This window comes from Talpa europaea (assembly GCF_964194135.1).
Source record: "Talpa europaea genome assembly, chromosome: 6".
In the NCBI taxonomy this organism is placed as follows: domain Eukaryota; kingdom Metazoa; phylum Chordata; class Mammalia; order Eulipotyphla; family Talpidae; genus Talpa; species Talpa europaea.
In genome coordinates this window covers 88,971,743-89,548,458 of record NC_140072.1, presented here as the reverse complement: position 1 = coordinate 89,548,458, position 576,716 = coordinate 88,971,743, and the positions used below count along the sequence as shown (strand labels likewise).

Below are 576,716 nucleotides of genomic sequence, written 5' to 3'. Positions count from 1 at the left end.
CAAAAAAGATAAACACATGCAATTTGCAGCAACATGGATGGAGCTGGAAGGGATCATGCTCAGCGAAATAAGCCAGAAAGAAAAAGAAAAATACCGGATGGTCTCACTCATAGCAGGAATCTAGAAAACCTAAAAAAGGGACCAGGAAAAAGAATAACTATAAGAAAGAAAAAAATCAAAATCAACAAATAACTATGAACCAGAGACACACTTGGGGGGGGGGGGAAGGAGGATTTGGGGTCAAAATCAGGGGGTTGCAATTGTATGGGGAATATAAAAATAAAAAAATAAATTAAAAATAAATAAGTAAATAAATAAGAAGTCACACTAAGATGTCAAATACAAGTGTTTTCAGAATGAGTGGCAAGTAAAAACATCTCCAAAAGATCTTATAATAAAGAAATTCCACATTTTATTTGTATTTATATCTACAAAAGTTCACTTTCAGGGACATTTATAACAAAATGTACTTAGGAACAAAATTTAAATGAGGTTTGCTTAATATGATTTTACTAGAAACAACAGAATAAAACTTTGTGCTTGTAAGCAAAGTCTTTGTGTCTGTTATTTTTTTTCAAATAATGAACACAAGCACATTGTTGAATCAACCATTTCACCATTATAAATTATATTCCATTTTATTAACATAGACTAAGCACCTGCCATATAAATAATATTTAATACTATGACATAGTCAAGGCTTAGTTCTCACTTGTACAGTCTTGCTACATTTTATTACAACTCTTCAAAAGAATTCATAGTATAATAGAATTGAAATTAAGTTGTGATAGTCATGGTTGGGGGGAGTTGAATTCGTTAGGGTTTCCTTATGGACTGTTTGAGAAACTCATACAGAATTTTTTATTTTTCAGCCTCATCCTCATTTTTTATTTCTCTGAAGCTGAGGAGAACCCTAGTATCAATCTTTCAGATTTGAAGACAAATCTTTTCAATGGGGGGTGGGAGGAGGGAGTGTCTCATCTGCAGCAACTGTTTTACCTTGCACTCCAACAAAATGCAACCAGTATGACTCCATATGTCCACTTCTGTTATTTATGCTTTATTTGTAGCAGTATTACTAACGAGGATTGCTGTTTTGTAGCAAATATCTAATACATTAATTTAAACAGGCCTAGTTTGAGTTTGGACCCCTGCTTACTGTGTAACTTTGCACAACTTACCTCTTAAAACCCCAGTGTCCTCATCTGTTAAGTGAAAGTACTAAGATTTGCATGGAGAATAAAGGAACAGATTGCTCCTCCTGATAGACATACACTGTCCTGCATGTGGTGTGCACTATATGAATGTGGCAACAAGACCTGTACACAGTGAGCCCGAAGAACCGCATACAGCCTGCTCAGCCCCCTGCAGATGGGGTGGTGGCAAATGTTATTACTTCTATGGGAAAACCGTGCTTTTTAGTTTAAAACATGAGATTGGCTATAGACTTAGATTACAACCTTGTTTGTAAGTTAGAAGTATAAGTTAATGGAAATTAGGAAAACAGATACTACACATATTCAGGGGTAGAAGAGAGCTTGCTGAGCTGCAGCAATTGAAAGTATTCTCAGACTTATATTGTTTGAAGATGGGGATGAGAGAAGGGTGTTCATGTTAGGGAGAATATTTTGAGCTCTCTCAAGTAAAGGTTTAAATGAGTTTCTGTGCCATGCTAGGACAATAAGTGCCTTCATGTAGTTTTGACTAAAAGATGGTTAGAAGAGAATCAGGCTCTTACAACCTACAGGCTTGTTTTAAGGAGATCCCAGGGCACTCATTTCTGAAAGTCTTTATTCAGAGGACTTTCATCTGAAATGACACTGTCGGTGGAAAGAAGTTACTCCCCCTCAGACCAAATCCTTGCCAGCAGTGCCCCTCAGGCCTGGTGAGGTTCCATTCTGACAATTGGTAAGAACAGTGTCCCCTGGGCACAGGAGGAGGGGACCGTCTGATGCTCACTGAATAGCCCTAAGTGTAAGAACTGCTTTTCCACCCTCAAAATAGGACTCCACCCTTAGCATAAAGCCGACTTCATAGCAACCTGATTAAGTAGCCTCCTGGGGTTTCTGGGAGCTAAAAACCACAGCAGGGCTTTCTTCTCAGTGGGCAGGACTCTAAGACAAAAAAAAAAAATAGAGATAATTGTAGACTACAGACTTTGACCTCATGAGTAGCAGGACGGTATAAAGAAAGAAAAATAAAGTAAGGCCTCCCTGGTGGCACAAGGCGTTAAGCACTGCACTATGAAGCTATATGCAACCTCTGCAGCATGAGTTCGATCCCCGGCCGGCAGAGAGAAACCTGCATGGTGAAGTAGACCTCTCCTGCCTTGCCCATTGCTCCCCTCAGCAGTGCATTTCATTCAGTCTGCCTGTTCTGTTCCCCACTCTGTCCCTGGTGAATCCTCTCACACATACCCGCATCTCTGACCTGTACCCCAGCTCTTGTATGCATAAATAAATAAATCTTTTTTAAAAAGTAAAAAAAAAAAAAGGTAAAAGAAACTCCTAAGAAGCACTGAAACCACTTGAAGTTAAGAATGGACACAAATTTTTAAAATACCCTAAAAACAAATAGTGGAGAGTTTAAATCTTAAGCTAGCTATCATTACTTATATTTACTTTGTAATGGAAATGATTAGGATATGCTTGCTATCATATGCTCTTTTGACATAAATTATTTTATTTACATGTACCTTTTGCTTTGTAAAGACATTAAGGAATGCCCTGCATACCCTGCATCCTGTGTATTAATTTCTTATGGCTTTTGTGACAAGTTGCCACAAATTCAGTGACTTAAAGAAACAAATCTATTACACTGCTGGAGATCAGAAGTCAAAAGTGGGCCATCATAGTTGTATTCCTTTTGGAGACATGAGGCAAAAGTCCTTCCTTTGTTTTTTTGAAACAGCTTCTTAGGCTGCCTGCATTTCTTGGCTCATGCCCTAGCAAATACCACACCCCACTTCTCTTGTCACTTCTCCCTCTTTGACTGACCCTCCTGCTTCCCTCTTCTAAGTACCCCAGTGACTGCATCTAGGGCTGACTCAGAAAATTCAAGATAATCTCCTCATCTCAAGGTCCTTCATCTGCTCTGCAAAATCCTATATTCCCCAAGCAAGGTAGCATTTTCTCAGGTTCCTGGAATTAGGATGTGTACATCTTTGAGGGGTGATCATTCATCCCACCACACTGAGATCTTGCAATGTATTTGACTGACAACCTAGACTGAAATCAATCAATGGATAAAATGGGGAAATGTTATATAAGGTCAGTTTGTTTACAGAATCCTCTGGTTTAGTACATTTTGTATGTGAAACATGAAAATGTGTTCAAAAAGAGAGTTTATGTTCAGAAAGAGAGTTTCTCAACAGTCTATAAATATTTTAATTCGTGATTCAGAGAATCTCCAACATTCAGTTTATAGCATTTAATTCATCATCCAGGGTAACTGAAGGCCCACTGCTCACTGGGTGCTGCCCTAAACAAACCATCTTCAAGTCAGCTGACTTCCTCTCCAGCTACATTGTGTCTTTGTCTTATATTTAGCAATTAAATTTGTTGTCAACCCTGTCCCAGAGTAGTAACATGAATTTGCAGTTTAGCATAGCATATTCTTTAAAGTACGGTAATATTTTTCTGACTTCCTCTTATGGCTCATGGTAGCAAAATAGTGGAGAGAGCAGCAGAAAGTAAGTTCACGTTAGATAGCTGCTCTGGGTTGGAAGCAGAGTTAGCAGATGGGCACCCTTGCTGCAGAGGTCATTGGGAGGTTGTTGGGTGACAGTACCATGTCCTGACAGGGCTTGAGTGAGCTGCCTGTGGAGAGGAGGTTGGATTTCAGTTGCCAAAGCAGAGTTCCTGCATTGAGGCAGATGGACAGCATCACTGTAGAAGCTTCACGTCCTGGGGACACCTGCTAAACTTGGAAGCTGGAAGGTTGGGGATGAATGTTGCTCAGCCTAGATCCCATCCCAGCTCCTTAGATGCGGCTGTGGACTCACATTCTCCTCCTGCTAGAAGAGTATGTGCCAGGTCAGGGCCCCAAGATGACCTTTCTGCACAACCCTATGAGCAGTGGAAAGAGCTGTGCTACCATGGCTGCCCCTCTCTGTGGACCCTGAGAAAACCACTCACATGTCATACCATGTGCTCCCTAATGCAAAAAGGGGATTTGTTGCCTAATTAAAATTTATATCTATTGAGTACTAACTAAAGTGCCAGAGAGTGCTTAGTTCTTTGTATGAAGACAGTAATTAATCCTCAGAACTATATATTGAAAGTGCTCCCATTATTTTACAGAAAATGAGCCCAGAATGATTAAGTAACTTGCCCAAGGCCACACTATAGGGAAATTGGCCGTAAACCAGGCAGCCAGACATGAGGCTCACTCTGTCTTCTGCTGATCCATAGTGAGATGGGGAACTGAATGCTCTGGAGTAAAAATCTGTAAGGAAACGCTAATGACAATGCAAACACTCATGAGGGCTTTACACATATTAATTCATTTAATCCTCAGAAAAGCCTTGAGGTAGGCCCTGCTATTACCAATGAAGAAAAGAAGCATGGGAGGGCTTAAGTAGCTTGCCCAAGCTACTGTCCATCTGCCTCCAAGTAACACAACTGGGATTTGAAGCCAGGCGGCCTGCCTCTGCACTCTGAAAAGAAAATAGGTTGCCATTGAGATAGAGATAATACCCAATTTATAGCCTAAAATGATGGATGTTATTGAGATTGTGGAAGACTCTATAATTGGTATTACACAGAAATGAATCCAAGAAAGATAAAGTCTCTCCTCAGGGAGTTTGCATCCTAGAGTAGATGTCATAAATGCAGCCAGTTGTAACTCAAATGACTTTGGGAACTCAGAACACACTCTGACTAGAGAAAAAGGGAACCCTGGTGCTGACATGCCTTCTAAAGAGATGGGGTGAGGGCCTCCCCGGTGGCGCAGCAGTTGAGCGCTGGGTTGTGAAGTTGCCCACAGCCTCTGCAGCGCCGGTTCGATCCCCAGCTGCTCCCTGGACACCAGAGGAGGGTCCCATATGGCGCTCAGACCTCTCCTGAGCAGTGTACTTCAGTCCTTCTGCCTGCTCTGCTCCCGCTCTGGCCCTGGTGCGTTCTCTCACCCTCCCGCGCTTCTGACTGTACCCAGTGCTTGTATAAATAAATAAATAAATCTTTAAAAAATAAAAAATAAATAAAGAGATGGGGTGATACCACATAAAATCTCACCGCCTGTCCTCTTGGAATTTCATTTGTTACCTGACTGGATTGTGGTGGTCCTGTGCCCACTGTGGTTGGCTATACCTCTTCCTGCAGGAAAAAGAAGTCTAAGAAAAATTTGAAGGCAATGTTGGTGCTGACTTGAGCTGTGAATGAAGGAAGTTACTTGGTATGAGGAAGGAAGCTCCCCAGGCACAGGGACCCATGAATAACAATGCAGAGGGGGCAGACAGGATCCTGACCAGGCTGATCAAAGGGATTGGACCAGGGGTCAGTGAAATAAAGGATGTGAAATAAATTTTGGATGGACAATTATAGTAAGGTCCTTAGAGTCCTTTAACAAAAGAAGTAAAAAATAGTTAATAATTATAGAAGTGAGAAAATTAAATACTAAAGATTTTCTCTAACTCTGGCTTTGGCATTTATATTTGTTTAGGAGAATCTCATACTTAATTCAACTCTAACAAATAGATTATGGCGATATTTGCATATATTTTAAATTTATGATAACCAGACACATGACTTGTGGCCAAGGAAGACATTCATCTCAGAGAAGAGCTGTTTTAGTCTCAGACTGGTGCTGTAACAAGCACAAATTGAATGACTTAAACAACACAAGTCAATTTTCTTACAGTTCTGTAAGTCAGAAATCCAACATGAGTCTCACTGAACTATGATCAGGAATAGAATTCCTTTCTGGAGATTATAGAAGAGAATCTTCTTTCTTGCTGTTCCAACTGTTTTCTTGGCTGAAGACTCCTTCCTCCAACTTTCAAAATGAGGCAGAATCCTCTCTCTTTCATAATCACATCTTCCTCTTCATTTAATCTTCTAATCTGGATTCTGAAAATCTGGGGATTATGTTGTGCTCTTTCAGAATTCTGTTACCAGTAGTATGGCTGCATTTCAGCTGAGAGTTCCGAGTGAAAATGTAGTGACAAGATGAGGAGGGAGAGTTGGCAAGCATATAGCTGGGAGTTAAAGCATAGGCCACTAGAACAATTATAGAGAAAAGGCAGAAAGAGAATGGAGTACCAAAAAGCATATCTGGCTAAGTCTGTGTTTTTTATATTAGTGAAAATTGTGCCTGTCAAATGAATTAAGCTTGAATGCTTCTTAGAAAACATACGTTGTTTTTATTATTATTCAGGGGAAGAAAATCATGATAAAATTAAAAAGTAAAGAAAATATAAAGAATGTATTTGTTAGCCTAGATAGTGTTGATACAGTAATACAGTATTTTGAAACTTCTCAGAAAAATTTGAATGCCGTTTCACTTGTAGAGATTATAATTCACATAGTCACTTCCTATTACACTACATGTTACAACTCTGAGAATATAAAAATTGACCTGTGTCAAACAGAAACATGATTCTGACAGCACAATAGGTTTCCATAAAAATCAAGCAAAGTGGGCAAAAAGAAGAGATAGGTAGAATTTATTACTTTAATTTCTGTCCATTTCCTCATTTTTCCTAATTTATTTTAAAACACTGGTCACATGGGGCCACAATTTATATTTATTTATTAAAGAAACATATCTGTTAGACTTGAATCCATTTAAGGAAAATAATGTTAATCTTGGTTGCAGTGATATTTAAAAATCTTTAAAATTCTAGACTGACTTAGTCGCCATGGGCTTTTTTCTCCCCCAGGATCTATAATCAAATATAACTGCCAGCTTTTTTCACTTTTCTCACTTCCTGTAGCCTGTTAAGACTTGAAAAAAAATATGCCTCTCCTTATAGGGCATTATCTTATCCCTCCACTTTCTTCTTTAATTCCATACTTGTCTTTCTCCCTTAACCATATGTTAGTCTCTTACTTTCTCTAATGAATAACTCCTTTTGGCATAGTGGATAAGAGAAACCTAGCAAAACTTTACCCTTAAAGTAAATTATTGTCCTAATTTTTATATCAAATCTCTTTTAAAATTCCACAATTGCTTTTTAATGAGGTGCATTTTTTAAATTCTCTTTGTCAACAGGCAGTATCAAAGACCCACAGTTACATGCTTTTCAAAATAAAGTGTTGTCATTACCTGGAATTTTGCACATTCTGGTGAAAAGCATTAATATCTTCTTTGATTCTGCCTCAGTCATCAAGTGATATAATGGTAAAATATTGCAGGAAGATAATTGGATTTGATTAGTAGTTAAAGGAGGAAAGTCTGTTCAAATCCACAAAGACCTGAAACAGACCATGTTTGAACTACACTTACTACAGACAGGCTTCAGTTCATGTACTTTTCTGACATGATTAAAGTATTGTGCTGAGAATTCTGAGTCTATGACCCATTAGTAAAGGCCTCATGAGTGTAGAATTTGGAAGTATAAATATATATGACACATATTTTCCATATTTGCTAAATCTAGACAATGTAAACATACCAGATTTTTCTTTCTTTTTTGTTAAGGCACCATAACCTAATGGAAAGAACTTTAGCTCTGGAATTAGATTTATCTAATTCCAGATCTCAGCTGTAACATTATTATCTAGTTGTATGACCCTGGGAAAGTTAGTTAACACTCCTTCAATCTATGATATGGGTATTATAATGATTGTTGGGATGAATAATCAGAATAATGTAAAACACCTGGGCCTACTAGAGTCTCCATATCCAAGAGTAGTGGTTATTTCCTATTTACTGTCCCACATACTTGCCCGCAGTTCTTCTAAGACAAAGTCTTCATCAGGCCATATGTCTCTAGCAGGAGGGAGGGCTTTCTCAGGTTAAGCCAATCATCTATTGCCTTTTGCTCCCAAAGCCCCAGGTTCACCTCCATGTAACAATGCCCTATCTAAAGTGTAGAGAATGAGGTCACAGTGCAGCATCTGGGTGTCTGGTTATGGTGACCAGGGCTCCTGGAGCAGCTCTGCAACTGCTCCTCCCAAAGCCTGAGCTTTTGGTCATCTTTCCTTTGATTTCCTAAGCTCCATCCTCCACTCCCTCCTCTACATGCACTGTAGGACAGATCTTCTGTCTCCTGTAGCTTTATTTTTATTTATTTATACATATTTATTTATTTATACATATAAGAACTGGAGTACAGGCCAAAGGTGCGGGAGGTGAGAAGATTCACCAGAGACACAGTGGGGAGCGGAACAGGCAGACTGACTGAAATACACTGCTGAGGGGAGCTGCAGGCAAGACAGGAGAGGTCTGCTGTGCCATGTGGTTAGCTCCCTGGCCCGGGATTGAACTTGTGCTGCAGTAGGTGCAGATTGCTTCATAGTGCTGATGCTTAACCCTTTGTGCTACCAGGGAGGCCCTTGCTCTCCTGTAACTTTAAAGTAGACCCAGACTCAAAACTGTCCTAATGTAATAGTAATTGTTATTACCTCTTTGTTTAAAGAAGATTCACAACTCTGTTAATGGCATCATTGTTCTACACATTTTTCCTCTTTTCATAGTAAAGGAAGCCTCAAAATCCAAATTAAGTACCATTTGAAGACTTTGCTTATAAGCATATCTTTATTAAGTAACAACTATAAATATTTACTGTTGATTACATATTGGTAATATTTGTTTCTTGCAGTGGCACAAGTAGATACATTTTTTTTCCTAAAATAGGCTTTTATTGAGTCAGCTTTAGAAAAGTTTGGTATTATATAGTGCAAATAACTGACAGTATTATTTTAGAACCTTCTAGGGAAAGTTAGCTTTCCATAGAGAAAGCCTCACTCCACCCCACAGCACAGTCAGTGCCTTCTGTGCTGTGGTTGTGGAGGGGCCTGGGGAACTAAGGGTGTGCCTCAGCCAAACACATCATCCTGGTCAGAACTGGGCACAAAATGCACACCATTCTCAATCCATGGTATTTCATCTCTGTCATCCTCACTCCTACTGCAGTGTCTGACCATGGCTAGTCTTCCAGAAATGTTTAATTGAATGATCAGGCCCATGTATAGAGAAAAAAAGCTCATGAAACTAATGCAGCTAATTCCTAAGTCTCTCCCCAGCAATTGTCCCTTACCTCATTTCTGTCCAAAAATCATCTTCCCTACTCTATTCAAAAGTCTCTTCTTAGCTCCTTAAAGAAGTTTCACTTCACCTTGGTTTTCATTCTAAGTTAAGGAGAATGACTTTTCCCTAAGTTAGGTAGAAAATCAGATTCATTGCTTTCAACTTATTACACACACACGCACACACACACACAAACACACTTCAAGCTGGAAGTTCACAACTTGGCAGATTTTCATAGTGAAACTGAAAAAGAGGCAGCCAAAGAGAGTTCCTTTATTTTTCATTTTTCTTATCACAGAGCTAAGCATGAATATAGCAAACATTGTTCACTAATTTGCACTTTAATTAAATCCCTCTTACCCTTAAGATCTGTTATACCAATCATCCTTTTGATGATTTTTAGTTATTTTGCCTCAATTGGTCTTTTTTCTTTATTTATGAATTGTTTTTATAGTTATCTCTAGGTTCCTAGATGTACATTAAATGCTTAGCTGATCCTTGATAACTAAATAAGGAATAACAGAGAAAATAATGTTTTTGAGAAACTGAGAGGCTAATGGGAAGAACAGGAGAAACTCAAAGATGTCTATAATTTCCCAGAGAGCATTCAAATGAATAATTTAACAAGCTCTCACTTTAAAGCTGAACTAGACTGTGTTACTCGGTGTGACTGAAATCATTGTGCCCCAAAGCACATGGAGAAATGCAATGTTATATATAAGACCTGTAGGCAAGTAGAATATTCTGGTTAATACAATTTCAGAAATTTGGGAACTCTAGGAAACTAATCGAAGTCCTTTTTCTTTGCACATGAGAAAATTGAAGTACAGAAAGATGTGATCTTCCAAGTTCACAGAGTTAATGAGTAGAAAGTTGTATCCCAAATCCTCAAACTCTTGATGCTTTTTTGAACAAGTACAATACAATTAAGTGGACCTATCATGAAAATTTTTGTATGCCTCATCTTCTTCATGCTGCAGGGCTGAGTCATGGTGAAAAGACTCAGGGTTGGAGTTAGAAAACCTGGTGTGGAGTCCCAGCCCTCTCTCTTAAAGATTATAAACTCAGGCAAGCTTTCATTCTCTCTGAATCTCAGCTTCTCATCTGTGGGATTTATAGCCACCTCAAAAAGTAGATTTGAATATCATAGGAAACAATGTGTGTAAAATACTTTGTAAATTGTGAAGTCCCATGTAAATATGAGGTATGATTGTTTTCGTTATATTTGTCCTTTTTGTTATTATTGTTATTGGGAATGTTATGTTACCATTATTATGAACCTCCATTGATGTAGAACTCGTATTAAAGAATGCCAGCTGAGGAAATGCAAGTTACGCCTGATTTTATTCTATACTTCCTCACCCAGTGATGTGGCTTGAAAATACCATAAAAAGCTAAGATTGCTTTTTGGGTAAGCGTTCAAGAGATGGGTGAATTTTTTTAATGGCTCTCTATCCAAAGCAATGAAAAAAAACTTTGGAAAGTGTTCTGATTAATGTGTTAGCCAGATGTCACGTTTCTTATTATTTCTTCTAAGAACAAGTCTGTTAACTAATTTTTGTTTTTCTATCTCAAACTGAATTTTCATCTCCTTATTGTTCCTGTTCAAATCTTGGGGTGACTCTACATGAATATCAATTAAGGTAAATGGGAACTTTGTTCCTCTCTCTCACCACTGAAAAATTGGTGAATAGATGTATTGACTAGTGCTTGCAGAGTCCTAGATCAGGCATTTGGGAATGTAACTGCTTCGGGGAAATTTAAATAGTCACAAAACAGTAACAACTCATGACTGGTTATATCAAAGGGAAGTGTGTTGGGCAGCCTGCCTGTATTCTTGTGACTCAATTCGATGGCTCCACAAATAGAAACTTCCCTGGCTTTGAATGTGGAGATTATCCAACATCTAAGGACAATTGAATTCTTGGGTGGCACACACAAATCCCTTTCCATCACTAAATTTCACTAGCAAGTCTACATCAAGCTGACCTGTTTTCCAGGAGCAAAATGGGGATAATGTATCATTTGAAATGTTGAAACCCAGAGAAAATCACCAAACTATTTTAACTAATGGTTTCAAATTTCTTTTCAGGCAAAATGTTTTCTAATGACAATTATCTTAGTTTTACCGGTTTTTTTTTTTGTGCATTGAAAACCCTTGATTTTGAATAAAAATAAAGTAGAAAAGAAAAAGGGAATAAATATTGATAACATCAGTAAATGTTATAATGTGTTTATAAGGCTAGACATATTTAAGTATGTATCTAGGTGGTTTGGTGATAGAAATAAGAAATGACTTCACAAAGCTACAAGAAATGAAGAGGGTAATTCATGCCCTATATTAGATTTATACTTTGTAATTCAGCTCCATTGAAGAAACTCTCCTTAAGTCTTCAATGTTCCAGAACAAAGGAAAGAGCTTTTCAGCCACTGCTGAGACTGAATTATTCCAGATAAACCATCACGTGTATGTTTGTACAACATCCCTGCATAGTATAACTAAACAATTATCTATGTATTTAACACCTACTACACAACATTCACAATTAGTGAAGAGATGCTTCATATAACTTAGGAAAGATACGTCTATAAAGTATTATAGGATATTCTGTGTTTCACTACCATTTCAGTTGCTGTTTTTGTGCAGACACTCTCAGTTCAATTCAGAGATGTCAAAATCCCTGTTCATCCTCTATATGTCTTACTCAGAAATTAGTAGTAGCTAATGATTTTGAATGCCCCACTTTCTCACTTTTCCTCTGAACATTATACTTTCCTGATTTTCTCATACTCCACTGTCTGCTGCTTTTCCACTTTTACTTGTTGGCTTTTCCTCTCTTACCCAATCACTAAAGCTGAATGCCCCCCAAGACACTCCATTCATTATCCTCGTGCTTTCTGAGGTAAACTTCTCCAGTCCAATAAATACCCAAACTATATCTCAGGTGCTGATAATCTCCCAAAATATTTATTTGATATTCTAAATAACTTCTCTTGGAGGCATTTCAGACTCAACATGACCAAAATAAAAAATTGATTTCCTATTACTTACCTGTTCTTCCCCTTATTTTTCCATTTCAGTAGAAAAACACCATCATCTAACATCAAGACAAAAAATATATAGGGCCTATCCTTAATTATAACCGCACCTTCACCCTCCACATTCAGTCAACCTTGCCTCCAAAACTCATCCCAATCTATTAACTCCTTTCATTTCCACTATCAGCACTTCAGCCCAAATCACCATTGTCCCTGTCACCTATCACAGCAGCCCAAATGTTATCTCCCTGCCCCCATTCTTGTCTTCCTTCAATCACTTCTCGACATAAAAGTCACAGTGATCTTTAAAAAACATAAATAATATTTACGGCACCCTCCTTCCCCCATCTATAATTTCATTATCATCCCATCTCGCCTACAGTAAAATCCAGACTTTCTGTCCTGGTGTACAAGACTCTGACTTCAGCTTGACCCTACCTAGTTCTTCAATATCATTTTGTATCACTCTTCCCTTTTTCACACCCCAATTGTACTGTTTTACATTTTAGTCCTGTAATGCACCAGATGTGTTCGTAGCAGAAAGCCTTGGCATGTGTTCTTTCTGGACTGTAAGTTCTTTTTTTTTCTTTATTATTATTATTATTTTTTAATTTTATATATTTTTACATCATTTTTCATTTTTGCACAATGTATACATCTTCATCCTGGTCATAGTCCCCACACAATTCCCACCCCCCCCTTGTTTTGATCTTTTTTTTTAATAAATTTTATTTTTATATTCCCCATACAATTGCAACCCCCCCCATTCTGACCCCAATCCCTCCCCTCCCTCCTCCCACCCCCCAAAAAGTGTCTCTGGTTCATAGTTTTTTGTTGATTTTGATTTTCACTTTCTTATAGTTACTCATTTTCCTGGTCCTTTATTTAAGTTTTCTAGATTCCTGCTATGAGTGAGACCATCTGGTATTTTTCTTTTTCTTTCTGGCTTATTTCGCTGAGCATGATCCTTCCAGCGCCATCCATGTTGCTGCAAATTGCATGTGTTTATCTTTTTTGAATGCTGAGTAATATTCCATGGTATATATGTACCCCATCTTCTTGATCCAGTCATCTATTTTTGGGCATTTGGGTTGTTTCCAAAGCTTAGCTATTATAAACAGTGCTGCTATAAACATAGGGATGCAGGTGCCCTTTTGAATTAATGTTTCTGTGTCCTTTGGGTAAATACCTAGGAGTGGAACTGCTGGATCATATGGAAGCTCCATCTTTAGCAGATTGAGGAATCTCTACACAGCTTTCCATAGTGTTTGGACCAGTTTGTACTCCCACCAGCAGTGCAGGAGAGTTCCTTTTTCTCCACATCCTCACCAACATTTGTTGTTGCTAGTTTTTTTTTTTTAAATCTGTGCCATTCTCACTGGTGTAAGATGGTATCTCATTGTAGTTTTGATTCACATTTCCCTGATTGCAGGTGATGTTGAACATTTTTTCGTATGCCTGTTGGCTATTTGCATTTCTTCTTTGGACAAGTTTCTTTTTAGCTCTTCTGCCCATTTTTTGACTGGATTATTTACTTTGTTTTTGTTGAGTCATATCAGCTCTTTGTAGATTTTTGTGATAAGTCCTTTATCATTAGTGTTGTATGCAAAAATATCTCCCCATTGGTGGGGTATCTCTTTGTTTTGGTTGCTGTCTCTTTTGCTGTACAGAAGCTCTTTAATTTGATGTAGTCCCAGCTGTTTATCTTTGCCTTCACTATCACTGCTTTGGGCGATGTGTCTTTAAAGATGTTACTGAGTGTTTCACCTATATTTCCTTCTTATATCTAGTTCTTTAATCCATTTTGAGTTGGTTTTTGTGTATGGTGTGAGGTAGTAGTCAAGCTTCATTCTTTTGCATGTAGTGACCCAGTTTTCCCAGCACATTTATTGAACAAACTTTCTTTGCTCCATTGCATATTCTTTGCTCCTTTGACAAAGATTAGTTGACCATAAATCTGTGGGTTTATTTCTGGATTTTCTGTTCGGTTCCATTAGTCCATATGTCTGTTCTTGTTCCAATGCCATGCAGTTTTAATTATTATGGCCCTGTAGTATAGTTTGAAGTCTGGGAGTGTGATGCTTCTCCCTCCCCCCTTTTTTTTTTCAGGAAAGCTTTGGCTACTCAGGGTTTTTAGTGGCTCCATATAAATTTCATCAGTAATTGTTCTATTTCTTTGAAGAATGTCATTGAAATTCTTATTGGAATAGCATTGAATCTGTAAATTGCTTTTGGTAGGATGGCCATTTTGATAATGTTAGTTCTTGGACTGGAAGTTCTTAACCAACCTCTCTGAGGGTATGAATTCTACTAATTCACCTCCTCAGAGATGCCTTCCATACCCCCTAATGTTAAGTAGTCACTCTACTGTTATTTCTCTATGTTTTTGTTACTGTCTGACATTTTTGTGTTTATCTGTTTATTATTTCTCCTGTTTAGTCTGTGTGTGAGCACACACACGCCTGTACTGCGAGCTCTGCCTGCAGGGCCTTCATGGCCTTATTCGCCACAGTAACCTCAGTGCTTGGCATAGCACACATAGTATATGCTCAAAAATCACAGTTTAGAATAATGAATATGTGCATTTAAGCAACAGGACTATTTGTTAAGTGGAAAGTTGATAATGTTTTCTTTTTATTTCATAATGAGGTCTTGGCCAATGTAGTAAAATTCCTAAGGACTAATCAAGAAAATGAAATCAAAAATTACTGTCATTTGGCAGTTATAGTTCTTTGAAACCACTCTTATGTCTTTAGTAATCAAGACAATCATAAAGTAGGAACATGATGGCATTGTAAATCTGATAGATTTCTAATGGAAGAAATTAATGTGACTTGGCAACAGGGTCATTTTGGCAGAAATGGAAAGCTTGCAATACTAAGAACTACTCCCATGAATGTTCTTATTATTTACCCATTCTTCCCCCTTTTTGCTGATACAAGCTGGAATGAAAAGTACAGCAGGCATAGTACTTGGGCTTCCTCAGTCAGAACTAACCTTATCATAGGGTCTCTCCTGTGTGGCTACAATTCTTGTCCAAATATAAGTTTGTTTGACTCTCAGTTAAACCACACTCTGTCGTTAAAGAGACTTCTATGGCAAAACCCGTTGACTCACTTGAAGATCCAGGGGTAGGAATTTTCTATTATTTTTCACTAAATCACTATATCATTCTAACTGCACAGCATTCTTAAGATTGTGATGATTATTACATAATTGTAATTATTATTATAAAGTTTTGTATGAGAAGAATATAGAAGACTTCTTGTTTGACTTATTGCCCTGAGGTTTTCATATTAAAAGTATTGCAAATATCTTTATTTAGCATTGAAAATAGTTTTATGTAACCTATAGCCAGTTCTCCAGTCTTCCTTTCTCATTTCACAATTGCAGAATGCTACTGGTGTAGTTTTCCTCTGTTTTGAGCCCCACCTTCCTGTTGCTAAGCAGATGAATTGAATTGCATAAATTGTCACTTACTCAGCTGTGACAGCAGAGAAGATAGGACAGCAGTAGCCAGGAATGAGGGCAACTACTTCTAGTAGTTGATATTTAAGATTAGGTCATGAAAAAAAAGAGTCAAAAGGTAATTGGTGAAGTTCTCATAAATCAAACGTTGGATTTATAAAGTTGCCAACCAGAGATTTGGAAACAGGACAAAATCCAATGGGAGAATTTGGAAACAAAACAAAATACTCCCTTCTCTTGCCCTAATTTTCTTTGCATATATTTTCAGGAAGACCTGAGCAAGATTTTTCCCCTTTGAAACTATTTATTATTTATTTATTGAGAATGTCTTGTGAGCTTTTTCCCTGATTATAAAAGTTGTTTCCTATTATGTACCCCAAAACACCCAGAGAAAAAAATTGTAAAAGAAACACCTAATTCCATTATTTTAATACAAACCCTACTAGCATTTGATATTTCCTTAAATTTGTACTCATTATATTAGAATAGATTTGTTTGTTTATGCCCAATTATAATTTACCTACTTTTGTTCTTGGCTTTAGAATATTTATTGAAAAGTAGTTATTAATTTATTTTAATATTTTGGGTTAGGTTGACTCCTCAATTTGAAGTCAGATCGAAGTCTGTATTATTATATATTAAAAGAGCATATTATGGGCCTCCCTGGCAGCGCAAGGGGTTAAGTCACAACCTATGAAGCTATCCACAGCCTCTGCAGCACGAGTTCGATACCCAATCCTCCAGGGAGCAATCCACATGGCGCAGCAGACCTCTCCTGACTCACCCACTGCTCCCCTCAAAAGTGTACTTCCGTCAGTCTGCCTGTTCTGTTCCCCACTCTGTCTCTGGTGAATCCTCTCACCCCCTCCGCCCACACCTCTGGCCTGTATTCCAGCTCTTGTGTGCATAAATAAATAAATCTTTAAAAAAAAGAGCATATTATTATGTATTGTTAAGAACTACATATTAGCATATTTACATTTTTAACTTAACAAAAAAAGGGCTAACATCACTTTTGGCAGTAAATAATCACTCATCTCATTTATCTAACTTCTTTCTTAAAAAAGCAAATTCACTTTGGCAGGTATCCACAAAACAAACTGCTCTCGGCATATTACCTATAGATTCCCATGGAAATTTTCTACAAAACAAGCATAGGATTGCCAAGATTCCTTTTGGGCCCTAACAGTTAGCACTTCCCAGTATGACTCTAATAAGCACACTGCTGACTCTGGCTCTCCAGAGAGAGGTAAACGGTGTGTGCAGGCATAGTTAGCACACTGTCAGGTTGTAAGATCCAGGTATTAGGTTTTCCTTGATGAGGCATCCCCTCCAGACACATTAGTGGCTTCCCAAAGAGCACTTTTGCAAATAGCTATTAAAACAGCAAATAATGAACTCCAAAAGGCATGCGGCAAATAGGACACCAGAGGGTGCTAGAGGAATGTTATAATGTGCCTCTGCTTTACCCCATCTCTGCCACTGAAAAAGAAATATAATAAAGCTTTTTAAAAAATAATGTGCAATCTTACCTTGAACACATTTATTGGAAATTATACAGCATAAGTTTATGATGTGAGTCAGATTTTATTATTTATCATCCTTGTCAATGTCTTCTCAAAAACAGTTCTCATGTTGAATTTTAGAAATTTCAACACTAGTCCCTCTTATACAACTTTTTTTTAAGGAAAACACTTTTTCTTTATTCTAAGATTGTAATTTTGCTCTCTCCCAAGAGAGCGTCATGTGTGCGAAAATGTTTATTAGTTCTAGGCTGCTAACTATTGAAGAAATCAGATTTTTAGAATTATAGAATATAGACCTTTGATCAGTATTTGCCTACTGTTGTATTAGAACAAAACATGTGACTGTATCAGGATACAGTAACAGTGCTGACAAAATATAGGTGTGGTTTGTTAGAATGCTATAGTGGCATTTACTCATAATTAGCTATTTTAGTTTAACTAGGAGAGTTTATTTTTCTTTTTTTTTTATTTTACCTTTTTATTTGTTTATTTGTTTGTTTGTTTATTTATACATACAAGCACTGGGTATAGTTAGAGGCTCCAGAAGGTGAGAAAATTCACCAGAGCCACAGCAGGGAGCAAAACAGACAGACTGATGGAAGTGCACTGCTGAGGGGAGCAGCAGGAGGCAGGAGAGGTCTGTGCACCCTGTGGGACCCTTGCCGGCTGCCGGGGATCGAACCAGCACTGCAGAGGCTGAGGGCAGCTTCGCAGCGCAGCGCTCAACTGCTGCGCCGCCGGGGAGGCCCAAGAGTTTATTTTTCAATGTTAAATGGCTTAAAAAAGTCTAAATGAGGCCCTCCCTGGTGGCACAAGGGGTTAAGTCTCAGCACTATGAAGTTATGGGCAGCCACTGCAATACAAATTTGATCCCCGGCCAGGGAACTGACCCACATGGTGCAGCAGACCTCTCCTGTCTGGCCCGCTGCTCCCCTCAGCGGTGTATTTCAGTAGATCTGCCTGTTCTGCTCCCCACTCTGGTGAATCCTCTCACTCACCTGCATCTCTGACCTACACCCCAATTCTTGCATGCATAAATAAATCAATCTTTTAATAAACTAAATGAAATATTTTTATTTAACATAATTTACTTGAAAAGTATGAATTTAATACTTAATATTTATGTGCCTATGTGTCTAAAATTGTCTTTTAAGCCATCTCTGCCCTCAATGACCTGGCCAACTCCTTGGGAGAGATTTCTCTTTAAGAAAAAGTTTTCACAAGACAAATAATTCAAGAGATAAATAATATATCCCAAACACACAAAAATTTGCAAATATGTATCAGATAAAAGAGTCTGTGTTTAAAGAAACTATAGGGCTAGAGACTTGTAGAATGGGAGGAACTTGTGCTTGCAGGATAGATCAGGTTTAGCTTGACAGAACAGGTGATAACTGGTTAATAGCTGGACCAGAACGGGAGGGCAGGCAAATGCACATTCAGAAATGCACCCAACATCTCTTCTTGCTTCCCTGAGAAAGTGCCAAGCCAAACTTGTAAATGTCATTTGCTTTTAATGGTATAGTTTGGAGTTTTTTTTCTTTTGTTTTAGATTGTGCGTTATTCATTGTCGTGGTGGTTCTTTTATCAGAAAAACAAGTCTAAACAGCCATTCTGTAGGCAATATAGCCAATATTGCTTCTGGTCTTTCCTAGCTCTGTTGCAGCCTGATCAGTGCTGGCTATTGTACTGTCTGGCATCACAGCCTTAGGCGCTGTGATGGGTTAGGCGCTCAGTCCTCAGTGCTCCTACAGCGTTTCACCACATGGATGCCACAGCTCTTAAAAGTGGCTGTGTTCTTACTCATCTATGAATATGGCATCTCCTTGAAGGGACCAAGGGTAGAATCTGGCCTGATGTTATCATTGTAGTCTTAATGTTCAGCGTACATTAGGAACATAATACATAGTCCTTTAATAATTGAATGCAACTTTTTATTACTATAAGAGCAGTGTAAATGCATTTTTAGAGTCCATTTGCAGAAAATTAGAAAATACATGTAACAAAAACATTTTTAAACACTATATTCCTAAAAATAATATATTCTCACATTGCTTACTGTTAACACCTAGTGTCTATCCTCCCAAACATTTTTTTATATGTGTGTGTGTGTGTATATGTATATATTAATCTATCTAGGTATATTTTAAATGAAATTATTCAATAGTGCGTACTATTTTATGATATTCAATAGTGCATACTATTTTATAATACTATATATTTTATATCATAAAATATATAGCCTATCTATTTATTGAAAAATTCTGCATTTCCACATAAATAAATATTGATCCCAAAATGGTGATTCCTATCAACAAACTTACTGTATAAAAATCTTCCTGGGGAATGCATCTTAAAATTCAGATTCATGGGCCACAGCTTGGATCTTTAGATTCAGTATCTCCAAGGTTTTGCCTCTGGAATTTGCATTTCAGTAAACATCTAAATGTCCCTATCCTAGTAACTAATCTGTGGTATCATTTTAGGGGGGCAGGACTGATTTACACTACCTACACACACACACACACACACACTCACCCCCCATAGTTTATTTAATCCCAAAGATTCAACTTTGCATTACTATGAAACTGGTGATAATGTTGGGTTTTTGGAGTCTGTGGGTTTGGAGTGCGGGGTCCTTGGGTTCACTCTGGGAAAGGTTTAGCCAGGGCTCCCGTTTCAGCGACAAGTTTCCTCAGCGAGTTCCTCCACGACACAGAGACGTTAGTTATATTTATAGAATAGGTTTATTAGGGAACGGGACAGAAAAATAAAGGACACTTGTATAGACACAAGCGGGCAGGAAGAGCTGCCCCAAAGGGACAGGTTTGCTAAGAGAGGCCTGCATGGTTGCAGGCAGGCGACCTTGAGGAGAGCGGCCTCCGCTGAGGGAGGTCAGTGAAGAGAAATCCTGGCAGGTGCAGGTCACGGCCAGGCAGGGAGCTGCTGTCCTGCAGAGGGAGAGAATTGGTGAAAAGAGGCACCTGAATAAGCACAGGTGGGCAGACAGAGTGCTGCCCCAGACTGTGCAGAGACTGAACTGATATAGTCTTCTCTTTGGGAGGGGCTCACTCTTTGTGAGTTGTCAGTTGGTTGCTAATTTTGGATAACTATGTAGAATTTGAAAGGGACCGGAGGAAAATTTACAGTGGGCTCAATCTCCATATTTTTACCTTTGGATGCACCCTGCCCTCGGATGCCTGCTTTGTAATCTAGGTGTCCTGTGCACCTAAGGATACTAGTCTGCGCCTAAGGACACTAGTTTCCGCAACTGTGTCATCTAGTCTGTGCCTAAGGATCTTCGTTTCCATAGCTATGTTGTCTGCGCCTAAGGATATTACTAGTTCTGCCTAAGGATCTTGGTTTCCATAGCTGTGTCAGTGGCTATGTTAATCTTTTCTACCCCCACCTTCTTGTGAGCCAGGTTTCTGGTCTTGTGGCACACCTTCTTTTCAGTTTTTTTTTTCTATTCTTGTCCTCCATCAATAACATAAATATCATTAAGTGATAAGCACGACAAATTGAGATGTTAAACATTCTAAATCTCTATAAATGTCAACACATTTACTTATTACTTGTGTAAAAAATTAGAATCTGTGCTCAGTGTTGATAGAGGGGGATCTTTAGTTGGAATGTGCTGTTACCCCAAAGCCACAGGACAGATTGTTACAGGGCAGGGAGAGGGGCACCCCAGACCCTGCAAACCTGCCTGCTCTAAATAGGTTCTGCCATCCGCCTCATCAACACAAAAACATGAGACTTTAATGGAAAGGAACTTTGATCCAATTAGTAAACAATACAGGAAAGGCAAAGAATATAGTTTTTAAATCAAGCACCCAAAGTTACCCATCCCCTCGTGGTCTCATTCTGGCTCTCCATCCTGCTTCCTTTCTTCTTAGTCTCCTCTGCAACTTCTCTTCTCTGTAGCTCTACCTCCTTTGGGTGGGTCAGGGAACCTGGAACTTCCCCCTCTCCTGGGGACCACCCTGTTACAAGATGATCATATAAAATGTACTAAACTAAACTACTACAGAGAACTTTCTTTCCTTCTCACACTCTTTTTTTTCTTTTTTCCTCCATCCTTCCTCATTCTTCCCTTGTTTCTTTCATTCATGGTCCATGGGTACATAAAACTGAAAGGAAGGGAGGTAGCTAGTTAACACAGGTACCCGTATTTAATGTTCCTCCAGATATGTGACCGTTGACCAGTTTTGCCCTTCTGAATCCTTTTGATGTCTGCTGACAGATTCTTTCTTAATACCAGTTAACACCACTGATTACATTACAATCAAACAACTCTGCCCATTCCACATTATTTCATGTTGATCTTTGTTGACATAATTGGTCTAATTGTCCAAATTCTTGGCTCCCCCAGGGAAAAATTCAACCCAGGATTTTTCAAATGTGTTTCTCCCCTCAATTATTTTTTGTAGTTTCTCTGGGTTCACGATGTACTATCAGTGAAATTAACCTGGAACAACTTAGAATTAAGTAATTAATTACATGAAGCCTCAATTATAATTACTAATTAATCTCCACCTCTTTGTGTGACACCCTGTGGCAGTGAGTTTCACAATGCTGTGAAGGACAGAAGGGAAGTCTTCATTTAACTTGTCATATAGGAGATCCAGGTAATTAGGTTAAGAAATGTTTCACAAAGATCTCAGATGGGCCACATATGTCCAAAAATCTGTATGTGGACATCTAGATGCCATGGATTATATTTTTTAATCTAGTAAATTTAATATTACAGGTTATGTTTCAATGCAATAGATGAGACTTGGTAATTTCATTTATAAGTTAACTATTTATTGAATCCTTATTAAGTGCAAGCACCATACTTGATATTGAGATTCCAAGGTGAGCAGAGAGACATAGTTTTCACCATCATGGAGTTTACAGTCTAAAGAATCAAAGACAGTACCTACAGACACCATAGGAATAATTAACCCAGACTGAAGGTAATTGAGTATCAGGACAGGCTTTTCCTGTGATTCCCAAACAAATCTAAATGACAACTAAGAACCAGAGAAAGAGAGGACAGGAGATATCTAAGGCAAGAGGAATAGTATCTACAAAAAGCCCATGAGACACCATGCCACATTCAGGGAACTGAAAAAAGTCCACTATGGCTGAAGCGTGGAACAAAACTAGAGCTGAGACTAAATGGATAAGCCAGGTCAGGTTACGCAGGTCCTTCAAAGCCTGGTAAGGAGTTTGGACTTAGAAGAACAATGGGAAGCCATGGAAGGCTTTTAAGAAGAATGTTGTAATCCCATTTATGTTCTAAAGAGATCGCTGTGGCAGGAAAGAGCAGTAAATGATTAAAAAGAAACAAAACTGAGAAGCTGGAAAATGGGGTGGTAACCTCCTGCAGTCATCCAGCTGGGAGATGCCTTGACCCATGCAAGGAAGACTTCATTAATTCTTATATTTATCAAACACAACTGTTTAGCTTAAAATATTACTCTTGGCTTATAACACTGTGTTTGGCTTAAATATTATTCCTATCAGAAACCTTATAGTCTCTATCCTTGTTGAATTTACATTCAGGTGAGGAGAGACAGACGAGAAATACATTTTAAAAATTAACACAACTGCAGCATTATTCACAGTGGTTAAAAGGTGGGAATAACCCTGTTGAATAATAATTGACAGATGAATGAATAGACAAAATGTGATATACATGTACATATACATATATATATATGGTGACATCACTCAGGCTTCAAGAGGAACGACATTCAGATACAGGATACACATAGATGAGCCATGAAAACCTTCTTTTAAATGAAATAGGCCAGACACAAAAGGACCTAGATTGTTTGATTTTACTTGTATGAGGTACCTGGAGTAGTCAAATTCACATACATGGAAACAGAGGTTATCAGGGACTGAGGCTAGGGGTACATGGGGAGTCATTGTTTAATGGGTTCAGAGATTTTTTAGAAGATGAAAAAAGTTCTTCAATGAGGAGAGGTGATGGTTACAAAACATTAGGGATGTACTTAATGCCACAGAATTATACACTTTAAAATGGTCAAAATGGTAAATTTTATGTTACATATTTTTTCCACCATTTAATAACTTATTTAATTGAAAGCAAACAAGCCTCTTTCCTCCCCATAGCCAAACATTCTGTGAGGCTGTGGGGTAGAGAAATGCAAGAAAGAGTGGCCAAAGACTGTGTTTGGGTCAATTTTTTTCTTTCTGTTTGCTGTCAATTATATGAAGCATTAAACCCGATGATGCAATAGAGAGCATTTTGGAGGAGCAGGAGGTGTCCGAGTGGGGTGATAAGAGAAGGCCTTTCTGAAGAAGTGACATTTGAGCTAAAACCTAAACAGTCAGTTATGGATCTGGTGAGGGAATATTCTGAGAGAACTTCAGGGACAAATGTCCTTAGGTTGTGATGAGCTCGGCAGAGAAAGAATAAAGAGGGAAGGGGCTGGACCCAGGTAGTGAACACAGAATGAGGAGTAGAAAATGCAGTCAGCGAATGAGATAGGAACCAAAATCCAAAGGCCTAGCAGGTCACAGAAAGGAGGTAAATTTCATTCTGATTGCTGTGGGGAGCATTGGTGGTTTTTATTGCATAACAGAGACATGGTCAGATTTTTTTTTTTTTTTTTTATAGAGGCATGCTTTATTTATTTGTTTGCTGGTTTTTGTTTGTTTGTTTGGTTTATACATGCACTGGGCACAGTCAGAAGCGCGGGAGGGTGAGAGAATTCACCAGAGCCGGAGCGGGGAGCAGAGCAGGCAGAAGGACCGAAGTACACCGCTGAGGGGAGCAGCGGGCGGCAGGAGAGGTCTGCACACCATGTGGGACCCTCCTCCGGTGGCCGGGGAGCAGCCGGGGATCGAACCGGCGCCGCAGAGGCCGCGCGCAGCCTCGCAACCCAGCGCTCAACCGCTGCGCCACCGGGGAGGCCCCATGGTCAGATTTTTGTAATGGAAAGATCACCCTGCTGTGAGATGAAGACTGTAAGAGGCAAAGGTGGGAGATGTGAGGAGGCTGTGGGCAGCAGTCTGGGGTGAGAGGTAATGATGAGATACAGAGAATAGAAGGGATTCACCAGAGTCAGAGTGGGGAGCAGAACAGGTGGATCTGCTGTGATACATGCTGAGGGCAGAGTCCCCAGTACCTAGAGCTTGAATAACTGTTGAAAGTAGAATCAACAGTTCCTGGTGTCTAGTCTGGGCTTCTGGACAGATGTGGGGACCACTTTGGTGGTTTGGTTGGTGAAATTCCATGTTTATCCTCTTGAGGATAGGGTTTAATTTCTAATTGGAGAAGTATTTGGAAGGAAATGGTGGTTTGGGTTGTTGTTGTGTGGGGGTGTGTGTGGTGCCAAATCCAGTTGGAAATATTAAAATGATACATAAATTGTGTATCCTATTGCAGAAGCAAAGACCACAATTCTCAAAATTCCTGTGTGTTTGCAAATATTTCCAAATATAAGATGAGTGAAAGAAGGCAAATATAAAACATATAAAATGCCAATATTGACAAATAGTGGTCACATTTGTCTCTGATGTACATCCTTCCCACAGACCTAACATACTTGCTGTTCACTCTTTCAGCAGTGTCAGGAGCACTGGCCTTACGATCAGGGAGGCTTGGGTTTAAGTGAGCCCCACTTACTAGTTTTGATAAAGATACTTAACCTCTTTGGGGCCTCTCTCATGGTGCGGGGGTTAAAGTCTCAGCGCTATCAAATTATCGCCAGCCACATCGGCATGAGTTCATTCCCTGGCTAGGGAGCTGACCCACATGGCACAGCAGATGCCCACTGCTCACCTCAGCAGTGTATGTCAGTGATCTACCTGTTTGGCCCCCTACTCTGACTCTGGTGAATCTTCTTACCCCCCTGCACCTCTGGCCCCACCCAGTTCTCGTATGCAGAAAAAAATAAAAATAAATCTTAAAAAAAAATTCTTAACCTATTTAAGCCTCTGAAAATGAGGTGGAGCTAATATGAAACTGGGTTTAATGGGATCCCCTAAGAATAGTTGATGCCCTTTCTTTCTGTGAGCCCCACCTCATCAACCTCACCAGAGGAAAACTGTGGACTCAAGATCCTGCCAGAAGGGTCAGTGAGATTTCAGAAGATACCCAATTCCTACATTTCCCTAAAGAAACTGCAACAAGAAAACTAAATCAGAGATATTCAGCAGGGAAGGGGCGGGAGAGGGATCAAGACGGGAGGGAAGAACACAAGAGATTATGGTGATAATCTTGGTGGTGGTAGTTTTATGGGGATTACACCTGAGAGGAGAAATCAAACTTGTAAAAACATGAACAATGATATAAAATATATTGGTTAATTAATTAATTAAAAAAAAAGAAACTACAACAGCAACAAAAAAGTATTCAAATTCTACCTGGCTAAGCCTGAGGGAAGCTGTGAACCTAAACTGCTAGACAGAGCAAACAGGGTCACTTGCAGACATCCAAGCTTTCTGCCAACAATGAAACTTTGTTAAGTATTGGGGGAGGGGAATAAAAGATAACAATGACATGTAGCTAAAAGGTACTTAGGAAAGATATTCAAGTCCTTATAGAGAAAATTACAAAACTTTACTGAAGAACATAAAATAAGGTGCAAAAAAAAAAAGAATACACCACATTCTGAGATGGCAAGTTTCAATAGCAGTCAGTTTTTACCAGTTCTGAAACTTGATAAAATTCCAATCAGACTCTCCGTATGAGCTGTGTAGGTATGTGGGAGTGTGGAATTTCACAAGCTGATCCTAAGATTCACATAGAGAGCACAAAAAAACAAAAATATCTAGGATATATTGATACATGAGCAAAGCCTACCTGGAGAAACTTGCTCTACTGATATCAATTCTTATTTTAAAGCCATACTCATTTAGTCAGAGTTATATTAGTGCAGGAATAGAAACATAGGCCAACAAAGTAGAACCCAGAAACTTGATAAAGGGCACTAGGTATAGGCATTCCAGACTGAATAGGAGAGTGATGGATTTTTTACCTAAAACCACACACAAAACTGAATTCCAAATGGGCTAAAAATCTAAATATGAAAAACAAAATATTAAAAAAAGTATCTTCAGACTCTCATATTATGGCAAGATTTACAGAAAGCATAATCACAACTGATAAATTTGACTGCATTAAATTCAAGGTGTTCTCTTTAACAGAAAATACCACAAACAAAAGAAAATGATAAACTACATAATGGGAGAAGATATTTTCATTGGATATAATTGATTTGAAAATTAGTATCCAGAATATATTTCAAAACTATAGATCATGAGATAAGAAACATAGCCTAATATAAAAATTAGGAAAGAAAACAAACATAATAAATCTTCCCTGGTGGCCTAGGGGTTAAGTCTTAGCACTATTACCGATATGACCTGCGTTAGAGCCCCTGACAGGGAGCTACCCACATGGCGCAGCAGAACTCTCCTGTCTCACCTGCTGTTCCCCTTAACAGTGTATTTCAGTCACTCAGCCTGTTCTGCTCCCCACTCTGACTTTGGTGAATCCTCTCATGACCACCCCGTCCCTGCCCCACCCCCACATCTTTGGCCCACACCCCAGGTATTACTTAATTTGAAGAAATTCTGTCTCCCTAATTGTGAAGATGTCTTCCAGATACCCATACAATCATTTAAACAACCTGTGATGTTGGTGATAAGTCAAAGGCTCACAATCTTTAGGAATTCACTGGGTAACATTGATTTGGAGTGGAATGCCTAATCGATTCCTAACTCTTTCAACTTTGCCAAAACTTACAAGGTCAACAGCCAGAGTAATATAAAATTCAGTTCTTGAACCAAATCATACAGGGTTTTGGAGAAAGAATTCTGACATGAAAAACCCAGATTGGGCATCACTGTGGACAGCAGAAGTCATAGGACCCTAGATCAGGAGCTGAAATTTATGCCAAGTCAGCCCTAGTGCCTGTTAGGTGTTGGACAAGTAAAGGTGAGTTCAAGGCAAGTTGAGCCCCACATGGAAGGCAGTGACTCTGAAAATCAGCTGGTCAGACCTTTCACCACCGCTGGCCTCCTCTGTCCTTGTTGTAAACCCATCTCAGTCTTAATGAATCAGCAGTTTTTCTTGAATAAGACCAGTCTCTCAAAGTCAAAAACGGTATCTTCACCCACTTGGTGCAGGTATTTGTAGGTAATGCTGCTTGCTCATTCCATACTTAATTAATAAGTGCTTCATATGCACCAGACTTCCAGGTGCTTGAGATACATCAATGAACAAAATCAGCTAAGAACCTTACCCTCCTGGAATTTAAGTTCTAGGGGGAAGGGGGACATTACAAATAATCAGAATAAATCAGTGCATTCATCTCAGACCCCACTCTATACCTACTGAAGAAATATTCTGTACTTTAACAAGTTCCTCTATTGATTTATATATTTGAAAAACACGATAGGGCTAGGAATTGACTTTTCCTGGATCAGCTTGCTGCCAATCAACACTTAACCAGTGCTTGCTAACAGTTAGTTATGATATGTCTGAATGGTAGTAATAGGAAAGAGTATCTGTGAGCAGATATTATAGGTAACACTTACCAAGTCATTCTGAATTGGGGGCTGCTGTTTTTTCCTTTTTAAGTGTCTGTTTATTATACTAGGCAGCTAGTGGCTATAATTAAGGCAACTTTAATAGCAGTGGGTGGTTTTGTTATTTTGTGTCCCTTGCTATTCTGAACCAGTTTATTTTAGTTCTGGTACATCTGGTTATACCAAAAAATATTGGCACTTGCTAAATAAAAATATTGTCACAATTTTTTTTACTTGAACACAGAGAGGTCAGTAGGTAGTAAGAGTAGCAAATGAGTAGTCAGAATTGCCAGAAGTGCTTTCTGAGCTTTACATACCAGCTTCCATCCTTGTTACTCCCAAGATGTTCTCTCCATGTCTCTCTGCTGATACAAATCGTATTTATTCTCTAATATCCAGTTCCTCATTAGTTTTTTTCATTAATTTTTACCTGCTCATCCCATAATGAAGTAATTATCTTTTACTTTCATTATATAGGACCTCCTGTCTTCTAATTTTGAAATGAATCATACACTGACTCATGACAGATCTTCCACATTTGCTTTAAGCTGTCATTTATGACTTGTGAATGTCACTTAAATCTTAGATTTTTGTTTTCATTATCATATTTTTATATCAACTTTTCCAGCATAAATTTTATAGCATCTATAAAGTACAAGAACTATGTCTTATGTATCTTAGTACACTTAATGCCCTGTCTAGGATAGTCATTTGTAAAATATTTGTTAATTTTAGTATGCTTTTGATCTATGGGTAAAGAAGATTTTTCTTTTGAAAGATCAAGAATCTAATGTATGAATCAAAAAAATTGGGATTAAAGTCAATGTCCATTTTCATTTGCTATTGAAGTGAGTGCAGCTTTAAGTAATATTTTAAGGGTTAAGGCTGACTCATAGTTAGCTTGGATGGCATTTCTCAGGCTGCTATGCAGAAGTCCTTGAGTTTGCTGCCAGCATGTGAGATGACCGAAACTGGATTATTGTTTGGAGAACAAGATAAGTGGCCTCCACCATTAGAAATCAAGCAGAAAAGGAATTTAGAATTCACATTGAATGCCGTTTATTTTTAGTATGGTATTCCTTGTGTAATGCCATCATCAAACATCTGAAAGAAAGCTGTAGCCCAAGTGTAAACAGCATTGTTGCCAAGGCTGAGAAAATGTGCAAAGCATATGGAGAATTTTTTTTCCCTATAGCATAGTGAAAAGCCACTCCATACTGAAAATAGCACATTTCCCAAAGAAATGGTATAGATCACTCACTACAATGTTTAATCATAGCATTGTTTAACCTAACTATACAGTTAGTCCAAAAGGAAGGAATTAGCAAATACTCAGGTATTGAGAAATTAATTAATTAGAGCTAAGATTACTGTCCCCCTGCATTTTTCTTAAAAAAAAAAAAACCACATTTTTACTCCATCTCTTTTCCTCTTTCTAAGACCTTCCTTTTAAAGTGATGAAAGGAAAATTGAAATTTCCCATTCTTCAATTTATTTTTTTTTATAGAGGCATGTTTTCTTTATTTCTTTATTTGTTTGTTTGTTTTGTTTGTTTATACATGCACTGGGTACAGTCAGAATGATGTGCTAAACTATTAAAAAATAAATTGAAGGACCTCCCGCGCTTCAATTTATTTTTTAATAGTTTAGCACATCATTCTGTGCTAATATATAGGGCCAACTGGCATCTTTCTGCACACCAAACTGCCAAACTTCTAAGTGGGATGAGCTGAAGGTGCCTACAGGATTGAAATTTTTGGAAGATGAAAAAAAAACAGAAACAAAAATAGCAATTCTAAGTACTAAAATATTATTTTGGAAAACACAGAGGCTTTTTCTATTCCATGACTTTTCCAAGGTTTTGACATTGTTAGGTCAGTCTAAAAATATATCCCCGTCTCATCTAACCCAAAGTAAACAGTAATCAGTGTTTTTATAAATTTGAACTGTAAAGGGGGAGTGCCTATATTCAAATTTTCAGAAATCTGGTTGATTCTATTTCCCAATCTCAGACATACCTAAAAAATGAGAGAGACTAGACTTGGAGAAAATGACAAGCATCCAAGAAGGATCCTGTCACACTCAAACCAATCTTTGAGGTCATTCATTCCTTCTTGGAATGAAATTGTTTTTCTATTAATCCTCTGTTTCTTCAAACTATGGATGTATTTATCCCATATAAATACTTGGTAAAAGGTGACTTGTGTACCTTTTTGAAAGATGTTTACTGTGACCTTCATATGAAAGAAAAAACGAACGGCCATGTTAAAGATGGTTTTATACTTTAATAATAAGTTAGTTTGGGCCTCCCCGGTGGCATAGCGGTTGAGCACTGGGTTGTGAAGCTGCCCGCAGCCTCTGCAGCGCCGGTTCAAGCCCTGGCTGCTCCCCGGCCACCAGAGGAGGGTCCCACATGGCACGCAGACCTCTCCTGCCGCCCGCTGCTCCCCTCAGCAGTGTACTTCGGCCTGCTCTGCTCCCTGCTCTGGCTCTGGTGAATTCCCTAACCCTCCCGCGCTTCTGACTGTACCCAGTGCTTGTATAAATAAATAAATAAATCTTTAAAAAAAAATAAGTTTAAATTATTATATAAACCAGTTTTTTAGCTAGAAATCACTCATTATTTGATTTGGGTAACATAATCAATCTCTGAAATTTTTAATCCATGGCTCACATATTATTAGGAAGTTTTGTAAAAAAATAAAATAAATTTAGATTGTAATTAAGCCACACGATATTTAATGCACTTGTTATAAGGCAGAAGGTTAAAAGTAACAGTGAGAGATTCCATAGTCTACTTTGAAGAGAGGAGAAACTCATTAGAGGAAGGAAGGACACGTTTTAAATACCTTCAGGGTTGAGTTAATATCTTTCTATGTTAAAATATCTTTTAATATTCTCATTTTGTTCCCAGCCCTCTGGCACTTAAAAAAATCAAACAATTTTACTTTCTCAACAATACAAGCTAACACAGGTGGTCTGAGTCATGGCAATTTGGCTGGAAGAATGTCTTTCCCCTGAACTAAAGTAGTAATAGAGGATGAAAACATCTCTATTGTCCTTGTCCCAGTCTTAGATTTCTCAGTTGTACCAGTTATACATGACCTTTCAATTGGTCTCCCTGCATCCAGTATTACCTTTATGCTTCTCCACTGCTCCTCGGTGTGATAAAAAGAACACAGGTATGGAAGTGAAGGAGATCTGACTTAGAGAGCTGACTTACAACAGAATTGTAAGAATTCAATAGTTAGCACAGTGCCTGACCCATAAGTAGTTTCTCCTCCTACTCTCATTTAATTCTCCATGTTTTATGTCTTCATTACCTTACGTCTTACACATTAATATGTTTGCCAGGTATATACACACATATCCACATACTTTATTAAAACAGGGTCAAATAAAATATAGTATTTTATGACCTGTGTTTCATTTAACAGATATTTACATGCTTTTAGCATGAACACATGCTTTTAGCTAGAATCCCTGAAAGATGTCTGTTGTAATCTCTTTGTGACAGCTGTCGCACCCCCACTGGATAAACTGTACACCACACCTTCATAGCTCAAGACCATACCAAGAAATAACTGCACATTTCCACCTCAGGCTTTCTGATGCCTCATAAGCTCACTTTGCTCAAACACAAGCACATCTCAGAAGCACCTCTTAGCCAGTGGATATGGGAGCTGGTGGATGATGTAGATGGATGTCATAGTCTCTCCTTCATTGGGACAGTTGGTCAGTGCATCTGTGTGGTTCCTCATTACGTCCTTAGCAGATTGAGCCCCAGTTGCCGACAGACTTAATTGCTCAATGATCCTTTACTGGTTTTTCCTCTATCGCTGTCTTATTGTCCCTCACTCCTATAACTTGGATCATCTCCCAAATAAAGTTCCTGCTCCCAAATCTTTGTCTCGGGCCCTACTTTCAGTGAAATCAAACTGGAACACCATCAAACAGTTACATATATAATTAAATTGTGATGCATGAGAAGAAGGATGAGTACAAGGTACCATATGGGGGGAAAGGATATTTATGTTGACAACTTAATGGATTTCTGTAAGTGGGCCCAGGGTAAAGAGAAGCGAGTCTGTGTACATCTTCCCATATAAAAAAATTTATCCTCAGGCCTACCCGGTGGCACAGCGGTTGAGTGCTGGGTTGCGAAGTTGCCAGCAGCCTCTGCAGCGCTGGTTCGATCCCCGGCTGCTCCCCGGCCACCAGAGGAGGGTCCCACATGGCGCGCAGACCTCTCCTGCCGCCCGCTGCTCCCCTCAGCAGTGTACTTCGGTCCTTCTGCCTGCTCTGCTTCCTGCTCTGGCTCTGGTGAATTCTCTCACCCTCCCGCACTTCTGACTGTACCCAGTGCTTGTATAAATAAATAAATAAATCTTTTAAAAAAATTATCCTCTATCAATATTAATGACTGAAGTTTTCTATTGTTTGAGTACTCACTTTAGCCCCCTTGCAACCAACAGAAAATACCATTCTTTTTATTCTTTGATAATCTTGTCAGTGGGAATATATCATTATTGTTTTATTTGCATTTGTCTGGTAAGAGTGAATATTTTTCCATATATTTATTGGCTATTACTCATTCTTCTCTAATGAATTACTTGTTCATGATCTTAGCTTACTTTTCTATGGGAATTTATTTATATTCAGTAAATATATATTGAATATTTACTATTATCGGAAATGTTAACCACTGTGTTGTTAACCTTTATAGTTTAAGAATATTGGGCCTCCCCTGGTGGCGCAGGTGGTTAGCGCCTCGCTGTGAAGCTGTCCTCAGCCTCCACAGAGCGGATTCGATCCTGGCCAGCCGGTGAGAATCCCACATGGCAAAGCAGACCTGTCCTTCTGCGCCCGCTGCTCCTCTCAGCAGTGTATTTCAACAGTCTGCCTGTTCTGTTCCCCACTCTGTCTCTAGTGAATCCTCTCACCCTCTCACGAATCTGGCCTGTACCCGGTTCTTGTATAAATAAATAAATAAATCTTTAAAAAATAAAAAAAAGAATATTAACCCTCAATCATGTATGTTGCAAATGTTTCCCATATTGTTGTTTGTTGTTTAACTTTATTGATGGTGATTTTATTGCCATATATAACTTTAGAGTTTCTGTCCTGATAGCTATACTTTAAAAACCTTTCTCTACTCCAAGATTGATAATTCTTAACTATCATTTTCTGAACTCTTATGAGTACTTGTATACAGATCTAAGTATTTCTATGCAAGAATCTCTGTTCTGTTTCATTAATCTAATTATTTATACTGCCACATTGTTTTAGTTATTATGGTTTTCAAGTCTAAGAGTATAAATCCTTTTCTCTGTCTCCATATATATGTATGTATGTATATTAGCATATATACATAAACATGCAACATTATATATGCATGCATATATAACACTACACATGAATAATATATGCATACATGTGTTCTTGTAACTTTTTTTATTTTCTTTTTTTTAAGATTTATTTATTTATACAAGTACTGGGTACAGTCAGAGGCGCAGGAGGGTGAGAGAATTCACCAGAGCCAGAGCGGAGAGTAGAATAGGCAGAGTGAGGAAGTACACTGCCTAGGGGAGCAGTGGGCGGCAGGAAAGGTCTGCAAGCCATATGGGACTCTCGCCCAGCGGCCAGGGATCCAAATGGGCGCTGCAGAGGCTGTGGGCAGCTTAGCAACCCAGCACTCAACCGCTGCACCACCAGGGAGGCCCGTTCTTGTAACTTTTCATATTGATATAATTACAAGTTCATAGAAGAGTTGCAGGGTTGTTACAAGGAGCTCTACCTTTTACCAAAATAATGTTTTCCTCTTTTTTGAGATTAATTATAATAGATTGAAATAATTACTAAAAGATAGTCTAAGGTTAAACTATCTTTGCCTTACTGAAATAAGGTATATTTTGTTATAATCTTCTTTAGGTTCACTGATCTTTTATTTAGGATTTCTACATCCATACTCCTAAGTGATATGTTTTGCTTTGAAGTAACTACTCCTTGATATTTGTTTAGTTCATGCCCACCCAGGAATGCCAAAACAATTTTTTTGCTTATAAAATAATTTGTAGTGGCATTCGGGAAATAGGGTTTTATTTTTTTAATTATTGTTATAATTTCTTCCATAATCATGGCATATTGAGTGCCAAAACGTTTTGTAAGTCACTTTGGTAACAGCTTCCTTAAAATAGCATAGTCTTCAAATTTTAAAATCTGCTAACATAATGTGTATATTTTATTCTTCATCATCCATGTCTCTTTTGTTTTCCCTAAAGTAGTATACTGTACTATCTCTCAAGTTTTATTTTACCTTTCTCAGAAGATTTTTTTAAAAGATTTATTTATTTATGCATACAAGAACTGGGGTACAGGACAGAGGTGTGGGGGGTGAGAGGATTCACCAGAGACAGAATGGGTAACAGAAGAGGCAGATCCACTGAAACACACTGCTGAGGGGAGCAGCGGGCGAGTCAGGAGAGTCTGCTGCACCATATGGGTTGCCCCCTGGCTAGGGTAGAACTCATGCTGCAGTGGCTGTGGATAGCTTCATAGGTTGCATTTTAACCCCTTGCGCCACCAGGGAGGCACCTCTCAGAAGTTTTTAACTCATTACTTTTTTTTAAACAAGTTTATGCTTCACCAGGTCTATAATATTTTAATTTATTAGTTTCTGATTTTATATGTCTTTTTAATACATAATATATGTATTATCCCTCTGATTTTCTTCAGTTTTGTATTATTTTCCTGTCATCTAGTTATTTCATTTAAATCTGTTCCACTTTAATAACAAATCTATTTCAAAATTTTTCTGTTGTTTCCATAGTGTCACAAATACTTGGAACTGGAGAAGTTGTCAAAACTCTCTAATTCAACTCAATTTGTTTTCCATTTTGGGCAAAGTTTGTTTCAGAGTTAACTAGTTGTAGAACAAAGGTATCAGATCATGTTCTTAATCCTTTTTTTTTTTTTTCACTGCACCACTCCACGTGACTTCTAAACAAAAACAAAAGCAAAAAAAAAAAAAAAAAAGAGAGACTGAAGTAAAGAGATCATTTCTAGTGGGAATGGGATCCGTGTCATTACACCCTGGAAACCCCTTTCAGATGGCCGGGATTTAATAGCCAGCACAGTGCTTTGGAAGCACTTCTTTTCTCAGGGACAGAAGTTAGTTTGTATTGACACAAGCTGAATAAATAAAATTTCTGTTGATTCAGGTATGATGTAGACCTGTAGAGGGCAGCTTTGGAACTGGAGAGTCATTCCAAAGGAGCAGCACATTCCTTTAGCTGTCCAGCTCTGAAGCAGACTTCTGGCTCAAGTAGCTTTTTCTTCCCACTCTGTGTTCCACTCTGAACCACACCCTTCCATCCTGGGTGCCACTGTTCCATGCTGACCTGATTGCATTTTTTACACAGAGCTGGCATTGTAGAGGGATTGGCATCTCCTTGGATTATAGTTCTTGGGGCAGGGCCAAAGAGTTTAAGAATGGGGGTGGGGAGAGGAGGACAAATGAATTAGAGCAGCTCAATTAATAAATAATCCAGCCTGCGTGTGGCGTGGCTCCTGCTACCTCTCCTTACTTGCCTAAACTTGTATCAGTGAAAGGCTGAGTGGGACAGGACAGAAAACAAAGAAGCAAGGTAGACACAGATTAAAAAATGAATTTTTCTTCTTCTTTTTTTTTTTTTACAAAGGGTTATGAAAGGTAAATACTTTAGCTTAACACTGGATGTTGATGATCTTTTAAGGGAATGAAATATTAAAGGGTTGATTTATGTGTACACACATGTCTGTATCACATGTATACATGCACATAATTTTAGACCCAAAGAAGAGTCTGAAACTCAAGGAAATCCTGTAGGAGCATCTTTAGGGTGATAAAAGTCTTGGCATGGGGATAATGTTACTTATTTAATTGTTTTATTTGGATCCCCTATATTTGGTTCACGGTAACGCTCTTATATTTTTCTTTAAATTCCCTGTGCTACATGAAAAGAAGAGGAGTTTTACTCTTGTCACCTGGATAACCTGTAAAATTCAGTGCAGTTCGCAAAGATTGCAAGTCAAGCAAAGCTTATTAAGGTCCAACTCTGTGTCTGATCCTGTACCTAGGGGATTTTACAAGAATTGTCTTATTTACTTTTCCACAGCCATTTCTTGCATAGTTGCTGCTATCAGTCTTGCTTTAAAGATGGAGGCACAGAAACTCAGAAAGGTTAACTGATTTACCCTAGGTCGCATAGCTAACAAATGTCAAAACCTAAAAATCAAAATCAGAACTTCCAATTTTAAGTTTAATATTCTTTTATCTACCTACCAGACCAAAGTAATTTCATACTATATGGTAAATTCCTTCAGGTCTAGGAGAATGCCCTGTTTACAATTCATACTATGTGTTGTCAGCTGTTTCCTAGGAGATTATGTGCTTTGTGGCTGATTATCTTTATTTTTATCAAACTATTGCATAAGGATTCTTTGAGAGCTCAGATAGCATGCTATTAGGCCTTTAGAAGCTAGCCATCCCCTCATCCTCTCTATGTAATGAATATTTTATTCCAGAATTATCCCTTGAATTTTATTTAAAACTTGAAAAGGGAAGGAATAAGAAATTGCCTTTATTTAACAAATACCATGTTCCAGGCAGTATAAGCTGCACTTTTCATGGAGCACTTTATTTAATCCTCAAAATGTCTACTTCATTATCCTGAGCTCCACCCTGTGCTGTGTTTCCACCTCACCAAGCTGCCTCCCTTTGCTATGAGAAACACATTGATTATCCAGTATCAAGCATGCTACCAAGATATACCTTGTTTTATGTAGCTTGTGAAAATTCAGCTGATTTTTAGAAGATCTTCCTTCTAGTAATAAATCGATGGGTTATTAATAAAGTTTAAAATAAAGCTAAAGCAAGCCATACCATTTTTGATGAAAGCTACGTATTCCTTCCTACTCTCCCTTCTGAAAATAGATGTACATCTTATAATATTACTTGAATATTTTGCAGTTTTTAGGAAGTCACAAAAGTGAGAGGTAATAGGTAGTTTTAAGTAAATGTTCTTCATTTGGCCTCTAAACTATTGCATTTTACCCCGCCTAGCAAATGGCACACAGATAACCCTTTTGAACGTGTGCGCAGACAGCACGCTCTGCTGCATTCGTGAAATTCAACACAAACACTGGATCATTTGCTGGCATAAATTATACTTACTGCTTGTTTGCTTATATTCATTTTCCTACTTAAATTGTTTCTACTTAAATGGTTCTTTAAAACGTGTATGTTGGAAATTTCATTCCCCAACCCTCCACACTTTTTTTTCTTAGCAAAGGTATGTAACTTGGCTTTTCCTTACTGTAACCAGACAGCTGACTAGGTAGCATTATTTTCCTTTGCTCTTTAAATTATGAGTCTTGCCACTTAGGGAAACTGCCCATATGTTTTATTTCCACTTTCCTCTGCTGGACTTAAATTTCTGATACATAAAAAAGCTCAGTAAATATGTGTTGCGTTGCATGCCATGAGATTGTAGCCACTGTCAACTTTGGTGAGTATTTGGATTGCCCCTCCATGCACCTAATATGTGTTCAGAGACACATGCTTTCAGATGAAATGATTTTCATAGAGAGACACAATTGGCTGTGGTAGAGAGCTGAGTCACGCTTCCACAGGCCCCTTCCTCTACACTCCTTACCCTTCTTCGCTCCTGCCTCTTCTCTTGGGATGGGGCTGTTGCCATTATCCAAACCTATAGTGTATCATTTAGAATCTAGAAACAAACTTAAGTGAATTGCACTAGAATTCTATTCCCTTCTTCCATTTTGTTTGTGTAGGTTTAATAAAAAGACTTTGTTATTTTTTACATTTGGTCAATTGGAAACATAACCAACTTAATAGAGTCATATTTGAGATTATTGTGAGTCAAAAAAATCAACCGTACAAGGTTGAATCACGTATTCAGGCCTTTTTCTTAAGTCTTTTACCTGAATACTTCAGTTTGTCTTGAACTCATATTATTTTTCTAGCTTCCTTTTTTCTGCTGAAGTCAACTAGTTAGGGACTAGTGTGTGTGTGTGTGTGTGTGTGTGTGTGTGTAATAATGTATGAAAATAAAACTTCAACAGCCCCAAATTACTTTTAGAAGTTGCAAGGACACAGAAGACACAATTCTCCTGGAATTCACCTTTGCTCCCTGTTGTTAGCCCCAGAAACATGACCTTCAATAGGAATGCTCATGCCTGGGGCAAGGCACAGGTGGCCCCAACAAGTCAGGCGACTGTGCCTCCAGTTTCAGAGCCTAGCAAACAATTACTGAGCACTTACTGCATACCAGCCATTGTGCTAGGCACTGGGGAAACAGATACAAGTAAGAAATGAGTTATATTCCAGCAAGAGAGACTAATACATAAGCAGGTTATAAACCATTGCAGGAAAAGCAGAGGTAGATCATGTACAAAGTGCAGTTAGAACGCAGAGAGACAAGTAACTCAGCTGGAGAAGCCAGAAATGGTTTCTAATGGAATGTGGGGCTTTGGGGGCTAAGGGATAAGCCTTTGGGTGCAGAGAGTGAGCAAAGGGAATTAAGGGGTAAGGAGAGAGTAAGGATGGGACTTTAGGAGGGGGTGGCAACATGAACTCAGGCACTACCTGAGAAATGCCTGGGAGTGGGGAGTATTGGGGGCACTAACTACATGCAGTTGTGTGTTGCCTAACAGACGAGTGCTATGAAGAAATGAGTGTGAATGAAGCAAATTGGCTCTAGATTGTGGAGGTAATAATGCTTGTCACCAGCATATAGCAATGGAATGGTTATTGCCTTTTTGCCTGTAAGCAACAAAGAGCTTTTTGCCTATTCAAGGAGCCACTTATCACAAGGATATACTGCAGGAGCAGAGCACTAGAAGATGCTATTGCAGAATCTAGGCTAGAATTAATGGAGAACTGCATTAGGACAAGAGTCACAGGAATACAGAAAGTGATGAATTCAAGAAGGTAAAATTGGCAGCAGTTGGTCCACAATAAGGTGGTGTAGTGGTGGTGAAAATAGGGTTGCACAGTGACTTCCAAATTAGAAATTTAAGTGATCCAGAAAGTAAAGGAGTGGTAGCAGTGTAGTTATGATGATCTCAGTTTTGAATATGTTAGGTTTGGTGCGATCCTGAAAATCTAGATGGAAATACCCATCAAGTAGTTGGAAATGAGCTCAAATTTGAGGATCTGAGGTGGCAATATGAGCTGAGGTACACACACACACACACACACACCTTCATATATATAAATATATGAAGAACTCACAGCCCATATTTAAGAATGAGAACACAGGGATTAAGTTTAATCCCTCAATTACCAGTACCTGTTTAAAAATCCTAATTTATTTAATATAAATGTACAAATACACACACACACACACACACACACACACACACACATATATGCACCCATGCACTCAAACAATATGGCTTTAATGTGTGTTTACCCATCCTTTCTTTTTCCCCATAGTAAGTATAAAACTAGAAAGTACTGCTTATTCACTAAAGTCATTTTGATGTTTTGATATGGAAATTAAAGTATGGGGGGGTTTGCCCGAGAAAATGTATGTATCTGAATAGTGTGATATATATTACTTTCCAAAATGTAAACAATACAGGAAACTCATATTAAGTGATTTAAATAATTTAATTTCTCCTGGATTAATAATTTTATACCTCTCCTGGAATGGCAGAAGAATAAACATTTGTAACAGTAAATATTTTATTTTATTTCAACTTTCAATTACATTTAGAATTCCAAGCTAGGTTCTCCAGAATGCTAGAATTTTCCAAAATTACTAAATATTTCAGCATTATAAACTCCTTATGAATTAGCTCTCAGTTTACAAAAGGGCAATTGGAAAAATCACAGTTAAATACTGAACTTAAAGATCGAAAGTAAGAAAAATCAAAGTCTGACAAAAATACAGATAAAAGCTCAAACTGAAATAGTGGTATGTCTTTTAAGAATTTCAGAAAAATTATTGTAGAAAAGTGGAAAGCCACAAAAGTTTTTATTAAATTACTAGTCAAAATTCTGACTCTGTTAAAGACCAAAATGAGGGCCTCCCCGGTGGCGCAGAGGTTGAGCGCTGGGTTGCGAAGCGGCCCGCAGCCTCTGCAGCGCCGGTTTGATCCCCGGCTGCTCCCTGGCCACTGGAGGAGTGTCCCACATGGCACGCAGACCTCTCCTGCTGCCCACTGCTCCCCTCAGCAGTGTACTTCGGTCCTTCTGCCTGCTCTGCTCCCTGCTCTGGCTCTGGTGAATTCTCTCACCCTCCCGCGCTTCTGACTGTACCCAGTGCTTGTATAAATAAATAAATAAATCTTAAAAAAAAAAAAAGACCAAAATGAAACCACAAGCAATCATGAATGGAAAAAACCCTAATTTCCCTAATAGGATAGCATTTCATAACGGAGATGTGATAGTTGATCCTTTGTGGAGAAACTTGTTCAACAACAAGAAAAATACAGATTTGTATGTAACAGAACAATTACTAATTTAGTGGGAACATTGTTGACTTTCAGTTATTTTCTATCTACTTGGAGCAAAACCTGTAGAAAAATACAAATTATACTTTGCAATTACTTGCCCCTTTCCAACAGTTAATGTGTGCCAGACTAATAAAAATTGGTTTTTTTAGTTGCCTGTATAAATTATAATTATAAAGGCAATTCACTTGGTTTGTACTGGAGTTTCAGCCTTATTTAAATTCTTTGAAATTATTTTAGCACAGGGAAAATTAGTTAATTTTGCATTGATTATGTAGCATTGAGATCTATTTTACTTGCAATGTGCAGGAATTTAAGGCTCATCGTAAAGCTTGTTATGGCTTCTACTGTGGCCTGACACAGTGTCCAAAGGGGACATTAGCAGAATAGCTTTCATTAAATAGCAAGCATGTCCCAGACTTTGTTTTGCACAACATTAGCACTGAAGGATACTAATAGTTGTTAGATAGAGATAAAAAGGGCGGGCAGGGTAAGAGTGTTCTTTCTGTGTTCAACTGGATTTGGGAAATGCTAATTAAACACAGTTAATGCAGCACTGGTTCTTTACTGTAAGATTCAAGAACCTTCAACATGGTCCCCTGCCTGGTGAATCTCCAAGACAGGACAATTATATTCATAAATGCATGGTATTCATATCAAGGTAAAACTAGTTGTAGGCTGGTCAGGACATCAGAGGTGTTCTGTCTAATTCTTGTCAGCATTGTTAAGAGGCAAATGGGCTAGCTGGAGGTAATTTGCTAAGATCTAAGGGTTCAAGATGCCACATCAAAGGTGGAATACTAGAGGCACTGAGACTGTAAGTGATCACACCTATTAGGATTCTAATCAGTAGGTCAAGAAAGAGATACTGAATACTACCACTGAGCAGTGACAGCAGAGATGACAGAGATGAAAAGATATTTTAGGGGTAAACATGGCATCATTTGGGCAGAAAGATCTCAAGGTTTATAGCTTGAGTCACTGAGTAAATGGAGGTGCCCTTAGAGTGAAATCAGAAATTTAAGAGCCACAAGTGTGGAGAGTTTTGTACATGCTAAGTTTTTACCAGGAAATACTTGGCACATAGTTGAATATACAGTTCTAAAATACTGTGGAGAAATTTGGGGTGGGGCTTGAATTTAGACATCATCAGAGCACAGGTGACTGTTGCAATCATAGTCCAATAAATGTTTCTAATGCTGTTACTGCCTCACTTGCAGCAGTCACTTGCCACCTTTTAACAACCTCACATATCTGAGGTTACATTCTCTAGCATTTGTCAAAAATTTCAAAGCTTCAATTCTTTTATGAATGCAAATTTCAGTTCAGCCTCTTAAACAGAAAAATAAGAAGGACTATCCATCCTTCCTCTCATAAAATATAAGGGTATGTCAGAGGGTAGCAGGAAGAGGAAGATTTGTTTGTTTATGCTGTGCCCTCTCACCAGAGAGCTCCACAACAGCCCCAGAAAAATTGTGCCCTTAAGCCCTACTTTATTTTTTTTTTTATAGAGGCATGCTTATTTATTTATTTGTTTGTTTGTTTTTGTTTATACATGCACTGGGTACAGTCAGAAGCACGGGAGGGTGAGAGAATTCACCAGAGCCAGAGCGGGGAGCAGAGCAGGCAGAAGGACCGAAGTACACTGCTGAGGGGAGCAGCGGGCGGCAGGAGAGGTCTGCGCGCCATGTGGGACCCTCCTCCTGTGGCCGGGGAGCAGCCGGGGGATCGAACCAGCGCCGCAGACGCTGCGGGCAGCTTCGCAACCCAGCGCTCAACCGCTGCGCCACCGGGGAGGCCCTAAGCCCTACTTTATTTTGAGAAAAGACCAGGTACTTACACTGTTTTTTGGCTGAGACTTTCAAAATCAAACAAGGAGGAATGCAAGTGTAAATGAAGTTGATTTCAATCCAGCAAGAACTGGTTATAAAGCTTTTTTAAAAAATGGTACCGTCTGCCTGACATTAAGAATTTGTATAAGACTCTGCTTCAGCAAATCCCTATATCAGGGATTCTGAAATAAAGATGATTCACAAAAAGGTTACTTACTGAAGCCAGATTTTTTAAGTAGCTTTTTACATTTTCTTTAGAATTACCAAATTGTTTGAAAAGGTTGGAATCAGTTTTTTTTTTTAAAGATTTATTTATTTATTTATTTATACAAGCACTGGGTACAGTCAGAAGCACAGGAGGGTGAGAGAATTCACCAGAGCCAGAGCAGGGAGCAGAGCAGGCAGAAGGACCAAAGTACACTGCTGAGGGGAGCAGCGGGCGGCAGGAGAAGTCTGCGCGCCAAGTGGGACCCTCCTCCAGTGGCCGGGGAGCAGCCGGGGATCGAACCCGCGCTGCAATAGGCCGCGGGCAGCTTCGCAACCCAGCGTTCAACCGCTGCGCCACTGGGGAGGCCCATGGAATCAGTTTTTTAATACAGATTTTTTGAAAGTAGGTGTTTTCTATGTGTCTAGTTTGTGGAAGTATTTTAAAAATACATAAAATGTCAACTTGTGGTTTTTCCTTCACTACCATATTTTCTAGGATTACCTGATCTTGTTTTTCCAGTGTCTATACTTTGCACATTGCTAAGTGCACTTTCCCAGTGTAGGTGTGGGACTGCTGTTCTTGCCATTTTATGGATTTTTGGTACTATCAAACCTTAGTGCCTTTGCAGAGTTCTCATCCAACTTGTGACATTGTTCCTTCTCCTCCAAAATCTCTTCCCTTCCCATCCCCCTCTTCACTAACAAGATTTGACCAAATAGCTTTTTTGTGACACCTTTGCACAGATTTGTCACACTGTGTTACAATAACTAAATTGCTGTAGGTCTGCTTCCTTCCTAGATGAAGAGGTTCTGGAGAGCAGAGACCTTGAACTTAGATACATAGTAAATACTCAGTAAGTGAGCTTCCCAAAGAGGAGCAAGAGAAGAAAGTAGACGTTTAAAGAGAGCCTGAAGAATCCGAGCAAAGGGACTGGAGACATAGTGGGGGAAATGTTTGCAATGAAAGCAATGGAGCAGAGAACTCTAAGAGGGGAAAGGCTGGTCATTAGTGTTAATTACCATGAAGACCAATGAGATAAGTTCTGAAAATCTTAATTGTATCTGTAGGAACTGAGAAAAGAGTTCCCTAGCCATAATCACTCCCTAGATAATAATGTAGGCCAACATCAAGGAAATATATGTTGGTGTTAAGAGGTAGCTGGTGACTTCTTGGAAAGATGCATCAGTGGAAATGCTTGACTTGTGATACCATCTTATGACATTCTATACAACTTTATTCCTAGTAGCAAACCTGCTAGATAATGGGCCCCTTCAGTTTAAAAGTTGAATAGTTAAAAAATAAGAATACTTGCAAGATATTCAGTTTAGCAGTGTCAGATAAGATTTGGAAGCTGATTTGTTGAATTCTAATAGGTTAAATTCTTCCTGTTGGATCATTTCTTGGCAGATGATAATAAGAAAGATAGTTGTAAAATTTTGGTTTCAACTTGTAACTTTCTCACAAAAAGTCAAATAATTCTGTGTTATTTATAAACCACCAAAATTCACAAGGTGTCAGCATGCAAAGCAAAGAAATGCCCTTCTATAGAATATTTGAATATCCTAAAATAAGGAAAATAAAGCCTTATTACCAAGAAGACTATAAAATGTTCCTGAGATGATACCATCATTAATAAGAAGTACACAACTTCTTGAAGGTTAAGACATTGTAATAGTTTAAAGCATTAATATATTGGATTTTAGGAGAATGGACATCTTTAAGACATAACATCTGTTAAAAGCATGAGAATAAAAAAAATCCCATTACATATTTTAAGTTAATTAATTATATAAATTTTGAGATTTCTCTTCACCCAGAACCAATATCATCATTTTTTTTGGCTCCCTGTAAAAAACATAGAATTCCGTTTTTAGCTGTTACTGTAAAGAGGGAAAATGGACTTGACATTGTAATCTATGAATATTCTCATTTTAATCAAACCAAGCTAAATTTTCTGTGGTTTATTACCCTCCTTGTTGTCAACCAATTTAAATATTTTGAAAGGAAAGTTTACTTTTTCCACATTCACAAATGTAATACTATTTTTAAGTAAGTATCCTTTGTTTACATTGCCCTAAAATTTTAATAATAGCATACTCAAGTTTTTCACACTTTTTTCTTTAAGGCACTATGTTACATGGGCTTGATTCATATCTGTTTAGCCCCTCTATGAGGGAAGGAGTTGGTAAAGGATTAACCTGACATATCAGGAACTTTCATGCCCTCTCATAGATGATTTAATTTTTAGAGGATCAAGGGACTGGGGGTATCCCACAGTGGGTGGGGAATTTTTTTTTCTAATTATAATTTAAATCTCAGGAAATATAATACTTTTATCTAACATGAATTCTAATATGAAAAACCTAAACCTAGATATTTCATTATTAAAATAAAAGCCTGACTTCTGCTTTTTTTCACTTTCATTCCATGGACTTAAAGACTTACTGTCAACTCAGTTACATGGAGCAGGCCTAGTTAGGTCAACTGAATCATTCAATCTTACAGTTGATGCAGTGGAAATCTGCTTAAAATCAAGAATTGCTTGAGGAAAATAAAGACTTTTTTATTTATTTGAGATTTCATTTAAATGTAATTATTCAGTATGGTATTAATCATGAGCTTTGGAGCCAGGTAAAACTTGCATTCAAATCTTCTGTTCCCCAGCTGCTAAGACATTTGTCTCAGAGTGTCAGTTCTTATCTCTAGAGCAGAGTGATTAGGAGGAACCAGTGAAATAATCAATGTCAAAAGCTTAGTACAGAATCTGGCCTTATTAATCATGCAATAACTGAAAACTATTATTACAGTACATTCCAGATGCATAGGTCTTTAACTCTGTGCTTCCGGCATCTTAAAAGACAAAGGCAAAGTTATCAATGCACACTGTGCAGCTGGACCTCTGGCACACTGTGTGTGCTAGTAACTCCTTTCCCCAGAGACTTTCATCACATAGATGTGTATTCTTATTTAGCCCCATGAGCATACTATAAATGAAAAAAAAAAGTCACTAAAAGCTCTAACTTCTGTTTGTCTACTACTGTGTGTCTCCCTGTTAGCATCTAATTTGGGGGGCATTAGGACTCTACCTTGCTATGTATTTGAAACTTAAATGCTGTTCTTCGGGATTAGAGAAATGCATTTTTCCAGCAATTAAATTATTATCTTAAGCTTTTAAAAATGCTTTATTTTTGCTTTTTTATGAGAAAAAAATATTTTCATTTTTTATAGTTCAGGAAGATTTAAACAGTCTTAGGGGCTTATAAAACTTTTGTACAAGCTACTATTGAATTTAATGCAAATTAAACTTCTGTATAGTCAACTGTACGGTAATGCTAAGTCCTGGAGGGAAATGGTGTTTCCCAGAATTGGGAAAATAATTTAGCATGTAAATATGACTGCTAAGTTATAGTTATAATGGCAACTCTAATTTGGACATAATTATTAAAAATGTTCATTTTTTTTCTTTAGAAAATTTTGTCTGAAGACCTGTTACTGAAAGGGTATAAGAAGAATAGAGAGTGAAACGTCTATTATTGTAGTGTGTCATTAATTAAGCAAAGGGACTCAACTCGTGAATCATAAAACCTATGTAATATCTGAGGGACCAGATTTTTTTTTTAAATTTTAAAGCTTTTTTTTTTTTAGATTTATTTATTTATTTATACAAGCACTGGGTATAGTCAGAAGTGTGGGAGGGTGAGAGGATTCACCAGAGCCAGAGCGGGGAGCAGAACAGACAGACTGATGAAATACACTGCTGAGGGGAGCAGCAGGTGGCAGGAGAGGACTGCGTGCCATGAGGACCCTCGCTGGCTGCCGGGGAACGAACCAGGCTGCAGAGGCTGCGGACAGCTTTGCAACCCAGCGCTCAACCGCTGCACCACCAGGGGAGGCCCAAGACCAGATTTTTTTTTTCTTTTTTTTTTCTTAAAGATTTATTTTTATTTATTTATACAAGAACTGGGTATAGTCAGAAGCACAGGAGGGTGAGAGAATTCACCAGAGCCGGAGCAGGGAGCAGAGCAGGCAGAAGGACCGAAGTACACTGCTGAGGGGAGCAGCGGGCGGCAGGAGAGGTCTGCGCGCCATGTGGGACCCTCCTCTGGTGGCCGGGGAGCAGCTGGGGATCGAACTGGCATTGCAGAGGCTGCAGGCAGCTTCGCAACCCAGCGCTCAACCGCTGCGCCACCGGGGAGGCCAAGACCAGATTTTTTGAAAGAATCTAAATCCTTTATATTGGTATAGATGTACTGACCCAGACACAGAGAAGAGCAAAGGAGATCTTACCTTCTTTATCTTTTGACTCACATAGCAACCAGACAGGACACAATAGAGGTGAGAAAAAGAGAGAGAGAGAGGAGAGAGAGAAAGGGGGGTAGAGAGGGAAAGAGAGAGAGAGAAAGGAGAGGAGAGACATAGCCCTGGGGCATGGCTGAGGATGAAAGAATTATGATTTCTGCACATTCAATTAAAGAAAAGAGTGCAGAACATTTACATAAGTAGGGCAGGGGGAAAAGAACAAAGAACACAAAAATGTAAAATCTGGAAGAGAAAGAAAGAAAATATGTGGCAGGTCAAGCAGGAATCTAATAAATGCTGATTTTTCTCTGACCATCAAACCAGTTGACTCTTTCAGTTAATAACAAGGCAGAATCCCTGAAAGGATATTATTTTCCATTTGTTGAGTGGAGGCCATCATCACTTCTATGGTCACAGCTTGTTTGCAAGACCTCTGACTTCTCTGCCAGACAGCTGAATTTTAGGAAAGCCATCTGCCAGGTAGAGCGCAGGATGGAAGGGGTGGGGCGGTCCAGAGCTGGGTTCCCGGCACTGCTGCTTGACACACACCCACAGTGGGTTCCTTCCTGATCATCATCAACCATCTCTCATCTCCTCTTCTAGCCAATTTCCAGTTGGCTGCCTGCCAGATAAGGAATTTAATAAAGACGGATGTTTGTTCTGTGTATATAGAACCAAAAGGTAGGAGAGAATGTGAAAATGTTTCCCCAAAACTTTTTAAAATCTCTAAGTTTGAGAAATAAGAAAAATTAGACTAGCAATTTGCATCGGCGTTCATTCTGAAATAGTAGGTTGTGTCTGCTTTATGGCATGGTGCCAATGAAACAGGAATTTCACACAGCGACCTACCAACCACTTTTATTACCGTCTACAAGGACTTGGGCCCATGTGCCACATCTGTTCAGACTCTCAGTCTCCTGCACCTAACGAATTTTTTTTTTTTTTTTTTTTTTTTTGGATTTCTCCTACCCTGTGCTACTAACTGTTGAAAGGAGGGGCTAACTAGTAATTCTACACCTGCTTCTGTCCACGCCTATCAACTTGCTAAGCTTCCCAAACAAGTGTGGGGAAAAGCATGAGAACATCTGAATCTGGGGCGGAGACGCAGTGGTGCCTGCCTCTGGGTTTGGCTTTTCTGATTTTTGTTAAGATTCTCTAATGACTATCCAATGATGGCAGTTGATGACAGCAATTTATATTCCAGAACGAAGAACAAACTAAATTCATCTCAAAATGATTACAAATCATCACGACGGAGTAGCCTGCCACCTGAACTTCTCATAGGAAATGACATTCGAGGAAGACTTCAAAGAAACATTAAAAATTTGGAACCCATTCATCTGAGGCGCCCGAAAAAGAGACCATCCATATTTCCAGGTAGGAAGCATTTAAATTTATGCTCACCAGTTAGAAAGAAAGAAAGAAAAACAAGGACTGTTTTTCTTTGTCACAATCAGATATGTTATATTTAAAATTACCTTGGGACGTGTTTGAGTTTAAAGTAGCCAAATAACATGTTTGAATGTAAATATTAGGGTGATCCTTCCATCTGAAAGCACCTCCAGTCTTTTTTTAATTTTCTTTATTTACTGTAACATTTTTAACAGGTCTGTAAATAGGCAGCTCTTTTATTACTTGTCAGGAACAGCAAGACCATGCTTTGCTTGCAGTCCTGAAGAATTCCATGCTACATTTCATTTGCTTATGAATTTTCTTTATTTTGCAAGATTATTTGATTGTTGAGTGAAGCTGATATCTGCGGGCACCAGAAGTTAACACTATTAAGTACTCGAATGCATGCTTTGAATTCCTGCCTTGCATCAGAGCCTAAAATCATTCGTAGTAAAAGACTCAATTGAACAATGTGGATGATGAAATGTTTTAGAGCACAGAAGACCTGGGGATTTCTACTTTGATAAAGGGACTCTGGTTTCTGCTTTAGCTGTTTATATTGGCTATTACAGATGTGTAGACAAAGTACGATGCCTGTGACAGTGAACCCCAACTGGGGGATCATTGGAGAGTATGAAGTATCTAGTCAACTTGATTTTACTGTTATCTGCATTGAAATTTCTTGGAAATACTGAAAGTGACCTTTTTGTTGGTATTATTGTTCTATTAGCATCTTAAGGTCCATCTTTAGGGCTGAGGACTAAATCTATGATAATAGACAGCAAAAAATAATTTAATCAAATTTTACTTCATAAAAATGATACTGACTCACTACCAACAGAATCTGTATACTGATCTAGTAAATAGACAAAATTTTAGTGAATAATTTTAGTGAATTTCTTCTTGATCTTGCCCTGATGTCAGTCTTTTATGAGAAATAAAGCCACGTGCAGCCTTGATGGAATAGGGTTGTGTGAGTGTGTTGCAGGGAGAGGATGTGAAAAATGATGCTGGAGGAAAATTCAAGTATCTACAGTGCCTAAAAAACACAGACACTTTCTGACCACGGCCTCTGATACGAAGTACTGAGGAACCCAGGATAGCCTTGTTTTCCTCACACCGCAGCACATGAAACTTGGTCTCTTGAATTGGTTCACTAGCTCTTCTTCAAGACCTTCCCCAGACTTAATCTTCCCCTGCAGCATTTTCTTCTCTGCCTTTATTCTTCAGTTAACACAGCTGGATCTATGTATCTTATAATTCATGCTGCTTTTCCCTACCACCACCAGCAGACCCCACCCCCATAGTTCACAGCTTCTTTTTCTAAATAACCAGATCCCAGAACATGGCTGTCCCGGCTGTGGTTCCTATTTTTTTTTTATTTAGATTTTATTTTTATATTCCCCATACAATTACAACCCCCTTATTTTGACCCCAATCCCTCCTTTCCCCACCCCCCATCCCCCATAGAGTGTCTCTGGTACACAGTTGTTTGTTTATGTTAATATTTTCTTTCTTATAGTTATTCTTTTTCCTGGTCCCTTATTTAAATTTTCTAGATTCCTGTTATGAGTGAGACCATCCGGTATTTTTCTTTTTCTTTCTGGCTTATTTCGCTGAGCATGATCCCTTCCAGCTCCATCCATGTTGCTGCAAATTGCATGTGTTTATCTTTTTTGAATGCTGAGTAATATTCCATGGTGTATATGTACCACATCTTCTTGATCCAGTCATCTATTTTTGGGCATTTGGGTTGTTTCCAAAGCTTAGCTATTGTAAACAGTGCTGCTATAAACATAGGTATGCAGGTGCTCTTTGGAATTGATGTTTCTGTTATTTATTTATATAAGAACTGGGGTACAGGCCAGATGCGCGGGAGGGTGAGAGGATCCACCAGAGACAGAGTGGGGAACAGAACAGGCAGACTGAAATACACTGCTGAGGGGAGCAGCGTGCTTGACAGGAGAGGTCTGCTGCGCCATGTGGGATTCTCGCCGGCTGCCCAGGATCACCAGCCAGGATCGAACCCACACTGTGGAGGCTGTGGACATCTCCACAGTGCAGCGCTCAACTGCCTGTGCCACCAGGGAGACCCTGTGGTTCCCTTTTTGCCTTCTCTTTCTATCAGGTCATCTAGCTATGGACTGTCAGTTACAGCCACAAAGTTTCAAGCCAACTTCTCTCTTTGGTTGGACTTTTGATTAAGTTGAGGGGATGGAGTTGTGAAAAGAGAATTGAATGTAGGAGAGCTGAACTCTAGTCTAGACTGTATCCCTAAATGACTGTGAATGTTCTCTAAGCCATCTCATTGACCTCTGTGGCCTTCAAGAACATTATTTGTCTCTGCCTATCTTTGCCCCCAACATCCTCCTTGAAGAAAGTAATAACGGAAGGCCTCTTCCCATCCTCCCAACCTCTCTGCTACTCTCACGTGATGAGTTAGAGAGTTACCTGCCCAAAACTTGTGCAATACTGGCTACTTGATTCCGAATTACATTTCTATTAAACCACAACTCCATTGCCATGTGTGACTTAGAAATGCCACTGGGCTGCAAATCCTACCACAGCTCCTACCATCATCTGAAAACAGAAGTATACATAGACTGTGATATAGACTCCCATTTTGTGCTGCTATATAGCTGCATGTAAAGAACGGAAATGCATGGAAGCTGAAGGTCAGAAAAATAAAGGTGCATCTCAATATTAATAAATGACAAACCTAGGTCTCACACCTAGGTGTTTTGACTTCAACATTGAATCTATTTCCATTCTATTATACTGTGCTCGTTTGTCAACTGTTATCATTTGTCTTAGGAGATTCAAGGCCTGAGGATATGTCACTATTAGAATATGCATTCACGGTGACACTCATATTTACAAAGACAACTCCATCTTTCACCTCAAGTGGTCGTGTGCTGAATGATGGACCAGTTGGCTGATCAGTTCATTCATTCATGAAATAATCATTTAGTTCTTGCATTGTGTTAGGAATATACTCAAGAACCTGGCCACATGTTACCTTTCTTTTCTTATTGCAATTTCTTTTCTAAGGACCACCTTATCCTGTAGATATTTATCTACCAAAATACAAATCTGTTTCATTCCCTTGCTTAAAATTCTTGTGTGGTTACCACTGTTCTTAGGATAAAATCCAAACTCCTTAATGTGAAGTACAAAAAGATTGTGAAATCCAGTCATTACTTTCTTCCCCATCCTTGTCTTTTAACTTTCTTTACTCCTGTATTACAACAAATAGCGAACTTCAGATCATGGTCACCAAACTTGCTTGCTATAATAGGTGCTGTGTTCCCTACCTACAGAGTTTCACCTAATTCCTACTTGGACTCAAGTGTCAGTTTGACATCTGTTTTCGCCCATCCCCCATCATGTCTGGCTTGGGTCCATTCTGTGCTCTTCTCATAACACCTGGACTTATCCATATCACAGCACTTATCACACTGTATTGTAATTATCTGTTTACTTGTCTGTATCTCCCACCCAGTGAGTCAGGAACCGTATCAGTCTTGTTCACCATTGTACTTCTAGTTTCTATCACAATGTCTGACACATAGTATGCATGCAATAAATAAATATTGATTCAGTTGACTATTCACACCATTCTCCCTCACCTGCTAACACACACACACCTGCATTCTTGTTATGCCCTTTCTATCATCCTGCAACTAGGCTTCAAGACCCAAGTCATCTAACTTCTGCAATCATCATCTTCTTCTTACCTCTTTGAGTTCCTTATGCCCACCACCTCCTTGGCCTTAGTGCTTCATAAAACTATTTAAAAAGATTCCTCCTGGGCCTCCCTGGTGGTGCAAGGTGTTAAGACACAATCTATGAAGCTATCCGCAGCCACTGCAGCACCAGTTCAATCCCCGGCGGTGAAGCTGCCCACATGGCGCAGCAGACCTCTCCTGACTTGCCCGCTGCTCCCCTCAGCAGTGTATTTATATTTCAGTAGATCTGCCTGTTCTGTTCCCCACTCTGTCTCTAGTGAATCCTCTCACCCCCACCCACAACTCTGGCCTGTACCCCAGTTCTTGTGTGTATAAATAAATAAATCTTTAAAAAAATAAAGTCTTGCAGTCCTTCTTGGGATTGTGTATAATAGTCGTAGGTCGTAAGTGGGTTCAGTGATCACTTTGCACTTTGTGGCAACTGTTAAGTTCTTATTTGTATAGCAACTCTTTGAAAACAGGGACTGCAGCTTACATGTTCTTTAATGACCCAATTGCCTATGTCTGAGAATTGCATGTAAGAGGATTTTAGTCAACACTTGGCGGTCAGTTAACTAAATTGCTACGAAGCTGTGTCAATTCTTAGGGTCTGTCTGATTAAACTCAGAAAAGAATTAGTTAGCAGATAGATATCATCAAAGAGGAAGGTCTTTATGCTGATAATCATTATTGTAAGAACTCCTGGTGGAGTGAAATGCAGGTATCCTGTCTCTGTGTGTAATTCATTCTTTGAAGAATGTGTTAGGATTCCACTATATACCTGGAATTATTCTAGACCTTGGGAAGAGAGCAGAAAGTAAGACAATTTCTGATGTAGGCTAATGAGAAAGAATTTTCCTAGCAGGGTTTCCTGAACAAAGGAATGAAGGAGCAACATACTCACAGCAGTGTATCTTTTAAAAGATAATGAATATATTAAAAATCATATTTATAAAAAAAATTCAGAAACTAACCACTTTTCTTCCATTGCAAAAACTGCAACAGTAGGATGCTAGTTTGAATTGCTGTGTCTCAAGTCTCACCAGGTTCCTAGCAAGCAGCCATTCTGGTTCCTACTCCTGAAAGAACCATAGCTCTTAGCAGCAGGCTCAACTCACTTAAAGAGAGCAAAGGGAAGAGAGAGAAAGATCTGACTTGGTGTGGTCCTAACACATACCACACCCTTAGGCTTGCTGGATCAAAAATGAGCATTTCACCCCACACCTGGAAGAAAGTGGTACTCAGGTGCCAGCTGTAATGGGTTATTCATTCAGCATTCTTAAGCAAACGAGCTGATGTGTTTAATCATCTACTTCTTAAAATATCCTACTGATTTTACAATCATCTGTTGTGAAAAACGAGGAGCCATCTGCTTGGAGGAAACAGGCAGTTCCACACGTACTTCCTTGTTGCTTAGTCAGAGGGCAAGTGTGATGATGACGACTGCTCATGGCCAGGAGGAGTAGGGATATCTGGCCAGTACTCATGTGGCAGATATGCCAGCATGTGGGCTAACATCAGTTCTAGTTTTGAGTTCAATTCAGTTCCAAAGGCATTTTTTTTTTTCCAAGCCCACAATCTAAAAAATGTGAACAGATCAAACAGATTTTGGACATTGCTAAAGTCAAACTGTGGTTGGGGGTCCTTGCTGCATGTAGGTTTTTTATTGGAAACAGGGTAGTAATAAGAACAATGGCAGCTGGGCAACAAGTTCGAAGGGCTCCCTGCTGAGGAGAATAACTACCAGGACTTCAGTGCTTTGTTGAAATCTCAGATGCCAGGCCTTCTGGCCAAACATCTGTGATTTCATATTGTTGAAACATTCATTGTATCCTTGGGGCTTGCAGTTTTCCTCTACGTTTGCTGTGGCTGAACCAAGAATGAAGGCATACGCAGATTTCTACAGAATTTATGATTCCATGGAAGATTTTGAGGAGATGAGGAAGGCTGGTATCTAGAGTGCAAAGTGATCTTGAAACATAAAGAATTTCTTTGGCTTGACTTCCATGGAAGATTGCCCCTGACTTGTGTTCCTGAACTATGAAACATCAATATTTTGACTAAGGAATAGTTTCTCATGATAAACAAACAATTAGATACTGTTGGGGAAAAAAAAAAAAAAAGCAAAGGATGCAAGATGTGTCTTTCCTCCCTGAGGGTGTCCAGAAGGAATTGTGAGGATGGGCAGTTTGGGTCTGTTTGCCTCCTGAGAACCTGCTTATCACAGGCACAATGAGAGATGCTTGGTAATGAATACTCTTCAAGTATTATGTTCTCTGGGAGAATTCTGTCTTTCTGGAATCCAGATGAGTGGTGCATTTGTTGACATTTCAGCAGGGCCTTCAAGGGACACAGAAAACTTGGTCAGAGTTCGTTAGACATGCTGTGAAGACAGTGCTTTCTGGGGGTGTGTTTAGCTGTCGTGGGTTGGCTCAGTGGTGACAAGTCCTGTGTTTCATGTACTTGGTATTCCCCACAGCACCCACCACAGGGATTTGAATATAGCTAGTGCTTAAGAGGTGTTGCAAGATGAGGGAGAAGACGTGCAAGAATACATGTGCATGACCACTCCTTGGGCCACACCCTGCCCATCTGGACGTCCTTTTACAGCCATTTACAGAGAAGACCCTGCTCAGGGGCCAAAGAAAGGGAGTCTAAAAGGCAAGAGTTTGCCTCATGAAAGGTTTTCAGCCAAAGCATTTCATAAAGTAAATATTTACTTCACAACTGGATTCTAGTTGTGTTCCCCCATTGTTCTGTGTAACCTGAGACAAGGTCAGTTGACCTCTCAGAACCTATTTCTTCATCTGTGGAATGGAAATGAAAATACCAGTTTTGTGGGGTTATGTTAAACTCAGATGAGAAAATACATGACTGTGAAATGATAGACAAATGGAATTAACTATGTTCTCTTCTTTGGTGATATGGAAGATTTATTTTTTTCTAATTTGTATTTTTTCTCACAATGATTGCATGTGTACTAACATCATCATGGTTGGAAAGTTATCCAAAGTGAGAATCAAGCCCTTTTCTTATATAAATTTCATGTAGTAAGACTTTATCTAAAAGACCCACTGATTTTAAATTTCTCATACAAGGAGGATAACGTGAAAACCCCGTAATAATCATTAAACTTTAGAGTATTATCATGTCAGGACTCTGAATATTGTTCAGGATTATAAATAACACTATATTTTATCTTACAGTCTCGATATGTTTAATATTTTTGCCTAATTATGTCACTTAAAGCCTTGCTTTTGGTAATTCAATCCTCAAGCTTTTTTTTTACACTACAATTTGAAATAGGAAAGTAATTGGTTTGCACTTAGGATTCTTAAAATAGCTCATATGTAAAATTAATAATGAATTCAGCATTTGAAATTAACCTATTTAAAATCTATTCAAAGCATTTTAAAATCAACATTTAACATTTTGATTTATGGCATTTCTTACTCAAACATATAAAATTGAGGTATCCTATTTACTAATTTATTTATTGGATAAGTTTATTCAGGGGAAAATGTTTTTGTTCTTGTCTTGTTTTCTAAAATGTTAAAGACATAGCCAAACATTTAATAAGGGTATCAGTGTAACCCAGTTACTTTTAAAGGAAATAAAATTATTAATAATCTAGTAATTACTATATGCATGATTTATAAGCTAAGGGAAATATCTTCTGTCTTTACACAGAGACTGATGATGAGTCCAGCATAAGCAGAAGGCATAAGATTTACAGTTTGACTTCAGGCTTTTCTCCCTGTCCTAATAAAAATAAAAATACAGGGTTCTGAATCAAAATTTACTATACAAATATATTGAGAAGTGGCTTCATCAGTTCTTTTCTAAAAGCAGTGCACTTTCATTTATAATCTATAGCAAATGTATAGATTTACAGATTTGAGAGATCCCACTAACTTTTTCTTCCTGCTCTTAAATAATGTTCTGAATACATATTCACATCTTGAATATGAAAAGATTGTATATTTTTATATCCACATGATTATGTATTTCCTCAGTATACTTAAGTGGTGATTTTAAGCATTTTTATTTGGTTTCATAAATAGTATATGTTTTACAAATATTTAAGGGGGAAATGACCATCCACTTAGTTATGTAAGAAATTAACATACACCAATATTAGGTTGCTTTAAATACTGTAAGACTATCTAAAGAATGCTTGCCTTCAAAATATACTTAGAATACCTCTAGCTTTTCTTTACAATTTAGGAAAATACGGATTTCATTTACAAAATGAAGTTAAGAGAATATTTATTTTTACATAACATGCTTATAAAGATTTCATAACAATATGGTCAGTGTTTTTTAGTCACAATTTTAAAAATTTTTCGTTCTAAGCAGGACATCAGTTAATTTCTTTGTGCTGGACAATTGTCAGATTTACCTTTGAACATCCTGAGTACAGAGCATAGAGAAGAAGGAACCACAAAGATGGTGTTTATCTTTGTCATTAGATCACATTCACTGATGATGGTCCTTCAGCTGTCAAATAATGCACTGCTCTCCCACCCTGATACTTAAGAAAGATAATATCATCATAATGGATAATCAACACTCAATGGCTTTTTAGAATAATTGTGGGCAAGAAGATACAATTTTATTTTATTTTTTTTTTATAAATTTTATTGTTATATTCCCCATACAATTGCAGCCCCCCATTCTGACCCCAATCCCTCCCCTCCCGCCCCCGCCCCCCTAAAAGTGTCTCTGGTTCATAGTTTTTTGTTGATTTTGATTTTCACTTTCTTATAGTTATTCATTTTCCTGGTCCCTTATTTAAGTTTTCTAGATTCCTGCTATGAGTGAGACCATCCGGTATTTTTCTTTTTCTTTTTGGCTTATTTCGCTGAGCATGATCCCTTCCAGCGCCATCCATGTTGCAGCAAATTGCATGTGTTTATCTTTTTTGAATGCTGAGTAATATTCCATGGTATATATGTACCACATCTTCTTGATCCAGTCATCTATTTTTGGGCATTTGGGTTGTTTCCAAAGCTTAGCTATTGTAAACAGTGCTGCTATAAACATAGGGGTGCAGGTGTTCTTTGGAATTGATGTTTCTGTGTCCTTTGGGTAAATACCTAGGAGTGGAATTGCTGGGTCATATGGAAGCTCTATGTTTAGTAGGTCCAGAAATCTCCACACAGCTTTCCACAGTGGTTGGACCAGTTTGCACTCCCACCAACAGTGCAGAAGAGTTCCTTTTTCTCCACACCCTCGCCAACATTTGTTGTTGCTAGTTTTTTTAATATGTGCCATTCTCACTGGTGTAAGATGGTATCTCATGGTAGTTTTGATTTGCATTTCCCTGATGACAAGTGATGTTGAACATTTTTTCATATGCCTGTTGGCCATTTGCATTTCCTCTTCAGAGAAGTTTCTTTTAAGCTCTTCTGCCCATTTTTTGACTGGATTATTTTCTTTGTTGTTGTTGAGACTCATCAGCTCTTTGCAGATTTTTGTGATCAGTCCTTTATCATTAGTGTTGGGTGCAAAAATGTTCTCCCAGTTGGTGGGGTTTCTCTTTGTTTTTGTTATTGTCTCTTTTGCTGTGCAAAAGCTCTTTAATTTGATATAGTCCCAGCTGTTTATCTTTGCCTTCACTATCACTGCTTTGGGTGATGTGTCTGTAAAGATGTCTTTGATGTGCAAATCACGTAGTGTTTCGCCTATATTTCCTTCTATATATTTTATGGTTTCAGGTCTTATGTCTAGTTCTTTAATCCATTTTGAGTTGATTTTTGTGTATGGTGTGAGGTGGTGGTCAAGCTTCATTCTTTTGCATGTAGCGACCCAGTTTTCCCAGCACCATTTATTGAACAAACTTTCTTTGCTCCAATGCATAGTCTTTGCTCCTTTGTCAAAGATTAGTTGACCATAAATCTGTGGGTTTATTTCTGGATTTTCTATTCGATTCCATTGGTCTGTATGTCTGTTCTTGTTCCAATACCATGCAGTTTTGATGATTATGGCTTTGTAGTATAGTTTGAAGTCTGGGAGTCTGATGCCTCCATTCCCTTCTTTTTTTTTCAGGAGAGCTTTGGCTATTCGGGGTTTTTGGTGATTCCATATGAATTTCATCAATAATTGTTCTATTTCTTTGAAGAATGACATTGAAATTTTGATTGGAATAGCATTGAATCTGTATATTGCTTTTGGAAGGATGGCCATTTTAATAATGTTTATTCTTCCAATCCATGAGCAGGGGATGTCTCTCCATTTCTTTGTGTCTTCTTCTATTTCTTTTAACAGTGTTTTATAGTTTTCTTTGTATAGGTCCTTTACCTCTTTTGTAAGATTTATTCCCAAATATTTGATTTTTTTTGTTTCAATAACAAAAGGGATGGTCTTTTTGATTTCTTCTTCTTCAGATTTATTGTTTGTGTATAGGAAGGCTACTGACTTTTGCGTGTTGATTTTGTATCCTGCCACTTTACTGAACTGATTGATGAGTTGAATTAGCTTTTCTGTGGAGTTTTTGGGGTTCTCTATGTATAATATCATATCGTCTGCAAATAGTGATAGTTTGACTTCTTCTTTTCCTATTTGGATTCCTTGGATGTCTTTCTCTTGTCTTATTGCCCTGGCTAGGACTTCCAGTATTATATTGAAAAGCAATGGTGAGAGTGGACATCCTTGTCTTGTTCCAGATCTTAATGGAATTGCTTTCAGCTTTTCACCATTGAGAATGATACTGGCTGTTGGCTTGTCATAGATGGCCTTTATGATGTTGAGGTATGTTCCTTGTATCCCAAGAATTTCAAGGGCTTTTATCATGAATGGGTGTTGCACTTTGTCGAAAGCTTTCTCAGCATCTATTGATATTATCATATGGTTTTTATATTTCTTTTTGTTGATGTGTTGGATAACGTTGATTGATTTTCGGATGTTAAACCATCCTTGTGCCCCTGGAATGAATCCAACTTGGTCGTGGTGAATTATCTTATGGATACATTGTTGGATTCTGATAGCTAAAATTTTATTGAGGATTTTTGCATCAGTGTTCATTAGGGAGATTGGCCTGTAGTTTTCCTTTTTTGTGTTGTCCTTGTTCGGTTTTGGTATTAGTGTAATGTTGGCTTCATAGAACGTGTTTGGTATTGTCCCTTCCTTCTCAATTTTTTGGAAGAGTTTGTGAAGGATAGGCACTAATTCGTCTCTGAATGTTTGGTAGAATTCATTTGTAAATCCATCAGGTCCTGGGCTTTTGTTTTTGGGGAGGTTTTTGATTACCATTTCAATTTCGCTAATTGTAATTGGTCTGTTTAGGTGTTCTATTTCTTCTTTATCTAGCTTTGGGTGATTGTAGAGTTGTAGGAATTTGTCCATCTCCTCTAGATTGTTAAACTTGTTTCCATATAACTGTTCATAGTAGTTACTGATTATTCTTTTGATTTCTGCTGTGTCCGTTGTGATTTCTCCTCTTTCATTGATGATCCTGTTTATTTGTGCTTTCTCCCTTTTTTCCTTTGTGAGCCTGGCTAGGGGTTTGTCTATTTTATTGATTTTTTCAAAGAACCAGCTCTTGGTTTCATTGATCTTTTGGATTGTTTTTTTAGTTTCAATTTCATTTATTTCTGCTTTGGTTTTTATTATTTCTTTTCTTCTACTGGTTTTGGGGTTTTTTTGTTGTTCTTTTTCTAGATCTTTGAGCTTCGAGATTAGGTTGTTTCTTTGCGTTCTTTCTTGTTTCTTGATGTGAGCTTCTATTGCTATATATTTTCCTCTTATTACTGCTTTTGCTGCATCCCATACATTTAGGATATTGGTGTCCTCCTTGTCGTTCAATTCAAAAAATTTTTTAATTTCTTCTTTGATCTCCTCATTAGTCCAATGGTCTTCCAGTAGTGTGGTTTTTAATCTCCATGAGGTAGGAAAGTTCCTTGCCTTCTTTTTATGGTTTATTTCTAGTTTGATGCCTTCATGGTCAGAAAAGATGGTTGATATGATTTCAATCTTGGTGTATCTGTTGATGTTTGTCTTGTGCCCCAGTATGTGATCGATCCTGGAGAATGATCCGTGTGCGCTTGAGAAAAATGTGTACTCCGTTTTTTTGGGGTTTAGTGTTCTATATATGTCTGTTAAGCCCAATTGCTCTAGGTCCTTATTTAGAGCTTTGGTTTCTTTACTTATTTTTTGTCTTGTTGATCTATCCATTGTTGATAGTGGTGTGTTGAAGTCTCCCACTACGTATGTGTTTTCTCTGATGTCTGTTTTCAGAGAGGACAACAGTTGTCTGATATATTTTGGTGCTCCTTCGTTAGGTGAGTATATGTTAATGAGTGTTATTTCTTCTTGAAGTATTGTCCCCTTGATCATAATGTAGTGACCACTGGGGTCTCTTTTTATCTTTTTGAGTTTAAAATCTGTTTTATCTGATATAAGTATAGCTGTTCCTGCTTTCTTTTTTGGTCCATTTGCTTGTAGGATTGTTTTCCATCCTTTAACTTTGAGCCTATTTTTATCTTTTGTAGCTAAATGTGTTTCCTGGAGACAGCAAAAGGTTGGGTTTTGTTTCTTAATCCAGGCTGCAACTCTGTGTCTTTTTATTGAAGAGTTTAGTGCATTTACATTTAGAGTTAATATTGATATGTTAACATCTGTATTTGCCATTGTGTTTGTCTTTCCTTTGATTTTATTTATTTATTCTTTTAATAACTTTTTTTTTTTTTTGGGCCTTCTTTCATTGTTATTCGTCGCTCTGAGGTTCTGGCTTTAGGACTCCTTGTAGTATTTTTTGGCATGGGGGTTTAGTTGCAATGAAATTCCGGAGTTTCTGTTTGTCTGGGAAGGTCCATATTCTTTCTTCAAAGAGGAAGGAGAGCTTTGCGGGATAGAGTATTCTTGGTTGGCATCTGTTTTCTTGGAGTCTGTTGACTATGTCCCTCCACTCTCTCCTTGCCCGTAGTGTTTCTTCGGAGAAGTCTGATGTCAGCCTGATTGGTTTTCCTTTGAATGTTATCTGTTTCTTTCCTCTTGCCAGCTTCATTATTTTTTCCTTGTCCTGGATTCTTGGGAGCTTTACTATTATGTGTCTTGCTGTATTTTTCCTTTCGTTGTGGAAGTTTGGTGTTCTTCTTGCTTCTTGTATATCAATTTTCAGCTCCTTCTTCACATTTGGGAAGTTCTCTTCAATTATCTCTTTGAATATTTTCTCTGTTCCTACATCTCTCTCCTCTCCTTCTGGTATTCCTATAACTCTTATATTTCCTTTCCTCATGGAGTCAGATAGTTCCCGAAGTCTTTCTTCATTCTTTTTCCTTCGTACTTCTCTTTCCTTTTCTGTTTTGGTTCTTTTTATTTCTGTGTCTTCAAGATTACTTATTCGTTCTTCCATTTCATCTATTCTGCTTTCATTGCTTTTCCCAGAATTCTTTAGTTCTTCCATTAATTCTTTGATCTCCTGCATTTCTTTTACTTCCCTCTTTAGGGACTCAATTTCTTTCTTCTGACCATTGTTTTCCCTCTCTAGGGACTCAATTGCATTCTTCTGATTGTTGATTATTTTTCCCTTATCATTGTTTTCCTTTATGACTTCTGTCAGTTTTTTAATCACGGCAATTTTAAATTCTCTTTCTGCAAGGCTCAGAAATTCTTCCAAGTTATTGTCGTTGCAATCTGGGGGCTGGCTTTCTTTTTGTGGTGTGCTTTTTCTCTGGAGAGTTGCTAGGTTGCGTGTGGTTCTTCTCCTCCCTACTGTCTGTTTTCTAATTTGCCGTATGCGTTGGGACACTGTGTTGTTGGGACTTGCCGGCATCTTGGGTGGGCTTCTCTGTTCCCCTCTGGTTCTTCCAGGAGTCATCTGTCAGTTTCAAGCAGCCTTTACTGGAGAAAGGTCCCTGTTCTAAAATGCCGATGTGGGGACACACTCCCCTGTGCGCCTGGTCTGCCCCGGCGGTGGGTTCCTGCTCCCCTCTGGGCTTGGACTGCAGGCCAGAGGGGGTCTGGCGTGGGCGAACTTCCCCCGCTCACCTCTGGCTCCTGAGGAAGCCTTCTGCAGGTAGTCTTTACTGTAGAAATGTCCCTGTTCTAAAATGGTGATGTGGGACACACTCCCTGTGCTTCTGGTCTCAGGCACACTATTCTGCGCGCCTGGTCTGCCCCGGCTGTGGGTGCTCGCTCTCCCTGTGGGCTCAGACTACTTGTTCAGAAGGGGCCCGGTGTGGGCTAACTCCCCAGTTGGCCACTAGCTCCTTCAGTAGCCTGTGCTGGGGTCAAGTCGCTAGGTGGCACCAGAGATCTCTCCTAGAGCCCTTGGGGAGCTGATTTTCCACCCCGTGGGACAGGGAGCAGAGCGGGGATGGTAGGGTACACCTCAACGGCTTTGGGGTGCTGTGTCTGCCTTGTGCCCCACCGTCGTGGGGAACCCACGCCCCTAATTTCGTGCCCCGGGTCTCAGTTCCAAAGCCCTCAGTTCCAGGACGCGGGCTGTAGCCCAGATCAGTGGCGCGGGAATGGCGCCTTTTGAATCCCGCTCCCCTGCCTGGGCGCCTTGTTCCTGCTCACTCAGGGAGGGCCTCTGTCGTCTCCCCGCAAGCCTAGGTCGCAGGCGCAGGGCCCTGGGCAGCTGCAATCCGAGCGCCCGCTTTCGCGCAAGCTTACCGGGCGGCTGGGGCTGTGTGCTGGTGCTGGTCTCCTCCTGGGGGGCGGGGCTCTCTTTAATGGCGCCTGGAGCTCACCTCCGCGGCGGATCCTGCAGGGTTCGCCTCAGCTCCCGTTCACGGGGTGTGGTGGCTGAAATAGTTCCTTTCCACTCACAGTCCCACTTGCTGCATCCGTTTTTCTTGTTGGGCGTTTTGGTTTGTTGTTTCCCTCGTCTCTGCCGGTCGGAGAGTGCTGCCTCTGTGGGCGGGGGAGGGGAGCAGGGTTCTGCGCTTCCCTCCCTTCTTGTCCTCTTTTATGGCAACTTTCTTCTTCGGGCAGTTTGCTGGAGTCGTCCGTTTATCTTCCGTGTCCCAGTTCTCACTGGGACCTGCCGCTTTTCCTCCCTATTAACTTTTTTTAATGGGAGATCTTACTCGCAGCGTCTCCTCGCCGCCATGTTGCTCCACCCTCAGAAGATACAATTTTAAAAGAACATTCTTTAGTTTTAAATACAGAAAAAGGTGTTCAAGAGTAAGTGGGAGATATATGAGTTTACATCTGTTCAACAAAAATCCAAACTATTTTTTTAAAGATTTATTTATTCATGAATACAAGAGCTGGCATACAGGCCAGAGATGTGGGGGACGAGAGGATTCACCAGAGACAGTGGGGAACAGAACAGGCAGACTGACTGAAACACACTGCTGAGGGGAGCAGTGGGCTTGTCAGGAGAGATCTGCTGCGCCATGTGTGTTGCTCCCTGGCTGGCAGGGGATTGAACTCATGCTACAGAGGCTTCAGATTGCCCCATAGTGCAGTGCTTAAACCCCTGGGCCACAGGGAGGCCCAAAAATCCAAACTATTTTTGCTGAATGCATATTACATGCAAAAAACTGTGTAAGAACTGAATGATGGTTAAGACCGATACACAGTAAATTTTTCTCATATCTAAATTTTTACTAGGCCAACAGGGTGCATTCATTTAGCCGTTCATGCTTCTCTGACAACCAATATTTAAGCCTTTCTGTTGCATCAGCTAATGGCAATATTGATACTGTGTCATCTGGCACAAAAGCCCTAACTGGCAGTGAAGCATCTCCCATCTCTCTACAGTAATGTCCCAGAGGGCCTTGATTATCCTCCTCATCAGGCTTTCTTTGCTGGGAATTTAAGTTTTATAATTTGTGCCTTTTCTACATCCTCTAAAAAAAGGGCTAAATAGAAAGAGGTCTTAAGTCAAATATCCCTTTCGAAGGCCTAACTCAGGAAGAATTTCCAGTCTTTCGAGATCTTAGAACTCCTGCATAACTGAGGGAATATTAATTTATCAATTTAGGGTATTCGTTTTCAAACAACTGTGCGAATTTAAACTATTAGAGATACTTTTTCAGAATCCAAAGGTACTGGCCCAATAGATTTGATTTAGTAAGTCTACCCTGGGGCAGGCTTCTAACTGCATTGTGAAAATTTCCCCAGTACATGTGACATTCACCTCATCCCCTGGTTCAGAACTTCTGGCTTAAGGAAGTGAAAAAGATCAAGTGTCAACCTTCTTTGAACTGTTCCATGTTTCACATGTAGGAAGCAGGAGACAGACATTTTCTGTATGCCTCCATTCCAGCCCTTACCATCCAGCCCCTTCTCACATACTCCCCGGCACTGCCATCCTCAAAGATCAGTGTATTCTCAGTTAGGAAGACTAGCTATGTTTTCTCTTCTAACAGGCCTTGATTTCAGTTCTGTTATATACAGGATTCTCCCAAAATCTTACAAGGCAAATTGGCTGAGTGGAGGGGTCCAGACTACTCACTTCCAAGTCTTTGTTCTACCTCTGCTCAAACCATAAAACACTGGGACTTTCACTGCCACCTCTTGACCAGTTTTTAAAATGCTAAATGTGTTCCCCCAAAATTTATAGGTTGAAGCCATCATCCTGATGGGGTGGTATTGAAGATGGGTCCTTTCAGAGGTAATTAGGTGATAAGGGTGCAACCCTCTAATGGGATTAGTGCCCTTACAAGAAAAGACAAGAGAGAGATCATCTGCCCGGTGACATACAGCAAGAAGGCAGTCATCTGCAAACCTGGAAGATAGCCCTCACCAGACAGCAGGTCAACCAGCACCTTGATTCTGGGCTTCAGAAATATGAGAAACAAGTGTGTTGTCTTAAACTCCCCAGTTTATGGTAATCTGTTACAGCAGCTTGAACTGACTAAGTCACAAAGCTTCTTAGAGGCAGCCAATTAGAATAAATTGGACGAATGAGAAACTTACAAAAATGAAACCTCTCTAACACTATAAATAATATTATAAAATATTAAAATGTCCAGTGAATAAAAGCTAATATTCATTATTTAGTATACAGAAATTACATTATTTCAAAATAGGGTAATCTGGGAACGGCGGTGGCGGCGCTGGCCTTGGCAGCTCGGGGACTGAGTGCAAGTTACAGAATCACCATGATTCTTCAGAGGCTCTTCAAGTTCTCCTCTTTCATTCAGTCTGCAGTGTCAGTTCATTTCAGGAGGAACATTGGTGCCACGGCAGTGGCATTTAAGGAACTTGATCCTGTACAGAAAATCTTTGTGGACAAGATTAGAGAATACAAAACTAAGCGACAGGCATCTGGAGGACCTGTTGATACCGGCCCAGAATATCAGCAAGAGCTGGATAGAGAGCTTTTTAAGCTTAAGCAAATGTATGGCAAAGGAGATATGACTGCGTTCCCTAACTTCAAATTTGAAGAACCCAAGTTTGAAGTCATTGACAAACCACAGTCCTGAAGAAATGATGTAAAATGTATCTGGTAATTTATCGAGCATTAGTTTACAACTTAGGAGAAGTATCAGAATAAACATATTTCACCACCGTCAAATGTGATTTTAATTCTGATTCCAAATAAATAATTGGTGATGCTGGGTAAAAAAAAAAAAAAAAAAACAAAATAGGGTAATCTGTAGCAACTTATTTTCTTTAATTATTAGATCACATCCATCCAAAATAAATAGCAATGGAGCAACTTCTGAAAAGAAATATTACCAAAATATAATTATTTTAATAAAGATACCACAAATCATTACATAATTACTTAAAGAGAAGGCAGTGTAATTTTTGGAAGTCTATAAACATCACAGTTATAACCTTGTACATTATATTTTCTAAATTAGAAAGGGCTTTATTGTTTCGGAAACAATCATGCTGCCCAGTCCTTCCACAAAATGTAGGTGACAAAAATATGTTAGTTTAATCTTGCTTAACTAATATTTGTAATGATAGAAGTCATTTTTTGGCAATAAATCAACTCCTGGTTCCCACACCAAACACACGTGCACCAGCATGGATGGGCAGGAAGGAGGGAAGATGATGTCCTTTGTAGACAACCTGAAGTGAAAGCACATCACTGCATCAATGAGATGATGGTAGATGGTGAGAGGTGAGGTGCAGAGGAAACCCATCAGGGATTTGTCTCAAATGCTCAGAGACAGAGGAAAATGTGAGGGAATATGTGAGATGGTTTTTACATTGGAAATTTTACTGATATGGACAGGGCATGACTTGTACAAAGGACACTGTGTTTGATGCTTGTGGAAAGTGGGGAAGTTCCCCAAATGTCATCTATATGGTTAAGAGGGAGAGGCAGTAGAAGTATGATCATTGTTTATTTGCTAAGTCACCATTTCTTTTAAAGTTTCCAAATGTTGAAAAAAATGATGTGTTAACACAAGATTGAATAAAGCAAGATAGGAAGGTTTCTGTTTCCCCAAAGAACAGATTATATAGCTCTCCCCAATCACCCCCTATGGGGGAGTTTTAGGGATGCTGGGGTGGGCTGGAAGAAGGAGGGAGGGAGTGGGGAGAGAATGAAACCCTGAGAGTTCATTGGCTTCTCCTTAATGTCACTCTCCTCCTTGAGAGGCTCCTTTGCTCAGTCTGTACATTACTGCTTTAAAACAAAGCTCAGACCTAGTGCGATTTTCTTTGGGCAGCAGAAATAAAAATTACCAACATGTGAAATTTTGACGTTCAGACGGAAATCCAATCTTACTTGCTGCTTTCATTATGTTTGAAAATACTTTTCAAAAATCCACGACACTCTTTTGGGAGCTATCATAGAGTAATGTATTTGTGGCTTTGCTTCTTAAAAGTGTCAACATTTGATAGTAACAAGCTCTATAAAGTAGATTAATATATAAAAGTTGTGCACAAAATATAAATTAATCAGCTGATTGGCATTTTGCTCCTGCACCAGATCAGAGCATGTATGAGCCCCTAATCTCCTGTATTCCACAGTTACTATCTTTATATACCACGCTACTGAATGCTGCTTGGTGCTGAACGGAATGATGCGTAACATCTGTTTCAATGTGCATAATAGAACTAGTGCATAGTTTAGGACTTTAAATAAAACTTGAAAGGCTATGAGTTTCATCCAAAGTGGCAACATTTCTCCAGTCAGCCTTCAAGGACTATTACTCTCACAAGATAGTGATACCTTAAAATATTTAAATTTTATTACTGGGAATATAGGGGGAAGTTCACATATTTTTATGTCATATGGATTCTTCAGCCTTGGACCTTGCCAGTTCTGGACATTAGGGAGCTATTTTACTTTGTCATCATCACTAGTTCAATCAGTGATAGGGAGTCTTATAAAACCTATGACATTTCCACAAAAGTTTAATCCCTAATTCCCTGATAATTATTAATTTCACAGATATGCCTTTGAGTCCTGGGGATTTACTATTATTTTCAGAGCTCACATTTCTTGGTGGTTGTGCTTTTGAAAAGCATAAAAAGAAAATAACTTACTTGGCCATGAGCACAAGGGGGACTAAGAGAATTATTGAATTGTGGAGCTTCAGAAATCTTAAGGAGCATCTAATTCAATGTGCTCATTTTACAGATGAAGAAAAGCAGGCCTCCATAGACAGCTTATATTCGGAGTTTCCTGCTTCCCAGTCTAATTTTCATGAGATCATCACGAAAACTTAGTTGAAAATCCTCTGGGTCATTTTTGTGAATCAGAAGGTGAGAAAATTGCACCCACAGCTTTCCTCGTAGGTCCTAGCAGCAAGCAATCCATGTACCAACGTATGTTTATTCAACCTCCATGTGTCCACCATCCTGTACCAGACACGGTGGTAGGCAGGGATACAGGCAAGTGGAAGTTTTTAAAAGTATGTCAGTCACAGTTGATGAAACACTCAACTGGGGGAGAGCCTCATTTAGTGCATAGCATCACGGTCTCAGTTGATTTTACTTTTCATTCTGTCCTTAAGGGATAACTAGTCTTTTTCTTTACTGAAAATGACCAAGTGAGAGAGTGGGAATTTTAGCTTAAGGAACTTTAGTTAAAGGAAATATACAGGAAACATGATTCTCCTTAGAGATACGATGTAGGGGAAACCTGGGTTCTATATAAACATGTCTTTTTGGGGGAAAAGACCTAGGGGTATGTTCCTTTTCAAGGTAAAGGTCACTAAATTTTCATTGTCCTCAGAGACTGCAGTTGTTCCTATTCCCAAGTCACAGTGGGTCAGCTGAGGCATATGGAAGCTAATTATTAAATGTTAACAGAGCAAATTTGAGACAGGATAAGATTTTGCAACTTCTCAATTTCCAACTCTCCTTTATCAACTATTCTCTGAGGTTTACTCCATTCTCATGTTCAAAAAGCTAAAACCCAAAGCAACTTTACCACCGTATATTTTAGTAGTTGAATGAAAAAAGTATATGCTTTTTTCACAGTTTGCAAGCAAATCTCTAATTAAAAAATCAACAAATTAGTCTCCTGATAAAAGGGGCGAGGGAAATAAACAGTAGAACTGGCTTAAATATGCTGTGCAGTGTCTGTGTGCCTGCCTCTATTATTGAAAGTTAATATTTTGCTTGTTTTTGGAAAGTGTATTCCTTTTTATACTTGTAAGGGCTCCACTTAGCTCCAGAAAAAAAATAGGCCATTCTATTGTTTTGTGTGACCTCAGTTTAAAAATCATCTAATGGAAAGTTCTGCACCTTTAAAGATATATGTAATATATAACATTTGCTTTGGAGAAAATGTCTTAGAAGAGCTCAAAATAAATAAACTTTTCAGAGATTTTTTTAAAGCCCAAGAGTTTGAAAATACAGAGGGTTGTTTGTTTTGTTTTGTTGGAAAATAGAAGGAGGAAAAGATCATATAACCCATATGTCAGCTGTCAGCACTTGGCTTTTGAAATTGAAATAAAGATTGATCAAGTTTCCATGCCAATACTTATAGAAAGTCCCCAGTCCAACTTTAAGGATTCTATAACTTCTCAAGAACAGATGTCCTTGTGATTAAGTCCCTGCTTCTGGTAATGTTTTGTGTATTTGTTCTTTTCTGTCACTTAGAAATTTTTTCACTGTCTTTTTATGCTGTCTCTATTCTGTATTGTGTGAATTCAGCCTCTTCCCTTGATTTCCCCAAAGAAAACTCAGTCATAAAAGCCTCTGCAGGTATAGCAGATTCTACTTGGTGCCTGAAGAGACAAAGGGAAATTAGATTTCATTTAGAACAAAAACCTTTTACTTAATATTAGATATACTGTTCTTTTAAAGCCCTTTCAACTACCATACCATTTGAGATTTCTCAGCACTTAATGTACCAGTATTCTTCAAGGTCTAGCCATCTTGATGACTCCTTTCTATTTTTCTTCTTTATCCTTTCAGATTCTTTTTACCACAGTGTTCACAGAATTTCATTTTCCTCTTACTTTATTTTATAGAACAATTCTGATCTCTCAAACTCCTACCCCCAAGTTGTCTTTAGGCCTGTCATTTCACATCCAATCATGGGCCATCATCAGAATCAAAAGGCCTTCTGAGACACCTACCTTTTAGCCCTGGTCATTGAAAGAATACATAAGACTATCTGAAGTTCTTATTAAAATTAAATTCACTTCCTGGTCATCAGATTTGGCCCAGGAATGTCTACTTTTAATAATCATTATTTGATTCTAATGGTGAGATCCTTAGCTCATTCTTTAATAAATTCTTTGGTCTAATTAGATTCATCCACAGGAGGCAGTTGGACTCCTGGATAGTAGTCTTTATTCTCCTTTTCACATAAAATAAATCTCATTGCAAAAAAAAATCCCTGGAGAAACTCCACTGTGATTAGAGTTTAGCATCTCACCACCATTCTATTGCTTAGACCATCTTATGGTTTAAGCTTCTTGTAAGAAGCTCTGTCAGTTACAAGTTTGGTAGACTCATTAAGAGAGGATAAGACTCATATTTCCTGTTTTAAGAGGATTTCTCGTTAGAAACATGTTTGTATTCACTTGAACAGGCTCAGTGACCTGTGTAGCTCAGTCATATAAAGGACAAATCTTGCTCTGGGACAACCCGGGAAATTTTTCTTACCATCGTCCAACCAATTGTGTATAAAAGGAGACAGTCTTAAAGGATCAGGAGGTAAGGCCAGCTTGGGTTAAAAGAATTCCACATTATTTTTTATTGAGGTAATATTGGTTTCTAACACTGATTTAGAGGCACAGGATCAAACCCTTCAGATATAGTTACCACCACAGACACATCACCAAGGCATCCATCGTCCTCCACCATAGCCCATTGGGCACCCTCCCCATTTTGCTCACTTTCCTCCCCCATACATTTTTATTACCCAAAGTAGTTTGTATAAATTCACATTAATTTGGGTAGCATTATTCAGTTAGGATAGTTTTGTTTTCAGCTTAGTATATAGTATAAGATAATTTGATTATAAAAATCAGAAACTGATTATAGCATCTTTATAAGGTATATAAATTATCCATAGTATTAATAAATAAATTGTCTCATATAATGCATTTTAAATTGCTTTTACAAAAAATATGGTACACATTTTTCAGGAAAGTATCAACTCTAGTGTAAATAAATCCATAATTAATATTCCTAATAAGTTTACTATATTTTATCATGCTTTCATCTTTCTATCTTAATTCTGAGCACTTTCAATAGAAGATACAAACTTTCTGGTTTTTAAATCTTCCTGAAATTTTTATCTGATGATCTCTGCTCAAAGTGGGTACTCAAGAAAATGCAATATTCCACCCAAAGTTGTGTCATACTTTTCCCTCTTCCATTAGCAGTGTGTGAATCTAGGAAGTAACTTAAACTACATACTTTAATATTCCCTATAAAGTGGGAAAAAATTAGTAACTGATTCCAAAGAATCTCCAGTATTTTAAGGAACTCCCCCCACCTCTGGAGCTTAGAACTTCATCCCAAAGTAGTTCCCTCATCCACCTTGTAGTTTCTTTCTGATAATGCCTTTGTCATGTTTAAACCCCTTTCAGCTTTCAGAATCAAGCCTACTCCCCTAAGTATAGCATTAAAGACCCAGAAGCCCACCCCATCTGGCTCCATGCTTAGGTGGAAGGCATTGTTCCTGTGCCTGGCATGCTGCTCCAGCCACACCAAACCACTGACTGCTGTCTGGCCCTGCTGTCATTTCATTGGTGTGGAACTTCATCAGGCTTCCTCATCTGCCCACCTTGCTTCTTTCAGGACTGAGCTCAAATGTTACCTTATCTCTCAAACTGTCCCTTACACTCTCACCTCAGAAAATCAGTTATATCTAACCAACATTTTGTTTCATAGTTCTTTGTACGTCTTGGTATTTATTTTATTATTTTTTTAAAAATTTATTTATTTATTTTATTATTTATTTATTTATTTTTATGCAAGCACTGGGTACAGTCAGAAGCGCGGGAGGGTGAGAGAATTCACCAGAGCTGGAGCAGGTAGCAGAGCAGGCAGAAGGACCGAAGTACACTGCTGAGGGGAGCAACGGGCGGCAGGAGAGGTCTGCGCGCCATGCGGGACCCGCCTCCGGTGGCCAGGGAGCAGCTGGGGATCGAACCAGTGCTGCAGAGGCTGCGGGCAGCTTCGCAACCCAGCGCTCAACCGCTGCGCCACCGGGGAGGGCCCACATCTTGGTATTTAATTCTGTGTATAACTATTGTTATCACCACTCTCTGCCCAGACTCTAATCCCTTTGAAGGCAGAAACTATATCCCATGAATGAATGAATGCTTTGCCTATCTTAACTGAATGGTCTGTCTTAGCCATCAGTAACATCCACAAAGTGAAATTATTTCCAAAGAGAGTTGTACGTACTTAGTTTACTACAGTAAAAGTAGTTTCCTTTCCTCTCTTTCTATTGCCTGGACTCCTGTTATTCTTGCATTAATATATCCCAGTTCAACAGTACTTTTTTGTCTATATTATTAGCTATTTTAAATCCTTTGCAGATTTAAATGAGTGTTCAGTGTAATACAGTGTACTCTGGGCATCATCTGAGCTGAACAAATCTTTCCCCATACTTTTCCACTTCCCTTTCTCCACTTACTCTATTTAGAATAAAGCTGATATCAATTCTTCATTTGTCCATCAAGTTGCATAATGGTTTTGTATCAGTAGTCTTTATTAATTTATTTTGCTTCTGTGTATATGATTCTTGACAATTATCTTGACAGTTTCTTTTTGGTCAACATGAATTTGCAAAATCAAAACTTTGTAGTTACTGCACTTGTCATTATATATACTGCAACAGGGAACATAGTTGTGAGTTGTGCAACAATATGAAAGAATGTAGAAAGTAGAAAAAAATGAAACAGACTCAGCAAAAAGAGATAACCATAAACTTGTCAGAAAATAGTAATGAGTTCTCTAAAATTATTAAGAGTGACAAGTATATACAACTCTTGCATTTAATAAAGTGTAAAGTTTTATTCCTAAGAGAGCTTATTGAAATGATGATTCTTTGATGTATGGAATGGATTGTTTATCTGATCAAACAATGTAACAAATATCTCAAGAATAACCAGCTTTACAACTGACAGCAAACTCCTTAGGGCAAGGATTTTATATGTTTGGCACAATTATACTTACTGTACATCGGTGCTGTATAAATATTTAATAACAGTTCCTCCCACACCTATTCCTGGCGGGTTTAGCCTTCCTGACTTGTCATGTCCATAATCAAATATGTATTTCCACATTAATCATTTGAGGTGTGGTGCCACTTTTAGGCTGGTTTCTCTGGGATTGTGCCATCTTCTCCACACACTCCATCTTGGGGTGACTGGAATATATATTATTAGCTATGATATCAACTGTACTACACTTTTTTCTTCTTTTAAAATTCTCTGTAGTTTTAGAGATAGATGCCTTGCAAAGTGAGTTATATTTTTTCTTAAAGGTAAAGCAATGCCTTTTAAGCTACACTAAGACCCTACAATTCATTATTCAGGATCTGTCGCTATGACTTTGGGCAACTCACTTTACCTCTCCCTCTCTGGAGGCCAGTTTGCTCAGCTCAAAGAAATCCTCCTGGGATAATCACAAATGTTGTTTCTGGCCTCAAAGTTTGGGTGTACTGACCATTTCTAAGTAAAATATTTGTGCTTATATACTCACAAAAAAGAAGTTTTTTAATCTGTCTTTCTAGTGGAGACAATAAAAGATGTTACTACTTAAATATTTAATCTGTTTTCTGTTTTTTTTCTTTAAGAGGAACTTACCCAATGTTCATCATTCAGAAGAGACTTACTGTGGAAACAGATTGGAATTCCAAAGCACATACATACAGAATAACCTAGGCACTTAATTATGTGAGATTAAGAAATAAGACAACAAGGGCCTCCCCTGGTGGCGCAGGCGGTTGAGCGCAGTGCTGTGAAGCTGTTCGCAGCCTCTGCAATGCCTGTTCGATCCCAGCCAGCCAGCGAGGGTCCCACTTGGCGGCACGGCAGACCTCTCCTTCTGCAGCTGCTGCTCCCCTCGGTCAGTCTGCCTGTTCTGTTCCCCGCTCTGTATCTGGTGAATCCTCTCACCCTCCCGTGCATCTGGCCTGTACCCCGGTTCTTGTATAAATAAATAATCTTTTAAAAAAAAAGAAATAAGACAACAACATTTAAGTGATCAGAAAGAACAAAATCTACTAACTCTGGGAGTCAAATGTCTATTAATCATGTGAACTCTATCCCTTGGTTTCTTTCTTTTTTCTTTTTTAATTTGAAACTAGGATTTATTGAAGCAATCGAGCAACAGAAAGCTTCAGGGACACCTTTAGGGTAAGTGTCTTTCTGAAGGACAATTTCCTTACATAACCCACAAGGAGCCTAACACATCCATTGGTTTCTTTATTAGTAAAATGGGAATCTTGCCTTTCTGTTTACCAGATAACAAGCAATGAGATAAGAAATAAAGACCCGGGCCTCCCCGGTGGCGCAGTGGTTGAGCGCTGGGTTGCGAAGCTGCCCGCAGCCTCTGCAGCGCTGGTTCGATCCCCGGCTGCTCCCCGGCCACCAGAGGAGGGTCCCACATGGCGCACAGACCTCTCCTGCCGCCCGCTGCTCCCCTCAGCAGTGTACTTCAGTCCCTCTGCCTGCTCTGCTCCCCGCTCTGGCTCTGGTGAATTCTCTCACCCTCCCGCGCTTCTGACTGTACCCAGTGCTTGTATAAATAAATAAATAAATCTTTAAAAAAAAAAAATAAAGACCCACTGTACTTATAGGAGTTTCAATTGAAAACTTTCTTGTGTAAAGAAAGATACTGCTACTCTCTGTTGCCTCTGGTTTTCTGACAGTACACATGCCCTCACCATTCCCTCTCACTTTTTCTCCCAACTTTGTGACTTTTGCACAATTATCTTTATCTGGCAACACTTGGTGCTACCATCTTTGCTCATGGAAAATGATATTTGTTGCTATTGTAACAGCAACACTAATCATCTCACAGGATTTAATCTGTAAATTTGTTTCTACAACAGCTTCTTCAAGTCCCAAGTCTGTCTGCCAAAAGTGCAGTAGGTAAGGCCTCATAAAAAGAGATGTGCAAAAACCTTTTTGTTTTACTTACCTTGTCTTCTTTGCCTGTCTGGGAAATTCTCAGTTTGCCGAAGTTTTGTTTGTGTACATTGAGGTTTCCAAGGGTGACACAGGTAAACCGAGAAAGTATTTTGGCACAGACCAACATCTGGATTATTTCTACCTGTAGTCAGTTTCACTTTGATGATGTTATGCAATCATTCAGGAAGTGAAGCCTAGTTAGGTATTTCTGCAAGAATACACAGGGCTTTATTTAAGTAACTCTCAACACTTAACAGTGACTATTGTGCATCGTATTATAATATTTTAAACCTATGTTATTCTTATATTTATATTATTAATATTATATATTAATGCATGATATACCAGAAGCATATCATGGAATATTTTTAAGTATAATGTGTTTTATTTATGTCTCTGAACACTGTTAAAAATATATATTTCTTCCAAGGAATCTCCAAATACTAATTTTTACCTTTCGATCATTGACTAGGATCAACTTGCCTACTTTTATCTTCATTTCTATATTATTAAATCTTGTGATTTTTATTGTTATGATCATTTTTCCACAATAATTTCCAAACCCCATACCCTACTCACAGTGATTCATGGAAGAATCACAATCCAGATCATTCATTCTGTGAACACATTTTAAGTGCGTACGACATGCCAATCTGTTGACTAGAACATATTCAATTATTAAAGTCTCCTAATATTATAGAGCCCTCTGTTTCAGCCTCTGTCAGCATTTTTTGATATTTTAGCTTTGATGCTCGATACATACATGTTTATGCTTGTTATAGTTTGTTGGTGAATTCACCCTTTTACCATTATATAATGCCCTTCTTTGTCTATGTGTAACAGTTTTTGACTTAAAGTTTATTTTGTCTGATATTAGTATGTTCCCCCTTCTCTTTTTTTTTTTTTTTACCATTTAGATAGAGTATGTTTTCCCATTCTTTCACTCACACCCTATTAGTGTCCTTTCATCCTTAGATCTAAAGTAAGTCTCTAATAGACAACATATAGTTGGATTTTGATGCGTGTGTGTGTTTCTAATGCATTATACCTATTCTTTTATTTGGGTAGTTTAATCAGTTTACATTTAAAAGCTATTGCAAGGAAAGTACTTATTACAATTGCATTTTATTGTTTTTTTTCCTTTATCATAGATTTTTGTCCCTCATTTCCTTTCTTACTGTCTTCCTTTTCTTCAGTTCACTTTTTTTTTAAAGATTTATTTCTTTATCATACAAGAACTGGGGTATAGGCCAGAGGTGCAGAGGGTGAGAGGATTCACCAGAGACAGAGTGGGGAACAAAACAGGTGGATTAATTGAAATACAATGCTGAGGGGAGCAGCAGGTGAAATCTGCGCCATGTGGGTCAGCTCCCTGGCCAGGGATTGGACTCATGCTGCACTGGCTGTGGATAGATTCATAGTGCTGAGCCTTAACCCCTTGTGCCACCAGGGAGGCCCCACTTATTTTTTTCTTGTATTAACATGTGTTGATTTCCTCCATATTTCCTTTTGTGTATATTCTATAGCTGTTTTCTTTGTGGTTACCATGGACATTGAACAAAACATCCTGAAGTTAGAACAACCTGTTTTAACCTGATCAGCTTAACATCATTTGCATACAAAAATTCACATTATTGATTTCATAAATTATGTCTTTACATATTATGTACTTATTGACAGATTTTATAATTTTTTACTTCCTCTTTTAATCCTATATAAAATGAGTTTCAAAATAAAATTATAGCAATACATTTTTTTTAAGATTTATTTATTTTTTATTTATTTATACAAGCACTGGGTACAGTCAGAAGCGCGGGAGGGTGAGAGAATTCACCAGAACCAGAGCGGGGAGCAGAGCAGGCAGAAGGACCGAAGTACACTGCTGAGGGGAGCAGCGGGCGGCAGGAGAGGTCTGCGCGCCACATGGGACCCTCCTCTGGTGGCCAGGGAGCAGCCAGCGATCGAACCGGCGCTGCAGAGACTGCGGTCAGCTTCGCAACCCAGCACTCAACTGCTGCGCCACTGGGGAGGCCCCGCAATAAATTTTTTATATTTGTACCTATCTTGACCTTTACCAGAAAATTTTTGTATTCACATAGTTTTAATTTACTGTGTAGCATGCATTTGTTTTGTTCCTTTTAGCATTTCTTATAGGGCAGGTCTAGTGTTTATATATATATATATATATATATATATATATATATATATATATATATATATATATATATGCTGACCGCTTTGTTGATAGTCCCATTTTGTTCATGACAGTGTTTTCCTGAATTCATTTTGTTTGTTTCTACGTCTTTGTTAAGTAAGTCCAAGGCCAGTGTTTCTTTAGGGTTGCTTTATGCAGTTTTTTTTTTCCTTTCAGTGGGACATACTTTCTTTTTTCTTTGTATACTTACGATCTTTCATTGAAAATTGAGCATTTGAAAGAGTCATTTTCTTATCCCTCTTTGTAGACTGGTTCTGCACAGATTAAAAACTTCACTAATCAGTCTGACATGGAAATTCAAGGTTTTACAGACTTTTTCTAGGTGCTGTCTTCCCTAGGCCTGTGCATAGGCTTTATTCTCCAATTCTCCTACATACCTAACTGCTTAGGATGTCATTGGTATTCTTCTGCTTGTAATCTCTTGTCCCCAGATACCTATGGGTTTGCAGTTCCCTGAAGCTCTCACAGGACACTGTATACAGCACTGCTTTTCATCAGCCTCCAACCTGATATCTAAATTATGCCACCATTCTCATCAATGTTCTGACAAACCAGACAAAATCAGTCTCTCAAACAATCCAGAATGTTTCAGGCAAGTTCCTCTCTTTCCTTCTGTCCTGAGGGAAGGACCGGGAACTGGGTGGCTTTCTCTGACTGCATCATGCTGTGCTAAGAAGGGTGGGGTAAGGGCAAGCAAAAAAAAAACAAAACAAAAAACAAACCATGAAATGGCCTGTTGTTTTTAGTATAGCTTTTCCTTGTTTAGGGGTTCGCTTGGTTGCTACAGCTTCTTAACTGGTTTCTAGAGTTCCCGCAAAGCTACTTTGATCCTTATATTGTTGTTCATTTAATATTCCCATGGGATAATGAGGACCTAGAGCTTCCTAATCTGTCATCTTGCTGACATCACCCTTACTCATACTCAGTATCCACAGGGGAAGAGAGGCATGATAATAAGAGTGACTGAAGCAGTTTTGTGTTTTAGAAAAAATAATTCTTAAGATTCACACATCTTTGTGCAAGAAAAAATAAACTTCAGAACCAGAGAAACCATTAGAAATGTGTGTATTAGATTGAGAAATGGTAAGGGCTTGAACTAAGACAGAGGCATACAGCAAGCTATACATTCAAAACATATTTAGCAAATACAATTCTAAGACTTATTAGCCTGTTGGAAGCATGGGCCAGGGCAGTGGAGGAGATATGGAATCAAGAAATAGACAAGTATGTTCTAATAACTCTGTGATTTCTTAGACATTCTGAGTTTCATTTCCCTTGCTATAAAATAGTACAGTTATAGAAATTAAAAGAGATAGCCCAAGTGCCTAATATGTGGTAAACAACTGGTTTCTTTTTTCCCACCCTGTTACCTTTAATCAACATTACTAGATTATGAAACTTAGTGGAAGATACTACTACTAGCTGAAATACAGATTAGGAAAAGTGCAAGCCACTCTTTTAAATCTGAGTGTCTCCATTTTTTTAAACTCCTAGTATTTAGTAATAATACACATTAGACAATTTCTATAAAAGGAGCTCTTTGCATGTATGGTATCTTTCTCAAACAAGCTGTCTTAAAGTGTACAAAAATTATTATCTGATTCCCAGAATATATCCCTAAAATTAGTCAAAAAGCACACTGCTTGGTTCCAGGTTATTTAACTTGGAGCAAAGTGATAAAAATAATTTCTGGCTCATGAACCAATGTTTTGTTATCAACGCTGAAGCTTCTAAATGTTTCTGTGAGAATATTCTCCAAATGGTTCTGATTTGACAAATTTATAGTCATGTAAATATATGTGTGCATTCATGATGACAGATTAAATGTTATGTTTAGAGATTATGAAAGGAAAATATAAAAAGGAATTTCAGCTAGCTCTTTTCCCCCCTTAAGGCACTGACCTTTTTATAAAATTATGTTTTTATAAGTCAAGTTTCAAGTTACTGTATATACCAGGTTATGCATGTTTTCATGCAGCTGTACTTTCATAAGGATTATATGTCTAGCTTAATGAATCATAATGTAGCTTTTAAAGGATGGCAGAGAACAATTATAATACTTATTCTTAGGTATTTTAGAATAACCAGGATCAGATAGTTAACCCTTGATAAATAACACTGTACACAATAACACACTATGACATATCTATACATCAAATTTTAATAGATGATAATTATATATCTAGATATTCCATCCCAATAGGGGAAAATATATTGGCTTATAAAATATGAAAGCGGGAAAGTTGGGATAGTTGAGGGTTCTAATTGGGAAGTGAAGTGAACAATTAGTACAATTGTACCCCTGGGCTATTTCCTCTAAGACACAAACCCCCTTCCCACACCTCCAAGAAATGGAATTTTCCAGGGTCCCTAATTTAATTAATCATATTATTTGTTTGAATTATTTTCAAGAAAAACAAAAGCTATAAATATATCAACAGCAGCATCTAGTTCTTTCATCATAATCTGGTTCCTGCGGTATACGTCCTGAATCTCATTTCTTACCTATTGAAGTGGCCAAATATGTCAGCAAAATGTCACCTGAAAAACTAACCACATTTTTGTACTGAAAACAATGAAACACTGGTGTAATTCTTATTATAATTCATTGTTACATGCATAGAGATGTTTTTATTTCTCTAAGTTCTGATAGCTGGCAAGGTATAGTCTTTCAATGGGTGATGTCCATATCTATTTTAATATGTGATACTGTGTTATTCAGAGATTTGACTCCGATCACAGGACTGAGTGAGATCTGACACGTGAATGTGCACAGACACAGATAATAACTTTCCTTCATAAAGCCTTATCCCTTAAATGGCCTGGTTCAGATGATAAGTTAACTTCATAAAGTCCTCCCTGTCTAGCTAACTTCTGGCTTGTCATATACTCTTTGCACTAAGGCTCACAGACCTCAGCAGTTATGGAACTCAGCATTTTCTTCACCATCCTGAATCTCCTACACCGTCATCCATGCACCCTTCCTCACTTTCATGCTTTCCCCCTGCCTGGAATAGACTTCTCCCCTACCTCTTCAGTGATGCTTCCTTGTCCTGTAATTTTCAGGCTCCTCAAGAACTTGTTTTAGTCCTGAGCCCTTCTGCAAAGCACTCCATAGAGTCCTCAGCAAACTCTGGTTATAACATTCTAGTTATTTTTTTTTTTTTACCCCATTGGATAGTGAGCTCCTTGAGGATAAAAACCATATAATTTGTCTTTTATTAACTAGAATATGGACTGGCACGTAAGCAGGAGTCAATAAAAAGGAAGGAATAAGTGAACAAATGAATGAATTGTACCAGAGTGATTTCATTCTGGTTCTGTAAATAGATATTGACAAGAGTTGTACACAAGAATTATAGCTGACTCTTAACCACGTTCCCTCCATGTGCCAAGCATGGTGTGGGGCCTTCTGAAGCATTTTCTCAATTGCTCCTCTAATACTCTTAACAACGCTGTGAGGTAGATATCTTTATTTCTCCCATTCTGTGAATGAGAAATTGAGGTACAGAGTTAAAATAACCAATACAGACCATACAGATAGATTTTGAAATTACATTTACTGAGTCCTTTACATTCAGTGCGTATATAATGTGTGTATGTATATAAATAATTTTTTTATCTGAACACCTATATTGCATTCAAATTTGCATTATTGCCTTGTCTTCACAATCATAATAGTTCATAATGCGGTAATATTCCATGGAAGTTGATAGACTCAGCCAGTTATCTGCTGATGTACATTTATTTAGTTCTAACAATACTATGATGAAAATGTGTATCTAGGGGATTTTTAAAAAATAACCTTTCCTTATTTTTTCAGAAAGGGAATTTTAGAATGCAAGTCACACCAATTATTTAATAACAAAAGACTCAAAGGACCCAGACAACTGAGTACTGTTTCCCTGGTTTCTAGAGACTCTGGACATAGGAAAAAAGACCAGTTGTGATAGAATTCCTGAGTTGATCCTTCTTAATTGGGCAAACTTCCCTGTGGGGAAATGCCCCGTAGTCAATTCAGACAGTGTACAGGCTGAGGAAGAACCTATACTCCATACCATATTTAATAAAGACTAAAATCTGTGGAAATCTGGTATCCATTGAGGCTAAAAAAATAAAGTCAAAAGGGTATTGTCAAAAAGGGTCCATGTACACAACTCAGTAGCAAAATAGCAAAAAAAAAAAAAAAAAAAAAAGCAATAAAAATAAAGAGAATCTGAGTAGATACTTTTCTGAAGACATAAAGAAGGCCAATGAAAGGGTGCTTAGATAAGATAGATAGATAGATAGATAGATAGATAGATAGATAGATAGATAGATAGATAGGTCTAGATATATTTATATACAATGGAATATTATTCAGTCATAAAGAGAAAGAAATCTGGCTATTTGTGGCAGCATAGATGAACTTTGAGGGTGTTATACTAAGTGAAATAACTGAGACAGAAAAAAGACAAGTGCCATATCATCTCACTTGTACGTGAAATCCACAGAAACAAACAAACAAAAAACTCAGCCCTTGGATGTAGAAGGCTGTGAATAGGTAAAATCCAAGAAGGAAGTTAAAAAGTACAAGCTTCCAGTTATAAATAAGTATCATGGTAATATAATGCACAGCATGGTTACTATAGACAATAATACTGTATTGTATTGAAAGTTGTTTAGAGTAGATCTTAAAGGATTTCATCACAAGGAAAATAAGTTTATAACCATATATGGGAATGGTTGTTAATTAGACTTATTATGGTGGTCATTTCACAATATATAAAAATATTGAACATGATGTTGTAGTCATGAAATTAATATAATGCTGTTTGTCAGTTATATTTAAATTAAAAGGTTGGTCATGCACCTCAGAAGATGTACATGGGGAAGAGAGGGAGTAGCCCCCAGGCTGAAAAACTTGCCTGGTTGGTGTTTTTGGAGGATGTTATTGGAAATCTCAGAAATTAAAAACAACAACCAGCTGTTACCACTGATGTCTGCTTCCTGGCACAGGTTGATCTAGAATCATTTTAGATCTAGACTTGAAAGTTTCAGAGAGGAGATGGTTGCCTATATCAAGACCATGTCTATTTTTGTAGTTTCTGTTCAACATTGTATGCCAAGCTCATGGCACAGAACTTGGCACTTCGTAGGTGCTGACTAATTACTTTTGAAGGTGCAGGTGAGGTAGAGATCATATGCTTTAGAATCAGAAAGATTGGGCTGAAACCTATGTATCACTTACTAATTGCCCTTGGACAGTTACTTAATCTTGCGGAGTTTCAATTGTTTTATGTGAAATGAGGATAATATGATTCACCTTGCCTGGTGATATATAAGTTGCTCAGTTTTTCATGAATGGTAGGGGGGAATTTCATGGGGAGAAATCCAAAAATGGACAAGGAAGAAAAGTGTCTTGGGTAAGAGAAATTCAGTAGGTAAGTAGATAAGAGAGAAGTGTACAGGAAATGCAAAAGACAGCTGCAGAAAAAATAGGAATGTGATAGGAACTTACTGGGAATTTAATATAGAAAGTGTTAAGAACCAACATTTCTAATCCTTACAAAACTGATTAATTATTTCTCACTTGTAGAGATCTTAGTCCCTTCTTTAGCTAATCTCATTTTTTTTCATATTGGTTTCTTTTTTCCTCCACAGATAGGTTGTAATTATATCTCACATAAGTAAGAAGCAAATTTTATAATAGGAATTTGGAAGTGTTTTATTTTAATAGCAGATTCTGCCATTTTTCAGAAGATGTGAGTTTCATTTTGAGACTCTCATTTGACCTCCAAATACTTCCTAGAAATATTTTTGGAAGATTAATTTGTTACAAACTAGAAACTACAATTTGATTAGAATTCTAATTTGGCCTTTGTTTTCAGGATAGTGTATTCCATGAGAGAGAGAGAGAGAGAGATTCAGTAAAATACTGAATTAATGTTATATAGTACAAATATTTTCAAACAATTAAAACCAAAAAGTAACAATAAACAACAACAGGCAGTTTTTGTCCAAGATTGCCCACCTGTGTCTACACAGGTGTCTTTCTTCCCTTGATCTCTTTTCCTTAATAAGCTCACAATGTGCTGATGAAAAACAAAACAAACAAACAAAAAAACAATAACAACACTCTGAGCAATCTACAGCCTCATTTGCTTAAAAGTTTCTTCTGAAACACAACAAAGCAAAACCAGACGATTATAAATCAGAGACATCCTGTAGGGGAGGAGGAGGGAAAGGGATCAGAGGGAGGGAGGGAGGGAGGGAGGGAGGAGCACAGGGGGCTGAGGTGATGGTGCTCTGGTGTGGGTGCGTTGGTGAAGGGAACTCAAAGGAGACTATACCCGAGAGGGTGGGGGGAAGCAAATATTGTTTAAAAATGAGCAATGATGTAAAAATAAAAAAAAAAATAATTTTTTTAAAAAAGGTTCTTCCTTAGTCTCCTGCCATTTCTTCCTCAGGGGTCACTGGTATTGCTGAACCTCCTCTAAAGCATTTCTGTGTGATTTTCCGAACAGCACCTCCAATTGTATAAAGTCTGGCATTGATTAGGAAAAGTCTAGCAACTTCATGTAGACCTCTAAGCTCTTCATTATCCATTCAGGATACCAACTTCCTTTAATTCTCCCAAGAATTCTCCCAAGAATGTCTTTCCCTTTAACTCCTAATGTGTATTTCCTTCATTTTGTGACATACAGTTTTAGGAATTTTTTTTTCCTTCAAATTACAAAATATGAAGCATTTCATAAACAAATTAAAAACACTATCATCAACGTGTGTGCACCCACCTTCAAAATAAAACAGATGCTAATTATTTAAGAAGTTAAACCTTGCATATACAGCTAAATTTTAAGCTCCATCCTATCCCCATTCCTCTCTCCTAAGAGATTACACTGGTTCCTCACTGCAAGTGGTCTTCATTCCAATGAAATCTTTTAGTAGTTACACTGCACATGCATATATTCACAAAAATATATTGTCACAAGCCCCAAGGCCTTATTTCCTGCCTTCACATCACACTGGCCTTGAACTCTGGGTTCCAAACATCAGCTACCACCACACACATATACCACACCCCTCCCAAGACTGCCATCTTGTCACCTCATTTCTCATTTTAACTCCCTAGGCATTTTGCAAGCACTGTGATTTCCCCTTCTTTCCTGTAAAGACAGCTATGTCAAAAATTGTGTTCTGCTTTTTTAGCCGGCATATCTGAGTGATTTTAACAAGAATGTTTTCATGTTGTATTCCCCACAACACTGCAAAGCCAGAAGTCATTTCCCCATAGTGATTCTTTCATGTCTTGTGTTCATGTTTTGATGGGAGTATGCATAACCCCATGTTTTGTATCAGTGCCATCAGGACCCTTAGCAGAATAGTAAGTCTCCCAGGCCTTGGTTTCCTGTATTACCTTCAAACATAAGGTTCTGTCATTGTGATGAGCTATAGCATGTGATTACAAGTGTCTAGAATCTGACAAAAGGTCTTACAATAATATTAGTTAAATGTTTGCTTAATCACATGTAAAATATTTTCCAGAAATTTTATCATAAAAACTCATTTCTTTTTTAGAATATTTCCCAAAAGTGACCATAAAAGGACATACATGATCATGAACTAAAATTATTTGTTTCATTAGTGAATATGTTGGTTTTAGCAAATTACCTCAAGTTGGCATTCTTTTCCTTAATAAAAGGTATATTGCACTTCTTCCTTAAAGCTTTGGTTGCCCTAATCCACTCCTTAATGAGACCACTGCCAAGTTTTCAATAATAAGTAACTTACTTTGTAGGTTGAGGGAGATGAATCCTGACTGATTACTAGAAGGATAAAACTAGAAATCCCAGTTAAGTAAAGTTTCACCTGAAACATTCTGTTCCAACAGAGTCATTTTCCCTTTTAGAAAGTATGGCATAGACTCTATCCCCTGGGCCAAGTTACACCTATATTTTCTAGTGTCTCTCTAATGCTTTGCTGCAATCTGCATGTTGCTTGCTTAAAGGCCAGTAAATGGAAGGTTTACAGTGGGCAGTTAGCCAAACTGAGGGATAACTGAGTAATTTAAAAATTTTCCTGATTAAAGGTATCATTGTAAGATATTCAAAGATAGCACGTTCCTTGAGTTCCACTGCCCAAAACTGCTCTCTGATGCAGTCTTATGATTGTCAGTATAAGCTTCCCCTAGGGAGTTGCATAATATATGATCTTACAAGAACATAGCTCCATAACCATTGGCAACACCTCTGCCAATTCCCTTTCCCTAACACTGAAGTTTGCACTTCAAACCAAGTTTGAAGTCAAACCATGACTGAAATTTTTTTTCATTTTAAAACTATAACTGGACAATCCTATTTCTTCATTATAAAACATTTTTAAATATATTTGGTATCACCTGAGGGGGTGAACATCAGCTTAGGAAAATTGATTTTGATGGAAAATAAAAGGGCTGTTAAAAGTATAATATGGCAAATGATTCTGGAAGTTTTAAGGAAACCTTAAGGGAGAAATCTATCATACCTGTGAGTCTGTGGGGAAGGTGAGCCATATGGGCCTTGGTCAAGCAAGAGTCATAAATGGGTTTTTTTTTTTGGGGCTATTTGTAAATAATTTAAGTGATTTCTATACCAAGTGACAGGAAAAATGGATTTCAGTCCTGGTTTTGCATCAAAATTCCATGACATGACATAGGACATGATACAGATCCTATGGTCCACAGTCTCCCTTATCTGGAGGTCAGCACATTTGGGGATGATGACCTGGAGAATTCTTTTCCATATATAAATAAGCCCATGTACACAACAGATGCCTTTCCAAATATAGTTAATTTAAAGTTTACTTCTATTAGTACAATTCCTGTAGAAGTTTGACACTTCCTTGCTTCATCAATTTTCACAGACACACTACTTTCCTCTTGTTAGCTTACATTAAGGTTTGCATGACCTGCTCCTGTGTCCACTGGAAGCCATTTTGTTTCCTCAGGATCCATGCTTCATATCTTCATATGAATTCAATGCTGACAGTACTTTTTTTAACTCTTCTCATCTTGTTCAACCAATGGCACTTATCATTGATGTTTCACCCCTCCTACTATTGCATTAATCTTCTTCTAGATCCAGTTAGTCATTCATTCATGTATTCATGCAACAAACATTAAACTTCTCCACTGTTCCAAGTCCTACAGAAGGCTGGGACTGAGGTTGAAAAGTGGACAAGAAACTGTGAGTCCTAATATGGCAGAGGTCAACAAGGTGTCCTGGGATAACACAGGAGGAAACTCTTTTTGTTCTATTAAGTTCCTGAAACAGAAGATCTCAAATCTTCTGACTCTTAAATGTACTACTAGTCAGTAAACCATGTACTGACACTTTACTTGTTTCCATGTTATTGGATCATTTTATTCTCCCTCATATTCTAGCTAGTCACTGAAATATAGTCACTTAAGTCTGTATTCTCTACCTAGTTTCTTCAGCAAATGGTACTTACATGTATTAATCTTTTCTCAAATGATTGTCATAGGAAAAATGTCAAGAAGTCAGCTATGTTTGGAAACCACCTTCATAAAGAAAAGTTGCTCTCTAAGACATACTTACTGGTAAAGACATAAAGCTATATTATAAAAATATAATAGTCAACCAATTATATTTAGAGTGTGTTTACACTAATATATCTATATTCTTAATGGCCTCTTCTCCAGGCACTTGAATACCTTGTTGGGAGGGAAATTGGGAGATGTGAGATGTTTAGAGTGTAACTAAAAGTCAAGAATGTAAGTTTGTAAGAGAAAAGGCAATCTGAACAGAGAAGTGATAAAGAACTCTAATTAATTACCGTATTTTTCTGAAGAGAGGACAATCTCTTTATCTGTGTGTTTTAACTGTAGAAATAGGGGAGCACTTAAATTTGAGCAAACCAAAATCTATTGGTGAAAGAAGGTGACTGCAGGTTAACATGTTTTTTAATAGTTAAAAACACTCAAATAGAATTTTTTATATTCAAACAGCTTGATTAAAGTAAAAGTGAGAACTTTAAAATAAAAAATAGTGTCAGTAATGGAAATTATATAGAAATGTGATGTATATAACTGAAGGCAATAAGAGAATCATGCATTAGAAACACAAATACAATAGAAGCCATGTATTAGAAGGAAGCCAGGGGTCTTCCACTCCAAGAATGCCCTCCATAATACGACCCCCATACATCTGTGAATTGGTAAATGATTCTTCTTCCTCCTCTGGAAATTTTCAGAGACAACGTGCTTTCTACTTTGAAAATCAGTCCATCCCATTAGTGAGAAATATTATTTGCTGTAACATTTTTCTCAAAGTATAACCAAATTCCCCTACCTATTTTCAGATCATTCTTCATACAAACTTGTTTCTGTGCTTCTCAATATTCCGGGCTTTGCCAAGGTCCCTTTTGAAATATGGGACTGACATCTCCAGTGGTCTGAGTACTGCCAAAGTGACAGATGAGTTTCTTATACATCCAGGTCAAGATTATTTTTCTTTTTGAAGGGTAGTCCTATCAGTAATTGTTTCTAAGGGGAGTTTAGTTCTTTTATTCTCAAGTTTTCTGAGCCATAGGTTTTTCTAGTCTGGGTTCTGTTTTTTTTTGTTTGTTTGTTTGTTTGTTTGTTTGTTTGTAATAGAGGCATGTTTTATTTATTATTTATTTATTTGTTTGTTCGTTTTGTTTATACATGCACTGGGTACAGTCAGAAGCGCTGGAGGGTGAGAGAATTCACCAGAGCCAGAGCAGGGAGCAGAGCAGGCTGAAAGACCGAAGTATACTGCTGAGGGGAGCAGCGGGTAGCAGGAGAGGTCTGTGTGCCATGTGGGACCCTCCTCCGGTGGCCGGGGAGCAGCCGGGGATCGAACTGGTGCCGCAGAGGCCACGGGCAGCTTCGCAACCCAGCGCTCGACCTCTGCGCCACTGGGGAGGCCGCTGGGTTCTGTTTTGATTTTGGTTTTTATTTTTATTTACAAGCACTCAGTAGTGTTGGACTACTTCAGGCAGAGTGTTGGACCCTGGGACAAAAAAATGAATAAATTCTGCCTGGAGTACTTTATGATGTTCTAGTGTGACTGACAGATACATAAAAAATAGTAACAATGTAATGTATAATGTATATGTGAATTCAGTGCTATAAGAACTTAGGAAAGGAAATTAATTGCTTGGGTGGGGGTGACTGGCAAAAGCTAATCATTCATATATTCGTTTAATAAATGTTTATTAAGAAACGTCTATGTGCAAGGCACTTAAATAGACACGCATTTGTATGATTATGAATCCTTCTAAATATGGTATCAGGTCTACATTTCTCTAGATTATCTATGAAAGTTTAATGAAAGCTTTTGTAAACTTCCTTGCTACATTTCCTTGATCTTTTAATCCATTAGTGTGAGAAGAGGTTAAAATAGTAAATAACCGTTGGCTCGTAATGATTATTGGTTTAAAGTACTTAGAAACTACTTGTTTTATAATTTTTCTCCTGAATTTAGACATAAAATAAAATCCATGCAATTGTTTTACAGTTTTTAGAATATGATTTTCCCCTTCCTTTGGAATTTACTACTTCTCTCTCTCTCTTTTTTTTAAGATTTATTTTTTAATTTATGCATACAAAAACTGACGTGTAGGCCAGAGGTGCAGGGGATGAGAGGATTCACCAGAGACAGAGTGGGGAGCAGAACAGGCAGATCTACTGAAATACACTGCTGAGGGGAGCAGCAGGTGAGACAGACAGGTCTGCTGCATCATGTGGGCTAGCTCCCTGGTCTGGTATCGAACTCATGCTACAGTGGCTGACTCTATCTTAATAGTGCTGAGACTAACCCCTGCACCACCAGGGAGACCCCTGCTGCTTCTCTTTGTTGTAATTTTTCCAAGACTAATAATAGCAGTTTTGTGATTACATCTACAGTTTTTTTTAGGATGTTATTTTATTATTTATTTAGGTATGAAAACTTGAACTCAGAATTAGTGGGTGTTCCTCTCCTATCTCCTTTACACCATGCTTCCATTGCCTATCCCCAACTCAGGTTTGTTGTAATTTAAAAATAAACTTCACTGATTGAAAAGAAAGATACTAAATACTTGGAAGGAATTCAGTACTTCAACCATTCATTCCGCCTTTATTTGATGGATATTTATAAGCGCAAGCTGTATTCCACATGCTGATTTTGGATGTACCTTACAAAAACATCTTTAGCTCAACAATTTGTTCTTTTGTGCCCTCCACTTTGGTTCATTCTGGGTTTCTGGGACCCAAGGCAACATAGAACACACAGATTTGTGCTGCTCTAGCATTATTTCACCGTCAGACTTTTGTATATCTGCTTCTGAAACTCTTCCTCCTCAAAGGGGTCACTTGGCAACTACACAAGTATCTTTCTATGTCTCTGTTTTTATTTTTTTTATTAGTATCATTCAGGACATAAATTCAGAATATTTCATTTTGGTTTTAAGCTGTATTTCCTGGCCAAAAAAAAAAAAGTACTCCTATTTTCTTTGATACAGTAATGAAGGATAAGAATACAGAGAACCTTAATGCAAACTATTGGGAAAGAGCACTTCTATGAAATTAATGTGAAAAGAATAGGCAATGGTTTCAAAACAGCACATGGTTGAGCAAGTCTGTATAGACAGGGAGTCGTGAGTGACCCATACCCTTATAGTTTCCTATCTAAAACATGCTTGATATTTTCCCTTTAATGCTCAGTTTAGGTTTTGGATATAAATTATTTAATATAAAACATATCACAGGATAAAAACACAAAAGTATAGAAACTGTATAGTGAAATGTCTTCTTCCATTTCCTTTGCCCTATCTATTCTGTTCCCACCCACCCATGTCTTGTCAGGTCACCACAGTCACTGGTTTCTTTATGCATATACAAGTAAATATAAATACAGATCACTGAATCTCTCTTTTATACAAGTTAGTTATAAACCATTACAAAAATGATTTTGTAACTTACTTTATTATAATTAATACATCTTGGAGTTTTTTTAGAGCTCCAATTTTTTTTTTTTTAAGTAACACATATACATACATTGAACTTACTTTTTTTTTTAAAAGATTTATTTATTTATTTATTTATTGATTGATTGATTGATTGATTGATTGATAGAAGCACTGGGTACAGTTAGAAGTGCGGGAAGGTGAGAGAATTCACCAGAGCCAGCGCGGGGAGCAGAGCAGGCAGAAGGACCGAAGTACACTGCTGAAGTACACTGCTGAGGGGAGCAGAGGGCGGTAGGAGAGTCTGTGCACCATGTGGGACCCTCCTCCGGTGGCCAGGCAGCAGCTGGGTATCAAACCGGTGCTGCAGAGGCTGCGGGCAGCTTCGCAACCCAGCGCTCAACCGCTGCACCACCGGGGAGGCCCCTAGAGCTCCAAATTTTTTTAAGACTCCGTAAAGATCATTGCTGTTTCTTATAGATACATGATTTCCATTGATACATGTACTATTATTTACTTACCTTCCACCATACTGTTGTTTCCAAATTTTGTTATAACATCTAGTGCTGCAATAAATAACCTGGCGTGTGTTTGTGTGTATATACCATTAATATGTATATACCATCACATATATGCCATCACATATATATATACCATTTATATATGTATATATATTTATATATATACCATCTCATATATATACCATTTATATATATATATCAATCATTACAAATCAGTCATTGCAAAGAGGAACAAGCACATCTGTAGAACCAGTTTCCAAAAGTGAAATTATCTGTACTTTGAATTAGGACAGAAGCTGCCGTGTTGACTTATTTAGTTCTTCAGTCATCCTCTTCTGAATCTTCTGATGTCACTCTATTTCTCTCCCTAAACCAATGAGCACTCTCTCACTCCCATTATTAAAAATAAGCAAATGAGAAGATCTTCTCTTGTTCCATCTTCCTCTATTTTCAGGTTTTGTTCTCTTGATGGGCCTTGAGTGACCTTCTGGTGAGAAGAGATCTGATTAAGAGATCTGATTAAGAGAATTATGTTATGATATAAGATAATGTATGTGACCTCTTGTTCTCTTTTAAATAATAAGCAAGTCGTGTCTGATCCTGCCCTATTCTCTGTCACAAATGAATCCTCAAGTTGGTGCCCCAGTACAGACATCTTCACATTCTTCATTATCCCATTGCTGTTTATTTGATTGCCTGAAACACCAATTCACACAGTCCTATTATCTCACTGTCAGCAAAGGTGAACCCAGCATCTCATCTATACCAACATATCTGATTTTAATGAAACGGGCACCTGGCTATATAATTTAGATAAAAGATACTGTGCTATAGAGTAAAGAGCAAAGATCATATTTTTTAATCAAACAATAATAGAATGCATTATAATCATATTCTAGGTTTTTGCTTATCTGTAAAAAATATTCCATAATATGTGGGTTCTTTCTTCACCTTTGACCTCATTCAAACTATTCTGATACTCAGAAAAAAATGTTGTAAGATAATAAACACAGGAGAATGCTAGGAAGGAAGAGTAGGGTTCAACGGTTACTGAGTGAAGACAAGGGCTTATTTGTTTTTCTTTTAGTTACTAGAAAAGATCATTAAGGCCAGGTGGGATGCATGTGGTAAAAGAGGGCACCTGAACAAACAGGTATTGAATTTAGACAATGCTTGTAAGTCTGTTCTGGGCTATGTTCCCAAGCCAGAGTCAAAAGTTACTTGTCCTGCCACGTACCTGTGAATCTATTGCCCTCTGAAACTTTCTCCATAAATGTGTAAGGTACCTCTTAAAAGTTCCAACCCTAATTTTGTTTTGCAATTATAATTGGTACATATCTGGTTTTTGAATAATTATGTTAAACAAGTAATTCTGAGTGTCAGAATGAATCCATTTCCTGAAACTGCCCTAATAGTTCCACTATTAGGAAAGACTTTACAGGTATTTCAGTATACATACAAATAAGAAGTTGATGTCATCTCTAGATGGCTTCTAGGGGAGAATGCAAAGTCAGGGTGAATTAAAAGACATAATTTGAGACACCATCTGTGAAATAAGAAACTGAACATCTTATTCAAATTCTTGGTTTTCTCTTAGCCTTCTAATCAGAAATATAAAAAGCAGGTGCTTGGTTCAGTAATAAACCACTGAGTCTCCTTTTGCCTTTCCAGAAGATCTTATTATTTAATATTTAGAGAATGTATAAAATATGCCAAGTGCTATGTCCTGCATTCTTTATACCAGGCACTTAATAGAATGTTGGGTTTCCCCTGACTCGGATCTGCCAATTGTATACAATTATAGCTACTTTGTGGCAAGTTGGGGTCACCATCATTCCCATTACCCTCAAAGGAAACTTCCATTACTACATTCAAATACTCATGTTCTCCATATTCTTTCCCTACCAAAATACCCACAAGAAATGACTCATAACCTTTCTATAGAACTAGTAGAGCAAAGTGTCTCATCAGGGGCTTGAAGAATTGGGGTTTCTGTGTGTGCATGTGTCTATTTCTAATATGACAAGGGGTCTTGCTGTCCTTTTCAAGGTTTGAGGGTGATCAGGTTCAGGATGAAGAATTAAGATTTATCAAGAATAACTGCTCTTTCTAAAAACTAAAAATATAGGATGTTTTGGGGGCTTGAGGATCCTAAAGTCTGGGCCTTCCTCCTGATGAGCTGTCGAAAGGGAGTGGAATTAATTTTTTTGTTTGGGTGCAGGGTATGGTGGGAATAAATATAGAATGGTGGTGTTGATCTTTCAGTGTGGAAAAGAGACCGAATGTGGATTTTGGGGGAAATCTAAGCACACTGGATGTGTCCTAAGAGGTAGGAACTTAGAAGGAATTAGGTTCCCTGAAAAACAGGCATTGGAGCTCTGATAATGGGAGTCTGAGCAAGAATCTGAAATCAGCTATAGGCAAAGGAGGTGGAATTTGCCATCAAAATATCCTATCATTCCAGGTAGAAAGGGAAGCAGGTGAGACTTGGTTTCCACATGAAGGAGCAGTGTCATCAGTGGGAATGATGGTGACCCCAACTTGCCACATAGTAGCTACCAGTTGTATACAATTGTCAGCAAAATGGCCTAGAGCCCATCAGCAGGAGATGGGGCAGCATTAGGGTCAGAGCACTTTGTGAAAATTGTTCACTTTAAAATGGTTTGTTTGAGAGATATATATATAAATTTCACTTTACTTAAAAATATAAAAAGACATAGTAGTGAAAACTTTACCTTTCTCAGGAACTGGAAGTCTGACAAGACTCTTGTTGGAGCTGTCAAAGCTTCAGAAGTTTCTTGAATGATCCAAGGGAAGAGGTGGGAACCTCAGAGACCAATAAGTTACAATAAGAGCAGGAAGTGGCACTGGCTCTGATTTACTTTGGGAAATAAGTGTGATATTACTTGACCTCAGGTGTTAAGAAGCAGTGCATTATCTAATACCCTGCAAACAGTAGCAGTGGTTCTGTACTATGCACAGAAATTAAAATCTAAAATATTTGAAAATTTAAATGGGTTTCAAGTGTATGGAAGAATTTTTGAGCCAAGTCACATATGAGTATCTCTTATCTGTCCATCCCAATACATGCAGTCATTTACTCAACAGATATTTAGCAAATACAACAGGCACGAAGCTTGGTCGTAGGAATCCAAAGTTGAATAGGTTATGAATCCAAAAAGTCCCTGCAAAAGAAACTAAAAGAACCAGTTTGCCAACAGGGAATGCTCAGTTCTTTGACTTTATAGATGCTTCTTTACATCTAATAGGAAGGTTCCAGAGTACAAGTGATTCAAAAGCTGTATTAGTGTCTTGAAACTGTATTAGTGTTTTTACCTCATTAATACAATCTTTGTTTGCTTAAAATATTGAACAATTGAAAATAATTCTTTGTCAGCCTATACAGTAGTGTATGCCTTTGTAGTAAGTACAATGCCTAAAAGGCCACATACTCTGAAGCAGGCTAACTCAACATTCCCTTTTCCAGTCCGTTGCATCTTTGATTATGAAGCATGCAAAGCCTGCAACAGCATGTCATAGGAGAGATGATTTGGCCAAAATAGGATATTAGAGAGATTATGGGTCATAACTTGAGAAAACCTGAATATAGGTATGTGAACATGACTTTTTTTTTCACTTGCAAAATAGGTGCCAGAGGTGGGAAAACAATACACTGGACTGTATCCAATTCCAATAAAAACAATGTGAGAAAAACAAAGCCAGAAATTTGATTTCCCCTAGAGATAAAGCCTGGTGGGCAAAGGTGACTGTGTTTCCCAAGAAATAGAGATATCTCTGGGAAGATGCTGAACACCTCTCAAATTAATGCCTCCAGTGATATTTGGGTATTTTTCTTGTGACAAGAGTGTTTTAATAGGTAATTTATTTTGCAAAATTGAGGCTTAATAAAATGTGTGAATTTAAACTCTGATTTCTGTGATGGGATTTCAATGTATTTCCCATAGGTTTTGCTCTGTTCTTTTTTTTTTTTTTTTTTTTTTTTTGGTGGGACCCTCGCTGGCGGCCAGGGAATGAACTGGCGCTGCAGAGGCTGCAGGCAGCCTCGCAGCCCAGCAATCAACCGCTGCGCCACCAGGGGAGGCCCCCCGGTTTTGCTCTGTTCTATAGTGATGTTTAATATGCTTGTGACATGAGGGAAGTACTTTTTTTTAGGTTCATTATCTGGACAATAATAAATAGATGATGTGGAAACTTATCTGACACAACAAAGTACAGTCTTGAATGTAAATTACCTTTTCTTCATGGCATTCTGGTTGTGACTTAACTATTGCCTATTTACATTGATTTTCTCAGCCCCTAGCATTTTGGGGGGAATGTTTTTTAATCTCAGACTTAATTCTAACAAGAGAAAAAAAAATTCCACATATTTATCACTTGACTAAAGGTTTTTACTTTAAATTTTATAGATCTGGGTTATTTTTTTTTTTTTTTTAAAGATTCACTTATGTATCTATACAAGCACTGAGCACAGTCAGAAGTGCGGGAGAGTGAGAGAATGCACCAGAGACAGAGCGGGAAACAGAACAGGCAGACTGACGAAATACACTGCTGAGGGGAGCAGCGGGTGTGGCAGGAGAGGTCTGCGTGCCATGTGGGACCCTTGCTGATGGCCAGGGATCAAACCGGCACTGCAGAGGCTGCGGGCAGCTTCACAGCCCAGCGCTCAACTGCTGCGCCACCAGGGGAGGCCCCATGTTTTATGCACAAATGATTCCACTATCACTTTTGGAATGTTGGGATCGTTATTGGTCCAATAAATAGGTATAGAACTGTGCTGGAACATGCATAAGTTGAAGAAGATAATAGTAGAAATAGAAAAATAGAAAGAGAGGTCCTCCCATGTGGCCCAGGCAGTTGAGCGCAGAGCTGTGAAGCTGTCCACAGCCTCTACAGCATGGGTTCAATCCCAGCCGGCCAGGGAGCTACCCACATGGCACAGTAGACCTCTCCTGACTCACCTGCTGCTCCCCTCAGCAGTGTACTTCTGTCAGTCTGCCTGTTCTGTTCTCCGCTCTGTCCCTGGTGAATCCTCTCACCCACCACACTTCTGGCCTGTACTCCAGCTCTTGTATACATAAGTAAATAAATCTTTAAAAAATCTTTAAGAAAATGAGAAAAAGACAGAATAGTAGAAATAGTAGAAATAGAAATTTATTTGTACAGCACACTATTCACTCATAAACTATTTCCAATTTATAAATGGAAAAACTGAGACTCTTAAGTGGTTATATAATTTACTAAGAAGTACACTTAAAAATGGCAAAGTTGAGTTGAAGCCAAATTTTTTGGGTTCATATCCAGTATTGATAAGTTTTCCTTAAAAATTATCACTTTATTTTTTTTAATAGCTGAATAGCATTCTCACCTCTTCTTTATCCATTCATCTGTTATTGAGCACTTAGGTTCTTTCCATCACTTGGCTATTGTAAATATTGTTGCAGTTAACAGAGGAGTACATATGTTCCTTTGGATTAGTGTTTTTATATTCTTCAGATAGAAACCTAGAGTAGAATTGCTGCATCATATGGTAGATCTATTTTTAATATTTTGAGAAACCACCATACTGTTTTCCCTAGGAGCTGAATCCACCAACAATGTACAAGAGTTCTTTTTTCTCCACATCTTCACCAGCACTTGCTTCTGGCTTTTCTGAAAATGAGCCATTCTCTTGAGTGTGAAGTATCTCATTGTGGTTTCAATTTGCCTTTCCCTGATGATAAGTGATGATGAGCATTTTTTCATGTGTCTGTTGATCATCTGTATGTCTTCTTTGGAAGTGTCTATTAGCTTTTTTGACCATGAGTTGTATGAGTTCCTTGTAGATCTTGGATATCAGCCCCTTGCTAGATGTATAATGCACAAATATGTTCCCCCATTCAGTAAGGTATCTTTTTGTTTTATTAATAGTTTCTTTTGTGGTGCAGAGCTGTTTAGGTTTATGTATTTCCTTGATTTTATTTTTGCTTTTGTTTCCCTTACTGTTATAGTTGATTCCCCAAACACATCACTGAAACCAGTGGCATGGAATGTTTTGTCTGTGTTGTCTTTTATGTATTTTATGGTTACAGATCTAACAGCCTAATCTTTAATCCATTCAGAGTTAATTTTTGTCCATGAAGTGACATAGTGGTTTAGTTGCATTCATTTGTATGTGTATATAGCTGTCCTGTTTTGCTGGCACCATTTGTTGAAGAAACTGTCCTTTTTCCATTGTTTAATTTTGATCCCTTTGTTGAAAATTAAAGGCCCATATAAGCAATATAAGTGTGAGTTTATTTCTGAGCTCTCAATTCTATTCCAATGATTGGTATGTCTATTTTTGTTCCAATTCCATGCTGTTTTGATTACTATAGCTTCATAATAAAGTTCAAAGTTTGGGGATATATTACTTCCATTCTTCCTCTTTTTTGTCAAAATTGCTTTGGCTGTTTGGGATCTTTTTTAGTTCCATATAAATGTATTTGCAAAAACAAAGATGGAATTGGAGAGGATTATTCTAAGTGAAATTAATCAGAAAGAGAAAGACAAATATAAATGATTTCACTCATATGAGGGAAATAAAGAAACAAAACCAAAGAACAGATAAAACTAAACCAAGACAAACCCTAGAAATATGACTTCAAAATTGAGGTTACCAGGAGATGTTAGGGGGTGGGGAGCAAAGGGCAAGGGGACCCAATAAAATGTGATAGAGGATTATGGGTGCTTTGGTGGTAGGCTTTGTTTGGTAATATGAACCTAAACCTCTAAATCATAAACAGTATTATAAATCAACATTATGTCAATGAAAAATAACACAGTTGTTTAAAATTATTGATTTTTTCTTTTGTCTGAGATAGTACAGCTTTGGAAACTGCAGTTTGAATCCCAGTTCCATGAATTACTAGACATGTGACCTAAGCAAGGTGCTTGACCTCTTGAAGCTTCATATCCTGAGATAAAATGTCAAGATGATTGATCTGTCACTTGAGATTCTGAAAATTAAATTAGTTTATGTATATTTAGCCCAGGCATGCAATAACCATTCAATAAATGTTAATGTTTTATTATTTTTTCAAAATAATTTTTATGGAAACATTTTAAAAGTTGAAATGAGATTTCTAATTTTTAGCCCTCAAATTTAAGAATGTCTACTTGGCCTAATTCTTCAAACTCTTTTCTTTTTTGTCACTGCTGATAGTCTTTGGCAAAGATGTCTAAACATGTGTGAGTCCCCCAACTACAGTATTTCTGTTTGATGCTTCTCTTATGACTACCATGATCGTATAATTCCATTTATACCACACTAAATGTCAGTTCTTTTCTTTTTCCATTCCCTTCACAGCATGTATTTCCCCTACTCATAATTCAATTTAATTGATAGTACCAATTGGAGAAATCCTCAAGTAAAAGTCAAAATGTCGATCCTCCTCTTCTGGAACTATAATTAAATGCATATTAGAATTTCCCATTCTATCATCCTCATCTCTTAATGTCTTTCATATGTTCTCTTTTCCTCTATCTGTGCTGTATTCAGAATAATTTCTTCAGATATATATTCCACTTCACCATTTCTTTATTCCAACAGTATTGAATTTATCTTCTGTACATTTCTAACTTCAATTATGCTGCCTAAGAGTTTGTTTCTTTGCCTCAATTATTTTGATATCCTTTAACAGTTCTGGTTCCTTAAACATATGTTTGAATGTGTCCTTTAGTTATTAACATAATAAATATAATTATTTAGTGTCTATACTAATTTTATCATCTGAAATCCTTAGGGCCTATTCCTGTTATCTGTTGTTTCTGCTAATTATTTCTTATGATGCTTGGTTTCACTATGTATTTTACTAGTTACCTATTTTCTTCCTGTGACCTACTTAATTTCCTGAGAACTTTATGGATTACTATCCTTTAAACACAGGACAAAGGTGGTTCTTTCAGAGAGGCTTGGTATTTGTTTCTACCAGGATACTCCCTGTGGACACTACCAGTCAAAGATTACTCAAAATCAAATTTTTGGCCTGAAATACTTTGGATTACCTAATTTGCAAGAATTTGAGTTTCAAACTAATATGAGAATTGATTTATGAGTCCAAATTTTTAGCAATGATTCTCTGTGCTTGGTACCTACATTTGAAAATACACTTTTTTTTTTTTTTTTGCATTCCCCTGTGAGTATGGGCATGGGTGCCATTTCCATTCACTTCCACTGAGAGTATAACCCTTTGCAGTCTCAACTTCAGGTTGGAGAAGAACTTATAAAACTTCTCCCCATATGGGAGCAATCTCAGCATTTTACCTCTGCCCTTTGTGGTCCTGAACATAGAAACTGAATGTCATGCAGTTTAGCAAGTGCACCCAGAGAAAAAGTCAACTGATGCCTCACTGAGTTCCTTTCACACATGTGGCCCAAGAAATTATTTACTCTCTTAGAAATACATCAATATGTTTAAGATGTTTGCACATTTTATTTAGGATAGGTTGTTTCCAGACTGTGTGCACAGTCTCCACATTATTAGAAGCAGAGCTCCTCATGTTTTTACCAATCCCATCTTTTGTACAAATTTGGTCAAACTGGCTACTTGTAGGAAAAAACTTATTCAATAAAAATCAAGTTTAGCGATGAACGAAGTTATTCCTTTAAGGAGATTATATGGTCTGTCTGCCTGTGCTAACCCTACAATCAATGTACAATAAATGTTGGACAGGGAAGGCAACCACACCGGCTCTCACTCATATGGCAGTTTCCTGTTCATTACATGAGTTATATATTGTTCAAGCCACCATTGTTCCAAAAGGTATCCTCTGGCTTGGTGTCCAGAACTGCTAAGAATCAGATTCAGAGCTGTCTACACTAGAAGGAAAAGTGGACATGGGAGTGGGTGGGCAGTGGGCGGTGATGTTAGGAAGACTCATAGGATACAGTGGAACATTATTCCAGAGAGGTTAAAAAAGCAAGACAAAACCTGCCAGCAAGTGCCAGAACACAACAAGAAAGAGATCTGGGTTAATTAAGCTTCCAGTCCCAGTTCTCTAGGACTCCTGACAGAAGATCCTTTCACCTGACCTTACAGCTCCAGTGATTTCTGCCCCATCCCACACAACTTTATCCACTCAACCCTCTGCTCTGCTTCCCTAGCCTGATATCATTTATCATGCAGAAAAATCACTCTCTATAAACAGGCATCCAAATCTTTCTTTATGGTGTAATTTTCATAGCTGTTTGTGCAAGGCATAGACATATTTGAAACTGTGGGTTAAAGTAATTAGTTCCAAGATTTTGATTTTTTTAATTTCCTGGACCATTGTAATGTTTAGAAAACTACAAGCACTTTCAAAGAGTTTATTCATTTTTTAGTTTTGTAAACAAGAATATCTTTTTAAAACTACTGCAAACTAAGTAGTTGCTGCTATTGTACCAGTTTGCTACATAAAATACTACCCCAACTCTAGTGTTTTAGAAAAATACACAATTATTATTTGCCATGCTTCTGTCAGTTCTTGTCTAGGCTTACTTGCCTGGGGCTGGCCGGATGCTCTCATTCATGCCTGGGCCCTCAGTTTGGGCAGCTAGAATAGATAGTGCCTTTCTCCACTTGGTTTCTAATCCGGAGACCAGCCCGAGCTTGTTCACATGTGGTCGAAGGGTTCTCAGTAGCAAAGGAGAGAGCCTTGGCATGCAAATCCCTTTGTCCAAAGAAAGTGACATGGGCAAGCCCAGATTCAAGGAGTGAAGAAGCAGATTCCTCTTCTCGGTGGTAGGAGCTGCTAAGTCACATTATAAAGGGATGAAAAACCAGAGAAGAATTTGTGACTACGCTGCCTTCTATACAGTTGTAATCATTATTTCATAGAAAAAGGCATATTACCCAAAAGAAGTTAGAATCAAATTTTCCCTGATGTAAAAATTTTAGCTTTGTGGAAAAATCTCACCGTATGATGATGATGGTGGTGGTGGTGGTGGTGGTAATGGTAACAATAATAATGATGATGCTGATAATGATGACTGCAGACTGGTAAAAAAAATTCAGTATTCCTCTATAAACAGTGCTTGGAACTGTGATATTAGAAAACAGAATCTGGCAGCATTACCTAGGATTAGAGATAAGAGTGGAGAGACTAGAGGAAGGAAGCCAAATAAGAATCCAAATAAAAGATAATGAGAGAACATGAAGGAGACAAGTAGCCACTGAAATAACCAGGAAGAAGGCAAATAAGATTAATAGCTCAGAACAGGACCTAGCACCATGATAGGGTGGTGAGGGAGAGGTAGTGTGTGTATATGTTTGTGTAAGTGAAAAGATGGAGTCTTTATTCTTGCACTTGCACTTTGGGATAAGTCAACATTTGATTATCATCTATATTAGTTTCTTGGTATTGTGTGACAGATTGCCACTAATTTGGCAATTTAAAATAATACCAACTTAATTATGATAATGTTATAGACCACTATGAGCTCAATAAAAATTTATTTAAAAAAATTTTAAAATACCCAATTATTATCTCACAGTTTTCTTGGGTTGGGAGTCCAGCCATGGGTCAAAGTTTGAAACTTTGCTCAGGGTCTCCTAGGCCAAAAGCAAGGTTTGGCAGAGCCAGCCTCTTACCTTGAAGCTCCAAGGATGAATCCATTTTCAGACTCATTCAGGTAGTTGGAAGTATCTATGTGCATGCAATTGTAGGATCAAGGTCCCTGTCTTCTTGTGGGATGTCAGGTGGGGCTAACTTTGCTTCTTGAGGCGGCCCACTTTCCTTCCCATATGGCCTCCTCCAGCTTTAAGGCAGCAATGGCAAGTTGAAGCCCCTCATGTTCAAATCTCTGCGCTTTCATCTATTGCAACCAACCTGAGGAAGCTCTCTGCTTTGAAGAGTTTGTGTGATTATATCAGTCCACCTAGGTACTCTCCCTGCTTTAAGATCATTTCTTCTTCTTTTTTTTAAGCATTTTTTAAAAGATTTATTTATTTTTATACAAGAGCTGGGATATAGACCAGAGGCACAGGAGGGTGAGAGGATTCACCAGAGACAGAGCAGGGAGCAGAACAGGCAGATGACCAAAATACACTGCTGAGGGGAGCAGCGGGCATGACAGGAGAGGTCTGCCATGCCATGTGGGAATCTCCCTGGCCGGCCAGGAATTGAACCCACGCTGCAGAGGCTGCAGACAGCTTCACAGTGCTACCTTCAACCTGCTGCGCCAACGGGGAGACCCAAGATCATTTCTTATATAACATAAATTATATAACATGACACTGGAAGTAGTTTCTCATAAAATTCATGGATTCCAAGGGTTCAAGTAGGACAGCTTTTGTGGAAAATTTTAGAAATGCTGCCTACCACATCATCCTAAGAGGAAATAAATGATTTCCAAAAGAGACCCATGAAGAGCTCTTGGAGTGATAGACTGTCTCATGAATATATGATTTTATTGTGAAATCCCCATGACTTCCAGGATTATTATTAGATGCATATGATATTAAGTATGAGAAAATGTACTGTAAATCGTTTGGGACCCATGTGAAACATGCTTGTCAGGACCATGTTCACTGTGTTTCTTCACTGGGGCAAACAAATGTACTTTAATTATACGTCACAGCCTCCAGGTTCCTACCAGGTCAGGAAGGAGCAGAGTCACTGCTGGAGAGTTCAGGCCTCCTGTAGGTCGCTAAGAGGACATAAGTGACTTACAAAAGAGAAGCCTTGCCTTGAAGTACTCTCTTCTGCAGGATATAGGATGCAGGTTTAGAAAGAGGGCATCTCTAAATTTATGCATATTATCTGTGATGGTAAATTGAGCTACATTGTGAGGAAATGTGGCTTATGTATTCTTTTTTAGCAGAGAATCTAATTATCAAACGTCTTTAGAAGTGGCACAAATCTTGATATACCACTGAGGAAATACAGACTTTGCAAGTCAAAAAAATGTATTAATTTATATAATCTCTGTATAGAGATTGCTGATGTTTGAACAACTTAATTATTTATAGAATGTTTCAAATCTTTTAAAAACACTCAGAAAGGGGCCTCCCTGGTGGCGCAAGGGGTTAAGTCTCAGCACTACGAAGCTGTCCGCAACCACTGCAGCACAAGTTCGATCCCAGGCCAGGAAGGTGACCCACATGATACAGCAGACCTCTCCTGTCTCGCCCGCTGATGCCCTCAGCAGTGTATTTCAGTCAGTCTGCCTGTTCTGTTCCCCACTCTGTCTCTGGTGAATCTCTCACCCCCGTACCTCTGGCCTGCACCCCAGCTCTTGTATGCATAAATAAATAAATCTTTTTAAAAAATACACAGAAAAGGGCCTCCCTGGTGGCACAGGGGGTTCGGACGCAGCCTGTGAGGCTGTCCGCAGCCTCTGCAACACAAATTCGATCTCCTAGTCAGCCAGGGAGCTGCTCACATGGTGAATCAGACCTCTCGTGGCTCGCCCACTGCTCCCCTCAGCAGTGTATTTCATTTCAGTATATCCACTGCTCCCCTCAGCAGTGTATTTCATTTCAGTATATCTGCCTCTTCTGTTCCCCACTCTGTCTCTGGTGAATCCTCTTACCCACCCCCCCATACCTCTGGCCTGTGCTCCAGCTCTTGTATACATAAATAAATAAATCTTTAAAAAAATACACAGAAAATATGAAAGATGAATTATAAGTAAAGTGACCTCTTTTTCTTACCCTGTATTAGGAAAAAGTTGTTAGAAATTTTCTCAGAAGCTAGTGTCTCCAACCTTTTAGAACCTTCTCAAAAGAGCACTAGATGGGCCTCCCCGGTGGCGCAGAGGTTGAGCGCTGGGTTGCGAGGCTGCCCGCGGCCTCTGCGGCGCCGGTTCGATCCCCGGCTGCTCCCCGGCCACCACAGGAGGGTCCCACATGGCGCGCAGACCCCTCCTGCCGCCCGCTGCTCCCCTCAGCAGTGTACTTCGGTCCTTCTGCCTGCTCTGCTCCCTGCTCTGGCTCTGGTGAATTCTCTCACCCTCCCGCGCTTCTGACTGTACCCAGTGCATGTATAAACAAAAAACAAACAAACAAATGAATAAATAAATAAACATGCCTCTAAAAAAAAAAAAAAAAAAAAAAAAAAAAAAGAAATACTTTAAAAAAAAAAAAAAAGAGCACTAGAATATGAATAAAGAACAGGAAATTAGTTGTGTTTGTTTTTAAAGAACACCTACCAAAGCAGATAATGCAACAACTAAATCAAATAATCAAGTGCTACAGAAGATGTAAAGATGGTGGAAGTTTGGCCCAGCAACTTAAAGGGAGGCCAGTACACAGGCCTAGACCTTGTCCTGGGCTGGTGTGTTCTCTGGTGGTGACCTGCTACCTTGGGCAAAGACCAGTTTCTCTTTGCCAGTGAGTGTCGACTTGTGTCCAGAACATAAATCACAAAAGTAGTGTAAACCCTGTGGCCTGTGCAGGTGCCCATCTTTGCACAGATCCTGCCCCCAAAGAGCTGTGTTCTGACTGCCATGACAGTCCTATGTTGGTTTTTTATTAGAAGTATATTTGATGAGAGAGCTGTCCAGTACTTGCAAAAGGATTGTAGTGATGCAGTTTCAAGATCATATTGTGTACCAGTAGAATCCTTGTCAATGACCCTCTGGGACTTTAAGATAGATACTATTATTATAGAAAACTTACTTTCTAGAAAATTGAGGCAGAGGGTGGGGGTAGTAGTCTCCCCAACTCAGATGCGACTAAGTCGGAGCCATACCTTGGCTGTGGACCTCTGGGCATCCTGCCACGGTGCCTTTCAGGGTTGGAGTCCCTGTGTCACGTGGCAGTGTGATGGGAATGGCACAGACTGGCCAACTCTCTTCAGCTGTATGAAATGGGCTTTTATTTTGCGACTCCTTCAAAGAACAACCTGATTTCTCTGACCCTCCATTTACTAATTTGTAAAATGGGTTCACTTTTTTTCTATACTTAAAACATCTAAGGGACATGAATTTCAAAGAAAAAAATATATAGCCTTGTGCTCATTAAACTGTAGTCATAATCTCATGCCCGATGATATTGTTATCTTGTAATTCAGCTTTAATAAGTGGATGAGGCCTAAATTATGTTTTTTCTTGAAATTACATGCATTTTCTGATAGTTACTACCATTCTTTCTAAAATAACTAGATTGTGTTTTGCTTCCTGACAGATATTTTCCGAGTTTTGGGTTTCTGCTAGAAATAGAAGGAAAGTGCAAAATTGAAAAACAATCCTAGAGTACTTTCTTGCTTGTCTCCAAGATAGCATTTAATTGAGAATCTCTACTCCTGGGGCTGTGCTGACATCCTCACATCTTCATTCAGCTTAGCATCTGAGAGAGTTTTGAGGTAAATTCTTAATCATGTTGAATAAATTCCTTTGAGAGCAGAGACCAGGGGGAGATATGTTTCCTGATCTTAATGATTATGTTACTTATGCTTGATAAGATCTCTCCTTTGTAGGTCAATTTTTCTCCCAGAATATTCTAGAATGTGGTTCAGTTATAAGAACATGAATATGGTTCAGTTATAAGAACAGAGTAAATCAAATCTCATCCCCTGAACATTAGTGAGTGTCACGGCCAAGCCAGAACAGAGTGGCCTAGTTGCATAGATTAAGTTTGCCAAGGGACTCCACCTGGCAGCAACAGAAGGAATCAAGTGTCACTTCAGAAATGGACATTGGGCCAAAATGGTCTCATTCTCAAGAACAGCCCAAATCCACGCAGTAAAAAGATAAAAATGCAGCCAATTAGGGTGGATGGATCACCTTTCCTAAACTCAGTCAAACCTTTAAAAAAAATTTAAAAGGAAAAATCAAAATTGAAATAGTCTCTCAAAAAAGACATTATCTTCTGTTCCAAAAATACTCAGAATTAGATCCTGTGCACAAAATGCACGTTAAGCCAGTGATACATTAAAGAACCATTTTTGTGACTTAGCATTTTCCCTTTATTTCCAATAATATAATTGTTTGAGATGTAACTTCTGTTCAAATTATTGATTTTATAGGCCAGCCTATATGATATTATTTAGCTTTATTAAAATGCCTTGAATTTCAGTGTGGCTCAATTCCTGCTTATACTTACCTGTGCCAACATCATATGTTAATCCCAAAATCCAGTATCATGAACCTCAAAATAATCAGCATATAGACCATTTATTTAAAATTATAAGTTTCCTCTTTTGATTATTAGCTCTTAGTTGTATTTATGTAACATCCGTATGAAACTAGAATTACAAAAAAAAACAAATTGAATGTATATTATAGTTATTTACTGAGTACATATGAAGATGATATAAAATGAATCAATTCAGTTACTGCCTTTTTGTGAATACTCCCTGGATTGTCTTTTGCTCTCAATGAATCAGTTCCTTCACTGTTTATTACTTTGTTCTTCCACTGTTCCATGTTTCAACCTATATCATTTCTCTAACTGAACTATCTCTTAGTAGCACACCAACAGGTGTACCTGGAAAGTAGCAGAAACATGCATACCTTCTCTATCAATTCAAGGTATTTGATGTTAGGTTATTCCCAGTTTGCAAGAAACCACATGTAATATTTAGCTATATTGAAAGCACTTGAGGGCAATGATTTCTTTTATACCTTTCTCCATTCCTTTTATATATATATAGATATTGATAAATTTGTTATATGTAATTATTATATCCTCTTACTTTCTGACTCTCCTTAATTGAATTTTTTTTTGTCCTCTCAAGCTGACTGTAATGGTTTCCTAAGTGTAGCAGTTCATGGTAAAATTTTCTCTTCATGTATGTCTGCCTTTCTTCTCTTTTCCCAAACTCACACCAGTGCCACTCAGTACAGGGCAAACTCAGAGATCAAGTGAGGTCTGCTGAAAATGCACAGGATGTGAAATCATAGCTGGGTATAAAAAGCCCTTTCCTCTCATTGCAAAGATAAAAGGGAAAAAACTCAAAGAAGTAACTTGATCTTTCAATGTCAAGAACATTAACTAAATTTTTTTAAGAGCCTACACTAGTGATTCTTGATTAGATCTAACTCCCCCTTTCATAACAAACATTGTGTCACATCTCCTTTACTCCCTTGAAATGAAATTCAAAAGTTAATACATAGGGCCTCCCCGGTGGTGCAGCAGTTGAGCGCTAGGTTGTGAAGCTGCCCGCAGTCTCTGCAGCCCCAGTTCGACCCCTGGCCGCCGGGCGAGGGTCCCATGTGGCGTGCAGACCTCTCCTGCCGCCCGCTGCTCCCTTCAGTGGTGTACTTCGTCAGTCTACCTGTTCTCTTCTCCACTCTGGCTCTGGTGAATTCTCTCACCCTCCCGCGCTTCTGACTGTACCCAGTGCTTGTATAAATAAATAAATCTTAAAAAAAAAAGTTAATCCATAACTCACCTACCCACATAACTTTTTAAAAAATCTGTATTTAAGTACCTATCTGTGTCAGAAAGTGAAAGACAGTTACCAATGGTTTGGTTCGTATGTTGACTATAAGTCACAAAGCAAGTGAACTAACAAAACAGAAACCTCTGTGAAAAATGTATTGGTTAAAAGAAGGACAGTGGAAAGGGGGTGGGAAGAATGGGTGAGGGGGTTAATCTGATGGTGTGATGGCACTAATACTTAGGTGTCAGGTGTGATGAGGTATACACATAGGTATACAGGTATGAAGCTGTAATTCTGAAAACTCCTGAAATGTACAATATCGTAAAGCAATGGTAAAGCAAGGAAATGTTATTAATAAGTAAATATCTGTCTTATATATTATATAAAAAAGAAAGGCAAGAAAAATAATTCATCGCAAAATTCTCTGAACATCAGCCCTTCCCTTAAATCACAAATATATGGGCAGCATGCTGAAATTCTCGGATGTGGGCACAGTCTCGCAGCCAGCATGAGCTACTGCCCCAGGCACACTGACCCAGGTGCGGCCCAGGCTGAGCATAGAGTTTTATGAGAATCCAGTGAGATGAGGCATGAAAATGCTTTAGTTGCTGGCACACAGCAATGGCTTCAGTAAATAAGATCATTAGTATAATTATGCTGTCAACATCATTACAATGCCTACTACATGCTATGCACGTAGACTCTTTCTTTCTATCTTTATCACAGTCTAAAGAGGTATGTGTTTTTTAAATTTCAGCTTTATTGGGCTATAATTAACATGTAGTTGTAAGGTATACAATGTGTACTTTGTGAAAGAATTCCCCCCATCCATTGAATTAGCACAACCAAAGGTATTTATTATTAATGTTTCCATGTTTCTGTGGGCAGGAACTAAAGTATAGGAAAGTTAAATGACTTGCTCAGGGTCACCAAGTGGTTAATTGGTGAGGCTGAATTTGAACACAAATCCTATTCCAAATCTATTATGCCAGTACTGCCACCAGCCTTTACAATGTGCCAGGATAACCCTTTCCTTCAACCTCACATTAAACAATGACTCATAAAACTGTTTAGAAACCTCAGAGAAGAATAGCAAATATTTCTGAGATCTGAGAGCCTCAAGCCTATATTGTGCATAGCACCAAACCAGCATCTTTTCCAATGATGAAGCTAAAGATGGAAGAGTAAACTTATTCTTTAAAATTTCTCCTTATTGTCAGTGCATTTCTTCCAATGCCTTCATGCTGACATAGTGGGTTGTGGGAGTTGGGTGGGAAATTTGACTGTTTATATTATTTAACAGTTTGCCCTTCAGTATGATCACTGTTACCTGGGATTGTCAACATGCTTGATTTATCATCATCTATTTTTTAATCTGGTTGCTGGTCAATGTATCAGTCTCTCGCTCCATTTAGAATTATAATATTCTTTATGAAAATAAATATTTTAGAGGTACAGCTAGAATAGAAACAAACAAGACATATGTTTGGTTACAGAGTTGCCATCTTGGCTCTGTATATGGTATTGCTTTTGGCACATGGCATCACTTTAGCAAGTTGAAAATAAAGTTTACAGGAGCAGGCAAATGTTAAACATCTGTTAAAGTGAATTATGAAGAAAAAATTGTATTGACTGAAATGTTTATGCTTTTCATTACCTGAATATTGTGATGCTCACTATTTTGAGCTGTTTAAAGTCTAAAATCTTAACATTTGGGAATCACAATCTTCCATGAGGTGGAAGCCAGAGAATGTCCTGTCCACTTACTCTTGCATTCAAGGACAAGCCTGTTTTTTCAGATCTCTGTAAGGTCATCTGGTGATTTTTTTAAAAACTGAATTGCTGTGGATTGAAAATATACAGGTTCATCTGTTAGAGAAGCATCTGTGCCAAAAGAACCTTTGGAACAACAACAGCAAAATTCATGAGATTCTTGTGAGTCTCACTCTGTTCTTTGAATATTGGCTGCTTGAAAGATCTATGGGCAGCCACAGGCACAGCCAGAATTAGGCACAGCCAGAATTCACCATCTGCCACTGCTCTTGGGAGTATAAGATGATCGTTTTTAATATTATTAATTATTCATCATTAGACATTTATTAAGACTGTAGTCTTCTGGAACTCATGCTACAAATTAAACAGAATTAAGAAAAAGAAATGTCTTATCTCCTTTTTAAAAAAAACTGGAAAAGCTGACTTTAAGAAAACAACTAATAGTAAAATTGGCTTACAATTGAGTTTTTCTCTTGTGTTTGGAGGTAAAATGGGTGGATAATACATTCGGATAGAAGAAATGCAAACTGTAAGTGTGTGGACCTGATACTTCATCTAGGGACCTTGTATGAGGACAGGTGTTTAAATGTGAGTCTTCACTGTGGAGTGCCTATATTCCAGTCATCACTAGGAGAATCAGATTAATAAAGTTTTAACTTAGAGAAAGGACCTTGAAGGACCCCCTGTGTCCTTTGCAAGAAGCTTCTCAATAATATCCTCTTACAGGGTGTGGTGTCTGGCTTATGATCAGATATTTCCAGTGACAGAAAACTCATTTCCTCTGAAGGAAATTCATTCATTTAGCATATGTATCCAGCACCTACTGTGTGCCTGTTCCCTGGAGCTTACGTCTAGCTAGAAGATTTAGCCAATAAACAATAAATTCTGTAAATTAATTATATTTGAGTGCTCATTCATCCCATTTTCAGATGTCTCATTTTGTCAGAAATATTTCCCTTATATTTTCTTCCATATAACCAGTAACTCATACAGGTGTGTGGAGAAAGTGCTCATTGTCTTCTCAATTCACCTCATTTTCAAATCATACACCTTTAATTGATGATTTATATGTTTATATGCAATGATTTATATGTTGGTTTGCTAAGGCTCCCATAACAAAGTACCACAGACTGGGACAATAAACAACAGAAGTTGTCTCAGCGCCCTGGAGGCTAGAAGTCTGAGATCAAGTTATTAGCAAAGTTGATTTTTTTTCTTTTTTTTTTTTTTAACTTTTTTTTTTTTAAGATTTGTTTATACAAGCACTGGGTATAGTCTGAACTGCGGGAGGATGAGAGAATTCAGCAGAGACAGATCGGGGAGCAGAACAGACTGACGAAATGCACTGCTGAGGGTAGCAGCGGGCGGCAGGAGAGGTCTGGGTGCCATGTGGGACCCTCACCAGTATCTGGGGATAGAACCGGCACTGCAGAGGCTTCGGGCAGCTTCACAGCCCAGCGCTCAACCTCTGCGCCACCGGGGAGGCCTGATTTTTTTTTCTTAGAAAGTAAATTATTTATCAACATGAAGCAAGTAATACTGATGGGATTTCCAAAAAAGGGAGTAAATTTTCACATGTATGAAGAAACTTACATCCAATTGTTAACATACTGAAATCAATATAATTATGTTTAGTGTAGGAACCTATGGATGAGAATTGTTTTTTTGAACCTTTTTTCAGCTCTATTTTAATCTCTTATAAAATAACATAAGCATTGGCTTACTATCCCAGTAGAGCCACATCAAAAGGTAATTACAAAAGTATAGATTTCTAATTTTTCGGAAAGGTAGTTCATTTTTTTATACCCAGATGAATCACTGCATAAAAAGAACAGAATGAGAAAATTAATTAAAAAAAAATCCTTAAGAGGGCCTCCCTGGTGGGGCAAGGGGTTAAGACACAACCTATGAAGCAATCCGCAGCCTCTGCAGCACAAGTTCAATCCCCAGCCAGCCAGGGAGCAACCTACATGGCGCAGCAGACCTCTCCTGTCTCGCCCGCTGCTCCCCTCAGCAGTGTATTTCAGTCAATATGTCTGTTTTGTTCCCCACTCTGTGTCTGGTGAATCCTCTCACTCCCCCACACCTCTGGCCTGTACCCAGCTCTTGTGTGCATAAATAAATAAATCTTAAAAAAAATCCTTAAGAATCTACTTTTTCTTAAACACTGGACATTATATTTGGTAATTAAGATTAATTTCTTTAAGGCCTGCCTCCTAGACTTGCAGGTGACTGTCTTCTCTGTGTGTCTTCACATGATCTTTTCTCCTGTGTGACTTTTAATCTCATTTTCTTTTTATTTTTTAAAGATTTATTTATTTATTTAGACAAGAACCAGGGTATAGGCCAGATTCACGGGAGGGTGAGAGGGTTCACCAGAGACAGAGTGGGGAACAGAACAGGCAGACTGACAAAATGCACTGCTGAGGGGAGCAGTGGGCGAGACAGGAGAGGTCTGCTTGCCATGTGGGACCCTCTCTGGCTGGCCAGGATCCAACCAGCGCTGCAGAGTCTTTGGACAGCTTCACAGCGCTGCTCTCAACTGCCTGCACCACCAGGGGAGGCCCTAATCTCATTCACGTATGATTAGGACCCTTAGCAACCTTATTAATAAGGTTGCTAATACCTCCTTAAAAACCCTACTCCAAATACAGTCACATTCTGAAATACAGGGGTCAAATCTGTGACATATGAATGGGAAAGGGGATGACATTCATCCCCAACTTATATCCTTCTTTAATTAGAACACAGAAGCAGGCAGATTATGTCACAGAAAGAATCAGGCAGGATGGTAACATCCTGTCTTCTAGATATTCAGATGACTTTGACAGCACCAGCATTATTGACAGACATTGCAGTCAATGAAAAATGCCAACTCTTTTAATGACATGTTTTTAAGTCACATCTTCCTCCAACCATCTCATAGATTATTCATTTGTTCAGTTATTCACCCAACAAATGTGTCCTGAGCACCTGCTATGTTACAGACACTGCACAGACATTGGCTCTGCATCAGGGAACCAAGTAGACATTGTCCCTGCCTCCTTTGGAGCTTAAAATATGCCAGTGATGACTATCAGTAAACAAGTGAACAGATACATAATTATAAATTGATACGTTCTGTGAACAAATGAACAACCTATTTTTGACAGTTTGGGTGGAGGTAGCCAAAGTACAGAATTTTATATTTATCCTGAAATAAATATATATTACAATTTGGGCCATATTCCAGCTTGCTCCAGTCATTTATACAACAGATCCTGGCTATCATTTATTATATGCAGTGCTCACCCCACCTTCACTTTATTCTCCAATGTGATGAATATGACAGCTCTGGCTTCATCCAAATCATTACTCAAAACAGGTTAGATCCGATTAATCTAACAGATTAGAACTGTACCATTATTATCATGGTACATGAACTATAATATCCATTACCTACATAAAGCTAAAGGTCTAGCCATCACATATGAAGCAGGACTCCAACTAGATATATTAACAAGATTAAAGCTGCCCTCTGCTAAGTTTTCTGTCTCACTAGCCTGAGGCTTAAATGTTTGTCTGGTTGCGTTACTTTTATCACAAAAGGCCTTTCAAGTTTTCTCTCTGATGATTCTTAAAATCATCAAATCCATTTTAAAGTGCTTATTTTGTAAGGTGAGAAAATGAAAGGTGTTCTCATCTAGAGAGAATACCATTTGCAAAACAGACTGCCTCTGTTTGACAGTGCCAGGGCACAAAGGCTATGTCTAGCAGCTCCTTTTAAATGCACCTTTCCTCCATTCCAGAAGCCCATGGCAAATGGAGGGCCAAGGACAGAACTTACTCAAACTGAGCCATGGTGACTTTCTCTTGTTACATCGGGCATCGTTGGCTTTAGGAACCAACTCTGCACTTGCTGACCTGGTCTTCCGCCAGAGATATACATATTTATTGCTGGTATTTCAGAAAGTATAATAAAAAATTAGATTAATTCCTCACAAGGCTTGCCCTGTTTTGTTATTGCTGTTGTTTTTGCTGTTAACTGAAAGTACCTGAGAAGACCTGTTCTATTGAGTCTGTTTTTAATTGGCAGAGGTCTTAATCCCAGAGTGTATACGTGTGTAAAATAAGGAGAACAGTTGAGACATTTTTATGCTTAAATGTGAGAGGGTGAACCGGGTTAGTAGTTTACATGATTAAAAACAAACAAAAACGCCTTCGTGGTCTATTATGTGACCTGTTATTAGTAATCAGTCCTGCAAGTGCTATTATTTTCATCTTCCAAGTAAAGCGTAGGAGTTGGGTTAGGGCCAGAGTAGTTTGAAATTTGAATTATTCTATATAGGTCTCCCCACACCTGTGTTTAACTGCTGCAGGAGCTATCCTATTCACAGCAAACAACTTAATAAGCAAATACTGGGGTGAGGTTACATCCTGAGGCCAGTCTACTTTCCAAGCACAGTTACCCTTCCCTGAACTTCTTGGTCCACTTCTCCGCAGTATGCATACTGAGCAAAGTGGGAAACTTTTTGGTTACAAAGCAAATCTCGTGCTTCCAAATGTTTACAAGTTAGTCTCTAAGAGGTGAGCGTGTTGGGAGAAGGGTGTACAGGTGATGCTGTGCTGGGCAAGCCTAGCTCAGCTTATCCAGCCTGAGTGGGTCTGACAGCCTAAAGGGGCCATGGCTGTCCCCCAACATGCTGGTAACCTCAGAGGACACTGCGCTTGAGTTCCAAGAAGAGCAAATGAATGAAACTATAACTGCTTTGTAGTTGGACTCTGAAATGCCACCAACATACTTTCATTTCATCCTCAGAATAAAGTTTACAAAACTAAGAACAGTGTTTGGACTCATTCTTTGACCATAGCCATATTATTTAAATGCCTCCGTTTCTCCACATATGAAACTCAAAACATTGTGGACCTTCACACCTGATTGGGGACCTTAATCAATTAGTTCCTTCTTGGAAAAGAAAGTCGCAAAGAGGCGTGATGATCTTTCTTGGTTGGAACTGCTTCTCTGTGAATGGTCAGTTAGCTAAGTCTGTCCTTAAAATTAAGCCTTGTCACTGATAGGTGTTTGCAGAACATTATTAGAGTTCATGAATCATATCCTGCATCTACCTTGTTGTTTCAAAGGGTGAACATAATGGCACTTAAGGAAAGTTTGTAGTAATGGAAGATTTCAAAATTTCATCTATCAAATTTATATCTCTGTGATTGGGTATTTTCATAAAAACAAAGCATTCTATCCTGTCATGATTTTTAGTCTTTGGTTTGTATGAAGCAAATAATTGTTTTCCTTTCTATTGCCTCTGTAGAATTCTACAAAAAAATCACTTGAAAGATACACAGCAAAAGAAAGTATTTTATGTATTTATTGTTTTGAGAGACATGCTATATCACTCCCATTGTGATAGTAAGCCTTAGCTAGCATTTTTTCCCCCAAAAATACAGCATTCCAGGCAACATACCAGATGTTGGTAAATCAAAGGTGAAGATCATGACCTTTCATTTCCTTCAATGAGCTCAGTTTAGTGGGGAGGCAGACGAGTAAACTAATAATTACAACTGTTTAACAGATACTCCTGGAGCCAAAGAAAGAGCATTTTATTTTGCCCAGGAAGTCCATCAGCACTTCTGAGGAGCATGGGTGAGGTCTAAAACTGAGAAATAGGGAAAAAAAAAGCAGAATGTACAGTGTACAGCATAACAGTATATGGCAGCTTGAAATTTGGGGAGTTGCTGACGCTTCCTTGTAGCTGAAACAAGTGGTTTGTGAAGTTGGAGAAGTAGGAAGGCATCCAGTATGACAGCCAAAGGTTGCACTTTATAGAGAACTACTGAGCAATCTGGCAGCAACACAGAGGACTGTAAGAGCAGTAAGACTATTGCATCAAGCCAGGTGAGAAATTACAAGTACCTGAGTTCAGGCTCTGGTGGTGGGAGTGAAGATGGAAAGACAGATAAGAGAAATATTGAAGCGATAGAAATGACAGGACTTGTTGGATTTTGATTGTAGGGAGTGAGAAAGAAGGGGGTTCTTATCTTTCTAATTTGAGTCACTTAAATTATGGTGCACCATTCAGGCAATAAGGAACACAATGGAAACCAAGGAATGAAGAGGTGAGTTCAGACTTGAATTATCTGAGGAATATCTAGGTAGAGGTGGACAATAAAATGTGAAGAGGTACCTCTGGATGTGAACCTCAGCAGTGAGAGCTGAGAGGTGTGTGTGTGTATGTGTGTATTATATGTGTATGTGTACACACACATGTATTTCAGAAAATATCACACAATAGCTGAAGCTTTGGATTTAGATGGAATATCCTAGGCAATATTATATATGGGAAGCAAAGGGGCCAAATACAGAATTCTGAGTTATTTGTATGACTAAGGGATAGAGGAGGAGACCAGATGGTAGTGAGACCAGACAGTCACAGGTAGGAAGAAAACAGATGCGATTAATGTCACAGAAGTCAAGTAAAGTGAAAGTATCAAAAAAAAAAAAAAAATAGACTTGACCAACAATGTCAGATGCTACCGAGAAGCCAAGTAAGATAAGGAAGGGGAGGTCTTGTTGAGTTTGGGCATTGATGTTCAAAGCACATTCATTCATTCATACTGGCATGACAGTAGATCGGAGAGTAAGTGGGATTAGGAAAGTGGACATAAGTATAGTGTGGCTTTGTGTTGTTTCGGGTTTGTTTTTGATTTTGATTTTTTAAGAAACATGTCGGTAGTGAGGAAAGTTAAATAACTAAACATGACAAGAGAGGGTTGTTTGGTTGTTTCATCCATTGCTGCTGAGCCCATAAAGTTGACTTCTCCCAGCCTAACTGATCAAGGTTAACAAGGAATTCTCCACTCCATCTGTCATTGTTCCAATCAACAGACTTTTCTAAAGATCAAAATATTTGCATTAAAAGTCAATTTTAGCATCTGTCCTGACAACTTTCTAACACCTTTGGTTTTTCTAAGTAGAAGGAGAGTTTAAGAACCTGTTTGTGTGGGCCTCCCCAGTGGTGCAGTGGTTGAGCGCTGGGTTGCGAAGCTGCCCGCAGCCTCTGCAGCACCGGTTCGATCCCCGGCAGCTCCCTGGTCCCACATGGCGCGCAGACCTCTCCTGCTGCCCTCTGCTCCCCTCAGCAGCGTGCTTCGGTCCTTCTGCCCGCTCTGCTCCCCGCTCTGGCTCTGGTGAATTCTCTCACTCTCCGGCGCTTCTGACTGTACCCAGTGCTTGTATAAATAAATGAATAATAAGTAAATAAATAAATCTTTAAAAAAAAAAAAAGAATCTGTTTGTGGGCTTCCCCGGTGGCGCAGCAGTTGAGCCCTGGGTTGTGAAGCTGCCCGCAGCCTCTGCAACGCCGGTTCGATCCCTGGCCACAGGGCGAGGGTCCCACATGGCGCGCAGACCTCTCCTGCCGCCCGCTGCTCCCCTCAGCAGTGTACTTCAGTCCTTCTGCCTGCTCTGCTCCCTGCTCTGGCTCTGGTGAATTCTCTCACCCTCCCGCACTTCTGACTGTACCCAGTGCTTGTATAAATAAATCTTAAAAAAAAAAAAGAAAAAGAATGTGTTTAGTATTGATGCAGACTGCCTTCAGTACAAGTAAAGCCCTGAATAGGATGGATATAAAGTAACTCCAAAGCTAGATCTCTTCCGTAACATGCAAGCAATAAAAGGATCAGGGTTCTTGCCAGACTTTTGGTGGACTGCAACCCAGTATCCCCACCTTGGCAAGTCCTTTAGAGCTTAGGCTTGAGCTTTTCATCTATATGCATGGATTTTGTCCAATGACTTGTAAGACCTACCCCTCCCAGATCCACTGGACTTTGAATTCTGCTTCAGAGTTTCTTTTCTTTTTCCCTCCTGTGCTCTGCCTCTCCTATGCATTTAGCTTCTGCATTTTCCAGGTCAACAATACCCTGCTAGAGAAAGAGTCCCAACTACCACTGACATGGCCAGAGATCGTATTAGGGAAATAAAAAACTAAATACTGAAACAAAATCAGAATGATTTTCTTCTGGCTTCCCTTTGACTTTCCACCTCCCTTTGCTGTCAGCTTATTCTCTCTTATGCTTCTACTGGAGGGTCAAGTCACTAATGGCTCTGACTCACTGTCAGTGGTTACAGTGTTTGTTCATTCATTCATTTACCCCACTGTCTGGTCATGCACTAATCATTTACTGAGTGCCTACTATGTGCTCTGTTTGTTGTGTTCACTTCAGATCCTAGGACACAAGGAGTACATGAATACAATAAACATGGAAACTTCTCTAGTGTAACTGATAGTCCAAAGAGGGAGAAAAGCATTTTAAAAATAATTCTACAACAAATGCACAACTGCTTGCAATGAGGGCTTTTAAAGTAAAGTAGTAGCAGTTATGACAAATTATAACAATGGGTTTGAATTTAGACCAGGATGTCAGGGAAGGTACTCTCAGGAACCAATGCTTAGGTGGTGGAAGGGCAAACAGAATTTGACAAGGAAAAGGAAGGGAGAAGAGCCTGTAGTTAGGCTGAATGGCACTGTGCACCCCGAGGACAGGTGCCTAGAGAATTGGGAGAGGCGGAGAGAGCAAGGTGAGACTGGAGGGGTAGACAGGGCTTAACCATGCAAGATCTGTACAACCAGGAAATAGGTCATGGGAGCAGTAAAAAGAGAATTTCAAGAAAAGTGGGGTTCCTCAGTAGCAAATGCTGCAGAGATGCCCTTTATGTTAAAGAATGAGAAGGGCTGGCCCCACTGACTAATTTGAGGCTATTGGCCTCTGAGCAGGAGTGTGGCCACAAGAGACAGACTGGAGAGGACTGGAAGCTTTGAAATGGAGGGAGAGGTGTGGGACAAAGACAGTGTAGAGGAAGCGGTGTTGTGATGCTAGACTATGATTGGAAAGTCAGGAAGATGAGGTAGAATTGGAAAGCAAGATAAAAGGAAGGTTATTGTCTTCTTTTTTCTTTAAGTTGAGAAGTATTGAGTGTGTCTCAATAAACATAAGAAAGACCTCCTAGAAAGATAAAGATACCAGAAACTGAGGGAGTGAGGTCTCAGGCAAGGAGGCAGAAATGGGGTCAGAAGAGGCATTTGCTCCATGCTAAGATGGAGAGGGTGGGAAGCTGGCATTGGTGGCTTGGTGGCAGAGAAATGGGATCATTCCCTTTTGCTGCCATCTATAAGCAAAGGCATAGTTCCTGAAAGTGGGGTTGGTGGAGAGAAGTGGATTTGAAGGGGAAAAGCATACAACTTGTGTAAGAACACATGGTGGGGAGTTCTGTCCCCACCGCTCACAGGACTTTTCTGTTCCAGCCACCACCTACCCCTTTACTCCTGTCAGCATTCTTAGAAGTATGTAACAAGATTGTTTGCTGGGGTTTTACAATGCCAAATTGCACTGCTGTGGGTACTTTCCTACAAATCCTGAATATTCTGACAAGGGAATAATGCATTTGCTCTGGTAATTTTCCCTCTCTTTTATTACTCATTTATTTCACCATCCTTCCCTCCGTGTTTTTGATTTTCTCCTTTGAATAATTGCTTACGCACTTTGGCCATATAATTTGAAAAGCACATGAATATTGGTCTGTCTTTTCTGTTTATTATTGTTGTTTTAACTATATCTCACAGTTCAATCTACCTTCCATCCCATTTTTATAGAACACATTAGGAAGGTGGATCTGCCATGCATAACACTATGTGCTTGATATATTATTTAGTCTAGAGAGATAAAGATAGCAGTAGGTAGATGGGTGATAGGTAGGTAGCTAGGCAGGTAGGTAGGTAGATAGATAGATAGATAGATAGATATTAAAAAACAGGAACTTTCAGGCAACCTTTGTGCAATAACTAGAATATCTGGTATTCCTTCCACCCTTTTGTCCCACCCCTGTTACATCAGTCTCCTGCTGCCTTGTCTCTTGGCTTTGTATTACATTTATATTGTGCTCTGTGTTCTGTGCTTGTGCTCTGCAGCTTCCTATCACTTTGCTTCAGACCCCCACAGTCTTTATCTTCCTTCCAATGACAATCTGAAGCAGAAGAACCCCTTGAAGTTACCTGTCATTGTGTCTGTGGTTCATAAATTTGCATCAAGTATCTTTAGAAATAAGGAAGTTTGAAGAAGGGAACTAACATTTTGTGAGCTGCCAGTATTAGGGCATACCTTTTGATATCCTGTGCTAACTCTTAAAGTAATGTGCTGCTGCCAGAGCTGGTCCCATCTTAACAGACAGCTAAACAAATCCCAGAGATGCGATGACTTGAGAAACATTTCAGGGCCAGGACTGGAAACCACTATTCTCTGCCTAGAGCTCAAGGTGGCTGAAGGTTATCACTGTGAATCAGCTGGACACTCATAAAGAAGCCACCCCAGTTAAGGGTATGGGCTTTGCCTTGCTTCAGATATTAAACACCCTCCTATGGAGGGTGACTTCCCCCATGTCAAGCATCCCTAGTCCTTGAGCCCAGGTGGAAGGCTACGTCACCACTAGGTGGCGATGTTGCAGCACTATAGAATGGACTGAGTGAAGATTTTTAGAGCTGGAGCTTTCAATTTTTTTTTTCCTTAAATAATCAATTTAGGTGAAATTCTGCTAACATAAAATTAACCCCTTTTAAAGTTACAATTCAGTGACACTTAATTCATTCACAGTGTCAAACAACCAGCACTAGCTCTTGTTCCAAAACATTTCCATTAGTCACTATAAAGCAAAGAACTTTAACTACTTAGCAGATTCCCTCTCCTCCAGCCTCCTTGATAACAGCCAATCTGCATTTCATCTCTATAGAGTTACCTATTCTAGATATTTCTTATGAATGGGATCATATCATATGTGTTCTTTTGTGTCTGGCTTCTTTCACTTACCATAAATTTATTAGGGTTGTGTAGCGTGTATGAATACTTCATTCCTTTTCATGGCTGAGTAATGTTTCCTTGTATAGCTATATCACAGTGTGTCCATTCATCCATTGTGAGATAGTTGGGCTGTTTCCATTTTTTAGCTGTTTCCATTTTTTGGCTGTTGTGAATAAGTGCTGCAGTGAACATGGTTTCCTTACTCCCTTGAATCCTTGTTTTCAATTCCTTGGGGTATATATACCAAGGTTGAATTGTTAGAGCAAATGGTTATTCTATATTTAACTTTTTGAGGTGTCACCAAACTGTTTTCCATAGCAGCTGAACCACTTTGAATTCCTACTAGCAATATATAATATTTTTAAACTTTTTAGAAACATAATTCACAATAATACATATATATTACATTATAATCTAGCATTCACATATGTGTGAATTCATGACATATATATGTCATATATGTGTATAACAGAAGTTTCATGAACCAGTGCTCACCTTTACCACTGTATGATACACCCTGATATGTTTTCACCTGATCAATTTTATTAAAAAAAAATAAGCTGGTTTTGACCCACCAAGTTAGTCCCTCAAAGCAAAATGAAATCTTAAAAATTGGATTAACTGGGCCTCCCCTGGTGGCGCAGGAGGTTGAACGCTGCACTGTGAAGCTGTCCACAGCCCCTGCAGCACAGGTTCGATTCCAGCCGGCCAGCGAGGGTCCAGGGTCCCACATGGCTCAACAGACCTCTCCTGTCTCGCCCGCTGCTTCCCTCAGCAGTGTATTTCATCAGTCTGCCTGTTTTGTTCCCCCCTCTGTCTCTGGTGAATCCTCTCACCCTCCCGCGCATCTGGCCTGTACCCCTGTTCTTGTATAAATAAATAAATAAATAAATAGATAAATAAATAAATAAATAAATAAATCTTAAAAAAAATGGATTGTTAAAAATGCTGTACAACATATCTCCTTTCCATGTGGATAGTCGAAGAATTTAGGGTATCATCCATCAACTGACAAATACTTCTAAGTTTGAGGGGACTTATTTAGCTTGTGAGGATAGCATTTTTTATATATATATATATGTCATTCACATATATATTTTATAATTAATATGTATTAATTATATTCCCAAACATGGACAATTTTGATCACATAGATATGTGAGTTATATTACATATACTTGGTAAAATGTAATTAACTGGTGTTCTATCATCAAGCAACATTTTTTTTTTTTGGCAAGTATAGAACCTATGGTTTCTAGGAAAAGTTCTGTAATACTTGTTATTATCATTGATTGAATAGCTCAAGTGATTTAAAAATCACTTGACTATTTCATAGTAGAGTAAGATATTGAAGATTATGGTAGAGACAATAGAGCAAATGATAGAAGAGGTAGAAAGTAGAATCAAGATAATTGGTAGAAAAGCATGAAGACCTTCTCGAATATGCAGCAATTAGTTATGACCATCTTCAAGAATCACCTGAGTCTGAACTCTGAGGAGAGAGGTTAAGGGAGAGTGGAGACCAGTGTTTAGAGCACTCATACAGCTCCATGGGTAGAAGTGAGGGGGGTCCATGGACTTAGATGGGAAAAATTTATATTTTACTTTTCATTGACCTTTAACTAAAATTTAGTGTTTTCTTCAATTACAAAGTTAGACAATACACACAATGAGCAGTACCCCTGATTTCACTATCAATTGAAATCACAGATATTTTCTTTTTTATTTTGATGAAGTATTGTTTCACATGAAATCACAGATATTTTCATTTTGTTGCAGTTGCTTTAGGTAGATTTAGATATTATTCATGTCTACTATTTTTTAGTAAAAAATTTATTTGTTAGACTTGCCTCTGAATGATGTAATTTAATGTATTAAAGAAATGCCTATATAGAACACCACGTCTTGTGGCTTTTAAGATAGTTTGATAACTGTATTTCAAAATAACTGGTTTCCTTTGTAATCCCATGTATTTTTTTCATATTCTGAAAAGGAGTCAACGACTTTTGCTAGAGGTTCATAGCACAAAAATAGTTCAGAACCTCCCAGACCTTCACTGTCCAATAAGGGCGTCACTAGCCACCTGCAACTCTGAGTATGTAGAAGGTGGCTAGTTCAAACTGAGATGTGCTGCAATATATACACTAACTGCAAGAAATATTTAGTGCAAGAAAAGAATATGAATTGTAATATTTGCATTATAATACAAATATTTTATTGTATATTAATGTATTAATACATGTATATTTATTCCATACTGAAATATTTTTGTTATATATTGGGTTAAATAAAACATTTGTTTATTTTTAGTTACTGTATATGTACTAGAAAATTGTAAGTTCCTTAGGGTGTTGCATTTTATATATATAAATATAAAATGCACACACACACACACACACACACATATATATATATATATGTATATATATATATATATATATATGACCTTCTGGCCCAGAGTCAGATCTGAGTTCCAGCCTTGCCTTTATCACATAACTAGCATTTTTCTTCCTTATTGTTATTTTCATTATTCTGCCATTTCCTCGCTGTCAGAACCCACCACAAATTCAATTTCCTCATTTGTGTGAGTAGACAGTAAGTCAAAGGAGTGAGAATCACTATGCTTATTCTCAATTTATCCTTCTTCCTAAAGACATTTCTTACTATTAGAAATGCCCTACTCTCTTATCTAATCCAAAAGTCCAACAAAAGACCTATGTCCATGTCTTTTTTTCCTTTTCTGCTACCCATTTAATGAACCAAATTTTAAATTATATATGTGAAAATTATATACAAAGATGAGGATATAAGAATTCACATACAAGTGCTTTTGTTTTTTTTTTAATTAATGGATAAAAAACAGGAAAAATTCCCTTGGAGAGTAAAGAAGATGGAAATAAATCTTGTGGTAAGGTGGAGTAGTAGGCCGACTATAGCTGCCACCCATCCTGTATTTATCCAGAGAGGCCTGAGTGGCATTTGGGTAAGACCCAAGCAAATCAACAGCCATTCCTAGAGTTTGGAAATGGTCACTAAGTAATAAGAGAAACCTGGTATATCCCTAAACCCAGAACAAAAATCCATCGGGCGATGTCCTTTAGCTGGGAAGGGGGCTGTATGTTTCTTTAAGAGAGAAGGGCTAACTAAGGGTCAGAAAAAGACAAGCTTAAAAACTAACCTTTGAAAACTAACTATAGAACTGAAGCATCAAGAAGAGAGAGGGCATGGGGGAGGGGTAACAACAAAGAGAGGAGGAAACACATGGATTATGGTGGTTTGGTGGTGGATGCACTGCATTGGTAATACCTGATTTGAAGAGGGAGGGGTTCTAGTGTTACCTCAATTTAAAAATAAGTTTCTTTAAAAAAAAAAAAGAGAGAGTGAAAGGCTGAGGAGGACCCCCTCCCCTTTTGTTTTATCCTTGTGTGGCTAGAGAGCTGAGCTTCCTACCACTAGCACCCTGGGAATACAAAGCTATTTCATCTACATAATCTCCTTTGAGATCATGAAAGATCTTTCTGTAAGAAGCAGATAGTATAGTATCGTATGGATCTTATAAATGAGAAGGGGAAAACTAAGACATAGATGGCTGTCATCAGCATCCAGGGTCAAAGTGACCGTGGGTTTCTACATAGCTAATGCCACAAGGGTCGTTATCATGACTCCTCCCCCCACCTCTGTTTCCCTAGGCGGCTCAGCATGACCTCACCCAACCTGATGGTCTGCAAAGATCATTATTCTCATTTCTGACTCCTAAGCCAAGCCGTGTGTTTGGAATTGCTCTCCCCACCAGCCTGTTACGCTGTTTCCTTCCATCATTCACAGTTTCTAACAGCCCCACCCTCCTACACAAAGCCCTGTCTGTCTGGTCAAAGTAGGGTGGTGACTTTTCCATCCTTTCTAAAAACATGCTTTGCAAGACTTTCTCTATCCTTTAAAATACACTTGCCCCTTCACGGTTACATTTTCTACTATATTTGAACCGTGCCAGTGAATGGAGAATGTGATGTACGTGTTTCTCTGCTTCACTCTGTTGAGCTCAGACCACAGTCTTCAAAAGGCAGGACTCAGAGGATCCCAGCCAACAGCACAAAATGACACGGGGATCATCATTTTAAAGGTTTTGAATGTTTAATCGGTGATGCTCAGTGAAGCAGATACTTCTTTTTAAAACATTCAATTGCAAAGATAGGATGTTCTATATCTGTTAAAGGATGTACTATATCTATTAAAATCCTTAGTGCAACTCTTCTTAACTCAGTAACAATAACCTGGCTTTTGTCTATGGTTTATCCCTGACTTAAGGGATTTAAGCAGTTGCGTAGTTTCACCAGTTTTCTATTTTCACTTTTTGGGTAGAACTGGAGTGTAGGCCAGAGGTGCGGGGGCAGGGTGTGAGAGGATTCACCAGAGACAGAGTGGGGAACAGAAGAGGTGGATTGACTGAAATACACTGCTGAGGGGAGCAGCGGATGAGACAGGAGAGGTCTGCTGCACCATATGTGGGTTAGCTCCCTGCCTGGGGATTAAACACAGGCTGTAGCAGTGATAGTGCGCTGAGACTTAACCCCTGGGCCATCAGGGAAGCCCTTAGTTTTACCAGTTTTCCCCTAAACCAAACAAAGCACTCTGATATTACCTCATTAGTTCCACAGTAGGCAACACGATCATTTTCATATTGATTTATCTCTTTCTAATTCCTAATTACTTGTGGTCTTGTATTAGCTTCTCCTATTAGTCAATGAGTATGTGCTTCTACTTGGTACTTTTAATAATGGTTTTTTCAAAGAAATATCTTTGAGAAGGCTTAAATAAAAATGTATGCCAGACATACATAAAATTATTTTTGACCTAGTGTTCTGCTTTTCCCATGCCATGGTTCCTCCCAATGATATGGAAAATCAAAGGTAAACCTGCCCTAAAAGATGAGACAGTTTAGTAATAAGCAGTGTTTTTCATATAGTACATTTATTTTTTTAAAAGACTTATTTATTTATTTATGCATACAAGAACCAGGGTTGGGCCTCCCCTGGTGGCGCAGCCCTTGAGCACCGGGCTGCGAAGCTGCCCGCAGCCTCTGCAGTGCCAGTTCGATCCCTGGTCACCAGCAAGGGTTCCATGTGGCGCGACAGACCTGTCCTGCCGCGCCCCCGCTGCTCCCCTTAGAAGTGTATTTCATCGTCTGCCTGTTCTGCTCCCCACTCTGGCTCTGGTGAATTCTCTCACCCTCCTGAACTTCTGACTATGTCCAGTGCTTGTATGAATAAATAAATAAATAAAATCTTAAAAAAAAAAAAAAAGAACCAGGGGTACAGGCCAGAGGTGTGTGTGGGGCGGGGAGGGGTGAGAGGATTCACCAGAGACAGAGTGGGGAACAGAACAGGCAGATTGACTGAAACACACCGCTGAGGGGAGCAGCGAGCGAATCAGGAGAGGTCTGCTGTGCCACATGTGTTAGCTCCCTGGTTGGGGATTGAACTTGTGCTGCAAGGGTTGCAGACATCTTCACAGTGCTATGTCTTAACTCCTTGCACCACCAGGGAGGCCCCCATTTAGTACATTTAGAGAAATAACTTTTACAATGTCAAAGTATCAGAGTCAAAATAAGTATAATAAAGAGTTCCCGGGCCTCCCCTGGTGGTGCAGCGGTTGAGCGCTGGGTTGCGAAGCTGCCCGCAGCCTCTGCAGCGCCGGTTCGATCCCCGGCTGCTCCCCGGCCCCCGGAGGAGGGTCCCTCATGGTGCACAGACCTCTCCTGCTGCCCGCTGCTCCCCTCAGCAGTGTCCTTCGGTCCTTCTGCCTGCTCTGCTCCCCGCTCTGGCTCTGGTGAATTCTCTCTCCCTCCCGCGCTTCTGACTGTACCCAGTGCTTGTATAAATAAATAAATAAATGTTTAAAAATAAATAAATAAACTTTAAAAAAAAAAGAGTTCCTGATACCGAGTCCTTCAACGTTTGCTGCTAGACAACTATAAACATGTGGTCATACCTAAAAGAAGGATAACAGATTAGTATGTGTAAAAGTAACCAGCATGTAAAACTAGTCAAAATTTATCATTTTTCCCAATTTCATGAACTTATTAAAATTATCAATTTTAGTAATTACATACATTAAATGGTAACTTTCAAGAATGTCGATCCTCTCCTTATGATTTAAACTCTAATATTTATTTCTGTGTATGAAATTGAGCATGTTTGTGGGAATATCAGCTCTAACCCTAAAAGGTATTTAGTTTTTATCACTGAATAATGAAAATATCTTATTGTAGCCCCAAAGCGTTAAAGCAACTATGAGAATATTCCTTTTTTGTTTTGTTTCCATATCATTTATATGGAAACGAAGCAATATTTTCTTAGTTCTCCTTTAGATGGCAAGTTGTGTTTGAACAAGGCTGAGGATTACTATTAATGTAACTGTTTTTTGTCCTAAGTGTTTTCAATATAGATGCATTTTTGGTAAATAATAATGTGCAAAACAAATGCTATTTTTTTAACTTCCTCAGAAAGAATCTAATATTTTGCATCATATATTAATTGCTGGCTACTCTGTAATTAGTTATGTTGGACCTGTTTGTGTCTTAGTGTAAATGATATTTCAGATCGCTGGTAGTAATTGAAAATAGGGAGTAATATTAGCAGAACTGTTAAATGTTTTCACAATAATAATAAGTGGAGGAAACCCTTCCACATTTTCTCTGTACATGCACATCTATTAATACAACATTAAACACTATGTGTGTCTTCCATTTACTCTGCAGAATTTGAGGTCAAATTTTTATATTTATATGCAAATATGTATGAGCTTCAATATCTCCTAGTTTGGTTTCTAGGTTAATAATATCTAAATATCTAGGCCCTACCTTAAAAGCTTAATGAGAAGAATAAATTAGGTAAATATTAAGCTATACTAAGCTAACCATAACCTCTACTCAATTTTACCCTGGGCACTGGAAGTTAGAAACCCTAAAATATGAAATAATACTTTTTTGTAAATGTGCACGTTTGAGCTTTGCAAAGCTTCAGCCTTTCCGTAGTAGCCAGCACAGGTGGCTGGAGTTGGGGCCCTCTGTGACCTGGCCTCTCTCCCTCTTTTCCTAAGCAGACTGTAGAGTTAAGAAGGTATTTTGTGATGCATGATTTGGATTCATTGCTAGATAAAGACCTGTTACTTAACAATTGTCATCTTTTATATCCCCATAACAGACCTGTGTGAGAGTACTGTTTTACATATAAGTAAACCGAGGCAATGAGACATTCGATTACTTTGCCAGCATCGCAGCTCCTATCTGGTAGAGCAGAGGCTCAGGTTGGGTGTACTCTATAGCTCCCCTTCTAATTAATATCCTTTGAATGTTTGCTCTTGAATTTGCATTTAATTGTCTGGAACAGTGTTGGAAGAGAGGCCCAATTTTCATTTTACAGTAATGAAGATACTAGGGATAGAAACCTGAGTTAACTAATGCACTGGTCTCTACTCATGCTAATGATGTCCTAGTGCCACTTTTAGAGAGGTGCCCCACAAGGATCCTCTGAAAACAGCCTAGCACAGTGTCACAACATGAAGGGCTCAATAGTCAGTTGTTCTCCTACTTCATTCTAAACTTCCAAAACACCTGGGATGACAAATGTCTTATGAAGGGGATCCTCCTGGTGTGGAGCATTCAGGGGCTGGACTTGCTGCTGACCCCCACTCTCTGCTGCCCACTTCTCAGTGTTTTCTATTGTCTTGTTTCAAGGGCTTCTCATTGCACTATTTAATATCCAATTCCTTTGTTGTGGTCTGCAGTTCCTTATATAATTCCTTTGCAGAGGGGGGTAAATGGAGAGGAAAAATGGGTTCTGCTGATATTTTTTAATGAAAACAATTTTAAGAGACATGATTCTCCTCCTTTATGTCTGAATCTGTGCGTCAACAAGCTGTGCTTTAATGAAGTTCTGTTGCATTCAAAAAATTTAAATGTATTTCATTTCATAAGAAGAAATTATTTGTGCTGAAAGTAATGGAGTAAATGTTTTTAAAACTTGCAAAATCTCTTTTTGTGAAGATTTATATATATGAATTGGATTTTTTTAAAAGAGGGTTTTACATGTAATGTTTACAAAACGAACATCACGTTGAATCACCATTCTTCTCTAATATTTCTCAGCACAGCACAGATGAGCCAAAAATATGCATCTAATATAGGTCAAAAGAGAAATTTGTGATTTAGCTCTGTTCTTTAGGTTACCTCTAAATGCTTCTTACTCTGTTGCTTAAAGAAAAGCAAAACCTTCTCTCTATAATTGTCTCCTTTGATCTCAGTGGCTGTATTTCTGACTCCACCCAGGTGACACTTAATTTGATTTGGAACAGTTCTTATTAAGAAACAATGTCTATTTCTTATTCCTAGTAAAAAAGCAAGGAATACAATGCCTTTAACACTTTTTTGGAATCTGAAACTGCTGATCAAAAATTGATAAAGCAATTTTTTTCCTACATTAAGTGATTTTCTTTTGTTTCCTTGGGATGCTAGTAAAGCATTTCTCTGCTGCCTAATACATCTGTGCATGAATGTACACGTCGCTCTGTGACAAAATTACACTTGTGTACACACGTGCAGCCACCCAAAGGGAAGGGGGTGGATTCCAGTCCTCACCCAATCAATTCAGCCACACGCTTTAAAATCATTAGGTAATGGCTTTGATATTGGCAAACATCCAAGTTGTTTTCCTAGCTTTGTTTTCACATTTTTTTTTAAACACCACACATTTTAGTCTCAAAAAAATTGTCAAAGAAAGGGAAAATTAAAAATAAATCGAAACACAAACCAGTTGCCCTTCTATTGAACATTTTTTTCCACAGGAAAAAGCATTAGGCTTGTAGACATCTATTCATTCACTGACTCACTCAATGTGTGTTTTGCATGAGGACCTATTGTGTGCTTGGAGCTGTGGGATGACACAGTTGGGTGAAACGTAGCTCTTCTGGAGGGAGAGAGCTAATTATAACCATTATACATGGTTATAATGGGAATCGAGGTAGCACACTGTTAACACCATAGATTGTAAGTTGTAATTCATATGCCCTTTACCACCCTCATGCCCTCTCTGCCACTCAGCAACCCGGGACCCAGATGACCAGTTGTCCTCTGCCTTCCTGAAACACTGTTCTCTTAGATTCTAGTGTACCATTCCATGCTCCATTAGCCTGTTGGATATCGAGATCATAGTACACATCCCTTCCTTCCATCATGGCCTGGGGGCAAATGAGGCCTCCTCTCATGGTGGACACAGTCCATCCCCCACCCCTTTATAGCTGAAAGAATGGTGTTCAAACTAGATTTTCATCCTCATTCACTCTTCCCCCATCTTAAATGACAACTGAAATCTCTAGCATGTCAGGGATGAATTCAGATTTTATTGTTGTATCTTAAGTATCTCTTTCCAGGTGACTTCATTTTTTATAAGCCCCCCTAGAAAGAGAAGAGACAAAAGGATAAATGTTTTATCCCAGCTTGCAGCAGGTGTCATTCTGTTTGATTTGCAGGCCTTTCAACAAAACAAAGGCCTTTTCTGTTCTTTTACAATATATGCTCTCTTTAAAGGTGCTCAGATAAAAAAAAAAAAAGAAAAGCATACACTAGACAAGATTTCAGGTTCTAACATAGAAACTGGGTTCTTAGTTGCTGATTCACTCTTCATAGGAAAAACTAGATACCTTTTAAAAGCTTTCTTTTCTAAATAGCACTTAAAATTTTATGAGAGTTTCCTCTTAAAATATATATGACATTCTCAGCAAATTAATATATTTATAGCAGGATTGAAAACTCTTAAAAGCCAGTTAAGATCTCTTTTATAGAGTCAACAGAGTCTCTGTATACTTGAATAACAATATATAATGGTATGTTTTCTTGCTGCAGCTGTTTTTAAATGTTTCCAACTTGCTATCCCTAAATAGTTACCATCCTTTTCAATAGTGATAAACCTTCTAACTCACATAAATTGTAAAAACTGCATTTAACTTAAATTATAATGTTCTATTTTGGAGTTCCTAATAAAAAACCTGGGAGTTCAAAAAAATAATAAAAATAAAAAGCAAAAATACAATTGCTTACTATATGCAAGATGCTGTGCTGAATACTTTTTTGTTAACAATGTCATTTAATATTCCAGTAACCAAATGTGGTTGGTATCGCTATTGTCTCCATTTTTACAGATGTGGATACTAAGGCTTATTGAGGTTAATAGCTTGCCCTAAATTTCATAGCTAATAAAGACTGGTGCCAAGTAGGAATCTGAGGTCTCTATTTTTTTAGGGGGGGGTCTCTCTTTAGAGTCTTTGTCTTCATTAATTCCAAGTGATCGTGTAGCACCCCTCCCTCCATTCTTTCATTGCTGTCTACAATGGAGGAGTTAGTAGACATAGATAGTAGTTTTTGTTTTAAGATGTAATAACTGCTTTGAGGGAAAATCTTTGGGTCTGTTTCACCTGGAATTCATACATTCAGAGTTCAAGTGATAAAACTAGCTCATCAACTTTAGTATGCATGTAAATGAAAAAGAAGTCGATGTGATGGGATTCTGAAGCGTTTTTGAAAAGAGAGGATCCGCAGAACAAAGTGCTATGAGCAGAGTTGGAATCTGAGTGGTTGAGTGCTTGCCTTTTTGTGTAAGTGCAAAGAGTTTGGAGAGCTCATTATATTGATAGTGTCTTAGGGCATTTTAGGACATAGTCCTGTAAGTTCTCTTTAGTGTTGAATTTTTAAAATCTTAGTTTCAAAAGAAAGCACATTGTACTCTTTCTCTTCCATTTCTCAATGAGCTATTAGTATTTGCATGTTGATGGGGGTGGCAGTGCCCAAAATTTCTTATGTTAAGTAAATATTAATATGGTTTATTAATCCCTTTGAAAAACAATCATCATAAATGTACTGGGGGGAGAAAGGGTTTCATGGTTGTTGAGATGGTTGGCTCAATCCCACCAACTCAGATGTATCTTGTTATAATTAAAATACTCTTATTTAATGTCTGAGTCAAGAGAAAAGATAACATGAAACAAAGATAACCAATGTCAAGACACCTGATAGTAACATTTCATGAAGTAAAAGGCCATTCCAAACACAGGTTCTAATGCTTTAACTTCTTATCCTTCTAATACAAATAAAATATACTTTATTGGACCCCAGGCTCTTAGCAATGAAAGGTTTGAGAAACAGATCTATTGTGGAGTCTGACGTTCCATAAACAAGCCAAGTAAGCATTTTGTACTGTCCCCTTCAGATGAACACATTAGGGCTGGGGTGCCTCTCAAAATGACAGCATTTCTCTTGGGGGAGAAGCAGAATGTGCAGCTTCCACCGACTGTGTGAGAGAGGGGAGAAAAAGCACAGGCAAATGCCTTGTTGTTATCGAGCTTTCCTACTGCAATGAAGCTGACGGATGGGGCTTTTTAAAACGTCACTGCAACCAGATCCAGGGGTGCAGCTTTGCTTACTGCAGCACGATGCAGTTGTGTATATTTCAGGGACAGACACAAGGGGAAGCAGCAGCCAGTGCGCACACGGCTGCTCACTGGAAGCATTTCTGAAGAGAGAGGATCCACAGAAGCTGGGAAATTCCTCCTCCAGCTGAGTCAGGGGCTGAGTGGTGGCTCAGGTTGAGACAGTGGGCAGGGGCAGGGGGCGGCGCTCCCAGCCCAGCCCTCAGCCTTGCAGCTGCCTTAGCAGAGCGGTGTGGGCAGGAAGGCTGCCCGCACCGTGTCAGGGAGGCCGGCCAAGAAACCTTCCCTCCCAGGGGAAAACGATCACAGTTCAGGTGGGGACTTCCTGGGTACCGTACCTGGCCGGGGCAGAGCATGTGGGCGGCCGGCAGCAGGCGTTCCTGGTTATGGCAGCCCAGAAATGAAAGCAGCGGCGACCGCCACTGAGGGCTGCAGGGAGATCAGCACCCAGCAAATAAGAAGCCAGTCCTGGACCCGGAGGAGGAGGAGGAGCGGCCGAGCATCTCTCTCCCGCTCCTCAGTGTCCTTTAAATGAGGACTCCCTGCCAGCACCAGAGGTAGATCTACAGAGAGCCTTCCTCTCCGCTCCTGACCCCGCTTACATCACTAACCTGTGACAGGCACATCTCCACCCCAGTACCTGCTCCTCCAGCGGCCCCCACTCCAGTCCAAGGAGCCTCTTTGTATGCCGCCGACATGGCCAGCCAGCAGGATTCCGGCTTCTTTGAGATCAGTATCAAATATTTACTGAAATCCTGGAGTAATAGTGAGTAATAGAAAATAACCTTTTTGTTTGTTTGTTTGTTTGCTGGCTGTTGTGTTAGGCTGGAGGAATAAAATCTCAACTGGACGCGTATGCTTGCGAGCCAAGGAAGTTTTTTTGCTTCCATCTGCTTTGAAAATCAAAATGTCAGAGACTGAGCGAGCTTTCCTTAAGTGCAAAGGCTGCAGTGGAATTACAGTAGATTTTGTTTGATTAAATTTTCAAGTGAGATGGCCCTTCAGACTCTGGTGGAGCCAGGATGGGGCATTCCGGGCATTTCCTGTCTCGATGTTTATTTGATTTGTACAGGCTTTATCTAAATATTTTGTGAAGTGTGGTTTAATCAAAGGGGTGTGGCCGGGTTTCAGAGTACTTCATAATTGTTTTATTAGGGTATTGTCTGAAGGAAAAAAGTACTTAATAGTCCAAAATCTAAGGCTCATCTTTTTTTATATATACAGGCATTTTCACATTCCCTTAATCTCTCCCTTGACCTGAATGATGTTCAGAATGCTGTTTATTATTTGAATGTTTAAAAATTCTGAGGTTTGTGATAGTCCAAATAATGTGCTTTTCTGAAATGTAAACAAGTGAAATTCTGACCCTAATCATTGATTAGTATAGCTGAATATTAGGGCTTCCAAAGTTCTATTTCTGACCTATTTAAAGATTCTAGCAATATTAAAAAACATTTTAAAAAACAACCTCTAAGGCATCAGAGATCTGGAATCAAATTAAAATGAGGCCTTCAGGTGATCAGTGATGCCTTGTATTTTCTGAGCAGTTTAGAAACAAAGTCTTCTGTATTTCACCAACAGCCTTTGTACTTGCTTTGGATAAAAGACTGGCAGGTATTACAGGTTCTTAATTGTTTGAAATTTAAAAAAAAATTTTTTTTTCCAAGAGAAAATTTTGATGTATTATGTGCATACTAATTAACCTATCTGTGCTCAAAGAGCTGGAGATTAATTATCTCCTACACAAATGACCTGTGGCAAGATTGTTCTTATGTAAACAAAACCTGGGCAGGAGAACCTGTGTCATAAATTGCCTGGAGAAAATAGTCAGAGTGAGGTATTTAGGGATATGCATCTCTAAATGATATCCATAGAAACCATTTTTTCCAGGTCATTTTGCACCACTGTATACACTATGGGGCTTGTCTGAGGTAGTTTTTCTACAAGTGGGGAGCCATTTGGAAGTAATACTGTTACCCAGACAGCATTCTTTTATTTGTGCTAGTTATAAATCATTTATTTTGGATTTATTATTTGGGTAATACTTCACACTCAAGGATGAATCCTCCTTTGTCTCTCCGTGCTTTGATTAATAATAATAATAATAATAAAAAACTGACATTCAGGGTTTTTTATGGAGCAGTTTTCCAATTACTGAAAAGATTCACTGTGAGTTTGACATCAATATGTGGTTTTAAATCTTCATTTTGAGTACTCCAGTCCAGATGATTTTCTTCCATCAATTTCATTGCTTCATTAAATAGAAAATTATGTTGTGACAATACTGAGGCCAGTGGGATTTCTTTTAAATCTATTTAAATAGCTTTCTCTCCTCCTGTCTAGAGTACTTTGTTACTCTAAACAAAGTATATGTTCTCTCCAGCTTTCTAAACCCCTCTCCCCACTCCCCCCACACAAATATTAGGAAATGAAGACTTGTTTCTACTTTGAGAGTATGTAGAGCACAATTTTGAATTCTTTCAATTCATTCAGCAAATACTTACTCAACACCTATTATGTGCCGACTATGGGAAAGATTAATAAGACACAATACCTTTCTTCACTGCAGACGTGTGAACTTGGTGGTTCTCTAGCATTCCTTTGGAGGTCAGAATGTTTTTTGGTCCTTTTTGAAAGAGGAAGAGGAAATATACTCTATGCTCAGTTTTCTTTAAGCTTATTGCAACACTAACCCCATTATAACCTAGCACAGCTCTCATTTTCACATATTTTCAGTAGCAAACAGAGAAAGGAATTGGATGGCATGAAAGGCAAAATAGAAAACAGAAGCCTTAGGGCTTCAAGCTCCACATTGTAACCTGGCTGAGAGGATGCACCACGAGACAGTCTCTTAACTTAAATCATCCAGGTTTAAGAGGTGAGGACACCCTCCCAGATACCTATGGGGAGTCGGGTTCCTAATTATATAGTACTTATTCATAAAAGTACAACAATTAAAAAGCTATAAAACAAACTCTATAACTATGTCTGACTGCTTTGCAAGGTGGTAGTAAGAGGAAGGATGAGTCCATTTCCAGCATTTCCAGATAAAGGCTGTTGTTTTTTTCTTTTTTAATGGCTCATTGAGGAGAAAATGTAATTATATGTACACATGTACACACATATCCTCTGAGAAGTAATAAGCCAATCAAATCAGTCATTGCCTGGTGAGATGTATTAGCTCTTTATTTGCTGTTCATTTTGATACTTTCTTCTCCATTGGCATGCCCACTATCAGGCTGCCCTTTTGTTTTAGTGAAGTTTGGCATTTACAATGACCTTGATGTCTGAAAAAAAGAAATGCCCCGTGTACACCTCACGTGAAAGCTTGCCTTCTCCCCTGGGACTCCTGTCCTTTTCCCCACTCCTTCCTTCCCCACTCTTAGCCCAGCCTTCCCAAGCCACATAGCTGCTACCCCTTGATGTACATGGCCACAGCCACCCAGGCCCGCTCAGTTTAACTGTAGTACTTCAGTGGCCTCCTACTGCCTCACCTGGCCTAGAGCAGCCCACAGAGACTTCACCAGTGCATAAAAGACTGTGCTACAGGTCTCTGCCTCACCCTCATCCCCGTGTGTTGGTGACCACCATTCAGGAACTTTCTTGAGCTCCTGGTTCATCCTCTTTCATGTTGTTTTCTGCTCCAGCATATTTAAACTGCTCACTCTCCTTTCCTCTGCATTTTACTAGTCTGTGCTCCAGTCCACACCTGTACACATCATCCCCCTCATCTGGTATTCCTTCACTTAGAACATACAGGTCACAAGACCAAATAATCTTAGCTAAGCTCTCTACCTCCTATACTTGTGTGATCTTAAACAGCTAATGAACTACTTTCTTTTTTTTTTTTTTGAAAAATTTAGTTTTTATTTATTTATGCATCTAAGAACCGGGGTGTAGGCCAGAGGTGCAGGGGTGAGAGGATTCACCAGAGACAGAAGGAGAAACAGAACAGGAAGATCTATTGAAATATACTGCTACAGGGCGAGACAGGAGATGTACGCTGCGCCATGTGGGTTAGCTCTCTGGCTGCAGTGGCTGCTAATAGAACTCATGCTGCAGTGGCTGCTAATAGAGTAATAACACTGAGACTTTAACCCCTGTGGCACCAGGGATTACCATTTAATGAACTACTTTCTGCCTGAATTTTCCCATCTGTAAAATGGAGGCAAGAATAATGAAAACCTAACGAAATAAATGAGGTACTGATGTAAAGCACTTAGCACAATATCTAACACATTGTAAATGCTCAATAAATGTTTCATTAATATTAATGCATTCTAATATTCTCTTCCCCTTTAAACTCCTTAAAATCAGACTTAAATGTCTCTTCCCTCAGCATTTGACATCTTGAGTGGATTACTCTATGGGATGTGACACTACACTCCCAGCAAAGGAAATTGCATGAATATATGCCAAAATTAGTTTCTTGCTTTGAGCCATTTTTCCCCCATTTACTTTTACCTTTATCTCCGTTTTCACCTTAGTCACCATTAGAATATCCTGCTTCCTAACTACATCCCTTCCAGTAGCATAACAGATGGGCTGGGAATTTTCTCAGTGGCAGAAAGCCACTTTGGCCTTTCAGATTTGCTCTAGAAAAAGTTTAGAGCAGCATGTTCTAAGTTGTCCATGGGAAAGGAGGGCTTGTTTTGTCCTGATGTATAGAGCTAGTGTGTGGGCTCTCCCACTGATATGAAATCTCTCACTAGCATTTCTTGAGTGCCTGTCCACCCCATGATGTCTGATAAACTCAGGGCCCAAAGAATGAAGGTACACTGAGAATCCATGTGATGTCTTGATCTTTCCAGGACAGCTTGCATTCCTGCTACGACATTTGGCAAATCTTGCTACTCCATAAAGGAAAACTTCTGAATACCTGTTAACTCTTGCAGGTATCAAGAATGCCATTCACAAATAAATGCCTGTTGGTTTTTGAGCAAGCCTTTTGCAGTAGGAAAGGACTGGTGTGCATTACAAATTGTCTTATATTGCTATTAAAAAAATACCAATTGGGAGAATCAGATGCAACATTTCTCATATATGCTGTAGTGAGTAAATTGTGATGATAGTAACAATATCTCTGTCCAACTTAGAAAGACTGTTAGCACAGGGTTACCTTTGGAGCCAAAGAGAAATCATGTGCAAGTGAGAATGGAAAGCTCCGACTCTCTGCAGAGTATGTTTATTAATCCCTATTTATGTCTCCATTATATCTCAAATATACTATAAGAAAAGTTTAAGAAAAATCTCAACAAAATATTAGTTATTATTATTGTTAACATAACCTATTATTAATAAATTCAGATATATTTATATACATATAAAAAGACCTAAGAAGTTAACAAAGTTGCTTAAATCCAGTAGATCAAATGCAAGCATACATACTGCACTTCTTTTAACATTAGGTAGTACCCAGCACTGTGTCAGGGCATTATTTAATATTGATGGTGAAGACTTGTCAATACTTAAGCCTGTCAAACAGGTCTGTGTTAAGAGGATGGTATTCTCTAGAACTGGGTCTGTCTTTGAGCTATGAGTTTGTGTGGAGAGAGGGAGAGAGAGAAACACTGGACTTGTGAGTACTTTAGAGGTGTGCAAGGAGGGAAGTAGGACTGGCTGTGGCATTAGTCAACAAGCATCCTGCCTTTGTTTTAGTGTTACTTCAGTGAGTTACTTTAGTGGTCTTATAGCTCAAGGGATGTTTAATAGGACTAGAATGCTCTCAAATCATGACCCTTTCTGCTGCATCCAAATAAAAAGCAAAATCCCAAATCAACATCTACTTTTTCTAAATACAGGGTATCTGTCCCTAGGATATGATGGAGGATGGATTAGAGGTATTTTTGTTGTTGTTGTTGTTAAAATATATGAACAATTCTACAATATCAATAATGCCACAATGACTGAAGGCCCACTCTGTGTCAAATATTATGCTTGGTGATTTATATGTAGGATAACCACATTATTATTGGCCCAAACTGGAACACTTTTGAAAGTGAAAGTTAATAATTATGCTGGGATACTAGGCATAAACTAGTACTGCCCTGGCTAAAGGAGGCCCCATGACCACTCTGGTTATTAGTTTTACTCTTTCTAGTAACCCTGCAAGATTATGTATTATCGTATTTTACAGATAAAAAAATGAAGGTTTAGAAAGTGGTTTACTCAGGGCCAGGGTGCTAGTAAAGTGCCTTAAACTCCTCCATCAATCCAGTTGATAATCTGATTTTTTTTAATCACCAATAGGACTATCAAAATATCAAGAACACTTTTGAGAACTTAGTACGTTATGGGTCATACTTGTTGACTGATGCCACAGCCAGTCCTACTTCCCTCCTTGTACACCTCTAAAGTACTCACAAGTCCTGTGTTTCTCTCTCCCCCTTTCCTATCTATCTCCACACAAACTCATAGCTCAAAGACAGACCCAGTTCTAGAGAATACCATCCTCCTAACACAGGCCTGTTTGACAGGCTTAAGTATTGGCAAGTGTTTGCCATCATTATTAAATAATGCCCCGCAGATCTGTACTTAAGGTCATTTGATAAACACAAACCCAGTACATTTCTTCTAGGAGTGTTTAATGTGGATTTTCTCTATTTTTTAAAGTATATGTAAGTATATAGTTTAAGTGACTCTAGTAAATAAAAATATTTTAAATAATCTTTATTTCTTTTAAAATGGTCATTTGCTTTTCTTCCACGCTTTCTCTGATATATTTCCATTTAGGAAATGGATAAACCCCTATTTATCTGTAATAGTGAAAACGGAGAATATTTCCAAGAATAATGGAAATCCAACTAGAGTTCAGGTACCTCATTTTGTCTGATATCTGTTCTCCACTACCACAAAACACTCTACAAGACTGGCAACACAAAATGATTTGATTTCAACTTCTTTGCCTACTTGTGCATGCTGCTTGATGAAAAAAGCCAACAAGAACTGAAGGAGTCTAGACAGGCAAACAGCAGTAAGAAAGGAGAGCTGACCTGAATACTTTCTCAATCTGGGAACAGCTAGGATATTTGAGAAGGTTGTCAGTGTTTAGATGTTTCAACTGATATAACATGCAAATAGTCCCTTTATTTAAAAGACATCTGTTTCAAAACAGTTTAATACTCATGACTCACTGGTTCGTTTCTGGATACAGTTCAAGGAATTGAATGGGTTACATATGTCCTGATCATCTTAGTAGCTTCTATATTTTTGATGTGATGTTCAGACCTGAGGTTGGGAGAATGAGAAATGTGTTGGGACTGTTCTATAGATCAATAACCTCTTATATAAGATTTTTGCACAGTTTCTTTGCTGTTGCTAAACCTTAGATTTTAATGCCTTCCAACTTTCCTCAGCACCTTCAAATATTTTACCTCATTTAATGAATGAGATGCATTGATTTTTTTTTAAAAATTGCATTATTACCATTGAAGTAATAGTAGTTTACAACATTGTATGTGATTTGAGGGTGTAGTTTCATACCTCTTCAGATATGTGTTGCAACACCACACCCACTGCCAAAACTTAACCATAAACCTCCACCATAGTCCACTGGGCTCTCTTCCCACTTTGCTCCCCTTCCCTTAATCCGCCCCCTCTGGTAGCTTCAAATCTACTGTCCGGTGTCTAGGGTTGTTTTGGTTTTGCTTTTAAGTTCCTTTGTTTAGTTTCTCTATTCCACGTATGAGTGAAATTATCTGGCATTTGTCTTTCTCCTTCTGACTTACTTTGCTAAACCCCCTCCAGTTCCATCCATGTTGTTGCAAGTGGCAAGATTTAGAGATACATTGATTTTGTATGTATTAGCTTCATCTTAGTGTTCCTAGTTTTGGATAAGTCTTAGTTTTCTTGAAGTTCAGCTTCTGAACTTCAGAATGGGGTATGAGATACCCCATTAGGTATTTTGTAAGGCTTCAGATCAGTTTCCAATGAACAAATAATGATAGCCCATGATCTTTGCCTTTGAACAGGACTTTTTTAATGTAGTATGGCATGGCATTTTTTACCTAAGGTTTACAAAGGCAAGTCCAACCAAGAAAGCATATTTTATAGACGTGGATATGGATAAACAAGTTCTTCTGATTATTTGCACACTAACATTTATCTGCTTTTAAAGTTCTTGAATATTCCTAATGTTTCACAATGTGGTGCCTTCTGGGAATCATGCTCTATTGCACACTGCCATGGTTTGGAAAGGTTAAAGACAACTGCTTCCTGGAAAGGTGAATGGTATTTATGGAGATGGTAACACACACTTATAATCTGGCTATTATCTCTCTCAATTGATGGATCTGTTCACCATATTCTTTTGAATATTGCTCCATTGTAGAACTGTTGGTTACAAGAATGAGGCAATGATCTTTGAACTACTAATTTGTATCTCCCAGGCTTGAAGGACCTGTGGAAATAGCCATCTCCATTAGAACATCTTCACTGACTTTTCAATGCCGGTTTACTGAGAAACTTACTATCAGGTTTTCATGGTTCTTACTCCAAACAACCTTTCCATTTGATAGTGTCGGAGAAGCAAAGCAAACACTATTCAATATTTCTTTCTTGAGCATCTACTATGCATTAAGCTTTGCTTTGGGAGCATAATATCTGAATCAGACCTGGAGTCTGTCATCAAGGATCCCCGAGCTTCCCTTCTTTCCTTGTTAATTTCAGAATTCAGGATGTTCCCAGGATTTAAAGAATCAAGGGAGAGGATCCTATGATATTTCAGTCTGTGTTTGAGGGGATGTGTCTGATAGATTATATTGACTTTAACTTTATAGGTTTATGCTTTCACTGCAAAAGAAAATTACTGGCAGCCTGGTTTTTACAAGCAGAGTCCTGTCAGAACATTGCAAATATTCCTACTAGCAGAATGACTAAAGGAGAAGAGGAAATATAAATTGTTTACCCATGGACACTTGACCAGATGTTAGTGTATGGAAGAGCAGACAGGCCATGTTTATTAGCTTGTCATTTGCCACATTTATCAGAATTTTGACTGGAGACTAATTGAAAGTCATTTATCCTTCATTTTGAGTGGTCCTCTTACTCTTCAGAATATTTAGGGGATTAAAGAGAAGGTGTGTGTATGTGTGTACACCACACATGTGTGCATGAATTATATTTCTCTATAAACTAGGCTTAACGATCTTATATCCCACCTATATTCTTACAAACACTTTTCTTCTTTTTCACAGAACATATAAACACAAGCATTCAAATGTTAGTCACCCAAAACTCCAGATGCTAAGCAGTGAAAGTTTATATTCTGCCAGCATATCAGACACTGTAATGAGTCTGATTTTGGTTTAATTCCTTTCTACTGTTTAGTCATTTGATGAGCTGCAGATGGAAATTTAAGCCAAAGCCATAACATTTCTGATAATGCTTTTTATACTGCTGTAAGAATTTGTTGTGGTGTCAATTTAAGGAATTGAAATTTTTTTCAAGAAGGCATTCAGATCTGCATTAAGTGCTTTTATCAACTCTAATTTAATATACAACTCTGTCTGCCTCTGCTGTTTTTAATCAATTGCAAAGTACAGAATAGTTTAGCCGTGCAAGAGAGTTTTGAATTTCTAGGATTTCTCAGCTAGTGCTATAAGCACAGCATTATGGATATATAAAATTAAACTTTCATTAAATTTTTTCCTGTGCTTAAAAAACACTCGACTGACTTCTTTGAGTTTATCCTTAAACAGGTAAATATGTATTTTGGCAGCCATGAAAAGGATAGGGTATTAGATTAACTAGAGCAATACTTTAGTAAAATTCCATTTAAATGTTATATTTATGTAGGAAGGATTTGGCAAATTAATAAAATGGCTGATTATGTAAGAGTGAAATCAATAAAATGCTTTAATTGTGCAAATACAAGATTAGGTTTTTCTTCCCTGTTTTTCTGTTAGTTTTCTGTGTGTGACGTTGATTGTCTCCTTCTCTCACTTCCTTATATAAAAAGAACAAACCTGGCGCTTTGTCTCCAGTTATTTAACTTGAAGGGTTTCAAATGACTCCACTGAAAAATGAGTTTCATGTAAACATTATAATATCTGTCAGGTATTTCTCCCATACCATTAAAACCAGACTGAAAGAGGTTGAATTGTACATTATTGAACTTGACTGATAAGTAGAACTAGATCTCTGACTTTCTAAGCTTAGTCAGTTTCTTGAATTAGTTCTTTCAGTATTCTGAATGAGAAAAAGTTGTCCCCCTACATAGCCTATCAGTTTCTTTCTATTTTTTTTTTTTTTTTTTTACATTAAGGTGACTATACATCTCACTCAGTGAATTTGAACAGGGTTGTCTGTAACCTGAAGTGCCAGCATTCTTGATCTGGAGACAGGCGTTCCTTTCTCCACAGTGAGATGCAGTGTTTACGGAACTTGCTGGCATTCTGGAGGTTTTATAAAATATGATCATACAGCCAAAATATACTCTCCTAGTTTTTGATATATATCCTGTTTTCATTAAACCGTGTAAAAAAAAAAAGAAAGTCAATAAGTTTGCAAAATGCTATTCAAATGTCTGTCTGAAACATTGGTTTGTTATTACTGTCACCTTAATGCCTACAACTAGGTAGAAGCTCTTTAAGGAATTTTAAAACTAAAAAAAAATTGTTCTGGACAAATATATTGTCTGTGAGTTTAACAAATTATAAGCAGTTAGTTTGAAATTTAAAAGTTAGGGCACCAATTAGAAGATAAATAGCAGTTTTTCTTTAAAATAAGAAAAAAATCTGCCTTTCAACTTTTAGTTTTTGAAAATACATTTTAACAAATCTCTTAAAATGAGTCATTGCAATTGTATGATATCATGGTCTTAGCTACAGTGTCACTTTCAGCACCCCAAAATTAATCCCTTTTCTAATAAAAATTTTAGCTTCCTTAGGAATATAGAGAGAAACCAACTCTATGGTGGGTTTATCACTTTCTTCATGATTTCATGGTGGCTTGGAGGCCTGTTCTCATCTATTCTTCTAGTTTGAGAGTATAAGACAACCTGTCTCTATTTTATTTGTCTGAAATACAACTGCAAGAAAGAGGAAAATCAGAAATATTTAGTCTTGTCTTCTGATTTTGCATTCCATTTACTATATCTTTCCTCCCTGCCCCCCCTCCAGTCCTCATTTGTTACAGGAAAGCTGAGCCTGATATATACCAAATGAGATATCCGTTTTGAAGGCATTTGAAAACTTGGTCCATTTTCAGTTGAAAAGGACTATTTTTTTTAATTATTTATTTATGCATACAAGAATTGGGGTATAGGCCAGAGATGTGGGGGAGGAGGGGGAGAGGATTCACCAGAGACAGAGTGGGGAACGGAACAGGCAGATTGACTGAAATACACTGCTGAGGGGAGCAGCAGGTGAGTCAGGAGAGGTCTGCTGTGCCATGTGGGTAATTCCCTGGCCTGGGATCAAACTCATGCTGCAGTGGCTACAGATAGCTTCATAGGTTGCGTCTTAACCCCCTGCGCCACCAGGGAGGCCCTAAATTATTTATTTTTTACTGAGGTAATATTTGGATACCCACATCAGGTATTGCCACCAAAGTGTACCCACCACCAAATCACTCATCGTCCATCGCCATAGTGCATTGTGCTTCCTTCCCTCTTTGTTCTTACCCCTCCATTTTTTAAAACTAACCATTCTAAATGTTTCAATTTTAAGGAATGTCAAAATTCTGAATAAGAATGAAGATTCTACTGAATTTTATTTATCCAAAAATCTATTTTACCTTCTTTCTTTCTCTTGTGAACCACTGCGCTAACCATTTTGATGTTTATTACCATTTTTTTAAAGGAGCAAAGATGTTAAAATTGAAATTTTTTTTTTTGCAATTACTCAACACCTTTACTAAAAAAATACAGCAAAAGAAAAGAAATATACAATGGAAATTATTGTGTAGGATTCTTTTTTTTTTAAAGATTTATTTATTTATGCATACAAGAGCTGGGGTACAGGCCAGAGATGCAGGGATGAGAGGACTCACCAGAGACAAAGTGGGGAGCAGAACAGGCAGACTGACTGAAATACACTGCTGAGGGGAGCAGCAGGCGAGTCAGGAGAGGTCTGCTGCGCCATGTGGGTTTCTCCCTGGCCGGCCAGGGATCAAACTTGTGCTGCAGAGGCTGTGGATTGCTTCATAGTCCGGTGCTTAACTCCTTGCGCCACCAGGGAGGCCCTGTGTAGGATTCTAAAGGTGAATGTTTGCATTTCTAATCCTAAATTCCTCTTGTCACTAATCAGATTAGAATACAGTAATGTACACATTTGCAGGAAAGGTGTTGCTGTTAACACATAGAATTAATTTTTGCCATGTAATAATTTGACATATATGTGATTTTTCTGTACTTTTTACTATAAGCAACAGAATAACTTTATAATGACTGAAAGAATAAAAACTTTAAATTAGCCTGCTAAACCCATAACTTGAAGACAGAAAGTTCCAGGTAGGCTTAGAAACTCAACAACCAAGGTCACTCTACCTTAAGACTTGTCACTACATGATCACAAGACAGCCACCTCAGTTAAAACAACTTTGATTTCAGAGTCAGGAAAGAAGACCAGATTAGATCTTCTAGCAAGGAGATTTGCCTTAGACTCCAACAAACTTCCACTTGCAGTCATTCCTCTGTTGGAATGGAGTCATGCACCTATCACTGGCAAAGTGGGATGGAATTACCATGTTGACTGAGACAAATCTTGATTCATACCCTGGCACTGGGCTGCATCCATCTCTGTGAGACAAGGGACTTCTACCTGGTACCTGAACATAATAGATTTTTTAAAAAGAGAAAAGGATAAGCACCCAATAGTAACCACCATAGAAACTGTACAATGGTAGGTGACTATTATAACTCACTGTCTTCTGTTACATAACATTGCATTATATGCAATAATAATAACAACTGGTATATATAAGCCCTTGTGAAGTGCTATATTAAATGTTTTTCACGTGACCTTTCCTCTAATCTTCACCATGATCCTATTTTACGCATACCATTTATAAGTGACACAGCCAGGAATCAAACCTACTGTAGGATAAACATAAAATAATGCACAGTTTGTATAGACAACAGGAAAAAAGTAATTAATTCTAGTAAAATTTGAGATGACTTTTAGCTGAACGTGAGCCAAGTTCTTGCTCTTAAGGAAAGGATTGTCTAGTAAAAGAAGCCTATCTAAATCAATAATTACAATAAAATATGACTCATGTGCTATCAACACCATGAAGGATAGACTGTACATATGAGTAAAAGTGACTACTATTTGTACATAAATACCCCTCATTGATCCCAAGGCCAGATTTTTCCCTGTTACTTCCCAGTACTACTGATAGTCATCTCCAAAGCTGAGTCTTTTTCTCACCAATCTGATGAAGCTATTAATTTATGTCCTCCAGGTCCCTTCATCAAAAATGCTGAATTTCACTATCAGTCAGTCCCAGGCAAGAAACTGGGGTCCTTTTAAACACCTTCCTTGTTGTTCTCCCAAATGACAGCTCCCACATCTGGATCTTTATCGCCATCACCTCTTTCAGTGCCTGGTTCCAGGTCCTCATTCCATCTCATCTGAAGCATTCAGAACTCCCCTTTCATGCCCTTTCTGTTGCCACTGTCTTTCCAGGACAATCTGGCCCTTGTCATAGCTTTGCACGTTGATCTTCTCCTTTGTTCTTGTAATTATGTGTCCACACTGAGAGTGACCTTTCCATAGGCAGGGATTGCATGACAGATGCTTTTGATGTCTGTGGTTGCAAACACATTGAATTATTTATTAAAATGGCATTATGAATTGAAAGTCATCATCTGAATTAATTTTATTGACCATAGATATCCAGACCATTTCTTTAGATGGGTTAGAGTTTCTCTGGAATACAGAAATGAACTCAGTCCTGACCCACAGTTTATAATCAGGTTTATGGGCCAAGGGTAGGGTGGCAATATTATTGTAATGTTAGCAATTCAATTTAAGATAAAAGGAGTAAATGTATTTGTCTGTATATGTTCATGCTGATGAGATTTTAAAAGCCTGGATTTAACTGGTGTGATGCAGAAATTAAGGGGAAATTTGCCTAAAGTTAAATAAGAGACCAAAAGCTAAGTATAATTATGTGGTTGACATATTAAATGAGCTCAGGCAGAAAATCTAACTACTCATGAAGTGTACACACTCCAGTGATGGAAGGCCCACTCAACTATTCTCAAGTGTCCCTTATATACAAAATAACAGCTATCAAACTGGCCCAGTGAGCTCATTAAATATCATATTGTTCTGCCAGACAAGGCCCTTGTTTAGGGAGTGACTAAGAGACTGTCACTTCTTGGGCCAGGAGAATGAAAATGCTCTTTGGATTCTGGGAAAAAGATAGAGATAAATTGTTGATAGTGTTCTCAGGCTGTCCTTCCCCCATTTCACTCTGCATCTCAGTGGTCTGTGTTTTATAAGATGACTACTCGGTTGATTTATTCAACTCAGTGTTTTCATGAAGTTTCTGCTGTTGATCCTCTCAGAGGAGAGGTTGGAATATTCTTCATGATCACTGTTAAGCTGATGCCAAAGCTCTGCCCATGCCTGATGGTGGTGAGGGTGGCAAAGTCACATTGTGAGCTCAGAGCTTGAGTCCAAGTCTCTGTCTCCTTCACCTGTATTGGAAAATTAACCAGTTTGGGGAGAGTCCACCAGAAGCATCATTTGAGCTTTTGCTTTTATTTTTATTTTTTCTCATTGAAAACAAAAGTGAATCACACTCTTCACTGAGCCCTGCTGCAGAGGGAAATGATGCAACTCTGGTCACGTGGCACAGAGAAGAAAGGCCCATTATACAAACCTATTTCTTCATTGTAAGGAGTAAGGAGAGGTTCCACACTCACACAGGAAAGCAAAACAAAACTGGGGTTCTTACATGTGGATCCTTCTCTACGTGAAGGAGCTAGGTTGTTTTACTTTGTTTTTAAGCTTGTTTGATTTATTTTTGACTGAATAAGAGCTTTTCCATGATTTGGGGTAGCTATGAACATGTGCTTTGCCTAGGCCACTTATTTGCTTTGTAACCTTCAGCAAGTTCTCACTCTGATTCTATAAAAAATACACACACACACACACACGTATCACATGTACCTTTATAAAGTATATATATTTACATAGTAATGCCCCTATAAAACCATAACAATTAAATGACTTGATGTTTATGATTTCTTTAGTATACAGCCTCACTATTGTCATTTCACAATAAATGGTTATTATCATTATTAATTTATCTAATTAAATAATTTTTAAAATTAAATTCCTCTTTGAGTTAATGCTTGTATTTGCCAAGACATTATGACCAGGAACTAAAGAGTCCTGGAGTCTCTTTGTGACTGTCTTCTTACCTTGCCAATTTGATCTTTACTACTCCTCCCTACAGTGGACATTTTGGCAAACAGCTGTGTTTCTGGAACTTCAGAAAATGAACCATCTGAGATGCCCAAGACTATCTACCTTCCTTTCTAATTCACAGTTGTATAGCACAAGTGATAATATACAAAGTGTCAGTACATGCTACAGTTGCACCATTGTCTATAAATGTCACATGAATTAAACCTTAAACATGTCTTCTGGAGCTGGGCCAAATCCTTCTTCCAAATATGAATTCAAGTGTCAGGGTGAAGTCTTCCCTGACTTTCCTACATACTTGCATTGTAGCAACTGTGACATTGTGTAATTGTGCTTTGTCTGTTATGTCCCTCTTGTGCTAAGAATCTACCATTTTCCATTGTTATATTCCTCAGTATTTTTCAGGGCACATTGGTTCTTATTAATAAACTGTGAAATGTTTACAATGGACAAAGTTACCTGAGAGGTATGAGAGACTTAAAGCTAAATTTAACTCTTAACTATCCCATCACTGGATTGATCCCAGCAATAACTAATGTTTTGTATTTGGGGACTTTTCTAGCCTTTACTGCAAACAGTAACCACCATCTCATCTCAGCTATAAAGTCCCTTTCCTTTTCTGATCCTTGCCTGTTTTCTTTGAGTGAATTCAACATATTAAATTGTGCCATTGTGTTCCCAGAACTCTGCACAGATGTATCCTTAAAACTCAAAATGAAGTTAGTTTTTTTTTTAATTTATGTAGTGATTATCCACTTCAGAAACTATTTCTATGACAGGGTTTTTTTCTGTTGTTGTTTTTTTGTCTAATTAGTCAATTATTGTCAAAGATTGTTCTCTGTGAAAAGGTTATCTTACTCATATTTATTTAAACATCATTTAAGATGTATGGATTTAATTTAATATTACTTTTTTTCAACCTTCCAGTCACTTTTGTCAAATTGGAAGGAAACCATTCTCAGTGAAATCTACTGAGCTAATTTAATTCTTTACTGGTTTTTTTTCCATGTGAGGGATGTTGCTGTTTGATATTTGGAGAAACTGATTGCCTTAAGAAAAAAAAAATCTCTCAAAGATTGAACTCAAAGATTTCATCATGTTAATTAAGGTGAATATACTCGAAGTATCAGCCCAAATTGGTCATGCCTTAATAAACTTCAGAAAGTCCCTGAGAGTGAATCAATAATCCTCCCTTTCCGTTCTTATAAATTATTAAATTCTTAGTGGTGTAGGGCACTGTGATAGATAAAATACACCATTATTCAGCAGCCCTATTCCTACCTACTAGAGAATTTCCAATCATAAACAGCTTACTTCAATGAAAGGGAAGACATATGGAAGTTACAGAGAGAACAAAAAATGCTGATTAAATGAAAGTTCTACCTGTGATTGGACTTGGGTATACTGACATAAGTCATCCTCCAGAGTAGGAATTCATTGAGTAATTCATTGTTTTAAGTAGGAGGGAAGAGGCCAAGGCATAGTTCCAAGAGACTGTGGCATTTGAACTCGATGAATCCTGCAAAAAAGAGGGGAAAGGGAAGAGGAGAGAGCATGAACAAATGCATGGAGGTGGGAAGTGACCTGTTCAAGAGGTGGCAACTGGATCCCAAGTCCCTGGAGATTAGTGATAAGTGGTATGAATTGGTCAGTTGAGGCATAACATAGAAGATTGAAGGAGCTGCTGATAGATCTGGGCTTTATCTGAAAATACTGGGCAGCCCCCAAGTTTATAAACCGGTAGCAACAAGCTATTCTGGGAATCTGGCTGAAAATGGAGGTTGGAAAATCACTGTGATGACATCCCAGGAAAGAGATGACAAGGACTCAAAGTAAGGTAGTACTTTGAGATGATGGAAGGAAGGGGAGAGTTTTAACTTGTGTGAGAGAGATTTGCCCTGGTTTGGTATCTTCCCTACATCTAGTCTTTGCTTTATTTTAAATGATAAAAACATGTATGGTTATGTAGCTCCTGCAAGCTGCTTACAAAATAACAGAGACAGTAACAATTACCTGAGGAAGTGTTTTGAAATTATATGTTGATTATATGGTGTACATATATTCAATTGTATGTTGTGTTGAGGGTAAAAGGTGATGGTTAAAGTTACCTCTTCACAAGACTCATTTGTTTACTGTACCAAAATAACCCAAAGGTATTTTGCAGCTGTCCGTGTTGAATTTGTTTTATCATTGTTCCCAGATTATAGATTAAGAGAAGACTTGTGTTTGTTCATTTTTTAATAAGATATGTCGATGACCAGATGACCTTATATCAGTTAAATGTATAAATATTAATCTAATGAATGCATAACTTGCTGGGTTATTTTGAGATAGTTAGGGGTGTCAATTCATCTGAGTTGTCTAACCAATTTTACATATAGATGTCTATGGCAATGTTGTGTAATTTTCCCAGGAAACAAATACATCATAAAGAATCCCAAAGATAACATTTCTTAAGGAAAAAAGTTCAAGATGGTGTCTGTTGCTTTTTATTGTATTCATTCCCTTACATGGCTTGATCTTGCTATAACAGGTTCAGATGTATCGCTTTTCTTTCTACCCTCTAGGAAGGGCAGTGTGCTTTCCAGGACTATGTATACTTGTGTAAATTCCTCTAGGAGAAAATATCTCCTAGTCTTAGCTGACTTGATGACATTTTTTCTGTTTTAATGCCAATTCAAACTGTACACCCTTAAGCTAGTTGAATCAGATTCTCCCACTGCTTCCTCCCTCCCCTTTCCATGAGGACACTTCTGGAAGTTGTATTAACTTTTAGGACTACCAGAGCATGAGAGTAACTACTTCAGAATACCATGGAGTGCTCTGGTAACAATTAATAAGTAATGGCACAAGGTGTGTCACTATGTGAGAAAGTAGGGCAGACATGCACCTGACTTATCATAATAAAACAACAGGTTGTAAACCTCACACCTGTGCTGTCAGTGAACCCTCAAGTCTTTGAATAAATATTGCAAAATAAAGGACCTTAAAATTAATTTATAATTCTATGTCCACCACATACAGTATTTTAGGAAGACACATCAATAAACCCTAAATTAGACACTTAGTAATGGTTATTTGAGTGGATGAATCTATAACCATACAATAGAAAACTTAAACTCAACCTGAGCGTTGAGAGTATACACCCATGTTTAAACATCCCCCCCTCCTTCTGATTTGGGAGCTCAAAATGATGACATTCTCCTTGATGTAGTTGGGTACGGAAAATAACTGTTTCCCTTTTATTTGGTTAAGGGAGGTTTTGTGGTATAAGACCTTTTTGAAAAGGTCTTTGAAAGAAAAGATGAGTTGGCAGGATAGGGAGGAAAAGGCATGGCAAGCAAAAAGTGTGCAGTTGGGAGTGAAAGGAGCCAAGAAAAGGAGTGCTAAGATGGCTGGCAGAGCAAATCAGGGGAATTCAAAAACTACCTACCTGAATGAAAAAGAAGCCTTCCAAAATTCATGAGCCTATTTTCCAGTTTAATTTTACACTTAAATATTGAGCGCATTTTCCCAACTATTCAGATTCTAAAATTATGCCTGAGTTTCCAGAAGGATATTTACCTAAGCTATGTGCACATGATAAAAATTATTACATGGTGGCAATCATACATTGAAATAATGGTCTGCCTGTGTAGCTAGCTCGTCTGTATTAACAATTCACAATTCTTTACAATTATGCCAACTTTTCTTTCCACCTAGATGTGGTTTTAGAGAGTTAAAAATTTAAGCAAATCAGCAATTTTTTTTTAGATTTATTTATTTATTTACACAAGCACTGGATACAGTCAGAAGCACGGGAGGGTGAGAGAATTCACCAGAGCCAAAGTGGGGAACAGAACAGGCAGACTGACGAAATACACTGCTGAGGGGAGCAGCGGGCACAGCAGAAAGGTCTGTCGCGCCATGTGGGATCCTCGCTGGTAGCCGGGGATGGAACCGGTGCTGCAGAGGCTGCGGGCAACTTCGCAGCCCAGCGCTCAACTGCTGCGCCACCAGGGGAGGCCCATCAACAAATATTTATTGAAAACTCACTGTGCTCCAAACACTGCAATAGAAATCAGGATGAATTGTGAGGAATTATGAGGTACTTACATCCAAAGAGGCAGGCGGGTTGGAGAGCTGTGAGATATTTAGTAAGAATGATAGTGACAGTACAGGAGCTTTCACAAACCAATGTATAATCTATTGTAAGTGGATGATATAATAAAACAATGCTAAGGGAGTATTAAATTGTTTAAAAAATCTATTCCCTAGTCAGTATTTTATTTTTGGTCTTAATATGGATTTGCATGCCATGTGGAAGCTTTTAATATTAGAGATATCTTTTATGGTGTTTTTGTTTAACTCAAGGAGGCAATCCCCTGAACCAGAAAAGCTGTGTTTGAGTCCTTTTTATTGGGTGTGTGACCTTGGACAAGTTACTTTAATTTTCTTAGTTGTAAAGTGGGGCTAAAGATAGCCATCTTTCAATCTCACCCAGCATGCTACCTTTTGAAGTGATTGATAGAGGTTTCGTTATTAAGTCAAGAAATCAATATTGGATCAATTATTTGTGAAAATATATGACTACAGGTATTTACTAATTCATGAATGTCCAACACTGTAGTATTTATTTATTGTTGGTTTTTTTAATGCATTTTTTCTTTTTTATTAATTTTTTACATCATTGTTCATTTTTAAGCAATATCTGCTTCTTCTCCTCAGGTGTAGTCCCCATAGAATTTCCTTCACCAATGCACCCGTGCACCATCACCTCAGTCCCCTGTGCTTGGGGTATTTATTAACAATTTTCTGTTTGTTCACAAAAATTATTTTCCTTATATCTAAATTTAATAAAGCATTACCTGTTCTAGTGAACAACATGTGAAATAGAAATGTAATTCATGATACATGCAACTTTAAATTTCTAGTAGCCAGCCACATTAAACAGAGCTAAAAGCATCTGAGATTAATTTTGATGAAGTTTTTTTTAACTAATCCACTAAATCAAAAGTATTATCATTTTGTTCTGTAAACAGCATAAAATTATTTTTAAAAAATTTATATTCTTGGGCGTCCCTGGTGGTTCAGGGTTTAAAGTCTCAGCACTACCAAGCTATCTCCAGCCACTGTGGCATGAGGTCACTCCCCAGCCAGGGAGCTAACCCACATGGTGCAGCAGACCTCTCCTGTCTAGCCCACTGCTCCCCTCAATCGTGTATTTCAGTTGATCTACCTGCTGTGCTCCCCAGTCTGTCTCTGGTGAACACACACACACACACACACACACACACGTACCTCTGGCCTATACCCCAGTTCTTGTATACATAAATAAATAAAAATAAACCTTTAAAAAAATACATTCTTTTTAAGGAGAATAATTCTTCAAAACCCAATATGTATTTTAGATCAATTTGGACACTAAATTGGATAAAAATACTTGATTTTTCTTGGTTTCATAAAACTTAGTTAAAAAAAGTAAATTGTGGAGATGAAGGTGGTCGAGAAAGGGGCTTCTGTGGTAGTGAAAAACTATATAACTCTGTTTCTTCTCCCTGCACCTTTATGGCACTTACAAGGCAAAATTTAACCTGACAGAAAAATAGTGATGCTTTTACTATACACATTTCTGTTTATATTTATCTTTTGGAAAGTTCTTTTTTGTTTCTAAATAGAACCAGCCAGGATGATTCATAAGCATTGGTAGCAGTAGATAGGGGGTATTTAGCTGAATGGTACCCTAACGTTCAATATAATTGTTTTCTAGCACTGTTGGAGCTTTATGCTAAAAAGTAGTCAAAAAGGACATGTGCTATTTCCTTGAGCTTCTGGCATAAATCACTTCACCTGAATTTACGTAGTTTATAGAAAAAGTTAATGTTTTCAAGATCAATCAGAACTTCAAGTTGGGAAATCTTGATTTAGGGTACTTTCTTAGATGCAGATAGTCGTTTAACTCTCATTCTAGCTATATCCATCTGAACTCCAGTAATGTAATGAGTCCATCCAAACTGAGCTCCTGATGTCAAGTTAGGTATTTAAATGTTTTAGATGAAAATATAAAAGCCCTTCAGAAGTTTTCACCCTTTACTGTTGACACACTGTCATCTTGAACACACACACCCTTTTCTTAAAATTCTGGGCACCTTTTCAGAAATGTCCTTAAGGACTGTTAAAAGCTTCTGGAAGGTTTACTCTAAACTAAATGGCATTGCATTGCCTTGCCTTTGTTGTCATTGTCATTAATTGTGTCAAAAAATTTAGAATTTTTGTATCATTTGCTACATCTTACCTTTGGACTTCTTGCATGCAGTTTGCTGAAAATTTGAAAACTAAACAAATAAGCTTGCTTGAATTGTATGTAAATAAAAATTAGACTTAAAATGAGAAGTTGCATTACTCTCTAAATATAAAATATTTGGGTTTTGTGACATCTATTTGGGGCAGAGGAAAGAAATCTCTGAAGTTGTTTAAGAAACAATTAAGGACAGCATAAGCAAACACCAAGTTTTATTATTTACCTTCTGATTTTTTATGATGTTTTGTATTGTAGGTGTGCAGTTACAAGCTTGAAAGCTCTGCTCAAGATGGTCACTACTTTAAACTCTCCTATGAATTCCTCTGTCTGGGGAGACAATTTACCAGATACTCAATTATCATTTATTATTAAATGTCCCCAGAGACCATAGTAGCTTCCAAACCTGGCTGCACCTTAGAATCACTGTGGTGTATTTAAAAACACAGATTCTAGCCTCACCAGAAGTACAGGTCCTGTAGGTCTCCTTAAGGCCCTGGAATCTGTAAGTTTTAATGAACTCTCCAGTTTTGGGTAAACTTTGAGCTTGTGTGAGAGCCTTTCCCCCCAAAAAATAAAGGGGTCCAGCACCCAAAGCAGGATCAGTGCAGTAGTCTCCCAATATTGTACAGCTAAGGGACTGTTGACAAAGGGAAGATCCCACTAGGGATTAAATGTATAGTTATAGAACTAAGAAATGTTTAAACTGACTGATAAAAATTATCAAAGAAAACCTTTTGGAGAAAAAACATTTATAGTACTTCTAACACATTTAAGTTCTTTAACTTCTCATTCACATAGACTCTCTTCTGGTTTTCCTCTCCAAAGTTGGGGTTAAGTGCAGCTGGTAATTTACAAGAGAATGGATGATACTTGGAGGCTTAAAGTGAGCCTCTGTATAAATTCAGACAATCTGTGGCTAATAAGCCTTGCACACCTGTTTTAACAGTGGCTTTAACAGTGGCTGGGTTCCAGAGGCACCCTGTGCCAAACCAAACCAGCATTTTCCAAGAGACCTTCCTGGTAAACATTTTCAGGTTGTACTTGTTTATTGCATATGTCCTTAGGTAGTGACATGCTTGGCAAATGCTACCTACAACTTGAAGTCTGTTTGATAGCCATTACTTCCCAGCACAATGACACATTGTCTTTTAAGGGTTCTCTGCCCTTGTTATAGTTTCCACAGGGAAGAGGTAAGGCTGCAGGTGATGTTTGCTTATGCTATACTTAATTTGGTTCCTACTTTAAGACAGCCTTGGAGGTTCTTTGTCTTGGAAAGATGTGTTAATACAAGTGAATAAATATATCCTGTATTATGTCTTATGTCATGGAAAAATAATGAAAAGAGGTAATCCTTTTGGCTCTGGCATCTATTGTTGATTGCCATTTCTGTGATAATTCTTTAACACTTGTATATACTAAGTTTCTAGAAATACTAATATGTGTTTGTGCAAATAAAAGGTACCCATTTTATTACTGAAATATTTCATTAAATATATCACAAGCTAATTCTAAAACCTCAGTGACAGATGTTGGATTTATAAGTCCAAAAATGAGGGAAAAAAGGAATCATCATCAGCTTAAGTTTCTTATCTCTTTAGGGTTTTCAGTTATATTAGTGGTATTACAAAATGATCATTTTATTTATTTTTATTAAATATAATTATTTATTTATATCTTTTACATCATTGTGTAGTCCCCATAAAATTCCCGCTACCAATTCACCCCTGAACCTTCAGCGTAATCCCTTGTGCTCTTCTCTCCCCTGTTGAATCAAAATGATCATTTTAAATGTTGACTTTTCTTCAAACTGTAAGAAATTTCCTTACTTTGTGTCTAAAAGATATTTAAGGTTGGTGACTAACAGGTTATTACATTTATTTGGAGTGGTTATAGGTCTTCTAACCTTCATGGTACTAAAGGAGCTATCAGTTGGCCAGTAGCCTAAAAAGGCCTGAAGGAGTGAGGTAAGCTGAACACATGCAGGAACTTCCCTGTAATTGTGAAGGTAGAAGCACTGAGTTTGAACTTTCATTTGTACTTAAAACTATTCACAGTCATGTTACCAGGCCACACAGAAGCAGAAAGGAAATTTTTATGAATATTAGATTAGCTGTTAAAGAAATAAAAGAATTAACTTACAAGTCATCATTCAATTAATATTTGAGGGTTATTATGGAACTATCAATTAAACATGCCCAGAATCCAGTTTACTTATTAAATTTAGATTAATATAGTTTAAAATGCATGACATACATTTAGCATCATTGGGGAACAAATGATCTCTTGAGTAAATTACTCCCAGTCATGAAGTTTAACCCTTAAAGTGTCTAAACATTTTAATTTAATAATTTTAAATAGATCATTTCTCATTTGTGCTTTACTGTTCTTGATGTATCTGTGGTATAATATGCTATCATGATTTATCCTTGTCTAAAAGAATTCAGGTCATCAACATTAAAGACTCTATAATACATGACTACCTCCCTGGCTCTTTAGAGGCTGTCTTGATTTATACTGAAATATCCTTACGTTGCTGTCCTTTGTAAGTTGTATGTCTGCTTTTTGTTGTTGTTTTCTGTTTTTTTTTTTTTTAAATCAATATCAGGCATCAACTGACAGTATGCTGACATTGGGAGCGTTAATCTATCCAGAATGTGTTGCTTTTAATCTAACATAAGTTGAGAGGAAGCCAAGATTGTTAGAATTCAGTCTAACAAGCAAGAAATATGCTGAGTGAGATGGTGAGGCGAGGTGGAAACTTTTAGTGACGATGACACTGAGCTTTAATAGATGGACTTGGTGCCATCTGTTTTGACTATGAGACCTTTTATTGTGCACTAATTCAACTTTTAGTAGGCCCTAGAGATCCAGAAACAAGAATGATGTGGTTCCTGCCCTAGGGAGCTCCCTAAACCAGTGAGGACCACAAGACAATAGTCTGGGGGTCAGGGAGACACATCAATGGAGACTGTACTCTGTGGAATTCATCTGGATTGGATATGTGAAATTTTAGGGGAAAAATAGATTATTGGGGGGCTACTACTCTTAAATGCATACAAAGACAAGTCTCTATGGTTACCATTGTTTAAAAGTCCCAATTCATAGTAAAGTACTGGAGTAGAAATCAATCAATATAATGACTCTGGAGTCTGACAAACCTATATTTGAATGGCTTTGGCCCATCTGTTTAAAATTCCTTTCATCAACTCTAAATGGAGGGTGGTAATGACTATCTAACACAAATGCTGTGGGCACTAAATGAATGATATGGAGAAAGGTTAATCAAGTATCTGGATACCAATACCAATTTGGTATCCCACAAATGTTACTTCTTTTTTTATTTTTTTGTTACACTTTCTTAAATGTTGTTTGGTAATTGGTATCGCAAGAAAGAGTGAAAAAAAAATAAAATGCTTTTTATTCATGTTTCTGTGAGAATGTTTCAAATAATGTTCCTTTAATCGAATGACAATCACCTCTTTTGAAAGGTTGGTCTAAAAGTAGCGCTAGAATTTGAACTTGACAAAGTACAAATTTTCAGTCAAGTTTCTATTCCCATGTAGATGTAGAAAGGGGAGCACCGAAGAGTCCTTATCATTTGAAACACAGTGTAGGGTAAGGTAAAAAGTATCAGGCTTTTCTGTCCTCCCACCATTAGGATGTATGACGGAACCCTGTAGTCCTGAATGCATGCCTCATGGTGGGCACCTGGAGTAGTAGGGTGTGGGCATAGGTAGATGGGATTCACCTGGGCTAAGACTGGGCTTTTAAGGGCGGTGTCATGGGGATGCCAGCAGGAGCAGAGAAGCCAAGAGAGAAGCAGAGCCATGAGAAAAGCAGAGAGAACGTGAGAGAAGGCTGGAGAGCCCAGAGTGAAGACTTGCTGGGGGCTGGGAGGCCTGCCAGCCTCCCGGCCTCCCAGCACCCCTACTTGCCATGTACCCGGTAAATCCCAGTAAAAACCTGCAAAGCCACTGAGGGCTCCAGGACTCCTTCTTTCCCCAGTCTGCTGGATCAGAAAACCTGCTCCGTGTTAATCCTGCCACTACACACAGGTACCTCCACAGGCACACTATTGTATTATAATCACTTTGATACCTTTCAGTAAATCATAAACCAAATGCCACCTATGCATCTCAATCAACTACTTTAGAAAGGCATCATCAAACCCTGAATGTGTAAGACATGCTGGTTCCATACGGCATCTCTGCTGGCATTTAGCCTGCCTGTGTCACTTTAAGTGTTCATTTTGCTAATTTGGACTTTTTTCTCCTTCCTGGGAAATGTTTCATTTCATCGGTCAATTCTCCATACCGTGCTGTTTTGTAATTTTGACCTATCTTGCTAAAGAAAACCTACAATTACCCTGAGTAAATCAAGACTAGGAAATTACTTTGGGGTTTGTGGTGTTCACAGCTGTGTCCATGAAGAAATAGATTTCATTGACCCTCATAAAATTCTTCTGTCAGAAATAATGCCATTGAAAGGTCAATTAGTTACACTTTTATTTTGTTTTTAAGTGACTTAGCAGTTTTATTCTTCATACTCACTCGCCTAAACCTGTCTCCTCTTGCAGATGGAGTCCTTAACATTTGCCAGTGTTGGCTCCTTCATGTTCTTATAAACTAAGATTTTTTAACAAGTCCATTTAGGCTTGTGTCTTTTTAAACAATACAATGATAGAATAGACCCAGTCACTTTTCTTTACTAGTCATGCCAACAGCTGTTCAAAGTTTCATTTTCCTTCAGGGTGTATGGTTTCTCACTAACTCTTGGCTTCAAATAAGAATTCTCTGCTATTGGTTTTGTCTGTAAGAATTTAAGCTGTTTGTACTTGTGGCCAAGAGCCCCTAGTACCCAAAGCAGCGGCTTATCACTCACCCTGCATTATCTTTGCTCTTACATTTCTGCCATCACAGGAACACATCACCAGCGGGTTAGGTCTAGGGTAGCGCATGTGTTTGGTATGCGGGGACTGTTGATGACGAGCTGTGTGGGTCGGGCTCATGTTCCTGGAGTGCTTTGAGCAGCTTTACTAATCTGTCAGCATAGTATGTTCTTGTGGATAAATATAGACATACGGGTACTGTGTGAGTTGTAGGTCACGGTCTTACTGTGCAGCTAAAAATTGTCCCATTGGTATGAACAGTCTGCCCTGGACGGAAGGCCTGTTTTAGTATGTCTTCTACTGTAGGTCTGTAGCACCTGACTAAAAATACACCTTGGGCCAAAAATAAAAGAGCCCTACCTTGTGGCTGAGACTCTTATGGTGGCAGTGAGCAGCGCGATCATGGAGTCCGTCATTATGTTCTTTTGCTTTGGAACATAGTCTGTGTAGCAACCCCAGACTGTTAGTTTGGGTTCCTTTTCAGGCTCATGGAGATTACAACAGCTTGTTGGAGACGTTCCTGTGTGATCAGCTTCATAAAAGGGCTGGGTAGGTATGAAAGGTTGTTCATGTGTGTGGGGTGGCTAGTAGGCTATTCAGTGCTGTGCGTAGGGAGGATTCACCTAGGGGTTTCAGTGGATAGAGGTGGGGGAGCAACTTCATCTGCCTGCGGGATTATTTATAAGGTCACTGTTCAGAGATAGGAGTGGTGCCTTTTATGTTTTCTTGTTGAGATTTCAGTATTTCAGAGGTAAGATTTGATAGTTTTGTTTGTGAGTCTCTGAAACAACAAGTCATGATGTAATGGAATTTTTCTGTGCGCTGAGGTTTCACTAAAAGATTCATATGATTATCTATGCTGTACAATTGCTAATCTGTAAAAGTAGCTAGTATGTATTTGGGAAATAATATTACCACATTTAATATTTCAACAGAACTAGGATTTATGCTTGATTTCTTCTTAATAATAATGTAAATACACTTGTTTTAAACATTGAAATAGGCCCAAAACTTTTTTCTTTGATTTGGCTTAGCCTTCTCCGCATTTAAAAAATGTTTTTCTTTTTTTGTTTATGAATTAAAAAACAGGATACCATGTGTTAGCCCACAATAAGTGGGTCCAAATCACAGTTTGCTGCTTTTCCTTTATCAGAGTAACAGCCTGGTTACATTTGTTCTAGCATAACCTGTAAGCAATATTGTACAAGAGTTCAGAAAAACTAATGAAAGGAAACTTTTGTGACACAGGGTTAATTACATGCATCTTGGATATTGACTGTTTAACTTTCTACTTAATGAATGTAGAAAAAATTAATTTATATATAATAAAGGCACAACATACTGCTGTAGCAAAAGAAAACATTTTGTTAATGATTTTGCAGATTCAATTATTTGTTAATTATTCTACTGTACTATCTCTTATGAAACTATCGCCATTCTGTTTCTAGGAATAAAATATCTATTAGTCATTAATTTACCTCTTACTTTGTAGTTTGCAGAGGAACTTTTTTTCCTTAGGATATTTCTATTTTAATGTATAACAAGCTTACAAGTTAAGTGATTAAGCTTATGGTTTCATGTATTTGGAAAAATGTTGCATCTTAATGGAACTTACATGAAGTGCTTACTGTGTTTCCACTGAGCAGACCACTCCCAGGTCTGGTAACTGTCTTGACTCTTTGCCTTTCTTGCTTTTAGTTTATTAACTTACCTTTTATAAGAAATTGGTAACAACAAATATGTTTCTATGAACTGGTAGACTTGTCACTGTCTTAGACAATAAAGTTCAGGTCTGTATATATAAAGTGAATTTTACAGAGTCATTGTACATTTCCATAGCAATTTAAGAATTTAATGAAAATTAAAATCTTTTTTATAAATGAATTGGCTTCTAAATAAATAAGCACGTATGAACCAAAAATTTAATAAGTATTTTCATGTTGACAAAATAAAAAACTAACCATTATTTAGTTAATTCATTTAACAAATGTTTGTGTTTCTAGTATATACCCTGCACTATAGATGCTGAAAATATATCTTGTTTTATCATATATATTACATGATACAATGCTTAACATCTATTATATACATATGTATATTATTGTGTGTGTGTGTATATATATATATATATATATGTATGTGTGTGCCTGTATTTTATAATGGAATTCATATTGTGTCGTATTTACCTGTGGTATGTATATTATTTTTTGATATATAGAACATTAACACAGATATAGATAGAATTAGACTTCTTCAAATCACTCCCTCTATCACACAATTTCTAAGGAGATCTGGAAGGGGAATAGCTAAAACTTCGGTTTGTAACTTTCATTTGTCCATATGCGGCAGTTTCTGGTACTGCTCCCTGGTGGCAGCCTGCACTGTCCTCATTGCCCCTTTAGGTTGTGTTCCTGTGTCATGTACCCACTAATGCAGCTGTAATAACTCCTTTTCAAGAGCTATTCTCTTGCCCTGGCTATTTGGCTTAAAAATGGTTCTAATGAAAAAGCTCAAAAAGCTGGTTTTCTCATTTTCAGTCAACCTCAAGATAACACTCAGGTAGGGGTCTGCAAATAACTGCTCCCACAGCCACTAGAGCCTCTTGGCCACAACCCACAGTAAGAAACACACTTTGCATTGTAACTCAGAGTACACACACGGACAGACTTAAAAGTTTCATGAAATAGTGTTTCCCCTCACTATGCATTGTGCCATCGCTCTGCTCTTTTCTCTGCTTTTCTATTCAATTCATTGAAATCATGCTGGTCAGCACCCACTAAATTGGTTTCATGATTGAGTAATGGGTCACAACCTGCACTTTGACAAAATCTGCTGTGAAGATTTCATAAGCTAGGCATTCTCAACACACCATTAGTCAGGACCTCTACTGAAATGACATGCTGTCATCCATGATATAATATTCTACTCCTGGGCATATTGGTGCTCTATTTGTCAGTGTCCTGCTTGGTTGCAGAAATAGCTCTTTCATTGGACTTTCTGTGAGTCTTGGATTGAATGTAGGTTTTCCAAGTGGGAGGTAATTCATGGCCTTATACATCTTAATGCTTTCTTCATAATGCAACAAATATTTAGTGAGTACAGAGTATTGAGCTAGAAGGTGTAGACACAAGAGAAATGAAACAAATTCCTTGCCCTTTTTGCACTTACATGTAGTGGGGAAGACAGAGAGGAAACAAATATATATATATCATGCTATATCGAGAAATGGCCAGTCTCTGCATGAGGATAAAGCTGGATAAAGGAGACAGGCTATCAGCAGAGAAATGCTAAGGAACGACTGGCCAGAACAACCTCAGATAAACCCAGAAGGAAGAAAGTGAGAGAGAACTATGAGGTGTTTTTTTGCCCGCTTAGCTAATTCCTACAAGTCTGATATCCCCCTCATCATCTGTCTTGAAGCCTACTCAAACTGCATCTACTATCAGTTATGTCTAGGTCTCGGTTTCAGTGTCACCATCACAGATAATTCTGCCCTGACCGCCAAATTACAAGAATGTCTCCTCTGTTTTTCTCTTGTCACAGCCTTCATAGCACTTTCCATTTTGTAAATAGGTATCTGGTTGTGTTTAACGCCTGCTTCTCTGCCTGCTATCAGCTATGTGAGGACAGGAGTCATGCCTGGTGTTTCCCCAGCAGCTAGCACAATACTTGGAGCAGAGTGGGCCTTCAGTGAATATTTGGTGACAGAGTAAATGAACAAATTAATGAATGCTCTCTTAATTCATGAGCTCTCCCATTGGCCATGCAACCTGAAACTGCCTTGCAGCATTGTGTGGCTAAATGTACTAGATTTTTTAAATCTCTCAAATTGCCTATTTAAATTTACCTTTGTACTCCCAACAAAACTTTGCAGAATACCTTATGCATATTAAATCTATGAAAATTTGTTGTTTAGTGAATTGATTAACTGGTCTTACTCCTAGTTTTCTGGAAACAAAAGTATTTCTGAAAGGACACTGCTATATTTTAGCAGAGGTATGATGCAGGCTGCCTATGTAAATGATGCCCTAATTACATTCATCCTTGTTGTGTGTTGTGAGTATAAATGCTCCAAGATCCACAGCATTCAGTCTTACATATTCAGTTAATGTCTAAGAATGTGTTTGGTCTTATAGGTGGTTTCAATTTTTTATATAAAAATATTTAATTGAGATTTTAAGATAACATTCCTTCATTGCCATGATAGATGTAGAAAAAATTTTACAAATGAACCGTATCTTTTAAAAGTGTTTCATTAAAAAAAAAAGTGTTTCATTATTAAAATTTTCAGACAAAAAGAAAAATAATAGTATAATGTACAAGTTATTGTCATCACTCAGAGTCAGTAGTTACCAGAATTGGTCATTTCTGCTTCAACTATATACATCATGGTATATTGAGAGATGACCAGTCTCTGGCTTTTTCCTTTGTTAAAGTAATTTAAATCAAATATAGGTCCATTTCAGTGAAGTTCCTGTAATCTGTATGCAGTCTAGAAAATATAGGTATTCCCTTACCTACCCACAAATCTATTATCATACCTAAGAAAAATTTTTTCTTTTGCTCCTTTTTTTTAATTTTAATTTTAATTTTTTTAAAATAATAAATTTTATTTTTATATTCCCCATACAATTGCAACCCCCCATTCTGACCCCAATCCCTCCCCTCCCGCCACCCACCCCCCAAAAAGTGTCTCTGGTTCATAGTTTTTTGTTGATTTTGATTTTCACTTTCATATAGTTATTCATTTTCCTGGTCCCTTATTTAAGTTTTCTAGATTCCTGCTATGAGTGAGACCATCCGGTATTTTTCTTTTTCTTTTTGGCTTATTTCGCTGAGCATGATCCTTTCCAGCGCCATCCATGTTGCTGCAAATTGCATGTGTTTATCTTTTTTGAATGCTGAGTAATATTCCATGGTATATATGTACCACATCTTCTTGATCCAGTCATCTATTTTTGGGCATTTGGGCTATTTCCAAAGCTTAGCTATTGTAAATAGTGCTGCTATAAACATAGGGGTGCAGGTGTTCTTTGGAATTGATGTTTCTGTGTCCTTTGGGTAAATACCTAGGAGTGGAATTGCTGGATCATATGAAAGCTCTATGTTTAGTAGGTCCAGAAATCTCCACACAGCTCTCCATAGTGGTTGGACCAGTTTGCACTCCCACCAACAGTGCAGAAGAGTTCCTTTTTCTCCACATCCTTGCCAACATTTGTTGTTGCTAGTTTTTTTTAATATGTGCCATTCTCACTGGTGTAAGATGGTATCTCATGGTAGTTTTGATTTGCATTTCCCTGATTGCAAGTGATGTTGAACATTTTTTCATATGCCTGTTGGCCATTTGCATTTCCTCTTCAGAGAAGTTTCTTTTTAGCTCTTCTGCCCATTTTTTGACTGGATTATTTTCTTTGTTGTTGTTGAGTCTCATCAGCTCTTTGCAGATTTTTGTGATCAGTCATTAGTGTTGTGTGCAAAAATGTTCTCCCAGTCGGTGGGGTTTCTCTTTGTTTTGGTTATTGTCTCTTTTGCTGTGCAGAACTCTTTAATTTGATGTAGTCCCAGCTGTTTATCTTTGCCTTCACTATCACTGCTTTGGGTGATGTGTCTGTAAAGATGTCTTTGATGTGCAAATCACGTAGTGTTTCGCCTATATTTCCTTCTTTGTATTTTATGGTTTCAGGTCTTATGTCTAATTCTTTAATCCATTTTGAGTTGATTTTTGTGTATGGTGTGAGGTAGTGGTCAAGCTTCATTCTTTTGCATGTAGCGACCCAGTTTTCCCAGCACCATTTATTGAACAAACTTTCTTTGCTCCAATGCATAGTCTTTGCTCCTTTGTCAAAGATTAGTTGACCATAGATCTGTGGGTTTATTTCTGGATTTTCTATTCAATTCCATTGGTCTGTATGTCTGTTCTTGTTCCAATACCATGCAGTTTTGATGATTATGGCTTTGTAGTATAGTTTGAAGTCTGGGAGTGTGATGCCTCCATTCCCTTCTTTTTTTTTCAGAAGAGTTTTGGCTATTCAGGGTTTTTTGTGATTCCATATGAATTTCATCAATAATTATTCTATTTCTTTGAAGAATGACATTGAAATTTTGATTGGAATAGCATTGAATCTGTATATTGCTTTTGGTAGGATGGCCATTTTAATGTTTATTCTTCCAAGCCATGAGCAGGGGATGTCTTTCCACTTCTTTGTGTCTTCTTCTATTTCTTTTAACAGTGTTTTATAGTTTTCTTTGTATAGGTCCTTTACCTCTTTTCATACCTAAGAAAATTAACCAGAGTTCTTTGATATCACCTAATGTCCAATATTCAAATTGCCATATCATTTTTAAGATGTATTTTTAATTACAGTTTTTTTTAATAAAAGTAACGTTTTTAACCATTATTATAAACATATCTATTTTGATTAATATAATTCAAGCCATGGTCTTTTAAGAGGTGGTTTGTTCAAATCAAGATTCAAACAAGACCCATACCTTATGTTCTGTCTTCTTTAGTCATCCTGCCCATATTCCATTGACTTGTCTTATCAATTGGCTCATAGAAGACAGGAACTCACCCTGTCATTCTCAGGTATACATAGCTCATGGATTTTTAGTTATTGGGTACAAAATCTCTGACCAAGAGCCTGCCACAGGTAGGGAATTTTAAGAAAGCTTCTAGAGTGAGTACTCAGAAAAAAAATCCTCCTTAGACATCTTAATCATGTAACATCTCAACAGGAGACATATCTTGCATGTGTGTTGAGAAAGGGTGACATGACAGAATTTCTGTTCTATTTGTACAAGGTATTGGTGGATCTTCCTTTTCATTCTGACAAACTCCATCTAGGTTTCCATCTTCATTATTTTTCTCATGATAGGTGTAGTGGTCTTTAATTTGCATAGCTCCTCCAACAATCTTTTTTTAACCCATCCTCCACAACAGCATCAGATAAACATTTTTTCCAGAAACCTGCTACCTCCCAGCTGTCCTGTAAATAAAGTCCAAAGTCATTGGTTTGCCATTTAAGACCTTAATTCTAAAAACAAGAATCCACATCTACATTTTTATAGGACTTAATAGTTTAAGTTTTTCGTATATATTCTTGTTTAACTGTGTCATTCATACAAAGACTGTATTGTGAAACTGATAGGTTCAGTACAATAATTATTAAGTAAGCACAGTTGTTTAATTACCCCAGGCACTATGCTACATACTTAGAAAAATGGCAAGACCAAGTGCTGTTGTTGAGAACTTTATAGTTCTTTCCTGAAGGCGAAGTTTGAACATATAGATGGAGATGTATTGGAGAGGATAAGAGAACAAGGGGACACAGAGGTTCATTTTTTTTAATATTTTATTTCATATAATTCTTTTTTATAGAGGCATGTTTTATTTATTTGTTTGTTTGTTTGTTTATACATGCACTGGGTACAGTCAGAAGCGCGGGAGGGTGAGAGAATTCACCAGAGCCAGAGGGGAGAGCAGAGCAGGCAGACTGACGAAGTACACTGCAGAGGGAGCAGCGGGCGGCAGGAGAGGTCTGTGCGCCATGAGGGACCCTCCTCCGGTGGCCGGGGAGCAGCCGGGGATCAAACCGGTGCCACAGAGGCCGCGGGCAGCTTCGCAACCCAGCGCTCAACCGCTGCACCACCGGGGAGGCCCTCATGTAATTCTTACATCATTTTTAATCTTTGCACAATGTATGCATTTTCATTATGATTATATTCCCCATACAATTGCACTCCCCCTTATTTTGACTCTAGTCCTTCCTCTCCCCATCCCTCCTTCTCCCCCCCCCACCCCACCCTGTAGTGTGTCTCTGGTTTATAGTTGCTTGTTGATTTTGATTTTTACTTTATATGGATTAGTCTTTTTCCTGGTCTCTTATTTAAGTTTTCTAAATTCCTGCTATGAGTGCGACCATCCGGTATTTTTCTTTTTCTTTCTGACTTATTTCGCTGAGCATGATCCCTTCTAGCTCTATTCATGTTGCTGCAAACTGCAAGTGTTTATCTTTTTTGTTTGCTGAGTAATATTCCATTGTGTATATGTACCACATCTTCTTCATCCAGTGTGGAGATTTCTTGACCTACTAAACATAGAGCTTCCATATAATCCAGCAATTCCACTCCTAGGTATTTACCCAAATGACACAGAAACATCAATTCCAAAGGGCACCGGCATGCCTATGTTTATAGAAGCACTATTTACAATAGCTAAGCTATGGAAACAACCCAAATGCCCAAAAATAGATGACTGGATCAAGACAAGGAGATTCTTAACAGTTGCCTCCATGCTCCTTCCACATATTCCCTTTGCCTAGGTTCCTCATAGAATCCTAGCTATCCCTTAAGATATGGATCAAATTCCATATTCTGCAATAATTTCCTAGTGGATGGCCCAGAACAGGAGATGATGCCTCTGTCCTTCACGAAGCCCAGCACAGAATTTTATGAAAGGCAGATTCTCAATGCATAGTTTTTTTATTATTTCTTAATGTTTTCACAAACCGTAAGTTGATAGCTAGGAATAAATATGGGCTTCCTTGTGTATCTACCTGGAGTATAGTTAGTTTCCAGTCTCAGAAACATAGATGGAAAACTAGACAAGAAGTGGAGGTTTAACTGAAAGGGTCAGGATTATTTGTAAAGCTTTCCTCTACAGAGAAGGTAGACTCTCACTAACTCATATTCTGGGAAGGCAAGCATTGCTTTTAAGTATTTGAATTATGAGAGTTTTAAGTCAGTGATCTCTTCATTGTTATTTTTATTACAGTCATAGAGTACTGGGACTAGAAAGGACAACCTGGCCTAACCTCTTTAAGAATAGCAAGTTTGGAAAACCAAAGTTATGTTAGTGCAAGTTCCTGCCCCAAGGTTCTCTCTGTGTTTTGCCTGTAGAGCATTAACTTAGTTGGAATTAATTTGCTTATCCATTTTACTATAGGCAAATGGAATTAAAAATAATTTGTCCACAGGAATAATTGTTCCCTTTTGCTTTCCTGTATTTACATCTGAAATATCAGGGTATGTAGTGTTGGCCTAATTCGGGGGGGGGGGGCGGATTGGAAATGCAAATTATTCAGCCCTACCCCAGACCCACTGAGTCAGTCAGGTGGGGCCAAGCCTTCTAGGTGGATCTAATGTGCAAAGATCCTAGCACCATTGAATCACCTTGTAAATCAAATCTTTTTCAAGATTAACATACAAAAAAAGAAAAATACAAAGCCTCATCCAACTTATCATAAATTTTAAGTTATTAGATGAAAATTAATTTTGGCTCCATAAAATGAGCAGAAAATACAATATAAAGGAGGAGGAAATAAGAGTAGGAAGAGAAGATGGTTAGTATGGTATTCGTGAATGTGAGCAGTTTGTCTGTTTTGTTGGGCAAGTAAAGGAAGTTGAAATTCAGGCTTATCCTGCCTCTAGCAGGTTATTTGATCTCCTTTTGGTGAGAAAGACTTTGAAATGTCAATGTAACCTCATCTTCCTTTGCTCAAAGATCTTGGCAGACCTTCTTTCAGGCTCTGATGGCAGTACCTACGTCAAAAATAGGGGGATATCCATGTAATTGCATTTAAACAAATGACAGATTTATAAAAGAATCATTCAAGTGTCACTGTCATTTCTCTAAGATAAAATACTGGAAGACAAAGGAGAAGGGAAAACATGGCAACAACTTGAGACTAATGTTCTCTTCATTAAACTACTTAACTCTCTCTGAGGTAGCCAACAAAGTGGGGAGTGAGCGCTATGGACTCTGATGGAGGATTGTGGGTGTCTTGGTGGTGGGTGTGGTGTGGTAACAACATCTGGAGAAGGTGATTTTGTACCTCTAAGTCACATACAATGTTGTTAACCAAGGTTACCTCACTAAAAAAGAATTTTTGTTTGTTTGTTCGAGAAGTCACAGATTGAAGTACACAGAGAACTGTGATTTCAAGTTCATTTGCTCCTTGTTAGGATAACAACCAGCTCAAAGTCATGTCATCGTTATATCTAGGAAAGAATCATCTCTAGAACTTTCTGTATTGTATAATTAATCAGATTTTTGTGGGTCCTCAATTCTTGTCTCTTTTTGTACTCTGCCTTTCTCAAAGATTCATTCAAGTTCAAGAGAAATCTACCAGGAGGGACCTCTGTGGCTGGAGGTTATATCAGTCTTTCTAGAAAATAACCAGTTATACTAATATATAGGAAACTTTATTTTCCAAGTCACATTTTTATTTTATTTTGTCATTCCTTGAAGTCTCTGAATTAGCTTATGCAGGACAAAACCTGTAGACAAAGGGACTTAGTTTATTCGGTCTAAGAAGCAGCTGGTCTGTTTTAAATGACAGTGTGATACAGGAAGCTCACAAGATGTTGTCTGATACACATGTGTTCAGATTTTGAATAGACAACTCCATGCCTCTGGAAAGTCACTTAAGCTCTGTGAACCTACATGGTCTTACCAGGTAAGGGGGTTTGTTTGGCCTTGTAGGGTAAGAACTAGGGTTATTAATTATTCTAGAACTATCGAGTGGGCCTGAACTGTGAAGGAAGACAGTTTAAGAACTATGTGATTATGAGAATTAAATAGTGTCAGAGAAAGGACGAATATATTTAATCAACAAAAGTTGGGGCAATATGTCACATTATCAGAATTTTATAGAAAGAATTTAACATGCCACTGAATATATATTTTCTTCCAAGGCAAAAGTTATTTCTGAGTATTTTTACCTGGTAGTCTTTTCTTGACCTAGTTTGCAATATATAAAATTATTTAGCTATTACACATCTCTTTGTTATCAAATGTTTTCCTGTTGCTCTGTTTCTTTCTACTCCAATATTTTCTGTTTCTTAATGATATTTTTCAGAGGAAAATAATTCTTCCTATCATATCTGAAGGTTTTTTCACCCATTTTATCCCCTTATTTATTATGATGACTTTTAGTGTCTCTGGTCATTTTGACTATTTGCAGCACCTTTTAAAACACTATTACTGTAGCACCCTCATAAATGCATTAGTGGACAATTTGTTATTGTTCTATATACAGTGTGACATGTTCTCACAGTAGCTGCGTCATTCTCGATTTGTTATGTTTTAAGAAATGTTCCTGTAATACCAGTAAACAAAATTAGTCTTATGGGAAAAGAGGGGTTGTAGAGGAAAACATGGTTACTAAAGGGGTTTGCCCTCAGAATCTACAAAATGAATGAGGCACTGGGAACTGGCAGAAAGAATAACATATCCAACTGTGAACAAAGAAACCTAATACGTTTGCTCCTGTTAGGAAAGATAAGGCTACGATAATCTCCAGAAAGTGAAGTGGTTTCAGCTGACCTTTGCAGGAGCACCTACTTTGAACAATTACCACATATAAACTCTGGGGCACTTTTTAAAAAAAAAGTAAGCCATTTTTATTTCCAATGCTTAGAATCAAATTTCAAAAATGATACCATCGAGTATTTTGAAAAACTAGCTCTGTGGTCATTTCTTTGCAAACTGGTGAATAAGAATGGGAAAGATGTCCCTCTTTTCTAAGTCATATACTTTGTGAAGGGAGGCAGAGCAGCTTTGTGTTTGATGCACATTTTGAATCATGCTCTTTACAGGCTGGTTGATATTCGTATTTCCAACCAGAACTGACACAGATACAGGCAAGCCAATGCAATGGATCAAAAAAGCAGATGCTGTCTAAGCCAAGTGTGTCTGGATTTTCTTAGACACCAAGAATGCATACAAGTTATATTCCTCTCACAGAGTTCCAAACTATAACATCTGAATGCCTCTGGCCATAAAAAGAAGAGCAGGTTCCACTGCCACTCACTGTTTCCTCTTTCTTTAAGAGTATATTGAATTCTGACATATTGTGTGTGTGTGTGTGTGTATGCACATGGGCATAAGAATTTGTGACCCTGCTTCAGTAAACTAAACTACTTGAGGGCAGGAACTATATATTCTGCTCACTGCTATTTTCCAGTGCCTAGAACAGTGCCTGAAATCTAGGTACTGATAAATTCTAATTAAATTGAATGAGTGAATTAATGAATGATAGCCTATAATCAGCGATGGTCTTAATTTCTCTGCATGTTTAACTGAGAAAACCAATTGCCATTTTTAGCCTTGGGGTACCTATATGAAGAAAGTCTCATTATAGCATTTCCTTTACTTTCAGTGTCATAATAAAAATGTATCAACTACAAGATGTGGGGGTGTTTGTATTGCTGCTGCAATTAGGGTTAGTAATTCTGAAAATGTTAGTAACTTAGGCTAATTATACAGAAGGTCTTAGCCAGCTAAGAGCAGTCTACCTAAAAATTTCACTAGTGAATGAAATTGGGGGGGTGGTGGAAATCATGTTTCAAACTTGTAGTCAAAAATAGATCTAATAAAGAGGAAATTAATGGGCATCAAAGGCCTAAAACAGATTTCTTACAGATTAAGGATTGGACCCTGGATGAAATAAGAAATAGGAACCCAATGTAAGAGAGAAAATGCCTCTTGAAATTATGCAGTAGAAACAAACTGATAGAGAATTTGGAATAAAAACAATAAAATAACATCAACACAAAAGAAGGCAATGAAGAGATATTAGAACATGTTCAATCCAAGATTAAGATATAAATGATAAAATATAAAGAGAAAGCAAATTTCAAAAAGATTCAATGATTAGAGACCTAATTAATACCTGAAAGTGATACCTTTCTCTTGTGAACCCCACTTTAGCTCCCCACCTATCCCCAGAAGCACTGGCCCCATAAGAGTTACACCCTTCCCTTGCAATTTTCTCTTTATAGACTGTTGTGAACTTGAAACTAGACCATTGATCTTAATGGTGTTTAGATTAGAGCAAACGCATCCTGAGAGAGTCTGATGATTTTTTTTAATGATAATGTTCTAATGTTTAGACTAGTTTAGACTTTGTGACTCAATTTTAACTATCATGAAACATGTATTTCCTGGTTCTCAATTACATTGTCACAAAATGTAGAGTCAGGACCTGGACACAGTGCAGGTTTTCTGATCCAGCAGACTGGGTAAAGGAGGAGTCAGAGTCCTCAGTGGCTTTTGCAGGCTTTTATTGGGATTTACCCAGTACACGGCAGGCAGGGGTGCTGGGGGGCCGGGAGGCTGGCAGTCCTCCCAGTCCCCATCAAGTCTTCACTCTATCTGGGCTCTCCGGCCTTCTCTGCTTCTGCTTCTGCTTCTGCTTCTCTCGCTTCTCTCTCGGCTTCTCTTTCAGCTTCTCCTGCTTCTTTCTCGGCTTCTACTGGCGTCCCCATCTCAGCCCAGGTGAATCCCATCTACCTATGCCCACACCCTATTCCAGGTGCCCGCCATCAGGCATGCATTCAGGACTGCAAGGATCCATCATCTCTCCTGATGGCGGGAGGGCAGAAAAGCCTGACATTTTTCCTTACCCTACACAAAATAACTGAGCTACTGAAAGGTTCCATGTCATGGATTTGCTTTTGAAAATTATTCTGAGAAAAGGCTAGGATTTGTTATGAATTAATTATGGTAGGATGAAGAAGGATTGCTGAAACTTGGCAGTGGATCTAGTTCAAGGACACTCACCCCATTCACTGCTACCAAATCTCCATCGGCCCAGCAGATCTGTTTGAAACCAGAATGATGGGTGCCCCACCCTTGCATCATTTTCAGCTCTGGCACAGTGTTCTGTTGGGTTAGGATAGTTCCAGCTCACTAATGCTGTGCACACAGACTTAGGTACTCACAGGATGTCTGGCTTAGAAGTACCGGTACATACACTTTTTATGATAGTAGTGAATTGGTGCTTTGGCCCTTTAAATGGAAGACTTACCTGAGAGGCATTCTAGTATCTGGACTTCAGATATCTAGTTTAAAATGAAGCTTTTCAGGAAGACTTCTAAAGTTCGCTCTTACAAAATTCCTACTATAGTTATAACTTTTAGGCTCCTGAGTCTTATAATTATGGATCTGGTCTTTCCACTATGTATTACGTCAACCTGAGTATTGCAGTCAACTAGAAATGGATTAAATCCTGTGGAAAACTGGTGATGATAAAAAGTTGTCTTCCACGTAGACTTTTTGGTTTGTATTACAGTCTCCAGTTCTGTGGCATGATGCCCGTGATACATCAGGAAGGTATCTTGTGGAGATCCTGTCTTTATGTAAGTTGAAGTTGGGAAGCTTCCTGCTTCTACTAGGTGCCAGCACTGAAAAAAATTACCTGGCAAAGCAAAGGAGTGACAGAGACTTCATCTGCATCACCTGATTTGAATATACCCCTTTAGCATAAATAGTACCTTTTAATAAGCTGTTGATGTACCATTTAATTAATGACTTCATCACAAATACTTCACCCTATTACTTTAAAGACTGACTACTGATTTTTTTCATAGAGCTCCCTCCCTGTGAATCACTTTATGATGTACAATGATTAAGTAAGGTGCTATTGTAGTTAGTTAAGTAGATTTATTGAGTATTGTCCGTGTGGAGAACTCTGTGAAATCTGGGATACTTCAACCTTGTTGGGGAACTTTTAGGGGATACATTTAAAATCAATTGTTCAGTTATAGGACTAACCCTAGGCAAGACCACATGACCAATTGATAATTATGTCACTTGACAATAATCTATTGAGTCTTCCTTAGATAATATAAAATGTATAAGACAAAACAAAATGCCAAACAGCATAAGTTAAATGTTTGAATTTTTTTTTAAAGATTTATTTATTTATTTATACAAGCACTGGGTACAGTCAGAAGCACGGGAGGGTGAGAGAATTCACCAGAGTCAGAGGGGAGAGCAGAGCAGGCAGACTGACAAAGCACACTCCTGAGGGGAGCAGAGGGTGGCAGGAGAGGTCTGCGTGCCATGTGGGACCCTCACCTGGCGGCCGGGGATCGAACTGGTGCTGCAGAGGCTGCGGGCAGCTTCGCAACCCAGTGTTCAACCACTCCACCACCGGGGAGGCCCAAATGTTTGAATCTTGTAATATAAACATATTGGTAAGGACTGGCCTCGTGGATGTGGATTTTATGGATATGAAACTAGAAGTGGTTCTAAAAAGATAGAAGGATTAGATAAGCAAAGAAGAATGGAAAGGAGCAGTGGAAGAGAAAGAAGGAAGTGCACACAGGGAAAGGTGTGATCTGGGCTAGCCAGAGCATCAGCATATCTTGGCCATAGAGTGGAGCAAACTACTGAAGATGGTCAAAACCAGGCCATTGTGTCTGAGGCTTGATGATGATAATTGAGAACCATAGAAGTTTTTTCATAGAAAGATCTTATGATTAGAGACATGCTAAAGAAAGATTGATCTGGTGTGCAAATTGGATGAAATAAAGAGAGCAAAGGGCTGCTATAGTATTCTAGCCATTGTTTTCCAAGGGCCTATACCAGGATGGAGCTAGTGGGAATAAAGAGGAAGTGAAATTATTATTTCACCTGTTATTTCATCTAATATTTCATCTAGTTCATCCGTTATTTCATCTATTATGACACGTTTTATTTTATATTTATAACTTGAGAAGTTGCATTCTTAAGCTTTAGTGGTAGTTGAGATGTGAGTAGACCCTCCAGATGTAAGAGATCCTTCAATTGTACCTTAGATTAAATGAATTAAAGAGAAAGGGCTATGAGGGAAGGGAGGAAAGATGAGAAGGAATCTGTAATGTAACATTGAGAATATATATGTATTCAATAATATAAATAAAATTTTGGCATGGTTCCCTCAGAATTTTCCTTAGATTAGTTAGAAGGTAAATGAAACCTTAAATGTATCTGTAGTTTGAAGAACATTTATGCCAGAAAGAAAAAGAAAAATACTGGATGGTTTCACTCATAGCAGGAATTTAGAAAACCTAAATAAGGGACCTGGAAAAAACCTAATTCTAATAAAGTAAAAATCAAAATCAACAAGCAACTATAAACCAGAGACACACTATGGGGAGCTGGGGGGAGGAGGGAGTAGGATCAAAACAAGGGGGAGTGGGAATTGTATGGGGACTATAACCAAGATGAAAATGCATACATTGTGCAAAAATGAAAAATGATGTAAAAAATGTATAAAGTAAAATTTAAAAATATATTTAAAAAATTAAAAAAAAAGAACATTTAGGGGCCTCCCTGGTGGCACAAGGGGTTAAGTCTCAGCACTATGAAGCTATCGGCAGCCACTGCAGCACATATTTGAGGTCGATCCCCTGCCAGGGAGCTAACCCACATGCTGCTCCCCTCAGCAATATATTTCAGTAGATCTGACTGTTCTGCTCCCCACTCTGTCTCTGGTGAATCCTCTTACACACACACACACACACACACACACACACACACATATCCCATCCCACACCTCTGGCCTATGTCCTAGCTCTTGTATGCATAAATAAATAAATCTTTAAAAAAAAGAAAGTAAAAAAAAAGAAGAACATTTAGCTTTCAAGGAGACCTTTGTGCCTCCTTTATTATTGAAGACATACCACCATACTCTTCACACCCAGTGTCCAATTGGGGAATCCCTTTTTTTCTCCTCTTCCTTGGTCTCTGTATCTGATCACCCAAAACTGTTTAAGACTGCATTTAAAAGTCTTCCATATCCTGTCCTCAGCATTCCTGATGCCTCTTTCCTTAGCCAATTTACTCTTAGATTACTTTCTTTGGATATTGATAATTGATCACCTTAAGTTCTTAGGTGGAAGGAGGTAGCACATGTTAGAATTGAGTAGTCAAAGTACAGTAAAAAGTAGAGAAATGAAATTAACATTTATGAATAAGTTTTTTGTAACTACTTGAAATAGTCATCTGAATCTGTTGCATATAGAACATAAGCCTGATGGTTGCTTGCAAGATCTACTCTAAGTAGGGAATCAGCACATTATACATAGGAAGAGCAGGGGTATCCTGGCACCTACATAGGGCACTGCATGATTCTTTCATCTTTCAAGAAGAGCATCCTGTTCTGGAGTGAAAACAGGACTTCTGAAAAGTGGTTCCTGGAGACTTCTAGAAGGGATAACCTCAAGGTCTTGTCCGTTATTATGATGAAGCACAGAAAGCAGAGAGCTCAGGGTCTTTAGGAAAGCCTAGACAAGAAATCACTTTTTTTTTTTTTGTATGTATACACACACACACATTTATTTTCTTACTCCATTTCCCTAAAAAAAGAAACCAAAAAGATCTTTAAATGTTGAGAATTTATCAGCTGTTTTATATATTTGCCACATAATTTGCCCAAAGCAATGTAGCAGCAAAAATTATTTCAGTATTATTAAATATGGCGATAACACAAATATAATGCAATCAAAATAATTAAATTCTGCTAGCATTCTAAAGAGTTAGTCCAGGTTAGGATATTAAGTGCAGCATTCTTGATGATTCATAAACTTATATATGGTTTATTCCAGCAAATCTAAATATTTATAATCTTGGTTTTGGCCAGTAAGAATATCCATTCTATTTTGCAGCTTCTCCAGTTGGCAACGGTTATATCAAACCTCCAGTTCCACCTGTTTCTGGCACACAACGGGAGAAAGGGCCGCCAACCATGTTACCCATCAATGTGGACCCAGACAGCAAGCCAGGGGAATATGTCCTCAAAAGTTTATTTGTCAACTTCACTACTCAGGCTGAGCGTAAGATTCGCATTATTATGGCAGAACCTCTGGTGAGTATGTGCATGAGACCTACATTTTAAATTCATCTTTAGATTGAATATTGCAGATTTCACCACTCTGTGAAAGACTGGACTGTTTTTCTCCTAACTTCTAAAGGTGCTTTTGAAACGATAGGTAATATTTAAAGATAATAGTTAAGTTTCCTAATTTAAGGGGGAAAAAATTGAGCGTTGAGGACGTCAGAATAATCCTCAGCAAATCAACTCAGTAGCACTCCATGGCTGCATTCAGGACTAAGGAGTATAACTTAACAATTAGAAGAACTAATAACAACAACAAAAAAATTATGCTCAGAGTCTGCTTTATGTTTATATTTTAGTCAAAATCTTGTCCTATTTTTTTTAAATAATGAGAAAAAATGTCATCATTATTCTTCAAGTGACTATCTGAACTTGCAGTTTGAGAGCCTAGGATCTCAGTGATGCATTGTTTGAGGAAGACTTTTTGTGAGTTGGTGAAAACATCACTTTGATTTCTGAAAATTGGAAGACAGGAAATTCTTGCCTCACTTACCTTTAGATCCCTTGTTAGGCAGATAATGCCCTGAGACATCAGTATCTTTCTTTGTAGGTGATTCTGTGCTTCAGCCTTATGTTAATTCTCTAACAAGGGCTCTGAAGACAGGCTGTTGAATCTCAAAAGGACAGTCAGGAAGGAAGTCCAATTGGTAGATTCATATTACTTGTTTTCTGACCTTGGCGGGGCCACACACAATAAGAGAAAGGAAAGGAATGCAGCATGACGCAGCTCTCTCTGTGAAGCAAGGCTTTGTACCTCCTGTGAGGATTCTGGGGCCCTGAGAAGACATTTTGAGGTTTGCTTTATGTCATCATAGCTTAAAATAATTAAATGTAATATTATTAAGCCCACAGCACAAATCTCTAAAAATATGTAACAGATGATGCACATCATCTGTTACAAATGACCTTTACAAGAATCTCAATTAAAGTTTTGGGAATCAGAATTCAAGATTTTTTAAATGTGTAGGTACCTGAAAATTACATAATTTGAATTAAAGTTTTTAGATCAATGGAGGTTATCTTTATGAATTATAACCTCTTATTAAAGAAAATGTCTCTTGGTTTTACAGTTTAAATCATTTAAATTAAAGTTTAGTACTGAACCTTTTTTCTATTTACTCAGGTTTTAATGTTTCTTTTGCTCTTACCACTGAGAATAACTAATCTTTCTGGAGTTCTTACTCAACACCAGGCACTGTGCTTCGCTTTTCTCCTTTGATCTTTACAATGACCTCAGGGAGGTAGTATTTTTATCGTAATTTACAGATGAGGAAAACTGGCACAAGTATGGTAAAGTAGTACAGGAACCCGTTTAACATCGGGGTTGCTCTATAACAGCCTGAGATCATACAGTGTTGGTGTTGATTTGATTTCAAACTGGATGACTTCAGAGCTCACCTCTGAGCCACTCCACCCTCTATTAACGGTCTTTGCCCAGCCATACTCATGTAACAACATATAGGGTAAGTAAAGTATCAGGCTTTTCTACCCTCCTGCCATTAGGATTGATGATGGAACCCTGTGGTCCTGAATGCATGCCTGATGGCGGGTACCTAGAGTAGGGTGTAGGCATGCACAGGTGAGTGCACCTGGGCTGAGAGACTGGGCTTATAAGGGCGGCATCACAGGGACACCAGAGGAACAGCAGACTAGAAGAGAGAGAAGCAGAGGACGTGAGAGAACGCTTGAGAGCCCAGGAAGAGTGAAGATTCGCTGGGGGCTAGGAGGCCTACCAGCCTCCTGCCCCCCCCACCCCGCACCCCTGCCTGCCATGTACTTGGTAGATCCCAATAAAACTCTGAAAAGCCACTGACGGCTCCAGGAGGACTCTTCTTCTTCACCTGTCTGCTCGGTTCACAGAGCTCCTGCTCTGTCCCCTTCTGCTGCTACACAACAGCATCTTCAGCTTTTTGAAACAAACCAATGCAGGGCTCTCCTACAACTTAAGTCAGTTAAAAATACGGTAACTAGGCGAGGTCTGCTTCGCCATGTGGGCCTGTTCTGTTCCCCACTCTGTCTCTGGTGAATCCTCTCACTGCCCCCCACCCCCGCATCTCTGGCCTGCACCCCAACTCTTCTATGCATAAATAAATAAATCTTAAAAAAAAAAAAATTCTGTAACCAAATTCCCACTGCCCACCCAAATCAGTGCTGTTCCTTGGAACTCTCTGAGTTCTTTGAGAGATGCTGAAGCAGCCCAGACTGCCTCTGGCTGGTGGAGGGTGGGAAGCTGCCTTGGCTTCAGAGGGTGTGGGAGAGTTTTAGGAAAGGGTGGTAAGGCATGGTGAATGGGAAAACAAAAACAATTTGGTAATGAGCTTGATGTCCTTTATTCAAGGGAAAGCAGTCCATGGATTGGCGGAGTACAGCACTTCACAAGTAGCGCAACACTTCTCCCAAAGGATTTGGGGCAGGAGTTGGTTTTATAGGGTGTTAGAAGACACAATACAGAAACTGGGCATGATTAGCTAGGAGATTTCCTTATTAGGCTAAGAGGTCCCATTTCCTAGGGTAAATTAAACTGGCTAAAGCTGGGTTGGAGGACTGTGATTGGTGTTTGTTAGATTCCCTTGACAGATGTTTCTCATCAGAAAGGATTGAGTTGGATTGGATTTGTGATGTGGGTCAGGCCACTGGAGGAGCCTCCATTTTGTGGATCCCCACAGACAAATTACCTTTAACAGGCACAATGGAAAGTCATTTCAGTCCTTATCAGCAGAAATGTCCAAAAATGGCAAGTCAGGGCTCTGAGGTTGTGTATCACGGTGAAGGTTTCTGAGGAACTAAAAAGTCATACAATAGTTAGGAGATGCTTAGAAGGTTAGCTCCTAACAGATTTTGAGCCATCTTGGTTTTCAAAATAATAGTTTAAAATAAATACTGTTAATTTAGAATTTATGGACTGAAATGATTTAACGTTTTTATCTTTACTCAACCTGGAATTTGTTTGTGTGGCATTTTTCTTTCTAGAATAAACATTATGTCTGCAAAACTAATGTTCTATTAATTAGAGGTAGGCATTTTTGTTCTTCTATGTTATAACCTAAATGTTCCCAAAAACAAAAATTGAAAAGGAAAAGTGTAAGTCCTCTTCATCAGCAGATCTTCATTGTGTGCTTAGGATGAGAGATTCTACTAAATGCTGTTCACAAAGCAGATGAACATTGGGTTTTTAGCTAAAGAAATGTATTCAATCAAATTTTAGTATTTTTATAAAAGAAGACTATTATTCCCCCCTTGTATTTTTTGGCAGATATATAAACTTCTGTAACATATGCATTTCTTGTCTGCTGAAAAATGGTTGGTAATTTTTTGCCCTTGTATTTGCTTAGTTATGGGACTATAAATGTGAATAGATTCTGTGTCTTGTTACCTGATTCTAAAAATGTAAATGTGGATTTGGCATTTTGTTCTGTAGCCATAGTGAGAAGTCCTTTTTGTTGTACAGATAATACATTGAAGTGAATTCCAATTTATGTCCCATCTATTTCTCTTGCTGAGTTAGCTTTATTTAGAAAGACATTGAATCCTTTAAAAGCTGAATTTATTTTATTTATTTATTTTTTATTTGTTTGTTTTGTTTATACATGCACTGGGTACAGTCAGAAGCACTGGAGGGTGAGAGAATTCACCAGAGCCAGAGCGGGGAGCAGAGCAGGCAGAAGGACCGAAGTACACTGCTGAGGGGAGCAGCGGGTGGCAGGAGAGGTCTTCGCGCCATGTGGGACCCTCCTCCGGTGGCCGGGGAGCAGCCGGGGATCAAACCGGTGGCACAGAGGCCGCGGGCAGCATCGCAACCCAGCGCTCAACCGCTGCGCCACCGGGGAGGCCCTCCATTCCTCTTCATACAATTGGAGCTGCTTCTTTTGATACCCATACTGTATCTGAAGTTCCAAACCACTTCTTCTTTTGAACACTGTAGTAAATTTCCTTTTCTATTTACATCTTTTTTTTAATAATAAATTTTATTTTTATATTCCCCATACAATTGCAACCCCCCCATTCTGACCCCAATCCCTCCCCTCCCGCCCCCCACCCCCCAAAAAGTGTCTCTGGTTCATAGTTTTTTGTTGATTTTGATTTTCACTTTCTTATAGTTATTCATTTTCCTGGTCCCTTATTTAAGTTTTCTAGATTCCTGCTATGAGTGAGACCATCCGGTATTTTTCTTTTTCTTTTTGGCTTATTTCACTGAGCATGATCCCTTCCAGTGCCATCCATGTTGCTGCAAATTGCATGTGTTTATCTTTTTTGAATGCTGAGTAATATTCCATGGTATATATGTACCACATCTTCTTGATCCAGTCATCTATTTTTGGGCATTTGGGCTGTTTCCAAAGCTTAGCTATTGTAAATAGTGCTGCTATAAACATAGGGGTGCAGGTGCTCTTTGGAATGGATGTTTCTGTGTCCTTTGGGTAAATACCTAGGAGTGGAATTGCTGGATCATATGGAAGCTCTATGTTTAGTAGGTCCAGAAATCTCCACACAGCTCTCCATAGTGGTTGGACCAGTTTGCACTCCCACCAACAGTGCAGGAGAGTTCCTTTTTCTCCACAACCTCGCCAACATTTGCTGCTGCTAGTTTTTTTAATATGTGCCATTCTCACTGGTGTGAGATGGTATCTCATGGTAGTTTTGATTTGCATTTCCCTGATTACAAGTGATGTTGAACATTTTTTCATATGCCTGTTGGCCATTTGCATTTCCCCTTCAGAGAAGTTTCTTTTTAGCTCTTCTGCCCATTTTTTGACTGGGTTATTTTCTTTGTTGTTGTTGAGTCTCATCAGCTCTTTGCAGATTTTTGTGATCAGTCCTTTATCATTAGTGTTGGGTGCAAAAATGTTCTCCCAGTCAGTGGGGTTTCTCTTTGTTTTTGTTACTATCTCTTTTGCTGTGCAGAAGCTCTTTAATTTGATGTAGTCCCAGCTGTTTATCTTTGCCTTCACTATCACTGCTAAAAGCTGAATTTATATGGGTTGTATCAAATCACAAAATTGCATTTTTATCTGTAATATAATTATAAATTGAACAGGATTAGCAAGTGTCCTTTTTAATAATTTGGAAGTATAGATTTATTATTTATGGTGCTACTCAGGATTTGTATTTTTCAGATTTGCTTTTAAAAGACTGAATCCTTCAGAATTCCACACAAGTTAGGTCAGGAAGAAAAAATAGTGTACAAAAAATGAAATTATATATATATTTTTTCTCTATATATATATCTTTCACTTATTCAGCAAAGTTTGGGTACAAAGTGTGTTCTTTATACCTAGAAGATGCTCAGGTCATATTCATTAATATTTATGGGTAAATCAATAATTTTATGTTATTTTTGGTGCTTCAAGAGGACATTTGATAGCAGTTGCTCTTTGTCAATATTAACATTTAACCTTTTCCAAGCAAAGTGTTTTAAACAAGCTAAATTGGGTCTTCCATGTTTGTATATTTTTATTTCAAAACAGAAAAAGTAATATAATGGAGGCTTTTCCTTCTTGTCTCCCATTCCTTCCCTCTGGCTTAAATTTTCTTCTTCCTAAAATATATCTTTTTGTAATTCTTTAAGTGTCCGTGATGCTAAATCACTCAGTCTTGTTTATCTAAAATGTCTTTGTTTTCCTCTCAATTTTCATTGATAGTTCAGCTGGAAATAGAATTCTAGGTTTACATTTATTCTCCCTTGAAACTTAAAAGTCTGTGGTTGGTTTTCATTTCTTGATGGACTATTTGTTTTTCCCTGTTTGCTTTTGTGGTTTTTTTTCTCTTTGTTTTACTGTTTTGCAGTTTCACTGCATTTGCTTGTGGATTTACTTTTATTCTGCTGTTTGAGTTTCATGCTTCTTCAATTGGGGGTTTATATCTTTCATAAATTCTGGAAAATTCTTAGGGATTAATTATTTGAATATTACCAATTCTCCACTTTCACTTCATTTTTTGGCACTCTTACTAAATTTATATGGGACCTGTGCTGTAATTGCATATTGTTTTACCCTTCTTTCATTATTTCTACCTCTTTGTCTTTATTGCATCCTGGGTCATTTTCATAGATCTATCTACAATTCATTAGTTTTTTCATAGGCTATGCTAATCTTTTGCTCAAAATGCCCATTGAAAATTATGATGACTATGTTTTTAATTTCTAGAAGTGATGTTTGGCCCCCTTTTTAAAATCTATTTAGATGGGGTTTTTAAGGTATATTTTGTGCCTTTCTTAGTATCTCATCACTTTACAATACAGCACACATACTTTTATGTCCTCTTAAGATTATTTTTCTATATTAATCTATATTTGGAGGTCTGTGCTTCTGTTTATCGTGGCTTCTTGGTGGATTATTTCCTTAAATTTTGAAATTTTTCTTTGTGAATTAATGAGCATTATTTTTCTGCTAGTCTTCCTTATAGCCCTTATGGTGGGAGTGTTCCTTCAGTGTGGTATTGCTTGTGCTCCTTTCTTTTGCCCCAGACTTGTCAATATCTGGAGCCAAATATTAGATTAATTTCTTTGCTGGGGAGTTTGTACACCTAGAAGGTGATATAAATACAAATTCCAAACTCATGTAAGACTTGAGTCTGTGATTTCAAATTCCTGAGGAGAATTTTATTGTCGTTTTAACCTAAAACCCAGTCAGGAACCAGTAGAAAGTATTTTCATCCCTATCTGCCAGTACATAGATTTTTCTCTAACCCATTTATTCATTGTTCAGGATCAGAATTTATGTAGGTGTCTTTTTTCCAGTGTTCTAACTCTGAAGGCCCACAGCTTTGGTTCCTTTCTCCAGGTAGATAACAACAAAATTCCCCAAGATAATGAGACCAGTAACTTCTCCTTTTGTAACCACCACATCACAGCAAATTTCTCTGCTTTTCATTTCCTTTTACCTTTTCTGTGAATTCAATTCTATATTTAAAAAAAAAAAAATCTTGCATTCTGTTCAACATTCCTTAGTGTTTATGGCATGTGAGACTTTGGGTTGTCTCAGTCCAGTTCCTCTTTGGAATTCTTGGTTTGCCTAGGTCCACTATGGAATCCTTGGTTTGCTTGTCATGCAGACAAGGTCAGAGCAGGACTTTGCACCATAAGTCTCACCTGCAAGCAGACTTTCCCATGGTTAGGTGAGGTGTCCCCAAAGTAGATTAAAGGGAGAGTGAAGAGATTGTCACCAATTCTTCTTCTTTGGATCTTGTCTGATGAATCTCACCTAAATATAACCCCATTCCTTTCATTCCCTTGTTCAAAAACCTTCATTTTCCCTCTTTGATTTGGCTAAATCCTATATTTCTTCTTTCATGTACCTTATGGAAAATAGCTATCTTCACCACTGTACCATCAACACCTTCCATGCACTTTATGATTTCATGTTTCAGTTCTGTGCTTCTCTGCCACCATGCATTTGTGCATACTGCCCACTTTCCCTAGAATGCCACTGCTCTTCTCATCCTGTCTTTCAAGGACCAAGTCAAATACTGCATTATCTGAAAAGGCTCACTAGATTACTTCACTGACTTCATTACACTCATCAGATGTGGACATAAACATCTATAAATCATTCTCTCAAGCAAACTATACTTTTTTTATAAAGTATTTTAGTAGGTTATGGGCCTCCCCAGTGGCGCAGCAGTTGAGCGCTGGGTTGCGAAGCTGCCTGCAGCCTCTGCAGCACCAGTTCGATCCAGCGAGGGTCCGATCCAGCTGGTGCACCACCAGCGAGGGTCCCACATGGCGCGCAGACCTCTCCTGCCGCCCGCTGCTCCCCCCATCAGTGTACTTTGGTCCTTCTGCCTGCTCTGCTCCCCGCTCTGGCTCTGGTGAATTCTCTCACCCTCCCGCTCTTCTGACTGTACCCAGTGCTTGTATAAATAAATAAATGAATGAATGAATGAATAAATGAATGAATAAATAAATCTTTTTAAAAAAAGTATTTTAGTAGGTTAGAATAGGAAATACCAGAGTATATTACAAATTTAAAGGGCAAATTTTATGAAAATTTCAGTTGTGTGTGTACTTGCCAGACCATGGTCTCAAAATGTATACTTATATGGTGGGTTGGGATCTGGGCCACAGTTTTTTTTTAATTGAGGAAATCCCATATCAGTCTATGTTCTTTACATGCAGTATCTGTGTCTGAGTCATCTTTACAAACACGTGCGTGTGCACATGCACACATATACACACACACACACACCATGTCCCCACATCTACTGTTCTCTTGTTGCTCTGTCCTATTACTATTTTATATGCAGTAAATGTTTTTGAATGAATGAATGAATAGATGGATGAATAGATGAAAAAACATTAATGTAGTTTAACAGGAACCTGTGTGTTTCTGAGGATTATCTTGTCAACCTCTAAACTGATAATAATAGATCTTGCTTTGTCCTTTGTATTCCTTAGCAGATTAATAGCCAACAGTCTGCTGAATATAAAAGACACTGATTCTCAAACTTCTGCCTTGGGGTATCTAAGGATACCTTATTATTCATTGATATGGTCACATGCTCCAGCTTTACCCTGACATTATTTGAAAAAGAGAGTCAGGTTGACTCTTAGCAGTTGGACACAGTCTCAGAATATATGCTTTTATTATCTATGAGTCTATTATATAGCACCTCTATATTATATTATATTATATTATATTATATTATATTATATTATATTATATTATACTATATTATAGCACACCTCTATATTATATTATATAGCACCTGTCACTGTAGTCACAGGCAATTACCTTCTCAATAAACTCTTCCAAAAATTCAAGAACTCCCATAATCTTGACTTTTTAGCTTTAATGAACTAAAAGAGATAAAGCTAAAGACAAAACAGTTTTCCATTCAGCTTGGTCTGGATTTGAATTCTGATTCTACATTTTTAGTGTCATGTGGCATTAAGCCAGCCAGTCAATCTCTCTCTATTTTTATTTGTAAAATTGGGGTAATAGTACCCAGCTCAGGTAGTGGTCAGGAGGGTTAGAGGCGAAGTGTATAACATTTGGTATAATCCTTAGCACCTACTGGGTGTTTAACCATTACTGCATCATCATCATCATCGTCATCATCATCCTCATTGGCACAGAGAAACTGGCATCAACTACCCAGAGGTCAGGTATATTTCTTTGGAAATCAACCTCATGCTTCCTCTTTTGTGTTTATTCAAAAGTGATGGAGATTTGAGCAGGGTGGTTGTATGCTTATCATTGCTGTTTACTGTTATGGCCAGATGGTTGTTCTAAACTTTATCCTGGTGATGAAAAAGGCACAGACAAAATTGATTTCAAGCATTTCCAGTCTGGATGCTTAAGGGATGTGCTTTGGGAAGTAACAGAGGCAAACAAATAAAAGTATACAAAAGGGAACAGTATCCTCACTGTCTCACTGTATCTCTAGCAAAATATGTGAGGCTTACCTTGGTATAAATTGTGAGAACCTAGGAAATGGAATCAGAGATTTATATGATGAGCCCATATAAATAAGCAGTCAAATAAAGCATACTGGCAAAGCCTGGCAATAATAATTCTTAGACTTTGTGAAGAAATATACTGGTTACCAGAGGGGATTGGAGGATAAAGAGAAGGGCATAGAGTGTGGAAGGTTTTATTATTGAGACTGCTTGAGTTTTAATAGTCCTTATTCACAAAGTCGTTAATGAAAAGGAAATATTCCTGATCTTTTAAATATTACCCCAGCATTGAAATTGAGTACAGGTGTGAAGTGACAGATGTGTATTCATAAAAATGCTGACTCTGTCATGTTGGAATGGAGACTTAACACTAATATAACATGTTTTAGCCAACTGGATAACACAGAAGGAAACAAAAGATTTTCTTTTTTACTATTAAGACTGAAAGCAAACTAGAAGTAACACAAAATATTTTCTTCATGTACAATACCTTTGAAGAATCCAGGAAACCAATCTCTTATACCACACATCATTAATCTGTAATGAAATATGTCATGCTTTAAGACCAAGCCTATGTGAGTATCAGTCATGGCCAGTTGGCACAAACATAGAAAGGCTAAGCAATTAGCTAATGACAGCATTACTGTTCACTAACGCTGTTCTAGATTCAGGCAGTAATGCTGTTGACAATCCTTTGTTCCTTGGCCCTGTGTCTCAGGCTTCCTGCTCTTCCTGGATGTTGATGTCACAGGGCTGACATCAAATAACGCTGTAGTTAACCCTGAAGTTGAGCTGTGCTACAGTAATCACCTTTGTGGTCCTCTACCAACAAACTATGATGATGAGTTGTTCTAACTATTTTACTGAATTTACTTATTTTTCTACTCTTTACTCCTTGGGAGTTTACTCTTGCCAAAAAGCCAAACTTTTTTTCCCCTAAGTTAAGATAATTGAGTTATTTAAGTTTTAACTGAATTTTGTTTGTCTACATAGATGAGTATATAATAAATAATGAATGATGATCATGAAAAAGATGCCGACTGAAATTGCCATTTTCATTTTATCAAGGAAATAAAAATTCAAGATACTTAATCGACTAGAACTTTAACAAAAGTGAAAATGCTTACCCACGTGTGCTTGCCAAATTTCTGTTCAGGCATGACAGCATCCCCTTTACTCGGGATTCTAGTTGCTGGTTCGGATGACAGCACTGTGTGACCAAATTCCATTATAGCAGATACTTCCTCAGCTCAGTAAAGTCTTTGCTCTCCAGTGTCAGCTTCCTACCTGTCAGTGATACCCTAACAGGCACTTGACTGGAAAGCCTTGCATAAAGGATGAATTACTCATTCCTTACCTCTAAATAATATTCCATATATACCAAATTGGCCAGTCAAATGTACTAATTCTAGAGATTCCCAGCCAATACATTGGGATCAATGTCTTATCTCATAAATATCAACTCAGTGGCTTCATCCATACCCACTTACTCAAGGTTTTCTTGGATTTCCAGTGGATATCATAACTTATTATGAGCTTCTCAAAGGCAGTATAAACTGACAGGTTTATATCAAGATGGCCTAGCTTTGTCAGTAGAGAGCGGGGAACTTCACAGTGTTTCCCCAAAGCTATGCCATTACTGTCAGAATTTTCTCTTGTCCTCCCTTATGGTCTCCAGGAAAGTAATAATCTTTCACATAGAATAGATATTTTGTTCTCATTCATTCAGTGAACAGTTTGATTTTAAAATTGATGTTATTAGAGTATAATTTACATTCAACAAACTGCATGGATTTTAAATCTATAGCCTGCTGAATTTTGACAAATTTATGAACCTATGTCATTATCACCATGATTGACATAGAGAACATTTCCATCATCCCCAAGTTCCCTTGTGCCCCTGTGCAGATAGCCACACTGCCACCCTTGGCCTCAGCAACAGCTGATCTATGTAGAGATTAGTTTCCATTTGCTAGCATTTCATATAAATGGAAGTCATTTATTCTTTTGTGTTTAGTTTCTTTCATTCAAAATAATATATTTGAAGTGCATTCTTTTTTATTGTTTATCAGTAGTCCATTTAACTTTATTGATGAGTACAATTGCACTTAATGTATATAACACCACTGTGTGTTTATTTAGTTGCCTTTTGATGGACATTTGGAGCAACAAATAGTTTCTGAGTACAGTTTTAAACAGCATACAAACCTAATTTCCACAGTTATAACAGTGTGTTTATAAGATATTTTTTACAATATGATGGATGCATAGATAGATAGACAGGCAGGCAGACCAACCAGCAGACTGACCAACCAACAGACAGACAGATAGAGGGTACTTTCCTACTTCTAAGTATAAGCAAGTTTATTTGGACCTTAAATATTACACTTAACGGGAGAAACAGTCTTTTTTTAAGAATAACTGCCATTTTTTGTTTATCTATCAAGGTTCAGGCACACTAATCTTCACATTATCCCTAGCAGGTAGGTAATAATAATAACGGTCCATGTTTATACAGTTCCAGGCATTACTCTTAAAACTGGAATAATATTAACTCACCTTATCGTCACTTCAACATCATAAGTGCTGTTACTGGACTCCACCTCACTACAAGAAAACTGAGATATACAGAGGTTAAATGACTTGTCAAAAATCACATAGTAAGTGGTAGATCTGGCATTTAACACAGACCATGCATTTTGGGAATGTGTTCTCAACCACAATACTCATGGCCTCCTTAATTTTAGTCAAAGAACTTGAGCCTGAGATACTTAATAAAATTTGCCAAATGTGGCATAGCTAGGGTTAATGCCTCAGTTCAAATCCTGGTCTGATTGTCTCCAAAATCTACTCTTTAATCTACTTGGGAAATGATGTGTACTTGAAAAAGTAGGATGATGTTGGGTAGGCACACAAGGACTAGAGATGCCAAAAGAACTTTGGAAGAGTGAAACTGATCTTCAATTCTTAAAGGAATCATCTGGGTAAGTGTGATAGAAGAAATGAACATTGAAGTGCAAGTGGGATTTTTAATGAGAGGTGGTTTGGTTGGGTCTGAGAAGGCTAAGTATCTGTGCAGGTTGTGTGTTAGTTGTGCTAGAAGATAAATCAGAACATGATTGACTTCAAGTCCCCAAGGACAGCCCTGGGCAATGTAAACATTTAAGGTAAAAGACTAACTTAGAAGGACACAGAAGAGATATCGAAAGAAGCAGAATGATAAAGGCTGGGATTAAAATAATCCAAGTAGAAAGAAGGGAGGAAATCATAGAGTCACGATATAATTGAAATATGGAAGAAGAAGAAAAGCACTGAAAAATGGCCACAAGATTTATCATTTGAAAAGTCACAAGGGCTTTCTGGGGGACTTTTTGTAGTAATAGAAAAGTCAGCTTGTGAGTAGTTTAAAGAAATCTGAAAATACAGACTACTCATTGGAGAACTAAATGAGTTGGAGGGTAAGATGAATACAGTAGCCAGAGGTGTATATGTCATCCAGGAGGGTATGTCATCAAGGCAGGCAATAAGATGAAAGGCATGTTTATAGCTGAGAAAAAGCCATGAGAGAGGCAAACATTAGCATTGTGGGGAGGGAGGAATTGACTGATGGAGCAAGGTAGGTTCTGGATGGGGTAGGAAAAGATCCATTCATATGTGCTCAATGTCAAGTTAATGGACATAGTATGCCAAGTTAGTGAAGTATAATGGAACAAAAAAGTTGAAAATACCAACAGAATAGAGTGTACTCCAGAGCAGATGAGTGAAGGTGATACCTTACATTTATTGATGGCAACTGTAGTTTTTGGTTTGTTTGTTTTTGAAGAAAGAAAAGAATACCTGTGGAAGTTAATCTTTTGTTCAATTAAAATGAAGAATAACTTTGTAGATGAATTATTTATTTATTTATTTATTATTGAAGTAACATTGGTTTACAACACTATATTTCAGGAGTACAGTTTCACACCTCTTCAAATGTATGTTACCACACCAAACCCACCCCCAAAGTACCAGTAACCCTCCACCATGGTCCACGGACCTCCTCCACCCTTTGCTCATACCATATCTCCCCCTTTGGCAATTCCTATTTCATAGTCAGATTCCAAGGGTTTGTTTTCCTTTGGGTTGGTCTATTTCTTTGTTTTTTTTTGTTTTTTTTTTTTTTAGTTTTTTTTTTAGTTTTTTTTTTTTTTTATAAATTTTATTGTTATATTCCCCATACAATTGCAGCCCCCCATTCTGACCCCAATCCCTCCCCTCCCGCCCCCGCCCCCCTAAAAGTGTCTCTGGTTCATAGTTTTTTGTTGATTTTGATTTTCACTTTCTTATAGTTATTCATTTTCCTGGTCCATTATTTAAGTTTTCTAGATTCCTGCTATGAGTGAGACCATCCGGTATTTTTCTTTTTCTTTTTGGCTTATTTCGCTGAGCATGATCCCTTCCAGCGCCATCCATGTTGCAGCAAATTGCATGTGTTTATCTTTTTTGAATGCTGAGTAATATTCCATGGTATATATGTACCACATCTTCTTGATCCAGTCATCTATTTTTGGGCATTTGGGTTGTTTCCAAAGCTTAGCTATTGTAAACAGTGCTGCTATAAACATAGGGGTGCAGGTGTTCTTTGGAATTGATGTTTCTGTGTCCTTTGGGTAAATACCTAGGAGTGGAATTGCTGGGTCATATGGAAGCTCTATGTTTAGTAGGTCCAGAAATCTCCACACAGCTTTCCACAGTGGTTGGACCAGTTTGCACTCCCACCAACAGTGCAGAAGAGTTCCTTTTTCTCCACACCCTCGCCAACATTTGTTGTTGCTAGTTTTTTTAATATGTGCCATTCTCACTGGTGTAAGATGGTATCTCATGGTAGTTTTGATTTGCATTTCCCTGATGACAAGTGATGTTGAACATTTTTTCATATGCCTGTTGGCCATTTGCATTTCCTCTTCAGAGAAGTTTCTTTTAAGCTCTTCTGCCCATTTTTTGACTGGATTATTTTCTTTGTTGTTGTTGAGTCTCATCAGCTCTTTGCAGATTTTTGTGATCAGTCCTTTATCATTAGTGTTGGGTGCAAAAATGTTCTCCCAGTTGGTGGGGTTTCTCTTTGTTTTTGTTATTGTCTCTTTTGCTGTGCAAAAGCTCTTTAATTTGATATAGTCCCAGCTGTTTATCTTTGCCTTCACTATCACTGCTTTGGGTGATGTGTCTGTAAAGATGTCTTTGATGTGCAAATCACGTAATGTTTCGCCTATATTTCCTTCTATATATTTTATGGTTTCAGGTCTTATGTCTAGTTCTTTAATCCATTTTGAGTTGATTTTTGTGTATGGTGTGAGGTGGTGGTCAAGCTTCATTCTTTTGCATGTAGCGACCCAGTTTTCCCAGCACCATTTATTGAACAAACTTTCTTTGCTCCAATGCATAGTCTTTGCTCCTTTGTCAAAGATTAGTTGACCATAAATCTGTGGGTTTATTTCTGGATTTTCTATTCGATTCCATTGGTCTGTATGTCTGTTCTTGTTCCAATACCATGCAGTTTTGATGATTATGGCTTTGTAGTATAGTTTGAAGTCTGGGAGTCTGATGCCTCCATTCCCTTCTTTTTTTTTTCAGGAGAGCTTTGGCTATTCGGGTTTTTTGTGATTCCATATGAATTTCATCAATAATTGTTCTATTTCTTTGAAGAATGACATTGAAATTTTGATTGGAATAGCATTGAATCTGTATATTGCTTTTGGAAGGATGGCCATTTTAATAATGTTTATTCTTCCAATCCATGAGCAGGGGATGTCTCTCCATTTCTTTGTGTCTTCTTCTATTTCTTTTAACAGTGTTTTATAGTTTTCTTTGTATAGGTCCTTTACCTCTTTTGTTAGATTTATTCCCAAATATTTGATTTTTTTTGTTTCAATAACAAAAGGGATGGTCTTTTTGATTTCTTCTTCTTCAGATTTATTGTTTGTGTATAGGAAGGCTACTGACTTTTGCGTGTTGATTTTGTATCCTGCCACTCTACTGAACTGATTGATGAGTTGAATTAGCTTTTCTGTGGAGTTTTTGGGGTTCTCTATGTATAATATCATATCGTCTGCAAATAGTGATAGTTTGACTTCTTCTTTTCCTATTTGGATTCCTTGGATGTCTTTCTCTTGTCTTATTGCCCTGGCTAGGACTTCCAGTATTATATTGAAAAGCAATGGTGAGAGTGGACATCCTTGTCTTGTTCCAGATCTTAATGGAATTGCTTTCAGCTTTTCACCATTGAGAATGATACTGGCTGTTGGCTTGTCATAGATGGCCTTTATGATGTTGAGGTATGTTCCTTGTATCCCAAGAACTTCAAGGGCTTTTATCATGAATGGGTGTTGCACTTTGTCGAAAGCTTTCTCAGCATCTATTGATATTATCATATGGTTTTTATATTTCTTTTTGTTGATGTGTTGGATAACGTTGATTGATTTTCGGATGTTAAACCATCCTTGTGCCCCTGGAATGAATCCAACTTGGTCGTGGTGAATTATCTTATGGATACATTGTTGGATTCTGATAGCTAAAATTTTATTGAGGATTTTTGCATCAGTGTTCATTAGGGAGATTGGCCTGTAGTTTTCCTTTTTTGTGTTGTCCTTGTTCGGTTTTGGTATTAGTGTAATGTTGGCTTCATAGAACGTGTTTGGTATTGTCCCTTCCTTCTCAATTTTTTGGAAGAGTTTGTGAAGGATAGGCACTAATTCGTCTCTGAATGTTTGGTAGAATTCATTTGTAAATCCATCAGGTCCTGGGCTTTTGTTTTTGGGGAGGTTTTTGATTACCATTTCAATTTCGCTAATTGTAATTGGTCTGTTTAGGTGTTCTATTTCTTCTTTATCTAGCTTTGGGTGATTGTAGAGTTGTAGGAATTTGTCCATCTCCTCTAGATTGTTAAACTTGTTTCCATATAACTGTTCATAGTAGTTACTGATTATTCTTTTGATTTCTGCTGTGTCCGTTGTGATTTCTCCTCTTTCATTGATGATCCTGTTTATTTGTGCTTTCTCCCTTTTTTCCTTTGTGAGCCTGGCTAGGGGTTTGTCTATTTTATTGATTTTTTCAAAGAACCAGCTCTTGGTTTCATTGATCTTTTGGATTGTTTTTTTAGTTTCAATTTCATTTATTTCTGCTTTGGTTTTTATTATTTCTTTTCTTCTACTGGTTTTGGGGTTTTTTTGTTGTTCTTTTTCTAGATCTTTGAGCTTCGAGATTAGGTTGTTTCTTTGCGTTCTTTCTTGTTTCTTGATGTGAGCTTCTATTGCTATATATTTTCCTCTTATTACTGCTTTTGCTGCATCCCATACATTTAGGATATTGGTGTCCTCCTTGTCGTTCAATTCAAAAAATTTTTTAATTTCTTCTTTGATCTCCTCCTTAGTCCAATGGTCTTCCAGTAGTGTGGTTTTTAATCTCCATGAGGTAGGAAAGTTCCTTGCCTTCTTTTTATGGTTTATTTCTAGTTTGATGCCTTCATGGTCAGAAAAGATGGTTGATATGATTTCAATCTTGGTGTATCTGTTGATGTTTGTCTTGTGCCCCAGTATGTGATCGATCCTGGAGAATGATCCGTGTGCGCTTGAGAAAAATGTGTACTCCGTTTTTTTGGGGTTTAGTGTTCTATAGATGTCTGTTAAGCCCAATTGCTCTAGGTCTTTATTTAGAGCTTTGGTTTCTTTACTTATTTTTTGTCTTGTTGATCTATCCATTGTTGATAGTGGTGTGTTGAAGTCTCCCACTACGTATGTGTTTTCTCTGATGTCTGTTTTCAGAGAGGACAACAGTTGTCTGATATATTTTGGTGCTCCTTCGTTTGGTGAGTATATGTTAATGAGTGTTATTTCTTCTTGAAGTATTGTCCCCTTGATCATAATGTAGTGACCATTGGGGTCTCTTTTTATCTTTTTGAGTTTGAAATCTGTTTTATCTGATATAAGTATAGCTGTTCCTGCTTTCTTTTTTGGTCCATTTGCTTGTAGGATTGTTTTCCATCCTTTAACTTTGAGCCTATTTTTATCTTTTGTAGCTAAATGTGTTTCCTGGAGACAGCAAAAGGTTGGGTTTTGTTTCTTAATCCAGGCTGCAACTCTGTGTCTTTTTATTGAAGAGTTTAGTCCATTTACATTTAGAGTTAATATTGATATGTTAAAATCTGTATTTGCCATTGTGTTTGTCTTTCCTTTGATTTTATTTATTTATTCTTTTAATAACTTTTTTTTTTTTTTGGCCTTCTTTCATTGTTATTCGTCGCTCTGAGGTTCTGGCTTTAGGACTCCTTGTAGTATTTTTTGGAGTGGGGGTTTAGTTGCAATGAAATTCCGGAGTTTCTGTTTGTCTGGGAAGGTCCATATTCTTTCTTCAAAGAGGAAAGAGAGCTTTGTGGGATAGAGTATTCTTGGTTGGCATCTGTTTTCTTGGAGTCTGTTGACTATGTCCCTCCACTCTCTCCTTGCCCGTAGTGTTTCTTCGGAGAAGTCTGATGTCAGCCTGATTGGTTTTCCTTTGAATGTTATCTGTTTCTTCCCTCTTGCCAGCTTCATTATTTTTTCCTTGTCCTGGATTCTTGGGAGCTTTACTATTATGTGTCTTGCTGTATTTTTCCTTTCGTCGTGGAAGTTTGGTGTTCTTCTTGCTTCTTGTATATCAATTTTCAGCTCCTTCTTCACATTTGGGAAGTTCTCTTCAATTATCTCTTTGAATATTTTCTCTGTTCCTACATCTCTCTCCTTTCCTTCTGGTATTCCTATAACTCTTATATTTCCTTTCCTCATGGAGTCAGATAGTTCCCGAAGTCTTTCTTCATTCTTTTTCCTTCGTACTTCTCTTTCCTTCTCTGTTTTGGTTCTTTTTATTTCTGTGTCTTCAAGATTACTTATTCGTTCTTCCATTTCATCTATTCTGCTTTCATTGCTTTTCCCAGAATTCTTTAGTTCTTCCATTAATTCTTTGATCTCCTGCATTTCTTTTACTTCCCTCTTTAGGGACTCAATTTCTTTCTTCTGACCATTGTTTTCCCTCTCTAGGGACTCAATTGCATTCTTCTGATCGTTGATTATTTTTCCCTTATCATTGTTTTCCTTTATGACTTCTGTCAGTTTTTTAATCACGGCAATTTTAAATTCTCTTTCTGGAAGGCTCAGAAATTCTTCCAAGTTATTGTCGTTGCAATCTGGGGGCTGGCTTTCTTTTTGTGGTGTGCTTTTTCTCTGGAGAGTTGCTAGGTTGCGTGTGGTTCTTCTCCTCCCTATTGTCTGTTTTCTAATTTGCCGTATGCGTTGGGACACTGTGTTGTTGGGACTTGCCGGCATCTTGGGTGGGCTTCTCTGTTCCCCTCTGGTTCTTCCAGGAGTCATCTGTCAGTTTCAAGCAGCCTTTACTGGAGAAAGGTCCCTGTTCTAAAATGCCGATGTGGGGACACACTCCCCTGTGCGCCTGGTCTGCCCCGGCGGTGGGTTCCTGCTCCCCTCTGGGCTTGGACTGCAGGCCAGAGGGGGTCTGGCGTGGGCGAACTTCCCCCGCTCACCTCTGGCTCCTGAGGAAGCCTTCTGCAGGTAGTCTTTACTGAAGAAATGTCCCTGTTCTAAAATGGTGATGTGGGACACACTCCCTGCGCTTCTGGTCTCAGGCACACTCTTCTGCGCGCCTGGTCTGCCCCGGCTGTGGGTGCTCGCTCTCCCTGTGGGCTCAGACTACTTGTTCAGAAGGGGCCCGGTGTGGGCTAACTCCCCAGCTGGCCACTAGCTCCTTCAGTAGCCTGTGCTGGGGTCAAGTCGCTAGGTGGCACCAGAGATCTCTCCTAGAGCCCTTGGGGAGCTGATTTTCCACCCCGTGGGACAGGGAGCAGAGCGGGGATGGTAGGGTACACCTCAACGGCTTTGGGGTGCTGTGTCTGCCTTGTGCCCCACTGTCGTGGGGAACCCACGCCCCTAATTTCCTGCCCTGGGTCTCAGTTCCAAAGCCCTCAGTTCCAGGACGCGGGCTGTAGCCCAGATCAGTGGCGCGGGAATGGCGCCTTTTGAATCCCGCTCCCCTGCCTGGGCGCCTTGTTCCTGCTCACTCAGGGAGGGCCTCCGCCCGGGTCTCAGTTCCAAAGCCCTCAGTTCCAGGACGTGGGCTGTAGCCCAGATCAGTGGCGCGGGAATGGCGCCTTTTGAATCCCGCTCCCCTGCCTGGGCACCTTGTTCCTGCTCACTCAGGGAGGGCCTCCGCCGTCTCCCTGCAAGCCTAGGTCGCAGGCGCAGGGCCCTGGGCAGCTGCAATCCGAGCGCAGCTTTCGCGCAAGCTTACCGGGCGGCCGGGGCTGTGTGCTGGTGCTGGTCTTATTTCTTTGTTTTGATTCTTTACATCCCACCTGAGTGAATTCATTCAGTATTTGTCTTTTTCTTGCCTTATTTTACTTAGCACTGTTCCCTCCAGTCTTATCTCTGTTGTTGAAAATGACAAGATTCCATCTTTTTTAATAGCTGCATAGTATTGCATTGTGTATATATATCACACCTTCTTTATTTAGTCATCTGTCATTGGGCACATACATAGGAGTGCATATATCTTTTTGAATTAGTGCTTTTATGTTCTTTGAATAGATAACTAGGAGTAGAATTGCTTGATCAAATAGATCTATTTTTTAATATTTAGCATTTTTAATATTTTGATATATTTTTAATATTTCAATCATTTTTAATATTTGACCTCCATACTGTTTTCCATAGAGGCTGGATCAGTTTGCATTTCCACCAATAGTGTATTTTGTGTCCATACCTTTGCCAACACTTGTTGTCTGTACTCTTTTTGATACAAGTCATTCTCACCAGTGTAAGGTGGTATCTCATTGTAGTTTGATTTGTATTTTCCTGACAATAAGTGTTGATGAGCATTTTTTCTTGTGCCTGTTGGCTATCCACACATTTTATTTGGAAAAGTGTCTATATAGATCTTCTGCCCATTTTTTGATTGGGCTATTTATTTTTTTTGTTAAATTGAGTTCTTGATAAATCTTAGATATTAGTCAGATGTTCAAATGTTTTCTCCCATTCAGTAGGATGTCTTTTCGATGGCTTCTTTCACTACACAGAAACATTTTTGATGTGGTCTCATTTATCTTTGCTTTCATTTCTCTTGGTATTGTAGTTGAGTCCCCAAAGGTATCACTGAAGCCAATATCCTTGAGTTTGCCTATGTTTTCTTCCATGTATTTTATAATTTCAGATCTTACATGCAAGTGTTCAATCCATTTTGAATTAATTTTTGTCTGTGGTGTTAGAATGTGGTCTAGTTTCATTTTTCTGCATGTGACTGTCCAGTTTTCCTAGTACCATTTGTTGATGAGACTTTCCTTTCTCCATTGTATACTCTGCTCTTTTACCATAAATTTGCTGTCCATCTAGGTGGATTCTCAATTCTATTCCATTGATCTATGTTTCTATTTTTATTCTAATATCATAATTTTTGGTTACTGTATGATTTGCTCTTGTGTTATACTTTGAAGTTGAGGTATATACTTTGAAGTTTTTTTACCCTCATACTTGCTTTGGCTCTCAGTATCTTATTTGGTTCCATATAAATTTCAGTAATATTTGTTGTTTCCTTGAAGGATGCCTTAGGAATTTTGATAGGAATCGCATTAAATCTTCATATTGTATAACCACATTTAATTGAAGTTTCCCTTCCACTGTTCAAATAATGGATTTGTACTCTGTTAGATTTGACAAAGAAATAGACTTCCCTCAAGTGTGCAAAGCCAGTTTCAAATATGATATTCTCTCAAGTTTAGTTTTGAAAAAGGCCCAATAAATCTTCCAGATTTAAATCTACCTTCACATTTCATATAATATTGTACTGTGTGGCTCCTTACTTGCCAGTATCCTTCACTGGTTTGACTTACTCTATTCTACTAATCTTTTTTTCCTAATGTTTTGAATGAAAATCAATGTATATTGTATCAGTATTTTTGCTTAAGGAATTGTATCAATGTATTTTGCTTAAGGAAACTCACTTTAGTAGCTGTGAATGAACTCAAAGGGAAACACAGTTTTATCAGTTTCCATAATTGCTCTTCTTTCATGGATCTCCAAGAATTTTAATTAATGTTCATTAGTTCTTGTTAGAAATCTAACTAGGATGTCATAGATGATGTTCATTTTTACCTGTGGACAAGCTAAGGCAGGCATCAAGGGGGGTTAGTCTTCTGCCGGAAGTTTAATGATCCCTGCAAGCTATCAGAATAACTGGAGCATATCTCCAAGGCAACTCAAACTCCTGGGTCCTTGGTTGCCCCTTATGTCTGGTGAGTCAATGGAGGAGAAAAGGTCACTATTCGAAGCTGAGTCCTCAGACTCTCTTAGATCTCTTTAGACCTTTCCAAATTTAAGTCAAGCTGCTCCTTTTTCTAAAGAGAAAACTGTGTATCACAGATGAAGATATTATGAACCCAAATTTTCTTTGGTTCAGACTAAGTAGGGTGCCTGTCACTGTGTGCTGATAGTTTTGGATGAAATGATTTAATGGTATTTCAACAGTAAGGCCACTGCTCTGTGCTCTGAAGAATGCTGTGGCCACGGGGATAGGGCAATAAACTACTCATCTTCATTATACTCTGGTGAAGAGAGATCCAAAATGCAGTAGTTCAATTCTGAAAAATTTTTGTTAACTACTCAAGCCAGACATATGTATTATAAAATTTCACTGCTGATAGTAACAAAATTCTGAATCCATTTTGCATAAATATGTTTTTATATTCAAAAATGCCAGTTTCAAAGCATGAGAAGTTTGGTAGTTGTTTTTATAACTTAGATGTTTTCATAGCACCCTACCATTAAATTAAAAGGTTTCCTCTAAATTACATATTTAGAATTAAAGTCATTGTAATAATGTTAGACTTTTTTAAGAGAGAAAGGCAATTACTTTTTATAATGTTTTTATCCTACTTTCTGTAATAGAGCTTTCTAGTTAAACTTAGAAGCTTCCGGGAAGCTAAAATTGAAGCTTTAATTAATGTTAGGGGGAGTGTGGAACTTAGCTTCAACTCCTGAATATTATGAAAGAGGTTATACATTTTAATCTTGTCAAATTCCAATAAGAATGTTGTTAAAAGGAATTTTAGTAATATAATGACTATCAATTATTAAGTATCCTATGCCATTCATCTTTTAGTTCTATGAGATAGTTTGGTATTATTTTTCCTTATTTTAACTAAAAGATGACTGAAGCTTGGAAAGGTTAAGTAAAGCCCATATATTATAATTAGAATTCAAATTCAATCTCTCAGTTTCCAAAGTCTAATGCATGGAACAACTACATCTAACTATTATAACAATTAAAATATCATCTTTAGTAGGATCATTGATCTATTTAACAGATTGAGTAATCTCATATTCTAGTAGCTTTGTTGGGGTACATGTTTATTGAACTATCCCTGACTCAGTAATATTCAATACTTTGGATCTTTTTAGGTTAGTGAAGTCTACCTATGTGGGCCCCACTCGAGATTTTTTGGCCACTAAAAAGACAGAAATAGAAAGTGATTTATTGAATAAATCCCTGTATCCCACAAATGAGACGCCTTTTGATACGTGAGACTTTCTCTAGACTTGTGCAACTGCCTGTGTCCTGTAGGAGGGTGGCCATATTTGCTTTTACAGATTTTAGGGGGGACTAGTGTGAAAAGACTCTAAAGTGAAAATGCAGCTAGTGTACATTGAAATTGTTTGAAAATTGAGGTGGAAGTCAGTGCCTTTCCTCTGCACTTCTTAGGTAAGTGCAGACACAAAGAGCTTTTAGATTTTTTGTTTTCTTAAGAGAGGGTGGAGAACTTTGGAACTTCCCAAGGTGTGAGAAGCACAAACAGGGACTTTGCTTTTTTCCTATGGAAATACTTGAAATCCCTACAGGAGTCTTAGTGACAGGAGGAATTCCCTCTCACACTGGTCTGGACAGCAGTGCCCTTTGATTCAGCAAAGGAAACCTCCAAGAAAAGCAGGCAGTGCAGACTAGGAGCTGCATCTTGCTTCTCATAAGGCAGGTGAGATTGATCTTTTCTGTAAATGGAAAGAAACAGAGAGAGGGTCCCACTTGTAGTCCCATTAAGAAAAGAGAAAAAGCTGTATGAATGCTATTGAAAAAAGCTTTAAGAAATGGCTCATACACTTTCTCGAAAAGTGAGACATTGTAAGACTTTCTAAGAAAAAAATGACAGAAGTGATGTGTCATACTCTCTTGTGTTTAAATTTTTGGATTTTTTTTGTTTTTTTGTTTGTTAGTGGAGAATTTCAAAAATATACCAAAGAAAAAAGACAGCATAATAGACCCTATCATCATCTCAACAATGGCTAATTTGTTACATACTCCCTGCACCACCCTCCAATATTATTCGAAGCAAACAATAAAAACCATATCATTTCATCTTTTCTCTAAGTATTTCATCATATATCTCTAAAAGATACAAATTTTATAAGGAAAACTATAATTCTATTGCCATCCCTTCAAATTTAATGATAATCCCTTAACAGCATCAAATATCCAATAAGTGTTGAAATCCCAATGGTCTTGTGAATGTCATCCTTTCTCATAATACATTACTTGAGTCAGGATGCAGATAATATACATAATGCAATAGCCTTAAAAAAAATCAGTAGGATCTCCCTCCATTTCTCTTTTTCCATCTTGCAACTTCTTTATTGAAGAAATATCTTTCTTTCCTTCAGAGTTTCCTTCAATCTGGCTCTTGCTGATTGCAATCCGTCATATAATGTAGCATATTCCTCTGACTGCCCCTAACTCCCATATATCCTGAAAACTGGAAATTACATCTAAAGACTTGTTTAGATTCAGGCTTGTATTTTTTTTCAAGGTAGTGTTTGCTTCCAACAAAAGGAACTTAATATCTAATTTCCTCTTTTTGTGTGTGCTCTTAGCAGTTACTGATGTTTGCTAAGTCTCCCAATGTTTTTGATTTCCCATTGATTTTATTCACTGTCACCCCATGATTTGGAGCTCCTGGAAAAGGCTGAGCCAAAGACTAAGGTCTCTCCACTTTGAGGTGCTAAGAATTTCAGGAATTGATTTTAAAAAAACCAAAACACTTCCAACTGTAGTTTGGTCCTTTATTTCTAGAATGTGGAGTCTAAAGGGGGGCTCTTAGCTTCTCACTCATAAGTGTGTAAGTCTACAACATCATTCTACACTGTGATTTGATTTTACAGTATGTCAAGTGCAGTGAAAGGAAAAAGTATACCAAACTTTGTGCAGACATGTAACAGGACAGCCAAACCTGATGTTGGGAGAAGACACAGAAAGGTACTCTGACAGAGTGACAGTTTGACTGAGATAGATAGACTGAGATAGACAACATTCATAGTGGTCACTGGCTACTTTCACCATCTCAGGCTCTTCTCTCCAAGGGCATATGTGTTCTTCAGCATTCTACCTATATGTAGCATTTGGTGCCTCGTGGGCCCTCAGATACTGTTGAGTAATGAATAAATAAAATATTTAGTAGAAATGATTATTCTGGGTGTTTGTGGGACCTGGCATTCCCCCATTTTCATTTTTTAATTTTCATAATAAAAAGATTAGACTCAGATTGGTTTCATAAAAAAATTTAGATGTCATTATAACCCTCACATACATAGGAAATGCTTTGCAATTTAATTGATGAACACATCTTCTGTACAATCAACTAAATATGTTGCTTCTTAAATTGTTCTTCCTACATTTCTTCATTCCTACCTGTATTTTTGTATCCATTCTCCCACCAGTATGTTCTAAATAGTATACTTTGAAGAAAAAAATTTATTAGCCTTTAAGAATGCAGTAGTTTCTTTACTTTTGATGGACATGCATTTTGAAGCTGTATATTTTGCAAATGATAAAGACTTGGTTCATATGGTTTTTGGTAAAACATCAGCTATCCAGACTGAGTCTGTCACATGCATAGCAACAAAGATTCTAAGAGTAGAGCTGGGTTTCAGACTTTGTATCACCTTTGGTGTATACTGCCTTTGCTGGTGAAGGAGAAGTTTAGCGATGTGAAGTAAGGAGAAGGTCTGTGTGATATGCAAAATGTAAATGGAGACCTTCCACAACTAAGCTAAAATTTTTTGATATCTAAGTTTTACATGGTTTCTAATCCTAAACCAAAGTTAGACTCAGTATTAACGTCCATATCCCCTCCAAAAAAAAAGTACAGATAAGAATAAATAATTATAAAATGCCCTGCTACATTGTCAGCTAGGGCTTCCTAAAGTACAATAAGATGTAACTATTAGAGAAATTTTGTCTGTAGACCTTTGTCATTACCCAGATTGTTCTTACAGAGTTTTAGATGTAGTGCCAGTCAAATCACTTACCCCAAATTCACAAATTACACATAGTAAATGTATGATTCGTAGGATGTTCCTTAACCAGCCTAAGAGTTAGGCAGTTGTTTTGGTTCTAAATCTAAGAACTTGAAATAGTATGTTATTTTAAAATTTTATAATCTGTCAAGTCCTGAGATAGGTACTAACATTTTTCAAATGAATTACATAGTTTTTATTGTGTGGTTTACATTGAAAACACAGGACCACCTGTAGCATCAGATTTTTAATATTTTTGTCAAAGGTATATACATTTAAATGAATAGCAAAAATCATGATAATGATCAAATATTATTTGATTGTTAAGATTAGATTATTGTTAAGATTAGAATAGCTAAAGGAGAGTTTCTCACACATTTAGAAATGGACACCTGTTTATTCCATAAGGGGAGAAATAAATGAGAAAAATTGGAATGATGGTACCCTTTCTTTTATAAGAGATTCTAATAATTACTCTTGTATATCTTCTTTTTCTTTCCAGGAAAAGCCATTGACAAAATCTCTACAACGTGGAGAAGACCCTCAATTTGATCAAGTATGTTATGTGTTATATACTGGTTTTTATTTATTACAAATGCACAGAAAGCAAGGGTTGGTATTAGTGTGTTGATGAATTTCCTTAAAGGGGATACAGGGTTGTGATCTTAGGAAGTGTCCACAGTTTTTACAGTTATAGTTTATAGTAGACATTCAGTAAATATCTATTGGTTTGAAGAGGAAAGAATTAGAATGAGTAAATCTTCAATTCCTAAATCTTTGTTTACCCAAATAAAAAGAAACTAAGAAAAAAATAAGCAAACTTTCATTCAAAAATGTATTGAGATTCTTCTGAATAACAGATACAGAGTTCTGCACTAGAGATTATTCTTGTTTTCATCTAACATATTTTTGTGGTGTTGTTTTATTTTTTCATCCAGCATATTTTTGAATGTCTGCTATTACTTCATAGAAATTGATGATACAAAATCTAGAAGTTTTAGCCCTTTAAGAAATCACAATTCTGTGAGAGACCATCTAAATATTATTATAAGAGACTATAGTAACGGGTTCTAATGGAAAAAGCGATACATGAATGAAACAACTGAAGACAGAATAAATACAAAGACAGTCCTTTGAAAATAGACCAGGACTAGAGCATTCAGTTCTAAACAGCAGCTAATATACATAGGAAATCAGGATAGGATAGATCTTGGTTCAGTCACTTCAGTAAGTCTTTGGGTGTTTCAAAATGATAGATATTAAACCAGTGTTACCGTAATAAAAACAATTTTTTAATTAAATTTTATTTTTATATTCCCCATACAATTACAACCCTCTTATTTTGACCCCAATCCCTCCTTGCCCCACCCCCCACCTCCCATAGAGTTTCTCTGGTTCATAGTTGTTTGTTGATTTTGATATTTTCTTTCTTATAGTTATTCTTTTTCCTGGTCCCTTATTTAAGTTTTCTAGATTCCTGCTATGAGTGAGACCATCCGATATTGTTCTTTTTCTGGCTTATTTTGTTGAGAATGATCCCTTCAACCTCCATCCATGTTGCTGCAAATTGCATGTGTTTATTTTTTTGAATGCTGAGTAATATTTCATGGTGTATATGTACCACATCTTCTTGATCCAGTCATCTGTTTTTGGGCATTTGGGTTATTTCCAAAGCTTAGCTATTGTAAATAGTGCTGCTATAAACATAGGGGTGCAGGTGCTCTTTGGAATGGATGTTTCTGTGTCCTTTGGGTAAATACCTAGGAGTGGAATTGCTGGATCATATGGAAGCTCTATGTTTAGTAGGTCCAGAAATCTCCACACAGCTCTCCATAGTGGTTGGACCAGTTTGCACTCCCACCAACAGTGCAGGAGAGTTCCTTTTTCTCCACAATCTCGCCAACATTTGTTGTTGCTAGTTTTTTTAATATGTGCCATTCTCACTGGTGTGAGATGGTATCTCATGGTAGTTTTGATTTGCATTTCCCTGATTACAAGTGATGTTGAACATTTTTTCATATGCTTGTTGGCCATTTGCATTTCCTCTTCAGAGAAGTTTCTTTTTAGCTCTTCTGCCCATTTTTTGACTGGATTATTTTCTTTGTTTTTGCTGAGTCTCATCAGCTCTTTGTAGATTTTTGTGATCAGTCCTTTATCATTAGTGTTGGGTGCAAAAATGTTCTCCCAGTCGGTGGGGTTTCTCTTTGTTTTGGTTATTGTCTCTTTTGCTGTGCAGAACTCTTTAATTTGATGTAGTCCCAGTTGTTTATCTTTGCCTTCACTATCACTGCTTTGGGTGATGTGTCTGTAAAGATGTCTTTGATGTGCATACCATGTAGTGTTTAGCCTATATTTCCTTCTATGTATTTTATGATTTCAGGTCTTATATCTAGTTCTTTAATCCATTTTGAGTTGGTTTTTGTGCATGGTGTGTGGTAGTAGTCAGGCTTCATTCTTTTGCATGTAGCCCCCCAGTTTTCCCAGCACCATTTATTGAACAAACTTTCTTTGCTCCAATGCATAGTCTTTGCTCCTTTGTCAAAGATTAGTTGACCATAAATCTGTGGGTTTATTTCTGGATTTTCTATTCGATTCCATTGGTCTGTGTGTCTGTTCTTGTTCCAATACCATGCAGTTTTGATGATTATGGCTTTGTATTAAATTTGAAGTCTGGGAGTATGATACCTCCATTGCCTTCTTTTTTTTTTTTCAGGAGAGCTTTGGCTATTCAGGGTTTTTGGTGATTCCATATGAATTTCATCAATAATTGTTCTATTTCTTTGAAAAATGACATTGAAATTTTTATTGGGATAGCATTGAATCTGTATATTGCTTTTGGTAGGATGGCCATTTTAATAATGTTTATTTTTCCAATCCATGAGCAGGGGATGTCTTTCCATTTCTTTATGTCTTCTTCTATTTCTTTTAACAGTGTTTTATAGTTTTCTTTGTATAGGTCCTTTACCTCATTTGTTAGATTTATTCCCAAGTATTTGACTTTTTTTGTTTCAATAATAAAAGGGATGGGTTTTTTTATTTCTTCTTCTTCAGATTTATTATTTGTGTATAGGAAGGCTACTGACTTTTGCGTGTTGATTTTGTTTTTTTTTTTTTTTTTTTTTTTTATAAAATTTTATTGTTATATTCCCCATACAATTGCAGCCCCCCATTCTGACCCCAATCCCTTCCCTCCCGCCCCCACCCCCCTAAAAGTGTCTCTGGTTCATAGTTTTTTGTTGATTTTGATTTTCACTTTCTTATAGTTATTCATTTTCCTGGTCCCTTATTTAAGTTTTCTAGATTCCTGCTATGAGTGAGACCATCCGGTATTTTTCTTTTTCTTTTTGGCTTATTTCGCTGAGCATGATCCCTTCCAGCGCCATCCATGTTGCAGCAAATTGCATGTGTTTATCTTTTTTGAATGCTGAGTAATATTCCATGGTATATATGTACCACATCTTCTTGATCCAGTCATCTATTTTTGGGCATTTGGGTTGTTTCCAAAGCTTAGCTATTGTAAACAGTGCTGCTATAAACATAGGGGTGCAGGTGTTCTTTGGAATTGATGTTTCTGTGTCCTTTGGGTAAATACCTAGGAGTGGAATTGCTGGGTCATATGGAAGCTCTATGTTTAGTAGGTCCAGAAATCTCCACACAGCTTTCCACAGTGGTTGGACCAGTTTGCACTCCCACCAACAGTGCAGAAGAGTTCCTTTTTCTCCACACCCTCGCCAACATTTGTTGTTGCTAGTTTTTTTAATATGTGCCATTCTCACTGGTGTAAGATGGTATCTCATGGTAGTTTTGATTTGCATTTCCCTGATGACAAGTGATGTTGAACATTTTTTCATATGCCTGTTGGCCATTTGCATTTCCTCTTCAGAGAAGTTTCTTTTAAGCTCTTCTGCCCATTTTTTGACTGGATTATTTTCTTTGTTGTTGTTGAGACTCATCAGCTCTTTGCAGATTTTTGTGATCAGTCCTTTATCATTAGTGTTGGGTGCAAAAATGTTCTCCCAGTTGGTGGGGTTTCTCTTTGTTTTTGTTATTGTCTCTTTTGCTGTGCAAAAGCTCTTTAATTTGATATAGTCCCAGCTGTTTATCTTTGCCTTCACTATCACTGCTTTGGGTGATGTGTCTGTAAAGATGTCTTTGATGTGCAAATCACGTAGTGTTTCGCCTATATTTCCTTCTATATATTTTATGGTTTCAGGTCTTATGTCTAGTTCTTTAATCCATTTTGAGTTGATTTTTGTGTATGGTGTGAGGTGGTGGTCAAGCTTCATTCTTTTGCATGTAGCGACCCAGTTTTCCCAGCACCATTTATTGAACAAACTTTCTTTGCTCCAATGCATAGTCTTTGCTCCTTTGTCAAAGATTAGTTGACCATAAACCTGTGGGTTTATTTCTGGATTTTCTATTGGATTCCATTGGTCTGTATGTCTGTTCTTGTTCCAATACCATGCGGTTTTGATGATTATGGCTTTGTAGTATAGTTTGAAGTCTGGGAGTCTGATGCCTCCATTCCCTTCTTTTTTTTTCAGGAGAGCTTTGGCTATTCGGGGTTTTTTGTGATTCCATATGAATTTCATCAATAATTGTTCTATTTCTTTGAAGAATGACATTGAAATTTTGATTGGAATAGCATTGAATCTGTATATTGCTTTTGGAAGGATGGCCATTTTAATAATGTTTATTCTTCCAATCCATGAGCAGGGGATGTCTCTCCATTTCTTTGTGTCTTCTTCTATTTCTTTTAATAGTGTTTTATAGTTTTCTTTGTATAGGTCCTTTACCTCTTTTGTTAGATTTATTCCCAAATATTTGATTTTTTTTGTTTCAATAACAAAAGGGATGGTCTTTTTGATTTCTTCTTCTTCAGATTTATTGTTTGTGTATAGGAAGGCTACTGACTTTTGCGTGTTGATTTTGTATCCTGCCACTCTACTGAACTGATTGATGAGTTGAATTAGCTTTTCTGTGGAGTTTTTGGGGTTCTCTATGTATAATATCATATCGTCTGCAAATAGTGATAGTTTGACTTCTTCTTTTCCTATTTGGATTCCTTGGATGTCTTTCTCTTGTCTTATTGCCCTGGCTAGGACTTCCAGTATTATATTGAAAAGCAATGGTGAGAGTGGACATCCTTGTCTTGTTCCAGATCTTAATGGAATTGCTTTCAGCTTTTCACCATTGAGAATGATACTGGCTGTTGGCTTGTCATAGATGGCCTTTATGATGTTGAGGTATGTTCCTTGTATCCCAAGAATTTCAAGGGCTTTTATCATGAATGGGTGTTGCACTTTGTCGAAAGCTTTCTCAGCATCTATTGATATTATCATATGGTTTTTATATTTCTTTTTGTTGATGTGTTGGATAACGTTGATTGATTTTCGGATGTTAAACCATCCTTGTGCCCCTGGAATGAATCCAACTTGGTCGTGGTGAATTATCTTATGGATACATTGTTGGATTCTGATAGCTAAAATTTTATTGAGGATTTTTGCATCAGTGTTCATTAGGGAGATTGGCCTGTAGTTTTCCTTTTTTGTGTTGTCCTTGTTCGGTTTTGGTATTAGTGTAATGTTGGCTTCATAGAACGTGTTTGGTATTGTCCCTTCCTTCTCAATTTTTTGGAAGAGTTTGTGAAGGATAGGCACTAATTCGTCTCTGAATGTTTGGTAGAATTCATTTGTAAATCCATCAGGTCCTGGGCTTTTGTTTTTGGGGAGGTTTTTGATTACCATTTCAATTTCGCTAATTGTAATTGGTCTGTTTAGGTGTTCTATTTCTTCTTTATCTAGCTTTGGGTGATTGTAGAGTTGTAGGAATTTGTCCATCTCCTCTAGATTGTTAAACTTGTTTCCATATAACTGTTCATAGTAGTTACTGATTATTCTTTTGATTTCTGCTGTGTCCGTTGTGATTTCTCCTCTTTCATTGATGATCCTGTTTATTTGTGCTTTCTCCCTTTTTTCCTTTGTGAGCCTGGCTAGGGGTTTGTCTATTTTATTGATTTTTTCAAAGAACCAGCTCTTGGTTTCATTGATCTTTTGGATTGTTTTTTTAGTTTCAATTTCATTTATTTCTGCTTTGGTTTTTATTATTTCTTTTCTTCTACTGGTTTTGGGGTTTTTTTGTTGTTCTTTTTCTAGATCTTTGAGCTTCGAGATTAGGTTGTTTCTTTGCGTTCTTTCTTGTTTCTTGATGTGAGCTTCTATTGCTATATATTTTCCTCTTATTACTGCTTTTGCTGCATCCCATACATTTAGGATATTGGTGTCCTCCTTGTCGTTCAATTCAAAAAATTTTTTAATTTCTTCTTTGATCTCCTCCTTAGTCCAATGGTCTTCCAGTAGTGTGGTTTTTAATCTCCATGAGGTAGGAAAGTTCCTTGCCTTCTTTTTATGGTTTATTTCTAGTTTGATGCCTTCATGGTCAGAAAAGATGGTTGATATGATTTCAATCTTGGTGTATCTGTTGATGTTTGTCTTGTGCCCCAGTATGTGATCGATCCTGGAGAATGATCCGTGTGCGCTTGAGAAAAATGTGTACTCCGTTTTTTTGGGGTTTAGTGTTCTATAGATGTCTGTTAAGCCCAATTGCTCTAGGTCTTTATTTAGAGCTTTGGTTTCTTTACTTATTTTTTGTCTTGTTGATCTATCCATTGTTGATAGTGGTGTGTTGAAGTCTCCCACTACGTATGTGTTTTCTCTGATGTCTGTTTTCAGAGAGGACAACAGTTGTCTGATATATTTTGGTGCTCCTTCGTTTGGTGAGTATATGTTAATGAGTGTTATTTCTTCTTGAAGTATTGTCCCCTTGATCATAATGTAGTGACCATTGGGGTCTCTTTTTATCTTTTTGAGTTTGAAATCTGTTTTATCTGATATAAGTATAGCTGTTCCTGCTTTCTTTTTTGGTCCATTTGCTTGTAGGATTGTTTTCCATCCTTTAACTTTGAGCCTATTTTTATCTTTTGTAGCTAAATGTGTTTCCTGGAGACAGCAAAAGGTTGGGTTTTGTTTCTTAATCCAGGCTGCAACTCTGTGTCTTTTTATTGAAGAGTTTAGTCCATTTACATTTAGAGTTAATATTGATATGTTAAAATCTGTATTTGCCATTGTGTTTGTCTTTCCTTTGATTTTATTTATTTATTCTTTTAATAACTTTTTTTTTTTTTTGGCCTTCTTTCATTGTTATTCGTCGCTCTGAGGTTCTGGCTTTAGGACTCCTTGTAGTATTTTTTGGAGTGGGGGTTTAGTTGCAATGAAATTCCGGAGTTTCTGTTTGTCTGGGAAGGTCCATATTCTTTCTTCAAAGAGGAAGGAGAGCTTTGCGGGATAGAGTATTCTTGGTTGGCATCTGTTTTCTTGGAGTCTGTTGACTATGTCCCTCCACTCTCTCCTTGCCCGTAGTGTTTCTTCGGAGAAGTCTGATGTCAGCCTGATTGGTTTTCCTTTGAATGTTATCTGTTTCTTCCCTCTTGCCAGGTTCATTATTTTTTCCTTGTCCTGGATTCTTGGGAGCTTTACTATTATGTGTCTTGCTGTATTTTTCCTTTCGTCGTGGAAGTTTGGTGTTCTTCTTGCTTCTTGTATATCAATTTTCAGCTCCTTCTTCACATTTGGGAAGTTCTCTTCAATTATCTCTTTGAATATTTTCTCTGTTCCTACATCTCTCTCCTCTCCTTCTGGTATTCCTATAACTCTTATATTTCCTTTCCTCATGGAGTCAGATAGTTCCCGAAGTCTTTCTTCGTTCTTTTTCCTTCGTACTTCTCTTTCCTTTTCTGTTTTTGTTCTTTTTATTTCTGTGTCTTCAAGATTACTTATTCGTTCTTCCATTTCATCTATTCTGCTTTCATTGCTTTTCCCAGAATTCTTTAGTTCTTCCATTAATTCTTTGATCTCCTGCATTTCTTTTACTTCCCTCTTTAGGGACTCAATTTCTTTCTTCTGACCATTGTTTTCCCTCTCTAGGGACTCAATTGCATTCTTCTGATCGTTGATTATTTTTCCCTTATCATTGTTTTCCTTTATGACTTCTGTCAGTTTTTTAATCACGGCAATTTTAAATTCTCTTTCTGGAAGGCTCAGAAATTCTTCCAAGTTATTGTCGTTGCAATCTGGGGGCTGGCTTTCTTTTTGTGGTGTGCTTTTTCTCTGGAGAGTTGCTAGGTTGCGTGTGGTTCTTCTCCTCCCTACTGTCTGTTTTCTAATTTGCCGTATGCGTTGGGACACTGTGTTGTTGGGACTTGCCGGCATCTTGGGTGGGCTTCTCTGTTCCCCTCTGGTTCTTCCAGGAGTCATCTGTCAGTTTCAAGCAGCCTTTACTGGAGAAAGGTCCCTGTTCTAAAATGCCGATGTGGGGACACACTCCCCTGTGCGCCTGGTCTGCCCCGGCGGTGGGTTCCTGCTCCCCTCTGGGCTTGGACTGCAGGCCAGAGGGGGTCTGGCGTGGGCGAACTTCCCCCGCTCACCTCTGGCTCCTGAGGAAGCCTTCTGCAGGTAGTTTTTACTGAAGAAATGTCCCTGTTCTAAAATGGTGATGTGGGACACACTCCCTGTGCTTCTGGTCTCAGGCACACTCTTCTGCGCGCCTGGTCTGCCCCGGCTGTGGGTGCTCGCTCTCCCTGTGGGCTCAGACTACTTGTTCAGAAGGGGCCCGGTGTGGGCTAACTCCCCAGCTGGCCACTAGCTCCTTCAGTAGCCTGTGCTGGGGTCAAGTCGCTAGGTGGCACCAGAGATCTCTCCTAGAGCCCTTGGGGAGCTGATTTTCCACCCCGTGGGACAGGGAGCAGAGCGGGGATGGTAGGGTACACCTCAACGGCTTTGGGGTGCTGTGTCTGCCTTGTGCCCCACCGTCGTGGGGAACCCACGCCCCTAATTTCGTGCCCCGGGTCTCAGTTCCAAAGCCCTCAGTTCCAGGACGCGGGCTGTAGCCCAGATCAGTGGCGCGGGAATGGCGCCTTTTGAATCCCGCTCCCCTGCCTGGGCGCCTTGTTCCTGCTCACTCAGGGAGGGCCTCCGCCCGGGTCTCAGTTCCAAAGCCCTCAGTTCCAGGACGCGGGCTGTAGCCCAGATCAGTGGCGCGGGAATGGCGCCTTTTGAATCCCGCTCCCCTGCCTGGGCACCTTGTTCCTGCTCACTCAGGGAGGGCCTCCGCCATCTCCCCGCAAGCCTAGGTCGCAGGCGCAGGGCCCTGGGCAGCTGCAATCCGAGCGCCGCTTTCGCGCAAGCTTACCGGGCGGCCGGGGCTGTGTGCTGGTGCTGGTCTCCTCCTGGTGGGCGGGGCTCTCTTTAATTGGGCGTGGAGCTCACCTCCGCGGTGGATCCTGCAGGGTTCGCCTCAGCTTCCGTTCAGGGGGTGTGGTGGCTGAAATAGTTCCTTTCCACTCACAGTCCTGCTTGCTGCATCCGTTTTTCTTGTTGGGCGTTTTGGTTTGTTGTTTCCCTCGTCTCTGCCGGTCGGAGAGTGCCGCCTCTGTGGGTGGGGGAGGGGAGCAGGGTTCTGCGCTTCCCTCCCTTCTCGTCCTCTTTTATGGCAACTTTCTTCTTCGGGCAGTTTGCTGGAGTTGTCCGTTTATCTTCCGTGTCCCAGTTCTCACTGGGACCTGCCGCTTTTCCTCCCTATTAACTTTTTTTAATGGGAGATCTTACTCGCAGTGTCTCCTCGCCGCCATGTTGCTCCGCCCCTTGCGTGTTGATTTTGTACCCTGCCACTTTACTGAAATGATTGATTAGTTGAATTAGTTTTTCTGTGGAGTTTTTGGGGTTCTCTATGTATATTATCATATCATCTGCAAATAGTGATAGTTTGACTTCTTCTTTTCCTATTTGGATTCCTTGGATGTCTTTCTCTTGTCTAATTGCCCTGGCTAGGACTTCCAGTATTATATTGAAAAGCAGTGGTGAGAGTGACATCCTTGTCTTGTTCCAGATCTTAATGGAATTGCTTTCAGCTTTTCACCATTGAGAATGATACTGGCTGTTGGCTTGTCATAGATGGCCTTTATGATGTTGAGGTATGTTCCTTGTATCCCAAGAATTTCAAGGGCTTAATAAAAACAATTTTTAAACAATAAAGGATAACAGGAAATCTGAGGAAACTGGAGATGTATTTGTGGTGTTTCCTAAACTTCTACAGTTACTATCAATGAAGACAGTGTTCTTTAAAAACCTCATTTAGCGCCAGTGGCAGAGACAAAATACTGTTGATGCACCATAACTGATCTAATGGTGCGGTTTTTGATCATCTCCTGGACAACACACAGAGAACACACTTTCTGTAGGGCTTTGAAATTGCCTTTAATGTGGATTCAAGAGGAAAATTTTCTGTCTGTCAAAGTCCAGAGTTGTTGAATCCAAAAATATAAAGAGACGATAGAGACACAATTCTATTTTCTATTTTTTGAGGTCTTTGTTCTGTGAGACCTCACAAGTTGGTGCTCAGTGCCAGTCTTGCAAGGCTGGTGTGGCTCTGGGGTTGCCCTCTGTTACTGGAGCCGCTGCTTTTTGGAACACTGGTGAATGAAATGTCTCATCTCTGTCAGGGAGATGTCTTCTCTGGTCATCCCTCATTTTTGCCACCTGGTAGGTGCCACCTAGTCAGTGACCCTGGATGTTTCAATGAATGTTTGGGATCATTATTTTGGAAATGTAGGAGGTTGTGGCTCTGTCTGTTCTTTTTAATAATGTATCTGTCTTTTCCTCAAAAAGAATTATGTTATTTTTCTCTATGCCTTTTTCTTTATTCTCTAAAAAAAATGGTGCTTCTAAGTGTTAGTATTACAGATAACAATTATTCCAAATAATTTGGCTTAAACACAGTTTCTTATTCACTAGTTAGCACTGTTTTTGCATTTCAGCATTGGGAAAGAGATAGCCTTTGGAATTAGACCTGACTTTAAATCCCAGCTTTGCCACTTAGCTATAATACTTAAAACCCTGTTGCCTCACATTTTGAAAGGCAATATTTCTGGTCTGCCCCAGATCTACTAAATCAGAATCTACAGCTTAACAAGATCCCTGGTGACCCATATGCACACTAATGCTTGAGAAGTGTGTTAAAGACATTTTAGGTGTAAACCTATTGTGAGACAGTCACTGAGAACATTGAAATAAGACATATAAGATTAGACTTTGATCATTAAATCATGAATTTACGTATGAACTATGGGAGACTGCAAGCTACAAAATCTCATTCTAAAGAGATAGCAGGAGTCCCATGCCATAGGAAACCAACTAGTCTTAGTCCACTGTGCTTCACTTTTAAAAAGTCAGCAAAGTGACCTTTGAAAGTGTCCACCCTCCATTTCAACAGCAAATTAGAACTGTAGTGCCTTTGGCAAGGCCATGAATTTATCAAGCTCTCTTAGTCTTTTGGCATTACATTTTCAAATTATCTAATTCCCCTATCTGATTCCAAGAGGGAGGATTTTAATTTGGATTTCTACAGAGGTCTGTCTATAAAACAGACATGATGATGCCACCTCATGTATAGAATCTGTGCTGTAGTTGTGGAAGAAATAGTAGTAGTAGAAATAACATTTTTTGTAACTCAACATAGGACAGGCACTATACTAAGAACATCCTTTGAACAACATACAGTTGGTCCTTGTTTAGGGGACTATTTATATCAATTTCTTCCCTTTAAATACTGCTGTCATGATTGCCTGGGCTTATACAGAGCTGGGTTTCTACACTTTCAGTGCCTGAACCTGGGTGGCCTGTTTGCTCCTCTACTTTTACCAAGCCCATGATTCATTTTTTTTCCTTGCTAGAAATATAAGCAAAAATAATAATAATAATAAATAATGTCATACTTTGTAACTAATTTACCAAACCCTTTGTCACTTACTGTCTCACCTGACATGATTCCGTCATTCAGAGGACCCCAAGAAAAAAGTCTCATAATCATTTCTGTGTGATGTTTTTTTTTTAAATAATAAATTTTATTTTTATATTCCCCATACAATTGCAACCCCCCCATTCTGACCCCAATCCCTCCCCTCCCGCCAACCACCCCCCAAAAAGTGTCTCTGGTTCATGGTTATTTTTTTTATTTTGATTTTCACTTTCTTATAGTTATTCATTTTCCTGGTCCCTTATTTAAGTTTTCTAGATTCCTGCTATGAGTGAGACCATCCTGTATTTTTCTTTTTCTTTTTGGCTTATTTCGCTGAGCATGATCCCTTCCAGCGCCATCCATGTTGCTGCAAATTGCATCTTTTTTGAATGCTGAGTAATATTCCATGGTGTATATGTACCACATCTTCTTGATCCAGTCATCTATTTTTGGGCATTTGGGTTGTTTCCAAAGCTTAGCTATTGTAAACAGTGCTGCTATAAACATAGGGGTGCAGATGTTCTTTGGAATTGATGTTTCTGTGTCCTTTGGGTAAATACCTAGGAGTGGAATTGCTGGATCATATGGAAGCTCTATGTTTAGTAGGTCCAGAAATCTCCACACAGCTCCCCATAGTGGTTGGACCAGTTTGCACTCCCACCAACAGTGCAGGAAAGTTCCTTTTTCTCCACACCCTCACCAACTGTGTGATGTTTAATGAGAATGAGTTCAGATGGGTTGTTCAATATTTTATGACTAAAACCTGCAGTAGCAAAGACTAAAATCTTTACCTTCTGACTATAAAACCTGTGCTTTTTGCTCTATCACACATACTTATCTTTCTAAAAACTATGATGATAAGAATCAGAGAAGAGTTTTCAACAGGTGAAGGATGTAAAATCCTGCATCAGTTAAGATGGGTTCAGTTGCAGAATGCACGTACCCTAATAACGACTTAAACAAGATAGTTTATTTCTCTCGGGCCTCCCCGGTGGCGCAGCAGTTGAGCGCTGGGTTGCAAAGCTGTCCACAGCCTGTGCAGCGCCAGTTCGATCCCCGGCTGCTCCCCGGCCACCAGAGGAGGGTCCCGCATGGCGCGCAGACTTCTCCTGCCGCCCGCTGCTCCCCTCAGCAGTGTACTTCGGTCCTTCTGCCTGTTCTGCTCCCCGCTCTGGCTCTGGTGAATTCTCTCACCCTCCCGTGCTTCTGACTGTACCCAGTGCTTGTATAAATGAATAAAGATAAATCTTTTAAAAAAATTTTTAAAAAAAAGTTTATTTCTCTCTCAGGTACTCTCTCTCCCCCCACCCATGTTTCTCTCTGTGTCTCTCGTGCGCGCCTGTGCTCTCTCGCTCACTCACTCACTCTCTCTCTCTCTCATATAATCAGCCCAGTATCTTTATATTATTTTTGTTTTCTTGTGTATGACTTATATTCCCAAGGTCATTTCATGGTCCAGTTGAGCTGCTGGACCTCAGCCAATAGATTGAAGACATCGCCATTCCAGCAATGAGAAGGAGAAATGGAAAAAAAAATTTAAAAAGAAAAAGAATAAACAAAAACAGAATCTCCCAACATTGCAAAGGTGAAATCTATGTACAGCTGGCCAGATCTTAATCTCTTGGCCACATATAGCTATTAAAAAGATGGGAAAATTTATTTTGGGCAGCCATGTGTCCATCTAAAAGAGGTATTTTATAACTAGAAAGAAGAAAAGAGTGGATATTGGGTAGCAACTGCCTGTCTCTGCCAGATAGTATGTAGCTTGTTTTTTCCAAAATGCCCAAAGAAGAGTACTATTTATGGTTTTGTACTTCTTTTTTATTCCATTGTGGATTCGCCCTGGATTTTCCAGTTGCCCAGTTTGTCAAGTTTGAATTCAAATATATACCAATTACATGTGTGAGAAAGAGATTATATATGTTTTCTTATGTATATCCTTTGTATTATTTCAGAACTATCAACCCAATGCCTCATAGTTTACCCTAATTACAGTCTAACTTGGTATAGAATATATCTGGAGAAAAAAAGCCTATTGTTTTATAAATGACCAGATGTCTAGATAGGATTAATTTTTTAAACTCAGTGTGAGAGAAAAACCATTTTAGGGATGACTTTACACCTAGGGATCAAGAAATTTATGCTCTACTTGCTAAATTTCACTCTTTATAAAATTTCATGGGGACCCTCCCCGGTGGCACAGCGGGTTGAGCACAGCACTGTGAAGCTGTCCACACCCTCTGCAGCGCGGGTTTGAATCCTGGCTGGCCAGGGAACAACCCATATGGCATAGCAGACCTCTCTTGACTCACCCACTGCTCCCCTCAACAATGCTTTCATCAGTCTACCTGTTCTGCTCCCCGCTCTTTTTCTGGTGAATTCTCTCACCCTCCGCGCCTCTGGTCTATACCCCCATTCTTGTATAAATAAATAAATCTTTAAAAAAATAATTTCATGAATATGAACTTGATCTATTCTTTTGCGATGCCTACAATGTGGCACCCATGTCAGGTTGTGGAAATAAACACATAGGAAGTAGAAGTACTTTGCCTACCCTGGAGAAATCCCCCAGTTTAGTGAGAGCAACAAAGAAGAAAAATGTGATCAGATGAATTACAAACTCATGCCAGTAAGTAAGCTCACAGTGGAAGTACCTAGAGTGTGTGAACTCCAGGAGAGCAAACTTTTCTCTGCACTAGGGAGCCACCGAGGGCTCTGCAAGTAAACAGGAGAGGTTCAGGGCAATATGGGATACAACTTTTTTAATACTTTTAGTGAGGGTGTTATACCAGTAATGAGAATTTAAAAAGGTAGAGATATTTCCAAAAGCATTTTGAAAATGTATACTGCCACTAATTTTCAGAGCTTAGAAAGTGAAATGAAATGTGTCCTGATAACAGTTCTTTATTTTAGAAAACAAGTATTAAGTGTGTGTGTGTGTGTGTAAGTGCACATACACAAAGCCTTGTATGAAACAAATACATGTGAAAATATAAGGACATCCTACTTTCCAGGAACCTCAGATCCAGAACGGGGTGATAAGCTAGTGCATAAAAAGCTCAGACATGGATCCACATGTGTAAAAAGTGCCACATGTATCATGTAGACAAAAAACATTATGAAATTTCAGCGAGCAGAGGAAGTGCACTTCAGGACCAGGTGATTAGAAAAAACTTTCTGAAAGACTTTATTAAGTGCCTAAAACAATAGAAGCAAAAAGACTTTGCTAGTTCTTGGTGATGAAGAGGATAGGAAAATTTGGAAGAGAGGAACATTTTATGCAAAGTCCCTGAGTGGAAAAATGACCTTAGAAGTTATTTTGAGGAGCTGATGATTGGATCAACTTAGTTGGCACGAAAGGCATGTATTGTTAAAGGATGGTCTTCAAAAAAAAAGAGACAAAATCATCACTTTCATACAAATAAAAACAAACATGTTAAAGATTTTAAATTATTCATGAGGGATGTCACAGCCAGTTTAGTGAAATAAATCAGAAGGAAAAAGACAAATACTGGGTGACTTTGCACATACAAGTAATACAGAGAACCAAAATAAAGAAACAGACAAAACTAAACCAAAACAAACCCTAGAAATCTAACTGTAGAATTGAGACTATCAGAGAGGTAGGGGGATGGAACAACGTGGGTAGGGGACTCAATGGACTATGGTAGAGGATTATGGGAGCTTTGGTTGTGAGTATACACATTTTGGTTGTAGGCAATATACAACCAAAAAGATGTGAAACTGTACCTCTGAATCATATAGTGTTGTCAACAAACATTACATGCACACACACACATACATACATGAGAAGCGAATCAAAAAAACAGGCATGTTTATAAATCAGGAATGCTAGAATGAATTGCAATCAGAGGCAAAGCTGACTTCTTCCATGTGGGAAAGGGATGTCAACTGAAATTTCAATGGCCACAGTTTTTTTTCTGATAGAGAAAAAATATTTTGCATTGCTCTCAGTTATCTGTTTTTCAAACAATTTGAAAATAGCTCCAAGGTTTTGAAAGGTACCACGCCCCCATAGACTGGAAATCAGATAACCCTTGGAGAGGTGTGTTCTATACAATGTGTGGTTTCTACTGAAACATAAGTTTTTCCTACTTGTTTTCTAAAATAAAGAAGAAATCGTGTAGGAAGGGATTAGACTATGGAAGAGTTTAATGCCAGTGGGTGGCCTGATACTATATGTACCAATATCAAAGTGATCCAAGTGGTGACTTGATGGCAACCCCAAGGTAGCAGTTCATCAACAGACAAATCCTGGAAGTTTGAAGATATTTTGGGAACTTGGACATTAATAATGATTTGGGGTCTCAAACTAAAATAGAGAACATAGTATTAAAAAGTTTTTATAAGCAAAATCATATTAGAAGAAAATCAATATTATTTGAGAGGAAGAAAAACAAAAGGTAACTGTAGTTTTCAACCATGATTTGCAGCTATTTCTATTCATTTCAAAAAAAAGCAGAGTTCCTGAAGCGTACCAGGATCTGTGCATGGTCTGGGGTTACAAAAATGGATGGTATAGTTCTCTCAAAGAATTTCCAATCCCAGGAAGAAAACAGAAATCTAAACAATACTATAGTATGCTGTCATAGAGGTAAATATCAAATGCAATGGGAACTTAGGTAAGAGAACCTTAATGATGCTAGGAGGGTGGGCAGGTATGTAAAGGGAAGCAATCAAGGGACAGTGGCATTTTGAAGATACCTATTATGCAGATGAACAAGATGGGCCAGGTTGTGCCACATAGGAGAAGTTTCATGGACAAAGAAGTTGAAGGTGGAAAAGTGGGATCCTGGGGAATCACTGGGCATGAAACTGGAAGGTGAAACAGGGGCCCATTGTTCCAATGATCATCAGCCGTGCTAAGATTTGACTATTGTCTATGAATAAGAGCTCTTCAAGCAGAGAAATTCTATGCTCATGGAGAGGTTATAAATCAGTGGTACACAATACCAAATTTTCAGTGAGGGTAGAATACCTCAGGAGAAATTGTTGAGACTTATTCATTTATACAGCCACTCAACAAATGTTGGAAGATTAAAGTATAAAGCAAATTAGTGAAGAATGTCATAGGAGAACATAGTTTAAGATCAGAAAGTGGGAAAAGCCTAGGGAGATGCAGGTTTTCAGAGCAGCAGTGAGCCATCCTGGCAGCCTGTGCAGGAATCTTCATGAAAGAATGAGAGGTAGCTCATTGGAACTGGCTTTGGGAAAGCCTTTTGCTGTATTGGCTGTTCATTAACATGTAGAACATATTTGTAGTTGATAGGTTAACATTAAATAGTTCAAGAGACTTTTACAATTAGTTTATAGTGGCCCCTTATAGTTGGGCACACTTAAAAACAAGTGCACTGAACACAATTACCATGCCAGTGATGACTCCCTATATGTGATCTGTGGAGAGCGTTCTATAAGTGAAGAGCATGGCCCCATTTAACTTCAAGTGACTTCTTCTGTCAACTAAGTTTATAGACATCCTTTTAAAATGTATGGGGAATATAACCAAAATGAAAATGCATATATTGTGCAAAGATGAAAAAAGATTAAGAATTATATAAAATAAAATATTTAAATAAAAAAAGAATAAAAGAATAAAAAAAATAAAATGTAAAGTCCAATGCACTTGAGTTTAGACTCTCTAAAGAAACATTCACCAACTATGATGAGTGTGAGTCTAGGTAGATGAAGATCAAGTGCAGCTCAAATATCAAGGTCACCCACTTGAAAAGGTGAGAAATAATATCCCAAAGTAATGGTCACCTGAGGGAATATGTAAAGTTTATCTGGTAGAGATTGCCCTAATGATAGTTACTAGATACATTTCAACTGAAGAATTAAAATTATGCCTGGTGAATAAAGCAATAACTGGATATTACTTCACATACCTTGTAGTCATATATGCTGTCTTGTTGATTTTCTCTGCCATTGACTTTTTGATCTTTGTTTATATCTAATGACAAAACACTGATGTAATAAGTTGTATGACTCAAACAGTTGTATGCTGCATGATTTTCTATTTGAAGTATTGCTATAGCATTGTTTCTTAAAGCTGTCTCATACAGTAAGTGAAAGCTGCTTTTTCTGTGAGTAGAGTATGATTACTGCCCAAAGAAGCTTGTGCCAGAACAATAAGAATTAGAATTCAGACCCTTATTTGTAGAGATGAATTGTCTTACTATACTTTGGCACTGCCTAAGTAGCTATTAGGAGGTCAGTGAAAGTACAGGAGAGTAAGACTGGGCAGCGTCATAGGATCCTGGGGAGGAAAACATCTCAAGGGAAACTGATTGCTCAGGAGACTTCACAGGAAATAACTGCATAAAGGCTCTGGGTTTGTCCTTTCTGATCTTTCATATAAAGGTGGCAAGAACAGAAATCATTTTCAGGGATAAAGAAGTGAGTCATGATAGAAAGTGACACCAGAGATGACTGAGAAATTGGCTGGAGGAATGCATGATACTGGTGAGAGAAAGGAGAGGAAAGTCAAATGAAAACTGTGTGTGTTTTGTAGAACCGTCTTGTGCTGAGTGACATACAAGAGCTTAATGCTTTGCCTTTCTGCTAAGATGTGTCCATTTTAACTTATCTTTGGGTTCAACACATTTTTCAGTTTGCTTGAGGTTCCTGAGAGTCTAATTTGCAGATAAGTTTAACTTATAATAATTGCTTTCCTTCAGTTGATTGATTCTGGTTCCAGAACAATTACTATCCCAGTATTCCTTCCCATTGGTTTTGAAGTGAGATGGTGCCTGCAGCAAATTTGGGAAGTGCAGTTGTTGATTACTTTTTTCTTATGAATCTAATGTAAGACAGGCATTGATTACTCAGTGATCGTAAAGTAAGCATTTGAAAAGCACTGTGTTGATGTTTATAACTGCAGGAGACAGAAATCATGATCCCATAAACTAAGCTACAAGGGTCCTGATGGAGGCCCCGAGAGTTCAAGTGGGGGTCAGGGGTAGATGGGGATTCTACCCAAATATACCTAGAGAAACATTTTATCAGCTCTGACAAATAAAATTTTGTCATCAACTCATTCATTCTGTCATTAACTCACTTTATGATCTGATCAAAGTCATTTTTTTCTTACATCTGTGCTTTAGTTTCAATATTGGAAATAGAAGGGGGTAAAGGAAATAGACATTTTTGTTTCGCACACGTTATAGCATCTCATTTAATCTTCATAAATATCCAATGAGGTAAGTATTCCTAAGTCCCATTTTACAGCCGAAAACACTGGGCTTCAGAGAAACGGCAATGTGGCCAAGCTCCGAGAGCCAATGAAGGGCAGGGCTGTAACTCGGATACAAGGTGGTCTGATCTTCCCAGTCTAAGGACATTATAAAAACATGGCTTGTATAGGATCAGTCATCACAATGTGGTTTCCTGAAAACATTCAGTTGAAGCTCTCTGCAATTCAGTGTAACATATTCTTTACTGGTGTCATCTCTATAAATTCCAGATAATTTGTTCAAACATTCTAAGAAACTTCTATTGGGATTTTCTTTAAGATGCTATAAGTTTAAGTACTTTTGTGGCAGACCTTAGTTTCTTTATATGTTAAAAAACATCTATAAACAGAAAATACCTGGTAAAATAAATCCATGCATCTGTACTAGAGCTCAAATAACTTTATCACCTTGAGTAGTGATAATTTTCCTGAAAGGACGCAGATAAAATTCTAGTGTTTCAACATTGATTCTAATGCTGCAGTTCAATGAAAATCTATTTTAAAGGTACAACTGTAAAAGAGGAGCAATTAAGAATAAAAGCAAATTAACTAGCATTGGACTCATATTAGTGTTATTTAGTGGAGCAATGTGTCCAATAAAATAGGCCAAGATGTTAAATCAAATAATGATACCTTTTCCTATTTGCAGGAAAAAAATATTTAAGTATAATTTTTGTAATTTTAAGTCTTTATAATAAATTGTTCTTAAGCAATTGTTCAAATAGTATAATCAAGCAGTAGTATGAGATGTGATCAAGTTTTAAAATACCTTTGAATTACTTTAATAGATCAGTATTTTTTTAAGTATTACCATAGAGAGTACCCTGATCCCCAGGTGTTTGACCAACTGAACTAATTTGAGAAATTTAATTATCAATGAAGTTATTTTAAAATTATCCATTTAATGCACCACTAGTGACAAGTCAGTCTTATTACTGTAAGATATATAATGACTCTGCGTAGTTATTCAAATATTTATGTGTGAATTTTCCTTCTTTGCATTTAGCAAGTATAATAAAATGCTTATGAAAAATTAATGTTTTAGCTACAGCATAATAGACTGTCTCTTTTAGCCTATTTATACATAAAATGCCAAAGTAAACAGTAAGGAAATATTTGCAAAGTACATTTAGTATTCCCCTCTGTCCCCCCTCCCCCCAATGAAAACACCAGCATGAAATAGTTCAGTAATTTTTGTGCACTTCATCTCCACAAGCTGCACAGTACCTAGCTCATCTATGATGGAAGAATATGATCATTTAAATGCAACAAGAACATCTTTGTAAATGTCCTGCCCCTTTCAACAGCAGCACAGAGCTAGAATTCATCTCACCATTGGCTCTGCTTCCCGTAAATGCAGGAGTTGAGTAACCAAGAAGCCAACTAGACCTACCTCCCTTCCTGAGCTTTGAGGGCCAGGTCTTTGCAAATTCCACCCTTCCTTCCTGAAAGCCTGGATTCAAAAGGGCAGTAACAGAGAGATGGAAAAAACACACGCATCCACCCCATACTGACCTTTCATCTCTTCTAGGATGGTCTCAGTGTATTTGCCATAGAAAGTATGCCCAGTAGATATAATACCAGGAATGACTTTTTAATGGGTAGAAAAAATTATTATAGCTGAGGTTTGAAGAAACTATTAATGTTCTCTTTGGAGTATGTGGGTTACACCTAAGAGAAGTAGCTAAACATTGTGTGCTCTTACCCAGAGATATTAAGGGGTCAAACATAAGTTTAAATCTCTTTTTTATGGGTCTGTAGTAATTAATGGAGCTTGTAAATATCCCCCCCAATTATTTTTTAAATAAACATTTTATTTTAGAATAGCTTTGAATTTATAGAAAAGTTACAAAGATAGTACAGACAGTTGTTACAGACCCCTGACCCAGTATCTCCTATTAACATCTTACATTACTGTGGTGCATTTGTCACAACTAAGAAACCACCATCAGAACATTACTAAGTTACATTTATACTTTATTTGTATTTCATTTGGTTTTTCCTGGTATCTCTTTTCTGTTCCAGGTCTGTACATACATACATTGTCTTATCATGTCTTCTTAGTCTCCTTCAAACTCACACAAGCATTATAATTTTTTAAAATGAAATAGTAGATATTTGGGGATTTTATCACATGTGCACTCATTAAGACAAAATTAACCATTTTGGAAAAGGAGGAAACCATTTAATTTCTCAATTCAAAATAGTTTAGATGGTGATGACTGAGGAAATGCCCTTTTTTTGTGCTGGCATAATGTTAGGGAAATCTAGTAAATTACCACCTTGACTCACCATCAATTTCTTTCCTCTAACAACTTACTGCTGTTACATCTGTGAGGAGAACAAGAAGGAAATATGTTGTGGCTGGAATATTGCAGTGTGAGGGAAAAGCTTTTTTTCTTTGGAAAGATAATTAACTCTTTTCCAAATAAAAGACTAACGGTCACTAGGTTCACAAGGCAGTCTGACTGCAATAAGCCTGTTTATTATATTAACCAAAAGCTGAAGACAATGTGTAATTTTGGATATGCATATATTACCATATTTATGAGAGAGAGAGAAAGCATGAAACAAGGCTATCAGGAAGTAGAATCTAAGGAAGAAAGCAATAATTGTTTTGTTCTGTTAGAGCTTCTTTTAACTATAATAGTAGAAAGTTCTATTGATACCAAACAATTTCACTCCCATTGCTCTAATTTCCTGCTTTCTGAAAGGAAGTTAAGTCTGCTTAACTGCAGAAATAGTTTAAGTTAACTAAGGTTTTCCATTTCTTCTGCCATCTCCCCAGCCCAGGCCATGTACCCTGCATGTCTGGAACTGTTGAGTAAACTCACTGGATTCAAGCATGTTTGTGCTTATTCTGACTGCCTATATTAGCAACCCCTTTTGGTCCAGCTACCCATCGCTGCTAGTTCACACATCACCGAACACCATCTTTATGCACTTATTTTCCTATTTAAAAATCTTTAGCTGCTTCCCATTTTCTAGAGAAGAAATTTCAAGTTTTTTTAAACTGGCATCAAATTAAGAGTAAAAATAGGTCACCTTCTATGATTTAGTTCCAACTCAAAATTTTCAAAATTATTTATTTCTGTCTACATTGGTACACAAAAGTCCTTAAACCAATTAGATATTTTGTCTTTCTATTCACTCAAAACCATCATTAAATTAATCATCATAATAATTATCAACATATTGTACCTTTGTTACCATAGCATTTCCTGCCTTTGCTTAGTTTCTTTCTTGACTCTCACTGCAAATTTCTCCTTTTTTTTTAAAGAGACCCAGATGAAAAACTACTTTCATTTTTTTTAAAGTCCCTCTAGTGATCCATCTCTGCTGAGAACTGCTGGTTTCAATGTGCACTCTTACTATTTCCTCTGGATAGAGGGATTCTTATATAGTATCTATACCAAAGTGGGATCATACCAATGAAGTAATTTTTCATTCTTTTTCCACTTAACATATCATGAACATTTTCATATCATTAAATATTCTTCAAGTGTGATTTTAATAGCTTCATAAATAATCTACATCAAATTCCATATTTACTAAGTCATTTATATACAGTCAGACATTAGGTTGTTTTCTTTTTTTTTTTCTCCAATAAGTAATGCTGTCTTGAGCACTCTTACTCATCTTAAATTATGTACTTGAGATAAATTCCTATGAGTGGGCTTATTAAGAACAATTTTTATTAGGCTCTTAACATATATTTCCAAATTACCTTGCCAAGGTTTTTTTTTCTCCTGTCTGAAGTGTGTATGAACATGTTCATTTTATTACTGTCTCATCAGCACAGGGTTTTATAATTTGCTTATACTGTTTGTTAATTAGATAATTAAAACCTATCTCTTCATTTTACATATTTTGGTTATAGGACCTTTATCAGATAGTTTTGCAAGTATTTTTTTCCAGTCTGTGGCGTGTCCTCTCATCATTTTCTTAACAGTACCTTTCTAAAAGCATAAACTTTTAATTTTGATGATTTTCAGTGTATCAAATTGTCATGAGCTTTTGCTTTTAGTGTCATACCTGAGGAATCCTTGCTGAACCCAAAGTCACAAATATTTCCCTGCTTGTTTATTTCAGAAGTTTTATTATTTTAGATTTTTTTTTTTTACTTAGGTCTGTGATCCCTTTTGCAGTTTTGCTGATGGCATGAGATATGTGTTGAGGTTCATTTTTTGCTGATAATTAGCAAAAGATCATGAATCTTTACAGATATGGAAATTAAAATAACTCATCTCTTAAAGCCATGCTTGTTATTTAAAGAAGAGGGGAGACATTTGCCTTTAATGTAATAAAGGGTGAACTACTGCTACTGATTCCTATTTTGAGTCTGATTTGGGACATAACTCATATTAGTGGATGAATGATTATTGGCAAAACCAAACCAAACCAAAAAACTCTGTATTACTTTATCTCCTGGGTTGTTTGTCTGGGGGGTAGAGTTGCTTATTTCACTTAAACAACTAAATGTGATTGAATTAACTAATATATGCATTTATCTAACAAGCATTTTTGAGGGGCTAAGAAGTATAAGGGCTGTACTTTTTAAATGGTGTGGCAAAAGAATTCCTTTGTGGTCCATGAATAAACTTAAGCAATTAATATCTTATTTCTAGAATTAAAGGAGTCAAAGTAATTAACTTTCTTGAACCACAAAATTATTATTTTATGAGGAACATCTGTCAACATTAAGAGACTTGGGCTCTTGGGAATGTACTAGTAAAGTTTATTTTAGAAAATTTTGTATTGAATATAGCTTGAGTTCTTTGTGAAATAAAAAATCTCACTGTTGGACAGTGACACCAAAATCTTTTCATCACCTGCTTTTCTCTGTAGGTCATCAGCTCAATGAGCTCCCTCTCTGAGTACTGCCTGCCTTCCATCCTGCGTACATTATTTGACTGGTATAAAAGGCAAAATGGCATTGAGGATGAATCACATGAATATAGACCAAGAACAAGCAATAAATCAAAAAGGTACATTTGCTTTGTGCCAAAAATAAGAGGATTATCATTTCCCTTCTTTATTGCTGCTGCTGTTGTTTTTTGAAACATAAATCAAAATGGGATTTAAGAGGAATCTAGGTCTTCCTGCCTCTCACACAAATGCTAGCAAGTGCTGGTAGGGCCCCCTTGTCTAGCAGGTAGCACATTTGGAGAACCTAATCACAAGTTGAATATTTATACACATCCTTATTTTGACATTGGTGGGGGTAGGTGTAAGGATTCCAAATTACCCTCTTGCCTGTGTATTTCCTGGCTCCCCCAGGTCCACCGCAGGCCCTGCATGACACTGCCTAGAAGTTTTAGTTCTCTTTGTAACCTTGAGTACCCTTGAGTGCCCAGTGCACTGTAGTGAAAAGGACGTTCCCTGAAGCCCTGGAATGCCACTGATGACTCTGGGCCACTCACCATCTCTCTGGACCTCAGTTCTTTATGAGCAAAACGGGAAAGTCAGATTATCGCACCTCTAACTTCCCTTCTACAAATTTTGTTTATTTGCTGTGTCATCCCCTCTTTTGTGAATTCGAAAAGTGGAACTTACTGATAAGCCCATCCATGGCTGAAAATTAATTTTTGTGCTGTCAAATATCCCCCCAAATTGACAAGATAACTTCATATGTTAGAAATCAACCTAACCTATCACAGTCAGGTAGTAAATGTAAGAAACAAAGGCATTTACGTTTAAAAAAAGAGAGGAGATGTTATATTAAGAGCAGTTAGATTTCTCTATGTAAATTATTTTTTGTTTGCTTCTTTTGCTTTTAAAACCAGTAAGCTGAAATTAATCACTGAAAAAATCAGCTATTAACTACTTCTTGGGAAGTATTACCCCCTCAGCTTTCTTGACACTCCTAATACTTTCTGAAAAAAATATGGACTTCTCTTAAAACTGAAAGTCTGCAATTTTACCAAATTACATTTCATCCAGACTTATAATTTCATTTTATAGTAATGCTTGAGTTTATCCAATATTCAGTGATACAGTCTATCATTTTATATGGAGGAGAGATTAATAACTTCCACACTGAAAGTTTTTTTAGTTGAATTTTTTTAGTTGAAGAAGGAATTTTTTATTGAGATACAATTCACAATTTTAAAATGTGTAATTCAGTATTTTTAATGTTTTCACAAGGTTGTACAGCCATCACCACTGTCTAATTCCAGAACATTTTTACCACCCCAAAAAGAAATGTCAATTAGCAGTGTCTCATAAATGCTTTTTTTAATGTATCAAATTTTATAGGTAGAATTTAATTCTGTGGCTGAAAATCGTTCAGACTTATGTGATTAATAAATTAATGGGATCATATTATTACTATTTTTCCCATATTACATGTTAACTTATGAACAATCATTTAAACTTTACTGGAACCACAGAGAATGACTTTAGTGCATTGGCTTAAGTAAGTTTTAGTTTTATTCCTCTGTTTTGTCAGAATTTAGAACTAAATCTATATTTTTCATGAATAGATTTCCTTATGGATTGAAAATAATAGGTGTTTTAATCATATTAGTGATTATTTTTAAGAGAAGAATAATTGCCAAGATCAAAATAGGATCTGAACAGTGAAATTCAACTCAGTAGAATTTTAGTTAGCATTTGAAAGTTTAAAATAAGAGAGAGAAAAATGTGTGTTTGGGAGAAAGTCAAAAGAATGAAGGTATCTAGTGCATGGTGTAACTAATAATGTGAGTTTCTGAGTTTATGTTATTAGCAAAAAGGAAAGAGAAACTTTAAGGAGAAGCATAAAGTAAGAGAAAACAGTCAAATGTGATGGATGTGTATTTGGGTTATGATTTCTAAGATTAGAATAATATCAACATTTTTACTGCTAAATAAATTTGTGAAATGCCTCTGGCTCCTGGCAGTTAGACCTCAAACCAGCAGTAGTAAAGCTGTATTCATTATTGAAAAAGTACATGTCTTACTTTTATTTGAAAACATAAATTGGCTAATTAAAATAGTATTGGGGGATTAAAATTTTTTCCTGCTTGGAACTACTGCTTTCTCAAGGTCCTCTGTGGCTTCGGAAGACCCTTATTTACCATCAAACCCTAAATTTTTTTCTTTACTGCTCTGCTGGCGGTCTTTGAGAGTTCTCCTACATTTTGGTCTTTCTTCCAACTTCTTGGTTCCTTACTCCATGATATAATTTCTTGGTCAGACTTGTAAATTTCCTCTTTTTTAATGTCACTCCATACATTTTCCTCTCCCTTGGCCAGCACTGGTATTTTCTAGTTTTAGTGGTCTTAAAGGACTTTAGTGGATGGTTCTGTGCGCTGCTCTTCCTCCTCGCAGGTCCATTAAAAGAATTCCTACCTTATCCTTACTTTTTCCATGAAAGTAAAAGCTCCAGCTTCCTTTGTTAACCCATTCTGTCACTGTACCTATCAATGTACTACATGCCTGCAGTATGAAGCCCTGTTTATTAGTGTTTGTTACCTTTTTGCAGATGACAGAATCCTTAGTTATAAAGATACTGTAGAAAAGTCCATAGGATAAAAAAAAAAAAAGAAAAAGAGGACCTCCCTGGTGATGCAAGGGGTTGAGCGCAGCGCTGTGAAGCTGTCTGCAGCCTCTGCAGCGCAAATTCAATCCCTGGCCAGGGAGCTACCCACATGGCGCAGCAGACCTCCCCTGACTCACCCGCTGCTCCCCTCAGCAGTGTACTTCAGTCTATCTGCCTGTTCTGTTCCCTGCTCTGTCTCTGATGAATCCTCTCACCTCTCACACCTCTGGCCTGTACTCCAGTTCTTGTATGCATAAATAAATAAATCTTAAGAAAGAAAGAAGGAGGGAGGGAGGGAGGGAGGGAGGGAGGGAGGGAGGGAGGGAGGGAGGGAGGGAGGAGGGAGAGAGGAAGGCCCACTGTATGAAGTTATAAACTCACAAATAGCTATTCAAATTGACATGTTTGAAAATGTAAAATTTAAAGTCAAATATTCTGAATACATAGCCAATATTTGTTCACAGTACACACAGATAATAAGAATAGTTTTAGCATATATTTACCTTTGCAATCTTGTAATAAAAAATTGATTTGCATTTCATTGGGGATGAGTTCTAGATGTCTGATCAGTTATATCACCCTGAGAATATCTTCAGTGCCATTTAATGTGAATATTTTAAATTTTACAGTGATGAACAGCAGCGAGATTATTTAATGGAAAGACGGGACCTTGCCATTGATTTTATTTTTTCTTTAGTATTAATAGAAGTTTTGAAACAGGTAGGTCATTAATTTAATGTTACTTTTAGATAAGATTCATGTATCTTAAAGCTACTTAAGTTTTTGAAGTCTAAGTTTATTAAATTGTTCATGAATTTCAAAGACTAAATCATCTGGTTTATGTTTATTGATTGCTAAAGGCCATATATAATTATTGAAAGTACTGTTACTGATTTTATCTTTAATATCCCTTCCAAGTTAAGAACCATGTTTTTTTTTTTCAGATTCCACTTCATCCCGTAATAGACAGTTTAATACATGACGTTATTAACTTGGCCTTCAAGCACTTTAAATACAAAGAAGGGTAATGTGTTTTCTTACCTTAGACTTTTTAAGAAGTTCAGTGCTTAATACTAAATCAAATTTGCCCTCTTCAGATGACTAGAGGTCCCTAACTTGCCTAATTATGCCTTCATAGGTACCTTGGTCCTAATACTGGCAATATGCACATTGTGGCAGACCTGTATGCTGAAGTTATTGGCGTGTTGGCACAAGCTAAGTAAGTGAACATCAGAACCTTTTGCCCTAAGAACATGAAAGTGTGTTTTCTCTCCCAATAAACCCGCACCTTAGGGAGGTGGCATATTTAAGCTTACAAGGAGTTAGGGTTCCTTTTACTGTCTGTGCCCCATCTCTGAAATTGACTCCAAGCTCCTCCAAGGCAAGTCTGAAGTCTTTTTCCAATTTGTTTTCTCCATTATCATTTTCACTTAGCAATTGGGTCAAATCTTACCCAGCCAAAGTCCCTGAGTTTCAGATTACTGCATCAAAGAAAGAAATGGACTAAGAAAATTACTTTTCTGTCTGCCCATATAGTCCAAAGAAGTTTATTAGTTTTAAAAGTTTTGTTTTCTACAGTTTATGAGTGGGAAGTTACAATATACCATCTTTGAGTGGGAAAATTCCATTCTAGAATGTCCCTTTACTATAGACCTTACTTAATTCAGCTGAGCTAAAAATGTCCCAGACTCTGTCATGGAAAAAAGTCAAGGGAAAATTCTCATTGCTAAATTTATCTGGCCCCATAACACCACATAGCAGGCAAGAACAAAGTGGTGTTAGACTATTAGCAATAATATACTTCTTCCAAAAGTGATGTCACACCCTATTCACCTATCTTCATCTTATTCAACCCTGAGGCAAATAGGGCAAGATCCTGAATACCTAGGTTAGGCAAAATGAGAAAGACGTAATGTGGAATTCAAGCCAAGAGGCCAGTTTAAAGTAACAGTGATGCCCTGATCCTTGTGAAATGTAATCCTCAGAGATTTTTATCTTTAAGAGATGGAATTTCCTAATTCAGTAGCATGGAAATACCCAATTTATAAAAAAAAAAAATTTATGTACTTAGCAATCTTAGCCAAAATATAGACAAGGCAGGAAATAGACCTCAAAACCCCTTGGTGTGGTTTATTCAATCTAACCCAGTTTATCTATTACTCACCTATTTTTCTAACATATAAAACATTTGAGTTTGAAGAAAGAAAGGTAGATACACTGCCCCGATGAGATATGTCAAGCTCAAAGATTGACAGTAGCAGAAAGATAAGAAAAACTGGCCAAGGCATACATAAGAACTAAACAATAGTGTTTTCTTGGCCATTTTGCTTGAGACTATTCTATGTTTGTTTTAGCCTATTGTGATAATTTGTAGTTCGTGAGTCATTAAGAAGAAAGGGCATAATGCATTCTGGATAGATTTCCATTGCAATTTAGTAATAAAAGAATTGGCATTTTGAAGGGATAAGCTGCAATTATCTGGCAAGTTAACTTGTGTGATTCTACCTCACTCCTAGAAAAAACCAGAAAAAATAGTTTATATGTATTTTGGCTGATTCGTCAAACCCTGAAAAATCTTAACATATTCCTTTCTAATTTCTTTATAATTTATCCCAGCATAAATCTGTTAAACTGTCATTTGAGAAGTTTAACATGTCAAAAATGACTTTTTCTTCATAATAATCTTGATTACTGTAAAATGACCTTTCTAAGCTATTATCAGTTTTTAGTTAGTCATGAATTGGGAAACAATGCTGTAACTAAACAACATTCTAATATTTTATAGGAATTCGCATACTAGGTCAGATTTGTGATCCACCTAACCAGTGTTTTCCTGCCAACAGTAACTTTCTTATTTTTATGACATCAATATTTGCCCCAATTCTGCAATAGCATGGTATAAAAAAGGCCTCAATTGGTTCCATACTTTCCAGTCACAAGAAAACCCCGTTAGTCAGTGGGTTCTTGCAATAATTGCAATAATATACAATAATCCCAACAATATTTTCTGAACCAGTCAGTGTATAGTTGATAGGTAGTACAGTTTTAAACTGCTGTTATGTTTATGAATTACCACATTACTTGCTCTCATAAATAAATAAGGATCATTAGTTTATCTTTGCCTTGAAAAGTACTGCTTCCTGGAGCCTCTCTAGTGGCCTAGGGTTGGGTCTCAGCACCATCACAGCTAAGGCCTGAGTTCAATCCCCGGCCAGGGAGCTGACCCACATGGCACAGCAGACCTCTCCTGTCTCGGCCTCTGTTCCCCTCAATAGTGTATTTCAGTACCCTGTTCTGTTCCCCACTCTGTCTCTGCCAATCCTCTCACCCCCTGCACCTCTGGCCTACACCCCCATTCTTCTATGCAAAAAGAAGAAGTACTGCTTCCTTTGTTCTTCCGGTGAAAAAAGGATATATGCTGCTCTAATTCAGGATGGTATCTAAATTTTTTAATAAATTTGAGTAATGTAACAATTCTAATTTTAGATTTTATATCTAGTTCCCAATGGCAACATATATGAAATATTTTCTTCTTTATGATATTAGTTATTAATACATAGTTTGGTCTTTTAGTTTGAATAGAATCATTATTTTTCACCCTGCTAATGACAATATACTTTAATTCCTATCATTAAGGAAATTTTTTTTTGCTATTAAGTAGTATTCACACATAGTGTTGACTTTTTCAAAATCAATTAAAGTTAATGTTAAACTTTTAAGATAAGTTTTTGTTTAAAATCTGGAGTAATTATTTAAATAGTGGTTATTGCTTCCGAGATTCATAGATTTCAAAACTGCTTTTTTATGTGATGTAATATTAATGCATATAGATTTTATACTCTCACTTTTATAATATGTACTGTACATTTTAGAGCAAATTTATCTTTATGTTGACATTTTAGCATACCAAAGATTGAGTAATGATTTAGTCACTGGCTTTACTAAAGATAGTGCTAAACACTAAAGACATGGCCATTGAAAGGAAATTTATTTTTTCCTAAAATTATTTTAAGGGAAAATAGATTTTAAGTACAAATACATTTGGGGATTATTTTTAGGCTGAAATAACATGTTGATGTCATTGGAACTATTTTAAGTAAAATATAGCCATATTTATTTTTAAATAAGTAATAAATAGGCTTTTAGCCACTAACTCATGAGAATATTGAAATAGTGCGTTATACAAGTAACCTACCTTTGTCTAACTCTACTTGTTTTAGTCATGAATTAGAAATGACAAATTTTTATATCATGTGGTCTTTAAAACTATGTAACTATAACCTATTTGGTTATTTTTTCCCTTTAAATTCTCACATTTCAAAATTAAAGTTTTTTAGTGCTTGGAAATAATTTGAACTAAAATACAATTTTTAAAAATTCAGCCTGAAGTATTAAATTTCTGTAATTGTAGATGAAAATATCATTTCCATTGCTTTGCCACTCAATTTCTGCCTCCTCCCCTCTATCCATGCCAGCCTAAAGACCTCTGCTCACCCTTCACCTGATTCAAATGCCCTCTAAAGTCTTCTCTAATTATCTAGCTGGGAAAAGCCCCTCCAATGCCCTATGAGCTCTTTGGTTTATTATTCACGTAAAAGACAATGTGAAGTATGACAAAATGATCTGGCCTGTGGCATTCAGTCTTCCTGAAGCATCAGAGAGATCCAGGTAAAGTGCCAGGCTCATAGTAACACATGTTATTATTATTATTCACATGTCTTCCTTATTAAGCTGTATGCCATTCCGTATAGGACAGGAACTACTATTCACAGTTCATGACTATTGAAGGCAACTGGAGTATAATGGAAATTCCTGGAATTTACATCTGAAGACGTGGGTTTGAGGCTCTCCTTTGTCACTTTGATCTTCCATATGTGTTTCTTCATTTGTAAAATGGAAATTCATTCACTGCCTAAATCCATGGATTGCTTTGAAAACAAAAAAGTCTATGAATATGATGTACATAAAATATAGAAAATTATATAAATATATCTATTAGTGTTCTTAGTCTATACTACTGCTTCATAAACTTTAGTACATCAGAACCACCTGATGTGAGGACTACACTTGGAGAGCCACTGGCCTGGACATAATACAGAGCACAGAGATTAAGAGGAGGGCCCCTTAACTAGACATTTGACTCCGAATTCCAACTGTGGCACTTATCAGCTGTGTGACTTAATCACATTTCTAAATCTGTGCCTCAATTTCCTTTTCTGTAAAATGGATATAAGCACAGTACCTTAGTAGAACTGTTATGAGGATTAAATGCGTAAAGTTCTGGGCCTCCCTGGTGGTGCAGGAAAGTTGAGTGCCGCACTGTGAAACTGTCTGTAGCCTCTGCAGCACCATTCAATCCCGGCCAGCCGAGTAGAATCCCACATGGCGCAGCAGACCTCTCCTGTCTCTCCCGCTGCTCCCCTCAGCAGTGTTATTTTGTCAGTCTGCCTGTTCTGTTCCCCGCTGTCTCTGGTGAATCCTCTCACCCTCCCATGCATCTGGCCTGTATCCCAGTTCTTGTATAAATAAAAAAATATTTTAAAATAAATAAATAAATGAGTAAAGTTCACTGAACTATGTGTGGTATGTCATAAGTGTTTATATATATATATATATATACATACATATATATATGCTGCTATCATCATGATCATCATCACCAATTTTCTATAAAGTAGAAAAGAATGATGACATTGGAATTTGGAATCAATATTCCAAAATATTCAAGAACATAGTTTTTAAGATCTGAAATGGATGTTACCTGATTCCAGATTAATTTTTATAAATTTAATGAACTAAATTTGTTAATTTTCACTAATTTCCTAATCCTAAAAATAAATTCAGAATGTTGTAGCTAATCTCCAACATTAATTTTACTTGTAAATTAGACCCAGTTACTATTTTCTAACATCTTAATAACATTTAAGAAATGTCAAAATGGGCTAGTTCAGGATACTGTCTTGAAAATGAATGTTTCATAGAAATTCAGTGTCACTGTAGGTTAGGATTATACCCTGATATATCCTTAACTATGTTATTAACTCATAAATATCCTTATATATGTTTTTAACCTGTTAGGGAATGTCTCTCTTAAAACATTTAAATATTTTTGAACTCACTACTTACATTTCTGCTCTATTGCCTTCTTAAAACCTTTTTATTGTGAAGTATGTGTAGCAAGCTTAAAGAAAAATCCATAAGTTGTTTAGAAAAATCCAAACAATGTCACCAAATTACTACCGAATGAATACCATGTAACCTCTTCTACCCAAGCCAAAAACTAGAAAATTGCCAGCTCTTAAGATTTAGCAACCAATCATACACACCTCGTATTGCCTTCTGGCGAAACATTAGGATGTTAACCACCTGCTTTACTCTAATATTTCTACTTTGAGGTGTTAAGAGTTGTTGTTCCAAATTTCTGGGATTCTATTAGTTGACCTTTAGCATTTATAATCATAATTACCCACTGTAATCATGTCCTGTTCCTAATTGACCCCTTTCACCTCAAGTTGATAGTTTCAGGAAACAAAATACAATAAATTTTAGGATGTTTCCATGACTTTTTTTAAACAAATAATCAAACCAGCATATCAGAAATTGTTTGAATAATTTGTGATTGCATGTTCCTTTATCCAGAAGTACTTATTTCTATCCCCTTAAGATCTATTCTTTTTTCAGTCCTACAAGATATAATTAATATTATTATTATTTTACCATCAAACAATACAAATACCTTAAGTTTCTTGGGGACTATGTCTTTTTAGTTGTCAAATCCTATACATGTAGTAAAGAACTTTTCATATTTTAGATGTGATTTGAATTTTTCCATTACTGTATTTTCCTTCAACCTAAAAGTGTATCTGTCGGTAATCATTAACTTCTGAAAATAATTGTAGGATAGTTTGGTGTTACTGTCCCAAACTATCAGGCCTAGCATGTTATTGTCATAATTGAACACTTCAGGCCCTAAGATGTCTACAATTATTTTGGAAATTGCCAAGCCTGAGGACATGAGGTTTTCTGTCATGGTCAATTGAGGAGCTGGGCCATTTTGAGAGAGTCTAAATAATGGTGAATCTGCTCCCTGGCTTGAAGATGTTGAGCATCTTTGTAGAGTAAGAGAAGAGAAGAGAAGTTTGGCCTTCTTACCAAATCGCCAATATCAAATTCTTTTGAAATAACAGCCATTATTCTTCCACTGATTTGAATGACCCATCATTATGCCTTGTCTCCTAGATGCTGGAGGCTTCCATTGCAGTCACTTTCCTTCCCTTTCTTTGATAAATCACTTATGTTCTCTTCTCAGATTCCCTGCTGTAAAGAAGAAATTTATGGCAGAGCTGAAAGAATTACGGCACAAAGAGCAGAATCCTTATGTGGTTCAAAGTATTATCAGTTTGATAATGGGAATGAAATTTTTTCGAATTAAGATGTATCCAGTGGAGGACTTTGAGGCCTCTCTTCAGTTTATGCAGGTAATGTTGTGGGCAGAAAAAATAAGGGCTATTTATTAACTTGAACAACCTCCTTCTTCAGAATAACTAAACTGGAATGTGAAATCCCATTTATTTATTGAAGTGGGAAAAAAAATCCTACTTCTTCCTCAGTTCAAGAAGTGCTTTGTAACCAAATAATAAAGTTATAGGTACATAATTTTATTTTTAAATTTTCATATTTTTGGAGTAATATGTACTTGCAAAAAACAATGGCTGTTTGTTTACATTTTTCTCTTTCTTACCCACTGACTGTATATTGTTTTGTGAAAAAGTATAATGTTTTATAATTCATAACATTTAGTTGGCTGTGTTAACATTCAAAGAATCAGAACTTTAAATACTGAATAACAAATATTTTTCTTTAATTTTATTGAAATGACTGGTTTGTGACATTATATAGGCTTCAGGAATACATTATAATTCAAAAGAAATTTTTTTCATACCATGAAGAAAGAATATTAATTTTTAAAAAGTCACCCAAACCATACAGGTTTAGGTGTCTATTACACAGTATTCATGATTATGTACTAACAAAAAGAAAGTATTGTTAATGAGGATTTAGTAGAATACCCAGATTTATTAACTATCTGAAGATTTTTCTACTGCTACTGTGAATTAGATTTAGTGAGGAGCTTAATTAATAGAGAACTTAAATATAAGGATTAGGTGCCACTTCATACCTACTAGGATGACTATAATTTAAAAAAAGAAGATAGCACCTTGTGTTGATGAGACTACAGAAAAGTTGGAACTTTCTTCATACACTGCTAGTGAAAATATAAAATGTCACAGCCACTTTGGAAAACAATATGGCAGCTCTTCAAATGGTTAAATCTAGAGTTACCATATAATTCAGCAATTCAGTTTTTTAGGTACATGCCCAAGAGAAATGAAAATATATGTCCACACAATAACTTGAATGCAAATACATGTTCATTAGCCACATTATTCATAATAGCAAAAAAAGTAGAAACAACCCAAATGTCCATCAATCAGTGAACAGATATGCAAAATGTGCAATGGATTATACATACACAAAAAGGAATGAAGTACTAACACATGCTACCACATCGATGAGCCTTGCAAGTGTTGTGCTAACGAACCTGAATAGACATTTTTCCAAAGACAACAGATGACAACAATATATAAAAAGATACTCCACATCGTTAACCACAGAGAAGTGAACATCAAAACCACAATGAGTTACTGTCTACTTCTTAGAATAGACAAAAAGACTTCCAACAGTAAGTGTTGGTGAGGATGTGGAAAAAAGGGAATCCTTGTACAATATTGCTAGGAACTTAAATTGATGTACTCACTATGGAAAAATAGCATATAGATTCCTAAAAAAAAAAAAAAAAAAATTGAACTACCATAGGATCCAGAAATTCCACTTCTGGGTATTAACCCAAGGAAAACTAAAACATGAACTCAAAAACTAGCAACAACAGATGTTGGCAAGGGTGTGGAGAAAAAGGAACTCTCCTGCACTGCTGGTGGGAATGCAAACTGGTCCTATCACTATGGAGAGCTGTGTAGAAATTTCTTGACCTACTAAACATAGAGCTTCCATATGATCCAGCAATTCCACTCCTAGGTATTTACCCAAAGGACACAGAAACATCAATTCCAAAGAACACCTGCACCCCTATGTTTCTAGCAGCACTATTTACAATAGCTCAGCTTTGGAAACAGCCCAAATGCCCCAAAATAGATGACTGGATCAAGAAGATGTGGTACATATATACCATGGAATATTACTCAGCATTCAAAAAAGATAAACACATGCAATTTGCAGCAACATGGATGGCGCTGGAAGGGATCATGCTCAGCGAAATAAGCCAGAAAGAAAAAAGAAAAATACCGGATGGTCTCACTCATAGCAGGAATCTAGAAAACTTAAGTGAGGGACCAGGAAAATGAATAACTATAAGAAAGTGAAAATCAAAATCAATGGAAAACTATGAACCAGAGACACTTTTTGGGGGGTGGGGGGCGGGAGGGGGAGGGATTGGGGTCAGAATGGGGGGGTGCAATTGTATGGGGAATATAAAAATAAAATTTATTATTAAAAAAAAAGATACATGCACCCTCATGTTCATTGCAGTATTATTTACAATAGTCAAGAAAAGAGCGTGTTTCTTAATGGATGAATTCATGAAGAAAATGTGATAGATACATGGATGGATGGATAGATAGATAGATAGATAGATGGATGGATGGATGATAGATGACGGATGGAAGGAAGGAAGGAAGGCCCACCATTTGCAACAACATGGATGAATTTTGAGGGCACTGTGCTAAGTAAAATAAGTCAAAGACAAATATCATATAATCTCATTTATATGTAGAATCTTTTTTAAAAAATCAAGCTCATAGTTACAGAGAACAAATTGGTGGTTGCCTGAGGTGAGGATGTGGGAGTTAGGAAAAATGGGTGATGGACTCAAAAGGTATAAACTTCTAGTTACAAATAAGTCCTGGGGATATCATGTACTATGTGGTGACTATAGTTAATAATACCATATTACATATTTAAAAGCTGCTAAAAAATAATCCTTAAAAGTTTTTGTCATAAGAAACAAAATTTTTGTAACTGTGAATATGGGTGTTAGAACTTTCTCAGTATATACAAATATTAAATCATTATGTTATGTATCTGAATGTTTAACTTATAATGTTATACTTAAAATTTTTTAATTTAGAAGAAGAAAATATTATCGTATGTGAAAGATGTCAGACATAGAAGGTCACATATTATACGATTCCATGTGTATGAAATATCCAAAACAGGCACATGTATAGACACAGAAAGGTTAATGGTTGTGCCAGGCTGGAGGAAGGGAGTGTGAATAAAGAGGTGAGGATCACTGGTAATGAAGCCTTCTAATTTTGATTGGGGTAATAGACATACAATTGTGAATATACTGAAAGCAGTTGAATTGTACTCCTTAAATGGATGAATTGCATCATTTTTGAACCATATCTTGGTAAAACTGTTCTTAAAAAAAGGAATATAGACTGTGTTTCAAATTTCTTGAGTTTGAATTAAAGTTTGAATATTTACTAATTCTGTGACATTGGGCAAATCACACTTCACCCTCCAGCCTCATTTACCTTATCTGCAGAATGGTGATGAAAAGGTTGTGAGGAGTTCACATGGTTAACAGTAGTAAGCACTGACTGAGTGTCCACAATTATTATTGTTACCCCTTTCTGAAACTAATAATTCATGTATCTATTTGCTTGAGTGTCTATTCGAGATAGTGTTTACATTCCATATACTATCCAAAATAATGTAGGGAAAAAGGCCACCAATCTGGGAACCACAACTCCAACCTGTATTGGGAAATTTTTCGCAGTGACAATGGTGGATCACACTAATGTCATAGTCTGATGTGTTGTTAGACTGTGGACTTTAGGTCCAGTTGTTGGTCATGGTCCCAATGTTAACTAAAAGTAAGTAGCTATTCACAGATCATCACTAATACATGGACTCTTCCATGAAAGCAATACCTAGGGCCTCCCCTGGTGGTGCAGCAGTTGAGTGCTCGGCTGTGAAGCTGACTGCAGCCTCTGCAGCACCGGTTCGATACCCGGCCGCTGGTGAGGGTCCCACATGGCGCAACAAACCTCTCCTGCCGTGCCCACTGCTCCCCTCAGCAGTGTGTTTTGTCAGTCTGCCTGTTCTGTTCCCCGCTCTTGCTCTGGTGAATTCTCTCACCCTCCTGTGCTTCTGACTATACCCAGTGCTTGTATAAATAAAAATAAAATCTTAAAAAAAAAAGAAAGAAAAAAGAAAGCAATACCTAATAACAGTAAGTTACTAACAAAAAAGACCAGGAAGAAGAAAAGGGCTGACAAAATTCTAGACAGGCCAACTTACCTAATAAACAATTCCCTAGACAACCAAAAATACCCCTTCATAGATCATAGTCCACAGGCAAAGACATCCTTACGTGAGAATTATTCCAAAGTTCTCCTAGTCTAACATGGGAAAGATAAGCATTCCAGACTTGCTTATGAAACTATCTGAATAACAAACACACCTAAAATGTCAGGACTAACAAGTAAACAGCTCTGTGCCTTGGGCTATCAGAGCCTAAAGTAAGTTTAATGTCTTCTTCCTCTCCCTTGTTTACTTTCTCTGTGGGTGTAGAGTTTGTGGGTTCAACTGCCAGGGCCCACACATAGTAGGTAGTCAGTAAAAATTTGTTGGAAATGAGTGATTTAGTGAATCAATTATTAATTCAGTGGATGAATGTCTGCATGCTTGTTATAGGTATTTTGTCCTTATAGCATAGTGATTTGAAATAGAAGTAGGAAGAGTGAGAAAATCAGTCTTGCTAAATATTTTTGGGGCCACTGTGAACTTAAATGTAACTGCTCAAATCCTGTTATTTTTTTCAATAGGTTATAAAGGGTACTATGTTAGTGTGTATGATTAAATTAAGAACTGTTTGTTTAAATGTGAATAAATGCATTTTGTGTACCAATTTCAATCTAGTCTCCCTGCGTTTCCTCTTTTCCTACTCTCCAGGAATGTGCACATTATTTCCTTGAGGTCAAAGACAAAGATATCAAACATGCTTTGGCTGGACTCTTTGTTGAAATTCTTGTCCCAGTTGCTGCTGTGAGTTACATTTTTATCTTTAAGAATCTCTTTAGATTGAATTAGAGAATCAACAATTTTATTAATATAATATTAAATGTATCTCTGTTCCAGGCTGTTAAAAATGAAGTAAATGTTCCCTGCCTTAGAAACTTTGTTGAAAGCTTATATGATACCACGCTGGAACTTTCTTCTCGAAAGAAGCATTCCTTGGTTAGTAACTCTAAAAAAACTTGAAACACAAAACTGCAAAGACTAAAATTCCTAGATGGACTGTATTTGAGAGTCATAAGTGTTCCACGATAGGAGAACTACCTACATATAACTCCTTCAAAAAGAGTTCACATTTCAAAATTTGGGGCTTGCCCTTAATGTTGACCTTGATGACATATATAATGTTGACATGGGTAATATAAGGGGATTAGACCATACTATATCAGATGGCTTTTCTAGTCCTAAGGGTTCTGGTGTTTATTTTCAAGTTTGGCTTAATTCATTTTTGTTTTAGTTTCTGAGTATTTTTTCCAACCTGAAAACTAAAGTTTATGATAACAGATTGTCTTCTCAATTGCCAGGAATCTTTCAGGTTAATTTCTATCCTGATAGTCAAAATTCGAAATGGAGCCAGGCAGAAAAGAGAGTTTCCAGACAGTTACACATAAGCAAGATTCTCTGAAGGCTTGTAAAACAATCTTTGGGAAAGCTCTTATACTAGGGCACCACATAAATTCTACAACCTTTTGCCAACAAGTGGATACCAGCTATAATTATGATAATATGAGAGAAGCAGGTTGTTTAGGAAGCTGGTTACTGGCATGATTTATGCTAGTTTTCTAAGTATGAACATTGTCACCATTATTAGAGCAGGTACTTGGAGTTGCTTTGCTGAGCAGTGATGAATTTAATTGTTTGTCTACATCTGGTGGTCATTGGAACTAACAGCTTGTATTTTTTCTTTTTGAATTCTATTACTAACTTGAATTAGATTTGCACTCGATGGTAGCAGTAATTCAACCTTAGTTTAAAACTAAGTTAATAAGGGCCTCCCTGGCGGTGCAAGGGGTTAAGCACAGCACTGTGAGGCTGTCCGCGGCCACTGCAGCATGAGTTTGATCCCAGGATGGCCAGGGAGCTACCCACATGGCACAGCAGACCTCTCCTGTCTTGGCCACTGCTCCCCTCAGCAGTGTATTTCAGTACATCTGTCTGTTCTGCTCCCCACTCTCTTTGGTGAATCTCTCAAACCACCTCCCCCCCGCCCTGCACTTCTGGCCTGTGCCCCAGTTCTTGTATGCATAAATAAATAAATCTTTGGAAAAAAAAACAACGCTAAGTTAATGAAAAAAATGAGATTGTCATGGATTGTTTAGCACTGAGTCTCATTGTGACAATAGTTTTTTAGTAATTCTGGTTAACTGATGAGCCAGTGGCGCTTTTGATTAAATCTTCACTGGCCTTAATTTTTTGCAACAATAAAGGTATATGCTATCTGTCTCAGCAAAATGGTGATGGGTTCTGCATGTTATTCTTTAGGTAGCGGCCCATTAGTTTTTTTGTCTTCTCCAGTTGCTGTGGGAAACCAGCCCAGTTAGGCAGGAAAAGCACAGTAGTACCTCTGTTTATTTGGTCGTAAGCAAATTCCTCCTGTGGTTTAATTTGTCTTGGTGGAGTTTACCAATGCAATAACATTTCTTTTAGGAATCTTCCTTAATTATAGGAAGATTGCATGTAAAAGAAAATATAACCTACCTCTAAGGCAGGGACAAACTAGTAGATGTTTATGAGCAAAAGAGCCAATAACATTTTCAAAATTAGCATGTCTTCTTGCTTTTTTTTTTCCCCATGAGGGTTGAGAATGATCCAAAATGAGTTTAGGGTGAGCATTAACTCAGGCAGTTATTTCATCACGTCGGACTTCTAATCCCTGAGATAGTGAGTTTGCTTTTTAAATTAATTAGTGAAGACTAAGTCAGTGAATCATAGTTCCACTTATACACAAAACTTTTTATACACTGTACACAACTAGATTATTCCATCCCCAGCATCATCAGAAAGCATTTACAGAATGCCCGCCTCCTCACTGTACCTGTTGGGCTTGTCATGTTTGTTCTGGCCACAGAGGGAGGTGGATAGGTAGTATTTCCAGAGAATGTGGGTTACCTGGTTCGTTGAAATATAAATTATCTTGTGACTTCATCTTCTTTTTCCACAGGCCTTGTACCCCCTGGTGACCTGCCTGCTCTGTGTCAGTCAGAAGCAACTGTTCCTGAACAGATGGCACATTTTCCTCAACAACTGCTTATCCAACCTTAAAGTTAGTATTTGTTAGCTCAAAAAGTCTTTCATAAAACTATATCCAGTTTTCAGGCTGGTGTGTGTGTTTTTAATAGTGAGGGCAAATTATCCTATGCTTAGAGTAATTTTAAAAATTAATGAGTTCTTATTATATATAGACAATTTTAAAAGGTGAATATGGACAAGAGAAATTACTTCAAATTTTGAGAAGAAATCTTTTCACTTTGAAAGTAGAATTAAATGCACCATTATATATACCTACTGTCACATTTTATCTAATTGTTTGTTTTTTTTTTTTTTTTCACGTGGTGGGAACCACATTTAGCTGAGAGAAGCAGGTGATTTGATTTCAGAAGCACGTCTATACCTCTTCCATCCTTCCTCTACCCCTCCAGGGTAGGAAAATATTTGGGGTGAAAAGTTCTATTCTATAGGAGGATTGACCTAGCAACAGAAAACACTTATTTTCTGTCACTGTTACTTGTAGCTAGTAGGAAGGTATTCTATTCAAACCATATGACAGTGGATCAATTCTAAGCATTCATTTCATTGAACAACTGATCTCCAGGTAGGCAGCAGAGGTTCTAGGTGATAGGAGTTATGACTTGATCCCTGAAGCCAGGGAGCCTAGTTAAAACACCATAATCATTAGCTTGAAAATTTGCTTTATAATGTTGATGTGGTGAACATGTTTTAAGTGGCTTATTGCCACATGAACTAAATTCAAATTATCCCTAATATAAATACAAATAGCTTGTATTTTTCAGTTACTTCAGTTACTTTGTCTTGTGTCCAAAGATGCTGAATTTCTTTTACAAGTTTGATATTTGCATTTTAAAAATATAGTTATAAAATCCTGTAGTTGCTTTTATTGTTTGCCTCGTTTTTTTTGTCCTAAGACACTTTAATTTCATAAAGTGGTTAAGATTATATTATTTTGGCATTTACCATAATTACAGAATAATCTGCATTATAGCTGTTTTAAGCATTGTGTTCTGGCCCTAAGAGCTTATTGTGAAACCAAAGATTATAATCATGTATTTTCTTCAAAATGGCAGTGAAATATAATAACAGTGGATATAGAATTAAGCTTTTAAGTACTCTGAAAAAGGAAATGCTTTTTGGGGTTATCAAGTACTATAACATTGGCCACTTTGAGGTATTTTATTTGGAGATTTAGGGTTAATCCATCTGTTATGCATCTCTAACATGAAGCCCAATGGCATTTTTGTTTTTGGACCATTTTTTCAGTTATTCAGTCATTTTTGTTATTTAGTTCCAGTTAAATATTTTTACATTTTAAAGAGATATAAAATTATCATTTTGTTCAAAAGAAAAATTAAAATATTCATAATACTGTTTTCTGTATATATTGTGGCAAATGAATGTGTTTATGAAAAATTTTATTTAGAATTAAAATAATATTTTTGCAGGACAATTTTTTACTGTGACCAAAAAGACCAAAATTGTTTTATCCAGCGTGTTTTTGAAATTTGAAAGCATAATCTTACTTTAGAACTTAATTGCTTCAAAGTTAGAATATTGTTTAGCACTCTGGTCAAAACCTGCCAGAGGGCCTCCCCGGTGGCACAGCGGTTGAGCACTGGGTTGCGAAGCTGCTCACAGCCTCTGCAGTGCTGGTTCAATCCCCGGCTGCTCCCCGGTCACTGGAGGAGTGTCCCGCATGACGCGCAGACCTCTCCTGCCGCCCGCTGCTCCCCTCAGCAGTGTACTTCGGTCCTTCTGCTTGCTCTGCTCCTCTCTCTGGCTCTGGTGAATTCTCTCACCCTCCCACACTTCTGACTGTACCCAGTGCTTGTATAAATAAATAACTAAATCTTTTAAAAAAGAAAAAAACCTGCCAGAATAACTTAGTAGCAGGGTTATCAGTAGCCCTAGAGAGAAGGGCCACATGCTGATGTTTTCCTGTGCAGTCATTTCGAGCTTTAGAATTTCTAAAAGAGGAAGGAATAAGATCGGAAAGAATATATCTACTCACTATGAAGCTGTATACCCAAAACTTACATTTTTTAAACCATTGTTTAAAAATTTTCAATGTAAAAATTTTCAAAGAAAAAGTATAGAAAGAAGGAACCATATTCCAGAATTCAGTTCAGTTCACCAGGGTGTTAAAAAGTGTCCACTGTGTGAGGTACTAAGAAAAGTTGGGGAAAGGTTGGAGAAGCAACTGCATAAAAACTAGATATAGAATTGAGTCCCTGTCCTTGAGGAACACAGCTTTCATTGAGAAATATGAAGTTTCAGTGAGTGATAAAGGTAGGGAGGGATGTACAAGCTGGCAGCAGGGAAACACCTGTGTATTTATAGAGGTCTAGTACCCTATGAAACATGAAAGAGGTAGTTTATTAGGTGAAGTAAAAGCAATATTTTAATTTGCAGGTAATAAATTGTTGGATTCGCCAACCCAAGGCTGAAAGGTATAAAAATAATCTTGTTGATTTACAATCAGAATAAAATTGTATTATATATATTTAGAACTAAATCCACTAGGCTTAAAGGGTCATTTTAAAATCCATAACCCTACAGAAATTCTTCCAAACCTCCACAAGAATCCTTAATAGACAAAAAATAACTGAGGAAAAAAGCTACATGGCTTCTGTCTTGACACCTTGAATATTTTATGGAATGAGAGCCAACCATCTTATTTCATAAAGAAACACCAAACCAAATCTTGTCTCTATTCATTTTTGCACTTTTTCCTTCTCTTACCCCTGGTCCTGCCCCTTCCCCCCACACATTCTAAAGTATACTGAACCTAGTGTTTAAACACTACATGTGGCACTTGGTAGCCATCTTTGATGTATTCCATTGAAGTGAGTTACCAGGGTGGCAGGGTGAAATGTAGCAGAAGAGAAGGGTGTGTGAACAAAAAAAAATATCTGCCTCTTTCAAAGTAAACAAGCTCTCGGATTCAGCATTCATTGAATGTCAGTGTCCTGGTTTATCCTCAGCACCAATCTGTCAGGAGTGTTTTGCTAACACAAACTTGAAGTCTTTAATATTTACACTTAATTAACTTGGTCAAGCATACATTAGCAGTCTACCATTCTAAAGTGATGAGAAATTTATAGCACCTTTCACCAAAACATTGACATCTTTCAGGAACTCTTGGTCAGTGGTGACCAATACTTTTTCTTCTGTGTATTTTATGTCCAGAATCTAAATATATTGAGCTATAAAAAATATATTGAGCTAAATATGCCATAATATGTAGCTCTGAAAAAAGAAAATATGCTTTGAAAAATTGTATTAATAATACTTTGTTTGTTATAAACCCATTATAAACCAGACTGGTAGGGATTTTCAGTACATTGTCAAGGTTCATTGTGACAGTATCTCAGACTGCATTGAGCCCTCACTGTGCTTATATGGGTATTATTTCTATTTTTCTAAAAATTTTGTTCAGTTAGCAATACTTCATCTGAAAGTTAGACAGTCAGCCTGGTTTCATAGTCCTAGAAACCCAAGTACAGAATTAAAAATTATTCTTCTTTCATCTCAGTCACTGCTTATGGAAGGACTAGAATGCAGCCACTTATTCTGCCAGTCAGTCAACAATTCTTTATAAGAAGTATACCAGTCACTGTTCTAGCCTGAGAATAAGTGATGAAGAAGACAATAACACTCCCTGGTGTCTGACACTTACAAGTTTAGTAAGGGAGATAGAAAATAAACTAGTAAACAACTGCAGGAAAAGGAAACAGTGAAAACTGCTATTAAAAAAATCATAAAGAATATTAAAATAGAGGACACATTCAGGGCAGGAGAGAAAGCATGTATGGAAGGTATTTTGATTTCCATTAAGAATCTCCAAAAATTTGTGCTTGCCATAAATATAATGAAATTTTTACATAGCACTTAATATATTTTTGAGTGTAATAATCACAATGATGTTAAAGGAATGCGTCTGCCAACTTTTCATATAATGGTAAGGTTATTGATGCTGTTTTTATTTTTTTAAGTAGAGACATTGAGTATTATATTACTGATTCCTTTGTCATTGTTTGAATGCATTAAAATGTATGACACCATTCATTTTAAAACAACTGCTATTCTCTTTGTAAATATCATTTTTAAATGACACTGTATTAGCTATTTTAAATATTAATTTCAAGAAGTGGTTATTCTGCTTTAATATTTATCTCATTCCTACAAAATTGAAAAAAACCTCTAACATTTCAAAACGGAATTTAAAAATTCTAATAATGCACACAAACTGAATCTAAAAATTAGTGATCAAATGACAAGTGTATTGCTTTCCATGAATGCCTTATTTCCATGTATTCAGTTATCGAATAGGAAAGTAATCTCTGTAATGTGTTGGTATGGTAATTTCAGAGGTTATCTTAAATTATAGCATGGATGTTATTTGGATAATATAGTCATCAAAAAGAGTGACTTGTGATCAAATAAATTGAGTCAAGTATCAAAAAAGGGATTCCAGAAAGAAGAAATGTGTTGACTATGAGATGAAAGGAAATATAACAAGAAGATGTAGATTTAGTTCAATGGCTTTAGATGCCATGGAAGAAAAAACTAGAAGGTATTTGAGTGTAACAAAATCAAAAGATGACTAAAATTATTTATCAACTTATGTCGATATATCTTTGCCTTAGCATGCACAAAAATCTCCAAGGAAGCCTGTGAAAAATGCAAATTCTTGGGGGCCTCCCTGGTGACCTAGAGATTAAGTCTCAGTGCTATCACCATGGCGGCCTGAGTTCAGTCACCAGCCAGTAAGCATACCTCTCCTGTCTCACCCTGCTGCTCCCCTTAGCAGTGTATTTTGGTAAATCTGCCTATTCTGCTCTCCACTCTGTCTCTGGTGAATCCTCTGACCCCCTGCATCTCTGGTCTACACCCAGTTCTATGCAAAAAATAAACAAATAAAATCTTTTTTTTTTTTTTTTTAATACAAGCACTGGGTACAGTCAGAAGCACGGGAGGGTGAGAGAATTCACCAGAGCCAGAGCAGGGAACAGAACAGGCAGACCGATGAAACACACTGCTGAGGGGAGCAGCGAGCGTGGCAGGAGAGGTCTGTCGTGCCATGTGGGACCCTCGATGGTGGCCAGGGATCGAACCGGCGCTGCAGAGGCTGAGGGCAGCCTCTCAGCCCAGTGCTCAACTGCGCCACCAGGGGAGGCCCAATAAAATCTCTTTTTTTAAATGCCACTTCTTGAAGCCTACCTCCAGAGATTCTGGTTCAGAATGTCTGAAGTACAGCCACGGAATCTGCATTTTATAAGCAGCCAGGTGAATTGCCAGAAAGGGTCAGCGTAGAGACCTTGAGAAACATTGGTCTGTCTATTGACCCCATCACCAGTTAACTTGTTGGTGAATTCAATTTTCCTTACTTGTTACTGTTAACACTGCTTTCATGAAATCAAAAGCAAAAGTTAAAGAAGGTGAACATGGTGTTGGGCAGGTTGACATATCACACAAGTGTGTCACTGACCAGCACTGAACTGCAAGGTTCAGGGAAGATCCATCTGAAACCCATCAGTTTCTTGCACAATTTTGTCACTGTAACCTCAGAACCATAATAAATGAACTATTGGCTAATTAACTAATGAAGAAGCTGATTCCAGTGAAAGAGTAGTCTGTCAGTCTTGAAGTAGAGACCTTACACACAGATAAAAGCATCAGGCTTAGGCTGAAAGTGCCTACATCCTAAAAGTATGTGTCAAGACCCTATTATGTTAGGTACTATTGGAATCGAAGACAATGAGGAAGAAGTCTTGTTGTTAAGTAGAATAGTAGTGCATTTTTGAGAAGTCTCCATATAAAATTAAAATGAAGTGGAAAAATTCATGCTTTGAAAACACTGGAGCCAGGTTGGCTAGCATCCAATTTTGTCTCTGCCACTTATTAGCTTTGTCACCTTGGATAAGTTTTCCCCCTCTGTTTTGTTATTTCATCATACAATAGCTGTATCTACTTTATGGATTGTTACGAGAATTAAAATGAGTTAATATGTGTACAGCATTGATAATACCACCTGATATAGTAAGCCCCATGCAATATATGCATTCCCATTTCTGAGCAAAAGGTACTTACAGAGCAGAAGTCAGTTCCTATCCCAGCTGGCATTACTAGCCTGATGCCCTTGAGCAAGTCATTTGGCCTCTCTCAATGATAAAATCCTTCAATTGATGTCACAGTACATGAAAGCACTTTTAAGATATCAAAATGCCAAACAAGTGTCAGATGTTTAGTAGAATCATTGTATTATGCAGAGTACCTTCAACTCCTCTTTTGTGTAGGTTCTATATGAAGAACCCTGTGTCAAGTTGTTCAGTTACTACTCTCAGTTCACTTCTTTTTAATTGGCATGTATTGATAACCTGCTATATAGCAGTCATTGAGGATACAGAGATGAACAGACTAAAACTCTTGGAGCTCATGTCTGGTAGAAAATGTACAAGTGAAAGAGTAGAACAACATTCTACAAGGCAGAGGGTGAGGACACTTGGCATTCTCTTGGGGTGAGGAAGGAAGTGGAGGGGCAGGGAAATCTAATAGAATAGGTGACATTTTACTGAATCTTGCCAGTGAAGAAGAATGTTCCAAGTAGACTGAGGGTAGGAAAGCATTCCAGGCATTCAGGAAATTGCAGAAGTGATGTTATAGCATGGGGGCATGTGTCCCAAGGTGGATGCAGGAGTTGGTAGTAGGGAAGCCAGGTCACCAAAGGCCGCTTATCCACCTGATCATGGAATTTGGACATCGTTCAGTAAGTTATTAGAAGCCACTAAAGGATTTTAAATGCAGAGAAATAAACATTGTGTACAGTTTAAGAACATCATTTGACAGTGCTGATAATGGAAAAGAGGCAAGGAAATGATTTAACAGGTAATTGTAGCAATCAATAATATGATCTTGATATTATTAACCACAAATGCAGGACCCACAGGTCAACCAAAACAAAAACTTAAGTCAACCATTTTGCTATTCAGTCTCTATTGAAGCAAAAATAGACAATCCTGAATATATTCTTTACAAGGAAGTTCATTAGTCACAAGAAGATTGACCAAAAAAGTAAATGTGGTAGGATGTTCAGGAAAAAAAGTTGAGGTTAAGCAGAAGACAGTAATATGAATCATTTAAACTAAACATCTCAGATAAACTCCACAGTGAAGCAGAGATGATATTTTTTCTGACCCTACCATGATTCACAATGTGAGATAATGCACATGAAAGAATTTTGGGTGACATAACTATACAAACATAAAACACACATACTAATAAAGGGAAATAGAAAGAGGTAGAGACCTTTCCACTAGCATGGAAACTCCCTGAAATCAGGGAGTGTATCTCATTTGTTTGCTGCTGGATCCTGGTGACTTGTGCATAGTGTCATAGTTACTATGGGCAGGGACAGTAATAAATACTATATATGCATTGGCTCATTTAATTCTCATAAAATTTCCATAAGCCACAACCGATAACAAATTGCAGAGCTGAATAGATTCAAATGCAGTTAGTGTGTGTCTAATATCTGCTTTTAACCACTATATAAATACATCATAGACATTTGCAGATTTGGAGTGATCAGAAGAAGCATAATAGAATCAAAAAAATTTTTAAATGATGGTGTATGTTAAATACAACTACATTAGTTTCAAGTCCTTTCAAGTAACTAAAGACATTCAGCAAATTAAAAGGTATATCACACTTGTTCTACCAATAGCAAAAAAAAAAACCTTTATGTATAAATGTATGTTTCTCAAAAGTTGGGGTTTTTTTCCTCTAGAGCTAGAAAAGTAGTTATAAAGTTTATTTGGAAGGATAAACACACAAAAATATCTGGGAAAATAAAAAAAAATCAATGGATGATCGGGCCTCCCCAGTGGTGCAACCATTGAGCGTTGGGCTGCAAAGCTGCCCACAGCCTCTGCAGTGCCGGTTCGATCCCCAGCAGGTCCCACATGGCATGCAGACCTCTCCTGCCATGCCCGCTGCTCCCCTCAGCAGTGTACTTTGTCAGACTGCCTGTTCTGCTCCCCACTCTGGCTCTGGTGAATTCTCTCACCCTCCCGTGCTTCTGACTATACCCAGTGCTTGTATAAATAAATAAATAAATAAAATCTTTAAAAAAAAAAAAAAAATCAATGGATGGTGGCAGGTAGACCATACCAGATAGTAAAACACATTATAAAATTAGAATGATGGGATATTAGCACATGAATAAAGACTAATAGAAAACAAAAACAAAATCCAGAAAAAGACCAAAATGTGTAAGAAAATTTAGAATTTTATAATAATGTTCACACTAAAATGTTATCTGAAGGCCACATAGATTTTAAAAAAGTCTATCTTTCCTTATCTAAAAAACCACTATCTTTCTTCCATAAATTTTACTTATGTGATTCACCTTGTTCAGTAAACAGATTAAAGGTAAACTTTATCTGAGATAAAGTAAAGGGGGTAACTAACATCAAGGCAAAAGACCTATAAAAAGGTTGAGAGTGACAGACTTTAGCAAGCATTTAAGTGCTAAGGGATACAGGTTCCTTGGGACTGGAGGAAAAAGACAATCTCTTACAAGCTCACCGTGGCAAGGAGAGATTAAAATGACTTCTTCCAGAAGTGCTCTGTCCTGTCCTCATGGTTAATTGGATCCCACCTCATAGATTATTTATCCAGTGGGTACTGAGAGGTAAATATCCCATAATTTCCTTGTAGGCACCCTGCCACTCAGCTCAGACGTTCAGACATTCAGAGATGAATAACTACCATGCATCACCATTTAATCTGTAATCTTACATCTTGGTTTCTGTTGTAGAATAAAGACCCCAAGATGGCTCGAGTTGCACTGGAATCTCTGTACAGATTACTTTGGGTTTACATGATTCGAATTAAATGTGAAAGCAACACAGCTACACAGAGGTAAGGAGCTGGCTTGAATCAATGGTAACCACTTGATTGAGTTACTGGTAAACATACCTTCAGCCCATGGAGAGGGAGTTTCATTTTGTTGTTTCCTATGGTAACCTAACTAGAAGCTGCTGAAAGCTGGCATTTACTAAAAATTCTCAGTCCTGAAAGAGCTAAGTCCTAAGAACTTTTCAGGCTTGGCTTAGTTATTGGCTCAGCAGCCATTACAGAAACCCCAGGCCCTACCAGGACTGCCAAGTTCTGTGCCCAGTGCTCCATGTACCACTTTAACAAAGGAAACAGCTATAATTTTCCAACTGCCCTTAGTTTTCCAGAAAAACTTTATTTCATAGAGTAATTATGTTAATGGAAAAGGAATGAAGTGGTTTGTTTTCTTTTTCTGAATTCTCTCTGATTCTTAGATAAGGTAAAACATCTGCCATTTTCTCTTAGAGCACTGGAGCTCAGCCAATCTTGCTTGTTTTCTCTTCCCACCCCCCTTATCTTTCAGCCGTCTTATAACCATCATCACAACACTTTTCCCCAAAGGGTCCCGTGGTGTGGTGCCAAGGGATATGCCTCTGAACATCTTTGTGAAAATCATCCAGTTCATTGCCCAGGTAATGGAGAAGTTTCTGGCAATAAGAATCTTCTCATTAACTTTAAATCATCTCCTCCTTATGAAGTGCAAACAGATAAAGACTCTAAAATAATATTTTACATTTATAGACTTTTCAGAATGGTTTTGAAAGTGTTTTTACACATAATCTTTTTTTCCCTCAGAACAAATTATGACAGTACATCAAGTGTTTTCAGCCTTTGACAAGTGAAGGAACTTAAGAGACAGAGTTTAAGTGACTCATCTAAGGTCACAGAGCCTATTAGTGAAAATTTCGCTTGACTCTTAATCCCTATTTTTTCCTGATTCTCTGCCTTACAAGTCAGGAGGAAGCAGAGGATCTGATGTTTGGAGCATATCAAAAGAATACAATTGAGTGAAATTGGAGGAGTAAATAATAACATTCTTTCACCCTGTAAAAAAGAATTTAACAGGAATATTAGCAGTTATCAAATACTTTATCATGTACTGAATTCTAAGCTCTTCATAAGTACTTATTTACTTAAAAACTGGACCCAGTATATTATATGTAGTTTTTAGTGTTTAGTGTATTGCTTCAATCCAAGTTGTTTACTTTTTTAAAATACTTTTTACTTTTTAAACTGTTTTACCCCAACTTTGACTCAAGTGTGACTTGTGGAGTCCAGCTTCTGCTATGAGCCAGCTCTATTACCTTAAACAAGTTGGAGAGCATCTTTAATCCTCAGCTTTTACATTCTATAAAAGGTGGGAAATGCTCTCTCAGTTTACCTCAGAATCTTGTATGAATAAAGATTATGTATGAATAAAGGGAATCTTGTATGAATAAAGGGAAATAAAGTTACAGTCCATATATATACGTAAGTTTCAATCATTACTTCACAGACTATTTAACTTGATAGCTTTCTGTGTTTGGTACAGTGATATGTCTCTATAATGTTGGTACTTAGGGGAAAGACATTACTTGCTTTGCAGGTGAACAAAGGAGTGTAACTTTTCTAGACACAATTATCAAGTGACTGTGCTATGACTATTCTGAAATACGGTGTATCAAATGAACCTGCCATCTCTTAGTGGTCATTGCCTGGTATTCTTAGAATATGGTTTAGATTTTCTCATTTGTGAACCTTAATTCATCTTCCTAGCTGATTATTCATTTCACTTGCACAATTGTCTGTTATAAAGAATTTGTATGTTAGAGAATAGAAGACAACGGTAATTTTGCAATGGCACTTTTAAAGAGACATTTTAAACTGGGTTTCAAGGAGTTAGTTATCAGCATCTACAGTACAAGGAGAAAGAGTTTGAACATGAGCAAGCCAGATACTCCAGATTTTGGATGCTTTATGTTGTGGGGGGTGTCATTAGTCATTACATGCTTTAGGGGCAAATTACGTATGTTATGCAATGAAGGCTTCTCAGCACACCACATGAAAACAGAAGCAACTCCACCAAAGATTCACATGGGCTGGTCTTCATTCAGGGATCCTCTGTGATCCGTAAAGCTGAGTGGTACCTTTCTTCTTTGAGCAGGCACCTATTTGGTACATAGGATGAGAACAGACATTTCATGTTGAATTTGTTTTCCAACACTTTCATTTTGTTTTGTTATTTTCACTACAGGAACGATTAGATTTTGCAATGAAAGAAATCATTTTTGATTTTCTTTGTGTGGGAAAACCAGCAAAAGCCTTCAGTCTCAATCCAGAGGTATGACTCATCCTTTTATGTACTTTTAACACAGATGTATGACAGAAGCTTACCTTTGCTTTGCAACTTTGGGTCCAGAGAAATGTTCACCAAATCCTGGTTGAAAAAAATCTTTACACCGTGGGGCCTCCCTGGTGGCGCAAGGGGTTAAGCACTGCACTATGAAGCAGTCTGCAGCCTCTGCAGCACTAGTTCAATCCCCAGCTGGCCAGGGAGCTACCCACATGGCGAGGCAGACCTCCCCTGTCTCGCCAGTGCTCCTCTCAGCAGTGTGTTTCAGACAGTCTGCCTGTTCTGTTCCCCACTCTGTCTCTGGTGAATCCTCTCATGCCCCGCAACTCTGGCCTGTACCCCAGCTCTTGAATGCGTAAATAAATAAATCTTTAAAAAAGAAAAAAGAAAAAGAAAAATGTTTATACCTTGAGACCTGAATTAGAAGTTTTAAAATTAATAAAATCAATATTACTTTGTGTTACAGAATATAATTATGTACCACAGAATGGTGATTTGTGCAAACCTGACTAGGCTATATAGCTTCCCAATTATTAGTTGTGTCACCCCAGTTTTCCCACCTGAAAAATGAGAATAATACCTTCTTTGTGTGACTCTTTTAAAGATGAGAGTGAATGAGCAATTCTCGATATATTTAGGGACTCAATAAATTGTTACTAGGTTGTTATTAGTATCGGTAATCATTATTTTCTGCTGTAGGTCTACTTTGGGAACTTACTACTTCATGTGGTTTGAAAATAGGAGTGTAGATATTTTATACATGGCTGTTTAAGGAAGCACAGATGTTTTAGTACTTTATGATCTTTTAAGGTTAGTGCAACTGGGAGTCACTACTTTACTCAGTCACCTTTCAGAAGCAACATTGTTCCTAACTTGAGTCTGAGGAAGAGGACAAACTGGCCCAGAATGGTATTTCTTCTTATAACCTCATGTTTTTATCAGTAACAGGTTCTGTGGCACTGTATTTTTTAAAATTTATTTTCTATCTCCTAACCCTTATAAGCAAAAGTTAACAACTTGCAGTTCAGAGCAGATGATTTTTGTTTTGTGGTTCCCATTTGAAACTCCTGTTTGTTTTCATTCAGTCTCTGTAAATCAACACTTACGTGTCCATCCAGGAGAGATAGGAACCTTTTCTTTTCCTCAGCTTACCTTGGCTGCAGCTGTTGCAGAGGATGACTGACTATCCCTTTGGGGTATACCCAAAATCCTCCAAACAGAATATGATGTGTGACTGCCTCAAACATACCTTCCAAGTTTGGTGAAAATCTTACCAGTTGTTTTCTTATGTGCAGCAACAAACCATAACAAAAATTTCATTTTATTTTTATAGGTTTGGCCTAAACTCTTGTACCTTTTAAACTGCTCTCCCATACTAATCTCGATGGCTTAAATTTTCTGAAAGAGTGACAGTTTCATTGGGTCTTCCTTTTAAACTTGAGCGCATTGTTTCTCACAGAGAATGAACATTGGTTTACGGGCATTCTTGGTAATTGCTGATAGCTTGCAGCAGAAAGACGGTGAGCCTCCCATGCCAGTCACAGGAGCTGTTCTCCCTTCAGGAAACACATTGAGAGTGAAGAAAACATATTTGAGTAAAACACTAACTGAAGAGGAAGCCAAAATGATAGGTGGGTTTCAAGGATGTGTCACAACTGAGCCTTTTAAGCCTTTAAAATTACCAGTAAATATTTACCCTAAGTGAGATACACTTTTAAGATATCTTTATAAAAGTAGCTGATGAAACATTCCAACATTAATTGTTTTGATTGATTCATGCTGTGCTTTGTTTTACTGCCCTTTAAACTTTTTTGGAACTTCCTGATAAATATTTTGCCATTTAAATGTTAGACTTTAATCTGTGATCTTTTCAAATTTTTAATATTGGTTATCCACATTTATAGTAAATTTCTAAGGCATCTGTGTGCTTTGGTAAATAAGCCTATTTATAAATCATATATTCATACACTCATTCGTTCATTTTTATAGTTTCTTTTGTTCTTTTTTTAAATAAAATCAGCTTAATCTGTGCTTTAAACATAACAAATCCCACACATACCATATTATATTATGGGATTAGCCTACAGGAGATTATTTTCTTTTTAATTTAGTTATTTTAAACTGAAGGGGTGATATTTTTGTATTTGTCTCTTGAGTACCTGAATTTAGAAACCTCTGCAAACTTTGTCAAGATACTTCCTGAATTCCAGAGGCCTGAAGAAGATAGATGACAAATCTTTATTGCTATAAAATATTTATCTTTAGTTAAATACTTAAACAAATTTAAAAAGATTTGATGGATGAAAAATAACTATTAATAATTAAAGTTCAGATATTAAAAGCAAAGTAACTTAGTTTTCATTTGTATTATATAAATATATTACATGAATGTGCTGTACATATTTATCTTCTGCTTAGGACATTGGCACTGTATTTAATGAGAACAGTAAAAATTATATAGCTAAAATACATTTTCCTTTATTTTAAAATATATAATGAAAGCTAATTTTGTTTCTTTAATGAAAAAAATCTATACATATTTCAGAGGATAATAGGAAATTATTAAAATCCTAGCTCAAAATGAAAGTTATCCTTCATGCACGTAATTACAAATGATGGTAAATTTTCTTATACCTACCAGAAACATTAAATATCTAAAATAAGACTTTCTATTTCCTTGTTTAACACTTCTATAAAAATACTTCCCCTTGAAGTATTAGAATTCCAGTTTCTTTAATTTAAATGATTATTTGATGAATACCTACTAAATACAGGGAACTATGCTAAGAATATTGCAAATAAGAGATTGAATTAGACTTAACTCAAAGAAGTCATTGACCCATAAAAAGTTTTCATTAAAAGCAGTCATGGGCCTCCCTGGTGGCGCAAGGGATTAAGATGCAACCTATGATGCCATCCACAGCCACTGCAGCATAAATTCAATCCCAGGCCAGGGAGCTACCCACATGGCACAGCAGACCTCTCTTGACTCGCCCACTGCTTCCTTCAGCAGTGTATTTCAGTCAATCCATCTGTTCTGCTCCCCACTCTGTCTCTGGTGAATCCTCTCACCCCCTCATACCTCTGGCGTGTACCCCAGTTCTTGTATGCATAAATAAATAAATCTTTAAAAATAAATAAATAAAAATAAAAACAGTCATATTTTAATAAGCTCAATAAGCTAGAATTTCATTCTTTGATAGATTTAGTCAGAGATGTAACTATAATACATTTTTCAGGTATGTCTTTATATTACTCTCAAGTACGAAAAGCTGTGGACAACATTTTAAGGCACCTTGATAAAGAAGTGGGAAGGTGTATGATGCTAACTAATGTCCAGATGTTAAACAAAGAACCCGAAGACATGATCACGTGAGTATAAGAGCCCTATTTTAAATGAAGTAGTAATTAACGAAAGACACCACAGAATTTCTTCTCATTTATTCTCTATTTTGTTCTCATCTTCTTTGAATCAGGGTCCTAAGAACTGTTAAAAACAGTAAGAATATACTTTGATAATATTTGGCTAACTATTAAAAATTAGGTATCTGAAGTATCAGTAGACCAGTAAGTTAGAAAATATGGCCCAAGACTCATTTACTGGTCCACATTTTTTGGAAGTGATGTTTTGTTCCCAAGCTTTATCACAACCATTGTGTTATACATCACCAATTTACAGATAATCCATCTTTATCATGTCAAGTTCACTTGTTTTTAATGACCATGCCAAGCTATGAGATTTAAACCTTTCATATTCTCTGTGGAATCAAATGCTCTTAGCCAAAATCTAAAGATCTGTAATTTGTAATTAGAGCTCTGTAAAAGAAACTCATGTAACTTGTACTTGCTACTTTTGTTTTAATTTTCTACTTTTGATTAAGACAGAAACTAGAATTAAGTTATAATTTTACATTTTAAGAAAGCTTGGACTTTCGCAAGGTAAGAGGAAAATATTGGATGGTTTCACATATAGGAGGAACATAGGGAAAACAGACAAGGGAGCAGGAAAAAAGAGAGAGCAACAGAAATATCAGGCAAACTATAAATCAGAGACATTCAGCTGGAGAGGGGGAGGAAAGGGATCAAAACATGGGAAAGAAGAGCACAAGGGACTATGGTGATGGTGTACAGGTGACTTGGTGGTAGGAATTTTATGGGGACTACACCTAACACGAGAATGAAAAATGATGTAAAAAGTACATAAATAAATGAAAAATAATAATAAAATAAAACAATGATGAGATGCCACTACTCTAAAGAAAAAAAGAAAGAAAGTTTGGACTTTGCTGTGAATTAAATTAGATTTGCCTCCTATGGCATAAATTTCCAAAAATATCATTATGAAAATTACCTTTGTCACTCATCATATCAAGTTCTGAATACTAGAATTTGTCAGGCGGCTGTATTTTTATTATAATCGTAGCATTTCTAAAACAAATTATGACAAAACAAAAATAAATTTTAAGAATGTCAAAGATAAAGAATAATTTTAAATACATCTTTAGTGGTATATAAAATTAAAACAAAAGCCTTCTCTTCAGGGCTCCACCTGAAATCTGTGACTATTCCTTGGCTCACTATAACTTCTTCCAGGTCCTTCCCTATATCACTGCAAATATATGCCTATACTTTTTTTTAACAAAAATGGGATTATACAATGCATTATCTTGCAGCTTGCCATGTCATTTCATTTAATGATATGATGATCATGTTCATTTAGACTTTTCAACCAAAGTGAGAGCAGAATTGAAATTGACAAAGGTTAATAACATTAAATATATTATCTACAACTCTAGTGCTCAGCTCACAAATTGCCAGATTGTCAATAAGCCTTTAATATTACTACCTACTCTATAAATATATTAAAGCAATTTTCAGTATAGAAAATGCAAGAAATGCTTTAGTTGGTTCCTCTAAAAATAGTGAGAAGAATGGGCCTCCCCGGTGGCGCAGCGGTTGAGTGCTGGGTTGCCAAGCTCCGTGCGGCCTCTGTGGCGCTGGTTCTATCCCCGGTTGCTCCCCGGCCACCAGAGGAGGGTCCCACATGGTGCGCAGACCTCTCCTGCCGCCCGCTGCTCCCCTCAGCAGTGTACTTCATCAGTCTGTCTGTTCTGCTCCCCGCTCTGGTTCTGGTGAATTCTCTCACCCTCCTGCGCTTCTGACTGTACCCAGTGCATGTATAAACAAAACAAACAAACAAATAAATAAATAAATAAAACATGCCTCTATTAAAAAAAAAATAATAAAATAAAAAGTGAGAAGACAAATACCTTTGAAGAAAAAGTAAATTTATAATTAAGACCTCATAAGTTCAGAACCAAAACAATATATTCAAAACCATAAAAAATATGTTTTTAAAACATTTCATTTACACTTTAACCAATATTTCAAAGTTTTTCTAAGTTTATTTTTTCCTCTTTACCCCTCCAGAGACCCAAAATAGAGCTATAAATAGTTTTTCATGATAGGCTTTAAGGCAAATTCCTGAATGATAATAATCCATTGCTACATTTGTAAAAAACAAGGAGAAACTTTAGGGAATCATGTCAGCACTTAGCAGAAGAAAGTGCAGGCCCACACCAGGCTGATGGGAACAATCATTGAAGTGGATATTCCAGGTTAGTCCACTACCATCCTGGATCCTGCTTAGCATATGAACTTGAACACTGAACAGTCTCTGTTGCTCCATTTCCTTTCCTCATTCCTTTCATGGTGGTTCATGCTAGCAAATAATAATAATATTTTAGCGTCTGCAAATAAAAATTATGTCATTTGGGGAGTTCACATGCTTCCTGTAAAAGGTCAGAGAGAAAGGACTACAGTAGTAAGAGGAAATCATGTACCAATTAGAGTTTCTAATCTAGACTTGCCTTATCAGCACAGCAGTCTGGCAGAATTCTCCTTATACTTCAGGCCAGGCAGGGTCATTTGTTTTCCGGCAGATAGAAAAATAATTCCAGCTATTAAAACATCTGGGGAACAAGCTAAGAGAACTTTTTCAACAACTGAATGTGCTGTAAATGAACAGTTAGGCGAGATCATGAGGCTCCAACTCTGTATAGCTACTGAGGATATCATTTGAAGACTTTTTTCAACTGATTGAAAAGCACTGTGCAAGTTTCCTCTTCTGGAGTCCTCATACCTTTCATGCAAAAGGACTGTGGAAAAGGAAAGAAAATAATGTAATAACTTTCTACAAGAACAGAGTATTTCAGAAATCAATGTGTGTGTTTTGTTATTTAAATAAACCATTTTGTATTCTTAAGCTTACAATTCATGCTAAAAAGCAATGTCATAGAGCAAAATTGCTGTCTGATTATCATCTTTAGATTATAGAGAGGATGGATTCTGCTTGGTGAATTTCTATTCTGACCATAGTTACCTTCCAAGAATTACTTCTCTACAGCTTTGCATTATTTAATTCTGATTACATTAATTTGATGCCAATTTTGTATTTATTCTCCCAACTAAATCATCAGAATTTAATTAGAAGTCAGAAAGGGTGCATAACTTTATGTACTTCAGGATTTTACTTGATATTATGAATAACTTAGTTTTGGAAGCACTTATTTGCTTAACAAATGGGGTGGGGATCCTAGAGTAGGACATAACTCATCAGAGGAGAAGCTTCCAGGTGACTTGCTTCTTAGAGGCTTCATTCCTGTATACATTAAAAATCCCATTTTTAAATACTGAATCTAGGAATAACTGTGTATTTCCTATGTGCGGATGCCTTTAAGCATTTCAATGAATTCTGTGTTTTAAATGCTGCCCACAAGGACCAAACCCCATTGCAAGGTATATGATAGAATGCTATTAATATTGAGATTTTTCTATCAGACATATACCTTTGTCTAATATTTACATTTTTATAAGTTCTCTTCAGACTGGCCAAGCTATAAAAGACATAAGCATTTGCTAGTAAATAAGGAACCAACACCAAGTTGTGACTCAGAGGGCATGGATTCTAGTCTTGTGCACATATTTTATCAATTTTTTAAGTATTTGTGACCTTTTGACCTATGTTTAACTTTTCTTTTCAAATTCCAGGGGTGAGAGAAAGCCAAAAATAGATTTATTCAGAACCTGTGTCGCTGCTATCCCTCGACTACTTCCTGATGGGATGTCAAAACTTGAACTTATTGACTTGCTGGCCAGGTAGGTGAGGGTTGTGGTGGGCATTGTCTAACCAAAATTCATTTTAATTCTTCACCCTGATTCCTTAAAAAAATATAATGGTTAATAACAATTGACTGAATGAGACATAGTCTGGGTACTATGTGTAAGCAAGGAGGAATAAAGGGTTGGCTTTTTGAGGGGAAGAGGTTGGATGATGGGGGTGTTTCCCCATGTTCAAAGGATTTGAAATCCAATGTGGGAGCAAATGCATAAGCACATAAGGTAGCTAACAGTTCAAGACCTGAAACTTTTCAAATTAATGGCACACAAAGTACGACACGGGAGTTGAGTAAGTAGGGGGATTACACTGGACTGGGGAAATCAGCAAATGACTCCTAAGAAAAGGTGGAACTTGAACTGTCCTTTGAAGGAAAGCTGGAATTCAGGGAAAGGGAGTGACATGAACAAAGGCACAGAGGTGGGAGCTGGAAATGAGATAAGGAAAAATGTTCATTATTTAATAGGGTCTGATTCCTAATTCAGTGTGCAGAGACCCCAGCGTTTCCACGGTGAATAACATGGATCCTAAGTTAATTTTAGTACTTCAGAAAGCTGCCCCCAAATCATATATTTAGCACCCTTCCCACCCTTCCTATCTTCCATAAGAATGGAAAATCCAATTAGAACCCATAGTTAATACGCTTTGAACAAAATTTGTCATTATAGATAAGTAAGCATAGTTATCTCATTTGTTCTAACTTTCTAGTTGACAGGTATGCATGTCTTTAACTTAAAAATTAAAAGTGACTTATTAACTAAATGCAATTTTTTAAAAAAAATATATTTATTTATACAAGAACTAAGGTACAGGCCAGATGTGCGGGAGGGTAAGAGGATTCACCAGAGACAGAGCAGGGACCAGAACAGGCAGACTGATGAAATACACTGCTGAGGGGAGCAGCGGGAGAGACAGGAGAGGTTGCCGCACCATGTGGGACCCTCGCCGGCCAGCCAGGATCAAACCAGCGCTGCAGAGGCTGGGTACAACCTCACAGCGCTGTGCTCAACTGCCTGCGCCAGAGAGGAGGCCCCTTAAATACAATTTAAAAGACAAAATTATTAAAAGCAAGAGGTTCAGAGAGGGAACAGGATGAGAAAGAACAAGTCATCCTTGATTTGAAAAAGAGAAAGGAGTTTAGAAACCCAATGATAAGACGTAGAATTAAGACTGGAGACATGGGTTTTTAGCTACTCTTTTTTGTCTTTATATTGAGGCAAAATTAGTTTAAAACACTATAGGTGTAGGTGTACAGTTTCTCACCTCAGCTGCTATGTATTTCACACCACACCCACCACCAAATGTCCAATCAACATCCACTCCCAAGCTATTCCCTCCTCCTTCTCCCCAGTAACTACCATTTTTAGTCAGTCTAAGGGTTTGTTTTTGTTTTTATTGTATTTGTTTGATTGTTTTTGATTTTCCTTATAGTCTATAAATTAGTGTAATCTTACAGTTTTTGTCTTTCTCCTGTTGACTCATTTCACTTAATTTTCTCAGCATCCATCTATATTGTTGAAAATGGTTATTAGCGTAGATGTTTGGATTGCTAAGAGTTTTTAAGGGAAAGAATAACATGATTTTAAAGAATTGTGATCTACAATTATTTAATTCTTCAGCCTGTGTCTTTTTCCCCTGGTAAAATTGGAGTAGTAGTTCTCACCTCACAGGACTGCTATAAAGCATATGCACTCAGTGGTCAATCCTAGGGAAAAGGTGGCAACAGGGAAAAGACTTCAGCTAATGAAGTGGAAGTAAAGCTCACGCATTTCAGTGGAGTTCCAACTGGCGATGAATATGCCCACCATGGTCTTTTAAAATGCCAGTTTTTGTGTGTCTTGAAACAATCTGGTAAAGTCTCTAGTGCTGTTTGGCTGTGATTCTGTGTGGGAGATTCTTCTCTCTGGAATGACGTTATGAGGCCCATTCCATTGATGCCTGAATCTGCAGCACCAGGCATGTTGGGAGGGAATTCTGTTAGAAATCGTTGAAATGTCACTGCCCCTTATTGTGCTTCATGTTATAGTACATTCTTACAAAACCCAAAACAACGTATGCGGTTTTTATGAGGGTGAAAAACAAATATTCTTGAGAGTTCAAGTCTTAGGATGAAATCAAGAAAATGACTGATTAGGAAAGGAAGCCCATGAAGAGGCCTTATTCATAAGCTTCAAAAGAAGCCAGAGACTGTTCTTCTCAGAGGAAAGATTACTGGAGTGTACAACCTGCACACTGGGTCCTATTAACCTATGAGAAAATGAACCCTTCAGATCTTCTCAAGAGGGTCAGAGGACAAAAGTGAAGCAATTTAATAGCAATAAATGTGGGTTTCAAGTCTTAGTCATTTTATTCCCCCGGCAGTCTTACAGTATTTGGATTGACTTGAGATGGTATACAATCTCATCAGAGAGGTGTGAGATCCTTATTTATTTCAGACACTTCTCAGTCCATACACGTTTCATTTTTACTAGAGGAAAAACTTGGTTTCTTCATATCTAGTGAAATAAGACTTACTCATACCAGCACCCTATTTCCCCCAGCTCAGTACCTTCAATAAAAACTTTCAGGGCTATATCTCTCATGTCTGTCCCCAGGCCCCTTCGCACATTTCAAGACTAAATACCACACACACTCTTGCATGTTTAGCGTTAACAACAGTGTATGGGAAAAAACTGGCAACCCCCTTTCTTCAAGCTAAAGATTTCTGATTTGGTGACTCAGGCTACTCATACATGGGGAAATCTTTCCATGGAAGCTCCATGAAGGCTACACAAGCCCTCCTGACATCATGAAAGGATGGTATCATGCCCTGGGAGCGCCTCCTTCCCAGCTGCCAGGTTTCCCAAGGATTCTACACATTGCAGGAGCGCTTACTTCTCTCCTCTGCAGTTGCTGTTTTTTCTCTCATTCCACTCCCATCTGTTTCCTGCTCTTCCCTTGACTACAGGAAGGACCTTTCCCCGACCCACCCCCCCCACCCCCAACAGCCTGCAAACTACTGGCCTTTGTCACTTCTTGCAGCTATATTCACAGTAAGGGTTTGCTGTTCAATACTTACTCTTATCTTTCAAAAACTTGTCATAGAACTGTGGGAATTGAATAATGCATGTAAATCACTTAGCATAGTGCCTAAAACACAGTAAGTTCTCAACAAATGTTAGTTATTTTTAGGCATCTTTACATTTGAATAACATTATGCCATGATGTACAATGCATTTTATACATTATGTTAGGCAAGCTGAGCACATATTCATTACTATTTTCAGACAAAGAGGTTGAACTTCAGAAGAGCAAAGTCAGTTGCCCAAACTTAGTTTCCTGTCACTGCCAAATGGAAGTGACAAATGTCTTTAGTTTTATTTTTTTTTATTTTTTTTAATAATTTTATTTTTATATTCCCCATACAATTGCAACCCCCCCCATTCTGACCCCAACTGGTTTTATACAAAATAACAGGTAACTCATTTTATGCAGTTTCCTTATAATTTGTGGAAATATTTAAGGTAATGAATGCACAATTCAGTGATCTTCTGTGGTATCTAAAAAATACTTTTATTTGCCATTTCTCATTCACTTTCAGCATATGTTTGTATCATGGAAGGAGACTGGTTGTTTTAGGGAATAGAGTAAGAACCTTAGTCTCAATGTTGCCTAAATCTTATTTCTTTATTTCAATTGAGGCACAGTTCACAGCACTATCAGTAGGTGGATGTTCATCCTTTAATATCTACAGATAATATATTTCCACACTGCTGATGAACTGTTGTAAAGGGTAAAAGTGCCCCATCAGCAAGGCTCTCCTTTTGGAAACCCTTGTCTCCAGGACTTGACTTTAAAACCATTTCTTTCTCTTCTGCCTTTGGTGATGTTATGGGACAGCAGGTTTCTCATCTCTTCCTGGTGACCTTTTGTTTCTCTACCTTTTCTTCTGGTTATAGTTTGCAAATTTGAAATCTCTCCCATTTTACAAATGGCCAACAGACATATGAAAAAATGTTCAACATCCTTCATAATCAGGGAAATGCAAATCAAAACCACAATGAGATACCACCTTACACCAGTAAGAATGACACATATTTAAAAAACTAGCAACAACAAATGCTGGCAAGGATGTGGTTAAAAAAAAAAAAAAAAGGAACTCTCCTAATTGCTGGTGGGAATGCAAACTAGTCCAAACACTATGGAAAGCTGTATGGAGGTTCCTCAGATTACTAAAAAATGGACCCAAAATAACAAGACTTGTACCACCTTGGGGGTCTCGGAGTCCTTAAATTGACCCTGCCTTGTGGGTTTAAAGTTAAAACCTATTCTAGATTGCAAGTTGTGAACGAGAGCAAAGTTAACTGAAAAGTAGAATTTACCCAGTTCGAAAGTTCAAAGTATTGGTCCTTATTTAAAAGTTTCATCTACATAGACCATGAAATGGTCTATTTTGACTCTAAAGATAAGTGTTTATTTAGTTACATGACTGTAGTAGCTTGCTAAGGATGCCATAATAAACTATCAGAGAGGCTGAAATTTCAAAATCAAAATGTAACAAGGTTGCTTCCTTCTAAGGGCTATGAAAAAGAATCTATAATGCACCTCTCTCCTAGTTTCTAGTGATTTCTGGCAAGCTTTGGCATTCCTTGGCTTGTAAAAGCATCACCAGATCTTTCCATTCATCTTCACATGGCCTTCTCCCAGGTACATGTCTGTGTCCAAATTCCCTTTATATAGATACCAGTCATATTGAATTAGTAGCCCACCTCATCCTGACTTAGCTAACCACATCTGCAATAACCATATTTCCAAACAACACATTAGAAGTTACTAGGGAATTGGATTAAAACATATGAATTTGAGGCGAGACACAATCCAACCCGAAACACTAACCAGTATCATTACCATCAGTTAATGTTTATTGAGTGCCTGTTACTCCTCTCCTTAAAAGGTGGTTTGTCATCTAGAATTTTTTCAGACATTCAGACCAGGACAGGTGTAAATATAGTAAACAGGAATAATAAATGGGAAAAAAAATGACTTCTAGTGGTTTTCATTAACTAGTGTTTTCAAACAATGATCTGCAAAGCTGTACCAAAACTGCTTCTAGAGGAAAGAAGTGTTTCCTCCCCCTCCCAAAGGGATGGACTTCTACTAGTGCAGTCTACATTTATCCCAACATCAACCAGAGACTCAGATTCTATATTACATATCAAAGTTTTACATAAAAATTTTAAAAATAGTGGGTCTCCCCTGGTGGCACAGGTGGTTGAGCGCAGCGCTGTGAAGCTGTCCTCAACCTCTGCAGCGCCATTTCGATCCCGCCCGGCAGCGAGGGTCCCACATGGCACAGCAGACCTCTCCTGTCTCACCCACTGCTCCCCTCAGCAGTGTTTTTCATCAGTTTGCCTGTTCTGTTCCCCGCTCTGTCTCAGGTGAATCCTCTCACACACACACCCCCGCCCCGCGCATCTGGCCTGTACCCTAGTTCTTGAACTTTAAGAGATTAAGTAATTAATGTGAGGTCATATAGCTAATAAGTGACAAAAGCAAGACACTCTAATTCCAGAGCACACACAACTAATCCCTTCCCTCCTGTATTATGGTTGAAGGCAGCCCACAGACTGCCCACTTCACCAAGATGCCCCTGCTCTGTCTAGCTCTCTTTCAGACCTCACTCTTGCAAGCACCTGTGCCATTAGACATGGTCTAAAACTGAACCATATATTCTAGGGGCTGTTTACAGTGGGTATAGTGTCTGAAATATAGGAGGGTCGCAAAAATATTAAATAAATGAATGAAAAAGTCTATAAAGCAGTATGTTAATTATCATGCTCCATACCAATGTTGAGATTTAATGTTATGCTGATATTTTAGGTTAAACCATAAATACACTGATGCTCTGCAGCTGACTATCTGGGGATTTCTCAACCTTGGCTCTATCAACATTTTGGGCCAAATAATTCTTTATTGTAGTATATTGTCCTATGCATTGTAGGAAATTCAGCAGCATCCCTGATTTCTACCTGCAAAATAGATGTCAGTGCTATACTCCAAGTTTTGACAATAATTCGTGTTCTTAGAGGAAAACCAATTGAGCACCACCGTCCTCTTAATTTTTCATTTTCACTGAACTTCTGGACAGGTACTAGTCTCTCTAATACTCAGGTTTCTCATCCTTAAAAGATGCTAAATTATTCCATAGTCAATAATGTATTATGAAGTATTCAAATACAACTAAATGCCATGTTTTAGATTGCGTTCTAAAACAGAAAAATGCTATTAGTGAAAAATTGATGAAATCTAAATAAAGCCTCTAGTTTAGTCATGAGAGTCATATGAATGTTAAGCTCTTAGTTTTGATAAATGTTCCATGATTATAAAAGATGTCATCATCAGGACAGCTGTGTGAAGAATATATAGGGAAAAGACCCATTTTTCAGACATAGGTGGAAGCAGAGACCTATGTATGTTCTTCCATAGATCTTTAAGAAAAGTGAATGCAGTAAATGATTTTATTTTTTATTCATTTCACAGACTCTCTATTCATATGGATGATGAGCTGCGGCATATTGCACAAAATTCTCTCCAGGGTTTACTTGTTGACTTCACAGACTGGAGGGAAGATGTACTATTTGGCTTCACCAACTTTCTGCTCCGGGAAGTGAATGACATGCATCACACACTCCTTGATTCATCCCTGAAGTTACTGCTGCAGCTGCTCACCCAGTGGAAACTTGTCATACAAACTCAAGGAAAAGTCTGTGACCAAGCCAACAAAATCAGAAATGCAGAGGTGATTTCATACTCTTCCTACCATTTTGCATTCTTTTACATAGTGTGTGAATAAATTGCAGCTCAGAGGATCTCTTGATTATACTCTAATATAATCTCAAATGGTATGGTTTTGTCTTTATTAATTAGCAGCCTTTGAAAAGTTATTTCTTATCAGAGGTAACAAATGGTGGATAATATTACAAAGCCATAATTGATGTAAAAAAACTAAAAGGAATCTTTGATAGTTCTTGAACAAGAATGAATTAATAGACATGTCAGGTTCTAAGCCTTTGTAACTTGTTTTAATATTACAAGGTCAAATGTGCTTAAATATATACATATAAGAGCACGTTCTTATTCCATTTTCATTTTTCTGAATATGGGAATTTTATTCTTATCACATGACAGCTAATTCCAAACAGCACCAGCCACAGAATTCCATCGGAACGGGGTCCACACTGCAGTGTACTTCATGCTGTGGAGGGCTTTGCTCTGGTTCTGCTCTGCAGTTTCCAAGTGGCCACTCGCAAACTGTCAGTTTTAATACTCAAGGAAATTCGAGCCTTATTTGTTGCACTGGGTCAGCCTGAGGTATGGACCATTCTTTCAAACTTTTCTAATTATTTAACCCTCACAAAAACCTCAGAGTTAGAAATGTTATTATCTGCAATGTACAGATACTGAGCCTGGGGATTAGGAGGTTAAAAGTCTTACTTAAAATCAACAGATAGGATGTGACAAAGCTAGAATTCAGATACTGATATATATACCTCTAAAGCCCCATGTACTTAACTGTTCTTCCACCACTTTGTCAAGACTCTCATACATTGCTTTCATTTATCAGCCACAACTTTTTTAAAACCATTCTTGGGTTTTATTTTCAGTTTTATGATTTTAGGTATCATGTTATATATTTTTGTGTTTTATATATTGTTTTATTTACAAATGCTAGCTTCATGCATGAATAAAGACATTCCATAGCTTAGGGAACCTTACAGAATAAGGTTTCTAAATACATAATTTGATATTTTTGAAATTCTCAGGATGATAAACATACACATATTACACTATTCATGTAGAAGAATTCTCTATAAGGATCTCTCTTATCCCCTTTCCAATTTGCTTCTTTTACCAAATAGCTATACACAACATAAGTACCTCATAGGTGTGTGTCTCCAGTGCAGTTTATTAGGCATTAAAACTCAATCATAATCAACAATTTGTCATTTAGTATGGCAGTTCACTGACTTAATTAAGAAACATAAATTAGGTAGCTAGCATATTTTGTAGGGTCTCCATTTCTTTACATTAACAACATGAACACTTTAGTAAGTGATGTGTGGTTCTGGTATTTGCACTCTCAAACGTGTATAAGTCTTTGAAATCCAGGTCCTTCCCTTTTCAATAAAATATGAAATTAGAACTCTATTTTCCAGTGGAACTTGAAAGACTAAAATCAAAATCACAGGGGTTATATTACACTGCCTGTCACCATTTTTGTACTCACTTTTCTGAGAGAAAACCCTTATCACTATCTTGCAAGCTGTTCTGTTTCATGTGCTAGATAAAGGCACAGTGGGGTGGGTGGGAAGGATTAATTTTCCCAAGATGAGTAATCACCTCACTTTGTGCAGGACGACGACAGGCCTATGATTGATGTTATGGATCAGCTAAGTTCTTCCATTCTCGAAAGTTTTATTCATGTAGCAGTTTCGGATTCAGTAAGTACACGTTTGATCCTGGTTGCTAATAGTTCTTAAGTATAAGTTCTGAACCTATATGAAAAAGAGAGACAAAGAAAAATTACATGGAAGAAATATGCAGTTTTAGCTCAGATTAATAAATGGACACAGGTACTTGTACAAACAAGACTGGCTTTTCAAATGCTAGCTGAGATGTTTCAGATACATCAAAGTTTGAGCCTTAAGAATATAGATAATACTTTAATTTAAACTAATTTAAATTTATTTTTAATTTAATAATAGAATTCATTCATTTATTATATTTAACAGTGTAACATATTTATTTACATGGCGCTTCATAGTTTGCAAGGTACTTCCACTGTTAATATCTTGACATTCATAATTATTAAAATTCTGAACATGATGGGGTGTGGTCAGTCATACAAAAAGAAACCTGAGATCCCAGATCTCACTTTTTGTACTGAATCTGGTAAAGCTTTACCTGGTGTGTATATACATTCTTCTACTCAAAGGGCATATTGCTGGCTTTCAATTTCCTGAACAAGTAGAGGGGAAATTTAAACTGATTGTAATTAGCTGATTTAAAAAAAAAAATCAGTACAGCACAGAAACTGGGTTAATTTCAACTAAATAGTTGAAAAGCAGCAGAGAAGATCTGGGACTGCTTGCAGAATCCACATTCTGCTTGCTGATGCCCCTGTCAGTTCTTGTCAAACATCTATAAATTAATACAAACATATATGACAAATCGCTATAAGTGAATCCAAAACCATAAGACATTTGTGAGTTTTTCATGGCCTTTTCTAACAGATTGAAAGCAGATCTTGGTTTTTAGTAACCTATTGCTATTATTTATGGTCACAATAATAATAATGATAATTACTAAAATATTAGCCAGTGCAGACTTTAACCATGATCCTGCCTAGTCATGCTGCTTTTAGAAATTCACATTGTTTTATTAACATGGGGTGGAAGGGTAAAGTTTTATACACATCTCTTATTTCCCTGAAGATCATATTTTGTTCATGTGATTTTGTTTATCAGAAACAAAATATTGAGCCACAGGTAACTAGGTCAGCAATCCTGCATGTAGGAAGATGCACAGAGAGAGAGGAGAACTAATTGAAGGCAGTGCCTGCTTTGTGCCAGCTGTTCTTACATCCCTTATATTGTGTAATTCATTTAAAGATTAGGTAAGATCAGCATTATAATTCCCAGTCATAAATTAAGCAGACAGAGACTCTGAGAATGATCAGGACATGTTTTAGGACATGTGATTTATAGCCCAGGTCACAAGCATTGGGCAGTGCTTGTGTTAGAATCTCATCTCTCTGGCTCTGAAGCTTAAGCTGTGTTCTTTACTGTCCCTTACCCATTGAGGCCATTATTGTCACTCTCTTGTCCTTGGGAACTCATAGACCCAAAAAGATAACAGGGATCACTCTAAATGCCTGACAAACATAAAGGCAATTTCTTCTCCAGCTAGATTATTTGAAATTTGATCATCCTAAAACTGATATTCTACTCTTAGAATGAAATATAAGAGCTTATTTGTTACACTTAACTTCCTAAATGTTGTAGCATGCATTATTTTGACTTAATAACATAGGACAAGAATTAGTGAGTATCGTACTTTGAAAATCATCAGTAAAATAACCTTCCTAAAAGGGATTCCCCTAAGTCTAAGGGAAGCTGTTTCAGAACAAGTAAAGATAAAGATCATGCTAAAAATATGTATGTATAATTGCAGGCATAAAAACACATTTATGACTCTCAGAGGTTAGTAAGTTTTCAGAATTTCAAAATGACAAATTTGTGGTCAGTTTTAACCTGGTTAAACTCTCATGTGTTTGTTCAACCAATACTTAGTGAGCAGCTTCTGTGTACTAACAATGCATGGTGCTATATGACATTAAAACTGTACAAAATACGACCCTTGTCCTTAAACTCTGCACTTCAGCTGCTTGCAGTCTAGCAAAGGTAACAGTGATGACTCCAAACCAAAATGCCATATGGTAGGTGTGAGGGAGATGTTTCAGATTCAAAGCCGGCCCCTTGCAGAGATGGTCAGGAAAAGCACTGTGGAAGAAAGAGCATTTAAGCCAAGCCACAATGGGGACATGTGATTTATAGCTCAACATTGACTCGTTTCTCCTTCTTGTGCCTGCAGTCAACATTGCCACTGACCCACAGCGTGGATCTGCAGTGGCTGGTGGAATGGAATGCAGTCCTGGTCAACAGCCATTATGATGTGAAAAGCCCTTCCCATGTCTGGATATTTGCTCAGTCTGTCAAAGACCCCTGGGTCCTCTGCCTCTTCAGCTTTCTTCGGCAGGAGAACTTGCCCAAGCACTGCCCCACAGCCCTCAGCTACGCCTGGCCGTATGCCTTCACTCGGCTCCAGTCAGTGATGCCTCTGGTGGACCCAAAGTAAGGAATATGAGTTTCTGTTTTGCTTGTCTTGCCATTTGTCCTCTTAGAATTTCATTTTATATGAAACTGGAGTATTATAATCCTTTCTGGTTTCCAAACTTCCTAATACAAAATTCTTAACATTGAGTAAAAACAGATCAAAAGCTCTTGTCTAATGCTAGGGTTTTTCCCCCTAACCTTAATATTCAATATGATTGTCTGAGTATAGAATCTCAGACCCTTAATGGTAGAAAGGACCTTACGTTCATTCTACTTCCCATTCAATGCAGACATTCCTTGACAGTTCAGTTTTATTTGACCTATGTCAAATTCCTATGACCACTATGTAATAAAGTGATATTTAAGATCTGGAATTTAGTTTCATTCTTGTTTCAACTCCATGTTTCTAGTAGCCCAATAAATGCAAAGAAAACCAGCACTGCGGGCAGCGGAGACAACTATGTTACCTTGTGGAGAAACTACCTTATTCTTTGTTTTGGAGTTGCAAAACCCAGTATTATGAGCCCAGGACACTTAAGAGCTTCCACTCCAGAAATAATGGCAACCACCCCTGATGGTACAGTGAGCTACGATAACAAGGTGACATGACATGCTTCAGAAGAATTATTCTGTAAGGTTTTTTTTTAGCTTGTTTGTCTAGAGTTCACAGTGCAAATTGCACTGTGCCTGCCATCTGGATGGAGTATATGGGATCAGATTTTCATCCTACACATTTCTAAATTCCATTGAGTGTTTATGTGAATAATTCACTGTTCCTCCCAGAAAAGTGGAGAACTAAAGATAAAGTAAAGAAATTGCCTTAGGGCCCTAGTGTAACTTGTATTTATTAGTCCCCAAGGTTTGATTCCTGTCCCACATCCACCTTTCTCTCACTCCTCAAAAGTATTCACCTTTAAAACATGCCTTAATTAAATTATTCTATTGCTGATGGTTTTATAGATTGAAATGCTTTTTCTTTTTAAAGAAAACTGTTGCAATAAAAATGTTTTTCAGAATTTGTGTGCCAGGTGAAAGATGCACTCATTGTGCTATATTAAAATTTATGTGTTTTTTTTTTTTCCCTGAAATGATGGCAGTGCCTTGGGATGTGGTGCAGAATTAAAACTGTTTAATGGAATCATCTTTTGATTAAAGGAAGCATCAGTTATCATGTTACCTCTTTTTCACTTTTAATCAACTTGTTTCAGGCCATAGGCACCCCATCGGTGGGAGTTCTGTTAAAGCAGTTGGTGCCTTTGATGAGACTAGAGGGCATTGAGATCACAGAGTCCTTAGTTTTAGGATTTGGAAGAACAAATTCCCTTGTTTTCAGGTACGGTAGTCTTGATGAGTTGTTGTAAATTTGTATATGCCGCTACTATCCTAGATGCTGTTTTTAAATCCTTTGAGTTTGTGTTTTGGCATGTGCGTGAAGAGTTTATTGGCTTTGCGCTATTTTCTTTATGTCTTCGCTGGCTGACGTGCATGTAACGTGAATTCCTTCCACTGCCTCGCATTTTGCTGTTAGCCATTGCAACTTTTTATTTTACCACTCAGATTTTATCTCACTTGCAAGATTTTTATTAGACAAATGAAGAAATGTAATGGCAGTTCCTAGTTAGCCAGGCTGTTTAGAGACATTAACATTAAAGTAATAAACATCTGTTCATCAACCCTGGATGCTATAGGCTCTCTTTCAGGAGCATTCCATTATACATGCTCATCTTTCAAGAAGATGCTTCATCTGCCTCAACAGAACCAGCATATCTCACTTTCTGAATCCCTTATCATGTCATGCCTTTAATCAACCATTCCATCTGAGACAGTGTCAAAACCTTTTGAAAGAGCCATTGTAAAATGTTTGTTTGGGTTGCCTCTGATGACTTAAGCCAAGCAATGAAAGGCTATAAGGACAAATAAAACAATTTTTCATGTATATGGAAAAGGAAAAACTCTAAGCATCTATTTGAAAAATAAAAATTAATGAAATGTTTGAAAAGTGACTGGATAAGATCTTAACAACATTAGTCATGTGAGGAATTAGATCTTGTCCTAAAAAAGCAATTTTGAGCTCTAATACTTGGAGCCAGTTAACCAATGTTTTACTACTTAGTAGTTAATTAGTTAAGACAGCATCATATAGAAATACTACAAGAAAATAACAAAAAAAAAATCCTAGACTACCTACCTTTCTTCCCCGAAGAAGCTAGGGCATTTTTGCATCTTCCACCCTCTCAATATTTCTAAGGATAGGTAAAATTATGCTATTTGCTATCCATATGGGTCTGGAAAACTTTACATTCCCAAGTCTCAGTTACCTTACCTATAAAGTTAATATAATAAATAAAAATAAAATATATGTCTCTAATTTAAAAAAGGAAGTGGTATATTTATTGAATTTATCATATAGATTTATTGAGAGGATTATGTAAAATAAATACATGGAGTAAATATTCAATAAATGCTTGCTATTAGATGGAGGAGATCATTATATTATTATGTTATTTATAATGTATATTATTTTTCTTTCTTTGATGAAGAAATGCTAGGGGCTGTCCTGCCAGGAAATAGCAGGTTTTCAGATATGGAGCAGACTTTAGACAAAATACCTAGCGATAGACTAGATCTCACAATTTTGTCTAATTGGGCATAACAAGTCAGAAGTTACTTCCTAAAGACAACTAATTCGATAAGCAGGAATAAAGCTGAGAAAAATGAGGTAATGGAGATAGACTGTATATGTGGTCAAACTTTTAGTTTTACTACACAAGAGGAAAGGTTTCAATGAGAACTTCTCCATTATTGCCCTTGACATATTGGTATTTATCATATAATTCATATAAAGGATTCCATTTTTGAAATTCCAAAAAGACATTTTAAAGTCAACTCTAAGTCAACTCTGAGTACAGATACCAAAAGGAGGACCATAGTAATTGCACTTATCTCTTTTGCTCTTCTTAGAGTGAAAATTTTTTCCATGTGAGGACTTGATTTAATTTATCTTCAGTCCCACAACCTGTAGAAAAGTGCTTTGAATTAGCAAGCACTTGTAAATATTTTTTAATTATTCAGATAATTTTTTTTTGCCATAGAGATCTCCAAAACATTAAATAAAATGAAGTCAACAAATATGTATAGAGCCAAAATACATACATTAGCACTAGGATTAAGGCCAAAAAACAAAGTTTAGATCAGTCCTTCTACTTCCAGTTCTTCACATGATTGGGAAAATGGACAGGTCAGGGAAACTTTTCATGTCAGAAGCAAAGTGCAAAAAGAAGATGATTTAGAATTGAATGAATTTATTTGGCAACAAATTTGGAATCAATAATAGTGTATTTCAAATGCTGGCCTTTTTCTTCCATAGGGAATTGGTAGAAGAACTTCATCCATTAATGAAAGAAGCTCTGGAACGAAGACCAGAGGTAACATTTGAATTTAAATAATTAATACCTTGTTTTATTAATAGAATGATGTGGATTTAAATCAAACTCAGTGGTTTCCCCCCAAAAAAACAAAAACCGCAGCATGCTTTTAACAATAATCTTAATATTTGAACTTTTTATTTTTATTATTTTTTAGTACTATTGAGTAGTTAGTAAAACATGGTTCCCATTTTTTTTTTTTAAAGATTTATTTATGTATACAAGCACTGGGTACAGTCAGAAGCACGGGAGGGTGAGAGAATTCACCAGAGCCAGAGCAGGGAGCAGAACAGGCAGACTGACGAAGTACACTGATGAGGGGAGTAGTGGGTGAGGCAGGAGAAGTCTGCATGCCATGTGGGACCCTCGCTGGTGACTGGGGATTGAACCGGCGCTGCAGAGGCTGCAGGCAGCTTCGCAGCCTAGCACTCAACCACTTCGCCACCGGGGAGGCCCAAACATGGTTCCCATTTTAAAAGATTTTACATACTAAAAGCTAAATCACGTCTAAATAGTCACATGTGTGTTAAGATAGTACATTCCTTTGCAGATTTGAGTTGACTGAATTTTGGTTTTAGTTTTTGTGTGTGTTTGGATTTTTTTTTTTTTTTTTTTTTTTGGTGGACCCTTGCCAGTGGCCAGGGAACGAACTGGCGCTGCAGAGGCTGTGGGCAGCCTCGCAGCCCAGCGCTCAACCGCTGTGCCACCAGGGGAGGCCCTTGTGTTTGTTTTTTACAAGGAATTGGATGGTTAAGAATTATCTTTCATCTGACATAGGAACCGTTTTCATTATCTTCCCTGACCCTGAACCCTGAAACAGATAAGCTTAGAATGAAGCAAGATAAAAAAAAAAGAAGAAGAAGAAAGAGATAGGTAAATTGGGCAAAATGGGTCAGGTCAGTTTTATGGTGAAAGATGTAATTATCCTTGTAATGGTTAACATAAATTAGAATACAAAAATGATAGTTATAATGATATATACCTGAAACCTATGTTACTTCAATAAATATAAAGAGCTTAATATATAATCAAACACAAAAAAAAAATTAAAAAGAATAAGACAGAAAAATTTGTTTTCCATATAGTAGATAAGATACAAGAAGTAGCAGAAATTTAGCAGTTTGAATACAAACAGTGTTACTTCTGTGATGAGAATGGGTGGGGTTAGTAGTGTTCACTTACTTCCCTTTCCATTTGTTTTAAATGTTTCAGGCTTTCAACAGATGTTGGGAACATCAAAGAAAGGAGGATTGTTCCTTCTCAACATCATCCCCTTATAAATATTTATTGATCCACAAAGGACCGGTTTCTTTTTTTTTAATCGCACATAGAAAGTTTCACAATTCCTTAATGTTATCAATTACAAAATGTAAGGATTAAAAAGAAAAAAAACATTGTTTTTCATGCCTAAAACCTAAAATGATTAGATTATGCCTTTCTTAATAAAGTTTCCTACACTAGAATGAATATTGCTTTTCCCATGTCTGTAACTGATTTTACCTCTTTTACACAGAACAAGAAACGCCGAGAACGGCGGGACTTGCTAAGGTTACAGTTGCTTCGAATTTTTGAACTTCTGGCTGATGCTGGTGTAATAAGTGACAGGTAGGGTCAAATTCTGAGTTGCTCTTCTCTTACCAAACTGATCTGTCTCTCAACTTCCCTTCCTCCCTCCCTCGCCTCCCTTTTTCATTCTTTTTTCTTTCTGTCTCTCCTTCCTATTAATATATTACCTTTAACTTTTACTTAGGAATGTCCAAAATACCTTGCTATTGGTCTTTATTTCAAATTCCACTTACAGATAGGTCAAGAACAAATTTAGTGTGTAAGTTCTGACAGCAGATCTTTTTTTGTGAAATATATTACATTGACACAAAGACTGAAGTTTAATTTCCTTTTTTTCTAGCACAAATGGGGCCTTAGAACGGGATACTTTAGCCCTTGGAGCTTTGTTTTTAGAATATGTGGACCTCACCCGCATGCTTCTAGAAGCTGAAAATGACAAAGAAGTTGAAATTCTTAAAGATATCCGGGCACATTTCAGTGCTATGGTCGCCAACTTGATTCAGTGCGTTCCAGGTACGGTGCTGCATCACTGCAAAGTGCCTTTCCCGTTTGTAAACCATTTGTGTTCTTCATTACTGTACCTTCCTCTTTAATCCTTCTGGCCTGTATACAATAATGGGATTGATGGTTTATTTGGTTTTTTTGAAATACTTGGAAATACACATGAGAACAGATTGTGGTAATTCAGCACAGTGTTGGAAAGGGAACAGTAGGAATTAAACTCGGCTTTGTACTTGTCATTATTTCTATTCTTTATTTTGATTCCTATCTGAAAAGGAACCTATGTGATTTCCATAGGAAGGAAGTAATTCAGAGGGAGCATTACAGAGGCTTCATTTTTTCATTGTCTCATTGTGTTCCTCTGTGAACATGTAATCTCTGCAATATTCCTGTTGTTGATGCTCTCTAATCAGTATAGTATATAGAATTCTATCTAGCTTAATAAACTATTATTGAGAGAGAACTTTTTCACACAAGAATGGGTATGAAACAATTTCATCTAATAGAAACCTAGCAAATAAAAATAGCTGGTCAGTATGAGGTAAACATTAATTACTATAATTCAAAGTTTAGTACATAATTACAAAAAACTGCAACTCAACTGTTTCTCTGTTTTCATTATTTTAATGTTGAATAGCCTTCTTACCAGTCCTTCTCATCTCTGATGCCCTTCAGTTATGGTTTGAGTTGGCTTCTTTAGTTAAAATGTTTGTTTAAAATAGAAAGTCTATGCCTTGTATTTCAGAGTTCTAAAGATGGGCAGCAGCCATCAAAAGCACACATTTGTGTTGCAGTTTTTCTGGACACTGATTAGAAAACAGTGTCTGTGAGTTCATTTTCTCTCTACATCCTGCTCGAGATAAGGTCTATTGATTCAACACAAGAGGAGTACAAACTTAGAAACAAATTAGGCTTGACTTTTTAAGTACATGTTTCATTACCCAAAGAAAACTTGACTTAGGAAGTGAAATTTTTCCTTTCCCTAAAACTTGAGTCATGAATAGTGACATAAGTTGTGTTCACTTTATTTTTTAGCCTCATAGACTCTTCACTCTGTGTTTTTTCTCTCTAGTTCATCACCGAAGATTTCTCTTCCCCCAACAGAGCCTAAGGCACCATCTTTTCATCTTGTTTAGCCAGTGGGCAGGACCTTTCAGTATAATGTTCACTCCTCTGGATCGTTACAGTGATAGAAATCATCAGATTACAAGATACCAGTATTGTGCATTAAAGGTAGGTCATCTTTGCCTCACTGTAACACTTTTGTCAGCTCAAATGATCACCTTCCCTAAATTGACAGCTGTGCCTTAAAAATAAGGTTAACATAAATGACATATAGTAAAATACAAGTGCATATGCAAAAAAGGCAAACACAAACATCTGTAAACACATAAGATGACTCTTAAAATTACAAAATGTACATAGATAAATAGCAATGTACAAACATGTAAATATTCCAGTTGGGCTCACAATTTAAAAAATAAAACTTTCCAAGCTTCCACTTGTATCTAATGATTCTTTTAGGTGAGAAGCATAGCTATCATATATTGAACCTTTAACAACTGTTTTGCCAATTGGCTTCCAACCTAAAAAAAATCTTATCTCAAGATCAAAACCTACCCAAAACCATGTTCTCTTTTTAGTCTTCTCCTAGCTTAGAAAATTCCCAGTAAGAAATTTCCACATTAGTAAGACTATTAAATATTTTCAGACACTGACTCCTTGTAGCTTAATTTCCCTTGGAAATTTAACTTACATCCTCAGTCAGACACCACAGAGGTTGCTGCCTCTTAGGTTGATGTTTGTCTCCGTGGAACTCAATTAGCCCACCCCCTGATAATCCATTGGACCTACTAATTGCAAAGTTAATCAAAATTCCCCTCTCAGGGCCTCCCTGGTGACACAAGGGGTTAAGACACAGCACTATGAAACTATCAGCAGCCACTGTAGCACAAGTTCGATCCCCAGCCAGGGAGGTGACCCACATGGGGCAGCAGACCTCTACTGTCTTGCCCGCTGCTCCCCTCAGCAGTATATTTCAGTAGATCTGCCTGTTCTGCTCCCACTCAGTCTCTGGTGAATCCTCTTACCCCCCACACCTCTGGCCTGCACCCCAGATCTTGTATGCATAAATAAATAAATTTTTAAAAAAATCCCCCTCCTCTTAATACCCCACCACAAAGGAAATGAAGTTTACAGTCTTCATTTTATTTACCTTTAAGTACCATAATTACTTCCATCTGTTATTTTTTGTATTTATCAGTTTGGTACACTGATCATATAGTTGTCAGTTTGGTCAGGTTAATACATTAGTCAAATATTTCTCATCAAAACAAAATTTGAAAGGTTGTATTTATCTTATAAGCAGAATTCATTCACTTGGAATCACTGAGAAACAAGTTGAATACTACAAAAAGGTCATTTTGTTTAGAATATCTTACTCTTTCGCCATGAAGATTTGTCATAACCATAAAATTACATCACCACGAAGTTAAATTTATGCAATGTAACTCTTATTAAAAAATCAAAATTGGGTATTTGATATTTTTATTGAATCCACTAAGAATATGTTGTAGAAGTAATTGTTTTAAATGGGTCCTCATTTATAAATCTGGTAGTTAGGTTTTATAACGTCAGTGCATGCCATTTAGATTATTCCAGGTTCCATTCCCAGCTTTTCTTATGTTTTGTTATCAGGCAATGTCAGCAGTGTTATGCTGTGGCCCAGTGTTTGACAATGTGGGCCTCTCCCCAGACGGTTACCTATATAAGTGGCTTGACAACATTCTGGCTTGTCAAGATCTACGAGTAAGTACTAGCCAAAAACACCTTGTTGTTAAGTGTCATGGATGTCCTGCCTCAGGTTTCTGGAGTGTATAATCATTGTTCACAACACAGCCTCTTCCACATCAGCCCCAGAAGTGCAGGTTTATATGTTACTCACATAAAACTGTGATGCCTCAGAATAAAAATAGAACATTTACCAAAATTAACCATAAACTGGCCACAAGTCTCTATAAATTTCATATTGAAATGATACAACCTGTGTTTTGTAATCACAGTGGCATTAAGCTAATAATAACAGAAAGGTAGTTAAGAAATTCACTTACAGGTAACAAGTGAGTCAAAGAATAAACAACAGTAGGAAACTGAATATTTAATTGATAAAATATTTATATATTTAATATGAAAAAATATTTAAATATTTAATATTTAATTAAATATTTAATTGAAGAGTAATGAAAATACTACATACTAAACTTGTGGATTGTAAATAAAGCCTTATGATTGAAATGTTTTCAATGCATACATTAGAAAGAAAGGCTGATAATCAATGAACTGAGCACCCATCTCAAGAAGCTAGAAAAACAATAGTGCGTCAAAAGTACAATGAATGAAATAACAGAGATAAGAAAAAAAACTAATGAAAGAAGAAAAATTAATAAAAATAGTGATTGGACCTCCCCGGTGGCGCAGCGGTTGAGCGCTGGGTTGCAAAGCTGCCCGCAGCCTCTGCAGCACCAGTTTGATCCCTGGCCGCTAGGCAAGGGTCTCACATGGCACGCAGACCTCTCCTGCCACCCGCTGCTCCCCTCAGCAGTGTACTTCGTCAGTCTGCCTGCTCTGCTCCCTGCTCTGGCGCTGGTGAATCTTTTCACCCTCTCACGCTTCTGACTGTACCCAGTGCTTGTATAAATAAATAAATAAATATATTTTTTAAAAAATAGTGATTTAAGTAAAAATTGAATTTATTAAAAAACTGGTAAAATTAATAAGCCCATGTCAAGTCTGATCAAGAAAAAGAAAGAAGGGGAGAAGGAGGGAGAGGAAGAAAGCATGTGTAACAAACATCCAAAATGTAAAGGGACACCCCTACAGATGCTGTATTACTGAAATAAAAGAGAACATATGAACATCTTTGTACCAATAAAACTGACAAATTTCCAGAAAATACAAGAAGAAAAGAAAAATGTAATTGGAAATCTTCTCACAAAGAAAACTTTAGGACCAGATGAATTTACTGATGAATTCAACCACTCTTTTAAGGAACAAATTGCATTGAATCAATACAATTTCTTAAAAACATATCAAAAGGAGAAACATTGCAACACTTTTGATGAGACCAGCATAACTTTGATACTAAATCTGACATCGACTTGAGAAAATTAAATGGCAGTCTCATTCATGAGCATATATGTAACAACACTAAACAAAATATTAGAGAAGTGAATTCAATGATACATTACAAAGATTACAAAGATCATGATCAAATCAGGTTATTCAAGAACTGTGGATGATTTAATATTCAAATGTCTGTTGATATGTTTCTGGATTTTGAGGTTTTTAGATGTCCCTGGATTTGGGGGCTCCTTGGTCCTTGATTGTGGCCATGAAAGAATTTCAAAACCATTTCTCTAGCAGAAACAACAGCAAAGTTTACTTAGAGAATGAATGAGTGTACGCCCGGGGAGAGGTCCTAGGTGGGCGGATTCCAGGGAAGAACAACCATGAGGCAAGATGAGGGAATCTTGTCTTAAAGGGGGTGCAGGAGGCTGCTTATTCCATCCCTTTCTGGACTGGACTGTGCAAGTGCCCGTTGGTGTTAGTTTATCTGTCCAGGCAGCAGTTTCTACATCCTTCCCCATTCTGTGCTCCCAGGGTGGAGTTTTATCAGCCCGGAAGCAGTGGGGGCAGGGGTCTACCTTCCCCCTTTTCAGCTTCTTGGTCTCTTCGCTTTATCAGCTTGCCTGTAGGGTGGGTTGAGGAACTGCCGTTCTCCCCTTTGGGCATTTCTTGGCTCTCTCCAGGCTTCTTAGGCTCTGGCAAGTGCTTCTTGGGGGTCTTGGGTATAGTTGTCTGTTTAGTTTTCTTTATGCATTGCCATCTTTACCCTAGATGTCTCACAATTAGTATATTAACAATGTTAATAAAATCTTAAAGAAATATCCTATGATCATCTCAATAAAGGCAGAAAAAGCATTTGCTAGAATTCTATATTCATTCATGAGACAAAATCCTAGCAAAACTAAAAACAGAGAAGAATTTCCTTAGTTGAAAAGATGTCTTTTTAAAAAACACCCTGTATTAAATACTGTATTTAATAGTAGCTATTGAAAGTGCTCCCTGAGATCAAAATGACCTAGGAAGCCCACTTGTAACACTTCTATCAACATTATACTAAAGATTTTGGCCAATGTATTAGGAAAAGAAATTATGATATCAGAAATGAGAAAGAAGAAATTGTAGAATGAAAGAGAATAAACTTAAAAATACTGACAATGCCAAGTATTGATAAGGGAATGAAACAACAGGAACTCTCATCCATTCTGAAGTGTAAATTAGAAAGACCACTTTGGAAAACTAATTGACATTATCTATTACAGTTGAATGTACCATACTTGTAGCCCAGCAGGTTCTCTCAGATATATATCCAGTGTGTGCAATTTAAGACATGTACAAGAATGTTCAAAACAGCATTATGATATAAAAAAACAGAAACAACCCAGATGTTCACCATTAGTAAAGTGAATAACTAAATTGTAGAATACTGGTGAATTAAAATACTACACAACAATGAAATTGGATGAAGGCAGATGACATTCAAATGTAAGTTGAGGGATAGAAAACAAACACAAAATCATATACTATACAATTCCATTTATATAGAATTCAAAACAGCTTAAACTACTCAGTGGTAGTGGAAGTCAGGATGGTGGTAAATTTTGAGGAGAAGCTGGTGATGAAGAGGTTGGCACTGTGGGCTTCAGTGGTATGGGTAAACCCCCACACCCAAGTTTTTTACTTGGTGGTATCCACACTAGTGTGTTCAGTTAGGATAACTCATCATTTGCTTGTGAATATACTATGTTTTATACTTTTTAAAATTTCCAAAGAACAATAAGAACTTGCTAATTTTCTTTCAAACTAACCTTCTAATATTACTTTTAAGTCCTTTGCAACAGCATCATCAGCTTTTATCTGCACCTAATTTCTTAAGCCTATGAATAACAAGGTTGATGATTGACTATCCAATATGAATATTATCCATCTGAGCCCACACCCTGTAGCAAAAAACAAACAGAATCTTTCCTTCACCTCCTTGCAACTGGCAAGAGAGTTGGCACCTTCAGGAGAAGACAGAAAAATGTGACTTTCTGAGGGTCATCTAGTCTGCAGGAACCAGGCTCTCCTAAATGAATGTTACAGAAGCTTCAGGAGACAAAAAAAAATATCCTATCAATTCTCTCTAGCATGAGTGGTCTACCTGATGAAGCAAAATTGATTGATACTCTATTGCTTTTTAAAAGATTGTCAGCTAAACTTTACACTAAAAGTAATAATTAAGCTTCATAAATATATTTCTTCTGATTTTTTCTTAAAAGACTTTGCGAAGGCTATCATTTTGCATGTTTAATATTTTAACAAAATACATGTATTTTCAGAAATATTTTAAATGAAAAAAAGATTTGCCAAAGTCTTCACCACATTTTCAAATTTAAAAATTGAGAAGGGGGCCTCCCCAGTGGCATAGTGGGTTGAGCACCATGCTACGAGGCTGTCCGTAGCCTCTGCAGCACGGGTTCGATTCCCAGCTGGCCAGGGAGAAACCCACATGGCGTGGCAGGCCTCTCCTGCCTTGCCCGCTGCTCCCTTCAGCAGTGTCTTTGGTCCACCTGCCTGTTATGCTCCCTGCTCTGTCTCTGATGCATTCTCTCACCCTCCCACTCCTCTGACCTGTACCCGAGTTCCTGTATAAATAAATAAAATCTTTAAAAAATAAAAATAAAAATCGAGGAGTGTACCCGAGATGACAAATTTGCATAGAGTCAAATATAGTTTGTACTTTCCAGATTTCCACTGTAACTTGTGACTCGTAAAGAGGAATATGTGGAATAAAAATTAACCAAGATGAATCCTCAACCTCCACCTTTATTTTACCCAATTTAATATTGGCTAAACTTGGTTTTGTGTCTTTTTTAGAATAATCTTTCATTAAACATGAATAATTGCTTTTCTTCATCTATTCAGGTTCATCAACTTGGTTGTGAAGTTGTTGTCTTGCTGTTGGAACTTAATCCTGACCAAATAAATCTTTTTAATTGGGCAATTGATCGATGCTACACAGGTTCTTACCAGCTTGCATCTGGCTGCTTCAAAGCAATAGCAACTGTGTGTGGAAGCAGGTATGAATCCTTTAAATAGAAGGTACTAGCCAGTAACAGTAAAATTCAGATTACTCATCATTATTTGAATAGTTGAGAGCTGATATCTGCATTCTGAGCAGAGTAAGTTCTTTGAAAATATAAAATGACTACATTTCTCCAACAGGTAAAAAGTATTCCCTTTAAGTTTGTAACTACATTAATTTTTCTTATTCCATCAATAATACTCAGTCACTACCAGAGTAGGTTCTTTTTTTTTACTGTATTATTTTTTACTAATGTAACCTTAATTTATAACACTGAATATGATTTAGGGGAGTGGTTTCATACCCCCTTCAGATGTGTGACACCACACCACATCTATTACCAAAGTACCAATAGTCTTCCACCATACTCCATTGGACACCTTCTCCCCTTTGCACCCTACTGCCATACTCCTCTAGTAGTATCAGTTCTGCAGTGAGATTTCTAGGGTTTGTTTTGACTTAGTTTTGGTCTGTTCCTTTGTTTTGTTATATTATATTGCACCTTTAAATGGAATCATCCAGTATTTATCTTTCTCCTGACTTAATGTGTTTAACATAATCTTCTCCAGTACCATCCATGCTGTTGCAAGTGGCAAGAATTCATCCTTTTTATAGCTGAGTGGTAGTTCATTTTGTAAGTGTGTGTGCATGTATCAGTCATATCTTCTTTATCTAGTCATCTGTCATTGTAATCTCTTCAGCCATTTTAAAACCAAAGGAAATACAGGAGACAACCTAAAAATATGAAATCTTCTTTGTTCAAAATGTAGTGTCCTGGGTTCCATAGATCATACTTCTAAAACCTCTGCCTTTGGTTATATAAATTTGTCATTGAGGGAAGTCTCTCAACACTATAATTTATTAAAGTAGTATCATAGTTACAATGAAAGGGTTAATGGAGATTCTCCAAATTGTATAAGCTATTCCCAAGAAAGAGCTTATGTATTAGAAATTGAGAGAAGACAGCTCAAATTTATTTTTGAAAAGTTTCATATACACTGTTGATTTTCCACTTTAATTAAATGCTGCATTTTAAATAGCTTTCTTGAGCTACCAGATGAAGGGAATAAAAGTGAATTAGTTTTAAATTCCATCCTATTATGGTTCTAAATTAATAAGAACTGAATTTTAAAAGACAATAAACCCCAAATGAAAATGCTATTTAAAGAGACAAGTTTCTCTTTAAAAAATTTGTCTTTTATAAAGATAGATGATACCATTTCATATCTAAAGCTTTCTTTAATCTTATTAAGTAGAATTTTTATTATATCTTTAATCTCCATAAAGGTTACAGCAGAAGAATATAATCTAAACTGATTTCCCACTGTTTTATTTCTTGATTTTAGCATTACTAAAGAATAAGCCTATAGAATGTCAACAAAATACCATTTTTGCAAAGGTCTATTTCTACAGACTGTTATTTTTTATTGTCAGGTATTTCAACATTTAAAAAAAAAATCTGTGACTTATATCATCAATTGCTTTGACAAAATACTAATAATAAAAGTTTCTTTTCTTAGCAACCTTTCTCCCAGTGAACATGGTTTGAACTATTATTTCGCTACATGGCTATTTCATAAAATATCATACCACATTCTTCTGAATAAACCTAAGTATTTTTTTTTCTTTTTGCAGCACAAATAAATGCTTTATGAATTTAGCAATACATTTCAATTTCAGTGATTGCCGGTGACAAAAATATTAGGACATAAAACCCCATATGTTTAGAATAGGCTTTTTAAGATACCATCCTAAATTTTTGGTTTCTTACACATATATTACATATCACTTTATGTTCCTGATACTCATCTATTCTGAAGGAAAGTTAGAGGGCCAGACAATGTTATAGCTGTGACCTCTCTGTCAAGACAGTGGACAAAACTTGTATTTTTTACCACAGGACATGTTTAGAATTTATATTTTCAGCTGTGGCCTAAATTTGCAATCTTCCCCCATAAATTCCCAGTCTTTATAGCCTAAACAAACTTCCAGATTTATTTGAGCAATCTTTGCACTTACATTTTCAGTGTAGTTTTTGTTGCTTTTTTTTTAAATAGCAATTCTGGAGCTTTAGCTTTTGCTGTATTTCTTTTCAGGAAGTTTACTTCTAAAAAATACCTAACTGCCTTTTCTTGTGAAATATTATGTTCCTGAAAAGATATATATAAGCTGAATTGTATTTTTAATTTCTCAAACAAGTTATCTGCACATAACTCCTATAACAAGTGATTTTCTAAAGCAAAGAGCCCTTTTAAAGTAAATAATTACTCTTTCTCAAATAGGAATGATCATATGCTGGACTTATTTTTATAGGAATATGACAGTTTATAAGTAGATTCATTTATTTAAGGAACCAATTACAATTGACATTAAAATATCTAAAAGAACATTTTTAAAATGCTTTTGTTTAAAATTTTCTATCTTTAGCTTTGTAAGAAATTAGCCATTTTTGCATGTTCATATATCAATTCATATATCCATCTGGTATAATGGGGGGAAATGGTTCTCTACATTTTTCTTTTTTGGTTTCTTTCATTTCTGTAAAGAGCTTGATGTGTGTGTGTTTATGTGTCTGTACTGAGAACTTTTGCTGGCCCTCAGTTAACTACACCTAACTATAACTAATATAATTCTGATGCTAATGGGAGATAGGGAGTCAGAAAGGGAAAGTGAAAATAGAAGTAATAATGGTAAAACTGGCAGTATTTTAATTTTTTCACAAAATACATATTTGATTGAAAGCTATCAAATGCAGTTGAGTATTATAATTAAGCACATAGGAAAATAGCCAACCTACCAGGTAGCATTTGTTCAAATAAATATTTGGCATCTGTCGGTGTCCTTATTAACTTTCCCCCTAACTTCAAATACATCAGTATAGAACAGATAAGGAAATTAACAGAGATCTAAAGGCTGCTAAGGTTATAAATCAGGTAAGTAGTATGTTCTATTTTAAAAGTATAAGCCATTTTCAAACTCTGCCTTAATGCAGCAGAGTTCTCTTCATATTTAATAAAATACTTTAGAATTCCTTTGTTTTTGCAACCTTACCCTCCAACATACTACTAAAATCTGTTCAATATTTTAAAATTATATAAGATAAAAGCTTTAATTGTTAAAGAATTTTGTTGTGTTTAGTTTTAGAGGTGTTTTTTATTGTCTTTATAAGTTTGGTTTGCCTTAAACTAACTTTTTATAAGTCTTTCCTAATTTAAATCAAACCCAGCAAACATGAATTCTTTGAAATAAGTCTGCCACATTTAAAGAAATAGTACCCATCTATTAGCAAGGAAGATAGGGAAGCTTCTAATTCATAAATAGCAGTCACACCCCTAACCAGTGATGTGTGGCCTCATTTGGCCTCAATTACGTTTCCATCCCCACCACCAATCGAACTGTGTGCTCTTGAGCAAGTTACTACCAATGCTTTCTCATTTGTAAGGAATAGGATTATGATAAGGATTAAATGAAACAAATCTCTTGATCTAGGGCCTAGCATATGGTTTGTACCTTGTAAATACAATTATTACTCACTAGCAATTGAAAGTGAAAAATTATGAAACAATCCTCTCTATTAACTATTAAAGTCTGATTCTCTTCAGGAAACTTCAGTTAACCTAAGCTTTATCATTTAGCTCTAGATTGGCCAAATTCTTCAAAGTCTCCTTCTTTGCAGATTGAAAAAAAATTACTTCTTTGCTTTCTGAATCATAGTACTTTTTGTATTTATTTTATCCTTTGATTTCTATTCTGTATGGTCATGGCTATGTATATCTGTTACCCTTCCAACCTGATAAATAATTAAATACTGAAAGGTGTAAGATTTCCTTTCTGACAATTTTTTTTATATTTACTTATTTTCTTACATCTTTGTTAATTTTTTGCGTAGTATTAAATTTCTCCCCTCCAATATAGTCCCTATTTCACTCCTAGAAATCTACCCAAAGAACACAAAACTACTAATTCAAAAGCAAGCCTGCACTCCTATATTTATCACAGCACTATTTACAATAACCAAGATAGGGAAACAACCTAAATGCCCCCCAAACAGATGAGTGGATCTAAGCCTATTTTAAACGTCTAAATACAGATATTTTGTCTGTGCTTTCATTCATTTTTTTCCTTCTCCGGGTTTCTTTCATTTTCTGTGTCTCTGTTCTTTCTCTCAATGTTAGTCCGCATAAAGTACATAGCTCAGTCTTAAGCAACTAATTGAATGCCCTAATTACATAGTCAGGTACATAATCCTATATAGGAGGGAGGCGTTGTCTACCTCTTTCCTGGCTTTAAATTCCAAAATATACAGCCCTATTTACCAGTGCTCTTTTACATTTAAATATATATATATATTAAATCCTAGTGTCAGAGACAGAGATGTAGGTAAGGCATCTCTGCTACAGGGCCTCAGAAGAGGGTTTCCTTTCCATGCACAGAATTAGAAAGGTTGTTTCCAAATACTGCAGTTTGTAATTCCAGATTAGAGTGGCCATGAAATGTACTATTGAGGGCTGTTGGGGAGGTTAGTAGCTCTTGTGAATAAGAGCATGGATTATTTGGAGTCAGGCAAATCAGGATACAGTCTAGGATTTACTACTTATACATAACCTTGGGCAAGTGCTTACATTTTCTAAGCTTCAGACTTGTAAAGATTAAGTAACAAATCTAGGTAAAGACCATGGTACAAGACCTAGCACAAAGTAAACCCATCATAACATAAATGTTACCCACCTTCATCATCATCCTCATCACCATTATCACTTGGGGACTTTCCCCAATTTCCCATCTAAATAGGCCCCATGCAATTTTTGTTCATAAAAAGAAAAGTTCTAAAAAGTAATCATTTTGATGGAGGGAGGAGCACAGGGGACTGAGGTGATGGTGCTCGGGTGCATTGGTGAAGGAAACTCTGGGGACTACACCTGAGGGGGTAGAGAGAAGCAAATATTTTTTAAAAATGAACAACGATGTAAAAATTTTAAAAGAAAGCAAAGAAAAAAATTTTTTAAAAAGTAATCATTTTGAAGTGTAAGTTAGTCAAACCATCTTGGATGGCAGTGTCTATCAAAAGGTTAAATGTGCCGTTTGTCCTGCATGATCTCTTCTAGAAGTCTGTTCTAAACACCATGTTTGGTGTTTGTGGAATTACCTTAGTGAAAAATGAAAGTAGCTTTCAATTGTTTGTGACCACTTGTCAGAGGTTGGATTCCTACTCTGAGGTGGAGGTTTGAGTGCAGGAAATTTATTATTAGTAAGTGCCCTTGGAATCAACATCTATGCGGAAGTGAATAAAGTCAGATTGAGCAAAGGAAAGGAAATCTTAGTACTAGTGGCACTGCCCCCAGGAGCAGCCCTGACCTTGGCTGCTCATGGATGTGATAACTTTAGCTAAAGTTAAACCCCAGAAAGGGATTCAGCCAGATATCAGCCCCCAAAACCTTAGTTGGAGAAATACCTCAGTCCTTAAAGGATGATCTGGGTGGCACAACCCTCAAGTGTGGTTCTTTGTAGTATGTCCCTGTTGTAAAGTGAGGTCCAATTTTTTAGAAGACTGAAGAGAGCCTCATTAGTCACTGAAAAAGATAATCTTCAAATGATATATGTAAGGGTATAATCACATTTTTATTTAAAATCCTGTGTACACCTTTGTATATACACTTATAAAAGGGCTTGAATACACATTAAATGTTGCTAGTGATTGCTTCTAGGGTAGGAAGTAATAGTTGGGGGAGAGATAAGAGATGAGACATTTCCACATTTTATTCTACACACATACCTCCAGCTAGTACCAGCTTGCCAGCCATGTGAGTAAACAATATTCACAGTAGATACTCCAGCCCAATGTGTTGCTTTGAATATTTTCAAAAGTATATTCATGTTTTACTAGTGTCATATAAACTAAATTTGAGTAATGTCAAAAATAAAAAACAGAAAACAAACCTTTTTTCATATTTAACCAATTCTCACTACACTTACTATAGAATGGACATGTGTTCTAGAAGGGGGAAAGGGATCTGTTCTAAAACAGAAATTCTTAACAGTGTAATTATATAGTGTCAGAAAAGGAACCCACGGGAAAATTAATTATTATGTTTTTGGTTTTATCCAAAATGTGTTAATTGGGATGATTTCCCATTCTTCTCGCTCAGGATGCTGTCAGTGCTGCTTCTGTCTGAAGGAGCAGCCTCTGTCAGCCTTGCTTTCCCCCCGCCCCCGCCCCCACCACCACCCCTATCCCCTACCCCCATCATGCACACACACCCCCATAGGCTGGCAGACAGTGGAGCAGTCAGCATACAAAGCCACAAAGCTACCATTTGCACATGACTAAACATGGGTGATTTTACATCATCCCAAGCATTTCACATCCATGAAAGAGGAATTGCAGCTCTGTGCCAGGTGCTCCTTCCTGTGTTTTCTCTTCTCTTCTGGAGAGCGATGAAGGCATTCTTTTGCAAGGGGCATGTTTTTTCACCTCCAAGCTACCGTCTGCTTTATGATTTTGCCTCAAAACAGACGTCACTCACTTCTCCGTATAAATCTTTCACTAATTGGTAATCTCACTGGTAGTTTTCTCTCCATGACTTCTTTTTCACTACAGACTAAGAAAACAAATACACTAAAAAGATGTCATCTTAAAAATAGTATTATATAGCAAGAAAGTGTGGATTATACTTCTAATTGCCATACAGCTTCTTCTCCCTAGCCCCCATGCCTCACATACGGTCAGTTACCAAATCCTGTTCGTTTCATCTCCAGAGCATTTTTTAGATATATCCTTTCCTTTCCGTCCCTACTGTCCCTGCCCTGATTTAAGCCCTCATCAATTCCCTCCTGAGGTATTGTACCAGCTTCCAAAAATTGACCCCTATGAACAATTCTCAACACAGCAACCAGAGTGATTGTTTAATTGTTCAAAAACTATTATCATTCCTCACTCCTCTCCTGCCAATCTTGAAGGATCGCCGTAACTTTTAGGATGAAGCCCACAGGCTGGTCATCTTCTGAAACACACCTGTCACCCCAGCCCCATCTCCTTCTAGTCCTTTCTTTCTTTCACACAGAAAGAAATTCTCTCCTTTCCCAGAATGTGTCTTGCAGTTTCATTCTTCTCATATTTCAAAATGCTGTTTTTGCCCTCCCGATACTACCCCCCAGGACTTAGCTAATGTCTCCTAGTGCTTGAAGGCACAGTTTACTTGTTTGGTCCTTAGGAAGTCTTTTCCTCACTTTAAGTCTGGCCCAGGTTTCTCCAGTGGGACTGTGTGGCATACCATCGACACTCATCACTGCACTGTATGACTAGTCTCCCCAACTAAACTGCAAACCTCAGGGGCCTCAGGGAGGGGGGGAGGGCAGCACATGTGGGGTTAGAGTGGTGGGGGACGGGGGAGGGGAGCACCAGAATGACTAACTTAATATTGTCAGTGCTTGGCAGTTGTTCCTGGCCAAATATATTTACATGATTGAATGAAAATTTTAAGTCAGTGAGCAACTGAGAAATTGAAATATATTGTCTTCTGTTCTTTCCACTTACCTTTGGTTTTCTGTTACAATATCTTTCATTAACATCATTTGTATCAGATATGTACTGTGTGTTTGTTTATCCTGGCATGGCAATATTCAATTTTAAACAAAAATAGTGGGAAATATAGAGAAAAAAAAAAAAGAACTGATAGAACTAAACCAAAACAAACCCTGGAAATATGGCTGTGGAATTAAGAGCACTTCGATGGGGAGGGAAGGAGGGTGTGGAGACAATGGGTGTAGGGGACCCAATGGCCTGGGGTAAAGGACTGTGGGTATTTTGATGGTGGGGGTGGTGTGATAACATACATCTGAGGACATGGGAGCTTTTTCCCCTAAATCACCCACAGTGTTGTAAATCAACGTTACATCAATAAAGAAAAATAAAATAAAATAAAAAGAGAGCTGTTTCCCTTCATCTGCCAATAAATAGCAAAAGTATAAGGCAAAAAAAAAAAAATAATAAGTTGCCAGATAGGCTGGGACTGCCACTAGTAGTCCTCTGACTGGGGTTGATGTGAATCTAGAATTTTGAGAGGTTATGATTTATCAAGATTATTAGGTTATCTTACAAACTATGTTGTTGTCATTGCTGTTTTTTAGGAACTACCCCTTCGACATAGTGACCTTGTTAAACCTTGTCCTGTTCAAGGCCTCTGACACCAACAGAGAGATTTATGAAATCTCCATGCAGCTCATGCAGGCATGTACCTTTACTCACAGAAACTTGTATCCTTCGGTACAGGAAATAGAAATGGTAGCTGACCACTGGCTTGCTACTAACTGATAAGAATTTCTTTATTTCTGCATATCTTTGGTGGGTATGAAGAGTGAGAAAACAATTTCAAGATCTTCTGTAAATATAGGAATGAACTGATGCTTTACCTCTAATGCTGTATTAAAATAAACATTCACTAGTTTTGTTGCTATGAGACTTGATAAAATACAAATGCTCCTGAAGTGAACAGCCAATGTTTTTTCATATCATCTCTTAATTTCCTGCCTCTTTATAGATCCTTGAAGCAAAGCTTTTTGTATATTCAAAGAAAGTAGCCGAGCAAAGACCTGGCAGCATTCTCTACGGGACACATGGCCCCCTGCCGCCCCTCTACAGCGTGTCTCTAGCCCTCTTGTCATGTGAACTGGCCAGGATGTACCCCGAGCTCACTCTCCCGCTCTTCTCAGGTACTGTGTGTGATTCCATGATGACCTGTGTGATCATTTCTGCTCTAAATAATCTCCCTTTTTAAATGCTAGTGTAATTTAACAGTCAAAATTATTGATGTTAAATTTGCACCTCAAAATTGCTGTGGACTAAGTCCACTTACATATAAAAGTAAAGTCTAGGTCCTCCCTGGTGGTGCAGCAGGTTGAGTGCAGCGCTGCAAAGCTATCTGCAGCTTCTGCAGCACGGGTTCGATTCCCAGTCAGCCAGGGAGATACCCAAATGGCACAGCCAACCTCTCCTGTCACACCCGCTGCTCCCTTCAGCAGTGCTTTCGGTCCATCTGCCTATTCTCCTCCCCGCTCTGTCTCTGGTGAATCCTCTCATGCTCCCGTGCCTCTGGCCTATCTATACCCCAGCTCTTGTATAAATAAATAAATTTTTTTAAAAAAATTTTAAAAAAGTAAAGTCTAGACTATCTTTAAATGTAAAAAAAGTTTTTTATATAAAACTGCATGTATAAATAGAGGACAAATGCAACAATGTTTAGATCTTACATATTACATCTTCATACAATGTGTGTATATATATATATATATATATATATATAATTACCCAAAGAAATTAAATATGGGTGACATACCTTCTCATACAAATTACTGCAGATCACTCAGTGGGGCTGATGTTTTGTAGTTTGTGTCTTGCTACATAATTAGGTAGTTGAGGTTTTTGGGGTTTTTGGTAAATCTTTATGGGTAGTCTAAATGAATAGTTTTTGTGAAAATTTATTTTTAAAGAATTGTATTTACCAGTTAAATCTTAGCCTAATTTCATATAACGCTTTGCCTAGAGACTGACACTGGTCTCTTGAATTCATTATCTCCTTTTCCAACTACATTCTCTGCAGTCCCTCCAGCTTGCAATCCATTTTCCACCCTGTAATCCATCTGCTGTGCAAAATGAAATATGTTCAGCATTTCCCAACTCAGGCTTAGCTGCACAGTCATCCCAAAAAATGATCACTAACAACAGCTTCCACTTGTTGAGTGGCCGATACTTGATTGGCTCTATGCTAGTCACTTTATATCTATTTCACTTCTTCATCTTTACAACCCCTTGAGTGGTGTAGTATAGTGGTTGAAAGTGAGACACTAGAATAAACCAGGCCAGGTTCACTCCTAAAATTACCGCTCACTAGCTGTCAGACCTTGGGCAAGTCACAGAACTCTAAACTTATTTCCTTACCTACAGTAATAATACCTCCTGGGTGGGAGGATTAAAATGAATTAATGGAAACTGAGCAATTCCCCATTCCTGGTATGGAATTATCACCACTGCCACAGCTACCACAATCATTGTCCTTATTTTGCAGAAGAGAAACTTAGGCTTAGAGTTGTTAGATAGTTTGCTTATTAAGACCATCGAGCTAGGCCAAAGCCAAGCCAGAATTAAACTGGATGTCTTTCAATTATAAAACCAGTCTTTGAAAGCTGATCATAGATCTGAGGCATCCTAGAGTGGAGGGAAAGAAGGGAGGAGAGAGCACAACAGACTGGTGATGGACTATGGGGGTGCTTTGGTAGTGGGAAAGCTATAATGGCCACACCTAAGGGGGGAAATCCTGTATTGTCAAATATTAACAAAAATGTAAAACAACAGTATTTCATTAATTTTTTGAAAATTTATTGATAGGGTCTCCCTGGTGGCGCAGGGGTTAAAGTCTCAGTGCTATCAAACTGTCACCAGCCACTGTGGCACGAGTTCAATCCCAGCCAGGGAGCTACCCACATGGCGCAGGAGACCTCTCCTGTCTCACTCACTGCTCCCTTCAGTAGTGTATTTTAGTAGATCTGCCTGTTCTGCTCCCCACTCTGTCTTTGGTGAATCCTCTCATCCCTGCCCCCCCCACACTTCTGGCCTACACCCCAGTTCTTGTATGCATAAATAAATAAATAAAAAGAAAAAAAAAGAAAATTCAGGAGCCTTCCTTAAAAAATTAATAATTTATTTTAAATTGAAAATAAATAAGCAAATAAATAAGTTAGATGTCTTTCCCTAAAACCAGCACTATAAAATTGGAATTCCTTCACCAATTCAAAACCTATTCCAGGGCCTCCCCAGTGGTGCAGTGGTTGAGCGCTGGGTTGCGAAGCTGCCTGCAGCCTCCGCAGCGCCAGTTCGATCCCCGGCCGCCGGCGAGGGTCCCACATGGTGTGCAGACCTCTCCTGCCACCCCCTGCTCCCCTCAGCAGTGTGTTTCGTCAGTCTGCCTGCTCTGTTCCCCGCTCTGGCTCTGGTGAATTCTCTCACCCTCCCGTGCTTCTGACTGTACCCAGTGCTTATATAAATAAATAAATAAATCTTAAAAAAAAAATGTAGATTAAAAAAAAAAACAAAACCTATTCCACCTTTTCATACAAGAACTTTCTACTCCAGTCTCACTTCATCTTTCACCAATATGCCAGGCCCTTTTGTAAATCCTTGCTTCTATACATGCTCTTCCTTCTGCTGGAAATAGCCCTTCTTTCCCTCTCCCTAGTTCATTTAAAATCCACTCATACTGTGAAAACTTCTCCATATATCTGAGGCAGAGTTAATCACATCCCTGCATAGCATCTGAAACACTAGAGGGAATCTAGATAAGACTTTTTGATAAGTTAATTCTCTTTTGGGAAACTAAAATTTATTTTTATATACTTCATCTGAGATTTGAGGGCCTCCTATATGCCAGTCACTGTGCTTGGGTGGTAGGAATACAGAATCAATAAAAAGGTCTCCCTTGTCAAAGGCCTAGTAATAAAGAAAATGTGCAATCATATGATTATGATACAGTGCAGCAAGTGGAATTTTTGAAAGCACATTCTTTTAAGGGTACCAGAAGGGAAGAATGAGGATGAGAAGTGCGGGACCAGTGGACTACACTGGAGGGCTATTGGTGCTTTCATAGTGGTTGTGGTGTGGCAACATACATCTGAAGATGTATGAACCTATACCTAAATCATACATGTGTAGTAATCCAGTGTTACCTCAATTTAAAAAGATACAACTAAATAAGTAAATAAAACAGTTAAAACTAGAATCCAAGGGAAAAAGCAGAAAAAGAAAGTCGATTCTGTGTATGTCATGGAAGATGAGAGAATAATCAATTATTAGACAAGGAGTATCAGGGAAAACTTCCCAGAGAAATTGCGGTTTGAAAGAAGAGTATAAATTTTCAAAGCAGACAAATAATTGGCATTACACTTGGCAAGCAAATAGACATTACAGACCAAGGAAAAGTGTATGCATTGGCTTAGAGGTATAAAAGAGCATGTTGCATTTGAGAGATTTTATAATGCTTAGTTTGACCAACATAACAGCAGGGAAGGGAGAAAGTGATGGTGACCATGGACACACAGAGACAAAAAAAAGTCTCCCATCTTGGGAGACTTGTTTCATACCCTCAGGCATTTGTAAGTTAGTGAACTTCTACCTGTGCTTCTTGAAACTCTCACAATCCCACTAATGGGAAAGCCATGTAGGCAAGCTGCTTGGGTTTTAATTTCAAACAAGAAGAGAAGATGTCAAGATCAGAATGCATTTTAGAAAGATCTGCTATAGTGTGGTGGATGGATAGAGAATACCCAGTCTAGAGGAGATCAGTGGAGAATAGTAATCCAAAAGAAAATGATGAAGTCCTGAAATAAGACAGCCCTGTGAGAGCAGAGAGACCATAGTCAGGAGCTACTGGCAGAGAAGAAAATGCCTGGTGGGACATGGAAGGGATAGGTGGTGATAACCCCCCTAGAAAGCCAATTCAGGAGGAAGTGGAGGCTTCTGGTAAGGCAGAGATCATGAGGTAAGCGTGGGTTGTTGGCTGTAATCTCTGTCAGACATTCTATGTATAGATAGACCAGGGTCAAGGGAAGGTTAACATAGTGACTCACAGTAGAATAGAAGGGACTAGAACCAAGGGGACAGAGGCAATCACAAATAGAAAAAACACAGCAGTGAAGGAAAAAGCCTGGACACCCAGCATTGTAGAATTGGGCCAAGGAAAAGCAAAAGAGTATAGGAGGAATAGAGGCATGTTCATTGAAACCTAGAGAAAAGAGGATTTATTTTTTTTTATTTTTGTTTAATTTTAATTTTATTTTTATATTCCCCATACAATTGCAACCCCCTTATTTTGACCCCAATCCCTCCTTGCCCCGCCCCCCACCCCCCATAGAGTGTCTCTGGTTCATAGTTGTTTGTTGATTTTGATTTTTACTTTCTTATAGTTATTCTTTTTCCTGGTCTCTTATTTAAATTTTCTAGATTCCTGCTATGAGTGAGACCATCCAGTATTTTTCTTTTTCTTTCTGGCTTATTTTGCTGAGCATGATCCCTTCCAGTGCCATCCATGTTGCTGCAAATTGCATGTGTTTATCTTTTTTGAATGTTGAGTAATATTCCCTGGTGTATTTGTACCATATCTTCTTGAACCAGTCATCTATTTTTGGGCATATACAAGCTTAGCTATTGTAAATAGTGCTGCTATAAACATAGGGGTGCAGGTGCTCTTTGGAATTGATGTTTCTGTGTCCTTTTGGTAAATACCTAGGAGTGGAATTGCTGGATCATATGGAAGCTCTGTGTTTAGTAGGTCAAGAAATTCCACACAGCTCTCCATAGTGGTTGGACCAGTTGGCACTCCTACCAACAGTGCAGGAGAGTTCCTTTTTCTCCACTACCTCACCAACATTTGTTGTTGCTAGTTTTTTTAATATGTGCCATTCTCACTGGTGTAAGATGGTATCTCATTGTAGTTTTGATTTGCATTTCCCTGATTACAAGTGATGAACATTTTTTCATATGCCTGTTGGCCATTTGCATATCCTCTTCAGAGAAGTTTCTTTTTAGCTCTTCTGCCCATTTTTTGACTGGATTATTTTCTTTGTTTTTGCTGAGTCTCATCAGCTCTTTGCAGATTTTTGTCATCAGCCCTTTATCAATAGTGTTGTGTGCAAAAATGTTCTCCCAGTCGGTGGGGTTTCTCTTTGTTTTGGTTATTGTCTCTTTTGCTCTGCAGAAGCTCTTTAATTTGATGTAGTCCCAGCTGTTTATCTTTGCCTTCACTATCACTGCTTTGGGTGATGTGTCTGTAAAGATGTCTTTGAGGTGCATACCATGTAGTGTTTAGCCTATATCTCCTTCTATGTATTTTATGGTTTCAGGTCTTATGTCTAGTTCTTTAATCCATTTTGATTTGGTTTTTGTGCATGGTGTAAGGTAGTAGTCAAGCTTCATTCTTTTGCATGTAGCCCCCCAGTTTTCCCAGCACCATTTATTGAACAAACTTTCTTTGCTCCAATGCATATTCTTTGCTCCTTTGTCAAAGATTAGTTGACCATAAATCTGTGGGTTTATTTCTGGATTTTCTATTCGATTCCATTGGTTTGTGTGTCTGTTCTTGTTCCAATACCATGCAGTTTTGATGATTATGGCTTTGTAGTACAGTTTGAAGTCTGGGAGTGTGATGCTCCATTCCCTTCTTTTTTTTTTTTTTTTTCATGAGAGCTTTGGCTATTCGGGGTTTTTGGTGATTCCATATGAATTTCATCAATAATTGTTCTATTTCTTTGAAGAATGACATTGAAATTTTTATTGGAATAACATTGAATCTGTATATTACTTTTGGTAGGATAGCCATTTTAATAATGTTTATTCTTCCAATCCATGAGCAGGGGATGTCTTTCCATTTCCTTGTGTCTTCTTCTATTTCTTTTAACAGTGCTTTATAGTTTTCTTTGTATAGGTCCTTTATAGTTTTCTTTGTATAGGTCCTTTACCTCTTTTGTTAGATTTATTCCCAAGTATTTGATTTTTTTGGTTTTGATAATAAAAGGGATAGTTTTTTTATTTCTTCTTGTTCAGATTTATTGTTTGTGTATAGGAAAGCTACTGATTTTTGCGTGTTGATTTTGTATCCTGCCACTTTATTGAACTGATTGATGAGTTGAATTAGTTTTTCTGTGGAGTTTTTGGGGTTCTCTATGTATATTATCATATCTTCTGCAAATAGTGATATTTTGACTTCTTCAGAGAAAAGAGGATTTAGAAGGGAGGATGAATAATCCACAGTTACGAGTAGAGCAGAAAACTCCCAGCAGACAAAGTCTAAAAATGATGCTCTGGATTTCACAATTCATTGGTGACTGTTAATAGTTTCCATGGAGATGTAACGGCAGAAGCCAGATCACAGTGGCTTGGCTGAGAAATAAAAAAAATAAAAGAGGATGGAGCTACAGCAACATGCAGAGTGGAGGATGAGTGAGATCTGAGGATGTTTATTAACTGAGAGGGAGTAGCTACTGTTGTGGAGAGGCTGACAGGAGGAGAAAGCCAGTACAAGTCCGAAAAGAAAAGAAGCTCATATAATGATTTTCAAGCAGATTCAACTTATGTTTTCCTCAAGAATTGACCATTTGCCTATTTTGCCTTATGCGTGATGACTTTTTAAAATAATACAGAAGAAAAGAGGTTTTAATGTAGTCTCAGCTCTTGTTTTTACTGTCTTCCTATTAAAAACCCTGTGGTAAGATTTTTATTGCCTATCATTTTTGATGACCTCATTACTTGAAAAGAAGCCAGTCAGGTTGGTTAGGTCCCTCCCAAGGCAGCTGAAAATATAATCCCTCCCACTTACTTGTGAGAGATAAGTTCCAAGACCCCCTGTTTCTTCCTCAAGCCATAGATAGCACCTAAACCAACATATAACTGTTTTTTTCTATGCATACAAACTTAATTAACAATTCAGCACAGTAAGAAATTAACAAGAATAACTAATAAAATCAAACAATTATAATAGCATACTATAATAAAAGTTATGTGAATGTGATCTCTCTCTCAAAATATCTTATTAAACATAATATTTTTGGACTTTGTCTGACTGTGGGTGACTGAAACCACAAAAAGCAAAACCATGGATAAGGCAGGACTACTGACGCTGTCTCACATTTTATTTATTTTTGGAGGAATGAATGGAGCAGTTGTTGACAGATGTGTGGCTTTTTTTCCTCCTCTATTCTCTTCAAAAACACCTCTATAGTCCAAGCCTTCATCAAGGGCCCCCTCTCAGACCTTGTGTGACAGACAGGATGTAATAAACATCATAAATAAGTAAATTATGTAAAATGTTGGGAGGCGATAATGGCTCAAAAGTCCATAGATTGTTATAGATTGTTACTACCTGCCCTTGTTAAAAGATGTCAGGTGATCATAGTGCTTCTCCCTCTGATTAGAAAGGTCTTATCCTCACCAAAATTCCAATCCTTTCTAAAGGAGTTTAAATTGTTTGGGGTTTTTTGGCTATAAAAATGCCCTGAATTGATATAACCAGAAGGCGTTTTCCTCCACTAAACCCCCACAGTGCCGTTTGCACCCGTGATATATTGTTTGTCTCTTTCGACCTTGCCCCCCGAGTTATCTGTCTGCATGACTTTCTCAGAGCCACCTCCTCAGGCACAGGAACTAAATCTTCAATCTTTGCTGTCTCCACAGTGCCGAGCACAGTGTCTTACTCCTAGATTAGATCAAGTACATTGGAAAAAATGAGCGTTCTGATTTTATAAGGTTCTAAATAACTTAGAAGTTACATAATTTCTTAAATTTTGCCCTACATTAAATAGAATGCTTAACACTGATTGCTGTCTGATTGCTGTGGCACAGAATTAAATATATACTTTTTCTTCAAAAATAAAAAATTGCAATTGTAATTTTAGGAAAAGGGCCAAATCAATTAAAGTTCTTTGGGGATTCAGTGGATTATCTTGGTCTAATTCTTGGCATCTGTGTTGTTCTATTATTTATCAGCCATGGACTCTCTAAATGAGAGTGCATGCCACGCTGGGTAATAACAAGGGCATCAGGCCAGGCTTCCTGATTTCCTTAGATAAAACCATTTCTTCTCTAGGTATCAGAAATAGGTTGTTACTTCAGAGCTTGTGGCATCTACAAAAAGCTGTGCTATTATTTTGATAGAAAGTATATTTATTCATATCATAAAATTAAATGCTGCTGGTAGTAAAACAATGCAAAAATCCTCTCAAGGTAGTGGTGAAATGACTGGGCTGGGCACACAGCTTCACCCTTTTGATTCATTTATTTCATAAAAGGAAGCACTCCATTGAGCATACCTTCTGCACAGTTGGCAGTTTTTAGTTAGATGCCACAATATGAGTCCATGCGGTGCATTTGTTCCTCTTGAGGATTCATACCTTACTTTTTAACAGCTTATATTTCACCCAAGATACATTGTAATATATTGTCATATTGGAAAGATTACATTAATTGTTATAATATCCTAATCCACAGTTTCAGAGCCTGATGGATAACAGGTACAGAGCTGAGCATATTATATACATTATGATTGTATATTTTAATCCTGGAGGTTGCCCCATGTGGGACCCTACTGGCCCCATTTTACGTGTAGGGGAATGTGAGAAACAAGGAGGTTAAAGAACAAACCCCAAGTCTCATGCAGTTAGCATGGGGTGGAACTAGAGTCCAATCATGTGCTCTGACCCCAAGGTCCCCACTTTGTCCACTCTAATTTGCTCTTACGTTGGCAATGGATTTGAATTCATCCACTTTAATCAAGCCTGTGCTTTCCTCACTTTTCTCTACAAAGCTCTCACATTTTTCCACAGAGCACCAGATGTGGACAAGCCTTGGTTTTATGACGCTTGGCCTTGAGGAGTATACAAAAATGCTTTGTAAACTGAAGGCACTGTCCAGTCTGCAAATTAATATTAATATTTTAGATTATTTTGGTGGGCTAACATACTGCTGTCACTGCCATTCTTTTAGAAGTCAGCCAGAGGTTCCCTACAACACACCCAAATGGACGTCAGATCATGCTCACCTACCTGCTGCCCTGGCTGCACAACATCGAGCTGGTGGACAGCAGGCTGCTCCTCCCAGGATCCAGCCCCAACAGCCCGGAGGATGAAGTCAAGGACCGGGAGGGAGAAGCGACCACGTCTCACGGGCTGAAAGGGAATGGCTGGGGCTCCCCCGAAGCTACATCTCTGGTCCTGAACAACCTCATGTACATGACGGCCAAGGTAATCTCAGAGGACATGCACCTCAATAACATGGCTCAGCCATCTGGGAAAACCCTGAATTAATAAATCCATGCTACAAACCCAGGGAAAATGAAATATGGTGATAGTTCACAGGTGATATGGTGGTGGAAGAACTACAGGGATTACACCTGAGGGGAGATTCCAAATACTGTACAAAAAATGAACAACAATGGGGGGAAATAAATAAATTTAGAAAAAAAAAAAAACCACATGAAGAGGGCATGGATGGTGGTATTGGTTGCACAGCAGTATAAGTGTACTTAATGCCTCTGAACTGTAAACTTAAAAATGGTTGAGATGGTAAACTTCATGTTACGTGTGTTTTGCCACAGTTTTTTTTTTTTTAATAATGAAAATAGAAATAAGGAACTTCATTTTTTAATCACATGGTTAAGTATTGTGCATTACGGATTTGTGTATCATAAATTGCTGAAAATGGCATCTTTTGATAAATGGCCATGTTTCCCCCTTCTTATGATTTTGGCATGGCCGTGAACCTTAAAGCCACTTTTAGTCAAACATTTTGCATCCTTACGTTTTCCTACATGTCTTCTGAGCTGGTTTTTATTTCATTTGTTATAGTATGGAGATGAAGTTCCTGGACCAGAAATGGAAAATGCTTGGAATGCTTTAGCCAACAATGAGAAATGGAGCAACAATCTGAGGATCACCTTGCAGTTCCTGATCAGTTTGTGTGGGGTCAGCAGTGACACAGTTCTTTTGCCCTATGTAAGTGTCCCTTGGACCTTCTGGAGTCTTTACTTCTGTTGGTGTTTTCACTTGCAATCTGCAAGTCAGAACGTGCTCTTTGTTCCAAGTGAAACACCTGTCAAATTTTGTCAGTTCCACCAATCTCCTATGTACTCACCTAGATATTACATAAAACTTCTCTTCTGCCCCCTGAGAAGCTGCAAAGTCCTAGTGAGACCTCTGTCATCCCCTTTCTAAGCTGTAGACACACAAACCTGTGGGTTAAGGGATGGATATTTTTCTAATAATTACCAAAAGCTGCCTTTTAGAAACATTAGACCCATTGATGAGAAACTAGGTAAAGCATCTTATTATTAAAAACGAAAATATTTCATGTATACACCTTGATGTCTTAAAACAGAATAAGAGTGTAAAGTATTCAGTGTTTTTGCATCAAATTTAGGTGGTAGAAGAGAGAAATGAGCAGCTAGAACTTCTGAATGCCCAATATTTAGTGTTTGTATTCAAAGGTGATATAATCAACAAAATGACAATATTTTTAAAATCCTGGTTCACTTGACATTTGTGTGCTGGTTGTTTTTCTGAGAGGTTTTCTGCCTGCCTGTCTGCTGTTTTGAGTTTCATAGCGTCATTTCTTCTTTTCAGTAATGTAGAACTTTAATCCAGAGTAATTTTTTTAAATTTTAAAACCATACAAACATATAAAACTCATTTGTTTCTAGGGGAGAAAAAAATAGCAGGGGGCTGAATTTCTTTTTAAATGAAAATAGCTAGCGTTTCTCCCCTGGTTCTTATAAATAAAATGCTTTCTGAAGATAAGACCTTAGATGGCAAGTTTTCAGTTTAGATAGAATTCTTGTGCCCCCAAAGTAACTTTCCTAAACTCAACCATCAGAAGAGAGAAGACCTTTAACAACACACTCCTATCAGCCATGCATATGTAGAGAGATGAATTATAATCCAAATACTTGGTTCATCCTGTGGGAGCACGAAGATGAGCTAGTAGGAGAAGAGCTCCTGGGGATGACACATTTCTCTAAATGAATAAATTACCATCTTTGCTGTCAACAGGCTATCATTCTGTTTTTCTTCACAGATTAAAAAGGTGGCGATATACTTGTGCCGTAATAACACCATTCAAACCATGGAAGAGCTGCTCTTTGAGCTGCAGCAGACAGAGCCGGTGAACCCCATTGTCCAGCACTGTGACAACCCACCCTTCTACCGCTTTGCAGCCAGTAGCAAGGCCTCTGCTGCAGCCTCCGGTAGGGGATGGGCAGCCCGGCACAGGGGTCCTGGATCTTTGAGTTCCCCTTCATACAAAGCACTGATATGAATAGGGGGTTGTTTTTTCTTATTCCTGCCTGTATATTCATTTAAGAGATAGCTCAAGAAGAGTGAAACCCTTAAGGCATTATCAGATTGATGAAATAATTTTTTTAAGAATGACCAATAGTCTGTGACCCAGTACTCGTGTGCCACAGGACTTTTTCATTTAGGCTGATCCCAGGAAGACACTACAGTCACTTTACCCTTCTTCATGAATCAGTGAGATTCCCTTGGCTAATCTCCCAGGAATTATCATCCCTCTCTCCAGCAGTGTTATCACTTTGATATGCCTTTATGCATCTTTTTTTTTAAAATATATATCGTCCTCCTCAAGTTCCTTGAAGCCGGCTTCCCTTTGATTTACCTAATACTGTAATTGCCTTCAAGTCTCTCTCCTCCCTCATCTACCCTGCCCTCTGTCTGCTCTGCATCCTGCTGCCAGAGCAGTGCTCTGGCAGAGAAACAGTAACCTATGGAGCACAAGCTCTAGGTACTTGGACTTGCTTCGCTAACATTGGTTTAATAACTCCTATATCCAAAAAGCTAAAGCAGCAGGGCCACTACAAATAAACTCATTGGCTAAGAGACCAGGAAGAAGGGGTTTCAAGAATGCTGTAGCCTCACTTTATTAGACAATCAAGGAATTGTCTAACCCTAACAGATGTCTGGAATTCTCCCATTTCAGTGGTAGTGTCTTAGAAGTTTGTTTAGAATGTCTGAGATTGTACAGAAGATGTAAGGTAATCTTTCAAAGATAGGATTTTATAGGATATCCTTTCCTGGAATTACTTAGGCTTCAGCTTGACCCCATCATGTGCATTTTTTCCCTACATGTCTTTCTTCAAATCCTATCTACAGGAACAACTTCCAGCAGCAATACCGTGGTTGCTGGCCAGGACAGTTTCCCAGATGCTGAGGAGAACAAGATATTAAAAGAATCTGATGAGAGGTTGGTGCATAAATTTGGCTTCATACTTTATAACCTTCAGCAGTAGTCTAAACAAAGACATCAATAGGGCCTTCCCGGTGGCGCAGCAGGTTGGGTGCTGTGCTGTGAAGCTGTCCACAGACTCTTCAGCGTGGGTTCTATTCCCGGCCGGCCAGGGAGATGCCCACATGGTGCGGCAGACCTTGTCTGTCTTGCCTGCTGCTGTGTTTTCAGTTGTCTGCCTGTTCTGCTCCCCACTCTGTCTCTGGTGAATTCTCTCACCCTCCCGTGCCTCTGGCCTGTATCCCAGTTCTTCCATAAATAAAAATAAATCTTTAAAAAGAAAAAAGAAAAAGAAATAAATAAACAAATAAACAAAGACATCAATAAAAATATGTAGGGTTTTATAAATCACACACAACAACACAAATATGCACACATATCTTTCTCTGTTTTTAACAGATTGGCTTTCCAACTCTGCTCTGTATATCCCTAAAGATAACAGTTTCTTCTGAGCAAAGCCAGAGAAGAGAAAGATTAAGAAGGTTATTTTTCTGATAGTTGAATCCCACTTACCCCAGGGCCTAATGAAAACCACAAGTTGTTCTGCTAATGGGTATAGATCATCCAGAAATAGAGGGAATTTCCATATGAAATTTTCAAGTCTGTGGAATAATTTCTTAGCAATAAAGTAGTTATCATGATGTGTGTTCTAGGAAATATCACCATTCTTATTTTACCTTGGCTTTGTCACATCGTGGCACTATAAATAAGCCTCTGTTCTCTTCTCGTTAGCTCTTTAATAATATTTCTCTTGCCTACAGCTCTGCCTTCAAGTTGTCCAGGGACTACTGATAAGTAAATAAAGTATGTATCCACATTTCCTGAAGTTGATTGTGAAGAGCAGAGAGGTTGACAGAACTCAAATTTAGAAGGAAAATACAGTGTGATTCTCATGGCGTTGAGAACTCCTTAGCCTAAGCATTTTCTAGTAAAAATAATAGGGAGCCTTTCCACTTGAGAAATTAGTAACAATGATGAGATACTCATGGATCCATATTGGAGGAAATATAATGAGCCAAATAATAAGAATGATTCTTTTATCTTAAAATGCCCCAGATGCTTTGTGACTATCTCTAGGATTTCCCTCTGTGTGTAAGAATGTGGCAGGGGCTGCCAGGGGAGGATTACCTGGTGAAGGGCTGGGATTCTGGAGGCTCATTTCTAATCCAGGCGTTTAGCAAGTTCCTCAGTCTGTTCCAGGTTGCTGCAGTATGTTTAAGCAGATGCTTTTCCAGATACGCTTTCCTTCAGGCTGAAAAACAAAGACTAGTGTACCATGAATTATAGACCTTGTCCTTTATAGTTCTCTGTTTAGGCCTTTCTTCCTTTCTCGGATATGAATAAAGGTTTTCATACTCCACACATCAGTAACACAGAGATTACTAGTTAACATTTTTTTTCAATCTATATTGCTCATCCCATCTTTGGAAAAATTCCTTATAGTTAAAATAACACATTACATTGTGTCTCTATAGATATTTTTACTTTAGTACTAAACTATAACATTTTTATCATTTAATTGTCTAATCTGAGTTTTCCATCTCAATTTTATTTAGGGTAGAAATATCACCAAAAGGCCTCTTTATCCAAAAGTGTCGTGGCTAAATTTTTTAAAAATATTTAATTATCCATGCACACAAGAACTGGGGTACAGGCCAGAGGTGTGGGGGTGAGAGGATTCACCAGAGACACAGCGGGGAACAGAACAGGCAGACTGACAGAAACACACTGCTGAGGGGAGCAGCGGGCAAGTCTCCGCTGCTGCACCATATGGATAGCTCCCTGGCTGGCTGGGGATCGAACTCCTGCTGCAGTGGCTGCGGATAGCGTTGTAGGTTGCATCTTAACCCCTTGCGCCACCAGGGAGGTCCCTTGCCTAAATTTTTAATGGGGACTTTTGAAATGAAGAAGCTAGTCATCTCTATCATATTGAGACCAGAGAACATCTTTATGAGAGGCTTTTCTTGAGAGATCACCAGAATGTCTGTTGGCCATTAAAATACCTCAGACAGTTATCTACTCACATTTTCATACATATTCCTATGCATCAGATTCTTCCATATTGATTTTAATATCCATCAATCTAGAAATATATTGATCATATTATATATACATATATATAATATATGTCCCAAAGGATACTGCTGGTCCATTGTTTCTATTCCACCTACATGATTTCTCTAATAATCTCCATTACTATCAAAGTTGTCTGTGTTCTCAGCCTAAAATACCTTTTTAGGGCCTCCCTGGTGGCTTAGGCGGTTGAGCGCAGTGCTGTGAAGCTGTCTGCAGCCTTTGTAGTGCAGATTCAAAACCCACATGGCGCGGCAGACCTCTCCTGTCTTGTCTGCAGCTCCCCTCAGCAGTGTATTTCAGTTGGTCTGCCTGTTCTGTTCCCCGCTCTGCCTCTGGTGAATCCTCTCACCTTCCCACACATCTGCTCTGTGCTCCAGTTTTTGTATAAATAAATAAATCTTTTTTTAAAAAAAATCTTTTTACTCTTCACTTTCCTTCTTTATAGACCCTGTCATGTTGGTTTATTAGCACTTGTACTTATGTCTGTCTCAACTACTAGATTTTAGTTCTTGGGAAACAGAGACTGTCTTTTACACTTATTTTTATCCTCAGTCATTAGTCTACTTTGCTGCCTATAGTAGGCATTTTTAAGTGTTTATTCAGTGTGTAAATGAAAATTAGAGAAATATCACAGTCCCAGAGATGGATGAACTTTCTTAAGACCATTCCTTCCTCCCTTCCTTTCATTAACCCCATTATAGAAGGCAGTTTTTAAGTCTGTTCTTTATAATCCATGTAGGCAAAGGATCTACAGAGATAACAGTGGTTAGAAATACTGGCACAACCCCTGAGGTGCCAATGACCAGTACACATGATTGGTCTCCAGGAAGTTGTAACCATGAAGTCATGCAAAGCAGCAGATCTGTGCCATTTCTTTATAACTAGATTAATGGTTCTTTGATACAATTCAGTAATATGCAATAATACCATACCAACTGACAAAACATTCAGATAGCTGATAATAAGAGAACCATTAAAACAAGAGTAAAAGAACAAGAGCCAACTTGTACACCTGAAACTTACACAGTGTTAAATAAACCAATATACCTGAAAAGAAATATTTTTTAAAAATAAGAGCTAAGAAGAAAGTAAGATATTTGTATCAAAAGTCTTAAGGATAACCACACAATGTTTATATTAACCTAACCTAAATAACCAAAATGTACATGAAAAATATAGTCATTTCATAACTTTCAAAAAGTGCATTAAAAATTTAATTGGAAGGTACTTACTTAAAGTACCTAAATGCTAAGAAAGATTTATCATGTAGGATTTTTTTATTAATCAACAAAGTGAACAGATATTTTTTACTAAAATAACCATTTGTTGCAGTGTATAAAATATGCAAAACAATCACCATGTTTTCAACACATCAACCCTAAATAAAAACTTTTTAAGATTTATTTATTTATGCATACAAAAGCCAGGGTACAGGCCACAGATGCAGGGGGGTGAGAGGATTCACCAGAGACAAAGTGGGGAACAGAACAGGTAGGCTGACTGAAACACACCGCTGAGGGGAGCAGCGGGCAAGACAGGAGAGGTCTGCTTCGCCATGTGGGTTTCTTTCTGGCAGGCTGGCCAGGGATTGAACTAGTGCTGCAGAGGCTGTGGATTGCTTCATAGTGTGGTGCTTAACCCCTTGCGCCACCAGGGAAGCCCAACCCTAAATAAAAACTTATTTTATAAATTTGTAGTTCCATGAAAGAATTTATTATATGGAATTTCAGCTGCATACAGTTGAAAGTTCTGGCTATCTGTGTTGATACAGGGACAGAGATTAGTAATCTAAAGAGAGCTGCTAATTATTAATTTAAGCTAAATCACCAAGATAAAACTGAGAAAAATATTTCATACTTCTGATTTTTCTCCCAGAGCTGTTTTTGTAATATAATCCTTAAAATCTGTACCTTTGGTGTTAGAAAACTATTTGGTTACCTAGTCCTTGAAATTTCTCTGGCCAAGATCCAAAATTAATTTCTTCAACCCAGGAAAGCAGAGGGAAATAATAGATTTTACTTTTGAGAATCAGTTTTCAATTCTTCCTTAACTTCATTCCAGAATAAGAATAATCTGGAAGCTCTTGAGAGTCACTTTTTAGTTTTTCCTTAACTTTACTCCAGAATAAGGAGAATAATCTGGAAGGGGCTTAGTCCTCTCCTTTTTGGGCTCATAAACTCTACCTAACGCTCCTTTAGATCTATTTCAAAAAGGAAAAGAGAAGAGTTGCCACTATACTATGATTCCTCACTCGGTCCTCCCGAGCATGGCTATAAAGCCAGCATAGATTCATGAATCTCTCGGCATGCCACAGAGCACTCTGTCCTGTGCAAACTTCCAGATGTGGGATGCTTTCTTCACCCTGTTTCCTAACTGACTGAAAGATGTCTGGGCTCTGCATATGCTGCTTATAACTTTGCATTTATCAGCATAAATATGTTTAAGGCATTGCTTCAGAAGATAATACGTTTGTCACTTTCTAATTTCATAAGTACCTCTCTGATTTACATGATTGCGTAGTCTTATTTGTGTGAAACTAGGCAGATACCCTCAACTTTCCAAAGTCATAATCTGAAAGATATGACAGTGCAGAATGTTTGAAATACACAGTTTCTGGGGAAAAGATGGCTGTCTCAGGATGGAAAAAAAAACCCAAAAAACCGGTTGCTGCAAATATCTAAGTGACTAAAACCAAAGTCATGATAGTCTTTATAGTTAGTACACTTCTTTATCCAGCAAATCTGGATCACAGGGGCAGTGTTGTAAGATTATACGCCTGCAATGTGGGCATCTAATGTCACATCCAGTACTGTTACCTGAAACATTACTCCTTCTCTATAACTGGTAAATACAGATAGCCCTGCATTTTCCAGTGTTTCCAATGGGAACTAGAGAGTTGATGTGCTGTCAGTTAGGGCCAGAACACCCAGTGTAATGGACAGGGACAAACCAATTTTGATTTTAGTTTCCCAGCTATTTCTAGGTAATCTTAGTTCTTTGTTTTGGCTGCATTTAAGTTAGATGGTAGAATCTGCTTCGTGTCACTTTATGTAAAATAAATATAGACATATTACTTGACATACATCTTCACTCAGCCACACCTTGCCTTACCTTAGAGTTCTTTAAATGATGAAAATGCTATTGATTTGAAAGTCTTTCGTGCCCTGAAGAGAAAAGAACAGATTCTAAAAATCCAAAGTAGAAGTATAATAACTGAAACCCTATAACTGGACAGTGTTTCACAGTTTTGGAAACATTCTCACATCATTTTGTTTTTCTTTTTGATTCCTGCAACAATTCCAGTGAAAGAAATGGTGAAGGAATACCTTTTTGGCACGTGTAGAAACAGGTCCTCCAAGGACTTCGCCAGGGTCATAGAAGTAGCATGTGACCTGCTTAGAGGCAGCATGGCACTAAGGCATCCCTACACTGCCACCTATTTTGGTTGACACTGGGCAAATTGTTTAACCTCACTCAACCTCAGTTTCCTCATTTGCAAAGTAAATAATGCCTATCAGAAAGATGAGTGAGCAAAATTAAATTAGATACTGCCTGTGACATTACTCTCACTTTTGCTATGACTTTTTTTAAATTACTTCTTACCCAGTTATAAGAGAAATCAAACAAAATGAGTCCCTTTAGTTATATGACATTCCAGTACCTTTTCCTAAAAACCCTCAGATCATTTTAAGGAGGGAAACTTGAGAGCCAGTCAAGTCCCAAGATTTTTTGTAAAACTACTTTTGTGTGTTTCCAGTTCTATTTATATTCACTTGTTCAATCATTCAACAATTATTTGTTGATTCCCTGCCATATACCAGGCTATGTGGATAAGGGAGGCATACCATTCAATATCAGGCCCACTTTCTTTCCAAAAAAATGTTACAACTTTCTAGTTCAAGTCAAATTTTAATCTGAAATATTTATCTATTCAGAGTTTGAATTTGTGCTTACAAAAGCCCTCTCAAAGAAAGAAGAAATATTTGGGGTATAACTTTTACAGTATTCTTTAGGAAAAGCACCATCAAACTAGTTGCTAAAAATCAACCACTAAATAAGAGTATATGATTATGAGTAACAGCACATACAAACATATCAACATTCATGATGGCTGTTCTTGTATTTGAAGGTTTAGTAATGTCATCAGAGCCCACACTCGCCTCGAGTCAAGGTACAGCAATAGCTCTGGAGGATCGTATGATGAGGATAAGAGTGAGTACCTACAAAAAAGACAAACCTTTGCAAGCTGACCATAGATCTGAGGCATACAGCAAAGGAGGGGGAGAGGTGGGGTCAAAACAGGGGAGGGAAGAGCACAAGGGACTGTGGTAATGGTTCACAGGGTCCGTAGTGGTGAGAGAAGTACAAGGACTGCATCTGAGGGAAGAAATAAGATACTTTTCAGAAACAAATGATGTAAGAAAATAAATTGATTTTTTAAAACAAAGAGTATCTACAAGCCGTGGGTTTCAGCAGAGAGCAGATGATTGGAAAATGAATAACTCAATTATTCTTTTTCTAATTACTATAAGGAGGCCTGTAAATATCATGTAAACATTTCATCCAACTACACAAATGATCAAGTAAAAAGAAGACAGACAGTGGCCAAATCACAATTATAAAAATTCTTGGCTTTTTTTTCTTGGCAGTAGTGTTGGGGAAAGGCTAATAAGTAATTGTCCCACTAGGAAACAAATGTTGCAGTTCAATTTTTCAATTTCTGGGGAGTGGATTTAACCTTTAAGTTTTGTGAGTCAGGGCACAGGATTGCATCTGTTTTTACACTGCATCTCTCAATGGCATAGTCTCAGTAGCCAAGTGAAAATCTTGGTAAATGTCCAAATCACATGGGAAAAACCATTATGACAGAAATTTCTTTGTAGCTTGGGAAACTGGGAAAATCTAAAAGGTCAATAAACTTGTTGATTTTAAGTCCTGAATAGCTTCTCTAAACACTAAGCAGGTAAAAGGTATTACTTCGTCTTGAGTTACAGAAATTTTAGAACAGAAGACTACTCCCAGTGACATTTAGGGATGCTAAGAAAATCCATAAACTATCTGGTGGAATTTGTCTATTTTGGTAAAATCATAAATGATATTTCATGATTTGGGTTCACTTTGTCAGTCATGCATAGGGCCTTTGTAGTTGTCACGTTGGATTATTTTGTTTCTATGGAACTGTGCAGAGTGAGGGCAGATCTAAGTAGTTCTAATGACACCTCATTTCAGGTGCTTTTACTCTACATCTTAGTGCATACACAGGCAATTCAGAATACCAATGTAAAGATTGCCTAAAATCCATATTTAATTGCCATAAGTTTCAGTTATGTTCTTCTAAAACTTTGTACTAGAACCAATCAGTATGAGGTAAAATAAAGCTATATTTTCCCCATCAAGGGCCTGTACCATCCCATCACCAAGCAGGCTCACACAGACCTTCAGTTCTAAAGAGTATCAGATTTTACAGAAGAAGAGAAATGGATAATTGTTGATTCAGAGGAAGTCTTATTACAATCAGTATTTGATAACCCAAAATTTGAGGAGAGAAAAACTGAATCATGTGAAAGTTAACCAGTCAAATGCTGACTCCCCCAGAGTGTAACAGATGGGGGGATAACAAAGCATAACACTCTAGAACTGTGGAGTTTATGTTATAGTTTTGTCCTTTGCTGATTGGTTGATTTTTAAAAATTGACATCAACACTATAGTAATTAAAATCATTTTGAAAATATGTCTTTTCAGTCCTCTGGTATTAAAACCTCATTGGTTATAAATATTAAAATACTGAATTTCAGAGGATAGCTATAATAAAATGAGATAATAATTATGTCATTATGGAAACTCATATCATTGACTTGGGAGATAAAGAGAAAAATGAAGTAAAACCAGTATTTGTAAAGAGAAAAGGAACTATTATGAATTCAGATAAACATAAAAAAGAAGTCTTCATTGCTACGTCTATCTTAGAAATATTTGGTTTATTGTACCAGAATTAATAGCATTTTAATGGGAAATTTTGGCAAAGAATTTGAATTCAGTTGTCATGTATCACTTATATCCTTTATATGATTACCATCACTGATCGGAGAAGTTAGAGTTCATAGCATGTGATTTGGACATTAAGAGCTTATAGTTTAGCTTACTCGTTTTAAGAAAAATTGAAATCAAGCTATTCAAAGAACGGTTCATCACAAAAAGTCCATAAAACTTTTACTAAAGTTTTTTATCTAAGTTTTCAAAATAGAACTTGATTTTGGCTGTTCCAGGGGAAGCAGCTTGTCTAATAGGCAAGAACATGTTCAAGTAACTGGGGAGCCCCTGGTGTATTTTTCGTTTCAGCTACCCATTGATCGATATAGATTATGCCACAAGAGAAGCAAAGGCTAGTAGGCTCAATTCCAAATTCCTATGTCCAGGAATATGATTCATGTTAAGATCAGTTACCTCCCTGTATGCCTGCGAGATAAGCAGAAGGAGGAAGAATAAGAAGGGATCAGCAGAGACCTACCAGCCCAATGGTTCTCAGTCTAGGTGAATCCAAAAGGAAGCTCTGTGTACAAACTCTTAAATGTATTTTGTATTTTAAAACTATATCATAAAATGGGCAAGTAAATTGACTTAGACCTAGGTCCGTAAAGTAACTTCCTACCAAGATTATATTAACTTTTTTTTTCAGAAATTAATCAAAATATGAGGGTTATTTTCCAAGACCAGGTGCTGATGTATCTAACCCCATAATAAGAATACAACTAGTTAAATTGGGTAGCAGCTGAGTCATAATGGTTTAGATCTAATTAAAAAAACAGTTTTAGGCAACTTAATCCTGCTTAACAATTTTTGCTGGTTGGATATATATCTAAAAATGTCATTGGAACAAAGAACAGTGAGTTTTTTCCTAACAGAAATCTCTTATTTCTTTTTATAATTCCTCAGTATTCTCCCACTTTTGCTCCCCTTTCAAGTTTTATCACAGAGTAGCTTATTACTTAGCAGCATATTTTACAATTAACCTGGACAAATTTCAAAAATTTAATTTGCTAGAAGTGAGATGAGTTGTAGGTAATTTACTACAAGGACTGAGATGAGTGAATATTATGCCTGCTTTAATTTTTTTCTGGGCTAAAATTATTATGGGCATGCTTCCTGGCATAGAATTACAGGGTTTCAGTTTCTCCATTGTTGGTGTATTAGAGCTAACAATCACTTTCTGAGGAAAATCGTGTTCTTCTGGAAACTCCTTAGCTCACATTCCAGGAGAAGTAGTAGGGTATCGCTTAGTGAGGTTTCTAGTATTAGAGCCTCACTTTTCACAATCGCAAGGCCTGCCTTCCACCAGCCTGCTAACTAGGAAGGCCAGCATTCTGCACTGGACCAACAGCATTGAATCAGCTGCCTCTTATTGCTTTCAAAAATGCAACCAAGAATAACTATATTTATGAGAAATTGACTAAAAATGTAACACATCCTTCCTCTTAATACACTAAAGCCTGTTCCTGGATTAAGCCAGTTTCTCTTAAACTTTATAGCTGGGTCATATCATGTGACTCTGAATAAAATTAGTTGTCTTCAATGCCACTGGCCTATGTTGAGTGATTTGTAAGAAATAACTCCATGAAACTTATGGCTGTGCTTATTTTAAAGATATTGCTAAGGAAGTTCCTTAATTCAAAACGTATTCATTGATTTCCTACTACCTGCTTCAGAAACTGTTGTAAATATTAGGGTAACAGCAATGAAAAAAATAGAGATAGTCTCCCCATTCATGGAACTTATGCTAGATATGGGGGTTATAGAGGCAGTCAGTGCCAGTAAATTGGTGATCTGTGCCAGGGAGGAAAACTAAATTAAGGTAAGGAATAGAAAGCGATTGGGAGCATAGTTGGATTTTAAATAAAATGATCACAGAAATCCTCTATGATGTAGTGATACAGTGAGCAGAGATTTGAGAAGTAAAGGAGCAAGTTCCACAGCTGTCTGGGGAAGAGCATGTCAGCCAGAGTGGAGAGAAGGTATGAAAGCTCTGAAGGTGGGTGCTACCCAGTCTAGCATGACCACAGAACAGCAGGAAAGCCAGGATGACTGAGGCAGGGCAAGGTACTTGGCAGAGGAGATAAGCCAAGATAGTAACATGAGGAAGATCTTATGAGGCCTCAAAGGCCACAGTATAGATTTTAGATTTCATTTGCATATAAATTGTAGCCATGGAAAAGGGTTAAGCAAAGAAAAAGACGAATAAACTTCTGTTTCAAAAGATTGCTCTGGCTGCTCTATAGAGAGGCAAGAATGGAAACGGAGACAGTAAGGAGAGCCGTGGCTTAGTGGAGGATGGCAGTGATGGGGATGGGGGAAAGTGATCCTATTCTGGATATGATGCGAAGGAAAATGACGTTCACTGAACGTGTTGATGCAAGTTACCACTTTCTTCTTTATAAAATAGGGGTAATAGGTACCTGTTGTTGGGCTATTAATATGTGGGGTGCATAGAATGGTACCTAGGATAATGTAAGTACTCTGTTCGTATTATTATTTTTATTGCTATCATCCTCATGATCATCATGATTTTGAGTTGTGTGTGAGATATGAAAGAGAAGTCAGGAATGACACTGGGCTCTCGTCCTTGCTAACTGGATATATGAAATATGAAATTTTAATGAGTTGGGGAAGACTGGAGAAAGAGCAGGCTTTTTCAGAATAGGAAGTCACGTTAAATTGTGTGTGTGTGTGTGTGTGTGTGTGTATACGCATCTGTATTTTCCATTGCTGCTTAATGAATAACTTTAAATTAGGTATCCAAAAAATGAAAGAAAACAAATCAAGTAATTCTAACCATTTGATTATATAATTCATACTCAACAAATTGAATGATTAGAAGGGAATTTTACAAGCATGAATTTGTAAGATTCTTTCTGAAAATACCAAGTAGGGAAAATGAAAGTTTTCTCTCCCTAAAAATAAAACCCACTTATCTTTCTCACCCTACAGATGACCCAATTTCTCCTTACACTGGCTGGTTGTTGACAATTACAGAGACCAAACAGCCGCAGCCATTACCCATGCCTTGTACTGGAGGATGCTGGGCCCCCCTGGTTGACTACCTCCCAGAGACCATCACTCCCCGGGGGCCACTGCACAGGTGAGCAGCATGTGAAAGTAGAGGGAAATGACCCCTTAGATTTGGCTGGACTTTTCTTCCTATGAGAAAAGGAAAACCAAATGTAATGAACCTTGAAATCAGAGGGACCATGCATGACCTGAATGCCAGCTCTCAGCATATGGGCAGTGTTTAGTCAAATACTCAGCAATATGCAAAGCTGCCTTGTGGCCCCTTGAATTTTCATTGATGAAATATTGATATGGGTATTCAATCAGTTATGCGTTTTAGATTGCAAGCAACCTGAAGAGAGGGTCTTTGTCGTCTGTTTGTCTTCATCCCTCAGTTCTTACTACAGAGTGACTATAGACTCCACTATGTGATTAGCTCAACCAATGATTCTTTTTCTTGTAGAGCTCTGTGCTGTCTGAAGTTAAACTCCACTTCCCTGGAATAAGGGTCTTACATAATTCTTCAGCAAGGCTTGAGAGTTGTATTTAATTGTGACTTAATAATCTATCAATGTATGTTCATCCTCTTCAGAAGTTACATTAATTTCATCATTTCATTGATTAGGTGCAATATTGCTGTAATTTTTATGACTGAGATGGTGGTGGATCACAGTGTAAGAGAAGATTGGGCTCTTCATCTACCATTATTACTTCATGCTGTCTTCTTAGGTAAGACCGGATCTAAGAGGAATTCTAGCCAATAGGGTCAAAAACCTTTAGAAATCATCCATAAAGGTTTCTTTTTACATTAACATCCTGCTGTCCTCATTTCTGGAATATTTAGTCTCTTCCACTTTTTCTTACCTTTTTTGTGATAGCTGCTCCAAAATTTTGGTTCATCAGACACTGTTAAAAGTTTTCTATTATAGGGCCTCTCTGGTGGCGCAGTGGTTGAGTGCTGGGTTGCGAAGCTGCCCACAGCCTCCGCAGCGCCGGTTTGATCCCCGGCAGCTCCCCGGCCACCGGAGGAGGGTCCCACATGGTGGGCAGACCTCTCCTGCCGCCTGCTGCTCCCCTCAGCAGTGTACTTCGGTCCTTCTGCCTGCTTTGCTCCCTGCTCTGGCTCTGGTGAATTCTCTCACACTCCCGCATTTCTGACTGTACCCAGTGCTTGTATAAGTAAATAAATAAATAAATCTTAAAAAAAAAAAGTTTTCTATTACTATAACCTAGAGTACTGTATCACTAATGCTATATCTATAAAGATACCCAAAACAAGTTGGACCTCTTTGAGAGTCTCTGGCTAGATGTGGTAAATTTAAAGCCTTGAGGCACTGTCAGTGCATAGAGAGGAACATGGAATGCACAGCAGTCCAAGCACTGAGTTTTCAGAATACCAGATTAGTAAAGCAAAAGTAAGAAGAGGAGCAACTAACTAGGGAGACTCAGAGTTCAGTTATAGGAATGAATAAAATTCAAAGCCTCTAGTAACAGAAAGATCCAGGGAAGAGGACATCTCAAGAAGGAGGAATGCTAGCCATGTCAAACGCTTTCCTTGAGAGGTCAAGGAAAGTCCATCTATCAGCATTTTATGAGAACATTGGATTTAAACAATAAAACATTTTATTTTTCCTAAGCCCAACTTCTTTATGTTGGTAACACAAACAATAACAAAGGAAACTAAACATTCTTTTAACCTGCTCCTCCTGGATATCAAGGAATCTTTACTATCCCTGGAATCTAAACGAGCTTAAAATTTGTTTATACTAAAAGCTTCCACTGTTTTGTTCTAGGTTTGGACCATTACCGGCCTGAAGTCTTTGAACACAGCAAAAAATTGCTTCTTCACCTCTTGATTGCCCTCTCTTGCAACAGCAATTTTCATGCCATTGCTTCTGTGCTCCTGCAGACTCGAGAGATGGGTGAAGCCAAGACTCTAACAGTTCAGCCTGCTTACCAGCCTGAATATCTCTACACAGGTAACAGAAGGTGTGACAGAGCACCTGAGACAGTCACAGAAGTGAAGATCACTGAAGGTGACAATGGAGTCCAAGTTCTAATGCTATTATCTCCTAACTTCCCAAGTGATGAAATAACAGCACATAAATGTGCACTGTTTCACTTGAGGTTTAAATGGTCTCTCAAAATCCTCCTTCATTATTGAAAATTTTCAAATACAGTTATTATTATTATTATTATTATTGTTGTTGCTCTCATTAAATATGTTCCTACTGATGCATCAAAAATTAAAATGTCCGTTGACCGAGAGCATCAGTCTAGAACATTGAAAGATGAGAATGCAGAGAATAGTGACCATCTTTATCACCTTAAGAGCAGATCTTTGCAATGTGCCAGATATATCACTGTGTACCTTCTCAATCCCCTGAAGGAATTTTCACTTTATTAAATGACTGACCTTTCTGGAAGGCACCAATAATGGATATCTATTTAAAAACCATTGCTGCTTTGAAACCAAAAATGTCTTTTTAGAAATGAGAACAAAAAGCATTAGCTAAATCAAAGAAATTACTCTACTGGGTCATAAAATCTTCCCCAAAATGATTGATAGGTGGTGTTTCATTTAGAACCAGAACATTTATAGTATCTTCAATGATGATGAACTAACAGAATTCTGGAACTATTTTTTGACCTATTATTTTATACATTATATTAGCACTGGATACAGTGTATTTCATATGACAGACTTTCTTCATAACCTTGAAGGAATTACCTTTTCTTCATCACTTGTGACACTTGCACTGTCTTATGTTTTTACAGATGTGTCTCTGGGGAAACAAATATGAAATCATTCACTGAGATGAAAGGAACACTCACCTCAGTTTAAGTTCTTTATTTTGAATTGAGTTATACTTAATTGAAAATAATCCATCAATAACCTTTGAGAGACACAAACCTCTCTTTACTATAGATGCTTATTTAAAAGAGTCTGAAGAGTTCTGGCTGTTCTGACTCCCAAGGATAAGGATATATTCCATTAAGCATGTGGCCTTAGCCTGGGAAAAGTATACTGTCCATAAGTTGTGTGTCTCTGAGTACATCGGTTTTGCATTCACTGTGCCACTGATATGACACAAAATGGAGATTTACAAGACAAACCACAATATCCATAGACAAGACAAAAATAGATAGTTAAAAATGACTGAAGCTATATTATGTAAGGAAGAGGTACACAAAAGGTTTGGAATTATCACCTCTTTGTATACATTTATTAAATATTGATTGGGCACCTAGTTCTATAGTTATTTTCAGATCCACACTAAAAACCTCTCTGATTGGAATTATCTTTATCTTACAATAGGAAACTGAGGTACAAAGCCATACAACCTCCTAAGATTATATAATAAATGACAGAGATGATATTGAAATCCATGGCCCCTTACTCCTAATTTATCTATCAGACACACCTGAACTTCATGCTTTTTATGATTAATAAGTATGGGGAAAGCCTGGGCCTCCCCAGTAGCGCAGCGGTTGAGCGCTGGGTTGCAAAGCTGCCCGCAGCCTCTGCAGCGCCGGTTCAATCCCCGGCCGCTGGGCAAGGGTCCCGCATGGCGCGCAGACCTCTCCTGCCACCCGCTGCTCCCCTCAGCAGTGTACTTCATCAGTCTGTCTGTTCTGTTCCCGCTTTGGCTCTGGTGAATCCTCTCACCCTCCCGACTTCTGACTGTACCCAGTGCTTTTATAAATAAATAAATAAATCTTTAAAAAAAAAAAAAAGTATGGGGAAAGGAAGGTCATGTGTATACCTTTTCAAATCCATAACACATGATAACCAAATGTATAGTGGGGAGAAAAAAACATAGTATATGTTTATATCACATTTGAATACCATGAGACATACTTTATTACAATATAAATAATGTACACAAAATATTCATGATTCTGGGCACATTTACTCAAAAACATTATGTGTAACTTATTCATCAGTCATTAATTGATTAGTATTCTCAAAAATGGGATCATTTCCTATGTATAAGTAGCCTTATACACAGGAAAAGATTATTAACAGATGTATAGTCCAATGCATAGATCCAAATGTAGGGTGAAGCTATTTATCAACCTGTGCACACATACATACACATCTTCTTTTGCAGAAAGCATCAATTAAAACAGCAGATCACCCTATTACCAAATACACTGATTTGCATAGCGATGCAACTATTCCGTAAGCAAGAAAAGAAAACCAGTCTTGCTTAATCACAGCCATAGCCTCAAGTGTCTTCCCCCCAAAAATATAATAGCTACACACTTCTGTATGTACCACCTTGCCTCCTTACCACCTAAGTACCACCTAACTACCTCCTCACCACATTAAGTACCCTGCCTGGCACTTTCCATCATGACTTTCTTCTCTCACCAGGTGGCTTTGACTTCCTGAGAGAGGACCAGTCTTCCCCAGTGCCAGACTCAGGGCTGAGCTCCAGTTCCACCTCCTCCAGCATCAGCCTGGGAGGCAGCAGTGGGAATCTCCCTCAGATGACTCAAGAGGTAGAAGATGCGGACACAGCTGCTGAAATGGATGAGAAAGCAAACAAGCTCATTGAGTTTCTGACAACCAGGTAATGAGGGGTCAGAAGACAGACTGCTGATTTTTTCAGTCTTTTGGGAATATGCCATCACTTTGAGACCACACAGATGGAAAAGTGAGCTAAGAATCCTAACAAAGTCTCATCTAAATTGCATCTGCTGAAGTTTGTGTACAAGACAAACTGTAGAAGTTGTCTAAGATCGCACTGATGTCACAGTTGATTGGCAGGGAGATTTCATGTATAACAGTGATGCAGCCCTTGGAGGCAGGAGATGGTAGCGCCTGCAGTGAACATGACTTTAATCATCTGTTAGAGCTGCCAGCATCTGGGAGTTCTGAAACTTGGCAAGGAACACTGCTCTGGAAACCAAAGATATTAGCCACAGTCCACCCAGGAGCAGCTGCAGGGGATACTATTGTCTGCTCATCTAATCCAAAGAGTCATTTATAAATGAAAGAGTAATAGGAATCATGATTAGAAGGGAATCAAACTAATACTAAAATGAAATGAAGGAAAACTGCAAGCAATACTGTCTATTTGGGTCTCTCTTTGTTCTAATGAACAATTTTGCTTGTAAGACTTCACAGTTCCTAGCATCCCACAGTCAGATATAAGTTAAGATCAGATAGAAGTCAGAGTGAGTTAAGTACTGGAAGTCTAGTCTGTGTAGGTGTTATCAAGCATCTCACAAGATATTTCTTTGCATTAATGCAAAAAAATGGTAAAAGAGCATTATCTTTCCTTAATGAATGACTCAGAGTGTTCTGCACAACTCACAGCCTACATAGGATTTTTTATGCAGGAGCTTAGGAAGGATGGCCGACCGTGCCCACATACACACTACTTCAGAGACCTGATGGCTTGTGGAGAAGGAAGATAGTGCCACCACTCACCACTGTCAATACCATATGTCAGGAAGGGTGTTCTTTGAAATTCTCCCACCTGGCTTTATTCCATTGTTACTGTCAGAAACCAAGGAGACAACAGAGGCTGTATCTTCAATTTGGTTCTACAGTATTTGGCAACCTAATGATGAGATCGTGATTAAAGCATTATCTCTGCAAATGCTATATTGTGCAAATTGAGTTTGTGTCTAAATCTATTTATTTAACATTTTTATGTAACAGACACTTAATACTCATTGTATGTCAAACACTGCTCTGGTAATTTGAGAGGTTTTAACTTTGTGAATCATTGTGTAAGTAAAATACAAGAAAAAGTATGTCTCTATAAGTTAGCTGGATCTGTTGTGAGTATGCTTTCAACTTTATAGGACTGAAATTTATCCTTGAATTAATTAGTAAAATTTTAAAAACATATATTGCACCTTTGGCATTAGAACTCCAAAGTATTAAAAAATGTAAAGTGTTATTTATATTTTTGACATTTTCTGTGTTTTGTTTAAGGGCATTTGGTCCACTTTGGTGCCATGAAGACATCACACCCAAAAATCAAAACTCAAAAAGTGCTGAACAGCTCACAAATTTTCTGCGTCATGTTGTATCTGTATTTAAAGATTCCAAATCAGGTACTTATCCTATTTCCCCAAATATCACTTTGATCATTTTCCTGTAACAGAGCTCATTCTCCTTATGACCACACTTTATTTAATGTGTTTGACATTAATAGTGGAAGAATATTCGATTCACAGGGACGTTTCAAAGCTCATTTCAGATATGCCTGAGTGATAGTTAATATCGTATTTGTTTGCATTATCATCTGTCAACTAATTTACCCCAAGTCTCTGTTCTCCTCACTTCCCTTACCTCACTAGAATTAAAATGTATCTATTGTATTAATTTTATTTAAGGAAAACCCTGAAAATTGTATCATTTTTATTGTCTGTCACTGGAGAAATTGTCAGTCTTGCAAACTAGTTTTTAAAAAGAATTTTGTGATAAAGTATTTTCTACTTTAAAAATATTTACTAAAAATTTCTGTGTCAGTAATAATTTGATATTCTGAACAGAGAGTGATTCTTATTTACTATAGTAGCATCATAATATTTGACTAATTGGCTGAACTCCATTCACTCCAGTCCATTTGGCCTGGACTGATCTGTGTGTAAAATTTCAATCTAATTCCTCAGCATGATGCAACCATCTCTACCTTTTTTTCACACATAAGGTTGGCCATATTAAATGTGGCTCACTGGCTTTCTGGGCTGCTCTGATAATTAGCACAAGTCACAGTTTGAGACATTAACCACATCTTTTATCATTATCAGAAATACTTAAAAAAGGAAATACTGATAACTTGGAAAGGGGAAGTCATACCAGGAATAGTATTATCATTTCTCATTCTGAGTTCCCCCTTGGAATTTCTATGAAATATCAAGACCTTTTATATTAATATTTTCCCTCACTTGAAAGTCATTTAATTATCCAGCATAGCCCAAAGGGAGAAATTTACTGTTGTCTGTGAACCATTAACTTGTCTAAATTTCTGATTCTGTGAACATAATAAAGTGAGAAAATAATGAATGCCTTATCTTATATTCTCAGAGCACCTAGCTCCACATACAAATGATTTAAGTAGGAATATATGTTTTGAAAAACAATAAAAAGACATAAAAATAACTGCTTTAAAATGTGATACACTCATAACTTGGGAACTGCCCATGTGGATTTAATCCTGTATTTACCTTACTGAATATGTCCCAGGACGCTTTTCTTTGCTCTGCAGGAACATTTTCTTATATCATCTACTTGTCCTGAGAACCAAAGAGTCAAGCAGTAAAGAACAATGACATTGAATTATCCCACCTGGTACACTTAAATGAGACCCTCAAATGTGACACAGAACCCTCTAGATTGTAGAAATAATCAAAATTGCTCTTTTCATCTTGTCCTCTGACTTCGTTTTCTTCTTGCAGAGAAGCAAAGAAAGTGTACAGTTTAATAACTCAGAATTCAGTCATGGGCTTTCCTTCTGATTTTCATTTCTGATCAAGTGGTATTCTGATGATTGAGATTACAGATTCAGGAGAAAATTGAAACTATGGCTGCCCTCTTTGCAATGTCTACATTTGAATATTTGCATATTTAATTACTCTTCTGAATACCAAAGACTTTGGCACAAACCTTGGTTATATGTAGAGTTGACAAGATCCACTAGCAGTTTTCCTCTACATATACAAGTATTATGAAAATTTGTTTCTAACAAACTCCTTTGTGAAAAAATGGAGTGGAACTAAAATATTCTGTATAAATAGTTCAGAAGGATAATACAGAAAAATAGCAGAGTAATAAATAATAATACATTTATGAGCCGACATCAAGTCAGATACTACTGAGCACTTTTTAAGTTGTTTAATTTTCACAGCAACTCTGAGTTAGATGCTCTTATTCATAGGTTAAAGTTAAGGAACCATGTCCACAAAGCATGTTTCTTCCCAGAGTCCCAAAACCTTAATTCAAACTCCTAAGCTTCTCATTCTTTCTGCAACACTGTGATTCTTTAAGATTTATTCAAATTTGTTTTAATTTTAAAATAATTGCCACCAGGAGGCTACTCTGCATAGTTAGCCTGTTTTAAATTTACAGATAGCCCAGGTCCCAGAATTTGCAGCATAGCAGCTAATCTACCCTCTGGGCATTTTGTCCCCTAGGTTACCATCTGGAACAACACTTGAGTGAAGTCGCATTACAGACAGCCCTTGCAAGCTCTTCAAGGCATTATGCTGGCAGGTCCTTCCAGATATTCCGGGCACTCAAGCAACCTTTGTCAGCACATGCCTTATCTGACCTACTCTCAAGACTGGTAGAGGTGATTGGAGAACATGGAGATGAGATTCAGGTATGGGCGGGAAGAGCACTGCACTCATCCTTCTCTCATTTCAAACCTGAGGATGTTTAACATCTTTCTGAGACTTCTTTTTCCTCACCAATTAGTCATCATTTAGACACGTACAATGTATGTTTAGAAGTTGACTTTCATGTTTACAAAAATCACTCCAAGGGGCATTGTTCTAGAAATGGAATGGATCCTGTTTTATTGAGCCAATAACTCAAATTCTTTGGTGATTCCTTCTTTGCTGTTTTTGTTGGTTTTATTTAGCAGGGGCTCAGGGAATTCTTTTGTATTGTTTGCTCTTTTTCCCACTGACATAGGATGCAGTTGTGCACTCTCCCCACTCAGAGAGGGGATCTCCTTTGTATGCACTCAACGTACTATCCCTCTCTTTATGATTAGCCTTTGGTAAACTGAGAAGAACAGAAGTACTGGAGCTTGTGGATGCCACAAGAAGATCATGTCGACTGGGATTCTAGAGACTAGGGAACTGGGCAGGTTGAAAGCCAGGACATTACAAGTCACTTTGTATCTCAAATATCCACCATTTCCCTCAGCAACGGGCCACACTTGCCTCTTTAAGCCTTGTTGCCCCCTCCCTGATGGACTTCAAATGAGATTGATCTGTTGAGGACTTCAAACCTAGGGAAATAAATCTTTAGAGTTATCTGTTAACTCCTCAGTCATCTGAATTGTATAAGTGGCCCTTAAATTTTGTTTTCAGACTTTGTAAATTAAAGTAGGAATGATTGTGTGGGTTTCAATGATAATAACATTATTCGAATAATGTTTACATTAATCAATTTATCTCTAGGAAGTTAACAGTAGTTTTAAGCAGTATAAAATGTTGTCTTTGCGTGTTTCACAGGGTTATGTAATGGAAGCACTCCTTACTTTGGAAGCTGCCGTGGATAACTTGTCTGAATGCTTGAAGAACAGTGATCTTTTAACTGTATTATCTCGGTGAGAACCAGCTTAATGACATTGCAAAACCAAATATAATATAATGAATATTTGGGAGATACCTGGGCTTTGGGCAAAATTTAAAGAATAAGTCTAGCTTTTGAAGTCTATTCATGACCTGAAAAAGATTATGTAAGACATTTTCTTCAGTTTCAACATACATATATACACATAATGTAATTATTTTTAAATGCCAGGAAGACAGACTATGAGTGTTATCTCTAAATAATACAAATATTAATTTTTCATTTTATTTTTTGTGTCTGAGTATTTTTTAAATTTTATGTATTTATCCTATGTATTGCATTATAAACAGAAACTTAAAAAATACCATTTTTAATTAATACATACAAAACGCATCACCACCTATAAAAAGTTGTAATAAAAAATTCCTACCTTAAAATTCTTCTTTTTATTATTTAATTCTTTTTTCTCCTTCAAAATTTTTAACAACCCATTTCAAGTCATTCATAAATCTATATTCTGTTTATATGATTAAGCTTGTTTGACATTCAGTTGGTAATATTATCTTTTATCACATTGGCCTTGTTTCATTTTCAAGTTGAACATTTTCTATGAATAGATTAATTTTAGTGTGATCACTAACATCATACATATTTCTCTGTGTTACCCTACAGTTTTAACAGGAATATTGATAAGTTTCATCTTTTCAGTCATAAATAGACTTGGACATCATTACTCATAAATTTTTATATGTGCAAAAATTTCCTTTGACAGACTCAAATATTTACTGTTTTCTCTCTAGATGTCCTTTCCATTTCTTACTTGCCAGTCAGTTACTAGAGTATTAAAACTTGTGCCTACTAGATACGCTTTATTTCATAATTATACCTACCCAAATGCAAACAAAAGATAAATGAAAGATCGTTAAACTTTATGGCCACCTGCTTATTTCTTTAGGTGTTCAATAAGTGAAAGTCAGAGTTTGATTTTAATGTTTTGCTGGTGAGCATTGTTCTTATTTTGTTTTTCATAGTTCACCTTTAAGAGTAAGGAAAATTACTCCTTTAAGTTTAATAATGTGAAAATATTGAATAGAAAGTAGTGTTTTCAAAGAAAGATTTCCCTTCCTTATTATTTGACAGTGGATCTTATAAGGTCTGGTTTTTCACTGGATCATGTTGACTTTCTATTGAACTTTTTTATTTTTACACCCAGCTCTTCATCACCAGATTTAAGCTCTAACACTAAACTAACGGCAAGCAGAAAGAGCACAGGGCAACTAAATGTGAACCCTGGAACAGCCAGTGGCAACACAGCAACTGCAGAACGGAGCCGGCATCAAAGAAGCTTCTCTGTACCCAAGAAGTTTGGTGTTGTTGATCGATCCTCAGACCCGCCTCGAAGTGCCACACTGGACAGAATTCAAGCTTGTACCCAACAAGGCCTCTCCTCAAAAACCAGAAGCGCATCTTCCTTGAAGGACAGTCTCACAGACCCATCACACATAAACCATCCAACCAACCTGCTGGCTACCATCTTTTGGGTCACAGTAGCCTTGATGGAATCAGATTTTGAGTTTGAATACCTCATGGCCTTAAGGTTATTGAATAGACTTCTGGCTCACATGCCACTTGATAAAGCTGAGAACCGAGAAAAACTAGAAAAACTGCAGGCACAGCTCAAGTGGGCAGACTTCTCAGGGTTGCAGCAGCTACTATTAAAAGGATTCACTTCCCTCACCACCACAGATCTTACCCTGCAACTCTTTAGTTTGCTGACACCAGTGTCCAAAGTTTCCATGGTGGATTCATCCCAAGCCATTGGTAAAGTCAAAATCACTCTTTGTTATATAATTAGGTTATGGTTGTGTTTGCCTTTAGTGTAATAAGATAATGGAAGCCTACTGCATTTGAAAATTTTGCTTAGAAATTATTCCTTAAGAATACTTTGTTTTTTCTTTTAATTTTTTTTAATTAAGGTAATATTGGTTTGCAACACTGTATGTTGCAAATTATATATTTTCAAAAGCATGTTACCTTACCACAAAGCACAAATAACCATCCACATTAGTCAATTAAATTCTGTATAATGTCTTATTTATATTGTAGAAGACATTTTTAAGACGGTAGTATAAAGGGGATAGAGTAGCATATAAGCTATTAGTCATTTCTTTATGCTTTCCAAATAAAATTTCAAATACTTTTATTTCATTGCTCTTGTATAGACATTTTTTTCCTCCTTTCTTAACTCCTAGATCTCTTCTTTTCATCTTGAAAATTCCCTTGATTTTCTGTTGTTTTGAATTAGGCCAAATCAACAAACTAAATTTTTTAATACCATGGCATGTGGCCAAGACTTCTTTTCATGAAGCAGCAGCTTAACATGGTGGTATTAAACCATTCTTTATCATTTTAAAGGATCTTTTTAATTGCATGAGTAAGAATTGAATGGATTGCATAAGTAAGAATTGAATGGATTGGCCTCTCAGAGAAGCTGTTCTTAAAATACGCTTTTTGATAAAAATTTCAAATTTGTGTGTCAGTTCATTTTAACATGCTTTCTAAAATCTATGCCAGTAATCATCATTTACAAACAGTCCCTAATAAGACAGCAACTGTATCTGAAAACTTCAAATGTATGTTCAGTGCCTCAACTGTGACAGATGTGATTGCACCTTTTTCATGGATTTCTTATTAGATGATGTTAAAACTGCTTTAAAAAGACTGTTTTTGCATCACTTCAGAATAAAATCTGTGATTCTGATTTCGTGCCTTCCCACTGTTAACAGTTAGAGTACTCTATATTCAGTGATCCTCACTGTATCTTCTCCAATCCAGGGTTTCCATTGAATGTCTTATGTCTCCTGCCCCAGCTGATTCAGCATTTTGAAAATCCCAATCAGTTCTCTAAGGATATAGCCGAAAGGATTGCTCAGGTATGACTTAGTGTTCCACACCAGGCAGATCCACACAGGCCTTCAGAAGACCCAGTGGTAGAAATTACCAGACCCAGAAAGAAAATATGTTTCACAATTTCTGAAAATAATAACTGCTATCTCTAGTAATTTACATCTCTGGGTTGCTGACGCACATTGTTGTTTTAAATTTCATTACTGAGAAAATAGGTAGAAAGAATGTCTGACAACTGCGTTAGCTCATTAATAAGACAAGTGCTTCAGCACCTACAAAAAAAAATGTGAATATTTTCCATACTCTCAGGACTGACAGCAAAATTACTAAGGTTTACTTCTTATTCCTCACAATACTTTATTCCTAATTGATTTTCTTCTCTGAAAAGGTTTGTTTGGAAGAGAAGAACCCCAAACTTTCCAATCTTGCACATGTGATGACTCTTTATAAAACACACAGCTACACAAGAGATTGTGCCACGTGGGTCAATGTGGTCTGCAGATACCTTCATGAAGCCTATGCTGATATTACCTTGAATATGGTCACCTACCTTGCAGAGGTAAGCTTTTAAATTATGGATAAAATCTATTAAAATTTCCATGGGTAAAACAGCTATATGGAAATTATACTATTACTCTTAATTTCATTTATTGAGTGCTTATTCTATATTATCATCATTTAGAATGTTTAGAATCATTTTCTACCCTCACAACAATCCAGTGATAGAAATACTATTATAACAAAGAATCTGAGGCTCAGCCAAGTTACATATTGGGTCAAATGGTGGCAGACCCAGCATTTCAACCTAAGTATAGCTGCCTCCAAAGCTCACACCTCTTCTTTTTACTCTACTAGTACCTATCAGTACATGGTAAAGCTCAGGAAAATTTACTCTGGGTGTCCAAATCTTATTTAAGGCATTATCATGTGACTTGATGTGTTTAATGGTCTTTTGCTCTGAACTGGTAAACAAAGCCTACATTTTGAAGTAAGGTTTATATTTTCAGCTTTTATGTTTGTCTTTTTAAAATAAAAACTGGAAGGGATTTTTTTCTTCATACAAATGTGTTTCTAATTTTCACTACAAACTCCTACTCTGACTTGTGTGTACATAGAAATGCACAATCTATGGACAAGTGATATATTTCAGTTAACACGTCCAGTCTCAGCAGACTTAGTCCACAAGGTTGTGAGATCTTTGAGCCAAGTGATTAATAACAGCTAGCTAGTTTTAGCATTTTCAGTGATGCTTTACCTTCCAGGATATACACTAATACCTCTTCCTGCAGCCTTTTCAGAAATGATGAGGATAGTCATTCTAATTTTTCTTTTAGTTGTGTTACCAACTCAGGGTGCAGATGGATTAAAGAATCAGCCAAGGGTAGCTATCCCATTAATCCACATTTATCGAGGTCTTGAAGGATTTTGATTTGCAATACAGATCAGCAAAAGATGGTGCAGACTGTCAACAGCCCAGAATTCATTTGCTCTCCAACCTTCATCCCTGGCATTTTAAAGAATTCCTTATAAGTGATCTGATTGCTTTTGATTATCTCTTTGGTCACATCTGTCCCCACAATGCAAGTAACTAAGCAAGCGCACACATACCTGAGCACACAGTACAGGATAATGGATGCAAACACCCCATTTAAGAAGGCAGGTGATTCCTGTTTGAAAGCAAGGTGAAGTATGAAAGAGCAATGAAGGAAACCATATTTGGAATCCTGGGTATAAAATTTCAAAACTATAAATAGATGCATATGGATACATCTAAACGATACATATAAGAGAATGTATTGAGACTTAAAAAAGAATGAGGTACTGACATATGCTACAACATGGAAGAGACTTGAAAACACTGGAGCGAGTGAAAGAAGCCAGACACATGCTATATGATTCCACTAATAAGAGCTACATAGAGAGGAAATTTATGGACAGAAAGTAGAATAGTGGTTACCAGGGCTGGGCATAGGAGGTAATGGAACGCTTCAGTTTAGTATGAAAACTAGTCTGGAAATAAATAGTAGTTTTGGTTGTATAGCCATGGGAATGTACTTAATACCATTGAATTATACACTTTAAGGTCATCAATTTGTATTTCATATATATAGGTAATAAAAATTTTAATGAATTACCCAATCTGTTCTGTTCAGAACTTATCACAAATTGTCACCTAAAACATTATTATAAACTTAACACTCCACCATAAATATATAACAAGTACTATTTCAGCTACTCATGTATTCTTTCAAGTGTTTGCATGCACACGCATAATTTTAGGTAGTTATTGTCAGCCATTTCCCCTGAACCTGCTCTATTCACTTAATATTAATTTCCATGTGTTGGTATAGTTTATATAGTGACATTGTGAATAACTGGAATTTTTTTCAGGTTGATGGAACACAATTTTCATAACCATATCCCCTTTATTGCTTAATTTCTGTTGCAAACTATCCTTTATATAGACATTTTATCAGATTCTATTTGGTTCATTTCACTTGGTGGCACTTTACAAAGTAACTAACGGGTAAGGGACATAGATCAGTGAATAAATTATTTACTTCTTCTGCACACTGGAGAAATTGTTCTTCACAAAGACTTGCCCAATTTATAATACTACAGTGTGTAAATATTCATGTTTTCCCATAATGCCACCAAATTTTATCCATTTTTCAGTTTCATTTTTTATTGATACTTTGCAATTATCCCTTTTATGTATTTCCCTTCTAGTAAAGATGTTTGTTTTTCCACATAATTGATTTGCATAATTGTTTTTTCCTCATGTGTTAACCATTCAGTTATTTCTTTTGGTCACTTTTGATGTGCAATTTTCATATTCACTTGAATTTACTTGAATCATTTCTACTAGTTCTTATTTTGAACAGCAAAGAGTAGTAGATCTATTTTTAATTTTTGGAGAAACTTTCATACTATTTTCCATAGAAACTAGACAGTGTCACCTCAATAAGCATAATAAGTAAATAAGAATACATAACTATAACATAATAATAGTTGAATAAGAAAAAACAATGGAGTTGGCTAATGACACATTTCTCACAGCATATCCCCATCATCATTTCAGAGATGCATGACTGTATAGCTATATATTTTTAAGTTGATGGGATTAACCAGGAAGTCCCTACAAAGGACCAGCTGTAAATCAATGTTTGCGTATGTATCATGTAGGAAGAGAGGGGTGACTTTAACAATAAATAGAACTTCTTAAAATAAAAACCAAAAATGGGCCTCCTCTGGTGGCACAGGCCGTTGAGCACAGTGCTGTGAAGCTGTCTGCAGCCTCTGCAGCGCTGGTTCCATCCCCCAGTGAGAATCTCACATGGTGCAACAGATCTCTCCTGTCTCGCCCGCTGCTCCCCTCAGCAGTGTGTTTCAGTTAATCTGCCTGTTCTGTTCCCGGCTCTGTCTCTGGTGAATACTCTCACCCTCCCATGCATCTGGTCTGTACCCTGGTTCTTGTATGCATGAATAAATAAATCTTTAAAAAAAAATGAAATGTGCAAAATCTCTGAACTAAGGCATATGTCTCTGTACTGATGTTTTAAAGGTTTTTGAATAAAATTTTATTTTTTAGCTATAATAAAAGAAAAAATAGAAATCATCCCAAGAATTATTTTATATGGAAAAGAAAGACCATTAGCATTTTGTTGGATTTCTTTACAATGTTATTTCTGTATTACATATCCATTCACATTAATGTTGGCATCTATTATATCAAAATTGTGTGCCTTCCTCTTTCACTTAATATGATCTAATATCCTTTTACTACCTCTAAAATCATCATTCTATTAACTACACGATATATCATAAAATTTACTGTGCTTTATGTACCAAATTTCCTATTTATCAACATTTAAATTGCTTACTTGGGATGTGTATATGTGTGTATGTGTATGTGTGTGTGTGTGTGTGTGCAATGCTAAATAATGCCATGGTGAGATCTCTTACATAAATTTTAGTGTTTATCTCTAGTTTTAGAAGTTACTTCAAGTGTAATTACCATTGCACTTCTCTGATGTGAACCATTTTAGTACTCTTGATAGCAGTTGCCAAATTATCCAATCTACATTCCACTGATGTGTAGGATTACCTTCCTTATTCCTTATTACAAGTTTCTGATCTTTGCCAACTTGATAAATAATAAGCTACTCTTTAATCTATATTTTATTTTTAAAATAAATGCATTGGTGCTTTCCTTTTGAAGTTTCTTTTGTTGTATTTCATTGTGTGAATGTTACGTTTCTATATTCAGACCTATATACATTACCTTTGATAATATCTTCATTTCTTCAGAAATTAAGATTTTTCTTTTCTCTCCTAAGGAAATGTGCATGCAAAAAGGTTTGGGGATATATGAGTTCTTCTATGTGAAAACCAGGTGTCCATCTGACTCATGCTGTTATTGCCCCCACAGTTGCTGGAGAAGGGCCTCCCCAGTATGCAGCAGCCCCTCCTCCAGGTGATCTATAGTCTGCTCAGCTACATGGACCTTTCAGTCATTCCTGTCAAGCAATTTAATGTGGAAGTCCTAAAGACCATTGAAAAATATGTGCAAGTGAGTATTTGAACAACTTCACTTATGAACCAGGATGTTGCCAAAGAGTTATTCCAGAAAGATTGAGACTTTGCAGGCAGTTTGTACTTAGCTTCAAATTTTGAGGACTACCAGGCCACACATGCATAACACATGGAGAACAGCCACACAGAGGTTGACCACTCCCTTCATGGCACAGTGAAGGGGAAGGTAGGTCCAGGTTCTGGTGTGTTCCTGAGTCTTCAGAGGACACATTTCTACCTCTTGGGACTTCAAGTGGGATATTGAAAGCACACACTTGGCTGGAAGGATAGGGACAGATCTTATTTAGAGTATCCTATTTCAGAGAAGTAGACAGACAAAGGAACTCAAATGTGTCAGATTTTAGGCCATGTTTTAGCTATGTAAAGGGTTAATTCTGAGATTAAAATCATCACTGTAGGGTTAAGGTAACTTAGTTAAGAAACTTGAACATATGTACATGAAAATACTCTAACAAATAAACATGGGAATATACTTGGTAAGTTGTAGCATTTAAGGGTAAATGCTAAGTTTTCTCTGGTTAAAATATTGACAAAGCCATGCAATGTAAATTTTAGACATTTTTTTCCATCCTCACTTCATCAAATCACAACACTTGCAAAAATTAGTTAATGCTAAAAATGATCTCCAAACTATTTTTTTTTCTTTTTTAAGTGACATTGCTCCAATAACAGTTGTGCCACATATTAGGCATTCGGGAACACCTTCTCAATGGGCAACACTCACAGGAGACAGAGGGTCAGGTCACAGCTTTCTATTAATGTGCCCATTCCACTGGCTTATTAGGCTGCCCATGGGCCATCTCTGCCCCCCAATATCTTATCTTGAGTGGTAGCTGATTTCAAATTCAAACTGTGACCTCCCATGTGCAGGATTTAACAGCAAAGGAAATGTGTTATAGTTTATGATTTTATTCCAAAGCCTAAGCATTTAATAATAAAAACTTTTATCAAACTTGCTTGTCTATGTTCAATATTTTTGTGAGAGAAACACCTCAGTCTGCCTAGGAATTGCCAAGAATCAAATATGGTAAAATAAATTGAGTCTTACAGAAACAGTAGGTGTTGATAATCTGATTAGAACAGGAGGGCATTCCAGAATGTGGGAATAGCGTGACCTAAGAAGCTATGAGACCTTGCCTGACTTTGGGAGCTTTAAGAGTAGGCACACGCACACACACGCACACGCACACGCACACACACACAAACACACACTCACCCCGTAAGCCATGCTTGTGTGGACCCCACCCTGTCCACCAGAGGGAGCTCCTGGAGGAATTTAGGCAGGAAAGTGGCATGGTCTGAAGAGTTCTAGAAAGATCCCTGTAACTGTAATGGATGTGATAGTCTTAAGTAGAGGCTGCAAGCAGGAAGGCCAGTTACAAACCACTGGAATAGTACTAACAGAGGCCAGAAAAGATTCAGCTGAGCTAGTGCAGCAGGAATGGAGCAAAGGATATAAGAGAGGAGTTAAGAATGGCTCCCAGATTTCTGGGTTAGAACACAGGGGAGATACTGAGCAAGGGGAGAAGAGGGCTGAAAGCCGAGATTAGGGACTCAGAAAGCAAATGGGGCAGAGAGAACCAGAGTAGTAGGAAAGGGCCAAGGAACTCTGGAAACTGGAGGCGGGGAGAATTTTGAGAAAGAGTGAATGGTCAGTAGTACAAAAATGCTTTGGGGATTGTTTCGTTGGTTTGCTTTGTTTTTTTTCCAAATTAAGGAGATACCTCATTAGCAAAAATGGTACCTTGTTATTTTTGACTTTCATTTATTTGAATATAGACAAAATTGGTCTTTGTGTGCTTGTTTCCTAAATGTAGTTCATGTTATATATAAATTGTCTTTTCATGTCATTTGTCTTTCTCTTGTGGAATTTCATGCATTGTTTTAAATCAGTGAATCCTAACTGGTCACAATACATTTCAGTAGCTACCATTTTATTAGCTTCAAAAAATGAAATTTTTAAACACTAATTGTTTTGTTTCCTTCAGAGTGTTCACTGGAGAGAAGCTTTGAATATACTGAAGCTGGTAGTTTCTCGATCTGCCAGCCTAGTTTTGCCTTCCTACCAGCAGAGTGACCTCTCAAAAATAGAAATACATCGTGTATGGACTAGTGCTTCTAAGGAATTACCTGGAAAAACCCTGGACTTTCACTTTGACATTTCAGAGGTATGTAAACTATTTCTGTAAACTTTAGCATGAATATATATTGGCAAAGGTCAAAAGTAATTGCCTGGAGAAAGGGAAACTTATGTTTACTTCAAATGGAGACTTCTAAGGTCTAAATTAGGTTCTGTTTTTAAGAACACATTGAGTGTCAGATTCACTGGGACTCTCTACTGGCAGCTTTTAAAATAGAAATAGCCTCGGTTACATAAAAATGATTTTTTTTTTGTGGGACCCTCACCAGTGGCTGGGGATCGAGCTGGCACTGCAGAGGCTGCCTTGCAACCCAGCGCTCAACCGCGGCACCACCAGGGGAGCCCTAAAAATGAATTTTTAAAAAGATAAATTTAAAACGGCTTGATCTTTAACATTAAGCAATGACCTTCACTTATTATTGATCTGACAACTGCCATGTACTGTCTTTACATCTACAACCTTGCAGAACTATTAATGAGCAGTCCCTATAATTTCCATTCTCTTTTTTAAAGACACCAATCATCGGGAGGCGATATGATGAACTGCAGAACTCCTCTGGGCGTGACGGGAAGCCTAGGGCCATGGCAGTAACCCGAAGTACATCTTCCACCTCATCAGGCTCCAACTCCAATGTCCTTGTTCCTGTAAGCTGGAAGAGGCCCCAGTATTCTCAGGTATAGAATCATGGACTCCCAAGATTGTAAGGGAGCCTAGGGGATCTTTTGAGCCCAACTGCCCATGTGGTAGGGAGTTCCTCCTCCCAACGTTGCCATCTAGGCCTCCACACTTCAGGTCCAAGGCAACCCATTTTACCTTTGACAGCTCTTTACATTGAGTCGAAGTCTGACTCTTTCTTTGAACCACTGGTCAAAGAAAAAGAAAGGTTTAGAAAAAGAAAGCTGATGTCTTGTTCATATGGTAGTCCTTCCAATGTTTAAAGAAACCCTACCCCCTCTGCCACTCACCCAATGAGTCCTCTTTGCTCCAAAATATTAGATCCTAGTTCTCCCAGCCAATTCTGGATGATGGGGCTGCACAGCCAGGACAGTTCTGGCCTCTGCCCTCTGAGCATGCACTCCAGACTCCATGCACAGTCTGAGCCATACAGAGCACAGTGGGCTAGAGATCTCTCTCTAGTTTAATTTTCACAACTTAAGACTGTATTCAGTATATGTGTGATAGCCATTGGACTGTCAAGTAAAACTGCGTTATTCAGGACTGTATTATTTGGTGACATATGACAGAAGCCAAGTGAATAATTACCTTAAGTAAAAAAGGAATTTATTAACTCATTGTTATTAAAGGTAAGCACAACTAGACTGTAATGTCAAATTCAGGAACTGGGTTCTCTTCCTCACCCTCTCTCTCTGCACTTAATAGGAGAGGAACCCTTCCCGAGATAGAAATAGGGACTGAATTACTGGAACAGGCAAAGTGGGTGCTGAGCAGGGAAAACACTTGGTTTGCATGCACAGCTGGGCTCACCTTCACTCTCAAAGGTCAGGGAAATGAAAGGTACGCAGTGTCTGCAGAACAGTCTGTTTCAGTGAATGCCCATTGTGTTGCTGAATAAGAGATTTGGAAAAGAGAAGAAAAATATACAACCCAATTCCAAATGCCTCTCTGTTGATTCCCCTTCCAGAACTGTAAAGTGACCACTAAAACTTAAGGAAATTGCCTTGAAAATGACACTATATTGACTGTCCCTTCTATAATTAGGAAGAGGCTGAAGTGAACCAAGTTCCATTAAGGACAATCTGTGAGTGATAATGACCTCCTGGCAGTCTCCACATAAACTTAAATCAGATTAAAGGGGGAAATTATTTGAAAGAGGATTAGGAAGATTGCTTTAAGAGTGATTCTAAGGTACATTAACATGTTTTAGGTCTGGTTACTCCTTTTCATTCTCAACTCACCAGTCATTCTGAGCCCGGTTTATCTATGTCATGGCTCCATGTGTATGGGCTAAAAAGAAGGTTCATGAAGAAAAACAAAAAGTTGAATGTGGTTAACTTTAGAAACCATATTTTGAAAAAGACTTAATAGGGCTTACAAATAATTGAAATGTTTAATTTTTCAGAATGTAAAGTTATTCTCTATTTTGAGGAAAACAAGTTTGTGTTGTAATGTAGTAGAATCAATTAATTCAGGTGGAAGAAAAGCCTTGCTAGTGCTGAAGTATAGCACACAAGAAAAGATTATCAAGGAGAGTAATGAATATTCGCTGAAACCTGGGATTGATTCCCCACTCACTAGGGAAAACTTATCAGTACTGTCTAGTAGTGACATAACACAAGCGTCATTTTAAATTTTCTAATAGTTACTATTGAAAAATGTAAAAAGAAACAGGTAAAATTAACTTTAATAATGTATTTTTCTTATCATACTAAGTTGTTGTATGTTTGGTTATCTCAGTTCTCACTGGCCACATTTCAAGAGTGATGGCTCTGTGGGCTAGTGGCTGCAGAATTAAAGGATATTTGATCACAGAATCCCATGATTAAAACCTATGTGTGTTTTTCTTTTCTAGAAGAGAACAAAGGAGAAGTTGGTGCATGTCCTTTCCCTGTGTGGCCAAGAAGTAGGACTAAGCAAAAATCCATCAGTGAGTTACAATATATTTATCATGTATTATTTTTACTTTGGTATCCTGTCTCTTTTACCTTTGTCCCATGTTTACCTTTCGCTATATAGTGTAGAGGATTCAACTGAGTTACAAGTGTGATATCTGCCACCTGGATCAAATCTCTGGATTATTTCTTTATGATTCTTTTTTTAAGTTTTATTATTTATTTATACAAGATCCAGGGTACAGGCCAGATGCGTAGGAGGGTGAGAGGATTCACCATAGACAGAGTGGGGAACAGAACAGGCAGACTGACAAAATACACTGCTGAGGGAAGCAGCAGGCAAGACAGGAGAGGTCTGCTGCACCATGTGGGACCCTCGTCAGCTGGCCAGGATCAAACTAGTACTGCAGAAGTTGCGGACAGCTTCACAGTGCAGCGCTCAACCGCCTGAGCCACCAGAAAAAAAGGAAAGTTTTTTTGGTTACCTGCTCCAGTTTCTCTGTAAATAAACTGTTATTTTCCTTTTTTAATTTCTTGCATTTTTTAACAAATATGCCCACACTCCCTTAAAATATATGTGACTATCTCCTGTACCCCTATATATGATATACATTCCTTTGGGGTATAATTTCACCTTTGTACACACACCTCTTCCTATGATGTCATTATTTTACAATACACAATAAGAATGAAAATAATATATTAGCATGTTTTTTACTATAAAATCCTTCTACTGTTTTATAGTAAAAAAGAAAAATTTGCCTTTGGACTTTGAAATGAAAGAATGGTAGAAGTACTAGAAGTTAACTTTTGAAGCATTTATAAAATTTGGAAAATTCAAATTGTGTGTGAGTAGCTAAAGCTTAGGGTTTGGTTTGACCAGATAATTTTATATCATCTTTTTCACAACATCTTTATTAATAACCAAAACAGAAATAGCAAACTTAAAAAAGTCCCTAATTAAGAATTAGCAAACAATTTCTCTGTGGAGCTATTTTTTAAATCCCATATTGTATTCACTAATGTAGTACATGAGCAGGTGAAATATTAGAGGTTTATAAATACTTGGTAAAGTGCAAATTGATGTTTCTTATCTGGGCAAGCATCCCAGCCAGCCATCAGCTAAGTATGGCCTCCTCTGAACTCACCTTTTTAGTGTTATTGATCAGCATATTTGTTGCTGTTCCTGTGACATCATTTAGGATGGATGTCCATCCTAATGATGGACAAGGTGGCTGCCTCAGGGGTAGAGGGCACCTCCAGCCCCCAGAGAGAGAACAGGAGCTCACAGCCTCCGCGTTGAAGCACTGTCACCAAGGACCATCCTGACTGCCATTATGGCTGATAGTCTGAGGCCACTCTAGCTGGAAATGTTTCCCTGGAGTACTTTACAAAAACAAATAAGAAAAACAATATCACGTGGGAAAAGGAACCTTCAACCAAGGAAGTCAGAATTCCATTCTCTTCTCTCACTAACTAGCAGATGGGCCCTCAATGCCATTTACCTCAGATAGCCATTTGCACATTCTGTACAAACTTGCATCGTGTTTTGTTTTGTTAGAATATAGTACAAAGCATATGGCTATTTTCAAACACTGGGAGAAAAATATCTATTTACAACCCAGTTGCTCTTTTTACCCTTTTTTCCCCATGATGAACAATATGACACAATTTTTTTTCTTACATCATTGTTCATTTTTGTACAGTAATTGGTTTCTCCCCTCAGGTGTAGTCCCCATAGTTGTCACACCACCACAGCACCTGTGATCCATCACCATATTCCCTTTTGCTCTTCCTCCCCTGTTTTGACTGCTCTCCCTCCCTCTTTTCACTTTTGAGAGCCAATTGTTACATTTAAATTCTTATAAATCATTTTTTCATTTGTCAAGGAAGGGTAAGATGTTATAATGGTTGTGTAAAGAATTTTGTTCACAAATTTGTTCACAAATTATATTGTTCACTTTCATATTAGTCTCTTCAGGTGAGGCTAACTATTTAGGTTCATTTGCAGTTATTATTTCTACAAAGGTCTATTAAAATGCCCCCATGAAAAGAACCTAAACATAAAGACACAATTTTAATACTGAAGATTTTAACAGGAAAAAGGTTTGGTTTAGTTGGGTTTGGTTTAAAACAACAGGATAGAAATTTAAGTATAAATTATGAGAAGGGATGCTCATTTACATATCTGTAACTAAAAATGAACACATATTGTACATTTTGATTATTGTTTCTTATTCCTTACCAATTGCTGGTTTAACTCTTAAAGGGTTAAATCTTTTGCTCTCACAGCTGATTGGTATCAGTAGTCCTTAAATTATTCTGTGATAATATGTATTTGATGTGTGTGTGTATGTGAATGTGAACAATTTTGAACCTCAGTCAGTTCAGAAACAGTGGGAAATTTCTTGGCTGCTCTAGTTTATGAAACACATGCGCAGTTTTTCTTACACACATACACACACACACACACATATGCACACACACTCAAATAGAATTCAGTCTTCATTAAGAAACAGCAATTTAACTTCTGGACATTTCCCCAGGCATGGACTTGCATCTCTGCCATGAGTTTAATCAGAAGGCACCTGTCCAACATAAATAATGAAAGAACATTCTAAAAATACCCACTTAAGGAATTAGGTGTGTACTGGAAATACAGTGCTATAAAGAGCCAATTAGTTTTCTTAGCACACACAACCAAAGGGAGGACTGTTTTCTCAGGAGAGGACTCTCTGATTTGTAGGTGATTTTTTCATCCTGTGGGGATTTGGATCTGCTTGAGCACCAGACAAGCTTAGTGTCTTCTGAGGACGGCGCCCGAGAACAGGAGAACATGGATGACACAAACAGTGAGCAGCAGTTTCGAGTCTTTAGAGACTTCGATTTCCTAGATGTGGAACTGGAAGATGGAGAGGTACAGTGTATTCTCTGTAAAAATAATTCACTCAATCTTTTCCTTGACTAACAAAAGTTTCTTTTTACCTGCTAAAAGAGTTCTTACAACAGTCTTTAATTGGAAAGCTATATACTTTATTTTGAATCAACTTATTCAAAGTACAGCAGCTTAACTTTGGCAAAAGTTACCACACCCTTCCTGTCTAAGCCCACAGCAAAAGCTGCCAAGTTATTTCTAAATGGCAAAGAGCTAACTTTTAATGACCACACAAAGACTGTGTGTGTGTGTATAGTCCAAAGCTGAACTAAAAAAAAATTCACAAAAACATTGAAGTTGTGAGTCTGTTCACGAGTACCTGGGCAAGATATGCTAAGCATTTAACTATTTTAAAGGTGAAATTGCTCTAATTCAATTACTTCAAAGTTTGCCTGCCACAACATGAGTTGGCAGCCCGAGGGCTTCAGCATCTTCAAGCTGTGTTTGATGAAATTGTTAGAACTTGAAACTAGATACAGGATGCACAGAGCTCTTGCCTCAGTTTTAGGTAATAGCTAGTGTGCCAGCACCTGGAACAGCAGAATTCAAGTCTCGGCTGGCAAATGTATATTCACTTATTTTGAATGATAATCATAGTAATAAGATGCTTTCAAGCATGAATCATGTTTTTGGAAAACTAGGAGTGAAAGAAAGAGCATCTCTGCTACTCTTATTTCAATAGCTTAGGGGAATGTTCCAGGTAGTTTTTTGCCTTATGAGATGAAAACTAAATCACTGAAGGGAGATTAGCATATAAAAATAGCTGGTATCAAGCCAGGCGCGTGGTGTTGCTCAACAGACTTAGCCCACATATAAATAAGTATACAAAGGACTTTCTGCTAGTCTTCCAATTAAAATGGAAGCCCAAATTCAAAGCATAGTATATTCGTTGGTGGGTAGGCACTTCCTAAATTGACTGTAAACTTTTTGAGAAATGATGCTTCAAGTACTTGCATAGCTTCCCTAGAAGGATGTGGCTGCTGACCCATCTGCTTCTACTAAACTGAGACCAAGGAGCTCTCCACTTTATCTTCCCTGGCCCACTGAGAATTCTAGATGTCTGCACCAGCAGAGAATATTCATATCCACAGAATGAAGATTGTTTTCTTTACCAAACTTCCCCTGGAAAACAGGGGTAGAGGGCAGACTCCTTAAGGAGTATAAGGGCACTGACCAAAAGCCATCCTATACATGTCAGCTTCACCTTGAGTTGTTCTAGAACCAGTAAAAAGTGTTGTCGTTTCCTGTTAATCATAATTCGTAATAGAGAGATCATTCCCTAAATGCAGTGAAGATTTTTTTAAGTCTAAAACAAAATACAGTTGTTTTAAATACTTTCAAAATATCTCTGAGTCACAGCTATTATGGGCTGACAAAAGATTTACTCCCAGATCTGGGCAACCAACCTAATTGTGTCTATTCTTTTTCATTAAATAGTCTGAGAATGTAGTGACTAATATCAGCAAGGGTTTGCCCGGGAACTTTTCAGAATATTAAAAGGTGTTGGCTATAAAATAACCTAAGCAGCAGATAGGCCATGATGAGACTTCTTGTTTTGAGCAGAATCAGGTGATTCCCATCTTTTTGTTTTCCAGCGATGACCTTCATTCATTTCCCCGTGACATTAAAGAATTTCCTCACAAGTGAATACTTAGGCATTCCAAAATAAAAAGTGTTGAGGACACCAAAGTTGTCACTGAGGTAGAAAGCTATTTCAGAAATCATATTCACTATGGCTATATTATCCACCACTAAGAGCTTTGGAATTTCTGGTGTTGATACAGACATTTCTCTTTGGGGCCTGTGTATCTTTACTTTTTTTTTTGAAAAATACATCTATAGAAGTATATTTTGTTAGCACTGTTAGTTGGTGTTATGTTAAAACTAAAGACAAATGAGCTTAGTGTCTTTAATATAATCATTTTAAATAGAACTTTTATTTGTTTTTCTGTCCATTCAACCTGCTACCCAGGAACTTCAGGTAAGATTATGCTATTTTTAATTCAGATATGCTAGCAGATTTGCATCTTTGCAGATAACAACGTAATTGCTTTTTCCTCCCTTCTAGCATAGGTATGCCTATTTGTGTGTATATTTACATAGAGGTGTGTGTGTGACTTAAGATGTATTTTTCTTGGCTATTCTAGTATGGAAATACTTTCTAAAGTATAAATACAAGGTTTTTTTTTTAAGCCTTTATATACCTAATTCTTGAACTTGCATGATTATATTTCTTGAGAGAAAGTGAGTTTTCCAGTATGATCCATGAAAATACTAAAATGTCTGCTTAGGCAGTTGTACAACTGGATGGGTTTTGTTCTTAAATTCTTTCATTAAAGGTGAAATCACCAAGCTGCATCTAACAATATGCCATCTATACTTCCCATCGAATCCTTTAATTTTCCAGGAAGTAGGAGCTATCTTTGTATGGAGATTAAAATTTTAATCCAAGTGAGGACACTTTTGCAAATAAAAGGGTGTGTTAATAATAATTACACTCAGACAACAGCCATGAATGAGCCAGGATCATCCTGGGCAAACTGATCTATGATCGCCCTACACCTATGTCTTAACAGACTTACTCTACGTAGAACATATTTTGATCACAGTACACCCAAGTTCACAGAGTCCCAGTATGAAAAAAATTATTTTACAGAAAATTATTTCTAACATTTTATGAATGTTCAATCATTAGTACTTTCTCATCTTAATATAAATCCTTTATATAATTTGATAACTGACACAAATTATTCATAATTAACCATCTCCTAAATTTTCTCACACATAAAAAAATCTGATATTATCAGTAAAACATTATTTTAACTTTTGACCTTGAATGCATATAACATAAGATGCAAATTTGACATTGGCTATAGGAAAAATTGAAGGTCGCTCTCCCTCTAGGGGTATTCTGCGCCATGCTGAGAAGGCCTGGTGGACTTTTAATTGCTATGGACTTTAACTTCGTCTAAATGACAGTACTGTTCCATCTTAAATCCTCATCCATCATCAGGGAAACCATTTTAACACACTTGCCTCTAGTGGAGCTATTGCATCCTCTAGCAAGACATCCAGATATTATTCCTGCAAATATAGGTTCCCTGACTCCCACTCCTCATATCTGATTGATTCAGGTCTTCTCTAGAGGTGCAATCAAATCAGCAGTAACAGCTACCTGTGCCCCATAGGGCATTCTCTGACTCTAGACATCTCTCTTTCTCTGCAAGCTTGTGGTTATGTCTCGGGTTCAGCTTGAGAAACTTCTAGAAGTGTTACCTAAGAGAGTTCATTCAACCCATTCATTGATTTTGTGCAAGAGATTAAGTTTTTTGAATTTGTGTTTTATATTTGTATTTGTAAATTTCAGTAATTTTTACATTCTTCAATTTTCTCTATGTGGTATCTGCATTTTTCTCTATCATTTTTCTTTACACATTTTATTTTTCCCACAAGTCTTTTCCACTTTTTTTTTTTTCATTTTTTCGCTGAACTTTTTTTTTAAAGATTTATTTATTTATGCATACAAGAGCTGGGGTACAGGCCAGAGGTATGGGGAGTGAGAGGACTCATCAGAGACAGAGTGGGGAACAGAACAGGCAGATTGACTGAAATACACTGCTGAGGGGAGCAGCAGGCGAGTCAGGAGAGGTCTGCTGTGCCATGTGGGTCACCTTCCTGGTCAGGGATCGAACTCATGATGCAGAGGCTGCGGATAGCTTCATAGGTTGCGTCTTAACCCCCTGCGCCACCAGGGAGGCCCTGAAGTAACTATTTTAAAATCCCAGCATAGGGCCTCCCCTGGTGGCACAGTGGTTGAGTGTTGGTCTACAAAGCTGCCCGCAGCCTCTGCAGCGCCGGTTTGATCCCTGGCCGCCAGCGAGGGTCCCACATGGCATGACAGGCTTCTCCTGCTGCGCCCGTCGGTCTGCCTGTTCTGTTCCCCACTCTGGCTCTGGTGAATTCTCTCACCCTCATGCTTCTGACTGTACCCGGTGCTTGTATGAATAAATGAATAAAATCTTTAAAAATTAAAATAAAATAAAATCCCAGCATAACAGCTTTTTCCACCACACACCAAAAAAATATTATTTGGTGCTCACTTGTCACAGCTGATAGAGGTAAAAGGTACAGATACAATTATGAAGTATGAAAGTAATATTCTGAGTTAGCTTTATCTTTAAGATCAAACAGCCCTAAAAATAATCATAAACATCATAAATGGGCATGAATAATGATAACAATTTCTATATCATATCTAGAATGTGTTTAGGATTTGTACCTGTCGCTTTCCCCCATGAATAGCCAAAACACTTTGGAAAAGCTAAGCATCTACTATATAAGAGATATGTGAGAATGTCAAGTTTTGTTTCATTAGAAGCCAGAAAAAATAGACTCTTAAACCAAAGGAATTAATAAATTAAATGGTCACTAATTTTAATAGTAATCTCCATCTCTCATATTATAGTATTATACTATTCACTGAGTTCTCATCAAACAAAGCTATTTTATTTCATATTTCAGTGAACTGTCATTCAGTGTTTCAAAAAGAATAGTAAATAAAAAGATTCTGAGCTAGATTTTATTCAGATTACCCATGTGTTTAGGTTAAAACTTACTTATCCATGAACTAGGTAATAATCTTTTTCATTTATTCCCATCTTAACAGAAAGAAAAATAAAATCCAAATTAGTTTCTAGAAAAAAAATTGTTATTCAGATAAACTGATTTAACATCTGCTGGCTTGTAGAGAAAGCCCAAGTACAATTAAAAGCTAAATTCACAGTTATACCACCACATAGTCCAGTTCTCAGTAAATCAAAACATACATGCCACCAATCATACCTGGTACCAAGTCAGTCATTTCCGGGCCAGGGAAGTACTATTTTCCATGTTGGGACAATTACGTAAAAATGAGCCAAAAGTGCAAGTTTAGCCGTGCTGCCCAGGCCTCTGCGTATGCATGACCTGTCAAACTTTGCCCAGCTGCTCTCTGATATTCTTTAACTCTGCATTTTATCTGTGAAAACCGCTGTGGCAGAAACAGGCTGGAATGTTAACCTAATGCTCTTTAACTTACAGCCAAGGGGTGTGGAATGTGCTACAAGCATAGCTCCTACTATTCTCCTGAAAAAAATGCTAAGCAAGCAGGGTGCCACGCCTCTTTTGACCTTGTTTAGTAGCAACATTCTCTTTCCTAACAGACTTCGAAACACAGGCACTTAGAGTTTACCAAAACCAACTCGGGGGAAAAATTAAACATGATCCACCATGCCACACAGAAAAGTGTTTAATTTCTCTTAACTATGCAATCAGGTGAAAATAGTATGCATTTTACTACTTTTCATGTGAGTTAAACAATATGTTTGGTACCAAGGTTCATGAGGGGCTTGAGAATTTAAAATGAAAATATTTATTTCTAAGCTGTGACTAACTGAATGTGTGAAGGTATGTGTGCAGGAAGATTTGGGCATAAAAATCCAGGTGATGGTGTGATTTCAGGGCGAGAGTATGGACAATTTCAACTGGGGAGTGCGCAGGCGTTCTCTGGATAGCCTGGACAAGTGTGACATGCAGCTTCTGGAAGAGCGCCAACTCTCAGGAAGCTCTCCCAGCCTAAATAAAATAAACCATGAAGATTCCGATGAATCCTCTGAGGAGGAGGACCTCACCACCAGCCAGATCCTGGAGCACTCTGACCTAGTAAGTAGGATATTTTCCTCCAAAGAAATTGGGAGACTTTTTTTTTAACTGAAACAGTTTCCTGTTAAGCTAAAAAAAAAAAACGTTCCTTAGCTGCCATTTTCTAAAATTTCAGGTGGGTCTGATTCTAACTGGTTTCTAATCTGTAGATGTAAGTGGAAACAAATGCTGGGGTATTTATTCTAAGCCCCAAAAGCCATCAGGTCTGTAAGGCCTAGATTTCCCCTAAATAATTTTTATTATGCTGCCATCTTTTTTAAAAATTCTCTGTCCTGAAAATGCATATATTGTGCAAAAATGAAAAATTATGTACAATATATAGAAAATTAAAATTAAAAAAATTTTTTAAAAAAATTCTCAAACATCTGAAGTTTTAGAAAATGTGACAGACAGGCATTCTGATGCAGTTATCTATAAATATGTGTATCTCTGTTTTGGAGTGCCAGATTGCCAACTGCTATATTTAAGTTCTGAAATGTGTATGTTAAACAGTTAATGCCTATCAACCAACAACTAGCTAATACAAATGTTTGGTCTCTTAAATAAAGAATAACCAGAACTCCTAGAGAATGGAGACTTCATACTGTTTTATTCTCTCTGGTTTCTCAACAGATCATGAATCTCTCCCCTTCTGAGGAGACTAACCCCATGGAATCACTCACCACAGCCTGCGACCTGACTCCTGCCGACCCTCATTCCTTTAATGCCAGAATGGCTAGCTTTGAAGCTTCTTTGCCTGATATGAATAATCTTCAAATTTCTGAGGGTTCAAAGGTGAAGAAACCTTGGCAATTATAATTGTATTTTTTTAAAGATTTATTTATTTATTTATACAAGCACTGGGTACAGTCAGAAATGAGGGAGGGTGAGAGAATTCACCAGAGCCAGAGTGGGGAGCAGAACAGGCAGACTGACAAAGTACACTGCTGAGGGGAGCAGCGGAGCGGGCCCGGCAGGAGAGGTCTGCGCTCCATGTGGGACCCTCGCCAGCAGCCGGGGATCGAACCAGTGCTGCAGAGGCTGAGTACAGCTTCGCAGCCCAGCACTTAACCACTGTGCCACCGGGGAGGCCCTATAATTGTATTTTTTAAGGAAAAATGCTTCCAGTTTTCTGAGAACTCTTAGGAGGTTTTAAGTAGAGGGACTATGTTTATCTTTTTTCTTTCCTACTTTTCCATAGTTAATTGGATTTGAGTGTTTTGTTGTTTTACCCTCACAAACTTGAGCAGCCATCTTATTTTTGGTTGAAAAAGGAGTTGATTTGGGGTCTTTTTAATATGACACATTTTGTATTTTCCATATACCATGAACACTGCTTATTAATGGGAAAACAAGTTGGTATGTCTGAGATCACTGTGACTAGGAAACTCTGTTCTTTGTCATGACTTTCAAAAGACAATATGCTAAGTGAGATGTGGGTGTCTGCCTTATTGGGGGAAATTTTTTCCTGTGTAGGAACCATTTATACAATTTGTACATTGATTCAATGCTCATATTTTGGTGTTCTGTCAGAATTTTCAATGTCAATCATGGCATTATGCCAGATTCACAAAACAGACAGTCCTAGCCAGATCCTCTGAGGAACAAAGTAATGGATCCAATCTCCTTATTTAAAAAAAAATCTAAAAATGTATATATTTTTAACATTAATTTCTCAAATTTTTTATAATAGAGCCTATCCGTAAAATTGTTGACTCCCACACTATTCACATATATCCTTATCAACATAGAACTGTATTTTCTTATACTAGAAATACCAAAATAACTACTGCTATTAGGATGAAGTTTTCTTTAACCCTGAGCTTTGGTTATGATAGTATAAGTCTGAAAGAGAAAATAAATAGAATGAAATTTATGAAATTATATTCTTTCTAATACTTGTAGAAAAAGCACAATACTGTCTATTCTGTATTCTTTAATATTATTCTAATAATATTCTAATAATGGATCTGAAACCTAGGAAAATCTACATACTCTAAACCTAAAGCAAGGGCAATCACCCAAATTGCAACTAAAACTGCAATTAAAACTTAAAGAAAAATTATTTCCAAGATTGCCCCATTGCAAAAGGACTTTAATCAGTGTTCATAGAGTCCATTTTGTGCCTCAAAATGAACAAAAAGAAAACTTACCTGAGATTAAAATGCCAGAACCCTAAAATTACAAAATTAAATTTCATGAAAAGAGCAGCATGAAATAAATGTGAAGTTACTAGCAGTTGATATTTCTCAGTCTTAGAATAGTCATTTTCTCAATATTTCTATTTTTTTCATACAAAGCACTACCTAAGTAGTAAAATTCACAGAAATCCCCTAATTCTATCAAGGAAAGGTTGAGCTGAATTTCTAAAAATCTGTGTTTTTCACATGAGCTAGGTTTCTGCAGTGTTTGATAGATCTGTGACATTGAAAAGGATAATAAAAAATGTTTTTATAAGAACTCAGCACTCCCCTAACAGAGTAAGTTTATGCACACCAATAATCGAGACTAGTCACTAGGGGCCCGTCTTGATGGCACTGCTGTAATTTTAAAAGGCAAGAAGAAGCAGATATGGATAAACCTCTGAGCAATTTATGAGCAATTTCTTTAAAGACTTGAGATATCCGTTTTTCCTAAGGGATCTGTAAACATTCCTGTTAACTGTTTCCCTATTAATCCTAGATTCAAAATATTAGATTCAAATCCTAGATTCAAAATATCGTCTACTAAATAGGTGGCCAGATGTCAACCTTTGATAATGCTTAATTCATGTGTATTTCTCATTTACCTTGATCTTGTTTTTGTCTTAAGAAAGTTACTACTGAAACATGTATGTGTGATTCGTTTTCTCATCTCTGGTCTGTAATTCAGTTGCCTTCCTTCCTCTCATGAAGAACAATCAGTTCTCCAGCTGATTTCCCTCTGGCCCAGGTTCAAGCCCAGCCTCTTTTTTCCATTTTACTTGCTATGTCTCTTTCCTGCCCCTCAGTGATCCCAGTTCTTCCGGCCCTTTCATTCTACTGCTCAGTGCACAAGCCATTTATGGCAACATGAGTAAAGTCTCTCATGTCTGTTAGCTTGGAGCATTCCCAAAATAAAAGTGTAAATGCTTCCTAGAGGCTTTTCAGTATGGAATGGCCATTAGTGTGGCCAGTTTGGTGAAAAACTAGGGGTCACCCATGTGCACTGAAGATTCTTCTTGAGCATCTACCTTGCCAGGCATTGGTGGTTCTAAATTCTAGTTTCCATAGGTAAAGGGATTCTATACTGGACAGTTAACTCTGGATAGGCTGCTTTAAAAGACAGGTTACACAGTGGAAGAGTTCTGAATGAAAAAGTGGTGTTTCTAGTCCCAGCTCCAGTTCTGGTTGTCTTCCTGATATTAGGCAAATACCTTTCACATGTGGAGTATCTACTTCCTCACTTATAAAATGTGGATATTCAACCAGAGGGTCTCTGAGGTCTTTTCCAAGTTTAGCATTTATACCTGATCTAATATGGTACCCTACAGAGAGCTTCCTTGCAAACTTATTGTAGAAGGCTGGATAGAAGATAAAGAACAAAGAGGAATTCAGAGAATTCCTGAGCCTCGTTATATAAATTGTTCACATTATAGCTAGAAAACAAATGTTCCCAATTCGATTACTCTCAGGATATGTCTATTTTATTTTTCCCCTAATCGAACAGTTATTTATATAAATATATTTACACAGAGATACATACATATACATACACATACATACATATATGTTTGTTCTATTACATCCACGTTAAAAAAATCTTTCCTGTTTTTATTCTCCCAGGCTGAAGCTGTCCAGGAAGAAGAGGATACCACCGTGCATGAGGATGATCTATCTAGTTCCATCAATGAACTTCCAGCGACTTTCGAATGCAGTGACAGCTTTAGCCTGGATATGACTGAGGCAGAAGAAAAAGGCAATCAAGCAATGGACCAGTTCACTCTTGCAAGGTAAAGAAGCCCTTGGTGGAAATGACTGTACAGTACATATAGCACATTGTGTTATTTTCCCTCTAACTCATATTGCTGAGAGCTGCGCTGAAGGAGTCTGAAATGACATATAACTTGGAGTCCTCTCAGTGGGTTGAAATCATCCAACCCCAGCACAGCCTTATGTGAAACCAAAAAGCATACTCCTGTAGGAATTCATAAAAACTTTGAGTTAACTTAAAAAGTCAAGGGAGGCTGGAGACACAGTGCAGACCTTGTAAAGTTTGAAGATAAACAGGATTGGCAAGTCTTCAAAATGAGTTCTTTCTACTTTTATTCAGAAGAGCAGAACAAGAGGCTCTTTATAAGCTAAATATGACTCTTTTAGAAGTAGGTGGCTATCAGCCTAGTTACTGATGTTTCTGAGACTAGTGAGATGTAGTAGGAGAATATGAATAGGAAAGTAGAGTAGTAGATAGAAATAAAAACACTACTGCAGCATCTAGAATAAATCTCAAATAAATATGCTACAACTTTACTTCAGAAAAAGAAAGCCAGAATCCTAAAATCACTCTTCTGAACATTGATAATAAGAACTAAGTAAAAGCCTCTGATATGGGTAGACAAAGGCCTTCTGTTATGGTAACCAGTGTCTATTTATCAAAGAAACTGCTTAAGAGAATACCTGGAGGAGAATTTGTCATTTCACTTTTTATTCATTCTTTCTCCTTTCTGCATTCTTCTCGGTCTCCCTTCCCTTGCATTTCTCTTTAATTTCCTTTCTTCCTTCCACCCTTTTCTTCTGGGCATTTATGCATATGCTCTTTAGTACTCTTCCCTCCACTAAGTTTAAATGTTCAAATATTTTTTCATAATTTTTTTTAGTTGTGCTGTTATTTTACATCCTTGCTAGTACTTTGACAGTATAGGCTTCCCCCACTATGCTTCACTTCTCTAAAGGTGTGGTCACTGTCGCCCTCCCATCACCAAAGCCCCCATAGTCTCCACCGTAGTCCATTGTGCTCTCCCCGTTTCTCATTCCTCCCCGTGCCTCTCTGAAAGCTACAGATCTATGGTCAGCTTTCACAGGCTGGTTGTCTTTGACACTTTGTACAGTTTTTCTATATTCCACATATAAGTGACACTATGTAGTATTTGTCATTCTCCTTCTGGCTTATTTTGTTTAGCATAATCCCTTCCAGTTCCATCCATGTTGCTGCAGATGGCATGAATTTGTCTTTTTTGATTGCTGAATAATATTCCATTGTGTATATGTACCACATCTACTGATCCACTCATCTGTTTGGGGGCATGTATGCTATTTCCCTATCTTGGCTGCTGTAAATAGTGCTGCTACAAACATAGGAGTGTGTAATTTTTCATAAGAACAATGAAAGTGCCAAAGCACAGGAAACAGTATTTATTGTGTCTGGGAAGTGGCCAGCTGGGAGAATGAGAGACAGCTGCTGAAGGCTAAATGAGGTTCAGAGTCTTTGTAAGGAAATCAGAATTGAAAGAATCACAGAAATTCCAGAGACCTTTGAATGAAAGTCAAGTTCTCAACTCAGCCTCAAAGGGAGGAGTGAGAACAATGGACTCCCTACTCAGCTGACTAGGGGTGAGCATCTGTACCACCCAGGAAGGGATGAGGAAGGATGTCACTTCTTGACATAGTTGTTTTCATCTTTTCCAGCTTTGGAGAAGGAGACAGGGGAGTGTCGCCCCCTCCCTCACCCTTCTTCTCGGCCATCCTTGCTGCGTTTCAGCCCACAGCCTGTGACGATGCTGAGGAAGCCTGGCGCAGCCACATCAATCAGCTCATGTGCGACTCAGACGGTTCTTGTGCTGTGTATACATTTCATGTGTTCTCCTCCTTGTTTAAGGTACAGTGCCCACTCAGAGTTAAGATGTGGTCTCATGGGCCTCCCCAGTGGCACAGCGGGTTAAGTGCAGCACTGTGAAGCTGTCCACAGCCTCCGCAGCACCGGTTCAATTCCTGGCGGGCCAGGGAGAATCCCACATTGGTGAAGCAGACCTCTCCTGTCTCGCCTGCTGCTCCCCTCAGCGGTGCTTTCAGTCCTTCTGCCTGTTCTGCTTCCCGCTCTGTCTCTGGTGGATCCTCGCACCCTCCCATGACTCTGGCCTGTACCCCAGCCTTGTATAAATAAAAATAAATCTTAAAAAAAAAATGTGGTCTCGCAGGGGAGCCAGCTGGCATCTAATGTAAGAAAGGATTGCTGTTTTGTTCTGGGTTCATACTGTTTTCTCCAACCACCCTCTGTGGCCTTTATCATTTCTTCTGGTCAAACTTCCTGTATTCAGCCATCTCAAACTAGTATTGTGAAGATGTTGCCCTCAAGTGGTTTATTCTGCCATGGCCACTTCTACCATGCTAACCTTTATTGTCAGCAATCCTAGGCAGTCTTGACATTAGGATCATTAAATGGTATCTTTTGCCAAGATTATCATCCATCTCATCTTTCTCTTAGAGCTCTCCTATGTCTCTCTTACTCCTATGTTTCTCTTTTCCTTTCTTTTGTGAACCCTAGTTTAGCTACCTAGAAGCTGTGTAAGTGCTTCAGAAATTATGCTTCACTTCTCTAAAGGTGACTATCGCCAGTGTAGCGATGAGAATTTTATAACATCCTTGTGAAAAATCTCTTATTTTTTAAATATTGGCAGTTGATTTTTTTCTTAATTAAATAGTTCATTTTTCCCTTCCACCATCCTTTATACCCTTTTGATAATTTTCCCTCTTCCCACCCACTCATCCTCAGAAATCTTACTTAATTTATTAGTGTCTGCTTGTCTTTTTAAGTGTTTTGCTTTGCTGAATCATCTACTATGTAAATGTCCAGTATTTGTCTTTGTTGACTTGCTTTACTGCACATAATTCCCTCAAACTGCTTCCGTCTTACTGTAAATGGCACTGAATAGTTCCTCTTTCCTAGGGACTGAATTGTATTCCATTGTGTGGTTACACCACATCTTCTTAACCTGATCCTCTGTCAGTGGGCACATAGATTGTTTCTATGTCCTAGCTGTTGTAACTAATGCTGCAGTAAACATTGTGGAGCATTTTTCCAGTTGATGGCTTCATGTTGTTTGGATAGATACCAAGTGTAGGATTGCTGGGTCATACAGCATTTTAATTTTTAGTTTTTTTTTTTAAGATTTTTTATTTATTTATACAAGCACTGGGGTATAGGCCAGAGGCATGGGAGGGTCACCAGAGACAGAGCGGGGAACAGAACAGGCAGAGGACCAAAATACACTGCTGAGGAGAGCAGCAGGCGAGACAGAAGAGGTCTGCCATGCCATGTGGGAATCTCTCTGGCCGGCTGGAAATCAAACCGGCGCGACAGAGGCTGCAAACAGCTTCACAGCGCTGCACTCAACCTGCTGCACCACAGGGGAGTTCCAACTTTTAGTTTTTTAATGTAAATCCAGATTGGTTTCCAAAATGACTGCACTGATTTACATTCCCACCAACAGCATAAAAGTGTTCCTCTTTGTCTACATCCCCTCCAGTACTTGTTAGGTGTGTTTTTAATACATGCCACTCTCACAGGTGTGAAATGATAGCTGATCATGGTTTTGACCTGCATCTTCCTTATTAAAAGTGATCATGAGCATTTTTCCATCTCTCTATTGGCCTTCTGGACAACCTCTTTGGTGAATTGTCTATCCAGGTTTGCTGCCCATTTATTAATTGGGTCATTTCAGTTTTATATTGTTACTATCTTGGATATTAACCTCTTGTCAGTTATGTAATGGATAAATATTTTCTCCCATTCAGTAGGAAGTCTTTTTAGTCTACTTATATTTTCTCTTATTATGTAAAAGCGTTTTAATATGAGGTAATCCCAATTGTTTATTTTTGTATCTATATCCTTGCCATAGGGGTCCACTCTCCAAAAACGTCTTTATCATTTATGTCATGAAATGTATCACCAATATTTTCTTCTGTATGTTTTTTATTACGAGCTTATATTTACATCTTTAATCCATTTAGAATTAATTTTTCTGAATGATCCAACTTCTTTTTTTCACATGTGGCCTTCCAATTTTCCCAGAACCCTCCCAGTAGCTGCTTCTGAACAGAGGAGCAGTCATTCTTTGCTTATCATGTGTACACCACAGCCTGCCTAGTCCATACAGTATCTTAGTGCAAACTGAAAGCAAATGCCGGACCTCCAGAGGGCTGCAGTACTCTATCTGGCCAGATGAGGGCACACAGGGCTCTAAGTGGCCATCTCAGATGAACACCATCAAATTTCACTTACTACCATAACATACAACAACCACTGAACTAAAGAGAGAAAGCTCTACTTCTAATTAGTGTTTTGAAGGCTTATTTTTATGTCTGCCTGATGGGTGTGCAAATTCCTCTCAGTGTCTCAGTTCCTCTGTGTGTTTTGCTGTACACTTTTACTCTCCAAATTCATCAAATGATCCGTGGGAGTGGGAAGAGACAAAAAAAAGAGAAACATGCCATGCTATGAAAGAAACACCAAAGGTCTTCAAGCCCCATCAGACTTAACTGACCCTGTGTATCGCATTTAAAGCTACTTTTTGGTTTTATTGCCTAGAAAGTAGTGAAGATTATCCATTAACATTTCTTGTAGTTTTCTTGGGATGGAGAGATTATGGATATCTTTTATTCTTTTATTTTCTTTCAACTTCCTATTTACCTATAATAAAAATGATTTCTTAACATTTTGACATTATTTTTACTATCACAAACAGAACTGTCATAAACAGAGGAATCAAAAAGAACTATATAGTCCCACATTTAAATACACTTGAATGATGATGTATGAATGGACAAACAAGTCAGAATCCTACTTAACCATTTTCAGAGGTTGAGTCAGTTGAGTTTATCATGTGATACTTGGTTGGATTGAGGTAGGCCCTGTAATCATCATCAGCAAGAGACGGGTAGAAGGAAAAGGGAGGGAAAAAAATGAATTATATAAAAAATGCAAAATGAAAAAACTTGGATCATCTGTCTTAAATGATTTCAAATATAAAAGTAAACTGATTTTGAGTAAGCAGGCCCTTCTTAGGGTCTATAACTCAAAAGGTACAACATCTCTTTGGGGAAAGCCAATCATGGGACTAGAACCACTCTTTGGTTAAATATTTATTTCTTTTGCTACAGGCATTGTGTTGGAAATATAGGATTAAAGATTTTCTTGACCAAGGCACAGTGAATCATATTCCTTCTAATTCTATTTCTCTCCTCTCACGTAGTGTGGAAGAACAGCAACTTTTTGGAAGTATTACAGGATTTTGGAAGGAATATGAAATTTAGAGAGAGGATCAACCTCAGTCACTTCCTAGCGACCTTAAACAAGTATTCAACCTCTCTTAATCTCAGTTTCTTCACGTGGTTGTGAAGATTAATGAGCTGATGTATGCAAAGCTAAAGGTCAGAGGTACAGACATCAATCTGAGAAGATTTAGTTTAGGTCCCATGTAGCATTCACTCTTTATTCTGCAGAGGCCCAAATGACCCATTTCAGTGCTCTGTCTCAGAGAACTCCAATCTAGGGAACTGGGAAAGAGTTACATCTCATGATCTTTTTTCTTTCATCCACATTGAAGTAATCTCTATAACTTCTGATATGAAGATTAGGCTAGGAAGACTCAAGCTGACAATCAGCATTACCCAGCAGCAAAAAGAAAAGAAGTACTTATTTAAAAGATTATATGGGCATCTACACTTTGGAAAATGATATTTTAACAAGAAACTTTGCCCACGCTTGGTGATTATTTAGTTAACACAAATACTTGTTCTGTATCTCCTCCTCCACCACTATCACCACACTTAGAACCTTTGCTCATTTGATATCTTCATAGAAATAAAAAAAAAAAATGTTTTTTTTTTGGTCATATATACATTAATGGTTTTGCCTTTCAGAATATTCAGAAGAGGTTCTGCTTCCTAACCTGTGATGCAGCCAGTTATCTTGGAGACAACCTCCGGGGAATAGGGTCCAAGTTCGTTAGCTCTTCCCAGATGCTCACCTCCTGCTCTGAATGTCCCACCCTCTTTGTGGATGCCGAGACTGTGAGTATCCAGTCTAGTTCTGACAGCAAATGGCCTGTCCAGCTTATGATGTGAAACTTCAGGGAAGCTTGTTTGTCTTGTAATAAGTCATAAAGACACATTCAGTTTTAGTGAGCAATGCTGTGTTGTCATGTGACTCCTGAAGGCCTGAATCTGCTGAGTAATGACTACACCTTGCCAGCCCAGGCCAACACCAAGTCATGTCAGAAACTCAGGAGAAAGGTCCACCTCTGTGCTCCCTCCATGCCCCAGCACCTTCCCTCTAATGACTTTGACAACTACAAATATGGTGAGATAAGTCCCCTCAGTTGACCTAGCAGTCCCTATGCTGCCAGGTTAGCCCACCAGATGGGAATCCAGACCCAACATGCCATCACTTTCCCCATGTTTAAATCTAAGTAGACACTGAATCCACCCACTGGATGGATTCTTACAGCCGAAAATACAAAGGATGAGTCTAAAGAGTGATGAGAACAGTCTCTGGATGACTGCTGAATCATGACTTATGAATGTAACACTAACTCTACAAGACTGGTGAGCTCTTTTAGGGCAAGAAGGGTGCCTTACTTTTCTTTACATTCCCATGCATGTCACAGAACCACCTCATATGCTGAACAATTACCAAGGTTTAAAACCAATGATGATGTGTATTGATTTTGAAAATCTCTGAAGGGTCAATCATTTGGAGAACTTGATTAGTGGTTGGCTATCTTGCAGCAGGGAATACACTATAATAACTCATTCTATCCTAAGTGATTTAAAGTACAGATTAATACAAAATCAGTTTGAAAGTCTATTTGGAGGTCTGTCTTCATACTACTTGGAGTATTACTGGTTAAAGATAAGAATTCATGCATAAAATTGGTATTATATCTCCACTTGGGCTTCTATGGAATACTTGCTAAGATTTATCTGTCTATATTGATATAGAAAAAAATGGATTTTTCATGGGAGATTTTGATTAGCAAGCTAGTATTCAATTACAGGTGCTCCTGGTATTGGAGCGAAATTATAAATTTTGCAGCTAAAATAGGTATCACTTAAAATAGATATCACTGCTCCCTATTTTACATTACTTCTAAATATATTTCTCTTTTCTGTCTGTGTGGCCATGTCTTTGTCTTGGTACCTGTCTAGTTGTTCTAATACAAATTATTTTCCTGTCTTTAGCTCCTTTCTTGTGGACTTTTGGACAAGCTCAAATTCAGTGTTTTAGAACTGCAAGAATATTTGGATACTTACAACAACAGAAAAGATGCCACTCTCTCAGTAAGTTTTCATGTATCTGAGCATTTGTGTTCAGTTAAAACCAAGTGTGCCCGCTTGTAGAAGGGGTTTTGATTGACCTAAGAGACTCATTGCTATTCCAATTTAATGGTGGTATAACTACCAATATTACTTCAATATTATGGAATATATATATAATGATATCTACATAAGTTATAACTTCTTTTCTTCAGATATTTTATTTATTTTTTATAGAGGTATGTTTTATTTATTTATTTGTTTGTTTGTTTATACATGCACTGGGTACAGTCAGAAGCGTGGGAGGGTGAGAGAATTTACCAGAGCCAGAGCGGGAGCAGAGCAGGCAGAAGGACCGAAGTACACTGCTGAGGGGAGCAGCGGGAGGCAGGAGAGGTCTGCGCGCCATGTGGGACCCTCCTCTGGTGGCCGGGGAGCAGCCGGGGATCGAACCGGCGCCGCAGAGGCTGTGGGCAGCTTCGCAACCCAGCGCTCAACCGCTGCGCCACCGGGGAGGCCCTCTTCAGATATTTTAAATTGTTAATTATTTCTTACACTGTTAGCCTCCCTGAAAACTTGTTGGGTGGATCTCATCTCCCTCTTCTTAGCCACTTTTGATAGCTGTTTATCCTTGTCCCCATAATTTTTCTTGGTCTCAGCTCCTGGTCTCTACTGGATTCTTGCTTCATTGATCCATGCTGTAATATTTTAGAGACAGAAATGACCTACAAACCCCTTGATCTGACAAGTAATTGTGTGTAATATCTATGGAGCACTTCCCACGCCAGGCAATGTAGGAAGGGCATGGATGCTGAAGTCAGTCAGACTTGGGTCTAAATTGCAGCTCATAGAAGGGATTATGATCAGTGAAATAAGTCAGAAGGGAAAAAAAAAATATCAGGTGGTATCACTTACAGGAGGAACATAGGGAAACCGAACAAAGTGTCAAAAAAAAAAAAAAAGGCAAAACTTGGAGGCAAACTATGGATCTGAGGAATACAGCAGGGGACAGGGAGGAAGAGGAGTCAAAACAGGGGAGGAAGGAGCACAAGGAACTAGGGTGGTGTTCACGGGTGATGTGGTAGTGAGAGATTTACAGGTACTACACCTGAGGGGAGAAATCATCACTGTACAAAAATGAACAAAGATGTAAGAAAATAAAAGATTTTAATAAAAAAATTAATTAGCTATAAAAGACAAATGTGTGTGCAGATTTACTTTATCTCGAGCAAAGAATTGGTGGGAAACTTAAGAGTAGTATTTCTGATTTCACACATGTGGAATATAGAGAAACAAAACAAAAGGGGTAAAATTGCTGCTCAACTACTTAGGGGTTAGTGACTCTGAGCAAGTTACCTCTTCTCATCTCACACTCATTTTCTATAACATGGTGATATTAATAATTTGCAGAATTATTATAAGGATATAGCAATTATGAGTCATAGCAACTATAGTTTTCTGAGTCCTTTCTATGTGTCCAACAACCTGATAAGACCCAAATCTCTTAAATTATGTCATTAATGCTCACAACTACCCTAGCAATTGCCATTAGCCTCTCACATGTTGTGAAATCCAAGGTGCTTTTAACCACACTATTGCATTAAAATAGAAATAGCATGAGTAAAGGGTCCAACACAGTGTCTCATCCATAGAAGACACTAATTGTAAAGTTACTAGAATTTTTTTGTTTATTTCTATTCTTATTAATGATCTCATGATCTGTTCAAGGCCAGAGTTCTCATATTTTGATAACTGTTCCCTTTATCTTCTATTTCTGTGGCTCTTTACTGGTCACTATTTCCCAGCCTTTCAGTCATGAGTTAAAAAAAATAATCCTTTCTGGTTGATGAAGGACCAAACTGTCAATGTCAGGTGTGAATTTCAATTCTTCAATGTTTATTCGTTTTCTCTCCTAAGGTTTCTTTTCACATCTTTATTAGTTACATTCCCTGATGCTTAAGGGTGGCAGAATCTCTAAATAACTCAATCATTATTATAATAGCCTTTTGTATGCAGTAAAGTTGACTGGCCCTGTAGAAGCTCCCATGACATAACAGAGAAGTACATAGATCATGAGTCGGATTACATTGTCCAGAATCACCCAACCTATGAGGGAGTATTGGTCCTCTCTTCTAAACCCGGTGATACGAAAGGTTTCTAACATTATATTAATTCATTTAAACATATAGATAAATTAAGAATGGTCTGGGAGACCATTCTCCCAGTTCATGTATCATAAAGTTGAAATTATATTGTAACTGACTATTTTCATTTCAAATAGTTAATATTTAGCCCATAAAAGGATTTTCAAAGTCATCTTAGCAGAATTTTATTTTACAGTGAATAGAAACAATCAATGTTCCCTGAGAGAATTGATGATAAAAATATTCTTAGGACATGGCTGAATTTACATGTATCTGTATTTCTTTCCGACAACAGTGGCTTGCAAATTGCAAGGCAACATTTGCAGGAGGATCAAGAGATGGAGTGATTACATGTCAACCAGGGGACTCAGAAGAAAAGGTAATAAAAGCCTGTTGGAATTTGTCTTTTCTGGAATCTGACATTGTGTGTTGGTTTTGATCAACCCAAGCAGTGTGGAACATCCTAGAATGAGAAAGGAAGAGGCAGTATGAGTCGTCCTATGCATTTATATGAAACAAAGAGTAAGAGAGAATGACATTTAAGTCAAGCATGACTGTGTGTTGATGGGATTTGGGAGAGGGGAGTGTTTTCCTTTTTGGAAAAGTAGAGGTATCAAAATAACCACTTTGCTGGATACTGTCTAACTATACTAATCATTCCCTAATAAATCTGTTCCTCAGAATAGAAAACCAAATTTCATTAAGTTTTTACTTAGCCACTTTGTTTCTTCAATGAAGAAAGTCTCTGTTGACCGTTCAGCAACATTCTAATAGATTTTTTCCCCTTATTTAGAATTGCTTTAAGTACACACCAGCTTACTTATAAATGTATCCCATAATGTAAAGGAAATTGGGCAGAGCAGCATGAATGGATTTAAAGCATTTAAAGCTCATTCTGGAGCTATTTACTGACTGCCTTCCCTAAGGCCCACCTGGTGTATATAATAGTGAACAGTAAGAAAGCCTCTGCCCTCATTGAAGCTTCTGTCTTATCAGGGAGACAGATGATAATCAAAAAATCATACATGTGTCAATCTGTAAAAATGGTAAACTAAGAAAATCTATCTGAGTTCAACATGATGAAATGTGAAGGGAGGTTCTGGGAAGGCACCTCCATGAAAGTGTCATCTAAGGAGAGATCTCAAATATAAGGTCTGTTGAGCTAAGAGAGAGGAATGAATGGAGAGCATGTATAAAGGCCCTGAGGTAGGAGAGAGCCTCACCCTGGCCCTTTGCAAAAACTGAAGAGAAACCCTTGTGTCTGGGCGTGCAGAAAGCAGCATGAAGAGAAGTTTGAGAAGAGTCTGAAGAAGCCTCAGAAGCCAGCCCATGCAGGGATTGGGATTTTATCTTATCAGCAATGTAATCAACTGAAAGGTTTTTAGCAAATGAGTATAATTGGATTAGGGCTTTCCCTAATCAAAAAAAAAAAAACAAAAATAGATTGAAGTGGATAAGAATGGATTAGGGAACACAAGTTAGAAGCCTGCTGCTGCTCAATCTAGGTAGAGAAAATGATATCCTTAATACATCCTAGAATACAAACAAAACTACTTGCAAAGTATTTCAGATCACCCATTCTGTAGATGGTGAGAAATCACCTTCTTGTATTAGAAACAATGCATTACTAAGATAAAAAGAACCAAATAGAATTCGGGGTAAAAATTTTCAAGCAAGTACCAGTTGTTCATTTCCAGCTTGGTCATTGTTTTTGAACAAGTCTGCTGTTCTCAGAGTAATTACCCATGCCATTGGTGAGTCCCCAGGGAGGAAGTGGCTTGATTCATTTTGGTGAAGAGACTGGAGACTGAACATGCAAACTGCACGACTGAGAAATATCCAGAGAGTATTGAAGTGTGGTTTGCATTTCCACATCTCTGCCTGCTGGAGGACACTCGTAGATTTCACTTTGTGGCTTACAGAGAACTTTCTTATCCCTTGAGTCATCTGATCCTCCCTTGCATGAGAGGTGGGGCTGGCAGCTTTAGCACTGTTCTACAGAGGAGGAAACCAAGCTTGACTTATACAAGGTTCCATGGCTGATAAGTGATAGGCTGAAATATAGCTTGTCTGGTAACAGACAAATATACATAACAAATGATTTATTTTTGTTATATTTTTAAAATGTGGTTAATGGCATTACAAGGTATATCTCTCATAATGCATACTGAAGGTACATTTCCATCATTCTCTGCATACACACCTGTGATGTGCTCAGAAGTTTTGTGACTCTGATTTTCACTGGATAATCTGTGCCGTCAGCATACCCCAGAAGAAGTAATATTTTAAAAAATAAAATATTACCTGTTTCAGGTTTTATCACAATACCTTCTGATTCCAGACTCAATCCTCCCTCCTCTATATTCTGCTATTAAAAAAAAAATTCAATCCAGAGAACAGTTACCAGGTTCTGACTTCAAATTCCAATTCATGATATAGTATGTGTTGTGGAATATGAAAGTAATTGATTGTCTAAACATTTGCCCCAATCATCAAATTCCATTATAATCTCTATAATAAAATCTCAGTAAAGAAAATTCATTAATACAGTGCGGATTTTTAAAACCAAATCTATAATTTGTCATTTGTTTAGCTTCTTGGTTAGCTCTGAGATAACCTCAAATTCCAATTAAATTATCCTAGTTCCAAAACAGTTCAATTTTCACATATGTGTTTCTGTTGTGCTTGTAATTTATTTCTGTTGTTTTGTTAGTTACTCCCTTTTTATCCCCCTGGTTCTTCTCCGTTTCCCTCTAAGGAAGATCTCTATTATTTTTGCTTAATCTTCATATTTCTTACTCCTATATATTTTTTCTCACATCTCTTTCTACCCCTTTCTTTCTTCCCTTCTATTTTTTTAGACTTTATTTCTTCCCATCGCTTTCTTGTTCTTAAAATTCATTTATCCATTCATTTATATGTGGCAACTCTGTTAGCAATATAATAAAGCATTGAAAATACAAATATGGAAAGATGAAACTAATATTTTTCAAGCTCGTATATCTCATTTGATCCTTTATAACAATCCTTTGAAGGATTTTTTCAATTTTGCAGATAAGAATATGTAAGATAAGAGGCTAAAGTGCATTCTTTCCACCTGTGCCTACATTCTCTCTAACTTTAATTTTGGAGACAACACAGACACATAGGAAAAGCTACAGAATAATTTCCAGTATACATCTAAATGTCTTATGTGTTTTTAGAAATCTGCATAAAAATGCCCAGGAGTAATGAAAGTGGGGCTTTTTAGAGCTACAAGATCAAAAGAATCAACTGAAGTGTGACTACTCAGTCTGGTGTTTCCCAAAGTTTTTGTAAAACAAGCCAGACTGGTATTAGCTCAGTGAATCAGAGTTTTTCTGAGTGGCTTATGCCCATACTAGTTGACAACTAACAAATGTCCTGAAGAGGATGCTTTCATTCCTTTGTATGTGACAATTCTGAGCCCTGACACTGGTCTGGAAGGCAAGCTGTGCACCACCTAATGAGAGTGAGTGACTATCTAGTAAGTCAAGCAAGGCTGGGTGGTTTTTGCAAATCATCTGGTTACAGTACTTGGTTAAATTCTGTTGTGTTAGTAGACCCTGGAATTAGTTTGACCACTGAGCATGTGGCTCAAACCACAAACTCTAATTCCAGTGGCCTTAACTAAACTTATGTTGAACTTGAGGTATCCTAAGTGTATTATGGGATGTAAAAATGAGGAAATGTTTGTTTGCTTCGCTGCTAACAGGCACATAAGTCTGAAAATGGGTTACAAAAGCATGCTGAGAGTAAATCTTTACATAGTCGAGATGGGCCTTGAGGAGAAATGATAGTGGACTGACAAGTCCATCTAAATGTTAATCTTATATCTAAAATTGGTGGAGTTATTGCTGATGAGAGCTATGATGAGACTTCCAAGGCAAAAACCCAACAAATGTTTGACCTCACACACTGCTTACCCTCAAGTGATTCTCTCCAGTTTCCTTTTTTTTCCATGAGATTTCTGTCTTCTGTAATAGTTCGATGTGACCAATTATTCTGAGCACCCTTTGCATGGGACCATGTGGAATGGGGCTAGGAAGTGACTTACAACTTGCAGAATCTATGGAAGTAAATTGCAAGTTTAATGTGCAAGCAATTATTACATATGTATATTCTATTTCAGAGACACGTGTGCTTTAACATTTAACATTCTTAACAGGGGACATGAGTAAAAAGTTGCCATGGAATAGCTTGTGGAAGCGAGTATAACTCTGCTGGGTTTTGATTATTGTATTTTCCAATTTTTCTTCTATTCTCAACATGAAGTTATAGATATCAAATTATGAAGAACAGTTGCACACTGGTTGCCTATAAGCCATAACAATTTACAGATGTATTTTATTAAGCTCGTACAGTGTTCCTTTTTTAATTGATCTAACATTTAAAAGTTAAAATTGGGCCTCCCTGGTGGTGCAAGGGGTTAAGAACAGCACTATGAAGCTGTCCACAGCCTCTGCAGCAGTTGTTCTATCCCCTACCGGCTAGGGAGCTACCCACATGGCACAGCAGACCTCTCTTATCTCGCCTGCTGCTCCCCTCAGCAGTGATTTTCAGTCAATCCACTTGTTCTGCTCCCCACTCTATCTCTGGTGAATCCTCTCACCCCTCCCCCTGCACCTCTGGCTTGTACCCCAGTTCTTGTATGTATAAATAAATAAATCTTTTTTAAAAAAGTTTAAATTGCTCACACATAAATTCAAAACAAAATTTCTAGTGCTCCAAAAAATAAGAGCTACCAACACTGGACCTGCCTTCCTCCAACAATGACTTGTCTAGTCTGCCTTCCACCATCCCCCCCTGTACTCAGGGTAAGAGCCAGGTGACAGTCATCACAATGCTTGGACTGTTGCTTTTTTTGTAATTAGAAAAATATGCTCTGTATCTAAGACCCTCCCCCAATCTCCCCGCACACACACAATGGGAAAGTGAAAGCTAGCTAGATTGCTGTGTATTTCAAGATAAATGGGAGTGTTATTCCTTGCCTATGTGAGAAACATCTCCATACATACATATGAGATGAAAGCACCTGTCTGCTGATCTTGCTCACCAAGAGAAGTGTGGGATTTAACATTTAATACTTTTTTTGGAGATTTCTCAAATGCTGTTTCTAAGAAAAATGTTTTTAATACTTGGGGAAATTTTTGAATGTAAGCTTTTTTATTTTTAAAGACAGGCATGAATAGTAAATTATTTTGGCTTCTTGGTGATTGTTGATAGCAATTCTCCTAAAATTAAGGGATGACCTACACTAATAGAACATAAAACAAGGAGTGTGAGTTGCTCTTGTGAGAGTACTTTCACTCGTTAGGAAACACTGCTTTACCAGTTTTTTTCTCTTAAAGTCAGCATTCTAATTAAGAATATGGTTTCCATTAACCTGTCCATCTCCTGTGGAATTCACTCAAATGGTTACTAGTGGATAGTTTAAGTTAAATGGAAATGTAGAGGGGCATTGAGTCTCAACTCAGGTTTTCAGACAGCAATATCAATCTCAGCTGTACAACTGCTTAACACAACTCACCTTCCAGTTCTGCAGAGCCCACCCTGGAAAAGCTGGAGATGTTTCCACTTATTATATGTGATTTCAGCTGACGTATTCACAATTCAACAGATATTTTTCAGCAACTTGAACATTTGACTCTGGATACAAGTCCAATAATTTGCATTTAGTGCTACTGCAGTTTATCCTATATTCCAATCATCATTACAACTTTAGGGTCTTTTGTACAGTAACCCTCTCAGTTATGTATTTCATAACCCTGCATAATCTATCAATTAGAAGCCAGTAACCTCTGTTCTTAAATACAAATTGAACCGCAAGTTAAATGTGGAACAAAATATTTCTCCAGTTAATTGTAACCTATGAAACTTCATCCTTCAGGTGTAGTCAGGCTTTATTTCTATGTGAAATCCTCTTTCCTATTTTGACAAAGAAAAGGTCTCATGAAATTAAAGTTTTCTTGAGAATAGTAAATATCTGAAGTTGTATAGTCTATATTATAGGTTTAAAGGCATTTATCTTTCAAATTTTGAAAGATATTCATAGCCAATTGTAGGGTAAGATAAAAGTATCAGGCTTTTCTGCCCTCCCACCATTAGGATAAATGAGGGAACCCTGTGATCCTGAATGCATGCCTGTTGGCGGGCACCTGGAGTGGGTACACCTGGGCTGAGAGACTGAGTTTATAAGGGCGGCATCATGGGGACGCCAGCAGAAGCCAAGAACAAACGGAAGCTGAGAGAAGAAGAGAAGCAGAAGGCCGGAGAGCCCAGATAGGCCTGCCAGCCTCCTGGCACCCCAGCACCCCTGCCTGCCATATGCCTGGTATATCTTAATAAAAGCCTGCAAAAGCCACTGAGGGCTCTAGGACTCTCTCACTCCTCCTTTACCTGGTCTGCTGGATCAGAAAACCTGCTCAGTGCCCCATTCCTGCCCCTACACCAATGTTCAAAAAACTACTCAACAAACATAATACATCATTGCACCAGACCCAAGTGATATTAGTAATAGGTGAGTCCATATTAGTCATAACCTGCCTAGGATTAGATGCCTCTATGGATAACTCAGAAGGAAAGCTTCAACTTAAGGCTAAATTGTCTGAATTTTATGTTACTTAGTTTAAACCAGTGACTTTCAGAGATTAAGTATGATGGGAGAAAAACCAGCTAATATATTGTAGTACACTGTAGCTCGTCTTCTGTCATGTTGAAAATTTCTGATTTTTACCCAACTAGCTATGTCAGAAGCAAAGACCCCATTTCAAAGCACAACACAGAAACAAGATGTGGCTGTGCTAATTCAAGAAGAATTAGATTATTCTGGACTTTCAGCTAAACTGTAATCAGTTCTTAATGCCTTGATTTCTTGATTTTTTTTCTCATCTTGGGAAAAACTAAATCCAATTTATTAAGTCCTATCAGGAGTGAAGGAACAGAGCCTGAAGAAAATCCTTGTGACCAAATAAAACAGTGACATTCTCACATTTTCAAAAGGAACTTAAGTCACCGAAATACAGATATGTTCATAAAGACTAAAGGAGTAATTTTTTAAACCCCCATATAGGAAATAGCACAGGGAGTGAAAAGTTTAACATTTGTCATTAAATGGGCTTCAGGAAAGGCATTTTCACTATCTTTTTGGAGAAAATTAGCCTATGGAATGGAAAAGTTCTGAGATAACAAATACCAAATCAGTTTAGAGTAGCTTACCAAACAAGGAGAGTTTAAGAAGGACACTGAGAACTGGTGTTCATCAAGTTGGCCATCTCCCAAGAAACACAATTCTGTGCCCTGAGAGCTGAGTGGGAAGAATTTATTGACAAATTCCTTAGCACCGAGCTGGAGTCAGAAAGTCTCATTTGCCTTCGTTGAACAGAGAAGATTTTACTTTAACAGATTTGATGACCTTCTTAAATTACAACCTTGCTTTTGGAAAAGCAATTATTTTTTAACAGGAAACCATGTAATTTACTCTGCACTTGCTTCACTCTGCACATTTGGTGATGCTTTATTTATATTTGTAGAAATTAATAAATAATGTGATAGGTTCTTTTTCTTATCACTTTACCTCATGTTAAGTTCAATACATTGATAACCAAGAGATTTTTTTTTTTGAAAGACATTTAAAATAATGATTTTGTTGTTGTTGTTGTTGTCAAGGATTAGAAACTGGGTTAGATGGGTGCTTAAATATTTCAAAAATTCAGAACCGACATATTGACCCATAGTTAGCAATGGCCTAATTTTTTTTTAAATATTCTGTCAGTTTGTGTTTATCTCTTACCATATACCCATTCCTTAAACAAATTATTTGGTTATGATATGGTGACACCAAAAAATAGCCATAGTTGAACATGGCCCAGTTAACAAATTTATATTATTTTAGACTAACATTCAGTTCTTAATTACTTTAGGATATTGTCCACTGGGGGGAAAACACTATAAAAAATGAAATACAAGAAAATTACTTGTCATATCTCCACTTGTTTGAGAGTATACAGTGTTGGTCCTTTAAAATGACAATGTCTAGCAGTCCTAAAAAAAAAAAAATTCTCAATGTGGAAGGCAATCTGACTCTAAAGAAAATGCCACTGAAATTGTTAATTATATTCTATGTTGATCAGATGGTCATAGTTTAGCAGATGTGAAGCCAAAACATTAAAAATTCTACCTTAACTAGCATATATTAGTAGTATCATGTGTTTGGAGCTTTAGTTCTTCACATAACTCAGCTGGTCTCACGGTTTTAATATGTTCACATATTACAGTTATACACTAAAATCTTCAAGCAATAAAAGTTTTAACTTCTGGTCTCCAAGATTGACAAACTCTAAACCAACTAATCAAAATCTAAAAGATTACGAAATATATTTTCAATGATACATTTCCCATTAGAGCTTGTTTTTAACTGGGCGCTGTGCATGTTGAATGGGTTCAACATTTGCAACCATTTATCAAGTTTGGGCCAGCAATGCTAATACTGCTGACGGTTCTGCTCTTGGAAGAGGGCCGTGCTTTCTGTTGCATGCATTACACTGACCCTGTACTTTCTTTCCTTTCCTTTGTTTCCTGTGCCATGCTTGCTGTGTAGCAAATGGAATCTCTTGCAGTAAGTTAACTTTCTTTCATACTTTGTCCATTTAGGCATGGACCCATAACAAATCTTATTTTTACTGTTACTATTATATCTACTAGCATGTTTTCCCTTTTTCATTTCATTTTGTTTTATTTGGTAGTCTGAGACATGCAGTTTATTAGTAGCATTCCAGGCTGCTTTTGTCCCTAATTAGAAACCTATGTTGCTATGAACTCTCATACTATCAGTGGAATATTTTGAGTAATAACTGTTATTATCTGTAACTTAGGAAAGTCAAGAGTTTTCATAGCTAGGTTTCACCCTAAATTGTGAAGGCAACATTTTTTAAGTACTTTTTTGTTTATCTGCAAGTCTTTGGCAGTTTTCTTTTATACCAGATTTTTAAAGGTTTTCACAAAAAAAAGTTTAAATGATCATAAATTAAATGCTTTACAAAAACAATAAAAAATCTAGTTTGGGTTAACTAGTGTGTAGCTATATCTTTAAACTAGGCTGGTTACCAACATGGAGAGAGCAAATAAATAAAAGTAGAATCATCTTTCCCCTAAGGGCCAGTAAAGGATTAGAGGAGAAAGTGGGTTTCATTCAGATCGTCTTAGCATGTAATTAATTAATCCAAAAAAAATAGGATCAAAAGTCTGTTAATAATGCTTTTAATAGAATATTCCACCTAAAACCTAAATTTAAATTTTTTTTCATTTCTCTTCTTACGCTGATTTGGGGAGTGTTCAATTCTAAGCTGAGTTCTTTATAGTCTATTAGTAAAAGAAAGGCCTATTTATCCTTAACCACATTTGAACACTGAACAGTGAAATGTTTAGCTTAAGCAACATATTTAACCCACTTTCACTGGTCACTGGTGAGCCATGAACCGCTTTGTAAAGAAGGTTTTTCTGTTCCTTTTGCAGAATCCCCTCTACTACCTAGGCACTAACCCATTCTTGAAATAAATCGGGCAAAGCTTAGAGGCCAGCCTAAGCAGATATAGTACAAAGAGTAGAATGTAGGAATTTTTCATGGTTTATTTTTTTTCTCATTGTATAAAAAAATGTATAATGAAAATATTTAAATTCTAGAGGTATCTACAGGGCTCAAGGACCATATTGTATGACTATTTTTTTTATATTCTTCCCACAGAAAGTTTTGAATATTTTTACAATTTTTATAAGTACTTCTGGTCCCTTTTGGAGAGCAATTCTGGTCCCTTTTCATTTTGCTTTAATTTGACAAATATCTGTTGAGCACTGAGTAGAAGCATCGTCAGTAAAGTAAACATAGCGCCTTAGAGGTTCATGTGACTGTTGTGTTTGCATAGACCTTAGGATGAGCATATGCACCCTAAATAGCAGCCAGATCTGTCACACAAGAGTAATAGCCCAAGAGTCTACTGAATTTATAAACTTAACACCTAGAATGACAATGTTTTGCCTCTCAAACATACTTTTAATTAATAACATTCCTTGCTTTTAAAAACAAGTTTATAGCTCCTAAAAAATTAACCACAGCTATAATCTGCAGATATTTAACTGGCAAATGTAATGGAAATATGGCAGTTCACTCAATTCCTTTAGAGCTACTACTTTACTCTAATTAGTCATCTTTCAGCAGCTATTTTATTCTATACGATACTGTGAATTTCTCACTGATATTTATTGACTGGGTTTTATTGTTCTGCTTTATTTAGAAAGATAACAGCTAGTTATGTTTTCTTGATTTTGAAAAAGATGTATTTGTCTCCATCAAGATTTTACTTGTTATATAAGAATGATGCATAATAACTGTCTTCCCATGCAAATTCTCTCTTTAGCAATTGGAACTGTGTCAGAGATTATATAAGCTACACTTCCAGCTGCTGCTGCTTTTTCAGTCCTACTGTAAGCTTATCGGCCAGGTGCATGAAGTCAGTTCCATGCCAGAGGTGAGCACACACACCTCCCAACCCCAAGTCCTACCCAAAAACCATTCTTTTGCTCTTGTTTTCTTTCTTCCTTGTCCATTTATAAGTGATATCACTCTCATGTGATCATTTTGTGCAAATCTTAAATAGGTCTTATATTTATTTCTGTGCTCATTTGGCAGTGCCAGGACTAGGTCAGGCAAGTGACATGTCTAGCACACAATTTAAGGATGATCCCTGGAGAACGGATGCTCCCCTGAAATGCTATGTAAAAAGTCCTTGCTTATTTAACTCCAACCAGGGCCTTTTGTCTGGGCATCCTTATTTGAAAAAATTCCTTATGTGTTATGGTTTTACTTCTGTAGTTTTAGCTTGTCATACTTGCCCTTACATTGAGATAAGAAGGAAATAACAATATAGTGTTTGATTCTCTTGGCTTCTGTGCCCTGCTTACTATCAAAATGCCTTAACACTTTTAAATGTAAAAAATAAACATCCTACTTAAAAGTGAACCAACATTTTCCTATAAGTGAAGAGAGATACACTGCAGTGTAGTAAGTCAAACAGTGATGGTGTACACTAACTATTATGGAAGCACAGAGGAGTGCCCAACTCACCTGTTGGCGAGAAGGTTGAAACAGGAAGGCTTTCTGGGGGAAGTCATATCTAAGACAATTCTTGCGGAGGGCCTGGAGTTAGGGACATAAAGTGGGGGCTAATGAGGAGCAGTGCAGTAAGAAGGAATACTATGGACATCAACATGCTGGTGAGAAAGAGAAAGGAGCTACAAGTACAAGCAATTTTATTTGCTAGAAACCAAAAGGGGAGATGGAGTAAGGCAGAAGAAATTGGTGAGGCTGAGATCATAGGAGATGCTGTGCCTGAAAGTAGGTTAATTAGATATTTATGGCAGGGACATGGAGGGTCGATTTGAGGACAACTAGTTTAGAAAGCAGGATACCAGGCTGCTGAAATAGATGAGGTTAAATTGTGAATTAGACAGGAGTGCTAACTGTGAAGAGGAAGGAAAAAATGTGAGAGAGATTAAGCACAAAATGTCCATGAAATTGACTGGATATGGGGTAAAGGAAAGAGAAGAATGGAGGATGATGCTCAGGTCACATCTCAGAGGGTCATCTCAGGTGACCCACAAAGCAGCAGATGAAATGAGATCTAAAGGAGGTTGAGGCCATTTTGCATCCAAACAGCAAAGCTTTTTGTCTGCCATTCAGCTAAGTTGCCCACCAGGCCTCGCCCAGGTTTATCAACACATTCCAGGTGTTTACATTTGAGAATCTGAGGTCTAAGGAGAGATCTGGGCTTAAAGCACAGATGTGGTGTCATCAGTGAACAGCAGGAGTCCCATGAAACCATTTCACGTGAGAAGCAGGGTGACGATGTTGCTGGGAAGCCTCAAATCTGAGGCAGGGACAAAGGAGGAGATAGAGAACAACAACCATTCTGTTATATTACTCAGCTTGAGAAAGAAATATGACTGCAATTTTTAAGTATTTTCCAATGCCAATTTCAAGGGAGATGAGACTCCACCATCTTTATTTATGAGGCACTCTTGACAAACCCTCTGTAGAATTATAAATCATCAGATAAAAGAGAAGATGGTCGATAATCTGTTGTTTGCCATATTGTCAAGATAAAATTTACTCTTCTTACTCTTCTGGCAAATATTTTCTCTTTGCTCAAAAAATGGAGAATACACAAATGCATCTCAAATGTCATTTTCTATATTAAAACAATTCAAGCTTCACTTTAGAATAATTTTCTACTAATAATTTACATATCATATATATGCATGTGTGGGTGTATATGTAATTATTTTAAATTTAGTAAATTTAGTAAATAACACACATACACACAGAATATTTTAACTTAGATTTAAGATAATGAAGGAGAAATGCACTCTCAATCTTAAAATTTATATTCATAATCAAGATAGTCAAGTATCTTATTTTAAATGTTACCTAAATAAATTTTAAATATAATTCTGGAGTAGATAGCTGTATTTAGTCGCATCTGTATAAAGACAGACAGTACTTACAGGCCTCAGTTCTATATTTGTATAGTGAGTAAGCTAGGAGTGAAGAAAGGTGAAGATGTTGGATAAATCAGCGTTCCAGAGAAAATGGGTATCATCAGCTTGCATCAGAAAGGAAAAACCTCTTTAAATGTATGTTACTTTTTCAGAACTACTCATGAGATCATATTGCAACACAATTACCTTCCATAGTACATTTGGAGCAATAAGAAATGACTTAAGTTCTCTCATGATTTACTTTTTAGCACTCTGTACATTTTTGTTCCAGTAATTTTGAGGGAAAATATCCTTTACCTCTGTAATATGAATAGTAATATTATTTTGAGGGGTTTTTTTCCCTCTTCCATAGAATTATATCTCTAATCTTTTTCCGTGATCTAGAAATAGTGAAAAAGTTTTATTTTTCAAACAGGGTCCGTGGTCATGATTACATTTATTGAGTACTTAGTGCTAAAACCATAGTAAGAATTTTGTATAATACTTTACTTTAAAATAACTGTGTGAAGTGAATATCTCAGAAATAAAAAAAAAAAAAAACTAAGGCACATAAACCTACTGGTTTCACTGTGACCCCATAGTCATTGCAGATTTGGCATTTGAATTCAGCTCTACCCAGGCCCCAAACTTTTCTTCTTACACATTTTACCTCCACAATGACCTTGCAACCATTAGAAAATATTTTAAATAAATCTTCAGTTTTGATAGATGGAGAGCATCCCAGCTGTTGATACATGAAGATAATGCATATAACCCCACAACCCCTGCATTTACCATGCAATGCAATATCATTTGTCCTGTTTTAGTTTACCAAAATATTAAGCTTATGTCTAGCCAGACCCATATAATACGTTTCCCCCCCTTTGGGGGTATAAAATCAAACCTGCAATTAAATAGAGTAAAAATGATTTTTTTAACAGCTGCTAAATATGTCCAGAGAACTGAGTGACTTAAAGAAAAACCTCAAGGAAGCCACTGCGGCCATCGCAGCTGACCCTCTTTACATAGAAGGTGCGTGGTCTGAGCCCACCTTCACATCTACTGAAGCAGCCATCCAGTCCATGCTGGAATGCCTGAAGAACAATGAACTTGGCAAAGCTTTACGACAAATCAGGGAGTGCAGGTAATTCTACTATTTCTTTTAGAGATGGTGAAAGGAAATGCATGCCTAATAGATAATCTTGCTGTGGCTGAGAACTAAATTACTACAGAAGAAACATCTAGATATTTTGTATGCCTCCTTCTCAGATCTCTACCAATACCATTCCAGAAACATGGAATTTCTAAACTTAGGGATCTAAGTGTTGGTATCATTGCTTTTGGTCACTTGTCTTTCCTAAAAAGTTGAAACACTTCCGGGAAGGGCGGAGCAACATGGCGGTGAGGAGACGCTGCGAGTAAGATCTCCCATTAAAAAAAGTTAATAGGGAGGAAAAGCGGCAGGTCCCAGTGAGAACTGGGACACGGAAGATAAACGGGTGACTCCAGCAAACTACCCGAAGAAGAAAGTGGCCATAAAAGAGGACCAGAAGGGAGGAAAGCGCAGAACCCTGCTCCCCTCCCCCACCCACAGAGTCGGCACTCTCCGACCGGCAGAGAGGAGGGAAACAACAAACCAAAACGACCAACAAGAACAAACTACGCAGCAAGCGGGACTGTGAGTGGAAAGGAACTATTGCAGCCACCACACCCCGTGAACGGTAGCTGCGGAGAACCCTGCAGGATTCGCGCTGCGGTGAGCGAACGGCTCCGGGCACCATTAGAGAAGAACAAAGAGACTCTGGAGACGCTCACACAGCCCCGGGCCAGCTGGTAAGCTTGCTCAGAAAAGCAGCACACTTGGCGCCCTTGAAAAGCAAACGCGGATCGGGATCTTGGCTGCCCAGGTCCCCGCGCCTGTGACCTAGGCTTGCGGGGAGACGCGCGGAGGCCCTCACGGGGGTGAAAGTCCCTCACTGAGTAAGCAGGAACCAGGCACCCAGGCACGGGAGCGGGGTGCAAAAGGCGCCATTCCCGCGCCACTGAACTGGGCTACAGCCTGCATCCTGGACCTGAGGTCTTTGGAACTGAGACCCAAGACACAAAATTCGGGGCGTGGGTTCTCCACCACGGTGGGGCACAAGGCAGACACAGCACCCGAGCCGTTGAGGTTTACCCTACCATTCCCGCTCTGTTCCCTGTCCCACAGGGTGGGGGGGGGGGCGAAAAACAGCCCCCCCAAGGACAATAGGGGAGATCTCTGGCGCCACCTAGCGACCAGGAAAAAAAAGTCACTAACACCCCATAGAACAGGGAAATTTCTTAAGACTGCTTGAAAAGGGCAGAAGTTTCCTGGGGGAGACAGTGGCCAGCTGGGAAGTTAGCCCACACCAGGCCCCTTCCGACCAGCAGTCTGAGCCCACAGAGGGAACAGGCACCCACGGCTGGGGCAGACCGGGCGCGCAGAAGAGTGTGCCTGAGACCGGAAGCGCAGGGACTGAGTCCCGCGTCGCCATTTTAGAACAGGGACCTTTTTTCAGTAAAGACTGCCTGAAACCAGCAGAAAGCTCCCTCAGAAGCCAGAGATGGCTCCTGGAGGAGCCAGAGGGGAGCGGAGAAGTTCACCCAAGATGCCGGCCAGTCCGAGCAACACAGTGTCCCAATGCATACGACAAATTAGAAAACAGACAGTAGGGAGTAGAAGAACCACACGCAACCTAACAACTCCTCAGGAAAAAAAGCACACCACAAAAAGAAAACCACCCTCCAGATTACAACGACAGTAACTTGGAAGAACTTCTGAGACTTCCAGAAAGAGAATTTAAAATTGCGGTGATTAAAAAACTGACAGAAGTCATAAAGGAAAACAATGATATGAGAAAAATAATCAACGATCAGAAGAATGAAATTGAGTCCCTAAAGAGGGAAGCAAAAGAAACGCAGGAGATCAAAGAATTAATGGAGGAACTAAAGAACTCTGGGAAAAGCAATGAAAGCAGAATAGATGAAATGGAAGAACGAATAAGTACTCTTGAAGACACAGAAATAAAAAGAACCAAAACAGAAAAGGAAAGAGAAGTACGAAGGAAGAAGAACGAAGAAAGACTTTGGGAACTATCTCACTCCATGAGGAAAGGAAATATAAGAGTTATAGGAATTCCAGAAGGAGAGGAGAGAGATGTAGGAACAGAGAAAATATTCCAGGAGATAATTGAAGAGAACTTCCCAAATGTGAAGAAGGAGCAGAAAATTGATATACAAGAAGCAAGAAGAACACCAAACTTCCACGACGAAAGGAAAAATACAGCAAGACACATAATAGTAAAGCTCCCAAGAATCCAGGACAAGGAAAAAATAATGAAGCTAACAAGAGGGAAGAAACAGATAACATTCAAAGGAAAACCAATCAGCCTAACATCAGACTTCTCTGAAGAAACACTACGGGCAAGGAGAGAGTGGAGGGACATAGTCAACAGACTCCAAGAAAACAGATGCCAACCAAGAATACTCTATCCCGCAAAGCTCTCCTTCCTCTATGAAGAAAGAATAAGGACCTTCCCAGACAAACAGAAACTCTGGAATTTCATTAAGACTAAACCCCCACTCCAAAAAATACTACAAGGAATCCTAAAGCCAGAACCTCAGAGGGACGAATAACAACGAAAGAAGGCCAAAAAAAAAAAGTTATTAAAAGAATAAATAAAATCAAAGGAAAGACAAACACAATGGCAAATACAGATGCTAACATATCAATATTAACTCTAAATGTAAATGGACTAAACTCTTCAATAAAAAGACAGAGTTGCAGCCTGGATTAAGAAACAAAACCCAACCTTTTGCTGTCTCCAGAAAACACATTTAGCTACAAAAGATAAAAATAGGCTCAAAGTTAAAGGATGGAAAACAATCCTACAAGCAAATGGACCAAAAAAGAAAGCAGGAACAGCTATACTTATATCAGATAAAACAGATTTCAAACTCAACAAAATAAAAAGAGACCCCAATGGTCATTACCTTATGATCAATGGGACAATACTTCAAGAAGAAATAACACTCATTAACATATACTCACCAAACGAAGGAGCACCAAAATATATCAGACAACTGTTGTCCTCTTTGAAAACAGACATCAGAGAAAACACATACGTAGTGGGAGACTTCAACACACCACTATCAACAATGGATAGATCAACAAGACAAAAAATAAGTAAAGAAACTAAAGCTCTAAATAAGGACCTAGAGCATTTGGGCTTAACAGACATCTATAGAACACTAAACCCAAAAAAAACAGAGTACACATTTTTCTCAAGTGCCACGGATCATTCTCTGGGATCGATCACATACTGGGGGACAAGACAAACATCAACAGATACACCAAGATTGAAATCATACCAACCATCTTTTCTGACCATAAAGGCATCAAACTAGAAATAAACCATAAAATGAAGGCAAGGAACTTTCCTACCTCATGGAGATTAAAAACCACACTACTGGAATACCACTGGACTAATGAGGAGATCAAAGAAGAAATTAAAAAATTCTTTGAATTGAATGACAAGGAGGACACCAATATCCTAAATGTATGGGATGCAGCAAAAGCAGTAATAAGAAGAAAATATATAGCAATAGAAGCTCACATCAAGAAAGAAGAAAGAACTCAAACAACCTAATCTCGAAGCTCAAAGATCTAGAAAAAGAACAACAAAAACCCCCAAAACCAGTAGAAGAAAAGAAATAATAAAAACCAAAACAGAAATAAATGAAATTGAAACTAAAAAAAAAATCCAAAAGATCAATGAAACCAAGAGCTGGTTCTTTGAAAAAATCAATAAAATAGACAAACCCCTAGCCAGGCTCACAAAGGAAAAAAGGGAGAAAGCACAAATAAACAGGATCACAAATGAAAGAGGAGAAATCACAACAGACTCAGCAGAAATCAAAAGAATAATCAGTAACTACTATGAAGAGTTATATGGAAACAAGTTCAACAATCTAGAGGAGATGGACAAATTCCTACAACTCTACAATCACCCAAAGCTAGATAAAGAAGAAATAGAACACCTAAACCGACCAATTACAAGCAGCGAAATTGAAATGGTAATCAAAAACCTCCCCAAAAACAAAAGCCCAGGACCTGATGGATTTACAAATGAATTCTACCAAACATTCAGAGACGAATTAGTGCCTATCCTTCACAAACTCTTCCAAAAAATTGAGAAGGAAGGGACAATACCAAACACGTTCTATGAAGCCAACATTACACTAATACCAAAACCAAACAAGGACAACACAAAAAAGGAAAACTACAGGCCAATCTCCCTAATGAACACTGATGCAAAAATCCTCAATAAAATTTTAGCTATCAGAATCCAACAATGTATCCATAAGATAATTCACCACGACCAAGTAGGATTCATTCCAGGGGCACAAGGATGGTTTAACATCCGAAAATCAATCAACGTTATCCAACACATCAACAAAAAGAAATATAAAAACCATATGATAATATCAATAGATGCTGAGAAAGCTTTCGACAAAGTGCAACACCCATTCATGATAAAAGCCCTTGAAATTCTTGGGATACAAGGAACATACCTCAACATCATAAAGGCCATCTATGTCAAGCCAACAGCCAGTATCATTCTTAATGGTGAAAAGCTGAAAGCAATTCCATTAAGATCTGGAACAAGACAAGGATGTCCACTCTCACCTCTGCTTTTCAATCTAATACTGGAAGTCCTAACCAGAGCAATAAGACAAGAGAAAGACATCCAAGGAATCCAAATAGGAAAAGAAGAAGTCAAACTATCACTATTTGCAGATGATATGATAATATATGTAGAGAACCCCAAAAACTCCACAGAAAAACTAATTCAACTAATCAATCAGTTCAGTAAAGTGACAGGATACAAAATCAACACGCAAAAGTCAGTAGCCTTCCTATACACAAACAATAAATCTGAAGAAGAAGAAATCAAAAAAACCATCCCTTTTATTATTGAAACAAAAAAAATCAAATATTTGGGAATAAATCTAACAAAAGAGGTAAAGGACCTATACAAAGAAAACTATAAAACACCGCTAAAAGAAATAGAAGAAGACACAAAGAAATGGAAAGACATCCCCTGCTCATGGATTGGAAGAAAAAACATTATTAAAATGGCCATCCTACCAAAAGCAATATACAGATTCAGTGCTATTCCAATAAAAATTTCAATGTTATTCTTCAAAGAAATAGAACAATTATTGATGAAATTCATATGGAATCACCAAAAATCCCGAATAGCCAAAGCTCTCCTGAAAAAAAAAAGAAGGGAATGGAGGCATCACACTCCCAGACTTCAAACTATACTACAAAGCCATAATCATCAAAACTGCATGGTATTGGAGCAAGAACAGATACACAGACAAATGGAATCGAATAGAAAATCCAGGAATAAACCCACAGATTTATGGTCAACTAATCTTTGACAAAGGAGCAAAGAATATGCATTGGAGCAAAGAAAGTTTGTTCAATAAATGGTGCTGGGAAAACTGGGTCGCTACATGCAAAAGAAGGAAGCTTGACCACTACCTCACACCATACACAAAAATCAACTCAAAATGGATTAAAGAACTAGACATAAGACCTGAAACCATAAAATACATAGAAGGAAATATAGGCGAAACACTACGTGATTTGCACATCAAAGACATCTTTACAGACACATCACCCAAAGCAGTGATAGTGAAGGCAAAGATAAACAGCTGGGACTACATCAAATTAAAGAGCTTCTGCACAGCAAAAGAGACAATAACAAAAACAAAGAGAAACCCCACCAACTGGGAGAACATTTTTGCACCCAACACTAATGATAAAGGACTGATCACAAAAATCTGCAGAGAGCTGATGAGACTCAACAACAACAAAGAAAATAATCCAGTCAAAAAATGGGCAGACTCCAGCCTCTGCAGTGCCGGTTCGATCCCCGGCTGCTCCCCGGCCACCGGAGGAGGGTCCCGCATGGTGCGCAGACCTCTCCTGCCGCCCGCTGCTCCCCTCAGCAGTGTACTTCGGTCCTTCTGCCTGCTCTGCTCCCCGCTCTGGCTCTGGTGAATTCTCTCACCCTCCCGCGCTTCTGACTGTACCCAGTGCATGTATAAACAAAAAAACAAACAAATAAATAAATAAAAACATGCCTCTAAAAAAAAATTAAAAAATGGGCAGACTCAACAACAACAAAGGAAATAATCCAGTCAAAAAATGGGCAGAAGAGCTAAAAAGAAACTTCTCTGAAGAGGAAATGCAAATGGCCAACAGGCATATGAAAAAATGTTCAACATCACCTGTCATCAGGGAAATGCAAATCAAAACTACCATGAGATACCATCTTACACCAGTGAGAATGGCACATATTAAAAAAACTAGCAACAACAAATGTTGGCGAGGGTGTGGAGAAAAAGGAACTCTTCTGCACTGTTGGTGGGAGTGCAAACTGGTCCAACCACTGTGGAGAGCTGTGTGGAGATTTCTGGACCTACTAAACATAGAGCTTCCATATGATCCAGCAATTCCACTCCTAGGTATTTACCCAAAGGACACAGAAACATCAATTCCAAAGAACACTTGCACCCCTATGTTTATAGCAGCACTGTTTACAATAGCTAAGCTTTGGAAACAACCCAAATGCCCAAAAATAGATGACTGGATCAAGAAGATGTGGTACATATACACCATGGAATATTACTCAGCATTCAAAAAAGATAAACACATGCAATTTGCAGCAACATGGATGGCGCTGGAAGGGATCATGCTCAGCGAAATAAGCCAAAAAGAAAAAGAAAAATACCAGATGGTCTCACTCATAGCAGGAATCTAGAAAACTTAAATAAGGGACCAGGAAAATGAATAACTATAAGAAACTGAAAATCAGAATCAACAAAAAACTATGAAACAGAGACACTTTTTGGGGGGTGGGGGGGCGGGAGGGGAGGGATTGGGATCAGAATGGGGGGGTTGCAGTTGTATGGGGAATATAAAAATAAAATTTATTATTAAAAAATAATAATAATAAAACAATAAAACAATTAGGACCCAAAAAAAAAAAAAGATTTTTTTCCTTCATTATTTGTTGTGAATATTTATGCACTTAAGTTCATCAGTATTTGCTTCTTTAGTTCACTGAGAAAATAAATTCTATGTTAAAAAGTATCTCTAACAAGTTATTGGTGAAACTAAATAAAAAGATATATTTATTACAAAAAAAAAATGTTGAAACACTTCCAAGTATACTGCAACATAATTTGAAAGTTATTATTTGAATATATCCTTTTGGGGATTTTTCTCCCTTCATTTTATTAGTATGTTCACATTCTTTGGAAAGAGAATGGTATAGCAAATTATGTTTGGTTTTATTGTAGAGTAAATGAATTGTATCTCAACAAAGCTGGGGTATTTTAGCATGTAATATTCTTCTATGATTGAGACTCATAATGACACTACTGTGACCAATAGTGCCTCTAATCTATGTTCTTTTTTGACTGCAGAAGTCTGTGGCCCAATGACATCTTTGGAAGTAGTTCTGATGATGAGGTCCAGACACTACTGAATATTTATTTCCGTCATCAAACTCTGGGACAAACGGGTACTTACGCATTGGTGGGGTCTAACCAGAGCCTGACTGAAATCTGCACCAAGCTGATGGAGCTAAATATGGAGATCCGGGACATGATTCGCAGGGCCCAAAGTTACCGAGTCCTCACGGCTTTTCTTCCAGACTCCAGTGTTTCTGGCACTAGTCTCTGACAGGAGCCTCCCATCCCCCATGGGTTCCAAGTTGGGGGTGCTGCCATGCTGGGGTGATGTCATTCAATGTCTTCTCAGCCTTCAGAAGGCTTGGTCAGACTGTTCTCCCTCTTGTTACCTGTAGAACTTTTTCTAAAGAGGATGACAGAACTTCCAATGTGTAGCAATACTTACTATAAGAACCAAGGTAGCATAGAACATTCTGGGACAGACTCCATCCATCATGCTGTGTGGCACAACTGTGTTATCATTTTACTGAGCAAATGCGACTCACTACTGAAGAAGTGACTTCCATTGCATACCAAAGCTGACTACACTGAACAATACCTTCCTTTCTAGAAACAATTTTAGATTGACAAAAGTGCAATGTTTTCTTCACTAAAAAAATTTTATATTCTAAAACTTGTACATTCTCTCCCTTTATTTTTCCTTTTTTTCTCCTTTTTTTTTGTGGGCTGAGGAAGAGGCAGGCAGAATGAAGCTGGCCACTGAAAATTGTAAGGCGGTCTAAAGCTGACAGCCTGTGATGTGAAAAGGGAATTGTAAATGGACAATTTAATGTACACTGTAATTTGAATACAATTACTGTATCTAAAAGGAGCTGCTATGAAGTAACTGTATGTTGCTAGGCTACTGTTTTGAATGCTCTAGATCTCTTTGCAGGGGTCTGTGATTAGGACCCTAGCACCAAAATTGGTCCAGATAGACTTTTTTTTAAGGATCTTGGCTGCTTTTTACTAGAAGGTTGCTTTTATGAGCATATTTATACTACAGATGGATGATTGTTAATTTTAACCAACTTTGCCATTTTGTAGAAAAAAGGTAAAGATATTCATGTTATAAATTCAAGTCTTTTCACCTGTCACGCATGCATATTTTAATATCCATTTGGATAACCGGAAATAGACTCATAGAGGTAAGTTGTCACTTTGTTTCTTAAGAAATGTCATGTTTTATTTGTAACATATGTATAGGGCCATTCCTAAGTTTTCTCCTTAATGTTGTCAAGTGTTGGATGTGTGCATGTAAACCTGTTGCACATCAGAAACATATTCAAAGTTTATCTATGTAACTTATTCACTCTGTAAATACATTTAAAGTTTTTGTGATGTAACCTTGGTTGGTATTCTGTTCAGAACTTCCTTTAGACTAAAAAAAAAAAAAAAAGACACATATCGACCATGGATTTTCTTTACGGTAAATGAAGATTTTTGCCTTTGACACACATTTACATCTCTGCATGTGAATAGCCACTGCGAAACCCCAAGGGGCTACCATGTTCATGTATTCCATGAATAGCACCCTTCGGGTTGTACAATTTGATGGCCCAGTGATGCAGGACATGTTGATAACCTCCTTGGAAGTGTAGACCACACAAAGGCTGTGACCTTCAGCCTACTCTCTCTGTAATCAATTAGAGAGGAATCAGAGAAGAATGAGCATTCTAATTATCCACAGCCTATCGTCAGGTTGTCATCCTTAAAACTTTGAAATAGACTCTATAATGAGAAGGGGGGAAAAAGCAGTAGGACTTTTAATTCTGTCGACAATACCCATCTATTCTCTACTCCACTCAACAAAACAGGAACAGAGAGACACATAATCTAAATTCTACTATATTCCTACTTACATTTACTTATACAAACAAATATAAGTTGCTTTCTTTATATATTCTATAACTGTGGCATAAGTAATTTTTCTAGACGTATTCTGCAACAGGAGTCTGACCCAGTATTTTTTTTCATGTCACCATAGATACAACTTGACTGATTTTAATAACTTTCTGGATATAGCTGTAAATATAGTCTGATGATTTATTTTTTCAGCTTCCCTGAATGATGATTTGCCACACTTTATAGAAAACTGAATTATGAACTCTCTGAAAAACATTACAAAAGGCAGATTTCTACAGATAACCACAATAGTCTACCCTCAGCAAATGTGTTGGGACCCACAATAGAAAGGCCTAACTAGTCATGACTGAATTTTCCACCATGCCCTAATCTTATAAAGGAGGATTTCAATAGTATATTGTAATCTATAGTCACAAGAAGTAGTGAGGTTTTTTTTCTTAATTTTAAGAAATAAAAGGAATTGCTAATAGGAAAGAATTCTATTACTTTCCCTTCACTCCTTCACCTTCTTTCTCTTGAGTAGGGGTGTGAAAAACTGTGAAGGAGAAAAACCCTTTAAAGTTGCAGTCCTTCCCCAGCTGAGCCCAACAATAACTTTATTGTGTTTTAAGATTTATTTTTATTTATTTATACAAGAACTGGGGTATAGGCCAGAGGCGTGGGAGGGTGAGAGGATTCACCAGAGACAGAGTGGGGAGCAGAACAGTCAGACAGACTGAAAACACTGCTGAGGGGAGCAGCAGGCGGGACAGGAGCGGTCCGCTGCGCCATGTGGGTATCTCTCTGGTTGGCCTGGAATCTAACTGGTGCTGCAGAGGCTGCAGACACTTTCACAGCTCTGCGCTCAACCCGCTGCGTCACCTGGGAGGCCCCCCAGCATTAACTTTAGATCTATCAGTTAAACCTCTTTGGTTATTATGCTGTGCTTCTGTTCCTGAAGTATTGACTTTTCACTTCCTCAGGGACACAGAGGAGTAGAGAGGAGGAGTAGAGAGATGTACCCACAGGAGAGAGTAGATATGTAAAAGATGCTTCCATGATAAAAAAGATACCTCCTTATAGCTCAGTGCTTTCCAGCACCCAAACATGATACATTTATTTTTTTTAATTTATTTATTTATACAAGCACTGGGTACAGTCAGAAGCGCGGGAGAGTGAGAGAATTCACCAGAGCCAGAGCCGGGAACAGAACAGGCAGACTGACGAAATACACTGCTGAGGGGAGCAGCGGGCATGGCAGGAGAGGTCTACGTGCTATGTGGGACCCTCGCTGGCAGCCAGGGATTGAACCAGCGCTGCAGAGGCTGCGGGCAGCTTCGCAACCCAGCGCTCAACCACTGTGCCACCAGGGAGGCCCCAAATATGATACATTTAAAGCATATCAGATGTAACTTAGACAAAACTTGATTAAAACTGTAGTCTCCAAAATTGTTTTTGGAAAGGAACCATACATTTTAGAGGCATGCAAATGTCTTATTCCTCCAATAGTTGAAAACATTAAAATGTGTTCGTGTAGCTGTGAAAGATCCTTGTAAACAGTATTAAAGCTCTTCTAGCTCCAAATCTTAACAAATATTGACCTAAGTGAAATACAGAATGTTATAAATAAGGTCCCTCCAATCTACTTATACCAGTAGCTTACATCTGCTTTCAAACACTAGCCTAAAGAACAACATGAAAATTAGTGTCCAAGGCATGGTATGTTAAATATGTGTCATTAAATCTTGGGGTTTTTTTTTTTAAGTTTTTGATATACTTAAGATTAATATTTGAATATCATGAGTGGAATTTTTCTTTCATTCAGCAAATATTTCTTGTACTGTAGGCTAGCACTGTTTCAGGGGATATTACAGTTAACAAAATTGATGTAGTCTGCTCTCCAGGAGTCTACATTTTACCAGGATATGTACTTGTTTGTCTGTGTCAGGTGGTCAAATGCCATGAAGACCAGCAAATGGAAATAAAAAGTAATAGGAATGCGGTGCTATTTTAGAAGGAGGGTCAGAGCCGAAATCTGAGCAGAAATCTGAATGACTACAACATGGATACTTGGGAGGCAAAGCTTTACAGCAAAGGGAAAAATACATGAAGCCAGTGACTAGAATGAAATGGGTCAAGAGGACAGAGGTCAGAGGTCAGAGAGGAGGGCTGAACTAGTTATGTGGCCAGGAAAGACTTGGTCTTTTACTGAGTCACGTGGAAAGCCATTGGATGTTTGGAGCAGAACAGTGACATGCTCTGACCTATGTTTTAAGAGTCATTCTAGGATGATAAAAAGGCTCTGTCCATTATGAATTTATTTAATGCCATGTACTAAAGGGCTATAAAATGGTAAATTTCATGTTTAATATATATACTCACCACAATATTTTTTTTAAAAAAGGATTATCTGACTGCTATATGCAGAATAAACTATAGAAGGTCAGAAACAGGAAGACCAGTTAAAAAGCTATTGCACTAGTGCCATCGATGGTGGTGACAGCTTGACCTAGATTAGTAACGACAGATGTGGGCATATTCTAGAAATACTTCAGAGGTAGAGCTGACAGCACTTGATGATGACGACATGTGGAATGTGAGAGACTCCCAAGTTTTGCCCAGACAATTGGAAAAATGGAGCTTTCATTTGCTGTGTTTGAGAGGTGGAAATCAAGATTTAATTTTCAGATATGTTAACTTAGAGATGCCTAATTAGACATTTAAGATGAGCCAATGAATAGATATGCTAGTCTATTGTTGAGAAGTCTGAACTAAAGACATGTAGATGGTATTTAAAGGTCCTGCAGACAAAATCGAATACCCACCTGTCTTAGTCATTTGGGACTGGGATCAGAGTGTAGGGTAATGAGTTCAAAACCTTATTTACACATGAAATCATATGGGGAACTTCACACACCAATACCCAGGCTACAGCCCTCCAGAGATGGGTATAATTGGTCTGAAGTGTGCTCACATGCCAGGACTGGTTAAGGTGCCCCCAGGTGATTCTCATCTGCCACCAAGACGGAAATGCTGCTTTAGTTCTAAGTCCCAGAATCACCAGGGAGTGCTTGTCAAAAGTGAAAATTCTCCCAGTTAATTCCTCAGCAGGGCCCACCAAATGAGCATTTAAATAATGATCCCACTTGAAAGACTGGTTTCAGAGAAATTTATTCTTCAGCAAAGTACTCTTTCTTCTAAAGTGCATCCCCAATCATTTTTCCCCATGGGCTGTAAGTGTAGTGATTCAACAAGTTCCTTTGGTGGTTTTAAGTTGGAGTGGTTGAGAACCACTGGTATAAAGCCCTCCTGCTCACACCGCCTTATTCATTGGAAGGTCATAACTAGAGCTCACACTCTTCTCTAACCTACCATACCATTCTCAGGGACTGCAACATCCTTGGGGATAAGCCACACAAAATATCTTCCTCTCAGTTTAACATTCTTACCTCCAGTGTTTTCCAGGTTCTTCACTGCCCTCCACTCCATCTTGGCCACCCACTTCATGACTGTATCCAAAACCCCAGCCACAGCAATAAATGCTCCAGCTCCAGATCTCATCTTTAAGCATCCCATTCGGGAATCCTTGAAATTTCCTTTTACCTGGCTGACATCTGAATATATCTTTCTCCTGTCTTATTTAACTAGTTAAAACTAAGATCTAATCTTTTCACAGCTGTACCAGAACTGCTGAGATGTGACATTACTTGAACACACCTCTAACCAAGCATATCTCAAATAGCACCAAATCTCAAAATGAGGTCTCCACAGTCCTGTGGTACAAATACACTTCCTGATAATTTCAAATTGCAATACCTGAGGTAATTATGTATTATCTCCCTTCCCAGCTTCCCACCCCTCCCTTTCCTACCAACCCCCACTGCTGATGATTCATTGAATAAAACCAATCGAACCGTCTCATCTTCACCCCCATGTCTTCACGGAACTAGCCTCATGGCCTCGGTTCTATCCCCTTACAGTAAAAGATATACTACTGCTCGCATTCTGGTTACATCACTCTATTTTTAATTCTCTGGACCTGTCTCTTCCCCCTTTCAAGGGCTTTGCTCCTGCAGGCATCTCCTCTTCCTGATGAACCAGCAACTTCTAACTACTGACTTATTTCCATACTGTTTGTATGTTAATATATAATAAACTTAATACCTCCTTTACCCTAAATGCCTTTATGGTTATCAACAGTTTCTCTGCTTTTTAACAGCAAAAGTTCTAGAAAGTATAATCTATTTGCTGTCTTCTGACCCCTCCATTCCATTGAAACTTCTCTTTTCAAAAGCACCCTTTCATGTCACCAAATCCAACATGTCTGATTTTATCTTTCTCACTCACCACAGGACTTGACTTATTGACTTGACTCAGTTTTTCTTTGCTTTCATAACATAATCCTCTTCCTATCTCTCTTGACCTGCTCTTTTATCTAACCCCTTACTTCTTGCTACTCAAAGCGTAGTCTATGGGACCGGCAGCATTGATAGCATCTTGTTATTAGATTTGCAGAGTGTCAGATCTCAGGACTACTGGCTCAGAATCAATATCACCAGATAAATCTTGGGACATTAAAGTTTTACAATCACTGTTCTAAATGTGGGTGTGCCCCAGGGCCCTGTACTGTACTCTCCTTCCAGATGATCCCAAGCAGGCCCACAGCTTTAAATACGATATTTTTTTTTAATCTCCAAATCTCTCTCTAGCCATGATTTTCCTGCTAAATTCCAGGTTCATATACTCAAGAAGCCTACCTAACATCACCATCTGGATGTCTCAAATATTTCAAATTTAACATGTTGAGTAAAAACACTTCCCCACCTCACCAAATAAAGATTAGCTAAATTAACAGAATCCTCATACATCTATCAGCTCGCCAGGTCCTCATATTGCCCATTTTACAGTAAAGTAATTGAGACACAGCAAGTAACTGGCCAACAATCATACATCTCCAAAGCACTGCACCCAGGTTTTGAAGTAAGGAGCATGTTCTGGAATCTGATTACCTGTTTTACCTCTCAATTCCATCTGCCCATAGTTTAAAGAAGGAATTTAAAAGGAATCATTTATTTCCTCATCTTTCACTTTCAATTCTGCACATTACATTTGCAAACATTATCTTGGATCCATATACTTCTCTCCATCCCCATGGCCACCACCATGTCCAAGTTACTATTTTGCTTGTGCATTTATTAACCTACCTGTTCTCTCTCTTTCTATTCTAGCCAGACTTTCCTCACAGTAGTGATTTTTTTTTAAATAAGAATCTGATGTTTCTTCATTGTTGGAACCCCTTCATGGGTTGATATATGTTTGACAGTAACCAAAAGAACCCTGAGCCCTGTCTTCTCTAGCCCCTCATCCTCATTATCCACAAGGGCTCACACTGCTGAGACATACCAAGCACATGACCCGTCCCTCAAGTCTTAGCTTTTGCTGATCCTTCAGAACAAAACCATATTCTCTCCTTCCAGCTCCCCTCACCCCACAGGTGTCAATTCTCATGTTGTCTCTTCTCAATCACCCCGTGGGTCACTTCATAATATCAGCCTGTTTCTTTCACAGCACTTATCACATCTGAATTGGGCAGAAAATCTACATGTAGTTAAAACCATGGATCAAGTCCTAGACTACCTACATTTAAATCTAAATTCTGCTTTATGACTTCTCTGTGTGGACTCACTGTCCTCATTAAGAAGGTTATAATAGTTTCTAGTTAACATGGCTGCTGTGATGAGTTACAGCAATATCTGGCACATACTAAGGACATAATTAAGTATTTGCTATAATTATGTATATTGAAGGGCAAAGACTTGCCTCTTCATTATTTATATTCTCAGTGCTTAGAACACCCACTTATAAAAGTTTGTGAAATGAATGATTACTGTTCTTTCATATAAGTGACAGTATCTACCAATTCCCATGCTATATTGATGTTTTATCCTGACATCACCAATTAATGTGCCTTCATGCTATATTTTACATGCATTTATTTTATTCTATTCATATGGTACAATTGTTTTACAAACTACAAAAAGTACAAAAGCTTAATCCATGTTTTAATACCAGGTGAGAGCTAATTTGAAAAAAGTTAAATAGCACAGTAGGTACCAAAGTAGTTCGGGTGTCCTGTACAAGTCATAATGATTTGCTGTATTTAAAGCTATAAATATTGCCACAGGAGAATTTCTTGTCTTTGCAGCGACCACACAATTCCTGTCGATGAGGTCTTCTCAGATCAGTATGTCTTTTCTTCTGAGGACAGGAACAAGGAGACTTTGAACAGGTCTTTGAAAAACAAGAAAAGAATTTAGACACTAAATGATCAAATAGTATGTCAAATGTACTCCTCAAATAAAAACTCTTCTCCCCACCACTCCATCCCCAATATCTTCAACCTCCTTTGAATCCAATAAGACCAAAACTAAGTCATTCAAACATAATAAACATCAAAGATAAATGTTCAGATATGGAGCTAATAGAGAAGATAACAAGAGAAAAAAATTAAAAGTTAAGGAGTTTGTAGAGTGTCTTCACTATAAGTTTTTACATAGGTAGCCAAGTGGGTATGAGAAGTAGTTGATGAGTTTTCAGTGGTTTGATAATCTAGACTTGGACATTTAAAAATACTAGACTAGTGATCCTCAACCAGGAGTATTTTACTCACTAGAGATATTTGGCTATGTCTAGAGAGATTTTTGGTTGTTGCAACTATCAGGGAGGGGTGTGCTAGAGGTAGTTGAATTTTTTTTTCCTGGACATGTACAATATTTATTAGAATTTAAAAGTGTTTTTAACCAGCATCCCATTCTGAATTCTGATCATTAAAAATCACACTCCATGGACACTGGTAAACTGCCCTTATTCAACTTCCCAACCTTGCCAATCTTTGAAATTGATGATCACAGTTCAATTTTCTGCACATGACTAATACCCAGAAAAAGGAAAAAAAAAAATCAAGCTTTGCCTTTTATATTATGAAAAAAGGGCGTTTTTATTTTCCAAATTATAGTTTTAAATGTGATTTTACAAACACTATTCTACAGTTACACCTTCCACTCTTTCATGGACAGTATACATCCTTAAGAAAATTGTTGATAATTGCATGGTGTTTAGCATATGCACTGTTTTAATAATTATAGATCAGTGACTATGATGGGTTATAGCAGATGTGGAGGATCTAAGAGAATAATTAAGAAATGGGAGATGGGTTAGTAGATAATACTAATACTAATGGAAGGAGAAACAACAGCGCAGGAAATATAGAGCATAAAGGATATGATGAAAGGTCTAATATGAGCAATTGAAAGAGAAAAGGACTGGAAGCAGTACTTTAAAGTTAATGATTGATAATTTTCCAAAAGTGATGAAAATCTGCATGCTACAAATTCGAGAAACACTATGAATCCCAACAGGATAAATACAAAGAAACCACAACTAGGTGTGTTATTTTAAAACTGCTAAAAACAAAGCAGAAAGAAATATCTTAAACACAGAGTTAAGAACAGGAGAAAGTGTGAGAGTGAGAAATCAAAGCAGATGCAAGAAGACTAACTTCCAACTTCACAGAAACAATGGTGAGACCCAGAAAGAGCAGAAGAACAACTGCTAACCTAAAATTTGTATCCCCAGAGAAAATATCTTTAAAAAATATTCAGACAAAATAGAATGTCTTTCCTCCAGACCTGCACTACAGGAAATTGTACAATCTATTCCTCAGGCAAAAAGAAAGTGCTCCCAGATACAAAATGGACCTAATAGTAACAGAAAGATAAATACATAGCTTAAAGCTAAATGAATAATGACTACAACAATGTCTTCTGAAGTTTAAAATATGTGTAAAGTTAAAATATACAAAAGCAGCAGCATATAAATTAGGATGAACTGATAAGGAGTTGAGAGTGTTCTGATACTATTGCATTGTAAAGGGAGGTAAGATGAACAATTTATGTAGGTACTTAAATGCCATAAAATCATGTTGTAATCTAGGATAACCAGCAAGAGAACTGAAGAATAACTATCAAGAGAATGGGGAAAGGGAGGTTGACCAACTTATAATATTTTTACAAGGTTATGAGAGAGGGGGTAAAGAATAATAATTTTTTTAAAGTATAAGTGAATGCAAAAAATATAATATAAAAATAGTAATAGTATTTGAACCAAATTTAATAAATAATTATGTTAAACTGAATAATGACAATGTCATAAAAAATGTAAGTCTAAATAACTTGTCAATCATTAGACAAGTTTTTAAAACATCATTTCTAAGAAATATAAAAAGGATATTTTTAATGATGTGAAGGTTTTAGATTTAAAGAAAAAAACCTCTTGATTATGAAAACCATCTGTCACACTTTTCTGAAAAAGTTAGGTTTCCTGCAAGCTATTGTAGATAAGATCTTATCTAATTCTGTGACTTCCTAGACATTGGAGACATCCCATAGAATCCTGCTGCAGCTCTAATATCAATCTAACCTTGAGAAGTTACTTCATCTTATTGGTTTCTTGGTCTGAAACATGGGAATAATACCCATGTCAAAGGTTAGATTACAGGAGAAAATACATGTAAAGCCCTTAGCCCAAAGTTTGGCACATAGTTAAAGCTTAGTAAAAGTTTTTAAATATTGTTCCCAAACTATACACAGGGTGTTAGAGAAAATACACACACACACCGTACACAAACACACTACATAAGACAACTTAAGTATAAACCTTAGCCCTGACCTTAAAAAAAAGACAGATTTATGTTTCCTAAAATATATTATTTCAAACATACAGAAAACCTAACAATGCAATAAAAATATCCAATTTTATCAAATAACATTTTGCCAGAGAACCTTCATGATTAAGCATTAAATCTTATTAGACATGATGGAAGTATTCTTTATACTCACCTGACATTGGATCGCTTCTACTCGATAAGGGTTAAAACTCTTTTGGCATTTACAACAGAGTTGTTTGAAATAAACCTAAAGAGAAATTTGTCTTTTTAATATAGTTGATTGTACCCTAGGCTCCCAGTTCTAAATTTAAGTTCTGTTCTCTCACCTTGTACCTTGCTTTTGCCCAACCTCTGACCTGAGGATTTTAGCCCTCTAATGTTATCAGTCACTTTTTTTTTTTTACTCTTTGAACCTCACTTTCCTTACCTGTAAAATCAAGAGACTACTGCTTACTTTTTCTATAATTCTGAAAACCATTCAACATAGTAAAGTCTTTATTGGGAAGGAATTCCTACAATATACTCAGTATGTGGGCCCAAATCCTTGGCTTTCTCCTGCTGTGCCTATCTAGTATCCCCTACTTTTTCAATTTTCAGTATGTCCCCACTTGAACTTCAAACTACTTGTAATTTCCCACTGATTGATGTGGTTTCTAGGCTTTGTGCATTTTCTTACACACGTTATCTGCCAGCCTTACTTGGGAATGCCTCTTCTTTATCCTTAAAATCCCACTCAGACATCATGATGTCTTTCCTCTGATGGGTTAGCCACCCTGCTCCTGTGTTACTTCTGGGCCACTCCCATGCCACAGGCGCCCAATGCTTATATCATCAAATTTCACTGTCTTGTCATTCCTATCAGAATATAATTCTTGAGATTGTTCTTTGAATCCTAGTGTCTCAGAATGTTGTTTTTCTTCTGGCAGGAGAAGTCATTTGGTTTATTTTCAAAAATATATTTGGTCCAAGATCTAGTCCAAAATGTTATATTTTCCTTCAGATATTAGCATGACTCCTTGCCCTTTCCCTCTATAGTCCATTAGCCAGAAAAGCAGTATCTAAAATGCAACAGCACAGGGCAGTCAAATTCAAATGCTTGTAAATGTGAATGAAATAGATCAAATGTAGACGGTGGTAACAGTGGCAGTGCTCAATGAGAGAACATAGAAGCTGCTCAGTCGCAGCTTACTGTTCTCATAATGAAGGGAGAATTAGTAATGACCAGAATCTGGTTGTTTAGGAAAACATGGAAATGCAGGAATTAATGAAAAATCTTTCTCAATCTTAATATGCTGAAAATAACTCAAATTAAGGAGCGGGATGAGGACTTCTTAACCTTTTTCTCACAGGCTAACCTTCGCAATGAATGATTTCTCTTTTAGCCCCACCTTGTGGACAAACCATGGAAATGTTCTAGAGCCAAACTTGTTCAAAGAATACCAATGAAAACTTCACTATAGAAAGACCCAACTTAAACGAAAGCAAGAGTTCACCTAAATAGCCTGACATTTTGTCTAATGGACCTACCAAACAATATAATACCAGGATATGGCCCAGGAGCTCAAGTCATCATGTGGATAGTTCAATTTAGTTTAATTCAAACATTTACTGAGCATCTATTATGTATCTGCACTGAAGAAGCCTAGAAGAATGAGACAGTTACATCCCATTAGGAAGTATCTTCCTCCATTTCACATCTGTGCCTGCCCCATCCTCCTCCCATGTCCCATTCACTTTTACTTACCTTATTAGTTCCAGAAATGCACCACACATAAGCACTCTCCCATCTGGTCTTACAATCTTTACAGTGAAAATAGCCATATTTCGGTTCCAAAAACTGCAAATGGGGGTGGAGGGGAAAAGCATGTATCAGTTACTATCCTGGGAGAAAAAAAGCCAGATCTTTTTCCCTTGTCACTCTATTAAAAAAAAAAAAACTTATTTGTAGCTATTCTCAAGGTTACTTTATTAGTTCACCATCTCATCTCCCAAGGGTTACTCTGGCTCTTCTTGCTGTCTCATACTTTTCCAGTCCGTTTTCCACAATGTCACCAGCTCAACCTCCCCCAAACAATAATCTGAAAATATATTTCAGACTTGAGGTCATTCCTCGTGTCATTTCCAATAGCAATGATTGCAAACTTTTGTTTTTATAGACTTAGAATTGGCACGCTTTTTACCAAAAGTTAGAAAGCACATAATCCATGTAAAAACAGGTTTGCAGAATTCCCTCTCTTTCATCAGACAAACGGAGGAAGCAAGAGATATTGTTCTTGTTGCCACAGAAAGAGAAACAGAAGAGTGGGATTGGCAGACAAGTGAGCAGAAGGTAGAGAAAGTGCACCTGGAAGTTGGGTTTTCCAAGCTGATGGACTGCGGCCACCTGTGCCTGCTTGCTGTTCCTTTCTGGAGGACTGGAGGCATCTTCCTCCCTCAAGTCATCCTGCTGCTGGAGTTTCTCCCACTTGTCCTCCTCCAGCTTTGGTGTTTGTGCTGACTGCAGTTGCCTGGCTTCCTCCGGAGTGGAAAGCATCTTCTCCTTGTCTTTCCCATCCTTCCTTAGCTGGATCAAGCTCCCATGTCCTATCGATGGCGAATAGACTCCCCAGGCTGGCAGAGGGGTTTTGTGGCTCATACTGCTCCAGACAGAGCGGCTGCGCAAGGTACGAGGCCCCAGGGAGCACTGCACTGCCTTGTCCACCCGAGGGCTCACCTGCACACCCATTTCCTTAGTATTAACTTTGCACAGTCGAAGGCTAAGGCTGGGGTTCATCTGGGACAGAACAGCCTTAAGCTGTGCCCTCTTGTAAGGGTCCATGCAGTAGTCAGAGGCATTCGCAGGCACCAACAGCCCTGGTCTGGCCAGAAAAGTTGGAGGACCAGTGTTTTGCCTCCAGTCGGGGTGTTTGTGCTCAGAATGTCCAGGCTGGCCCAATGCCATTGTGTTCCCATATCCCTGATACAAACCATAGGGAACACGTATAATGCGCTCCATCTACTCACCTCGTGACCAAGCACAGGGCAAAATTCCAGTGTCCTGTCCAGGCTTTGCCTTTTTCTCTCATCGGCCCCTTCTTTCTCCTGATCAAGTTTGGTTCAGATTCATCCCTAAGCTGCTGCATTTATTTCAGGTTCAGTTGGGAGCTGTCACTTATTACCTTAATTGAAAGAGGGAGGAGATCTATTTACAGAAGTTCAATTACCACGTGATTCCTAATTGCTTTTCCCTCTCTATTCAAGAAACACGTTTCATTATTCCACTCTTCCTGAATCATTTTTCCTAAGCTGTTTTTCATTTCTGACTTCTTACTCACACTTATGTTTTGATTAGCATTTAATTTGTTCCCATAGTGACTTACATTTTAGAGATCCTTCTTTAAAACATATAATAAATTGAATACAAGTAGTAAATTACTAGAGCAGCAGAACTGGAAGAGTATTAGGAAGAAAGTATTTTAAGACAATACTAATGAATATAAAGACCTGGTAGCACAGGAACAAGCAGCATAAAGTCTGTGTGTGCTGAGGAGGCGGGGCAGGAGAGCTGTTTATAGAAACAAAATATATTTCAGAGGGGTCTATAACATATCAATATTCCTCATTAGTTCATCCATAGTGAGGACCCCTCCTCCCAAAAAAAAGGCAGGGGGGGGGAAGTAAATTGGTCTGCTTTAAAAGATAAATGTATATTTAGTCATGGGATAGTTAAGTAGTAAAAGTCAAACCTACTTGAAGACTGTTTCTTATTATCAGGTAAATTACTTAACTACATGATTGACTCATTTTCACCATCTGACAATTCTAACTTATTTATAGATTATTATAGGATTAAGTTTGATATAGGTTATAAAGCACAAAGCGGAACTCAAAAATTGTTCAGTAAATGGTAGCTATTATTAAATATGGGTCACAAGCCTGTGTTCCTTTGCTATATAGACCTAGTCAAGCATAAGCTTTGGTATCTGTATTGGAAAGGATTGCTGATTATCAAATTATAATGATGCCTAAGGAACCAAGTGGAACCCACCCTTTTTCTTTTTTTAAGATTTATTTATGTATACAAGAGCTGGGGTATAGGCCAGAAGTGTGGGGGGCGGGGGGGTGAGAGGATTCACCAGAGAGAGTGGGGAACAGAACAGGCAGACTGACTGAAATACACTGCTGAGGGGAGCACCCGACAAGTCAGGAGGGGTCTGCTGTGCCATGTGGGTTGCTCCCTGGCCAGGGGATCCAACTCGTACTGCAGAGGCTGTCCTCAGCCTCATAATTTGCATCTTAACCCTTTGCGCCACCAGGGAGGCCCCACCCTTTTTCTAATCTAAAGTCGCTTCTGCTGTTTACTGGTGAAGAGCCTTCTGGTGCTGACAGGTTCATCAAAAACACTGGAAATGACTTTTCTTACTATCGATTCAAAGAAAGGAATATGGCATTATAACATAGTGCTGTCAGTGTAACGTAATGCATAAAATATCTGAATTATTTCAATAAATGTTTTTAATCAGCCCATGCCTTAATAGTGACAGTTTTCTATAAATACAAACACAAATTGTATTGTCTGGAAAAAAAAAACCCACTGAAAGGGCTTTTGTGGGGGAAAGAGCTTTCTGGAAGCAAGGTTCATGAGCAGCTCTCATCTATGAATCCTGTTGAAGGCTTTCTTTTTTTATATCATGAAACAGATTCAAAGCCATATACGAGGCATGTCACAGACCAACCACCACGTTGAGATTCCTGTCTTTTTCAGGGCATCGGGGTGAGGGGTTAGCTAGGGAGTAGGCACAATACAGGGTGACAATACCGAAGCCTGCAAAAGTGACTACATCCAACGCTGCTGGAGGTTGTTTCAATTGTTTAGCGGGGAAATAGATTCAGGTCTTGAAAACCAGCTACCTAAGAGCAACAGGAGGGGCTAGCCCGTCCTCTGAATTCCGATCTCAGTCCTTTCCACTCTCTAAGGACGACGCAGGCAGGGAGTCACCCACAACCAATCAATTCGGGGTACTCATAGGTCAATCCATTTAGAGGGACGCCCGCTCTAAGTTTAGAATAAAAGCCTTCCAAACACCACAGGCCGTATCCCGGGGGAGGTCACCCACGAGTGAGGGTGGAGCTCAGAGAATGGGAAGGAGTTGCGGGTGTACACAGGCGCTGTCCGTCCAAGCAGCGCGGCCTGGTACGCTCAAGACTTAAGGAGAAAAGAAACCAGCATGGCAGCCCCCTCTGTCAGCAGTCCGAGATCACGGGAAGGTCGTCGAAAAAGAAATTAATCGCCCCACAAAACCATGGCGTTAGCGGCAGCGGCACCGGCGCGGCGGTGGAGGCGCGACGACTTCCGGGTGGCGCGCGCGCTACGTGCCGCGTCATGACGTCATCTCAGGACGCGCCCGAGAGCGAGCGGGCTTTTGGCGCGAACGCCTGAAACAAGGTCGGCGGAAGCGAAGCGGCTGGGATGGGCGCCTTGTCAGGAAGAAGTCGGAGAGTCGGGTTTCTGATTTAAGTGTGGACGAGGTTTTTGTCAGCCCACTGTGGCCAAAAAGAGCTGCGCCTCAGGAGGCGGTTAGTGTTGGCTGGGGTGGAGACGGGCCTGTCTCCCGCGGGCCCCGGCGGCGGGGTAGCGTCCTTCGTACCCGGGGTGGGAGCCGGGGTTTCTTGCCCAGGTAGGTCTCTGCCATCCCGAAGTTGAGGGGGAGAAAGAACCGGCCCCGCAGATGGAAGAATCGGCTCTTCTGCAGAGCAAATTCGAACCCCGCCCCTTCACTGGGACTGCTTTCCCCAACTTTGGGCCCCGCGAGTCTCTCTGGGTTTAATTCCCAGCTAACCCAGATACCCCAATTGAAATTTACTTCATTGGAAACATAAAGTTTCTTTAACGGAATATTGCTGTTTCGGGAAATGTTTTACAGTTCCTGGCACCCTGCATCTGCCTTACAAATTATCCTCAGGTGATTGCAGTGTAATGAGGATGAACGTGTACTGATTTGTTCTTGTCCAACAGTTTTTATTTCTAATAGCCCTCGCTAATTGACTGCGTAACTAATTATAGGCAAATAATATTTAAAAGTCTGTTCATGAGTCACACTAGACACATTTCAAATGCTGACCGTGACTAGTAGCTACTGTGCTGGGCAACAAAGACAATGTTTCCGTCATTGTAGTACGTTCGTTTATAGTTCTTCCCCGAGGTAAATGGACAATGTAACTTAAGACAAATTTACCCACTTCCGATTTTAACCTAACTCACCTAACAAGGACAGACTGCATCCCTGTGAAGTGTATTTTGGTCTTCTCTTTTGCAGATTGGAGTGACAGCGTAGATAAAAATGTCTGTTGGATGCAAAGAGAAGCCAATTTTTTATGAAATTTTTAAGACGCGTTGCAGTGAAGCAGGTATTGACGGTTTTCTATAAATTACATTAAGAAAATGTTTTCAATTACATTAAGAAAATGTTTTCAGAATGTGAAAATATGCGCACTTGCTGCAAAGAATCCAATATTTCACGTTTTTGTTTACACTGTAAATTGTTCTTTATGGGATCTTAAATTAAGAAAAGGGGCGGGCCTCTGCTGGTGGCGCAGCGGTTGCGCGCTGGGCTGCGAGGCTGCCCAGCTGCCCACACCCTCTGCAGCGCCCTTTGCTTCCCCAGCCACTGGCGAGGATCCCACCAAAAAAAAAAAAAAAAAAAAAGGTGGGGGGCACTTGTAGATAGGTCAATGGTAAGTACAGAACACCCCCTGGTGGACACATTGGAACTGGCTCAGTTAGCAGTAGGGAGAATTGTTTTTAAAGGGTAGAACTCCTGGCAAATCAGAATCATTTGAAAATGTTACTTTATAACAGAAGTTACCAAGCTTTCTGGTCTCTGTGCTCCTTATGCTCTTAAAAAATAATTCAGGACCTCAAACAACTTTCGTTTATGTAGATTACTATATTAGAATAGAGACATCTATTGCGTTAAAAATTACGAAGAGCATCCCTGGTGACACAAGGGGTTAAAACGCAGCCTATGAAGCTGTCTGCAGCCACCAAAGCACGCGTTCAATCCCCAGCCAGGGAGCTACCCACATGGCACAGCAGACCTCTCCTGGCTGGCCTGCTGCTCCCCTCAGCAGTGAATTTCAGTCGGTCTGCCTGTTCTGCTCCCCACTCTGTCTCTAGTGAGTCCTCTCCCCCCACACACACCTCTGGCCTGTACCCCAGTTCTTGTATGCATAAATAAATCTTTAAAAAAATTATAAAAGTAAACTCATTGTATTATTTATTGATATGAATAGCATTTTTATTCAAAATTACCATGTTGTCCAGAAAAAAATAGTGAGAAGGGGCATTTACAATTTTGCAGTCTCTTTAATGTTTGGCTTAGTAGAAGATAGCTGGATTCACATAAGTATTTCTGAATTTACTCTGGTGCTGTATGTTTTGGTAAATACATATAAAGAAAATCCAGCCTTACACAGCAGTGTAGTTGGAAAAAGGAATATTTTGACAGTCTTTAGTTAACTGTGGTTATTTTTGTTTGATACAACGCCAGTACTTAAAGATAAAACTTTTTTTAAAGATAAAGGTAAAAATACCAACTTTGGGTAGTTTATTAAAAGATATATAATGTGGAATCTCAAACCAATAATGAACTTTTCATACTTTTGTTACGTTAAATTCTACTAGGCTTCTTTGCACTTTACATCTATCCATATTGTAGCATAATGCAGTGACTATTTGGAAAATATTAGTGTTCTCAATCACAGATATTTCATATATTGAAACATTGCACTAAATAATAAAAATCACATTCATTAATATTCATTGACCTCATCAGAAGTTTTAAGATTAGGACGGCATCAAGCTCACAGACTTTGATAAACTTTAACAAAACTATAATCCTCATTTGAAAACTCATATTTCATCTGGCAACAAACTGTTTGTTTCCCTGCACTAACAGGCTCACTTCATTCATTTTTGAGAAAAATATCAAATTACCCCACTGAGAATGACTTGCTTTTTCAGTCATTCTTTCTAGTAAAACTGGAGTCACATGAAAAAAAAAGTGCTTATTCAGTGCACAGCTCATCATATAAGTGTTTTTCTAGACAACTGCACTTAAATATGCAGAAATGCTTTTTGCCTGCTTTCTGTTGTCTCATGAAGAGTATTAAAAAAATAAATATGTTCAAGGGTTGAGCTTTAATAAACTGATTTTTTACTGCTACATCAAGAACATTCTTAAATGGACTTTTTTCCTTCACAATTGCATAGTAATGAAGAATACAATAACTGTTAGTATAATTTGTTGCCACTGCCCTGATTCATGCAGAGATATCATTTTCACTCATCAATGGTAAAAATATCAACATTGTGTAAAACACAGGTAAATAACCTTACTTTTGACCTGTGGACCTCCTGAAAAGGTCTTAGGGAAATCATCCCCTAAAATGGTCCTCAGAGTACATTTATGTTGAGAACTACTACTTTAAGGGTGGGTAGGTCTTAAGAGAAATTTTGTCAGTTCTCTACAACAGAGAACCTTTTTACTCTATTTTTGTGAGCCCATGTGTTCCTGTTACCTCTAGATTTCTCACATGCACTTATATAGTCTTTATAATAATCATTTGTATTGTAACTATAGAATGCATTCTTATTATAATTTTTGTTTCTGAATCCTGAAGTTAAAATAGAAAGCTTTGGAAGAGCTAATATAGCTAAAGCTCTCTCCTTATAGCTTTTGTGAACTCTTGTTATACCTTACTATACCTTACTACAGATTCATAAAAGAAGAGATTAATGATCTTGTTTAATTAATATGCCTTAACAAGTTATCCATGCTCAATATCTCAAGTATCCTTTTCTCTATTGCGATCTTTACTGGTTTGTGATATTTTCTGTGTCACTGATTAATACCAAGTTGTAACTTTTATTTTTCTTACAGATTTAGGACCAATAAGTCTTAACTGGTTTGAAGAACTTTCTTCAGAAGCTCCTTCCTATAATTCTCAACCTGTAGAAGAATCTGAATATAAAATCAGCGGTTATGAACCAAGCCTATTTAAAACACCACAAAGGAAACCTTATCAGTTGGCTTCAACTCCAATCATATTCAAAGAACAAGGTCTAAATCTGCCACTATACCACTCTCCTTCAAAAGAATTAGATAAATACAGATTAGACTTGGGTAAGTTATATGATATGGTACATTAGATAAAAACAAACTAGAAATTGACATTAGCAAAAGTGAATGAGACCAGGTTATAAAGGACCTTATAAATCATATTAAGGGCAAAAGGGAGATAATTAAAGATGCGAAGCAAAAGTAGCATGATCAAACCTGCAGATGATTTCTCTGATCAACCTATCAAATAAATTTTTTTAAAAGATTTATTTTATACAAGAACTGGGGTACAGGCCAGATACGCGGGAGAGTGAGAGGATTCACCAGAGACAGAGCCGGGAACAGAACAGGCAGACTGACGAAATGCACTGCTGAGGGGAGCAACGGGCGAGGCAGGAGGGGTCTGCTTGCTGTGTAGGATGCTCCAAGGCCTGTAGGGATTGAACCAGCACTGCAGAGGTTGTGGACAGCTTCACAACACTGTGCTCAGCTTCACAGCCCTGTGCTCAACCGCCTGTGCCACCAGGGAGGCCCCCAAATAAAATTTCTTTAGCCTGGCATTCAATGCCTACCTCTAATCTGCACTTTTTAGACTTAGGTTGTTTATTGGTCTCTTTCAGACACACAACACTCTAAACAATCTGAATTGCTGTTTTCTCTATAAACTACTTGTTCTTCCTCATGTTTTTTCCTCTGCCTAGAACATCATCATTCTATTCCATCTTCAGATTTCTGAATCCATACCTGTCCTTCAAAGTTAAATTCAAATTAATCATTCCCTAACTCTCCCAAAAACTATCTATGCTCTCTTTTTTCTCAACTCCTATTGTGCATTTTGTACTCTTCTTTTGGCATGAACCACATTCAACCTTAAATTACACTTTAACTGTGTATTATTAAGTCCCCTTACTAGAGAGTAATACTCCTAAAACAGGGAGGCTATGTTATACTTAAATCAAGCAAGTTACAAATATGTGAATGACTGAACATAATATGAATTATTGCACATAATTATTATATTGTAATATGATTATTTGTGCTACATGATTAATTGGAAATATTGGCACTCTGTCCTTTGTGATAGTGTACAGAAATGTTGCCATTATCCCCCTCCCACCCACTCTCAAATTTGCCATTCATTCATACTGACTTTCTTTTAGTTTATTGAAACCACCATACTGTGACTCTTTACACATTGTTTTCTCTGCCCCCAAAAAGTTCTTCCTACCTTTCTGTCTAGCTAATTTATATCATGTATCAGCTCTTGACTTATCTCTCTACTTCAAGAAAGTATTCCCTGTCACATTTGTTTAGTTTCTAATGAAGGAGACCTGCACAAGCACTTATTATACACCAAGTGTTAATGAGAGAGCAAATTCATGGTACTAGAAAATGCACATATAAAGGGAATATGGATAATGGGCAAAGATTTTCTTGTATGTTTTTAAATACCAAGTGGCCTATGTAGTGAGTATTGAGTAAATATTTGTAGAATCAAATGAATATGTATTTTGCTTTTTTTAACCTGCTCTGTTGTGTTCTGGCATCTAATGAATACATTAAAAGAATTACTCCTAAATTTCCATGAGGAAATGTGCTGTTCTGCTGCTCAAAAGTTCATCCTTTTTCATAAAATCATATAAATTTATTTTACCATTTTTCAGCTTATTTATGAGATGGTCACATTATTTGGGAAATGTTTATTAGGGTATGACTTGTTTTTGCTTGGTTCTTTTTACTTTTTGCAGTTCTATTTCTTTGCTAAACTACTACTGATAACATTATTTAAACCAAAGTCCTTTGTTTACACTAGAGTCATTGTTTGTACAGTTTTGTGGATTTTTGATAACTATGTTATATATTTACCATTACAGTATCATACTTTCAGCGAATAGTTTCAATGTCCTGAAAATCCCATCCCCCAACTCCCTACCCTCCAATCCTAGGCAACCACTGATCTTTTTGCTTGCTATAGTTTTTGTCTTTTCTAGAATGCCATATAGTTGAAATTAACACTTTTCAGAGCAATTTTTTTCATTTAGCAATATTACATACCTTCAGGTCTTTTTTTTAATCACTGCATAATGCTGTATTGTATGAATGTACCAGTTTATCCATTCCCCTATTGAAGGACATCTTAGATGCTTCAAAGTTTGGGCAGTTGTGAATAAATTTGCTGTAAACATGTTATGCTGGTTGTTGTGTGGACATAAGTTTTCAGCCCATTTGGGTAAAAACAAAGGAGCACAATTACTTGATTATAGGTAGGGTATGTTTAGTTTTATAATCTTCAAACCTTCCAAAGTAGGTATACCATTTTGCATTTCCTGGATTTTTAGCCTTTCTAATATGTGTGTAGTTGTATTTCATCATTGGGTTTATTTTTCTATATCCTGTTTGTGTGTGATTAGGATTTTTGTAAAAAGTAAAGAGAGGAAAAGTGAAATTTACAAAAATTTTAGCTACTTTTTAGTTTTTAACTAAAAGTCTCTTTGGAGACTTGGATGTTTTGGAGTGGGGTTTTTAAGTTACACATATATTTGACTTACTAGTGGTATGTCTGCTTATGACTTGAGAAATGAAGATACAATGTTGTGTATTACATTGCTACAAATAATTTTACTAACATTGATTCAACTTATTCCCCATCTTCCCTCCACTTCCCCCCCCCCACAATTTCTCTTAAGCGTTATAGTCAATTAAAGCAACTCTTTAAAGGCAACTTTTGAAGAGTAATAATAAGTAATTTGAATTAAAGCAACTCTTTAAAGGCAACTTTTGAAGAGTAATAATAAGTAATTTGAATGCCAAATTGTGATATAGAAGATAGGAATGTAGAAAACTATAAATTAGATTTGATTGAGCCTCTTAAAGCTCTAGAAACCTGGTCTGAGCATTATTGTCTAGAAATTAAATTGTTCAATAAAAACAGAAGTTTCATGTATTGCTAAATAGAACCTACTTTTCCATTACTGATTCAGCCAATAATGGACATTATTGTAGTTGTTGAAGGATACATTATAAATACGACAAGATCCTCATCTCAGGGAGTTCATTCTAATAATAGGGGAAACAGGAATAGTTTATGATAAACTCTGTGGGAAAGAGGAAGGGCAGTCACTCTCACCTTAAAGTCCACTAAAGATTCCTAGAGAAGTTAATTTCAAAATGGAACATAATTTCAGAGGATGTTCAATACTGAGAGAAATAAAAAAAGAAAGCTTGTACAAAGACATAGATGTGAAAAAGCATTCTTTTAGGATATGCAAATGATTTGGCTATGGCTAAAAAATAGTGTGTGAAAGAATGTAGAAATTAAAAAGTAAGATCATGTAAGATCTTGTGGGGTTTTGTTATGGGTCTTGATCTTGAGAATAAGATCTTGAAATGTTTTCAACAGAAGTGTGATATGATCAGATTCAATACCTTAGTAAGTTTTCAGTGAATGCCTTTTCCTTTATTTTTACCCTCCATGATACCATACTATGGTGTGTGACTTAATAACAGCACATATCACATGCTACTTTGTATTCCACTTGTATACATTTCAAAAAATTTCCCCCACTATTTTATGAATTCTTTGAGGTTAAAGGGCTATCATAAGTTGCATTACCCAAAGTGTCTTATGTATAGGATATGCTGAGTATGGTTGTTGAATGGGGACAGACATCCCTTTTTTAGAGGAATCAACAGACTGAACTCCCCATAAATTCTCTTTCCCGTTTAGACAAAACTTTTTGTTTTTAAGAACTTCCAGACAGTGAAAATTCATAATATACTGCATATATATCACCCACTGAATTGTACTTTTCAGGAAAGGATATTACCAATAGCAAGCGTAAAAGTTATCACACAATGAAGGCCAAAACGGAACAAGCTAATGAGGTTACCAGTCCAGCTCTAAATTCTTGTCTTAGTGAAAGGTATGATGAAACTATTACATTAAAGATTTAAAGTTTCCTCCATACAGTAATTGTGTTATAGAAATGCTTTCATTTTTGTGCTAATGTTTGGCTATAAGCCTGGTAGAGGATCTTTTATTTTTAACCAACCTGTTTTTTAAAAAATTTTCTGTATAGAAAATTTTCTGTATAGTCTCAAATTTCTGTATAGTCTCAAATTTTTAAGTAATGAAAGTATTAATGATGAAAAGCAATGCCTTTGAAATATCAATTTAAAATAACATGTATATTTGAAATTTCTACAGAGAATATGATGTTGTTATAGATTCACCTTACATAATTTTAGATTTCAGAATATACAGTTCCTAGCAGCTGAAATTTGTAAGTAATTTATGCATTGCTTTCAGTGGGCTTTTTTAATTTTTTGTTGAAGTACCATTGGTTTTCATTGTTAGTATTTTGGTAGTATAGGTCAGTGGGCATTTTAAACATAATTTAGTGGTTATTTAATTCTTCATGAGATATTTACTTTTTGAAGACTTATTATAAAAATGTTACAAAGTAGTATAATTCTAACAATATGACCAACTATTGTGTTCCTTTTTTTTTTCCCCAGTATAATTAGGGGTTTTTTCTTTTTACCACTTCTTTTAGCTTTTGACTAATATGCGGGATTTGTTTTGTTTTAGTCCTGATGTTCTGCAGTGTACACATGTAACACCACTCAGAGAAAAGTCAGGTATGATTAAAAATAAGGCTTTTTATTCTTAAAATACTCAGAACTTCATTAAAAAATAAAACTTAGTAATTTTTCCCTTGTTTTACCCCTAGTGTTATGTGGAAGTTTATTTCATACACCAAAGCTAATGAAGGTAAATATTCTGCCTGGTTTTTATTGTTTAGTAATTGAGTTATTGACAAAAATTTGTCCTGAGATTTACAAATGTGTACCTACCGTCTCAGGCAAATGAATGATAAATGAAAAAAAAAAAAGGGTGAAAAAAAATTCTTAATCCTCAATGCATTTCTGTGAAATAAACTTATTTTTTTTTTTTAATCTCCAGGGTCAAACAATAAAACGTATTTCTGAAAGTCTAGGAGCTGAGGTGGATCCTGATATGTCTTGGTCAAGTTCTTTAGCCACACCACCAACCCTTAACTCTACTGTGCTTATAGGTAATACTTGAAAATGAATACTATATATATTTAACATAAGAGTGTAGAGGACACAGAAAAATTATTGTCTTTCATGCTTCTATTAAATAGGAAAAGATAATTGCAAATTAGGTAATACTGTCTTTGATAAATATGTGAGCAATTAAGGATGATTTTTTTTTGTATTATTGAGGTAATAACACTGACTTACAACACTATACATGATTTAAATGTACAGGTTCACATTTCCTCAGTTGTATCTTACCAAACAAGCATACCTACCAAGAAAAGCTCCCATAATGCTCTACTATAGTTCATTGTACCTCATGCCCCTTTTGCTTCCCTTCTAGCAGCCTCAGTTGTACAGTCAGATTTCTAGGGTTTATTTGGATTGGTTTTGTCTGCTTTGTTTGGTTTCTCTTTACTCCACATATAATAATCTGGTATGTGTCTTTATTATTCTGACTTATTTCCACTTGACATATACCCCTCAGATCCCCACCATGTTGTCACAAATATCAAGATTTAATTTTTTTTAATGTCACTGAGTAGTAGTACAACATTGTGTGTATCTGTCATACCTTCTTAATCCACTCATCTGTCCTTAGGTACTTAGGTTCTTTCCATAGTTTGTCTAAATAGTGTTGCAGTAAACACAGGAGTGCACATATCCCTTTAAAATTTGTGTTTTTGCATTCTTTGGGTAGATACTTAGAAGTAGAATTGCTGGATCATACAGATCTTTATTTTTAATACCTTGAGAAACCTCTGTATTATTTTCCACAGAAGCAAGACCAGTCTGCATTCCCATCACTAGTGTATATGGGTTCCTTTTTCTTCATATCACCAACAGCACTTGTTGTTTCTGGTCTTTTTTTATATGGGCCATTCTCACAGATGTGAGGTGGTATCTCATGGTTTTGATTTGCATTTGGTATGATGATAGGACAACACACATGGATACAGTATGAACTGTTCCTTATTCCTTTTGCCTGGACAGCTTTATTGATCCTAATGTCAGTGTGCACATCTGGAGTGCCCATTTCCTTCATTGCAAATTTCCACAACTTAGTGCTTGAGGGGCATGCTTCTTGAACACTCCATGGATATGCTTCTGAATTGATTATGGTGTTTTTTTTCTGGTCACTACCTAGTTGAGGACAAAATAGCCTTTCTCACCACCCTTTGCAGCAACCATTCTGCTGGGCCCAAGTAGCAAAGGAAACATGATGAGCTTTTTCTCATGTGCCTGTTGGCCATCTATGTCTTTGGAGAAGTCTGTTTAGCTCGTCACCTATTTTTGTTTAGGTTTTTTTTTTCTTTTTGTTGAGTTCTATGAACTCTTTGTAGCTCTTGGATATGAGCTCCTTGTCAAATATATAATATATGAATATTTCATTCCATTCAGTAGGATGTCTTTTTGTTTTAATGGTAGTTTCTTTTGCTGTGCAGAAGCTTTTTAATTTAATATAGTCCTATTTATTTATCTTTGCTTTTTATTTCCCTTGCCATTGAAGTCAAGTCCCCAAAGACATCTCTGAAGTCAGTGTTTTAAATGATTTGTCTATGCTTACTTCTATGTCTTTCATGGTTTCAGATCATATATCCAAATCTCTAATACATTTTGAGTTAATTTTTTGTGGATAGTGTGAAAGAATGGTTTAGTTTCATTCTTTTGAATATGATTATCCACTTTTCTGAACATCATTTCTTAAAGATATTTTCCTTTTTCCATTGTATGCTTTGGCTCCTTTGTTGTACATTAACTGTAAGGTCCGTGTAAGTATGGGCCTATTTCTTGGCTCTGAATTCTATTTCATTGAACTGTGTGGCTATTTTTATTTCACTGCCATCCTATTTTGATTACTAGAGCTTTGTGGTATTATTTGAGGTCTGAGTATATTGTACATTGGTTCTTTTTGGCAGGATTTCTTTGTCTATCTGGGGCCCTTTCTTGTTCATGTAAATTTCAGTCATGTATGTTCTCTGTCTTTGAAGAATGCCATTGAAGATTTCCTAGGGGTTGCATTGAATCTATATCTTGCTTTGAGCAAGATGGCCATTTTAACAATGTTATTTTCCAATCCAAGAACTGGTATTATCTTTCCATTTTTTGTGTCTGCTATTTCTTTTGACAGTGCCTTACAGTTTTCATTGTACAGGTCTTTCACTTTTCACTTTCTTTGTTAAATTTATTCCTAGGTATTTAATTCTTTTTGATTTGACTGTAAATAGGTTTGTTTTCTTTCTAGTTCATTGATCCCTTATTTTTCTGGAGAGTTTTTTAAATCATAAACAGGGCCTGAATCTTGTCAAATACTTTCTCTGCATCTATCGATATAATCATATGATTTTTATCTTTCTTTTTGTTGGTATGGTGAATTACATTGATCGATTTGCTTATCTAGAGCTAGCCTTGCATCATTAGACTAAGTCCCACTTAGTCATGATGTATGATCACTTTAATATGTTGTAGAATTAGTTTGCTAAGGATTTTTTGAGGATTTTTGCATCTGTGTTCATAGGGTTTTGTTTTTTGTGTTTTTGTTGTTGTTGTTTTGGTGATGTCCCTATCTGCTTTTGATAGCAGAGTAATGTTGACCTAATACACATGGAAGTACTCTCTTCTCCATGTTTTTGGATAGTTGAGAAGGATAGGTAAGATAGTTTGCCTACATTCCCTTAGTCAGGGGTGTGTGCCACCATACCATTTTACTCTACCCTCCCCAGGTCTTCTGGCTGAAGTGGTAGCCTGCTGATATATTCTCCCATCCTGGACCTCAGCCTCTGGCCTTTCACTCCTTCCACCTCCTATTGAGTGAAACCTATTTTTCTTTTGTGTTTCTTCTCTCTCAATCTGTTTTGATCTCCAGTGTCTCAGGTATATACCAGTTTTTCCCTAAACCATGGGACTCTGAGTGTAGTATCCCTCTGTTAAAACTGTTGGATGATCCTCTCAGGAGCAAAGCAAGGATCTTGCTCTGATCCCACCGTGGTTTCCCCTACAAGGATGATTTTATTCTATTTAGTGTAGATTTGGATATATCAAAAGTATATCAAATGGTATTCTGGTCAAACTTCATGTTTTATTACTGTGCCAATCTAGAATAGCCATTTTCCTATACATGTATGTAAGCTTTTAAAAGCTAGTATTTGGTGTAGTAGTGAATTTTAACTGGTCATTTTGATACATTAGGCATAATTAAACTTCTCTCTACCTAAATTTGTTCTACAGTACTAGTTGTCGCTAGTACTGAATTGAGGTCATAAATTTCATAATTGTAATTATAGCTGTGTGATTATCTGAAATGTTTAATTTACCCATCCATTTGACTCCAAGCTCTGCAGGCTCACCATAGTTTCTTGGCACATAGTTGGTAGTCAACCAGTCTTCATGGAAATGAATGTATTTTAAATATACAACTAGTATTCTTTAGACATTTAGAATGTTTATATGAGTCAATGAATAAATTAATAATTCATAAACTTATCAGGATTGAGAATATTTCCTGTTGTAAAACACACAACTTAAAATCTTAGTAGCTGAGATTTTTTTTTTTTTAATTTTTTGTGGGACCCTTGCCGATGGCTGGGTATGGAACTGGCGCTGTAGAGGCTGCGGGCAGCCTCGCAACCCAGCGCTCAACCGCTCTGCCACCAGGGGAGGCCCAGTAGCTGAGATTTTTTAATTAGTATTTAAGAAAACAGTGACCTTTTTCAATTTTCTAAGATTACAGTAACAATCTAAATATAAAGAAATGATTAGGGCCTCCCCGGTGGCGCAGCGGGTTGAGCACCTCGCTGTGCAGCTGTCTGCAGCCTCTACAGTGCGGGTTCGATTTCTGGCCAGCTGGGGAGAAACCCACATGGTGTAGCAGACCACCGCTGCCCCCCTCAGCAGTGTCTTCGGTCTGTCTGCTTGTTTTGCTCCCTGCTCTGTCTTTAGTGAATTCTCTCACCCTCCCGCGCCTCGGACTGTACCCCAGTTCTTGTATAAATAAATAAATCTTTAAAAAAATAATAATAAAATAAAGAAATGATTATAAATAAATGTGATAAAACACAGCATGAACAAGTATTTGAAAGTGCATCCAAATAGATCCTTCATAATTTATGGGGAAGGCAATAAATATGTGATAATAATGGAGGAAAAAGTAAATATTCACCAACAACAGTTTTGTTTTTTGGGAGAGGGGAACATAATGTGCTAAATCAGTGTTTCTCAAGTTGCAAATCATAACCCATTAATAGTTGTGAAATTTATACTCAAAAATTATTCATTGTTTATCTGAAATTCAGATTTAACAGAGCACCCCATATTTTATCTGGCAACCCTATACATAGCAAAGCTTGTTTTATGAACAGACTTTTGTTTTTCTTATATTTGTGTGTGTATTTGTATGTATTTTCACATGTATGTGTAGAGTCATAAAATATATGTACTCTGGGTTGTAATCAGAGCTAAAATTCAAATTAATTTATACTCAAGCTAGGATGTTTTTTCCATTTAGTGTGTTCTAGTGAAAGCACATTCAATTCTGTTTATATTCCTTTTAATCTGGGAATTTAGCTTCCTTTTTTTGTTTATATAAAATGATAACAGGTACAAGCATATTGATAAGTAAGATGCATTTAACATATTATATGCCTATAGACTTTATTGTTGTCTAAATACATGCTAAGGTTTACCTGGTTTAGCTTTTAAATCAACCTCACAGCTGCATTTGATTTTTCAAGTCTTTGTGGATATTATTACCTTAAAATCAGGATCACTAAACCATACTTTCTTAAAATGATATTGAAGAAATGAGTATAGCTTGCTCATTATGTTGATTCATCTTTCTAATTACCGTACTTTGGTTAAAAAATTTGTTTCAACTGTGTCATTGAAACCAATAACATATGACTTTTGATGTTTGACCAAAAAATTACACTTTTTGCATTAGTTTTAATATATGATCTACAATACAGTGTAAATTGAATATATTTTTTACAGCCAGAGATGAGGAAGGATCTGCAACTGTGTTTCCTAGTGATGCTACTGCTGTAAGTAAATATGGCAAATTGATTATGCTGTTGCAATTGCTTATAACTTTAGAATGCTTTGAGAATTATTTTACATTTCTCATTCCTTAATTTATGATTTATCTAAGCCTTTGAAAAACTCTCTAAACCTGTTTCTAGGTGATTTTGTTTGACTTCTATGAAACTTTGTTGTCTTTGTCAAGAATACATTATGCGCATATACTTTTGCAGATTTTGAAAAGCTATTTTTCTAACCATGATGAAAGTCTGAAGAAAAATGATAGGATTATTGCTTCTGGGCCAGATAATGAAAATAAAATTCAAAGAGAACCTAAAGGTCATGGTAAGTCTTTCTGTTTTGTTGAAATACTGTTTTTAACTGACATTATAAAAATATTGCTCCTCTATTTCAGCAAAGAGAAAACACATTTTTTTCTCCTTTCTTGACTGCTGTAGTGTTTTATCTCAAGGTATGGAGAGTAAGAACTAACTTGATTTAGATAAAAATGTTTAAACATTATACTAAGAAAATACTGTTCAACATGGCTATTGTAACAAAAGCTGATTACTCAAAACTTTGCAGAAATGAAGAATAGGGCAAGATAAATTAAATGTGAAGGCTTAATTTCTAATTTATAAGTAAAGATGACTATATATATAGCAAATGTTACCTAATCAGTGATTGGAATATTGCGTTTTTCTTAGTATGTGTGTATCTCTGTGTGGCTATGAAGGCTTGGCTATGTGTATGATATGCACACATAAACTACTGTATATGTGAAGTCAGATTTTATTCTCAGTTGATGCAGAACCACAAAATTAATTTGGAACATTTGGTTTGATAAATTTTAGATTAAATTGTGTGTTTATATAATAAGATTGGGTGAGTTCTAATTGTGTCAAGCTGACAAAGGTTTTTGGCACTGGGGTATAAATAAACAGTTTTTGCATACATTGGAATCAATATTTACTAAAAGACAGAAGAAGTGTGATGCCAAAAAAATAAAGTACAAATAGCTTCCACTTAGAATAACTCCTTAAATGCCAGATTACCTTATTTGTATATACTGTTTCTGTGAAAAATGTTGTGAGAATAGTATGTGTTATATGATTTTATTACAAAAATACTATTAATTTGCTTCTGTTTTAAATTTTGACAGGATTGGGGGAAATATTAGAGAATTCATTTGGAAAATTAAATAGCTGCAAAGACCATTTTGAAAAATCAGCACCAAATGTTCTAGAAGATGAAATACATGAAATAGTTACAGATGTTTCTGAAGAAGATAGTTTTTTATTATGTATTTCTAAATATAAGACAAGAAATCTACAAAAATTAAAAACTGGCAAGACTAGGAAAAATATTTTTAATGAAACAAAAACTGATGAATGTGGAAAAGCTAAACAGCCAATAAAAGAAAATAAACACTCATTTATGCCTGAAGGAAAACCGGATGACAGTTTTCCATTAGATTCAAATGTAACAAACCAGAAGCCTTTTGGGAATGGAAGTGGCCATATGCCTAAGGAAGTTGTAACATCTTCAGCCTCTGAACAGTCTCAGCTAACCCTCTCAGGTCTAAATGGAACCCAAATGAAGAAAATACACCTACCATGTATTTCTACTAGTGACCGCAATAATTCAGAAAAAGAGCTCATAGGCACAGAAAGGGAATGTATCAATTTTATTACTTTAGAAAAGTCTTTGCCACATATATCAAATCTGCCAAAAACAGAAGAGATAGTAAGTAAGGAAACAGTGGTAAGTAAGAGAAATGGAGGACAGTGTCTTGAGTCTCATGAAGATTCCATTCCTGTGGTAAAGCAAACAATATCTGAAACTTCTCTAATAATTTCTCCACCTCAGGATATCAAAAAGCCTATATTCAAGGTAAGAAAGTCACCTGAAGAGACATTCAGTGCAGTTTTCTCAAGTAATATGACTGATCCAAACTTTAAAGAAGATCCTGAAGCCTCTGAAAGTGAATTGGAAATACATACTATTTGCTCACAGAAAGAAGATTCATTATGTTTAAATTCAGTGGATAACAGTAACTGGCCAACCACTATCAAACATACTTCTGTGGCTGTGAAGAATGCAGGTTTAATATCCACTTTGAAAAAGAAAACCAAAAAGTTTATTTATGCTATAAGTAATGAAACATCTAATCAAGGAGAAAAAGTTTGGGAAGACCAAGATTCAGAACTCACTGACTGTTCAACCCAATTCGAAGCAAACCCTCCTGAAGCCCCAATTATATTTACAAATGCTAATTCAGGTAACTGTGTGTGTGTGTGTGTGTGTGTGTGTGTGTGTGTGTGTGACACATATAGTTTTGAGGATGGCGAAAAGTTCTCTTATTTGAATATTTAGTCTCTTTTAAAAATGTACTGCCTGTTTTCCTTCTATAGTTTTTTTTTTAATATATAATTTCTACATTTTGTACTCAATGTCAGGCAAAGTACATAATTACTGTTTAGGTCTTTGGTTACCAGTGTTCAGAATTACAGCACTGACACTCATTGGATTAGTTCGCATAGTTATATGTAACCATCACCTTTGACAGAGCATGTGCTGAAAAAAACATCAAGAACTTAGCTTCTTAATGCCTGCTTTAATTTTAAGTGTTCATTATATGCAAATTGAACAATTCTGTAAAATATGCTATGGTATTTACTTTTTATTTTCTCTAAAACATTTTAAAAAGAGGAAAATGTTAATTGCTAACTAAAATTAATGTAAGCCAGTCCTAAAACATAGTAGTGAGTTTTTTAATACCGCTTTCTTAATTAGTTATAAATTGTTTAGAGTTACTACTATATCACTCTTCATGTACAGTGAAACTCATATTTACTTTGAGCAATAATTTATCAGTAGCTAAAATGTATGTTTAAAAAGATGATTTGGGGCCTCCCTGGTGGCACAGCGGTTGAGCGCTGGGTTGCGAAGCTGCACGCGGCCTCTGCAGCGCCAGTTCGATCCCCGGCCACTGGGCGAGGGTCCCACATGGCGCGCAGACCTCTCCTGCCATGCCCGCTGCTCCCCTCAGCAGTGTACTTCGTCAGTCTGCCTGCTCTGCTCCCCGCTCTGGCTCTGGTGAATTCTCTCACCCTCCCGCGCTTCTGACTGTACCCAGTGCTTGTATAAATAAACAAACAAATAAATAAATAAAACATGCCTCTATTAAAAAAAAAAATAAAAATAAATAAATAAATAAATAAAAAGATGATTTGTTTTACCTCCTTATAGGAGGATTTCAGTAGATGGTAATATCTTTGAATAATAGGTAGAACTGGACTACAGAGAAACTGAGAATTCAGTTAATTTCTAAAGAAAAATGTTTGATGTATATTTCAGAATTAATAACTAATGAAACAGCTAACATTGTCACTGATTTGGTAAAACGAGATTAGTTTGACTTTTTAGTAAGAAATTTACATGGTCAGTAAAATTAATTGAATAGAGCAGTTGGACCCATTTGCTTTCTATTTGAGATTAGGTAATTTTTCATATGTAGATCTTATTTTTGAAAGTTGATTCCTCCCCCCGCATATGAAAGATTGAATTAACTAAAGGAAATGTTTGGTATTCTCATCCTTTCCTCTTCTCTGCTTTTCTGTCTCCTGTTATACAAATATTAGTTATGGATTCACTCCAGTTTTACTTTGCCATGAAAGTATTTTGAATCTTAATTATGGTAGCTGTCTGCTTTCTTGAACTATGTACTAATTTTGATTGAGTTGATACATATTACAAAAAATACTGGTTTCTACTTATCTTTGGTTGGAAAATGTAATCACTTCAAAGTAGAGAATATTTATAGTGCTGTTTTAAATCTGATATTCAACATTTACTTTTTGCTTTTCATGTAATTCTCATTTTAGACACTACCTTTTTAATTTAGTGAAAATATTTAGTAAGTGGTTGACGGTACTTTTATTACTTTGTATCTTCTTCTTTAGGTTCATTGCATTATTCCATCAAAAAAAACAGTTTACAGACTAATTCTGAAGAACCAAAGTGGTCCTTAACCAGTTTTTTGGGGACAAATCTGAGAAAATGCTCCAATAATGAAAGCATTTCGCCTAATAAAATATTTCAAGAACTTGATTATAAAGATCTAAAAATTAATAAGGAAAAATCACAGTCATTTATAACTACAGAAACTAATTGTCTTTCAAGCTTTCTGGAAAGACATTATGAAGATGATCCAAAATGCCAAAGAATTTCAGATGTAAAAGAAAAGGTCTTGCCTGCAGCTTGTCACCATGAAAATCCATATCCAGAAGTGGAATGTAGTAATATTCACTTTCAACCCCAGGAAAGCTTTTTATATGGCCATGATAATACCACCATTTTAACTCCTAGCTCCAAAGTTCCTCTGTCAAACCCAGTTGAGACTTCTAGAGCAAAAGAATCATACAAAATGTCAAAGAAATTAACATGTAAGAATGGTGAAGCTGGTTTTGAGTTAACCAAATGTATTTCCATTAAAAAGAATCAAGAAATATGTATTTTAAATGAAAGCTCTAAAAAAGCTGAGTTCTTATCACCTTCTGTGAAGGAACATTTCAGCCAAATTCACAATCCCACAGTAACCCAAAAAGGCCAAGAAGATACTGCTTTAGTTTCAAAAATAACTGTCAGTCCAAATTCTGAAGAACTTTTCCCAGGCAATGAGAATAACTTAGTTCCATCTAGTGAAGGGAATATTCCTGTTTTAGAAAATAGTAAAGAATTTCATGAGGCAGCCCTCAGTCATGTAAAAGAACGCATTCTCAAGAGCTCTAATATGATAGGTACAGATATAGATGACAAGCAAGCAATGCAGGTGTTGATTACAAGAGATTTTGATTCATCAAATGCAGTCCATAATCTTAGAGAGAACAGAAACACTGTAAAGCAACAATTCAATATGAGTCTAGTTCAAGATTTGAAGTCTGACATCTCCTTGAATATAGATGTAAAATCAAGTATGAATAATGATTACATGAATAAAGGGGCCGGACTCTCAGATCCAATTTCAAATCATAATTTTGGAAATGGCTTCAAAACAGCTTCTAATAAAGAGATAAAACTCTCTGAACACAATCTTAAGAAAAGTAAAATGCTCTTCAAAGATATTGAAGAACAGCATCCTACTAACTTACCTTATGTTGAGACTATAAATCCCTTATTAGGTAATCAAAAGAAACAAAGCAAACCTCACGCACTTGATTTACTGTCAACTAATATTGTTTATGGGTATGTACAGAGTAATGTGTTCGTTTCTGATAGTGAAAATAATCACACGTCTCCAGTTTTACCTTTAAATCAAGATCTTTATTCAAACCATAATTTAACACCTAGCCAAAAGGCAGAAATAACTGAACTTTCAACTATATTGGAAGAATCAGGAAGTCAGTTTGAATTTACACAGTTTAAGAAGCCAAGGCACATACCACAGAATAAGCCATTAGAAATGCCTGAAAAACAGATCACTATCTTGAATCCCAATCCAGAGGAATGGAAAGATCCTCATCTGCAGCTCACAGTTAATGCCCCAATGACCTGTCAGGTAAACAACAAATTTGAGGATAAAGTTGGAGGTAAGCAAAAGTTTGCTTGCTTATTGAAAACCAACTGCAACAAAAATACTGTCTATTTAGCGGATAAAAATGAAGTGGAGTTTAGTGGCTTTTATTCTGCTCTTGGAACAAAACTGAATGTTTCTAGTGAAGCCCTGCAAAAAGCCATGAAACTATTCAGTGACATTGAGAATAGTAGTGAGGAAACTTCTGCAGAAGTAGGTCCAGGAAATTTCACTTCAAGTAAATGTATTGATTCTGTTGTTTCAATGTGTAAGATAGAAAATTATAACAATGAGAAAAATAATAAATGCCAAATAATATTACAAAATAATACTGAGATAACTACTGGCCTTTTTGTTGAAGAAAAGACTGAAGATTACAAAAGCAGTAAAGAAAATGAAGATAATAGATTTACTGGTGCGAGCAGAAACATCTGTAACTTAGTAGAAACTGATGACAATGATTCAAGTAAAAATGATACAGCTTGTATTCAGGGAGAGAAAAATGGCTTGCCGTTTATTGATCACAACATATGCGAAAAATTATCCAGCCAGTTTATGAAAGAGGGAAACACTCTAATTAAAGAAGGTTTATCAGATTTAACTTGTTTGGAAGTTGTGAAAGCTGAAGAAACATTTCATGTTAATGCTTCAAATAAAGAAGTGTTAACTGCTAATAAGATGGGGCAAAATATAAAATATTTTGACACTTTTGATTTATCCTTTCAGACTGCAAGTGGGAAAAATATCAAAATATCCAAAGAGTCACTAAATAAAGTTGTAAATTTCTTTCATGAAAAATGTACAGAAAAAGAGTTGAACAGCTTTTCAGACTCCATGAATTCTGAATTATTTTTTGACATGAACAAAGTAGACATTTCAAGTCATGAAGAAACAGATATGGTTAAAGATAAAATATTGAAAGAAAGTGACCCCATTGGTGCTGAAAATCAATTACTGACTCTCCAGCAACTACCAGAATATGAAATTGAAAAGATCAAAAACTCTACTATGTTGTGTTTCCATACTGCTAGTGGGAAAAAAGTAAAAATTGCAAAGGACTCTTTGGACAAAGTGAGACATATTTTTGACGAAGAAAAACAGAGCAGTAGTAGTAAAATCAATAATGTTAGTCATCAAAGAACAAAGATACTAAAGGACAGAGTGGTATGTAAAGAAGGGCTTGAATTAACATGTGAGACAGGTGAAATAACCGTTCCAAAGTATGAAGAAATGCAGCAATCTCTAGAAGAGAAAAAAATTGTTTCTAATCAGATTGTCATGCTACCCAGACTTTTAAATGATAATTTATATAGACAAACTGGAAATAACAAAATATCAAATAGTATCTCTCTAAATGTTAAAGTACCTGAAAATAAAGAAAAAGAAACAGCAAAAAGTCCTATAACTTATACAAATCAATCAACTTCAGCCATTGGAAATTCAGCTTTTGCATTTTGCACTGGACATGGTAAAAAAATTTCTGTGAGTCAGGCATCACTATTTGAAGCAAAAAAATGGCTTAGAGGAGAATTCAATAAACCAGAAAAAATAAATGTTACCAATATTATGTGTTTAAAAGAATATCCCGAGGATTATGTAGAAAATCCTTCAAATGGAAATAGTTCAAATAATATCTTCATTGAAAATGATGAAAGTCATTTCTCTCCAAAACGACATACAACTTATTTAAGTAACAGAAGCACATCTGACAGCTGTGGGTATCATTCTGATTTTTGTCATTCTAATGATATATATGATAAATCAGAAAAGCTCTCAAAAAATAAAATTAATAAATCTGATATTGAACCAAAAGTCAAGGATGTCAAAGACAGAAAAAACACTAGTTCTTCTGAAGTAACAGCTACCATAAGAGGAGAAAACACATGCCCACAAACTGAAGATATTTGTGTTCAGAAACCTGTGAGTAAATCTTCACCATGCAAAAATAAAAATACAGCCAATAAATTGTCCATATATGATTCAGATAACTTTGAGGAAGGGCCACCTGCATTCTGTACAAGTGCTAAATTAGACTTTGTTTCACATGAAGCAAGAAGAGAAAGATTGACATTAGGCAAAACATTGAGTAATTGCAGTGCGGTAAATAAGCAAAGTATTAAGAATAAATCGGGCACTTGCCAAGCAAAAATTGTGTCAGGTTATCAGAAGGCATTGAATGATTCAGAGGATAGTATTCCCAACTCTCAGGATGGTAAAGAATATAGTATGCATTCACAAGTTTCTCCTGACATTCAAAGTGAACAAATGTTACAAAATGAGCAAAGTATGTCTGGATCAGAGAATGTTTCTGGAAAAACACCATGTCAGATTAATATGAAAACTTTTGATACATGTAAATTTAATATGGAAAAGCTTCCCAAAACAGTCTCTGCTGCAAATACATGTGGGATTTTTAGCACAGCAAGTGGAAAATCTGTACAATTATCAGATGCTGCACTACAAAAGGCAAGACAGGTGTTCTCTAAGATAGAAGATAATACCAATCCACACTTTTCCAAAGTATCTTACAAAAATGAACATTCAGATAAACTCACAAAGGAAAAAAATGCTATGGTATATACTCCTTCAGAATTACCTGCTTTCTCTGGATTTAGTACAGCAAGTGGAAAACAGGTTTCAGTTTCTGAAAGTGCCTTAAACAAAGTTAAGGGAATGTTAGAGGAATTTGATTTAATCAGAACCAAATATATTCTTCAGCATTCACCTCCATCTAAACAAGATGCATCAGAGATACTTCCTCTCCCCCATATTGATAAGAGTACCCCAAAGCACTCTGTAAACTTGAAAATGGAAAACACCTACAATATAGAACTTAAAGTATCAAATAACTGTACTATTGAATGTGATTCTTCAGAAAATAATCACTCTATTAAAGTTTCTCCATATGTCTCTCAGTTTAAGCAAGACAAACAACAGTTGTTAATAGGAACCAAAGTATCACTTGTTGGGAACCACCAGCTTTTGGGAAAAGAACAAGCTTTACCTGCAAAAACAGAAATGGAAATTGGTAAAACTGAAACTTTATCTAATCTCCCGATGAAAGCAAATAAAGAAGCTTGTTCTACTTACTCCAAACATCCAGAAAACTATTTTGATAGAGAAGCGGTAGAGATTGCCAAAGCTTTTATGGAAGATGGTGACTTGACAGATTCTGAACTAAGTCATGCCAAACACTCACTTTTTTCATGCCAAAAAAACAAGGAAGCAGTTTTATTAAATTCGAGAATTGGGAAAAGAAGGGGAGACTCATTTGGCTCAGTTGGTAAGTATCTTACTTTTCTTTTGGGTTTGCCAGTCGGTTTTCCTTAGCAGTCCTGGCATACTGCCTTATAACAATTAGTCTTGTAAACTAAGTATATTTTTTCAGACTTTATGTGTAGTTTAGTGGGAATATGATATAACTCAATTTCTGTGCACTACCATAGTGTTTTGAGGTTCTTAGTTTTTTAAAGGTTACTGATATAATTGAGAAATTACTATTAAAAGTTTGAGTTTCTCTGGAAAAGGTGACATTTCGTATAACCTGCATACTTGTTAACTGTATATCTGCACCTTTAGATAAGATACATACATACATACATACATATATACATACATAGATTTAGATATATGTGCACACACACATTTATATCCAGCAGGGGTTCACACTCTCTTATGAACTATGAAAGTTGGTTTCTAGTTGCACTATTTAACTTAGTTTCTCTTGAGTTTTAGTTTCTTTATAAAATGCAGCTAACACCTGTCAGAGAGCAATTATGAGACTAAAACAAAATAGCATATCCAAGGAACTCTTAGCACTGAACCTGATGCATAGTAGAGGACATTCAGTAAGTGTTGGCTTACTTTTTTTTTTTAATCTGAAAGTGTTCTAAAACCTGTTATCCTTGGCAAATAATATCTGGTCTTAATACTATTTGGACTATATTCTAACTTCTTTTTTAAATGTATGTTTAACAATTCAACCATTAAGTTAATCATATTTTTTTTTCCTGTTAGTATCTATGAATAGGAATAATCCTAAATAATTCAATCTGTTGATTACTCGTAATTAAAGTAAAATGCCAAATAAACTCCCCAACTTTTAGTGGATGATTTTAAGAAACTGTCTCCTTTTAACAATATATAGATTCATAAAATACTTAAGTTATCAGTAGTCTCCAGGTCTGGTCCCTTTGCGTTACAGAGAAAGACACTGAAGTCTATGAGTTCATTCTTTTACTTGATGTCTTTTGACTTTAGGTCATCCTGGCAGATACAGATTGGCTTAATTGTTGCCCATGTCACATTCTATACTAAGTTTATTTTATAGGCAAGGTAGTAAGTTTATAATACTTGAACTGTTCTCTAGTTCAGAATTCTGAGGTACAGATGCTTAAAAATATTCATAATTTATGGAAAATAATGACTATAAGGAACCCATTTTGTTCATGTATATACTGAAATGGTTGTCCTGTCTAGAAGAAAAAAATAACTCAGTTCTCACTAGCATCACTGTTTAATTTTCCTCATTTCTACTGTATGTAAGTATATAACCCAGTCAGCTTCTGGTTACTTGACTAGTACAGGTTCTTGTACAACTGAATCACTTAATAATGATATAATACTTGATAAAACCTTGTATGAACATTTTTATTTGCTAATCTGACATTTCCTTTAATAAAGCATAAAAAAACAAAGTACCTATTACCACATTACCTCAGTGTGACATGAAAATGCATAACTTAAAAATTATGAATTGTGGTTTATTCTTACTCCCTTGGCCGGTTTAGGATTTTTAAATAAGAAGTACTATTTTTGTTAATGTTTCAATGTAATTAAGTATTACATTACACTAAAAAAATATTTTCTTCTATTTACTCCAAGGACCTATATAAGAAATTCCTTCTTGAAATTAATACAATAAAACAATTTTTGAAGAAACTTTGTTTCTTAGAATTATATCTAGTGCCAGTTTATTAAAAAGTAGCTTTCTGTAGTATCTTGTAATATCTGTTTATCCTAGACCCCATTATACAGTAGTGTTTTAAATGGTCAAAAAATAATAGCAATTAAATTAATAGCAAAAAATGAATTTTCTCTTTCAAAGTAGAATGGTCGCTATTTAATTTACAAGTATGTGTTTTCTACTTAACATATTTTTTAATGGGATATAGATTTTTGAAAAGTAAAATTGATTTTATTTGCTTTAAAAACATGTATGGAAATTTCTTTTTAGGAGAACCCCCAATCAAAAGAAACTTGTTAAATGAATTTGACAGAATAATGGAAAATCAAGAAAAATCTTTAAAGGCTTCAAAAACCACTCCAGATGGTAAAATTTGCTTCTCTGTCATTTTTCTCTCTGTAGGTACTATACATAATATTCTAAGTTATTTTTTTCTGTTATTTTGAGTATATACATAATTGAATAAGATTTTGTTATGTAGCTTCTTAAACATATCTTGCCCTGTTTGTTATGTGAGCTTTCCCTTCATAATACTAGTATGATATTGGGATTCTCCATAATTGGAGCACATAATATGATTATAAAATAATGACCTTTTAGATTAAAAAAAAGCTGTAAGTATTTAGTAAGGACTAAATCCAGTTTGGGGGATCCAGTTAGACTTTTTGTTTCCACCATGCCACCAAAATTATTCTTTCCCAAGCCATAGTGATCCCAGAGGGTTTTATCTTCATTTGACTCTTTCAGTCTGATTTAATACAGGTAGACACTTTTCTGAGACCAAGAGACATTCTCTTGGTCTCTTCCTACATGGCTGTTCCTTCTCATTTGCTGGTGGTGATCTTTCCTCATTCTTTCCTTTTCCTGCTGCATAGAAATGCTCCTGTCCTTTGTTCTTAGATCTCTTCTCTGTCTAACTATACTATCAAACTATATCTGCAGCCTTAATCTGTCCTAGAACTCCAGACATATTTATTCATTTTCTGACTTAATATCTCTATTTGGATTCCTAACACATATCTCAAAGTTACAAAGGCCAGTGCTGAAATCTTGCCCTAATTCAATCCTCACCCCAAACCTGCTTTCTTCTCATTGCCATTCTGCCACCTAATCACATCAAAACCTTTATATTGTCTTTTATTCATTTCCTCACATACCATAACCGACCCACAAGTCCTATAAAGTCTACCTTCAAAATATTACGGGAATCTGATCAGTTCTTCTCACCTCCACCCCTACCAACTCATCTAAGCCACCATCATAGATTCTAACTCACACCCCTACTTTTGCCTTTGTACTTCAATCAAGCAAGGCTCAACACAGCAACCAGAATCATTTTTTCTAACACAGAGTTCACATCATGTAACTTGTCTGCTTAAAAATCTGTGTGATTTCTATCTCATTTAAACTGAAACCCAGGGCCTCCCCGGTGGCGCAGCGGTTGAGCGCTGGGCTGCGAAGCTGCGCGCAGCTTCTGTGACGCCGGTTCGATCCCCGGCTGCTCCCCGGCCACCGGAGGAGGGTCCCACATGGTGCGCAGACCTCTCCTGCCACCCGCTGCTCCCCTCAGCAGTGTACTTCGGTCCTTATGCCTGCTCTGATCCCCGCTCTGGATCTGGTGAATTCTCTCACCCTCCCGCGCTTCTGACTGTACCCAGTGCATGTATAAACAAAACAAACAAACAAACAAATAAATAAAAACATGCCTCTTAAAAAAAAAAAAATTAAACTGAAACCCAAACTCTTACATGGAATACTTGAAAATAAAACAAATATAACTGTTGCTCATTACATATTTCATTCCTGAGTTTGGATAAGAAGAATTCAGATAGTGAGGGATATTATATTACACCATACATAGAAGTTTAGTTTCGAAACACATGGAGTAAATCTTACACTAAGCATTTGGAATTTCCTAACTCATTCCTTCCTGAATAATAGAGATTAGAAATGAATTGGTTAGTGTTCAGAATATGACATTTATATTCTTTTTTTTTTTCCTCCTCACTTAGTGGTTCTCAAACCTTGTATGCACAAGAATTCTGAAATTTAGTTGAAAACTGAAACCAGGATTACTACTCTTTGTGAAAAGTGTAAATAATTTCTAGGATAGTTTTTACCATACTGAATTATTACTTGATAAACTTCTTTATTTTTGTTTTTGTTTTGCTTTTTTTTTAATGTGAAGCATCTTTTGTTTGTATGTGGCTTTATTTATTTTTTCATCTTTGTTCATTTTTGTACAATATTTGGTTTATCCCCTCAGGTGTAATCCCCATAAAACTCCCATCATCACATGGCCCGAGAACCGTCACCATAGTCCTTTGTGCTCTTCCCTCCCCTATCTTGACCCCGTCCTTTCCCCTCCCCCACTTATGTTTCAGATTTAATTTGCCTGCTAGTTTTTTTTTTTTTCTGATCCCTTGTTCAATTTCCCTATATTCCTCCTATAAGTGAAACCATCCAATTCTTTTTCCTTCTGACTTATTTCATTGAGCATAATCCTTTCCAGCTCCATCCATGTTGCTGCAGATGGCATGAGTTTATCATTTTTTGATTGCTGAATAGTATTCCATTGTGTATATGTGCCACATCTTCTTGATCCATTCATCTGTTTTGGGCATTTAGGTTGTTTCCATATCTTAGCTATTGTAAATATTGCTGCAGTAAACATAGGAGTGTAGGTTTTCTTCAAATTAATGTTCTCTTTTCCTTTGGGTAGATTCCTAGAAGTGGAATCACTGGGTCATATGGTAACTTCATTTTTAGTAATTTAAGGAACCTCCACTCAGCTTTGCATACTGGTTGGACCAGTTTGCCTGCCCACCAGCTGTGTAATAGGATTCCTTTTTCTCCACATCCTTGCCAGCATTTGTTGTTGCCATTTTTTTAAGTATGGCCTATTCTCACTGGTGTGAGGTGGTATTTCATTGTGGTTTTAATTTGCATGTCCCTGATTTTAAGTGATATTGATCATTTTTTCATATACCTGCTGGTCATTTGCATTTCCTTTTTGGAGAAGTGTCTTTTTAGCTCTTTTGTGCATTTTTTGACTGGATTGTTTGCTTTGTTTAGTTGAGTCATGTGAACTCTTTGTAGATCTTTGAAATTAGCCCCTGATCAGTTGTATGGAGTGTAAATATTTTCTCCCAATCAGTGGAGTGTCTCTTTGTTTTGGTTATTGTCTGTTTTGCTGTGCAGAAGCTTTTTAGTTTTAATGTAATCCCAGCTGTTTTGATAAACTGTTTTTAAGCCTATATAATATGTGATTCCTCTTTAAGTTTTGAAAAGAATGGTATTAGATTGTATTATGAATATAGACAAATCTTACCCTTTAGAAATATTTGATTTTGAATTTCTAGAGGAAAGTAGAACATGTATTTGATTCTAACAGTGCTGCTGTTGCCTGAAATATTATCTTAACTTACTTTTTGGTATCTTGAGTTGGTCCATATTCAGTATTTGATGTCATATCTTTTTAAAAAATTTTGTTCAGCATGACCATCATCCCCCATTTGCTAGCGAATGATTATGATTATTATTTTTCACTATGAACATCTTCACACACAAAATAGTTGAAAGAATAATGTAATAGCCATCACCTAGATTCAGTAGGTATTATTTTGTAATACTGTTTAGTCTAATGATTTATAATATGTGGATATATGTATAGTAATATGTCTGTGGTAATGTGTATATACTTATATAAATTTGTATTTTGCTAGAACATTTGAATATTAGTTTCAGGCATAACAACATTTCATAATGGTATATCCACACTCATTATCACTAAAGAAAATTGCTTCAAATCTATTCTAGGGTAGTCTTCTATTTTATAACATTAGCACTTTAAAATGACCAAGCCAATTGTCCTGTAGACTATCTTGTTCTGGATTTGTTTGTTTCCTTTTTGTATCATTTAACTTGTTGCTGTATACTCTGTTTGGATCAGAGTTAATTGGGATTAGGTTATGCATTTTTGGCAAGAATGCCTCATAGAAGAGGCATTGAAAGCATTGAAGAGGTATTGAATCATATCAGGAAAATATAATGTGAAATGGTATGGTCACTTGGTCAATATGATAACTACCAGATCACTTCATTGAAAAGATGTATTTTCCTATTTATAATTAACTTCTAATCTATGGTACTGTGAGAATAGCCAGTTTACCAAACAATTTTTATTTTTAACATCCATGGATAATTACCTGAACTAATTATTTAATTGGAGGTTGAAAGTAGTGATTTTCAATTTCTGTTATTCCTTAAAAATTTATTAGGTGGGATTCCAGCAAGGAAGAGCGTTAACTACACAATTAGGGATGAACTATATATACTTCCGAAAATGGCAGGGTTAGTGCTCCCTAATTTCATCAGTTTTTCAGTAAGAAATAGTGTAATAATTATAGTGTTAACAAATGAATTTTCTTTTGTTTCTGTTGAATAAAAATTCATAGATTTTTATTTGTAATTGGTATGTAAAATTTTAAAATAAAATTCATTATAAATAATGCATTTCTTTACAAAAAAAGCTATTATTGATGTTCAAATCATCTCAAATTTGAAAGTGAAAACTTTCAAACTATTCCAAAGGGTTTTGTTTTCACATGTCTTTATCTTTAAGAGCTTTCTTTTTATTATCTCAAAAGAATTTCCTAGAATCTCCCTGCAAATTTCTTTGCCTCCATCATAGAATCAACCCAATTTCCTAAGACACTTTCAGTGGCTACTAGTTATTAAAAATAAGATTTGGGTGCTAGGTATGGTCATTGCTAATAGTGTTAAAATTAATGAGGAAACTCTTGTTTCCTAATAACAATAACATAATTATGTTTACTTGTTCCTGCAGCAGTGGTTCTCACACTTTTTGGTCTCAAGATCACTTCAGTACTCCTATGTTTATTGCAGCACTATTTACAATAGGTAAAAACTGGAAACAACTCAAATGCCCAAAAAAGATAAACTCATGCCATTTGCAGCAACGGGGATGGAACTAGAAGGAATTATGCTCAGTGGAATAAGCCAGAAGGAAAAAGAAAAATAACAGATGGTTTCACTTACAGCAGGAATATAGGGGAACCAAATAAGACATCAATGTAAAAAAATAATAACAGTACAAAACACAACAAAGCAAAACCGAACAATTATAAATCAGAGACATACTGCACGGCAGGAGGCGGGAGAGGGATCAGAGGGAGGGAGGGAGGAGCACAGGGGATTGAGATGATGGTGCACAGGTGCATTGGTGAAGGAAACTATGGGGACTACACCTGAGGGGGCAGGGGATGCAAATATTGTTCAAAAATGAACAATGATGTAAAAAATAAAAAAATTAATTAGAAAAAAAATCACTTCATACTCTAAAAGTCTGAGAATTCCAAAGAATATTTGTTTCTATGGATTATGTCTATTCATATTTACCATATTAAACATTAAAACTGAGGAACTTTGATATTTATAATATTGTATATTGATCATTTCAAAATACTAGTTCATAGAGTTATACAAGTCTTCTGAATATTACACATCTTTATTGTGCAATATTGATCATTTTTGTTAATGTCACCACTGATCTAATGTGAAGTTTAAGTATTGGAAAATTGTTGTGGATACTAGGCCAAAAAAAACTTCAAAGTAAAATACCAATTTTCATTTAATAGCTTGAATTTTACCACTGGCAACAAATATTATTGTTTTCTTTGTAGTGACAAGCTCATTTCATTCATTTTTGAGAAAATGTTTGCTGAATATCTAAGTATGAACAACTGTAGTTTGTCAGTAATTCTTTCAAGTGAAAATGGAATTCTATTTAAAAATGACTTGTGTAGTTCAGGTACACTTGCTTGAGATAATCATTGCAAGTATGCAACCAGATATAACACGGTGGAAATGTCAGCCATAAAAAAGACTATCATAATTATTATGATAGCTTTGCCAGCTTTCATATCAGATGGGTCATGTGTCCCCACCCTGTTCTGAAGGGCTCCAGGGATCACCTTTTAAGATTTATTTTCTTACAGTAGATACATAATGTTTTCAAATTTACAATACCAGTGTTGCAACTAACAATTAAACTGCTAAGGGAAGCTTCAGAATTCTTTACAGTTTATGTCCTAAGACTGTGTATCATTAAGAATGTGTGTATGTATAGTCAAAGAATGTATAGTCAAAGAACTTTCTTCAAATGTCCCTCAAAATATTTTTTGTATGTGATTACCAATTTGATAATTAGGTTAGATTTGTTTTGATTTGGTTGGAATTTCAGTATTTGCTTCTTTTTTAATTTTGTATTGGATAAATAAAACATTTCATTCCTCAAAGTATAAAAAGATATATTTAGAGAAGTATTCCTACCTATATTCCCTCCATACAATTCATCACTTTTCCTACTTCTTGCTCATTATAGGTAACTATTTTTAATGGCTTTTTATATATTCTTTTAGGATTACCTATAAAAATAGGTAACGTATGTACTCATTACCTTTATCACTCAAATACATGTATTGTTTTGTACTTTCTTTTTTGTTTACTTAAGAATTTACCTATTGGCCTCCCCAGTGGCGCAGCGGTTGAGCGCTGGGCTATGAAGCTGCCCACAGCCTCTGCAGCGCAGGTTCGATCCCTGGCCGGCTTGGCAAGGGGCCCATATGGCGCGCAGACCTCTCCTGCTGTGCCCGCTGCTCCCCTCAGCAGTGTGTTTTGTCAGTCTGCCAGTTCTGTTCCCCGCTGTGGCTCTGGTGAATTCTCTCACCCTCCCGCACTTCTAACTATACCCAGTGCTTGCTTGCATAAATAAATAAATAAATAAATAAATAAATAAATAAATAAATAAATCTTAAAAGAAAAAGAATTTACCTAGAGATCACTCTTTACTGAGAATATAGAGACCTTTCTTATGGTTGCATTACACTTGAACATATGGCTACATCAGTAGATTCTAGTTTATTAAACTAGTCCCCTATTAGTGGATTAATTGAAGATTTGTAAAGTACAACTTATATACTTAGGATGAATAATATCTAAAGTTCAGTTTGTAGACATTCATAAAACTGAATTTTAAATTTGATATTTGTATTGACAGCTAATACCTTTGGGTAATGATTAACATCAGTTAACTAAATTTATGCTGATTCTTTTCTATGTTTACATTGTGAGTTATTTGGTATATAGTTATCAGTTTGTAAATGTATTTCTTTTGATTGTTATTTACTGAGTGTTATGTGTGCTGAAAAGTTTAGTTTTTAATTGTTTCAAATTTTTTGTGCTGATGTTTACAATAATGTGTAATGGACTTAGGAAATAAAATTACCAGGTTTTCATTAGTACATAATGTAATAAATAATGTAAAAATAATATTTTCTAGGGACAATAAAAGATAGAAGACTATTTATGCATCACATTTCTTTAGAGCCAATTACCTGTGGACCCTATTGGTAAGAAATGTTAAAATTTTTTAAAATCCTACTTATATATTATAGGAAAAGTGTGGGCTTTTAAAATAAATAATTTATTAAGTAAATAATAAGCTAAAAATAATGGCACTAATATGCAATAAAGAAGTTAATACTTCCCTTTTTGAAAACTTGTCTCAGGGTAAATATAATTCTGTACTTCGGTAGTACTCTAGTGCTGTTCACATCATCACCTAATTTTTTAGTTTCATAAAAATATTCTCGAGTAGACAGATTTTATTACTATTTAGAGGTACTGAGATTGAGAGGGATGAAGGAAATTAATCAGTTAACAAAAATGATGGCAAATATGGAAAATTCCTTTCTATCTCTCCTTCCTTGCAAAACCATACTAAAATTAATAAGAGAATTCTTTTTTATATATAAATCTGTAAGAACAGTGATCAGAAGAAACAAACTAGTTTCTAGTTTGAAAGTAGTTCTTAGAAAGTAGAATGACAGAACTAAATTAACTCAGTAGAAGAAATAGAAGGCAAAAGTTAAAATGCCCCCCAGAATTAGAGGGAAAATGAGAGGGGGAAAGAAATGAAAAGATAAACAGAAAAGTAAGTCCTATGGGTGTAATACCTAAAAATTTGGAGTTTGAGAAAGAATGGGAGAAATGACAAATTTACAAAGAAATTTAAGAAAATTTACCTGTGTCAAAGGCTATGAGTTTCCTCTATTGGAAAAGCACCCTGAGCGAGCACATGAATAAAAATGACCCACATTAAGGCATATTCACGTGAGATTTTAGAGCACTAGGAGCAAAAAGGAACCTTAAAATTTCCAGAGAGTAAAGACAAAGTTTCAGTTTCAAATGGTGCAATATGTGAATTCTCTCACTGACAACAGTGGAAACTGGAAGATTATAGATTGTGTTATGTATAGCACAGAGCAATGCCTTTAAAATTCGAGATAAAATGGTTTGCACCTAGACCAAAAATCATTTGAGGGTAGACATTTTTCTGATGTCAAGTATCAAAAGATTTATCTCCCATGCACTTTTCTAAGGAAACTAAACAAGCAAATACATAAATCAGGGAGGAAGATATGGGAATTGAGAAAATAGGAATTTAACATAGGAGAGAAGCAAAGGGAGTCCTTAGGATGGTACTGAGATGCAATCCCAAAACTAGAGTGGTCTTACTAAGCCTCATAGTGGCTACACCATTTGGAACAGAAGAATAGAGCCCTGGAAGAGTTTACTTCAAGATAAAAATGAAGCAGCGCCTGAAGTGTTTTTATTTATTAGGAAACTTATTAATGAAAATGATGAATTCTCATGCTCACTTTACTTTCATTGCCTCCTAAAACTTCACTGAAGAACATTGACACCCATGCATGTGCACAATGGTGTGTGTACACACACATACGCAAAGAGAGTAAAAATGAAAGAGAAGACCACAGTAACTAAATTCTTCAGCATGCAGGAAAAAACTGATTAGTGAAGGAAACTTCACAGACTGAAGAATTGGTGAATCTTCAGAAAAATAGTGAAGAAGGAAGGAACCAAAATGAAGGAATGGGTTGAAAATGCACAAGTATCTTTTGTTCACTCTAACAAAAACTAGAGATTAATCTCCAGAGAATGCTATAGTTTATTTACTTTTGAGCACCTAAGCATAACTGTAAGCAGAGTATTGTACTGAAAAGGAAGGGATTAAGTTAATGTATGCATATTTAATACTGGGGACACCCCACAAGTCTTCTTACCCCATTTAGCTTCCAGATTTGGAAACTTTCAGTTAATCAGTAGCATAGCTTACATTAGCAAAGTCCCATCTATATGCCAGGAGCTTCCAAACAACTTTTTGATCCTTTACTCTTAAATGTGGACATACAGAGATTAACAAACATCACATCACTTCACAGTAAGCCAGAATAAACTAACCAAAAATCAAACTAATGAAGATAACTTAGAAACACTATTCAAGATGGAGGGAAAAATTTCATTAATGAGCAGAATTCAAGTAGGTTTTTATATATACTGAGTTTGGTTGTGAATAAATGATAGGTACATAGAAAATTAATTAAAGATTTTGAAAGATAATGCTTGCTTCAAAGGAAAGCAAAACTTGAGAAAAAATACAATCATAATATACATGTAAATATTAATATATTTTATACTGATATAACACATTGAGCTGTAAAATAGTCAAATGTCAATATTGACAGAATCAAATACATAATTTGAGAAGACAGGGAGAGGAAAGAGCGTTTAGTAAATGGTGGGTGGTATTGACAAAGCTAAAAGTTCATTTTCCATAATGACTTTTCAACAGAAATAGTCAAGAAGAGGTATTACAGAGATACAGAGATGTCACCTAGAGATAATGAATGTAAATATCATAGAATCATCTAGAATTATAGAAACCAGTTGTGAAAACTGTCTATCGGGTAATTTTTAAGCCCAAAGATATGGTTTCAGTTGTTTTCATGTTACTTTTTTAAATACAATTATTTGTGGCATTGTTAAAATAAAAAAAAGTCTTTGAATTATTTTTCTGGAATATATTTTTCAGTAAGCTACAAGTATACCTGCTATGAATGTAGAAAAAGCCCAGTGATTATTTTTTTCATTTCTTTTTATCAAAAACATAGTAATATTAAAAATAAAGCAAATGTTTAGTTATTTTCTTTCTGCATTTTTTTAATTTATACATATTATAGGAAAATAGTTTTGTGCGTTGATAAAAGTGAATTAAGCACCTCTTTTAAGTGCCTAATTTTTCCCATGTTAATGGATATAAAGATTTATAAATCTAACTCAGATTAGTAGTTTGGGAGCCAGACATGAAAAGAACTACTATGACATAAATATAGTAAGCCCTCATTTAACACCATAGATAGGTTTTTGGAAATTGCAACTTTATGTGAAACAGTATAATAGAAGCAGGTCCTGAATAGCTTGGCCTGGATTGGTTTTTTCTCATCAGAGTTTATAATGTTATTCAAAGACCTGCTGTGCTAAAATAGATTTAACAGTGATTTGAAAGCATAGAAAATTGCTAGCTAATTATGTGACAAAAGTTAAACTGGAAAAGTATTTCAGACAGATACAAAGAATGCTTAGTGAAGGGGGGTACTCCAAATTCTGGGAGCATTGAAAAATGGTGTGACGTTCATCATGGGATTTCACAAGCAGGGGTGTGGGGTGAAGACTGTTAGGAAACAGACAGAAATCGGGAAGTCTTATCATTTCTCACAAGTTGGAACTGACAAGTCGGGTAGGTGATGGTTTGTCTTTGGAAGTTTCTAAGAAAAGAGCAACATAGCCAGATTTATAACTTAGAAATAGACCAAAGTAAAACTGTTACAAGATTTTAAGGAAGTAAAGATCTCCATTTAATTCAGGTGGTAGAGAATAAGTGCACTATAGATAGATTCAGTTAGATTTGGTCAATAGTGATTTACCAAGTGGCAAAATATCTCCACTTGGACATCATAATCAAAACCTGTAGAGCATGCTTCTTGTTTTCATAGTACTCTTACTATGTGAAAACAAGGGAGTAAAAGAGATCTATGAAAGTAAGGTTGAGAACTTCTTGGTTTATTCATTCTTGTGCATTAGATCTCATATCTATTCAAGGATATCAGTTCAGCAATTGTCCCCTCTTCTGCATCTCTGATTTGTTCCTCTCTCCTTGATTAGTCCCATCAGTATAATAGTTGCTATATGTTTCCCACTATAAAAAGAAAAGCCTTTCTTGATGCTTTTAATCCTGCCACTCCATTTCCTTGATCCTCTTAAAGCATAGCCCATTAGAATTGTCTATACTTATTTGCTCTACTTCATCTCTTTCCTTTCTCTCCCACTCCTGTCTTTTATCACTACCCTCCATACCTTACCAGATTACTAATTATCTCCATCCTCCTGTTATGTTCTCACTAGCATTGACACAGTTAATCACTCCTTTTTTTAATTTTTTCTAGCTTCTGGATCTCTCTTCTATCCCTGTGACTGTACTTTCTCAGTCTTTGCTACTAGTTTTTCTCCTAACCCGTAACTGTTATTAGTTTCCCCATGATTCAACTCCAGATCACTTCTCTTTTAGCAATTCTCTCTGGAAATCTCATCCATCTCATGACTTTATATACCATCTACTTGTTGATTGTTCCAAAATTAATGTATTCCATATATCTTCTTTGAACAGCATGTTTGTCGAGCTACCTACTTGGCATTTTTATTTTGGTCAGTAATAGACATCTTAAACTTATCATGTCCAAAGCTGATGTCCCTTAGCTTAATCTGTTTTCATATAAAAGTAAAAGACTAACAACTTTGCTTTCAAATTGTATATAAAATCCATTTACTTCTCACCACTAATGGTTGAAGGCATCATAAAACTGGATTCTTCTGGTTGAAACTAGTATCACTGCTTCTGACTTTGCTCTCATCTCCCACCCCATGCACAGTGAATTGTCAATGAAAAATCCAGATTATATAATTTCTTTACTCAAAACTACTTCATGACTTCCCTCTTAGAGTTTAAGCCCAAGTTCTTACCATGATGCACAGTACTTCAAGATTTGGCCTTTTTGCTACCTTTCCAGTCTCATATAGTAATTTACCCCTTGTTCAGTCTGCTCCAGGTAAACTGTCTAAGCTTTGCAGTGTGATGTTTGGCTGCAGCAGTCTTCTTTTAAAATCTTCCATATCTTTCTCCTTTGCTTCCTTCAGTCTCTGTACAGATGCCACTTTATCAGTAATGTCTTCCTCACCACCCTATATAAAATATCCTTCATTTAGCTCTGTTGGACACTTCCTGCCCCTTTTATTGTGCCTTAATTTTCTACCCCTATGTAATATCAGTGAACATACTTGTTTTCTTCCACTAGAACACAAGCTCTGATTTTGTTTTTTTCTATCCCCCAACCAAGATGGTGCATGCCACATAGTAGGAACTCATTAGAATTTTTATGGGTAAATGAGTGGATAACTAAATGAAGTTACCTAGAACTCAAGTTCCAGTGGTTCGGGTCTGGCTAAAGGAAATACAGGATTTTCAGATACTAGAAAGAAAATGTATTCTAGGGAAGGTGATAAATTTTGTTTTGGATGTGTGGTGTCTGAATGTGGAACATCAGGGTAAGGATTTCTGGTGCTATGGGTAGCTCAAAGTGGAGGAATAACTTGTAGGGGCAAATTCAACAATGAAGATGTAGTTTGATATTTTTATTATGTAGATGATAATTTAAGCAATAGAAATGATTCATATCACCTAGGGAAGAAGTTAAAATTTAGGGACAGGAATATTTTTAACAGTCAGAAAGAGAAAAGAAGGAAGAAAAAGAAATCAAGAGACAAATGTGTTGATATTAATGGTAAGAATTTTAAGAAGGAAAACAACTGACAGTTGTGGAGAGGTCGAGTAGAATGAGTTTACTCAAGAAGCAATTTCATTTTGGCATCTTGGAGCTTGTTAGGTATTGAGAACAATTTCTAGAGTAGTGAGAGAAATAAGTGTTCAATGAGTGGAAATTGAAGTGAAAATGGCTAGTTAAGATTACCTATTTCAGAAGGTTGTTATGAAGGGGAAGATAACAATGAGTATAAGCTTAAAGTGGAATTAAGGCTGAGTAAAGGATCTTTTAAGGATGGGTGAGGATTTCTGGCTAAATGAAAGAAGTAATGAAAAATACAAGCAGGTGGCAGAAAGTGAAAAGAAAGAGGTAGAATCATAGTTGAAAGAATGGAGTGAGATTCCTAAGGATACTGAATTACTAGATGGTGTCAAGACTGCAGGTGAAGTTATTGGCCTTGAGAAGAGGACAAATATGCTTCTTTGGTAAAGCAGATAAATAAGGAGTTCTGTGATAGAACTGGAGAGGGAAAAATAGAAGATCCATGTTTGATTTACTATTTTATTATATGAAGTTGGAGGTAAAGTCAAAGACTGGGAGAGTGTGTGTGTGTGTGTGTGTGTGCGCATACATATATATCTGAGCTAGTTATATATACAATATAGATTTGGAAAGGGTGGTATTTTGAAACGTCAGCTATGATGAATGCAAAATAGTCTCAGGATAGGATTGCCAAGTAAGCTATTGAAGACCTATTTACTAGTGAATAATCAAACTTTTATAAATGTTTTCTACCCAACTGTAGCACAGCTAAGAAACGGCCAGAAATACAGCGTCCAAATTTTGCCGCACCTTGTCAGGAATTTCTTTCTAAATCTCATTTTTATACACATCTGACTTTGGAAAAATCTTCAAGCAATTTACCAATTTCAGAACAGCCTTATGAAGTTTCTGTCACAAGAAATGAAAAAAGGAAACACTCAATTACTACAGGCAAACTCATGAAAGTATTTGTTCCACCTTTTAAAACTAAATCACAGTTTCACAGAACTGAACAGTTTGTTAGCAGGATTACTAAATTGGAGGAAAATAAATACAAACCAAAAAACACAGATGAACGTTGCTCTGGTGATAGTGAAAATATTATTGACAGTGAAATTCATCAATGGAACAAAAATAACACTAGTCAAGCAGCAACTACAGTTTTCACTGAGAGTGAAGAGACTTTAGGTATAGTATGAAAATTTGTGTGACACATTTTTGCCTTTCATTTGTCTGTTTCTCACATTAAATAATGCCTTGAGGATTTTTAATGCTTTAATTTTTTTTTTAAGATTTATTTATTTATTTATACAAGCACTGGGTACAGTCAGAAGCATGGGAGGGTAAGAGAATTCGCCAGAGCGGGGAGCAGAACAGGCAGACTGACGAAAATACACTGCTGAGGGGAACAGTGGGCACGGCAGGAGAGGTCTGCGCGCCATGTGGGACCCTTGCCAGCAGCCGGGGATCGAACCAGAGCTGCAGAGGCTGCACCTTCTCAACCGCTGCGCCACCAGGGGAGGCCCTGCTTTAAATGTTTAAATGTTTTTAATGCTTTAAATTTTTCTAAGTCCAAAGATTAGGTTTGAATTTGTCTGTTTTCTTTCAAAGATAACGACTAAGGACTTTATTTTTAAAAAGCTATTAGACACACAATCTAGGATTGCCATTGCAACATATTTTATCAGACTATTTTCAAATTTGAAATAAAAAACTATTTCTATTCTTTGTAAGTTGAAATCTTTTTCCTTCTTGAAGATTTGAAACTAGAGCAAATTGATAAATATAATTTTGTAAAACAAAGATGTAGTTTTTAAATTTTATATTCAATTTTTTTTTTGCTAATTATTCTTTAATAGATTTAACTTCAACTCTTCAGAATGCCAGAGATATACAGGACTTACGAATTAAAAAGAAACAAAGACAATGTATTTTTCCACAACCAGGCAGTCTGTATCTTGCAAAAACATCCTCTATGACTAGAATCTCTCTGAAAGTAGCAGTAGGAGGCCAACTTCCCTCTGCATTTTCTCATAAACAGGTATGCTTTTGTATATAATACCAAGCACTTTAGTAGCAAATGTAATTTTATTTTATTAACTAACATTTCCAAGATCTGTTAAAAAGACATCCATGGAGGGATGGGTGAATGAAAGCATGCTTCCTAGTCAGGCTACAACCTCCTCTGCTGCCTAGTCATACCAGGGTGATCTGAACTTCAAAATACTATTTCTGTTTCCCCTTCAAAGCTTGCTTAATAACTGCTTACTGTCAGGAAAGTTTTATTGAACTTGGGTGAATAGATCATAGCCCTGAACCTGCTAATAGCCATATACATTTTTAAAAGAGGATTTTTATTAAGGCAGTCCTATTTTGTTCGAATTTTAGGTAGTAGAGAGGTGAAAATAATACTGATAATAGTTAGCATTTATTATTTTGTATGTACTAAGCACTCCTGGACACTGTACATATGTTGCTTATAGGTAAATCTTTCTAAGCATTCTCAAAGTCACTATTATTTTGTCCATCATTTTATAGATAAATGCTCTGAAGTACAGATTTAATAACTGTCCCAATGTCATTTTACTAGTAAGTGGAAGAGCCACAATTCCAAAACTATGAGTCAGACTCCATAGTCAAGTTTGATAAAAGAAAAAGATATTTTGGAGTTACTCATGTGCTTTGAAAGTAGGCCAGGCCTGTATAGAAATCTGATCTCCAAATACTTAAACTTTTCACTGTTCTTTCCTTTCTAATTTATTTTGACTTAAAAAGTTTCTCAAAGCATTCATTTTTTTATCCCTACAATAACCTCCTATAGCAGATAGAACAGGAAATACATACACAACGGTTATGAAAAAGGTGTAGCAGACTCTTGAATATGTGGATCACTCATGTTAAGATTTTTAGCTTCCAGTAAATAAGTTAAATATTTTCATATATATAGTTTCATTAAACTTATGTGAACAAATCATAGCTCTGAACATACTAATAGCTATATAACATTTTTTATAGTATTCAGTTTTAGCTTATTTTCATTCTCTGAACTATGTTTTTTGTATGATTTTGTTTTCCATTCATCAATTTTTCTTTTTTTTTCCTGCAGCTATATATGTTTGGTATTTCTAAACATTGTGTAAGAATTAACAGCAAAAATGCAGAGTCTTTTCAGTTTCACACGCAGGATTATTTTGGTAAGGAAAGTTTATGGACTGAAAAGGGCATTCAGTTGGCTGATGGTGGATTCCTCATACCCTCCAATGATGGAAAGGCTGGCAAAGAAGAATTTTATAGGTATTCTTGCATTAAATTATATATTCTACCATCCATCTTTATCTCACAAGTTCCACATTTTTGTTTTCTTATCTCTCTCTTGAACTTAAAAAGTTGCCCAGAAATCAATTTTTATGCATTGAATTCATTTCAGTGCATTATTCAATTGACATTCTGTTGAAATATTTTAAAGAGTGAGTTATAGTTTGTTTGGGGATTAATCTAATTAATGAATTGCTTTTTCTTAAAATGACCATTTTGAATGCATTTACAAAATAAGACATCAGAAAAATAAAGTTTGAATTGGCCTTATCATAAACAAATACACAAACACATTTATATCATTCTTTCATAGGGTATTTCAATAAACATGTAAATGTTAAAAGTTAATCAGAAATGCTCAAACAGTAAACTAGTAAACTCTAGTGCCATAAAACATTAATAAGTGAGAAACTATAGAACTTCTTATGATTCTAATAAGAAACATAATTTAAAATTTTTGCTATCAGAAAGATATTACTTTATGCCAATGGCAAGAGATGGGAAACTTTACTCTGGTGCCCCACCCCCCCCTTTTTTTTTAACATTTTAGAAGAACAGGTTTATTAGGAAATGAAGAAAGAAAAAGAGAGGCACCTGCATAGTCACAGGTGGGCAGGAAAGCTGTTGGTGCCCTTACTTTTTGGTTTCTCTGATTTTTTGAACTTTTTGTTTTCTCTTTCACGTAATCTGTGCTTTAATTTTTATTATTTCTTTCCACATATTTGTTTTTGGATGCTTTTGTTCTTTTTTAGTTCCTTTAGCTTCAGTGTTAGATTAACTTGAGGTTTTCTTGGTTTTTTTATGTGGGCCTATATTGCTATTTTGCTCTAGAGTTCCCACTGCCCTGGGTTAGGTCTGCATCCACTTGCATGTGAGCAAAGTTTCTCCAGAGAATTTCAAAATGTTCCAGGTTTCCCCAGCCATGGCTTTGGGTAATTAACTCTCAGCCCAGTCACTCTCCTCTTGACTTCCTCCTATTCCTTCCCCTCAGTCACCACTAACCTTGGTTCAAGATCTCTGTGGGGAAGTCTTAGGACTCTACAGACAGAAAAGAGAATCTGGATATTCCTATGAGCAAATATTACTTTTTTAGTAGTTGTTTTTGAGGGAGAGGATGACCCCAACCTCTCTATTCCTTCATGTTGAGGGTAGAGTCTCTAACCACTTTTATTCTGTTTAAGCCACTAGAATGTATAAAGCAGAGAGGTGACGTGATCTGAGATGTTTTGTTTTTTAAAATTTTTTAATTGAGGTAACATTAAAATCCCCCCTGTCAAGGATTGCCTTGTAGTGCACCTACTGCCCAATAACTCTTAGTCCACCACCAGAAACCGTTATGCTTCCTTCCCTCTTTGTTCTTATCTGAGATATTTTTGAAAGAATGACTGGCTGCTGTTGTGATCCGATTATAGAAAGGGGCAAGGATGGAAGCAGAAATACCATCTTAAAAAAACAATTGTAGTAATCCACATGAGAAATGATAGCTTGGACCAAAGAGATGGCAGCAGAGTTGGTAAAAGGCAGTTGAATTCTGGATATATTTTGAAGGTGACACCTTTGGGATTTGCTCAAGGATAATATAAAGAATATGAGAGAAGAAGGAGGTTAAGAATGATGCCAACAATTTTGCCATTAGATTTAAGATATAAGCCAACAAAATCAATGTAAGAGTTGTCACATAGAGATGGAATATAATGCCATGAAAGATACTGAGAAAGAGCAACACAAATACTAGAAATAAACGTCAGTGTGGTGTGTTGTAAACCAAGTAAAGATAGAATTGCAGGCACTAATGAAGGACTAACTATATCAGTTACTGTTGATTGGTAAAGTAAGATGAGAACTGAGAATTGACGCTGGGTTTAGCAATGGAGAGGTCATTACTAACCCTAATAAAAATTGTTCAGTAGATTGGTGGGGTGAAAGCTTGATCAGAATGCAATAAAAGGGCAGTGGAAGAAGAGGTGTTAGAGAGGGAGAATACAGTTCATTCTATTAAGAATTGGTAAAAAGAGAAGCAAAGAGGACAGTATCTGCAGAGGGAAGTAGGATCAAAGGATGTTAGTTTTGTTTAGTTTGTTTTTAAAGTATAAAAAAGTATTAATTATGCTGATGGAAATCATCCAGATGAAAGGGGTGATCAGGAGAGAGAGACCTTTTGCTCAGTCACTGTCCTTGTCCAGACAAGAGGGGAGCTGGTGTGCAAATGTAAGGAAAATATGAACTATAAAAGCAGAGGCATTGGGCCTCCCCAGTGGTGCAGCGGTTGAGCGCTGGGTTGCGAAGCTGCCCGCAGCCTCCGCGGCGCCGGTTCGATCCCCGGCTGCTCCCCGGCCACCAGAGGAGGGTCCCTCATGGTGCACAGACCTCTCCTGCCGCCCGCTGCTCCCCTCAGCCGTGTACTTTGGTCCTTCTGCCTGCTCTGCTCCCCACTCTGGCTCTGGTGAATTCTCTCACCCTCCCGTGCTTCTGACTGTACCCAGTGTTTGTATGAATAAATAAATAAATCTTTAAAAAAATAATAATAAAAAAAAAGCATAGGCATTGTTGGATTGGTAGATGTGAGGGTGGAAGCCTCTGGAAGTTCTCTTTTAATTATTTGTTTTCTTAGTGTGAAAATGGGAAAGGAAAGAGAAATTAGAGATTTGAGCAGAGAGGCACCAGGACTAGAAAAGGGATTTCTTAGGTGACCTTAAAACAACCTCTTTTTGGGCCTCCCCGGTGGCGCAGCGGTTGAGCCCTGGGTTGCGAAGCTGCCGGCGAGGTCGCCGGCTCGATCCCCGGCTGCTCCCCGGCCACCTGAGGAGGGTCCCACATGGCTCGCAGACCTCTCCTGCCGCCCGCTGCTCCCCTCAGCAGTGTGCTTCGGTCTTTCTGCCTGCTCTGCTCCCTGCTCTGGTGAATTCTCTCACCCTCCCGCGCTTCTGACTGTACCCAGTGCATGTATAAACAAAACAAACAAACAAATAAATAAAACATGCCTCTATTTAAAAAAAAAAAAAACATTTTAAAAAAAACCTTTTTTTTCCCCAACTCTTTTTTTTTTTTAAAGATTGATTGATTGATTGAGTGATTTATACAAGCACTGAGTACAGTCAGAAGCGCGGGAGGGTGAGAGAATTCACCAGAGCCAGAGTGGGGAACAGAACAGGCAGAGTGACGAAATACACTGCTGAGGGAAGCAGTGGGCACGGCAGGAGAGGTCTGTCGCGCCATGTGGGACCCTCGCGGGTGGCCAGGGACTGAGCCGGCGCTGCAGCAGCCTCACAGCCCAGCGCTCAACCACTGCGCCACCAGGGGAGGCCCTAAAAACAACCTCTTTTATAAGAAATGTAACCTAACTAAAATAATTTTAAGGATCTCACTTTTCTTTTGAAATAATTGTGTTGACTAATATGTGCAGTGAGGAAGCTTTTATCGGCCTATTTTGATACATGTCATACAATTTTCTGAAACTACATTCCTTCTTGATTTTACATTAACACATAAACTTATTAAACAATCTTGTACAATGTAATTTTTAGTGCACAAAATAGTAGTGGCTATTGAACTTGTATCATTGTATGTGTTTTTATTACATTATTCTACCTTCATTTTTTCAGTGCTCTGTGTGACACCCCAGGTGTGGATCCAAAGCTTATTTCACGAGTTTGGGTCTATAATCACTATAGATGGATTATATGGAAACTGGCAGCTATGGAATTTGCCTTTCCTAAGCAATTTGCTAATAGATGCCTAAACCCTGAGAGAGTGCTGCTTCAACTAAAATACAGGCAAGTTTAAAGCATTAAGGTATATAATCACATGCTGATTTGATGCAGACTTCTGTATAGTCTGTGATTTTAGTGTCATAGAACCAGTTGTTGGTGACAGTCACCATGAGCCAGTTGTTGGTGATAGTCGCCATCCCTCCCTTCTATTCATGTTGTACAGAGTAGTTCTCTTGTCATCCCAAGACCCCACTTAAGTGAAGTCACACATTTGTATACCTCTTGCTTCCCTCCACCTCCCCCCATTAACATCTTGGCATATGAGAAGAATAAGAATTACTAATTTAATTCACTCTTCAGAAATTGCAAATTTTTTTGCATTTTTGGTTTTAATATTTAATTTTTTAAATATATTACTAGTTACCAAATTTTAAATTCTCTGTCACTGTTTCTTCAGTAAAAATGATTAATTTTCATTCTCAATTATATTGATGACTTTTTTTTAATGTAATTCTGGACTTGTAATTCCTAAAGTACACATTTTTCTTTTTTAGATATGATACGGAAATTGATAGAAGCAGAAGATCAGCTATAAAAAAGATAATGGAAAGGGATGACACCGCTGCAAAAACACTTGTTCTCTGTATATCTGAAATAATTTCATCAAGCACAAATATATCTGAACCTTCTTGCAGTAAAACTAGTATTGTGGATACCAAAAAAGGGAACATTATTGAACTTACAGATGGATGGTATGCTATCAAGGCCCAGTTAGACCCTCCCCTCTTAGCTCTCTTAAACAATGGTAGACTGACTGTGGGTCAGAAGATCATTATCCATGGAGCAGAACTGGTGGGCTCTCCTGATGCCTGTTCACCTCTTGAAGCCCCAGAAACTGTTATGTTAAAGGTAAATTAAATTAAAGCGTAAACTTTGTAAAAATTAAATCACTGATTCAGTTAAATTACAGAGGTTTTGCATAAAATTTTTTTCATTTACTTACACCTATATGAGGATGCTCAACTTTCTTTTGGGGGAAGGGCATAGAAGAACTGGGGTATAGGCCAGAGGTACAGGGGGTGAGAAGATTCACCAGAGACAGAGGTGGGGGCAAAACAGGTGAGTTTTACTGAAATATATTGCTAAGGGGAGCAGTAGGTAAGACAGGAGAGGTCTGCTGTGCCTGGCTGGGAATCGAACTCAGGCCATAGTGGTAATAGCACTGAGACTTAACCCTTAGGCCACCAGGAAGGCCCCAGGGTGCTGAATTTCTTAAAAATATACTGTAATCTTAGTGTAAGTGGTAGACTCCTTCCAAAAACTCCTGTGTTTTTTGGTGTGAGGGAAGAATGATCACCTGGCTACTTGGAATATGAAAGGAAATCTGAGATCTTAACTAATTTTATACAAAATTTCAAACATTCCTCCTATTTTCAGCCATATCTCATATTCCTACCTTCATTAGTTCCCTGTTTCCTCCAATTTCTGGAGAGTTTTCCTAATGTCATTTTGTTTCTTATTGGCTAAATAGAAGGTCAATAACTGAGAAACCTAGGGCAGCCTGTGTAATTCCCCTTATACTTCAGTTTTGTTGTCTGAAAAATCGGGATAAGCTGTTAAGTTTAAATGTTAATGAATATAGGGCCTCCCCGGTGGCACAGCGGTTGAGCCCTGGGTTGAGAGGCTGCCCGCAGCCTCTGCAGCACCGGTTCGTTCCCTGGCCACGGGGCGAGGGTCCCACATGGTGCGCAGACCTCTGCTGCCGCCCGCTGCTCCCCTCAGCAGTGTACTTAGTCAGTCTGCCTCCTCTGTTTTCCGCTCTGACTCTGGTGAATTCTTTCACCGTCCCACGCTTCTGACTGTACCCAGTGCTTGTATAAATAAATAAATAAATCTTTAAAAAAAAAAAAAGTTAATGAATATAAAGCACTTAACAAGTGCCAGGCCACCATAATAAGTGTTTGGTGAATGTTTGCTGTATTTATTAACTGTAATCATTCTCAGACTGCTTTATGAGTTGCCACTTGTCCAACAGATTTTTAACTGCTTCATAAATTTCTGCATTCCAAAATTTTGGTAATATGTCATCAACTATCCTCTACAATTCTCTTTGTCCTTGTAGATTTTTTTGTGGGAAGCCAGGTAAGTAAATGTGTATTAATAGCTCCTAATTAAATTGAAGTCTCTTTCAATAATTGCCTAATGTTAAAAATTTTATAGCATCATAAACAATTTTTTAAGATACTGTATTTTTAAAGTATTTTCATTTTCATCATTTTTATCCACTTTCCTAATTAGTTGACTTTTTAAAATAAATGTTTGTAAAGCAACCCTAAAAGAATAAAAAATGTTATGAAATATGAAATAGAATTACATATATTTGTGTTATAAATCTGTTTATTCCTGAATTTGTCCAGATTTCTGCTAACAGTACTCGGCCTGCTTGCTGGTATGCCAAACTTGGATTCTCTCCTGATCCAAGACCTTTTCCTCTCCCCTTGTCATCACTTTTCAGTGATGGAGGAAATGTTGGTTGTGTTGATGTAATTATTCAAAGAGCATACCCTATACAGGTATGATACATTCTTAAAATGTTCTGTGTACTTCTTTATTTTGAGACAAATAATTTTAATGAGCCCTCCCTCTCCTGAATTTTTGTTTGACATATTATTACAGTGGTTGGAGAAGACATCATGTGGATTATACATACTTCGAAATGAAAGAGAAGAGGAAAAGGAGGCCACAAAATATGCAGAAGCCCAACAAAAGAAACTAGAAGCCTTATTCACTAAAATTCAAGCAGAATTTGAAGAGCATGAAGGTAAAATGAGTTGTATGTTATCAGGATTTTTGTTTGTTTTCTTTTTGTGCTAACAGTTTCAGAGTCTCCTAATTTGATTTTTGTAATTGGGTGAATTTTATTTTGAATAATAGTTATTTTTCTAATTCTGAAACTTTTTTTTCACTGTTTAAAATATATTATTACACATATATACAGATAAGCATTGAACTGGCCCCAAATAATCACATTTTATTCAGCACTTAGCCTTTAGATACTTATAAAATTACATTAGGCAATAAAACATTATATACCCACAACAGTTTTCAGAAATTAAGAAAACCATCAGAAGCTTCAGTGGTAAACTGTAGTATCTTTTTTGGTATTAGACATTAACAGTTAAGAGCTATCAAGTTATTTTCCACTAAGCTATTTATCATTAAGTCAATGTTCTTACCTACATTATATAACTTTTGCATGAATCTACATTATATAACTTTTGCACATTTGTTGTTTAAAATTATTACTGACTTATTCTGTTTTTATGATTATGTGAATCATGAAAGTGTTTACTTAATTTACAAATTTCACTCTTTGTATGATTTATTAAACCATGAATGTACTTGTTTCAAATTTTCCTAAAATACTTCAACAGATAAATGACTGTTTTTCAGCCTTTATTCTTTGGGTATTTTTACTTGGCTCTCTAATTTTCAGTGTTCTTAAATTTGTGGCTTAGCTAATTGCTGGTACTTTTTTCCCTAGAAAATATAAGAAAACAGTGTATACCATCATGTGCACTAACGAGACAGCAAATCTGTGCTCTGCAAGATGGTGCAGAAATTTATGAAGCAGTCAAGAATGCCCCAGATCCAAGTGACCTTGAGGTGAGACAGTAAAAGTGTTACTGATTCCTCAGGGTCCTTGTCTGTCTTCAACCATTAAGCCCCCACAAATTTTGAGGTTTCAAATGAGGAACTTTAATTGTGCAATACACAGTACGCTAGAGGCAGGAAGTATCCAGGGCTGTGCTCTCCCAACCTAAGAGTAGTGTGGTTCCTGCTTTTATAGGATTGATTACCAGGAAAGGTAGCAGGGAGTTACACGATAGCATATTTTGGGCAGGACTCTACTTAGGCATATACAAAAACACTACATGCTACCTCATACATTACTTTATGAGTCTATGCATACATTGGCATCTTGCGTCTCCATCCCAGGGGTATGCATTTTAGTAGGCTAATGAGACCTAGATAACTTCTGCCATCCGTGCCTGCCTGGCTATCAGGTGTAAGCTGGTTCTGGAGCCACTATCTGAAGATAGGAAACCTCTGCATGGTAGAGAATATGTTTCTCACTTGTGATTAACTGAATTTCTGTTAGCCTGAGAACTCAATAGCAGGACAGTTAGTCTAGCAAGGTCTAACAAGAGGGTGTGGAAGGAGTTTTATGTTCATTCTTAAATATGAAAAGCTGTCCTATCTTCTGAATTACAGGAAGGAGTATATTAAAATGCTGTGTTTTACAATGGGGATGTGTGCATTTCTAGGGTCCTCAGTGATCTGTCAAACCAATGTGGTATGTGATTCTATACCAAGCAGAGGATGAGCAGATTAACTAATTTTATATATTAAACAAAGGTGATTTAATATGTAAACAAGACTTTTTTTTAAATGTAAAACAAGTACTTTCAAAGTAGTGTCTTAGTTTCCTTGTTCTCAGCTCTTAAGAGTTTATTTCATAATCCTCTATTTTAAGGGTACTTAGGTAGAAGTTTCAGAAGAACACAATGTATTGGAAATATCACAAGATCTACCATTTATTAGCTAAACAAATTGGGCACAATAGCAATAAAATATATTATCTTAGAATCAAATTAGATAGTCTATGTAAAAGTGTCCTGTTAAAAAGTTCCACGTGTTATCTTACCATATATAAGATAAGCTATTTCCTAAATCTTTGGACACCTGAGTGTGTATGTGTGTGTGTGTTTGTGTGTAACACAGATTCTAGAATTTGTTTGCTACATAGGGAGGGGAGGGGAAATTTTAGAAAACATTTACTTACTGAATTATCTCATTTATTTGATGATTTTATAAATCTCATATATAGCCTGACAATACTAAATAGTGGGACTACAAAAATAATTCTCCATTAGGAGAGTGAGCATGCTATTCTGAATAGAATTCCCTCGTATTACCAAATGTTACAACTCAGATTCTCCCTAAGAGAAAGGAATAATTTAAAATCCTTTGAGTATACATGATATAATTCTAGAAATTAAAAACCTTTATTATGCTATCCTGAAAAATGTTTTGCTTCCACCTCTTTTATTATATTTATGAAGCTCGTGCTCTCTGAGTCATCGTGAAGATAATTTAATTTTCATCTACAAAATTTAATAAAATACTTTAGTCTGATTTCCTTTTATGGAATTTACCTATGAAGAAGAAATAAGAGGGTAAAATGAAAGTTGAAGGACTAAGTTGTAGACCTTGCCCTCCTCCACTTTGTACTAAATCACTGAACAAATGATTTATCTCTTAGGCATCATTCCCACTTTCTTTTAAGGAAAGGTCCATGAATGGCTATTTTTACAGTTCTAAGTTTATATGGTACTCTGAGATTTCACTTCAATAAGATTATTGTAATTCTTGAAGGCAAATATAGCCATTAATTTCTAAAATAAACCTTCAAGTGGATTTGTTTTCAGTGACAGTGTTATATACTGTGGAACTTTTGAAATCACAATTGATATCTGTTTATTTTTAATTCATGTTTAAACTAAAGACTCTACATATTAGAAAGACCTTTGCAGGATACATAGAATTTCATGGTCTCCCTTCCCAATGTAAATTAGGATATTAAAATGTTTAGCAGCAGCTTAGTACATTATGAATCAGGGTTCCATTTCCTATTTTACTTTTCCTCTATAATATTCTAGGTAAGATTTTCATGATGTACGAAGAGTAATTTGCTGAAATGGTTGGGAGAAAATGTAGACGCAAAAATATTTATAGTACATGTCTGTTTTAAATTGTATTTATTGAGCCTCCCTGGTGGCACAAGGGGTTAAGACGCAACCTGTGAAGCTAACCACAGCCACTGCAGCATGAGTTCGATTCCTGGCCAGGGAGCTACCCATATGGCGCAGCAGACCTTTCCTGACGCCCGCTGCTCCCCTCAGCAGTGTATTTCAGTCTGCCTGTTCTGTTCCCCACTCTGTGTCTGGTGAATCCTTGCACCCCCCACACCTCTGTCCAGTACCCCAGTTCTTGTATGCATAAATAAATATTTTTAAAATAAATAAATTGTACTTATTGTTCCATGGAGATTTAGTGAAATTCTGCTGAGGTCTAAGAATGAGGATTCTCTAGTCAATCCTTACCTATATGCCTTTGCAAGTTATTAATTCTCTCTGTACCTCAGTTTCATCATGTATCTCATGGAAACAATAATAGTAATCTGCCCATAGATATTATAGTTATTATAAAGATTAGATAACGTAATGCATTTACCATACAAAATTAATGCATTAAAACACATACTCAGGCCTCCCTGGTGTGCCAGGGGTTAAATCTCAGTGCTAAAACCTCTATAGCCCAAATTCAGTCCCTGGCCAAGGAGCTACCCACATATGGCACCACGGATCTCTCCTGTCTTGCGAGCTGCTCCCCTCAGCAGTGTATTTCAGTCAGTCTGCCTGTTCTACTCCCCACTCTGTCTCTGGTGAATCCTCTCACCCCCATATCTCTTTGCAAAAATAAAATTTTTTAAAAAGCAAACATCCATTTCTCATATATAGCAAATAGTCAAATATAGCCATTTATAAGGTTGATGTTGAATGATTATGATTTTTTAAGTATCTTCATAGATAGGGGGTTATTTTGGTCCAAGAAAAAATTTGTCACAAGTATTAATAAACAGCTTGAAGCACCTGAAAATATGTTATGTGATAAGCTAAGTACACTAATCTCAATTTTTATGTTGTTACACACTTAAAGTGAACTCAATTCTGTTGTATTTTATCACCATTTAAAGGGATTCATTTACAGTAGATGACATTTTTGTCTTGCTTGCTTTTTATGTTAATCATCTGCCTTAATATATTAAATCACAGGATTATTTTAGTGAGGAGCAGTTAAGAGCCTTGAATAATCACAGACAGATGTTGAATGATAAGAAGCAAGCACAGATCCAGTTGGAATTCAGGAAGGCTATGGAATCTGCTGAACAAGGGGAACAAATTTTATCAAGGGATGTTAAAACTGTGTGGAAGTTACGTATCATAAGCTATGAAAAAAAAGAAAAATATTCAGGTCAGTATGTGAATTTTTTGTTTTGTTAAGTTAGAAATTATTAGTTTATTAACATTATTATTTTATTAATAAAATGATTTCAAATACTAGTTAAAAGTCCAAAGTTAGCATACATTAGAGGAGCACAAAATGAAAACATATCCTTTGATCTTTCTTGTCATCAGTAATTTAGTTTTAATTTTAGTGATTATTAGTTCTTCCTTTTAGTTGTTGTTCTGTTTTTCTAGTTATATTGAATATCTGGCGTCCATCATCAGATTTACGTTCCCTGTTAACAGAAGGAAAAAGGTACAGAATCTACCATCTTGCAACATCAAAATCTAAAAGTAAATCTGAAAGAGCTAACATACAGTTAACAGCAACAAAAAAGACTCAGTATCAAGAACTACCGGTACAAACTTTTCATAATTTTTTAACTTTGATAAATGCATATTACTTTATAGGATCTACATATACTGATTTTTTTTTTTCTTGTAGGCTTCAGATGAATTTCTACTCCAAGTTTATCAGCCCAGAGAGTCCCTTCACTTCAACAAATTATTAGATGCAGACTTCCAACCACCTTGTTCTGAGGTTGACCTAGTAGGATTTGTCATTTCTGTTGTGAAAAAAATAGGTAATATATGGTGTATGTAATTGTAGCTTTTTATTGATGCTTTTGAAAATCACTTTCTTTTAAATTTTGTCTTCCTTAAGATTAATTGGAGGGCCTCCCCTGGTGGCGCAGGCAGTTGAGCACCCTGCTGTGAAGCTGTTCGCAGCCTCTGCAGCGCCAGTTCAATCCCTGCCAGCGTGGCAAGGGTCCCACATGGCTCAGCGGACCTCTCCTGTCACGCCCGCTGCTCCCCTCAGCAGTGTATTTCGTCAGTCTGCCTGTTCTGTTACCGGCTCTGTCTCTGGTGAATCCTCTCACCCTCCTGCGCATCTGGCCTGTACCCCAATTCTTGTATAAAATAAATAAATCTTTTAAAGAAAAAAGATTAATTGGAACTACCATTCATGAAATTTGGAAACAGTTGGTTTGCAAGATTTTTTTTTTTTTTTTGCCTCTACCTTACCCCCTTGACCCTTTCATCCTTCGCCCCGCCCTTTTTTTTTTTTTTAAGATTGATTTATGCATACAAGAGCTGGGGTGTAGGCCAGAGGTGTAGGGGGTGAGAGGACTTACCAGAGACAGTGGGGAGCAGACCAGGCGGATCCACTGAAATACACTGCTGAGGGGAGCAACAAGCAAGACAGGAGAGATCTGCTGCACCATGTGGGTTAGCTCCCTGACCAGGGATCAAATTCATGCTGCAGTGACAGCATATTGCTTCATAGTGCTGAGGCTTAACCACTTGTGCCACCAGGGAGGCTCTCCCCTCCCTCTTAACCTTAGAAACTCCACTTTGGTTATCAGTGTCTGCAAGTTTATACTAATTTTACTTTGATTCTTTATTTTACTGATATATGTGAAATAATCCCAACTTTGTCTTGATCTTTCTGATTTACTTAATCATACATAATTTCCTCAAGCTCCTTCCATTTTGTGGTAAATGGTAGCATTCCATCTTTCCTTACAGATGAATAGTATTCCATTGTGTTGCTATACCCTATCTTTTTAATCAGTCCTCTATTGGTGGTCACTTAGGTTGCTTCTAAATCCTAGCTCTTTTAACAATGTTACAATTAACTTTGTGGAGCATATAATTTGAGTTTATGGTTTGGTACTCTTCAAAGAGATACCTAAAAGTGGGATTGCTGCATCATATGGTATTCATCTTTTGAGGTTTTTAGGCACTGACTGGTTCCCAGAATGGCTGCAACAGTTTACATTTCCACCAACTCTGTATTAGTGTCCCTCTTTCTCCACATCCTCTCCAGCTCTTGTTGGGGGTCTTTTTAGTATATGCCCTATTCACAGGTATAAGATGATATCTCATTGTGGTTTTGATTTGCATCTCCCTCGTTAAGTTTTTCCATATATCTTCTAAATATCCTCGTAAGTAAATAGTCTTCAGATCTGCTGCCCATTTTTTAATTGGGCAACTTGGGGTTTGTTTTATGCTTGACATCACTTGCCATTGATTGATTCACAATTGATGTGACATTGTTTTGTAACAATAAATGTGATTCAGAGGCAGAGGATCACACCTGTTCAGATGCAAGTCACCATACCAAACTCACCACCAAGTTACCCATAGCCCTCCACCATTGTCCGTTGTGTCTCCACCAGAGTCCATTGTGTCTCCCCAACTTTACTCTCCCGTGTCTGCCTCTGGTAGCCTAAATTCTACAGTCAGATTTTTAGGGTTTGTCATTGGTTTGGTTTTTTCTGACCCTTTGTTTTGTATCTCTATTTCACAGGTAAGTGAAACCACTTAGTATTTGTCTTTCTTCTGGCTTTGCTTAGCATTATCTCCTCCAGTTCCATCCATGTAGCAAGTGTTCATCTTTTTATCGCTGAGTTGTATTCCATTATGTACATAAACCATATCTTCCTATCCCGTTCCTCTGTCATTAGGCACTTGGGTTCTTGCCATAACTTGGCCATTGTAAATAGTGCTGCCATGAACATAGGAATGCATATTTCCCTTCATTGTTTCTGCATTCTTCGGGTAGACACTTAGGTATGGAATTGCTGGATCATATGGTAAGTCTATTTTTAATATTTTGCGGAACCTCCATACTGTATTTCATAGGGGCTGAACCAGTCAACATTCCAATCAACACTTATTACTTCTTGTCTTCTTGATAATGGCCATTCTCCCAGTATGAGATGGCAACTCAATGTGGTTTTGAATTGCATTTCCCCTGATGCTAAATGACAATGCAGGTGAAAAATGGTAAATAACTAGGCTTGTAGTTTAACCTGGTGAAGAACACAAAGCAAGAAGGGCAAAGAATTTGAGGGTGTATGAAAGGAGGGATTTTGAACTTTAAGGATCAACACAGAGGAAAGAAGTGACATTAGGGGAATATGGAAAACTGTGAAGGGTATATGAAATAACACTGTGGTTCTAAGAGTCAGAGACATACAAAAGGACGTCCTCAGAGAAATGTCTCTCCCAATGTCCCTACTAATTCAATGCTGTTCCTCCTTTTTCCTACACCCTATCCCTGAAGTTTCTGGTTTATTTTTCCTGTATTTGTTTTGCACAAATGGACAAATACATGTCCTCACATCCTCCTCTTTCTTATAAGAATGGTAACAAACTAGCCTTTTGTCCTTTTCCTTTTTGACTTTACATTATGTTTGGAAATCAATTCATAGAGATCTTCCTTATTCTTTTGTACAGCAGCATAATGCCATTGTGTAGAGACACCCTGCTCCTGCCTATGAGCTAATATAAGATGCTTTCAATAGTTATATTTACAGACAGTACTTCAGTAAATAACCTAGGGCCTTGTGTTTAACCTTGTGTTTTCATGTTGACACAAGTTCACATGTATCTGACTAGAGCATATCTTACTATTTTTTCACTTACTATTTATTCAGAGTAGAAGAGTACTAGGAGTGGGTTGCTAGGTGAAAAGGTAAGCACATATGTTCCTTTACTAGGTATTACCAATTTTTTTCTCCAGATGGTTGCACAAATTTGTACTCCCACCAGCAGTATAATACCTGCCTCAATAATAGATATGTTGGGGCTTCCCTGGTGGCACAAGGTGTTAAGCACCGCACTATGAAGCAATCTGCAGCCTCTGCAGCATGATCCCCAGCCAGCCAGGGATCAACCCACATGGCGAGCAGACCTCTCCTGTCTTGCCCACTGCTCCCCTCAGCAGTGTATTTCATCAGTCTGCCTGTTCTGTTTCCCACACTGTCTCTGGTGAATCCTCTCACCTCTCACACCTCTGGCCTGTACCCCGGTTCTTATATAAATAAATCTTTAAAAAATAATAATAACAGATATGTTGTCATTGGCATTGAAATTTTAGCACTTTAATCAATAGGTCATTTTGGAAATCCTGAGCTTTCTGTAAATGTAGCTACTTTCATTTGTTTCCACTATTAGCATACCAAAATAAATGGACATACTAGAGTTCCTTGCACTGTAAAATTTATCTAACATATACAATAAAAATTTTTATTCATTTTAGGTCTCGCTCCTTTGGTCTACTTGTCAGATGAATGCCATAATTTTTTGGCAGTAAAGTTTTGGATAGATCTTAATGAAGACATTATGAACCCTCACATGTTAATTGCTGCAAGCAACCTCCAGTGGCGACCAGAATGCAAATCAGAAATTCCTATTCTATTTGCTGGAGATTTTTCCATGTTTTCTGCCAGTCCAAAGGAAGGACATTTTCAAGAGAAATTCCATGAAATGAAAAAGACTATTGAGGTAAAATTAGTATTGAACACTACCACTCATTTTGGTATTTTCCTTTTTGATGGTTAGTTATCAAGGAAGTGGTGACTAGTAAAAATTGGATAGTCAAAGTTAACATAAGGTGGCATTGTCATGTATTAATTGCTCATGAAACTGAGGAGATGGGGGATAACAGTTACTGAGAAGAAAAGAACGATTTTCAGGGAATTATCACAATGGTCAGAACTACAGACCATGTGGGCAAACTGGAAATTTACACATTAAATTAAGTTACTTGTGGTTCATAGTAGTTACCAGTGTAATTAGACACCAAATTTACATTTTTAAACTCCAAATCTGGTATTTTATACAGTTTATAGATATATTCAATTTTAAATAATCCTTAATAGAACACTACATTTATTTTCTCTAGATCATAGGGAATGCATTTTGTGCTTATGTCTATACATAATGTCTATACATTATATAATATTAGCTAAAGTTTTTTGAGTGCTTGTTATCTATCAAGTCTTGTTTTATGTCTGTCCATTTAATTCTCCACCAAATTTATAAAGTAGGGAACTGTTTTTACATTTTTCAGTAAGAAGCATAAAGGTTAAATCACACAAATTGGTAAAACCAGAATTCATATTTATACCATCTAAAAGCAGAGCCCAAATTATTTACTATGCAGTGCTGCCTCCCAATAAAATTTCTTAAATTGCTAACTAATAATCGATAAAATTTATGTTATATTTAAATACATTAGAATAGCAAGCTATATAAAGCAAGTTTGTGTAATATTTTACCTAAAGACTCAATACACATTGTAAGAATAACACTCTGATTTATATGCTTTCTAATTTGAGGGGCAGATGGTTTACATTCATTATTTGGCTGCTGTACAGAGTACCTACTATTTACATTCCAAGTTTTCTCACAAATAATTCAAGGGCAGTTCAGAGACACCTAACTCATTTACATAGTATTTTGAAGTTTTAGGAAATGTTTTCATGAATTAAGTTAAACCATTTGAAATTGTTGGTAACCATTTATGACTTCTGAACCAGCTATTGCATGTGGTTTAGCTTACACATTATTTCAATTAATTCTTGAAACAGATATGAGGCAGTTCTCTCATTTTACTACTAATCAAAGGAAAACTTTAGATATTAGATGATTCATGGTGTTAGGTAATAAATAGAGCTGGAGCCCCCATCTTTTACCTCCATGTCCAGTACCTTCTTGCTAATTGAACTGGATGGTTGAGAAGATCTCTTATCTTTTTTCTTTTCCTGACATATACACACATACTTCCTTTCTCCCTCCAACAATTAAGTTCCTTTCATTTCTGGTTTTGTTTTGTTTTTTGCACTGGCATGTTTTTCTACAGTGGCAATATCGTTCTGGTTTTTTTTGTCTGTATTTTTTATTTCTGGCTTTAAAGGTAAGCCTTTCTGAAAACAGGAATGTGTGGGTTTACATTTTATCAGTTTTTCCAATCTGTTTTCTTAGAATATTGAAGTATTTTGCAATGATGCAGAAAACAAGCTTATGCGTATACTTAATGCAAATGATCCCAAGTTTTCCACCCCGACTAAAAACTGTACTTCAGAGCCACATACTACTCAAACAGTCCTTGGAACAGGAAGTAAGTTTCTGGTAAGTTATGTAAATTTAATAAGTTTTATAACTACTACATATGGAGACAATATATTCTGGTGTATATCTAGAATAAACATGGTAAAATGTAATTTAACTTAATATAGAAAATATGGTTATCTGGAAATTCTATGTTATTAAAACTAGAATGTAACCTTCTTTGAGGGCAAATTTTACCAACAAGTGTTTTCATTTTTAGTATTCCAAGTATTAGTGTTTTGAAAGAACTCTATGCCTGTGTCCTTTTGCTAGGAGAACTATTTTAACAATTAGGGTTATTTCTAAGCTCAACTTAACTCTTTAAATCACAACTGCAAATCAAGCCAAAATTTATAATATTGGCTAGTGCCATTTGCTAAGTATATCTGCAGAGCTCATTTAATTTTCACAACCCTATTAGATAAAAATTACAAAAAATATGGCATAGAAAGGTTAAGCAATTGCCTAACATCACAAAGTTAGAAAAGTAGATATTAGAATCCAGGAGGTCTGTGTTCTTAAATTGGTTCTTAAAATATTTATCTTTATTTAATCTGTTACTAATAAAAAAGATTAAAGCACAAGTTATGTCTTCCACCTGTTTTTTTGTCTTTAACAGCAAGTAGTCTTCATCTTTCTTTGTATATCATTGCTATAGCCTCTTATACAAAACTATCATAATGATTTCATGAAACTCTCTTGAAAAATCTGACCTATTATTAGCCACTGGGGAAGTGAGAATATATGTGGTACTGGTGGTTTAAATAGTGAAAAGCTTTTTTTATATATTAGTACATAATTATATATGCTACTTTTTTTAATTAATTTATATTTTTATTAGGTGTCTCCTACCAATAGGGAGTTGATTTATCGAACTCCAGTATCCCTTTGTAAGCCAAAAGGAAAGTCTGTTTCCACACCTGTATTAGCCCAAATTACTTCAAAAGAAGAAAAAGAGATTGATGACCCCAAAAACTGCAAAAAGAGAAGAGCCTTGGATTTCTTAAGTAGAGTGCCTTTACCTCCACCTGTTAGTCCCATTTGTACATTTGTTTCTCCAGCTGCACAGAAGGCATTTCAGCCGCCACGGAGTTGTGGCACCAAATATGAAACACCTATAAAGAAAAAAGAATTGAATTCTCCTCAGCTGACTCCACTTAAAAAATTTAATGACATTTCTCTTTTAGAAAGTGATTCAATAGCTGATGAAGAACTTGCATTGATAAATACCCAAGCCCTTTTGTCTGGTTCAGGAGGAGAAAATCAACTTACTAGCGAATCCACTAGGACTGCTCCCACTAGTTCAAAAGATTTTCTTGGACCAAAAAGACATTATACTAAATTGGTGATCAAAGAACAGGAGAATTCCCAAGCCATTACTGAAGAACATGAGACTAATATGCAGGACGTGAGTACAATAAAAAATATTTCCAAGAGATTGCAAAGGCGACAAAAACGAAAATGACACTAAGCTATTGACTCTTAACCTTTCCAGTTTGTAAAATATATAATTTCAAATTACATATCAGCATTTGTTTACTAAGAAATGGAAACTTTTCCAGATTTATGTCAGTGCTTGTATACCATTAGAATGTTCTTTGTCTGCTTCTATAGTGATACTTTTATTTCATTTGTCTTAAAACTGTGTATTTATTAACTAATCAAGAAAAAATTATGACTGGATTTGATTACTATAATATTTTACAAACAAAAAGGAAACATACCTCTTTTTTAGAATTGTGTCCTTAATTAAATGAACTACATTTAAAAGTACAGGCATTTTGGCTTAATTCCTTTTAGCTTAGTTCACATTTTAGGTTTTGTGTGTGTTGGTTTTTTTAAGAGGTAACCCACTATGAATCAGTTTTCCTAATGCACTCATTGGTTCACTAGTTCCATCCTAATCAAAAGTCAAGTTGAGTGAGACATTACAGGGGTGTTTTCTTTTCACCAATTCTTCATCCTTAAGTCAGCATGACTACAAGGAAAATAGAACCTTCAATTAATTCTTTTTATGGCATCCAATATGATCTCGTAAACTGTTTCAGTTAAAAATTTAAATATTTTAAATCAGAAGCAGATTTCATAGTGGTTTTTTTTTTTAAAAAAACAACAGGATTATCTGGACCACAACTTGAAGAGAAAATCTTTCTTTTAAATTGACATTGATTCTATATATATGTTTTGTTTTTTAACGCTATCACAGAGCTCAGCAAGTACTCTATTTTAAACTTACTCTTTTCTAACCACCAGAGCAGAAGATAATAGTTTAATTTATGATATTCTTATTCGTTACTTTCTTACGTTTGAGAAGAGAAAGCAATTCTAATGAGCTAATAGCATGGGGAAGCTCATATGCCATAAATTTATACATTTTCAAATCTAAATATAAACATATTTCAAAGTCAGGAATAAATCCTTTTAAAAAGCAATTTGTTTTCTTAACTGTGCCTTCATGATTCTTCTCACTTCTAAAAAGCATTTACATAATATTTCATTCTGCTATTCCTTTTAACTTAAATGTTCTGCCATTTTTATTAATGAGATTTTAAATTTTGTTCATAAAAAAATTTTGTTTTCACATCCTAATAATTTCCCTGCTGATTATTCCCACTCTACAATATAGAATAAAACTTGAGTCTCAGGTGAACAGAGGGAATTATAAAAATTGCCCTGTTTTTTGAATCCTAGAAAAATTGAACTGCTTTTACTTCCTCCATTGTTCATTACTATCTAGATTATCCATTATAGAGAGACCTAATGCACAAACTAGGTAAATTATTATAAGGTTTAATTATAAACTATGTATAAAGTTCATACATAGTTCAAACTTCATACAGCTTCAAACTATGTATGAAGCTTAAGTGTATGTTGATATTAGTACCCCCGAAATTAACAATTTAATAATTTAGAGTCAACCATGTACACGGCATAAGGGATAAATGGTAAAAGCAATTCTTGTTACTTAGTATTCAGCGGTCACTTAATGCGACCCTATTTTGTACACAAAACACTATGCCAACTTTATGAAACAGGTAATAATACACAAAACAATACAAATCAATTTTGAGTGTTTAAAAAAATAGTATAAAGTCAGGTGCTATGGGATTTGAAAAAAAAATAGTTTATTTCTGACTGCAAATGAAATTGGAACATTTAATCAATTTTTTTTATGCCGCCAAAGTAGATATTTCAGGAATCATATAAGGAAAAAGTGGCAAGTAGCTCAGGGAACTATTCTGCTGAACTCTAGAATAGCTCTCAATCTATAACCTATAGTCACTTCTTTAAAGATTTATTTATACAAGAACTGGGGTACAGGCCAGAGATGTGGGAGGGTGAGAGAATTCACCAGAGACATAGAGGGGAGTAGAACAGGCAGACAGACCGAAAACACTGCTGAGGGAAGCGGCAGGAGAGGTCTGCTGTGCCATGTGGGTATCTCCCTGGCCAGACGGGAATCGAGCCCGCACTGTAGAGGCTGCAGACAGCTTCACAGTGCTGCACTCAACCTGCTGCGTCACCGGGGAGGCCCCACGTATAGTCACTTCTTAATAGTGATCACTCGGCACAGGTGAACCAGGAGGCCTAAGTAGAAAGTCTGACCTAAATGGGGAAGGCGTAGATTCTAACCCTTTTGGCTGTTCCTATAGGATCAAAGGAATGTAATTCCCTTTTTGGACTCTCTGACCCTTCCTCCCCTTATTATCTTAAATGAGTTAAGCTATCTAGATTGAGCTAGTTCTGAAATAACAATACTGACTAGGAGACCCAAGATTATCTAGGCCTGAAAAAGCAGTGTTAAAAGATTACCATAATTAGATTATTATGTGTTTTACCTGGATATACAGAATTTAGTAAAGTAATATTTAGTTAATTAAAATTAAAGTTTGTCAGCCAAACTGTTACAGGTTTTTTCATGTTCATGAAGAAAAAAATTAGATACACTGCTATAGTCATGAGGATGTTGAGTAGATTTCAATAGTCTCAAATAATGGAATATTAAAGTAATATAGTCTTTCTAGTATATACTGATCAATGTACATAATCAAGTAATATTTATTAAAGAAGACTAGTAAATAAGATTATGATATAGGGAAACCAGTTCTTATGGTAGAATTCTGTAGGACCTAGGTAATTAAATACTTTGTTTTCAACACCACCACAACGCTTAGATTGAATGACAAATCCATAAACCAATACCATATATAATTTTTAATAACAATAAAAGCACCATTTAGTACACTTAAAATAATACTTCACAGAACATTAGAAAGAAGCTGTTGGCCAACAAAAAACAAAGCATACATCCTACATGGTCTTATCTATTATGGTCTCATAGCAAATCTGACTATAACCTGTGGAGATTTAATTTGAATTCATAAATTCCATATTGACATGAAAGGGACATTGCAGAGTTGTGGTAGAATTTTGTCTTAATGCCACATAAGACACCAAGAGCTCATTTTATAAAGGGCATGACTTTCACATATTTATATATCACCTATATCCTGGGATGCTTGTTTGTACTCCCAAACATTTACGCTGCCAACTGATTACACACATGTTTATAGGCACACATAACTTTTAAAATTGCTTGATCCTCTTAAAAACTGTTGTTTTGTAAATGTAGGCTTGTTTTATTTACACTATTAGCACAACAGCCAATGATTCAGGTTTAATCCTGTTCAAAAAAGTGGTTAAAACACAAGATGTGACTTAAATAATGACACTAATTTTCCTCAATTGTGCAACAGAACTTGACATTTTTAACAATGATAAATCACTAGAATAAAGGACTAATTTCCCAAAATGAATACGTTCAAGGACAGTATTCCTTAGATGCATACTTCCTAGTATATTCATTTTAATAGGAAATTAGTATCATTACAGCCACACATCTCACATTTTTGGATTCCTAGATTATCAAAGTAGCAATGGCACTAAAAATTTTCCTGTCTCCACTTCTCTTCCCCCGTCTTTCCAATTTTCCTGACAGAGATGAATTTCCTGAAAAAATAGATTACTTCAGAGTAAGGGGTACTAAAGCTTGTATATATCATAAATACATTGGTGTCATTATTTATGGACTGATTATGTTCTTAGGTTTCAGTTTCAAATTCCTAGGGAAACTGACTTTGTTTTATCAAACCTGCAGAATTTTCAGCATCAGACCATGCATATAGGGTCACTTGAACAAATGCTGGTTGAAGATGAATATAATGACTTCTCAAAAACTTTCAGATTTGATTTTTTACACTGTAATTAGAGCTCTGACTAAAACTGAACAAAGAATAAATACTAAAAATTGAAGTAAAAACTTCTTTAGGAAAATTTTCGGTGCCTGTAAGGTAGGCCTCTAATATCCATGGTGACAACCACCCCTTCTGTTAAAGGAGCTCTCATTTGTGAAGCCACCATGAGCCCTCCGGTTTGGAAATTCTGTGTAGGTATTCCAGTATCCTGCACCGTTGGAAGGTGATGCATTATTCCTGTCCTGGTTTCTGTTCATTCTGCTTGGTTTTTCTGCATGAAGCACACTGTGAAAGGTAACATCGTGTTCATACCGTTCTTTCATTCGGTGTATTTTTTCTCTGGGAACTCCATGAATGTTTCTTCTATGTGGAAAATAATGCAAATATTTAGTAAGTCAATATATCAGGATGAGCTACTTGTACTTTACATAGATATTACATAGATATGCACTCCCTACTCTCAGGATTTAACACTGACAAAAGCCTAACATCTTGTTGAGCAATTCTCTTTCAGGCCCACTCCTATTTTCATGCTGCCCTGCATACCCCCAGACTACCCTGAGGCTAGCAAGAAGCTAAAGGTTCAGAAATGCTTTATTTCTGGAAATCTCAATTCTGTGCATCAAGACATAGAGGCCTCCACAAAATATTTTTATTGTATGTTTTACTATTAATCATGCATATATCATCTATTTATGTCCATTGGTCTTAGATGCTGCTACATGCTTATAAAAACATTTCTAGATGCCTCTTAAATTCTAGAGGATCTGAGAAATAACTAGGGATATAGTTAGAAATGTAATTACCAGAGATTCCAACTACAGAAGAGGGTCCATGAACAAGGAATTTAAGAACTACCTCAGGTAATTCTAATAGCAGTAGTCCACAGACCCACTTTGGAAACACTATCTTTTATAACCATAAGAATGAACGAGCCTCATTCCTAAAAAGTAAATTCTGATCTCACTGGTTACTTTATAAATCATTAGCTTCATCAAATAACACAAATGGTGGATCTCAAACCACACATTCAGTAAGTTAGTAGTATTACGACATTTACTGCTTTATAAATTAGAAGCAGCATCTAGACCATAAGTGAACTACAGACTGTTCAATATCTAAAAATATTTAGCCTAAATGCAAAAAAATCACTGACATGTGCAATCCCATGCAGAATAAAGAGTTTTTAAATGTTCATAAATGAAGAAGCATTTTAGCAAACTGTTAAATGTGTGCTTTTAAAGGATCAAGTCCAAGCCAAGATTTAGCATTGTATTAGAAAACAGACCCAAGTCTAAAGTCTTTACATTAATAATTCCAAAGTTATCAATTTCCAAGAATTACCATGTCTGGCCTGAAAACTACCATGTCCATTTCCAGCCTGAAAAGATTCTTTTGTTCGGTCTGAAATACCTGAAAATAGCAGGATACATAATGAGGAACTAGAAAAACAAAGAAGTACCTTGCTAACTCTTGAACGTTGAATTTCCAGCGAGTGTCAGGTTCTCGGAATATAACTTCATAGTTATTTTCAAGTGCCTGATTTTTCAAAAGTACATAAAACATTGAAGACATGGTATGTATGTTTGGGAATGCGTATGCTGCCATTTAACATTTATTACAAATCTTCTCTAAAATTTCTCACTTTACCAGTAATCCACTGACTGTCTTAATTTATCTTAATGCATACAGTTGGTATGTTTCTGTATTTAGCCATTCTGATTATATTATGGCTCCCAGTGACAAATTTTAGTCAGTTTTATCTACTATGTAGGAAAATTAAAAAGATTCTTTGTTTTGGACATTTTTTAAAATAGGCAGCTGAACTAATTTAAAATATCCTCTCCACAGGTATGAGTAATGAATTCAATGATTTCTCAATGTCTGCTGATAGGATTACCACAGATTTGCTGTCAAATGTCTTCTATTCCTTATGCCTTGGTTTAGGAAGTGACAGTGCCATGGGATCAGACCTTATGAAAAGAAAGTGATTTCCACATACTTTACTCTCTCCTCCAAAAGTAGCTTCCCCTGCTATGTAATACAGTTGATTCAATGTGCTGTGCCCCATTCCCTTGAGTTTAGAAAACTACTTAGTTTCCATATAGATACCCAGATATTCTTCACATTCCTACATTGACTAAAACTTTTTCTTATCTCAAACTGAACTTTCTATTATCAATATTGGTTACTGTATTAGAAAATAGAGAATGAAAGGTGCTAAGTAACAAGAGTTCCTCTTCTTCAGATGAACACTTCTAATTAGGAAAGATTATCACATATAGAAAATATCTAATTTTGGGGTCTTACTAGCTGTGGATGGCTGAAAGTGATTGTAAATAGCCAGAAAATAAAAATTAAAATGATTTCCCTTAGGCCACTCAGTTTATCTCTATCTAATTCTTGATTTTTGAGCTGTGCCTTATTAATTTGACTCTTCATGTGCCTGCTCGTTTCTCTCCCGAGAGGCCTATCAGGTCAGGAAACTGAAGTAACCACAAAGTTGATATTCATTCTTTCCTACTTTCACCAAAGTCCCACAAACTTGAGTGTATGTAAAACTGATGAGAAGTATAGTTAGGGGAAAGCACACCTGTATGTAAGCTATTTTGCCCAATATGTGCAAAGAGGCCTAAAGCTAGACTACCATCAGTTCAGTCTTGGAGATAATTCACTTTATTATTAGTCAAGTAGAATTATGTGTGACAAAAAGGGAAGATTCTGCTATCTTCCTCCTGCCCCACTATATTTCTGGATATTTTCTCCTTTCTATACCTAATCCTAATAGGGAATGGAAACTTGTTAACATAGAGATGAAATATGTCTGAACAAAGATCAGACATTTCAAAATATAAAATGTATATATTGTTTTGTCTTCTTATTCTGACAATAGAGTACTGAGGTATCTTTATGTCTATTTTTATTTGTCTTCTGGTACCTTAGTAAATTTACAGGGTTAATCCTAAATCTATTCTTAAACTGAAAAATTCTGTTGCCCTGGAACTCCCATACAAAGCAATGAAACCCCCAGCTTGCCAGTGACAATAGAGCATCATCGAGTTCAATGTTTCTGTGCAGGCACTAATGGATGCTCCTATATAAGCCTTCCCTTAAGAAGACAACCAAACAGAAAAGCTATCAAGAGTTCAGACCAACAACTATTTTAAAGTTGTACTCTAAGTGATCTTAGCATCTCAGCAAATTCCAGCCATTGAACAGCAGAGAAACACTAGAATAAAACCTGAGAGAACTACTGTTAATAAATATGAGATCATGGAAGATCAGAAAAAGGAAAGAACAAGTGTTTCAACTTCTCACAAAATGTCCATAACTGAAAATTCAGAATGATACTTCTTCCTACCATGACTGCATAGGGCTTCATTTCCCAGGCGTGGAGGTTGGTATTATCAATAATAATGGGGGATATGCCATTCCTCATTGCTTTTCTTGCTGCAACACAATGTTATATAACAGTGAACAACATGCAATAATCAAAGAGAAGGATGAGTGTACTCCACATTTTGTTATTTTTATTACAGGATGTCCTCATTACACAACTTTAATGCCACCTATTTCAGAACCCATTATCAATAATATTCTGTTTCCTGGAATCTAGGGAGGTTAATGGCAGAACTTTGGGTTAAGCTCCTTTCATAAAACATTCATTTTGCAGCAGCTACAATCTATGTGCACAATAGGATTTCCCAGGAGTTTGGAAAGGAATTTGTCACCTCTTCTCTGGTTCCATTCATGAGCTTCCTCCAGGAAGTCAGGATTGAATTCGTAGGCACCATCTTCCCTGAAGAAAAAATCATCCGTGCTGAAAATCAGGGCTCTGGGAAAGTCCTGTTGCAATTGTCTGGAAAGTGGGGAAATAAGAGATTATTTTTTGACTGTGCAGAGTCATAACAGAAAGTACTTCCTTCCATCTCTAACAGTTAGCTGCTTGTAATGATGAGACCACCAGGTTTTGAGTTGTTGACATTCAATTTTAAAAAGCAAGGCAATTATTCTCTCTAGACAGTACTACTCCTAGTAGCCAGAAAGGGCTGGAAGCTGACTAAGTGTTTCAACTCTTGAAATTAAGTGCTGGTCATCTTGTGTGTGCCAACCCTACTGGATAACATTTACATGTTAACATGTAAATGTGGACTATCAGGTCAGGAAACCACAAAGTTGATATTCACTGTTAACAGTGACCTACACCAACTGGGAAAAGAAAGAAGAACAAGAAGAGAAAAAAAAGGAGATCTAATATTCCAGATGTCTTCCTTATCCCCTCTATTACTTTCTCAAAATATGAAAATTCAGAGAAACACCATCACTGAGTGCCTCTTTAAAGAAAAAAAAAAAAAGCTGTATTAAATTATATACAAAATAACTTCAAAAAGATGCTGCCACTTGAAATCCATATTCAGACTTATTTGGAAGAAGACAGATACTAAGTCATAGCTGTGACTGGGGGACTCTCCAAGGCCCCCTTCCCCACCTGTAAAATTTGAGGATAATGTCACTCTGTCTAGATTACGATAATGACCTAATACCATGGGAAGCACCTAGTGTAGTGCCTGACACAATGAATGTTTCTTTTTCACTATAGCATTCACCAGTCCAATTCTAACTTCAAAACAAATTTAACTGGCAAACAGAAAATATGACCAAATGTGGCCCTGCTCAGAATAAAAAGATATTTAAAACTTGGAAGGAAAAAAAATTTGGAAAATGAAAGGGCACAAAATACAAAGAGAAAGCAGAGTTGTTCAATTCTTTTTGATGGGGACAAGGGTGATAGGGTCTCTGTTGAGAAGAATTATCTTTCATGAGGAAAGAACAGAATATACAAAAGGCACCAGAGCCACACATAATGAGCCCCTGCTCTAAAAGACCTGGTTCAACTCTTGACTCTTCTACTATCTAATCATGGGACTCTTAAGTTTTCAAGACTGAAAAATACAGATCATAATTTCTGTCTAATCAACCAAGCTTCTGGTAAGGCTCAAATGATGTAAGGTATGGGAAAACATGCAAATGGTAAAGCACCTAAGAAATGTAGAGCACTGTTATTTTAATAATGATAACAAGTGCGTTTCAAATTTACTAACCCAGGCTGTTTACATGCCTTGTAGTAGTCAAGTACAGTGGAATGCAATCTTGCAATTACTGCCAGTAAATCAGAGAGTATTGTAATGAATGAGAAAGATGAAAGACCACAATAAAGCAAATTCCTTAGCTTTCAAAAAGAGTAAACATGTGCCAGAAACAGAAAACAGATACATATCTGTCAAAATTCTTGATGGCATTTAAAAAGCAAGCAGGATAGATAGCTGAAAAAGGAATTCCAAACTAAAACATTTTTTTTTTTTTGATGGGCTATTGTGGTAAACAGGGAAAACCCATGAACATAATCTTAAATCTTTAAACAGGAATCTGTAGGTCTCTTGATGGGCTTGTGAGGAAATGTGGGTCAGCAGATATTATATTTTAATACCCAAAGAATATTAATTATCCAACTCATTAAACATTTATTGCACACTTAACAAGTGCCAAGTACTATAAAGTGCATTTATTTAAAAATAAAAAGTTGCTTTCAAGGAATTCACAGCTTAGCCAAGAAGTCAGATTGCTGCACAGCTGACTTCACACACAGTGAGAAAAGCTGAGTAAGAGAATTACGAAGAACTGGGGGTGAGGATCAAGTTCTGACGGAAAAACACTATAAAGAAATTGCATTTGACTTGGACCTTGAGGGATGAGGCAAAGTGGTTCTTGGGGAAGGAGTTAAGAACAATGGTGGTAAAAGGAAGAAGCTAATGCTTAGGTTCTTATGAACAAGTGACTCTAAGGGAAAACGAACAAAGACATGAAAGCTTAAAAATGGCAAATCATGTTTGAAACACTTCGATTCTGAGTGCCATACCAGTTAAAGAGAATGTGGCAAGCTGCAGTATGTCCAATATGACCATATAAATATAAGGCCCAAAAACCATGGCAACTATGTCAGATGAGCAAAGATTATTAAAGAAAGTGATGCATTTAAGACGAGAACAGATGATAGAAGTGTTACTTGAGGATAGTAATCCTCAGAGGCTGGGAAGTCCGTTGTATGGAAAGGGAATGAATTTATTTTGTGGGTCAGCAATTTGGGTTGGGCATGACTGGGCGGTTTAGCTGGTCTTGCTTGGGACCACTCAAGCAGGGATATCATCTGGCAAGAGGAGGGCTGAATATAAAGCAGACATCACTCACAAGTCCACCTGTGCCTGCTGTCAGCTGGCTTGTGATCACGTGACCTCCCATCCTAAAGGAGGATGAGCCAGGCCTCTTCACTGACTATTGTGTTTCCAGATGACTAGTGTGGAAGTACCACAGTCAAGACCAGTCACTATCCTGGCCCACACTGAAGGGAGAGGTTCAAAGAAAACTGACCATTTTTAAATCTACCACAGACAGAGAAAAGCGAGGTGATGAAAACTATAAAGATTTGATGAAATTTGCACAGTTTCCATATAAGTGTCTTTTCTGACAATAAAGATGCTCAAACTGAAAAGCCAAAATCATAAACCCAAAGTTTAACTTCCAATGCGAGCTATAATAAGGACCCCTTCGAAAAAAATCTAAGGGCAGCACTGAGTGCATTTTCAGGTATGTACATTTTATATTTGTGAATACTTTAATTTTTTTTAATTTATAGTCATCAATGTTATCTAGTCTAAGGAATGAAAGTGAAGTTTGGAAATTAAACAAAATGTGTAATTTAAGCAACTATGGAAATTAGTTCTAAGATTTTTTTTTCCTTGATCCTACATGCCTTCTAAATATGGTCCCATTTTTCTACTATGTGTGCCACTCGTAAGATTGGTTTTGTTTAGCCTTATCTGCTCTTACTTCCCCCCTTTATGGGTGATATTACAAGTTAATGCTCTGCAATGTTCCCTTTAGAAAAGCTATAAGGCATGTAAATCCAATTCACATTTTGTTGTATTTGAATCGTATTCCCTTGTAGAAACAAAACCAAAAGAAACAAAAACTACTGCCCTTCTTGATTACAAACGTTTACCTTAGAATAAAAGCGAAAGTGTTCAGAACCACCACAGCTCTCCACCACCAGCTCATCATTTCTCAAAACATGAACTGCAGCCTACATGATCCTCCTCACAAACTGGCAGGCCAAACTATCAGTGTTTTTCATGCCATGGGGTTTTACAGCTCAACAGAATTTAGGGTGACGGTGTCCATATGATCTTCTGATCATTCCTTCAAAAACCTGTTTTATCTTCACCTGTATATTAAAGTAGCTCTGACAGCCACAGCAGCACCTTGAATATGCAGGACAGTAAGTCTCCTAACTACATTAAGACCTGATTACATAGACAATCTTGAGACTCTAAAACTTAAGCAGAAGCAATAAATACCAGTCCATCAGCTTCAGAAGTCATGTAGATAATGCCCCAGCTCTAGCTTTCTTTATGGTGTCAGGAGCCTCATGAATTAGGGAAAATGAGAGAATGAAAACAAAAGGGAAAAAATAGACAATTACTTCCATGTAATCTTCACTTCCCCAGCTCCCCCCACCCAAATTTATTTAAAATCACTGCTATGAAAGATCTCAAGTAACTAAGCTTGATTTCACAACTTATTCTTCTGTTTAGCTCTTTATTTAAAAATAGAGAACCATAGAAATATATTTAGATAGATATTCAACACTCACTCAATGACAATGTCCAGTATTACTATGTAATTTTGAGTTATACATAACCCCAACTTTTTATTATGGAAATGTTCAAACATATTCAAAAGTAGACAAAATAATCATTCCTTATGTACCCAGAGTCCACTTTCAAAGGTTATCATCATATGGCCAATCTTGTTTCATCTGCTTCATACTTAATTTCATCAAATATCCAGTGAGTGGTCAAATTTCCAAAACATTTTCCTATGGTTCGTTTCTTCAAATTAGGAGTTAAGCAAGACCCACACATTATGCTTGATTGCCAATTTTAATTATTCTATACTTTTCACTTTTTTTATTTCCATCTGAATTTTTCCCACACAATCTTATATTTAGAAAATGTTCAAATCTATAGAAATCTATACAAAAGAATAATATAGTGAACACTGCTTACCCTTCATCTCCTTTATTTAATGTCTCTAAGATGTATTTTGATGAACATTTTGAAAATAAGTTTCAGACATGACACTTTATTCCTAAATTCTGTCGAGTGTCTCCTATAAAGAAGAACATTTTCCTATATAGCAATACCATTATCACATCAAAAAATTAACATAAATTTGTAATAGCTAATGTTAATAGATTCTTTTTCTTTTAAATTTCTCTGATGGTTCCCACAAATATTTTTCATTGGCTCAAGCACTGCATTTGGTTATTATCTCTCTCTAGTATCCTTTCATCTGGACCTGTCCTCATGCCCTTTTTGGTTTCCCTGCTTGTAGAGCCTAGGTTAGCTGTTTGAAAAGGCCCCAGTTCTTTGTTTGATTGTTTCCTCATGGTTCGGTCCAGGGTAAACATTTTTGGAAGGAAAGTACAGAGGTGTTGTTTATGTACTTCGATTGCACATAGCAACAATTTTGTACTATCATGCTGAGTTTCAATCACTTGACTAAAAGATGTTGTTAGCCAGATCTCTCCATTGTAAAGTTACTTGCTTCCCTCATAATATTAAATAATGTGTATTTGGAGTGATACTGTGGGGGCCTCCCACCCCCACCATGTAGAAATCCTTTTCCCTGACAATCTCTCCCTCAGTGTTCTTCACATCCATTGCTGACACTACCCAAGTCAAATATTATATTGGGAACTGCAGAATATTGACTTTTCTCATTCTGTAATTTCTTCTATACCACATGGCATTGTCTTGTAATGAAGAGCTTTTTCCCCCTCCACTGTAAGCAGTCCTCACCATCATTCTGTATGATGTTCAAATTGTCCTAAATTTAGCCAGTAGGTTCCATTCAAGCTGGCTCCTGTCTTTGTCTACACAAACTTTTAAATATTGTTTTTCCTTTCTATTAGTAAAGAAATATATATTCACTGAAGAATATTTTGACACAGGAAAGTGCAAAAGGGGAGCGGTTCCTATATTCCCACATCTAAAACTAATTATTATTAACATTTTGATCCGCCCAGGAGATAGACAGAATCTCTCTTTTTCAAATCTATTCTTTAGTTACATAGAAACAGAAACACAGAGCATACCAAGTTTTCACCACTTATTCCCACAGATGTCCCATCTCATGAAATTTTACTTTATGATCTTTTTTATTTTCCATTTAAGTGTGATTTTCTTTACTGTCATGGGAAAGATAACATTTCCAGGAAAGAGGTCATGCAATGACAGTTTGTGACAAACCTGGGCTGGGCTTTGGAAAGTACCTCTATGCAAACCAAAAGTAAGAAAGAAGAACCAGGAAAGGCAACAAGGGAAATAGATGGTCTCACTCTGAGAATCCCTGTGAGGTACAATTCCTGTATTTCACATAGGAAATGTGGGTTTAATTTTTTCATTTATTTCAATAAACTTTTAAAAGCAGATCCACAGTGTTAAAGACCACATGGACTTCAGAGGTCACAATACCAAGAACAGAATTGCAAAAACTGACACAACATTTGCCATCAGCCAGAATACATACAAGCACCCTACACCCATCAGTCCATGTGATTTTCATAATTGCCTTTGAGCTTGAGACACAGGTTTAATAACTGATCCAAGGTCACTCAGCTAGATAGCGGTGACAGGTATTCAAAACCAAGCAGTTTGGCTCCAGATCTGCTCTTAATTACTGTGCTGTGTTGCCCGTGAGGATGTTTGACTTCTCTAGCTTTTGTAGTGGGTTACTATGACTGACACTGCTTCTATGTAAGTAGTTCATCAAGTCACTGAGTTTTTTTGAATCTACACCTCCCAGTGACTCTCCATGGTAGTCACAGTGACATGGCTCATCTCAGTCAGTGACTAATCAGTGTGAGCCTAGCACCGGAAGCCAAAATGGATATATGTAAAACCAAGGGGCAAATTCCCAACAATTGGATCTACCTAGAATGAGGGGGAAAGAGCAATGAAGAAGAATGCCAAAGATAAAAATGATTTCTCTAGCTTTCCTTTGGGAAATTTTTGCATAACACCCCGTTGCTTAATTTTCAGTCTCTTCAAAGGGCTGTATTAGGCATTTTGAGCACTTTATTATATGTTGGCTGAATTTTGCTGTAACACTGCTAAATAAACATAGACTTTTCAACCTTTATGCAAAAAAAAAAAATGAGTAAGAGATGAGGTGGGAGTTTTGCATAAGAAAAGATCTGAACAATGGAAATTTCCACCGATTTCTCTCCTTTGGATTTGCTGTTAGCTTGGGTCCTTGAGTGAGGGACAGCAGGGCCTTCATGGTGCTCAGTCATCTCCTCCACTCTCCCTGTCTAAAGGATACATCCTTCTATTCACACATTTTATATATTTTTCCATTTGACCAGAGGTCCAAAAATGTAAGCAAAATGTATGCTTGGCATCACCAAAAGTGGTTGAATGCTCTTCAATCACAGTGCCCTCTTTGTTGGGGTGCAAGTTGTTCGGAGTCCAGCTCCAGTTACCATTTTTGTCCACATAGTGAGGTAACTCTCCTAAAGCCCTTAAATAGCACCTAGGTATTCGATATCCAGCCCACCGAGGTGCACTCTGAATCACAAAAATGCTCACTTTCTCTGGAATTAGAAGAGAGAAGCAAAACCTATAGCTGTGCTCTTCGCACATCACCCTAAACCCCACCCCCATTGGATGCCTCTGTGACATTATACGTAATGATTATCAGAGAATTGTTCATGTGGATGTACCATAATTTACTTAGCCAAGGTTCTACATTAGGCATTTTAGTGCCCAACTTCAGTTATAGGCAAGATTCACTATTTTTTCTTATGTATGCTGGTCATTTAGAGATATTCTTTTGTGTCCTTTCTCTGATTGCTAATAAAACCTCCTTATTGGGGAGGTTTATCACTTATTGAATATATAAATTTTTCATTGTGCACATCAATTCTTATAATTTTGTTTATAATACTCAACATAAAAGTCAAAATTTTTTTCTAGTTACATGTATCCATTAGTTTTTACTTTCTGCCTCTGATGATATAGTTACAAGTCTTTCCCACCCCAAGATTATGTAAATAACCACCTGTTCTCTATTACATTATCTTGGTATGTGGCATTGGTTAAGAATTAACTTGATTATTTTCTTCCCATGTGGAAACCTGATTGCCCCGAAGCCAATAACTGAACAATTAATTCCCCATTGTTTTGAGCTATTTTTTATTATTAAATGATAATAATTAGTGCTGTTATTGGACTTTTAATTTTTATTTTGTTCCACTCAGCATGATAAGTTCTTCATTATCTTCTTTTCCAGTATTTTCTTAGTTTCTTGATTATATTCAGAGTTGAAAATCGCTATACACTTTTATCATCTTATTTTGTTGGAGAAACATTTCAGAACAATATCAAAACAATAGCCCCTTCCTAAGTATTTGATTTTTCTTAAATTTAGCTAAAGTTGGTTGTTCCAATAAATTATTTCTTTTCTTTTTTTTTTTAAAGATTTATTTATTTATGCATACAAGAACTGGGGTACAGGCCAGAGATGTGGGGGAAGGTGAGAGGATTCACCAGAGACAGAGCGGGGAGCAGAACAGGCAGACTGAAACACACTGCTCAGGGGAGCAATGGGCGAGTCCAGAGAGGTCTGCTGTGCCATGTGGGTCTCCTCCCCAGCTGGGGATCGAACTCATGCTGCAGTGGCTGCAGATAGCGTGATAGGCTTCGTCTTAACCCTTGAGCCACCAGGGAGGCCCTAAATTATTTTTTTTCAAGAGTGCTGACCATTAAATGAAGACTTTGGTTATATATTATCTCCCCTTAACCTCTACAATTTTATGATGTAAACATTTTCTTTAGTTTTCAGATAAAGAAACTTAGACTTCAAGAGATTAAATAACTAGCACAGGTTTACACAAGGGTGTAATACTTTGTAGGCTGCTCTCTTGTCTTCAAACAGTAACTTGGCTGGATGAGAATTTCTGAATCACAGTACTTTTCTTTTTTTATTTATTTTTTTTTAAAGATTTTATTATTTTATATTTATTTATTTATACAAGGACTGGGTACATTCAGAAGCACGGGAGGGTGAGAGAATTCACCAGAGCCAGAGCGGGAGCAGAGCAGGCAGAAGGACCGAAGCACACTGCTGAGGGGAGCAGCGGGCGGCAGGAGAGGTCTGCGCACCATGTGGGACCCTCCTCCAGTGGCCGGGGAGCAGCCGGGGATCGAACCGGCGCTGCAGAGGTGCGGGCAGCTTCGCAACCCAGTGCTCAACCGCTGCGCCACCAGGGAGGCCCACAGTACTACTTTTTTTTTTTTTTTAACAGATGTTTATAGTTCAAATTTGTTTCAGTTAGAAAGTAGGCTCAATTGCATTTAATAGAAAACTCATAGAACACTGACTTTAAAAACTATGTAGTTTTTATGTGTGTGTGTGTGTGTGTGTGTGTATATATATATACATGTATATACATGCTTATTTATAAATTGTAGTATACATATATGTATACAGTGTTATGTTTGTGAGTGTCCATATATACACATATATACAAATAGGGCTGATATCACATGGACTCAGGTGTCTGCCATCTTACTTAGCACTGGCTTGCTTCCATCCATCCATCCATCCATCCATCCATCCATCCATTCATTCTTCCATATCGTTCCTCCTGGTGAGCACCAGGTGCCATTGCAGTTTCAGCTTTCACATCATATTTGCATTTCAGGTAGACACAACAGAACCTTGAGGACAGTAGTTATATAGTTGAGCCACATTGTCATACCAAACAAAAAAGGAACCAACAAGATAATAGTAGTCAATAAACAGCTTTTGCAGTAGTCATATCGGGATAAATCTACATATTTTTAAAATTTTTAATTTTTACCACTTTAGGTCTGCAACTCAAAAAAAATGTTCTATTATATCTGTAATTGTTTTGATTCGTTTATTTATTCTCATATTTGTCTTCTATTTTGTATTTGATTTTCTGTATTATGATACTGCTCATTCCTTTCACTAATGGGCTTTAAAATTCCAGCATTCTCAAAAAAGATAAACTTATGTCTTTCCAGCAACATGGATGGAGCTTGAAAGATAATGCTAAGTGAGATAAGTCTGAAAGAGAAAGATAAGTACCAGATGATATCACTAAATCTGGAATATAAAGTAACTAAATGAATAGTCAGATAAAGACAAGCTGAAAAATTAACCCTTGAAAGCTGACTACAGAACTGAAGCACCAAGGAGGTAAGGGGAGAGAAGTTAGGACAAAGAGCGAAGGAAGCACAATGGTTTGTGGTGCTAGAATATGGGTGAGTGAGTGGTTGGTGCATTATGGTGGTAATACCTAATGGTGGTATCCAATATTACCTCAGTTAAAAATAAACTAATTATAAAAGTATAAAAATAAAATCCCAACATTTACTCTAGATTCTCTTTTAAAAGTATGTCTCATTTAGGCCCTTTAAAAAAATTACTTGTCTCTTAGACAACTCTCTTCACATTTCAAACTCCTGATCTATTTTATCTTATTTCACTGAGGAATTTTTAAGGTAAAAAAACTTTAGTATATGGAAAGCCAACAGAAATAATATAGCAAATACAAATACTGTATAGCCACCTTCTAGAGCTGATAATTATTAATTTTGTCTCCTATTTGTTCAGTTTGCTTAAAATTCAACTAACCTCCCACCATAACCCTGGCATTCTCTAGCACCTTTATCATATGTCTCTATTCCCTTTTTCAAAGCATGTTCTACCTCCTAACAAACATATAATTCCTTTATATTTTACATTTATTTCCGTACCTCTGGCATATAATGCCCACCAAGCCAGAATCTTTGTCTGTTTTGTTCAGTGATGACGCCCAAGTAGCTAGAACACTGCCTGGAGTATAGCAGGCACTCAATAAATATTTGCTGGATGAATAAATGAAGGAACATTTTTTTAGATGTATTAATGTTGATATATATTTAATCCATTATCAGCATAATAATAAACATAGCTAACATTTAATGTGTGCTTATTGTGTTCCAATATAATGGCTTTATATTTCTCATATAATGGCCAAATATACCTGTGAGGTAAGTACTTATTAACCCCATGTTACTGATGAAGAAATTAAGAGCAGTGAATAGACACAAAGTTAACATGCAAAAATCAGTTGTGTTTCCATACATTAACAACAAAACATCTTAAAAAGAAAGAAACAATCTTATTCATAGTAGCATTTAAAACAAAATATTAGGAATGAATTTAACCAAAGAGATGAATATTAAAACTAAAAGGTATCAATGAAAGAAGACAGAAATAAAAGGAAAGATATTCCATGCTCAGAAATAAAAAGAATTAGTATTAAATTGTCCATACAACACTATCTATAAATTCAATGCAATTGCTATCAAGATTCTAATCTTTTTTTCACAGGGGAAAAAAAACAATGTTAAAATTTCAATGGAACCACAAAAGACACTGAATAGCCAAAGAAATCCTGAGGAAGAAGAATAAAGGTGGAGACATCACTTCTTAATTTCAAACTATAATACAAAGCTACAGTAATCAAAACAGTAAGACATTAGCATAGACACAGAGAGCAACAAAATAGAATTAAAACTCTAGAAACAAGCCCTTGTTTATACTGTCAACTAATATTTGACAAGGGATCCAAGAATACTCAATGGGGAAAGGAGAGTCTCTTCAGAACATGGTGTTGGAAAAGCTGGCTACCACATGCAGAAGATACAGAGGTAATAAAACAGAGTTGGGACACACTAATTTTTTAGTATTCTGATATACATAACTTGTTTCAACCAGCTAAAACTCCTATGTTCAAATATGTACAAAGATTCTAAATAAGTCCAAAGAATTTTATTATCTTTTTTAATATGTCCAAAGAATATAAATAAATGTTTTCCATATCCCAGCACCTTCTAACTATAAAAACATAGAAGTGAAAATTGATTGAAATCTAACATTGATTTCAAAGACAAAATAGATCTTAATTTTAAAAACATTTGTTTCTTAAATGAAAAAATAAAAGCAGGGGGAAAAAATGAACCCACATTTATAACACTGGATCTCCTCCAACTTTTTAAAAAAATTTTTTTCTGATTTAAGAAATGCATGACCATTATAGAAAATTTGGAAAATACTGAATTTCCTAGACTCTAATACATAAGACTGTTCTACAGTTTTATGACTTTATATACAAGTATATTTTTAATAACTTCCAATTCTTCTTTCTTCCACATCATCTCCCAAAAAGCAGGGAAGGCAGCTCCACGGAGGATACAGCCTATGGGGTCCACCTATGGAGGATACAGACTATAGTCAAATATACCACACCATCTATCCTCACTGTGGGCTTCTCTCCTTGTTGAGTTGTGCCTGCTCCCTTGCTTACTTCCCATATTTCTATATAAATGCACAACCCAGCCCAAAGTACTGCCAAGAATGCTCAAAAAACTGCTAGTACCCAGCCTAACATGAAAACTCGCAGAGTCAACTTCCAGCTGCCTTGTTAACTTCAAAGCCAGGCTTCTCCCCAGTAAAACCCTAAAGTTTTACCTCAGCCAATGAACATTTTAAGCAATAGCTAATACCTCTTAAAATTCATATGGCGCTTTAAAGTCTAAATCTCCCATACATTTAATTTTCACAAGATTCCGCCAAAGTAGACTGAGCAGGTATTCTATTTAATGGGAAAGGAAACCAAGGTGCAGAGGAATTGAAAAAAGAACATAGCTAATAAGTGAAGCCATTATGTCTGGAAGGCATAAAGTGACTCCAAATTCAGAGTTCTTTAGCCATTATTAACACACCCTTTTAAGTCTGACAACTACTCAAGAGCCCGAAGTTTCGATAAATCATCTAACCTGGTCCCTTCTTAGTATTCACATATAATTAAAATGAGGCCCAGAGAAGCTAAGGTGATTGCTGGGAAGTGAATGCTCAGAGGTCCCAAACAGAAGGCCACTCGTTCAAGATGGCAGGTCTCGTCAACGAGGGCCTGAAGCTCATGGCACACCGGCAGGCAGTGGGCTAGGATCCCATTGGAGGTGCTCACAGGTGGGGCTGCTGCGAGAACACTGCAGCAGCCCATAACAACAGTCAGAAGGCCAGGCTGGACAGCACCGGACACTGGGCCAGGCAGCAACGGAGGCAACAGTACCGGGAAGCAGTGCCAGATGATCGGAGGTAGTGGCCAGCTCTCAAAGGTGACCCAGACACAGAGTGACAATCATCTGTCAACAGTGCTGGACAGCACTGGCCAGTAGTACCAGACACCAAGAGGCGGTGTCAAAGACACCAGCTTAACAGCTCTTTGTGAGTTGTTGGCCTACACCACTAATAAACAGCTCTTTGAGGCACCAGACCAAGGCTGATGATGCTCCTTTCAGGCCATGTCAGAAGCAGGGCCAGAGGCAGGTGCACTGCCAGGTCTTTGTAACCTGATCTTTCTTTGGAGGAGCAGCTGTTGATCCTTCTTTCTTCAGAGGACAGGAACAGAGTGCCGCACGCTTGTTCCTACCCTGTCTTTTATCCTCTTTCAGGGTCCCCACCCCACAAGTCCTATTGGACTGTTTTCAAGCCTAAGTGACTAATTGGACCATCAAGCATCAATCAGCCTATTCTTGTTTTTCAATCCGAATAATTAACTAGCTGATTGAACATGACTGGTTCATTCTGATCGGTCTATTCTACGATCCAGGCACCAAATATAAAAATGAAACTTGGTGCCTTCATAGACCTGACCTGCCCTCACTTCAGGGCGGGCTCATGGGCTGGTGGGCTCATGGGCTGGCGCCTCAGTGAGGCTAGAGGCATGATGTGTCTGGTACCCCTTCAGTAGGGCCGAGTATGACAATATAAAAGGATGGGTTCTGCTGGGAGCTAGTCAAGTTGACCCAGGACTCCAGGGACCTCTCTACTGCTTCTCCCTGAAGCCTTGAACCAGGGGCTGCATGCCCTGGGGTGATGTGGCAGGAGCACCACTGCTGCCTGTTGTCACTGCCAACAGCAGCCTGAGCCCCACTGGGGCCACTGATGGGGGACAGTAAAATGCCTGCCACCTCTCCCACTTGCACTGCCCATTAGCAACTACTGGGGCCAGGCGCCTGAGCCCTGAAGGCAGAAGGCTCTGGTACTCAAACCCAACTAATGCCTGGGCAGCAATCAAGCCTGGCCCACTGTGTAGTAGTCAGGTCCCTAGAAACGCCCACTCTGCCTCAGGAGCCTTAGTAATGGCTCCAAGCTCAAACCTGCCCAGGGTGGGGCTGCCCCACAGGGGGCAACTCCCAGGGAAGCTTTTAGAGTGGGCACGGTGGAGCAGAAGGGCGGGAAGCCACCACTGCTGCTGCCAGCCATCTCCAGGTCCAGTTGCCCCTGCCCAGGTCTCAGGGCTGGGGCAAAGCCAGCCATGCCCTGCACCTTGTGCAGTGGGGCTCTGGCTTCAGGACCTTGAGGAATATGCAGGCCAACCCTCTCGCTTTATAGACAGGAATGTGAGGTCCAAAACCACCTCTTCTGATACTCAATTCTGTGCACCTTCCACTCATATTACTTCCTCTCTAAGTAGTAATAAATAAATCTGGTCACAGATGTTTACTTCCTTTTTTTTGACACTCAGTATGTGAAAGGTCACAGATCAGCAAAACCACAGTGAAACTACACAGGGTGTGACGCAGCAGCTGGTAACAGATGTCCACATCAGGGCTATATCACAAAATAACTAGGGGAAGTAAAGTATCAGGCTTTCCTGCGCTCCCGCTGTTAGGATAGATGAGGGAACCCTGTGGTCCTGAATGCATGCCTGATGGCGGGCACCTGGAGTGGGGTGTGGGGCTATGTAGGTGGGCACACCTGGGCTGAGAGACTGGGCTTATAAGGGCGGCATCCCAGGGACGCCAGTGGAACAGCAGAGCGAAAGAGAGACCAGAAGGGAACCAGCAGAGAAGCAGAGGCCACGAGAGAACACCGGAGAGCCCAGAAAGACTGAGGACTCGCAAAAGGCCTGGGAGGCCAGCCAGCCTCCCGGCCCAGCTGTCTCCCGTGTACCTGGTAAATCCCAACAAAAACCTGCAAAAGCCACTGAGGCCCCTGAGGACTCTCCTCCTTCACCTGTCTGCTCGCATCATAGAGATCCTGCTCCGAGCCTTCCTGCCGCTACAATAACCAAGTTCTGCAGGGTTCCCCCATCCAGTTTGAGAGAAGGCCAAGTGAAACGTGTGCCTTGGGAATGGGCAGCAAAGGGCCCTGTGGAGTCCCCATGCCTTTCTCTGTGAAAACAGGAATATTCTTTCACCAAAGAATAAAGGTCTCTACTGCGCAAATCAGTCAAGTACCCTAATTAAAATCAGTCAAGTACCCAGGGAACAGCACCAGGGCTGGCATGGCTGTCTGACCCCAGAGGGCCCAGACTGTCCTACCACAGGTTCTGCGCATCACCCAAAGCAGCGCCTGGTTGCCAGCTGCCTCGCCTCCTCCTGGCAGCCCCCTGGGTCGGCGGCAACGCCTAGCGCTCCAGCGAGATGGGAAGCTCTTTGAGGACAAGGGACCATTCTCTAACACACACACCGCACGGCAGGCACTGCCTGCAAGGATAAGAAGCGGCCCCGACCTTCGAGAAACTTACAGAAGGATAAGCAAGAAACATGTCCAAAAACAAACGCAAGCAGGGGCCCGAGGCGCCCGGGAGGGCATGGGGGCGCGCCCGAGGAAGGTAAGCCCGCGGCTTGCAGCGACCGGTGGGCTGGGGAGGGCGGGCGCGGCGGGCGCGAGCCAGGGGGGCCGGCGTCGGCCAAGCAGAGACGGCGCCGCGTCTGCGCCACCCCGGGAGCGGCGGGGCAGGCGGGCGACGGCCTAGCAGGTGACAGCAGGCGCCGGCCCGCGGACCTCGCGCCGCCCGGGCCCCGGCAGGGCCGCTGACGCAACTGCGCGCAAACGAGTCGGGCGCCCGCGGGGGGCTGAGCGCGACGGCGAGCGCGGCCGCGCCGGCCCCTCCCCCGCGCACCTGTGCGCCCCGCGGCCGTCCAGCCCGGAGCCAGCCCGGAGCGAGCCCGCGCGGGGCCCGGCCCCGGCCCCCGCCGCCCGCGCCCCCGGCCCGGCCCCGCGCCCCTCCGCGGGGTTTCGAACGCCTGTTGACGCGCCGCGGCGGGCGCCCAAGCGCTGGCGGGCGGCCCCGCGGGCTCCGCTGCGGTGGCCGCCGGGTCCTCCCGGAGAGGACGCTGCGCGGACCTCCCGCACCCGGCGGCGAAGGCGCCCTCGGCCCGGCTGGCCCTGGGCCCGGCGGGCAGGGGCCGGGCGATCTGGGGCTGGCGCCGGGCGCAGACCCGAAGGCCGCCCTCTCGGGGGCGGAGGGGGTGCGCAGCGCCCCGGCGGCAGGACGGCCGCCCCCTCTCCGCGCCCGGCGGGCACCCGGGGCGGCCGGCAGGGGCAGAGGCCGGTCGGGGCGGGCGCCGCGGGCGCGGGCGGCTCGGGGTCGAGGTCGGGCTCGCGCGGCCGGGGTCCGCGGCGGCATTACCTGGCCAGGGTAGTTTTCCCCGAGCCCGGGAGGCCTCGCAGGAGGTAGAGGCGCTTCCTGAAGCTGTGGCGGCGCCGAGGTGTCCCGCGCGGGGGCGGCGGGGCCGGCGGCCGAGGCTGCTGCTGCCGCTTCTGCTGGAGGCTGAGCCTCCCAAAGGATTCGAGAATACTCTCCTCCATGGGTGGGGGCTGGCGGCCGGAGCCCGGGGCTCCAGTCCCTTAAGTCAGGGTCTTGGCCAAAGCTGTTGTTTTTGTGGCTCTCCGGCCATGTGATAGATGGAGGGGCGGGCGCTCCGAGCCCAGCCCCTCCTTCCCTCCCGCGCGAACCGCGCTGCGTGGGAGGGGGCGTCCCTACCTGGGGCGCTGGCGACTAGGAGGCTGACAGCAGGGGAAACAGGGCGAAAGGCCCCCCGCCCCGCGCTCTGCGCCTCCCTCCTTTGCCTCCCGGCGCCTTTGGCCCTGAAGGGAGGGATCCCCTCGGTGGGACACCTGGACACCTCACCAGCACACGCCCCCCCACAGCGTCCCCGCCCACTCCCGGCTAGGTGGAAACAACAGCTCTCCCCCGGCCCCGGGCCTGCCTAGACCTCGAAAGTGAAATTTCAGTTGTCATCAAGGAACGTGAACGGCATTTTGAATAGTAACAGTAAAGGCCACGTCTCCCTCAGTTTTGAGCACCAGCATTTGGCTGGTGTCCCAACAGCTACCACCACTTTTTCAGGGCGTGTGCCTTATTTTCTTCCCCATCTGTATCAGCCTGTAAATACACTCTTAGGAAGCTCTGTTATCGCTACGTAACTTTACATGACTTCTTTCTCAGAAAAAGCACCCCTTAAAACTCACACTGATCTGCCAACAGTAGTGTAATTAACTAGGTTTCCTCAGAAAGGCGAGCTACCGCCCCTGCACACGCTCTGTGGCCACACCTCTTCAGAGAGGCCTCTCAGGAAACGTTTCAGCGCCCCAAGAAAAGTAGCAGTCGAAACATTTTTAAAGCAGTGACCAGAATTAAGTTCCAAGTGCCTGTAGCTGGTGAGCACCAATTGGTTGTCACCATCTTACTCTCCAACATTTCACACACAGGGGTGTCATGGAGCGAATGCTATTGTCTGAACCAAAATTCAAGATGATTTGACTGAAAGTGGCAATATTAAAAATTAACACCATTCTGCAAAGTCCAGGAGTTATGATGGCTGGGATTGTAATCATTATAGTAAAGTAAACACATGTTGTTTCTGGCGGCTAAAGTGATTTTTTTTTTTTTTTTTTTTTTTTTTTTGGAAAAGGAACCATGAAGAAAAATCTTTCCTGAATAAAATTCAGAGATTAAACTAGAAGCTTTGGAAGGGACTATCCAAGAAGGGAGGGGTTCTGTGCTGAGAATTTCACTTTCAGTTTGGGATTCCCATTGAGGAAAACGGCACCGGGCATACACTGCTCTTTCTCTCTGAAAATCCCTTCCCAACTTTGGAGGAAGGGTACTTTGTGATTCTTCTCAGCACCAGTGTCTCTAAATATTAGGGGGCAATCCAGAGGACTAGAAACAATATGCAGTGACTCATAAAAATAGTGGTTCTTTTCATGTTTGCATCCTATCATCCTACTTGTGAGTATTTTTACCCAGCCTCAAAAACTACCCTTTTCATTCTAGACCACACTGTCCAATAGAGTAGCCACTAGCTCCAAGTGACTATTAAACCTTTGAAATGCAAGTAGTGAAAATTGAGCTAATATACACACTGAATTTCAAAGTTTTAGTGAAAAAAATATAAAATATTCTATTAACAGTTTTAAACTGATTATGTGTTGAAATGGTAATAGGTTGTGTGTAATGGGGTTAATATATTACTAAATGAATTTCACCTGTTAATTGCTTTTCTGATGTGATTGCTAGAAAAGTTTGTTACTTCTGTGGCTGGCATTACATTTCTACTTGGACAGTGCTGCATGAGACTTCTGTCCACTACTATTTCCTTCCTAGATGGGGGTCCAAGAGACAATTGGAAGCCTCACAGGTTTGGGGGCTAGAGGTTTTGGGACACTGAGTGTGCAGTGACTGTGCAGGTAGAGCAAACTAGTAGATGCTGGAAAATTTGTGTTGCTCAGAAGTGAAAGCTGAGCTGAAGACAGCTTTGGAAATTACTGCCAGATGAGAAGGAGATAGAATAGGGCAGAGAACTGAAAAAGAGGCCCTACAAACACCAGGAACTGGGGCTTTGAAGTGGATCTGCTGAAGGAGAATAGGACAGAATGATCAACACTCTGAGGATGGTGATGTATGGAAGTCCAGGGAGGAAGAGTTTCAAGGAAGAGAAAGTGGCTGGCACTACTTGGAAGTGACCCTAGACACTTCTCCTTTCTCTCAACTAGCCAACAAGCTCTAACTATTTTCCCCAATTGATTCCTCCAAACTACAGCTGTGTTTGTGTATCTATTTCCTGTCATCCTTGTTACTGTCATCCTTGTTACCACAGGAACTACCACAATCCCTGACACTCAGAAGGTGCTTAATAACTTTATATGGGCCTAAACTACAGAGTCTGGACTTGCAATTTACTAAATTAAGAGCGAAGAAAAAGTGATGTTATCAGCTGAGGAATAACGGAAAGTGACCGTGCTGACAGATCCAAAAGCCAGCTTGCTGTTAGCTACACCCAGATCCTTACTGGAGGATACACTGGTCCTACCATGTGGCAACCTGCTTCTGAAGGTCAGGGTGGGTACCCCTGACCCAAAACACCTCTGTGCTCCCACTTTAAAAAAAAAAAAAAAAGATTTATTTATTTATACAAGCACTGGGTACAGTCAGAAGTGCAGGAGGGTGAGAGAATTCACCAGAGGCAGAGCAGGGAGCAGAGCAAGCAGAAGGACCAAAGTACACTGCTGAGGGGAGCAGCGGGCGGCAGGAGAGGTCTGTGCACCATGTGGGACCCTCTTCTGGTGGCTGGGGAGCAGCCGGGGATCGAACCGGCGCTGCAGAGGCTGTGGGCAGTTTCACAACCCAGCACTCAACCGCTGCGCCACTGGGGAGGCCCTGTGCTTCCACTCTTTAGTGACCTAAGGTTAGCCAGTCAACTTTACAGATCTAGGGGTCTGTTCCATCTCTTTATTACATGATGATGAGCAGGATCTCACTTTGCTGCAACAGAAACCACTACCATGATGGACAGAAAGAAAATCTTATAAATCATTTTTGGCAACTGAAAAAACATTCACATGTGGGCCTCCCCTGGTGGCTCAGTGGTTGAGTGCTGGGCTGCGAAGCTGCCTACAGCCTCTGCAGCGCCGGTTCGATCTCCGGCTGCTGGTGAGGGTCCCACACAGCGCGCAGACCTCTCCTGCTGCACTCGCTGCTCCCCTCAGCATTGTATTTCGTCAGTCTGCCTGTTCTGTTCCAAGCTCTGGCTCTGGTGAATTCTCTCACCCTCCCGTGCTTCTGACTGTACCCAGTGCTTGTATAAATAAATAAATAAATCTTTAAAAAAAAAAATTCATGATTCTCTATTACTATTAACAAGATATGGGAAAATAAGGAAGTGTACAAGAGAAGCTAGTAGAAACCAGGAATTTAACCCTCAAAACTACAGTTCAAATACCCACAATTTAGAATGCTAATTGATAAATCAGCTTCAGATTCCTCCCATGGGGATACCAAGATGGCAGAAAGCCTGAACCCAAAAGGATGCTTCCAAAGCAGTCACCACAGACCCTTCAACATAGCAGAACTACTTCAAATAGTATATAGATTTTTCCAATTCTCTCTAAACATATGCCCTTTCCCCACCAGAAACTTCTTTTCTGATTTTTTTTTACTAAAAAAATAGTTTTATACACACATATTCATCTTGTTTTATATAAGTGATATGACTTGAAAGGATGGAAAGAAGTCTACCTTTGCTTCTTAGCTATTTCTAGCGGATTTCCAACTGCTCCACCATCTGCAGCATGCGCCTTCCACCACAGTCTGCACAACACGGCCAGTCAGGAGAACCCTGTTCTCCACTGTAACTAACACTCTCCTGCCTGGCTTCCCTCACCCCTCCCCTGGAATCCAGATAGAGGCTGCCAGAAGCTGGAAGAGGTCAGCGCAATGGGGCCAAGGAAGAGAAGCAATGCAGAGTATGCCCAGTAGGCTGGACTGACGTGGAAATTCTCAGAACCCTGGTGACCCGGGGACTCTGGTAGCCTTGGATAAGTCTGTAATGAGGACATGCCCTTTGAGCAAGTCTGATTTTGCTCATCCTATCTCATACTGCCTCTGACTCCACATTGCATCCCTCACTCTTGTTGGTGTCACACTCCACCCCCAGGGCAGCGACCGTATCTTCTGTTTGCGCAGGATCTGCTATTTGCCAGAGCACATAGGGGTACTTGTCATAAGCTATGAGAAGGAAGACTGAGGCTGAGAATCCCCAAATCCATTTTCTCAAGCTCCATTTTGGAAATCAGGGTGAGGTGATAAAGGCAAGAGCTGGAAAATGCAGAGGTAGGGGATGAAGATATTCTAGAACCAAGTTTAAGTCTGGGTGTATATTCTTGTTTTGTATCAAGCATAAAAGTGTTCAAAACTGTTGACTACAGTACTATAACCTTACTAATACACTTGGTCAAAGCCATGGTGGTGTGGATTCTATTATGTTCACTAGAAACTAGACATAAATGTTACTCTCAAATGCCCCTACATGCAAAGATTTGCCAGATGCCAGAGTTCCCTCACAGCTCTGTGTGCTTTGACTCTAATATTGGCCAACCCTTTCTTGAATCATCCTCTACTGGACCAAAAGCAAGTTCAATTTCATAACGACTCTAGGATCCTACAGAGAGCAAGACCTCTGGGCACTCAACAAAACACTGAAGACCTTAGTTGCTGTCTGGCAGAGCACTACTGTCTCATAGAAAGATAAACTAGAACTGTATGAAATGAACATAAGGAAAACACTGAGATAAATAAAGCACTCAACTCCCAGAAAAGATGGCAGATGGAACACAAGTATTTAGATTCGTCTCCCTCCTTAAACCCCCACTAAAATGTAAAGGGAATTTTTTAGGGGGAGGGTATTTTGTTATCACTTTTAGGCATAAACTATAAGAAGAGAGAGAAAATCACAGTAATAAGTTTGAAAACTGGAAAGCAAAGGCCAAGTGTTAACTGATTTGGCAAACACACACACACACACACACACACACTTTACAGAAAGCCAAGAAGCAACACAATTAACTCTGTATAATTCCTAAAATTCAGGAACTTGAAGATTTGAGATGGAGCTCTAAACAGGACAGTGAGATGAAAGTCTGTTTAAGAAACAAACTGCCCACAGCCAAGCACTGTCCATACCCTGGAGAAGCCTGGAAGACAAGGTAGGCTCTGGGAGCAGTGAGGAGTACAAGACAGATGGGGCTACTGTGTTGAAAACGGGGCTTAAGTAAATGCCTACATGTTGGATAGCAAGTACATAATTACCCCTCAATTTATATTTTTAAATATGAATTTCCATATTTCAAGTTTGTTAAGTACAAATAAGCTAAAAATTAAAAAAAAATATTTACCTATCATAGAGCCCAAGTTGCACAACCCCTAGCCCAAATCTCTGTCTGTTGAATATTACCTTACATTCTGAGTGGGGTCTGGGGCAATTGCCAGTACTTAACACATTAATATTTCTACAGTGAAATGTATAAATAGTTACGTTACAGAGGTAGCTCCATGAAAGGGGGAGGAGCATTGCGGCACAAAGAACGGGTGTCATTTTTTTCCACCCCCACTTACATGCTGGCCCGTTGGCTACATGTCTCAGTAGGCCATGAACCCAGCTTCCCGAGGGGGGACCTGCTGGGAGCTAAGGGTAAAGGCAAGTAGCTCTGTGGACCGATAAACTAAGACGGCAAGCAGGCCAGGCTCTCTTGCTTTTCGGGTTCCTACTTCTGCTTGTACACTGGTGCTGCTGGAAGGAGCACACAGAGGAGAAACATGGAGAGATGGTTGGAAGAGACATGTGGGTGAGAGACATGTAGGGAGGCTGCTCCTGGTCCTTAGCAGAGACAATGGCAGCTGTTCTCTTGACCTCATGGCAGGTTATGTGGTGTCTTTCAAAATGTGAGTCTCTCCTGGCCCAGCTCTCTGGGACCTGCATAATCCCTTTCTTGTGCTTCCTTCCAGAAGGTACTTTAGACTTGTTATAAGCTTTTTGACTGCAGCAGCCCCACTTCAGGCTAGGCCTGTATGGATGGACAGCCTATGAGGGGATGAGTAAATTTAGTAGTTTTATTGGGAAATCATTATTTGAAATCTTTCCTCATCCTCCTTTTTCCTTCTTTCTTCTCTCTCTCTCTCTCTCTCTCTCTCTCTCTCTCTCTCTCTCTCTCTCTCTCTCACACACACACACACACACACACACACACACACACACATCAATTCTATTAAAAATCCTAAGAGTCTGTTTCCTTTGCCTTTGGATACATTGATAGCTGGACTCTTCACAGCATGCACTCAACAGTTTGGGGTCCCTGGGTACACCTTGGTCACACACTAATGGTTACACTAAATGGGATAAATAAGGAAAAAAATTAACCCCCTATCTGTTTGGGTCAAGTTTTGTTGTCAAGTTAGTTTTAAGGCCAAACATTTAAGAACAAAACAAAAACAACAATTGATTTTCAGAGCTTTTGAATTTCAGAATACTAGACATAGAATCATGAACCCGTGCTTGCATATAGGACTTCTCCTCTATCCTGACTCAATTTTTAAAATAGGTGGCTCAAGTTTTCTGTGCCTTAATTTCTTCCAGAAAACAAAATGTGGCAAACATCTTCAAAATTAGATAATAGAATGTTCAAATTGTTATGTTTTACTGAGATTTTTGTAATTCATATAATTAATCAAGAATGGTTGGACAGATTATCCAAACCAGATTTGGTGTCCAATGAGTATGCTACTGGAAATAATCCTTTGGGCTGACACTGAGCATTCTAATGTTCTTGTGTGGCTAGGATCTTCAATAGCACGGAAGACCAGAGAATTCAACTACAAACACAAGACCAGACAAGGAGCTTGTTGTTTGGAATTGGTTGTGAAGCTTCCAGGCTGCTTCCCTATTTATGCCATCCCCCGGGCTTCTGGGCTTCACACTATCTCCACATCCCCCACACACTGGTCTGCTCCTGCTTCATTCGATAGCCCTTGCTCCTGACATTGCCCAATCTCTCATCTCTAAATCAAAACTTATTCTACGTCCCATTCCAAGAATCCAGCTCTAAACATTACAGTTAATAATAACTACACAAATTCATACAAATATGTCAAGTTTGCTGAGTCAATAGGTTATTCTCCTAGACAACACCATTTCTATTTTGGGGAAGGGGATATATTTCAAAGGCATGCCTTAACAAAGATATTTAGGGGAACCCTTACTAAGAACCTGTAATTTTTCAAGCTAGGTACTTTGCTTTTTTTTTTTTAAGATTTATTTATTTATGCATATAAGACCTGGGGTACAGGGCAGAGGTGATGGGGTGAGAGGATTCACCAGAGACAGAGTGGGGAACAGAACAGGCAGACTGACTGAAATACACTGCTGAGGGGAGCAGTGGGCGAGTCAGGAGAGGTCTGCTGCGCCATGTGGGTAGCTCCCTGGCCAGGGATCGAACTAGTGCTGCAGTGGTTGCTGATAGCTTCCTAGGTTGCGTCTTAACCCCTTGCACCACCAGGAAGGCTCAATGCTAGGTACTTTGCACAAGTTATTTCATTTAATCCTCCCTTAAGTTCCCCATGGCAGGTTGGTTTTATAAAACTACTTACCAGCAAAGAGAGTCTCTGAGAGGGTAATTTAAGGTTACAAAGCCAGTCAGCAGTATCTTTTAGGTGAAAGTCCATCCTTTTTATAGCTCCCTACCACACTGTCTTTTTTTTTTAATTTAAATATTTTATTTTATATAATTCTTACATCTTTTTTCATCTTTGCACAATTTATGCATTTTCATTTTGGTTATATTCCCCATACAATTGTTCCTCCCCCCTTATTTTGACTCTAGTCCTTCCTTTCCCCGTCCCTCCCTCCCCCATAGTGTGTCTCTGGTTTATAGTTGCTTGTTGATTTTGATTTTTACTTTGTATTGATTAGTCTTTTTCTTGGTCCCTTATTTAGGTTTTCTAAATTCCTGCTATTAGTGAGACCATCTGGTATTTTTCTTTTTCTTTCTGACTTATTTCACTGAGCATGATCCCTTCTAGCTCCATCCATGTTGCTGAAAACTGCATGTGTTTATCTTTTTTGATTGCTGAGTAATATTCCATTGTGTATATGTACCTATCACACTCTCTTAAAGGAGAGATGTAATATAAAATACCCAGTGGCCGGCAAGAAAAGGACTTTGAAATAGGCAAGGCCTTGTTCCCAGGGTTGTCACATTCTCTTGCTATTTTCCGCTTTCTAAATTTGTCTCTTAAATCTTGAGGCCCACTCATCTATGTATCACAGAGATCACAAACATGTGACAAATGGGGAGGCCTCTTTTCATAATTGTAAAAATCTGTACATAGCTGTAATACTCAAAATATCCCTAAGAAAAGATTAATAATTTGGGTTTATTGCTCTGTGAGAAGATTAGGTTCACAGAAGGCAGTTTAGGATGAATTTTTATAAAGATAAAAATTATGACCCAGAAAGTGTCCTTGACATAAAACATCCAAATTTAGCAAATAGAAAAGACTCCCAAATTGGCCACAAACACATCCATGTTTGTTCCATGCTGCTTGTACTAGTGTCACACTAGGACCACCTCACAGGCTAAAGGAAATGCTCCTTTCCTAATTTCAATCCTAACACAAACTCCATGAGGGCAGGGATGTTTTCACTGCTAGACCCTCAGTGTGTACAACAAAGTCTGAATTAAGGCAACCCAGTAAACCTTTATTGGGCAAATAGATGGATTTCTCTACTTTTTTTTTGTTTTTAAGAATTTGGAACTTGGATTTTTTTTTTAAAGATTTATTTATTTATGCGTATAAGAACTGGGGTGTAAGGCAGAGGTGAGAGAGGGGGAGGGGTCACCAGAGACAGAGCAGGGAGCAGAACAGGCAGATCTAGTGGAATACGCTGCTGAGGGGAGCAGCGGGTAAGACAGGAAAGGTCTGCTTGATAGCCCTGTCTTTAACCCCTGCGCCACCAGGGAGGCCCCTCTCTACTTCTTTTCTCTGAAATTCCTCATAGTTTCTTATGTCTTTTTGTACTAAATATATACCACATTTTCTAGTAGTTGCTCCAAATCTTTAATTTCCTCTCCCAAATCTTCAGTCCTTTTGCCCTCTTCTTTCAGTGGAACCAGGTTTAAAACAAGCTAAAATATTTCAAAATTTATTGGGTATCTGTGTAGTTCCAGTTGAGAAATGGAAACACAGAAATTAGTTAAATGAAGAGAAAAAACATATGGTAAATGCACAGTGAATTCAATTCTTATCAAGTGCAGACACATACACTGAAATTGTAGCAGCTGTGTTTATTTCATAATTTAGGTATTTGAAAAAAAGCGCAATGTGTTTATTTCAATGCCAAGTTGATGTCAAGTTTAAAATATAACATGAGTTTGTCTACATGTTTTACTTCTTTTCCTAGAAAATCTTTTAGTATTTAAATATAACATATATCCCTAATTATCAGCCCTCATCACATATGAATCCTGGGGGAGAGAGGGGAGTCCCTTATCAACATGTTGACAGAATGTTCTAAAATATGTTCTAACCAATAAAATTAGAGAATAAATATGGGAGCAACAATCTAAGCTTTGTTGTATTTTCACGAAAAGATCTACATTTAAAGGAAATAAAAACATCACATGTGCAAAAGCACAGAGGGTTGCTATGGTAACAGACTACCGTTTTTATATTTATTCTCAATAGTGGTACATTTGAGCTATTACAACCAAATAACATCAACATCTACTCCCTTCTAATCATATAAAGGTCTCTGGAATAGGTTATACTTAATAAATGAAGGAACTCTCATTTTTAAAAGTCTTCTTTACTTTTCTAAGAATTATAATTAAAATACATGTAATATGGATTGATGCTTGGCATGAGTTAAATTTGCACGATCATTTAAGTCATGTAGAAACACTCCCAAAATAATAAAAGAAACATAATAATCATGAATGTCAATTCAAACATTTAAAGTATCGTTCATGTAAGAAAAAGAGACACACACACACACATACACACACACAGAGCAAGAGGGCGAGAGCACATGAGAATGTGTGTTCAGGCAGCAATAAGGCCTCCATGGGGGTGAGGAGAAATAAGACATTTAGAAAAATGTATTTGGTTTTATTAATTGGATACAAAATTAATCTGCTCTTTTCACAGTTATGCTTACATGAACAGGTAAGAAATATCTATAACTCTAAGCTAGATAATTCTATATTTCGCTGATTTTACTATTTATTTCAAAATGTACCCCTTGCATTGCCTCTGGGCATATTTAAAACATATCAACTACTGTAAACAGAACTGCAGCCACCCTCCCCTCATTATATATTACCAGGAGTGCTGGCTTTCCAGAGTTCCTATCACCTCTCCAAGTTTCCCAGTCAGTCCTCCTCCAGGTGCTTAGAAAATTAACAGCGTCTCAGAACATCCATATTTCTCACTATAGAGCAATAGATTACACCTATAAGTAGGTGCTTCCAAGTCAAGTAAAGATGAAGCTTATTTGTAGCTGTTATTCTATTATAACATTGCAAAACTGAGGATTGGACAGGAGAAAAGATGTGATGAGGAATAAAGAAATCTCCTAAAATGGACATCTCAGTCACCCACAGTGTGTGCTTCGTAGCCAGCTTACAAGACAGTAAATTTAGGGAATTTAATGTAACTTTCTCTTTGGAATTATTGTAAGAAAGCAATATTATGTATGTTATCCATCCAGCCACACACAGTCTTTTCCAATTTAATATAAGTGATATAGCCCTTCACTACTACAATTTTTTTTAAAGAAACTAGTTAGAAAAAGTCATCTTTGAAAGTCATAAAAATATACCTTTACTGATGTCTTCCATGCAAATTGATCATCTGCAGTGTCTTCCGGTTGAGGGGAACCACACAGACATTAGGCACCAAGACTGTGAAAAATAAAAGGAAATAAATTTCGTATCTAATTTCACACAGATCTTTACCCTAGATCATCATAACAGCAGAAGCCTGATTCTGAAGATGTTTTAGTGATGGCTAAAGCAGGAATTAGCTTGCCTTAGATCTCTATTCTATTAGTAAACATTATCCAGACTCAATGAAAACATTTATGTATATATGTAAAATGATCTGTGTCACATTTCACAATCTTATGTAAGTAAAATATACATATAGATACAGATGTGTGTATGTATGTATATGAAGTAGCTCAAAGTGATACTGTCACAGGGCATAAAATTTAGGTAGTTGTCCTTTCCTGTGACATGTAGAAAACATTGCAACTATAGTAAGCTTAGGCTTCTTGCAATATGCTCCTTCCACATAAGAGTCTCTGGGAGAAAAATTCTTACAAACAATTAAGATGATCAGAAATAAGTCCAAATATTGATATAGCAGCTCTCCCGCCTGCTTGTGACTATGCAGGTGTTTCTTTTCACAAACCCTTTCCCTTTGCAGCTCTTTCTGCCCACTTGTATTTGTGCAAGCATTCTTTTCTTTCCTTTTGTATTTTTGTATATAATAAACCTGCCTTTTTGGGTATATAAAAAATAAATATTGATATATACATATCAATCACATCAAACCACATAAAATATTTTTCCTCTACTCATTTCTAGCAATACGGGTAGTTTGTTTACTTCAGAATATATATGGCTCTACTACATAATACCAATGTGTTGCAGAGCCCCTAGTGCTAGGACTCATTTGAGTTCTCTGCCTTATTTATAAGGTAAGTGACCACAAATACACCATATCTTTGCGAGCCCAACCCAGACAAAGAAATTGGCTTACAGCCTACACTTAATTTCCTCCCTCCCTTTTTAAATACAAACCCTTTCTTTTAAGGCCCATTCTTTCTCTCTTGTATATAAGAGCTTATGCACTGCTTACAATTCACTTTCACATTGAAGCCATCACAGCCAAAACTATAATCCCACATTCTCTTTAACAATCCCTTTAGCACTGCTAATTTCACTCATAAAAAATTCATAAGATTGTCATTTATATTTTCTATGTGCAGTAATTTTGTTTTGTGTTAGTCTTATCTCCCCATTTAGAAGGTAAGCTATTTGATGAATGAGGTCTATTTCCTCTAAAAAGCTTTCCAAAAGCTTAATTAATGGATGCTTGATCATTATTGTTGATTATGAAGCTACTGTGCATCCAAAGGGAGAGGAGGTTTAGGATCTTTTCCCACCAGTGCCTCTGTGCTTTTGGTGTTGATCTAAGGCACTGATTGTTAATCTTTTTGAATGATGGACCAACCTCCCTCCCTTCCACTCCCTGAAAAGCTGATGAAAAATCTATGGACTTTCTCCCAGAAAAAAATGGCACAAAATAACACCAAAAATTTTGCATACAATTTCCGAATATGGATCATGGACTATGATCCCTGACCTAAACTGATTTCAATTATCTTTTAAAATTTCCCCAAACAAATGCATTTTAATTTTTTTAATCAGTATGTTTCTTTGGTAAATCTAGAAGGACAGAAAAATTACATCAAACAATTAAGATGTGACTCATAATGTTTACAAACAGAATCCCTAGAGCACAGATAATTGTGATTTCCTGGTTCTGAGAGTCATTTGGGACTGAGCTGTAGGGACTAATTTTGACCAAAATATCAGAAGTCTAGCAGCAAAATCAAAACTCTGGGCCCAAGCTGTGAGATAGGAGCAATGTCTAGGCACCCTGGTCAGTGTAAAAGAGAAAATATCAGGAAGGTAAAGGAGAACCACGGGGATTTGGAGCTTTGACCTCTTGACTTTCAGTTTCTATCTCTAGGGAAGAGAAGACAAGTAATTGAGCAGGATAAGGATAAGCTGGGATATGTGCTTCATTTCCTCTTTTTCTTTAAAAAAGATTTATTTATGCATACAAGAACTGGGGTACAGGTCAGAGGTGTGGGGTGGGGGTGAGAGAATTCACCAGAGATGGAGGGGGGAGCAGAACAGAAGAGGTCTGCTGCGCCATGTGGGGTGCTCCCTGGCTGGCAGTTAGCACACATGCTGTGCTTAACCCCTTGCGCCACCAGGGAGGCCCCTTCATTTCCTCCTTACAACATCTGACATCTTAGATATGCTTATTGTTTAGAACAAATTTACTTACATTTCACTTAGAATATTTTAAAAATCATGTTGTCACCTTTCTTATTCACAAATGGATTTTTATTTCTAAAGACAACAATCTTAAGAGACTAAAGGACTATCAAGGCAACTAATCAGACTCCTTTATATAATTTTCAGTAACCTTCTCAGTCCTTAAAAATTAAGATGAGTTTATTTCAGGTGATATTGTTTTTATCATTTGCTCTTTTCACTGCCTCTTTACTATTCTCAAGTTGTGAGTTATTCTGTGAATGAGAAAGGAAAGGGTCATGTACTAAACAAGGACAATATAAAAAGTTACAAGCTTAAGAAAAAAAAAAAAAACAGCCCATCAGCCCATTTCTGTTACATAGTCACCGTTTTCCTGCCTCATGCTCCATTTTTTCCCACGTCTATTTAAATGTAGAGTCCAAGCATTCTGCTTGCTAACATTGAAGACGACTATTGGGGGCAGAGGTGCGGAAGTAGGACATGACTCTAAAGATCAAGCACCATCTGCTATGAGCCCTCTACTTCCCCTGCTGAAAACATCACCAGATCAATTAACAATATGAAATCACTAACACAGGGTAGAAATATCAACAATTACTGGTATGTGTCAAACTGGCTATTTTATTTCTAGCAAATAAACACAGTGGCACCCCAGGAGATCCAAAATTAACTTTACCTGTTGAAAGGCAAACTTTGATAATGTAACTCAAGGGGGAAAAGTAAATGCTGGTTAAATTTTTGTTATCCTCAGTTTGTAACAACTGTAACCGTTTAGATTCTTCCACTATTTTCAGCTGTTCACCAAACCATTTTAAAAAAATCAAGATTGGAAGTGATCCTAAAAAAGCACGAAGTATCTGGTTGGCTACCTAAAATTCTGAAGTAAACCATAGGTTATTTAGTGTATTATCTACTTTATTCTAAGATTTCAAAGTAAAAAACAATTTCTCGCTTATGAAAGATAACTACCAGAAGCTAGGCGTATACTATAGCACAAGAAAAGGAATAGGGATTTGGTGGAGACTGTGTGAAGCAAGCAGAAGGCTCACCTAGGAGCCAGAGGTAAGCTGGGAGGCTTGCCCATGCCGGGCACCTTCTAGCCTGCAGTTCCAGCCCAGAGGGGAGCAGCACCCACCTCTGGGGCAGACCGGGTGTGCAGAGGAGCGTGCCCGGCACCGGCATTTGCAGCAGGGACCCTTCTTTGGTGGAGACTGTGTGAACCCAGCAGAAGTTCCCCAGAGGAGCCAGAGGTGAGCTGGGAAGGTCGCCCAAGATGCCGGCCAGTACCAGCAACACAGTGTCACAAGGAATACGGCAAATTAGAAAACAGGCAGTAGGGAGTAGAAAAACTACATGCAACCCAGCTTCTCCTCAGCAAAAAAGCACACCGCAAAAAGAAAACCATCTACCAGATTGCAACGACAGTAACTTGGAAGAAATTCTGAGCCTTCCAGATAGAGAATTTAAATTTGCTGTGATTAAAAAACTGACAGAAGTCATAAAGGAAAACAATGATAAGGGGAAAATAATTAATGACCAGAAGAATGAAATTGAATCCCTAAAGAGGGAAGTAAAAGAAATGCAGGAGATCAAAGAATTAATGGAGACGAAAAGAACTCTGGGAAAAGCAATGAAAGCAGAATAGATGAAATGGAAGAATGAATAAGTACTCTTGAAGACACAGAAATAAAAAGAACTAAAACAGAAAAGGAAGGAGAAGTACGAAGGCAAAAGACCGAAGAAAGACTTCGGGAACTATCTGACTCCATGAGGAAAGGAAATATAAGAGTTATAGGAATCCCAGAAGGAGAGGAGAGAGATGTAGGAACAGAGAAAATATTCAAGGATATAAATGAAGAGAACTTCCCAAATGCAAAGAAGGAGCTGAAAATTGATATACAAGAAGCAGGAACACCAAACTTCCATGACGAAAGGAAAAATACAGCAAGACACATAATAGTAAAGCTCCCAAGAATCCAAAACAAGGAAAAAATAATGAAACTGACAAAGAGGGAAGAAACAGATAACATTCAAAGGGAAACCAATCAGACTGACATCAGACTTCTCTGAAGAAACACTACGGGCAAGGAGAGAGTGGAGGAACATAGGCAACAGACTCCAAGAAAACAGATGCCAACCAAGAATACTCTATCCTGCAAAGCTCTCCTTCCTCTATGAAGAAAGAATAAGGACCTTCTCAGACAAACAGAAACTCTGGAATTTTATTAGGACTAAACCCCCACTCCAAAAAATACTACAAGGAGTCCTAAAGCCAGAACCTCAGAGGGACGAATAACAACAAAAGAAGGCCAAAGAAAGTTATTAAAAGAATAAATAAATAAAATCAAAGGAAAGACAAACACAATGGCAAATACAGATGCTAACATATCAATACTAACTCTAAATGTAAATGGACTAAACTCTTCAATAAAAAGACACAGAGTTGCAGGCTGGATTAAGAAACAAAACCCAACCTTTTGCTGTCTCCAGGAAACACATTTAGCTGCAAAAGATAAAAATAGACTCAAAGTTAAAGGATGGAAAACAATCCTACAAGCAAATGGACCAAAAAAGAAGGCAGGAACAGCTATACTCATATCAGATAAAACAGATTTCAAACTTAAAAAGATAAAAAGAGACCCCAGTGGTCATTACATTATGATCAAGGGGACAATACTTCAAGAAGAAATAACACTCATTAACATATATTCACCAAACGAAGGAGCACCAAAATATATCAGACAACTATTGGCATCTCTGAAAACAGACATCAGAGAAAACACATACGTAGTGGGAGACTTCAACACACCACTATCAACAATGGATAGATCAACAAGACAAAAAATAAGTAAAGACACTAAAGCTCTAAATAAGGATCTAGAGTGCTTGGGCTTAAAAGACATATATAGAACACTAAACCCAAAAAAATCTGAGTATACATTTTTCTCAAGCACACACGGATCATTCTCCAGGATCGATCATATACTGGGGCACAAGACAAACATCAACAGATACTCCAAGATTGAAATCATACCAACCATCTTTTCTGACCATGAAGGCATCAAACTAGAAATAAACCATAAAAAGAAGGCAAGGTACTCTCCTACCTCATGGAGATTGAAACCCACACTACTGGAAGTCCACTGGACTAATGAGGAGATAAAAGAAGAAATTAAAAAATTCTTTGAATTGAATGACAAGGAGGACACCAATTTCCTAAATGTATGGGAGCAGAAAAAGCAGTAATAAGAGGAAAATATATAGCAATAGATGCTCACATCAAGAAACAAGAAAGAACTCAAAGAAACAACCTAATCTCAAAGCTCAAAGATCTAGAAAAAGAACAACAAAAAAAAACCCAAAACCAGTAGAAGAAAAGAAATAATAAAAACCAAAGCAGAAATAAATGAAATCGAAACTAAAAAAACAATCCAAAAGATCAATGAAACCAAGAGCTGGTTCTTCGAAAAAATAAATAAAATAGATAAAACCCTAGCCAGGCTCACAAGGGCAAAAAGGGAGAAAGCACAAATAAATAGGATAATAAATGAAAGAGGAGAAATCACAACAGACACAGCAGAAATCAAAAGAATAATTAATAACTACTATGAACAGTTATATGGAAACAAGTTCAACAATCTAGAGGAGATGGACAAATTCCTACAACTCTACAATCACCCAAAGCTAGACAAAGAAGAAATAGAACACCTAAACAGACCAATTACAAGCAGCGAAATTGAAATGGTAATCAAAAACCTCCCCAAAAACAAAAGCCCAGGACCTGATGGATTTACAAATGAATTCTACCAAACATTCAGAGACGAATTGGTGCCTATCCTTCACAAACTGTTCCAAAAAATTGAGAAGGAAGGTATAATACCTAACACGTTCTATGAAGCCAACATTACACTAATACCAAAACCGAACAAGGACAACACAAAAAAAGAAAACTATAGGCCAATCTCCCTAATGTGCACTGATGCAAAAATCCTCAATAAAATTTTAGCTATCAGAATCCAACAGTGTATCCATAAGGTAATTCACCACGACCAAGTAGGATTCATTCCAGGGACACAAAGATGGTTCAACATCCGAAAATCAATCAACGTTATCCAACACATCAACAAAAAGATATATAAAAACCATATGATAATATCAATAGATGCTGAGAAAGCTTTCGACAAAGTGCAACACCCATTCATGATAAAAGCCCTTGAAATTCTTGTGATACAAGGAACATACCTCAACTATTAAAGGCCATCTATGACAAGCCAACAGCCAGTATCATTCTCAATGGTGAAAAGCTGAAAGCATTTCCATTAAGATCTGGAACAAGACAAGGATGTCCACTCTCACCACTGCTTTTCAGTATAATACTGGAAGTCCTAGCCAGAGCAATAAGACAAGAGAAAGACATACAAGGAATCCAAATAGGAAAAGAAGAAGTCAAACTATCACTATTTGCAGATGATATGATAATATACATAGAGAACCCCAAAAACTCCATAGAAAAACTAATTAAACTCATCAATCAGTTCAGCAAAGTGGCAGGATACAAAATCAACATGCAAAAGTCAGAAGCCTTCCTATACACTAACAATAAATCTGAAGAAGAAGAGATGAAAAAAACCATCCCCTTTATTATAGAAACAAAAAAAATCAAATACTTGGGAATAAATCTAACAAAAGAGGTTTTCTTTTACAAAGAAAACTATAAAACACTTAAAAGAAATAGAAGACACAAAGAAATGGAAAGACATCCCCTGCTCATGGATTGGAAGAATAAACATTATAAAAATGGCCATCCTACCAAAAGCAATATACCGATTCAATGCTATTCCAATAAAAATTTCAATGTTATTCTTCAAAGAAATAGAACAATTATTGATGAAATTCATGTGGAATCACAAAAAACCCCGAATAGCCAAAGCTCTCCTGATAAAAAAAGAAGGGAATGGAGGCATCACACGCCCAGATTTCAGGCTATACTACAAAGCCATAATCATCAAAACTGCATGGTATTGGGACAAGAACAGACACACAGACCAATGGAATCGAATAGAAAATCCAGAAATAAACCCACAGATTTATGGTCAACTAATATTTGACAAAGGAGCAAAGAATATGCATTGGAGCAAAGAAAGTCTGTTCAATAAATGGTGCTGGGAAAACTGGGCCGCTACATGCAAAAGAATGAAGCTTGACTACTACCTCACACCATACACAAAAACCAACTCAAAATGGATTAAAGAACTAGACATAAAACCTGAAACCATAAAATACATAGAAGGAAATATAGGCGAAACACTACGGGATATGCACATCAAAGACATCTTTACAGACACATCACCCAATGCAGTGATAGTGAAAGCAAAGATAAACAGCTGGGACTACATCAAATTAAAGAGCTTCTGCACAGCAAAAGAGACAATAACAAAAACAAAGAGAAACCCCACCAACTGGGAGAACATTTTTGCACACAACACTAATGATAAAGGATTGATCACAAAAATCTGCAAAGAGCTGATGAGACTCAACAACAACAAAGAAAATAACCCAGTCAAAAAATGGGCAGAAGAGCTAAAAAGAAACTTCTCTGAAGAGGAAATGCAAATGGCCAACAGGCATATGAAAAAATGTTCAACATCACTTGTAATCAGGGAAATGCAAATCAAAACTACCATGAGATACCATCTCACACCAGTGAGAATGTCACATATTAAAAAAACTAGCAACAACAAATGTTGGTGAGGATGTGGAGAAAAAGGAACTCTTCTGCACTGTTGGTGGGAGTGCAAACTGGTCCAACCACTATGGAGAGCTGTGTGGAGATTTCTGGACCTACTAAACATAGAGCTTCCATATGATCCAGCAATTCCACTCCTAGGTATTTACCCAAAGGACACAGAAACATCAATTCCAAAGAACACCTGCACCCCTATGTTTATATCAGCACTGTTTACAATAGCTAAGCTTTGGAAACAGCCCAAATGCCCAAAAATAGATGACTGGATCAAGAAGATGTGGTACATATATACCATGGAATATTACTCAGCATTCAAAAAAGATAAACACATGCAATTTGCAGCAACATGGATGGCGCTGGAAGGGATCATGCTCAGCAAAATAAGCCAGAAAGAAAAAGAAAAATACCAGATGGTCTCACTCATAGCAGGAATCTAGAAAACTTAAATAAGGGACCAGGAAAATGAATAACTATACGAAAGTGAAAATCAAAATCAACAAAAATCTATGAACCAGAGACACTTTTGGTGGGGTGGGTGGCGGGAGGGGAGGGATTGGGGTCAAAATGGGGGGCTTGAAATTGTATGGGGAATATAAAAATAAAATTTATTATTAAAAAAAAAGGAATAGGGTTTTTGTAAAATTATACAGAACACCTTAGTCTATTAAATAACAGATAAAGAGAATAAAATGCCGCCCAACATTCAGAGAAGGATCTTTGATACTATGAAGGCAAAAACATGATTGATGATTGAAGTTCAAGTTTTTATTTTTTCTCCTCCATTATTTGTTTCTGAAATATTTTTTTCTTCCAAAATAATTTTTAGTCCATGGCTTTCTGTTAACAGGTTATGTTACGTTATAATCTATTATAACAGATATGATTCCAACCCATTAAGTTAAAGTTTGGTGCCAAATTGAAAATTCCTTTCTGCTTCTCTTATTCTCTGTTGCATGTAAGGCACTTTCTGGAACCTCCAGTTAAAGTAAGCAGCTTTTGAAAATATTTGTTTCTGTTCTATGAATGAATCTATAGTCTCAATTGGAGCTCACAAATCTTCATTTTCTATCAAAGCTTCTCCTCTACCAATGTTTCCCGACTGTTTCCTGGTCCTGATACTCCTTTACAAGTGGAGATCAATTTAATCAATTGCCCCCAGCTGTCAGGAAAAGCAAACTTATGTCATTTATCTTTCTTTGGTCTCTCTTCAGATATAAACTTAAGCGGTCCCTCAGGCCAGCTACAAATATAGGGTAGTCTATCAGAGCCCACTTGTAATTCTTCATCAGATAAGCTGTTTGAGGAAAAAGTTCAGTTAAGTGTTTTTAGTTGTATATACTCCTTACTCTTTCTTTAAACTTTATAGGAAGTTCTGGATCCATCCTAACAGGATAGAATTGTTTCATTCAAGAGACTTTTATTTACCATATTGCTTTTCCTTATAAATGAGTGTGGGACATTTGCAGTTTGGTCCTGGTTATCTAATGCTATAATATAGCGATATCCAACCTAATTTCCTACCTTCATGCCAGAGCAGTCATCACTTGTTACAGAGGTGAGATTTTCATTCACTGTTGGACAAGCAACAAAGCTTTCATTGAGCATTAGCGACAAACAGAAATAAGTAATCATCTTCCTTAGGAAGGTAATTCTTTGGTATATTGGCCAACTCAATTACAAACATTTGGGAAAAGTCACTTTAGGATTTATCTTCTTGCATCTTTCATCTTCATGGCCATTTACTAAATCTCGTAGTTCATTTACCAGACCAATGTAACACCAATGAAGGTGGCTGATTCTCTCTTGATCTCTAAGTCATCCTCTGGATGAAGAGGGAGTGGGGAGGGAAAGGGACAAGGGGACATAGGGGAATAGAAGTGTTAGGGGGAAAACATGCATTTATGTGATATATTCAGATAATCCAAAATGAGGGCAATTTTAAGTGTGTTCATCACATTTTAACTACAGGGTAAGGCTAAGAAAACTGTAAGACATCCATGTGATGAAATAGTATACAATAATTGAAATGATGTTCATGGATGGTATTTAATAAGATTGGGAACTCCTTATATGAGAAGAAAAAAAGCTTGCATTTTTAAACACTGTTCAATATTGCTCCTCCATTCATCATCATGAATTACATGTTTGTTATGCAATAGATGAATTCAGATTCCAGTATCACTCTTATTACCTGACTAACCCTAGTCATTTTACACTAAGCAGAGACCAAATGGAAAGGGGGAAGAAAAATTTCTGTATATATGGAATGAGGCCTAGTAATTTGAAATTGTTAACAATATCGTTTGGTGGACTAGTAACAGCAAAGAAATTTCAGGCCACAAAGTAGTTACACCAATAATCAATAGGAAAAAAAATAAAAACTAGCATTTTTGAACGCTCAAGTTCACAATAACAAGAAGACACTGCCAGAAGCATTATTTACTTAGCCAAAGTTCTTTCTGTTGAAATGGTCATTGATTATGGAATTTGCATATATGGAAAAAGAAATATTGCTTTGCAAAATCTTTCACATATCCCCCCAAAAAGCCTCCTAACAAATTGAAAAGCAATGAATTAAATACTAAAAATATATGACTCTCTTAAAATTATCAGAAAAGAAAAATTGTACATAGCTTGTTAAATTTTACTTCCTGTCTTATGCCTAAAATGAGATATATGATACCATGCCTGATCTCATATGCGCGTCACCCCTCCTTCCTTAGCATTTAGCACTTTCAAATGAGCTACTTTAAACATCCTGAAATACCAAAATAAATTTTTTTAAATCTCTTTTCCTAAATGTGTCCTACAAGTATCTTTAGGTTCAACATCTCAGTTTTCTTTTTTTTTTTTTTTAAAGATTTTATTTATTTATTTATACAAGCACTGGGTACAGTCAGAAGCATGGGAGGGTGAGAGAATTCACCAGAGTCAGAGCAGGGAGCAGAGCAGGCAGAAGGACCGAAGTACACTGCTGAGGGGAGCAGCGGGCAGCAGGAGAGGTCTGCGCACCATGTGGGACCCTCCTCTGGTGGCCGGGGAGCAGCCGGGGATAGAACCGGCACTGCAGAGGCTGCAGGCAGCTTCGCAACCCAGCGCTCAACCACTGCGCCACCGGGGAGGTCCGTCAGTTTTCTTATAAGAAATAAATTGCGATTAAAGTGAAAATTCATTACTACAGTGAATAAAAAGGATGTTCATACTTTTTCAAATCACAAACTTACACCTGCATGTTAAATCCTATTAGTAACAGGCATTATTAAATAGCCCTGATTTGATACAACTCTTCAAATTCTTAGCATATTTAAAAACATTTATATGGCACAGCTATTGGTTTAAACCAAATATAGCAACTCCATTTCTAAGTATTTTCAAACATGAAATTATGAAAAGTAGCATGCCTTCTAACAACAACAAAAAAATCCAAACTGGATGGCCTCAAAAGCACAAACTAAAAATTTCACTCACTTAACTTAAACTTGGGATTTATTTTTAGACCCACCCTTTATGCAAACAGACAATGTTGATAGAAGCAATAAAATGTCTGCATTTTTGGTATTACTTTCTAACATTAAAAAAGTCATATACAATTTAGCCATTTAACAATTCCTTTCACTGCAAAATGGTTGATACTGCTAAATGTTTTTAACAAATATGTATGTCAGTTTCCGCCTTCCATGTTGACAACACCCATAAATACATTACCATTTACTATAATGAGCTATAGTTACACCTTAAAAGAATTCAAATGTATGGGTGCTACTTACTGGCTTTATTTTCAACAGCTACACATAGTTAAGCCTTTGGAATTCTTCTATTTGCATTTTATAGTGGTTTTGTATCCTTAAATCAGATCTGTTTTCAGGCAGTCAGATATAATTTACTCTTCTCTTTGGGAATAACCAAATTTAACTACCCCCACCTACTACTGCTAAATTATTTGTGGTAGAAAAATGATGAAAACAGCCTTATTGGAATTTTGTACACATAAGTCACCTCACAGAACTAATAATCTTTGAAAGGCACTGCCACAGGACTTGGGTGTTCAGAACATATGACATTTACCTTAGCAAATCAGTGACCTCTTTTTATGAACTTCTGACATTTTTTTTAGCCATGTTCCAAAGTCCACAAGGAGCAACTACTGAATGAGAGAACTGTTCTTGAATTTGTGTTTGGTGTGAAAGAACATCTAACACAGGGTCTAGAACATAGTAAGTCCTAAATTAAAACCTACCAAGCTGTTAACCTGTCTGGGACTCAGAATGAGAAGTGGATATTTAATGAAAAGGTCTTTATATTTTGCTCCATCTCCTTCTGCATGTTCTTTTAATTGAGGTACATTAATTTATAACACTGGTATGTATGTTTTAAGAGCACAGGTGCACAGTTCTTCAAATGTGTATTATCATATTGTGCCCACCAACAAAGTGCCTATAACCCTCCTCTACTGTCCATTAGCCCCCCTCCACCCTTTGCTCCTCCCTCCAATTCCCCCTCAGTAACCTCAGTTCTGGCATAAATTCCAAGGATTTGTTTTGGTTTAATTCCATCTGTTCCTTTGCTTTCTTTATATTCCACCTGAGTGAAATCATTCACTATTTCCCTTTCGCCTGACTTACTTCACTTAGCAGGATCCCCTCAAGTTCCATCCATGCCATTGCAAATGGCAAGATCTTCCATCCTTCCTCCCCTCCCTCTCTCAATGCCTCCCTCCACACACCCCTCTTTTTAACAGATGAATAGTATTCCATTTCGTATATACACATCTCCTTTATCTAATCATCCACCATTGGACATTTAGGTGTCTATATCTTGGCTATTATAGATAGTACTGCAATAAACTCAGGAATGCATATGTCTTTTTGAATTAGTTTTTATATTTGAAAAGACTCCTAGGAGTGCAATAGCTGGATTATGTGGTAGATCTATTTTTAATATTTTGAGAAACCACCATACTGTTTTCCACAGAGGCTGGACCACTTTGTTACCACCGACAGTTTCCCATACCATTGCCAACACGTTTTTGGTCAATTTCTCATAGGTCATCCTCATAGGTGTGAGGTGATAAACGTCACTATGGTTTTGTCATTTTCTTGATAAGTGATGAACATTTCTTCATGTGACTGTTGACTGTATGTTTGGAGAAGTGTCTATTCAGATCTTCTACCCATTTTTTGATTGTGTTATTTGGTTTTGGATTATTTACTTATTGTTGTATGCATTGTTTATAAATCTTGGCTATTAACCCCTTGTTGGATATATGAAGTGCAATATTTTCTCCCATTTAGTACAGTGTCTTTTTTTTTTTTAAGAGGCATGTATTTTTATTTATTTATTTATTTATTTTTATTTATACATGCACTGGGTACAGTCAGAAGTGCGGGAGGGTGAGAGAATTCACCAGAGCAGGGAGCAGAGCAGGCAGAAGGACTGAAGTACACTGCTGAGGGGAGCAGCGGGCGGCAGGAGAGGTCTGAGCGCCATGTGGGACCCTCCTCCGGTGGTGGCTGGGGAGCAGCCAGCTGGGGATCGAACCGGTGCTGCAGAGGCTGCGGGCAGCTTCGCAACCCAGAGCTCAACCTCTGCGCTACCGGGGAGGCCCAGTACAGTCTTTTTAATATTTCTTTCATTGTGCAGCTTTTTAGTTTGATGTAGTCCCATTTGTTTATTTTTTGCTTTTATCTCCCTTGCCATTGTAGCCAAGTCATCAAATCTATCACTGAGGCCAATGTTGTGGAATATGTTGCCTGTATTTTTTTCTATGTGTTTTATTGTTTCAGGTTTCACATTCAAGCCTTTAATCTATCTTGAAGTAATCTTTTGTGTGGTTTGATAGTCTAGTTTCATCCTTTTACAAGTGGCTGTCCAGTTTTCCGAACTCCATTTATTGGAGACGTTCCATAATTTTCTAGATTGTGTTCGAATTATTTCTATTTATAATTTACATCCAGGTTTGTGTTTCCAAAAAGACAACGCAAGCACAACAGATCATTTCCAGAGTGTGCACTGGGGATGACTATCCCGTGTACCTGTCAGTCACACTTGATTGAGTTCTGTCTTCTTGTCACAAGCAATGCTCAGATAGAGCAAAGCCCTCTTGTGAGAGCTGCACAGCATACTATCTGTTTTATCCTCCCTTGTGTCACAGCTACATAGCATGGGTTTAAGTTATGCTTCAGAATACACCAGTAAGATTTTTTAGTTTCCTACTTGCATTCACTTTTTGTCTCAGGACATTTTAAGAGAACCCTAGCACATACGTTGCCAGGGGAGTCGAGATTCAGATTATATAAAACCTTTATGATGGTCCGAGTGCATACCTGGGCCTCAAGTGACTTCAGATGTCCTTTTAATAGTAAGTTCCAATGGAGAAACTGTCTAAAAAGTTGCATCTGTGATGAGTCATATAGTCAGACAATGCCATTGTTCTGTAGACCTCTAGTTTTTTGTTGTTTTTTTTTTTTACAGAGGCATGTTTTATTTATTTATTTGTTTGTTTGTTTCTTTTGTTTATACATGCATTGGGTACAGTCAGAAGCGCGGGAAGGTGAGAGAATACACCAGAGCTAGAAGCAGGGAGCAGAGCAGGCAGAAGGACCGAAGTACACTGCTGAGGGGAGCAGCGGGAGGCAGGAGAGGTCTGCGCGCCATGTGGCACCCTCCTCCTGTGGCCAGGGAGCAGCCGGGGATCGAATCGGCACTTCAGAGGCCGCGGGCAGCTTCAAAACCCAGCGCTCAACAGCTGCGCCACCGGGGAGGCCCCTCTAGTTTTTTTTTTGTTTTTTTTTTTTTTTTTTAAGAGAAGGTTCACAGAACATTTTCTAGCTGTCTGCCAGGCAGCATACAGCTTTGATTTCCTTGATTCATTTTTCAAACTATTCCATGCATTACTGTATTGCACAAATTGTTTTAATTTTAAATTGTGCAAAAGTGGTGAAAATCTTATCTATGTACAGTACATTCATGGTTTAAATTGGTATATGACTGAGGACCTTAAAGTCTTAGGCTTTTATTATCAGCCAAAATCCCCACAACAAAATAGTTTACAAAGTATTATAGCTTTTTACTTCTTTATGACCATCTGCAGAACTCAGGATGCTGAGCACTAAGTTGGTTAGGTGTCCCCACTCCTATACCTTAAATTTCAGCAAAATCTCATTAAGGTTTCTCATTAAATTGTTAAATGCAGTCAAGCAAGTAGTTAACAAAGAACCTATTTTCAATCATGCTTTATGGTTTTTAATATATAAATTAAAAAGGAAATTCAACCTTTATAAAACTGCCTTAAAATATCCATGAATTTCTCTGGGAAGCCACATTCACAATTGCCAAGGATTCAGATTTACTGGTGAACTATTAAAACACTACAAAAGAATATTACTCACCATAAATACTAGAAGATTTTTGGCATAGGAAAGAAATGACTGAAAGGTAGGAGTCCTGGGTTCTAGTACTTCTATTGAAGGACATGGTGAGTTATTTCACCATTTGAACCTCAATTTCCTCACCTATAAAATGTGAGAAACTTGAGCTAGATGTTTTAACTTAGTAGACTAGTAGCTCTTAGTAGCTCTAATACCCCATATTTTTGTTTTTTATTTTATATATTTTTTACATCATTTTTCATTTTTTGTACAATGTATGCATTGTCATCTTGGTTATAGTCCCCGTAAAATTCCCACCACCCTTGTTTTGATCCTACTCCCTTCTCCCCCCTGTAGTATGTCTCTGGTTTATAGTTGCCTGTTGATTTTGATTTTTACTTTATTATAATTAGTCTTTTTCCTGATCCCTTATTTGGGTTTTCTAAATTCCTGCTATGAGTGAGACCAACGGGTATTTTTCTTTTTCTTTCTGGCTTATTTTGCTGAGCATGATCCCTTCTAGCCCATCCATGTTGCTGCAAATTGCATGAGTTTATCTTTTTTGATTACTGAGTAATATTCCATTGTGTATATGTACCACATCTTCTTGATCCAGTCATCTATTTGGGGGCATTTGGGTCATTTCTATAGCTTACCTATTGTAAATAGTGCTGCAATAAATATAGGGGTGCAGGTGTCCTTTTGAATTAATGTTGTTGTGTCCTTTGGGTAGATACCTAATAGTGGGATTGCTAGATCATATGGAAGCTCCATTTTTAGCAGATTGAGGAACCACCCCACAGCTTTCCATAGTGGTTGGACCAGTTTGCATTCCCACCAACAGTGTAGGAGTTCCTTTTTCTCCACATCCTCACCAACATTTGTTGTTGCTAGTTTTTTTTAATATATGCCATTTTCACTGGTGTAAGATGGTATCTCATTGTAGTTTTGATTTGCATTTTTCTGATTACAAGTGATGTTGAACATTTTTTCATATGCCTGTTGGCCATTTGCATTTCCTCTTTGGAGAAGTTTCTTTTTAGCCCTTCTGCCCGTTTTTTGACTGGGTTATTTACTTTGTTTTTGTCGAGTCGCATCAGCTCTTTGTAGATTTTTGTGATCAGTCCTTTATCATTTGTGTTGTAACACCCAGTCTTTAAAGATGTTAAATACTCTGCCAAATAGAAACGAGTAATGTATTTAGTGGTTTTTGGGCAGAATCCAGTATATACCCATAAATAGCATCTCACTAATATTCACAGTATTCAGGAGAAAACAAAAACTATTATCTTAATATGTAATATTTGAGTCATGAACTGGGATAACTTGTAAAATACACAAAACTGTACATCATAATGAGAAAACAATGATTCTAATCTTGATTCTGATTGCAGTATCCAATTCACTAAATCATCTTTGCAGCTGTTTTGTTATACTTAGAATGTGTCTTAACACTTCTCATCCCCAATTTGCTCTCTAATGTATTCAAACCTACCCTACTCAATTTCTTCATGCTTGAAGTCTCCACAACATTCTCTTTCCCCTTCGATTCTGTCATTCAACTAAACACCAATGAGACACTCATCTGATTCCTAAAGATATGTCTTAGGGTACTAGGTGCTGTATGTCTCACTATTTACATAATTTCTATTAATTTTCTATATAAACTTCAACCACACAGAAAACGATATCATTGCCAACTCTACATTCAATACATGCTTGAAGCGTGTACCTTTATACAAACACAAAACATGCAAGTATAAATGGTTCAAAAGACACCAGAGATTCTGGTTTTGGATTTTTTTTCTCTGCAGCCTTTCTTGAATTCCCTTGTAGGAATCTCAAGCTCCTGGTATTTGAAATCAATGAACTGGTCTTCCATAGACTGGTTTGAACACCCCCTTCTGCATTTTCCACTATTGCCGTCTCTTAATTTGAAAATCCTGCCCTAGCTGTGCTCTTCAAGAACTAAGCTTTGTCAATAATCTGTACAACCAGAACCTCAAACCAAGTCATTTGTTCCTACCTTGCTGTATATTTTTAGACTTGTCCCTAAAATTTGCAGACACAAACACACATTCCCTTTTAATTCAACAATGTGAGAGGCCACACCCTCCTACAAGAGGGGATGAGGATGCAAAATCTATCCTCACCAACAGTAGAGGTCAGGGAGGCACTGTTTACCTAACAGACCAGGCACTGTCATCTCACGCTTTCTTTCTCACCCATTGAAAAAAATAATTAGGAGAAAATTTGGAGAAACCGTAAAATTTCCTTATGCATGTAAAAACCATAAATATTTTAAGAGTCCGTGATTTTCAGACCTCAAAGGGCTAAAATAATCAATCAGTATACTTTTGTGGCCACATGGTTTGTTAAAAACTTACAATCATCTGTATCACTTGGCATACAGTACCCTGTCCTGCCCCCTTTCCAGAACACTCATTGGTCCATCAACAAATGGGTTAATGACTGACTTCTAAAAGGACTCCTAGGTTTCCTCTCTAGTACAGTATCCTATCGCAATTCTCACTGGTTCATGCTCATGCAATCAAAACCTCCAAAGTTGTGCCTTATGGACAAAAATAGTGACTCCCTTTAGGGACCCCCAATAGCTAACTTGTGTTTCCTGCTTTTCCCATCCTGGGAAAGTTCTGGGGAAACTCAAGTGGATCTTGACCGTGAACAGACCTGGTACTAGCCAGCAGTCAGCCAGATCCTGCTCCTTCACTGTCCCCTTTGCCAGGACTAACCTGGAACTCAATGGGAGATATGACACCTGTGAAACTGGCTTTAGCACCCCAACCAGCAAATGTCTCCTGTCCTTCTGGCCCCCCGACCAAAAAGCTGTGACTACTCACCAATTCCCCAAAGTCACCTTCAGGTGGTGACATATGGGAACTGCTGTTTCTCAAGGATTCTGAGACTGCCAGAACGACTGACCTTCCACATCAATTAATTTTTTTTTTTTTTTTTTTGTGGGACCCTCGCTGGTGGCCAGGGAACGAACCAGCGCTGCAGAGGCTGCGGACAGCCTCGCAGCCCAGCGCTCAACTGCTGCGCCACCAGGGGAGGCCCCTACTACATCAATTATTAAAAAATAGTCCTCTGCAAAAAGGAATATGCAACCAAGCTACCTGTTTGTTTTACCACCCTTCTGACCTGAGACTAGGGAAGGAGACGAAAACATTATTGACTGCCAATGGGTGGATCAGTTAGCTGATAGTCTACTAAGTTCTAATTACATATTTAAGAGCAAGCTTGCAATGAGTCCTCATTCACAATGTATTTCCAATAACAATAACAGCTACCTTAAGAATATGATTTCTGATTTGCTAGCACCTTCTCACTACATTTACTGAAGACCTGACAGGCCAGTGCAACTTAAGGAAGATAGGGTTATTAGAGGTCTGGTGAGGAGTCTGCACAAATAGAAGTGAACTTCTTTTCACATACAAACACGGCTTTTTTTTTTTTTCTCGCATAGAACTGGATCATAGCCTAGAGGTGTGTGGTGTGAGGATTTACCAGAGACAGAGTGGGAGCAGAACAGGTGGATCTACTGAAATACACTGCGAAGGAGAACAGTGGGCCAGAAGTGAAGTGAGGTTTGCCGCACCATATGTGGATCAGCTTCCTGGCCAGGGATCGAATGACACCTTAGCAGTGATAGCACATTGAGACTTAACCCCTAATCATGAAATAACACACTTAGTGACATAGCATCCCTGTCAAAATGGATATATTCAATTTCAGGATGCAGATCAGGTTCTCAAATATCAGGTAACATAATGTGAGTTTAGAAAACCCCATCTTTCCCTGATAAATGCCAGTGCTTTTAGTAGGGGAAACAGAAAAACAAGGACCACTGGCACTAACTATAGAAGAGCTCACCATTCCACTCATCTTTAAATTTCATCAATTCAGAGAGACCTCATTCCAAAGTTTTTATTTTTTTAAAACATTTAAAAAAACTGAACAGCTGAAATGACCCTAATGATTCATGCTCTAGAAAACCAGGCAACAACAAAGGTAACTTCATGCCCAGAGATGTTCTACCCCAAATCCCTTGTAACCTTCGGGTCACTACTGAGACTAAAACAAATAAGCAAAACTGATTAATCAAGAGATGGTTAAACATAAGCTACACTTGGCCTACACAGGGCCACACTGGAGTGGTTCTCAAAGAGCAGACTGATAGGGGATAAATAGAGACAACTACATTATCAGAACGGCCAGGTGTGCTTATCAGTAGAGTAGGCCCCATCACAAGCTTTACGCCTGCCAAACCACTGCCCTCAAGGCCTCAAGGTTGTGCAAAGTATTCAACAAATATTATAAAATGTTTGGTGACTGAGTATCTGCAGAAGTTTCCTTCTTTCTATCAAGACTGTTAATGCCAAGTATGCTTTATTCCAAACAGTGTTACTCAGAGTTGTCCAGACTGAAGCCAGTCCATGAACAATACAAAATTAAGTGATTAAAGAAACTATAGCAATCTGACAAATTTTATATTTGTTGAATGTAATAAGATATTTGACTTGTGCTTTTAAAGTTTTTACTAACAGTTCACTTTATTATGCTTTTCTACAGTATTACACTGTGATTAATTGAAAATTTAAAAAGAGGGCCTCCCTGGTGGCGCAGCGGTTGAGTGCTGGGTTGTGAAGCTGCCCGCAGCCTCTGCAGCCGGTTCGATCCCCGGCTGCTCCCCGGCCACCAGAGGAGGGTCCCACATGGCGCGCAGACCTCTCCTGCCGCCCGCTGCTCCCCTCAGCAGTGTACTTCGGTCCTTCTGCCTGCTCTGCTCCCCGCTCTGGCTCTGGTGAATTCTCTCACCCTCCCGCGCTTCTGACTGTACCCAGTGCTTGTATAAATAAATAATAAATAAATAAATCTTAAAAAAAAGAAAATTAAAAAAGATATATCTTTCACTACACTTTGAAAAGCACCTAAAAGGAATGTGAACACTCTTTTTCTTCTGTAATCTCCTAAGTGATCTCCATCTGCTGCAAGACAAAGTCTAAGTTCATTAACATGTTTTCAGATTCTCCTTCATCTGGTCCCTGATTACTTTTTCTAGAGAAAACTTCCCAACCAGCATGCTTGGCAATGCATCAGATAAATGACAGATAAAACCACTGAATGGAGTTTTTAATAGGTCAAGTTCCCAAGCCCTAGGTTTTTCGGAAAAATAGCCAAGTCTATCTACTCAAGCAAATTCTCTAATTTTGTTTTGTGTGTGTGTCATAATGTGGAAAAAATCAAGAAGTACTAATGCCTGGAGTTCTCATTACAGTAGACACCAAATTTTATGCTTTGAAAATGATGAAAAGCTTGCTTTTCTACTCATACACAAATTGGTTATTTCTAATCCAGGTTTGCCCCCTGAACTCTAATCTAAACACACATATAATTGACAGCTCCATTCACATGTCTAAAAGGCAATTGAAACTTAACATGTCCAAAATGAACATGTCCAAACTTCTGTTCTTTCTTAACATGTCCAAACTTCTGATCTTTCCAAATGTGCTCCTCCTGCATTGTATTAACATCTCAACAAATAGCAAACTTCATCTTTCTCTCTCATATCCATTATTTGATCTATTCAGCAAACTCTGTCAGCTCCAGCTTCAACCACTTCTCTCACCACCTTTACTTCCTGGTTGAAGTCATAATCAAGTCTTTTCTCTCTTGGATTACTGTAAGACCACTTTAGTCTCTGCTCCTACCCTTGCCTCTTAAAAACTGATGGGGGGTAGGAGAGATTACAGTCAAAATAAGGGGGATGGAAATCGTATGGGGACTATAACCAAGATGAAAAAGCATACATTGTGCAAAAATGAAAAATGATGTAAAAAATATATTAAAATAAAATCAGATCAAGCAAAAGAAAAAAAAACAACTGATTCTGAATCAGGCATCCAAAATTGACTTGTATAATTTAAAACACAAGTCAAATAATGTCATCCCTTCCTCAAAACTTTCCAATAGCTTCCCATCTCAAACAGAGTAATAGCCTGTGTTCTTTCAATAATGTGTAAGACATGTTATCTGGTTCCTTTGTTTTCATTGACTCTCTTGCCTACATGGACCTTTGCTCACTTGACTCCAAGCAAACTGCCTGCCTGCTATTGTGTTAACTGTATTAACAAAATTCCACGTATGAAGGTCCTCACTTGTAGAATCTTCTGCATGGAATGCTCTTTTCTCATTGCTTTCTTTGCTAACTCACTCTATCACTTTCTTCAAGTCTCTGATCACTCCAGGTAGATTGGCACCCATTCCCAAAGCATCACCCTCCCCATCCCATTTATTGGCTTTGATTTTCTCCATAGCACTTATCATATAACCTGCTAGACAATTCCTTATTATTGGTTACAGTCTACTTTCATCCACTGAATCTAGGAAGGCTTTTTCTGTTTTGCCCAGTGCTTTAACTAACACCTAGAACAATGCCTGGCACATAGCAGGCACTCAAAAAATATTATTGAATAAATAAATGCATCATTGTTTCCTACCTCTTGGTTTTTGATGATTTAGCTATTAGTACCTACAGATCCTTTTCCCTTATTTTTCTCCCTTGTTAAAATAAATCCTACTTTCAGACTATGCTTAGGCATTAAAACAATCTTTTCCTGAACTTAATCCTTTGCATTTTCACTCACTGACTTACCAGTTCATTAAATGAACAATAGAAAGGAAGCCCTACAGCTACACCTTTGTGCAGAAAACATTTTACTCCCTCTTCTCACTAGTTTATTTTTCTCAACCGCATTCCTCCGATCAAATACACGATCCATCCGTAACTATAGGTTCCACTTGTTACCGCCCTCTTGCACTAAGCATTTGTACACACACACACACCCCTGCACAGATGGTTCCAAGAGGAAAGCTATACATGGATATATCTAGGAAAAGCATGAAGCATACTGACATCCACCAGGCAACACAATCTAAAAAAGAAGCTATGTTTGTTTTCCACATTTTCCATGTTCTTATGACTGACAAATGCTGAAAGGTCTTTTCCTGGGTCCATTTTAAGTCCATTTCCATTAAGGTCTCAATTCCAATTTCCACCCATTAGGTATAAGTCACACTATTCTTTGGCATCTAAAACTTCAATCCTCTACTCTGTACCTTGGCCAAGATCTGACAACCTGAGATAGTCACAATAGTGGAAATTTCTCCAAGCTTACTCTCTCCCCTCCCACTTCCTGCCATGATCAACATCCACATCTTTCAAGGAAAAGGTTAACATCCTTGTTACAAGCTAGGAAGGCAGATAGAAAGCTGCTGGTTCATCTCTTGATTCATTCACCACCAGGAAACCACACAGGTAAGAATCAGTAACACAAGCCTTCAGCATTTCAATACTTATCATTTCAATATTAATCAGCATTTCAATACTAATAATTTCAAAACTAACATTAGGGTATGACTGACTTAATATTCCTGTATGCAACCACCTTGCTCAGTTCACATCTCCGCTGTCTCCCAGTTAACCATGTCTTTGTTTTGTTGGCTGAACTTATGTTTACTTAGCAAAGTAACTGGTGTTTTCTGAGACTTTTAGTTAAGACTCACGGTAACTCTTGCTACTATCCTGGGCAAGATGCTCATGTGAACTTCAGTTCTGGAGACCTACTATAAACTGTGCCTTCAGCAAGTCTAACTCAGCTCCAGAAAGGCGAGAATTCATAAGACCAAATAAATACACATTTCTTGAATGTTCCACATCAATCCATGCCACAGAAAATTTTCAAACCTTGCTTGGAAAGTCTCAACTAATCAACTGATTAGTTGATTTTGCTACTGATTTATCTCCACTGAAAGCTATTTTTCTATCAATTGTTCCTCAATGTAATTTCTTCTGTTTCACTGTAAGAGTGGAAAATAATCCAAATGAGTCAAGAATGGTATGTTATTAAAAAATCAGATTACCATTTAAAAAAAACAAATGAAGTACTAATTATCTTAAATATTACACACTGCCTCTCTTATCCTCTAACATATATCCTCTTCTCCTCTGTCCACTGAATCTTGTGACAAATCTATCACTTCCCAAATGCTTTAAAAAAGTAAAAGGTCAATGTCCATTCAAACTGATGTCCCCATCTTGAATGGCTCATTTTATAGGAAACCAGGCAGCAACTAATGAGCAGTTTCTATAACTACAGATAACCCGATATCACTGTCATGTCAACATTACAGAGAACATCAAGTACAACAAAGAAAGAGGGAAAACGTCTCTATGGAAACCAAGAAAGGGTGGGAAAAGGCTCACTACTTGCATTATACTTGACAATAAAACAAAACCAAAAAATCCTTTTTTCCTCTTAATGAGATAGGTGTGTGTGGCATGCCCAACACATTGCTCTCTAAAGCTAACCACACCAAATTTGTCAGTAAAAATGGAACCATCAAATTGACTAGAATGTACCAAGAGTTCATACAAGACAAGGTGAAAACATAGTGCCAGTACTCATAACAAAAAGGCATGTGCATCACAAATTGTTTAGAACTGTTTCCCAGCTTAACTCATGTCTACACTAACGAGGAATTATTTTTATAAGTTACCAAAAAACTAAACATTATCCTTCTAGATCTTTCACAGCATTTCTAACTAGTATAAAAACGAACTGGTTTCTTTCTTTCTCTTGCCACCCCTACTATATATCAAAAGTTAATAGGTGAATTCATGAGAAGACAAGCAAAATCACTAAATTTGAATACTAACACAAGGCCTATTTCAGCTGAAATTCTAACATACTCATCTTGTTTAGGTCACCCAATAGCCCCCATAAGGGTATTATCTTCATGGAAGAAAAGTTTCAGAAAACTAATTGACTTGTTGAAGTTGCAGTCAAAACTGCATCTTCTCCTCAAATTTTGTGCTCTACTGAAATTGGATGTTTCTATCCCTCACAATAATCCCTGAGGTACCTCAAAGTCTAAAACTACAGAACTCAATTATGTTGTGAACGTACATTTCCAGTGTCAGGTAACCCAATATGCACTTCTTAGTGAAACACGTTCCATAAAAAATTAAGAACAACTGATGAACCAAAGGCCCTCAATTTATACATGAAAGGACTACATGAGTGAAGGAAATGTCTCATGAGTGCCTCTCAACCAGCTAATGTAATAGTTGTGTATTAGTTTCCCAAGGCTGTTGTGACAAAGTACCACACACTGGGTGGCTTAAACAACATGAATTTATTTTCTCACAATTCTGGAGATTGTAAATGCGCAATCAAGGTGTCAGCAGAATTGCCTTCTTCTAAGGCCTCTTGACTTGATTGTAGATGGCCTCCTTTCTCTGGTGTCATGCCTTCCCTTTCTGTTTGTGTCCTAATCTTCTTATAAGGAGTGGATTAGAGTCCATCCAGATGATCTTATTATATATATACATATATATATATATTTAAAGATTTATTTAATTTTATGCATACAAAAACTGGGGTACAGGCCAGAGGTGCAAGGGGGTGAGAGGATTCACCAGAGAGAGTGGGGAACAGAACAGGCAGATTGAAATACACTGCTGAGGGGAGCAGTGGGTGAGTCAGGAGAGGTCTGCAGCACCATGTGGATAGCTCCATGGTCAGGGATGGAACTTGTGCTGCTTATGGAACTTGTGGCTGTGGACAGCTTCATAGGTTGTCTTAACCCCTTGCGCCACCGGGGAGGCCCTTATATATATTTTAATTACCTCTTTAAAGGCCCTGTCTCCAAATATACATTTTGAGGTACTTGGTATTGGTAAAGGGGAGAGCATTAGGAACCAATATATAATTCAACCCTCTTGCCACCCAAAGTCATGTCCTTCTAATATGTAAATGCATTCACTCCATTCCAGCAGCTCCAGGGTCTTAATGGGATCCACCATCAACTATAAGTCCAAATGCCATCTGAATGTCATATATTAAGTTTGGGTAAATTAGATGCGGCAGCCTCTGCCGCTGAACGCCAGTGAACTTACTGGAAAGAGGGAGGCTTTCACTCAGACACATCAGAGTGAGTAAGACCCCCTTCCCCTGTGCGCTGGACTGGACAGTCAATGACGGGTAAGATCGGGGGCAGACTAAAGAAGGCACTGGCCAGCCTCATGTCTGTGACTCCTGACAACCTAAGACAGGCGCAGTCCCCGAGGGGCTTCATCATGATAAACTTTGGCGTTCAGATCAAACAAGGTCTACATGCCTATAAGCCTAATTTAGGCACCAAGCCCGCAGTAATTAACCCCTCCTTTGATGGAAACAAGGCTGCTAAGAACGTCACCTGCAAACAAGCCTGATGGAATTACCTACAAAGCAGTTTTACCATTAATCAGATAGCCATTGTTTCAGAATAAGTAGCAACCTAGCAACCTGTCTATAATCATACTACTTTTTCACTTACTTTGCTTTTTCCTTGTATGTGTACAATCAGTTTCAGGAAATGCATGATAAAGAAAATAGTGTGTGGCAATAGTAGTTTTATAATAATCATAATACTTCTCACATGAGACAACACCATAAAAATCAAAATGCTTATGTAGAAAATATATTGCTCGTGTTCACTAAAAGTAGAAGGTGCCAGTAGGTAAATATTAATGCTTTTTGATCATTGTGGTTTTGGGATACGAATCAAGAAAAGCTAGCTTAAAGAATGCTGTTCGGTGTAGGCAAAAATGATTGTGTAGATTCAGTACCTGGAGATTGTTTACTGTGCCATGTCATGGAACAGCGATCACATGCACATGAATAATGAAGTAGATGTCTTATGCCTTACAAAGTATTTTATGCTGAGAAAGAATTAAATTGTATGAAATCATCCATTGTTAAAATAGGTATAAAAGTGTATGATGATTTTGAGCAAATTACATTCAGATCTTCACTCTTGAAGTGTGTCTGTTTGTCATTTATGCGCCGATTCCTTGAGCATCCTCACAGTTTCTCAAATCCTGAGACAGTCCTGCAAGTCTACCGCTGCGCTAGTCCGCGGCAATTAGATATATGATGCATCCTGAGACAAAATTCCTTTCCAGCTGGGAACCATGAAACCAGACAAGTTGCCTGCTTTCAAAATACAATGACAGGACAGGCATAGGATAGATACTTCCATTCCAAAAAGGAAAAATCAGAGATAGGTCCTAAGCAAGTCCAAAACTTAATTCCATTAGCTTTTAAAGCTGAACAGTAATCCTCTTAGGCTACAGGCGCTATCCTTCAAGTCCACTGAGGAGGGGACTTTGCCTTCCAGGCCCTCCAGTGTGGTAGTTTCACCCCTTCAGGCCTTGGCTCTAACTCTGTGGTGGCAATGACAATCTGCCAACCTTTGAGTAGCTTCTTGGGTCATTCTATTTTCTTAAGAGCAAAACATTCATAGCCAGATAGCTCTACTTATCTTGTAGAATCCAGAAGTCTGACAGCCTTTCTTTATTTCATCCTATCTCTGCCCCTTTTAGTCCAAGCTGGCATTGTCTTTGCTGGCATAGTTCCATCTCCATTCCTGCTTAGATAGCTTCATGGATCTGTAAGTCACACGTTCATAATCTCTTCAGCAAATGCTTGTCTAGCAACAACCTTGATGTGGCCTCCAGACCATTCCTTCTAATTTTCACAATATGGACAGGCTGAGAAGCTTCTAAAACTTCAAATTTTTGTTCCTTTTTACTTAACATTTCTTCCTTCAATTTATGTCTCTCCTCTGCATTTTATTACAAGCAGAAAGTAGAAACCAGGCTATGCCTTTTAATACTTTACATAGAAATCTCAGCTAAATATTTCAGTTTATTACATACATGTTCTATTTTCCATAAAATACTGGAACACAATTTTGCCAATTTCCTTGGCTGGCCCTTCCTCCAGTTTGCAATAACATGCTTTCTTTTCTGCCTCAGATCTCACCAGAAATACAATGAACATTATTTCTTCCAACATTCTGCTCAAGATCATATACGTATACCTCCTAAGCCTTCAGCAGAATTGCCTTTAACATCCACATTTCTATCAACAATATCGCCAGGCAATATGCACCTCAAAAATTCCAATCTCTACTATACTCATGTCCAAAGCCATTTCTACATTTCAGGTATCTGTTAGAGCAGCATGCCACTTCCCATTACTAAAAGCTACTATTAGTTTGCTAAAGCTACTTAAAAAAAAATTTATTTATGCACACAAGAGCTGGGGTACAGGCCAGAGACGCTGGGGGTGAGAGGATTCACCAGAGACAGAACGGGGAACAGAACAGGCAGACTGACTGAAACACAGTGCTGAGGGAAGCAGTGGGTGAGACAGGAGAGTTCTGCTGTGCCATGTGTTTCTCTCTGGCGGGCCAGGGATGGACCTCGTGCTGCTGAAGCTGCAGATTGCTTCATAGTGCAGTGCTTAAACCCTTGTGCCACCAGGGAGGCCTATTTGTTTTGTTTTAATAAAACAGTCTCCTCCTCAGTGGCGCAGCAGTTGAGCGCTGGGCTGCGAAGCTGCCCGCAGCCTCTGCAGTGCTGGTTCGATCCCCAGCCGCCAGCTAGGGTCCCACAAGGCGCGCAGACCTCTCCTGCTACCCGCTGCTCCCCTCAGCAGTGTACTTCGTCAGTCTGCCTTCTCTGCTCTCCCCTCTGGCTCTGGTGAATTCTCTCACCCTCCCACGCTTCTGACTGTACCCAGTGCTTGTATAAATAAATAAATAAATCTAAAAAAAATCTATTAAAAAAATAAAAATAGAAGTCTAAGTAGTGGGGGCCAGGGCATCAACATGAATTTTTAGGAAACACAATCCATATTTTCTATTCCTATTCACTACTGTATGAATATAATACCACCCCTGCCCAGTCACTGTACTAGCTGATGATCACTTATTTATTTATTTATACAAGAACTGGGGTACAGGTAAGAGGTACGGGAGGGTGAGAAAATTCACCAGAGAGAGCAGGGAGCAGAACAAGCAGACGACTGAAGACATTGCCGAGGGGAGCAGCAGGCGAGGCAGGAGAGGTCTGCCATGCCATGCGGGTTTCTCCCTGGCTGGCCAGGAATCAAACCCACGCTGCAGAGGCTGCGGACAGCTCCACAGAGCAATGCTCAACCCGCTGTGCCACTGGGGAGGCCCTGATCATTTCATAGTGAGTAAAACAGGTACAATCTTGACTGAAAATAATGGGGTAAATAATCGTCAAAATGAATAAAGAAAAAGCACATATAACATGTACTTTGGCCCAAGTCTTCTACATCCACAAAAGCACTGCTGAAAAGCTCAAATGTAAAGCATGAATACAGAAAGGGATTGTGCAAACAGAACGTTCCAGGATGAGAAAAAAAATCAGCACATTGAAGGAAATGAGAGGTGGCTCATAGGACTGGAATACATAAAGTAGAAAGAGTAATAAAACATGAGGTTGGCTAGGAAGGCACGGTCCACATGACCAAATTCCTAAATATCATATTATGGTATTTATCCTAATAGCAATAAAATGGGAACAGGAATAAAAATAAAATGGGGGCCTTCCCAGTGGCGCGGCGGTTGAGCGCTGGGTTGCAAAGCTTCCCGCAGCCTCTGCCGCACCGGTTCGATCGCCGGCTGCTCCCCGGCCACCAGAGGAGGGTGCCACATGGCACGCAGACCTCTCCTGCCGCCCGCTGCTCCCCTCAGCAGTGTACTTCGTCAGTCTGCCTGTTCTGTTCCCCGCTCTGGCTGTGGTGAATTCTCTCACTCTCCCGCACTTCTGACTGTACCCAGTGCTTGTATAAATAAATAAATAAATAAATAAATCTAAAAAATAAATAAATAAATAAAATGGGAAGCACTCATATTTATCTTCCTTCCAGTAAAATCATGTTGCAGCATTTTGAGTAGTGTCCTAAGTAGGGCAGAAAATAACTATGGAAAAGCTAAAATTGAGATTACTTAACCTGAAAAAGGCAATAACTGAATATATACTATTTTTCAAATAGAGAACTGTTATATGAAGACATGCATCAGTACCAACTATTCTTCATTGCCGAAAAAGGATACTGTGTTCAAACTGAAAAGATATTTGAGCACTTGACTTTTTTTAAAAATTACACTTCGAATCAAAGTACTTTTGAAGAAGGTTTATGAAAAATGACTGATCTTTCTGTTGAATTACTTTATGGTTAGGAAAAATACTTGTAGAATTTTTCTCAGGTTGTCAGGGAATTCTTCTGCAGTATTGTAGGGCAAAAAGATGGTATGCTGGGCCTCCCTGGTGGCGCAAGGGGTTAAGACGCAACCTATGGAACTGTCCACAGCTACTGTGCAAGTTCGATCCCTGGCCAGGGAGCTACCCACATGGCGCAGCAGACCTCTCCTGACTTGCCCACTGCTCCCTTCAGCAGTGTATTTCAGTCAGTCTGCCTCTTCTGTTCCCCACTGTCTCTGGTGGGTCCTCTCACGCCCCCACACCTCTGGCCTGTACCCCAGTTCTTCTATGCATAAATAAATAAATCTTTAAAAAAAAAGTTGGTATGCCAATTTATTTAATTGTTAAGAGAACGGAAATCATTACCAAAGATGATACCACTAAATCTATGCCTTTTGCTTCTACTAAATATTTGTTGTGAACGGTCATAGTAACAAAACTAAGTAATAATTTGTTATGATTCTATAAACTAAGAATTACTCTATTTATATGGGTTACAAATGTTAAAACATAACAAAACAAAAAACGTCAGCCCTGATAATTTTCAGTTACTGCATTCATTTTAGAATATTACATAAAAGTTCAATAAAGACAAGCAAACCTATTGTTCAAGATATGAATACATTAACAACCACATTTCTTCAACATTTCTCAAAGAGACCGCCACTGAATTTCTTTATAAATACTTAGAAAATCAGGCTCAGATAATCAGATACTTCTGCCCTAACAAAATCAAGTATGGCAAAACAAATATTTCATATCCTTTGTAATCACCAACTCTTTTTAATTTTAATCTATAAATAAAATTGGAAAATTCCACTATATCAGATAACATAAGCAAATGTAAAATACTTATAGCCACTTTATCATTCCAACAACAAAATACAATCCAACCTTTAGTAAACAATCTTACTTTGAAGCAGATATAAAATAAGAAAAAGCTAACATATCCTCTTGGACCAGTGAACAATGAAAATGAAAATTATTAATTTAAAGAGAAAGTAATAGCAAAAGCTTAATTTAATTATCACACAAGTAGTTTTACTAACAGGAATTTAATAAAAACAAACGAAAAATTCGCTTATCAAAAAAGGAACAGTAATTTTTAGATCATGCTTATAGAAAAGCAACTAAACAGTCTTATAAAAAGAGGAAAAGGGGACACATAGTATATCTAACAATAGTTTTACCTTTCCCAAAATTAAATCCTTCTGTACTATTTTCAAAACATGCTAATTTACATAATAAAATACTGGGAAACAAGCCCTAATACCAAGTATCACTCTGAAACAAAAGCATATGAAAATACTCAATAAATGAGTGTGTATAACAGTTATACACAAAATCTAAATTAGCATACTCCTACTATATCCTATTTAGTAAGGATGAACAAATATACACATACATATATATGCTAAACAAGATAAAGGTACTATCCATTAAAATATAAACAGCATTGAACGGTACATTAGAAATCATATTTCTATCTCACTAAATGTGATGCATTGAGAGTACTCTGTTTAGTTTTGGGAAAACATTTAAGAAAAGTTAAAAATAACAGCAGATTTTAAAACAACAAATAAAGATTATAGGACTCAGGATTGGCTTATCAGGGAGAAAGTTTAATGGCCATGAAATAGCTCACAAAACAAATGAAGGATGATAATGATTTTTTAACAAATATCATATAATTGGCTGAGGTTTTTCTCCTAAAAAAAAGAGTAAACCAAAAAAAGATTAAGATGAATTATAAGATCTCCAAAACGATTTCCATTTCAGTTCTTAAATTTTAAGTGAAGGAACATAATCTAAGAAAGAAGTCTATCCAGTGTGAGATAGTTAGCTCTACAGAAAAATTCTAAGTAGGAGAACTAAAACATGCTATAGGACAAACCTTATAATTAATGCTAATAAACTATCCAAAGTATTTTTATATTAGAATTAAACTGTGTTAAATTAGAGAAAAGTAATACAATATATGGGTGACCTGAGGAACTTTTTAAAATTATATAGTAATTTTCCTATTTATCCTTTCTAAAATTGGGGAGTCCTTAAGAAAATGGTTTGAGAAGAATGAGGAATATATATATATATATGTATGTATGTATGTATATATATATATATATATATATATACACACACACACTATAATTACATGATGAAAATACATACCATGTCTATTATGGAGAAAACTGTGGGATTAATACATATACCATGTAACATTTGATGGTGAATTTAGGCTTACCTAAGTGATACCCTAATTACAGCTTAAAAATATTTTTGTCCCACACGTGAATTTGCTGAAACATGATTTACCTGTATTACAAGTAGTAGAATCAAGTAAGGTGCTTATACAAATCAGCATTTCTTGGATATTCAAGGTAGTCGAGGAAAAATACTTAAGTCTTATGAAAAGTTAGATTTAGGTATGAACTATATAAAACTGCTCAACATTATCTACAAAATAGATTACATCAGTTTAAAATTCAATTGTAGAAAAACATTCTAGTTCCTACCCACTCAGGTGTTTTCATAATAAATAAAGGTTTATAACAAAAGATTATAAAAACATTTAAAATAAATTTTATATAAATTTATTTACACTTTAGATTTTTAAAAACTGTATTTTTTTTTAATTGAGGTAATGTTGGTATACAACATATGGGTTCACACCTCTTTATATGTATATTAACCAGATTAAACCCTCTACCAAGGCACCATAGTTTTCTACCATAGTCGACTGGGCCCCTTCTACACTTTTAACAACTTTCTGGGCACATTCTTTATAAAGAACAATCTTTTTCATTTGAAACTATTTAAAATTCAAGACAGGCTCACTGGTTTTTTTCAAGGGCAAGCAATAGGTGTTAGCTGAAAACAATCAACTCAATTGTAATACAGACTTGATTATGTGAGCCTAGAAAGCCTCCCCACCTGGCTCCCCTGTGAAGGAGAAAGACTTTGTGTGCTTTTGTGTGTCGGTTCCACTGAATTCATTACAATAGAGATGGACATTTGATATTCGTAACGATCCAACATCTGAGCAATCTTCTTTCGAGACACACCATGTTTATTCCTCCTACCAAGAAAGAAAAGGATTTTAATTCTTTTTCTTAGATTGCATAGATTAAACTGATTTGGAGTAATAGTACAGATTCTAAATTAAATTTTATTTTGCAAATAAATATTAGAATATATATCTCATTTACCTGTGTTTTCTACACATAAAAATTTATATTGGCTCCCTCAAAGTCTTTAATAACATTTTAAAAGGGTTTATGGATACCATATATCACAGCAAAATGTTAACTTTTTTTTTTTAAACTTATTTATTTATCTATACAAGCACTGAGTACAGTCAGAAGCGAGGGAGGGTGAGAGAATTCACCAGAGTCAGAGCGGAGAGCAGAGCAGACAGACCAACGAAACACACTGCTGAGGGGAGCAGCAGGTGGCAGGAGAGGTCTGCGTGCCATGTGGGACCCTCACCTGGTGGCTGGGGATCAAACCGGCACTGCAGAGGCTGCGGGCAGCCTCTCAACCCAGCGCTCAACCGCTGCGTCACCGGGGAGGCCCAGCAAAATGTTAACTATTATACTTTCTTCACACAGACCTTACTACTCAATTACCGAACCACTAAATTAATCTTGTCCCTTTTTAACATTCAAATTCAAAGATTATGAGACATTGTTTTGAGAATTATAGAAGAAACAGCTGGACATTATAGAACTTATAAAAATCAAGGGTTTTTTTTTTTTTTTTTTTTACTTTTTAGTTGTTGTGGGAATCCTCCTGTTACATTTTAAAAGTCCATTATCAATACCAAATTACTACTAAACATACTACACCTGGGCATATCGCACAAACCTAATTTGAGGTAAAGAAAATACATATAATGAACACATACTGTATGATTACATTTATATGAAGTTTGGAAAAAAGGGCAAAATTGAACTATAGTGTTATGGCACAGATGTTTTAGGAAAAAAAGAAGATGCTTTATAGAAAACCAAGGAAATAATTGCCAGGGAATTACTACTGGGAAAAGGAATACAATGAACACTCTCATGACATGCGTAATGGTTAAGTATTTGCCTTATAAGAAATTTGTCAAGCTCTAGTGGTCAAAATGGAAGGAAAAGTACAAGGAAATATGGTGATGTTCATGGGGGCTATGGAGGTGGGAGACTATGGGGACAACAACTGTACAAAAATGAACAATGATGTAAGAAAATAAATCAAAAGAAGAAAAAAGAAATTTGCTAAGCTGTATATTTATATTTATGTACTCTTCTATAAGTGAGTTTAATTACAACAAAAAGTCATTTAAAAATTATTATTGAATCTCAAAGAACATTTTACAGTTTATTTTACTCTGATACTTTTCTGTATTTCATCAATTCAATTATTCAGTATAACTCAAATCTTTCATTTAAAAAACTTCTGTCTTGGGCCTCTCCGGTGGCGCAGCGGTTGAGCGCTGGGTTGCGAAGCTACGCACAGCCTCTGCAGCGCCGGCGCCATCCCCGGCTGCTCCCTCCGAGGAGGGTCCCGCATGGTGCGCAGACCTCTCCTGCCGCCCGCGCTCCCCTCAGCAGTGTACTTTGGTCCTTCTGCCTGCTCTGCTCCCCGCTCTGGCTCTGGTGAATTCTCTCACCCTCCCGCGCTTCTGACTGTACCCAGTGCTTGTATGTATGTATGTATGTATAAATAAATAAAATCATAAAAAAAAACCTTCTGTCTTATTCTACCTGAGGAGCAACATACACAATTAAGCAGGCAAGTAATACCAGACAATAAGTCTATCAGTTTACCTCTTCACATACGAATATATGGCAGGCAAATCAGAAAAGGTAAGAAAGGGACCGAAAGAAATGAAAAGCGGGCCTTCCTGGTGGTGCAGCGGTTGAGCGCTGGGTTGCGAAGCTGCCTGCACAGCCTCTGCAGTGCCGGTTCAATCCCCGGCCACTGGTGAGGGTCCCACATGGGGCGCAGACCTCTCCTGCCGCCTGCTGCTCCCCTCGGCAGTATGTTTCATTCAGTCTGCCTGCTCTGCTCTGCTCTGCTCTCCGCTGCTCTGACTCTGGTGAATTCTCTCACCCTCCTGCGCTTCTGACTGTACCCAGTGCTTGTATAAATAAATAAATCTTAGAATAAAAACAAAAAAAGAAAGAAATGAAAAGCAAGTGGGAAAGAATTAAATTAGTTGGACACCCAACTAACTTACTAACTTATGCTATACAAATAACAAATTTGAGCTGGAAGAAGGCAAACTGATGTGGAAGTTAAAAACTGGTTTAAAACAAGAGATGATAGTTGCACAACTTTGTGAGTATACTGATAGCCACTGAATTGTACACCTTTATGGGTACACTGTGAGTATTTCAATTATATCTCAAAGTTGCCAAAGGAGGTGGGATGGGGAAGAAAAGTAAAGAAATGAAGAGTCAGGAAAACTGATGACAGGAGGGGAAGGGGATAAAGGTAAACACACATGAAGAGCAGGGCTGAAAATAATACAAGTCCACAATCCCTAACTACACATTCTGAAATCTAAAATACTCTGAACATTCAGTTTTCTGTTGACTCATATGCAGCAAATCTAACCTGAACTGTATTCATTTACACAATCTACCTAGAATTGACATTAGATTATGTTGAATTTTTTTCTACTTAGAATAACTGGTGAGGATTTGCTGCAGGAAAAATGAGATGTTTGATTATGACAAGATGCCCTCAACACTGCTAAGGGGTTTTTACAATTAGGTGTATGTACTATATTACCTTTCTGCAATTCCTCCCCTCCCCCAAAAAAACCTGAATTCTAAAACACATTGATTACAAGAATCTTTGGATTATCAATCTCTAGTAGTAGAGAGAGAAAAGCAGGGGGAGGTGGATGAAAGCACCAGGCACACAGGTGATATGACCTAAAGCAGGAAAGAGATGAAGTTGGAAAAGCAATGCAGAAGTGGTCTAGCTAAAAGCCAAGGGGAAAAACCTAAGCTCTGGATCTCTATTAGCATTCAAATAACACTCTGAAACAATGTAAGTATTCACTTAAGTAGCCAAAACACTTACCAAGGAAAATTTAGTAACATAACAAGGCAAAGGGACTCAAAACCTTGAATTTAAGTCAAAGTTCCTCTTACTACAAAGTAAAAAGTAGTAGCCCCTATTCACAAGTAGCAAAGATATAACAAGCAAAAGCTAGTAAAGAAACTGTGTAAAAAGAAAACAAAGAAAAAAGATAAGGATTCAATAAAATTAGAGTGCCTTACTTTTCTAATTCTTCAGGATCAAATTTCCACCAAGTTTCAGGTTCATGAAACTCTACACTGTATCCTTTTCCTATGGCCTACACAAAGGAAAGAAAGAAAAAAATTCAGAGAATATTTTTTTAAAGTAAAAAAGAAGGCAGCAAATAATAATTTCATTTAGATAATACTTTTAACTTTGCTCAAACAAGAAAAATTTTACTTTTAAAATAAAATGCTACATTTGTCCTTATTAAAATATTCAGACCACTTACTAGATATTCCAATAATTAGCCTTAAGTTCAGGCAAGACTAACAAGGTAATAAGCATGTTCCTTAATAAGCACCATTCCCAATTTTTCAAAAACTAATAAAACAAATATTAACTCTTTAGAAGAAAAAGACAAATGTGTTAATAACAAATACCAAAGTAACCTAAATTTCATATATTAAAAAAAACTCATATTTCATATTTACCATTTCCACATATGGTTTCATTTCCCAAGCTTGTGTATTAGTGTTGTCTATTATAACTGGAGAGCGCCCCTGATTGATGGCCTGTTTTGCTGAAATAACAAGTAAATTAAAAAAAAAAAAATTTAGAACCTAGTTCATAAATAAAATTTAAACAATTCATTACTAAGAAATTCTCTATATCTCTATATTTAAACCAAAACTGCAATATTAGTGCCATTAATAATAATTAAATAATAACTCGGATAAACTGAAAGGGAATTAAGAAATATAGTCACATGTTATGTATGTATATTCTCTGGACTGGATGCTGGTTATGTCCAACTAGCTATAAAGGAAATTTGGGGGAAAATATTCTGTCGAACTGAAAGTTAATGAAGCCTTCAGTCCAGAGCTAACTTTCATCTACAGGAAATACAAGATCAAGTTACAAAGGAATATGGTCTAAGTATGAGAAGAGGTGAACACTTATTTGTAGCGGGGAGGAATATCAGGGTAAGGACAGAGGTGCAGAGGTGAAAGAATTTACCAGACAGAGTGGAGAACAGAAAAGGCAGATTTATTGAAATAAACTACTAAAAGAAGCAGCACATGAGATAGGAGAAGTCTGAGGATTTGGGGCTCTTTTTATATCCATATTCACAGGCTTTTCTGATGGGGAGTTGACTGGAATATCAGGTTTCGGTCAGCCTTCCCTTCAAGTGATGTCTGGGTTCTGTATGCCCTGTTTCCACATTCTCCAGAATTCTGACAGCTCTAAGTCATGTAGACCCATGGTCTGGTTCCCATGGCGATTTTATCAGATTCCCTTTCTTACTTTGTGTCTCGTAGCAGTGTTCTGCTGAGCAAAATGCAGACTAGATTTTAACTTTCATAAATGTACCCCGACATTACTGACATCGAAAGATGGAGACTGTTAACTGAAAATATCAACTTACAAGACAACATGTATAATCTTACTTTGGTTAATATAAAGAGGTGGAAAGAATTATTAAGTTATCAAAAAGTATATCTGCAATGTAATGCTTTTGAAATAAGACTTTTAAATTTTTTTTACAATGCTGTAGATTTATCATTACTAACAAAACTTTATATACCACGTAACTAAATACCACAGTTCAATTGACTGTGGCTGTTTCTTAGTACTATGATTCTCAAATTGGGACAGGAAATGAAAGGAACTTTTCTAAACTAAATCTTCCTCCCCCTTCACCATCTCTTGCCCTGTGAAATGGGAATCACCACCACAGTGAGCCAATACTAATGACAACAGCACAGTATGTACTCCTTAAGTGTAACCAAATAGAAAAAGAACCCATGATAAAATTTAAAAGACTGAGGGGAAAAAATGCAATGGCATGGAAGTTGTCTTGGTGTTTAAAATACAAACCACTGATTTCTACATAATGAAAACATTTATACAGATATCTAGGGCAAACAGAATTGTAAAGGTTAAACAGTGATGACTACAATGAAATGCATATTTGGGATGACATCTCTAGAATATAAAAGAAATATAGAACTTGGGTCATAAACAGGATACCAAGATGGTACCATCGCCCACTATTCCATCCTCAAATATAAAGTGATCAAACCTTTCATAAAAATAACCTTATTGTAGAATTCTCCTGTTTCATAGTTAGGCTTATACCTCCAAGAAGTTACTTTCTAGAAAAGGAGCTCATTAACCGACTCTCTGATTTGCAGTAATCCTCTTTCCACAAATAATAATCATCTAATACCACATTCTATTACTCCAAGAGAATAGAGCTCCTAAGTCAAAGTGTTTGAATACTCAAATAATGAGTCATTTTCTTAAACTAACCTTCAGATGCTAAGATTATTTGAAAAACAAATACAACGTTTGGGTAAAGTAAGGTATCAGAATGTTGCCTGGAATGTAAAGGCATTTAATAAGTACTTGTTGAAAAGGGAAATTTTGCCCCAAATTAAGTCATGATTATAATTTTCAAAATATCTAATAATTGCCAGTTATTTTCTAGAACATAAAAATTAGTTGATATTTTATACTGATAATAAACCAGAAGTTTATCTAGATACCACTAAATAGTTCAGCAATTAAAATTTACATGGCATAAACATTTTAATTAAATATTCTAGACTAGTATTACAAAGAAAAAATGTCTTACTCGAACTCCCCAATACAAAAATCACACACTGGCTCAGCCTACTGGCTCTATTCATGCCACTATCAACCTATTCCCCTTAATTTTACGCTTCAAACATTTTTGGAATTGCTATACCATCGTTACTTGATCTGGGCGATAATGTTCTGAAGCAATTTTAGAAATCAAAAGGAATTAATATTTTTTGAAATCTTTATGCCTCTCTAATATATTTGTTGAAAGTCAACGAACCATTACCAGGAATTAGCCTTACAATCAAACTTATTTCACATTTAAATTTTCCTGTGAAACTAAGCACTGAAATAGATCTGAAACATTTTACTCAAAAATATCCTCATTGAAATGCCTTACTCTAAAAATTGATAATAAAAAAGGAATACATTTATTCTGCTTTTCCTAGTTGCTAGTTATAGTTGAAATGAAGAGCTCCATGACAGAAGAATTGTCACTACTACACACAGGAAGAATGACAGACTTAAAAAATCACTATTTTGCTACACTGAGCTCATCCAGAAAACATTTCATTGCTAAATATAACCACTACCGATACTAAGGTTGATAGGGAATTTTACAAAGGAGGGAGTAGGCTGTCTCTTTGAAGATACAGATCAATCTTAGGACAACTAGATATCTGCTTGTCAAATATAAAAAATTTAAACCTAATAAATCCTCCAGACTAGATCTAACTTCCATTTAAAGAAATAACTGGAAAAAAAGAGGCAACAAGCTAAATAGTTACCACAAGAAAATAATTGATAAATAAAGAATAGTTATGGAAAATTTGACAGGACAAGGCAAGTTTCTGCAACAGGTTAAGAACATGTGGCATGAGGGCAGGCAGAGATGGGGGAGGAATTGCTATAGATTTATATAATATAAAGAAACAAGAAACTAAATGTGCCCCCAAGAACCTTGTTTGGACCCTGATTCAAGCAAAAAAAAAAAAAAAAAAAAAAACTGTAAGGAGATTATTTATGACAATAGGGGAAAGTCCTTCTACAGATTGGATAGTTCAAGATTTCATGGAATTGTGTTCTTAAAAATTGGCATTGCAGGGCCTCCCTGGTGGCGCAAGGGGTTAAGCACTGCACTATGAAGCAAACCACAGCCTCTGCAGCACGAGTTTGATCCCCGGCCAGCCAGGGAGTAACCCACATGGTGAAGCAGACCTCTCCTGTTTTGCCCGCTGCTCCCTGGAGCAGTGTGTTTCAGTCAGTCTGCCTGTTCTGTTCCCCACTCTGTCTCTGGTGAATCCTCCCCCCCCCCCCCCCCCGTCTCTGCCCTGTACCCCAGCTCTTGTATGCATAAATAAATAAATCTTTAAAAAAAAATGGCATTGCAGTTAAGTAAAAGGAAATGCACACACAAAAAAAAATGACTAGAATCCTCTTTAAAATACCTCAGCAAATTAAGGGGGTAGGGAACAAAAAGGATAGAAAAAGTCAATACAGCAAAATACTGATAATAATTCTGACTGATGGGTAGGTATATGGGATTGATTGTAATTTCTCTACTCAAGACTTAAGAATGTTCATAACAAAAACAATTTAATCATCACTGCATTCTTCATCTTTTTAAAAGTAAATTAACTTATATGCATTTGCTTACATAGTTCTAGATCAATAATATGCAATCCTGACTGCACATCAGAATACCCAGATGACTTTTAAAAAATGTCAATGCTTACAGCCCACTCCAGAACAAACAAAACACAATCTCTGCGCTAAGACACAAGCATACATATATTTTTACAAGGATCCTAAGTAGTTCAAATGTGCACCATAGTTAAGAAGCACTATTCCAAGGTGAAAAGAAACTATCATGTGCCTCTACAAAATATAATTTAAGGGCCTCCCCGGTGGCACAGCGGGTTGAGCACAGAGCTGTGAAGCTGTCCACAGCCTCTGCAGCGTGGGTTCAATTCCTGGCTGGCCAGGGAGCAACCCACATGTCACAGCAGACCTCTCCTGTCTTGCACGCTGCCCCCCTCAGCAGTGTACGTTGGTCAATCTGCCTGTTCTGCTCCCCACTAGGTCCCGGGTGAATCCTCTCACCCTCCCTCGCCTCTGGCCTATACCCCAGCTATTGTATAAATAAAAAATAAATCTTTAAAAAATATATATAATCAAGTAGATTTTTTGGTAGAATAATATTAATGAGAAAAATTTAATTATTCACTGGCATTATATTAAACCTTAGGAAACACAGCAGTACTCCTTAAAAAATAGTTTTTTGGGGGGCCTCCCTGGTGGTGCAGCAGTTGAGTGCTGGACTGCGAAGCTGCCCGAAGCCTCTGCAGCGCTGGTTCGATCCCCGGCTGCCAGGCGAGGGTCCCACATGGCGCGTAGACCTTTCCTGCCGCCCGCTGCTCTCCCCTCTGCAGTGTATTTCGTCAGTCTGCCTGTTCTGCTCTCCGCCCTGGCTCTGGTGAATTCTCTCACCCTCCTGCACTTCTGACTGTACCCAGTGCTTATATGAATAAATAAGATAAATCTTTAAAAAAAAAAAAAAGCTTTTTTGAGAATACCTAATTGTAGCATGAGAGGTCTCTGAATTTATTCGAGATATAAAATAAAGCCTATCAAAATGCCCTGCAACTCTCTTTTACCAGCTTATATTGGTAAACTATTTACAGTTTACTAAATACCCAAATTATGATTTTCATAAAAACCATGATTATGCAAGGCAAGTATAATTATCACTGCTTCTAACAGGAAAAACTTGAGTTTTAAAACTGTTTAACTCACTTGCAAAAGCAGCTGTTCAACTGTCTAAATTGCTCCAAGTCTAACTTGAAAATAAAACCCATACCCTCTGACTCTTAGTCAAACAGTCTATGCCAGGATAAACACAAAACAAACCTCTGTTCTGGTTCCAGTCATGAGCATCACCAAGTTGATTAACATTATACCTGTACCCATCTTGATGGAGAAAATAGTCATCAGTGCTGAACACAATGCCATCACGACTCTGACCAAGCAGAATTCTGTTAATAAAAGAAATCATAAAGGTGCTATTTATAAAACCTATAACCATCAGAAATAAGCTACAGAGGAATGGCTATTAAATAAATTTCTTTTACTTACCTGTAAGTATACAGCAAAAATACAGCACAGGAACTGAACTATCTTAAAAAGCTTTCAGATTTCGGAACTTCCCTGGTGGCGCAGGGGTTAAGTCTCAGCACTATTAATCTATCACCAGCCACTGCAAAGAGTTAGCTGACCGACATGGCCCAGCAGACCTCTTCTGTCTTCGCCCACTGCTCCCCTCAGCAGTGTATTTCAGTAGATATATCTGCCTGTTCTGCTCCCCACTCAGTCTCTGGTGAATCCTCTCACAGCCCCCCCCACACCTCTGGCCTACACCCCAGTTCTTATATGCATAAATAAAAATAAATCATTAAAAAAAAAGCTTAGACTTCAACTATCACTTCACACTTAAATCCACATAATTATAGCCGTATCAAAAAACTTTTTTTGATAAATGGATAAAGAAAATGTGTGTGTATATGTGTATGCACATGTACAGAGACACACACAGGAATGTTATTCAGCCATAAAAAAGGGAAATCTTGCCATTTACAACATGGATAAACTTTAAAGGTATTATGCTAAGTGAAATAAACCAGACACAGAGAGGTAAATACCATATGATCTCATGTACATGTGAAAAATAAAAATATTAAATACCAACAAAAATCACAAACTGGGGCCTCCCCTGGTGGCGCAGGCAGTTGAGTGCAGCGCTGTGAAACTGTCCACAGCCCCTGCAGCGCAGGTTTGATCCCGGCCGGCCAGCGAGAATCCCACATGGCATGGCAGACCTCTCCTGTCTTGCCTGCTGCTCCCCTCAGCAGTGTATTTCACTCAATCTGCCTGTTCTGTTCCCCGCTCTGTCTCTGGTGAATTCTCTCACCCTCCCATGCGTCTGACATGTACCCCAGTTCTTGTATGTATGAATAAATAAATCTTTAAAAAAAAATCCCAAACTGGGCTTCCCCGGTGGCGCAGCGGTTGAGCGCTGGCTTGCGAAGCTGCCCGCAGCCTCTGCAGCGCCGGTTCGATCCCCGGCTGCTCCCTGGCCACCGGAGGAGGGTCCCACATGGCACGCAGACCTCTCCTGCCGCCCGCTGCTCCCCTCAGCAGTGTACTTCGGTCCTTCTGCCTGCTCTGCTCCCCGCTCTGGCTCTGGTGAATTCTCTCACCCTCCTGCCCTTCTGACTGTACCCAGTGCTTGTATAAACAAACAAACAAACAAACAAACAAATAAATAAATAAATCTTAAAAAAAAAAATCCCAAACTGATAGAAAGAACAGAGTGGTGATTTGGGGGGGGGGGGGTGTGAAAAGGGGTAAAGGTGGTTAAAAGGTACAAACTTAGAGTTGTAAAATATATAAATCATGGAGATGTAATGCATAGCACAGTGACTACAATTAATAATACCAGTATTGTACATCTGTAAGTGCTAAAAGAATAAATTTTAAAAGCTTTTATCATAAAAAAATAATGATGCTGGTAATGGATATTAACTAGACTTAATGTGGTGATCATTTCACAATATCAAATCATTATACACCTGAATCTATTATATGTCAAATATCTCTATTAAAACAAACTACTTTTTAAAATATTTATTTATTTATGCATACGAGAACAGGGGTACAGGCCAGAGGCATGGGGTGGGGGTGAGAGGATTCACCAGAGACAGAGTGAGGAGGAGTAGAGGCTGATGTGCTGAAATACACAGCTAAGGGAAGCAGCGGGCAAGACAGGAGAGGTCAGCTGCCCCATGTGGGAATCTCCCTGGCTGGCTGGGATCTAACCCGTGCTGCAGAGGCCGCGAACAGCCCCACTGTGCAGCACTCAACCGCCTGCGCCACCTGGGAGGCCCTAAACCTTAAATGCTTTAAGAGATTGTTACTAAATAAAATTATTAAAAACTAAATAAAGAACATATTCTTATTATCAGGACAATGATAATAAAACTTTGATTATCTCACCATATGATATCACCTTAAACTTCTAAGCACAGTGAGATTAACAAGCCAGAAAATTTACAAAAGCAGTGACTCATGAAAGAAATTGGGGGACTGCTGAGTAAAGGGGTTAACCAGTAAGAGAATTTTTTGGATCCAATAATAACAAAAGTATTTTGTTGTTTCTCTTCTCTCCCAAAACCATTATGAAACTGGTTATCATTCTGTAACTTTTTGAGAGTGGGAGAGAAATAGAAGGTGGTAGAAGAAATTGAGAGCATAAGAATAATGTCCTCGGATGATTAAAGAATACTTCCTACTAAAAAAGTAATATGAGGGCCTCCCTGGTGGCGCAAGGTGTGAAGCACTGCACTATGAAGCCATCCCCAGCCTGCCAGGGAGCAACCCACATGGCACAGGAGGCCTCTACTGGCTCTCCCCCTGCTCCCCTCAGCAGCGTATTTCAGTCACTCTGCCTGTTGTGTTTCCCCATTCTGTCTCTGGTGAATCCTGTCATCCCCTGCATCTCTGGCCTGTACCCCAGCTCTTGCATGCATAAATAAATAAATCTTTAAAATTAAATAAATAAAAAGTAATATGAGGGCACTACTACCAAATCTCCTGCCCTCAGCTTACAATCAAATTGCATTCATTGTTTTTGTTTGTTCGTTTTTTGCATGTAAGGACTGGGGTGTAGGCCAGAGGTAGGGGGTTGGGGGGCCTCCCTGGTGGCTCAGCGGGTTGAGCGCAGCGCTGTGAAGCTGTGCACAGCCTCTGCAGAATGGGTTCGATCCTGGACGGCCCAGCGAGAATCCCACATGGCGCGAGAATCCCACAAGGCGCAGCAGACCTCTCCTGTTGCACTCGCTGCTCCCCTCAGCAGTATATGTCTGTTGTCTGCCTGTTCTGCTCTCTGCTCTGTCTCTGTTGAATCCTCTCACCCTCCCGCACCTCTGGCCTGTACTCTAGCTCTTGTATAAAAATCAATAAATCTTTAAAAAAAAAAAAAGAATATTGTAAAAAAAGAATACACAGCTAAGGGGAAGAGCTCTCCTGCGTAAAGGAGAGGTGTGCTGTGCCATATATGGGTTAGCTCTTATAGACAGGGATCAAACTCAGTGCACAGTAGCAGTGACAGTGCTAAGACTTAAACCCCTAGGCCACCAGGGAGACCCAAAATTGCATTTACTTTATAAAAAAAAAATGAGGTAGGGCCTCCCTGGTGGCTCAGCAGTTGAGCGCTGGGTTGGAAGCTGCCCGCAGCCTCTGCAATGCCAGTTCGCTCCCTGGCCACCGGGTGAGGGTCCCACATGGCGCGCAGAACTCTCCTGCCACCTGCTGCTCCCCTCAGCAGTGAACTTCAGTCAGTCTGCCTGCTCTGCTCTCCACTCTGACCCTGGTGAATTCTCTCACCCTCCCCGGCTTCTGACTGTACCCAGTGCTTGTATAAATAAATAAATCTTTAAAAAAAATGAGGTTACTTCAAAATAAAAAAATTTAAATGTATTTCCAGCTTTTTAAATACATATTTCGGGCCTTCCTGGTGGCAGAAGGGTTAAAGTCTCAATGCTATCAAGATTATCAAGCTCTTGCCAGCCACTGCCTCACGAGTTAGTTCCCTGGCCAGGGAGTTAAGTTATCACGTGGCGCAGCAGACCTCTCATGCCTTGCCCAGGGCTCCTCTCAACAGTTTATTTCAGTCACTCTGCCTGTTCTGGTCCCTATTCAGTCACTCTGCCTGTTCTGTTCTGTCTCTGGTGAATCCTGTCACACCCTCCCTGCATCTCTGGCCTGTACCCCAGTTCTTGTATGCATAAATAAATAAATCTTAAAAAAAAAACAAAACCAAAAAACAGGCCTCCCTGGTGGCGCAACGGGTAAAGCACAGCACTATGAAGCAATCCGCAGCCTCTGCAGCATGAGTTCGATCCCTGGCCACCCAGGGAGCAACCCACATGGCGAAGCAGACCTCTCTTGACTCGCCCGCTGCTCCCCTCAGCAGTGTATTTCAGTCAATCTATCTGTTCTGCTCCCTGCTCTGTCTCTGGTGAATCCTCTCATGCCCCACATCTCTGGCCTGTACCCCAGCTCTTGTATGCATAAATAAATAAATCTTTAAAAAAATAAAAAAAAAACAATAAATTTCCCAAAATATTCCCATCTAATTTTTGATATTTTATTTACTTTTATAGACAGCCTAGAATATAAAAATGTCACAATACTAGCAGTGCAAACCAAGCTCAATCACCTAAAGATTTTGATCACAGGGCCTCCCCGGTGGCACAGCGGTTGAGTGCTGGGCTGCGAAGCTGCCCGCAGCCTGTGCAGCACCGGTTCAATCCCTGGCCGCCGGCGAGGGTCCCACAAGGCGCGCAGACCTCTCCTGCAGCACTCGCTGCTCCCCTCAGCAGTGTATTACGTCAGTCTACCTATTCTGCTCCCAGCTCTAGTGAATTCTCTCACCCTCCCATGCTTCTGACTGTACCCAGTGCTTGTCTGAATAACTAAATCTTTAAAAAAATTTTTTTTGATCATAATCAACCATATGATACCTAAACATATTCAACATTAGCAGAAAACCAGACACCATCTTTCCTAAATACCCTAAGGTTTTTTGTTGCTGTTCTACTACCTACTTAGTAGTTGATTTGAAATGTTAATACCATACCACAAAGGTACAACAGCTTTTGTAGCCAAGAAATGTTTCTTACCTCTCCCAAATTTTAAAGAAAAAAAGAGGAGGCAGAAAGAGACAGTAAATCAATTACATCATTAAACCAAGTCAACATCAGACACAAACCTCTATGAAGAACATTTTAAATAAATAAATCATAATTATAGGAAATAATTTGCTTGAAGAGATTTTTCCCTTCCAGACAGCAGAGATTACTCATATATCTTTTTTTAAAAATCCCTCATTTATCTCAAATAGTTTTATTTGGAGAACATATATTTAAAAAATATATTTACCAATCTGGCTATATCAGATCATCCAAGCATCTGAACCAAAAATAAATTATTTAAGAACACTGGCATTTTCAAAATTCTTTTCTCTCAGAACTCTTACAAGTCAGTCATGTACTAAAATGGATTCCCAGAAAGTAAAAATTTAGAACCATAAATAACCAAGTCTCCAAAAAATAAAGTAAATATGAGTACACTGGAAGAAAAAGGAATTCTCCTGCACTGCTGGTGGGAGTGCAAACTGGTCCAGGCACTATGGAGAGCTGTGTGGAGATTCCTCAACCTGCTAAAGATGGAGCTTCCATATGATCCAGCAATTCCACTACTAGGCATTTACCCAAAGGACACAGAAACATTAATTCAAAAGGGCACCTACACCCCTGTGTTTATAGCAGCACTATTTATAATAGATAAGCTATAGAAGCAACCCAAATGCCCCAAAATAGATGACTGAATCAAGAAGATGTGGTACATATACACAATGGAATATTACTCGGCAATCAAAAAAGATAAACTCATGTCATTTGCAGCAACATGGATGGAGCAGGAAGGAATCATGCTCAGTGAAATAAGCCAGAAAGAAAAAGAAAAATACCGGATGATCTCACTCATTGCAGGAATTTAGAAAACCTAAATACGGGACCAGAAAAAAGACTAATTATAATAAAGTAAAAATCACAATCAATAAGCAACTATAAACCAGATACACACTATGGGGGCAGGGGGAGAAGGGAGTAGGTTCAAAACAAGGGGGGGTGGGAATTGTATGGGGATTATAACCAAGATGAAAATGCATACACTATGTAAAAATGAAAAATGATGTAAAAAATATATAAAATTAAAAAAACAAGCTATTTGCATTAGCAGCAAAAAAAAAAAAAAAAAGAGTCCACTGGCCATTTGGTTTGTATTTTTCAAAATAGCTACTGAGAATCTACATGTGCCAAACACTTAAATGCATTTATGACTTCATTTAATTTTAATAAGCTTACCAATCTGATATTAAACAAATCCAGGAAAAAAATAATTTCAGAAATCAGGTCACCAGTTACAGAGGTAATATATAATGTGGAAGAGCCAAAATAAGGAGTCTCCAGAACCAATGACTTAAAATGATCTGTCTCCTGGTATTCACACTCTTTGTATAATCCCTTCCCCTTGAGTTTGGGTTGGATTCAGTGACTAGTATAATGTAAGCTGAGATTATCCATCCTCCCCCACCAAAAAAGAGCAGCTTTTGTTTGGGCTCTTCTGGGCTGGCAAGTTTTCTCTCATTCTAATGATGAAAGGCCCAACTAACAAAAAACTGAAGATCACCAGTCCACAACCAGCAAGGAACTGAGTACTCACCCTTCATTCAATAATGCCTATGGAACTGATTCTTGTCAACAACCTCATGAAGTATTTCCAGTAATTCCCACGTCAAATCTTTAGACAAGAATATAGTCCTAGGGCCTCCCCGGTGGCGCAGTGGTTGAGCGCTGGGTTGCGAAGCTGCCCACAGCCTCTGCGGCGCCGGTTCGATCCCCGGCTGCTCCCCAGCCACCGCAGGCGGGTCCCACATGGCCCGCAGACCTCTCCTGCCGCGCCCGCTGCTCCCCTCAGCAGTGTACTTCTGTCCTTCTGCCTGCTCTGTTCCCTGCTCTGGCTCTGGTGAATTCTCTCACCCTTCCGTGCTTCTGACTGTACCCAGTGCATGTATAAACAAACCATCAAACAAATAAAAAAAAAAATGCCTCTATAAAAAAAAAAATTAAAAAAAAACTTTAAAAAAAAAAAAGAATATAGTCCTAGACAACATGTGGATCACAGCATTTTAGAGACCCTAAATCAGAGGTACCCAGATCTCTGTCCCTCACAAATTGAGTTAATTTAGGTTTGATGCTTTAACATCTAAATTACAGGGTAATCTGTTACACAGCCAGAGATTAATAATTCATTCTCTGCTTATAATATTTTCACATAAGTGAAAAACAAGTGAATCTTGTTCCTTAGACCTTGTTTTGGGAACCCTATTCCCCAAAATGGCTAACTATGAGAGAGAATTTTCATAGTTTACTTTTTCAATTTCTAAGAACTGTACATTATTTTCCTGAATACATCCGTATGTGTTAAAATAAAGAATCCCCCCCCCCCCAAAAAAAAAAAAACTGAGTAAAACTTCATGAATCCTTTACCTCTGTATTTACTGAGTGGCCTGGCATACCCCCAGCCCAAGACCACTCTACTCTTTAAACACATCCTGAATTAACAGAAACCTACAAAAGAGACAAATCTCTCCTCTGCAGTTTAAACTGAGGTCTCTGGGCCTCCCTGGTAGTGCAAGAGTTAAGTCTCAGCACTATGAAGCTATCAGCAGCCACTGCAGCAAGAGCTGGACTCCCAGCCAGGGAGATAACCCACATGGCCCAGCAGACCTCTCCAGTCTCAACTGCTGCTCCCCTCAGCAGTGTATTTCAGTGGATCTGCCTGTTCTGCTCCCCACTAAGTCTCTGGTGAATTCTCTTTCCTCCTCCCCACACCTCTGGCCTATACCCCAGCTCTTGTATGCATAAATAAATAAAATAAATCTTTAAAAAATAATAAAATAACTGAGATCTCCTCCAAAAGGAAGGAAAAAAAACCTCTTCCCATCTCTCTTTGAAAGCACAGTTAAGTGTGCAGTAGTTTCCAGTGGCTGCTGTTAAGTTAAGAAATTAGTACAAATTTGGTGGTTTAAAACAACACAGATTTTTACCTTTCAGTTCTGAAGGTCAAAAGACCAAAACCAGTTTTGCTGGGCTAAAATGAAGGTGTTATCAGTATATCTGCCATCTGTATATCTTGCAAGCCTTGTGGACTCTTCCTCCATCATCAAAGACAACAGAATACCATTGTCTCTCCTCTTGGACAAGTAATTCAACTATGTTCTTTTTTTTTATTTCTCAACAGCTACAAATATTTTGATAATAATGAAATCAATGGTTTGGTGAAATCAGTAGAGTACAAAAAAATGTGCATTAGGTAAAATTTTTTTTTTTTTGGTAAAATATTTTAGATTTGCCCCTCCCCTTTACACAAACAAGGTATAAGAATCTAGCAAAATCTATAGCCCACATCCTAGAATTTACATCCAAGGCTTGATACCTTAAATGGTTCTATAGCCAATCGCTGAGTCAGAGTATTCTATTCAACTGATGCCAACTACAATAACAAAAGTCTAGAATATTGAATTCTGCCTCGAATGAGCTTTTCATCAAAATGCTGTCAGTATACCTAAAAGGACAAAGAGCTGGCATTTATACAACTACAAAGGTTATATGAACTGTTTTGTGTTGGCTTAATATGTAATTCATACTATTTTAAGTCTGCATTTGTGTTAAAATTTATTCTAAAAATGATTTCATTAAAATCTGGTTAGTGAAGTTGTGGGTAAACAACTAACTTAGAGCCACTTAACCAAACCAATTTAGGTCAGCAATCAATAAATAAAAAGACAAAGTTGTATGTGTAGCTTGTACAAAATGCAAATAGTAAAGTTAAAAACTACATGAGTTTAGAAGGATTACTGAGGACTGAGATAAGTCAAAATCTCAAAAGTAACCATTTAAGAGAGAACTTTCCTAAAAAAGATTTATTTATTTATTTATTTATTTATTTATTTATTTATTTATTTATTTATGCAAGCACTGAGTACAGTCAGAAGTGCGGGAGGGTGAGAGAATTCACCAGAGCCAGAGTGGGAAACAGAACAGGCAGTCAGATGAAACACACTGCTGAGGGGAGCAGTGGGCGCTGCAGGAGAGGTCTGCGCGCCTTAAGAGAGAACTTTTGAATAAGCAGAGTCCTGAGAAAAGGGATGGATTATCGCCTGCAGTTCAGGCAAGACACTAGCCCAAGTGCAGGAGAATATGAAGATAGAGAAATGAGTAAGGACTAAATTAAGAAAGAAAGGAACTTGAACATTACCTTCCAAAAATGTGAACTTAAAATTCCTATACCCATTACTACATACCAACACTATTCTTTTAATTTAGTGTCCCAAATCAGTTAAACTGTAATCTACCAAATCTTCCTTTCTTCAGAGCTTGTTAGGAAAGTCAACTCTTAAGTGAAACCATTCCTCATCAAAGAATACGTCTCTATAGCCAATACCAAACAACCAGTCCTACTACATTCAAAAAATATTGACACTTCTGCTTCTTTAACCAAGTTCCTCAAAATAAAGAGCTAGGTATAGGACTACACATGCAATAGATATTATAGTGTAGGAGTAAAATATAAACACACTGTCATTTACAGTCCCTGTTGATCTTTTTCTGGCCAGTTGTTGTTTTCCCCATGGAGCTTACATTTTATTTGGGAGAGACAAAGAGTGACTATATGAGTTCAAATGGTCGTAAATTCTATAGGATAGGAGGAAGCAAGTTAAGGTGGATAGAAGATCTGGAGGTAGGGCAGAAGTTGTTTTATGCAATGGAGGAGCTCATTAATAGTGGTAGGCGGCACAATGAGAGGCACCCCCTAACCCCCAAACCTGCAGGCTTTAAATGGGTCCTGCCAATCCACTGCATAAAGACAAACATACTTAGTGTATAAGAGCTCAGTAGAAAAGAACTTTACTAGAATTAGTGTGCAGTAGAAGAGGAAGAATGTAGTTAAAATAGTTTCCAATGAAACATCCAAAGTTGCTTATCTTCTGTTGGGTATATGCCCAGCCAAACAGGGTTGACTCAAAGCAGGGCCACTGAGGCCTGAAAGCCTGCCACAAGTCTAAGGAACCTTCTGGTAGGGATCCATAAGAAAGGGGCAGAAGGGGCCAGCCAAGTCTGGAAGGAAAGGAACAAAGTAAAAGTACAAGTCAAGATAAAGGCTGCAGGGTTTTTTGTTTGTTTTTTTTTTTATTTTAAGATTTGTTTATTTTTATACAAGAACTGGGGTACAGGTCAGAGGCATGGGAGGGTGAGAGGATTCACCAGACAGAGCGGGGAGCAGAACAGGCAGATGGAGTGAAATACACTGCTGAGGGGAGCAGCAGGCGAGACAGGAGAGGTCTGCCACACCATGTGGGAATCTCCCTGGCCAGAGGGAATCAAACCTGCGCTGCAGAGGCTGTGGGACAGCTTCGCAGTGCTGGGCTCAATCCGCTGCACTACCCAGGAGGCCCCTAGCCAGTTTTTGCAACTCTCCCAAGTCCCTGTACCTGAACTTATTCCCTTTTAGCCTTTGCTCCTTCCTTAAAATGTAAAGATAGAACCCACCTCACAAGACTTTTATATGTTAAAGTACTGTATAAACTGTGGATCATGATTCAAACGACGGTTATAATTACGTAACTTCTATATAGTTACGTAACCTCTATATAATTCCTCAAGTAAAGATACATACTACATATGATCATCCTTATCACCTCCTACTACATTTATGTCTTCTAGAAATTCTATCAATTTACCACTATTTTATTCACCTTCAATTACATCATTCTCCAATATGTTGTCTTAAATATCTTTTTTCTTACGTTTATTCTATACCCTCTCTTAAGTAACCTCTTCATTCAACTTCCAGATTTCAACTATCATTTCTTTTCGCACATTATATCCTAAATCTAGAAGATTGCCCACAACTGTGCAACAAGTTCATGTTCGTTTTCATCTTTTTTAAAGAGTTGAGTTTTCATCTTCTCTACAAAATCTTTACTAAAGAGAAATCAAACAAGACCTAAATTTAAATTCATTTACAAAAATCACAACTTACAACTTAGCTTGAAATATTATATCATAAATTCAATTTGACTCTAATTACTTGCTTCTGAAAAAACCTGTTTAGATTGTTATATAAATCATCTTTATATATAAATATATATAAATATAAATCATCTTTAGAAAGTGGTTCCTTGATCTTTTTCATCTTCTTCCAAAGGTATCAAATACATTTTCGTTTTCACAGTATCTGATATACACCTTGAATGTATATAAACTGCAAAGAATTTGTGTTGTTTTTCCTCTCCTTATTTTTTTACAACAGTGCATATGTATTCAAGTGTATCAATAGTCTTTTAAAAATGTAAACAGGGGCCTCCCTGGTTGGGAAAGGTTTTAAGTCTCAGCACTACGAAGCTATAGCAGCCACTGCAGTTGGAGTTCGATCCCCGGCCAGAGAGATAACCCACATGGCGCAGCAGACCTCTCCGATCTCGCTGGCTGCTCCCCTCAGCAGTGTATTTCAGTAGATCTGCCTGTTCTGCTCCCCACTCTGTCTCTGGTGAGTTCTCTTGCTCACCTGCACCTCTGGCCTAAACCCCAGCTCTTGTATGCATAAATAAATAAATCTTTTTAAAAAACTTAAAAATAGAAATTACATATGACCTGGCAATCCCACCCTTGAGCATTTCAGCCACGGAATATGATACCATCAACCACAACAACAAAAAGGTAAACAAAGCCAGAAATTTGAAACATTTTTAAAACATCACTAGTTTTAGCTCTTAGAGCTCACTTCAAACTCCTTACATTAAAAGAATCCAAAAAAGGGCACCTCTTACAACCAACTATATGAACACCACAGCAGTGCTTAAAGCACACTAAAAAAATTCCTTTGCTTGGGTTATACCATTTCTTTCTCACAATAATTCCACAACAGTAAGTATTACTCATTCTATTAACACAGAGCAAAACCTGTCCAAGACCCTAAAGTGAAATAACTGAGTTAAAGCCCAAACTTCTAATACTAACTACAACTCTCTTCCTGAATAGCTGAATTAAAAAGGAAGACCAGCAAGTCCTCAAAGCAGCATTTGCTTTCATCACTGGCATTAAGTATACATGGTCTATTTTTAAGGTCATCAGCAGAATCTTAATATAAATATATATGCCAACTCTCTTCTTCTATCAGAAAACTTTAAAATATTTACACTGTTAGAGGCTATCCTCAAGTATAACAAGTTAGATTTTCTACTGGAAACATGAAAGCATCTGCCATTGATTACAACTATCAACTACCATTTATAATTTTCAAGTAATGAATTACCAAGTATTCACTTGGTATCCTTTACTTACCGAGATAATGTCGTTTTCCCAGAACCAGGCAAGCCTCTTAATAAAATAAGTAACTTCTGCAATTTATTTTTTTCCTCTTGAAATGGTTGGTTCATAAACCTGTCTGGTCTATTATGCTTGTCCATAGAAGGGTCTTTCCAGCATCCTTCACCGGTTTCATAGAAACCATTACCAACACAGCCACTTTGAACACTATAGCCATTTCTACTCTCACTACAGTCAGTATATTCTTTGTTTTGATCAAAAGTCAAACAATTCCAGTTAACATTACAGCTATTTACATAATATCCATTTTGTATAAGAGAGCCATTGTGAGGATGAAAAGTATTTGATGGTGGATTTGGTGGAGTACTGACTCTTTGAACACTGAAATGATAGTCAAAACTGGGATCAGGAGGGCCTTGGGGTTCTGAAAAAGAATGCACTGGTGGCCATTCAGGCCTGAAAGAAGTAAACGAAATGTCACCAAATGTAGGTTTTACTTGTTCATTACAAAGATATTTGTCTGGTTCATTCCCTACATACTGTTGATAATCACAGTGTGACTGAAGAGCATTACTAAGGTCTCTTTTCTTCTCTTCTTCAGACTTTGAGAGGTCGTTATTATAGTCCTGATAATATGGAATAAATTCATCCTTAGAGGGTTCAGATTCCTTACAAACACCTTCTGTATCATCTTTTTCATTTTCCAGCTCTTCAATTTCTTTGTAAAACTGAAATAATTCATCGTCAATCTCTGATTTCTTTAAGTTAAATTTCTGTTTCTTTTCTTGTCTTCCTTTGCCATCAACACCATTGACAGTGTCTGCTTGATTCCTCTTTTCATTACAATTTTTCTTCTCAGGGGGTTTGTAAATGGGTCCTATAAATGCTTTACTTGTGCTGTATATCTCATCATCCTTGGATACCAGTGTAGGATTTGTACGCTTTAAAACTTGTGAATCAGTGGATCCAATAACACCTGGCCTATTACCAGGCTTCTCATTGTGAACAGGTTTGAGCAAGTTTGTAGTTTTGGTTTTATCCTGTTGAGTATAACTATGTCTTCTGACATCAATATTGGTAACAGGGACCCAATCATTTCCAGTTTTCTCTTGGATTTTGTGAAAATTAGCATTACCATGATGGGGAAAAACATAAGCCTTGTCAGTTGACTTAAATTTTTTATAACATGGTTCACTTGTTATTTCTTCCCCACGTCCCAAGGATTTAGCTTTAATTTCACCATAAGGCATCTGGTAGCAAACAAATCATATAATTAATAACTAATGTCTAACAAACCTAAATAAAACTTAAACAGAAACTAGAAAAAGACATTTAAATTTTAAGGCTCATCTTGTTCATCATTAATTCTACCCTGGACACAGCATTTAACAGTAACATTTCCCCAAAATATAAAATTTATAAAATTCTAGTTTCATAACCTCTTAGGAATTAAGTATTGGTTTAACACAATGATTTATGGGTGGGATTTAATTAAAGGTAAGTATCTCATCTTTACTCTAAATGATGTAATTCTTAGTTTAGAGAACTTAAAAGTATTTAAGTTTGGAAAGTTAAATCAATAATATATATTTTGGGCCTCCCTGGTGGTGCAAGGGGTTAAGACTCAACCTATGAAGGTATTTGCAGCCGCTGCTGCAGGAGTTCAATCTCTGGCCAGGGAGCTACGCACATGGTGCAGCAGACCTCTCCTAACTTGCCCGCTGCTCCCCTCAGCAGTGTATTTCACTCAATCTGCCTGTTCTGTTCCCTACTCTGTCTCTGGTGAATCTTCTCACCTCCAGGCTATACCCCTGTACACACACACATATATACACACATACACACACACAGATGAGATACATATACTCGACTGTGTACTAAGGAAAGCAAATCTGCGCACAAAATTGACACATCAAAACTGACTGTGACAAATGGCATCATAAACGTCCTCCTGTTTAAAATCACTATGTCTTTACGAGTAAATGGATACAGTTCCCAAACCTCTGACAATTCCATCTCCTTAACAATCAAGCTAACTAAAATCCTAGATTTTATGGGCCCTATTGCTGTAAGTAGTGCAAAAGTGGTGTCCAAATGGGTAAAGTGCGTTGATTTAAAAGAAAAGAGATAACTTCAGTTGCACTGGGAACACCACAAACGTGGTATATTATGGTTAGAAAAGAAATCTGGCCAATTCCAAAATCAAAGCGCTCATCTTTTTCTGAGAACCGGTCTATATCGAGAAAAATTCTGCTTGCCTTGTACAACTCAAAAGCCTGTTTTATTCAATACTTCATTCTGCTCGTTCTATGGTGCTCCCCTCGAGAACACGGAAAAAGGAAAGGGCAAAGAGATCAACTACAGAGAATACAGGCAGACAGCAGAGTCTAAAGGAATATACAATCGTAAAAGATCGCCGTCCTCCCGGAAACGGCTGCCATGCTCAGCGAGCTCCCCGCCCTCATTTCCTTACTGGAAATGTCAGAAAAGTCCCAGGCAGAGCTGGCCAGAGTGCGCTGACAAAGTGTGGCCTACACACAATGTGAGCCCCATCGCCTCTCGCCCTCCCAACAGAGGAGACCGTGGAAAAGTGCGTCACCCAGTTTCTTTGTCCCAGCGAAGGCATTTTCAGTTCTTCCTAGGATTCTGGAGGTCTCCGAGGCTGAAAGGTTCACTCCGGGTACCAACGTTTAAAGCTAACCTAAAGCGCGCGGCCGCCCACCCACAAGCACGCAAATCGATTAGGAAGAAAGCGAAAGACATCATCACCAACCCGATCCTCCCTTAAAATATGTTGTTTACTCACCTTACTCTACAGCTCTGCATTGACCTTTGCCTCCAAATGAATCCTACGTTAGAAAGACGCGAACCTCCGAGAAACTGAAAGAAACGTCCCTCGAGGCAGAGACACCGGACCTCGACAAATCGGGTCCTTAAGACCAAGCAACAAGCCTCAAGTCCGTACGCAAGATGGCGGCCATCTCACGGTTGCTCTGGCTAGAGTTAGGGGTCCTTGCCAAGGCATTGTGGGAATTGAAGTCCGGCGTTCATACTGGGCCTGGGAACTTCGTAGTACGGAGACTTGATCTCCCAGAATCCTTTGCGTGTTGTACGCACTAACTCGACAGCAACGTAGACCGGAACTAGTTTCTAGAACTGGGGCGGGGAAGTTAGTGCAAATTACCAATTTTGGCTGAAAAAGGCAGAGACCTACCCTGGGTTTCACCCCTAATGGAAAGAAAATGTGAGTGCCCTGGCACGCTGGAAAGAAACATAAACTGTTCTCGGTGTATACTCTTCAGGTTTTCTAGGAGATAATTAGGCTTTTCAAAAGGAACTCAACATTTTATATTACTAGTAGAGGTTCCGATATTTCTACAAAAAAAAAAAAACAACCTAAAATTGTTATGCACATGTTTTTCTATTAGAGGCGATCACTGCAGCTGAGTTTTGATAACAGATAAAATATGAGAGAAGCATGTAGTGTCATGTCTGTGTTTTGGAAGATGAGACCAATTACTGATCTTCCCTATTTAAAAGAAGTATATATCTATATATGTGTGTGTATGTGTGAAAAGGGCTTAGAACAGCCCCTGGAGGAAGTAAGCACTGTGTGTTTGTAATAGTAACCACTAACGGAACAACTAGCAATCTTCAGCTCAAGGTCCTTTCTCTTCTCTAGCCACTTCCCCCATTCTGTGGACCTGCTCTCCCCAACCCTCGCTCTTCTTTCTTTCCTGTCCTTAACGCGGGAAACGGCCAGTTTCTTCATATTTAAGTAAATCTGTTGCGATAGTGTTTTGAATTTATACATATAATAAAGAATTTATAAATATAATAAAAAATTTATAACTATAATAAAGTCACAGTCTGGAGTGTTTGCATTTGATTATTTAACAGCCTTAAGACCAAGAGGGCTCACCAAAGCAAGCAATTCCATTAACAACTACAAAAATCTTCCTCAAATAAAAAATTCCCACATCATAATCTGATGTCTCCTCATCAGATTCAAGTTATGCATCGACCCTCAAAACGACATAATTTGTTTCCTCAGGATGTGACATCTAGAGGCACAGGATTCTGTCCATTATAAATTTACATTAATTAATCGCCCAATCAAGGTTTTTACTCAGTTTCTCCAGCTCAGTAAGTAATCTGCGAGGAGAGAATTTGAGACAAAGCAAATACCTTACTCTAAACAAAGTCTGCTTTATGGAGTGGCCTCCATTAACCATTCTTGCTGCAACCAATGATAGTTACAAAATACTGGGTCCCCACCCCCACCCCCGCAACTCCTAGCCCTTCACATTTATTAATCCTGATGGTGACATTAAGAAGAGCCTTCTTGGGATCATGCTCAGCGAAATAAGCCAGAAAGAAAAAGAAAAATACCGGATGGTCTCACTCATAGCAGGAATCTAGAAAACTTAAATAAGGGACCAGGAAAATGAATAACTCTAAGAAAGTGAAAATCAAAATCAACAAAAAACTATGAACCAGAGACACTCTATGGGGGGTGGGGGGTGGGGAGGGGAGGGATTGGGGTCAAAATAAGGGGGTTGCAATTGTATGGGAAATACAAAAATAAAATTTATTTTAAAAAATTAATTAATTTTTAAAAAAAATAGAAAAAAAGAGCCTTCTTTATTTATGAAGGCTTTAAGTATGAATTCATGTATTCATGAATTATAATCCATTGCTGTCCTTAATTTACATGTTTGTTTGATTATTTTAATAGACTATTCTTAGGACAGTTTTAGATTCACAGAAAAATTAAGTAGATAATACAGTGTTCCATGTAAACTCTCCCTATATAACTCCCTTGCACAGTTTTCCCTATTACTAACTTCTAACATTACTATGGTACATTGTTATAAGTAACCAATGATGATACGTTAATATTAACTACAGTTTATTCAGGTTTCCTAACTTTTATCTAATGTCCTTTCTATTACAAGATCCCGTCTAGGATACCATAGTACATGAAGGTGTCATTTCTTAACTGTCCTCTTGCCTTTGACATTTTCTCAGATTCTATTTAATTTCGATGACGTTGACAATTTTAAGAAAACATTGTCAGTATATCTGACAATTGTCAGATATATTATAGGTTACTCTTTTATTGGAATTCATCTGATCTTCTCTCATGATTAGACTGAGGTGGTGGGGTTTTGAGAGGAAGACCACAGAGGAAAGTGTCATTTTAAATCATATAACAGTAAGTATAGGTATTACCAACATAATTTATGTTTGTTTATGTTGAACTTGATCCCCTGGCTAGTGTTTGCTGGCTTTCTCTACAGCGAAGTTGCTCTTTCCCACCCGTCCCCAACCCCCTTTCTATACTATACTCCTTGGAAAGACATCATTGTGCATAGCACACATTTCAGGAGTGTGAGTTTACCTGTACTTTTACCAGTGTAATTAATGAAAAATAGTATGTCAGTGTAGTTTTAATTTGCATTTATCTCATTATTAATGGGCATTTTTGTATCATTTTTGTGGATTGTCTCTTTGGCTCACTTTTTATTGGATTTTTAAAATTCAATCATTTTTTGCTTCAAGTTAAAAATGCCCTGTATATTAGGAATATTTGCCATTTATCTGGCACATTTCTTGCAAAATTCTCCTCCCAATTTATTTGTCTTTTTACCATGTTTGATTATTTTCCCCATGTAAGAGGTTTTTTTATTTTTAATTTTTTTAAAAGTAATTATTTCTTTATTGCATGTGAACTTTAAGCCATAGCCATATTAAGAGGAATTGCCTACACACGGGTTAAAAGGATTCATTCAGGCTTTCTGCTACAGCTTCAGTCCATTAGCAGTTTATTTATGGAATAAGAAATGAATTTCTAATTTTTCCCCAACACAATTTATTAAACAGTCTATGTTTACACCAGTGGTGGAGATAATCACTTTTATATTAAATGCCACATGAACTTAGTTTTTATTTCACTTAATTGGCATTTCTGCCTATGAATCAATAGTACACTGTTTTACTTATATCTTGTAAGGCTTACCTAACCTCATCCCCAATAGTTTTTTTCTTTTTTAGTATTTTTCTAGCTGTTTATTTTTCCATATAAACTTGAGTATCAACTTATCTAACTCTAATAAACTCTTTGGTGTTTTAAAAATTGGGATTGAAATACATTCATTAATTAACTTAAAGGAAATCTAATATATGGATAATATTGATACATCCGAGCACAAAATGTGTATCTTTCTTTTTTTTTTTTTTTTTAGATTTATTTATTTTTATACAAGAACTGGGTTACAGGCCAGATGCACGGGAGTGTGAAAAGATTCACTGGAGACAGAGCGGGGAACAGAACAGGCAGACTGAAGAAACACACTGCTGAGGGGAGCAGCGGGCGAGACAGGAGAGGTCGGCTGCACCATGTGGTATTCTGCTGGCGGGCCGGAATTGAACCCACGCTGCAGAGGCTTTGGACAGCTTCACAGTGCTGCGCTCAACCCCCTGTGCCAACAGGGAGACCCCAAAATGTCTATCTTTTGATTAGCACAAGTCAAATTTTATGTAAAGAACCCAATCTTTATGACACTGATAATACGGTGTACTTTATAATAAATAGATTTTAAGCATTTATTGTTAATTTTTTTCCTAAGTATTTTATCATTTTGTTACTTATTGTAAATGTTCTTTTATCACATCTTCTAACTGGTTTTTATTTGTATAAGCTAAGGTTGTTGTTTTTCCTATTAATTTCATATCCTGCTATATTACTGAATTATTTTGAGTTAGTTTTGGTTCATTCTCTAGGGATAAACAAAGTAATCATCCTTGCCTTGTCTTCTGACCTTAGTGGAAATATACTTAGTGTTTCTCCAGTAAATAATATTCTGGCTTCAGGATGCATGCACAGGCACGCACATACACTCCATATTTCTTGAGTAATGTTCCCTCTCCATTAGCACATTTATATCTTTCTACAAAGCCACATAAATTTTTATCCTATTCATAAAGAAAGTGTATACTTGGTAACTTCTATACCTGAAGCAGGAATTGTAAGTAGTTAGGTGAAAAAATTAATTTATGCAATAAAATATTTTATAGTTTTATTTCATGGCATACAGTTAATCCCACAAGAGTTTATTGATTGTGTACATGAAGACATTCATAATTCTAGTTAGGAGCTGCAAAATAAATTTTTCTTGACTGTTTAATACCAAGGCAATTGAAAATTACACCTTGTGGGTAATATTTTAGAAGAACTAGTCAATATATTTGCTTGAAAATATGAGCACAGCTTCAATAAAGCCTCATATATGAACTTGTACGATTTCATTGATTTTTCATCTGTGATCTATTGATTTTCTCATTATGAATATTTATACTTACCATGCAGTACAAATTTACTTTAAAATGATATTTTATCATTTTTTGAGTATAGAAATATACAAATTGAATTTATTTTTAACTTAATTGTTATCTGAAATTGCTGAGACAAGAGGAATTGAGGGATGATTTGGTAATTTTTCCTGTGTCTATTTTCTTCCTCTATTTTATTCAAGTGATACATAGTTATCACAGAAAATATAGAAAGGATAGATAAGTTATATTATGTGGAGCTATATTGATACCACATGAACTAGCTTAAGCAGAAGGGTATTTATGATAAAGATGCCAGGAGTCACAGAACCCAGAATCAGCCAGGCACCTAGTGTGGCAATGAAACAACAGATGCAAGGATTCTTTAAGAACGGCTGGCTAGGGCCTCCATGGTGGCACAAGGGGTTAAGATGCAACCTGTGGATGGCGCTGGAAGGGATCATGCTCAGCGAAATAAGCCAAAAAGAAAAAGAAAAATACCGGATGGTCTCACTCATAGCAGGAATCTAGAAAACTTAAATAAGGGACCAGGAAAATGAATAACTATAAGAAAGTGAAAATCAAAATCAACAAAAAACTATGAACCAGAGACACTTTTAGGGGGGCGGGGGTGGGAGGGGAGGGATTGGGGTCAGAATGGGGGGGCTGCAATTGTTTGGGGAATATAACAATAAAATTTATAAAAAAAAAAATATTGGCAAACTGAAAATAAACAAATAAATAAATAAATAAATAAATAAGTGGAAAAAAAAAAAAAAAAAAGATGCAACCTGTGAAGCTATCCGCAGCCACTCCAGCACAAGTTCGATCCCCAGCCAGGGAGCTACCCACATGGCGCAGGAGATCTCTCCTGACTTGCCCGCTGCTCCCCTCAGCAGTGTATTTCAGTCTGCCTGTTCTGTTCCCCACTCTGTCTCTGGTGAATCCTCTCACCCCCCCCCCACAACTCTGGCCTGTACCCCAGTTCTTGTATGCATAAATTAATAAATCTTTAAAAAAAAAAGAATGGTTGGCTACATGAACCACAGCAGCATAAAATATATCAGCAGAAAAGTCTTGTTAGTGTGCAGCAAATATTGCTTACAGTGAATCTTTGACCATTGTCGTAGCCTTCAAAATTAGATCAAGATTCACAAATTCCAGAAGCAGCTGATTATCTGAATATATGGTCGTATGCCCATACACAGACTCTACTAGATAGGGGAAGTGGTGAACTTGGTTCCTTTAGCTTCCTTTTGGCGTTATCTCCCACTGAGACAACATACTAAGTGATGTTTTTGGTTTTTTGGTTTTTTTTTTAGATTTATTTATTTATTTATACAAGCACTGGGTACAGTCAGAAGCACAGGAGGGTGAGAGAATTCACCACAGCCAGAGTGGGGAACAGAACAGGCAGACTTACGAAATACACTGCTGAGGGGAGCAGCGGGCAGCAGGAGAGGTCTGCGCGCCATGTGGGACCCTTCTCCGGTGGCCAGGGAGCAGCCAGGGATGGAACCGGCGCTGCAGAGGCTGCTGGCAGCTTCGCAATCCAGCGCTCAACCGCTGCGCCACCGGGGAGGCCCTCTTTCCAAGCTTTTATATGCATTTTTCTTCTCTTTGTGTAGCTCGGATCACATAATCAGAATACAGTTTTTTTAAAAATCTTCTTTCAACTACAAGCACAGAATGAGCACTTTCCCCACAAGATTAAAATGTAAACATTGTTAATGGTTATATATTATCTGTAACATATATGCAATAGTGCATTTAAGCATTTTCCTACTTTTAATTAGAAACTTAGAGTGTTTCTAAGGGAAAAATAATTCCTTATCACAAGAATTCCTGACTGGTTTTTCAATCTAACCATCCATCCATTGGCTGATAAACCAGATGGGCAAGTGTCTTATAGTCCATTCAAGCTGCTATAACACCACCACAGACTGGTTTAAACAACTAGTATTTCTCATATTTCTGGGGGTTGGAAGTCCAAAATCAAGGCAGTGGTAACTCCAGTGTCAGGTTGAGAGCCTGCCTCCCAGTTTGCAGACTGCTGTATCCTTGTAACAGGGTGGTCTCCAGAGAAAGGGGAGGTTACAAGTTCCTTACCCCCCCTGGGAAGGGTGGAGTTGAGCAGGGAGGAGAAGCTGAAGAGAGGAGAAATCAAGAAGAGGATCTGGAGAAGGCACATAGAGCAGAAAGACGTGAGGAAGCTGCACTTGCTTCTCAGACTTTCACTTGTACCAATGACTTGGGGAGACACTTGAAACAGACATGGGTGAGAGACCCAATAGGAGGTTGATTATGGCAGTCTTTATCTTGATTTTGATTTGCTTTTTTCCTTTCAAATTTGTCTGGCCCCTTCTGCCCCTTTCTTATGGGTCCCCACCAGAAGGCGCTTTAGACTTGTGGCAAGCTTTTGGGCCTCAGCAGCCCTGCTTTTTTCAAACCCTGTTTGGCTGAGCATTTACACACGAAGAGATGGGTAACTTTGGGTGTTTCTTGTGGAAACTATTTTATCTAGTCTTTCCTTCTCTTTATTACACACTAATTATATTAAAGTCCCTTTCTACAAAAGATTTATTTATGCATACAAGAACTGGGGTACAGGCCAGAGGTGTGTGGGGGGGGTGAGAGGATTCACCAGAGACAGAGTGGGGAACAGAACAGGCAGATTGAAATACACTGCTGAAGGAGAAGTGGGCGAGTCAGGAGAGGTCTCCTGCACCATGTGGGTAGCTCCCTGGCCGGCTGGGGATCGAACTCGTGCTACAGTGACTGCAGATAGCTTCATAGGTGTGTCTTAATACTTTGTGCCACCAGGGAGGCCCTATAGTCCCTTTCTATTGAAGGTCTTATGCACTAGATTATGTTTTCTCTTGATGAGACAGATGGCAGAGCCCATTTGGAGGGGGTGCGTTTGGGGATCCTGGGGTGCCCCTCCTCCTACTCTGTAATATCCTCACATGGCAGAGAGAAATCATCTCTCTGTTCCTTCTTTTTTTTTTAATATTTATTTATTTATGCATACAAGAGCTGGGATGTAGGCCAGAGGTGCAGGTGAGTAAGAGTACTCACCAGATACAGAGTGGGTAGCAGAACAGGCAGATTAACCAAAATATACTGCAGAGGGGAGCAGTAGGTGAGTCAGGAAAGGTCTGCTGCACCATGTGGGTCAGCTCCCTGGCATAGATTGCTTCAGTGACTGTGGACAGCTTCATGGTGCTCAAACTTAACCCCTTACGCCACCAAGGAGGCCCCTCTCTGTTTCTTCTTATAAGGGTATACTAATCTCATGAGGCTCTACCCACATTACCTTATTACCTCCCGAAGGCTCCACCTCTCAATGCTATCACATTTGTTAGGATTTCAACATGAAGTCTGGATAAACACAATCATTCCATCCATAACAGTGTGCAAATGATGCAGTTGTGCAGGGTCCATGATCAGAATGGCACTGCACATGTGGTTTAATATTCTGTGAGTGCAATCTTGAAGTTTATAATTTAATCTTGAAATTTGTGTGTTAGGCCAACAGGATAATTCCATGTGCTTCAAAAGCTTGGGGCATCCTGCCAGTTCCCCACACCTGTAAACCTACAGGTGAGTTCTTGACTGCTTATTTCCCTTCAAAGGTCCTCCTGCCCCTGCTACCCACCTCTCCACCCACTCTGTGACCATTGTTATTTTCTACCTAGGGTAGTGACAAGGACACATTGAAGGGGGGAATACTTACATTCTACTCACCCCCTCTGGCCATAGAGGAGTCCTGATTGTGAACATTGAGAGAATGAGCTTAGTCATGCCTCCTGATATCCTCTCTGGGTGGGGCATAGTAACTGCTGCCCTCATACAGTGCTGGCATACAGCATGTTTGATGGGCAACTCAGTAGGGGCAAGCCCCTTATGAATTCTTGATTCAGATACTAAGTGTGAACCAGTGCAGAGACTGGAATTCCTTGTGTGCTTATCCATAGTAAGGGTGAGGTGATAGGCCCTTAGGGAGGGAGTTTGACTTCCCTTACCACCACCTGGGGGTCCAGTGCTTCCTTCTGAGGTTGGCAGGAAAAGGAACCCAGTAGGTACATGCACACACACACACCCCCCAGGTGAAAGGGCAGCATACCTGGCACCTGTCAGCATCTACAATTGTTCTGTGAGTATCCCTGTGTCCAAGAGAGTGTGACATTAAATACCCAATAAAAACCACCAAGACAGGAATGTACTGTATATCTTTAAGGCACCTTTTTGTTGAATTTGCATATTCATTTTATACTAGAACCAGAAAATTCTGTAGCTAGGCCTGACCAAATCCATATTGCTTGTTTGTTATCTTGATTGTTTTGTTGCTTTCACAAATTAGTGTATATGTCAAAGCCTCCAAATTGTACCCTTTAAATATGTCATGATATTTTAATTCTACATTTAGTCAATCTTAGGAGCTTTATATCTTCCAGAAAAATTCTCAAAATGCTTGGTCCAGGGGTCCTCCCTGGTGGCACAAGGGGTTAAGCACCACATTATGAAGCAATCCGCAGCCTCTGCAGCACGAGTTCGATCCCCGGCTGGCCAGGGAGCAACCCACATGGTGAGGCAGACCTCTCCTGACTTGCCCGCTGCTCCCTTCAGCAGTGTATTTCGTCAGTCTGCCTGTTCTGTTCCCCACTCTGTCTCTGGTGACTCCTCTCACCCCCCACATCTCTGGCCTGTACCCCCCTGCTCTTGTATGCATAAATAAATAAAAATTTAAACAAACAAACAAAAAAATGCTTGCTCCATTTGTGGCATCATTCTTATCTTCCATTTTCAAACCAAAAGCTAGATCCTGGTTTTGTATTCAACTAAGCCAGAGATACGCCAATACAGGAATCTCCTCCAGAAAGTAGATTCTTCACCCAAGATATTTAAACATCTGTGAAAGATGAAGAGTTAGACACCCATTTATAAATAAAGCACATATAGAATATAAAACTTTAAAAGTGGGGCCTCCCTGGTGGTACAGGGTGTCCGGAGCCATCCGGAATATGTGCCATGTTGCATATTCTTGCCATGAGTTCGTTTGCCATGAGTCCGCTTTACTGTTTCGCCTATTGGAGAACCACAGGTTTTTCCTGTTAAAGCACATAAGACTGGGAGGTACAGGGGGAGGAGCTACGAGGGTATAAGAAAGGAACCGCAAGAGAGAGACTAGGGACTGCGAGGAGGGACTGCGAGGAGGGACTGCGAGGAGACTGTAAGGAGATACGGCAAGGGTTACTACGAGAGGAGCAGAGAGAAGGCCAGGGAAGTAAGAAAGTCAGGGAAAAGAAAGATATGTAAATGTAGGATAAAGGAAAAATAAAGAAGCAAACGCTAGCGTTAAGTTGTCAAGCCCCTCATTTTAATCCTCAGCCCTTCTCTTCCCGTGCCTCCGAATCCCGCGGGTCGGGACAACAGGGGTTAAAGACAGCACTATCAAACTATTGCCTGACAGGGAGGTGACCCACATGACACAGCAGACCTCTCTTGTCTTGCCCGCTGCTCCCCTCAGGAGTGTATTTCAGTAGATCCGCCTGTTCTGCTCCGCATTCTGTCTCTTGTGAATCCTCTCATCCCGCACCCCCTGCACTTCTGGCCTACACCCTAGCTCTTGTATGCATAAATAAATAAATCTTTAAAAAAAAGTGCTAGGCTCCTAGCACTCTCTCCTACCCAAGGTCCTTCTCTCCTGTGATTCCTGTCATCTATACTGACCATCCATTCCTGTGAGAATTGTTTCTATGCTGCTTTAGTATTTCCCCTATGTAGGATGATGTTGGTTCTCAGATTCAGGTTGGGGTGTTTTTTTTTTTTTTAAAAGATTTATTTATTTATTTATACAAGCACTGGGTACAGTCAGAAGCGTGGGAGGGTGAGAGACTTCACCAGAGCCAGAGTGGGGAACAGAACAGGCAGACTGATGAAATACACTGCTGAGGGGAGCAGCGGGCACGGCAGAAGAGGTCTGCGCACCATGTGGGACCCTCGCCCTGCGGCCAGGGATCGAACTGGCACTGCCGAGGCTGTGGGCAGTTTCGCAGCCCAGTGCTCAACCACTGGGCCACCAGGGGAGGTCCCTCAGGTTGGGTTTTTATGGCAATACTACTACGAATACTACCACCACCTCTACCACCACCACCACGGTAGCCACCTCAGCTGCTGCTGCCACCACTACTACTACTACTATAACTATTACTACTACTGTTACAGGGCATGGAGAGGGGCAGCCCAGACCCTGCAAACCTGTCTGTTTTAAATAGGTTTTTCCACTGCATCAACACAAAACATATGAGACTTTAATGGGAAGGAACTTTAATACAATTAGGAAACAATACAGGAAAGGCAAAGAATATAGTTTTTAAATCAAGCACCCAGAGTTACCCGTCCCCTCGTGGGTAAAAGTCCATTCAAATGGGATTGGCCCAGAGCAAGGCCCCAAAGCCTGCCACAAGTCTAAAGCATCTTCCAGTGGGGACCCACAGAAAAGGGTCAGAAATAACCAGACAAGTCTGGAACTAAAAAAGCAAAATCAAAATCAAGACAAAAACCGCCACTGTCACCTCCCCACAGGTCTATCACCCACATCTGTGTCACCCAGTTCATGACCAAAAGGCAAGCGCAGTTTCTTCAAGTGTCTCTTGGCTCCATGTGCCTCCTCTATATCTCCTTCTGGCACTCCATCCTGCTTCCTTCCTTCCTCAGTCTCCTCTGTAGCTTCTTCTCTCTCTGCTCAACTCCACCCTCCTTTTTGGGTGGGACAAGAAACCTGGAACCTCCCCCTTTCCTGGGGACCACCCTGTTACACTATACTACTACTACTACTACTACTACTACTACTACTACTACTACTGCTGCTGCTGCTGCTGCTGCTGTTATGCTGCTGCTATAATTTGGTTGTCTCTGTGTGATGTTAGTTTATGTTCATTATCTGGAGCTGTTGTTTTCATTAAAGTTTTTTTAAAATAATGATATCCTTATTCTATCATTCCTTCTTCATTTGTTGGCTAGAATATTTCAGGTTACAGAAAACAATTTGACTATCCAGTGGTACAGTTTATATAGGTCAGGTAGTGTTCTGTATAATGGTGAATTCTTTCCTCTCATTTGCTGGATTTCTAAATCAGCAGTCTCAAACACTAAGTGTTTTCACTTTAAAATATATTATGAACTCACGGATCTAAACATGTTTGTTATAACTTATTATTAAACTGTTCACCAATAAGTGATCATAAATTTTGGCATATACCACACAATGGAATAGTCACTAAAAATGATATGTGTATTTATTTACCTTAAAGTTATTCATTATTTTATTAAAATGTTTTTAATTAAGATTTTTATTTATTGATGCATACAAGAACTGGGGTGTAGACCATAGGTCGGAAGGGGTGAGAGGATTCACCAGAGACAGAGTGGGGAGCAGAACAGCCAGATTGACTGATATACACTGCTGAGGGGAGCAGAGGGTGAGACAGCAGAGGTCTGCTGCACCATGTGGGTAGCTCTCTGGCTGGGGATTGAACATATGCTGCAGTGGCTGTGGATAGTTTCATAGTGCTGTGCTTAACCCCTTGCACCACCAGGGAGGCCTTTACTAAAATATTTTTAATGTTAGGGATATAATCAGGGTATCAAAGGGAATATAATGAAACATTTTTCTTCCACCACTGTTGCCAATCCACCCCTCCTAGGAGTGCAATAATTTTATGTATCCTTGTATATTCTTTCAGGTATTTCTAGAGCTAATAGTTCAGTTGTTGTGCATTGGTGTGACTGTATCAATTGTTAAAAATAATTAAATACTTGGTTGTTACATAGTGGCCTTCCTTAGCCCTTGAGTACTTTCCTTTCTCCTTGTGAGCTCCATCCCTTGACTAAACCTTACTCACCAGTCATCAAAAGTTAGTGCCACAGCATAGCAGGGAACATACAAGATCCTGTTCAAGCTATAGCCAATCCCCATTTTGATGGATGTCCTATACAGTTAGAATATTTTGTGTATTAGGAGAGAAGGCATTATAAATATATATAACATATATTAAAATAGTATTTTAAGATCATGTTTTGTAAAATAAATAAATCAATAGATTCTGGAGATTTCATATATACTGAAACATTAATTTTGTCCTCTCTGATTTTAAGTACATTTCCAGATTTCTTTATAGTGAGCACATTATTTACACATCAAAATATTAAAGTATATTCTTAAACTGGTTTTATTTCAGCAATTTGTTAAAGTAACTGACATTTTTCAACAGCTCCATCTGCTGGCTGCTGAGTATACTTCATTTTCAACGGTTACTTGCTTTTACTTTAACCAGGAGAAATTAAATTTCCGTGTCAAAACAAAGGATTTTTCTTCAAATCTAAGAAGAATAAGTATCAGGAGTCAAGTTGATTTACCTATGAAATGTGATACAAACTTGTTTGGATATAGAGTAGGCTACTCCCTATACACAAAAATAGACTGCCTGGAACAGAAACATGAGATTAAAAAATCTATTTGGTGTTTTTGGCTCTTATTCTGGACTGCTGCTTTTGTTGACTGTGCAAAACAAAACATTTATTATAGATTGACTATGTATATATTTATGAAATATATCATATTGAAAGAATGCCTTGGAAAAATATTCAGAGCTAAAGTGTTGGCTCTTCCGTGCTGTTTCCAATATGTTCAAATGAAGTTACTCTTGGTTCCTTATGTCTATTATTTCCTGAAGTTGGATTGATGATTACTGTTTTTCCTAAATACAGACCTCTCTTTGGATGGTAGCAGAAGGTATGATGTTATATATAAATGTCTCTTAGTCATCTAAATTTGAATCTCTAAAAAAATAAAATCTATCATTACGTTAAGTGAAATAAGTCAGCGAAGAAAAGACAAATACTGTGTAATTTTACTTATATAAGGTATCTAAAACATGCAAATTGTTAGAACCAGAATGGTAGGTCCTAGGGACAGGGACAGGGGCAAGAAAAAGGGGTATTTAATGGATACAGTTTCTCAGCTGTGCATCCTGAGAAAATTCTGGAGAGCAATTTCATAGCCATATAAATATACTTAACATTGCCAATCTGCATTCTAAAAACAGTTAAGATGGAATATGTGGTTTTTCATCACAATAAAAATTTAAGTATATAGATGTCTATAACAAATTTGAGGAAACATATTGAAGCAACTGTCCCCTACAATTAAGGTTCTAATTTTCTTTGTTTTGTCACACATAGATCAATATTTCACAAAACCATAGTATTTGCTTGTGACTTACATGGAAGAGATTCAAATATATCTGTGAAATGAAATGGGATTTTACAGTTACTTTTAAAATTAATTGGAAGATTATGATATTTAAGAAAACATTTACTTTATGTTTATCCCTGGACAAATCACATAGTTATTTGGGCTGTTTCTTTATATAAAATGAGAGAATTGGGGCCTCCTTGGTGGCGCAAGGGGTTAAGCACCGCACTATGAAACAATCCGCATCCTCTGCCACGCGAGTTCAATCTCTGCCATGCAAGTTCAATCCCCGGCTGGCCAGGAAGCAACCCACATGGTGAGGCAGACCTCTTCTTTTTCCCCACTGCTCCCCTCAGCAGTGTACTTCATTAGTTTGCCTGTTCTGCTCCCTGCTCTGACTCTGGTGAAGTCTCTCACCCTCCCGCGCTTCTGACTGTAATCAGTACTTGTATAAATAAATAAATAAATCTTTAAAAAAAAAAAGGAACTTTAAAAAAAATGTATTTATTTATGCATACAAGAACTGAGGTATAGGCCAGAGGTGTGTGTGTCGGGGGTTAGAGGATTCACCAGAGACAGAGTTGGGCACAGAACAGGCAGATATACTGAAATACACTGCTAAGGGGAGCAGTGGGTGATATAGGAGAGGTCTGCTGTGCCATGTGGGTAGCTCCCTGCTTGGTGGGGATTGAACTGGTGCTGCAGAGGCTGTGGATAGCTTCATAGTGCTATGCTTAACCTCTTGTGCCACCAGGGAGGCCCTGCAAATGATTCTTGATGACAGGCATATACACACATTTCCCAAAGATTTGGTGAAAAAAATTAATAATTTCTCTATAGAATATCCAGGTGCCATTGGTTATTAGGCAGATAAAGAGTTGGTCCAGAACTCTTAATGAGACAAGAAAAGTAAAACAATGTTTAAAAAGAAAATTAGAAGGAAAATGACTTGGCTTATGTTTTGCTAGCTCTTGCATTAAACTGTATTATGAAATAGGCAAAGGTAGGCATAAAACCGTATTATGACCTCCATCCCCTAATTTTCCACTTTGACGTATTTTCTCTCTTAACTCTTTCCTATTAGAAATGCCGGTGGTTCTTTCAGCCTATCTCTCTTATTTTTCTTCACAGAGAGGAAAACAATTTTCTGTTAATGTGAAACTGGTGTAAGTGCCAGCTGACAGGTTCAAGCAGTTTCACGATCTTTCCAGGCGACTACAGAATTGCTCAGGTCCAGTGAGAACCCCTGCTCTGAGACTATAGATGAATGTAGCATCCTTCTAGGAATATTTGCATTTTTAAGAGGGTCACACAGAGCTGAGTGTAGGGAATTAATCATGGAAGGAGGAATTCTATGCACCAGGAGCTGAATTTTGAAGGAGTGTCAAATAGTCCCCATGTGGATTGTTCCTTCATGGTAGCGTTATGAATAGGAGACTTCAGGAATTTGAAGAAGACTTTACCTGATTGCAGGATGCCTAAAATATCACAAAATTAATTTCTACTTAGCTTTGTGTCTGCTTGTAGGTACTGGTGGGCTGGTTGGTTATTTTTTTCATGTAATATAACCACATTCCAACACATTTTCTGAAGATCCAATGCCTTAACCCAAAGAATTAGTCTAGTGGGAATTTCAGTAATGTTGCAAGCTGATAGGGGTCATATTTTTATCTTGACTGGCCTTTGGAAGGTGCCTAAATTACATCAAATAAGAAATAGCATATATGTAGGTAATGTTCAGTCTCCTCATTCACTACCTACCTGCCAGGTATGCTTTATTATACATGATAAGTATTTTACCGCTTTTTGGAGTGAAATGATAAATATAAAAGTAATATGGTATATTTGTTCTCATCAAATGTGGTATTTCTCTCTTGTTTTTTTCTTTTAATATACTCACAGAATCTCTTATGAGTACATTCATTCAGCTTATTTGCAGTACAGTTTAAAAATGATTCTGATTTATTGATTTTAGTAAATATAATTATATACACTAAGTGCTATATTTCTAGAGGCACACATTCATATGCCATTCTATTTTATTTTTTAACCTGGAAATTATTTTCTATCCAATGGTGTAAATTTGAAATTCTAGGTCCTCAAGAGACAATTTTTCAGCATACCCTGCAACACACCCTCTGGACAGCCTGCAGTCTAAGTCTTCTCTGGATGGGGGAAAGGAGGATTGTTAAGCTTATATGATATTTGGCTCAGCTTTGGGATGACAAAGATTTCAGAAATCATGCTGTAGTGTAACAAGGCTATATTCAATATGCAGTAGGGGCAATGGAGACATATTTAGGACTGCCTATATTAACTATGTGCATTCTAGATGTCTTCCAAATCCCTAATCCCCTTACCCTCGGTTTTAGCCCCTCCAAAAAAAAAAGGTCTAAATAACCCAATTAAGAGACATTAAGGCAGACAGAATAATGGTTCCCCAAATATAGCTGTCCCAGAATCTGTGAGCATGTTAGGTTAAATGGCAAAGGGGAATTAAGGTAACAGATCAAATTGAGGTTGCTAATCGTCTGACCTTAAATTAGGAGAACTATCTCAAATTACCCAAGTGGACTCAGTATGGTCACAAGGGTCGTTAAAAGTGAATGAAGGAGGCAGGAGAGAGTCAGAGAAAGAGTTGTGATAATAGAAACAAACTCAGATACTATGGTACTGGCTGTGAAGGAGGAAGGTGACATGAGCTAAGGATGTGGTTATCATCTAGAAGATGGAAAAGGCAAGAAAATGGATTTTCCCCTAGAGCCTCTAGAAGGGAACACAGCTGAGTCAGTATCTTGATTTTAGCATCGAGAAACAAGTGCCAGTCCTCTGAAATGCAGAACTGTAAGACAAATTTGTGTTGTTGCTTATAGTCATTAAATATGTGGTAATTTATAACAGTAGCAATAAAAAATGAGTACAGGTAGGGTCTGGATTTGTAATTCTAATTAAAGACAATTTTGTTAATTTAGTCTGTATAAAATCAGCATTTTTACATCATGCCCTCATAATTTCTCTCTTCAGCCTTCAGGACTGATTTTTGAATCATTTATATTCTTAACTATCTTGAGTTATCCCACATCCAATTATATTGCTCCTGATGAATTACAACTTGGTTATTTTTGGGATTTTATTTTTATTAAATCAGTTTTAAATTCACAGTAAAAATGAGAGAAAAGTACACAGATTTTTCCGTAACAATGTTGTTTTAAATGAAACAGCTTTAGTCTCTGTAAGTTAATTTGCTGTAGTATAATTTTTTTTGTTAGAGATTATATTTCATTAAGGCCTTCAAGATTTTCCCCTCTATATGGTAATTGCAGATCAATCCTTAATATGCTCCCCCAAACCTGCAAGGAAGAGGAGTTGCGCTCTTGTAAGTGAAGGGGGTTAGAAAACCCACCTCCTGGAAAGCATCTTTGTGGTCTTCAAGTTATTTTTTCCTCCTATAAGGACAACCGTGATAACAAAATGAATGAATGGAATGCTTTGTTCCATCTTAAATTACTGTATACTTTCCCCCACCTGGCGCCGGAAAAATTCCTCAGATTGGGAAAACTGTGGGATTTAATAAAGACGTGTAGAAGAAACTATTTCATGGCATTTGGACAGGACTAGGTCAGAGTTACCAGGAAGCAAAGCAGTTAATCCCTATTTTATTTACATAGCACATCAGTTCTCAATTCCAGGGTTTTAAACGCCCAGCTCTTATCCAAAGAGTTAGAGGCGGACGACAAGGCACGTGGCTCCCAGCAGAAGGAAGCCCAGGAGGCATCGAAAAGCACTGACAGCTGTCGCTCTCCCGGCCACCGCGGCTTCCTCGGCGCGCTCGCGCGGCTGCGTGCGCGCGCAACGGGGCGGGGCGGGGCGGAGTCGGGCGCGCGCGCGAAAGGGGCGGGGCGGAGGAAAGCCTGGCGGGCCCGGGCGCGCGCGCGGGGCTGTCTGGTCAGCAGGGGGCGCTGCGCACCCACGCCGCGCTCTGCCTGCCCCCGAGTGCTGTCCGCGGCGGTTCGATTGGAGCAGCCGCCGAAGAGCGCTTGGCGCCATTTTGAAGCGGAGAGGAGGAGGAACGGCCGGGCTGGCTGCGGAAGGGGAGGGGGGGGGAGGAGGCGATTGGATGCGGCGGCGGCGGCGGATCCCGGAGAGCAGCGGAGTGAGAGGAGTAGCGAGTCGGCCACCCGGAGGTAGGCGAGAACCCAGTTAACGGAAAGAAAACGTGTCTCGTGTCTGGCTGCCGTGCTCCATTTTCCAGTGGGCGCCACCGCGGCTGTGTCTGTGGCGGGGCTCAAGCGCCGCCCGCTCGCCTGGCGAGACTCCCCTCCCGGCGTCGGGGCTGCAGCCGCCGCCTGCCCGGCGGCCGCCCGGGCCCAGCAGCGGGGGGCGCGGGCCGGGGGCGTGGGGCGGGCTGCGCGGTGGGGGCGGGGAGGGCCCCGCGGCCGGCGCGCGCCCTCCACGCCGCGGGCTCCGCCGTAGCGTCTGGAAATTAAACTTGCCGCCCTGGCCCCGGCCCGGCCGCCCGCGGCGGGGGCGGCGGGCGGCGGGCGGTGACCTTGCGCGCGGGCGGGGGTCCGTGCGGGGCCGCCGGCCGCGCCGCCCCTCCCCCCGCGCCCGCCGGCCGGCGGCTGTTTCCCGGGCGGCAGGCGGGCGGCGCGGCGCTCCTGTTGAATCCTCCCGCGGGCGGGTTTTCCCCCTTCCGGGCGAGGGGCGGGGAGCGCGGGGCCGCGCGGGGCCCCGGGCGCTGTGCGGGCCGCGGGCGACCTTGCCCCCTGCGCCGGGCCCCGCGCGCCTCGCGGTGGCCGCCCGGCCCGTGCCCCGCGGCGGGCGCGCGGCTCCGTGACACGCTGACGCTGGGGTCGCGGGAGACAACGCGCGCCCGCCGCGCCCCGCGGAGCCGGCGAGAGGGGAACCTGAGCACCCCGTGGAGGAAGAGCCCGGCGCTGGCTCGAGTGGCTCCTCCCTGGCGACCGCGGGGGTCTGTCTGTCCTCCGGGAAAGCCTCGGACTTGGAACAACAATGAAAGGGTGTGCGGATGTAAATGTTTAACGTTTCTGCGCTCTTAGGGTAGTGACACTTGAAAAGTTTTTGGGTAGGGAAAAAAAATCTCGGCGGGTGCTGCTGCTGCTGCTGTTGCCGTTGCTGCTGCTGTTGCTGCTGCCATTTGGTACAGACGTTCAGTGCAACAAGCAGCGGTCCAGTTCCTTGAGTGAAAGGAGCTGAACCTAGAAATGCAGCATCTCGTCTTTTTGCAGAATTGCATGCCCCTGCGTTCCTTTACGCGGACTGTGTGAGCTCCGGGAAAGGTTGGAAAGAGCAGTTCCCCTACCTCCTAGTTTGAAGCATCCCAAGGAATCCGATAAAGGGAGCCCGCGTTGTACTTGGAAGAACGTACTGTGAATGCGCTTCTCATGCTTTTCATTATGAAGTGATGGATGGGCAGTGCTGTCTGAGCGACCCTGCTCAGTTTATTAGTTTCGGAAACTTTGGATGTAACCTTTAATGCAGAAGGTTGGTCTGCGGTTTTGAGTGAGCTGGGAGTCCTCTACTGTCTTCCTGACAACCTTTATGTTTATATATCAAGTGAGCTGTAAATAAATTATCATTATTTAAAACTTGAATGGCCATATAAACATTGTCCTCAGTTGACACATCTAAAGTTTCAACATAGAGCATTTTCTACGAATTAACTCATCCAGTAGTCGAGTAAAATAGTTAACGCAAAAATGGCATTGAGCAACTTAAGGGCTAGAAAGGACACTTACCTACAGAGTGCAGCCGTTAGATAGGTTAGCATTTTTAGGGACAATAAAATTAATATTCCAATGGTGAATGCAGGTCAGCTTTGGAACAGTTATTGTTGTGTCATCTGGTAACAGCGGAAAACCTAATTAATACTTACAGTGGTGAATATTTAGGGGAAAGTATCACCATGCAACTTCTTATATTAAGATAGATTTAGTCTCAAAAACTCCAATATAATACACATCCTAAGTCAAAACAGTCTTTTGAAATGCAAATTTATATGGAAGAGGTACACTAGGCATTCTTTTTGTTACTGAAGTAATTTTTTTGTTTGTTTGTTTTACCTTTTGTTGGCTTAAAAAAATCCTCTTAACTGTGTATTACAAATGACAAGGTAGTATTTGTATTTGGCCCCTTAAAAAGAAGAAAAACTTAAGCCCTTTCTTGTTTTCTCTTTTGTTGAGGTTGATTTGCCTTCTGTTAACTTTGTTTTTACAAAGTTTACAGCTTTTGCGCTGTAAAAGCTTTTATTTCTGTCTGGTAGTGTCTGTCTTTTTCTAAGAATTAGAGGAGAAATGTAATGATAGTGATTTGTGTTACGAGATGTTTTATACTAAGCTTAATTTGACGCGTCTTTTACTCAGTTGGCTGTTGGATACACATTTTAATTTTGAACTTTCTTTAAAGTTGTCATATTGCCTTAACTTACGGCCTTAACAGTCAAAAGCGGTAACAATACTTTGTTAAGTCTGAAATATAATAGACAGGGCTTGCCCTGTGGAAGAATTAATTGGTAAACTATCACCAAAACCTTGTGAGGAGGGAACTATACTGGAAGATTGTGTTCTTTCTGCTTCTCAGTCTTGGAGAATTAAGATTGTCCTTTGGCTTTCTCAGTGCTGCTTTTTTGATCATGCGTGCCTACAACTAATAGAGCTCACTGATTCAGCTTAGGTGACAAATATTACATGCAATATAAAAGAATGAATTTGTGTTTCTTCTGTTAGTGTTAGAAGACTACAAGGAAACTTAAATGATTAATTTCTAACTCACCATATACATGAACAGTTAGGTTCAGATTGTGATTTAATTGGCTTATCCAAAGTTAGAGTCATAGTCATCTGGTAGAATTGGGGTATGTTTTGATTCATGGGTAGAATTGGTGAAATTAGATATCTTGGAAATTTAAAAGCTTCCTCATGGTCTGTTTTGTTTTATTCATGCTTAAGCAATATTTAAAATTGTCACAAGGTAGTATATTCCATTCATTTCTCCCCTTTTCATTCATTCACCCAAGGTTAACCATCTGTTTCAGAGTCTGATTTTAAGTTTCTATCCAGGAATCAGTTCACTGAAGTTGCGTCAAAAGATAACCTCTTGAGGTTCTCTTGTCTTCTGAAAGCACCTCCTTGGATTCATTGTGTAACATAACTTAACATAGCATTGATTTATTCTTTTTGAAATTTGTGGGCTGCAGTATTTGGAAAAGTTAGTGTTAAACTTTATTTTGTTATAAGATTTGTGTATGAGAGTGTGTGTGTGTTTAAAGCTATTTGCTATCTCAGTCATTTGTCACTTCCAATTACAATAGGGATTTGTAGGACATTGTGTTTGTTTGGGTATTACTGTTTGGGACTGTAAAAAAAAAAATTCCAAAAGTACTTCGTTTTAAAATAAGGTCAGTAATTTCTTGGAGTGTATGGAGACTGTAATTGTTTTATTTGGAATGATCATGCAGTGAGAAAATTGTGAAGATTAAATTCAAAAATGAGTAAAATTTACTTGTGTCAAGTAATGCTCTAATGATTAGGCATTAATAGTAAGCAATAATTAGACATTCTTGGTTTAGCTGTGTAAAACTTAAAAGTCAGCTAAGGGAAGTTAAGGAAACATTGATTAAAATAAGATGTTATTTTGAAACATCTTTAAAGGGCCAAGAAAGATCTAAAAGTACTTCACTAACCTCTCTTTCTCTTTGACAGAGAATATACTCTGACCATAGTCAGTTAAAATGTGCAAATACTGCGCTTCTGTCTAAATGCAGTACCAAGGATAATGCAGTACCAGAGATGATGCAGTAAACAGGATGGATCCTGCCCTGAGGAAGTTTTAGACTAGTGGTTGGCTACCTGCATTAAGGTGATGAGAGTTGAGAAAAACTAGAGGGTAGATCTTGGAGGATCAGATGTTTCACCCTTTTCAGTGACAGTTGAGGTTACTTTTTTTTATGTTAGAGAAATTAACCAAGACTAACTATAAAACTGATAAAAGGACAGGCTGTTATAATCACAATCATTGTCTTTCTCTAGGACAGCAGGTTAGGGACCAGAAAGGAAGCAAGAGTTTGTGGTTCCTTGGGCACTGTGGAGATGCTTTTCCTGCCTTCTTTCATCTCTGAGGTAGTTTTGGAGAAGTGAAGAGATTTTAAAGAAAAGCCCCAAATAGTTATCCAAAATGTATCCCTTACTAGCGGAAATTTCATCATGCAGTGTCAGTTAGTCTTTAGTTATTGGGACATGATGGAGAGTGGTGGTAGTGCAGCATTGGCGGTGAGAGTAGCAATTAAGGTTGGGAGGAATAGAGTAATTTAAAGAATTGTGTATTTAAAAGTACACGTTAATATGATTAAAAATTTTAATAGTACAGAAAAGTAAAAATAAAAGTGACTTTTCCTCTTTTCACTAAAAGGTAACTACTACTAACAGTTTCCAGAGAGTTTATTTTTTAAAAAAAATCTATGCAATGCTATTGTATTGTAGTCCTGTTTACTTTTTTCTTTTTTAAACTGTAGTTTACTTTGGGGCCTCCCTGGTGGTGCAAGGGGTTAAGTCTCAGCACTATCAAGCTGTCAGCAGCCACTGCAGTACAAGTTCAATCCCTGGCCAGGGAGCTAACCCATATGGAGCAGCAGACCTCTCCAGTCTCAACCGCTGCTCCCCGCAGCAGTATATTTCAGTCAGTCTGCCTGTTATGCTCCCCACTTTGTCTCTGGTGAATCCTCTCACCCCTCCACCCCACCTCTGGCCTATACCCCAGCTTTTGTATGCATTAATAAATAAAATAAATCTTAAAAAAACCTGTAGTTTACTTTATTTCTCTAGTTAATGTCACAAAGTGCTTTTTATGTTAGCACACATTGATAAACATAATTAAATACTATATGAATGTATATCATAATTTATTTTGATTCCTTTGATAATTTAGGTTGTAATAGTTTACATTAATAGGCATATATGAGTATGCTTGTTACATGTTCAACAGTATTGGGCTTTATTAAACTTTATACTTTTTGCCACTTTGATATATGAAATTGGATTCTTGTTTTGAGTTTGCATTTTTATATGAGTGAAGGTAAACATTTTTAAATACATTTATTGGATGGAGGTTACTTGCAGCCTGTTCTTTTTTTAAAAATTTTTTTTTATAAATATTAAATTTTATTTTTATATTCCCCCATACAATTGCAAACGCCCCATTCTGACCCCAATCCTTCCCCTCCCGCCCCCCACCCCCCTAAAATTTTTTAATATTTATTTATTTATGCATACAAGAACTGGGGTACAGGCCGGAGGTGCAGGTGGTGAGAGGATTCACCAGACACAGAGTGGGGAGCAGAACAGGCAGATTGACTGAAATACACTGCTGAGGGAATTAGCGGGCGATACAGGAGAGGTCTGCTGTGCCATGTGGGTAGCTCCCTGGCCAGCCCGAGATCGAACTTGTGTTGCAGTGGCTACAGACAGCTTCATAGATTGCGTCTTAACCCCTTGGGCCACCTGGGAGGTCCGCAGCATGTTCTTTAGATCCAGTAATTTAATTTGCTTGTGACATCTCCTCCCACTTCCATTCTCATCTAAAAGGGTCTGAGGAAGGTGAAACTTGATCAGAGGAATAAGATTTGGAACTTGTGTCACCTTGAGGGGAAGCAGTGCTCTGAATAGAGGGGCTACAAGTGCTAGATTTTAAACAATCAGGGAACAAAACGCTAGGGTATTGAAAGCCCTTAATTTGTTGTTAAGAGAAGATATGTGAAGGTAGAAAAGGAGATTTGAGTCTGGGCAAATAAATTTTGTATAGGGTCAGCTCTGTCTCCTGTTTGCTTGTCCTGTCTTACCACTCTCCCTTTTTGCCCCAGCTGTCATTTAATTTTTATTTAAATTGTTATTTGGTTTGCTTGTCTTCCCTGGCAAGGGGACAGCATCTTGACTTTGGTATCCCAGTTCCTCCGGAGATGAGGGACTCTAATTTTTTCTTATAAGGGAAACTGATTTTCCTTCAAACCAGCCAAAGGGAGCACTTCTCACTTCTAGCATCCTTTAGATCTAGTTTCTGATCTTTAGTATTATCTCTCTAGAGTTAATATTCTGCTGGAGTGTCAAAGGCCTTAAATGTTGAACTGTACAGAAACTGGGGGTGTTGGCATGTCTATATGGACATTTTCCCTATTTAATCCCTACATACTGCCTCCACCACCAACTTCACATTTTTATTTCCAAAATGAGTTATTCTCAGTAGACTTGGGAGTGGATAGTTTAAGACTTTTCTCTTCCACTCCTCAACTGTGTTGAGGTTACATTAATTAATTAGCTTGATTGCTTTTATAATGTCAAAGATATCTCAGTAAAGCTGTTTTTCCCCCAGCTGTTATATATACTAATTAATATAAAATACTTGGTTCTTTTTCATTGTTATCCCTAGTCTAGGCCAGCACTTGTCAAATGGGAGTGATTTTAGATATTCCTGTCCCTCATGTTTGGCAATGTCTAGAGATATTTTGATTGTAACAATTAGGGGAAGTGGAGGCTTGGAGACATTTTGGTTGTCATGGCTGGGGAAGGAGGTAAGGGAGAGAGGGTAGAGTGCTGCTACTGGCATCTAGGGGTAGAGGTCAGAAATGTTGCTAAAAATTCTACAATATGTCCGTAGCCCTCCACCACAAAAAATTATCTAGCCCAAATTGTCAATAATGCCAAGGTTTCAAACCCTGGTCTAGGTAGAAACTACTTCAGGAAGCCTGCACTTAGCCCCAACTCAGCTGAATTAGTCCTTCCCACCAACTTTGATGATAGCTATCAAGCAGCAGTAATGTTTCACGTAGACTTACACTCAAAATGACAGGCTTTGAATATGGCTTGTGAACACTTCCCTCCTCTCTTTGTTACTTTTATTTTCAGCTTTTGACACTTTCCTTCTCCCCTGTCTTTTGGGTCTAACATAATTAGGTTAAGACTTTTTGTCCTAGTTGGAGTTTGGAAGGTTGCTAGCATTTAAGACTTGAGATCTGTAGGACCATATTTAGGCATGTGATACTGTGCTTCAAGAGTGAAGTCCCTTTCTAAGGTTGGCAGAAGAACGGGTGATTAAGACTACTTGGGTTTTATCTTTCTCTATCACAAGTTGTGACATGGGCATATTACCTAATCTTTCTAAACCTCAGCTTCTTAATCTGTAAAGTGGGGATCATCGCAATATCTCATTTTAGAAAACAGCTTTATTGAAATGGAGTTCACATGCCGTATAATTCATCCATTGAAAATGTAGAATTCGTTGTTTTCTAGTGTATTCACAGACTTGTGCACCTATCACCACAGTTAGATTTTAGAACATTTTTGTCCCCCACAAAGAAACTCCAAATCCATTAGCTGTTATTCTAGCAAACCATATCTTACTAGTTTTTGTAGTAAGCCAGCCCATATACTTACCTGGTGCCAAAAATGCAAGTATTCAATAAAAAACTGTTATAGCTGGGTGCTGTAAATCTATTTATGGCAGAGTCCATCTCCATCACTTTTAGATACAACCAAGATGGAAAATCATGTATTGAATGGACATTTGCATGCTATCCCATGCAAAGAAATTGTGCTCGGACATGATGAAGGATACTCCTTCAATTAAGAGATGTATATTCATGTAGGAGGAAAGAGAATGCAGAATAATTGGAAAACAAAAATTATAGTTAGTGCTTTTAAGAAGGCATAAACAAAATGTTTGAAATTAGACATTTAATAAAAGGAGGTTAATTGTTTTAGGCTGAGAGTGCAGGAACTATGCAGAAAAAACTTGAAGAGACTATTTTGGCCAAGTCTTATATGACAGAACGTGACTTTTGTTCCTATGAAGAGCAATTCAAGAATGCTATGTATGCCTTTTGTATTGGTGTAATTATCACTATTATCATTTTTTACTCCCTCATGCTGTTGTGAAATGATCATTTGTAGGAGCTACACCCACCCTCTTTTTTGATGTTTCCAGTTTGTTGTAATCTTGAGAAATTGTCTAAATGTATTAAATAAGCATTTAAATGAGAGTTTGATATCTGTGAGGATGTGAATGTTGGTATATACTCTCACTTTGAGTTAGTTGCCCTCCCTTCCCCCACTAATTGGATTTATAGAACAAGTGATAAACAGATAAATTAGGCTCATATAAATGTTTTCCTCTTAAGGCTGCTTTCTACTAATAAATATATCCCCAATCTCTCTCCAATTTCCTATCTTTTTTTCCTACTATACTGTTGAATACGACACCTCCAATTGTGTCCGAAACTCAGCTGTCCCTCCTTTACCTTTAACAGCAATAAATAGCACAGATAACTTTTCTTTAATTGTAAGGGATGACTAGATTTGTTATCTAGTCAGAAACCTAGCAGTCCATGACTGCTCCTTGATCTCATAATTCTCACATCAAAAGAGGTACTAAATCCTCTTGATTGTGAGGCAGTAATTTCATTTTTTTTCACCTTATGCATATAATGCTTCAAAAATTAAAAAGCAGAGAAAAAAAGGTATATTATAGTCTTTTGTCCAAATTTACCCATCCCAAATCTCTAATTTCCAGACTTCTGTAGTAGTTTACTAAGTTTATTACTTTCTTATATATCTTTTAATCATATACAAATATGTTTATCCTACCTCATTTCCCCTTCCCCACATATCCCTCCACCATGTTTTTCTCTAATGTTGGAAACTATTTTTTCCACTTAATAATATAATCTGGAGATATCTTAGTTTATAAAGTGTTGGTGCCTGAGCTTTCTGTTTCTTTCTCTTCTGCTATGAGTATTCATCCTTTATTTATGTATTTTACTTTAGCCTTTTGATGGGCAGTTAAAATGTTTCAAGTTTTTACTATTATAAAAATGCTGCACTGAGCAACCTTGTACTTTTGTCATTTTGTACATGTGCCGGTTTGTCTGTGGGATAAACTAAAAGTGGAATTATTGGGTCAAAGAATATAACTGTTATTATTTCACAGATATTGTTATATTGCCCTTTGCAGGGCAGTTAGCCATGTATATATGAGAATACTTGTTTTCCCCAAAGCTTTACCAACATAGTGCATAAACAAGTGTTTTGGATTTATGCGATTATTATAAGTGAAAAATGTTGTCTCACTGTAGTTTTAATTTACATTTTTCTTGTGAATGAAGCTGAGCATTCTTTTCTTTTTTTTTTTTTTTTTGAAAGATTTATTTATACAAGAACCAGGGTACAGGTCAGATTCGTGGGAGGGGATTCACCAGAGACAGAGCGGGGAACAGAATAGGCAGACTGATGAAATACACTGCTGAGGGGAGCAGCAGGTGAGAAGGGAGAGGTCTGCCACGCCATGTGTGACCCTTGTTGGCCAGCTGGCCAGAATCGAACCCGCGCTGCAGAGGCTGCGGACAGCTTCACAGTGCTGCCCTTAACTGCCTGCGCCACCAGTGGAGGCCCTATTTTATATCTTTTGAGACTCCCCCCTCCCCCCCAAGAATGGTCTGTGGTCTGCTCTCAGTCTTTATCTGCTTTCATGTCCATTTTGGGGATTTTTTTTTTAAGATTTATTTATTTATGCATACAAGAGCTGGGGCACAGACCAGAGGTGCGTATGTGGGTGGGAGGGTGAGAGGAGTCACCGGAGACAGAGTGGGGAGCAGAACAGTCAGATTGACTGAAGTACCCTGCTGAGGGGAGCAGCAGGTGAGTCAGGATTGGTCTGCTGCGTAGCTCCCTGGCTGGGGTAGCTAACGGCTGGGGTTCGAACTTATGCCGCAGAGGCTGTGAACAGCTTCATAGGCTGTGTCTTAACCAGGGAAGCCCATTTTGGGGATTCTTAAATTAATTTTCATGAAATTTCATTTCAGTCCAGGTGCCCTTGGTTGGTTTACTAAAAACGAACATGACTTGCATTTCTCCCACAGTTGCCTTCTGACAGATCTCTTTGCTTCCACCTTCAATCCCTGACAGGCAATTTCTTACACCGTTAAATGGGGAGATTTTCTAATCACAAATATGAATGTGTTGTCTTCTTGCTTAAAGCAAACTACTTTGGCTGTTCAATGCCTCTATAACCCAGATACCTTAGCTTTAGCGTGGTTTTTACCTATGTTGCCAGCATTTCTTTTCACTACCTCATAGGTTCTCTGAACTCCAAAATCACTCTTCTGGATAGATGCCTGTTGTGTTAACCCTTGGTCTCTGTGCCTTTGCCTGTGCTATTTCTCTGCTATAAGGGTTAATTCTGCTTGTCTAATACCTAAAATTTTGCTTTTTCTCCACCTGGTGGACTATTCTGATATCTAACTCTTCTTTCAGGCACCCTCACATTGTGTGTTTTTATTTACGAATGTTTCCTTGCCCTTATTGTTAGCTTCTTCAGGGCATTGGTCTTTTATGTTGTGTGATATACCCTATTTTCTGTTAAAATCTCTTAGCTTTCATTTTTTTGAATATGTATATGTTTTACTCATATTTTTCAAGGATATTTTAGCTGGATATAGATTGTGGGTTGACTGTATTTTTCTTTAGTCATTTCAGGGATGTCTTTTTCTTGTCTTCTGTCTTCATTCTGTCTTTAAATTTTCAGTAGTTTGATGTGGGTATTTTTTGTATTCTGCTTAGTGTTTGTTGAGCTTATTTGAGTGATAAGTTGATATTTTAAACTAAATTTGAAACTTTTCAAGCATTATTTAAAAATACTTTTAATACTGCATCTTTCTTTCTGAAATATCTTGTTATTTTGTTTAAGTTTGTACTGTGTAGATCTGTGAGTCAAATTTTTTCACTTTTCCTCTTAGTTCTTCAGATTATTTTCTACTGTCTTCAAGGTTATTAATTATTTTTCTGATATGCTATTAAGCCTATTTTCTTATTCGCCTCTCAATATCCAGCCCAATTCAGCTTTACTGAGATATAATTGACAAATAACATGGTTAAATTTAAGGTGTACCAGGTGATGATTTAATATGTATTACTAAATACATACTAGGATTTAATTTTTAAATTTTTTAAAGATTTATGCATACAAGAACGGGGTACAGGCCAGAGGTGTTGGGGAAGGGGGGTGAGAGATTCACCAGAGACAGAGTGGAGAACAGAACAGGCCGATTAACTGAAATACACTGCTGAGGGGAGCAGCAGGCGAGTCAGGAGAGGTCTGTTGTGCCATGTGGGTAGCTCCCTGCCTGGGGATCGAACTCGTGCTGCAGAGACTGCAGACAGCTTCATAGGTTGCGTCTTAACCCCTCGTGTCACTAGGAAGGCCCCCATATTAAGATTTATTAATGCATCCATTATCTCACATAGTTAACATTGTTTTGTGTATGTGGTGAGAACATTAAAGATAAATTTCTTAGAAATTTTTAAGTGTATAATACAGAACTGTTAACTGTAGTTACCATGTCGTACATTAGATGCCCAGAACTATTCATCCTTTAACTGAGCATTTATAGTTAGATAATTTTCACATTGTGACAAAAGGCAGAAAGCAAAAATTGCATTCAGGATTTATTTTGTAGTAAGCTGATCTAGAGGCATTGTGTAGCCCAAGAAGCAAGAGTAGTACCACCAAGCTCCTTTCCTGGGAGCTACATTATACATACAGGCTGTGTACTTATAGTGTCATTTGTACTTTCTTATACATTGCTATTTCATATGATTTGGTAGGTTATTTTTTGGACCTGGGAGTCAAAACATTTCATATTGGTAATTGCTTCCTTAAGCCATTTCAGCTTGTGAAAGTTTTCATAGGAATGCTCTACTTTTATTTTTTTTTAAGAATTATTTATTTATGCATATAAGAACTGGGGTACAGGCCAGAGGTGTGGGGGTGAGAGAATTCATCAGAGACTGAGCAGGGAACAGAACAGGCAGACTGACAGAAATACACTGCTGGGGGGAGCAGGGGGCGAGACAGGAGAGGTCTGCTGCAACATGTGGGTAGCTCCCCTGGCTGGCTGGCGATCGAACTGGTGCTGCAGAGGCTGTGGATAGCTTCATAATGCTGTGCTTAACCCCTTGCACCACCAGGGAGGCCCAGAATGCTCTACTTTTAGAAAGTGAATGAAACCTGCATTTATTTTGATTCTTTTTTAATTGTATTTTTTTTTTAATTGAGGTAATGCCACTTCACGATAGTGTATATGATTTAGGGACTCCTGTTTTTTGTTCTTTTTTTGTTGAGCTAATGTTACTTTACAATATTGTATATGATTTGGGGACTCCTTTTTTTTTTTCTTTTTTTAAACAATTTGTATTTATTTGCTGAGATTCCCCATTGTGGCTGTGTTTTCCTTTAAGTCTTAGAATAAATTTATAATAGTTGCCTAGCAGTCCTTATTTGTTAATTTCTTCATTTACTTATTTCACTTTTTTAAAACTAATTTTTACCCACCCATGAGAGCAGGTCACATTTTCCTACTTCTTTTCATGTCTAGAAAATTTTAATTGTAGGGTACACATTGTGCATGTATGTTATCTCAAAATTCTCTGTCTTCTTCTGATGAGTATAAATTACTGGCTGATCATCTTTTATATGAGGAGAATTGGTATTATGTTTTAAGATGGGTCTCTAGAAAGCCTAAGGTATTGTTTACGCACTTCTACTTGGCCAGATTCAAATGCCAGACTGTAATGGGCAGCAGCTGAAATTACTCCGGAGTTCTTTTAATTCTGTATTTGCTTTCTTCTGATGGGCTATTTGGTATCTTCTCTGAGCACACAGTTCAGGGATTAGTGAAAAATTTGAAGGGGTTATATTTTTGAGATTTTCCCTGCTGTGGTTTAGGTTTTTTTTGAACCCTTCCCCTCTCTCACAATTTTCCGGCTGCTCTGTGTCCAGGAACTCCAATAAAATTGTGAGACTTTCTGCTTGAGTTCAAGTGGCTGTGTGCTGCTATTGCAGATTAGGAATCCCCTCAGAAAAAGCTGTATAAATTTGAACCTCCAGCATACTTCCTTTAATTCACTGATTAAATCTGTATTTTCTACCTGTTCTTGATTGCTTATATTTTTTATTCAGAATTTATAATTGTTATCTATGGAAGGGTAACTTTGGTAAAAGCTACTTCACCATTTTTAGAATTCTTCACAAACTCATATTCTTTCATTTCAAACAGGACTTTTAGACACAGTTGGTGACTTAACATGTCTTTTAGGATTATGTTTTTACAATAAGAAACTCATTATTGCTTCAATTATAAACACTTTGTCTAAATAGGTAATTATTTAGTGAAAAGCCAGGATCTAAAGTATGTTTACAAAGACCAGAGAAGGGGGCAACCATAATTATATTTCTGCTTCTGTTTCTCTCCCTCTTTATTAGCAACAACCTCTACAGATAGCAGTGGGACACATGGTAGCAGGTGATACTGGAAGAAAATGTTAACTTTCAATTGTCTTTGGTATTTGTACTTATTGAAAAAAGTACTAAAATGTAAATGTGTTACCCAGCTGTTGTTGTCTTAAAATTCATGTTCATGATGGTATTGTTGGACATCTATTTACATGGTTAGCTAGCACCAGCTCCATTCCAGTCCCTTTAGAATTGTTTCACAAAAATTTGAGGTTTTGGGGCCTCCCCGGTGGCGCAGCGGTTGAGCGCTGGGTTGTGAAGCTGCCCGCAGCCTCTGCAGCGCCGGTTCGATCCCCGGCTGCTCCCCGGCCACTGGAGAAGGGTCCCGCATGGCGTTCAGACCTCTCCTGCCCCCTGCTGCTCCCCTCAGCAGTGTACTTCGGTCCTTCTGCCTGTTCTGCTCCCCACTCTGGCTCTGGTGAATTCTCTCACACTCCCGAGCTTCTGACTGTGCCCAGTGCTTGTATAAATAAACAAACAAAC

General features: G+C 37.8%; 6 protein-coding genes across 17 annotated transcripts; 3 read left to right on the top strand and 3 right to left on the bottom strand.

Annotated features, from left to right (window-relative positions):
- Positions 1-64,824: 64,824 nt before the first annotated feature.
- On the top strand, positions 64,825-65,148 carry LOC311171600 (ATP synthase-coupling factor 6, mitochondrial-like; the record flags this gene model as incomplete). The annotated part of the gene is made up of 1 exon (XM_084234572.1): positions 64,825-65,148. The coding sequence occupies one exon, from the start codon at positions 64,825-64,827 to the stop codon at positions 65,146-65,148; it is 324 nt and encodes a 107-aa protein (XP_084090698.1).
- A 65,913-nt stretch (positions 65,149-131,061) lies between these two features.
- FRY (FRY microtubule binding protein) lies at positions 131,062-380,113 on the top strand (the record flags this gene model as incomplete). 2 transcript variants are annotated; one of them, XM_084236046.1, is made up of 62 exons in its annotated part: positions 131,062-131,131; positions 174,350-174,549; positions 200,834-200,887; positions 224,282-224,421; positions 227,588-227,678; positions 227,903-227,982; positions 228,097-228,177; positions 234,268-234,436; positions 238,998-239,090; positions 239,184-239,282; positions 241,282-241,383; positions 250,174-250,277; positions 250,777-250,885; positions 252,487-252,573; positions 254,045-254,216; positions 255,825-255,957; positions 259,636-259,743; positions 266,282-266,540; positions 266,930-267,112; positions 268,156-268,242; positions 270,395-270,654; positions 271,047-271,236; positions 271,845-271,969; positions 274,004-274,061; positions 275,575-275,666; positions 275,968-276,140; positions 277,201-277,361; positions 278,826-278,936; positions 283,158-283,312; positions 291,445-291,544; positions 291,855-292,026; positions 300,839-301,095; positions 301,699-301,845; positions 302,924-303,092; positions 304,015-304,105; positions 310,353-310,435; positions 315,207-315,357; positions 315,892-315,995; positions 317,060-317,245; positions 319,648-319,846; positions 321,223-321,344; positions 323,427-323,614; positions 324,477-324,571; positions 325,751-326,358; positions 327,373-327,470; positions 327,833-328,003; positions 331,877-332,017; positions 334,029-334,208; positions 334,694-334,855; positions 336,712-336,786; positions 339,498-339,668; positions 345,186-345,386; positions 345,999-346,160; positions 349,169-349,335; positions 351,008-351,197; positions 355,241-355,390; positions 356,561-356,659; positions 359,075-359,158; positions 367,397-367,414; positions 369,210-369,320; positions 372,270-372,472; positions 379,855-380,113. In XM_084236046.1, 62 exons carry the CDS (start codon positions 131,062-131,064, stop codon positions 380,111-380,113), a joined length of 9,060 nt encoding a protein of 3,019 aa, XP_084092172.1. The 2 variants fall into 2 exon arrangements, with proteins under 2 accessions (XP_084092172.1, XP_084092171.1); XM_084236045.1 differs by lacking the exon at positions 367,397-367,414.
- Positions 380,114-387,867: 7,754 nt separating this feature from the next.
- On the bottom strand, positions 387,868-393,446 carry ZAR1L (zygote arrest 1 like; the record flags this gene model as incomplete). Its single annotated transcript, XM_084234881.1, has 4 exons — positions 387,868-388,017; positions 390,624-390,698; positions 392,196-392,288; positions 392,796-393,446. The coding sequence occupies 4 exons, from the start codon at positions 393,444-393,446 to the stop codon at positions 387,868-387,870; spliced, it is 969 nt and encodes a 322-aa protein (XP_084091007.1).
- A 3,325-nt stretch (positions 393,447-396,771) lies between these two features.
- Positions 396,772-454,497, top strand: BRCA2 (BRCA2 DNA repair associated; the record flags this gene model as incomplete). Its single annotated transcript, XM_084235487.1, has 26 exons — positions 396,772-396,838; positions 399,373-399,615; positions 403,367-403,475; positions 404,144-404,193; positions 404,286-404,326; positions 404,519-404,630; positions 409,606-409,655; positions 409,866-409,977; positions 410,795-411,913; positions 413,598-418,490; positions 420,444-420,539; positions 427,537-427,606; positions 433,737-434,161; positions 434,833-435,014; positions 436,080-436,267; positions 439,891-440,061; positions 440,553-440,907; positions 442,416-442,571; positions 442,675-442,819; positions 443,543-443,664; positions 446,898-447,096; positions 447,324-447,487; positions 447,574-447,712; positions 451,180-451,424; positions 452,907-453,053; positions 453,874-454,497. The coding sequence occupies 26 exons, from the start codon at positions 396,772-396,774 to the stop codon at positions 454,495-454,497; spliced, it is 10,224 nt and encodes a 3,407-aa protein (XP_084091613.1).
- A 3,894-nt stretch (positions 454,498-458,391) lies between these two features.
- N4BP2L1 (NEDD4 binding protein 2 like 1) lies at positions 458,392-478,087 on the bottom strand (the record flags this gene model as incomplete). 4 transcript variants are annotated; one of them, XM_084234567.1, is made up of 5 exons in its annotated part: positions 458,392-458,650; positions 459,750-459,826; positions 461,649-461,737; positions 462,019-462,146; positions 477,909-478,087. In XM_084234567.1, 5 exons carry the CDS (start codon positions 478,085-478,087, stop codon positions 458,392-458,394), a joined length of 732 nt encoding a protein of 243 aa, XP_084090693.1. The 4 variants fall into 4 exon arrangements, with proteins under 4 accessions (XP_084090693.1, XP_084090694.1, XP_084090696.1 ...); XM_084234568.1 differs by lacking the exon at positions 459,750-459,826 and adding an exon at positions 459,632-459,700 and having other exon boundaries at positions 458,594-458,650; XM_084234569.1 differs by lacking the exons at positions 458,392-458,650; positions 459,750-459,826 and adding exons at positions 459,147-459,200; positions 459,632-459,700.
- A 43,267-nt stretch (positions 478,088-521,354) lies between these two features.
- Positions 521,355-545,113, bottom strand: N4BP2L2 (NEDD4 binding protein 2 like 2; the record flags this gene model as incomplete). 8 transcript variants are annotated; one of them, XM_084235069.1, is made up of 6 exons in its annotated part: positions 521,355-521,526; positions 524,729-524,805; positions 525,182-525,270; positions 530,187-530,311; positions 542,303-543,537; positions 545,099-545,113. In XM_084235069.1, 6 exons carry the CDS (start codon positions 545,111-545,113, stop codon positions 521,355-521,357), a joined length of 1,713 nt encoding a protein of 570 aa, XP_084091195.1. The 8 variants fall into 8 exon arrangements, with proteins under 8 accessions (XP_084091195.1, XP_084091196.1, XP_084091200.1 ...); XM_084235070.1 differs by lacking the exon at positions 545,099-545,113 and having other exon boundaries at positions 525,185-525,270; XM_084235074.1 differs by lacking the exon at positions 545,099-545,113 and having other exon boundaries at positions 543,443-543,537.
- Between the last annotated feature and the right edge of the window lie 31,603 nt (positions 545,114-576,716).